This window comes from Neofelis nebulosa, chromosome 16 (assembly GCF_028018385.1).
Source record: "Neofelis nebulosa isolate mNeoNeb1 chromosome 16, mNeoNeb1.pri, whole genome shotgun sequence".
Taxonomy (NCBI): domain Eukaryota; kingdom Metazoa; phylum Chordata; class Mammalia; order Carnivora; family Felidae; genus Neofelis; species Neofelis nebulosa.
In genome coordinates this window covers 9,886,607-10,463,322 of record NC_080797.1, presented here as the reverse complement: position 1 = coordinate 10,463,322, position 576,716 = coordinate 9,886,607, and the positions used below count along the sequence as shown (strand labels likewise).

General features: G+C 44.5%; 5 protein-coding genes, 4 long non-coding RNA genes and 1 other non-coding gene across 36 annotated transcripts in view; 2 read left to right on the top strand and 8 right to left on the bottom strand.

The window, feature by feature from the left end:
• The window catches only part of LOC131498388 (multidrug and toxin extrusion protein 2-like), a 20,209-nt gene extending 10,588 nt beyond the window's left edge, over positions 1–9,621 (bottom strand). For 2 of the 6 annotated variants that reach the window (XR_009255416.1, XR_009255415.1), the window contains exons 1-9: positions 8,906–9,620; positions 7,662–7,763; positions 7,331–7,399; positions 6,435–6,583; positions 5,696–5,738; positions 1,954–1,998; positions 1,623–1,720; positions 1,094–1,191; positions 7–138 (exon numbers count right to left, since the gene is read on the bottom strand). Coding sequence is in view for 3 of the 6 variants with exons in the window: in XM_058705631.1 (XP_058561614.1) it covers positions 7–138; positions 1,094–1,191; positions 1,623–1,720; positions 1,954–1,998; positions 5,696–5,738; positions 6,435–6,583; positions 7,331–7,399; positions 7,662–7,763; positions 8,906–9,100 (931 nt within the window). In the remaining 3 variants the exon portion in view is untranslated. Of the gene's footprint in view, positions 1–6; positions 139–1,093; positions 1,192–1,622; positions 1,721–1,953; positions 1,999–5,695; positions 5,739–6,434; positions 6,584–7,330; positions 7,400–7,504; positions 7,764–8,905 lie in introns of those variants that run through there. The other 4 variants (XR_009255414.1, XM_058705631.1, XM_058705632.1 and 1 more) reach the window with 4 other exon arrangements.
• A 19,835-nt stretch (positions 9,622–29,456) lies between these two features.
• On the bottom strand, positions 29,457–38,378 carry ALDH3A1 (aldehyde dehydrogenase 3 family member A1). Its single transcript, XM_058703884.1, has 11 exons — positions 38,271–38,378; positions 35,799–35,965; positions 34,136–34,367; positions 33,478–33,563; positions 33,051–33,259; positions 32,351–32,468; positions 31,498–31,639; positions 30,734–30,900; positions 30,343–30,442; positions 29,775–29,905; positions 29,457–29,672 (listed from the first exon to the last, which is right to left on the bottom strand). Exons 2-11 carry the CDS (start codon positions 35,958–35,960, stop codon positions 29,658–29,660), a joined length of 1,362 nt encoding a protein of 453 aa, XP_058559867.1. The 5' UTR covers positions 35,961–35,965; positions 38,271–38,378; the 3' UTR covers positions 29,457–29,657.
• Positions 38,379–56,639: 18,261 nt separating this feature from the next.
• Positions 56,640–68,624, bottom strand: LOC131497413 (uncharacterized). 2 transcript variants are annotated; one of them, XR_009254967.1, is made up of 4 exons: positions 65,653–68,624; positions 60,749–60,946; positions 60,334–60,450; positions 56,640–58,748 (listed from the first exon to the last, which is right to left on the bottom strand). It is a non-coding gene; the product is annotated as an uncharacterized LOC131497413 (long non-coding RNA). The 2 variants fall into 2 exon arrangements; XR_009254968.1 differs by lacking the exon at positions 60,334–60,450.
• Positions 68,625–69,805: 1,181 nt separating this feature from the next.
• ULK2 (unc-51 like autophagy activating kinase 2) lies at positions 69,806–154,760 on the bottom strand. 4 transcript variants are annotated; one of them, XM_058704940.1, is made up of 27 exons: positions 154,129–154,759; positions 152,791–152,883; positions 151,669–151,710; positions 141,316–141,348; positions 140,989–141,025; positions 136,229–136,402; positions 135,235–135,308; positions 133,066–133,167; positions 131,862–131,920; positions 130,990–131,072; positions 126,663–126,710; positions 125,540–125,628; positions 119,444–119,615; positions 104,803–104,863; positions 97,634–97,771; positions 94,001–94,146; positions 91,879–91,959; positions 89,751–90,037; positions 87,582–87,769; positions 87,073–87,176; positions 78,967–79,116; positions 77,436–77,644; positions 75,295–75,485; positions 74,723–74,841; positions 73,729–73,886; positions 71,308–71,443; positions 69,806–70,145 (listed from the first exon to the last, which is right to left on the bottom strand). In XM_058704940.1, the coding sequence occupies exons 1-27, from the start codon at positions 154,216–154,218 to the stop codon at positions 70,087–70,089; spliced, it is 3,123 nt and encodes a 1,040-aa protein (XP_058560923.1). In that variant the 5' UTR covers positions 154,219–154,759; the 3' UTR covers positions 69,806–70,086. The 4 variants fall into 4 exon arrangements, with proteins under 4 accessions (XP_058560923.1, XP_058560926.1, XP_058560924.1 ...); XM_058704943.1 differs by lacking the exon at positions 78,967–79,116 and having other exon boundaries at positions 154,129–154,760; XM_058704941.1 differs by lacking the exon at positions 91,879–91,959 and having other exon boundaries at positions 154,129–154,760.
• Positions 154,761–175,854: 21,094 nt separating this feature from the next.
• AKAP10 (A-kinase anchoring protein 10) lies at positions 175,855–255,586 on the bottom strand. The gene is made up of 15 exons (XM_058705303.1): positions 255,330–255,586; positions 244,683–244,730; positions 239,408–239,590; positions 234,366–234,923; positions 211,926–212,024; positions 206,835–206,919; positions 205,889–206,012; positions 204,650–204,786; positions 202,027–202,171; positions 200,030–200,203; positions 195,199–195,308; positions 191,856–191,938; positions 187,704–187,756; positions 187,006–187,101; positions 175,855–176,705 (listed from the first exon to the last, which is right to left on the bottom strand). The coding sequence occupies exons 1-15, from the start codon at positions 255,415–255,417 to the stop codon at positions 176,700–176,702; spliced, it is 1,989 nt and encodes a 662-aa protein (XP_058561286.1). The 5' UTR covers positions 255,418–255,586; the 3' UTR covers positions 175,855–176,699.
• Positions 255,587–265,192: 9,606 nt separating this feature from the next.
• LOC131497814 (uncharacterized) lies at positions 265,193–283,296 on the bottom strand. 2 transcript variants are annotated; one of them, XR_009255172.1, is made up of 5 exons: positions 283,157–283,296; positions 273,607–273,702; positions 269,314–269,432; positions 268,676–268,812; positions 265,193–267,407 (listed from the first exon to the last, which is right to left on the bottom strand). It is a non-coding gene; the product is annotated as an uncharacterized LOC131497814 (long non-coding RNA). The 2 variants fall into 2 exon arrangements; XR_009255171.1 differs by having other exon boundaries at positions 283,194–283,296.
• A 105-nt stretch (positions 283,297–283,401) lies between these two features.
• LOC131497917 (uncharacterized) lies at positions 283,402–284,291 on the top strand. The gene is made up of 2 exons (XR_009255213.1): positions 283,402–283,529; positions 284,079–284,291. It is a non-coding gene; the product is annotated as an uncharacterized LOC131497917 (long non-coding RNA).
• A 4,396-nt stretch (positions 284,292–288,687) lies between these two features.
• SPECC1 (sperm antigen with calponin homology and coiled-coil domains 1) lies at positions 288,688–575,914 on the top strand. 16 transcript variants are annotated; one of them, XM_058704627.1, is made up of 16 exons: positions 308,353–308,367; positions 315,988–316,087; positions 373,090–373,260; positions 384,211–384,346; positions 470,424–472,006; positions 485,029–485,236; positions 488,828–488,901; positions 489,314–489,492; positions 503,742–503,887; positions 505,052–505,152; positions 508,211–508,292; positions 511,380–511,536; positions 516,001–516,103; positions 556,559–556,675; positions 563,169–563,228; positions 572,702–575,914. In XM_058704627.1, exons 2-16 carry the CDS (start codon positions 316,085–316,087, stop codon positions 572,789–572,791), a joined length of 3,210 nt encoding a protein of 1,069 aa, XP_058560610.1. In that variant the 5' UTR covers positions 308,353–308,367; positions 315,988–316,084; the 3' UTR covers positions 572,792–575,914. The 16 variants fall into 16 exon arrangements, with proteins under 16 accessions (XP_058560614.1, XP_058560615.1, XP_058560608.1 ...); XM_058704631.1 differs by lacking the exons at positions 308,353–308,367; positions 315,988–316,087 and adding an exon at positions 288,688–288,787; XM_058704632.1 differs by lacking the exons at positions 308,353–308,367; positions 315,988–316,087 and adding an exon at positions 301,248–301,514.
• LOC131497923 (uncharacterized) lies at positions 359,213–363,027 on the bottom strand. Of its 2 annotated transcripts, none has more exons than XR_009255216.1 (2): positions 362,830–363,027; positions 359,213–360,692 (listed from the first exon to the last, which is right to left on the bottom strand). It is a non-coding gene; the product is annotated as an uncharacterized LOC131497923 (long non-coding RNA). The 2 variants fall into 2 exon arrangements; XR_009255215.1 differs by having other exon boundaries at positions 359,213–360,338.
• Positions 545,083–545,189, bottom strand: LOC131498607 (U6 spliceosomal RNA). Its single transcript, XR_009255495.1, has one exon. It is a non-coding gene; the product is annotated as a U6 spliceosomal RNA (small nuclear RNA).
• Positions 575,915–576,716: the final 802 nt, after the last annotated feature.

Sequence of the window (576,716 nt, the reverse complement as noted above, 5' to 3'; positions counted from 1 at the left end):
ACATACCCATGAGGAAGCTCCCGATCTCGTAGGCCCACCACTCCATGCACACCATGAGCATGCTGGGAATAGCCAGAGAGAAAAAGGGGCCCCAGTCCTGCAGGCACTGGCCGGACCAGCCTAGGAACAGAAGCCCCGCTGGAGCGCTGAGCAGGGAGCCCATCGCGCATGCGCACCCACTGGCCAGAGCCCCTGCCAGCCCTTGGCTCCGCCCACTCCCGGGCTCAGCTCCGCATGCCCAGGCCTCCTGTGTTTTGCCACCGGGTGGCTCGGGATGGGACCCTCAGGCGTGGGTGAAGGTCGCCCGCTCCACCCGTGACACCACGAGATCTTGGGCAACTACCCTGCTCTTTCTGGCCTCCATTCCCTCCTCTGAAAATCTGAGTTCTTTGCCCAGACGCCCCAGAGGGGTTGCTGGGAGGATGGCATGAGGTCAAGGTCAAAGGATTGGATTCTCTGGGCAGTTAGGGCCGTGGGGACAGGGAGAGCAGAGTGGCCACACAGGACTCCCTGCCCTGTGAATGAGGCCCCGTCCGGAGGGGCTGGTCCGCAAATGCCCGAAAGCGGACCCCACAGTCTACAGAGTTAGCTTTCAGGAGGCAGGAAAGCTCAGAACCGGGAGTACATGGGCACGGGTTTGAGTCCAGCCTCACCGGGCACCGCCTCTGGCGTTTTGAGCAAATTGTTTACCCTCACTCCAATTCCTCCAGGTAAGTAAAATGGGGATTATAAGGTGGTGTGGAGTAACTGGGGGTCGGAAATGTCGAGCACTCGGCCCACTGCTGACACCTAGGGTTTTACCTGCGATCAGGGAGCTGGCCAGAGAGTCCCCTGGGGTCTGTCCCCAGCAGGGCTCTGCGCCTATCACATTGGATGGGGGGCACCTGGGCCTTTGGGAGTAGGGGTGCTGAGGGGTAGAGCAAAGGGGAAGGAGCCCCTGAAGGGAAGTGGAGGCAAGCCCGAGACAAGGCTCCTCCAAAGGGGCTCCCACCGGGCCTTCCGTCCACCTGCCAAATGAACACCCCATGCCCAAGCCGGGGTCCTGCCTGCTGCTGGTCTGCTCAGCCCCCCAAAGGCAGGGTGGCCCTCACACCTGCCCACGTCTCCAGGTGTAGCTTCTTCAGCACAATGTAGAGAAACAGGAAGATGGTCTGCAGGATGTGGGAGATAGTGTTGGCGTAAGCAGAGCCCCTGGGAAAGGAGAGAGAGCTGAGCTGGGGCCAGGGGCCGACTCTGGCCCTGGGGGCAGGGGACTTCTCCCCTGAAGCCAGCATGGAAGGGAAGGGGGCCCAGGCATGGCGCAGCCAGCACCCCCATCCAGAGGTCAGCCACAACCAGGAACCTTAGTACAGTGTCCCTGAGTCCCCCTGCCAGGTCCCAACGCTCGGCCTCTCCTGGGGGGCTAGGGCAGGGATGAGGAGGGCTCCTCTCCTTGTCTCCTTGGTGGGGAGTCCCCCGGAACTTGAGGGACCAGCAGGGCCCCCCAATTCCTCATGACACCCACTTCTGGACAGCAGGGGCAGCCTCTGCCCTTTTGGCAAGGCAGGGATGGCAACTGACCTGCCCCCGTCAGGGGTAGGGTGCCTGGTGGGCCCCTGCAGCCCAGTGGTCCCGGTGCTCACCTGACCCCCAGGCTCAGCACAGAAACCAGGATGTAGTTGCCCAAGCCATTGATGCAGTTGCCCACAATGCCACTGAGGACTTGGGGCCAGACGATTCCCTGAAATAAACAACCACTGGCCTTGCTGGGGCGGGGGGCAGGGCCAGGGGGTGTGGACAAGCCCGGGGACGTCCAGGGGTTGGCAAGAGGCTGGGAACACACGGCTCCTTACTGGGCCTTGGTCAGTAGGTTCACAGAGGGTGCCGAAAGGGGAAAAGCCCCAGGCACCCCTTCTCGCTGGAATGGGGCAGTGTGTTGGGGCAGGGGTCGCCCCTCTGGCCAGGGACCCGTACCTGATTTTGCAAATACTTTGCCAGCAGGCTGTAAAGAAAAAACGCCTGTGTGAAATAAAAACAAAAAAACCAGACACGCGCATAAACAACGACTACCAAAAAAGCAAAACAAGCAAGCACATGATGAACATCAGGAGGTATTTCCCTGGTACCTGAGTGAGGGGCAGTTATTTCACCAAAATAGGTCTGGGACCCCACAGGTGGGCAGAAGCCCACTTAGCATCTCAGGTGCGCTCTGGCCCTGCCTATGGGGAGAGGCCCCCTCAAGGCTCGGGCTCCACCGCAGACGAGATACGCAAGCAGCGTTGGCCCTCACAAGGCTTGTGTAAGAGGCCCAGCGCCTAACAGGCCTCCTTGCTGCCGGCTGGGACCTTGCATCAGCTCAGGAAGGCCACCCAGGGGCCCGTGCACAGAAGGGCCCATCAGAGTCCAAATCCACGGGTTGTGACTGCCCTTGAGCCTGGCTCTGGCTGCTGGAACCAAGAATCTGGAGGGAGAGGCCTTGGGCTGGGCAGGGAGATGGGGACCCGGCAGTGTGGCCACCGGTAGGCCCTGCTGAGGGCGTTCAAGCCCCCGTGGGGTGCCAGGACCTTTCCTGTCCGGGGAGGACAGAGAGGGCCTGCGTGTCAGTGTGTGCATGTCAGGGGTGCTGCCCCTGCCCTTTCTGTCCTCTGCCAAAGCCTGTCCCAGGGCCTGTGCCCTGCTACCCCACCCCTTCCCTTGCTTCCCTTTCCCTTCTGCTTCTCCTCAGTATAGCACGGGGCTTAAGAGCATGAGCTGGAACAGACTGCCTGCGTTCAAGGGTTGGCTCTGCTTTTTACGAGCTGTGTGATCTTAGGCAAGTCACTTAACCTCTCTGTGCCTCAATGTCCTCATCTATAACGGGGATGATAATGTGTGTATGCTATGTATCCATATATATTTAAAGTTAATATCAGAAAATACCTATAAAACAGTATATGGCCCATTTAAGCATTCCAAATGTTAGGTAAGCGTTATGTAAATCCCGTTTGTCATTTTTATTATTACTTTACTGGTAAGTTTTACAGCAGCATTTTAAGGCAGGGACTTGCTTCAGTTGGTAAAGGCATTGCCACAGTTTTGACGCTCTAGGAGGTTTCGCCCCTGACCCAGCCCAGGTGGCCCTGTTTGGCAAGACACCATCACCTTGGTCTGAAGGGCTGAAGTATGTGCTCTAGCAAACCCTTGGAGGAGACAGACTGGCCTTTGCAGGTGGTTTCCATAATACAACGGAAATCTGGACTTGACCAGACCCCAGAGGGGTCATGGCACTGGCCTCTCAGGCAGGCGGGTGCAGCCGGGGTTCCTCCTGCCAGGCCTTGGCATGCTTTAAAGCACCCCACCTTCACCCTTCCCTGATCGGTCCTCAAGCACCCCACCCCCTGGTGTCATAGAGGGTAAAGGGGAGCTGTTGTTCCAAAGACACAACACTGCCAGCTAGTGACGCGTGTCACTGAGTGACACGTGTCACTGATTCAATAAATCAAATAGAGTAGCAATGGATTCCAGAGCAGACATACAGGCCACGGGGTCAGGTGAGAAATCTCAGAAACCGACCCAACTAGATGCATTGCTTAGCTGGGATTTAACGAATTAGTGGAGAAAGGGGAGAACAGGCAATAATTAGTCTTAGTTATAAGTGTGTAAGGTAGATTAGAATCTGAAGTGTCAAATAAAAGCCACGAGGGGGCTCAAAGAAAATATGGGCAAAATGTTTATATAATCTTGCAATGGGTTAAGTGGTTTTAAGTTCATCAAAGACTTCATAAAGAATGGGATTTATGGGTCTGTTACATATACATTAAAAATTCCTGAGGTCGGGGCGCCTGGGTGGCGCAGTCGGTTAAGCGTCCGACTTCAGCCAGGTCACGATCTCGCGGCCCGTGAGTTCGAGCCCCGCATCAGGCTCTGGGCTGATGGCTCGGAGCCTGGAGCCTGTTTCCGATTCTGTGTCTCCCTCTCTCTCTGCCCCTCCCCCGTTCATGCTCTGTCTCTGTCTGTCCCAAAAATAAATAAAAAACGTTGAAAAAAAAATTAAAAAAAAAAAAAATTCCTGAGGTCAAGGGGCGCCTGGGGGGCTCAGTCAGATAAACATCAGATTCTTGGTTTCCGCCCGGGGCATGATCTCACGGTTCATGGGTTTGAGCCCCACATGGGGCTCTGAGCTGACCGTGTGGCGCCTCCTTGGGATTCTGTGTCTGCCCCTCCCCTGCTTGCTCTGTCTCTCTCAAATAAATAAACTTAAAAAAAAATTTTTTTTTAATTCTTTAGGTCAAAAATATCAACAAATTAGAAGGCAAGTGACCAACTTAAAAAAAAAAAATTAACAGGCAAAGGGTTAAGATACTCGTTAAGAAGAGTTATAATAATTAGGAAAAGATTAACCCACTAAAAAAGGGTCTGGACAGTTCTCAGAAGAAAAACAAAATGATGAAAAAAATACATGAAAAAAATGTTCATTAGCAATAACACGCATGTGAAAACGGTTTCTAGTTGGGAAAAAATTAAAAAAAAATTTTTTTTTTCCTAATGTTTATATTTGAGAGAGAGAGAGAAACAGAGCAAGTGAGGGAGGGGCAGAGAGAGGGAGACACAGAACCTGAAGCAGGCTCCAGGTTCCAAGCTGTCAGCAAAGAGCCCCAAGTGGGGTTTGAATCCACAAATGTGAGATCAAGACCTGAGCCGAAGTCGGACATTCAACCAACTGAGCCACCCAAGCGACCCGCGAAAAATATTTGAATAATAGTACACTGACAAGAGTGTTGCTAGTGGGGGTAAAAATTTCTGATACAAATTGGTATCAGAAGCCATTGACAGAACAACACCAATTCCCATGATGCACCTGAAGGAAATCGTTACAGATACAAAGATTTTTCTTTTTTTCTTTTTTCTTTTTTTTAATTTTTTTTTCAACGTTTTTTTTTTTTATTTTTTTATTTTTGGGACAGAGAGAGACAGAGCATGAACGGGGGAGGGGCAGAGAGAGAGGGAGACACAGAATCGGAAACAGGCTCCAGGCTCCGAGCCATCAGCCCAGAGCCTGACGCGGGGCTCGAACTCACGGACCGCGAGATCGTGACCTGGCTGAAGTCGGACGCTTAACCGACTGCGCCACCCAGGCGCCCCCAAAGATTTTTCTATAAGAACGCTTAGCACAATCTTCTTTCCGATAGTGAATATTGGAAACAACCTGAATACCTGACAAATTAGGATTGGTTGATAAATCATGACACTGTAGGATAGTGCATAGCCTCTGAAATGGATACTGTGGGAGGCTATTTAATCGTATCAAGAGACTAATATCAGGGGGAAAGCAGGTAATAACACAATATTACGCACATTGACCCTCTTTCAAACTGTACACGTGTATGTGTGTTTGAACCCACGCGTCCACGCGCAGAAATAATCCTGGGAAGGGATCTGACCCTAGAGTCTCTCTGGGTGGCAGGATTAGAAGCGATTAAAATGTTTTCTTTCCCACAATTTCTCCAGTGAATGGTTTTCTCATCAAAAAACATGCCATGCTACGTCTTGAAAGTCCAATCTGCGTGGATGGAATGGGACTGCAATTCTGCTGTCCCTTCGGCCAGCCTCAGTGGCACAGTGGAAAGTCGCTGCGGGCTCACGGGCTTCCCCAGCACGTGAGGCGGCAAAGAAAAAGCCAGAGTTTAGGGGGGTGGAAGTCCACCGTCCTCCCAGCTCCGTGGACAGTGACACTTACCGGAAGTGCCGGGATGAAGATGAGCACGTACTCTTGAGTTAACCTGCGAAGGAAACAGAAGCTCCGGAACTGACCAGACTGTGCCCGGGGCATCTGGGTGGCTCACTTGGTTAAACGTCCAACTCTTGGTTTCAACTCAGGTCATGATCTCACAGTTTGTGAGTTCGAGCCCCGTGTGGGGGCTCCATGCTGCCAGTGTGGAGCCTGCTTGGGATTCTTTCTCTCTGCCCCTCCTGTGCTCTCTCCTCTCTCTCTCTCTCTCTCTCTCTCTCGCAAAATAAATAATAAATAGAAATAAACTTAAAAAAAATAAGCAAATGACTTGCCCATCCTATAAAATGTCCCACGAGGGGACATTTCTAAGATTACTAATAAACGGTGTGATTCATCTGAACTTGGTTCAGCCCTTCTGTCTGTTTTTTGGAAGACGGTGTAGTGCACACTTCAAGTCTCCAAAAGCATCTGGGAAGCCCCAGCTACCTGCAGGCAAATCCCATCCATTTTTCTGCCTTTCCTCCTGAATTAAAACTGGCCCTGTATCCTCCCCCTGCTGGTCACAGCTGGAATCGCATGCCGGGTGGGAGAGTCCAAAAACCAAGAACCTTCCCCATAGGAGCTGCACTTGTGACGGCTTGTGACCCAGAGAAGCACGGGGGCCTAGGGCATGGCTTCTTTGGCAGCATGGTTGGGGGGGGGGGTGGGGTCCCTCCCCGGGTTCCCGGCAGAAGCCAAGCAGTACCTGGACACGGCTGGGTCCTGCCTGAAGAGAAGCAGGATGTTGTGGGTGTTGAGGAAGAGTGCCCAGCAGGGGAGGCAGCAGAGAAGCATCACCAGGGTGCTCCTTTGCAGGATGACCCCCACGTGCTTCTTGTTGGGGCTCCCGAAGCTCTGCAAAAGAGCCCATCCCTGGGTCAAGCTGCTCACACCTTCAGTGCCTTCCGTCTGTCCCCTGGGTGAGCCCAGCCAGGGCATCAACCTCCTAGCCAGTGCTGGTGCCGTGGGGACGGACCCAGGACACGACAGGCACCTGTCAACGCCTCGGTAGCAGGCATTTGGCCCCCTTTGCAGCATGGTTGGCGGGGGGGGGCGGCGGGGGGGGGCGGGGAGGGGCTTCCTCTGCAGGGGCTCAGCCCGCTCGTAGAATCATAATAGCGGTTATTTGCTGAGCACTAGCTCCACACCAGGCTCTGTCTACCTGTTGTCCCCGGTTCTTCAAAAGCGCCTAAGTAGGAAGGCGTTATTCTCAGGGAAGCTCTGAGAGCATTGTCAAGTCTCCATGCTGATAAGGGGCAGCCAGGACCAAGCCCAGGTCCCCGGGCCCACTATGAGTCCAGACCCCCCCCCCCACCCCTGAGGAAAGCTGAGCCCCGCTGGGCTGTGGCACGCCCCCACCCCCACCCCGGGGGCAGGAGGGTCCAGTCTGTGCACCCTCAGCATTTGACACGTGAGGTCAGGGAACTGCTTCTGCCCCATTCCCTCCATGGCTCTCTAGCCCGTCTGCTCAGACTCTTTCAAAATGAAGGGTCTAATTCCCTGATGGCACACAATCCTTGCAGGCAGGCCGGGACCAGCCATGCCCCCCCCCCCACCTGTTTGATGGGCACCCCATCGCCCGACTCCAAAAGGCACACCTACCTGGGACATCAAGGTGTCACAGGCTGAGGACAAGCCTATTCCTATGGAAATTCCACAGACATTGACAAACTGGAGCCACGCACAGGAGAAAACACAGGGCTTGTCAGGGCCCAAGGAGGGGACCCTAGGAGGGGACCCTCCATCTGGGGGAGGCCACCCACCAGCAGCTCTGACCTGCAGCTGAGTCAGAGACACTGCCCCCTCCTGGCCAGGCCCGGCCTGCGCGTGCCGAGTGCCGTTGAGCGAGGCCCCCCAGGTCCCAGCTCTGAATGCGGCTGTCAGCCCTCCTGCTGTCTTCTGGGGGCGGAACGGAGCAGGGAGCTATACTCACGGCCACCGAGAGGGTCACTGACGCCAGCTCCACCTTGCCCAGGTGCCCACAAAACACCGAACTCACAATGTGGATCATGAAGGTCAGCACCTGGAACAAGAACTAGAGAAAAGCAGCCAGGCTCAAGGGCCCTGTACAGCCCAGCCCCACACAGAGGCTTCTCCACCCCAGAGACCCTGCAAACGAAACAAAACAGAAACCGACAGGGCCCTGGGGCCAATCCCCCGCTCCAAGGAAGCTGGCGTTGTGGCTGAGCCAGACACAGCAATCGGGGCTGGAAGTCAGGTGACCCGAGTCTTGCTCCCGTCCTGGAGTCAGCAGCTGTGTTAACCTCTGTGGTTAACCTCCAGGCTCCGGTTTCCCTGCCTGAAAGTGCAGGAATGCACAAGAAGCACTCAGCAACACAGAGCCTGGAGCCCAGAGAGCTTGATTCAAGCATCCAACACTCTACTGATCATTTGGTCAGGTCACATACACGCAAAAAGGTAGGCGTGGAATAAAATACACCCAAATCTTAGCAGTGGCTATGTCCTGGTTGGGGGAGTAGATGACTGACTTTCTTCTTTTTCTGAATCATTTCTTAAACGTTCGCTTATTTTTGAGAGACAGAGAGCGAGTGGGGGAGGGGCAGAGAACGAGGGAGACACAGAATCCAAAGCAGCTTCCAGGCCCCGAGCTGGTAGCACGGAGCCTGATGCGGGGCTTGAACTCCCGAACCGTGCGATCACAACCCGAGCCGAAGTCGGACGCTTAGCTGACTGAGCCACACAGGCATCCCGCATTGTATCTGCAGCTTTTATGGGGTGCCCATATTGATTCGTCTTTGTGGTCAGAAAAAAAAAAAAAGGGTAGCTAAAGCAATTTTCCCGTGGGACATAAAATGGGCAGAGGCTCCCTTCTTCCCCCTGTAGCAGACGCCCCCGGACTCCTGCATGAATGGGTCTCATTCGTCACCCTAGGGATTTTAGCCCAGCCTTCCCATTTGTTTCCTAAGGAGGACACACCTGTCCCTCCTTGAGTGGGGCTGCTGAGCGAGGTCAGGCCCCACTGCCACACCATGCACCTGTCCAGGGATGGCTGTCCTGTAGTCACCTGCTGTGGGCGGTGACCTCTGGTGCAGCCTGGACATGGTCAATGTGGGCAGTTCCTGGGGACAGGTGTGAGCGGCTCCTGGCATAGCCCTGTCACACCTGGACGGCAGCTGCCGCCGGCCTTACCGCCAGCCCCTCACATCGTCTACTTACCAGGGGTCCGGAAAAGGCAAAGAGCGTCCACGCCTCGGCCCCAAAGCCGACAGGGACCAGCCTGCGGAGGGCAGGGCAACAGCCCCCTCGGTCTGGGGGGACCGTGTCCCGAACGCTGTCCAGTTCAAGACTGGGCTGCCGGCCACCCTGCATGCCTGAGCGCTCCTGCAGCCAGCCTTGCCCAGCCAAGCCCATGCTACTTTGCAGCCTGGCTAATGAGTAAGGGGCAGGAGGAGGAGCCGCTGCGGCAGCCTATCACACAAGCCCAGCGTCCCTGGGTTCTGCCACCAGAGGGGGACAGGATAGAGTCCTGGGCACCTGGGAGTCACCCAGGCTGGTGCCTGTGGGGGCCTTGTGTCCGCAGTCCCAGGGCGGTCCCAGGGCGGTCAGCTGCAAAGCCCCGGGAGGAGGAGGTTTGGGGCAGTGTGGGGGCACACGGGGCCTGGATGGGCTGCGCTGAGGCACTGGGCATGCTACCCCTCGGCATGATGGTGCCCGTGACGACTCCCATTTCACAGACGAAACAGTGGAGACTCAGAAAGGCGGGAGCAGAACCTGGATTCTGTCCAGGTGGGCAGCATCCAGAGCTCTGCCCCGGGAGTCGTATGGTGGGAGGGGGCAGCGGCCTGGAACCAGGAGCTAGGATACCTGGGGAGGGACCCCCAGCCCTGCCTCTGTCCACCATCCCTTTGGGCAGCATCCCCGAGAGCCAGGGTGACCCCACTTGGGCAAACCGCTCACCCCTCTCGCCCTCCATTTTTTCCAGGTTCCTCTCTGGCCCGACCAGTTCACCTTCTTTCTCTTCCACGCAGGGGTGGCCTACGACCTACCAAGGACAGGCAGGGCAGACCAGACCATGGGAGGCTCATAACTACCACCGTACTTGGCCCAGTCCTGGATCAGGCTTCGGGATGTGCGAGCTGCACAGAGGGAGGGAGGGAGGGAGGAGCAGAACCCCCCCCCCCCCCGGTCCCCGCCAAAGGAGAGGAGTGAGGATGAAAACAAACCAAAGATGTGCATTCCAACCCACGTCGCACACACCCTGCGCACTCGCTGCTCCCCACATGCACGCACAGACCTGGTCTTCGTGCAGAATCCCAAATGCTCCCCTGGCTTGTGCACCTGCTGCGTGATGGATATTCCTTCCCTCATTCTGTCGAGCTTCTAGCGCAACCTGCAGCAGCAAAGTGACTTCTGTGGTCAGATCCATGTTTCGTGGGAGTCCCCAGCGATGGGGGTGGGGGTGCCCTCCGTGAACCCCGTGGGTGTGGGGCAGGCGAGCAAATCTAAATCCAAAGTCTGGTTTAATGAAGGCAAACCCGCCCCCACCAGGATGGAAGGTATTTGGTGCAAATGGCCTGCGTCCAGCACCTTCCGACTGCTTCCGGTCAGGCTTTATCCGTGCAGACCAGTGGGGCACTAAGCCGCAGCAGGTCAGGGCCAGCTCGTTCTCCAGAAGGCAGCTCCTTGGTTGGGCGTCCCCAAAGCATTTCCCACAATATTCCCCAGCATTTTTGCATAAGCTAATAATTCCTACATTTCCTTCTGGATAAAGCTATTCTTTCTCACACTCCTTTCAGGCCCTGGGTGGGTGTCCAGGCCGGGGTGGGGGGGTGGTTAGGAACAAGGCATTAGGGCCCTGGTGGCATTGCAGGGTCACTGCCTCAGGCCCAGGGGCACGGTGGGAACTGCTTCCTCCAGGAAGAGTCCTCCAAATGCTCCCACGTGACTGTGCTTCCAGGCTTTTTCAAGGAGCACCCTACACCCCACTACTGACCCCCCCCCCCACCGCCTCCCACTTCCAAGTGACTATAAATTCTGCTGCGTGTCTGTTCAGCCACCTGCAGACTTAGCCTCCCAGTCTGGTTTTCTGGGACTCCAGCTGCGACAGCCTATGTGGAGTGCCGTCCCCCAGGGAGGTGAGAGCCCAGGGGTGTCGGCGCCCCCCCGCCAAGTTGTCCAGCACCCCGGGGACCAGTGTGCCACCCTCCTGTCCCGCATCCCCTGCGGCCTCAGATAAGCAGACACCACATCGATCAGCAGTTCAGTTCCCGGTATCAGGACCATGAATCCCCAGTGACCTCGCGGAGCCTGTTACTTCCCTGGTGACCTTCCTCCCAGGGGCGTGGTGACCTACAATGTCCTCCCTCGCGTCAATTTCAGTTTCGGGGTCAATCACCGTTCTTTGGTGGAAACAGGAGGAGCTGACTTGAGATAATGCCCGAAGAGCGAGGAGGTGGGGAGGGGGAGGGAGGGAATGCGCAGAGAATAATTATTGGCCGGTGATGATTGGCTGAAGAAAGCTGAGCAGCCAGCCGTGAAAACAAGAGAATCAGGGCACCTTTGGACCCAGGGCTTTTAAGACAAGCCCCTGAGATGACTCAACTCCAACACCTTCAGTCCCAGAGGCCAATTTCTGGGAAACAGGAGCAAGAGCCAGCCAGCGCTGGGAAGGGAAGAGGAGTGGGCGGGAAGGGGTGAGCTGTGCCCCCTGGATGGGGCAGGGGGTTCCCCCCAAAGACAGGATGCTGTACAGATAAATCACCCACATGTCCTGCATAGGAAATGAGCCCCACACTTACCGTCTTAAGTCAGCCACCATTTGTATGACGAGTCTACTAGGCTGCTGGGATCAGCTGGCTCTTTTGGTTACAAGTTGGTAGGGCCGGCCCGGCCCAGCCTGGACAGTTCCAGAAGGGGGTGCCTGCTGTCGGTAGCCCGCTCTGCTGAGGCTGGCATACTGCCCACTTGCATCTTCCTTCACAGGGCCTCCCTGGGCAGCTTGGGCTTCTCACCACACGGGGTTGGCTTGAGGAGAGAACATTCCAGAAGTGCATGGAGGAAAGTACGCTCATGTCAAGACACAGCCTGGGAAGTTACACAGGTCACTTCTGCCCGTTGGCCAGAGCTAATCACAGGGCTTGCCCAGACCTAACGGCTTCTGCTCCCTGATGGGAAGAATGGCAGACCAGCTGTCGCCTCTGTGACTCTGCAAAGGCACACTCGCTCCCCTCCCCCCTCCCGTCTCTGCTCTTCCTGTCTCCTCTCCCCTGTCCAGCCCATTCCCCCCGACCCCCCCCCCCCACCCCGCAAGCATGGAGCAGATTAAAGTCTCCTGCACACAGTGGGGAGGGGGGCTCAGGCCTGCCCAGGACCCCCCACAGGGAGGAAGGACCTAAGCTCACAAAGTCCTGGGAACAGTAGGAGGCGGGAAAAGGAAGAAGGGGAAGGGGGAGACATTGCAACACACCCCCGAGGTTAAGGAGGCTTTCAACCAAGGAGGGGGGGGCCTGAAGTTGGTTTCTACTGTTCGCAAGGCACCTGGAGGGCTCACAAGAAGGGCTCAACTCACAGCCATGGGGTAAGGAGACACATCTGGAACTGCACTAGAAGCCACTGGCCTGGACAACTCACATGGCCCAGAAAACTCGGGGGGGGGGGGCCTCAGGCCCCCGCACCTGCCACAGGCCAGCAGCAGCAAATGCCAGCACAGAACTTGGAGGACGAGTCCTGTTGGGGGTGGGCCCGGTCCCTGGATCCGCCGTAGGGTAACTGATTGGCTGGGGGCGGGGGGGGGGGGGGGGGGGGGGAGGTGTCCTGCCAGATACCGTGGATGTTGGGGCCTCTGTTAACCTTTCTTCACTTGGTTACACTTTACCAGGCCTGAACCTGTTATTTGCCCTTTGGCTGCCCGGAGCCCCGCACCCCCCAGGCCGGGGAAACAGAGTTTCTCTCTCTGACCCCTTCTCACTGCCCTGTGACTGGAGGACTCCCAGTTATCCACTGGGAAGAGTGGGGACTCTGGCCTTCTGGTCCCTCAGCTCCACACATCTTCAGAACAAAGGACAGCTGGGAAGGATAAGGTCGGCCTCCTGCCTGTCCCCAGGCCTCCAGCTGAGCGGTGACCAACATCTGCCTGACCAAAATGCCTGAGGTCACCCCGGCACCCCCAAGGCAGCTGCCTCCTTGTCTCTCTGCCTCCACCCAGCACCTTTTCCCTCCAGGCCTCACCCCTTCCTTCTTTCCCCCCTCCCTCCTCCCACAAAGCTTCACGGGGCATCTTCCCCACAGAAACGCCTAGAGCCCAGTCCTGACAGGTAAGGGAGAGGGACACAGCCAGCTGTCAAAGCCCCAGCAGGCACAGCGAGGCCCCCACCTAGGCCCTGCCAAGGGCAAGGCTCCAGGAGCCAACGATGGTGGGGACATTTCCGACTGGGAAAACGTTTGCAGGAATAAAAACTAACATTATTCGGCACTAGACAGAAATGAGCTCTCAAGCCGAGAGGACACCGAGCAACCTTAAATGCAGGTTGCTAGGTGAAAGAAGCCAATCCGGAAAAGCTGTCTACTGTAAGATTCCAACTATAGGACATTCCTGAAAAGGCAAAACTATGGCGACAGTAGAAGGATCTGTGGTTGCCAGGGCTTAGGGGAGAGGGAGGAATGAACGGCAGGGAAGGAGGACTTTTAGGGCAGTGAAACTATGCTGTATGATAGTAGAATTGTGGATCCATGTTCTTGTATATTTGTCCAACCCCCCAGAACACACAACATCAGGAGTGAACCCTAATGTAAGTTACAGACTTTAATTAATAGTATGTACTAACATTGGTTCCTTAGTTATAATAAATGTATTGTCCTCCTGCAAAGAATCAATAATAGGGGAAACTGGGGGAGACGTTGAGTGGAAATAAAACTCTACATGTTCTGTATAATTTTTATATACACATAAAAATGTTGTAAAAAGTAAAGTCTATTACGGCCGCCTGGGTGGCTCAGTCGGTTGAGCCACCAACTTTGGCTCAGGTCAGGATCTCACGGTTCGTGGGTTCGAGCCCCGAGCTGGGCTCTGTGCTGACAGCTCGGAGCCTGGAGCCTGCTTTGGATTCTGTGTCTCCCCCTCTCTCTCTGCCCCTTCCCTGCTCCCATTCTGTCTCTCTCAAAACAAAAAACAAAAAACAAAAAAAACACGCCAGCGCCGCCTCTAGCTCGCCGAGCTCCAGCCGAAGGAGAAGGGGGCTAAGTCAGGAGGTCACAGTGCCACGGCTCGTGCAAAGCAGACTGCCCGTAAGTGGACCCGGGGGGTAAAGTACCGTAGAAGCAACTGGCTGCAAAAGCCGCTCGCAAGAGTGCGCCCTCTACTGGAGGGGTGAAGAAACCTCATCGTTACGGGCCTGGTACCGCGGCACTCCGCGAAATTAGACAAACTTCCGATCCGCAAACTTCCTTTCCAGCGTCTGGTGCGAGAAATTGCTCAGGACTTCAAAACAGACCTGCGCTTCCAGAGCGCGGCTATCGGTGCTTTGCAGGAGGCAAGGGAGGCCTACCCGGTGGGCCTCTTGGAAGACACCAACCTGTGTGCCCATCCGTGCCAAACGTGTGACAGTTATGCCAAAAGACATCCAGCCAGCGCGCGGCATACGCGGAGAACGTGCTTAAGAATCCACTCCGATGGAAAACATTTCATTCTTTGAAAAACAAAAAAAAATTTTTTCTGTTCTTCCCGTTGTTGGTAGTTCTGAACGTTAGATATTCCCCCCCCCCCCCATGGGGTCAGAAGGTACCGAAGTATGTGATTGCAAATGGAAAAATCGGGGACAGAAATCAGGTATTGGCAGTTTTTCCATTTTCATTTGTCTGTGAATTTTTAATACAAATGCGAGGACATAAAGCATGAATGCAAGTCGGAATGCTTCAGTGAACACGTTTCAGCAGTTCAACTTTATAACAATTGTAAATAAACCTGTTACATTTTTCTGGACAATGCCAGCAGTTGGATTTTTTTTTTTTTTTTAAAACAAATTTCTTATTGACGGCACCTAAATGGTGTTTGTAGCATTTTTATCATACGGCAGATGCCATCCATTCACTATACCTTTCTGAGTTGTCCTACATGCAAGTCCATGTTTTTAATGTTGTCTGTCTTCTGTGCTGTTCCTGTAAGTTTGCTATTAAAATACATTAAACTAGGGGCGCCTGGGTGGCTCCGTCGGTTAAGCGTCCGACTTCAACTCAGGTCACGATCTCGCGGTCCGTGAGTTCGAGCCCCCGTCGGGCTCTGGGCTGATGGCTTGGAGCCTGCTTCCGATTCTATGTCTCCCTCTCTCTCTGCCCCTCCCCCGTTCATGCTCTGTCTCTCTCTGTCTCAAAAATAAATAAACGTTTAAAAAGAAATTAAAAAAAATTAAATTAAATACATTAAACTAAAAATAAATAAATAAAACATCAAAAAAAATTTTTTAAGTCTATGAAAAACAGTAGACAAGGGGCGCCTGGGTGGCTCAGTCGGTTAAGCATCCCATTCTGGATTTTGGCTTAGGTCATGATCTCGTGGTCGTGGGATCAAGCCCCGTGTCGGGCTCTATGAGTGTGGAGCCTGCTTGGGATTCTCTCCCTCCCCCTCTGCCCCTCCCCTGCCCCTGCTTGGGCACTCTCTCTCTCTCTCTCTCTCAAAAAATAAGAAATAAAATAAAAATTTTAAAAGGTAATATTTGCTGAGATTTCTAAGGAAAATGCCCCCCCCCCCATGCACCTTTAGTTTAAGAACACAGTGGTGGCACCCTTCACAGCCACCAAAAAGTGGAGACACTCGGGCGTGCATCAGCTGATAAAGGGAGGAACAAAGAGAGGTCCAGCCAACACTGGAATTTTATTCCGCCATAAAAACGCATGGAGTACAGACACCTGTTACATTGTGGATGAGCCTTGAAAACAGGCAAAGTGAAAGAAGTCACAAAAGACCAAATAGTATACCGTTCCACTTAGATGAAATATCCAGAAGAGGAAGCGATTTCCAGGGGCTGGGAGAGGGGAGGGGCGAAGGGGAGGTGACAGCTAAGGAGTCCAGGGCTTCTTTAGGGGGTGACGACAGCGTTCTCCAGTTGTGAATATACTGTGACTACACTCAAAGTTATTGAATTATACACTCGAAAGGGGTGAGCTATAGCCCAATAAAGCTGTTTATTCTTTATTAGTTTTGTTCAATGTTTATTTATTTTTTGAGAGCCAGAGAGAGACAGAGTGAGAGCAGGGAAGGGGCAGAAGAGGGAGACACAGAATCTGAAGCAGACTCCAGGCTCTCAGCACAGAGCCCAACACAAGACTCGAACCCACAAACCATGATCCACAAATCCACAAACCAGATCATGACCTGAGCCGAAATCAAGAATCGGCTGCTTAATGGACTGACAACCCCAGGGGGGTTGACCCCATGCCTGGCGCGGGGCCAGAGGATCTGACAGATTGTGTGAACCAGGCAAAGTCCACACTGGGGCCGGGCTGAACCCGATTCAAACCCCAGGTCCGCCTGGTGCCACCAGGCCCAGCAGGTGCACTTGGAGGTCCTGAAGGACGGAGAGACAGCAGGTAGGGCCAGGCCAGGCCAGCTCACCAGGAGCCCAGGACCAGAAGGAGCAGAAGCGGGCACTCGGAGGGGGCAGAGGGAAGGAGGGGTGGCGAGCGGCCCCATTTGTGGGGCGCAGGGAAGTGCTTCGCTGGCGGGAGGCCCTCCAGAACATCAGCCCCAGACATCTGGACGTTCCTGGTGCCACTGCAGGATCCCGAGCCAGGATACCAGAGTCCTCTGCCTGTCAGGATGAGCAACTCCTCGGAGGGAGAGAGCGGAGGGGTGAGACCAGTCCAGGGCTATCACAAGGCTTCCAGAGGGCAGAGAAGAGAGAGGGAAGTGGAGACAGGGCTATTCACGTCTCCCAGGCCAGGACCACCCTTTCCTTCCTCAATATTCCAGGCCCTTGGTGGCGGTGCTGGTGTGAATCAAGATTTCTCCTTTGCCCTTCACTCACCTGGGTCCTCCTTGTTTAGAAGTTTCCACAATTTCCGAATCTACCCCTCAGGAGTTGTGCTTTTTAAAATTCCCGTCTCGGGGAGACAAGCCCCTGGAGCTGTTCTGTGCAAAGGCACAGAGGCACAGAACGTCCCAGAGGCACGTTCATTGACAAGCACGTTTTTTTTCCCCTTGAGTTCTTCTACATGCCAGGGACTGTTCTAGCACCTGCCCTGGGTGAAGTCAAGGCCTCTTCCTGGTATGGGAAGAAAAGGGGTAGGAGGTCGAAAGGCCCACGCCCCCGTGTCTGGGAAGTGGCGTCAGACCTTCCGTACCCTGAGGCATCAGAAGGGACTGCTGGGGGGCTGCTCATGGGTGAGGGGCCGGGCGCTGGAGCCCCTGGGCCTCCCCCTTGCTCCCCACCACTTCCCTCTCCCCCAGGACGTGTCTGCTCTGCCCCAGAGCCCTCCTCAGCTTCGAACTTAAGGAATCACAGAAGCACCCACACCTTTGAAATGTGCCGAATCCCTGGAACAGGAGAGAGCGAGGGGGGGAGGGATCCCCCCGTTGGAGGATTTGGTGGGCTCAGAGATCTCAGCTCCCAGAAAGGCTTATCCCAGGGGGAACCTCATGGTCAGGAAGCAGCTGTTTGTGCCCAGGGACTGTAGGAGCCCAGGGACTTCCTCGGCCTTGCCGGACGGGCTCTGTCTGGCCACCAGCAGGAGCCATCCAGGGAGCAGGGCCTGAAGGCTTGGGCGCAGGGCTGCGGAGATCCCTCCCCAGGGCTGCCGGGGGACTAGGGACCACTGTTGTCCACAAGCAGGGAGTGACTGGGACTGGCCTCACGCAAGGGGCTCTCTGAGGTCAAAGCAAGGCCGAGCCAGTGCACCTGCCTCGGGCGCTAGAGCGTGACCCAGCCGGGAGCGCAAACAGGAAGCTGGGCCCTGGCTCCAGGCAGCCGAATGGTGGGAATAAACTTGGCTTTATGTAAAAACAAGCCGTAATTCAGCCCAGCCTGTGCGCAGATGGCCCGGATTACTGAGCCCGGGGGACACTGCCCGGTCACGCTGGTGGGCAGGGGCAGCTCGTGGACCTCGCCCAGAGAGAGGCCACCCAGGGGACACCCTGTGTGGACACCGGGACACCAGGCCCCTACCCCCTCACGGTGCCCAGAAGGGGGTGGTCCTGTGTGCCACGTGATCGCCTCCAGGCTGGGCCACTCAGATTCACTCTCCTGGGACTTTGCACTTGGGCCTGACCGAAGGTTCCTGGTGAAGAAGGTGGCCGGAGACCTGTAAGTTTGGAGAAGCTGGCACCTGCTAGGCCTGGGCACCGCTGTGTGAAATCCCAAGCTAGGAGAGTCACTGGAGCCCTAGGCGGCAGAGGCAGCCGATTTGGAAGGAGGAAAGAGAAGAGCAGACCCAATGAGGCAGACACATGGGTCTTGCCCATGAAGGGCCAAGGAGGCTCCCCAGCCACCTAGCAAGACCTTTCCTGACCCGTCAGGTCGCATGCCAGCCTGGGAGGGAAGAGTGCATCCCTACTTTTCCCTCACTCCCGTCCCCCTTTCATGACGTAGTTCGTTGAACCCCACTGTTTGCTCAGGGCAGCGTCACCTCAACGAAACGAGCACAACATTAGACCGAAGTCTAATGTCTTCGTAGCCCATTTAAGCAAACCAAACCCCAAGCCTATACATGCTTCAAGGTTAAGAAGTCAAAACCTAAGGACGAGGCTCTCCCCGGGGCTCCCGTCTGGAGTGTTCCTAAGCATTTCGGGTCTGGCCCTGCCTGATTCGAGTAGATTTCGACTCAACTACACTCTTCCCAGTCTTTAACTGGGCCTCATTTTGGCTTTCAACCGGAGACAGGGAAGTCTGTAAGGGCAGCTCAGTTACATCAGGCGGGTTAAATCCTGATTCTGCCACGTCCGCAGAATGTGGGCAAGGCACTGATTCTCGTCGGGTTTGTTCTTCCTGACAAGGCGTGACATAAATGGAATGACCCCCCGGTCCAGCCATTCCACTTCTGGGTGTAGACCCGAATGAATTGAAAGCAGGGACTCAAACATGCTTATACGGTCCTTGTTTACAGCAGCGTTACTCATCATGGCCCGAAGAGGAGACAACCCACGTGTCTGCTGAGGGACAAAGGATCAAACAAAACGCAGTCTACACCTACGATGGGCAGTCATTCATCCTTAAAAAGGAAGGAAATTCTGACACGGACCACACGACACAGGTGAATGTTACAAATGTTGAACACACACCGTGTTAGGTGAAGCAAGTCAGTCTCAAAAACATAAACGAGATACCTTGGGGCGCCTGGGTGGCTCAGTCGGTTTAGCGTCTGACTTCAGCTCAGGTTGTGATCTCACGGTTCGTGGGTTCGAGCCCCATGTCAGGGTCTGTGCCGACGGCTCAGAGCCTGGAGCCTGCTTCAGATTCTGTGTCTCCCTCCCTCTCTCTCTCTCTCTGTCCCTCCCCCGCACACACTCTCTCTCTCTCAAAAATAAAAAAAATAAGCATTAAAAAAATTAAAAAAAATAAATGATACACCTCTACGAGCTACCTAGCAGAGTCAAAGTCACACAAAGTAAAATGGTGGGTGCCGGGGGCGCCTGGGTGGCTCAGTCGGTTAAGCGTCTGACTTCAGCTCAGGTCACGATCTCGCGGTCCACGAGTTCGAGCCCCGCGTCGGGCTCTGGGCTGATGGCTCAGAGCCTGGAGCTTGCTTCCGATTCTGTGTCTCCCTCTCTCTCTGCCCCTCCCCCGTTCATGCTGTGTCTCTCTCTCTCTCTGTCTCAAAAATAAATAAACGTTAAAAAAAAATTAAAAAAAAATGGTGGGTGCCGGGGGCTGGGGGCAGGGGAGGATGGGGAGTCGTTTAGTGGTGATAGAGTTTCAGTTTGGCAAAGCTAAAAAAAAGGTTCTGGAGATCGGTTGCACAAAAATACGTAATACGTAACCCTACTGAACGAAACACTTTAAAACCTTGAAGATGACTAATTTTATGTTGTGTGTATTTTTTTTGCCACAAATTAAAAATGAAAAAAATCTAAACCTCACAGAAGGTGTTGCTACAAGAAGTCAACGAGCTAACGTACACAGAAGTGCCTGGAACATAGTAGACATTTAATAGATATTAGGGACTTTTTTCTTTCTTTCTTAAAATCTGGTCCTTGACTCGTAATATGGTAAAAAAAAAAACAAAACCACAAAACATAGACTCTGGTGGGGCGCCTGGGTGGCTCAGTTGGTTAAGCGTCTGATCTCTCAGGTCATGATCTCACAGTTCGTGAGTTCAAGCCCTGCCTTGGGTTCTGTGCTGACAGCCCAGAGCCCTTCTCGGGTTTCTTAAGTAGGTTGCATAATCTGCATAACAAATGTTGTGATGGGCGGTACACACTTTTTGGAGAAGGAGAAGCGGAGGAGGAGAGGAAGATCCGAGAGAGAAAACGTGAGCTGTGCTTGTGGCCTTTCATCCCTACAGATTTCAGGCAGACTATGTTTGTGTGGAGTGTAGGAGTGTATGTGTCGATGTCAGGGTGCGTGTAGAAACAGGCGTCCCTCCAACAAGCGCGCACGGGCGAGCAGCACTGGACCCGTTATCGAATTTGATCTTCTACTGACCTTGCCAGGTAGATAGGCTTATTTCTGATTTACAGATAAGAACACGAAAGCCAAGTCCTTGCTCAAATAAAGTGGCAGGGCCGGAATGGGAGGCTGGATCTGTTTTATACTGAAGTATATGACTTTCTACTACATCCGGGGTGAGAGCTTTTCTCCGGCCTGCTCCCGGCTGTACGGAGAACCACAGACGGTTCAGCGGAAAACAGTGCTCCGATTAACTCGTGATGTCTGCCCTGGGCCTGGGATACAGGAGTCATGGTTTGTCTGTCCTGCAGTCACCTTCCAAACCTCGTCACACTGGGCACGGCTTTGGAGCAGAAAAGGGGAGAAAACTTTTTTCTGTCTAGCAGCTGTTTGGCCTGTTCTCTGAAAAAGAACTCAGTGTTGGAATGTTCCTCCAGCCAGGGCACAGCTGGAGTGGGTGCTGGGCCTTCTGTGGTCTCACTCCTTCACCCTCCCGACACAGAGAAGTTGTTATCCTAGTTTCTTCCAGTCCCCGACCCTGTAAACTCCTACTAGGCAGACAAGCTTCAGGGGAACAGAGAGCTGTTGTCTTTCAAACGAAAGAGCCACCAGCACGAACATTTATTTATCAGAAGATCACATGAGGACTTGTGAGCTCATGTCTGGCCCTGACTGAAAGGGAAGATGTTCTGTGAACGTAGCACCCTGGGACCAGGCCTGGGCAGCATTCCCAGCATGGATGAGGCAGTTCTGGAAGCTTGGCACCTGTGGGGCACCATTGTCATATGAGGGAACAGGGGGTGTGATCTTTCTCCCCATCTTGCTATTTAAAAGCCTGGGTCAGGGGCGCCTGGCTGGCTCAGTCGGTTAAGCTTCGGCTCAGGTCATGATCTCATGGCTCGGGAGTTCGAGCCCTGCGTCGAGCATTGTGCTGACAGCTCGGATTCTGTCTCCCTCTCTCTCTGCCCCTCGCCCACTCATGCTCTGTCTGTCTGTCTCTCTCTCTCTCCTTCTGCTTTGCCAAGAGGCTGAAGCCAGTCTGAAGAATGGACAGAGGCCTAGAGCAAGCTCCCAGATCACTTGGCCTCTGGCAGAGGGGTAGAGAACTTGAGGGCCAGGCAGGAACCAGGGGCAGAGGGTCCTGTCTGATAGTGAGCATGGTTGGAAGATGTGCATGGGGATGGGTGGGGGAGCGGGAGGGCGCGGGGCTGCCCCCAGGCACTCCGCATTCTGGATCTCGCAGAAGGCAGTGGCCGGCGAGAGACTGCCAGCATCTGCCTGTCCTCTTTCTCCTGGCTCTGAGCCTGGCCAGCTGCTGCACACGTGGCTGCTTTGCCTGCCCAAACAACCCATATCGCCTCTAAGGAATTCGGCAGTGAAAGCCACACCCAACCGGTGTTTTCAAGATTTTGTACAAACAGAGTCAAAGATGCGGGTTATATCACACCCCTGGCCTGAGAGACAACAGTTGCTGGCCTGGCGTGCGGCCAGCAGGAGCCGGGAGGGCAGGGCGTTGGGAGAGGCTAGTGCTGAACGAGGGCCTTGGTCGTCCAAGGCTACTGCTGGGCCACCCTCTCAGGGCCATTCTGTCTCTCCTCCCTGCAAACTCCACCGTGCCAGTGATCTCCAGTGCCTATTCGCGAATAAAGGGACTGGCCCAGGCTCGGGGAACCCCAGGAGAAAGCAGCAAAAGTAATAACTAAAATTAATCAGCCCCTCACAAGGCAGCCGGCCCGGTGCTTTCCGTGCAATCACTCATCCTACCCTCACACTAATCCTACGAGTTAAGTGCTAACCCCAAGAAACAGGCTGCAGGGGCTCAGTCATCTGCCCCAAGTTCCCAGTGCTGCCCAAGGTCAGCTGGCTCTCAGCATCCATTTCTGCTTCCGCTGGCAGCTTTCTTTCTTTCTTTTTTTTTAATGTTTATTTATTTTTGAGAGAGAGAGAGAGAGAGAGAAGGGCAGGAGCAGAGAGAGAGAGAGAGAGAGACAGAGAATCCCAAGCAGGCTCTAGGCTCCGAGCTGTCAGCACAGAGCCCGGCATGGGGCTCGAACTCGCGAACCGCAAGATCATGACCTGAGCTGAATGAAGTCAGACGCTTAACCGACCGAGCCACTCAGGCACCCCACAGGATACAGAGTTTGGGGGCAGCAGCCTAAGTGAGCGGCCAGTGGGGATGGGTGTTTAGAATCGGGAGGCTCAGCTGGCACCTGCTTGTAGGGTTAGGGAGGGGAGATGAGGGAGGGACAAATTGCTGGAAATTACAAGCAGGAGTCTCAGGTAGGGGAACAAGCCAGACCCGGTTGGAAGACACTGGAACAAGGAGTGGACAGAGAGCCAAGAGGAGAGAAATGGACACCAGCTGAGGGGAGGGGAAGTGATTGGAGACTGTTGTGGGGAAAATGGTTGATTCCCTCCAAGCTTTCAAATGTGAATAAGTGCAAATACTCTTGAAAAAAATTGTTTTAAGGACAATTTGCTATCACATATAACACAGACTCCAACAACAGGGTATCTAGAGTAGGCTAGTGATGTCTTTGAAAAGCCAAGTTGCTCCCATCCTTCTGCCATATCCTTCTCGGTAGGTCTGCTTAGCCTCGGGGGTTGGGGGGGGGTGGGGGAGGGGGCTGTCCTCCTGGTCACAAGATGGCTGCACTATTCCAAATGTCACATCCAGACACACCAACCTCTAAGAAGAGAAGTCATTCCTTCGTGTGCTTCTATTTTTATCAGGGAAGAAACTATTCCCAGAATCCCCCAGTAGACCTCCTCTCAGACCCTCTCGCCCACAACTGGATCCCATGTTCATCCTGAATCAGTCATCGGCTGGGAAAACACACTTCATTATTGGCTTACGTCGGGGCTCTCAACCCTGACAGTATATTAGAATCAGTTGGGGAACTCAAACAAAAAAACCCCCCAAACATATTAATGCCCAGGCTGCACCCTAGAACATGAATCAAAGCTCAGGATCCATGATAATGGTGTGCCTGTGCAGGTTCATCAGTCATAACAAATGCATATATTGATACAGGGGAGGCTGTGTATGGGTGGAGGAAGGGGGCGTATGGGAAATCTCTGTACTATATACTCCATGTGATGTGAACCTCACACTGCTTTTTTTGAAAGAAAGAAAGAAAGAAAGGGAGAAAGAAAGAAAGAAAGAAAGGGAGAAAGAAAGAAAGAAAGAAAGAAAGAAAGGGAGAAAGGAAGGAAGAAAGAAAGAAAGAAAGAAAGAAAGAAAGAAAGAAAGAAAGAAAAAGAAAGAAAGGAAGGAAGAAAACGGGGCCCCTGGGTGGCTCAGTCGGTTGAGCATCCGACTCTTGATTTCGGCTCAGGTTGTGGTCTTATGGTTCATGGGATCGAGCCCCGTGTCAGGCTCTGTGCTGACAGTGCAGAGCCTGCTTGGGATTCTTCTCTCTCTCTCTGTCTCTCCCCCACTCTCTCTCTTTCTCAAAATAAATAAAATAAACAATAGCAAATATTGAAAAATAAAGAATTAGGGAGCACCTGGGTGGCTCAGTTGGTTGAGTGGCTGACTTCCACCCAAGTCGTGATTTTGAGGTTCATGCGTTTGAGCCCCTCATTGGGCTCTCTGCTGTCAGCTCAGAGTCCGATTTGGATCTTCTCTCTCCCTCCCTCTCTGCCCCTTCCCTGATCACTTGTCTCCCAAAAATAAAATAAACACTTAAAAAAAAAATAAAAAGGGGCGCTGGGTGGCTCAGTCAGTTGAATGTCCAACTTCTGCTCAGGTTGTGATCTCATGGTTTGTGGGTTCAAACCCTGCGTCGGGCTCTCTGCTGACAGCTCGGAGCTTGGAGCCTGCTTCGGATTCTGGGTCTCTCCCTCTCTCTCTGACCCTCCCCTGCTTGTGTACTCTCTCTCAAAAATAAATAAACTTGGGGGAAAAAAGGAAAAAAGAAAGAATTAAAAAAAACAGTTTTAAGTTCACGATCCCAGGCGTTACTATCTTTTCAGAAGTCCCGAAAATTATAATATTCTAGCATGCCACCAGACTTGGAGAACTATTGGCTTCAACTATTTGGTATTTGTCTCTGAGTTGAGGACAAAGTCACCTGTCCCGGGGGGGGGGGGGGGCGGCGAACATCTGAATGAAACAGGGATTCTGTTACAAAGAGGGAGGGGTGGACTTTCCCCAGGCAACAGTGAGTCTGCTGGGGTCACCGCGGTCCGCACCGTCGGTCCAAACCAGTCACGGTGACTGCAGAGAAGCAGTTCCTGAAGAAGCAAGGCACTCCGAGAAGGGGCTGGCCCAAGGGTGACGCTGGCTCCCAGAAATGGCAGGGCCCAGGGGACCTCAGAATCAGAGCTGGAGACGGGCGCCCACCACCGCCGTCTGCCGTCCTCCCAGACTCCCTGAGGGAAGTATGGTGGGTTTCCCCATTGCCTGACCTCAGACGTGGCAGGAGACCCAGAGGGGAGCCCTGGCCATGGCGTGCAGGGCCCTGGAGATGGTGTGGGGAGGGGGAAGGCCCAGGATGACACAGGGCCAACCTGGGGGTAGGGAGAGGGACAAGAACCACCGCAGGTCACGGTTAGGTCCCTGGGGTCCATGACAAGGGGTGTGCGATGCGCCCTTAACCGGTCACCCTTAAAAGGCCCAGAAGGTTCTCCATTATCTGCGCAGCGCCGCCTTTTCCCAGGTGTTTTCCTTGTCTGTTGCTTCATGCATTTATTGTCTGTCCCCAGCCACGTGGCCGACCATTGGCGGCTCAACAGAGACGACTCTTCACCCTGGCAGAACCGTGTGAGTGGTTCTGGCCAACAGCATGTGAGTGGAGGTGATGTGTTAACCACAAGTTCGGCAGTTAACTTGTTACCCCAGCATAACCCAGCCCACCCTGACTAAGACACTCCAATCAACCGTAAGGTCAAGAGCACAGACCTCATCTGTTTCTTTCACCACCCAACACCGCCCGCTCAATGTTTGTTGAATGAATGAACGCGTGAAGGAACTCTTCCCGTTTTATAACAACAACACTTTATCATTTGGAAGAGGCTATGGCTAGAACACAATGATTTTCTGATCTGAGACTCTAAACGCTAGAAGCAGCCAAACAAGGGAACCAAAGGATCATTTTGCTAATGTGGCTACGGGGCCAGGAATTGGGAGGTGACAGGTGCCCATTGTGACCAGTAAGCTGGAAATGTCACCTGATTTTCCTTGGTAACATGTGCGTTGAGACGATTCTTGGCCATTTGTGTTCGGGACAATGGCAATTGTTTGGGAAGGTTGAATTGTAATTGTGCAAATATTATTTTCCAGCTCATTTCTTCATCCAAGAAAACCAGGAGAAAGAACAACAATAGATTGAATCATGGTGTTGGGACAAGATCAGGTTTTTGTGGGTTTTTTTTTTTCCAATTGTTTTTCTCTTGGGTTCAAATCTAGTTGAAAATAGGATTCGACCAGTATGGGTTGGGTTTGGGACATTTGGAATAAGACAGGTTACATGGTCCGTGGTAAGTTTTGTAATGATAGCAAAAAAGAAGAGGAGAAGGAGAATGGAGAGAAAAGGGAGAGGAAGGAGAAAGAGAATCCGGGTTTTTCCTGTCTGCTGTAAAGCTTCCTTCTGGAATAACACGGATCAAGTCTTTGGAAGCCCCGAGGCTTCTCTTGTCTGAGTTGGGTATTTCCAGCTCTTTCCACAGCTCCTGCTGCAAGGGTTTTAGGGAGCCACTCAAAATGTCACTGCAGGTGACATTTCTGTAGTATCAGGAAAGAGCAGATGCCCTGGGGACGCGGTACCTGTGGCTGGGCACAGTGAAGTGAGACCAAGTGACAATGCTTCCTGAACCTCGGTTTCCTAACCTATAAACGGGCTCACAAGCCTTACTGCGTGGGGCTGCCAGTGGGTGCTGGTGAAGGAGAGAAGGAAGTGGGCTTCCTCCTTCCCCCCACCCCTGGCTCTGCTCTCTCACTTATCAGAGCGATGCCTCCGGGAAGACAAGGGACCCGAAGTCTTTGATCAGGTCTTTGATCGGTCTTTGATTATTTTTTTTTAAGTTTATTTATAGGGGCGCCTGGGTGGCTCAGTCGGTTAAGCGTCCGACTTCAGCTCAGGTCATGATCTCCAAGTCCGTGGGTTTGAGCCCCGCGTTGGGCTCTGTGCCGACAGCTCAGAGCCTGGAGCCTGCTTCGGATTCTGTGTCTCCCTCTCTCTCTGTCCCTCCCCCGTTCATGCTCTGTCTCTCTCTGTCTCAAAAATAAATAAACATTAAAAAAAAAGTTTATTTATTTATTTTGAGAGAGAGAGAACGAGCAGGGGAGGGGCAGAGAGAGAGGATTCCCAAGCAGGCTCCGCGCGGTCAGCGCAGAACCCGTCGTGGGGCTCTAATTCACAAACCCTGAGATGGTGACCTGGGCCGAAATCGAGAATAAGTTGCTTAATGGACTGAGCCACCCAGGCACCCCCAGGGTGTTGTCTTTACTGTTAAGATGTTTTCAGTTTCTGGCTGTTTTACTCTACAGTTGGCTCATGTGAGCTTATAGTCACCTAAAGTAAGGTAATTTCAGATGAGAAGATGGCAGGAAGAATGGGAATTTGGAGCAACCAAACCCCAATGACGTCATTTAAATTCATTCACGGAAATATTTGTTGAGCACCTACTATGAGCTAGTCACTGACTTAGCCTCTAGGGATATACGGTGAATACAACCGAGGTCAGTGCTCGCATTAAAAAAAAAAAAAAAAAAGTTTTTTATTAGTTTTCTTTATTTTTAAGAGGCAAACTGACTCTTTGATTGACTCTTTGATTTCGACTCAGGTCATGATCTCACGGTTCGGGAGTTCGAGCCCTGCGCCGGGCTCTGTGCTGACAGTGCGGAGGCTGCTTGGGATTCTGTCTCTCTCCCTTGCTCTCTGCTCCTCCCCACCTTGTGCTCCCTCTGTCTCGCTCTCTCAAAATCAATAAAGTTAAAAAAAAAATAAAGCAGAATGTGAGGCACCCCACAGGCAATCTGCTAGGACGTGGCCAAGACGGAAAGGAATCCCACCCCCTTAGGCTGCCAGGTGGAACATTCCATCACACACGTTCTCAAGATGAAGGATGACTAGGCCTCCAATAAGAGGACTTCACAGCACCATTCGTCTCACAAGCGTCATCCTAACTTCGGCTGGTATTCGGGTTAACTAATTGGCTTCATCCGGAGGACAAACGTCTATCTTCACGACAGGAGGTAGTTCTGCGACTTGGAGCAAGGCGCTGGCAAAGTGCGGCTCCTACGTTGGGAGACAGGGGGCGCTGTTTCGCTGGCTGTTCCCCTTTCAGAAAGGTCGCTCCCAGGTCCTTGGGAAGGAAGAAGAGCGCCCCGCTTATGAGGCTGGCTGGAGGCTTTCTTAGCTTTTAAAAAGACTTCCGCAGGTTTCAAAGAGACCGAGAAAGAACATACCCTGACAAGTTTTCGGAAGTAAGCAAACGGAAGGGAGAAAAACCTGTTCCTTTACTTTTGACAGGAGGGGATGAAGCCTCTTATTTTTAATTATCTGCCCTGGCAGCGGCATGGTCTGATTTTTGGTCTAGGAATCTCCTCTGGGTGCTCAGGGAAGAATGAACCGGAGGGGAGCAAGACCAAAAGAAAGGACACCACTCGGGAGGCTCTCTGCAGTACCCAGACCAGGAGTGTGATGGTGAGAAGGCAGAGCAGGACTTACCTGGGCGCTACCTGGAGGCACCCTCCTCCCCACCCCCCGGGGGGGCCTTGCTGAGGTCTTGGCCCTAAAGAAAAGCAGGGCGTCTGCATGCCTCCCAGGTTTAGGCTTGAGCCGTCCTCTGAGGGATGAGGCCACGTTGGCTTAGAGAGGAAAATCAAGAGCTCTGTCCTAGGCCTGCTAGCAATACGTTTGTGTTAAGAATCCAAGTTCAGGGGCGCCTGGGTGGCGCAGTCGGTTAAGCGTCCGACTTCAGCCAGGTCACGATCTCGCGGTCCGTGAGTTCGAGCCCCGCGTCAGGCTCTGGGCTGATGGCTCGGAGCCTGGAGCCTGTTTCCGATTCTGTGTCTCCCTCTCTCTCTGCCCCTCCCCCGTTCATGCTCTGTCTCCCTCTGTCCCAAAAAAAAAATGTTGAAAGAAAAAAAAAGAATCCAAGTTCAGGGGCGCCTGGGTGGCTCAGCCGGTTAAGTGGCCGACCCTTGATTTCGGCTCGGGTCATGAGCTCCCCGTTCCTGGAATGGAGTCCTGCGTCGGGCCGTGTGGTGACAGAGCAGAGCCTGCTGGGGAGTCTCTCCTTCCCACCTCTCAAAATAAATAAATAAACATGGGGGGAAAAAAAAGACTCCAAGTGTTCGTATGTCAGTAGGCAGCTGGATATATACATTAGGAGCTCAGAGCCAGAACTGGAGGCTTTAATTTGGAAAGAGGGTAGGAGGGGACAAGTGGAGGGTTGGCCTTTGTTGGGAGCGAGGACGTTCTGGCGCCAAAGGCGGGGGGCGGGGGGCGGGGGGAGGACGGCCATGCTTTTGCGGTCAAGGCTCCTGTGAGCATCACCACCTTCATCCCAGAGAGGGGCCAGCCCCAGTCACTGCGACCTGCCGCCAGGAGGGGGCGTCAGCCTGCCATGAACCCAGTTCGCTTCGGCAGGTTTCTCCCCCACCTACTCCTGTCCACCTGCTGGCCAGGTTGGGCTGATTCTTGGCTCTTGCTTCAGACCATCCTCCCCGGACCCTGTCCCAGCTCTTCAGGCCTCCGAGGCCAGACCCCCGGGCCCAAGAGCTCCCTGACCAAGAACTGTCAGGCACTGTGGGTCCTGGGGGTGGGGGGTAGGGGGGCTTCCGCCCAGGAGCTGCGCTCGGAAATCACCCAAGGGTTTCGTGTTGACCCCTGCATGGTCTCACCGAGGGACCCCTGCCCTGGGTGCCAAACCCAGTGTGAGAGGAGCACTTTGGCCTCCAGTTTCGGAGCCACTTGCCATCAAGACAGCCCCCTCGGTCACCCCTTCGCTGGATACACCAGAAACGGAGCTCACTCCCAAAGTCGAGATGCAGGATAAATGGCTCCAGGACACCAGTGGCTCCTGCCTCGGGGCTCTGGGGGCCAACGCGGGACTTTGGGGAGGCCTTCAGTGCAAGTCGGGATGAGGACTGGCTGGGGCGGGGGCACGGGACCGGGGAGGATGCGGGGGCTGCAAAGGAAGCAGGCGCACACATTCCTTGGTCCGGCTGGGGAACTTTTATTGGTCTCTACGTGTCCAGCGAGGGGGCGGGGACTTGGGGAAGTGAGGCCCGGGGCCCAGATGGGAGTGGGGGCATGCAGTGATCCTCAGGGGAGCAAGAGGGGGGGCTCCGGGAGCAATTCTCCCAGGGCTGGACAGAGGGGCAGGGGTGCGGCGCGGGGAGGCCAGCCAGGTGCAGCACTTCAGTGACGGGTCATCTGCGAAGAGGACACAAGGGGGCAGTGAGGCCCGTGTCCTGCGCGGGCCCAGGGGCTCCCAGCAGCCGAGTCTCCCCGACGGCCTCCGCCCCCACCTCTCACCTTGGCCAGGCTTGGGGGGTATCTGGCTTTGAGGGACTCATCGTTCAGCAGAGGCCGCACCAGGCAAGAGCGTCGGTGGGAAAAGGTCTCAAAGCTCTTCTTGCCGTGGTAGGACCCCATGCCGCTGTTCCCTGCGGGGAGGAGCTGGCTCAGCCCCCGGTGGCCCGAGACCCCCAGACCCTGCCGACAAGCCTCACGTGCCCTTTCTCTGAGCCTCCCAGGGGTGGCCGATCCCTGGCGGAGGCCCCAAGGGACACGTCCACGCTGGGGACAACAGAAGGTGCTCAGAAGAGTTGTTTCAGCTGTGGGACCTCCGGGCCATGTCCCCTCTCTCAGGGCCTCCCTGAAGCAGGACTGGGGTACCAGGTGACCCTTAGGACCCTCTAGGGTCTCAAGGTCGAACATGGCTGATGGATGTGCCGGCCGGAGCCAGAGGCCCACACAGGAGACGTTAGTGGGGGTCTGAGGCCCAGGGCTGCTCTGGTCCCTCCTGAACTCCCAACCCAGGGCTGTGGAGGGGGGACACCTGGAGGGGGCAGGCAGGCAGCGAGCTCAGCCCCAGACTCACCCACACCCCCGTAAGGCAGGGAGTGCACAGAGTTGTGGACAACGACGTCGTTGGCCGTCACGCCACCGCTCGAGGTCTCCGAAATCATCTTCTTAATCACCTGCAACAGCAGCCGGCCCCACCCCCGCCTCAGTCTCCTTCCCCGACCCCCCAGGCCCCTCCCCACTCTGCCTGGGCACATCCCAGAGCCTTGGGGGTCAAGTCGATGGACTGGTTTCAGAGCGGAGGACAAAGAGGCTCCCAAAGGTTAAGTGACTTGCCCAAGATCACACAGCGGTAAGCAGTGATGCTGGGATTTGAACCTGGGCCCGTGGACCCCTGGATCCTGTTCACGTGAGTGCTGTGTCGGGACCCCCCCCAGGACCCTGGGAGGAGGGCACCCCAGGCCTACCTTGTCATTTAGAGAGAACACATAGAGAGCCAGGGGCTTCTCCCGTTGGTTGATGAACTGGATGGCCTCCTCCAGGCTGCGCACACACACAATGGGCATCACGGGCCCAAAGATCTCCTCCTGCATCACCTGGGACTGGGGGTCCACGTCTGTGAGGATAGTGGGGGCTGGGACGGGAAACAAGCGAGAGTCAGCGGGTGCAGAGGCCTCTGCAAGCCCAGGCACCTAGCTTCTTCCTTCAATTCCTGTACAGGATTCGGGTGGGGCACGGGTGAGCCCCCCCGCCCCCCGCCTGGGCACCATCACAGCAGACCAAGGAGAGAACTGTGGATTAACCTACACGTGGGGGAAACCCAGGGTCCACATCTGGAGCGGGTGGGTACTGTGCCCCGCTGGCCACCTGAGCCCCTGCCAGAGCCCTTCAGTCTCCGACAAGCTGGGGGCCGAGTGGGGTCGCATCGGGTGACCTTCAAGCCTGGGCACTGGGGGGGGCCCTCCAGCTGGGCACTCGTTACTCTTGGGGCCTTGCCGTTCAGACCCCCTGCTGATGCCGCCTGGGCCTGGTGGGCAGAGGGCTTCTGGGCTGGGGATAGGCTTCCCGGGAGTCGTGCCCAGTCCCTGCCTGCCGAGACCCCCGGAGCATCCCCCTGACCCCCTCCCCCGCCAGGCCCACTGGATCACGTCTGCTCCTCAGGGATAGCTGTCCACCTGCGGGGACCCTGGCAGCGGGCACGTACACACACACCAAGGGTGAGCACACACACCGATGTATCGGGTGGCCGCGTCCCCAGTGCCTCCGTAGGCGACTTTCTGACCCTCCATCAGGCCCATCACCCTCTGGAAGTGCCGGGAGTTAATGATCCTTCCGTAGTCACGGGACTTCTTGGCATCCTCCCCGTAGAACTCCTGCGGACAAGAGGTGACAGGTTTCAGGTGAGGACGTGGACCCTCATCATGGCCATTGGCTGAGGGGCGACCTTGGCCTGGGAGCACCCAGGGGCACCATCTAGCCCAGGACTGCTGAGCTGTCATGACACCTGCAGTGCTCCAAACTTTCACGGTGTATGAACAGCTGCGAGACAGCATTATTTGAAAGAAATCTGTGCACAGTTGTGTGGACGTTGTCAGAAGATCGAATGTGTGTCTTCACGGAAAGGAAGAGTGTGGGACGTACGAGGAAGGCAGCAGTGATTGTCGAGGCGGTGGGTTTCTAGCTGGAGCTTTTGTTTCTTTACGTTTTATTCCTTTATAACCTTTTCTGAGAACTTTCTTTTAATGTTTCTTTTTCAGAGAGAGACACACAGAACGTGAGCGTGGGAGGGGCAGACGGAGAGGGAGACACAGAATCCCAAGCAGGCTCCAGGCTCCGAGCTGTCAGCGCAGAGCCTGACGCGGGCCTTGAACCCACGAACCTCAAGATCGTGACCTGAGCCAAAGGTGGACGCTTAATCGACTGAGCCACCCAGGCGCCCCCTTTTATAACATTTTCCAAATTATTTACAGTGAGTGTGGATTATTTTGATGACCAGGAAAAAAAAAAAATCCAGTGTGTTCTAAAGTCTAGACCCACCTCACTGCCTTGCAGCTTCTCACTCAGCCCCAGGGACCAACACTCACTTTCAGGGACTTTTTGAGCTTCTCCACAATTTGGTTCTGGATGGAGGGGTCACAGAGGATGTAGTCCGGGGCCACACAGGTCTGGCCACTGTTCATGAATTTCCCCCAGGCGATGCGTCTGTGAAAATTCCAGATTAGATTGCATCCCGCGAGGCATGGGAGGCTCCCTCGGACAAACATCTTATTCCATTATCTCAGGGTCAAGGTAAGAGGGGCTGAGCACTGGGGGAGAGCTCTCAGGTACCCAGAAGCCAGAGGCTCCCTAAGGTCCCACTGGTTTCTAGACACTGGACTGAGCAGACGCATGTCCCTGAATGTGTTTACAGGGGCCGATGGCATCACACGTGCTAACCTCATCAATGACTGGTGGGGGGTTTCTGGGAGACGTCTGGGGTGGGCAACCTTTGTGCCTCTCTGTCCATGCCCTTGAGCCCTGCATGGCCAGGTGTTATCTCTGCTCAGGGTCCCCACACCCTGGAAGGCCACGCACGTGGGATGTGAAAGGATTCTGGCTCGACCTCTTTCCTGCTGGAAGCCTTCCCAGACTGCCTTGCACCTCTTTTGTGGGTATGGTACCCCACCCCCACCCCCAGCTCCCACCCAAGACCGCAGACACCGTGAGGGCAGGGACGATGTCTGTGTCCCTCACGGCAGAACTGTGGTCTGCGTGAGCTGGAGGGCAGCCAGAATGGCCACTCACCTGCAGGCGACATCCAGATCACAGTCCTTGTCCACGTAGCAAGGGTTCTTGCCCCCTAGCTCCAGGGTGACGGGGGTCAGGTGCTTGGCTGCGGCCATCATGATGATCTTGCCCACAGCGGTGTTCCCGGTGTATAGGATGTGGTCAAATCTCTCCTTGAGGACCTCTGTGGTCTCAGAGATGCCCCCATTGATCACCGGGTACAGATCCTTCCGTGCAAGGAGAAGGCGGGGCTCAGAAAAGACCACAACGCTTCCTCCTCGCCCTGCCCACCCGGCCATCACCAAACAGACCCCCTCTCCTGACCCCGGGACTCCATTCACTTCAATGGGAGAGGCCGGCTGTCATTGGCCCCAACCCAAGGCTTAGCCCCTTGCTGCAAAAATTCACTATTTCCCAACCCCCAAAGACCTGGGGAGCACCTCACCCTGTCCAGGTACTGAGGGATGACGGTGGCCAGCAGGTTCGCCATATTCTCACTCAGCTCCGAGGGCTTGATGACCACCGCGTTCCCTGCAGAGCACGCAGAGTCAGGGCCCTGCCCTCCCAGTGACCACGCCGGGAGCCCCTCCGTTCTCTGCGTCCTTGGCGGAACGGACAGAAGAGCGGAGGGCAGGCGCCCACAGAAGCTGCACCACCCGCCCTCTGCGGTTGTTCAGATGCGGGAGGAGGGGGAAGAGAAGGGAGGGAAGGGCCTGGGCCCTGATGGGAGAGCAGAGCTGGTCCCAACTGGTGGGACTGGTGAGCCCAGATGCATCTAAGCTGAGAGCCACCCGGCCCCGCATACACGGCGGGCAGAAAGGGGCGGGCCGAGGTCACTTCTGAGCCAGGCCGGCAGAAAGGGGCGGGCCGCGGTCACTTCTGAGCCAGGCCGGGCTTCGGGCACCAGGGGGGCCGACTAAAGAGTTTGCTCCCTGAAGCCTCTGGGGAAATTCAGACCCATCAAACCACTCCCTGAGCCCCAGGGAGTGAGCCCCAGGGAGTGAGCCCCATCAAACCAGTCCCTGAGCCCCACCCCATCTCTGGCTCCACTGGGCTGGGGCAGTGATCCCTCCTGACGCCCTCCGGAGACAGAGCCCGAGTACCTGCAGCGATGGCGCCCACCATGGGCTGGACCGTGACAGTGAAGGGACAGTTCCAGGTGCCGATGATGAGGACCACGCCCAGGGGCTCCGAGTGGATGTAACACTCATCCTGCTGGGTCTGTGGAGTCTTCTCCACGGGCTCGTCTGCAGCCCACTCGGGGAGCTTCTTGATCACGTGTTCGATCTCTTCCAGGACATACACCACCTCCTCGTAGTAGGCGTTCCACTCGTTCTGCGGTGGCGGGGGGGGGGGGGGGGGGTTCCGTGTGAGCTCCCCGGTCAGAGATCCAGGGCCGTGCAGCCAGGCCTCTGCTCAGGGAGTCACCGGGGCTGCCTGTGGTCCTGGCTCACTGGGCCCTAGACGTGTGACCCTGAACGAGCTGCCCACCCTGTCCTAACCTCAGTCTCCAGATCTCAAAAATGGGGGCATTTTTAGTACTTCACATGCTGGGTGGGCACGTTGGACACAGCCTGGCATGTTCAGCTGCCAAGGTGATGGGGGCTGTTCACTGTGCACTCCCCAGGCCAGGGGTCCGGGCCACCGAAGGCACAGTGGGGCTGTGGGCAGAGCTGAGGATTTGCTGCTGGGGTGGTGGGTCTGCGAGGGCCCCTTTCTGACAGTGTGGAGGGCCCGGGGAGTTTGCACATGCCAAATTCATGGTGCCTAAAAGGACCTCAGACCTGGGTGATTTGAAGGTCATTAATTGGGGGTGGGGGGGCGGGAAGCGAGCTGAGGAGGGTCTAGGAATGCTTATAGATTAAAATGAGACTTGAACTCAGGATGAGCCCTAAGAAGGCCACCTTGAAGAAATGGGTATAGGTTAAAGGCTGCCAAAGAGAGGAAAAAATCCAGGAGAACCTCTCAGCAGGGGAGGGAGGGAGCAGGCCAAGCCTTCAAGGGATCCTCCTGGAGTGGGTGGGGAGGAAGCCATGCTGCAGGGGTGAGGGGAAAGGAGGAGCAAACAGCAGGAAAATACAACACTTCCATGAACTTTGGCTGTGAGAAGCAACGCAGAAGTCATGAAGCTTTTGTTTTCAGATGAGGAACCAGAGATTTAAAAAATACAGCAGCGGGGCACTTGGGTGGCTCAGTCTGTGAAGCCTGGGACTCTTGATTTCAGCTCAAGTCATGATCTCAGGGTTTGTGAGTTCGAGCCTCACATCTGGCTCTGTTCTGTCACCACAAAGCCCGCTTCGGACCTTCTGTCCCTTTCTCTCTCTGCCCCTCCCCTGCTTGCTCTCTCTGTCTCTCTCAAAATAAATAAATAAATAAATAAATAAATAAATAAATAAATAAACTTAAAGAAAAAGAAGTTAAAAAAAAAATACAGCAGCAAAGGACTCTGAAACAGGAGGGACATGAGCTCGAGAGTCGCTTTGCTCTCCTCCAAGGCAAAAATGGAACGGGTGGAGGCAGGGCCAGGTGACTTGGGGGCAGCAAGGCGAAGGGGTTGAGAATTTGGAGGTGTCTGATTTCGCTCAGGGTGAGGGATGGACGGGGAGGGAGGGCCCTCTGGGACGCCAAGCTGGGATGCTCTCTGGTTAGGGGAACCCAGGTGGCCCTGCGTGGGGCTGAGGGCTGGGAGAATGAGGAGACCCGACGTTCGGGGTGTCGTGTCCCCAGGACATGGCTACAAAACGGGGGTCTCACGCTCTGGCGCACCCTGTGGAGGTCCGCTGTCAGCGCGCCCGCGATGTCCTTCTCGTGCTCCTTGATCATGCGCCGCAGCGCCTCCAGCTGCTGGATCCGGAACTGCAGCGGGCGCGTCTTGCCCAAGTTGAAGGCGGCCCTGGCCCGCTGCACGACTTCGCCGATTTTGCTCATGGTGCCTGGGGACAGAGAGCATCTTGGAGCCGGGGAGGAGGACGGCCGCCTCCCTCATCACCAGGACCTGGGGGCTGCAGAGGCAGCATCCTCATTGCCCCTCCGCCGCGTTTCTTTTGTAAGAAGAGAACGATCTCCCAGGAGAGCTGGGGAAACGGCATTCTTTTGCCTTCTCAGCTCCCTAGCCCAGCTGTCTGGCCCCCCTGGCCCCTGAACTGATCACAAAGCATCTGCACGGAGGGCCAGGAAGCAATGGCATGCGACCCTAACTGCTCACGGTGAGATCCTGGCAGTGTGCGGAGGGAGGGGAGTGCAGAGGTGGGGGAGGCCCTTCCTAGCATCTCTCAAGCCCCACCCCCACCGCTACCCGCTTGCAGAGCCAGAGACACTCCCCCCCGCAAACACTCCAAGAGCTCCGCACACCCAGCCAGGCCACACTCCGGATTAGATTGGCTGGCCCGGGTTGGGATTCCACGCCCGAGGTGATTAAAGAAAGCCCAGCATCAGCATACCAGCACCACCTTTCTGTTCGCAAAAGCATTTTGCGGGTGGAACCAGCCTTGGCCTTTAAACCAGTGCGTGCCCGCAACACCGGTGAGACACAGGGCACACGCCAGCAGAAGTCTCCCGTCTCCCAGGGCCTCCGAGTTGCACACGGACGTGTGGAGGGGATCCCTGCTACCAGGGCGAGAAACCGTCCTGGCACACTGGGCTGGTTCTTCTGGGGGCCGTTCGGCTGCATCTAAGCAAAAGCCTTTAAAACGTTATTTCCCTTTGAGAGTGTAGGTCCACATTCAGGAGCCTATGGAAATGACAGCGTTCCTAAGCATGAATGAGAAAGGTCATCAAGTCTTTGTATAACGGAGAAATACTGGAAACATCCGAAACGTCCATCAGCGACTGAAACGAGCCATACAGCACCTGGGTGATGGCCCCTTGTGCAGGATTTAGGAGGAAGGCAAAATAGATGTTTCTGCACCTTCATAAGGGCACTGGCTGCCTGCTGGATGTATCCCAGGCACGAGGCATAAGAAAGAAAACCGGGAGCAGGGCAGCAGGAACACTAGGTATGCACGTGTGCGTGTGTGTGCATGTGTGTGTGTGCTCTTGAACACGCAAGAAAAGACTAGAAGGGTGGCTCCCAACATGGCCACCATAGACGGGGGTGACATCAGCGGTGACCTTCGCTTCCATCTTCCGCGGTGTTTGACTTCTTTGGCAATGAGCTTGCATTTTTTAAAAATGCTTTGTAACTTTTTGACCAGGTAACACATGCTCGTGGTGGAAGAAGTAAAAGATACAAAAGGGGCACAGAGAAAAGCCTCCCTTCTCTCTTCTCCCTCAGCAATTCCTTTCCGTCTTCCCGGAGACACCCCACCTCTTTCAGACACCGCATAACTGCTAATAACAGGAAGAAAACCACGATAAGACTACTTCTACTTTGCAAAAAAAAAAAAAATATATATATATATATGCCATATATATTATATATGCATATGTTTGACATATATACATATATGTATGTAAATATATGCATATATGGTATATATAATTTTTTTTTGGCAAAGCGGAAATAGCTCTGTGTGTGCGCGTGTAATCCTGCTTGAATTCCAGCAGGTGGTTTCTGGGATCTCCCACTGCCTCCCCTCTCCACGGTGCTGAGCCCCACCCCAGGCCTTCTGCACAGAGAGGAGGGGCCCCTGCTGGCATCCAGGGCGCTCCTGCTGACCACGACCCCAGCCACACAGCCTCGCAGGAAGGTCCTGCTTCCCTCCCCAGCCTCAGGTAGTGAAACCAGAGCATCAGCCTCTGGCCAGCGGCCCCCAAGGCCGGGCGGTCCAGGGCGGAGTGGGTGAGTGAGACGGGGTGGGCACTTGGTCCAGCACTCAGAACCATGTGGTCTCTGGGAAGGAGCCCCCTCTGCACAGCGTTAATAATGGCGCTGCCTCTCAGTCATTAGCGATTCACGGAGCTGGAGGGCGTCTAACATTGCACGTGGCACACCCGGGAGCAGCTGGACCTCCTTTCCCGGGACCAGCTGCCTTCCCACATCTCCGCGTGCCACCTTCTCACCTGTGCCGCCTTTGCCCCCAGACGTCCCCGAGGATGGCTCCCCCTCAATCCTCCCCTTCGATCCTCACAAAAACTCCACAGCAGCGCCCTGGGGAAGAAGGAACTGTTTGGAGTCCATTTAACAGCCGAGCAAAGTGAGGCCGAAAGACACTAGGTGTTCTCACCTAGGGGAAAAAAAAAAAAAAAAAAAAAAAAAAAAAAAGAACGGGGTGGGAGGAAGGGAGGGGAGAAGATTACCTTTGACACAGCCTTTCCCAGCGCCTTGAGCTTCTGGAATGAGCAGCCTAGAGGGGACACTTTTAAGGACCCTTCTTCCAGCCCACGTGGCCTGGGAGTCCCTGCCCAGGAAGTTTGTGTAACAAGAACAAAACAGTATTCAAATAGGGGTTGTAGCTAACGGACCTCTCCTTCCTATGAGCCCCAGCTTTGGGGATTAGGCCTTGGGTTGTTTATTTTTTTTCTGTTCTGAAATGCAAGAATGCGTCTGTGAAGGCTTGGGTGGGGCGCACATCCAAGCTTCAAAAGGAGCCTCTGTGTTTGCCCTGGGCAAGGGGGCCCTGATTGATTCAGCCTGGCATGCACCTCTTCCAGATTTCCGAAATTCAATTGCCAGAGGCTATTGTCCCAATTGCCCTGTTATGTAAGGTCAGCAGAGGGTGAGCTACGAGTCATGGTGAGTGTGCGTGCACGCAGCCACCCCCACACGCACCAGTGCATGGGCACGTTCTTGTCCCCCTCACCTCTCCGCCCATGCGCACAGGTGTCAGGGCCCCTTCGAGGTAGAGGTGTCCCACCCGAGGAACCGCAGGCTGGGGACTTTCTCCGTGAGGCCCCACTGATGCGCGGATCTGCCCTCCTGTTGAAGAGCAGAGCTTATGCCAAGAACCCATCATGACCGTGTGGTCGCCCAGGAAACCAGAGACGCTTGCGAAGGAAGGAATCTAGAAGCCCCTCCCTCGGCCATTTGCCAGATGTTTGCTGGGCATGTCCTCTGTGCCACCTAAAGGGGCACCTTTATCAGGTGGATGTCACCTACTGTCGCGTCTCTTACCTCTCCCGCTGCTGCAGATTCTTGGTCTCTCTCTACCACACTTCCTGCCAAACTTCCCCACCTGCAGGCCCCTCTCCAGCCAGCATTCGGGTGCCCCGGCTTCCCGTTTCGCTCAGAGGAAAACACGAGGTCTCCACGGTGGCCTGAGGGTGTCCTGCTCCTCTCCTGTCCCTCTCTAGGAGGCCCTTCCCTTGACATCCACACACAGCTCCGCTCAAGTGTCATGGAAAACGGTAACCAGCCCAGCCTATCACTTTCTGTCTTCTTCCTCCATTTCATTTTTCTCCCGGGCGTTTATTGCCCACAGACATGCTATTCATTTGTCGCTTATTTCGTTTGCTACCTGCCGCCCTCCGGCTGGAATTTGGTTTGCTCCCTGCCGTCATCCTCGCACCTTAGAATGATGTCTGGCACCCAGTAGGTGGTCAAGAGATACCTGCCGAATGATGGGGCAAAACAGGAAATTTCAAAACCGTATGGCAACTGTGGCAACTGGATGCACAAGACATTGACCGTGACTCGGACGAAGCTGCTGCAGGAGGGAAATGGCATCTGTGCTGAATGAGGGCTATTCAAGCAAGGAACAGCAAAAGGGCGTGGAACAGCCAAAGCGAAGGCACAGAGGCAGTCAACAAGGTCATGCATCCCCTGGAGCTAATAATAAGCAGTGGTGATGTGTACGGTGCTGCCCCAGGAGGTGAGGGGATGGACGGGGCTCCAGGGGCAGGGGACTCGTGGAGGCCTGTGGGCTGTGGGAAGGCTGTGGGTTCGGTGGGCACGAAGGAGCTCATCACAGCTTATCAAAATCAGACCTTGTTTTCCGAGAATCCGTCTGGATAGGGCACAGTCTTGATGAGGTCCGGACCGAAGGCCACAGTGTGCGGGAGGGACGCAGGCAAGGAATTCCAAGACCCCGAACTAGACTGACAGAATGGGGAACCTTCCAGAATGGCAGGAGGAAACACCAGTCGGATCAGGTGCCTGGGGAGCCTGCATTGGGCGGTGGGCAGAAGTTGGGCGTGCTCTGAGATGGGGAGGGCCGGGGGGGGGCACACCAGGCCTCTTGTGCTGACCCGGAACCCTCCCCTTGCTTTTCCAGCAGTGATGCCAGATCATCTTTACAGATGACACCTTTGCCCTCTGCTGCAGCCTCGCCAGGGGGAGCGTGGGTCCCCCCAGCCTCTCCCGGGAACTGGATACTGAGTGGAGGGCAGGCTTCGAGGCCCAAGACTGCTGGAGGTGATTCATCATGACAGCAGCTCACCGGAGGGACAGCCCGCTTGTCCACTCGCCAGTTCCCTGACCGCCCTGGCCCCCACCCTGGCGAGCTCTGCTTTTCAGCTCCACTGTTCACCGGATTGCTGACCACCACCAGCGGCATGTCCTTAGACAAGTGATTCAATGTCTCTGGGCCTCAGTTTCCTCATCTGCAAACGGGTGCGGGGAAAAAAAACAGAGACACCAGCACCCTCCCACCCCCGGGTCGCCCCCTTCCTGGTCCTTGGCTCCACCCGCCTTCCGTGAGGCTCTTCTGCGGCTTTCGTTGCCCCTAAGCCGCCTTCATCCGTCTCATTTCCTCCTTCATCTCTTAGCATGAAATTGACCTCCCCGAGGAGAGTCATGGAAGCAACTGGAAAAAGCGAGTGCAGACAACAATGACCGTGTGGCACGACGGGAACGGGGCCTGGCACACGGAAAGTGTCGTGTAAATGCTGGAAGCTGTTGCTTTTGTCGGAAGTAGCAGCTCTTGGGGCGCCTGGGTGGCTCAGACTCTCGATTTCGGCTCAGGTCCTGATCTCACGGTTCGTGAGTTCCAGCCCTGCGTCTGGCTCTGTGCTGACAGTGTGGAGCCTGCTTGGGATTCTCTCTCCCTCTCTCTCTGCCCCTCCCCTGCTTGTGCTCTCTCTCTCTCTCTTTAAATAAATAAGATATAGATAGATAGATAGATAGATAGATGATAGATATAAAGCAGCCCTCGTCCTGGAGCCTTGAAACTTGTTTAAATCCATGGAAGACAAAATCTCTAGATTTTTGTTAGTGAAGAGTTTCAGTTCCGGCATAAGCTTGGGTTGTCAGAATGTTGCAGATGCATGGTTTTTAGTTTTTAAGGGTTAAAGGTTTTAATCTTTGCCCTGATGGTCCATCCCAATGCCTCATACTTGCCCAGATTATCACACACACACACACACACACACACTCTCTCTCTCTCTCTCTCTCTCTCTGTCTCTCTCTCTCTCTCAATCTCTCTCTCTCTCTCTCTGGAGCTACTGCCACCTGTTTGTTTTCCTGAGTCCCTGATCACCTCTCTGTGGTCCCTTCTCCAAATATCGACAAAAGGGCCCTTGGGCAATGAAGACTTGAGCATATTTTCCCCCCATTGACATTCTTCAGTGGCTTTCTACTACTCTTAGGGAAAAAAACCTTCCCTGGCCTTTGAGACCTGCACAGTCTGACTCCTGGATGCCTCACCAGCCTCATTTTGTACCAGTTTCCAACATTTTCACTGAATTCCAGTCCATGGGCAGTTCCTGAATGGGCCACACAATTTCCTGCCTCAGGGCCTTTGCACATGATAGTCTCTCTCCCTGGAACACTCCCCCTTCCACTCTGCACCAGGGTAACTCTTGTTCCTGTTCAGACCTCAGCTTCTCTGACCCACCCCTACCCCCCAATAATACCTCCCTTACTCCCAGGAACCTGCCACAACTTGCAATCATATATTTGTTCCTGTGATTATTTGCAGATTATTTTTCTTTGTTCCTTGTCCCCCTACAGACTCAAATTTCCATGAAAGCAGCGGTTTCAACTTTTGTTCAATATCATATCCACAGTGAATGGCATATAGGAAGACCTAGAAAATAATGGAAACAGGTCAATATACCAAACCATCCCAAATCAGCAGGTGGGGCTGGGCAGGATCTAAGCAAAGATTGAGAGAAATTATCACTCCTTTAGCAAGGTGATTTTCAACAAACCCTCCTAAAGCTGGCAAAACATTTTTGGATGAATGAGAAAACCAGCTTAAAAGTTACATTGCTTAACTTTCAAGGAGCAATTAGGTTAGAATAGCTTTTGGGAGGGAAAACCCACTTTCTTTTTAAGAACAGGTGGGAAGGGGCGCCTGGGTGGCTCATTCGGTTACGCATCTGACTTTGGCTCAGGTCATGACCCCGCTGTTCCCAAGTTCAAGCCCTGTGTCAGGCTCTGTGCTGACAGCTCAGAGCCTGAAGCCTGCTTCGGATTCTGTGTCTCCCTCTCTCTCTGCCTCTCCCCTGCTCACGCTCTATCAAAAGTAAACATTAACAAAAAATTTTTAAGAAAATCATATCTTACTGCTTAACATCTGTTACATGTTATAAATATATTTATTTGTACGTATATATATTTGCAAAATTATATTTCATAATTAAGTAAAACTGGCAATGATGTGAATGTAAGAGATCTTGTATAGGTTCATGACACAGAATTCGGTTTACATTTTTCAAGTGGCCAAGGAGTGAGGGTGACAGCCTAAAAACCTTGGGGTGACACCTGGGTGGCTCAGTTGGTTAAGCATCTGACTCTTGATTTCGGCTCAGGTCATGATCTCATGGTTGATGAATTCAAGCATCAGGCTCAGTGCTGACAGTGTAGAACCTGCTTGGGATTCTCTCTCCCTCTCTCTCTGCCCCTCCCCCTCCTCTTTCTCTCTCACAATAAATAAACTAAAAAAAAAGGAAATTGTTCTAAGGGGCAAATAAACTGTTTCAGTGGTAAACATGAAATTATTAGACAATGGCCAGTGTCATGTCAGCCCTGAGGCTGCTTATGATCACCATAGCCGCCATTTATTGAGCACTTAGTGTATGCCATGGACCGAGCTCATGATACCTTTAATCATAATTCTACAAGAAAGGTGTTATTATCCCCATTTTATAGAAGGGGGAACAAAGGCTCGTAAGAACTCTCCTCCAGGGACACCTGGGTGGCTCAGTCGGTTGAGCATCCAACTTCAGTTCAGGTCATGATCTCGCATTCGTGGCTTCGAGACCCGCGTCAGGCTCTGTGCTGACAGCTCAGAGCCCGGAGCCTGCTTTGGATTCTGTGTCTCCCTCTCTCTCTGGCCCTCCCCTGCTCATACTCTGTCTCTCAAAAAATAAAATAAAGTGTTAGGGAAAAAAAAGCCAAAAACCTTGTCCAGGCTGTCACAGCTCATAGGGGGCAGAACCAGGGCTTGAACTCATGCTTGGCAGGTACCAAAGTGCATAGACATATAGATCTATGCAATAGAACCAGGAGTCCAGAAATAAACCCTTACAGTTATGGTCAGTTGCTTTTTGACGAGGGTGCCAAGACAATTTGATGAGAAAGAAGGGTCTTTCTAACAAATGGGGCTGGGATGACTGGACATCCCCATGCAAAAGAATGAAATTGAACCCTTACCTCACATCATATACAAAAATGAACTCCAAATGGTTCATTGACCTAAACATGAGACATAAAAATAGAAAACTTCTACAAGAAAATATAGGAGCAAAGCTTCACGTTCTTGGGTTAGGCCATGATTTCTTAGATACATCACCAAAAGCACAAATGATCAAAGAAAAAATAGATAACCGGATCACATCAAAATTAAAAACTTCTGTGTTATAAGGTATACCATCAAAAAAACTGAAGAGAAAACCCACAGAATAAGAGAATATAATTGAAAATCATATATCTGGTAAAGGGATTTATGTCAGAATATATAAAGAACTATTATAACTCAATAATAAAAAGACAAACCAATTTTTAAAAAAAATTTTTTTTCTTAATGTTTTTATTCATTTTTGTGACAGAGAGAGACAGAGCATGAGCAGGGAAGGGGCAGAGAGAGAGAGAGAGACACAGAATCGGAAGCAGGCTCCAGGCTCTGAGCCATCAGCACAGAGCCCGATGCGGGGCTTGAACTCACAGACTGTGAGATCATGACCTGAGCCGAAGTCGGACGCTCAACCGACTGAGCCACCCAGGCGCCCCAAACCAATTTTAAAATGGGCAAAGGAGGGGCACCTGGGTGGCTCATTTGGTTAAGCATCCGACTCTTGGTTTTGGCTCAGGTCGTGATTTCGCGGTTTCGTAAGTTTGAGCCCCGCATCGGGCTCTGTGCTGACAGTGTGGAGCCTGCTGGGGATCCTCTCCCTCCCTCTCTCTCTCTGCCCCTCTCCTACTTACGCTGTCTCTCTCAAAATAAACAAATAAACTCAAAAAAATATGGGCAAAAGATTTGAACAGACATTTCTCCAAAAACAGTATACGAAGAACGAGTTAATCCACAAAAAGATGCTTGTCATTATTAGTCATTAAGGAAATACAAATAAAAGTACAATGAAATACCACTTTAGACCCGCTAGGATGGCTATCTTTCTTTCTCAAAGACAGAAAATAACAAAGTGATGCAGGGCCACTTGGGAAAACAGTATGGAAATTCCTCAAAAAGTTAAAACTCGACCTACCCTACAACCCAGCACCTCCACTACTAGGTATTTACCCAAAGGATACAAAAATACTATTTCAAAGGGATACGTGCACCCTGATATCTATAGCAGCATTATCCGCAGCTGCCAAACTATGGATGTAGCCCAGGTGTCCATCGGCTGATGAATGGATACAGATGTGGTGTATATACAAGATGGAGTATTACCCAACCATCAAAAAGAAGATGGAGTATTACCCAACCATCAAAAAGAAGATGGAGTATTACCCAACCATCAAAAAGAAGATGGGGTATTACCCAACCATCAAAAAGAATACAATCTTGCCATTTGCGACAACGTGGATGGAGCTAGAGTGCATTAGGCTAAGTGAAGTAAGTCAGTCAGAGAAAGACCAACACCGTGATTTCACTTATATGTGGAATTTAAGAAACAACACAAGTGAGCAAAGGGAGGAAAAAGAGAGAGAGAGAGGTAAACCAAGAAACAGACTCTGAACTATAAAAAACCGATGGTCACCAGAGGGGAGCTGAGCGGGCTGGGGGGCAGGGATGGGTGAAATAGAAGATGGGGGTTAAGGCGCGCACTTGGGATGAGCACTGGGTGTTGTATGGAAGTGTTGACTCACTACAGTCTACACCCTCAACAAAGACAGTAACAAATGTCGATGGGAATACGGAGAAACAGGAACGCTCCTACCTTGCTGGTGGGACTGGAAGGGAGCGTAGCCGCTTGGAAAACGGTCTGGAAGTTCCTCAAAGAGGAAAGCATAGTATTTCCATAGGATCCCACAATTCTACTCCCAGGTGTATACCCAAGAGAAATGAAAACATACGTCCGCAGGAGAACTTCTACGAGAATGTTTACAGCGGCATTATTCATAAGAGCCAAAAAATAGAAACAACCCAAATGCCCATCAGTGATCAATGATGAACAGACGTGGTCTATCTGTACAATGGAATAATGTTCAGCCATAAGAAGAAATGAAGTTCTGATACATCTTACAATCGTGGATGTGTCTTGTAAACGATATGCTAATCGTGGATGTGTCTTGTAAACGATATGCTAAGTGAAAAAAGCCAGTCCCACGAGACTACATACTGTAAGATTCCATTCATATGACACATCCAGGAAAGACAAATTTATAGCCAAAAAAGTAGACCAGGGGCAGCCTAGGGCTGAGGAAGGGGATTGGAGCAGGGGGCGGGGGATGAGAATTTTTTTCAAGGGAACCGAAAATGTTTATGATTAGATAATGATGATGGGTGCACAAAAAAACCAAAAAACACTGAATGGTACAGTTAAATGGGTGAAAAATATGATGTTGAATCATGTCTCAATAAAGCTATTCAAGTATTTGTATTACGTTCAGTATCTTCACTCTAAGAAATAGGAAGATGAATTGAAAATCCACTCTGGAAAACAGTGTGGAGGTTCCTCAAAAAATTAAAAATAGATCTACCCTATGACCCAGCAACAGCACTGCTAGGAATTTACCCAAGGGATACAGGAGTACTGATGCATAGGGGCACTTGTACCCCAATGTTTACAGCAGCACTCTCAACAATAGCCAAATGATGGAAAGAGCCTCAATGTCCATCAACTGATGAATGGATCAAGAAATTGTGGTTTATATACACAATGGAATACTACGTGGCAATGAGAAAGAATGAAATCTGGCCTTTTGTAGCAACGTGGATGGAACTGAAGAGTGTTATGTTAAGTGAAATAAGTCATACAGAGAAAGGCAGATACCATATGTTTTCACTCTTATATGGATCCTGAGAAGCTTAACAGAAGACCATGGGGGAGGGGAAGGAAAAAAAAAAAGTTAGAGGGGGAGGGAGCCAAACCATAAGAGACTCTTAAAAACTGAGAACAAACTGAGGGTTGATGGGGGGTGGGAGGGAGGGGAGGGTGGATGATGGGTATTGAGGAGGGCACCTGTTGGGATGAGCACTGGGTGTTGTATGGAAACCAATTTGACAATAAATTTCATATTAAAATAAATAAATAAATAAATAAACAAACATAAAAATAAATAAATAAAATAAAGGGCAAAAAAAGAAAAAAGAAAGAAAACCTTTTTGGAATCTCCTTTATAGAAGTATTCAAAATAATGTATATAGGTAATGCCCTCTGAAGCAGGTGGTACATAATCCCTTTTCCCTAAGTGTAGGACGTGTAGTGACTTCCTTCCAAAGAGGACAATGTGGACAGGTCAGGAGAGTTGGCTCTACATGGAGAAACCCAATGAACACCACCTCACCAGGGGGTCAAGGTCAACATCATCAGTGATGAGTCATGATGGCAGCATGTTGCCTGGATATGGCGTGATGAAAAAGAGCACTTCTTGGGGCGCCTGGATGGCTCAGCCAGTTGAGCATCCGACTTCGGTCAGGTCATGATCTCGCAGTTTGTGAGTTTGAGCCCCACATCAGGCTCTCGGCTGTCAACCTGTCAGCGCAGGGCCCACTTCGGGTCCTCTGTCCCCGTCTCTCTGCCTCTCCCATGCTTGTGCTCTCCCCAAAATAAATAAATATTAAAAAGAAAGAATGAATGAAAGAAAGAAGGAAGGAAGGAAGGAAGGAAGGAAGGAAGGAAGAAGGAAGAAGAAAGAAAGAAAGCAGAAGGAAGGAAGGAAGGAAGGAAGGAAGAAGGAAGGAAGGAAGGAAGGAGAAAGAAAGAAAGAAAGAAAGAAAGAAAGAAAGAAAGAAAGAAAGAAAGAAAAAGAAAGAGAGAAAGAAAGAGAGAGAGAAAGAAAGAAAATGGCCCCCTTCACCTCTGTGGTCTTCCCCAAAGAAATCCAAATCAAGCATGGAGTTCAGTTAATAAGAATGCACCAACATTGGTTCATTACTTGTGACAAAAGAATCCACTAGCGAAACATTAACAACAGGGGGTCCAAGTGCAGACTATACGGGAACTCTCTAGAACTATCTTCTGTAAATTGAAAACTCGCGGGGCACCTGTGTGGCTCCGTCGGTTAAGCGTCTCTTAATTTCAGCTCAGGTCATGATCTCACAGTTCCTGAGGTCAAGCCCCACATCGGGCTCTGTGCTGAAGTACAGAGCCTACTCGGGATTCTCTGTCTCCCTCTCTCTCTCTGCCCCTTCCCTGCTCGCATAACCTCTCAAAAATAAATAAATAAACATTAAAAAAATTACAGTACTGTGAATGATTTTTTCTCCCTTATGATTTTCTTAATACATTTTCTTTTCTCTGGCTTACTTTATCATAAGAATACAATATGTACTATATATAACATACAATATATGTATTAACTGATCGTTTAGGTTATCGGTAAGGCTTCCGGGCAACAGCAGGCTGTTAGTTACGTATTTGTGGAGTCATAAGTTATACAGGGATTTTCCATTGCAGGGGTTGGGGGTGGATGGTGCCCCTCACCACCAACCACCCGCACCTTCCACCGCTGATGTCCAAGGATCAACTGTATATCACTAGGTCTTTGCCTCTGGGCACCTTGGTATAGACCCTTCAGCCTCAGGGCGGGCTCCGTTCCTCTGCCTTGCCACCCATACACAAGCCTTCCCTCTCAATTCCTGCAGTGAGCTCTCCCCACTGCCCTGTGGATACCCTCCCGGTGTCCATGAAGGTCACCCCCCCACCCCCCCGCACTGAGATCCAGCTGTAGCACCCCTCCAGCTGGCAGGGCAGGAGGGTAAACTTGAGGATGAGGCACCAAGAGTGACACTTGCTGACCTAGAGGGCTGACTGCCGGGGCTTGGCTGGAGCCAGGCTGATGAGGGATGGGGTGGGCCAGCCTTCCCCACAGCTGCACATCATTTCTGACCTAGGGGTCCCCTTTCCTGGCTCCCCTCCAACCCCTGCACTCGCCAGGCCCCCTGTTTCTGGCCAACCAGTCTTAAATGCCCGATGGTGAGCCACGAGAGGACACTGGTTTTTCTCAGGCAGCTACTGTTTACAGACTCTCCCCTTTGGGGGGAATGAGAGAAGTGCCCAGCCCAGTGCTCCCCACCTTCTGGGAATATGTAGGGAAGGTCTCCGGGTCCCTCTTCATGTCTCTATCTGCCGCTCATCGCCGTGCCTTGGGTGGGAGAAGCTGCCGGTTTGCAGGGAGTCGGTGGGAGCAAGAAGGAACCCACGAGGGCGCCGTAGGGCCCCCCTCCTGTCACCCTGATCCTCGCCTTCCGGCTGTGAGGGCTCTCAGGGAGCACCCAGGGAGCACATCCAGGAAGCCTGGCCGACCAGGGCCGCCGAGCAGCCCTGGTGGCGCAGCAGGCAGGGGGCGCGCTGCTGGAGGGGGCGGCTCCCACGGGACCCCCAAGTGCAAAAGTGCCAAGTCATGGAGACCTGTGCACAGCCCTCCTCGGAGCCACCGCCCTCCTCCTGGAAGGGAGACACCTGCACACGCGGGGTGGGGGTGGGGGGCTCTCCAGGGTGCTGGGGCCTCAGAGCTCCTGCCCCTCCGGGCTGGGGAGCCACACCCCGTAATTAGCAAACAGACCGAGTGCATCCCCATCACACACGAAGTGCAATGTTCCCTGGAAAACTGTCAAGAAACTTTCCCTTTTATTTCTGCCCAGGAATCGCACGCGGTAATTCCACAAACACGCATAAAGGAGATGAGACTATATTTTTTAGGGTAGTCTTTTTCTTTCACACCTCCTGGGCTTGCGTCCCCTTCGATATCAGCACCCCGTGACCAGCCCTGTGCTTTTCTCAACGCTTATGTAACACAGGATGTCCATGTAAATGGGCATGACTCACGGGGAGTCGCTATTGCTTCAAAAAAAAAAGGGGGGGGGGTTCTGATCAAACACACATTTCCGCATCTTCCGTTGCCACTCAGTGGTTTGTGGACACATCCCTCCATGGCAGCTGGGACCTCGGGACCCCATTCTGTCCATTCCTGTGGCTGGTTGATAGTCATTTTCATAATGCTTAATATGCATGTGGCCACAATGTTCCCTGTGGATGGGAAACCACTTTGCTTCCAGTTTGTGGGCACTGGTGTTTTCGTTTCTTTGTAATAGATGCCCAGGAATATTTGCATTTTTCAAGTCCATAGGTGTTGCCAGATGGCCTCTCACAAAGGCAGCCCCGTTCCGGGCCAGCAAAGCTGTCAGAGCGGGTCAGCCTGATGGGTGCAAAGTGCTTTCTCTGTGCTCCCCGGGTCCGTGTTTCCTGCCTGTAGGTGAGCTGGGCCGGTTCCCACACATGCACTGGCAATCCGTGCTCACGCCCCGGGTCCTGCCCTCCCTTGGCCCATTTCTTCTGCCCTGTTTTGTGTTTTCCCTGTCAGTGTTTAAGCGCTCTGTGTATCATAGCCATCTGAGTTACAAGTATTTCCCTCAATCTGTCATTTGTCTGTGGACTGCAGTCAGGGTACCTTTTGCTATCCAAAAGTTTTTATATGGCCAACTAGAACATTTCCGTGTTAGCCTGGGTGAGGAGGCTCCTCTCCAATCCTAGGCTGTTCATCTAACTCCCTAGATGTTCTTGTAAGAGTTTGATTATTTTATTCTCTACTCCGAGCCCATCAAGGATTTATTCTACATTTGAAGATGGAAATCCACGTTTATTTTCTTTCAACTGGAGAGCCTGTGTGCCGTCACCATTTAACGAAAACACCACCAGCGGTAACAACAGCACTTATGGAGTCCTTAGCAGATGCACTTTCCATGTATTAGCCCATTAATCCTCCCAGCCACCTAAGAAGTAGGAACTATTATAAGGTCCCACAGCTAGTAAGTGACAGATCTAGGTGTCACCCAGGGCATCTGACTTCAGTGCCCCGCCCCCACCAAGGTTCATACGCTTTTTTTTTTTTTTAATGTTTTATTTATTTTTGAGAGCAAGCGGGGGAGCTGCAGAGAGGGAGGGGACAGAGTGTTCGAGAGAGCGGGGATCGAACTCACGAACTGTGAGATCATGACCCGAGCTGAAGTCTGACGCTCAACCGCTCAACCGACTGAGCCACCCAGGCACCCCAAGGGGTTCATACCTTTCTGCACCATCCACTTCCTCCAGGTTTTCAAACCTGTTGCCATCGTGTTGAATATGTTTCCTTAAAATTCTTTTACTCTGTCCTGAATCTGTGCTTATGTCTCCTTTCTCATGCTTAACCTTGTACATTTCTATTTCATTTTTCCTTCACCAAGGAAAGTGCAAGTCATGGTGAGCTTGGCTTTTTCTGTGCATTGGGGCTTGCAAAAACCAATTAACACACGCTTATTCTCCCTAATAGAAATATGAATGTCAGTACAGATCTGCTGTTCTAATTCACTAATTTGTCTTTGTGTCTTTACCAATTCCAACTTCCTGATTTCTTTTGGTACTTAGACTAAGCAAGTAGGTCCTTATTTTTGTCTTACTATTTTAAGACTGAAGACATTTAAGTTTGATTTTCCACCGAATGTGGTTTTGCTGTGTCCCAGAGGTTTGGGAATGAAGCATCCTTATTTCCAATGCTTTCCAGTAGTTTTTAATTCAATTTCCTTCTTGATGTCCTCTTTAAGTATTATCTAGAAGTGTGTTTCCTCATATCAAAGTAGTTAATAGTGTAGTCATCACCTCTTTATTATTTACTGATCTGATTTCACCAGATTAGGATAAAAATGTGGCCTTTTTCTTGGCTTTTCTGCACTGGTTCAGGTTTTCTTTGTGGTCAAATAGATCATTTCTGCAGCAGTTACAGGGACACATGAATAGGAAGTATGTTTTCTCTTCATAGAGGTAAGAATCCTCACCTATTAAATCAGATTTATTGACCACTCCTGCATATCATTCCTTTTTTATTTACTGAGCCTAATTCTGAGAGATGTGTATTGAAATCTCTCACTGTAAACGCACTGCTGTTCAAGGACTGGTACTTTTGCTTTGTGTGTTTAAACCCATGTTGCTTAGTTCCTATGGGTTTGTGACACTTTGGTCTTTATAACTTTTGCTTTTCATCTTCATAGGTCTTCACCTTAATGTCCACCTTATCTGATGTTTATATTACTGGTCTGGCCTTACTTTTATTTGTGTCTCTCTGCACCTCATTATTTCCAGCCTTTATTTATCCTGCTGTTTTGCGTGCATTTCTTATAAATAACGTCTAGCTAGGGTTTGTTTTAGGTACCATTCTGACGTAGTGTAATGACCGAAATCCTTGATATTATTCTTTCCACTTCCTTTACGTTTACTATTTACATTGTTCTCTCCTCTCAGATGGTTACTATTCCTTCCCTTTCTCCTTGTTAATTTATAAGCTTCCCACAGCACTGACGGTCCCCTTCCTTCTTCCCTGCTCTCCTAACAGATGCATATTTTTCTACAATTATTTGAAAGCAAAATTCCAACTGTTCTCCCCTCTAAGCCGCTCTGTCCCTCTCCTGTCCCAAGACAGAATCTCTAGATCCTTTCCCTTCCTACCCCCTCTCCCTGGACCCCCAGGCCTTGGTTGTGACATTTAGGTTGATCTTACTTTCTGCCTCCCCAACATCTGTACCCTTTGGAGAGTTTTGTACTTTTAATTTTAGACTAGTGTTTGGACCAAGTGAGACAGGAATACAAAATGGTTTTTTGAATTTGTTTTCAATCAGTGCCTCCGACTGTGCTCTGTCAGATCTTTATGATACATCCCTTCAAACATTCCAAGCAGCTCCCTTCGCTTCCTGGTTAATTTCCGGTAGCAGAAGCTCAGTCCAGACTAATTTAACACTTTGATCCCCGTGAATACTCTCCCTCCTGGCTCAGGTCTGGCCCCGAGGAAGGAGTGGGGGTCTCGCTCTCCCTCCCAACCCATGTCTCCTGAGTCCCTTTGCCCCTGGGAGCTGGGGCTGGCAGGGGAAAAATGGACTCGGAGCAAAGTCTTTCTACTCAGCTGGTGTTCCTGACGCCCTCCCTCCGTGGGCAGATAATCCACACTGACTCGCGAGAGCTCCTGCGGCACCTGCCCACTGCATAGTTCCCAGGAAAGGGAGAGATTTTTCCTGCCGCCTCATAGCTCCTGCCCCTCCCCACCCTCCACATCGCTTCCCACAGGGGTCCCCTCGCCCAGCTAGCAGCTCCCCTGGCACCCGCAAGACGGTTAACCCGGCAAGCAGTTAGCTCAGAGGAAACACACACGTGTTCACCGTGCCGCCACCCCACCTTTGCCCTGACTTCGCTCTGGTCCTTTTTTTCTCGCTCAGCCAGCTCGGATGACACAGAGGGGAGCTCAGCAAGTCTCCTGCATGAGGATATGCCCCAAGGGGCGAGGATTTGCCGGCCCCCTTCTTTCCAGGCACCCTGCTCTCTATCAGTGACTCTCTTGAAGCCCCGCTTGGTTGGCCTGGGGACGCGGGGATGGTGGGGAGGAAGGAAAAAGGCCACAGTCCCTTCCCTTTAGGCTCACGACTCCCCGACTCTTACAGACGCTCTAATTTCCAGTTTTCTGTATTACGTGGCAGAGAGATGCTGGAGGAGACATTGGAGCCAGTTCTGCCCCTTCACCCCGGCCGCGAGGTCTCCGTGGGGACACAGGGTCAGAACCCACGGGAATGGGACACTGCAGCCCTGGGGTCTTTGGTGGGGCTTGGAGGGCTGGTGAGTCCCACAGATGACTCCCACACTGGAGCTCACACCATTTCCACCTGCACCGGGGAGGGCAGACAGCTGCTCTCAGGACCATGAGACCCAGCGTGCGGTCCTCGTCGAACCATCTGCACGATGCACAAACAATGGAGTGTTCTCAAGCCTTAAAAAGGAAGGAAATCTGCCACACGCGTGGGTACGCACGGACAACGCGGATGAACCTTGAGCACATTATGCTGGGTGAGATCAGCCAGCCGCGGGACACATACTATGATTCCGTTTCCATGAGGGACCTACAGTGGTCAGATTCACGGAGACAGGAGGTAGCATGGTGTTGCCGGGGGCAGGGGTGGAAGGGGGAGAGTGTTCAATGGGGACAGTTTCCATTTGGGAAGCTAGAAAGGGTGTTGTGGGTAGATGCCGGGTTGGCTACGTAACAATGTGAATGCACTTAATACTGTTGAAGTGTATGCTTAAAAATGGTGAGGATGAGGGCCCCTGGGTGGCTCAGTCGGTTAAGCATCCGACTCTTGATTTCGGCTCAGGCCATGATCTCATGGTTCGTGAGTTCGAGCCCCACATCGGGCTCCACGTTGGTGGTGTGGAACCTGCCTGGGATTCTCGTTCTCCCTCTCTCCCTCTGCCCCTCCGCTGCTCTCTCTTTCTCTCCAAAAATAAAATAAAATAAAATAAAATGTTTTTTAACGGTGAAGATGGCAAACTTTGTGTCATGTATATTTAACCGCAATAAAAAAAAAAAATGTTTTTAAACCCACTCATAGGGACCCAGTCATGCAACAAACCACCCACACCATTTAGTGGGCTCCCCCGGGGTGCCAGGCGCAGGAACCATAGTGGTAAAAAAAATAATAAGAGGCAGAGAGGGCCCTTGCCGTCACAGAGCTCCCACCCAGCAGGGAAGGCAGACCAAAGTGGCTGGGGTGACAAGGGCGGAGGCTCCCGGGGGCTGAATGGACAACCAGAGCCACAAGAAAACACAGAAAACCCAAGACGGAGAGATGTGCCAAGGTCAGATGAAGTGGTCCCAGCACACATCCGGTGCAAACCAGCCCCAGCCTTGCGTGGGTAACGCTGCACTTGCCCAAAGGCGTGTGTGGAGGATGATAAAGCCAAATCAGGACAGTGAAGACATCTGGGGGTGGGGGGGAGGGGGAGAAGCTTAGATAGAGGGCACTGCTGGCTTTCAATGTATTTAATTTCTTTAAAATTTTTTCTTTTCCTACATTCTTTTTTCACATTTATTCATTTTGGAGAGAGAGACAGAGACAGAGACAGAGAGACAGAGCACGAGCAGGGGAGGGGCAAAGAGAGAGAGGGAGAGAGAGGATCTTTTTTTAAATTTTTTTTTTCAACGTTTTTTTTTATTTATTTTTGGGACAGAGAGAGACAGAGCATGAACGGGGGAGGGGCAGAGAGAGGGAGACACAGAATCTGAAACAGGCTCCAGGCTCCGAGCCATCAGCCCAGAGCCTGACGCGGGGCTCGAACTCACGGACCGCGAGATCGTGACCTGGCTGAAGTCGGACGCTTAACCGACTGCGCCACCCAGGCGCCCCAAGAGAGAGAGGATCTTAAGCAGGCTCCCCACCCAGGGCAGAGCCCAGCCCAGGGCTCGATCTCAAGACCGAGAGATCACCACCTGAGCCAGAATCAAGAGTCGGATGTTCAATCGACTGAGCCACGCAGGTGGCTTACGTTTCATTTGCAAAATTAAGACCGGTTTTTAGAGCCATTTTAGACACAGCAAAATTGAAGGGAAGGTACAGAAGTTTCTCATTTACTCCCAACCCCCCCCCACACACGCATAGCCTCCCCAACTATCAATGTCCCCCAGCAGCGTGGGACATTTGCTACAACTGATGAGCCTACATGGGCACATCACCATCACCCAAGGCCCATAGTTTATATTGCGGCTCACTCTTGGTGTTGTACATTCTACGGGTTTGGACAAATTACGACAGGGATTCACTACTGTCGTATTATACAGAGTATTTTCACTGCCGTAAAGAAGACAAACGTAGGGGCACCTGGGTGACTCGGTTAAGCGTGTGACTTCAGCTTAGGTCATGATCTCACAGTCCGTGGGTTCGAGCCCCGTGTTGGGCTCTGTGCTGACAGCTTGGAGCCTGGAGCCTGCTTTGGACTCTCTGTCTCCCTCTCTCTCTGCCTCTCCCCCACTCGTTCTCTCCCTCCCTCCCTCTCTCCCCCCCCTCCCTCTCTTTCTCAAAAATAAATAAACATTAAAATTTTTTTTTTTTTTCAAGGGTAGATGTTCAGGGGCATTTGGGTGGCTCAGTCAGTTGAGCATCTGACTTCAGCTCAGGTCATGATCCCACGGTTCGTGAGTTTGAGCCCCATGTCAGGCTCTGTGCTGACAACTCAGAGCCTGGAGCCTGCTTCGGATTCTGTGTCTCCCCCTTTCTCTGCCCCTTCCCCACTCATACTTGGTGTCTCTCTCTCTCTCTCCAAAAAAAATTTAAAAAAATTTTTAGAGGGTAGATGTTCATCACGTAGTCATATAGGAGAGAAGCAAATCTTAAAATTGTACATTTTCTGTCATCCCATTTTTGTTAAAGATTTTGGGTACAGGCAGGAAAAATAAACCGGGCAAGACAAACTGAGATGTTAACGTAATCTCTGGGTTTATGGGAGGTTTGTTCTCTCTTCTGCTTATTTGTATTTTAAGAGGTTTTTGCAATGAACACAAAGTACTTATAAAATCAAAAGGGGGAGGGGGTCTTCCTCTGTCCATTCCTAGGACGTTGAGAGAGAGAAGTGGCCAAGAGCAGAAGGGGGCTGTGCACGTCCATCAAGGCAGCGAGCACTTCCCAGCCTCCCACCGCGGGCCAGGACCTTGGGGATAAACCCGGTTCTCAACAAGCTCTCACAGTAGAGGCAGGAACTGGGGGCCCCAGTCAAGAATCCGAGGCAATCTGGAGAGGAGTCACTGGGGGAGGGCAAGGTGAGGCGCCCCGGGGCAGCGCTGGGGGTGGCAGGAGGGACTCTGTCGGGCAGGAGGCGAGAAGCCTAGCCTCGGTGTGGAGTGGGGTGTCAGGGAAGGGGCTCTGGACAGTGAGGGCACCTCAAGGGACAAAGCTGGGGGCAGGGCAGTACAGGCCACATCTTTTCAGGGAGCCCAGAGGGGTTTGGTAAGCTCTGCAGGGCCGGGAGCAATAGGGAGCCATAGAATGTTTAGAAGGACACGTGTTGACCAGGCTGTGCTGCAAAGTACAACCCAAGGCAAACCACCTTCATCCAGGGAGTGGGGGCGGGGGGAGATATAGGGACCAGCTTCAGGCCTGCATCAGGGACCCCGTTCCTCCCTCTCCATCTACCTCTCTCTGTTCTGCTTGTCTACACACTGCCCTCGTTCTCTCCTCCTGAAAACTGGAGGAGGAGGAAGAGGAGGGAAGGAAGAGAGAAAATATCCACCAGCCTCTATCACGGCCAGTATCCGCGCCCCTGGCCTGGCCCCTCCACCACCCTGCACCTGCCCAGCCCCCTGCCCCCCATCTGTCCAGACCCCTCCCCGGGACCTTCTGGAAAGCACAGCTCCGCTCCTCCCTGGCTGAACTGGAAATCCGGTTTGTCCCTAAGGACAAGGAATGTGGCCTCTGGGGTCCTCCCCGGGGGCAGTTTTTCCTCCTGAGTCCCTGACCTCAGGCTCCAGGAGTGGGCAGGGCTCCTCTGGACCCCTCATGGGGGGTTCCAGACCACATCAGTCTTCTCTCCCTCACAAATCCACTCCCCCGCTCCTGTGCAGTCCCATTTCCAAAACCCTGGGCCACTGCATGGGGATCTGGCTCTGTCCCCCTCACTGTGGTCACTTACCGCTCAGCCCCAGGGCCTCTCTGTTCTTGGATCTCACTGCACTGGCCTCCCTTCCGCTCCAATGTTGCCTCCCACTATCACGCGCCTCCTTCAGACTTTTACCTATTTACTTTTACTGTGAAAACTAGGACAATAGGAAAAGGTAAGTTTTGTTCTCACAACTGATGGTGCCTGTCTGGGACCAGCTCAGACAAACAAACACCCTAGTTCTCCAGGTACACGCACCCCCGGCGGGGCGGTGGGGGGGGGGGGTGCAACCGGTAAATACGCCGGACATAAAATTTATCATCTTAACCATTTCAAGGGTACATTCTGTGGCTCTGTTGTGTCACTGTCACCCCCCTCCATCTCCAGAACTCTTCGTCCCGCAGATCTGACACTCCGTCCCGGGTGGAATAATGTAGTATCTGTCCTTTCGTGACTGGGTGATTCCAGCCAGCATGTTGTGCTCAAGGTTTAGCCATGTCTTAGCAGGTGTCAGTTTCCTTCCCCTTTAAGATTGAACACACTCCAGTGTACCACTGTACCCATTCATCCATCGCTGGACGCGTGGGGCACTTCCATGCCTTAGCCACTGTGATTAATGCTGCTGCGAACACCGGCCTAGAAATCATCTTTTCATGTCTCTGCTTTTAATTCGTTGGGGTGCGTACCCAGAAGTGGAATTCCTGGGCCGTCCAGCGAGTCTATGTTTCATTTTTTGAGCAGCTGCCATATTGTGTTTCACAGTGGCTGCACCAGTTCACGTCGCCACTGGCAGGGCGCGAGGGGTCCGGGATCCCACATTCCCACCACGTTTCTTCCAGCAGATGGGAGGCCACCCACCAGGTGGTCCACACAGTGGACCGGGGGGCGGTCTCATGCTGTGCTGCTGAAAACCCACTCTTCCTCTTTCCCCACCGATCTGTGGGGCTAGGTCTTTCCGGGGTGAGTTCCACCACATTCCCGTGCCCTCTGATCTTGCCTAACTATCCAAGTCCAGCCGGTCAGGAAAATGTCAGGCCGGAGCGATCCTCACATCCTCTTCGTTGTTTGTGGTCGATGGTCATTCTGAGCTGGGCACGCCCACTGCCCCTCAACTACAGATGCCCTGGGGGGAAACGGGTCACTTCTCAGCTGTCCCACCTCGCTCGTCCCCTTTCTCCTCCATGTCTTGGTGACCTCCGGCCTCACCAGGGCTGAGGAGTGAAGATGGGGAAGCGGTCAGGGAAAGCTTTCTTGTCTGCACAGTCGGAGGGAGGGTTCCTCTGGCTGTGGCAGATGTCGAAAACTTTCTCTTTCAAGTGGTAGATTTTGGAGAGCCTTCCTGTACTCTATCTACCCCAGGGTCTGCTGTCCTGGCTTCGCCTGACACAGGAGACTCCATCTGTCCAGTGACTAGCTGTACTCTTCCCCCTGGTCTGAGCCTGTGATGGAAAACCTCCAGTTTTTCCACCAGGGTCCCCTTCACATCAACCCACGCAGGCCCCCAGCTCTTCCTATCAGGCCCCCGGCCGACACAGCTCCTTCGAGACACTCCCGCACATCCCTGGGCCCTACAAAGTGTTTGACAGCTGATGGCCAGTTATGACCTCTTGGCCATGTGACTTTTCAGGTATCAGACACCCTTCTAGAATGTTCCCCCGGCTTCAGGAGGTATGTATAAAAGTTCTCCCACAGGTCGTGCTGGAGGGACTGCTGAGCAGCCCTTGGCCCTCTATCTTTGGGGGACGTTCCAAGCACAGTGTTGGCCTGGGTATTCCAAAAAGCAGAGTCAGAGATAAAGGCTCGTCGTGCATCCAGGGACTTCGCTGGGGTGTGTGGTTCCAGAGGAGCCTGAGTGAGACAGGGAAGGAAGAGAGTCAGTGCAAGGATGTGCTGCTGAGTATGGGACCCCTAGACCCTGGCTGCTGGCTTCTGCAGGACCATCTGAGGACCAGCCTTTATGGAACGTATCGGGACCAGTCTGGCTGGTCTCACGAGAGAGCGGTAGCACAGTGAGGTCGGCATTGGCCTCTGCTGCTGGTAGGTTGCACATTAGCAAATATAGCCTTCGAGGCCGGTGGATGGCCCTCCAACTCTGTCACCATGGCCTACTTGTTGTGGGCCATGGACAGGCTGGTAGACCTTCCCAGGACAAGACATCCTGTCTACCTGGTTTGCCTAGTGCCCCCTCTGGTGGCCATTGGTATGAAATACAACACTGTGCGCCCACTTCCCAGGTCATCTCAACTCCAGTCTCTCAATCTTGCTTCTTCTTGACCCTGACCACTCAGCAAAGCCATTCACCACCACCCACCTGTTCACGTATACCCTTAGCTCAGACCCCTCTTCTCCAGCCATTCAAAGATGACCAGGCATGTTGCTTAAGGCTCTGTCCACCCCGCAAACAGGGTCTTGCACGGGATAGAGCTCCACCAATGCGACAGAACCACACAAGATCTTAAAGGAGGAGCAAAGTGGGGGCCTCCGGGGTCTTCCTCTCTGACACCAGCAGCGGCTGTCACAAGATCAAACTCCCAGAGCAGCAGTGGATGCAGGATTAAGGCAATGCAATGATGTCCTTCCTATACCAGTTCTGCGTGACCTGATTTCTGATTTTGTTCCCGGTTCTGCAGGCCTTCCCCAAATTCTTTTCCCAGTCACTTTTTTTTTTTTTCCAAATTCCTTTTTGCTTAAATCAGCCAGAGTCGTTTCTGCTTGTGGTAGCTTACAGAAATGGCCACAGGAATTCCTCCCATAGCCGTGTTCACGCGGTTTTGCGATATGTCATTGCAAAGTCTATTTCTCCGCCCTTGAATCTGGACTTGACCAATGCGACATCAATAAATATGGTTCAGGGGCGCCCGGGTGGCTCACTCGGTTAAGGATCCCACTTCGGCTCAGGTCATGATCTCACGGTTTGTGAGTTCGAGCCCCGCGTCGGTCTCTGAGCTGAGGGCTCAGAGCCTGGAGCCTGCTTCGGATTCTGTGTCTCCCTCTCTCTCTGTCCCTCCCCACTTGTGCTCTGTCTCTCAAAAATAAATAAATGTAAAACATTTTTTTAAAATAAACAAAAAAAACCCAAATATGGCTCAGTAGGGGCTTGAAGAGTGCAAGAACCCTGCAGCTTGGTCTCTCAGGTCCATGGGATACTGTGACATAAACGGGGCTGAGCTAGCCTTCCAGATGATGACCAACAGATGGCCAAATCATCCCTGCTACCCCAGCTAAAGATCAAGCAAACCTACAAACACAAGTGAGGCCATCCTGAACCACAGAGCAACAGCCATGCTGAACCAGATCAGAAGAACTACCCAACTGGACTGAAGAATTTTGAGAAGTCGTACATGTTCATTGTTTTAAGCCATTAAGTTTTAGGGTGATTTGTGACACAGCAAAAACTAACGCACACACTATTTCTAGCGAAGGAGAACCCTACCTGACACACACCTCCATCGTATTCGTCTCTACGTCATGTTGATTTCAATTCTCATTTGAGTAAGTTTCAGTTGGTGTCCCTGTATCCATTGGTGCCCCCTCCGATCTTTTTTCCAACCTGTCAATTTAATCAGCCACACCCTCTACTTAAAACCCTTTATAGGCTGTAAGATGACCCACCTCAACATACCGCCCCCCTTCATTTTCCACACATGCTCTGACCTGCGGTCACACAGTGATGGTGCCTGTGAGCCTACGTTCCATCATGGGATGGAGTCCCCTCCTTGCTCACATGTGCACAGACGTGCGTAAAACGGTATGCACACATAAGCAGACTCATCAGGCTCTCTTTGCATTTGGGGACGGGGTGCAAGGGAGGAAGCCTGCCTGAGATAGGTCCTGACTCAGGCACTTACCGCCTGGGAGAAATCAGCAAGTTGAGTAACGTCTCTGTACTGCAGTTTGATCACGGTGCCGGCTCTGAGGTTGACATCAGTTCGTGTACGTAAGATTCTTACGACTGTGGCTGGCACATGGAATGCATATAGATCGGCCAGCAGCACGATTATCATCACAAATACTCGCTGGGTGTCTGCTATTGGCCGGGCACTGTCCTAGGGACACAATTAACAAGACAGAAAGATTCCTGGCTTTCGAAAGCTGACATTTTAGAGAGGTGAGTAGAAGAATAAATAAGTAAGAATATAAATACAATAATTTCAGGGGCGCCTGGGTGGCTCAGTCGATTAAGCATCTGACTCTTGGTTTATGCTTAGGTCATGATCTCTTGTGGAATCCAGCCCCACGTCTGGCTCTGTGCCAACAGCATGGAATCTGCTTGGGATTCTCTCTCTCCCTCTCAAAATAGTTCCTTGAAATGTATCCATCAGCTTCTGACATAGGAAACATCTCACAGCAGAGGGAACTCCTTCCCTAGACCCTCCATGCCTTACGTCAGACCCTTGTTCCTTAAATTCTAGGCCTTTACCCCTAAATCCAATGATAGAACAATTTGGGCCTTTGTCTTCTATATCCTGGTTGGCTGGGGGCCTGGTCTTTCGTACCTACAAAGGCCCATCCGGGGCTGATCTCACACACGAGCCTCCACTGCCTGGGTGAGATAGAGGTGAGGGGCAGAAGTCAGAGGGAGGAGGGGCACCTGTGTGGCTGTCGGTTGAGTGTCTGACTTTGGCTCAGGTCAGGATCTCACGGTTTGTGGGTTTAAGCCCCGCATCGGGCTCTGTGCTGACAGCTCAGAGCCTGGAGCCTGCTTCAGATTCTCTGTCTCCCTCACTGTTTCTCTCTCTCTCTCTCAAAAATAAATAAACATGCAAAAAAAATTTGTTTTAAAGAAAAAAGAAGTCAGAGGGAGAAGTAAGGGCAGCCCCCCACCCCCACACCCCAGGACTCTCTGTCTCTCTTTTGGGGCCAGAACCAGGAAGCGATTGAGAGACTCTTTGGGGCAAGAGTTTCCTGGTCGGGGGAGGGGCGAATATGCTGAGGACTCACCTCACTGCCTCCCCTAGCAAGGGAACTGGGCTTCTGGAAAGTACCAAGGGAGTTCTCTGAGCTTTGTCCTTGCGAGCTTGTGTACCTTCTCTGAGGTTTTCCTGGGGCTCTCAAAGGGGTCCATGACCCTTGGCAAGGTGTTACCTTACTGTCCACTCTACCAGGACTCCCTTGTCTCTCTCCCTCTCTCTCTCTCTCTCTCTCTCTCTAGGTGAAGTGGGGAACCCAGACCCATCCCAGGGCCCCCGGGGGCACCCAGGAAGCCTCATTCCTGTGCGTGGGCACCCTCTGTCTGCTGGGGTCGGGACACATGGTGGAGGTGGGGGGAACCTCAGCCTGGGCTGAGGGAAGGAGACGGCCATGGAAGGCCTCATGGGGGACCAGTGGGAGAGGGGGAATCTGACTCTGTCACAAGTTCCTTCTCCAAGGCCAGAGAAGGCCTGAGGTGGCCCTGCTGAGCTGTGGGCCATGGAGATCCATAGACTCACGATTTCATAGGGAATTATTTGTTTTAATTTACGTGCACACATTTATTTCACATTTTAAACACATCAAGAAAATAGAGCTGAAACCTTTCAGGATCAGCCTTACAACAAGAAACTGGGGCTTGGTTTTGTGAAGTCGGCATGCCCATGCTCCATGCTGAGAGCTGAGGCCCACAGAGAGGCTCCCTGGCATGGGTCCGGGAATGGATGCTAACTTTAGCATTTAGAACAACTCCAGGCAGCTGTTTCTAGGAACAGGACCTCCAGCCCCGCCCAAGAGAGCATAGCATTGCATATTTTTAGTATTAAAAGCAAAATTACCACCATTTATTAAATGCACGCTAAGAGCCATTGCGCAAAGGGCACCTTCCCCACAAAAACTGTTTTAGCAGGTTTCTTTTTTTAATCTTTTTTTGGTAAGGTTTTATTTTTTGAGAGACAGCGTGATCAGGGGAGGAGCAGAGAGAGAGGGAGACACAGAATCTGAAGCAGGCTCCAGGCCCTGAGCCGACAGCACAGAGCCTGACATGGGGCTCGAACTCATGAACTGTGAGATCATGACCTGGGCTGAAGTTGGATGCTTAACTGACTGAGCACCCAGGCGCCCCAAGGGTTTTACATTTTTAAATGGATAGAAAAAAAAAAAAAAAAAAAAAAAAAAAAAAAGGAGTAGGACTTGACACTCGAAAATTGCATATAAAGTTTTTACTGGAACATAGCCATGTTCGCCTGTGCGCGGTCTACGGCTGCTTTTCGGCGTCCAATGGCAGGGGGCCGCTAGCTGCAAGAGACTGCTTAGCCCCCGAAGCCAGAAATACCCTTTAGTCCTGTACAGAAAGTGCGTGAACACCTGGTATCTCGGGCCGCCCTGTCCCAGATTTCCTCAGTTAGCATGTTATGGAGGAACGTATGTTGTTTCTATGACCACGTGAAAGGAAACGGTGGTCTTTATAATAAACTGCTTATGTAACAAGCATCCTGTTTCCCTGACATACACCGGTTTTCCTATCCTTTCTGAACCGACATGACTTGGTCAGCTGCCGACTTGTTAGCGAGCTAACGTCGATGTGCACTCCGATCGGCTTGCCTAAGCGATGTGGTTTTTTGTTTTGTTTTTTAAGTTTATTTATGTATTTTGAGAGAGAGAGAGAGAGTCGGGAGGGGCAGCGAGAGACAGAGGAGAGAGAGAATTCCCAGCAGGCTCCGTGCTGCCAGCACAGAGCTCAACGGGGTGGGGGTGGGGGGAGGCTTGAACTAACCAACCGTGAGATCATGACCTGAGCTGAAAGCAAGAGTTGGATTCTTAACCGACCGAGCCACCCAGGAGCCCCTGTCTAAGCAATGTTGTTCCGGTGCACTCTCCGTGGAAAGAAGAGCTCGGGTCTCCAAAAAAAAAAAGAAAACCCAGATGTGAGAAAGAGAGTACAGCACACAAGTGGTGGGGGGGAGGACAGAAGTGAGTCCTGCCCCGTGTCCCAGTGGTCAGTGGGGAAGATACAGCCAGGCCCTCGGGCCTCGGCCCTGGCTCTAATCCTGCTGTGACTGCCACTGATCCCGCCACCTGGTGTTTATTCAGGGCTCACCATGTGTCAGGAAAGGGTGTGAGCACTGCACGTATGATTTTGTTTAATCCTCATGATAAGCTTGAGAGGCAAGTTCTCTCACTATCTCTGCCTTACAGGTGAGGAAAGCGAGGCCTGTGTCATAGGGCACATGGGAAGGAGACACAGAAACATGCGTCTGGGGGACAGGACCCCAAGGCCTCTTGGGTCCATTTCCCTCTCCTGAGCTGGGTGACTCAGAACATCTGTTGGGAGCCTTGGCCTGCTCGGCCTGCGGCTCATCTATTCTGCTGCTCCCGTCAGGCCTCTGACTGGGGACGGTGGGGAGGGGGGGGCGTGCATCAGGAGCAAAGGGAATTTCCTGATTTTCTACTAGCCTTTCCCTCACCGTCACCTCCCTTCATCTGTTGTATTTACGGCAAATACTTTCCCTCGTTGTGATTTGCTTCTTGGAGTTTTCCTAGACTTAAAGAACCTTGTTTAAAAAACAACACAGGGCTGGGGCACCTGGGTGGCTCAGTGGGTTAAGCGTCCGACTCTTGATTTCAGATCAGGGCGGATTTCACGGTTGGTGAGTTCAAGCCCCGTGTCTGGCTCTGTGCTGACAGTGTGAAGCCTGCTTGAGGTTCTCTCTCTCCCTCCCTCCCTCCCTATCAAAAATAAACAAACTTAAAAAAAAAAAAAAAAAAGACACAGGGCTGTTTTGTCTTCATAGTAAAGGGGATTAAGAAGAAAAACCTCATGCTCAAAAGATTCTGGGTTTCCACTAGAAACTGTGTCTACTTTCCACTCTCAGTTTAAGGCATTCCATACCAGCTCGGCTGCCCGCACCTTCTGCTCCTTATGCGGGTTCCTAAAGGAACCATCACTGGGCGTATTTCTAGAGCGTGCAATCCATTTACCCGTCATCTTTACAGAAACCCGCTAGCTGGAACTGAAAAATAGCCTGTCTTCCTCCCCAGCCTCTCCTTGCAGGGAGGGGAGTGAGGGGAGCCCTGTCCCAGGGGCACAGGACCCTCATCACCGAGATGGGGAGGGCAGGACAGGAAGGTGAGAAAATGGGTTGGGGCCTTGGCGGTTTGAGACAAACAAGAGAAAACCCTGTGGGCTACGCTCCTCCTGGTGGAGGGGCTGGCGTAGCGTGAACTCCACGCTGGACGGGGCCCAGGTGAGGGCGTGGGGCCGCTTGGCCGCAGTGGGGGCAGACCAAGGAGTTCCTGGGGAAAGGGTTTCTGCTTCCATCAACAAAAGAACTGGTCCCAGGACTCGGCCAGGGCTGTGTGCGTGTCGGGGTGGGGGTGGGGTCCCCTGGACAAACCCGGATTGAGGTTTCTCCCACCTGGTGCTGCACCTGTGGTTCGAGCTCACTGGCACAGGTAAGACCAAACAGGGAAACTGCAAAGTGGGTCAATCAAATGCTCAAGTTTATTGATACGTCATAGGCGCCCTTTCACTGGGAGGTTCAAGGGTGGTTTCTGAAACCCACTGTTCTTGGGCTCCAGCCCCAGGCCCAAGAGGGGCTGCACAGAGCTGTTGACTCCACCTGTTCTCGAAATCTGCTGCCTTCTGCTAGGCAGAAGATGGGTCCAAATGGCACAGAACTCTACATTTTCCCCCTCCTCCTGGACATCACCAGACAGGTGTTACAAGGACGTGCGGGTGAGCAGGTTTGGGGCGCTAAGCACATCACAGGGGGAGGAGGGCTCCCCCACAGCCAGGCTCCCCAGCCCAGCAGTCCAAACCCCTGCTTCCGTCCGCCACTACCTGGCCTCAGGGCTTTTCTTTCGGAGCGGGGATTACTCTCCAAGTCTGTTTCTCCATCGGTAAAATGAGGCAAGTAAGGGTTGATATGCCGATCAAATAAATGTTAGCTCGATACAAACACTTCACCATAACTGCCAGATTGACCTAAAAGGGTAAATAAAGGATGTCTGAACGCAGCTTGAGGGGCAGGCCAGCCAGGGAAGGAGGCAAGCCCTTTCAGAAGCTGTCCGGCTAGAGCAAACGTGGTTCCAGGGAGCCCTAAATCCAGGCCTTGCCCCAAACACACACAGGCTGTTCTCCACCCCTCCCCAAAACAACACAGCGGGGAGCCGTGGACCGCCGCCAGTCCAACAGCGAGCTTCGCTGAGGATACGCATGTCCCCGGAACGGCTCGAACTTCGTGCTCGCTAACCTGCTTCATCCGCACCCCACTCTCTGAGCTCTGTGCCCTTGCCCTCTGGACACACAGCTCTGCACGGGGCAGCTGGAGTCTGGGACCCGGGGGACCACCATGCCGAGGAGGCAGAGTGAAGCTTTCAGCAAACAAGTGCTCGGCTGGCCTCTCCTAGTGATGGAAGCAAACTCTGGGAAGGTCAGGACTGTCTCGGAGGAGGGCACGCAGCGTGGGGCGGTCCACGACCGTGCGCCAGGCAGCCTCGCCCAGGAGAGGCCCACCGCCTGTCTCCCGAGTGCAGACGTCAAAGGAGCCTCTGTGCCAAGGGAAGGAGCAGGTGCGGGGCTCCAGGAAGCAGCCTCCTCGGCTCAGATCCACTCCCAGGAGGCACCCTGGGAACACACTGAACAACGAAATCCACATGGCCCGTTGAAAACTGGGCTAAGAGACCCCCCGTGAAAAGGGGGAGCCCATAGGTGAGTTCCGCTTGCAGGGGGCAGACATGCGCGCCCAGGGCCCTGGTCTGTGCGGCCTCCGTGGGGTCAGTGTGCCTGCAGCGGCGGGGACAGCAGGCTCCCGGCCCCCGTTCCTGTCTCTACCACAGTCTGGTCCCTGAATTCACACTGACCCTTCCTGTTTGGCTCTGCCCCCTCCGCAAAAGCGGAGATTTTCGGGGCTGATTGTCAGTTTCCCGGAGGGCCACGCTTTTCTAGGTGGATCGGTTCTGAGGCGGTTCCCTCTGACTCTGGTAAGGAAAACACCGTCTTGACACTCTCCCACAGGCAGTCCTCTCACAAGGGCTTTGATAAACAAGGAAGAGACGCGAGCAGGTCCCGAGAGCTTCCGTGGCTGAAGATTCACGGGTCCGGGCCCCAGAGGTGAACCGTCTCAGGGCCGCGTGGAGATGGGCACAGACGCTTCGAAAACGCACCTCTCGGTGGAGGGAGGACATCACGCTCCCCGAGCAGATCCTCGCTGTCGCCGACACCAGCAGGCAACCCTCCTGGAGCCACACACCGCACTTTATCTCAGAAAGGGTTTAAGACGGTCTGTAGAGACTCCACGCGTGGGAGGTCGTCCTGCAATCACTTCTGTCACCTCAAGGCCTTCCTAGATACCTGAGTCAATGGCTTCATGTCCACTATGTCCCCGCTCAGCTTCTCCCTTGTGGCCCTGTGGAGACTGAGGAGGACCCAGCCCCGCCGGGAAGCTCCTCTCCAGGGCTCCGGCAGAAACAAGACCATTGCTGCCTCGACTGTTCCTCTGGGCGGGGATAAGGGCGCGTGGACTGTGGGAACCGTTAGGTCCGGGACAGAGGTGCCGTTATAAAGGCAAACTCTTCCAGCGGGAAGAGCTGGTTAGCAAATTCACCGAGCAGGCCTCTGTTTACATGCGTGTGCTCAGTAACTTCCCACGTTATGCCTTCAATACGGGTGTCAACCCATGGGTGTGTAGACTGGCCCATTTCTAGCGTATGAAACAGATGATACGGAATTAAAAAATACTCGTGGAAACATAAAGCATTTATTATTGCTATAATCAAGGCAAGATCTCTGAAAACAACCGGCCTTGAAAATGGAAGTAGAATCAGAACCGTTATTCATGAGTTTACAGTTTGTTCTTTGCTGTTCAGACTTCACGGTTTCACACACAGCATCTATCACAAGACGGACCTTTATTATACAAGAGGAGGAAGAATGAACTTGGAAGTCACAAAGCATGGCTTAACTACCTCACTAGTTACCTGACGTCAGACACATCACTTACTTGCTGAGAACCTGTTTCATCCTGTTTAAAGAAAAAAATAAAAGAAAAAAAGATAAAGGACAGGGCGGAGGGGCCAGAAGGAACCCAGCCCCTTGGACGATCTACTGAGAGAACGCGGCTGATAACTACGAGAAGGTGAATGAAACTGCTCGGTATGCTTGAAGAAATTACACAAACTAGAGTGTCCCTAATACCAGTGCTCGTCACCCCCGCAGGGAGGCACAGGAGTCCTCATCACGTAGTCTACATGCCTGGCAGCCTGCGTTGACAGTCCCCGAGCATCGGAAATCTTGGGGCAGGACAAAGGGTATGAGCGACCAAGCCTCCAAACTCACTGAGGAAGGAGCTGGCTTGACAAGCCACGTAATACGGACCCAGCTTGGCCCCAGAAACACTTTGTCACTTTTATTTTACCTCAATATACATCTGTACAGGCAATAAGAGAAAGGCTATTACACAACAATTCAGTGAGTTTTACCTAGTTTCAAGAATAATGCATATGCAGTTACAAATGGGAGGTAGAAACACTGTATTAAAGACCTAAAAATACAAACATCATATAAATAAATGTTCAAATTAAGTGCTGGAATTTCATACAGATAAATAAGGTAAAAATTACATTACTTCGTCAAAGTAAAAGAAAAACCATGTTTTTGTTTGTCTTTATCAGTACGCTAAAGTTAGATTAATGCCAAAGAGCTTCTGTGCAATTTGTCAGAGTTCAGATTATATTATCTAAAAGGATAAAGATATAAGGATTAAAAGTGGAGGATGTTTATTCAAGTATTCAAGCAGGTGAGTAAAAGAAATCAAACAAGGGGCGCCTGGGTGGCGCAGTCGGTTAAGCGTCCGACTTCAGCCAGGTCACGATCTCGCGGTCCGTGAGTTCGAGCCCCGCGTCGGGCTCTGGGCTGATGGCTCGGAGCCTGGAGCCTGTTTCCGATTCTGTGTCTCCCTCTCTCTGCCCCTCCCCCATTCATGCTCTGTCTCTCTCTGTCCCAAAATAAATAAAAAATGTTGAAAAAAAAAAAATTAAAAAAAAAAAAAAAAGAAATCAAACAATACACGACGTAGGAACGGTTTCTGGAAGGATGTTAACTGCCCGCATTCTCCACGTCTAGCTATCTGGTGACTAGCTATCTGGTGAACTGCCAGGATTAACGTGAAAAATACACATTAGGCTGGAGAGAGAGCTGCCCATTTTCCTAAGAGAAAACAAACCTCATTTTCCACTAACTTCACGTAGAAACTCCACATCACTAACAAGCCTTTAGGTCGCCAACTTTGTTGTGGCCCGGCTAAAATTCTTGAGAGTCTCCCGATTGATACTCTTTCTAATACTGCCCAAATAAACCTAGCCTTTAGTAAACGTAGAGATCACAGGCGTCAATGCACATTCTGCATGCACGGTAAAAAATAAAACCAAAGGCAAACGACCAGCAACTCAAAAATACCACTGAGAAAATCTGTTACGTGTGGATGAACAGGTTAAAAAAATGCAACGGTCCACATGAACACAAGTTTTTACCGTTTAAAAGTCCACTAGACATTACATGTGAATTCTGGAAAGGGTGTGTGTATAGAATATAATCAAGTAAAATATTTTAAACGAGTCCATTGTGCCTCAGTTAGTTTTAAATTGCAAAATCCAATGCACAGTTGTTTTAATAAATTAGTGCAATATGAAAGATTTTGGAAGAGTAACATGTGTCCATATTAGATCAGATGGAAGATTTCACAATTTCTTCCAAGAGCCTTCTTTCAGCTGGTTCTTAAGCTATTTCCTCCTGAGCTGTTTAAGGATGCGTGCTCAGATTTAGACAAACCTACCCCAGATATCAAACTGCCCGGATGAGATGTAGATTTTTTTTTTCTTTTTACTTTTATACCTCAGTAAATACATGGAATTTCACACATTGCTCTGATGAACGAGTAAAGAGCCACTCATTTTGTTCCCCTCTTAATCGTCTTTAAGAATAACTGCACTGATAGTTCTATTTCTAAGGTACATTTATTTACCAGGTTCGAACTGAGAGCCAAGTGGAATACTCTTGCTGCTGCTTCTACAAAGAAAAGGGGAAGGGGTGTCGTCTCCGATAAGGCAGATTTCCTACAAGTATGTAGTTTTGGATGGTTCTTCCTTTGTGAAGTCACTCCTTGCTCTTTGGTGAGAAACTACGGTTTCCTGGAGATGGGGAACCAGAACCCGAGCTGTCATCCCAAACTTCTCTCCTCAATTCCACCACTGGTCCAGGGGCTGGACCGGCTGCCGCTCACAGGGTCGCGGTGCTACAGCAGAGTGCTGACAGTCTTCTCTCAATACTAGTTTTATCTAGAAATAAAGTAAATTCAGAGCAAAAGTCATTTCTGTTTTCAAAACCAAGGGCAGAACAAATGAAAACAAAAACAAAAACAAAAACAAAAACAAAACCACTTTCCACCTACATCCTTGTCTCTGTTCTATCTTTGCCCCAAAGTGAACCATTCTGAAGATTTTTTCTTCTTTCTGCCTGATAATTGTTTAGATATAATGTCTAGCTCAGTGATGCACAGGAGCAAAATGTAGGTTAGCACGTCAAATAAAGAAAATTTAGGTTTTAATAGCTAGCTTGCTCACAACTGCACATAATTTTAGAATTGCAGTCCCCTTGAGGCTCTTCAAAATGTGGTGTGACCACATATGCTCCCAAGCCCCTCCTCAAACACCAGGGCTTATACTCCACAAATGGTATCATCATCCTGGCACTCTCTAAATCTCCACTCTGTTGTCTACACCAGATCTGGGGTACGTAGGATCTTCATAAAGTTCTTTTTTTTTTTTTTTCTTTCACAATTTTTTTTTTCAACTTTTTTTTTTTTTTTTTTTTTAATTTATTTTTGGGACAGAGAGAGACAGAGCATGAACGGGGGAGGGGCAGAGAGAGAGGGAGACACAGAATCGGAAACAGGCTCCAGGCTCCGAGCCATCAGCCCAGAGCCTGACGCGGGGCTCGAACTCATGGACCGCGAGATCGTGACCTGGCTGAAGTCGGACGCTTAACCGACTGCGCCACCCAGGCGCCCCATTCTTTCACAATTTTTGAGAGGAGAGAGAGCACTAGTGGGGGAGGGGCAGAGAGGGGGGAGAGACAGGATCCGAAGCAGGCTCTGCGCTGAAGCCCACAGGGCTTAAAATAGTTGCATGTATTATTATTTAACAAAAACAGAGTTCTCTACATACACAAACACACATCTTCCAACACGGTAATGCGGTATAAAAATCAAAAGCCGTCAATCATTACATTATAAGCATGATCTCCGTTCCTCAAACAACTAACTCTCTCATCTTTTAGAAGCAGCAGCAGACCGCAGTAAGAATCAATGACTTGCCCAAAGTTGGAAAGCCAAGATTCAAACCCAGGCAGTACGACTCCAAACTCCAAGCTCTTCCTGCTGCACCCGTAGGAGGCAACTCAGCTGCAATCAATAACACACCACTTTCCACGTCAACTTACATTTATGTACGTTTTCAATATCTGCAGGGTCCTGGAGGATCTTCGTTAGGCCTTCCAAAAGAAGGGCTGCCTTATGATAGCGATAAACAATATCTTCTGTCTGCTGAAACATCTCATCCAGGGCTGCAGACTGAACCTGAAGCCAAGTCAGCAAGAGCAAGGAGATTCTCAACTTTTCCACGAAAATACACATCCATCTGGGCAATGCAGCTTTAAATGATATCTAACACATTTTGACGAGATGATATAATCTACCAAACTATACAAAACTTACTCATAAGACTCATCAGATGAGCAGTGTAAAGGAGCTTCTCGATGAAAGTTACTTCGCCTTCAAACATAATCCCGTACTCAGAGAGATTCATGACTCAACATTTATACTTCTAAATTGGCTCTTCTACGGCTACACTAAAAAGTTTATTGTAAACATATACTCTGACACTAGGGCAACCTGACATTTCATTAAGGTAGATTTTGTTATAATAAGATAATTAAATGGTGGTAAAAGTCATTTAATAGCTTCCTTTAGCCAAAGAACTTTCTGGCGTAGTCGCCCATTCACTCAGGGGTGTTTACAAGTGCCAAGCACTGCACATACCACGAAGGAGAACTCACAGTCTGGAGGGACACACAGGCCTGACAACATGGCTTGCTCATTCCACGAGACACGTGGCTGTGTAGGAGGAAGCCCCGAGATGGGACGGAACACATACCAGGCACATCTAACCGCCCCGTGGCACGCGGAGATTAAGGAAAGCCTCCAGGAAGTGGTGTGTAGGCTGAGTCATAAAGGAGTAGAAGTGATGAGAAAGGTGGGCAGGGGCTTTCCAGAAAGAGGAGACTGTAGTATTATGCACAGGTCATGACTATTTGAGAAGTCTTCTCAATGGTATTCTGATTTCCTTGTTAAATAGTAGACGACAGGCCCAAAATGGCACCACTTAGGCCAAGTCAGTAAGCCAGGACATAATACCTCACCTGACTGCAGTTCCAATACCCCAGGTATGTAACCTCGAACCAGTCAACATGGCATTTCCTGGTCAGCACTAGGAAATTTACTGATTGACCCCTTCCTTCCCCACTTCAGTTTCCCTTAGGAGGGCAACTTTGCCTAAACAACACATTCCTTGCTAACGAATTCCTTTCCTCTTTTTTACTACCCCTTCTCCCTTCAAACACCTTTGTTTTAGTTAGCTCAGTAAAGCTCTCCTCTACTTGCTAGATGAAATGCTGCCTGATGCATGAATCATTTCACAAAAGCCAATTAGATCTTCAATTTTACTTGGCTGAATTTTGTTCTTTAACATTCTCTTCAGTCATTAAAAGCCGGGACTGCCAGTAACCCAGTATCCTGATGTGTACTTGCTGATATGATCTGTTTCTTTCAAAAAATACTTGAAAGCCACTTACAATAAAACAAATAAAATGGGTACAGAAAATCCATTCTGAAAAGGATGAAGAAATAACTAAACATGGTGCTAATATCACGAAGTTTGCTGTGCAGCCGGGGCAAAAGGAGGGACTTATTCAAGTTACGCTGCTCTTGTTATCAGAAAAGGAAGAACAGCCAAACTCCTCAGGAGAGGACATTTTTCTTGGCCCCAAGTTTTAAAAATAATTTATCATATGAAGTCTCAAACCGGTATAGAGTGATGCAATGCCTATTATTCATATCAATAGTTTAGAGCAAAATAATGTATGTTATGCTTATCAACAGTTTATACTCCAAAGTCATTTTCATTTGACTTTTGATAATGGCTTGCGGAATAAGGCCAAGGGTAACATAACCGTACAATTCAAAGTAGACATATTCTGGGGGGAGGAGGTAGATTTATTATGTTAATGTGGCAAAAATAAGATTGCTCAATAATTTTTTCCCCCACTAAACTACTTAACTAACAGTCTCTAATTTCATCACTACTTCAGAGCAACTTTTCCCCCATGAGATAGAAACAAATTATTTCCAATAGTAGACCCAAATAATTTGAAAAGCAGATTTTACTTTGTGTCTATACTTCAGTAAGGTCAGTAAGTGGAATCTGGGCACGTGGACTTTTGAGGACTGGTAAACAGAGCGGTATTTTTCCTAATGTTTTATTATGCCAGAATTTCTTAGACAGTACAAAATGCAGAAACAGATCCAGCCAAAGGGTTTAGATGCAAAGTATAATAAGATTAGATCATGCCTAAGGTTAGCAATTTTTAGGAGGTACAATAACACTTCACCAAATGCGGTAACCAATGTTATTCAATGTGTCACCTGTGCTCATGAAGTCCAAGTCCTCCTTTAGTAAGAGGCTATCACCGTGTTTGGGACTTGGGAGCAGTCAAGGGCACAAACTCTTTTTAAAACGATAAGGTCAAGCAGGTATTCAACTCAAAAGATACTCTTAAATAATGTTAAACCGTAGAAAGGGTTACCATTTCTACAGCACAATTATAGATGAGTTTCTCTGCAGTCACGCTGCTGATTTCATCAATAAATCTCTGTTTGTCAGAGAAGAAGCGAGTCAGCTCTTCCGTAAGTTTCTTGCACATGGTGATGCAGAATTTGTATCGTTCATTCAAATTCTTGACAACTGAAAAGAAGTTGAGATGAGAATTTTATTTTTCCTCCACAAGTAAAGTCACAGTGACATGCACCTTTCCTGCTGATTTAAGGAAAGTGACATTAAATGATCATTGAAAAAAATGACCGAGGTTGGGGCGGGTGGCTCAGTCGATTAAGCGTCCAACTTCGACCCCGGTCGTGATCCCACAGTTCATGCGTTTGAACCCCACGTTGGGCTCTGTGCTGATAGCGCAGACCCTGGAGCCTGCTTCAGATTCTGTGTTTTCCACCCCCTCTCTGCCCCTCCCCCCACTCTCAAAAATAAACATTAAAAAACAAAAAAGACCAGAAATCAGATTCTTTCATGTGTTCTCTTCCGGTTCAGAAAAGCACTTCCAACTGTCCCTGTATGAATTAAATGGCAAAAACAAAAAACAGAAAAATCAGAATCTTTCCCCAGTTAAGAATATTTAAATGTTTTTTAAAAATTATTATCTATTTATTTTGAGAGAGAGAGAGAGAGAGGGAGGGGTGGGGGGAGGAGGGAGGGAGAGAGAGAGAGGGAGGGAGAGAGAGAGAGGGAGGGAGGGAGAGAGGGAGAGGAGGAGAGAGAGAGAGAGGGGAGGGGAGAGGGGGAGGGAGAATCCCAAGCAGGCTCTGAGCTGTCAGCACAGAGCCTGACTTGGGGCTCGATCCCATAAACCGTGACATCATGACCTGAGCTGAAATCATGAGTCTGATGCTCAACCGACTGAGCCACCCAGGCACCCCTACGAATATTTACCAACACAGGGATTCCTCATCCCAAACTCTCAGTGCAAAGGGGAAAGGAGCAGCTCGAGGACCGTCACGCCCCACCCATACCTTGTTTCACGGCCGTGGATGGGCTCAGTTTCCCGGACTTGACCTGGGCTTTGGCGAGATGCAGCGATGCGGCTAGAAGCTGTGCCGCCTTCATGTACAACACCAGCTGCTCCACCCGCCTGTGCCCAGAAGACAGCAGAGTGTTATCCTGGGACCCACATGCCAGACTCAGCTCTCTACTCGTCAGGTCACCATTAAAACAGCATTTCTAAAGGAGTATCGTTCTCCTGGATATATTTTAATGCACAAGTAACTCTGGGAGGAAGAAGGTTCATGAAAAAGATGTGTGTGTGCTTTGAATACAACAGGTCTCCTTAAAGAAAAATCAGTACGATCCCTTTATCGCCAAATACCTTCGACAGTGTAAGATACAAAGAGAAGGCGACGCTAGGGTTACGGAATCTTCAAGTCTTGGCTCATGTAGTGAGATCTCGCACAACGGAACAACTCGGGGCTCCCTTGGAGCCCCCTGAGATGGGATGTGATCTCGGCGTGCGACAAGGTCTCCATCTCAGACGTGAATTTACAGAAAGCATGGAGGATCTGGAAGTGAATGGCTGGGGAGCACCTACCCCCAGTCTTTGCTTAGTTGGCTGATCTGGTCCACGACCACGCTCTCCTGGATCTGGTACAAGGAGACGGCGGATGAGACAGCGGACGCGCACAGCTCCGGGTCTCCTCCCCGCGCGGCTGTCAGGTCCAGCACGCACTCGGTGAACATCAGCATCACACTGAGGTGGCGTAAGGCGTCTGTGTGTTCTCGCTGTGGCAAAGCCAATTTGTCTTAGAAACTTTCAGTGAAGAGGAGGCGTGTACTCTTTCCTGTATATAAGCCATGGCCGGCGCTAATGTTTTTCTATACTTATGAATATCAGAATGAGCAAAACAGACGAAGATTTTTAAATTCCAGAAGACTAGTAAGAAAATAAACACAGGTGAAACCAAATGTGGGTATGAGCATGTGTTTGTGTGTATGTATGAGAGCAGCCCCAAAATTAAGTGTCAAAGAAATGAGGTCACTGTGTTTTACCAGAAAAACAAAAACAAAGACAAGCACAACCCCAAAACTAAACAATTAAATCAACATACTTGAGACAAAAACATGACCAAATAAGCATCAGGATTTTAAGGATATTCTTCACACTAAACCACCCTTCTTGCTAGTTTAGTAAATTCTATTGACCTAGAGTTCCAGAGATGTTTTATTTTAATTTCTGGTGAGTTTTCAGTTCACAGTGACTCCTAATACCAAAGCTCTAAATTTCTGTGAGCTGTTCACTTAAAGAGGGGAGTATAGACATAACAGCATGCTTTAAAAAATGAGCATTCTAAAAGTAATGTGGGTTTTTGTTTTTGTTTTTTTTGAGAGGGCCCAAGTGAACCAGGGGCAGAGAGGGAGGGAGGGAGAGAGAGAGAGACAGAGAGAGAGAGAGACAGAGAGAGAGAGAATCCCATGAGGGGCAGAAAGAGAGAGAAAATGAGAGAGAGAGAGAAGGAAAGGGAGAGAAGTGAGGCTCACCCAAAGCAAGGCTCGTGCTCACCCAATGCAGGGCTTGAACTCACAAATCCTGAGATCATGACTTTAGCCAAGGCTGAGCAACCCAGGCACCCTAAATTAATGTTGTTTTGAGATGTGCTTTTAGCTATAAATGTTTTTTGAAAGCTCAAATAAGACTAAGCTTCTCATTCTCCTTCTATGATGAAAAAAGGAGAATCATTTTCCTAGAAAAAGGAGAATAGACCAATTAGCTTTTGAAAGTCTCTCTGCTCTCTGACAGCATATTGGACTGTACATTCCAATACACTGGAAAATGTATTAGAACACAATTTGTGTCTAATTTGATGGAAACTGAAAAAACTCTGAAAACTGCTTTCCCAATCTTAGGACTGCATTGTACATATTTTCAAAATCACGACTAGAACTACTACAAAATCACTACTAAATTTTGCATGCAACATTTTATAACTTTTATGTGAAATATTTAATTCTCATTCATGCAAAATAAAAACGTTAGTTGGAGGTCCAGCATGGAGAGAGAATTTGTTCTCTGTTGGCCCGGAGAACTGATCATTTTAATTTGAAATGCTAGCTAAGTTAGCATTGTAATCAGGGACTGAGGACACAGTGTAGGCCACTGGGTGCTGTCCTGGAGTCGAGTCTGAGGAACTGAACTGGCACAGTCTTTGGAGTCGCAAAATTAACTTCTGTCGTTCTGAACGTGTGTTCAGCATGCTTCAGATTAGGCTGCGTTTTTCCCTGTGGAACTGGCTCCACGGAGGGAGGGTGCTGGTCTACAAATGTGAGCATTTGCTTGGCAGTGCGACTAATCTGGCATTATGCTTTATTATTTCATAAGCCTAAGTGCATTGCTTTTATCTTATGAAGAAAAGCAAGCGGTGAGAATAAAAAGTTACGGTTTCAGGACAAAGACTGTGCTTTACAAATCCCATAACTAGCAAATAAACTTCAGATTAAAAAAAAAAATCTCCATGTGTCACTTCCTCTCAACCAATGCTTGTTCTGGATGAGTGTCACTGTTAACATTACTCTAAAAACACATCAGCAATGTTTTTCAAGGAGAAAAGGACAAGGTGAGTTAAAGAGAAGAAAAAAGCTTCAGAACTTTAGTGTATTCTGCCCTTTCCTCATTGCTAGAAACTTCTTCCGTGCTCTTGACATTACAGCGACACGCCACAGGGGTCTCTTCTCTACCTCCATCAGTGTCTCCTCTGGCAGTTCAGGGGCTTCAAAGGTGATGAGCCCCTCTAGGCTGGGGGGTGAAGCACCATAAGGCATGTATCTCAGGCCGGGAGCCGCCTCCGCTCCCGGAGGGGAGGACCCCGAGCACGGCCCTGGCGGGGAGCCCACGCACGCGCGGCCGCTGGCGGAGCACAGGGAGCCTCCGGAGCCGCTGGAGCCCGCTGCAAGAGAACAGGACATGCGGCGCAGGGCCCGCAGTGAGCGCCTGCTCCCACCATCCAAGGAACAAAGGAAATGTTAAAAGAAAAGGCACTGACCCCCTGGGTTTTAGTTTTCCAAGTTCCCCTCCGTTCTTCTTTTATACGCACATTCCATAGACATCATCATGGCTCGTTTTAAACTAATTTGTGACATGCACATCTCTCCCTGTTGCTCCGTAGTCTTTACTGCAACATGCGGTCGATGCAGAGCAGTTCACTAAATTTTTATAGGTAACGATTATCGGAAGATTTATACCATTTCTGATTTTTGTATCACAAATAACACTATAATGAAATCCAAAGCGTTTCCTTCCTCTGAAAGGCTCCTTTGTGATCAATACTCCGAAGTGCTGGTGTAAACAGGAATGGGATTTCCACAGAGCAAATGTGACCCCCGCTTTTACAGCCTTGGGGACAACCGCCTCACGGCCTCCTACGGCAGTAGCTGTGAGGCAGCGCACCGATCCCGCCAACGTTCAGCAACGCTGGGCGTCAGTCTTTTAGTGTTGGCTTAGTTAACAGGTAAAAAACGTTACTTTCTGCAAACTGTATTTTATTATTACTTAATACTTCTAATAATCCGAACAACAAGATCGTTGGCTCTACCTCCTCTCTCGTTATCTGTTTACAATCCTTTGCTTACGAATCTACTGACATCGTGATTGGTCACTTACTCAGTGTAAGAGAACTCAGAGAACCCACGGTCCAATATAGAAGATGATGTCAAATGAGAACTCATTTCAAGTCCAATCTAAGTGCTTTCTTCATTTAGGGTATTAACGACCTACGTGTAGAGTATGGAGGATGATAAAACCAATCTATTGACCTATCTCAATGCAGACAGGATTCAGTGCAAAGACTGGGGCCCAAGGTACAAAAAAGGTAAGACTCAGGTTTCTAAAAGGACAAAGCAAAGACAAACAACCATCTACCATTTCAAAAAATGTACTAACCGTACTAAATTAAGCCTTTAATATAAGCTAAGAAGCACCATATAGGCATAGCTGCTTCATCATGGAGAAGTCACACTTTGATTGTATCGCTATAATATCGCAGTTGTAAATATACAGTACTTTTATTTTATCAAGTCTCCCCCTCCCACAAATAAGGTCCCATTCATACCTTACAACCCTTTAAGGTAAAGACAATGATGATCTCCATGTCATTGGTAAAGAAACTGAAGTCCAGAGAGGTCAAGGGACTTGCTCAGTCACACCATTAAGCCATCAACAGAACACTGTGCTCCCAACACTAGCCAAAATCATAATAAGACGATGCTTCACCTGAGGTTGTTCTCGTTCGAAGGACCATATGGGTACAAGTGGGGGCCGTGGCACTGTGTGGAGGAGATCCTACAGTGAACAGGACAGCCCTGGAACTTGCTGCTGTTCCTATGGGAGGTGCCAGTACCACACCACAAGCTCCTGCGGGGGCTACGGTGAAAAGGTCACAAGATGTTACATCGTTTTGATAGTGTTTCTTTTGGGGGCTGGGATTATAGGGAGACCTGTACTTTTATATCAGGGTTTTTTTTTTCAATAAGCATTTATTACTTTTAAAATCAGAAATGCAACGTAGGTCTCCACTAATAGTGTTTTATAGTAATCTCTTCACAGCTGTGAATCTTCTTTACCCCAAAGCCTTGGATGCAGAGTCACTTCCGTGAACTTCCAGAGTATGTGACCTGCAGTCATGCCTGTTGAGGGTCATTTAAAAAAGTGGGAACCAAGTACTTAGAATAAAAATGTGAGGTAAAGCTGAAGGAAGAACAGGAGTCTCCACAGAGTAAGAGCTTGAAAAGAGGGAGAGAGTGGAGTCGAAGCACACGCCTTGGAACTGCAGCCGTGTGTCTGTCAGGGGGGTGTGAGGTGGGTCCAACGTCGGAGGGGCCTGATGGGCTTAGCGTGGGCTAAAGGAAGATGAGGAGAAAAGTCCCTCTCCACCAAACTAAGGCGAATGAACAGAAGTCATCCAAAGCTTTTTCACATCCAAGCATCTCAAAAACATTACATTTCTGAGGTCACAGGATGGAGGCAAATCACAAATTTAAAAGTAGAAACACTGAACCAGACACAGAAAAAAATTGCCATCAGTGTCCGTGATCCACAACAGAGCATGACAAACTTGAAGCATCTAATTAACAGAACAGAGAGTTCATGAAAACCTTCTAGGGAGTAAGGGAACAGTAAGTGGGAATCAATTAAATAGCACCTATTGTCACACGAGATGTACGAAACGACACAGATACTCTCTTTCTGTAACGTTGTGATTTTATTTTATTGGGTATACATGCATTTAAAGATAATCATGGGTATATTTTAAGGGCCAATGATCCTATTGTTTCTTAAGGGCTTATGTTTTTATTTTCAGAAAAGGAAATTTCATGATTAGAGAAATGTGCAATTTCAAATGCTGACAATAAAGTTCATGTGGAAGATGGAAAAGAAAAAGAGAATAAAAATAATCAAATATGCATTTTCTGCCTAAATATTGTTTAAGGAGAAAAACCTGTTTCACATCCACTAACTCGGACCGAAATCAGAACGTATATTCATGTAGAACTTACACAACCTATAAATTTAAATCTATTTGTGAAAGAGAACGAGACATAATATGCTCTTTCAAAAAAGCTATTTTCAAAAACGGTCCCAACAACCAGTGACTGACTTTTGGCAGAGAGCCCACAGAGCAATCACTCCCAGAAGGGGCAGTGTGTGAGGGGCATCGCAGACCTGCTCCTCGGTGACACAACCGTAACTGGTGGAAATTACTTCTCAAAAAACTACCACTCAAAGCGGCTGCAAAATGTCCTGAGGGCATGCAGGAAATGAAACATTAATTCGAGAATATCTACCACATCTCGGTAAGAACCCGTGTCTCCACCCAGCCCCCACTCCGAGGGTGGAACCGGGGCACGTAGATGAAATGCTAGAGCTTTACTGCCCTCACCTCGGTTCACTTGTCGAGCAGAGGTCTCGGGCCTGTAGAGAGAGGCAAGCCAAAAAGACCAGAGGCTTCCAGCCCACCCAGCACCCAGGTCACAAAGCAAGGGAGTCACTCTGAAAGAAATGGGCCAGCATCCTCACACCCAGCTCTAGAGAAGGGTGCCCAGGATTTTCCACGGTGGTGGAGACACGGAACGAAGAATTCTGAAATCCTCCCCAAGGAAATGGACTTTATTTGAAACAGATCACAAGAAAGTTCTCTGAGTGCACGGTCAAAAACAATGAAGATTTTGGTGATAAACAAATGAGGAGGCTGCTGGCTCCATGAGAGCAACAAGCTGCCAAACAGACCATCTAGAAGGTTAATAGAGAGAACCAGGGAGGGAGACAGCTAAGAAGAGCCCTCCTGTGGTCAGAACGAGGCTGAAAGAAGACTGGCTTCAAAGACTACTTCTGCAAAAGGGCCAGGATTTAATCAGACAAGACCGGAACAATTCACATCCACCACAATTTGTCAAAAATAGAGCCCTCGGAGGGTAAGCCGCAGGGCCCACCAGTTGGCTGTGGTACCGACAGAGGGAGAGCCTGAGAGACCAAAGAAAGAGTGGAAGAGAGCCCCGTCAAAGCCACCGTCATCCCAGGGCAAGTGTACACATGGCCAAAGCTTGCTCTCCGAAGACCGACGCCAGAGGGTTCACACTACCAGGCCTACAGATTTCACAGGAAGAGTCCAGACAAGACTAAACACATTAAGCCCAAAACAACAAGCCAAAGGGTAAGGGACTGGAGGAGTCAGAATTCAGAACTGCTACAGAACTATTATATAAAATGTCTGGTTTTCAACAATAAAAATGTGATATGTGCAAATAAACAGTAAAGAGTGACCACACATAGGGCGCCTGGGAAGCTCAGTCGGTTGGGCGTCCGACTTTGGTTCAGGTCATGACCTTGCGGTTTGTGGGTTTGAGCCCCACGTTGGACTCTATGCTGACAGCTCGGAGCCTGGAGCCTGCTTCGGGTTCTGTCTCCCTCTCCCCCTCTCTCTCTGTCCCTCCCCTACTCGTACTCTTTCTGTCTCTCAAAAATAAATAAACATTAAGAAACAATTAAAAAAAAAAAAAAGAGTGACCACACACATGAAGAAAAATAAACAGAAACTGCCCTTGAGAGGGCTCAAATGTCAAAATTAGCTGACTTCAAAGGAGCACTTTTAAACATCTTCAAATAACTAAAGGAAACCATACTTTAAAAAGTAAAGGAAAACTTCACACTTGTCAGAATGGCTAAAATAAAAAAAAAAAATGCAAGAAATAACAAGTGTTGGTGAGGACGTGGAGAAAAACGCACCCTCACACCCTGCTGGTGGAAATGTCAACTGGTGCAGCCACTGTGGAAAACGGTATGAAGATTCCTCAAAAAATTAAAAATAGAATTACCCTATGGTCCAATAATTCCACTCCTAGGTATTTTCCCAAGCAAAATGAAAACACTCATTCAAAAAGATTTATGTGGGCCACCTGGGTGGCTTAGTTGAGTGTCCAACTTTGGCTCAGGTCATGACCTCACAGTTCGTGGGATGGAGCCCCACGTGGGGCTTTGTGCTGACAGTGCGGAAACTGCTTCAGATTCCCTGTCTCCCTCTCTCTCTGCCCCTCCCCTGTCCATGCTCACTTTCTCTCAAAAATAAATAAATGTTAAAAAAAATTTTTTTAAACCAAAAAGATATATGCACCCCTATGTTTATTGTAGCATTATTTATAATAGCAAAGATATGGAAGCAACATAAGTGTCCATCAACAGATGGCTAAAGAAAACGGTGTGTGTGTGTGTGTGTGTGTGTGTGTGTGTGTTATCTATACAGTGGAATGCTATGCATCCATAAAAAAGGATTGGCATCTTGCCATCTGTGACAACATGGATGTACCTGGAGGGTATTTTGCCTAAATGAAACAAGTCAGATAGAGAAAGACAACACCAAATGATCTTATTCATATGTGGAACCTGAAAAACAAAACAAATAAACAAAAAGGAAGAATCAGACCTACAAATACAAAGAACAAACTGATGGTTGCCAGAGGGGAAGGGTAGGGGGAAAGGCAAAATGGGTGAAGGGGAGTGGGAGATACAGGCTTCCAGTTACGGAATGAGTAAGTCATGGGAATAAAAGGTACAGCATAAGGAAGAGAGTCAATGATATTGTAATAGCATTTATGGTGACCGATGGTAGTTACACTTATGGTGACCAGAGCATAATGTATAGAGATGTTGAATTGCTATGTTGTATATCCAAAACTAATGTAACATTGTATGTCAACTATACTCAAGAAAAAAAATGTTTTTGAGAGAGAGCATGTGCAAGCTGGGGAGGGGCAGAGGATGACAGAGATTGAGAATCTTAAGCAGGCTCCATACCCAGCACAGGGCCCAATGCAGGGCTTGATCTCATGACTGTGAGATCATGACCTGAGCCAAAATCAAGACTCGGACGCTTAACCAACTAAGCCACACACGCCCCAAGAAAAAAAATTTAAAGTATGACATTAATGTCTCCTCAAATAAATAATATCAATACAAAGAGAAATTATTAAGAAAACCCCCAAATGCAAATTCAGGAGTTAAAAAGAATAAGTGAAATTAAAAATTCACTACAGGGGTTCAACAGCAGATCTGAATTGGCAGAAGAAAAAAATCCATGAGCTTGAAGATAAACCTACAGAGACTGTGCAATCTGAAGCATCAGGAGAAAAGAAAAAAGAATCTCAAAGAGCTATGAGACACCATTATGGGTACCTATGCATAATGTGTAATTAAATGCATGATGGAAGCACCAGGAGGAGAGGAGAGACCAAAAAAAAAAAAAAAATCCAAGTAAATAGTGGCTGAAAATTTCTCAGGTTTGAAGAAAAACATGAATCTGTATATCCAAGAAGCTCAACAGACTCAAAGTAAGATAAAGTCAAAGAAATCCACGCCCAGATACATCAGAGTAAAACAGCAAAAACTGAAGACGAGGAGACAACTTTGGGAGCAGCAAGAGAAAAATGACCTGTCACATACAGGGGTTTCATTCAATCTATAGATCAATTGGGGAGTTAACAATAGTAAGTCTTCTGATCTATAAACATGGGTTTCTTTCCATATTTAGGTCTTCTTTAATTTATTTTATCAGTGCTTTGTAAGTTTCAGAATAAAAGTTTTATCCTTTTATTCAATTTATTTCTAAGTATTTAAAAAAACATTTTTTTTGCATTTATTTATTTTTGAGAAACAGAGTGAGACAAAGCGTGAGCAGGGGAGGGGCAGAGAGAGAAGGAGACACAGAATCCGAAGCAGGCTCCAGGCTCTGAGCAAGCAGTCAGCACAGAGCCTGATGCGGGGCTCGAACCCACCAACTGTGAGATTGTGACCTGAGCTGAAGTCAGACTCTCAACCAACTGAGCCACCCAGGAGCCCCCTAAGTGTTTTATTTCTGATGGTATCTTACATAGAATTGTTTTTTTAATGTCATTTTCAGATTGTTTCTTGCCAGTGTCTAAGAAATACAGTGGATTTTTGGATATTGATCTTATACCCTGTCATGCTACCGAATTTATTTATTAGTTCAAATAGTTTTTTAGTGGATTACTTGGGATTTTCTATATACAGGATCATGCCATCTGTGAATAGAGGTGATTCTATTTCTTCCTTTCCAAGCTGGGTGTTTTGTTTGTTTGTTGTATTGTTGTAGTCATTTTTGCCAAGTTGCCCTGGCAAAAGCCACTGATGCGATGTAAAATGGAAGTGATGACAGCAAATATCTTTGTCTTGTTCTTGATCTTGGGGGAAAAGCATTCAGTCTTTCACCATTAAGTATGATGTTAGTTGTGGGTTTATCAGGTGAGTAAACTCACTTCTATTCCTAGCATATTGAGTGTTATGTATTACCTTAATTGATTTTCATATGTTAAAGCATGTGAATCAAGGGGAAAATTTCATCTTGGCAGTTGATGCTAATATTCATATTGGAAACTCAAGGACCCAGGATAATCAAAACAATCTTGGAAAAGATCAAAGGGGGAGGACTCACATTTCCTTGGTTACTATAAAGCTATAGTAATCAAGGCGGTATGGTACCAGCATAATAACAGACATATAGATTGATATAATAAAGAGTCCAGAAATAAATGCATTTATAGTCAATAGATTTTTTACAAGGCTGGCAAAACAATTCAATGGAAGAGAGAATAATGTTTTCAATAAATAGTGCAGGAACCACTGAATATCCACACACAAAAGAATGAAGTTGGACTCCTACATCACATCATCCTATTTGACAAGACCTATTTGACAAGAAATAGGTCAAAGCAGATCACAGATCTAAATGTAAGAGCTAAGATATAAAACTCTTAGGAGAAAATATATAGTTAGCCAAGGGTCGGATGTTATTTAAGGAAGGTTATCTAGGGAAACTCAAAAACAGCAGAGAAAAGTTTAGCCTGACACCTACAGGTACAGGAAACACTAAGCATAGCCTAACTCCTAGCCAGAAAAATGAAAAACCTCATACTATTTAACTCAATTCCTTTTATCCAATATATCATGTCAGGCTTTCACACACACAAAAATTAAAAGAGAAGCTAAAAGCTAAAACTAGTTTGATGAGACAGGGTAACCATCAAAACCAGACTCACAAATAGCAGATTGGAATTATCAGATTAGAAGTTTAAAATAACTGTGATTAATATGCTAAGGACTCTAATGGAAAAAGCAAACAACATGTAAGAATAGATGGATAATATAAGCAGAGAGATGGAAACTCTACAAAAGAATCAAAAGGACACATTAATACATCAAAATCATCAAAACAGAAATGAATAATGCATTTGATGAGCTCATCAGTAGATGGACATGGCTGAGGAGAGAATCGGTTAGCTTAAAGATATGTCAATATGAACTTCCAAAATTGGAAAGCAAATACAAAGAAGAATGAACACAAAAACAAAAACAGAATATTCAAGAACTGTAGGACAACCACAAAAGTATAACATATACATGATGGGAATATCAGAGGGGAAGAAAAAGGGAAAGGAATAGAAGAAATATATGAAGCAGTAATGACAGACCAAACCACAGATCCCAGGGAGCTCAGAGAACACCAAGATGAGTACCAAAAAAATGACACCTAGACCTATCATATTCAAACTACAGAGAATCAAGACAAAGCAAAAAATCTTGAAAGAAGCCAAAGAAAAAACACCTCACCTATAGAGGAACAAGGTAAGAATTACATCGGACTTCTCTTCAGAAACCATGCAAGCAAGAAAAGAGTGGAGCATTCTCTTTGGATTAGAAACCATGTTCAATCAGATATCTGATGATCCAGATATTTCCTTCTTTGGAAATATTTCCTTCTCCTAATGGGAGAGTCAATAAAAAAATTCTAGAGAAAACCAGAACAAAGAGATTACAACAGTGATTCTCAAATTGAAGTGTATATAATAATCACGTGGGGAGCTCATTAAAAATACAGAATCCTAGAATCCATTCCCAGAAAATGTGATGAAAAAGTCTGGGTTATGGTCTGCAACCTGCCCTTTGTTTTTATTTTTTTGACAAGCAGTCCAAGTAATCTAGAGGTGAGTCTGTGGACACAACAGTCCCTGAAACAACTATGAAAAGGCCAGGGGATCTCAGTGACCTACGTTTTTTATAGGATCTACTCACAGTAGAAGAAATGCTCAAGAGCATATGTGTATTTAAGCTCACTTTGGCCAGTATTATCCTACCAACATAACCCAATCTTGGGCCAGAATTCCTTCTAACTCCTAGCTGTTGACCATCAAGATACCTAACGAGCCCCTATCTTGTTGTGCTGAGAAAGAAGATGAAATGACAGGAGTGGGTGAAGAAATCTGGGCCAGTAGGTTCACGAAGAGTCAACAGAAGCAGACAGGTGAAATCATTACTTTCTCTTGGCCTCCCACACAGCCAAAGATGGCCGAGTCCTAATGCCTGGAAACCATAAGTAGGCTACGTTAAAGTTGCAGACAGAACCGAAATTGCTAATCGGCTGGCCTTAGAATAAAGGGATTATCCTGGATTATCCAGTGGGTCCAATGTAATCACAAGCATCCGTTAAAGGTAGAATAGGGAGGCAGAAGGTCAGAGTTTAGACTGGTCCCCAATGGGAAGGGATCCAAGCAAGGACTGAGGGCAGTCTCTAGATGCTGGAAAAGGCAAGGACATGCATTCTCCCCTAGAGCCTCCGGAAGAAATGCAGCCTTGTCAACACACTGATTTTAGCCCAGTAAGACCCACTGCAGACCTCTGACCTCCAGAAATGTACGATAACACATTTATGTTGTTTTAAGCTACACGCTTGTGGTAATCTGTGGCAGCAATTACAGGAAACCAACGCATGCACTCACAAATTACCTGCCTAAAAAGAAACCACATTTGTCTTACCTATATCCATTGGTCGTTCTGTATTTAAGCTGTCCGTGCTGCCCTGATGTCCACCTAAAGGTATCTTTACTTGTTGATCTGATAATTTCCCAGTACTGACAGACCTAAAAAGAAGAATGGTGTTAATAATGGAAAAGTATCCTTTAAAAATCCAGACATTTAAATAATAAGGGGGATTTAAGCCAAGCCACAAAAGGGTTAATGGGAAGTCAGAGAAGAAGGAGACAAAAAATAGATACCAAACAATTCAAGGCAGAGATGAACTTCAATAACTGAAATAAACAAAAAGCAGAGATAGAACATTCAGGAAATTCAGTGAGAGCTCTGTATTCACAGTTGCAGGAAGCACCTGTAGGTTTTCAGAGATTCTAAGGGTACACAGTTCATATTATTAACCGTGTGGCATAAACCAGCTACTAACCCAATTTGGTCTGGTTGTCTTTATACCAGAAATATATGTACCATTACAGTTTTCATATCAAAGGCTGGAAGGAAATGCTGTCTTTTACCTGCCAAACACTGCCTTGTTCTGCTGCTCAGACTTCTGCCTCTCACTTCCTTGTACTAAGAGACAATGAGAGCATTCCCGTGGGTCACTCCCATCTTTAGACTGCCCTTCAGAAGGCCCATGACGAGTAACCAAGGCTAGCAGGTTGGAAGACGCTTGTGTTTTAGGTATTTTGAAAGGAGCTGTGGTCTGAGGAAGAAACATGTGGAAGCGAGTTACTACCATGCGGGCAGCATTCAGAGTTGTCAGGCTGCGCGGCGCGGCGCTCAGAAGCACAAGTCAGACAAGTCAGTTCACACACTGGCTCTTCCACTCCTGGACAGTTGGTTCATACCCTGTAGCCTCAATTTCCTTTCTCTGGGATTAAGTAGGATCATGTGTATAAAGCATTCGGGAAGTAAAGTGGCTTTAGACTGTGCCTAAACTAAGACTGTGCCTGGCACCCAGCAAGTGTTCATTAAATTGCAGTTGTTTTCACCACGAAGCTTTTCCCTAGTGTACAGGAGTCTCCCTATCTGTGGTTTCATTTTCCGCAGTCAACCTTGGTCTGGAATAGATGATCCTCCTTCTGAGGTATCATCAGAAGGTCAGCAGTAGCCTCACACTGCATCATAGCACTATATCACTGACCTCACTTCATCTCAACACACAGGCATTTTATCATCTCACATCATCACATCTCACTGTAGTGACCACAGTATGGTATTGTGAGAGAGAGAGAGGGGGGGGGGAGGGGGAGGGAGAGGGAGAGGGAGGGAGAGGGGGAGAGAGAGAGGGAGAGGGAGGGAGAGGGAGAGAGAGAGAGAGAGGGAGGGAGAGGGAGAGAGAGAGAGAGAGGGAGGGAGAGGGAGAGAGAGAGAGGGAGAAGGAGGGAGAGGGAGAGAGAGAGAGGGAGAGGGAGGGAGAGGGAGAGAGAGAGAGAGAGGGAGGGAGAGGGAGAGGGAGAGAGGGAGAGGGAGGGAGAGGGAGGGAGAGGGAGAGAGAGAGGGAGAGGGAGGGAGAGGGAGAGAGAGAGAGAGAGGGAGGGAGAGGGAGAGAGAGAGAGAGAGGGAGGGAGAGGGAGAGAGAGAGAGGGAGAAGGAGGGAGAGGGAGAGAGAGAGAGGGAGAGGGAGGGAGAGGGAGAGAGAGAGAGAGAGGGAGGGAGAGGGAGAGGGAGAGAGGGAGAGGGAGGGAGAGGGAGGGAGAGGGAGAGAGAGAGGGAGAGAGAGAGAGAGAGAGAGAGAGAGAGGGAGGGAGGGAGAGGGAGAGAGGGAGGGAGAGGGAGAGAGGGAGGGAGAGGGAGAGAGAGAGGGAGAGGGAGGGAGAGGGAGAGAGAGAGAGGGAGGGAGGGAGAGGGAGAGAGAGAGAGAGAGAGAGAGGGAGGGAGAGGGAGAGAGATCACATTCATATAACTCTTATTGCAGCATATGTAACTGTTCTCTTTTGTTATTAGCTATTATTAATCTCTTATTGTGCCTAATTTATAAATTTAACTTTATCGTAAGTATGTGTACATAAGAAAAAAAAACAGTATATATAGGGTTCAGTACTATCTGTGGTTTCAGCTGTCCACTGAGGGTCTTGGAACATATCCCCTGGGGGTAAGGACTACTGTACTTAACTATACTATACACTAGCTCATGACCTACTGTCAAGAGTTCAACTGGGCTACTCCACAGTATTGCTGCCTCTGCATTCAATTTGTGTGGCCATATGGCCTGCAGGACCTTAAATGACCTTGAGCCCCTCATGTAAGCTTGTGGCCCAGACAGCGGTTTGCACAGTCACAAGGAAATGTAAGTTCTGGATAGGACTCCTCCGACAGCCCTGGTCGTCAAAAGTCTCCCCCAGGCTTTCCCCTTATATGTCCCATAGATAAGACTCCTGTGGAGCTTACCAGAATCTCATTCTTTTGGTTTGAATTGACCAATTTAGCCCAGGAACCCCAAAGAACTCAATCCATGGACCCTAATAAAGGCATGTGCCCCAGGTCCTGTCTCTCTCCGTCTGCACCTGCCTTGACGCCCCCGTGTGGCCTCTCGAGGCATGCCAGGTACGTCTGCCAAGACAGAGGAATGGAATTCTCTATTTCAATTTCTCTTGTGGTCTACTGTTGAACCTTGGCTCAACATCCGGCACTCGCTAATTTAACAAAGTCCTAACACTGACAAAAGAGTTTAACAAACATACCTTAGTAGGAGAGCCAATGATTGTTGGTAAAGGAGTTTTAAAGAGCCAGTCTGAACTCCGAGGAGAGGACCCCATGTGCTTGGTGGGAGAGGTTCCAAGGCCACCAGGCCGACTGGGCTGAGGTGAGTAGCTGTACCCAACCCCAGCGTGAGATGGGCACACAGGGTCCGAGTGCTGCTTTCTGAGTTTCTGCTTGTTCTGGTAGATGTCAGTGAGGGTAGGGGCGCTCTGCAATCTAGCACCCAACAGGAGAGACTGTGGTGACTGGGCCTGTGGCACTGGAGAACCTGCCAAGAACGCAGCCAATGTTCACCCAAAGCGTGGGGCAAAACTTAACGGTTAAGAAGACAATTCTTAAAGTGAGAATTCTAACAAATGTCATATTTTTCAGGAGCTATTTAAAAAACTGTTTATTTGGCAAGAGACTATTTTCAAGCATCTTTTACAAAACAGTAACAAGCCCACAGTCATTGGGATTCTCAGGAGACAGAAGTTGATGATGGATATGTTAGCTGTTTTTATCAGCAGCCAGCAAATAACTCAGATTAATGTATAGTCTGATTAGCACAAAAGAGAACTATATCATAAATTGTTAAAGTTAATGAAAACTACAAAAACCTATATTGAACAAAATGATTTCTACTCTTTATATGAATATATACTTTGGGGATACCCATGTAATTATTCTCTTTTCTCACGTAGCAGCTAAAAGAAACTTTTCAAAGCAACCCAGAATAACCCTTTAGATATGGGGAAATCTATATATAAAATTAGATAATACAGTTTTCTAGGATTTTATTTTACTTGTCTAAAAATAACAAGCTAATTCATTTTTTTATGGATAATTCATTTTTTATCAGTTTCATTAGTGAAATTCACTTATAACCTAAAGAGTCCATATTCTCTACAAAGAAAACACTTGTCCACAGATTCTTGCCTCTTAAGGGCACACCTTATCAAGAGCACATCATATCAATAGGATCTTTTTGGGGTTTTCTTTGAGAGAGCGAGCACACACATATGAGCATGAGCAGGGGAGGGGCAGAGAGAGAGAAGAGAGAGAATGTCAAGCAGGCTCCAGGCTGTCAGAATAGGGCCTGATGTGGGGCTTGATCCCACGAACCATGAGATCATGACCTGAGCTGAAATCAAGAGTCAGATGCTCAAGCCACTGAGCCAGCCAGGTGCCCCGAAATAGGGTTTTGATATGGTAAACAGTTGGCAGCAGCAAGAGAATTCCCCACACAAACCTTGTCGTGGCCAATTTAAGGTCTGCTACGTAAGCCTGGAGCTTCAGTTACAAATTCTTTGGCGCTTCTTGCAAGCCACACTACCACCAATAATGCTAAGGATCTATAAATCTCCTTGGTGACCCATAACCATCATCTTCCCAAAAAGAAATTAGAGCTTTTGCTGCTGCTGCCCACTCCTAGCTTACTCTCTTCCTAAATCTGGGATTTTATCTTTCAGAACTGGGCACTGCCGTGTGTATGTGTGTGTGTATATGCACGTATACGTACCCACGTGTACGTATGGACACATATATACACGCAAGTAAATAAAATTAACAGCAAAATGTTATGATTTGGAGAAAGTTTCCTAAGACTTATTTTTAGGGAAACACAAAATATGAAAAACTAAGAAAAGAGTGATATTCTAAGTACCACAGGATTCCTTTAATTGGCCAACTCTTCAAATGCACATACAATAAAACTTGACTTACAAAAGTGTGATTTACTTTTCAGGCATATACATATTATATAATAAAGCAAATAAACATCTCTATTTCCTGTTTATCTCAGGTAGCTCTTATCAAGAACAGTAGTAATCAAAACAATGAAATTTCATTTTCTAGATTGACTTTCATGATCTTTGTGACAATGACCAAAATTTAGCTCAGTTACTTAATTTCTAAGACTTACTTTCATAAAAGAATCATCTACCCAAAGAGAAATACTTTGTGGATTGGATGATAACGCTAAAACATATTAGACCAAGATCCTAAACAGTAGGATAACAGATAAAATATTTCACGCCCGTTCTATTCTTTTGATAAGACTAGAGACACATAACTCAAATCCACTTACAACAGGATTAAAATTATTAGTACACCAAATATATTTCCTACCTGATGAGTTTCTACTCCTGGATTCATGACCCTGAGGATGCCCACAGCAGCACTGACTAAATTGCTCAGGAATGGTACCAACTATGAACGGGCAAATGGGGAAAAGGAGAAATGATTCAAAACCAACGAAGGACGGAAACAGGTAACACACGCACAAACTGCACAGTACATCATAGTTCACAAAATTTGATTAGGCAGAGATTTATTTCTGCTGACACTTACTGAGCGACCCACGTGCTGGGTGCTGGGCACGCTACCATATACTCTGCTTTGAAACAAGATCACCAGGGAAGGAAGCCACGTAAACGAATTAAAGCCTGTAACAGGTAGGTCACTTAAGACAGAGAAGTACCAAGAGCTTGCAGTGTTTGAGGCGGGTGGAGCCGCAGGGGGCACAGCTGACTCACAGCCCAGCTGCTGTCCCTCTGCACCCACCCCATCCCTGAGGCTCCTGACAAGGCCAGTTCCCCAGGGCTGCTCCCAGACAACGACCGACCGCATGTGGGCGAGGCACTAATTCAGGCCATTCCAGCAGGTCAGGGAACCTGGACAATGCAGTGTCTGGGGACGCCCCTTGGGCCTGGCGAAAAGGTTCCGAGAGCTCACGCCAGTCAAGACGCCCCCGCCCACGCCTCCTAGCTTCCTCTCCCCCTCCCAGGAGTCAGATCTGCAAGGTCATCTGAAGGGGCTCCCCCAGATTCCTGCTGCCCCCGACCCCCGTTCCATCACAGGTTATCTCCCGAGTCACTCTGGCACGTCCCTGCAGCTACCTTCTCTGCATCCACCTCCGAGAACCCAAACTAACAGGAGGAAGCGCTGAGAAGGCCCAGGGAGTTTAAGCAGACAGGAGACATGGGTCTATAAAAACAAAGAGGCACTGACCCGGTAGCTAGGTGGCCAGGCGACACTTAGGTCCCGAGGAAGGGCCTTTTCCTTGAGTGCAAGCATAAGGCTTGGACCTTGTCTCTGGAGACCCTCAAGTGCCCCCAAGCGCTGCCGAGGGGGTGAAGGAGGGCCAGGATTTTGTCCGGGGAAGATTTTTCAGCTAAGAAACAGCTTAGCTGTTTGCAGGTGAGGTGGAGACATAAATTTTTAAAAACCTTATCATTATGGTTTTGCGTTTTTTGGAGTCAGGGCTCCTGGGCACCACTTCCATCCTTGTCACTCCGCCTCCTCCTGAAATTTCCTCACGAGCCCTCACTCTCACTCCAGCAGCTTTGCCTGAGGGTGGAGCCCTCTTCTTTTAGAAGTAAAATAGATAGAAATGCATCCGTATACCTTGCGGGGGCGGGGCGGGGCGGGGCGGGGCGGGGCGGGGGAGGCAAGTTTGGGATGTGCACCGTGAGGCCTTAAGACCCGCTGCCGGGCCCTCCGGGCATCCCCTGCCCCTCCCCTCCCCACCACACCGGTGAGGTCTCCCGCGCACTCTGCCATCTCAGCGGCTTTGGCCCCTCTTGCTTCTCTCCTGAAGTTGGAGCCCTCTCTCTCCCGATTCCCCCGAAACCGTGGTTTAAGGTTCGTTTTTTGGTTTGTTGCTGCTGCTGCGTCCCTGCTTGTTCTAGCACTCCCCTTGCCCTGCGTACGGTTTCCACGAGAGGTGGAGGGGTGGAGGGGTGGAGGGGTGGAGGGGTGGAGGGGTGGAGGGGTGGAGGGGTGGAGGGGTGGAGGGGTGGAGGGGTGGAGGGGTGGAGGGAAGCCGCTACCATCTTCCTCCCAGAGCCGGGAGGCCTCTGGACAACACGAGCCGGCAGGCGCAGGCGCGCAAGGTACACTATTGTCTTCTAATCCTGTAAATCGGAGGGCTAGGTGGGTAGGCGTTTCATGTACTTTCCTCTAGGGTTTCCGATGTTGTGTGTTTACAGCCCAAACCCAATGGAGAGACTTTTTACCCTTGAGATTCATTTATTATTACATTTCCGGTAGCGGTCCTGACAAATTTACACAGAGATGCTCAGGCGGGGGCCAGGTGTAGGGTGGAGCTGGGGGAAGGATATGGCTGGCTCCCCATCAGCTGAGAGTCACTGTCGTCGCGAGCCACCGTCACGACTGACGTAAAGAGCGTCCCGTCAGATTTGTCACAGCGAATAAAAAAAGTTGAAAACAACAGCTTTGCTCTCCTTACCCAAAGGGGAAGGTGAAAAAGGTCTGGAAGACCCAGTGGAGAGTCTCCGTCCAACTGTCTGCACTGTGTCTGCTGGTGCCGGGGAGCAGGATCCCAGCCGGAGGAAGCCCATAGGGCTGGTGTTAGACCTTCGTACCGCTGCAGATCTGAAAAGAAAAACAAAATTGTTCCCTCTCTGGCAGGTTCTAGGACTCTATTTCTGTCTTGTTTTTTTTTTTTTTTTCCCCCTAAAACTTCCTGACAATCTGCCATGGAATAGAATTTTCTTTTTTAAAAGTTTATTTTTTTGGGGCGCCTGGGTGGCGCAGTCGGTTAAGCGTCCGACTTCAGCCAGGTCACGATCTCACGGTCCGTGAGTTCGAGCCCCGCGTCGGGCTCTGGGCTGATGGCTCAGAGCCTGGAGCCTGTTTCCGATTCTGTGTCTCCCTCTCTCTCTGCCCCTCCCCCGTTCATGCTCTGTCTCTCTCTGTCCCCAAAATAAAAATAAAAAACGTTGAAAAAAAAAAAATTTAAAAGTTTATTTTTTTGAGAGAGACGGAGACAGAGCAAGTGGGGGAGGGGCAGAGAGAGAGTCTCAAGCAGGTTCCACGCCGTCAGCACAGAGCCCGACGTGGGGCTCGGACTCATGAAACCGTGAGATCATGACCTGAGCCGGAACCAAGAGTCAGACGCCTAACCAACCGAGCTACCCAGAATTTTTTAAAATATATGGTGTGGTCACATGGAACAAATATAAAATGTATAAAATTACATGGCGCGAAGTCTCCCTCCCATCCTGTACCCTGTCTGCCTGATCCTCAACATTTCCTCAAACCTACTCCAAAGGTTACCATTATTTCCAGTTTCTAACATATCCTTTCAGAATTCCTTAATTTACACACAAGCAAACAGACTGAAAATAAAATCTTACTTCCATCTTGATTTAACTATTTTCAATTTTTTTGGTTTGAGGTTCCCTTTATACTCCTAAAAATTACTGAATATCCCAGAGTTTTTGTTCATGCAACTTACATCTGTTGATATTTACTGTATGAGAAGTTAAAACTGAAAAAATTTTGTAACTAGTAATTCATTAAAAGTAACAAACTTATTACATGTAACATAAGGTTGTGAAAATTAATTATATCTTCCAAATAAAATACATTCATGAGAAGCATGGCATTGTTTTACATTTTTTCAGATCTCTTATGTCTGGCTCAATAGAAGACAGTTGGATTCTCATACCTGTTTTTGCATTCAATCTTTTATGTAACACAGTGCATATGGGGGGATGTACATGAAGAAAATACAGCCTTATACAGCCTTCCTCCTCAAAAAAAGGAGGAATATTTTGGTAGCCTTTTCAAATAATTGTGATGCTCATCTTTGATACTATACCAAAACTCAGCAAATGGACATTTAAAAAAGATTAGCTGCAATGTAGAATCTGAAACTACTTCAATGAAATCTTGTACTCCATTACATTAGACTCTAATCTTTTGCAAAGTCCCTTGTACTTGGACTGGACCTTGTTTTTTTGAGCCCGACACGGAGCTCAAACTCACGAACCACGAGATCACGACCTGAGCCGAAGTTGGACGCTCAACCAACTGAGCCACCCAGGAGCCCCTGGACTGGATATTTTATCTATGCACGGTTTTTAAACGTTCGGTCACTTGAAAAATGTTGGTTGATATTCCAAATGTCGACCACATCACAGGGTACCAAAAAGTCACATGCATACCAAAATATCACCACAAACCTTAACAGAAGTGGCTGTCAAGGCATAGCAGAAGCTGTCAAGATCACAGCAGTGAATCAAGAGTTTTCAAAACCTCTAATTTTTGCTCAAGAGCTCACATTTCACGATACTTATTTTCCAGGTGGTGGCAGACTTGGCTCATGAGCCGCCAGACGCCCACAGCTGGAGTTTGTCAGTTGCTCTTTCACGAAAACACGGCGCTCCGTGAAAAAGGGGCTATGGTTCAGCTTGCAACTGAATCACGCGAGAGCTTCTCCTTAAGAGAACTCCTCCAATCTGCTGCAACAGTGCTTTATGCCCACATGCCACTCGAGGTGGCGATTTCCAAAGAGAAATAATAACTTTGGAGGCTTCATTAAAGACATTCCTTGGTACCACAGTGCTGCTGGTAAAATATACAAAAACTCACAGTGTGGTTGGGTGCCACCACCGTGATGCATTTTAAGGCACCAGCAATTTGCACGTCATTGCTTTTGCACTATCAGTGCATGTCCACACAGTGAGAGAAAGCAAACGATGTCCCAGTATCATTATGAAAACAGGTTTGACCTCATGGACCTTCTGGAAGGAAGCCACACATGAACCACACTTTGAAAACCACTGCTAATCCTGTTATCACTTTGCTTTTTTCATTTTATAAAATACCTTGGAAATGTTTCTACCTTAGTGCTCAGAGAGCTTCCTTCCTCTTTTTATGGAAGGTGCTCTGTTGTCACAGGTGGACCTTACAGCAGTCACTTACTGGTGGGAACTTGGCTTACTTCTCATCCTTTGCTATTGTAACAATTAACGACCTGTGTATATGTAATTTCATACACAGGCAAGGACTGTATATCCATAGAATGAATTGCCAGAAGTTAGAGTGCTGGGTTCAAAAGATACATCCGTTAATAATCTTCACAGATACTGCCAAAATGCTCTTTGTAGAAGTTTTCTCAGTTTACATCCTATGAATCTTCTTCCATTCACTGAGCTCTACACTAGGTGGGCCCTTTTAACCTAAAATCTTGTGTTCTCCAATCCTGGAAAACTTTCTCTTGATTATTTCCTGGAATTTTCTTCTTCACCATTTTACTTCTTCTTTCTGGAATGCCTACATTAATTAACACTTGAAGATTTTTTCTTTTTTTTTGTTTTTAAGTAAGCTCCATGCCCAGTGTGGAGCCCAGTGTGGAGCCCAGTGTGGGGCTTGAACTCATGACCCTGAGATCAAGATCTGAACTGAGATCAAGAGACAGACACCTGGGGTGCCTGGGTGGCTCAGCTGGTTGAGCATCCGACTTTGGCTCAGATCATGATCTGGTGGCTCCTGAGTCCGAGCCCTGCATCAGGCTCACCACTGTCAGCACAGAGCCCACTTCAGATCCTCTGTCTCTCTCTCTCTCTGCCCCGCCAGGCTCACACTTGCCCTCTCTCAAAAATAAACAAACATTAAAAAAAGAGAGAGAGAGAAAGAGACATTTAAGCAACTGAGCCACCCAGGCACCCCTGAAGAATATATTTTATTCATAGTTTCCACCTTCTTTATTTGATTCACCTATTTCAGATACGGCCTCAACTTTGTCTTCCAACATTTATTTTTATCTATTTCAGTTATATTTTATAACATCCAAGAGGTCTTTTTGATTTTGATTATTTTCAAAAACATTTTGTACCAATTTATGGATGCAGTCTCTTTCCTATTTCTAAGGATACAATTTTTTTTTTTTTTTTAAAGATTTTAATTTTAAGTAATCTTCACACCCAGCGTGAGGCTTGAACTTACAACCCCCGGATCAAGAGTTGCATGCTCCACCAGTTGAGCCGGCCAGGCGCCCCGGAAAGTAACAGATCTTTGAATAATAACAACACATTTTTTAAAAGAAAAGGAAGAAAAGAGAACGCTAGCTTACCTTGGAGAACCGTGCAGATTTGTGCCAGAGCTGGCAGTAGATGTAAGATTCTGCTCTATGCGCTGATAATTCCTTATCTGAGTAGGGACCGGAATTGGTGCTGTCTCACTGTGAGGGGACACGGTAGGCTGGTACTGCCTGCAACCGTAATTTATTGAAAAAGGCAAGAGATCCAAGTAAGCCTGTTTTTCTTTGATTTGACACATTGGTGATATTTAGAGAAGATTCTAGAAGGGGCCAAACGATCGCTTCTATGTGAATAAAAAATGATCATCTCAAAAAATAAGGCACAGAAAATCACATTAGTCATTTAAAAGACTCTCCAGACATTCAGATGCTTATTGAGGACGAAGAATTCTAACAAAAACTGGAAAAACATTCCTCTACGACAATAGGAAATGTCCGTAGGTTGGCAAAAGTCAGTTTCATCTGCTCACATTCTGCTATTCTTTATTATGTGAGAGAAAAAAAATATTTCTAGGAAAATATGCTGGGTGAAAGAACAGGAAGTTCATGAGCAAAGATGACAGGAATGTTTACAAAAGTTTTGAATGCAGTAAGCATTCCCAAAGAACTTCTGACTTTTAAAAAGATTGCAAATAACACTGTACAACTCTCAAAGCACATTATTGATCTGAGGCCCACATGGTGAGGTGTTAGTACTGGGTTTCTGTAACAGCCTCTCCCCTTGATTTTCATAAATTCAGAAACAGGATGTCCTTGGATGACTTTCAATTCAATTTGCAACCTGTCTTGACACATCAGGGACAATGCCGGGCCTTAAAAGGTGATTTATTTCATTTTTCTGTCCTCCTATAAGTCCAAAAAAGCCACATGAATCTAATACTTTTTCTCAAATTACAATATTACAGATATCAAGAGACTGTATACTTATCTAACAAACAATGTGATATTCATCTAAAGTGTCACTTTAGAGCTTTTGAAATATTAGAGCATTTCATATTTAAATAAAATCTCATCTCTAATAGAGATGTTAGTTGCTTTCTCCAATATCCATTCACCCACTCTTTCTGACTAGCAGAACTCAAATTTTATGGAAGATGGCAATTTGCTCAGTGAAATTATGACACATCCCAGACTCCTCTGCAGCCATGAGTAGTCCTATATCTTTCCTGGTCAATGAGATGTAAGTGGAAGTCTTCGATCCACTCTTCCTCCTTCCTCCTGCCTGGACTGTGGGTATGCTTGCCGGAGCTTCAGCAACTACCTTTGAACTATGAACAACAGGCCAAAAGAATTGGAGACAACTTCCTTGAGCCAAAGAAACGAAGACAACAGCTATTTATTTTGACTTCTCATCTTGCAAGAAAACTAAACCTTTAGTGTGAACCACGCTACAGTCAGGACTGTTGTTTCTAGCTTTTTGTCTATAAGCTCACTCTATTTTTCCATTTAGGTAATTCTCATTGTCGTGTATTCATTTATCCATCCATCCATCCATCCATCCATCCATCCATCTTGAAGTACAGTTGACACATACATTAGTGTCAAGCAGTATCTTTTAAATACAATAATGTGTGTTTTTAATATCTATATATCTGATTGTGAAGTTTACCTACAACCTGAAAATGAAACAAAACAAACCCAAAAGCTTCTACTAGCGGAAACTAAACAGGTTTACAAGACTTCATTAACCAACTGTGGTGCCTGCAACCCAGAGCTCGCACAGGCCTGAGAGCCTAAGTTCCTCAGTAAGACAACAGCCAGCACGGCCATCAGATCAGAATGTGAATGAACAAATGTTGTCTTCCTACTGTCTCAATTCAGTGAGTTAGTAAAGACTTAGTGAAGCAAGTACATCTGGGAATTTCTTTTAACATATACATCGTCAAGTTCTAATATCTTTTCACCAAAGGGAAATTAGAAGCTGAGTAAGAGTGCTCTATGATATAAATTGAGCAACTTCATACATAATTCAAAGCACCTCTCTCAGGGAATCCTAAGCAATCCTCTCCCAGCATATGAGGAGATAAGCAGCCATGACAGGTGTTCTGGAAATGTGGTCTCCGACAGTCTCTGGACAGAACCTTCAAGCAGACCTGCTCAGCCTACAAAGTCTTCCCAGGAGAAATATCCAGAGCACCGGCTAGCTAAGACCACTGAAGCCAAATTTCTGTCTAGCTTTATATTAATATCAATATTTAACCATTACTTGACTCCCTAAGCCCAGGATGAGGAGAGGGAAGGTCTATGCATGCCCTGAGTCTCCAGCACAGCCTCCCCACCCCCACTAAGTAAAGCAGTTCAGAGGACTCTTTATATGCAAAGTCACATTTGACCTGCATGGAATACTAGAAAGACTAAGCAGGCTGCCCAAAATACAATACACTTCTATTTTACAGAAATGAGTCATTTTTATCTAGGGGTCAGAAATTTTCCCGGAAAGACTTAGGTTAAATATTTCAAACTACTTTCAACAAAAGTGAGGCTCCGAGGAAGAATGAGACCTACTACTACCAACATTGCATAGACTGGCATATGAGATGACAGTTTGGGATACGGAGGTGCAAAGTTTTAACGACTTCACAAACAATATGTCTTGTACCTGCATCAAACCATTTTATTTTTGCATACAGCATAATTTCAATGTATTTTTAGTAATTCCTGTTTTCACCTGCACTTAATATCTTATGGTAGAGTGGTTTTTTTTTTTTGTTTTTTGTTTCCAAAATACTCACTACCTCTCTCTGGACCCATTTCTTTTTTTTTTTTTTTTTTAATTTTTTTTTCAACGTTTTTTATTTATTTTTGGGACAGAGAGAGACATAGCATGAACGGGGGAGGGCCAGAGAGAGGGAGACACAGAATCGGAAACAGGCTCCAGGCTCTGAGCCATCAGCCCAGAGCCTGACATGGGGCTCGAACTCACGGACCGCGAGATCGTGACCTGGCTGAAGTCGGACGCTTAACCGACTGCGCCACCCAGGCACCCCTCTCTGGACCCATTTCTATACTCCCTGGTGTAGGCACTCCTGCCACAAATCCTGGGAGGTAGGTTGAAAGAACAGCTTCCAGTTAGGACATGCTGTTCTCACACCAGAGGGAAACAGACCAATGACAGAAGAGAAGCTTTCAGAGCCATTATGTAGTCCTGCTATCACTATTTTCCCCTCTCCTTTAAGATCAGCATGCCCCAATTCTTCTATACAATGTAAGAGACAAAAGTTCCCCAAAGCCCATAAATCTATGATATTATTAGAAACACATGGGGTGCCTGAGTGGCTCAGTTGACTAAACGTCTGACTTTGGCTCAGCTCATGAGCTCACAGATTGTGGGTTTGAGCCCCACATCAGGCTCTGCGCTGACAGCTCAGAGCCTGGAGTCTGCTTCATATTCTGTCTTTCTCTCTGCCCCTCCCCTACTCGTGCTCGCTCTCTCTCTCTCTCTCTCTCTCAAAAACATTAAAAAAATTTACAAGAAAGAGGAACATATAAAGATGCCATTTGTGACATCAATAACATAAATGGGGGGTAGTGTACTCCCATACTCTCCATTAGGAGGGTTTTTTAAAATATTTTTTTAATGTTTATTTATTTTTGAGAGACAGAGAGAGTGTGAGAGAGAGAAAGAGAAAGAGAGAGAGAGAGAGAGAGAGCAGGGGAGGGGCAGAGAGAGAGGGAGACACAGAATCCAAAGCAGGCTCCAGGCTCCGAGCTGTCAGCACAGAGCCTGATGCAGGGCTCGAACTCACAGACTGTAGGATCATGACCTGAGCTGAAGTCGGACACTTAACGAACTGAGTCACCCAGGCGCCCAAGGAGTAGAGTTTTTGCAGGCAACTGAAGTTATCAGTTAAATGAGATTGTTGTAACTGTTAGGATATTTCATGTAGTCCCAATAGTAATCACAAAGAATATATCTATAGAATACACACGATAGGAAATGTGACCTGAAGCATGTCACTACAACAAGATCAACAAAACACAAAGAAAGGTAGCAAGAGAGGAAATGAGGGACCAAAAAGCCTCAAGACATACATAAAAGTAACAAAATGACAGTAATCTATCTTCCCCTATTAGGCTGAAAGTGAAAGAATATCCCATGCAAATGGTAACCAGAAGAGAGCAGGCATAGCTATAATATCAGACAAAAAAGACTTTCAGTCAAACACGGTTACAAGATACAAAAAAGGACATAATGTATAATGATTAAAGAGTCACTTAACCAGAAAAATATAACAATTATAAATATTTATGCACCAAACATCAGCTCTCCCAAATAGATCAAGCAAATACTGACAGAATTGAAGGGAGAAATAGATAATTCCATAATAATAGCTGTACCCCCACTTTCAATAATGGATAGAACAACCAGATAAAAGATCAATAAAGAACCAGGGCTTGAACGACACTCTAGACCAACTGGATCTTGTAGACATACACCAAGCACTCCTCCCACCAACAGAAGAACATCCGTTCTTCTCAGGGATACACAAAACGCTCTCCAGGATAGACCACACATTAGGTCACAAAACAAATCTTAAGAAATTGCAAAATACTTGTCAACAAGCTGGATAACCTGAAGAAATGTATAAATTTCTACACACACACAGGCTACCAAGACTGGATGATAAAGAACGAGAAAATCTGAACAGACCCATAACTAAGGAGACTTGATCAGTAATCAAAAACCTTCCAACACCAAAAAAAGCCTAAGACTTTCACTGGTGAATTCTACCCAACATTTAAAGAACATCAGGGGTGCATGGGTGGCTCAGTTGGTTAAACGTTGGACTTCGGCTCAGGTCATGATCTCATGGTTTGTGAGTTCGAGCCCCCCATGGGGCTCTGTGCTGACAGCTCAGAGCCTGGAGCCTGCTTCCGATTCTGTGTCTCCTTCTCTCTGCCCCTCCCACACTTTCATTCAGTCTCTCTCTCAAAAATTAAATAAATGAAAGAAAGAAAGAAAGAAAGAACATCAACATCTCAAACTCTTCCAAAATATTGAAGAGGAGGAAATACTCCCAAACTCATTCCATGAGTTCAGCATTATCCTAATACCAAACCACACGCAGATACTACAAAAACAAAAACAAAAAAACTACAGCACAACTTCCCCTATGAAATTTGATGCAAAAATCCTTAACAAAATATTAGCAAACCAAATTCAACAACACATTAAAAGGATCATAAATCATGACCAAATGTGATTTATAACACACCTACATCAATAGAAAGGACAGAAACCACAGGACTATCTCAATTTATGCAGAAAAAGCATTTGACAAAATCCCAACATCCTTTCATGACAAAATGCATTCAACAGGGGTGCCTGGGGGGCTCAGCTGGTCGAGTATCTGACTCTTCCAGCTCAGGTCATGATCCCAGGGTCCTAAGATTGAGCCCCTCACTGGGCTCCATGCTAAATGTGGAGCCTGCTTAAGATTCTCTCTCTCTCCCTCCCTCTGCTCCTCTCCCCAGCTTGTGTGCTCTCTCTCTCTAAACAAAAACAATTTTTAAAAAAGCATTACAAACTAGGAGTTGAAAAAAATTACCTCAACATAATAAATACCATATATAAAAAGCCCACAATTAACATCATACTCAATGGTTAAAGACTGAAAGCCTTTTCTCTATGATCAGGAACAAGACAAGGATGCCTGCTCTCATCATTTCTATTCAACTCTTAGCCAGAGCAATTAGGCACAAAAAAAGAAATATAAGGCATTCAAATTTGAATGGAAAAAGTAAACTTATTTTTGTTCATGGAAACATGATCTTCAATGTAGAACATCCTAAAGATTTCACACACAAAAAGCCTTTAGAACTAATACATTCAGTGGGGCACCTGGGTGGCTCAGTCAGTTGAGCACCTGACTCTTAATTTCGGCGAAGGTCACAATCCCAGGGTTGTGGGATCGAGCCCCATGTTGGGATCCACACTGAGCATGGAGCCTGCTTAAGAGTCTCTCTCTGCCCCCCCCCCCCCGCCCCACCCTTCTCTCCTGCTTGGTCTCTAAAATACAATACAATAACTCCTAGAAGAAAACATAGGAGAAAAGCTTCATGACATTGGATTAGGCAATGATTTCTTGAATATGACACCAAACACACACACACACACACACACACACACACACACACACACACAAATAGACAAGTGAGACTACATAAAATTCTAAAACTTCTATCCTCAAAGGACTGGAAAAACAATCTTTGGAATGGGAGAAAATATCTGTAAATCATGTATCTGATAAAGGGTTAATATCCAAAATATATAAAGAACTCCTACAACTCAACAACCAATGACATACAAACGGCCAACAAGTATATGAAAAGACACTCAAAACCACTAATCATTAACAGAATTGCAAATCAAAACCACAATGAGCTATTACCTCACACCCAAAAAAAGAAGTAACTAGTGCTACTGAAGATGTAGAGAAACCAGAACCCTTGTACACTGTTGGTAGGAACGTAAAATGGTACAACCGCGGAGGAAAACAGTACGGCAGCTCCACAAACACTTCTAATCTGATATGAATGCAGCAACCCCACTGTTGCGTATATATCCAACATAACTGAAAGCAGGGTCTCAAACAGGTATCTGCACATTCACATTTATAGCAGAAGCATTCACAATAGCCAAGGGGTAGAAGAAATACAATTGTCCGTTGAGAGAAGAATGGATAAAGAAAATACGGTATGTGCGTAGAATGGAATATGATTCGGCCTTAAAAAGGAAATTCTGACACATGCTGTAACATGGATGAACCTTGAGGATATTATGATGACTGAATGAAGCCAGTCACAAAAAGACACGTGTTGTATATCCTGCTTTTTTGAGGTCTATAAAATAGTCACATCCATAGAAACAGAGAGCAGAATGGTAGTTACCAGTGCCTAGGGATGGGAGAAATGGGGAAGGCTATCACATGACGAGTACTGGGTTTGACTTTTGCAAGACGCAAAAGTTCCGGAGAGTGGTTGCACCACATGGTGAATGTACTTAACGCGACTACACTGTAAGCTTAACTACGGCCAAGATGACAGATTTCACGTGTTTTGCCACAATTTAAACTTTGTTTACCAAAAACGACACATTGTGAAACTAAACTTTAAGACTCAGGAACACAGTCAAAGCCCCTAACTTTCCTCACAAAACTCAAAACGAGAGCAATCTTTTCATTTAATGTACGTAAACATACCCTGCGCACACCAAGAACTCGTTTGAAGCACGCTTGCCAGCAGCTCCCATTGGCATGTCACCTAAAGGAGAGAGAGGAAAATGCAGTCAGTTCTGCTTTACCATCTGCTCACGAGACGTAACTTGTTCCAACATGATCATTAGGAAAAATCTGAGCACGACACGAACCGATCACTTGCTTACGTTGCAGCTTCCTCCATGAGCAAAAGCAGGTAGAAACCGCGAGGAGAAACCCCGAAGACGCCGCACCCAGCTGAATTCACAGCCCGCGGCGCTTCAACGCCCGTTTCTAGAAACAGTCCGGTCTTTACGAGGTGAAGTGTCATATTTATTTCAGTGTTATGTATTTGTCCACCATCTAACACGCACGGGAAGACTGTGCTCACGTTTCGATCATGTTCTTTTTAACATGTCACTCACCAATGTCTGGAGTATTATGCCTGCAATTCCAATTTGCCCATAAACTCGGCGGTTTTTACGGAGCAATTTTTTCAGACTGTGGTAATTTTCAGAACACACATGTCACCTTCTAGCACAACGGACCGCAGACAAAGTCTAGTTCACACCAGAGTTGGAGCACCCCCATCCCCCTGCATAACAAACACTCCTGTGTCCTCAATGGTTGTTGAGCGAGACGTGGAAGCTGGGGCTTCTCAGACACGGCAGCACATGCCACAGGCCATCGTCACCTACTCCTACATCATCTGTGTGTGGGAACAGAGCTGGGCTCAGACGCAGGGGCCCCTCACTCCTTGTCACTGGTATGTCCACTCTATCACATTGCCTGTGTGATTTTAAATGGCCGTAAACGTGGGGCGCGTGGGTGGCTCAGCTGGTTAAGCGACCGACTCTTGATTTCAGCTCAGGTCATGATCTCACGGTTTGTGAGTTCAAGCCCTGAGTCAGGCTCTGCACTGACAGTGAGGAGATTCTCTCTCTCTCCACCTCTCTCTACCCCTCCACCACTCACACACATTCTTCCTCTCTCAAAAGAAATACACTTTAAATAAGTAAATAAATAAATAAATAAATAAATAAATAAATGGCTGTAAAGGCATAATTAATGTGTTGATATGACGCAGCAAATAATATCAATTTTTTAAAAAGTACACAGCTAATCTATACTCAAAAGGGGGGAAAAATCAACACAAATATCCCTTTGAATGGCCCTAAATAAGATTTGAGAAATGTATTTATTTTAGCACATCTCAAGTCCCTGCTCTCTTGAGCTTACATTCTATCAGTGAAAGAAGGTAATAGTGTCAGGCATGATAAGAAATATAAAGGAAAATAAATCACGGTAAGAGAATAAAGAGAAGTGAGGAAGCAAGGTATCTATTTTAAAGAAAATAGCTGCCGACATGGGAACAGGGCAGATGGGGTAGAGACAGAAGCTACGTTTCACTAGGTGCACTTCATTTTGTAGCTTTGAGTTTGGAACCATACATAATTATGAAACAAAATAAAATCAAAAGGAAAAATATCCCTAGAAATCAAAAGCAAATCACGATAATGTTTTGCCATTCATAACCATATATCAACATATCTGTATTGTCACCAGAAGGGAATTCTTTCAAGTGACTTTAAAGCTCAGTAATTTGATTGGACATCCCTAATGAGATTATCCTAAGGACAAAAAGACCCACAGAAAGAGTTTTTGTTTTGTTCTGTTTTCTTTTGTTAAGTAGTCTTCATGCCCCATGTGGGGCTTGAACTCTTGACCCTGAGATCAAGAGTCACCTCCCATAAAAAGACTTTAGTAATTATATCGTTATCTTGATACCACATTGGGGAGGGAGAGAAAAGAGAAGAGCCTAAACTCACAAGGGCAAAAAGAAAAGTCAACAGCCACAAAAACTTAGAAGCTATAAAGTTAATATAAGCCTCATTTGATTTAGGAGACCCAAGAAGACAGAATCCTTAGCCAGCAGAGGTTCCCCCATATTGTATCAGGGAGTCTTCTCTGGGAGATGTGAATGGCCCTCCAAAAGGGAAGCATTCCAAGGCAAGTCAAGGACTCAGCCATATCGTGTCCCTAAGACCCACCACTTACAAAGCTTTCAAACAATGTTCTAATTTTCCACTCTTAATTATGAGTACACAACAACCACCAAACATCCAAGGAGGGAAATCCAATCTGAAAACCAGATTCCCGGGGCGCCTGGGTGGCGCAGTCGGTTAAGCGTCCGACTTCAGCCAGGTCACGATCTCGCGGTCCGTGAGTTCGAGCCCCGCGTCGGGCTCTGGGCTGATGGCTCGGAGCCTGGAGCCTGTTTCCGACTCTGTGTCTCCCTCTCTCTCTGCCCCTCCCCCGTTCATGCTCTGTCTCTCTCTGTCCCAAAAAAAAAAAAAAAAAAAAAAAAAATGAAAACCAGATTCCCAAACAACCTGGGGGAGATAAAAAAAAAAAAAAGAAATATTTTTCAGGGAAAGGTTAAAAGATGTATATATAATTAATGTCCTCGGATAAAACAAAATATTGCACCCTGAAATAAGAACAGTTCTCAAAGGGAGGAGGGAAGCTTCTGAAAATTAAAACATGAGAACATAAATGAAAAACTCAGTGAAAGAAAACATCAAGGAAATTTCCATAAAATTAGAGCAATAAGACAAAAAAATGTAAAATCTGACAAGACATAGGAAAATCAGAGGACTGTACTCAGGTATTTGTCTTATGTTATTACTTCTAAATCGTATACATGTTATTTATTTATTTATTTATTTATTTATTTAAATCGTATAGATGTTTTAAAAATCTTATATGAGGACTTCCACTTCCCAGTCTCACATGTAAGAAGCCTGGAAGTTGCCATTCCAACCCAACAAGTAAAAAGTTGAACAGACTGAACAATCAACAATTCTTCTTGGTGGGCGCCTGGGTGGGGTGGTTCAATCAGTTAAGCGTCCAACTTCGGCTCAGGTCAGGATCTCACCGTTTATACGTTCAACCCCCCCCCCCCCCCCCCCCCCCACCTTGGGCTCTGGGCTGACAGCTCAGAGCCTGGAGCCTGCTTCGGATTCTGTGTCTCCCTCTCTCTCTGCCCCTCCCCCACTCTCACTCTGTCTCTGTCTCTCCCTCTCAAAAATAAATAAACATTAAAAAAAATTCTTCTTGGGGCGCCTGGGTGGCGCAGTCGGTTAAGTGTCCGACTTCAGCCAGGTCACGATCTCACAGTCTGTGAGTTCGAGCCCCGCGTCAGGCTCTGGGCTGATGGCTCAGAGCCTGGAGCCTGTTTCCGATTCTGTGTCTCCCTCTCTCTCTGCCCCTCCCCGTTCATGCTCTGTCTCTCTCTGTCCCAAAGGTAAATAAAAAACGTTGAAAAAAAAAAAAAATTCTTCTTGGATCCAAAAGAGAGAGAAGGACAAAGGGCAAACCGATGCCCTAGGATTAGAGAGACAGGCAAACACAGGGACTTGTGGCTGATGCGAGATAAGATTCACCAGCAGAATTCTTGAGGAAATAGAGCTGGGGTGGCAAAACATGAACCATGACTGATAATTTGCTAGAGGATCACTGTGGACAACTCTCAGAGTTAAAAACTCCAGGAGGATCTAGTCATAGGGAGGCTCACAATATTGCCAGATTTACCTCCAGGAAGTCAGAAGCTCACAGCAAATACCAGAGAAAAATCCCCTCCTGCTTCTGCTGAGATAATGGAAGAGAGACCATTTTTAAATAGGTCTGAGCATTCTGTTCGGAACAAGGCCTGCCCTCAGGGGAAACCACTTAATCAGAGCCTAGCCGACCTGGGGGCAGGGAAATGCCCAACTCCAGTCCCCTACACCAGCCATCCAGTCCCACCTAAGGCAGGAAAAAGAAACTGGGAAACACTTATGCCCACAGAGCAGAGACCTAGGCTCACTAAAAGACTGAGACCTAATCACAGGGCTACAGAACACCTCTACATACAGGCCTACTACTTACTTCCCCTCCTACTTACTGAAAGGCCTACTTACAGCAGTTCCTTTTACCCAGTACATCATGTAGGACTATCAAGAAAAAGTCACAAGGCATACCAACCAAAAGGCAAAACAAACAAACAAAAAAAACAACAAAAAAAACCACCACAGTTTGAAGAGACAGAGCAAGCATCAGAACCAGACTTGGCAGGGATGTTAGAAGTATCAGGCTGGAGGGGCACCTGGGTGACTCAGTTGATTAAGTGTCTGACTCTTGATTTCCGCTCAGGTCATGATCTCACCGTTGGTGGCATCGAGCCCCACATCGGGCTCTGCGCTGACAGCATGAAGCCTGATTGGGATTCTCTCTCTCTGCCCCTCCACCCTCTTTATCTCTCTCTCTCTCTCTCTCAAACTAAATAAAAAACATTTCAAAATATCTTTAAAAAGAAAAGAACGATCAGACTGGAAATTTAAAACTATGATTCATATGCTAAAGGCCCTAATGGAAAAGGTAGACTGCATGCAAAAACACATAAGCAACATAAAAAAAAAGATGGACATACTAACAAAGAACCAAAAAGAAACACTAGAGATTAAAAAGCACTGTAATGGAAATGAAGATTGCCTGTGATAGGCTTATTAGTGCACTGGACACAGCTGAGGAAAGAAGAACATACGGACAGAATCCTCAAAAACTGAAAAACAAACAGAATAAGAACAAAGACTTTTAAAAAAATCAACAGAATATCCAAAGTCTGTGGGACAACTACAACAGGTGTAACATGTGTAATGGGATTACCAGGAAGAGAAGAAAGAACAAAAGGAACAGAGGGAAGTATCTCAAACGATAATGACTCAGAATTTCCCTAAATGAATGTCAGATTCAGGAAGCTCAAAGAACTCCAAGCAGGATAAATGCCCAGAACAACTACACCTAGGCATATCATTTTCAAATTACAGAAAATCAAAAGTAAAGAAAAAAGAATTCTGCAAGAAGCCAAAGAAAAAGCCATACTTACAAACAAAGATAAGAATCACATTGATGGGAATGCAAGCTGGTGCAGCCACTCTGGAAAACAGTATGGAGGTTCCTCAAAAAACTAAAAATAGAACTACCCTACGTCCCAGCAATTGCACTACTAGGCATTTATCCACGGGATACAGGTGTGCTGTTTTGAAGGGACACATGCACCCCCATGTTTCTAGCAGCACTATTGACAATAGGCAAAGTATGGAAAGAGCCCAAATGTCCATCGATGGATGAAAGGATAAAGAAGATGTGGTGTGTGTGCATGTGTGTGTGTATACACACACACATGCGCACACACATATACATATACACACACGCACACACACACACACGCACACACAATGGAGTATTATTGGGCAATCAAAAAGGATGAAATCTTGCCATTTGCAACTACGTGGATGGAACTGGAGGGTATTATGCTAGGTGAAATTAGTCAGACAAAGACAAAAATCATAGGACTTCACTCATATGAGGACTTTAAGACACAGAACAGATGAACATAAGGGAAGGGAAAGAAAAATAATATAAAAACATGGAGGGGGACAAAACAGAAGAAACTCATAAATATGGAGAACAAATTGAGGGTTACTGGAGGGATTGTGGGTGGGAGGATGGGCTCAATGGGTAAGGGGCACTAAGGAATCTACTCCTGAAATCATTGTTGCACTATATGCTAACTAATTTGGATGTAAATTTAAAAAAATAAAAAGCAAATAAAAATAAAAAGAATCACATTGACTTCTCAGTAATCATGTAAGCAAGAAGAGAGTCAAGTGACTTAAAGTGTTGAGAGAAGTAAACCACCAACTTAGAATTCTGTACCCTGCAAAATTATTCTTCGAAAGTGAAGGAAAGGGGTTCCTGGGTGGCTCACTCTTGATTCTGACTCAGGTCATGATCTCATGGTTCGTGGGATCAAGCCCCAAGTCAGGCTCCATGCTGCCAGCATGGAGCCTGCTTGGGATTCTCTATCTCCTCTCTCTTTGCTCCTCCCTAGTTCACGCTTGCTCTCTTTCTCTCTCAAAATAAATAAATAAACTTTTTAAAAAAGTGAAAGAAAAATAAAGACTTTCCCAAATAAAAATTGAGGGGATTTGCTGACAAAATAATAGCATCAGCATATTCAGTTATGTATGCTAAATGTTTATGTCTTATGTATATATGTATATGCTTACATATGGTTATATTTAACTGGAATGAATGACAGCAATGATACAAGGGATGGCAGGAAGGAATGAGGATTTTATTATTATAAGGTACTTCACATTACCCATGAAGTGATACAGTTTATTTGAAAGTGGGCCTGGATTAGTTACAAACGTATATTGCAAACTCTAGGACAACCACTAAAAAAAAAGTAAAAAGTATAATTGATATGCTAAGGAAAGAAAAATAGAGTAATAAATGCTCAATTAAACCCACAAAAGGCAGGGGCGCCTGGGTGGCTCAGTCGGTTGAGCGTCCGACTTCGGCTCAGGTCATGATCTCACAGCTCGTGAGTTCGAGCCCCGCGTCGGGCTCTGTGCTGACAGCTCAGAGCCTGGAGCCTGCTTCTGCTTCTGTGTCTCCCTCTCTCTCTGCCCCTAGCCCACTCACATTCTGTTTCTGTCTCTCTCAAAAATAAATAAACATTAAAAAAAAAGAAATTTAAACCCACGAAAGGCAGAAAGAGTGGAAGACAAAAATAGAACAAAGAACAAGGATGATGAATAGAAAACAGTTAACAAATATGTTAGATATTAATCTAACTATATCAATAACCCTTTTAATGTCAATGGACTAAATACACCTATTAAAAGACAGATTTCAGACTGGATTAAAATACACAACCCCATTATATGTTGTCTACAAGAAACTCACTTTAAATATAAACACACATAGATTAAAAAAGTAGATGGGTAGACAAAAATAGACCATGCTAACACTAATCAAAAGAAAGCAGGAATAGCTTTAATCTCCAACACAGCAGACTTCAAAGTTATCAGGAATAAAAAAGGGCATTACACAGTGATACATTTATGTTTACATAAACATAGATCCTCCAAGAAGACATAATAATTCTTACTCAACAGGTACGCATGCCCATAACAACAGAGCATCAAACTATGTAAGGCAAAAACTTACAAGGAGAAATAGGTGAAACCACCATCATAGTTGGGAGACTTCAACACCCCTCCCTCAAAAATGGACAGATCCAGGGGCACCTGGGTGGCTCAGCTGGTTAAGCACCTGACCTTTTTTTTTTTTTTAATGTTTATTTTTGAGAGAGAGACAGACAGACAGACAGACAGGGCATGAGTAGGGGAGGGGCAGAGATAGAGGGAGACTCAGAATCCGAAGCAGGCTCCAGGCTCTGAGCTGTCAGCACAGAGCCTGACGCAGGGCTCGAGCCCACAAACCGTGAGATCATGACCTGAGCCGAAGCTGGACGCTTAACTGACTGAGCCACGCAGGCGCCCCAAGCATCAGACTCTTGATTCCAGCTCAGGTCATGATCTCATAGTTTCGTGAGTTTGAGTCCTGCATCAGGCTCTGCACTGACAGCGTCAGAGCCTGCTTGAGATTCTCTCTCTTTCTCTGCTCTTTCCTTGCTCATGCTCTCTCTCAAAAAAACAAATAAACTTAAAAAAAATGTTTTTTAAAGGACAGCTCCAGCAGGCAGAAAATCAATAAGGACAGAGTTGAACTCAATAACGCCATCAATCACCTAGATATAATTGGCATCTACAGACAACTTCATCCGACAACAGCAGAGTACATATTGTTTTTAAACTCACATGGAACATTCAGCAAGATAGACTACATTCTGGGCCATAAAACATACCTTAACAAATTAAAAAAAACAGAAATCAGGCAATGTCTATTCTCAGACCACAAGAGAAATAAACTAACAATCAGTAACAGAAAGATAATTGGAAAATCCCAAAATACAGGGGGATTAAAAACACACTTCTAAAAACAAATTGGTCAAAGAAGAAATCTCAAGAGAAATTTAAAAATATTTTGAACTAAATGATTTGAAAACACAACAATCAATAAGCTTCTAGGATAACTAAGAAACAGAGAGAGGATACAAATGACTAATATCACGAATGAAAGAAGGGACACCACTAGAGATCCCACTGAAATTAAAAGGATAATAAAGGGATACTATGCACAACTCTATGTCCACAAACTTGACAGCCTAGACGAAATGGACCAATTCTGTGAAAGACACGATCTGCCAAAACTCACTCAGGAAGAAACATGCAATTTGAATAAAGGCCTATTTCTATTAAAGAAATTGAGTCAGTAATTAATAACCTTCCAAACCAGAAAGCACCAGGCCCAGATGAGTTCTCTGGTGAACTCTTACCAAACATTTAAGGAAGAAATTATACCAAATCTTTATCTTCAATCTCCTTTCAGAGGATAGAAGCAGAGACAGTATTTCCTAATTCATTCTATAAGGCCATCAGTACCCAGAAAAATCTCCAACAAAACATTAGCAAATTGAATCCAACAATGTATAAAAAGAAATATACACCATAACCAAATGGAATTTATCCCAGGTATGCAAGGCTGGCTCAACATTCTAAAATTAATGTAATCACATTAATAGACTAAAAAGGAAAATCACAGAAAAAGCATTTGACAAAATCCAATACCCATTCATGATAAAAACTCTTGGTAAACTAGGAATGGAGAACTGTTTCAACTTGATAAAAAAAAAAATCTACAAAAAGCTACTGCTAACATCATACTACATGGTGAGAAATTCCAAGCTTTCCCACTAAGATCAGGTAAGAAGATAAGGACGTCCTTTTTCTTTCTTTTTCCCCCCCACTGATTTTTTTGTGGACTGTGGTTATTACAGTTTCATATAATCTGTGAAAGATGTCCTTTTTTACCACTCCTTCAACACTGCACTGGAAGTCCCTGTTAGTGCAATAAGTCAAGAAAAGGAAATGAAATGTATACAGCTGGGTAAGGTAGACATAAAACTATTGCTTGCAGGTGACATGATTATTTATGTAAAAAAGAACAAACTCAAAGAATTGACAATACACACACACACACACACACACACACACACACACAATCTCCCAAACTAATAAGTGATTAAAGCAAGGCTGCAGGATACAAGGTTAATATTAAAAAAAATAAATTGCTGGGGCGCCTGGGTGGCTCAGTCGGTTGAGCGTCCGACTTCGGCTCAGGTCACGATCTGGCGGTCTGTGAGTTCGAGCCCCGCGTCAGGCTCTGGGCTGATGGCTCGGAGCCTGGAGCCTGCTTCCGATTCTGTGTCTCCCTCTCTCTCTGCCCCTCCCCCGTTCATGCTCTGTCTCTCTCTGTCTCAAAAATAAAAAATAAATGTTAAAAAAAAAAAAAAATTAAAAAAAAATAAATTGCTTTCCTCTATCTCGGTAATAAACAACTAAAATTTGAAATTGAAAGCACACCACCATTTAAAAAAAATTTTTTTTAATGTTTATTTATTTTTGAAACAGAGAGAGACAGAGCATGAGCAGGGGAGGGGCAGAGAGAGAGAGAGAGAGGAAGACACAGAATCAGAAGCAGGCTCCAGGCTCCGAGCTGTCAGCACAGAGCCCGACGTGGGGCTCGAACAAGTCAACCACGAGATGATGACCTGAGCCAAAGTTGGACGCTCAACCAACTGCGCCACCCAGGCACCCCAGCACACCACCATTTCCATCGGCCCCCCACAAAATGAAAATATTTAGTATAAATCTAACAAAATACATACAAGATCTGTATGAGGAAAACTACAAAACTCTGATGAATGAATAAAATCAAAGAAGAACTAAATAGATGGAGAGATACTCTATGTTAGGAAGACTTAATATTGTCCACACGTCAGTTCTTCCCAACTTGATCTATAGATTCAATACAATCCCAGTCAAAATCCCAGCAAGTTGTTTTGTGGACATTGACGAACTAATTCTAAAGTTTAAATGGAAAAGGCAAAAGACCCGTAATAGCCAACACAATACTGAATGAGAAGAACAAAGTTGGAGGACTGACGCTACCCAACTTCAAGACTTACTATAAAACTACACTAATCAAGACGCTGTTGTATTAGTAAAAGAACAAACAGATCAACGGAACAGAATAGGGAGACCAGAAATAGACCCCATAAATATAATCAACTGATCTTTGACACAAGAGAAAAGACAATACAATGGAGCAGAAACAGTCTTCAACAAATGGTGCTAGAACAATCAGACATCCACAGAACAAAAAAAAGAATCTAGATATAGACCTTACATCTTTCAAACAAAATTAACTCAAAATGGGCCACAGACCTAAATGTAAAACAAAAAACTATAAATATTGTAGAAGATAACATAGGAGAAAACCTAGAGGACCTTGGGTGTCATGATACCAACATGAAACACAATCCATGAAAGAAATAAATTGATTTAAATAATTTAACTAATCATTAAATTTAATGATTAATTTTAACTTATCAAAATTGAAAACAACCACTCTGTGAAAGACAACATCAAGAAAATGAAAGATACCCATAGATTGGACAAAAATATTTGCAAAAGACACATCTGATAAAGGACTGTTATCCCAAACATACAAAGAGCTCTTAAAGCTCAATAGAAATGGGAATGCAAACTGGTGCAGCCAGTCTGGAAAACAGAATGGAGGTTCCTCAAAAAATTAAAACTAGAACTACCCTACGATCCAGCAATTGCACTACTAGGTATTTATCGAAGGGATACAGGTGTGTTGTTTCAAAGGGGCACATGTACCCCCTTTCACAGCAACACTATCGACAATAGCCAAAGTATGGAAAGAGCCCAAATGTCCATCGACGGATGAATGCATAAAGAAGATGTGGTATATATATATATATATATATATACATACATACATACAATGGAGTATCACTTGGCAATCAAAAAGAATGAAATCTTGCCATTTGCAACTACGTGGATGGAACTAGAGGGTATTGTGCTAAGCGAAATTAGAGAAAGACAAATATCATAGGACTTCACTCATATGAGGAATTTAAGATACAAAACAGATGAACATAAGGGAAGGGAAGCAAAACTAATACAAAAACAAGGAAGGAGAGAAAATAAGAGACTCTTAAATACACAGAACAAACTAAGGGTTGCAGAAGGGGTTGTGGGTGGGGGGATGGGCTAAATGGGGAAGGGGCATTAAGGAAGACACTTGTTGGGATGAGCACTGGGTGTCATACATAGGGGACGAATCACTGCAATCTACTCCTGAAATCATGATACTATTATTATTATTACACTATATGCTAATGAACTTGGGTGTAAATTTGAAAATTAAATAAATAAATAAATAAATTCCATCAGTAAAATGAAAAACAAAAACAAAACAAAAAACCAAACCAAACCAAAGTTCAACAAAAAGATAACAAAAAGGGACCAAAGATCTTAAGAGACACCTCACCAAAGAAGATATATGGATAGTGAATAAGCATATGAAAAGATGCTGCACACCATGTCATCAGAGAAGTGCAAATTAAAACAAGACACCACTGCACACCTATCAGAACAGCCCAATCCTGGAACACTGACAGCACTAAATGGTGGTGGGGGTAATGGGGCAACAGGAACTCCCATTCACTGCTGGTAGGAATGCAAAATGGCGCAGCCACTTTGGAAGACAGTTTGGTGTTTTCTGACAAAACGAAACGTGACCTTACGATACCAGCCAGGAGTCATGCTCTTTGGTATTTATCCAAAGGAGTTGCACACTTATGTTCACACAAAAACATGCACACAGATGTTTATAGTAGTTTTATTCTTCATTGCCAAAGCTTGGAAGCAACTAAAATATCCTTCAAAAGGTAAATGGATAAACTGTGATATAAAACTATACAGACAAAGGGATTAATGGTTTCCAAGGAGTATGTGGGGAGCATGGAAGATTTTTAGGGCAGTAGAAATGCTCTGTATATTATAATGATGGAAACGTGCCATTACACCTTTCTCCAAATCCACAGGATGTACAACAAGAATGAATTCTAGGTAGACTGTGGACTTTGGGTGATTGTGATATGTCAACGTAGGCTCATCCTCAGTGACAAATGTACTGTTCTGGTGAGGTAGGCAGGAGGTGTGGCGGAAACCTGCATCTTCTTCTCAATTTTCTTGTAAACCTAAAACTACTCGAAAAAAAATGAAATCTTTGAAAAAAATATATGTACATTTCAAAATAAATTTTTAGCAATTAAGAAGAAGGGTGTGGCCAACTATAACACGCTGTAAGTACATCAAAAAGATGAAGACCAAGAAATGACCTCTGAGGTTTAGAGGCACAAAGACTTCAACAGAAGCAGTTTTGAAAAAAAAGGTTTTCATATATTCACACAAGCACAAAAAACAAAGGTAACTAGAATAAAACAAAAGATGTGAAGGTCCTTTATGCAGGAAAATATAAATATGTATCAAAACATGTTAAGGAGAAACACATACTCTTGATTTGACAATTCAATATTGTAAAGATCATTTACTGCCTCTCAATAGGTCTTATAAAATCAACACAATTCCCATAAAAATCCCCAAATGGTTTTTTGTAGGATTTGTCAACCAAATTTAAACTACATGGGCATAAAGGGGGCCAAGAATAGCCAAAGTGATTCCAAAGAATACAAGAATGCTATCATCACCCCTCCCCACAATCTCTCCCCCCTACCTCACACACACACACACACGCATGAATTTAAAAATGATTTATTTAAAAATTAAATAAATGTGGGGCGCCTGGGTGGCTCAGTCGGTTAAGCGTCCGACTTCGGCTCAGGTCATGATCTCGCGGTTCGTGAGTTCAAGCCCCGTGTTGGGCTCTGTGCTGACAGCTCAGAGCCTGAAGCCTGTTTCAGATTCTGTGTCTCCCTCTCTCTCTCTGACCCTCCCCCGTTCATGCTCTGTCTCTCTCTGTCTCAAAAATAAATAAACGTTAAAAAAAAATTAAAAAAAAATTAAATAAATGAAATTTAAAAATGATTTATAATATAGATAAATAGAACAATGGGACAGAAAACCTTTAAAAAAAAAACCCTTAATCCTTTATATAAACCTGATTATGACAAATCTGGAATTGCCTATCAGTAGAGAAAGGACAGAATATTCAATAATGGGATCCCTACTTTATTCCATCTACAAAAATGAATTCCAGGTAAAGACTTTTCTTTAGAAGGTACCATTATACCATTAGGGGCAGCATGGCAGAGGCTATTGACTGGCTACAACTTGTGTGAACCAATATTTTGTAGATTTGAGGTTGAAAATTTCTGAAGTATCCATGTGGAAGGAACTCTGATCCAAGGACATCTGTTATAATACATTCTGAATAGTGAAAAGACAGAAATAATCCAGGTAACCATCAGCACAGAAATAGACAAACTGTGGTTTAGTTGTACTGTGAGATTCAGATATTAAAATGAACTAGACACACACCTAGATATATATATATATATAGATATATATATAGATATATAGATATATATATATCTAGCTTTGTAGCAAAACCATGCATAAAAAAACAAACTACAGAAAGCTTCTTTATACTATTTACTTAAAAACTGTATAAACACAAGAATACCGTATGTTATTTACAGATCCTGGCATATGTGGAAGTATAAAAAAAAATCGACACAAAGAATTTACCTCTGGCAAGAGTAGAATAAGGACAAGGACTTTAGCTGTACCTGCAGCATTTTTATCTTTAAAAAAGGACATCTAAAACAAAACGGCAAAATGTTGACATAAATAAAATTAGCATGGTGGTGATTGGAGTATCTGCTGTGTTACTTCCTGTTTGAAATATTTCATCATGTTTAAGGTGTATTTACTTTTAAAAAATAAAATAAAATAAAACCCCCAATGTATGCTGGACGATCTTTGAAAGGTAACTCTGAGGTGGGAGAGCACTGATCGTAAATTGTCATCTACTCCTGCTGCGGTGTCCATAAAATAAATGCTAAAATGCACTTGCTCTTCACAGCAGCTAGCATGGTGCCTGACACAGCAGCTGTTAAATCAGTATTTGACAAATGATTAAAGAGACCTCTGGATACCAACTTCTCCAACCACCTGTTCCCACACACAGTCAACCTGAGACTATTTAAGTAGCAAAGTAATCCAATTTCTAGTTTTTCTGATCCAGTTCCTTCACAACCAGACTATTGTTCCTTTTTTGTTTTGTCTAAGTCTCTTTTTTGTAGGTTTTCTGGTGCCCTTAATTATTCCATTAGAGCCCTGACTATATTTAGCCAACTTGGATTCTGCTTCCTTTATAAAAATTCTTCCTACACATTTACAAAACTCATCCCCGACCTTACGCCAGGATCTTCCGAAGGGCATCCAGATTGACTTTAGACTCCCTTGACCCTCAGGCTGTCTTGCAAAAGAGGCGTTCCTTTCGTTCCTTTCCTTAGATTTAATTTCCCTTGGTCTGCTGGCTTTTCTATTTGTTTCTACCGTCTCGTGTAAACTTTCCATCTACCTTCAGAATCCAAAGTTACTGCTTTATGGGAGGTGCCTGAGCAGATTTTAGGAAGGCGGGTACATAACTCTGGGAATTCCAGCCACTAAATAACGTGACCGTTTGAAAGGGCCCCCTACACAAGAGAGCGTGATATAAAGGTTGAAAATAAATGCGAGTCTAGCCAAGTAAGAAGTATGTAACGTGTACAAGTAGAAGAGGTTCTCACATGAGTGGTCTGACGAGATGCTGTGTGGAACCAAAACAAAGTCATCCGTATCACAGGAAGAGTTCTTGCTACTAGTGCTGGCAGAATCTTTGGACACTTGCAGACAGTTGGGAGGACCCAACGGTGGGGAGGATAAGTTCTCTTCCTGAATATGCTGCATATCTGGAAGGGACTAAAATGAACAACAGAAAATTAAAACTGGCCTAATAATACAATGCACGTCAGAACAGCCACAAGACTAAGGAATACTGTCTTCATAAAAGTGGGCCTAAAGTTCAATTCCAGCCTAAAATTGCAAAAAAACCTCTCTTTGGAAAATCTCTCCCTTAGAAAAGCACAGTTTTAAAGTGTCTTTGCATAAAGACTTCTCAAATGTTCTCCAAAAATGATACTTAAAAATATATCATACCACTTATCATGTACATGTCTGCTTCTCCTGCAATTTCCGAGGTGCGTTTTTATCATCTCAACAACCCCAGTTTCGGCTCTTGGCCTAGCAAAGCAGATACTTAATAACTGTTCACTTAATGACTAAAACGCAGAGACTCTAGGTTAATGCCATCCTGCACAACTTGAAAAAGTTTTAAACCTATGATGAAGAAAACATTATAAACAGGAAAGCAAGAGAGCGTGTTACGTCAAAAAGTAAAGAAATCAATAAGGATAACTGCATTCAAGCCTAGAGGTTCACTTACACTCACAGAAAGATTTGGAAAGCCTTACAGGTGGTGGCTACGTTCCTTTGGTTTCTCTTTTGTTGGGGGTAGGAAAAGAAAGGAAGAAAAGCCTATAAGATACATTTAAGCAAAGACTTAGATGTAAGCAGCTATATACCTTTTAGCAGTTGCCTAGTTCAAGGACTCTAGTGACACCTCTAATTAAATGTCTTGATGATACAATGGTTTCCTAAAACAATGAACTTCCTAACTTATTGTGTTAAGTCCCCTATTACCCTGTTTAACCTCTGTTTCTATGTAAGAAAAGGAAAAATACCACAATGTCCTTTAAACTTAAACCCATGTCTTAAACACCCAATTCACTGCAAGGGCGCTTTGAATGTCACTGTGCAATGAAAGCTGTCTCAAATCTCCTACTGTGTGCATGTGTGTGTGTGTGTGAGAGAGAGACAGAGAGAGAGAGAGAGACATACACATGACATACAATCACATCACTTTTTAGAGAGACCTTATGTGTCAAGGTAATAAAGAGAAGGGACAACGTAGAGACTTACACTACTGATCGTCACTGTGGGCTAGACACTGTTAAGAGCTTTCCATGTGTTACTTAACTCCAATCATGTTCTGAAACCCATTTATATATAATATAGAGATATAGAGATATACATCTACACACACACACACACACAACTCAGAAGTTTAGGAAATTTGCCCAAGATCATACAACTAAAAAGCGGTCAAGTTGAGATGTGATTCTAAGTATTTAACTCCATAATTTCTTTCCAGTGGTTTAGGCGGGAACTTTCTCACTTTCTTCCCTGCATTTGTAATATTATCTGCACCCACAACATCTGAGTGGAAGAGATCTCCTCGCTTCTCCACCTGTGCTCTAATTCTATTCCCCTCCACCTCCTCACCTCCTCAGAGACCAAGACCAACTCCCCTCTGCCCGACACTCACCCTCTCCCTTTTCCTCTCTGCACATGAACACATTTCATTTTGTCACGTCTCAAATCCCTGCAGCCCGCTTAATTACCATCTTCTCTGACTACTTTTTAACAGTATCTCTTGAAATTATCAATCTTCATGGACTCATTCCTCACCTCGTATGTATCCCTCAACCCACCATAATCCACTTTCTACCTTCAACTGTCCAATAAAATGGTCTTTATTAGGCTCATCATGACCTCCCCATTGCCAAGTCATGTGAACTCTCGCTCTCTTCCTTAATTTATCCGAGCTACGTTACACTTGCCCTGCAGACCATTCTTGACACTCTACCCCTTCATTTTTTTTTTATTTAAAAAAATTTTTTTTTCATTTATTTATTTTTGAGAGACAGAGAGAGACAGAGCATGAGTGGGGGAAGGCAGAGAGAGAGGGAGACACAGAATCCGAAGCAGGCTCCAGGCTCTGAGCTGTCAGCGAAGAGCCCGACGTGGGGCTTGAACTCACAAACCATGAGATCATGACCTGAGCCGAAGTCGGTCACTCAACCGACTGAGCCACCCAGGCGCCCCTCTACCCCTTCATTCAGTGACCCTGCTTTTCCTCCTACTTCTCCATCTGTTTTGTGGATACCCGCTTCTCATCTGTCCCTTAAAGGAGACGAGTAGAGTCTGGAGTTCCCCAAGGTGCCAGTCTGGACCCTCTACTCCTCACATGCTTAGCCTCACCCCAGTGACCACTCTCACCCTCCTGCCTTCAAGTACCACCTCACCTCTGCAGCCTGGATATCTCCAGTGAGCGATGGACCAACTCACCACCTTTACTCTCCAGAGCACCCACACACACACACACACACACACACACACACACACACACACACTCCCACACCCAGCGACTTCATCATCCATCCGTTCAGTCCCCAGTTCAAGCAATTCCAAGCTCTGCAGACTACCTTTCTCTTACCTGGTCCTACCTACCCCTTAGCTCAGGCCCTCATTCTCAGGAAAAAAAACCCAAAAAACAAAAAACAAAGAAAAAAAACCAAGAAAGGTGCAACAGTCTGCGGTTGTTCTCCTTCCTCTACCAGAGAGACCACTCTACTCTCTACCAGTCTCAAATCCAGTCCTCCACCCTGCTTTTAGGAGAATCTGGCTAAAGCACACAGCAGGTCGCATCACACCTCCGTTCAGATGGCTCACCGCAGCCACACCCTGTCAAGACGCAGCATCTCCCTGCCTCTCTAGCACTATGTCCACCTCCCCTCGCCACCACCGCTCTCGGCATCCACCAGTCTGGACTGCTCAGAGAAGCCTTGTCCACAGCACTTCCGGTGATGAGGGAGACCGTCTACATCTGAGCTGTCCAGCATGTTACAGATCTACTAGCTATCGGTGGCTACTGAACGTGACTAAGGAACAAAGTTTTAAATTTCACTTCGTTCTAACAAATTTAAATTAAAGTGGGTACGGGGGGGAGGGGGGCCTACAGAGTTCCTTCAGTGGGCCGTGCTTCCGTGACTTCACGAACAGGGACTCCTCTACCTACGAAACCATTCTTTCACTACTGCACCTTGCTACGTCTTTCTCCAAAACGCAGCCACTCCCTGCCCTCCCCAGCAGCCCTTCTCAGTTGCTGCTCTGACGTGATGCTCCTCATTCGTGTTCCCACACGCAGTAAAGAGACACACACACACGCTTCTAACAGTGACCCATTTCCCAGCCTCCTCTCCACACAACTAAACTAAAAGCTCCTTAATGTAAGGGACCTGACTGTCTCCTCCATTAGTATCAACCAGAACCTTACACAAAGTAGACATTTAATAAATATTATGCAACCAATAAATACTCAAGAAATATCACCTAAATAGCACTTAACCCATAGCCAGTATCATAACTGAAAGACTAATTATTCATTTTGTTTTTTGTTTTTCTGCCTTTCTGAGGTTTCCCTGGGGGGCGCCTGGGGGGCTCAGTCAGTCAAGCATCCGACTCCTTATATCGGCTTGGGTCGTGATCTCGCTGTAATGAGATTGAGCCCCATGTCGGGCTCTGCGCTGACAGCTTGGGACTCTCTCTTTCCCTCTCTCTCTCTGCCCCTCCCCCACTCGCACGCAAGCACTCTCTCTCAAATAAACATTAAAAAAAAAAGATTTCTCTAGAATAAAGCAGCAGCTGGATATTTGTGTGAGAAGGTGAAAAAGAGAATGTTGTGTGTACATGTCTGTGTGTATCAACCCTGAGTATGAGAATCAACTCCAGCCGTAGGAAGGATGCATGTACGAAATAATCTTACTTTTGTCAGATTACATTCAAAGCAAGGCTTGTTAAACCATCCCATTTTCTTTCTTTCTTTTTTCTCTTTTTCTAAGAAGGCTCCACACCCAAAGGAGGCCTTGAACTCACAACTCAGAGATTAAGACTCGCATGCTCCACCAACCGAGCCGTCCAGGTTCCCTAAACCATCCCATTTTCTGATCTCGCTATCTGGAAATTATACAGAAACACTCCTGATTTCCTTTTATTCCCCAGCTTTCCTTTTTACTTTCACTTCAAGCATTACCTTTTAATAAAGGCCTTCTAAAATGTTTTTTCCACCACAGTTTGTGGCATCTAAATATGCCTCTTCTCTCCCTCCTGTGTGTCCTCACTGCTGTTAACACTCCATCTCTTCCCTAACAGCCAAGCTAGCTCTGTAGGCTCTCCCTTTCAATGCCACCCCCCTAAAAAAAAAAAACAAAAAAAAAAAACACCAAAAAACCCAACTTGCTGTCTCCAGTCAAAGCAATTTCCAATTCAATGTCCCTCCTACTGGAACCCCTCTCTCTCATTCCCTGGTCGTTCTACAAACAGGCTCCTTTATTCTTATTCTCCCACATCTCTCCCATAATCAGATTCTTCCTTGTGGTTCCTTTCTCAAGCCTAAACTTCGCTTTTCATATTATGTATCACACTGTATCAAATGCAGACTTCATAATAATAGCTACAGTTTATCAACTACTCACTACGGCTGCTCTTCAGGCAAAGCGCAATGAAGCCTGCGCTACAGATGAGGGAGCCACAGCTCAGCTCTGGAACTGACCTGCCCAAAGTGAAGGGTGAGCAAGCAGCAGCTGTGCCCAGCTCCAAGTAACGCCAGCTGTCTTTCCATGTCAGTACTTCCTCCACACTTCTCCCCAATCACTCCAAAGCAGTGTTTTCTTATACTCCGGACTGAAGTAGGAAATACACAACAGTCTTCTTTTTTTCCTCTTGGGTTCCCCCCACCCACTCGAGGTTTTTTCAATTCATGGAAATATAATGTAAGTCTTATTAGCCCATCTGCTTTTTCTACTTGGCTTAAGTCTGCAGGGTTATGCAGAAAGGTTTTTTTGTCAGTTTTAGGACTCATCTTTTTACGATCGGCTGCTTGGCATCTGCTCTAGCTAAGGGGCTATTAGGTTTTCCTTGAAAAGAATAATAACATTAGTTGCCACAGAGTATTTATTATGTACCAGACAGTGTAGTAAAAGTGTGTTTGCTCATTTATCCTTAAAAAACTCTACGAAATAGGTAAATTACACTCACTTTACATATGAGAAACGTGGTTAAGAGAGTTTAAGTCATTTGTCCTGGTTAACTGTGGCAAGTAAGGAGTATAGAAGTCCCAAGCCCCATGCTCTTAAACCTCTGAGTGGAACCCACTAATTACACAATCATCTCCTTTTACAACTGCCCCACGCTCTGCCAGCAGAATTCAAGAAATTCATGTCTGCCAGGCTAATCTGGAAAATATTCACAATAGCTGACACAAGAGCCCTTGGACCTTCAGCTTATGGAAAAGCCTCAAGGTCACAACCCACACTGCAACAGAGATTTGGGGCAAGGGTCAGAAAAGGGCAAAGTAAAACCCTGGGAGAGTGGAGTAGGAAGATGTAGTGAGCAGAAGCTCTCAGGGTCTAGAAGAAGCATTTAGGTTGGAGGAAAGACAAGCGTGGGAGAAATGGCCAGGGGGCCCAGGAGGAAGAGGAGGCCAGTGGGGAGCAGGTCTTGAAGGGCTGGCAGCCGCCACTGTGGAGGTCCGGGTCCGCGGAAAGTGCACTCACCGCCACTGGAAATCCTAGATACCATAACTCCCCAGCTGGTGTCATGACACTCAGATAAAATAAACATTACCTATCTACCTGTAATAGGTACGCTTTGCAATGATCATTCTTTCCAACCCCCTAAGGCACGAGGTGAGAGTACTGTACCCGCTGTTCAGAGGCAAGTGGCCCAGAGAGCTGACATTCCTTGCTGCAGCTTACATAGCTACATAAGGGCAGAGATCCACACCTAGCTCTATTTGACTCAACAATAATGCTCTTTCCCCAAACCTCAGTTGCCCCAGTAAACACGACACATAAAAAGGTCATCCACAGTGTACCTGTAGGCTTAGGTGTGGACAGATGCAACAGCACTAACTGAAAATTACCGTTAATGAAAGCAAAGCTCACCGGGGGAGAGGCAAAACGACAAGACGGGGAGCTGCCACAGGAGCTGCCGGACACAGAGCCAGCATACACGGGCACCGGGACCGGGCAGGCTGGGGGAAGAGACACGGATGAAGACAGACGTCACTCTGTACGGCAGTTACACGGCTTGTCTAACAGAAAACCTGTCAAAACCACTACAGCTTCGGGGCGTCTGGGTGGCTCAGTCGGTTGAGCATCCAACTTCAGCTCACGTCATGACCTCACAGTTTGCAGGTTCGAGCCCCGCATCGGGCTCTGTGCTGACAGCTTGCTCAGAGCCCAGAGCCTGCTTCAGATTCTGTGTCTCCTTCTCTATCTGCCCCTCCCCCACTCACGCTTTGTCTGTTTCTAAAAAATAAATAAATGTAGGGGCGTCTGGGTGGCTCGGTCGGTTGAGCATCCAACTTCAGCTCACGTCATGACCTCACAGTTTGCAGGTTCGAGCCCCGCATCGGGCTCTGTGCTGACAACTTGCTCAGAGCCCAGAGCCTGCTCCAGATTCTGTGTCTCCTTCTCTCTCTCTGCCCCTCCCCTGCTCACGCTTTATCTCTCTGTTTCTCAAAAATAAATAAATGTAGGGGCGCCTGGGTGGCTCAGTCGGTTAAGCGTCCGACTTCGGCTCAGGTCATGATCTCTCGGTCAGTGAGTTCGAGCCCCGCGTCGGGCTCTGTGCTGACAGCTCAGAGCCTGGAGCCTGTTTCAGATTCTGTGTCTCCTCTCTGAACCTCCCCCATTCATGCTCTGTCTTTCTCTGTCTCAAAAATAAATAAACGTTAAAATTTTTTTTTTAATAAATAAATAATTAAAAAACAAACAAACAAACAAAAAAAAACCTACTACACCTTCATGTTGACCCCAAATTCACACTCACCAACTTATTACACCTCCCATGGATAAAACTGAAAATGCAGCAATTACTAAAACTGTTTCCACCCAGATTTGGGACAAACAACTGTGATTAAATAAATACAGCTATGGGTATTTAAGAAAAGCTCAATGAAATCTTGAGAAGCACAATGAAATTAATTTTGTAACACAAAACACTAATTTTTCCTTAAGTCTGCATTTACTCTTCAAGTAAAAATGCAAAAAAATGGGTACTCACATTTTTTCACCGGAACTTGCTCAAGAAAAGGATGGTTGAAAAATGCTTCTGTAGGGAAATAGGAGAATACAGCCTTTAAACTGATGCTGACTAGCAGACAGGTTAAACCTTTGTCAAAGAATTTAACAGAGTGTCTCTTCGATCATAATTATCATTAACTTCTTCATGTAGCCTCTATCTCTTTCAGTGTAAAAGCATATTATTTTTGGGGCGCCTGGGTGGCGCAGTCGGTTAAGCATCCGACTTCAGCCAGGTCACGATCTCGCGGTCCGTGAGTTCGAGCCCCGCGTCAGGCTCTGGGCTGATGGCTCGGAGCCTGGAGCCTGTTTCCGATTCTGTGTCTTCCTCTCTCTCTGCCCCTCCCCCGTTCATGCTCTGTCTCTCTCTGTCCCAAAAATAATAAAAAAAAAAAAAAAAAAAAAAACTTAAAAAAAAAAAAAAGCATATTATTTTTATAACTCATCTATAAAAATGATCAGATTATAAGTAACTCTTAATCAGTGAAAAATTAAGAAGAGTAATTTGAATTCTCAAAACACCCATTACCAACACGGGAAGCCCTGAGCTACCGAAGCAGACACGTTTCCTGACACATGCTGTCCTCAAGCAGCATCCCCACGGACGGCTGTGAGCAGGCCTTTCCTTCCTAAGCATGTGTACGAAGCACGGCTGTTGTAAACTGTCCCAAGAGGCAATCCAGGCAGCTGATTTATGCAACAAATCCTATCCTTCTATCCCAGAAGAGAGATTCCTGCAGCTGGCTTCATATTTTTTTAAAAACTCTAGGTTTGATTTAATTTCTCTGGCTATCCGCCAAGGACAAAACCGACACAAGCCTGCTAATTAGATAAAGATAAATAAGCAGGTGAGTACACGGCAGTTTGTTATTTCAGTTTAGTTATTTTATTTTCGTACGTGTTTAGAGTGTTTCATTATTTCCTTAAAAACCCACAAAGAAAATCTCATCTGTCATGAAGTCCCAGACCTGTGTGTTATTACATCTCACAGAGCAGACAAGGAGAGCAGCACAGTACCAGCATGGAGGTCGAAAAGAGGCAATACAAGACCAGGAGAAGCTTAACTCAGGATCTAACGTATCTTCCTTCTACTCTGACGGGTCCCATGAGTCCCACTGCAAAACATCGCCAAAAGCTACTCAGAGTAAATTATCAGTTACAAGACTTGCCAAGCAAATGTAGAAGCTTTTGAAGGAAAACGTGAGTTTTCTGAGTTCATTTTTAAGATTTTTAAAAAATGTTTATTTATTTTTGAGAGAGACAGAGTGTGAGTGGCGCAGGGGCAGAAAGAGAGGGAGACCCAGAATCAGAAGCAGGCTCCAGGCTCCGAGCTGTCAGCACAGAGCCCGACGCGGGGCTGGAACCCACGAAATGCGAGATCATGACCTGAGCCAAAGTCAGGCGCATAACCAACTGAGCCACCCAGATGCCCCTACCTGAGATCACTTTTAGAACAATCATTAATATACATATATATAAATTATAGTTTGCCACATAAGATTTTTTATGCTGATTTTTACAATGGACATAATAGGGATGAAATAGAAAAGATTAAAAAAAAAAAACTGAATGCAAACACTCCGAAACCGCATTCCAAATCAATTGCCATGGTATGGAAAGTATATAAATATTAATATAATCTATCGTTTTTTTTTAAGTTGATTTATTTATTTTGAGAGACTGAGAGAGCACAAGCAGGGGAGGAGCAGAGAGAGGAGAGAGAGAATCCCAAGCAGGCTCCAAGCTGTCAGCTGTCAGCTGTCAGCACGGAGCCTGACACGGGGCTTGATCTCACTGTGAGATCATGACCTGGGCTGAAATCACGAGTTGGACGCTTAACTGAATGAGCCACCAGGTGCCCCTATAATCTATAATTTTAAAACTATTATCCATGAACATATTGTTTCACTATTGACCCACATTTCTCATGGTTATAGAGCAAGTCTCAATTTCACTTCTCCATCTGAAAGATAAAAATATCTACCAAGTAGACTGCTGATATTTAACTCCAACTTTACAAAACTTTAATACATATTCAAGCTATTTCTTCTCTTCCCCTATATGGAAACTATTAGAGCCACTGTCTACTAAGAACATATGCTAGGACAATGTTTCACATAGCAGGTCACTGAATCCACACAAACTTAATGCAAGGCATTACCTTCCTGTATGGATAAGGAAATTAAAGCACATAAAGGCCATGTATCTTCTCTAATGTCAAAGAGCTAGTAAGTTTAGAGACTAGATTTCAAACCCTGGTCTGTCTTATGAAGAAGCCTTTGTAGACTTCCACAATACACATTAACAGACCAAAATTCTGGAATAAGTTTTTGCAAATCGCTATTACTATTACGACTAATTACTACAGGAAAAATCAAACACTTTTTTTTCCCTAAAAACATCAAGGTCAAGGTTAATTTAATAAGCATTTTCACTGAACATGTTTTATGGGTTTTCTGGTCTGACATTTAAATTTGAGTCATGCTGTTTTTACACATGACTGTTAAGAACAAGATTGAAAAGACAATCTTTTACATGTTTACATTGATAAGAACAAGTTAACAAACTGTGCCCCAAAGAGAAGCTGAGACCCAAACAATTTCAGGGAAAAATTTCCTTTCAAAAGCTTCAAGAACTGGATAATGCCTACAGTGTTAAGCTTTCCAAGTTCTTTCATCACACAAGAGGTGGTAAAATATTATTTGAAAATAGACTGTGTTAACTTAAAATACTTAAAGTTTTAGCTTCAGTGATTAGATTATAAAAGAAGAAAGGCTCAAAATCAATGGTAGAAGCTTTGCCTTAAGAGTCTAAAAAGCTAGGGGCTCAGTCGGTTGAGCGTCCGACTTCAGCTCAGGTCATGATCTCGCGGTCTGTGCGTTCAAGCCCCAGGTCAGGCTCTGTGCTGACAGCTCAGAGCCTGGGGCCTGCTTTGGATTCTGCGTCTCCCTCTCTTTCTGCCCCTCCCCCACTCATTCTCTCTCCTCTCCTCTCCTCTCTCTCTCTCTCTCTCTCTCTCTCTCTCTGTCAAAAATAAACATTAAAAAAAAATTTTTTTTTAAAGTCTAAAAATCTAAAATCATAGCCTCCATGGAGCACCCACAGCTGCTCTTCTAAGACCACGGTGAGAACCAAGCGGCCACAGAGCACATGTTCACAAGGGTCACTAACACGGAGCTGCCCCTCCCTGTCTCCCTAAACTCCATCTTTGAGGCCAGCGACTTTTCGACCAGGATTATGGAGTGTTTCTCTTCTCCTTCCTCCCAGACCTTCTCCCAAGTATACCCTCAGCCTAGACCTGTCCTCTGAACGCCAAGTGCCTTCTGACATCTACAGTTACACAAATGCGTATCTTCACTTTAACACGGTCACCCCCAAGTCCTGATTTGCCCCATATCCTGCTCCAGCCTTTCCTGTGTCTGTAACCAACAACTCCATTCCTTCACGTGCTCAGGCCAGAAACCCTGGAGTCCTCTTTGAGTCCTCTCTCTCTCTCACACCGCACACCCAATTCATCTGTAAACACTGCTGCTTCTACCTCCAAAAAGATCCAGTAGTCAACGGACTCCTCACCACTTCTGCTGTTATTATCCCAGCCTAAGTGAGCAACTGCCGTCTCCCGACTGGCCTCCCTCGTCGGTCCTCGGGCTACCTCCACACCCTTCACCAGAGTTCAAAACAAGCAACCAGAACGAGCCACTTGAAAACATCGGTCAGATCCCATTACTCCTCTGCTCAAACCCTCCCCAGCACACTGAGCGAAAGCCCCAGTCTTTAACTAGCCTTCTGACTGTTCCTCCAGTTTACAAGCCACACTCCCAGCTTCAGGCATTTGTACTGGCTGTTCACTCCGCCTGGAAAGCTCTTCCCACAGATATGCACACCGCCCACTGCCCACTAGCTCACTATCCTGCCATCCATCAATCAAGTCTTTATTCAAAGGCCACTTTCTCAGAAAGGGCTTCATTGGCTGCCTTATTTCAAATCTCCATCCCTTCCCCAACACCTTTCTCTTCCTTCTTTTTCTCCACAGCACTTATCACCTTCTATATGGTTTATAATTATGGTTTATCATCTGTCTGCCTCCCCCCCCAAGAGAATATATGCTACATGAGGACAGGGATTTTCTTTATTACTCTATTTCCTGTACCTAGAACATAGCAAGCACTCAAAAAATATTTATAAAATAAGTGAAAGAAAAAAGACAAAGAGAAAGAAATTGACTTTAATTTTCTTCTGAAAATTCCATAGCATCTTCTCAAAATCTTTTTAGGATACACAGAAATGCAAAATTTGAAAATATTACTTACCAAAGTCCATTCTGTCTTTTTGGTTTCTCTGAAGCAAACCCAAGAGGAGATTAGCCAAATAAGGTGATGTTTCTCTGGGAATACTGGGAAAAAGGAAAAAAAAAAAGGCTCTAAGTGATGAGTTTATACATACTCGCTATATGACCTTGGCCTTCATTACGATAAAGGAAAAGGCAAATGCACTTTCACAAATACTACATTTCATATGAAGATGATTGCCGTAAAACCACATTTCTTACAGGAGAAAAACAGAAACGAAAACCAAAGCACTAAGCAACTGTCTTTGAGAAAAAGCATCCGTCTGGGAAGATCCCTGCACTGTGCTTCTCAATATTATTTGTTTGAATGTCGGCAGCGATAAAGCACTTCACAAGGGCAGCCTGGAGTTTAACACCACTTTAGCTTGGCACTAATATCTGCTAGAGTTCTCTGTTAGAAAAGGAGCCACCTCCAATTCTGTCTGGAAGAGGGCATGGCTTAAACAAATGCAAGTGAGAAATAATCCAGCCTCCCAAAATCCAATAAGAAAAAGATAGGGGCGCCTGGGTGGCGCAGTCGGTTAAGCGTCTGACTTCAGCCAGGTCACGATCTCGCGGTCCATGAGTTCGAGCCCCGCGTCGGGCTCTGGGCTGATGGCTCGGAGCCTGGAGCCTGTTTCAGATTCTGTGTCTCCCTCTCTCTCTGCCCCTCCCCCGTTCATGCTCTGTCTCTCTCTGTCCCAAAAATAAATTAAAAAACGTTGAAAAAAAAAATTAAAAAAAAAAAAAAAAGAAAAAGATAAAGCACACACGCGCACGGAAACACATAAAGCACAGAGTTCACTTGACGTTGTATTCACAGACAATAAAACCCAGTGTAACCAAAACACATACCTAGGCATTAAGCTCCTATTTTTTTCATAAAACATCCTTAAGTCTTGAGGACTATTGGCCTGTTTAAAAAAAAAAAAAAGGTTTTATTTCCTAAATAATGGGGGCAAAAATTTCAGATCATGTGATCCATACTCATATTCTTGCCAAAGAACATAGACTCTGAACCTGAAAGTCATGGATTGCTAAAGGAACCACAGATGGGCACTAGGAACCTAAAAACCTTTAAAATTGGGTGCAAATTCTGCATATCCAGGCATAATGTCTCTTTTTCTGAGTTCAGCCCCCTAGAGGAGCCTGAAACTTAGAAAAAGTTAAGAGTCACTATTCTGGAGGTTACATTATCAAACAGGTACAGTTTTGTTGTGTAAAAATCAAGGTATATTTTACCTTAGGACTGTCAGGGGTTCAAGGGAGAGAACAAAGTATACCTACCTCTAACTTTTAGTCCCTCCACAGCAACAGGAAGGACCCTCAGAACAAGAGCTGCTGGCTTAGTGAAGCTGCCCGTATGTGACAAACCAGACCGAGAAAGTTAAGTGTCTAAACTGGCTGTGTCACTATTCAACACCATTTTGGACACATAATTTTACTTTGCTGCAGTTTTCAGATTCAAAAAACCTCTTTGGAACTGGGCAATTATGAACTCAGGAGGGGTCGTCATGATGAGTTCTAGAGGGCCTCTTTTTGACAGGATATGGGGGTGGGGTGGGAAGACAAACCCAAAATAATTTCCATAAAGGCTGAACAACTAACTCTCTCTCACCCAGCAGTGGTAGCAATAGAGAGCTGAAGACAGTTTCCAGTTACCTTCCCAGACCAGGCCCAGCCCTCACCTGGGAGTGCAGGACCCTCAAACCAAGCCAAGCAGGAAGCGCCGACATCACTGTTCACCCCCATTTCCCACCAGGCTGTTAGTCCGGACCCTGGCTAGTTTTCATCAGCTTGTAAACATACAACAGGCTTTATGCTCAGGCCAGGTACAAAGGGAAGGCAGGTAAAAAAAAAAAAAAAAAAAAAAAAAAAAAAAAGGAAAAGCAAAAGACATTGTAGCTCACTGTAGCAGTTTCTGCCTGTAAGAAAATCAAACTAAGTCACAAGGGAACCCAAAACACTGCTTTCAAAGTATTCCCCGTTTTAGAAGTCAGAGGCAACTGCAAAATGAGAAGATCCCCAAATTAAGCACATAAGTAAGAAGTCAGGCTACCTGAAAAGGTGGCTTTCCAACTAGGCATTGATATATCACCGTTCCTATGCTCCACAAGTCTGCCTTAGCATCATAATGTTGAGACATAATAACCTCAGGAGCCTGGGGACAGAAACATTCCACACACATGCATTATGTTATTTATATAATTAATATGCATAAATTAATTAACTGGTAAAGGTCATGCTCCTAACAGAACTACTGAAATAAGATCACATTGTGACATTTCCCTGATCAGACGATCCTGCAGTGAACTTAAACCACATTCATACATTGGGATTTCCTGGTAAATCGCAAAAACAATGTGGCATGAAAAGAAGCAATTTATAGAAACAAACACTTCTATATATTACCATGGACAGCAATACAGTAAGAGCATTAAGTTTGTAATAAAGAAAAACACACACCAACTACAAGACAGAGGCTACTTCTGGGGTAGGAGAGTGGAAAATGGAAAGAGGGAAAGATATAAAGGACTTGGACTGTTTCTGAACTATTTTCCTTCTTTCTAGGAAAAAAAAAAAAAAAAGATCAAGACAAACATGGCCAAATGTTAACTTTGTTAAATGTGGACAATAGGGACACAAGTTTTTTCCTGTCATTTGAAAGCTTTTAAAACAATATACAAACTATCATGAAAACACGGTTAAAGGACTGTCTAAAAAGCAAAGACGTTTTCTCTTTTGCTTTGCACAGCTCTGTTCCCACCTCTCACTTGATGTTGCTTTTTAAAAATACCATCAATCTGGACAAATGTTAAATAGAAATGTCAAATATACCTAAAGCAGTGAAACTTCCTTTTCCACGTGTACCATTTTTATTTGTCATGCCTAGTATGCTTCTCACTGAGTCGACTCCCTTCAAGAACTGGCCCAAGCACTCTCTCCATCCTCAAGGCTATGGTTCAAGCCTGAACGCATTTCATACTCAAGAAGTACAAACTCACTTTTAAGTGACATTAAATGATAAAGTTTATTGGATAAGCAGTAAAATTATGATCAAGAAAGTCAATCTAATTTAAAAAAGATTTTAACTTTGATTACTAGTTCCTTAATCTCAGAGTTGATTTAGATTAGAGGAAATCCTCATTGAACACAAACCCATTTTAAATTTTGAATAAAGATAGGCACACTGATGTACTTTGCAAAATTCTGAAGGCCCAGAATTAAGCTATTTCCAGGCCTGATGCTTCACATTAGTTCAGAAGTTTCATAGCCTTCCCCTATCAGACCTGACAACATCCATATGAAAGGATGAAGGGGAGAACTAAGAATTTTCGGCTTTAAGTGTAACATTAATTGAAATACCGTTTATTTATTTATTTGTTTTTGTTTGTTTATTTATTTATTTTGAGGAGAGGGGAGGGGCGAGAGGAAGAGAGAGAGAATCCCAAGCAGACTCTTCACTGGGGCTCAAACCCATGAACCGTGAGATCATGACCTGAGCCGAAATCAAGAATCAGATGCTTAACTGACTGAGCCACCCAGCGCCCTGAAAAACCTTCTGACACAGGGATCTTGTCAAGAGAAATAACATGCAAAAGATGAGCATGTTCATCCTATAAATGAAGAAATGCCCCCAAAAGGTTGTGTTTTTTTTTCAAGTTTTCCCAAATATTACACATCAAGTGTAACATGACCATGCTTAATCAATTTTTATTTTCAGTGTAATGTAATAGGAAATTCCTACCATAATAACTAATTTCTTTTTTAATTTAAACTAGTGGGTAAAAGTGACTTTTATGGTCCACTCTGTTAATAATTTTTTTTAATGTTTATTTTTGAGAGAGAGAGAGAGAGAGCGAGCGAGCGAGAGAGAGTGTGAGCATGAACAGGGGAGGGGCAGAGAGGGAGACACAGAATCCAAAGCAGGCTCCAGGCTCTGAGCTGTCAGCACAGAGCCCGACGCGGGGCTCAAACTACAAGATAACGACCCAAGCCCAAGTCGGATGCTTAACTGACTGGCCCACCCGGGCACCCCCGGTCCACTGTGCTAAAGCAAAAGATGACTTATAGCATTATCAGTAACATAATCAATGTTAGTATTTATTAGCAATTACAAACGACAAGTCAGACCATACATAAAATCCCATCTTACTTGGAAACTACCATTATACTTAAATCCCAGGGCTAATGGCGCCATGTCAGGACAAAAAAACCCCTCACTCACCATGTACATTGGGGACCCGCACAGGGTTGCGGCCATCATGTTACTATGCAGGTAACGAGCAAACCCAAAATCCGCTGTGTCACAAAATAAAAAGGAGAAAAACAAACGATACTTTTACTCATGCTTGACACAGATCGTATCTTCAAGATACAAGAGGGCACAAGGAATTGTGAGAGATTTGCGGCTTACTGAATAAACCTGTCTGCCAAAGAGAAAAGTTGCTACCTCAATTTCCACAGGCTAAAAAACAGTGTTGGCCACCAGCCGAACAAGTCACTGCCCTGCCAGTCCTGAAACAAGGAGGGAACACCAAGCTTTGCAAGACAAAGTGCTAATTGTAACAGATGATTCATTAAGGCAGCTCTCACTAAATATGACACCAGGTATAGAATTTGAACTGGGTTTTTTTTTTTTTTTTTGCCTTCTCCAGATCCATATGTAACACATGTGAAATCAGAAATTTCTTTAAACACTGGTAAGAAAAAAAAATTATATATATATATATATATATATATATATATATTTGTACTTTTTTGTACAAAAAGAAAAGCTTGAAAAATACCTACTATTACAAAAAAAAAAAGAAAAAAAAATGCCTATTATTACAAACTGCTTGAAATAATTGTGACATACAAGAGCCAAAAAGGAAAGGCTGAGTTAAACGGTCTCTTCGATCCCTTGCGTTAAAATCCCATGAGTTGTAAAGAACCAGTGCCATTCCATTGCTGCCAGGACTGTAACACATCAGCTTCCCTCTGATGAGAAGCAGGATAGGGTTTGCTGCTGGGAATCCATGGGCCCCTGGGTCCTAAGATTCAGCATATGCTACCAGTAATGTAAAGTTTCCCATATCCAAATGCACCTCACTGAACCCAATAAAAATGCCCAAAGTGCATCAACAAAACCCATCATTCTGCAAAGTTGAACTGAAATCATCCAAAACTACGAAGTCTCAAAAACGTCCTTTTGCATAAAACGCTATGTGGCCATTTACCTATTTTGATACGAATACCACTGACGTTGGACTTTCTGCGGTTGGCGTATGACAGCAAGATGTTCTGTGGTTTGAGATCCCTGTGGATTATTCCTTTGCTGTGCAGGATTCGCATGGCAGCTGCAATCTGATGCAGAAACACTCTAATAGTATCTTCGCTGAGAGTTCCCTTAGCTGGTAGAAAAGGAATTGCATAAATATTTAAGCACAAACTCAAATACCATCTGCACCTTCTATCAACAGAATCGAGTTAAGAATGTAGAGGGAATAAGGAACCAGGGTTTTTTTTCTTCCTCTTACTCTAACAATTTAAGTCTATGAAAAGACATCAGACACCTCAAACATTTTACACGATCTGTAGTAAAGAGAACTGATTTACATTTGCGTTTCATTTCACTGGTGTTTTCCCTTTCCCATTTTTACTGTGAAGGTGTCCACATTACTGCACACACAACAGGTACTTCCCCTTAAGAAGACAAAAAGTCAAGTTCCCTTTCTTACTAGCCAAATAGCTGGGATAAAGGTCCATATGTACTCCCAACAATGAACAAGAACACAAATTAAAGACAGGTGAAATCCTTGAATAGAGACCTGGACCTCACCACCACTTGCAGGTGTCAGGCAGGGATCCGTGTTCCCACATCTCCCTCCCCTCATCACCCCTGCCCTGCAACACTCCTGACCTACCACAGTATCTTTCACTACTGTAAAGAGACAGAATGAACACTATTGGAGGGTGGTCATCATTCAGGAAATCCTGAAGTGTGTCTGTGTGTATGCTGGAGCATGGAATGGTTAACAGCTGGGTTTGGAGTCAGGCTGCCTTTGCTCAAATCCCAGCTCCTCCTCCTACTTGCTGTGTGACCCTGGAAGACGAGCCTTCTGTGCCTACTTCCTCATCTATAGAAAGCCAAAATCAGACTAACCACCTGGGGCTGTTGTGACCATCAAACAAGACAGCACCTTTAATAATGAAGACTTTAGAAAAAGCCTGGCACAGAGTAAGTACTCAAACATAGTCAGTACACAAATACAGACTTTTTATTCCTGTGGATCTCTAAAAGTCCCATGTGTGATTCCTGGAATCTACATTAGGATTTAACATCCACGACCCTGTCTACTAAATCCTCTGTGAACATACTTCTGCCTTACAACTCTAGAATATGTTCCACATGACCTTTCCATATGCAATTAAGAAGATAAAAATAACATTACATTTGGAAATGAAATATTATAGTTTTAAAATCATTTCAATGACATGTTATAATGACATTTTATGCCCTTAACACCCTCAAATAAAATATATCCTCTTGGTTTAAAAAATTGTCAAATACTTTTTTCTGTGAGGGCTGTTCTTAACCTATCCCCCATTTTTATTCTTTGATGCTGTCAAAAAAGAAAGAAATCTAAATACACTAAAACATATAAAAAGTGATATCTCCCATATGCCATCCCTTAGAGATAAACACTGCTAAAAATATGGAGGGTATTCTTCCGGATCTCAATGGGTGGGTCAAACCAATGATGGGAGCGTGGAGCTTTATTTTTGTAATGCCTACTTAAGTTACGTTGCAAAAATTAAAATGGGCAGTATTTGTTTTCTGTTTCATTCATTTACGTTTTCATTTTAGGGATTAGAAACATTTTGTTACTTCAAATGATTGCAGATGCTTAGAACTTGTATTTTTGCCCCATGACATACAATTGAATACACTTAAAATTTATTTGCTTCAGAGTCCAAATTCTAACGCTGTTCTTGTGTGTGGGTGGGTGGGGGAAGGGGATTAATGATCTAACATAAGCTGTTTCTGAACACACGCTGTAGTAAATATTCATATTTTTACGAACGTGGAATGCATATTTCTCATCACGATCCTATAAACTGTATTTCCCATGTTAAAAACTTACTATTTTAAAGGCATGGCCAACATCGACACTCTTCCAAAAAAATAAATGCTTGAGCAAGTCAGCCCGGAGGGAGCAGGCTCAGCCACTCCTGCCACACTCAATATTCTGCTGGAATTCACGTTGAAGTACAACTTGATAATTAACTTAAAATTTGTTTTAAACTTGCAATCAGTAGAATCCGTGTTCTAGCTTTTGAAAACGTTAATAGCATTTTCCTTAACAAAGCAAATAGAAGGATTAAATGATCATGATCGTGTTGTGAAGTAATGGCATTAGATCTTCTAGACCAGGACTCTCCGACAGAAACAGTATGTGAGCCACATACATAACTTCTAAATTTTCTAGTAGCCACATTTTAAAAAGTAAAAAGAAACAGGTGAAAATAAACATCCAAAATATGATTTCAACTTATAATCAACATACTTAATGAGATACAGTCATTTTCTTCCTTGACGCGTTCGAAAATCAATATATTCACATTTACAGCACATCTTCAGGCTGGCTCAATAGTCCCACGTGATTGGTGGCTACCATACTGGACAGTTTAACTCTCGAAAATTCCTTGAGGTCCAGATTTCTCTTATATGCCTTTACAAGTGTTTTCAAATGACAAGGGACTTCCGTAAGAACTACAGCAGAGAGGCACCAGAAGGAGGCTAAGTGACTCGACCAAAATCACAGCGATTAAGGGATGGGAGGAGCGGCTTGCCTGTCTGACTCCGACATTCAGGCTCATACACCCCTCACTCTGGGGCCTCCTGTTCTAACACTGCTGCTCTGGAATATCAAATATGGAGTTCAACATAAGGGACAAAACTGCTGTCAAGGCGACCTACCCCAGTAACAGTGCCTGTATCAGCAAGTAGGACTTCTGTCGGTGAGGGAAACTGATACTCCAATGAGGGCACTAAACTGATAGGGTGCCATTCAATCTGACCCCAGGGGAAAGGTGCGTTTATCTGGATCACTGAGAACATCAAGGAACTAGACAGTCATTGACTGAGAAGGATGTAGAAGCAGGGTGTTTTCTAGCTTGAACTTTCCACCAGTGGTGACCCAAAGTGCCTGTCTCATGTGTCCTATTAGTAAGTGACATTTGACATATACATATATAACCAAATGAGAATATTTACATAAAACACCAAATGAGGATTAAGAAAAAAAAGAATCTCGGTTGGGAAAAACACAAACTGCACATGGAATAAACTACCAAATTCCAGATAACCATTGTCTTTAAGGGGGAAAGCCAGGAGAGGACTACAGAAGGGCTCACACTGTATCTTCAACTATAATCTTTTTAATGGGGGGGGGGGCATTTATACCAGTTTCTTCCCTCCCTCCTCCCCCTGACCCTTCCCAGCAATCACCTAGCCCTAAAAGGAACTTCCAAATCCAGTCTCTCTCGGGGCCTTCCCTAAGGCGTGCTGGCTTTAGAAGAGGCACAGCCCTCTCCCTAGGCTGATGGGAAGGGCCCACAGCACTGGAGGGCAGGGTAGGCCCCCCCACCTCCCCGCCCCCGGAGACCACCCCCATCCCCACCCCACCCCCGGGTAGCAACTCTGTGCTAGGGAAGCCAGAGAAGCAGCAGCCTCGGAGCCCTGGAGCCCCGGTGGTCTCCTCTTGGGGCAGGAACACAACACGCGGGACTAACAGGGCGGGGAGGGGGGGGGGCGTGGCGCAGAGACAAGGAGGGTCTCGGCTCCTCTCCCGCCCCCATCTTCCGGGTCAGGTTGAAGCTTTGCTGTCGTTCGCCAGCTGTGCCCGGCGGAAGAGCCCATGTGACATCCGCAGTGTCGCCCGGCCCGGCCCCGGGGTCGTCTCTGTCCCCTGCACGCCAGGTCCAGGCCAGGAAGGAGATGCTCCGGAGCCTCAGGCCCAGGGCCACTTCACCCCACACCAACCAACCGGTCGTGGCCTGTGGCAACACTCCCAGTGTTGTTTCTAGTAATCTCCACGCAGCTTTTGAAAGTGAGCAATGTTTTATACTTTAAAGACTTTTAAATTTGCCATTGCACTCCTTGATTACTAGGTGAAATGGAACATTTTTAGTATGCTCTTGTAAACTGTCTATACCCTTTGCAAGTGTATCTACTGATGTCGGTGACTTCGCCATCAACTGCCCGGATCTATTTAGAGGTTGGGGTATTATCAACCTTTCACTGTTTTTTTTTTTTTGGTTTTTTTTGTTTGTTTTTTTTTTCATATTTCCCTTGCATTTTAAGGAGTGAACAAGTAGATGCGGGCCTCATCTAACACCATTTAGAAATTACTTGTGAGAGACATAATTGATCTGAACACCTTTTATCCTATGTACATACATTCTGGATGCAGAATTTCTAGCACCATCTAGTACTAAAATCTCACCTCTGTGCCACGAAATAATTTCAGTGTTACCTTTAATCCTTTGTAACTTTTTAATTTACAAGAAAGATTCCCATTAACAAACACATTCTTAGATACATGTTTTCATCATTTTTTTTTTTTTTTTTTTTTAAAGAAACAGAAGGAACTAAAGGCCCACTGATGGCAACTCAGCAGAGTCTTTTGAAGAAAGGAACCTACATATTTGTTTTTTTCTCTCTCGGGGAGAGGACTCGTCTCTCAAACACTGTCAGAAAGAGGCACACATAAAGTAAGTACCTAGAAGCAAATAAAGTTTAGGAATAAGACCACAACAAATGACAACCGGTTGGCAAAGTGACCACACTTAAACAAGTACACAAACATTTATTGACTGTTTCTATACAAGTGCAGAGAACAGGGTCAGCATTACTTCAGAAGTAACTCTCAGGATCCAACAGACCACACACAGTACTATCTTCACTGAACACTGACAGACAGACAAAAATTACCTTGCAAATAATCTGCCAGGTCTCCACCATTGCAGTACTGATACATAGAAGAAAAAATAATTAAAATAAGGGAACCGATTCAAGATTAATTCAATCTGCAACCAGTTAATTTCAATTAAAAATACTTTGTGTACAATGTAAATCTAGTCTGAAAAACATAAGCACTATGGAATCAAAAAAATTTTATATTCCTTATAAAGTAGAATATAAATCACTAAATGGAGTTTAACTCAAAATTTCAAGTAAAAATAATCTACTGTCAATTTTAAAGTACATATTAATCAAAAGGAATCTGAAGTAAATTAAACAGCACATATTACTACCTACCTCCATCACCAGAAAGACAGAGTTGGGTAATTCCTAAAAAGTAAATATTAAATATAATTTAGAGTAGGGAAAGAATGAAGCCCAAATTCACAAAATCTAATCTATCAGTAAGTGAAATTTTAAATCCCCAGCACAGTAATTTAAGCATCCCAGCCTCAAAGTCAAGTTTTGATAACACTAACATAGTCATGAAGTTCAATTCTGCTTATGGAAAGAACTAAAGAAAGATTCATCCTTTGGTCAAAGCTATGGTAAATTTGTGAGAAAAAAAAGAAAAGGTAAGATTCTCTGGTCCTCAGGGAAGTGCTTCTACTTTGAAAAGTTTATGATTTAAGCAGTGACTCAAAAATCCTATCTAGCAACACTAACTGCACAATCTGATTTCTGGAATACATGACCCAGGATGGTTAGTCTTTTTACTTCTTTCTTTTTTTTTTTTTTTTTTTTAATGTTTATTTATTTTTGAGACAGAGAGAGACAGAGCATGAATGGGGAGGGTCAGAGAGGGAGGGAGACACAGAATCCGAAGCAGGCTCCAGGCTCCGAGCTGTCAGCACAGAGCCCAACGTGGGGCTGGAACTCACAGACCGTGAGATTATGACCTGAGCCAAAGTCAGACGTTCAACCGACTGAGCCACCCAGGTGCCCCTGGTTAGTCTTTTTCTGGAGGCAATCACATTATCTGGGAATTGGTGGCAAAGAGAAGACAATTATTTCTCCTCACATATCTTAGTAACAGATTGATTTTTAAGGAATTAAGAAATTTTACTAAGTTTCTCAAATTTCACATAGCTCCAGATCTGTTGCTTGGGTAATTCAAACACTGACGTCATGATTCTTCAATAAAAATATTTCAAAGTTAATGAAAAATGTTTATTTATTTTGAGAGAAAGAGAAAGCATGAGTCAGGGAGGGGCAGAGAGAGGGGACAGAGAATCCCAAGCAGGCTCTGTGCTGTCAGCACAGATGTGGGGCTCAAACTCATGAACCGTGAGATCATGACCAGAGCCTAAGCCGGATGCTAAACTGACATCCGGTTAGTGCCCTGTTAATGAAATTTTAAATTGTGCTTCCTATACCCTAACTTGAGACAGTGCTCAAGTGTAATTTAAGATACAACCTTTCCCAACAGCACTTGGCTTCACTAAGCTCCTAAATTCAAGAATGAGGAGTTCTATGTGAAAAAAGAAAAAAAGAAAAAGAATGAGGGGTTCTATCAGAGAACAAAGGGAGATGTAAGGCAGTGTCCCTCAGAGCATTGTTCAAGGACCAGTGCCAAGCAGTGAATTATTTGGTATGAGCCCACAATGAGATAATTATAGAAATTAAAAGAAATTTTAAAAGTCTTAAAGCTATAAAATAATTTTATGTCTGCTAATCCTAATAATAAAAACTTTGGACATCTATTCATAGGTCCTTTTTTATTTCATTTTGACAAATATTCATTTTTATTGGCTTTTATAAATAAAGGATCAGTTCGCACAGATTAGAAATAACAAACTGGTGTCGCAGCACTTCTGGTCTAGAGCACTTGTGTGCAACAAGGAACAGAAGGGGCTGCCACAAAATGGTTCCACCGTGTTCACCAAGGGTCTGGATGCCCCAGGCAAGATCTGAATTAAATTATTTTCTGCAAAAAGCTCAGGGACTTGGGATGATTTACTTCACTTAATTCTCAGGACTAGACAAAAAATTCAAACCCCTTGTGCCCAATTCTTTGAGCAACCCCCTCGCCCCCAAACACACACACACAGAGGCACATGGGAGTTCAGAAAAACAGCAGTGCTTTCTGCTCTCTGCTGGGGAACCAGGAACCACAGTCCTGCCTGAGCAGGGTGGCGGGCGTGGAGAGCCAGGCTGCAAGCCTAGAACAGACACTTGGTTTCCCAGAACAGCAGCACTCCCATGATCAGGAAGGAAGTAGAGACCAGTCAGCCTCCAGCAGGCTAGAAAAGCAAATCTGTAAGAAATACTTATTTCCTTTTATCATAAGTAAAAACAAAAATCTACTCTACGAGTGAAATCATCTCTATGGTGAATCAGCCTTAGGTTTAGCCATCTCACCTGATCAAATCCAGACCAAAATACCCTATCATCCCCCAAAATACTGAGATATAATTAAACCAGTAACTTTCAACACAGTTTTCTTCTTCTTGAGTAGGAGTTACAAAAATATTATCTCAAATCAGTATTGCTTAATCAGATAATGGCACCATATCCTAACTACTGAAGACAAAAGAGAACCAGTAATTCCTTAGGGGAGACTAAACTGCTAACTCAATGTAAAGATATCAGAAGAAATATTTTAACATCCTTGATTTCTCAGGCAAACCTTCTTTTGCCCACCTTTAAAGCAGTGACACTCTCCACTGGTTCTATCATTCTCTCCTGAACACTCCCCTCCTTAAGGGCCTCCAGTACAAAACAGTGCACACCTTTCGAGTGAAGTACTTAGCTCTAAGAGCCAGGGAAGAGTCAGCAAAAGGAAAAGAGAACTGAAAAAACAATCAAGTCTTCAACAGACAAACTGAAACTCTGATGGTACTGGGGCACCAGGGAAGAGCTTGAAGAGATACTTAAAGGGACAGAAAGGCTGAGAAGTGAGGCCAACAGACCTGTGAGCCAGACCACAGAGGGTTTCCCAAAGTTGAATACACATCTGTCCTCCTTTTCTAAAATCAGGAAACTAATCACCCTCAACTCCTCCCCAGAACTTCCATCCACAAAATTAAGTATAATGAATTTCATTTTATCATTCCCCTACTCAAACTCTTTAATAAGATAGAAAATCCCTAAAGGGGAGGCGGGGGGGAGGTATTCTTAAGAAGAACTCTATGCCAGTATACAAAAATGTAGATGAAATAAACAATTTGGGAAGCAATTTGTTCGAGTAAAAACACAATCCTCAGAATTATTTCTCCTTGGGGTTACATGGGACCAGACAGCCTCACTGCATCCTGTAAGTAAGAAGAGTTGGATTATCATCCCTCCTTTACCAAGGGGGTGACGTTAACAAATAAAAAATAAAGTCTTTTGAAGGATGCACAACAGTGGAGGGTTTTTTTTCTGGAAAAAGAAATAAGGGGAGGTATCAGAAGAGGGCATCTCTTCATTACTTAATACACAACTAGACTATTTAAATTGTTTTTCCACCCAGGCCCTATTACTTTTGTAATTTAGAAAACAATAAAGAGAATTTAAAAATCAGACAGCATGACTAGGTGTTTTCTCCAGCAGAATTCAGATGCTCAGGATCAGAAGGGGAGAAACAGAAAGTAACAAAAGAATTAAGTAAATAGCAAGAGAAAGATTCAATAAAAATCCTTGGCTCCTAAAACCCATCCCTCACCACTTCTCTGCTACTTTTCCTGATTTATTCTCCATGCCTCAGGTGACTCCTATGGGTTATCTCATAAAGAAAAGAAAATCCCTGTGATCTGCTAAGGGATCAGATACGGAAGGATCTTCTGTTAGTTCTTGAGGTGACCTTTGGAAAGTCCCCTAAGGATAGGGCCTGGTTTGCCAGAGAAGCCAACGGTTGGATCAGAGAGTTGGAAATTTCAGCCCAACCCCTCCTCACCCCATCCCACCTCCAGGGAAGGGAGAGGAGGGGCGAGAGACGGAGTTAAATCGCCAGCGGCCACTGATTTAATCAAGTGCAGCTATGTAACACAGCCTCCGTAAAACTCCAAAAGGATGGAGCTCAGAGGCACGTGGGGAGTGAAAGCTCTCCCCACATACCTCACCCTATGCTTCTGTCTGGCTGTTTCTGAGTTATGTCCTTTTACATCCTTTTATAATAAACCAATACCCTAGTAAGTCAAATGCTTTTCTGAGTCCTGTGAGCCACTCTAGCAATTAATCAAATCCAAGGAGGAGGTTGCTGGTACTACCTCCATTCAGACCTCAGTGGGTACTTTCTAATTGATAAAGTTCTTCTTCTTAACTCAGGCAAAAGCCCTGGAGGGCAAAGCAAGAGGGACGGGGTCCCAACCCCACCAAGACCCCCTGTGATTGACCCTAAGACAAGGATTGACCTGACCTTTACTGCCCACCTGCAGGTACCCAGTGACCTTTGCCCCATATTTTCCTTAGGTAAACCTAGACGTATTTTCAGCACTTTGGAGACAGTCTTTGAGACCCTGGTCCGCCGTCTTCCCGGTAGTGGCCTCACTGAAAATCAAAATCCCTTTCTTGTTTCACCTACGCTCCTCTCTCTGCCTTCGGACTTTGTCCAAACCTGGTCTGTTTGGGACCCCGGGAGCCAGGTGCTCTTGTACCCTTGGGCCCCGGGTTACAAACTCAGGAAGTGATAACAAAGTACCCACCTAATCTAAACCTGATTTGCCCATAAGTCTCCAAACTGCGTAAGTCCTCACTGTTTGTAACAGTAGGGCGGGGAGACAGTGTTGGGGAGGGGATTGTTCATTTTACTGAGGGTGGCTAAAGAAAGCTTTTGAAAACATAGTGTTTGGGTAAAGACCTAAAGAAGGTTGGGAATATACCTATATATACTACAGACATGTAGAAATATCTGCACATACAGTGTATCTGGGAAGAAAGGTCCTGGGGAGAAGGAAAAAAGGGGCAAGGGCCCCGAGAATGGTCTGCAACAGGAGCCATCAGAAGCGGCAGCAAGCACAGAGAAGCACAAGACCGACGGGGTGAGAGAGAACGCGGTTATGCTGTGCAAATAAGGACTTCGGCTTCCACTCTGATAAAAACAGGGAGCCGCTGCAGAATCCCCGTCTGAGCAGAGGACTAACAAGCCCTGACTTACATCACCAGGATTATTCTGATTGCAACGTCGAGAATATTCTTACAGGGTGACAAAATATTGTCAGATAGCATGCCAAAAAATGTTCTTACGATTCACGTTTCTACCAGTGATCTATGAGCATATTTTACACCTCCTCCCCAATTCCACCAGGAAGAATTAATGCACTTTTTAATTTTGCCAAAGGGATGAGGGAGAAGTGGCACCTCACTGTTACTTTAATTTACGTTTCCCTGACTGCTTGTCCGTGAGTATCATTTCATACATTAGCCATTTTTATTTCTCTTATGAGAACCAACAATTTATATCCTTTGCTTACTGTCTCTTTGGGTTATCTTTTCCTTACCAGTTTGTGAGAGGATTTATATGTTTCAGGTGTTAGCCTATAATCTGTTGTGTTGTAAATACTTTCTCAAACTGGTATCTGTCAATTGCCTTTTCTTGAATTATGTTATGGTCTAATGTACACACATTAATACACAGAGATTTCAGTTACAGTTCAATGTGCTGTGACAAATGGATGGCTACATTCACGTAACTACACTTCCAGCCGAGCTACAGATCATTTCCGTCGCCCCAGAAAGTTCCTTCATCCTCCTTGCGGTCAACCCCCACCTCCCCAGAGGCACCCTCTGCTGTATTATCCCGATTTCTACCACCCTAGTCTCCTCTTGGAACTCACAAAACAGAATCAAACAGTAGCTGTGTGCGGCTGGCTTCTTTTTCGCAACATGGTAGAGGCCACTTTTGGGCAACAGCTTGAGCAATGGAAACTTTAGCAAGGCAGTGACCACGGTGACCACCGAGCTGAACGCAAACAGGCTCATCAAGCGACCCACCTCAAAATGGCCACAGGCCCTAAGTGGCCAATGAGCTACTCACGACTGGGCACGGTTACCAAAAAAGGGAAAACTTCCTCTGTCCCCGTACTCCCTCACTATAACTAACTACAGCCTCCCACCACTGCATCCTCGAAGACAGCGAGAGACAGCGTCTCTCCTTCGCCGTCCTGCCCACTGCTCCCTTGCGCTGTATTCGATAAACTTCTATCACCGTAGTTCTGCCTTGGGTGAATTCTTTCACCGCCTGCACCACCGGCCCCCACCCAATCGGGACTCCCCACAAGCATGTTTAATATATCATATGCTGTGGCATGTATCAAGTTTGTTCCTTTTTATGGCTATCAATTTGTTCATGGTATTATTGGCCATAAAAAGAAGTTTTTAAAGATTTTATGTGCCTACTTCCCTATTTATTTATTTACTGAGAGAGAGAGAGAGAGAGAGAGAGAGAAAGAAAGACAGTGAGTGACACTGTGAGCAGGGGAGGAACAGAGACAGAGGGAGAGAGAATCCCAAGCAGGCTCCGTGCTGCCAGCACAGAAGCGGAGTGTGACTCAAACGCCCAAAACCGTTGAGGTCATGACCTGAGCCGAAACCAGGTCAGAGGGTGAACCGACTGAGTCACCCAGGCGCCCCTATATCCCTATTTCTACAGCTTCAGAGTTTCTTATCTCGATTTAAAAAATCTTTCTAACTCTTGGGTTATATACAGTCATCTATGTATTATGCTAAGGTCCTTATTGGGTATTTTATATATTTAAGCCTTTCATTCATTTGGAAATTGTTATGGAACATGATGAGAACAGGGATCCAACTTTACTCTTCCTCAGATACTCGGTTTTGCCAGCACCATTTATTAAATGAATCCTCTTTTCCCACTCCGCTAAAAATTACCTAGTGGTGGATCTTTATCCAGTCAATTGACCATCATACAGGTAAAGTACACCTAACTGACAATACTTACCTCTTGCCCAGAAGGTTCAAAGATGTGTATCTTTTGAAAAACAGACATATCACTCTCCTGCTCTTAAAACTCTTCAATGGCCCTGCGCTGCCCTCAGAACAGAGGTGGCCCCTGCCAACCTCGCCAGCATCGCCTGCCGCCACCCTCCCCTCACTCCCGCACTCCCCTCGCCCAGCCTTCCCCTGGCTCCTCAAGCTCTCACCCTCCTGCCTGCTCTCCACAGAAGGCTTCATCTGCTTGGGACACTTCCCTGCTCTTCTCCCACCTGCCCCAGCCTGGCTGGCTCCCACTCTTCTGTCAAGTCAGCTTAAACATCATCTCCTCACCAAGTCTTCCCCAGCCCATAAAGTGGGTAGCCCCCATGTGGTGTCCTCTCAAAGGTCTTCAACGGTTCTCTCTCACTGCACTGGGCACGCTTAGAGTAAGTGACTATTAGCTTCACGTCCTCTTCCCCACTATACTGTGAGCTCTACAAGGACGAGGGCCATTGCTGTTTTGTTCACCACTAACTCCCGCATACCTCATCAACTGACTCAAGAAATACCAATTACAAAGAAATCAGTAAGAAAGATGAACACAACAGAAGCATCACAGAACAGCAACAGGAAAGCCACAGAAGAAATATAAAAAGGCAAATAAAACATTAAGATGGTTGGGGCGCCTGGGTGGCTCAGTTGGTTGAGCGTCCGACTTCGGCTCAGGTCATGATCTCACGGTCCGTGAGTTCGAGCCCCGCGTCGGGCTCTGTGCTGACCGCTCAGAGCCTGGAGCCTGTTTCAGATTCTGTGTCTCCCTCTCTCTCTGCTCCTCCCCTGTTCATGCTCTGTCTCTCTCTGTCTCAAAAATAAATAAACGTTAAAAAAAAAAATTAAAAAAAAAAAAAAAAAAAGATGGTCAATGCACTGGGGCGCCTGGGTGGCTCAGTCAGTGAAGCGTTCTACTTCGGCTCAGGTCATGATCTCACGGTTCATGAGGTCAAGCCTGGCATAGGGCTCCGTGCTGACAGCTCAGAGCCTGGAGCCTGCTTTGGATTCTGGGTCTCCCTCGTTCTCTGCCCCTCCCCCGCTCATGCTCCATCTCTCTCTCTCAAAAATAAATAAACATTAAAAAAAATTTTAAAGAAAAAAAAAGATGGTCAATGCACTAATGATTTAAGAAATAAAAAGTAAAACTTAAGCTACTGTCTTCCCATGAGATTGTCAAAAAAGGAAAAAAACAGGCCATTGGTATAACCTTTTGGAAGGCAATGCAGTAATATCTTTGGCCAAACAATTCCATGACAAGGAATTTATTCTACAAGAACACTCATACAAATGAGCAAAGATATGTACACAACTTTCTCTCCAGCACTGTTTCTAACAGGAAAAAATACCAAACAACCCAAATGGCCACAACTGGGTTTTAAGTAAATTATCATTTAGCCCTATAATACTGTAGTGACATGAAACTGTATCCAAAATACATTAAGTCCAATAAAACAAGCTGCATTCATGTACAAATACTCTTCTATTAGTAAATCTCTCACAATTAAAAGGTTAAAAATCTAATTATAAATGGTTAAAGAGGAATAAATGTATTCTGAAAACTCTAAAGAAATGTAACAGTGGTGTCTCTGAGAATTGCCACTTCTTTTAGAAAATACTCATGTTCATAATGATTATTTTAACTAGGGGGATATATTAATTTTATAATGGGAAAATATGTTGCTTTTTAAATGTCATCTAAACTGAAACCAGATTTGTTAGAAACAATGTCAAAGTTCTCAATTTATAAAAATGTATCCATAAATTTTACATCTCCAAACCTGATGGCCAGGAAAAATAATGTTCAAGTTGGTAAAATTACTGTTCTACTGTCTCCATAAACATACAGTAAACAACTAAATTTATAAGGGGGCAAACCTAAAATAGTAGATCAAGACTCTGTTCACTCATTAGCCAAATGCTCAAGAATATATTTACTTGACTGAGAGGTCTTAACTTTATGTATTTCCGGTAATATACAGTGGATAAAATATAAACATTTTTAATGCAGTCACCTTCATATTCCTGATTGTTTGATAATTCAGGTTTTTGAGTACATGTTCCCCTTAAGTATCCCATTCTACAACCAAAGCTAGTACTTAAAAATATTTTTCTAATGGAATGAAGTTTAAGTACACTCTCTCTTCTGAAAAGAAATTCTACTCTGCAATTGACAGGGTCTTCTGTGCTTCTCAAAAAATGGGATATTAAGAGTTAATATTATTTAACAATTTTTGTACCAGGCACTGACTTGTACCACTTGGTGCCCTCTGTCTCCAAAGACCAAGACAGGCTACACAAACAGCTCCGAGGAGAATCGACATTTCAACTAGGGATTGTGAGAGAAGTTGAGTTTTGACTGAAGTTTTTTCTCCTTTCTATGCTGCTCTATCTCGGCTGAAGGAATGAGTTACACCTATTTCAATAGGTAATAAAATACACCCCACAGTCACTCACAACAGTCTGTATGTGAAATTTAAATTGCAGTTTTTTTGGAGAGTAATCACACTCTAACACCAAGAACTTTAAAATTACCCTGGTAATTCCAACTCTAGAAACTGAACATAAATAATCTAAGATGTGTCCAGAACTTCACTATTATCCCCATAGCACTTTCCTGTAATGGAAAAAAAATGACACATCTTGTAACATGGGTTTAAATACTTCGTAGTATTTCATGGCTGCATGAAAAATGACTATACACAAAAAAAGAAGTACGTTGAAGAACGGTCCATTTCGCTCCACCCCACTAAAATTAAGCACACTGAAAGCAAGGACTTTGTTTTACTCACTGCTTTGTTCCTACACTTAGAATGATGCCTGGTGCATAGCAGCCACTCAAAACCTTATAAAACTAATGAATTTGAGTAATGCGAGTGTATACAGAAAAAATTTTAGCTAGAAACACATACAGCAGAATCACATAACATGTCCATCTACTTTACTGGAATTCAACTGTCCAGACTAAGAAAAACAAAAGAAGGAAATAACGTAAATCATGCACCCTAGTCTGCTTTGAAGTGAGACTCCAGGGGGAAGCTGAGTCGGCTGGCTGCCCTCCCTGCCCCCTCGGTAGGTCTCAAATCCCTGGGGCTGTCACACAAGCCGACTGCCATGCTAGAGAAGAGTGGTTTTAGTATTTAAAACCCAATACGCCCCTAAATATAAGCCAACTGCTTACCCTGGTGCCCCACCCCCCCAAAGTAGTAATTTTCTACAAATTGGGGCTTTTCATCAAAAGGATTTCCAGGGTAATTTTGTCTGTATAGAAATGTCGCCTTAGATGATAACTTGAGAACCCAGCCTTCCCACCTCCAAATAAAGTGTAACTCTACTGTGATAATCAGATATATCAGGGTGATAAGTATGCAGTTTCCTTGCTTTTACTTATTTTCTAATACCTCTCCAATTAGCAAATGTTGCTTTGGCAGTAAGAAAAAAGCTCTAATTTTTTAATAACCCACAACAGTCCTTTCCACATTTATCACAGAGATGCTAGATCTGGGATCAATATTCCTCTACCTGACCTAAAACACTACTCCTATAGTACAAGCATACTCACGCGGCACATTATTTTAACCTATCGCTCTATGCTACTTTAAACAATTTATGAACAAACATATAACTCAAACTATATACCTTTCTAAGAATAAGGCACTCTTCTATTTCTATTATGATTCACTTACATTTGTATGAAACAGAAAAGTTCTTTATTGACATGCAAATTTTAAAATAATAATAAGGTACCTGAACATCATAGAGGGCTACAATATTTTCGTGCTGAAGTTCCTGTTAAGGAAATTGAGAATTTAAAATATTCGTTCTAACACATTTCAATATGCAAATAGATATTAAGTATACACACACATACACATACATACATACAATTTCTATATACTATACTTCTGATGACTGGATTAGAACAATTCAATTTACGAAAAGATAAGACGAAATGTGCCTGATCAAACTTTACTTGGGCCCTAAATGTTTCTTCACCACGATCATTTTAACACGGGGAGTACTCTTGTCTACAAAATAAATATCACAGGTAGTATGACTGCAGACTTTCTGGGGGTCTTTTAAATTCAGTATACAACTCTAACAGCACTAAAGGCATAAGTTCCAAAATGCTTTTAAAGAGCAGATAATTTGTCTGAAAGAAAACGAAGCATAATTCTTAGCTCAAAGAGCTAAGGGGGTAGTAGTTTTGATGAAAGCTAGTGTTAGGTGAGGGGTCTATGTTCTTATCAGCTTGGGGAACACTGAGTTACATACATCTAAACTAGTTTCTTCATTGAGCAATTTTTCAGACTTTCTCTACTGAGCAAAGCGCTTTGTGAGTGACTCTCCAAGAAGTATGTAGTGGACAGGATTTTCCACACTCATTTGGCTAGGAGACCATTTTTTTCCTCAAAGCATCTCATTGCGATAACACTGCTTGTGAGTGATCTAAAAAGGCCACTTGCAAGGTAGGTAATTCTTTTCAATTTACAAGGAAAAAAGATTCCAACTGTCCCCAGTCCCCTTCTCCCCCAAATACTTAAATGTAGCACGAAAGGGATCAACAGAAGAGCTAAATGATGGATAAGAAGGGCCTGCCTCTTCTCAAACAGTAACACAGTAACTAAGGAAAAGAAATTAGGAGAAGCTAAAATCAGCCTTCCCAGAACCCCTTCTAAGCACTGGCCAAGAACACAAACATCTATTCTTAAAAACAGTTTCCAAGTACTCAAACGTTTCAAAAAATGACAGCAACAGGTGAAAATTCTCAAATTTGGCTCCAACCACCAAAATGACAAAGGATAGTCATCACGCACTAATTTAAAATAGGTTTTAACCTACTATGAAATATCACATAAAGAAGCATACCTTCAAGATTTTAATTTCCTTCCCAAGCAGGATTTGTGATTTTGACAAGTTCTTTTTATTAATACTTTTAATAGCCACCTCCCAGTCAGTTTTCTGAAAAGGAAAAATAGTGTTACTCCTGGAAATTATTTCACAGAAGTATAATCTATAAGCACAAAGATGTTTTTAGCCCACTCATATACAGACAACGTTAAGGGTAAATGGGAAGGACCCTGAACCTCCAGCAACAGGAAGATGATTTCATAAATTACAAACTAGTACCTTATAAGACAGCCACTAAAAATAATAGACAGGAGGACCACAAGTGAAACAAAGAACACAGTTTACAACCACTTTAAAGTTATGGAGAAATGCGGACAATAAACTGGAAGGTGGCATTTGATAGCTTGGCAGGATTCAGCTTCCTGCTTAAATTATTTTTTGAGTTTTAAGCTTTTCTCTTAAGAAAGGAACGCAGTTTGTATTACTCTATCTGATAAGTAACAAAATCAGCCCACTTAAACATGCCTCTTGCCAACAGTCAGAACTACCAAGCCCCTTTGATTATTTCCACTCTCTAGGTGCTCTTCCAAATTCTTTAGAATCTAAAACCTCGTGTGACCCTATTTACGAAACAGCAAAAGCTTTAAAAAAAAAATTTTTTTTTTTTTTTGGAACCTGCTTTCATGTTTACTTGGATTGAAACAAGAAGCGTCCGCCCATCTTTTCCAGCCGCCCATCTAACCCCAAGAAGGGAAGGTGGTACGGGGCTCGGATGGGGTGTAGACGAACCAATGCTGGGAAATGCGATACCCCCGGGTTTGAGAAAGTCTCGAGCTAACGGGAAACAAGCCCGTTTTCCGCTGGGTCTGCAATTATCGACCTCAAAGGCGACAAGCCTTGGCAGCCCAAGGCGCGGAAAAACCTAAGGTGCGTGCTTCCACGCCCGAGCCCCGCGCTGGGGAGGGGACCGAGCACTCCTTTAGGACTCAGATTCGGGTCACGTTCAGGTGGAAAGGCGTGTGTCCCGCCGGGCCCCGGCGGTGAGCCCCTAAGAGCATTCTGGTTACCAGGCTCTCTGCAAGCAGGGGAAATCAGAGGCCGAGCGGCCCGTCGGTAGGTGGAGCGCTGCCTAGCGGCTCCGGCCTCAAAACAATCCCCGCCCGACCAAAACAAACCCAGCGACACTGACAGCGCGCACAATGGCAGGCCTCGGGGCGACGAGCCAAACCGGGGGGTGGGGGTGGGGGGGCCGCGCCCGCGGCGTCGCCAAGTTTCGGGACCACCCGGCCTGGCCGCAGCCAGGCAGAGGTGCCGCGGCCCACACACCCCGGCCTCGCCCCGGCGGACGGGGCTCACCTGGCGGTGCCGCCCCCGGAAGACCACCGCGAAGGCCCCGTGTCCCACGAGGTCCCTCTTGCTGTACTCGAAGTCGCCCACTACCTCCATGGCCGCGCCCCCGGGGGCATACAGCGGGCGGGCGGGCAGCGCAGCGCGGCGGGCCGGGATCAGCACCGCGGGCCCGCCGGCCCTGAGCGCGCCCGCGGGCCGCCGGACCGGGGCAGCCGCGGCCCCCGGCCCGGGCGGACGCTCATGCCGAGAGGCTGGAGCGGAAACGGGGTGGAGGCCTCCGCGCGGGGCCGGGGTCAGCGAGGCCTGGCCCGGCCCCGGCCGCTCCTCATGGCCCGGCCCGCCGCCGGCCGAAGGTTCCCTTGGCGAAGCGGCCTCGGCGCTTGCCGGGCCAGCGGCGCCGCAGCCGTCACTGTGCGCCCCCGGAGCCGCGCACGCGCCCGGGAGAGGTGCGGGACCCGGTCCTCCCCATCCCCAGCTCGTCCGGCCGCGTCGGCCCCCTCTGCTCGGGGGGCTGCTGCGGTGGCAGCCGCCGCCCTAGGACCGGCACAACCACCGTCCCTGCGCGCCTCCCTGCCTCGCTGCGGCGCCTAACGCACACGCGCGCGCGCCGGCCGCTCCCGAGCCGACTGCCGGCCCTCCGCGACGTCAGCACGTCTTGTAGGACGCAGCGCCCGCCGAAGCCCGCTCCCTCCGCCAGGAAAATGAGTGCGCGCGCGCCCGGGGGAGTGGCGCCGCCGCGAGGGCGCGTCCCCAGTCGCTCGCCCAGGCGGGAAAGGAGGGTGCGAGCCGCTGGGACCGCAGCCTTTGCAGCCTTCGCGCTGGGCCTGGGAGCAGATTCCAGCCTGCCACGCCCCAGCCTGGAGCCCGCTGGGAGGCGGGCGTCGGGGAAGCGGGTCTTGAACTCTGACTGCAGGAGGGACGGGGCGTCCCTGGTGCAGTGTAGACCCCAGCGAACCGGTCGGGGCAAAGGAGCATCTCCTAGAGCTCGGCCTTCCCCGCCCCCTCTAAAACCCGAGGAGGTCGTACCGCCAAGCTGCAGGTCTCCCCCAACCCTTCTGCCTTTACTCCTCAGGGTCCCTGAAGAGATGGTGTCAGGCAGGGGTTCTGCACCTTTTGGGGTCCCTTGACTTCGGTGAGAAGCTGATGACGGCTCAGGACCCTCTTCCCGGAGAAATGTTTATGCACGTAGACTCAGTATTGAACACAGTTTCAAGGGCTGTAATGAGAAGCCCTGCTCCCCAGCCACCACTGTATCCTGCCCGTTTGACCTCAGGCTTACCTTTGAATGGCTTTAAGGGAGTTTTCTTTTCCTCCTGATTATTGAAGGTCAAGTGTCAAGAACTGATTTGTCCACTTTTCCTCAAGGAAATGCCATACGAGACCATTTTATAAACAGTAAGCTTGAACATGTCGTAGAGAGGCGCCTGGGTGGCTCAGTCGGTTGGGCGTCTGACTCAGGTCATGAGCTGACTCATGGGTTCCAGCCCCCTGTCGGGCTCTGTGCACTGGCTGCGTGGAGCCTGCTTGGGATTCTCGCTCTCTTTCTGCCCTTCCCCCGCTCATTCTCTCTCTCTCTCTCTCTCTCTCTCTCTCTCTCTCTCTCTCTCTCAAAATAAATAAATTAAAAAACATTTTTTTTTAAAGAAAATGTCATAGAAAACTCAGACCCCACACCATACCCTTTGGTTTGGGTATTTGCTCTCAGGTCATCCCTTACCACCAGAATTACATTTCCCACCCCGGGCCCATCCCAGAAAACTGACCTGAAGGCTGCCCAGAAACCCTAAGAACCTCCAGGTGGAATTCTGAGAGGAATCCCCTCCCTTCCTCAAACCTTGAACATGTAGGGTCTTGGATCTCTGCTCTCACTACTGTGCACACCTACATCATTCTATCCCTACTTCAAAATCTGGCCCAGGTGAATGTTAGACACTGTGGAAGTCTGGAGCCTTCAAAAACTAAAAGCAAATGAAGTAAGTTTGCACAGAGACACAAAAATTCATCTGGAGATGACTCTTTACCTGTTTGAAAGCTTCTCTGTTTGTAAATCTTTAAATATGGATATTTAAATAGGATATGGGATTTAACGTGCCAAGTCCCTAAAAAAAAAAAAAAAAAAAAATAGCTCTTCAGGAGGCACCTGGGTAGCTCAGTCTGTTGAGGGTCTGACTCTTGATTTCAGCTCAGGTCATGATCTCACAGTTGGTGGGTTTGAGCCCTGCATCCGGCTCTGCACTGACAGCGCAGAGCCTGCTTGGGATTCTCTCTCCCCCTCCCTCTCTCTCTCTCTGCCCCTTCCCTGCCCGTGCTCTCTGTCTCTCTCAAACTAAATAAAGTTAAAAAAAAAAAAATAGCTCTTCGGGAATATGTATCTTAGGAGCTGAAAAAAATTTTTTAATGTTTGTTTATTTTGAGAGAGAGCATGAGTGGGGGAGGGGCAGAGAGAGAGGGAAAGAGAATCCTCAGGAGGCTCCATGATGCTTGACCCAGGGCTCCATCTCTCGAACTACAAGGTCATGACCCGAGCTGAAATCAAGAGTCCCATACTCAACGACTGAGCCACCCAGGTACCCCATTGGTTCTATTGTTTCTACTTTGCTGCTGCTGCTGCTTTGAAATTCTTGTGTATAGTTCATGTGCAGAGCTTTGATATCTACATATGCGTGAATTTATAATAAATTATGGAAATAATCCCATAAAATGAAGAGATGGCAAGATTTGGATATATTTCTTAAAGCTTTTAGAAATAGCATAACCACAATTCTTCTGAATCATAAACACAAATCTTCTGAAATTATACCAAAAATAGACTTCAGCCCAGGAATTTTATGATATTCTGATAATATCACAACATCAAGGAGCATCTTTCCATGTCATGCAAGAATCAGTATAAAATTTGCATTTCTCTTAAAAAAATTTTTTTTAATGTTTGTTTATTCATGACAGAGAGAAAGAGAGACAGAGAATGAGCGGGCGGGGTGGGGGGTGTGTGCAGAGTGAGAGAGGAACACAGAATCAGAAGCAGGCTCCAGGCTCTGAGCTGTCAGCACAGAGCCCGATGCAGGGCTGGAACTCACAAACCGAGAGATCATGACCTGAGCCGAAGTCGGATGCTTAACTGACGGAGCCACCCAGGTACCCCATAAAATTTGCCTTTCTAAAATGAAAAACAGGGGTGCCTAGGTGACTCATTCGGTTCAGCATCCAACTCTTGATTTCGGCTCAGGTCATGATCCCAGGGTTGTGGGATCGAGCCCTGCGTCCAGCTCCAGGCTGAGTGTGGAGCCTGCTTTGGATTCTCTCTCTCTCTCTCTCTCTCTCTCTCTCTCTCTCTCTCTCTCTCTCAAAAGTAGATGGGGCGCCTGGGTGGCGCAGTCGGTTAAGCGGCCGACTTCAGCCAGGTCACGATCTCGCGTCTGTGAGTTCGAGCCCCGCGTCGGGCTCTGTGCTGACAGCTCGGAGCCTGGAGCCTGTTTCCAATTCTGTGTCTCCCTCTCTCTCTGCCCCTCCCCTGTTCATGCTCTGTGTCTCTCTGTCCCAAAAATAAATAAAAAACATTGAAAAAAAAAATTTAAAAAAAAAAAAAAGTAGATAGATGATAGATAGATAGACAGACAGATAGAATGGAAAACAGTTTCATTATTTCAACCAAGATATCAAGTAGCTTATTTTTGCTGTTGCCATAACTGTTATACCCAGACAGTCCTCACAACTTGAGTCATTGGAAGTTAAAACAGCTAACCACATATTTCATAGGAATGGCCATAATATCCTGTTAATGCCAACGGGCAAAATAAAGAATATTTGCAAATGTCACTGAGATAAAATGCAAGGAACATCATGAGTCAGTTTTCCAAATAAAGCATCTGAAATAGTAAAACTCCTAAAAGAAATACGTTATTGATGTGATGATAAAGAAAATGAAAAATGTTTAATTTCAAAAGAATTTTAATCAAACACTTACACAGCATTTAGACCTGTGAGGTCTAAAACAGAATGCAACATCTTCAGCCATGAAGCATTTACTAGAACTTCAAAAAAGAACAGAAACGTATCATTGTGATCTAGATCTTTGCTCCCTCTTATGGACCACGTACCTACTGACCTGAGAAAACAGTGTGCCAGGTGGGTTCTCCAGAAATAGGCGCTGAGTTGGGGTGCAAGATGATTATTAGAAATTAACACAGGTGGTGGGAGGGACTGTAAACAACACTGGCGAAGAGGGAACTGGGATGCAGGCAGGGCCACCCCAGCAGAAAGCTCTGGAACAAAACGTCACACTCGACCTGCATTGAGCCAAAATGCCCCAGCTCGCCCGTCACCTGATGGGGCTGCCCCGGGAGCTGTGAGCTCAGGTGATCTAGGCTGCTGTCAGGCTGAGACCCTGAAGGAGCAGAGAGCTGGAGGCAGACCGTAGTTCCCCAACTAAACAGCACATCCTTCCTCCCGCAGAGGTCTGGACGGCACATCTCCAAGTTGACAACAATGTTTTGGAAAATTTCTGTGTCAGGCTGTAAAATTTCTATCAGTGTCAATGACGTGTCTATTGTTTCCCAGAGAAGTATGTTTGTTTTGCCTTGGCTTTTTTTTTTTTTTAATTAAGAAAAAGAGTTTATTTTGGAAACTTTCAGAGTGCTGCTGTGCTCCATTCGTCCATCTGTTTATTTGTCCAGAAGTACCAGGCTGCGGGGCGCCTGGCTGGCTCAGTCAGAAGAGTATGTGGCTCTTGATCTCGGGGTCGTGAGTTCGAGCAGAGATTACTAAAACAATTAAATAAACTTAAAAAAAAAGTACCAGGCTGCTAGGGTGGGCCCAGAAACTACACCCTGGCTGAGCTCTGAAGCTCAGCTCCCGGAAGGCTGATTCCAAGATCAAGCCACAGGTGGAATAGTAAGGTATTACATAATGATGTACTCATCCCTGGACTTGGGTGGGATAAAGAGTTTGGAAGGAGGCTGGAGGAGGCAGAACCCAAGCTTAGCGCCTAGCAAAGGGGTTAGACTTCCTGAGAAAGAAATTCCAGGGCTGGAGGCTGAGGGGCAGGAAGGAGTGTTCCAAGAGGTTCCAAATTCTGGGCTGGGGTCCAGAGCTATTCAGGTGGGGCCGGGGGGCGGGGAGAAGAGGAAAATGCTACAGTTACTTTCGTTCACATCTCCAAGCGATCTCGCTTCCCTTTGCAGGGTCACCTCACGTTCCTGACTCAGCAGGAGTGTCAACTCTCTAAGGCTGAGTGTTGGTTCCCTGGCTGTTCCTTCTTCACAAATCCACCTGCCCGCCGGCAACCAGCGTGTAGCTACTCCAGCCACACCCACACCCACTCGTCCTTCCTCTTACCCAAGAGGCGCCGTGTGGGGAACCTGGCCTCATCACTCAGATAGTCAATGAAGGCCCGAGGGGGTGTGGTGAGCCAGTTCCCGTCACCCCAAGACCAAGCATCCTAAAGCTCTTCCTCCTCTGGTGGGAGCTGGACAGGGGAATGGGGGAGAGGGAAGGAATGAGACAAGCAAGTCTCAAAACAACTAGCAAACAAAGGCACAAACCATTTCCAGCCCCACTCATTTCCTTCTCCCAGCAATGGGCCAACCATCCTGCACCAGATGGTCTGGGAGTCTGGACCAGAGGGTGCAGGCTGGGGGGCCGACCCCATGTGTCCCGGCTGCACCATTCCCAGCTGTGACCTCCGTCTCCTCCACGCCGTCTGCCTCGACCTCGAGCTCATCCCGCTCTCTGGCTGTCCTAAGTGTGGTGGCTCTGGTCCTGCACTTTCTCTGGGTGATGTGGGAGGCCGCCCCTCTCAGAGCAGCCCCATCTCCGCTCTGGAGGTGATGGAACATGTCTGCAGCTCACCTGGACCAGACTCCCATCCTCCTGAACACATCAAACCCCTTGGTCGCCAGCTGCCCAAGGAAGCCTTCCTCCTCATCCAACTCCTGGGCCCCATCTGCTTGGTGGGTAAAGGTCCAGACAGGGAGCCCTTTATTCACGGAGGTGTGAACTGCTGAAGGACTGCTCCAGTGTCCCCCGAAGCCGCTTGGCTTTCTCCTGGCTCTATGTTCCCTGAAGTCATCCTCCACAGCCATCTGCAAGGCCGGCCGGGGACCCCAGCACGCCTGCGCATTGCGCATTTCCCCCCAGGCCTGCCGTCATCCGGCTGCGGACCCCACATATGGGTATTTTAATAGTGTAGTCAGAGTGCAAAATTGAAGACTCGGAAGATTGTTTAACGGTTCTTAGGAATGATGGAGCACTAACAGGAGTAGCATCTTTTTTTTTTTATTAGTTTTTTTTTTTTTTTAATGTTTATTTATTTTGAGAGACAGAGAATGAGCAGGGGAAGAACAGAGAGAAAGACACAGAATCCGAAACAGGCTCCAGGCTCCGAGCTGTCAGTACAGAGCCCGACGCGGGGCTCGAACTCACAAACCGTGAGATCATGACCTGAGCCGAAGCCGGACGCTCAGCCGACGGAGCCACCCAGGCGCCCCGCATCTTTTTTAAAAGAACTTGTTTAATGTTTATTTATGTATTTTGAGAGAGCGAGAGAGAGCAAGTGGGGAGGGGCAGAGAGAGAGAGGGTCAGACAGAGTCCCAAGCAGGCTCTGCACCATCAGAATGGAGCCTGATGTTGGGCTTGAGCCCATAAGCCATGAGATCATGACCCGAGCCGAAATCAAGAGTCGGGCGCTTAACTGACTGAGCCCCCCGGGCGCCCCCAGGAATAGCACCTTAAAATCATATCTTTAATTTGATGGCCAGTGCTCCAGAAAAATGGTTTCAATGAGAAATATGCATATGAAAACTTGATTGGGTTTTGTGTCCCTGGTCCCAGTGCAATGCTAGAGGGAGAAAATCTAGCATTTCAGAGTTTTAGAAAACCTTCAGATGTTTTCATTGGATGCTTAGTCACTGTATTCAGTGATCTCTGGGTGATGCAAGAAAGTTACAAACCAAGTAACTCACTTTAAATCTTCCCTTGATAAATGTTGTATTTACGAGCCTGTGTCAAATAAACAGCAGAGAGAATGAAACAAAGTATCTGACAGCAGGGAGGGAAATAATGACAGCCGGATGAGGACTTGGATCTTGTTAGCCAGCCTGTTATTATTCTAGAATGACAAAGGAGTTAAAAAATTCTATCAGTCAGGGCGCCTGGCCGGCTCAGTCAGTGGAGCCTGCAACTCTTGATCTTGGGGTTGTGAGTTCAAGCTCCACGTTGGGTGCAGAGATGGCTTAAAAAATAAGATACGGGTGCCTGGGTGCCTCAGTCGGATAAGTGTCCAACTTCGGCTCAGGTCATGATCTCACACTTTGTGAGTTTGAACCCCGCATCTGGCTCTCTGCTGTCAGCACAGAACCTGCTTCAGATCCTCTGTACCCACCCGTCTCTGCCCCTCCCCCAAACTCTCTCTGAAATAAATAAACATTTAAAAAAGTCTTCAAAATAGAATAAAATACAGTAAATGCTATTGATCCTGCTCTACAGAGTTTGATAAAAATTGTAGAGTGGGAGTGGCTAAATAAATAATAAATACGTGGGAAAGTTTATGTGTTTGGGTTTAATAAGCGAAATTACGTATTATCTATTATCTATTACAATAGAACACTCAGGACTTTACAAGATAGACTGATAGAGCTTGTATCTTACAAGCTGATAGATCAATTCAATGGTCCTCAAAGTGTGGACTCCTGAGTATTTCTGACACTTTCAGAGGTTCTGTGAGATCCGACCGTGTATGTATTTTCTTAAAAACATGAAAATATGAGTTGCCTTTTATGTTGTATTAATATTGGCACTAAAGGCACAGACATCCCTTTTCTTACTAAATTTGTTTCAGAAAACAGTTATTTTTCATAACAATATGTTTTTTATGTTCACTTATAATGGGCTCATTATTGTCTTTAAATAAATTAAGAATAAATCTATTTTGCATTTCTTAGTTTTAATTTTAATTTTATTGTTTTTAAAAAAAGATTTTATTTTTAAGTTATCTCTGCACCCAGCATGGGGCTTGAACTCACAACCCCCGAGATCGAGAGTCGCTCACTCCACTGAATGAGCCAGCCAGGTGTCCCTTAGTTTTAATTTTTAATCCAGTAAATATGTTGGGTCTTGAAACTACGCAGTTTGAGAACTGCTGGATTAATTAGGCACATGATAAAAATGATTAAACATACAAACCTAAGGAAGGGAATCTATGAAAGAAAAAGAGATATAGTGTGCTATTAGAAATTTTAAAAAGGTATCAATTCCAAGGGAAATTTTTGGTTGTTTAATTATGTAATAAGGAAATTATTTAATGACACAAGTGAAAATTACAGTAAACTTTTAAATCTTTATTTATTTAAAAAATTTTAAATGTTTATTTATTTTTGAGAGAGAGAGAAAGAGAGACAGAGCATGAGTGGGAGAGGGGGCAGAGAGAGAGGGAGACCCAGAATCCAAAGCAAGCTTCAGGCTCCGAGATGTCAGCACAGAGCCCGACACAGGGCTCGAACCCACGGACCGCAAGATCATGACCTGAGCCGAAGTCAGACACTGACTGAGCCACCCAGGTGCTCCTAATTCTTTTCATTTTTTAAATTCTGAAACTTGTTCAAATGATGTTTTGGCCTCATGGATTGAGGATGACCAAAAGTCCTAAAATTATGCCAACTGATGAAATAAGACATACCAATAATTTTCTATAGACTTGATAATAAATATGTCAAATGTGCTTTTTAAATCTCTGAGATTATTACAAAGATTGAAAAAGGATCCAGAGCCATGAACAACATAGTAAATCTTAAAAGACATCTGCTACTAATGGGGTGCCTGGGTGGTTTGGTCGGTTAAGCGTCCGACTTTGGCTCAGGTCATGATCTCACGGACCGTGAGTTCAAGCCCCGCGTCGGGCTCTGTGCTGACAGCTCGGAGCCTGGAGCCTGTTTCAGATTCTGTGTCTCCCTCTCTCTCTGCTCCTCCCCTGTTCGTGCTCTGTCTCTCTCTGTCTCAAAAATAAATAAACGTTAAAAAAAAATTAAAAAAAAAGACATCTGCTACTTATTTAAGAATATTGAAATTATTGGGGTGCCTGGGTGGCTCAGTTGGTTAAGCATCCGACTTCAGTTCAGGCCATGATCTCAAGGTTCGTGAGCTCGATCCCCGCGTTGGGCTCTGTGCTGACAGCTGGGAGCCTGGAGCCTGCTTTGCATTCTGTGTCTCCCTCTCTCTCTGCCCCTCCCCTGCTCATGCTCTGTCTCTCTTCCTTTCTCAAAAATAAATAAACAGTAAAAATTGTTTTTTGAAATTTATCTTTTCCTAAGGCCTAAAAATGGAATGTTAACAACTTGTTCTTATTAAAGGAGGCACCTCTGTTTTGTGATGTCTCCGTCATCCCTTCTGCTTCCCTCCGCTGTGCTGCCCCACCTGGGACGACCGTGATGGAGGCTTGAATAATTGACATTTTGTAGGATGGCTATGTGGATACAGGGTTGGCTCTGAGAGTCAAAGTTCAAAACCAGCAGGATGGCTCACAGCAGAGTCTATGTGAGATGTCTTAGAGAAAAAATACGACTCCTAGGACCTTCAAGTTGAGCATATCTGAAGAAAGCCTGTGCCAATCAGAAAGGGGCTAGGAACCTTGGAAGAATAAAAAGGTGGAGTCAAGGAGATGATGAAAGGAGAGGGAATACTGGTTGAGACTTTAGTTGTCTTGACATGAGGGAGTGTCTCTGACGCGCCCGTATCAGCAGATGACCTTGGCTCTGATTCCAGCGCACTCAGTACCCCCAGAAGCTCTGACTTCCCACGTGGCTTTGCGGTGGTGAGGCATGTCGTGATCTTGTGATCCAAGCATTGTAGCCCGCTGGACAGTTCCCGGATGCACGCATTCAACAAGTAGTTATGAGTGAACAAAACTGACAAGGTGTCTAAGCTTATTCTGTGGTGGGGGAAACAGCCATAAATAGGATAAATAAAATAAGACATTAGCTAGTGATAGGTACTAAGGAGAAAACAAAATCTAAGAAAGGAGATAGGAAATATGGACAGAGGAGTACTTTATTTATTTATTTATTTATTTATTTATTTATTTATAAGTAGGCTTCACGACCAACGCGGGACTTGAACTCACGACCCTGAAATCGAGACCTAGGCTGAGATCAAGTGTCAGATGCTTAAGTGACTGAGCCACCCAGGCGCCCCAGGATATAATTTTTAAAAAGATGGCCAGGAATGGCTCCACTGAGAAGGTGACATCTGAGCAAAGACCTGAAGAGAAGGAGGGAGGGAGGCTGTGATCCATGCAGATATTTAGAGGGAGAGCATTTCAAGTGGAAGGAATCACAAGTGCAGAAGCCTGAGGCAGGAGAGTGTGTGTAGCCCAGAGTGGCTGGAGCTAGTGACCCAGGGGGAGGATGATTAGAGATGACGCCACAGAGAAAACAGGCCAGATGCCATAGGGTCTCATTGGTCATTATAAAGACTTTGAGGGGGCCCTGGGTGACTCCACTGGTTAAGCGTCAGACTCTTGACTTCAGCTCAGGTCATGATCCCACGGTTCATGAGCTCGAGCCCTAAGTCAGGCTCAGCGCTGACAGCATGGAGCCTGCTTGGGATCCTCTCTCTGCCCCTCCCCCACTTGCTCTCTATCTCCAAAATAAATAAATAAACATTAAAAAAAAAAAAAAAGGACTTAGGCTTCCCCACCCCCCCCACCTCCCCCCCCCCCCGGGGTCAGATGAGAAGCCTTTGTAAGGTTTTTAACAAAAGAACAACATCATGGCAGCCAAACTGAGCCGAAAGTTGCTCCCACCACCTCTGAGACAACAGACGTGTTAACTAACACTACAATGGCAGTCATGTGGCAATATAAATGTGTCACATCGATATTCTGTGCCCCTTAAATTTACACAATGTGGTATGTCAACTATGCTTCGATTTAAGAAACTGAGCAGAGATTTTCCACATATGCCCTGTTCCTACACGTGCACATCCTCTCCAACTGTCCACACCCACACCAGAGAAGGCTATTTGTTACAACTGATAAACGTACATTGACACGTCGTTATTACTCAAAGCCCATACTTTACGTTAGGGGTCACTCTTGGTGCCGTACATTCTATGGGTTTGGACAAATGTCCAAGTGGAGGAAAGTTCTCTATTCCTGGTTTGCCCAAAAGGGTGTAGGGTTTTGTCAAATGCTCTTTCCAGTTTACTTATTGACAACTGAACTTTTTCCTTTTTTTTTTTTTTTTAAGTTTTTAATGTTTATTTTTATTTTTTTTATTTTTGAGAGAGAAAGAGCCCAAGCAGGGGAGCAGCGGCGGCAGGGGGCGGGGAAGCCATGAGGACAGAGGGTCCAAAGTGGGATCTGCACTGAAAGCAGATGTGGGGCTCGAACTCATGAACCTTGAGATCATGACCTGAGCCGAAGTCGTACACTCACCTGACTGAGCCACCCAGGTATCCTGAACTTTTTCTTTTTTTAATATTTATTTATTTTGAGAGAGAGAGAGCAAGAGAGAGAGAGAGAGAGAGAGAGCAGAGGAGGGGCAGAGAGAGGGAGGGAGAGAGAGAGAGAATCCCAAGCAGATGTGGGGTTGAAACCCACAAATGTGAGATCATGACCTGAGCCAAAATCAAGAATCAGAGGCTTAACCAACTGAGCCACCCAGGCGCCCCTGAAATTTTTCTAATAAATCAATAAACTGGTCCTCTGGTGTATATTTCTGTGTCACAGCCTCTGGGAATTAGATTAAAGTGAACTGTTCTAGGGGCACCTGGGTGGCTCAGTCGGTTAAGCGTCCGACTTCGGCCCAGGTCATGATCTCGCGGTTTGTGAGTTGGAGCCCCGCGTCGGGCTCTGTGCTGACAGCTCAGAGCCCGGAGCCTGCTTCAGATTCTGTGTCTCCTTCTCTCTCTGCCCCTCCCCTGCTCATGCTCTGTCTTTCTCTGTCTCAAAAATAAATAAATATTAAAAAAAAAAAATACGGTGAACTGTTCTTGAGAGAATCTCTCTCCCTCATCTCCGGATGCTCGTGCAGTCAGGTTCGTGTGAATTCTCTAGAGGAGGCTCCCCTTGCAAAGCCTTTAGGGAGGTCAGTGGGACAGCCAGCTGCTCCCAATGCCCCCGCTCCCCGTCAAAGCAGTGCTGAGGGCACACAGTCTCTCCGAGCCTCCTTCCCCAGCGGCCTGGCATGTCAGCTCTGTGGCTGACCTCAGGCAGGCAGAAGAGATTGCTCTGGGCCCTGCGGTCGGGACAGAATGTTCACTTCCTGTTGAGCTGGGCGAAGCTATCAGATCAGAAGTTCTCCGCAGTGGGGAGAGAAGAAGGAAAGCTCCTTTTTCCAGGGCCGGCAATTACACAACTCAAATAAGTCCTCACGATCAGAGACGCCTCTAATGAGGAACCGAGGGCCCGCACAAAGTACTGGGTCTGGACTCTGAGAGCGGCCTTGGAAGTAAGATTATTGGAGGGGGTGTTTCCCTGTAATACTCTAAAGAAACCCAGCACTTCACCCTCTTCTTCATAATACATCAGCAGCACCTTTTGATTGCATTGCCAAATATCTCTCGAACCGATGAGCTTCCTTCTCTGCCACCACCAGTTGCTGAAGAACAATCATCTCCATTTCTACAGGGGCCCAGAGAAGTGAGGGAAATACTGAAGATCCCACAGCAAAGAGGCGGCGCAACAGGGAATTGGATCTTTTTCACGCAAGTAGCTCGGGGCAGATGAGCTCTGGCCTCCCTGGTGCGCCTTCTGCGACTAGCCAGAGGTTGGGCAGGTAGGGCAGTTCTCAAACTTTTCCCTCTCAGAACCCCTTCTCACTCTCCTGGTGGATCTTGCCCTTTGAATCTTTGACCTATGCATGCTGCTGTGCCTCACGCATTCGTCATTTGGAAAATGTTGGTTCATTGGGTTATCCAGATCTTCCAAATGTTGGCACATTTCACCACGCAGGATCAAAAAAAAAAAAAAAAAAAAAGTCAGGGGCACCTGGGTGGCTCAGTCAGTTAAGCATCCGACTTTGGTTCAGGTCATGATCTCGAGGTTTGTGAGTTCGAGCCCCGCATCGGGCTCTGTGCTGACAGCTCAGAGCCTGGAGCCTGTTTCAGATTCTGTGTCTCCCTCTCTCTCTGCCCCTCCCCCCCTCATGCTGTCTCTCTCTCTCTCTCTCTCTCTCTCTCAAAAATAAGTAAACATTAAAATTTTTTTTTAATCACATTTGTTAGCTCTCAATAGAAATGTCCTTTCTATTGTGAGCTATCAAGTTCGCAGTGGTTAATATTGGTTTTCCAAAAGTCTAAATTTTGCTTGAAAACTCAAATTTTATCCTTGGCAATAAATACTGTCAGTGTTGTCTTCTCAAAGCCCTAAAGGCTTGCTTCATTCACTTTCCAGAAAATGCCTTTTATGTATTAAAAATTTTTTTTAAGGTTTATTTATTTTTTTGAGAGAGAGACAGAGCATGAGTGGGGGGTGGGGTAGGGGGCAGAGAGAGAGACACAGAATCTGAAACAGGCTCCAGGCTCTGAGCTGTCAGTACAGAGCCCGAGAAAATGCCTTTTAAATGTCCAAGTCTCTGGGGGCGCCTGGGTGGCTGAGTCTGTTGGGTGTCAGACTCTTGGTTTCAGCTCAGGTCATGATCTCATGGTTTGTGAGTTCGAGCCCCAGGTCAGGCCCTGAGCTGCTGGCACAGAGCTTACTTGGGATTCTCCCTCTCTCTCTGCCCCTTCTCTATTTGTGTGTGTGTGTGTGTGTGTGTGTGTGTGTGCACATGTGCTCTCTCTTTCAAAATAAATAAATATTTGAAAAAAAAAAAATAAACACCCAAGTCTGAATAACCAGCTTGTCTGGTCTTTCACATATTCCATGACCACAGCGGCCAGTTCTGCTAACAAGTCTCACGATTGCCTAAGTGCTTGTCCTGCAGGCCACGGTCATAGTCACCGTGCAGAAGTGCTTTATGCGTACTTCCCATTTTGTCCCACATGCGATTGAAAAACGTGTGTTTGAAAAAAAAAAAAAAAAAGAAAAACATGTGTTTGAGATTTAATAAAACTAATAATTGTTTCTGCTTTGCCAAGGACATTCTTATGGGAAACTGGCTTTTTTTTTTTTTTTTAAATGACAAGTCACACAGTGGTGAAGAATACAATGACCGCTGGTAGTTTGGTGTCACTGTCTAGATTCCTGCTAAGATTCCAGAAGTTTCACCATTGTTTCTGCATTATCAGTGCAAATATCCACACGGTGCAAAGGGCGATTAACGTCTTTAGTGTTATTATGATCCATAATTTTGACCATGTAGACTTCCTGGAAGAGTCTCAGGACAGTCAGGCGTCTGTAAGTCAGACCTTATGAATTGCCGGACGAGTGTATCTCAACATCAACCTCTTGCCAGGAGCAGAGACCTCCTTTAGCCCCTAAGGCACAGGAAGACTTGGTTCTGAATCTGTGCACATAGGCCTGGAAGGCCATTAGCTGGGCCTAATTCATTTAGAGCAAGCCCCCCACCCCCCAGCATCTCCTGAGCCATGCTCCTCGGGGTCAACCCCAGGCCTTTCCTGGGAAGAGCTTCCTCACATCTGGTGAGACAGGCCCAGAACCAACCCCCCATGACACCACATTGGATCGTGTGTGAGGATGTGCTCAGAGCAACTCAGACGGACAGGGCATCAGGGAAGGGTTCTAGAGGAGGAGGCAGGGGAGGAAGGGAGCCAGTCTTCAGAAATGAGGACTTCTTTATGTGGAGTTTAGAGAAGGGCATTTTAAGTTGTAGGCGTTGCTTGAGCAAAGGCACGGGCTCAGAGGGGTAAAAGCCCACTGAACAAAGGATAGAAAGGGGTAGGTGTGGTTTAAATTCTAGTGTGGAGCGTCCAACTTTGGCTCAGGTCATGATCTCACTGTTTGTGGGTTCGAGCCCCACATCGAGTAGTTCTGTGCTAACAGCTCAGAACCCGAAGCCTGCTTCGGATTCTGCGTCTTCCTCGCTTTCTGCCCCTCCCCCACTTGTGCTCTCTCTCAAAAATAAATATTTAAAAGTAAAAATTAAAAAAAAAATAAAGTCTAGTGTTCCAAGATCTAGGCAGCTAGATCAGTCAGCATGTTAAATGCTAATTAAGGAACTTGGGAGTTCATTAATGATATAGGTGATCTTAGATTTAAGGCAAATCCCTATTTTCCTAATGAAAAGATTGTTAAAAATCAAGGGGTCAATCCGGATATTTAAACTTTTAGGAATGTTGATGAAATAGGCAGATGTCTAATCATAATATCTAATTTATTTAGTTACACATGCATATTTAAAATAACATTATATACAATGATACAGTAATACAAAATATTGCTCCCCCCCATTCTTACATTTCAAGTAACAATTTTATTCCAACTCTCTACATGCATCTCGGACATCAACGTCTTCGTCATATCCAGAGCCACAGTGTCTTGAAGTACATTATCCTTCAACTGCATCCAAGTTGTTTGAGCTGCAGCATTTTAAAATACTTATCTGACATCGTCATTGGAAAGTTTGATCCAAGTCACCACGTGAGGGCAGTTCTTGCCCCACCCCCAACTTATCGTGTAGGCGCAGGTTTGTAACCCTTACAACGAAAGTAGTCACTTACTGCTTTTGGAATTGCTCTTTGAAAGGCTGGTTTACAAAACCTAACTCTTATAATAGTGAGGGCATACCCCTCTGGGATAGTTACTAGGTTTCTTCCCCCCCCCCTCCCCCCGCCCCACCCCCTTTTCACGCATCCCAGTGGGAGGAATCTAGAAATGTACGTGCACCGTTTGGGATTATGGTGGGCTAAAATGTGAGGAGAAGCCAGAGGCAGAGCAGTTGACAGGAGGTGACAAAATCTAGTGATGGGTGTGACTGAAGAGTAAAATACGTTCTTGAGAACGAGGAAGGCCAAAGAACTCTAAGCTGGGTTGCTGGGTGGGTCATCATCATGGACAGTGGTTTCTTGGGGTGGGAATGATGCGGTGATGAGTCAAACACGTGGCGAAAGATAGCCAGGAGTGTTCTGGAGCTGGGCAGGTGGCAGAGATGAGAGCACAGCCTCCCCATGTGGCAATGGGGGATGTGGAACAAGGATATGGACACAGCCCTGGCCAGCAGCGGGCAGTCGTGAACCATGCCAACGTGAAGTCGTGGTCCAGTTGTGGGGTTAAGGGGGAGGAGTGGCCTGCATGTGTTGGGACTGGGAAGAAACAGTATCTTGAGGAAAGAGATATGTGCAGAATGCACATGTTCTGGAGGAAGACGGAGATGATCAGGAAGTCTGTGGCTCACAAAGAGGGGTCCGCCTAGACTGCCCCCGACAGATGTCCCGCTCTCTCTCCCGTAACACTCATCACATGAATTACCATTGTCTTCTAGGCTGCAAGGAGGGGTACTGCTTGTACCCCCAGTAACTGGAACAGGCATATAACGAGTCCTCAGGAAATATGTGCTAAAGGAAGAAATGGGGAGGAGGGAGGTGAAGAGGGGAAGAAAGGAAGAACAAGGTACCAGTGTCCTACGGGAGGGACTTGACAACGAGGGCAGCAAGGGAGAGAGAGACAGGTCAGGAAAGTCATGGTCAAGACCTCAGAGGGCAGTCGGCATCAAGGACCTGGGGGAAGAACTGGAAGAAAATGGACCAGACAGGGATTGTGCATCTTGGGTGGGATGCCAGCTCAGTCTCAGCCCTAAGGGAGCATGTCAGGTGCACTGTCCCCAGCAAAGGCACAGCGCATGGCGGGGCAGGGGTGGGAGCTCAAGACCAAGGGGGCGGAGACTAGCCTGTGGCCTTACCCCCAGGGGGAGACTTGCCTCGATGGTCTCAGACCTGCCCAGTGACTGAGACAGTGGGGTGGCGTTTGCGGGTGCTTGGCTCCGATCTGAAAAGTACTAAGAGATGCGTGTGCTTGTTTTGGTGAATCATGAGTAACAAAGACTCAAATTGCGTTTCTGTGTAGCACGGGCATTTCCAATAACGGAATGAAAACATTCACTTCCCAATTTACAGGAAAAGACTTAAAGGCAGTGATTCTCCAAAGTCAAACGTCTGGTCTCCAGAGCAGAATAGCGTCATCTAGGAAGGTGTTAAAAATGCGAATCCTCAGCCCTTGCCCCAGACCTAGTAAATCAGACACGGGGTTAGGCCCAGAAATCCATGTCTTAACAAGTTCTCCAGGGGATCCTGATGCACGTGACAGTTTAACTACTGCTTTCAGGTAACGGATGGAGTGTTTTCCATTCTAAAGCCACGATCCCGTTTTCCTAGAGCATCTATGCCAGGCTTTCGTCAGCACGAGGCAACAGCAGCACAATGAGAGAAGAGCCCGTGACGATTTACAGGGGGGGCAGAGCAGTGGGGAAGCGGGCAGTCTCACCGCCTGGACTCGCTTCTTCCACCTCTGAAGCCTCCGCCCCCCTCATACAAGGGCAAGTAGGCACTTACCTTACCAGCGCCTGGCACAGTGTAGGCATTCGCTTGTGCCGGTTACGGTCATTATCGGTAAAGTCGAACTCAGAACGAGCAGACTACCTCTTGGAGTCGGCTCAATAGGTTCTTCCAAGGCTGGGATTTTATATCACGTGCATGTAATGACTTTACACTAGCTTTTGTGTTTCTGTTTCTAAGAATTCAGTTCCCGAAACTCTGCACAGAGCCCCATGGGGCTCAGACTGATCCTTTGGCCTCTGCTAAGCCTACCCTACTTAGACTTGCTTGATGGCCTCAGACGTCAAGGTGCCCACTCTTTGTTGTCAGCCTGGTGCTCCGTGGCAGAGCGACCCCTCGTTGGGCCCCCTTCAGCCTGTGGGTCTCTTTTATGGGTCGGGAAAGCCTAGTGACTTCCTGCAGGGCTTTGTAAGGAAAGGGTGTTAAATCATAGGCTCAAAAGGCAATCTTGAGTCAAAAAATCCCAGCACACAGTATAGATGGAAGCTTCCAGCTTCTTATCACCTCCTCGGTAGAATGGAACTGGCAGGGGGCTCACAAGTTTGTTTTATTCCCCTGTCCCTGCACTGTAAATAGTGCCTGGCACTTAGTAGGCGTTAAAATGCTTCTAACTTCGCGAACACTTGCTAAACCAGGGGCTCTGTCATTAGAAGGAACAAAGGCTGTTTGTCAAGATGAGGAAATCTAGGGTCTGGGTGGAGCCCGCTGGGTTCTGATGAGCACACAAGGCTGGGCCCGCCACTCAGAGTTACACATAGTGTGGAGGCTGGCACTGTTCGGCGAGGGCCTGTCCTCGAAGGGCATGGCGCAGAGGCCTCTTGCTGCGGTGCAGGCAGAGGCCAGCTTGGGACCATTTAGGGGTGAGCCTGAAGGCACATTCAAGATGGGGGACTCATACCTGAAGTCAAAGGAAATGCCAGGAGCTGAACTCAAACTCACTTTTTCTAGGCACCTTGCCTGCCCAACATAGGCCCCAGGGGCCCAGCTACCCCAGCCTCTGCTCACGAATAGTCCCGTAGGTGCCGCAGCGGTGCCTGGGAGCAGTGTGCTACCACTCTTCGGCAAGGGGCTTCATTATTCCAGGTGAGTTCAGATACCCTCACTGTGCCAGAGCAGGCAGTTTGGAGGGAACAGGCTGAGGATAAATTAGTTGCATAAAATTACTAAGGCAGAAATGCTCACTACCCTGTGTGATAGGCAAGCAAGCAGATGAACTTCTCTCTCCCTGAGCATGAATGCCCTCCAGGCTTCTGCTCATACCGATCCCTCCAACACTCTCCGTGGCCACTCCCACCTGCCCAAGATCCATACAGTACCATACTTCTGACTCCGAACCACTCTCAACCCTGCCCAAGCAGAGACCCCGTGAAGGCCCACGGTGCTAATCTGTAAGTGGCCTCCTAGGGTGACTCTTAGTGTGGGTCTCCTAAGTTGTAAACTTGAGGGTTTTGCTGGGATTGACTCCTACTTATGGCTCCAGCCAAAGGCCCGAAATCTTGCCTTGCATGTAGAAGTGGTCAGCATTGACCTGTTTTTGATAATCACTGCCCTCCCATCATTTGAAGCTTATTAATTATGTTACTCATTGATAGAAATGTCCTCTATTTCTGGGTTTATTATAGTTGTTACAAGCGGGGATGGTGCTTATCCTTTGGAGGGATGTTGGGAAGCAAGAGGAGGCCCTGGTCCGGAAGGCCTGAGTTCTAACAGGGACTTAGACCTCCCCTTGTCCTAGGCCTGAGTAACTCCTCCCTATATAAATGAGGGAGTGTCTTTTAGCTCCATGAGTTTAGGATTCCATTTCGAGAGAATTCACAAAATGACCAAGGAAGGTTTACGAAAGAAGAATGCTCCAGAATTCAGTGGTACTTTGCAAACACACTGAGGACACGATCATGAGTAATTAGAACAATCTGGCAGTACTTTAGTCAAGGTCCTTTTGGTCGCATGTAATGAAAATTCACTTCAGATGGACTTTTGAAAAGCCAAAATGCATTCTAAGGATACCTGAGGGATTAGCAGAGTTCACAGCAAAGATGGAGAACCAGATCCAGAAGCCAGCCAAGTCCTCGAGGCCACTGGGGTGGCCCTTCTGGCCCACTCGCACTCATGTTTCTGTATTTCTATTTTAAGCCTCTCTGCTTGTCATGCGGTGCAGCTCATGGGTCCCCGCTTTCTAAGCGCCCCATACCAGCTGCAATCCCAGAGGGTCACTCTCCTTCCCCTTGCAAAACTGTTAAGATAAAGAATTTTCTTGGGCCTGTTTGGGTCAGTTCAACCTTGGTCTAATCAACTGGTGTGTGGGGGAGGGAGGAAAGGGAAAAGGTCACTGTGTGCAGACATGCCAGCGTGAGTCAGGCGGGTATCCCCCAAACAGTGTCGTTAGAGAGAAAAGGTCAGCTGCTTCAGCAGGTGCTCAGCTAGCTGTACTGAAATAAGACAACAAAGAAGATTGTAATTTTCTGCAATCCAGAGTGACCTTCCCCTCCAAATTCTTACTGAACTAGTCACAGCTCCAGAAATGGACACTGCCTCCATTTCATAAAGCTCTACTGAATGTTGAAACCCAAGGAGAAAAAGCGGCAAAACGTTGCTCCCTGCTTTATCACTCATCACTGGACTCAGTTGACATTTGCTTTTCACTTTTCATCAAATCTCACAGGAGTGATTGAAGACGTGGTAAGTCACAGAAGGGACCACTGCTTTACTAACACCTCTTCTTTCTTAACGATTTGCGTTGATGTCAACAACATGATACGGATGGGGTTCAAATGATTCCTTGAACCTATGAGAGCCTGCAGAGGCAGCATATTTTGTGGGCGCGCCGCACAGAGCCTGGAGCACACTGTGTGCTCAATGTTATATCGCATCCCATTCCAGTTTTAAAAGAAGTCCAAGGATCTACTTCCCATCAAATATTAACTCTGCCTAGTAACTTCAGGCCACAATCTGCCTCTGTGTCCCACAGCAGGTGGGGCAGAAAAAAGTAACCAAGTCTCAAACTTGCTACTCTTCTCTGTATAAGAATCTTACAACCGCTGATGTCTCTAGCCCGGAAGCACAAAATGTATACAAAGGACTATATACACTCTTAACTAAAAGCAGTAGTTTAAATTAGCCTGGAGTCTTACAGAAATTGTTATTCCAAAACATGCAGAGGCAGCAAGAGTCACCCAAAACCACACTTTATTCTATGACCTTTATATTGCTTTTCTCTTACTTAAAGGTTGAAGCAAAGTGAAAGGATGGCAACATTCTGTTAAAAGAACAAAACGAGTTAGTCACAGCAAATACACCTAATAAAACCTCAGGTCTATGCCATTCACTCCAAACACAGGGCTCAGTCCAGGAGTGGCTCGTGTCTGGGTTTTTGTAAAGCAAACGGAAATATTTGGAAGAATCAACACGTTTCAGGAGAAGAGCCACGAGTGCCCTGAAAGCAGAAAGTTGACACCATTTTAAATATAATTCATATATATATATATTTTTAAAATCAAACACAATTAAATAGAATATGGGTTAAGTACATGAATACTTCGCTTTAGAAGAATAACAGTGGTGGTACACAGTACCAAAAACTTATACACAGCCTTTTTGCTTCTTCTGTCGATGAAACAGTGTGCCTCTATACAATCAAATATTGCAATGGAATAAAATCTCTATTCATTCAAGACTTTCTCAAGGACAGAGGTGATTAATAATTATATATTTATATATATATATATATATATATATATCTTTTTTTGTTTTCTTTTTTGCAAAGTCTGAGCAAAAGCAGTAACGCCTAAGAGAACGTTCCTTCCCCTCAAACAGTCACGCGCAGCGAGGAGGTGTTGGCACCGTCTGGCCAGTGGAGTGTGCTCGCCAATGGGGCAGGCCTGCTGACGGCGGCGAGGTCTGGACCCGGTAGCCGACTGAGTGGAAGGGCAGGCAGGGGGTCGCCTACTATCCGAAAGACAGAAAGCAAAAAGGCCACCAACTGCACAGCGGAGAAGGGGGAGGCAGCCGAGGCTGGGTGCTCTTCCCGCCCCCAACCCTTGCTTGTCAATATTCTTAATTTACAAAAAAAAAAAAAAAAGGAAGGAAGGAAGGAAGGAAGGAAGGAAGGAAGGAAGGAAGGAAGGAGGAAGGAAGGAAGGAAGGAAGGAAGGAAGGAAGGAAGGAAGGAAGGAAGGAAGGAAAGAAAGAAAGAAAGAAAGAAAGAAAGAAAGAAAGAAAGAAAGAAAGAAAGAAAGAAAGAAAGAAAGAAAGAAAGAAAAAAGAAGAAACAAAACAAAAACCGCATAGTCTGGGAACAAACATTTTGTCCAAGGTACCACAGGGGAAACGGGAGTGGCTGTTACTGTACATTCCTTCCCACACGTATTCTGAAGGGAAAGTGGAGTAACCTGGAGGAGTATTCCAGAAGAGCAGGTCCTGATGCGCAAAGCAAAGGAGACTCCTCTTTTTTGTTAGCAGGGGAGAGCCCGGTTTTCAGTATACTGCATTTTAGGAGCAATTAAAATGTAAAAAGTGTATGTTGTCACCACAGGGAAGGACAATGCCACTGAGATGACCTATCAGCTGGCTTCCTCCCAAATTAATGCCTCTGCGAATGCACAATGACGCTGAAGGAAAACAACCCGCTAGCACCACGCTGCCTCCCTGAGCTGCCTGGCTCTCGGAGGGGCTGACTCACCTGTTGGTTTAGGAGGCCAAAGCAAAGCACTTCTGGTACCTGCTTTATGATACTTTTAGGGATGGGTTACCGCTACAGAATGGGCATCGAGTATCCGCTCTGCGCTTGTCTGCCTCCCACAGTATGTGGTCCCTGTCTATTCCAGTGGACTAAAATTCTTTCGTAAATGGGTTATTGCCATTGGAAAGCTATTAGTTTTCTAGTAATGTAAACAATACCACTTTGTCTCTTTATGACTTTCACTGTGTGAACATCATGTGCAGCAAATGTCTACATGTCACTCTGCTTAGGATGGAAGTCTAGGATTGTCTGCCATTCTTTCTTGGGAACAACAGTGATATATTCGTGAAAAGAAATACAGTGCTTTGTCTTCATTGGCTGTGTTGAAGAATCCAACCAAAGGAAAAAAGTTCTCTTATTTTTCAAAAGCAGATTTCCTTTATCTCAGGTCTTGAGTCATAGCTGAAAAAAAGAGAAAGAAAAAGAAAAAGGTAACGTACATTTCTACAGCCAGTGACATTATTACAGATTAAGAAGGGAATCAAAACCTAGTGTTTACTATATACCAGCATCCAGGACAGCCAGGATTGGACCACAGCCACTTGAGGCAGAATACTAGAACTACCTTTATTTACATATGAATGAATAAATGAATGAATGAATGGATGGAAGCTTTAAAAAGGTCAAGCAACTCACCCTACCATTACCTAACAGGACTAGACTGGCAACCAGATTTGCTTTTATCTTTCCATTTTGGCACCAGATTATTAGAACGAAATATCTACCTTTTGACAGAGTAATTCTGCTTCTAGCAATTAACCCAATAGCATACTTGTAAGAGAGGGTAAAGACTTCTATACACAGACATTCATTAAAGTACTGTCTGTAACAGGGAAAAACCCCAAACAACTTAAATGACGATCCTTAGAGGATTCACTAAATCAGGAGAGCCATAATACAGAATACTCCAACACCTTCAGAAAGAGAGAAAGAACTCTGACCTCGCCTCCTAAGACCAAGATCTTGAGGCTGAGACCCCTGTACTCACAGCTCTGGGGAGGGAACAAACATCCCGGGGAGACAAGGTCTTGGGGACAGATACACATGAAATAACTCAGTAATGCCGTGAGGTAGTTCACATTACATTCCCAAGTACGTTTCATAGACACGCGCAGAGTAGGCGATTCCGAGCACAGAGGCATCAACATAGGCTAGAGGGAGGCTGGGCACTCCTTCGTGGAAGCAGCTCACATTCATATAATCATAGAATGAGAATCAGAAAGAGATCTTATGAGACTGTCTTGTCCAATTTTTCTGACCTACTGATGAGGAAATGGGGACTGGAAAGGAAAGCAACTTGCAGAAGGTCCCACATGTTCACTAAAAGTGGACTGAAGAAGTTCTGTTAGCCCAGCACTTTCTCCATACCAATACACTGCTGATCCCTAAAGGACACACAGGATGGTCATCTTAGCCAGCCAAAGAGAAGGCTAGCGAGCTTAAAAAACAAAATATAGGGGCGCCTGGGTGGCGCAGTCGGTTAAGCGTCCGACTTCAGCCAGGTCACGATCTCGCGGTCCGTGAGTTCGAGCCCCGCGTCGGGCTCTGGGCTGATGGCTCGGAGCCTGGAGCCTGTTTCCGATTCTGTGTCTCCCTCTCTCTCTGCCCCTCCCCCGTTCATGCTCTGTCTCTCTCTGTCCCAAAAATAAATAAAAAACGTTGAAAAAAAAATTAAAAACAACAACAACAACAACAACAACAAAATATAGGGGCGCCTGGGTGGCTCAGTCGGTTAAGCATCCGACTTCGGCTCAGGTCATGATCTCGCGGTCCGTGAGTTCGAGCCCCGCATCAGGCTCTGTGCTGACAGCTCAGAGCCTGGAGCCTGTTTCTGATTCTGTGTCTCCCTCTCTCTCTGACCCTCCCCCGTTCGTGCTGTCTCTCCCTGTCTCAAAAATAAATAAACGTTAAAAAAAAAAAAATTAAAAAAAAAAAACAAAAAAAATATAGCAAAATAGACGTAGTATTTTAAAAATGAAAAGCACACGATAATAAAATCCGAACATACAACTCAAATAAAAAGCCTCAATTTTAAATACCTGCTTTCTAAAATGGTGTTGAAAAGAACATTTTCACGTTGTCAAACATTTGATCATCAACGATAATGGGGAATCACAACTTCATACCCCTTTATCTTGCTCTTTGTTATTTTAGGTTTGACTGAGCCAGTGGAGATAGACAAAAATTACCACCCTTACACAGAAAAAAGGATAGAATCTGCCACAGTGAACAGAGCTTTGGTGTGAAATGGCTCAGTGTGAAGTTCAAAATTAAACCAACCTCTGGTAATGATAGTGCTTGGAGTAAAAGTTGGCAAGGAAAGGGTGATGCTGGACCTAAATTTCAATTCAAGCCCTCCAAACTACTGTGGGTTATACGGGGTGTCATCTGAACGTATTTGATTCTGATTCCTGATTTTTGCTAACATAAATAATAGAGGAGTCATTTAATGCCTTCATAATGAACATGAGCAGATATTCTCCTCTCGCATTAAGTCTCTGTGATCAACTCAAGTTAGGCAAAGTAAAACTGTTGAAAAAACTGGGAACGTTTGGCTTGAGGAGAGGACTGGGGGGTACGCTATGTGGCCGCCTTCAACTTTCTAAAGGTTACCTGCATGGCTTCTCACCGGTACTACTAGAACTAGCTGGAGAAGCTACTGAGAAACAGTATTAGCTTGTGGCAAGTCAGAATTTCCTAACCATTACAGCTGCGGGCCTCCAGATAAAGATGGAGAGTTGATCGCACTCATTCAATTCACTCCTTCCTAAAATAGCAGTTAAAAAAAAGAAAAAGAAAAAGAAAAAGAAACAAAAATTCACACAAGTGGGGAAAGTGAGAGAAGAGGCAGAACAAACTTGCAGAAGCTGGAAGCAAATGTATGAGTGGTAAATGACTTAGCTGGTCCAAAAGACTCAATCCTAAAAGGAAAGGGGAAAAAGTGGAGAAGCAACCTGATTTACAAGGCAGAATCCCTCAAAGTCCAGGAATTGGTGGCACCAGCATGTCTCGTAAAGGGAATGGGGGCTGGGTGCAAACACACGGATTTCTTAAAAGCCTGTTTTGGAAGTTAGTAATCTACAGTTATTCTGCAATTCTGCTCAACCAGCCCCTGCCCCGAAACCAATCTCAGCAGAAAAATCTGAGATTTCTTCTCTGAGCAGAATAAGACAGAGGGTCTCTGGGCTGACCTACACCAAACATGACCAAGTACAAGAATTCTGTCCTGAAAAGAGGGGGATTAAGGAGAGGTATAAATAAGAATAATGAGACTTCCCTAGCTTTTTCCCACTTGCCTCCTTGGTAGCCTGGCCTTCATCCTCCAGGCTGGAGACTGCTAGTGTTTTCTCTGGAAATATGATCAGCCCAAGAAGAAAACTTAAATAAAAAAAAAAAAAAAAAAAAAAAAAATCTGCCATCAGAGTTTCCCAAGGAGATAGCTGGCTAGTATATATTTCACTTTTAAAAAAGCTGCCAAATTGTTTTTCAAAGTGGCTACAGCAGTTTGCATTTCCACCAGTAATATGGTAGGGTTCAAACTGCTCTACATCCTTCACCTGTCAGTCTATTTTAGCCATTCCATTAGGTCTGTAGTTGTGTACCATTGTGACTTTAATTTGCATTGCTCTCATGACTAAACATGTCGAGCACATCTGCATGCGAATATCTGCCATCTGTATATCTTCTCTGGTGGAATGTCTGTTTATCTTTTGCCCATTTAAAAAATACCAGATTGTCGGGCTTATTATCGAGTTTAAGGGTTCTTTATATATTGTGGATACAACCCCTTTCTCAGACAGTTGTTTTGCAAATATCACTTCCCAGTCTGTAACCTGCCTTTTCATTTTCTTTACAGTGTTGGCAAGTACAAGTTTCTACTTTTGATAAAGATCAATTTAACGCTTTTTCTCCTTTATGGCTCATGCTTAGTATGATCTAAGGAATCTTTGCCTAACCCCAAATCACAAAGATTTTCTCCTACGAGTTTTACTTTTAGCTCTGACATTTAGGTCTATGATCCATTTTGAGCTGATTCTGTATATGCTATAAGGAACAAGGTTCGCTCCCCACCCCACCCCCACATAGATATATATATGTAACTGTAAACTGTAAACTAAAAAGACCATCTTTTTACCATTGGATTAGCTTGCACATATGTCAAAAGTCAATTGACTTCATATATTTGGGTTTACTTCTGCACTCTCTACATGTCCCAACAATCTATACATCTACCCTTATGCTAATATCCCTCTGTCTTAATCATGCAGCTTTACAGTAAATGTGTCTAGGCAGTGTTAGTCTTCCAATTTGTCTCCCTCCCCACCACGTTTCTGGTTGTTGTTGTTGTTGCTGTTCTAGTTACTTTAAATCTCCCGATAAACTTTAAAATCATCTTGTCAATTTCTACAAAAAAGCCTGCCGGGGTATTTACTGTGATTGTACTGAATCCATCAGTAGTCTTGGATAATCTTGTACAGAATGGAGAGTATAGTCAATACTGTATTACATATTTGAAAACTGCTAAGAGAGCAGACCTTAAAAGTTCCCATCACAAGAAAAAAAAAAATCTGTTAACTATGTATGCTGATGATGTTAACTGGACTTATTGTGGTGATCATTTTGCAAAGTACACAAATACTGGATCACTATGTTGTACACCTGAAAAGAATATAATGTTATATGTCAGTTATACCTCAACCACCACCATCACTATCCTGGGTTGAAAAAGCACCTTTAAAAAAATTTTTTTTAATTTATTGACATCCAAGTTAGTTAATATTCAGTGTAATAATGGTTTCAGGAGAATTTAGTGATTCATCATGTATATACAACACGATGCTCATCCCAACAAGTGCCCTCCTTAATGTCCACCACCCATCTAACCCATCCCCCCTAGAAATGGCTCCTTAACAACACTGAATCTTTTGATTCACAAACATGACTTATTTGTTTTTATTTAAATCTTTCATTCTGCTCAGTTATAGTTTATAATGTACAAATATTATACATATTTCATTAAATATATTCCTAAGAATTTCATGTTTTGGGATGTTACTGTAGATTGTATTGTTTTTTAAGTTTCGATTTCCAACTGTTCATTGCTAGTATATAGAAATGTACTTCGGGGCGCCTGGGTGGCGCAGTCGGTTAAGTGTCCGACTTCAGCCAGGTCACGATCTCGCGGTCTGTGAGTTCGAGCCCCGCGTCAGGCTCTGGGCTGACGGCTCGGAGCCTGGAGCCTGTTTCCGATTCTGTGTCTCCCTCTCTCTCTGCCCCTCCCCCGTTCATGCTCTGTCTCTCTCTGTCCCAAAAGTAAATAAAAAACGTTGAAAAAAAAAAAAAATTAAAAAAAAAAAAAAAGAAAAAAAAGAAATGTACTTCATTTTTGTATATTAACCTTATATCCTTTAACACTGCTAACCTTAGTTCTAATAGCTTTTTTGTAGATTCCTTCAGACACTACTATCCAACAGTCCTTTCTGTGATAATGGAAATGTTCTGTATTGTGCACACATGGCTAGTCACGACCATACTGGATAAAGTAGCCTTAAGAATTTCTATGTAAGTGATGAGGTCTTCTGCAAAGAAAACCAGTTTTACTCCTTCCTTTACAATCTATAGGTCTTTTCTTCTTTGCCTTTTTGCGTTGGCTAGGACTTCCAGTGCAAGTGTCCTTGCCTTTTTCCTAGAATCATGGAGTCTTTCCCCATTAAAAATGATGTTAACTGTCAGTTTTACCAGGTTTAGGGCATTCTGTTCTGTTCCTAGTTTTCTGAGAGTTTTGTCATCAATGGCTGAATTCTGTCAAATTCTTTTTCTGCATCTATTAAAATGATCATATGCTTTTCTTTTTATGATGAGTAACAGCAACTGGTTTTCAAATATCAGAGCAAACCTGCTTTCCTGGGATAACTCCACGTGTCATGGTGTTCTACTCTTTTTATATATTGATGATTGGTTTCCTTATATTTTTGTCAAGGATTTTGCATGTATGCTCATGAGAGATACTAGCCTGTAGTTTTTTTTCCTTGTAATGTCTTTGTCTAGTGTCAAGGTCATGCTAGCCTCATAGACTATGTTGGGAAATATTACCTCTTCTTCAATTTTCTGGAACTTTGTCTAGAATCAGTATTATTTCTGTTTTATTTTCTGGGCTTGGGGTTTTCTTTGTGGGAAGGAAATTCAATTTCTCTCCTCTACCCTCCAATTTTATTGCTATGATGGACATAATACTGTTTAAGTTTAAAGTATATAACATGATAATTTGATATATATAGTGCTTACTACATCTATCACCTCATATAAATAGCTTTAAAAAAATAGTAAGAATACTTAAGAACTACTCTATTAGCAACTTTCAAGAAAATCATACAATTATTGTTAACTATAGTCACCATGTTGTACATTAGCTCTCCAGAACGAATCGCTCTTGTAACTTGAAGTTTGTACCCTCTGACCAACATCTCCTCATTTCCCCTACCCCCTCCAGCCCAAGTCCCTGGCAACTACCATTTTTGCTGTTTCAAGGAGTTTGACTTTTTCAGATTCCACATATAAGTGAAATCACACAATATTTGTCTTTCTATAGGTCTGACTTATTTCACTTAGTAAAATGTCCTCAAGGTCCCTCCATATCGTCACAAACGGAAGGATTTCATTCTTTTTTTTTTTTTTTAATTTTTCAAAAAATGTTTTATTTATTTTTGAGACAGAAAGTGACAGAGCACGAGCAGGGGAGAGGCAGAGAGAGAGGAAGACACAGAATCCGAAGCAGGCTCCAGGCTCCGAGCTGTCAGCACAGAGCCTGAAGCAGGGCTTGAACTCACAAACCACAAGATCATGACCTGAGCCGAAGTCAGACACTTAACCGACTGAGCCACCCAAGCACCCTGGCAGGATTTCATTCTTTTGATCCATTCAACCATAAATGAACACTTAGGTTACTTCCATGTAACACATTTAGGATTCTTGCATAGGATTCTAAATATGCAATGAACATGGGGTGCAGATATCTTTTCGAGGTAGTAATTTCATTTTCTTCAAATATATACTCAGAAGTGGTATTGCTAGATCTATACGATAGTTCTAATTTTAGTTCTTTGAGGGACCTACATACTGTTTCCCATAATGGCTGTACCAATTTACGTTTCCACCAATAGTGCACAAGGATTCCTTTCTCCTACATCCTCGTTAACACTTGTTACTGCTTGTCTTTTTGCTAACGGTCATTCTAACAGGTGTGAGGTGATATCTTATTGTGGTTATGATTTGCGCTTCCCTGATGATTAGTGATATTAAGCACCTTTTCATGTATCTTTTGGCTGTCTGTATGTCTTCTTTAGAAAAATGTCTTTCCAGGTCCTTTGCCCATTTTTTAATTTGAAAAAAATTTTTTTGTCTGCTGAGTTCCTCATATTTTATATATATGTACATATATATAATGTATCAATATGATAATATCATAAATATAAATATATTTAACTCCTCAAATTCAATTTAATAGATACAGCATTATTCAGGTTACCATTTCTTATTGAGTTTTGGTAATTTATATATTTCAAGGAATTTCTCCATCTCATTCAAGCTGTTGAACTTATTAGCATAAAGTTGTTCATAATAGTTCACTAATATCATTTTAATAACTTTAGGATCTGTAGCGATGTCCCCTTTCAATCTTTGTATTGGTGATTCATGTCTAATCTTTTTTTCCCCCCTCAATTAGTCTGGCTAAAGGTTTATCAATTTAATCGATCTTTTTAAAGAGCCAGCTTTTAGGGGCGCCTGAGTGGCTCAGTCAGTTATGCGTCTGACTTCGGCTCAGGTCATGATCTCACGGTCCGTGAGTTCGAGCCCCACGTCGGGCTCTGTGCTGACAGCTCAGAGCCTGGAGCCTGCTTCGGATTCTGTGTCTCCCTCTCTCTCTGACCCTCCCCTGTTCATGCTCTGTCTCTCTCTGTCTCAAAAATAAATAAACATTAAAAAATAAATAAATAAATAAAGAGCCAGCTTTTGACTTTTCTCTATTATCTGCCTGTATTCTATGTAATTGATAATCACTTTTTAATTTATTATTTCCTTCTTTCTTTGGGTTTAATTTACTCATTTTTTTAGTTTCAGGTAGAAGACTGAGACTTTTTTCTTGTCTAATATAAACATTTAATGCTATAAATTTCCTTTTAAGAACTGTGTTAGCAGTATCCCACAAATACTATGCTGTATTTTCATTTTAATTCAGTCCAAAATATTTTTAACCTCTATTTTGATTTCTTCTTTGACTAATAGGTAACTTAGAAGTATGTTATCTAATCCCCAAATATTTGGGGAATTTTCCACATATCTTTCTCTGACTTCTTGTTTAATTCCTTTGTGAGGAGAAAACAGATTGTAGGATTTCAATCTTTCAAAATGTACTGAAACTTGTTTTATGGCCCAGAATATGGTATATCTCAGTCAATGTTCTATATGTAGGCCAAAATAATGTGTATTCTGAGCTGCTAGATGCATTATTTTCTACAAGTCACTTAGGTCAAGTTGGTTGACACTGTTATTCGAGTCTTCTAAACACTGTTCTATTACTGAGACAGGGCTATTGAAATCTCCAAGAGTCATTATGGATCTGTGTATTTTTCCTTGTAGTTCTATCAGCTTTTGCTTTATGTGTTTTCAAGCTCTGTTGTTGGATGCAACATTTAGGATTCTTTTTTTTTTTTTTTAACGTTTTTTATTTTTTGAGAGACACAGACTGAGCACAAGTTGGGAGAGTACAGAGAGAGGAGACACAGAATCCAAGGCAGGCTCCAGGCTCCGAGCTGTCAGCACAGACCCGACGCAGGGCTCGAACTCACAAACTGTGAGATCGTGACCTCAGCCAAAGTCAGACACCTAACTGACTAAGCCACCCAGGTGCCCCCACATTTAGGATTCTTGACGTCTTCTTAATCAACTGACCTTTTTATCATGTAAAATGTCCTTTGTGCCTGGTAATATTCCTTGTTTTGAAGTTTACTCTGACTTGTAGTAATATGGGCAGTCCAAATTACTTTTATTAATGTCTGCATGGTATATATCTTTTCCATCCTGTTACTTTTTACTTTAAGTCTCTATATTTAAAGCAGGCTTCTTACAGCTAGCATCTGTCATTATCTAATCAATCTCCAATTTAACTATTAATTTTTTTCGATTTAACTATTTAGACCATTTACATTTGATATGACCACTAATAGGATTTCACTTAAACCTACTATTTTGCTCTTTGTCTTCTATTTGTCCCATGGATTCTTTCTTTCCTTTTCCCCTTTTTCTTGAGTTCTTTTGTATCCAGTAATTTTTTTGGTATGGTTTCTATAGATTATGTTTTTCTTCTGATTGTGGGTCAAGTTTTTCTGCTTCCTTGCATACCTAGTCATGCAGTGGATGGCAGACATTGTTACTTTTACTGTTGAGTACTGAATTTTACTGTGTTCCTTTAAAGCAGGCTGGCCATGGGGCGCCTGGGTGGCGCAGTCGGTTAAGCGTCCGACTTCAGCCAGGTCACGATCTCGCGGTCCGTGAGTTCGAGCCCCGCGTCAGGCTCTGGGCTGATGGCTCGGAGCCTGGAGCCTGTTTCCGATTCTGTGTCTCCCTCTCTTTCTGTCCCTCCCCCGTTCATGCTCTGTCTCTCTCTGTCCCAAAAATAAAAAAAAAAAAAAAAAATGTTAAAAAAAAAAAATAAATAAAAAAAATAAAGCAGGCTGGCCTTTGTCCTGTCATGCAGTTGTTATTTACAGAGCAGTTTGATCCTTTCAAAGGTTGCTCTTCAGTTTGGTTAAGGGGCTTTACTCTAGAGCTTTCTGGTTTTTTTTTTTAAAGATTATTCATCTATTTTGAGAGAGAAAGAGAGCTTTCATGTGCGCACAAAAGAGGGGCAGAAAGAGAGAGGCGGAGAGAGAGAATCCCAAGCAGGTTCCGTGTTGTCAGTACAAAACCCAACGCAGGCTCGAACCCACAAACCATGAGATCATGACCAGAGCCTAAAATCAAGGGTCAGTGCTTAAACAACTGAGCCCACCCAGGTGCCCCATACTCTAGGGTTAATTGAGCTCCAGCAGTAAGGATAATGTTTCTGAGGAACTACCCAATGCCTTGTCCATTACAAGACCTTGGTTAGTAGGGGTGGGACCTATTCCTAACCCATGTTTCAGGAATTAATTTCTGTTATTTTTTCCATGGTCATGGGCATTTTCACCCAATACATGTATAGATCAGTATTTGGCCAAGCCCTTCGAGGGACCTCTCATAAAGAGAGAAACTCTGGAGCTTTCTTTCTGTGAAGCTCCTTTTCTGGTATTCTTCTCTATGACTTCTAGCCAATTTAGGTTATCCAAACTTTGACTTCTAACTCCTTAATTCAGCAACACTATGAACTCAATTAAGGTCTCCCCTCCCTGCACTTTGGAAACTGCTTCTGGGCAGTGAGCTACAGATCACCTCCATGTTACCCTTATTTCAAGAATTACAGACCTCTACTGCCTTTTGTCCAATATCTGGAACTAGCTGTTTCACTTAGTTTGTTTTCTAGTTGTCCATGATGAGAGGGCAGTTTCCATAGCAGCTAATCCTTCAAAGGCAGAAGCAGAATCTCCCTTATGCCCTTTTTTAATATCTGGAATTTAATTCTTTCCAGTTTTTATACAAGCTAGATCAGAACACAGGTCATTCTTACCTTTGTAGACCTCTCTAAGGGCTGATCATATTGTGCCTGTTGCATAACATCACTGACTATCATTTTAGCAATCTTCCAAGCTAGCTCTTCTTGGGCCTAAAACAACAACAACAAATCATTTCAAACTGTTGATAATGGTTATTCATTAGAAAAGTCAAGACTTACATTATCAGTGCTCTAAACACAACTGTATATGATAGGACCTGGGCCACCCTCTGGCTATGCTACATTAACATGCTATTTGTTCACTGTCTTCTAGGGTGAGCTACTGCGTACCCAACATCATGACTATTTTCAAGTTAGATGATCAAAACATTTTTCTTTTTCCACTCACATCTCTCAATGTGCTTAACTAACAAGTCAAAAAGCAAGCCTCCTCTTCTGCAAACAGAAGAAGTGAGGAAAGAAACATTTGAGCTTTTTGTTTCTATGGATGCCTGATGGTTGATGGAAACTTGGAGGTATGGATATTTCTCAGTGGCTACAGTCTCTGAACTAAAAGATCCTGCACTGACCCCACAAGGCAATTGTTAGATACTAAAAAGGGCCCCCCCTTTCTTGTTACCTCCTGGATAAGGGAGCAATGATGTGCCATGTTGCTTAAACGTGGGAACTAAGGAAAGAGAAAACCTGAAACTTTACTTAGACAAAGTGCCACTTATAAACAGTAATTTCTTTACACTGAAAGTAGAATTTACCTCATCAGTATTTCCTTGCACCCATTTCTTCATAGCTTGTGAGAACATGGATCCTAGTAAACAAAACCAAAATTGAATGTAGATTTCATGCACAATTTTACATTAAAAAGGTGCTCTTATTCAAAAGCTATTTCCAGAAATGGATATTTTTTTTTGGTACACTCTCATCTAAAACATTAAGGAATATTACCGTTAATCAAAACTGATTATCTCCATTAACAAGTATTTAACTTGCAAAAGACTTCTGAAAATCTGTTTCAGAGTTTTGGACTTTTCTTCTATTCTCGTCACTTGATAAAAGTATTATCGGGGCGCCTGGGTGGCTCAGTCGGTCGGGCGTCCAACTTTGGCCCAGGTCATGATCTCATGGTTCACGAATTCAAGCCCCAGGTCGGGCTCTGTGCTGAGAGCTCAGAGCCTGAAGCCTGTTTCAGATTCTGTGTCCCAGAATTCTGTGTCTCTCCCTGCCCCTTCCCTGCTCATGATCTGTCTCTCTCTCAAAACTAAAATAAAAACATTAAAAGAAAAAAAAGAAACTATTCTCTAGTGTTAGATTTTCAGCTAATATTAAGTGAACAAAAGAAAACCATGACTAGGATTTGGTCTTAGATAAGAGTCTAGCGGTACGTCAGGAGGTATCAATCTACTTGTTATATATCCACATTTTTTAGACCAGCTCCTATACAAAAGGGCTTCCAGTAAAAACTACACTGCCACATGCTCAATCTCTGGTCTGTATAAATTGGCTGATTAACAGCAGAGTTTTAAATGGCCATGCTCTGTCCAGGCCACAGCACACCTCAACCCCCTAGGAGATACACACAAGCCTATCTTCGTATAGGTAGGTACTCGGGTGCTGGGGAATCACCAAGACATAGACTAGCCACTTTTTCCATTAATGAAATACATAGCTTATCCTTTCATTAACACAAATAAGCTCCTTTCCAACTCGGCCTTAAATCAAGCAGTTGGTAGATTATTTCTTAGGCAAGGTACTGATTAAGTCAATGACTGGATTAGAACTATATATAGCATTCATGAAAAGTGCAAAACCTGCATCCTTTCCCTTGATAATTTTTAGCATTAGCTAAAAGTCTGAAGACTGGTCTACTTAAACTTTACGGCCAACCAGTCAATAAAGCCACAACATTACACACTCGGCCTAAAGTCTCAAATGGCTGTTGAATTGCCCAATGCACTGCTCTCTCTTCAGGCTAACCCAAAGAGCCACACTGTGACAGTCTCCTACATGTTTAACACCCTCTCTCCTTTTCAATGCACACAAGTTTGGCTCCTTTCTGTGCCTCCCCTCCCCTTTTAACACGGAACTTCTCCAGGACCCCATTTCCAGCCTTCTTTTCTCCTTTGACAGATTTTCTCTGGGGCATCTCATCCCCTCCTGTGGCCTTAACTTCCTTCAAAATGCAAATAATTAAAAAACTTGACCTTGGGCATTAAAATTCATGGACTTAGAAATTGTCCTACGGTATCTCACAATTAACATGTTCCAAATTGAACTTGTCTGTTCTCTACCTACTCTTTTTTTTTTTTAAAGTTTATTCATTTATTTTGAGAGAGAGAGAGGGAGAGTGTGCAAGCAGGGAAGGGGCAGAGAGAGAGAGAGAGAGAGAATCACAAACAGGCTCTGCACTGTCAGTCCTGAGCCTGATGCAGGGCTTGATCTCCTGAACTGTGAGATCGTGATCTGAGCCAAAATCAAGAGTCTTGATTTCTTGCTACCTGAGGACAGTGTAGAGCCCTTGCTGGCCAATACCCCACAGAGGCTGTCTAATATTTCCTCTACTCCAAAGCTACCAGTCACTTCTTCTTTGTACTCATTTTTTACCAATAAAATACACTATTAGACTCTAAGTTTCTTAATGGCAGGATCTGTATGTTCTAACCTGCCCCGTGAATAAGAGTGCACAGAGGCACTACGAAATTATTTACTGAATGAACTGTGCAGACTTCTTTCCATCTTTGTACTTTTCCCAACTGTGTACCTCAGGCTTCTCTGGCAAATTAGGAAATAAAATCAATTATTTAAATAAACTGATAGGGTAAAATAGGTTAACAGGCCCTTTTTGGGTCTAAATGATTTCAACAACTGTTGCATTTTTTGCTTACTCTGTCAATGTATATCTGACCCAAAAGTAGATTGCTCACCAACACCAAGATCATTCCTTACTCAAGTAGTATTTGAATTAAAAAATAAATATAATACAGGCACCTGGCTGGGCTCAGTTGCTGGAGCATGTGACTCTCGATCTTGGGGTTAGGAGTTTGAGCTCTATGTTGGGGGTAGAGTTTACTTAAAAATCAATCAATCAATCAATCAATCAATGGAATGCAATCCTATTAAATTCAATAGGAAGATTAATAATAGCTCTTAATTTTAAACACATTTCTCAAAATGGGACATTTTCTTCTTCTTTTTTTAAAGTTTATTTTGAGAGAGAGAGAGAACGTGGGAGGGGCAAAGAGAAAGAGGGAGGGGGAGGGGGAGAGGAGAGAGAGAGAGAGAGGGAGAAAGAGAGGGAGAGGGAGAGAGAGAGAGGGAGAGGGAGAGAGAGAGAGGGAGAGGGAGAGGGAGAGAGAGAGAGAGGGAGGGAGAGAGAGAGAGAGGGAGAGAGAGAGAGGGAGAGGGAGAGGGAGAGGGAGAGAGAGAGGGAGGGAGAGAGAGAGAGGGAGAAGGAGAGGGAGAGACAGAGAGAGGGAGAGGGAGAGAGAGAGAGAGGGAGAGGGAGAGAGAGGGAGAGGGAGGGAGAGGGAGGGAGGGAGAGGGAGAGGGAGAGGGAGAGGGAGAGGGAGAGGGAGAGGGAGAGAGAGAGGGAGAGGGAGAGGGAGAGAGAGAGGGAGAGAGAGAGGGAGAGAGAGAGAGGGAGAGGGAGAGAGAGAGGGAGAGAGAGAGGGAGAGAGAAAGAGAGAGAATCCCAAGCAGGCTCCACAGTACCAGCGCAGAGCTCGATGTGGGGCTCAAACTCATGAACTGTGAGGACACGATCTGAGCCGAGACCAAGAGTCAGACACTCAACCGAGACATCCAGGTGCCCCTGGAACACTTTCTTCTTACAAATTAGTGTCTTTTACTCAAGACAATACTGTCAATCCAATCACACTGAAAAATTTCTAGATCCCAAGTGAATGGATCCACATTGGTTTTTAAAATCTTCCTTGTAAACCAATTGTTTGGAAGCTGAAATCAGTCACAAATAATGTACTTGTCAAAAAAGATTTGTGTTTAACTCTTGCAACTAAATGAGCACTCTCCAGGTGATTTTAAATGAAGGACTTGAATTTCAACCTCTTCATACTTTTCACATATATATCATGTATTTGAAATTTCAGCAAATTAGAGGAAATTTAATGAATTAAAGGGTCTTGAGATAAACCTCAAATCCAACCTGGACTGGGTATTCACCATTTTTGTTTTTTAAGTTTATTTATTTTGAGAGAGAGTGTGTGAGCGAGTTGGGGATGAGCAGAGAGAGAGAGAGAGAGAGAGAGAGAGAGAGAGAGAGGGAATCCCAGACTCCACACTGTCAGCACAGAGCCCAATGTAGGGCCTGAACCCAAGAACCATGAGATCATGACCTGAGCCAAAGTCAGACTGACTAAGCCACCCAGGTGCCCTGGGTATTCACTATTTTAAATAAAAAAGTGAAAAATATTTTTTCATGCAGATGTGCTTTCTGGAATGGTAAAGCAAATTCAATACCTTTCATTCAGAGACTGTACAGAGATGTGATTACACAAAGCCCTTGTGCTCAGCTGTGACTACAAACACAAGGTGAGAGAGAAGGCAATTATTTCATAAAATAAACTGTTTAAATCTTTTTTTTTTTTTTTAATTTTTTTTTAATGTTTATTTTTGAGACAGAGAGAGACAGAGCATGAATGGGGGAGGGTCAGAGAGAGAGGGAGACACAGAATCGAAGCAGGCTCCAGGCTCTGAGTTGTCAGCACAGAGCCTGACGCGGGGCTCGAACCCACAGACCGCGAGATCATGACCTGAGCTGAAGTCGGACACTTAACCGACTGAGCCACCCAGGCGCCCCAAAACTGTTTAAATCTTAAATGATCCTTCACTTACAGTCACTGACTAATGTGAGCAAAGGCTTAATTAACAGGGAGTATGAAAACACCACAAACCTTTTGATTTCTTCACATCAGGTTCAGGCTCAGATTCTCGGATGAATTGCCCCAAGTCACTTACTCTTCCAAATGTCATCTTCCTAAATAAGTACAAAAAGAAAAACATGATTTCTAATGATCAATACCAAATTAAGGAAAGAAAAATTCCACTCTTAAGCATCTCATTTAAATGTAGGAAGCTAAAAATACTGTGTCATGTTATTCAAAGCAAGGCTTATTTTATTTTATTTTTTTTAAGCAAGGCTTATTTTAAATAGAACTGTCCCCTAAAGAAAGCAAAATAATCTTTAATTCAATGTAATTCCATTCAAAATCCCAGAAAGGTTTATGAAACATGATGGGTTAACTGGTAGCTCACAATTCTAAAATTCATATGGAAGACAAAAGGCATAAGAATATCCAAGATAATTTTGTAAAGGAGATAAAAAGGTAGGAACCTGTCTTAGATCAAAATGTGTATTACAGAGCCAGAGTCATTATATATTACATATAGTCATTATATATGCTATAAAGCTACAGTAATATCAAGCAAACTTGAAAGGCAAAGAACACAGTGAAAGACCTTATTTAACAGATTACTAATCAATAATGAATATTCAAAAACATAAAGAATTCCAACAAGTAACTAAGAAAGACAGAAAAATGTAAAAAGGAGACGAATAGTCACTTCACAGAAGAGAAACCTGAACGACCAACAAACATGCCAAAAGCAACTTAATCTCAGGGGCAACAATCCAGATTGGTAAAAAATCAAACATCTGATGTTATTTAGTGTCAATAAAGATACGGGGGAAACGAGTATCTTCCTTAACGGGGGGGGGGGGGGGGGGTAAGAATGCAAAACATATAGCTACTCTTAAAGGGAAGCTGGTTAACGGGCGCCTGGGTGGCTCAGTCATCAAGCATCTGACTTCAGCTCAGGTCATGACCCCATGGTTTGTGAGCTCGAGCCCCATTTTGGGTGAGCAATGCTTCTCTCTCTCTCTCCTTCTCTCTGAGGGACTCTCTCTCTCTCTCTCTCTGTGTGTGCCCCTTGCTCACTCGCGCCCTCTCTCTCTCAAAAAAATAAAGAAAATAAAGGTAAACTGGTTAAGATCTATTAAAATTTAAAATCTGCCTCTTGGTACAAGGAAGTATATAAAAGTAATTCTTTTGCCATTCTGTGCGTAACAGTGAAAAATTGCAAACAACTTGAATATTCATCAATACCCAAAGGGCCAAACAGTGGCCACAGTTATGAGCTATAATTAACATTTTATATGGAACACTACAAATAGTTAAAATGAGGCAAATCTGTATATACTACTATAGAAAAGTCTCCAAAACTTACTGGACTGAAAGCACAAGGTACCAAATAGAGTGTAATATCGATTACATAAAAATAAGCAAGCAAAAATACATACTATGATGTCACAGTGATTATCCTGAGTAGGAAGGGGAGAGAATAAGCTCTGGTGTGGGATCAAAGGGGACATCAGCCTTATCTACACATTTAATTTTTATAGGAGATTAATGTATTTGTAATTAAAAGAAGAAAAAGAAACTGTGACGCCCATGTATTATTTCACTTGGGCCACGGTGGGTCTTATTTTAGGGTTATCCTTCCCAGTAAGTTGTCATTTCACATGTGCTTGCAATACACCAACAGGCAGAAATATGTCTGCCTTGAGAAACATTTCAGGAAGATGCCAAAACCATAAGACTAAAAACCAACACTGAAAACTATCTTTAAAGATGAAGAAAAGTTGGGGGGCGCCTGGGTGGCTCAGTCAGTTAAGCGTCCAACTTCAGCTCAGGTCATGATCTCATGGTTCGTGAGTTCGAGTCCTGTGTTGGGCTCTGTGCAGAGCCTGGGGCCTGCTTTGGATTCTGTGTCTCCCTCTCTCTCTGTCCCTCCCCCATTCATCCTCTGTGTGCGTGTGTCTCTCTCTCAAAAATAAATATTTTTAAAAACTAAAAAAAATTTTTTTAAAGATGAAGAAAAGTCATTATTTCTCTATTTCTGACCCATTTTATATATTATCTGTTAAAATATATTTATTTTACACACACAGCAAAAAAATTACAGAAGTAAAACATCTTGCAATTGACAGACTGCTTTAAGTCAGGTTTTAAGTAAATGAACTAACAACGATTCCTTAAGAATATAATCTTTGGGAATTAAATCATTTAGGTTTATTGTCCACCATTTCCTAAAAGAAGAGATAAAGATCACCATATTGATGCAGCTAAAGCATGCTTTCTGAAGACAATATGGTCCCACAGCTTTAATTTACTTCAAAGTACATCCCACGACTCCCTGGTCTCCCAAATATCACTGTTACTTTCTGATAAACTCAATTAAACATGTTGAAATCCCTTTTTATGGCATTGCCGGGACTGGGGTTGGGTCTGAGTAGGGTAATCAAGACTTTACACAGGTTTATATGTTAATCAAGCCATCTTTAGAGAGGAGGAAGTGTTTTTGTGATCTGATCTGTGGTAAAGGTCAGCAAATGGTATATGCTAGGAATTGATGTCTTTTTGTTACAGGATAAATTAAACATCCAATTCTTAATTAAATACAAAGAAATAATTTTATTCCATTTTCAAGTATTAGTTACACAGTATTAGTCACTGTACTTTACTTTTGCTTTTAAGACAGACTTTGAAATAGCTAACATACGAACCAAATGAAACATGGAAGAGATACAGCCTAAAACCTGTCAGATAAACATGATACTCATCAACCTTGTATAGCATGGTGGAATGATGACGGTAATGACATTTATGGAGTGTTTACTAGATATTAGGCAAGGTTTTAAATGCTTTTTGTGTATTACCTCATTTAATCCCCCGAACAACCCAATGAAGCAATAATATTTTTCTCAATTTAGAAATGAAAAAACTGAGACACCAAGAGGTTAAGTAGTTTTCCAATAAGTGGCTGAGCCAAAATAAAAACCCAGGAAGTCACTCCTGAGCCTTCACTCTTAACCATGGTGTACTGCATACTCTATATAAGTAAGTGCTGGCTATATAATAGATGAGAAACAATTTTTAAATCTTAATTGTTTTTAATGTTTATTTATTTTTGAGACAAAGAGAGATAGAACATGAGTAGGGGAGGGGCAGAGAGAGAGGGAGACACAGAATCCGAAGCAGGCCCCAGGCTCTGAGCTGTCAGCACAAAACCTGATGTGGGGCTTGAACTCATGAACTGCGAGATCATGACCTGAGCCCATGTCAGACGTTTAACCGAGCCACCTGGTACCCCCCAAATTTTTAAATTTTAAATTGAAAAATAAAAGAGACAAAATTCCATAAACTTGTAAACATTTAGACACTCAGTCAAGCTTACCCTGCATATGTCCGCTGATACAAAGATTCTGGATCCAAACTGGCAGCATCCACAATGATCGCTTCATCAAAATTTTTCAGAATTTTAACACTGGCTTTTTTCATACTGGACTACAACAGAAATTGTAAAATCAGCAGTATATTATTTGGGAATCAAACAATCCTGGGTTTGAGATAGGAAAGATTTGTACAAAATCTTCAGTAATTGAAATACACATAATTTTCACTCAACCCCATCATGACTGAGATGCGAAACAGTAATGATTCTGAAATGTAACCTCGAAATATAACTGCAGGAGGAAGCACAATATTAAAGTGTACGACCCAAGCTTTTAATGCCAAATCTGTTTGTTTTCCTGGTGATCTAACAAATGTGCTGTCTTTACAGGCATTGTGTTCCCAAGGGTGCAAGACACCCATCCATCCAGGTATATATAGCTTAGCTAACTTTTACAAAATAAACACGCATACTTTTGATCTTCAGTGAGGCCAAGAGAAGCTGAAGAAAACTTTCTAAAATGACCAGCTAGAAGAGTGTAGTAAGTTCTCCTCCAGCATGTTATCTCCCACTCCTCATCCCACGAAAAAGCAAGTCAGAATTGTTATTTCTATAAAATACCAGAGCCATGTGTTTTCTCAGTTATTCCACTTCTAAAAATTCAATTACAGACAGACTCAGCTCAACAAAATGACTAATATGCAAGATTATTATTCACTGTAGCACTGTTTAAAGTAACGGAAGGCAGGAACATGTTTAAAATCTGTGACTAAGGTACAGGTTAATACCCATGACTCACGTATAGGTTAACATCCATGGTTAAGGTATAGGAACAGATGCTTACAGAACACACTCCACAGTACATGGGGTTCTCTTTATGTGCTAAGAAGGGGTAAATAAGTAAAAAAGAAAGAGGTGCCCAAATAAAGAAGACAGAATACTTCCTTGAGGCTACTGTTAACTCAGTTACCAAAACTGGACATCACAAGAAAAGAAAACTACAGATCAGTGTAAGAATTGATGCAAAACCCTAACAAAATACTAGCAAACTTATAAAAATAATTACATACCACCACCAAGTGAGTTATCCCAGGTATGCAAGGTTGGTTTAACGTCTGATAATCAATTAATGTAGTACACCTTATCAACAGAGTAAGAACCAAAACCCACATGACCACTTCCATTGATACAGAGAGAACATTTGACAGAATCCAATACCTTTCATGATAAAAAAAAAAAAAAAAAATTCAACAATTAGGAATACTGGGAAATTTCCTCAACTTAATAAAAAGCATTTATGAAAAATCCATACCTAACAACATATTAAAAGATTAAAAAACTGAAAGCTTTCCTCATGAGGTCAGGAATAAGACAAGGATGCCAACTTTCACCACTTCTGTTCAGCACTGTACTGGAAGTTTTAGCTAGAGCAATCAGGCAAGATAAGCAAATAAAAGGCATTCAAAGAGGATAGGAAGAGAGAAAACTATTTCTACTAGCAGGTGACATGATCTTATATAAAAAAAAAAATCCTAAAGAATCCACAAGAAAACTGTTAGAGTTAACAAATGAATTCAGTAAAGTTGAGGTACAAGATCAACGCACAAAAAAGTTATATTTCTATGCATTACCAGTGAAGAAAAAGAAATGGAGAAAGTAACTATTTATAATAGCATCAAAAAGAACAAAATATTCAGGAATAAAATAACTCAAGGAGGTATTAAGACTTGTACACTGAAAACTACAAAACATCAATGAAAGAAATTAAAGGCTTAAATAAATGGGATGACGTCCCATGTGCATGGACTGGAAGACTTAAATGGCAATACATCCCAAAGCAATCTACAGATTCAATGTAAACCTGATCCTAAAATTCATATGGAATCGCAAGGGACCCAGAATAGCCAAAATAATCTTATGAATGGAATGTGAGTTGGAGGACTCACAGCTTCTGATTTCGAAACTTACTAAGCTGTAATCATTAAAACAATATTAGTATTGGCGTAAGAAAAGACATGTAGATCAATGAAGTAGAACTGAGAGTCCAGAAATAAAACCCATGTATCTAAGGTCAAATGATTTAAAAAATAAATAAATAAATTTAAGTTTATTTATTTTGAGAGAGAGAGAGAGAGAGAGAGAGAGAGAGCGAGCGAGCGATTGAGTGGGGGAGTAGCAAAGAGAGAGAGGGAGACAGAGAATCCCAAGCAGGCTCTGCACTGACAGAGCGATGCTGGGTTCGAACCCATGAACTGTGAGATCATAACCTGAGCCGAAACCAAGAGTCAGACACTCAACCAACTGAGCCACCCAGGCGCCCCTAAGGTCAAATGATTTTTGACAAAGATGCCAAGATCCTTCAATAGTAAAAGAATAGTTTTCTCAATAAATGGTCCTGGGACCAGATACCTACATACAAAAAAATAAAGTTGGACCTTACCTCACACAACATGCAAACCTAACTCAAAATGGATCCAAGGCCTAAACTCTTAGAAGAAAACACAGGTGGGCATGGGAAGTGACAGCTTTATGTTTCATTAGCTAGGTTTCCATTTGGGGTGATGAAAAGTCTGGAACCAGACAGTAGTAATGGTTGTACAACACGGTGAATATACTAAATGTCACTGAATTATACACCTTATGATAGTTAACTTTATGTCAAGTGAATTTTATCTCGATTAAAAAAATTATACTTCTATACACTTACAATGAAAATGTGAATGAGAAAAAAATTCCATTTATAATAGTATCAAAAAGAATACAATATTTAGAATAAACAAGAAATACCACATGGATACTTGAAAACTACAAAATGTTACTGGAAGAAATTATAAAAGATGTGAAGAAATGAAAGGCATCCTGTGTACATGGATTACAATATTAAGTATTGTTAAGACGGCAATATGTCCCAAATTGATCTATGGAGTCAATACAGTCTCTATCAGAGTCCCGGCTGGCTTCTTCATAGAAGTTGACAAACTGATCCTTAAATGCATTTGAAAACTCAAGGGACCTCGAGAAGTCAAAACAATCTTGAAAAAGAAGAACTAACTTGGAAGACTCTCAGTTCCTGATTTTAAAACTTGTTACCCAAGCAATGGTAATTAAGACAGTTAAATAGAGCGATTATTTGATCTAACAATTCTACTTCTAGGTATATACACAAGAGAAATGAAAACCCATATCCACACAAAAACTTGTACAACAGCATTATTCCTAACAGCCAAAAGAGAGAAACAACCCCAATGTCCATCAACTGATGGATAAACAAAATGTGGTATGTGTGTAAAAGGGGATGTTATTTGTTCATAAAAGAGGACTAGTTCTGATACACCCTAAACATGGATGAACCTTGAAAACATCATGCTAAGTGAAGGAAGCCAGTCACAAAAGACCACATATCGTATGGCTCCAATGACCAGAACAGGCAAATCTACAGAGATAGAAAGTAAATTAGGAGTAGCCTAGGGCTGGAGGAGTGGAGGATTTGGAGGGTAGTAAAGGACACACGGTTTTTTTCTTAGGTGAAAAACTTTTAAATTGGCTGTGGTGACAGTTAAGCAACTCTATGAATATACTAAACACCACTGTATTATGTAACATAAATGAATGAACTGTATGATTTGTGAATTCCATTTCAATAAAGCTGTATGAAAGAAATAAAGGAAAAGAAAGAAAGAATATATAAGGAATGATTTCAATTATATAACTGAACAGGTAACACGAACCCACACCATCAAAATCAGGATAGTAGCTACCTGGCAGGGAGGATAGTGACTAGAGGGGGGCACAAGAGAGTTTATGACATACTGGTAATGTTATGTTTCTTGATTTGGATACTGGGATACATGCGTTAGGTCTGTTTATGAAAATTCTTTAAGCTATATAGTTATAGGAGTTTTCTGTACATATATTATACTTCAACCAACAATGTAAAACTATATTTTATGGTCAGCACTTAGACCCTGTAAGTGCCTAAATAAAAACAAAACCCTCTAGCCTGTATCAAAAAACAAAATGGCAACCACATTCAGCAGGTAACCTAAACAGGAGGAAAAGGTACTGGGGAGAGCTTTGTTAATGGTAATAAATAGTATTCTTACAAATTAAGAAAATTATCCAGGGCCCTGTGTCAAAAAATCTGAAGTGTTATTTATTTATGTGTCAACAGTGTAATGAGAAAACAATTATGCTACATTACGGCAAAGAACACTAGACAGGGAATATGTTTTGGCTCTTCACTTACTGTGTGACTTGAAAAAAATCAGTTAACTTTTTAGCACTTCCCTAGATCTCTTCTCTTGGGGACAACCCATTTAATGTGATTTTGGAGAGAATCCGAGAAGTCTGATACATGAAAGTACTCCAAAAAAAAAAAAAAAAAAAAAAAAAAAAAGGTTGAGGAAATGTGCAATGGCACTAGAACTTAAAATAAAATCAAAAGCTCTTCAGTGAAATACAGTATTAACAAATCTAGGCATTCACTCAATTATTCTATAAGAAAAGCATCCCCAGTGTAGTTACTAAAATTTCCCAAGTAATTACACTAAATAGCTCTTCAGAGGCTCTAAATGCATATTATTTGATTACGGAGAGCACCAGCTGGAGTGTCAAGCAGAATAATGGCCTGAATGAAAGAGGACAATACCTTACGATATAATATACTGGTACTCACCACGGATACTCTGATTAGAACATACAGTAAGTAGGCTAATTTTATTTTCTCTTTCGTTTCTTCTGCAACTAAAACTTACAAACAGAATCTGTTACTGGTATTTGAAGGAAAGGATTCGTACGCTTTTCTTCCTCATGGCAGAGGCAAACTGGTCAATACCTGAGAAGCTGAGCCATCGGAACCGCCTGGGTGAGAGTCATCAGGAGGGCCGACAGAGCCATGAGCGGCCAGTGAAACGTTCCCTCCCAGAAATTCATCTCCTCGAACCGAATGGATGAGATCATTCAAATATTTATAATAAAGATTGCTGGATAAAAAGCCAGGCAAAAAGACCTGAAAAAGAGGACAAGCATTATTTTAAAGTTGAAACCAAATACGACTAAAATTTTATTTGCAAACAAAATTTTACCCGCAGTTCTACCAGGTGGTACAAATGATTTTGTCACACTACCAAGTATTATCCCTTCATACACAGTTTACATTGTGACTACAATTAAGAGTACAATTTGTAGGCTTTTTTCCCTAAAAAACACCTGCCATAAAACTATTACATAGACTTGATATTTAGACTTCTTAGTGACCAGAAAACATGCAGGGAGTGAATATAACCTGACACTACATTTTTCTGGTTTGCTATAAATATTAAAGTCCAGGTGTATGTATTGATAATTTACTTTGGAACTGATTTCCTTAAGATAAATTACCAGCTGTGTGATTATTGAGTTAAACAGCATGAACATTCTAGCTTTGATATATATGGCCAATTTACTCTTCAGAAGGATGTTGCTAATTTGTATCATTGGCAAAAATCAAGGTGTCTGTTTTGAGACCGGCTTTCCAACACTGGATTGTGTTTTTCCAAATCGTTATTAAATAAGTGCCTAATGATGGATGTTTTTCTTTGCATTTAAAAATTATTAATGATGCTGAATAAGCTCCCATGCTTATTACTGGCATTTCCTATCACCAACTTTTCCTTCATAGCACTTCGCCCATGACGGTGGCACTTAACATGTTTTTAACTTGTGCCTTCTTTATAGACAGAGCTCCAAGAGGGCAGAAACCACATTTCTTCGTTTACCCCTGAAACACCAATACCTAGCATAGAAATTCTCAAAGTACTGATGAACAAACCATCTAGGTCTTTTTCTCATTTATCTACTTGACAGTATTCTTAAAATTAGTGTAAGTTCTTTCACATATATACATTTTATAAGAAATATTTTTATGTTCTGTTTTTCTGTGTATTTTAATTTTCTTTTTTACCCAGAAAGCTTGCACTCTTCACATGATGCAGATTTGGAACTTTTCCTTTAAGATCAGAAAGATTTTAACCTTAATTTCATTTAGTTCAATTAAAAAAAAATTATCCCTGGGCCATAGCTGATACTCTACTCAGTTTAGCACTAGATTTTAATGATTTGAATTTTATATGTAACTCTTCCATGTTCCTGAAATTCAGTTTTTATGTGTAGTATTATTTAACAGTGCTTACTTAACCCTTTCCCACCTAGATACACATGACATACATAAGCAACAGAACCTCATGGGCTTATCCTGGGCTCTGTGCAATTCCTGGCAAAATCTGCTCTCGTTCATTAGAAGAATAAATCATTCACAAATTCCAACACCTTATTATTAATAAGCTATCAGTGATACCCCAGAAGTTATGATACACAAAACTAGCACTCTAGCCCTGTTGACAGATATTGATGAAATATCTGGAACACCCCTAGGCTAACTTCACCCAATATTGCCATCGAATCATTTTTGAAAATGTGATAACAACAGGCTATGTTAATAGCCATTGACATTTTTTAATGCTTACTATGTGTCAGGTGTAACATTAATAGTAACTGCATCCATCTTACCTCATTTTAATCCTTAAAATAACTTTAAGTATCCATACTATCTCCATTTTACAGGTGAGGAAAACGGCATTAAAGAATTTCAGTAACTGCCTGAGGTCACTCAGCCTATAAAGGTTAAGATGAATACATACCAAGTCAGAGTCAAAGCCTCTGCTCTTAATCACTATGCTCCACTGTTTCCATTTTCCACTGTTCTGTTACATTTGGTTTTTCCCGTGTTATGTTTTCTGGGTTTCACCAGTAAAAACTTCTTGCGGTTTTAATATTTTTGAAGTTCTTGGTTACCTTCTCCATGGTCGTCCAGGCCTGACGTAATGGAGTTGTGAAACAGTTAGGGAGTGGCCCACCTTCCCTGCAGATATTGGATTCGATTTCTAATCGCACAACATCATCAAATCCAAGAGGATGTGTGGCTTGGAGGGAGAAGTACCTATGGTACAAAGACAGCCAAAGAAAGTAAAACCAAATTCCACAGCCAGTAGAAGCAACTTTTGGTACCTACACTAGAGAATCTTCTATGAGGCTACTCGATTCAGCCCGCAGACCTAGGACTCTAGAACTGGCTGACAGCTGGGCTGCAACCTTGATTCCCACGGCCCTAAAGTCAACTTGCTACCTTTGTATTATCTCCTTCCGTCATCCTTAGCCCTTGTTTAAGTTTTCTGAGGGTCAACTGACACAAAGAAATCAATCAATCACACACATTGAATGGGTACCCATTCTCTGTTCAGCACTTGGGAGAGAGAAATCGACTTAAAGGAGGGTAAGACACAGTTATTTCCCCTGGAAAGGGAGCAGAAAAAATCTCTGCACAGGCCACAATAAGAACATGCCATCATAACTAAGAGACCCAAGTAATGTACAAGTAGGAATTCAAAATAAAAGAACAGTGAGGGGCAAGCAGGTGGATTTGATGTATTTGGATAGGATAACAGGACTTGATGATTGGGTGCAGAAAGGAGAAGGAGTAATTGATCAGTGATACCTCAAAGATTTCTAACTTCTTAAGATATAATGCAAAACTAGTGTCTTGGTAAGCTGATTATAAAGTGGATACCAAAAAAAGGAGGATTAAAAGAAAAATACCATCTTAGGGACTTCTAAGTCCTGTCTACGATACAAATAAAGACTGATTAGATAGGACTGTGATGTTACATACATGATATACAGAAGACATAAAAACAAACAGGGATTGGTAAAGTCAAATTTGGCCCAATGAACTTGACAAAATGACAGTGCGAGTGGGATGCCATACGGTAACCCTCATTTACAAAAGGCTCCCAATGTGACAATGGGATCCAGTAGGAAAACAGACTCTCTGCTCTGTGGGGTTACTGACCTCCAGCCAGGATCTCACTACTAGTACCATTTTTCTGTTCCAGCATAAAAAAATATACATATATATTTTTTGTTATCAGCCTTTTCTTAACAGAAAGTTAGTCTCCCATCTTGTAATGAGTAAGCTGGTAAATACTCTTCCATGATTGGAATTTTGGAGCATCTCAGACCAAATTTCTAAATGTAAACATCTGCTATTTCAACGTCCATGTAACAATATTACTTATATAATATTTCCCACAAATACATTATACTAAAATAAACACTGAGAAAACATTAAGAACTGTATTCCAGCTTAAGTTATGCCACTAACTCGCCCTGTGACTTTGAGAAAGTCACTACCTCTCTGGGCCTTCATTTTATCATCTGCAAAATGGGAAAATCGGACTAGACCCCTAATCTGGCTATTCATCAGCATCATCGGGGGAATCTTCTAAAAATAAAGATTCCTGGGTCATACCTCAAACATGCTGAATCAGAATCTCTCAGAGAGGACTGGAAACCTATTTTTAACAAGCCCCCAGGTGATTTTCACACAGACAGCCCAGCAAGAACTTGCAGAGCAATGTTTAAGAATCACTGACCTAGATGCACTCAGCTCTCTCCCAACCCTGACAGTCCGTGGATTCTCCTCTACCATCAAGTTATCCTCTTAGCAGTTGCTTGTGGATACAAATAGCATATTACTTTTCTTTACAGAATATGGAAAATTAAATGAACAGAGTATGGGCGCTGGCCACAGCCTTATCACTTAACTGACCAGATGTTTTCAGTCTGTTCACTGTAAGATTTTGCCATCCTCTCATTTGCAGTGAAGACAAGCGAAAAACTGTTATTCATTGAGTATGAACCAGGCTGAGCAGATCTGCACCACAAAATATGATCCACCTATAGAGAGTCAAGACCCTTTTTCATATATCCCAATTAGTTTCATCTTCCTTTTTATTTTTTAGAGAGGGGAGAGAGAGTGTGTGCATATGCACGTGTGTGTGGACCGGGCAGAAGGAAGGGGAGAGAGGGGCTCTCAAGCAGGCTCCACGCCTAGTGCAGAGCCCGATGCGGGCCTCAATCATCTGACTGTGAGATCATGACCCAGGCCGAAATCAAGAGCCGGACACTTAACCAACTGAGCCACCCAGGTGCCCCCATCTTCTGCTTATATTCCCTACCCAAGTTTTACTTACCCAAACTCAAGTTTCCTGAAAGTGCCACATTCCCCTAAGTTTCTCTGACTTTGCTTGTGCCAATCCCTCTGCCTAGAATGTTCTTTCCTGCCTTCTCTGGCTAGCAAATTTCAATTCGTTCTTCAGGATCCAATTCTCATCTTTCTCTTGTGAAACCCTCCCTGAACTCCACCACCATCAACCTTCTTGCCACACACAGACCTCCTATTCCCCCAAGACCTTTGTTCTAACAGTCCTAAAACTATACACACCATATGAAACGTAGCTTTTCTGCTACTCCCTGTGAGCTCCTTGACAGCAAGGACTGAATCTATTCATCTTTATTTCCAAAGTACCTATCAAACAACAAACACTTGCCAAACGCTGAATACATCAACAAAACTCACTTGTCATATAAAATCATGGCATCATTCTGTGCCTCCTGTCCATCATACTGGCCCTTCTTGGCAGCCAGCTGAGACTGGAAGTTATCTGCTGCCAACCAGAACTGTAAGATATTCACTGCATCCTCTTTCTCCATGTACTAGGAAGGAAAAATACAAAAGAAGAAAAAAAGACCATAAACAGATTTCTCTCCCCATCTCTAATCTCTGAGTCCAACCATTAAAATACAGGACACGCACGCACACGCACGCACGCGCGCACACACACACACACACACACACACACACAAAACACAACACAAAACCAGATCCACTTGTTCAGTTAATGCCAGTCAACAAGTCAACAACTTACAGTTATTTGAGGTTGAAAAGCATAAAGCCATTCTTGCAGGGAGAAAATACAAAAACTAACAACAAAACAACCACACTGCCAGATACAAACTTAAGTGAACTGGAATAAAAATCACGGTAAAGACGATTAGTGGTCCCTCGCTGGCAAACATACACAGAGTAAACTAACCAGACCAAATCTTTTATACCTGATCATTTCCATCATTCCACGCAGCCAGAGTAACGGGAACAAATGCTGGACTTAGGCTGATGGCAAACGAGGGAGTGAGAAAGCAGATCAACTGAACGGGCTCTATTCTTGGGAGAGGCAGAGTCAAGCGTATCCAAGTTACGCTCTGTGAGCCTGGAAATCCTCTCATCTCTACTTAATAGTCATTTGCTTTGCAGCAAAAGCATTTCATTTGCTGAAGCTGAACAAATACCATTACACTAAACTGTATGCCTCAAAGAGATTAATATATTCATTGCTCGAGAAATCCTATCCAGTGGCTAAAGTAAAAGGGACAATAGTAGGAAAAAGTTTGCTACCTTTCTTTCTCTCTTCTGAAGTCTGGTCTGCAAATATGTGTGCATTGGAATCATGTACCAAAACTGTGGTTTTTTAAAACAGCTCCAAATAATCAAAAATATGCATTCTCTTATAAGCAGATGTTTAATAAGTTTTTCAAAATTAGAGTTATCTTACACTGAATTTTCACATTCTCTACTCTAACACGCCATCAAAGTACCCTTGCCATTAGATACAACTTAAAATAGTACTGTGTCATTCCAATTGATCTTTTTGGAAATGACTTGGCTCTTCCGTGTTATTTTCTATAGAGGGGGCCCCAGCATTTCTAGTTCAGAGGCTGGAATGCTCTAACAGAGTGTGAAAGGAAATGCAGACTTTACCTCAGAGAAATAAAAGAGGGCTGACTCACAGAAGAGAATGTCAGCCAGGTAAACAGTTCCACTGGTCAGCACTTCAATCTGGTATTTACAGAAATGGTGACTTCGCAGAAACTCACTAAAGTGCCTGCACATGGACAAAAAGGGAAAATTTGAGGGAACGACCAAGGAAAGAGCTTAACTGGGAAAAATACACTCTTTCCATTCTGTGCCTGTTGTATCTTAAAAGCCTAGGTCAACACTACCTCCCTTCCCCTGGTGTCGTTCCTGGTTCTTACACCTGGAAATAATCTCTCCCCGCTCTTGGTGGCTTTGTAGTTTTCCTCTGTGACACATGCTACCTCCTATTACGGTAACCAAAGATCATGCCCTATTTCTCTCATTAGGCTCTAATTTTCTTCAAAGCAGGCATTGTATCTAACTGTGCCTTGCACAGAGCACCCTTTTCAGAAATGCTAAATGAATCAATATGTAGATTTTTTTTTTTAAGGGCATGCAGCAGTAATTAATCTAAAACAAAACAAAACAAAACAACTTTGGAGGCCGTTTCAACAAATCTATGTGGATTTAGTAGTAACAGCATCCATTAAGCCTAAAGCATGCACTAACAAATTAGGATATCCACCTGCACACGTGCATTGTTTGAACAGAAACCAATTGTAACAGTCACACTACACCCACATCACCCCCAAATGACTTCAGAATTAAAAACAAATTCTTTTAACCTAGGAAATATTAACATTAAAAATGAACACGGGTTTTATTATTTTTAAGAGTTCACATAATTTATATTTAAAAGACACCATTAACCAAAGTAGTCTTAGAGCATGAGTATGCTTATACGATCCTGTAAACATTCAAAATACTTAAGTCCTCAGAGACCATTTGTTTTTAGTCGAGTGAACCCAAATCCCGAAAATGCAAATGGGAAAGTATGTAATTAACTTACTCTTGCTCCATTGCACTAAAGACTATGGACTGTGCCACAACAAAACAGTTGGGGTCCACCTGTCCATCTTCTCCACAAATCTTTGCTGTAAAAGAAATGGTAAATACATTTCTACTAAATCTGAACTATACACCTTTGGGAATCAGAGGAATAAAGGTAGAGGCATATGAATCAGAAAGTTTTAAATAGAGCTAAGAAAAATACAGGTGCACGGCTAATCTTGAGGTAGGGAAGGTCTTTCTAAGCATATACACAAAAGTAGAAATCAAAAGATTTAACAACATAAAATTAATTTTTATACATGAGAACACCTCCGAAACAAAAGAAAACAACTGGTGCAAAAAATTCTCAGCATGAACGACAATTTACTTTGTATGTGACAGATTATTATCATTCATATATCAAGAGCTCCTACAAACTAGTAAGAAATGTCCTGGAAGAAAAATGAGCCAAGGACATGAAAAGACAGTTTACAAAAGAACAAATATAGGGGCGCCTGGTTGGCTCAGTCAGAAGAGCATGCTACTCTTGATCTCGGGGTTATGAGTTCAAACCCCATGTTGGGTACAGAGATCAATGGAAAAAAAAACAAAACTTTTTTTTTTTTTAAAAGAACAAATTATAAAATGGCCAATATGCAAAGATATGCATGCTCGCTGGTAATCAAATACATATAACTACAAATTAGAATAATGAGGCACCCCACCTTTTGTCTAGCAAATTGGCACAAAACTGTTACAACAATGCATATGTTTAATTGTGTAACCCTACACTGCCTTATTTGAGCAAGGGCATGGGAAAACAGACACTGGCATTTGTGGGAAAATAGTGGTATATAATTTTCCGGAGGGCATTCTGGTAGTTTCTAGCATAAGCTTTAAAAATAAACATGCCCTTTCAATCAGCAATTCTATTTCTAAGACTGCAACCTAAAGAGTTATGGATTTGTAAAAAGGTTTATCTGTAAAAAGTTTAGCAAAATGTTATTCGGAAGAAACACAAAGTGTGCTAAAATTAGGAATTACCTAAATCAACTGCAGCAAGTGGGTAAGCCGTTTGGTTAGCCAGCTATCAAACATGGCTGAAACCCTCCCGCCCACGATGGCTGGTTTCACTTTAAGTTCATGACCTTAGCACGACCTTAATGAAACCCAAGGATCATACTACAGTCTCCTGGGCCATGTTCTCTCACACTGTACCGGACAACACACACACATCTTCTTCTCTCTCTTTCAAAATGATACACATCTTCGAATTCTCTTTGCTGATTACTCTGCTTCCTACTTCATTAAGGAAACAGAAGCAGTCAGAAAGTTGCTTCCATCTCCTGCCACCACATCTACCAACTCACCTGCACCTCTACCCACACACTCTGCATCTGAGCACCGGACCCCTTCCTCTTGCCTCAAGACTTCTTTCTTACAGCAACTGTCCCCTCGGTCTCCTGCATCGCTGCTTTGCTGCTGCCTCATATTCACCAGCTACATACAGTCTGTCTGTCTGTTACACATATGAACTTGCTTGTATGCTATACCTTATATGCGTATAACACATCACCACAAAAACAAAACCCACTGGCCCTTGACTTAACATCCCCTTCCAGTTTATCCCTGGAGCAAGATGCCTCAAAGAGCTGCTCACACTTGCTGTCTCCACTCCGCCTCCTATTCTAAGACTCCTCTGATGAAGTTTTCGTCTCCACCGGTACCCTGAAATTAAGATAACCAGCGGGCCAGTTGTCCACAGGGTTGGCAAGTCCATTCCATTCCTAGTACTCATCTTACTTAACCTCTCAGCAGGATTTAACACACCTTCGATCACTCCCTTACCCCCAGAAACGTTTTTTCACTTGGCTTCCAGAAAAGAACTACTGTCCTGAGACAGAGTTGATAAAGCTGTTACTCCTGAGTTTCTGCTAGTTCTTCCTCACCTGCCAGACTTGTAAGTATCAGGCCTGCCTCAGAACTGGGTGCTTAAGACTTCTTTGTCTTCACTCATCATACTTATGCTGAGGGTAATGTTATCCGTGGCTCTAAACCACCTATATGCTGATGACTTCTAAACATGTATCTTCAACCTACACCTCTTTCATGAACTCCTAGTGCAGATATCCAGCTGCATACTTGACATTCACCATTTAGTGAACACCCAAACTCCTGATTTTCCCCATAAGCCATTACCCTCACAGTCTGCCTCATCTTATAAATGGCAACTCCAGGGGCACCTGGGTGGCTCAGTCGGTTAAGCGACCGACTTCGGCTCAGGTCATGATCTCACAGTTCGTGAGTTCAAGCCCCATGTCGGACGGACTCTTTGCTGACAGCTCGGAGCCTGGAGCCTGCTTCGGATTCTGTGTCTCCCTCTCTCTATGCTCCTCCTCTGCTCGTGCTCTGTCTCTCAGTAATAAATAAACGTTAAAAAAAATTTTTTTTTTCAAGTTTATAAATGATAACTCCACTCTCTTATTCAGGTTTGTTTGTTTATTTGAGAGAGTGACAGCATATGAGCCAGCGAGCGGGGGGAGAGAGGCAGAGGGAAAGGGACAGAGAATCTCAAGCAGGTTCCAAGTCCAGCACGGAGCCCGAAGCAAGGCTTGATCCCATGACCCTGGGATCATGGCATGAACTGAAATCAAGAGTCTTACATTCAACTGATGGCCACCCAGGTGCCCCATTATTCAGGTTTGAAAAACAAACAAACAAACATGAAGTCATGCTTAATGCCTTTTTCCCCCTCTCACACTATTCAACTTCAAACCATCAGTAAATTCTATCAGCTATACCTTCAAAATATCTTTAAAATTCTACCACTTCAAGGATTTGCAGAAGATGAAGGAAGCAGTGGAAGCACAGTTTTTGGGTTATTCTGAGTCCCCATATAAACAGGGAGTAATGAGCCAGCAAAACCAGAAACCCATGGATAACATTTACAACCAAACTAGGCGGGTGGGATACACAGTAACAGCTTAAGTGCAGACTTCTTCCAACTGTAATGTACTTGTAGAGCTGTGTAGAGTATTCCAGGGGCGGCTGGGTGCCTCGGTTGAGCATCTGACTTCAGCTCAGGTCATGATCTCATGGCTCAGAGTTCGACTCCGCACCGGGCTCTGTGCTGACAGCTCGGAGCCTGGAGCCTGGAGCCTGCTTTGGATTTAGTGTCTCCCCCTCTCTCTGCCCCTCAGTCGCTTGTGCTCTCTCTCTCTCAAAAATAAATAAACATTAAAAAAGAAAAAAAGCATATTCTAACTGAAAGAGAAGAAAACGGGGTAGGATTCAGAAGAATGAGGTTCAAAGAAGAAAAATGGTCTAAAAACATAGGTAATTAACATTTTAACTTTCTCAGATCTCTTGATCACTAAATGTTACCAACTTATACTTCAAAAGATTTTTTTCCCCTCATGGGATTATATCATTAATTTGATAAATAAAAGGAAAGAAAATAATTGAAGTGATATTTCATTTTTAAATTATTTTACTTGAACCCCCCCCCCCCTTTTCTCCCCTACCCCTGCATAGTTTGGTTATTCACTGGCACAAACAAATCCCCAAAGGAATCACTAGCCAATCAATATCTCAAACAGCCAAATTCTAATCAGTTAGCACACCCCAGTTGTCCTGTTGCAGAGGAAATGCTGGTCTAGAGAAGTGTGGAAGATGGTTGTAACAAATTCCCACATAAAAATAGAGGAACTGCATAGAAAGGCCAAATTCCAAAGACAACATTTGCAACAAAACTGGGTGAAAACCCAAAATACAAGCAAATGGGGACAATCAACAGCCCCAAGACCTGTATAAGAGTCTATCTGTGTGGGAGAAACAAAAGGAAAACAATGGGGCCAACATCTGACAAGCCCTAAAATAGTCAACAGTTGTTCACTGGAAAGTATGGTGGGCCAAATTAAGAACTACAGTTTAGACAGGAAAAGGTTTTGCTGTCTCCAATAATGAATGAATGCAAAGTATCTGTGATAAAGACTGAAAGAGCCCCATGCTGGGAAGAATCTGCTAGAAGAATAACATGCTATATTTCATAAATCAAAAATATCAAGTTTCTGCAATAAAAATATAAAACTCAGTACCAGGACTTGATGGGAACATAATAAATATTTGTTTAATGAATAAACAAATCACTTTCATCTGTGATTACAGGTGCCTCTAAGGTCCTTCTTATACAACAGAGTAAAAACTCTTTTTTTTTTTTTTTTTACTATGACCTACAGAGAAATAGGTTTACATGACATAGTATATACATACATACATAAACATATGATGAAAACAATTTCCTGAAATGAGGTTTGCCCTTACTACTGTGAAGCACTTTCATTTTTCTATTCTAGTCTTTTTTTGGCAGGAAGGTGTGGTCATAAGAGGAGACTAGTCTGAATTTACAGTATGAAAAACATTGCCAAATAGCATACCAGTCAACGTGTAGTGGTCTATTTTCTCGCCTTTTCTTTTTTTTAATGTTTTTATTTTTGAGAGAGAGACAGCATGAGCAGGAGAGGGGCAGAGAGAGAGGGAGACACAGAATCTGAAGCAGGCTCCAGGCTCTGAGCTGTCAGCACAAGGGCCTGACACAGGGCTCAAACCCACCGACCACGAGATCATGACCTGCGCTGAAGTCAGACAGTTAACTGACTGAGCCACCCAGGTGCCCCTGTAGCGGTCTGTTTTCAAATCCTGAGTCTGCTATGTCTGAGGTGTGTTATCTTGGACAAATAATTAAATCCCCTCTTTGTGCTTCAGATTTCTCATTTATAAAATAATAACTGTATTTATATTACAGGTTTTTAGAAGGTTAGAGTTTATCCACAGAAAGTGCTTATAATGCTGTCTGGGACACAGTAAGAATTCAACATTTTTGAGTGCCACTATTGTTTTTGCTGCTGCTGTTATTTGAGCCAAAGTCTAAGAATTTACATCTGACATATGAAGAGAAAATTTTTAAGTGAGCTACAGTTGATATACTAAAGTACTCTGAACACAGACTAAGAAGGGATATGTTGACTTCCATTTTCATAAAAGATTCTCTTAAGTAATAACCAAAAACAGGCATTATTTTTTTTTTGCCATAGCTTCAAGCACTGCTTACCTATGATGTCATTTCTCATTGCTTCTGTAATCGGTATTGGTTTAGCAGCATCTGGAGATATGTATTTGGTAAAAGTATTCACTGCATCTTGTTCTATGCCTGCAAGGGAAGAAGGGGACAACTTCAAAATTCAAAGCACACTTGGACCAGTAATGGGCTACAATCATGAACAGCAGGGCTGTTTGTTGTATGCCCAAGCGTGTGCGTGCACACAAATACATCCACATTTATTACAAATATAAATATATAAAAAAATATGTACGGGAGAAAACAATGTTGCTTCTTCACCATTTGGTTTGTGGAACAGAGAAGTTACGCCTGAATTCCGCCCCCTATTCCTCCTCTAAACTAACCAACTGCTCCTTAACAGCAATTATTTATGCATGTCCTCTTTCCATGTCTCTTCTCCAAAATCTCAACTTAAGGGACTTGCTCAGCAATGTTAACAGCAGGAACTGCAAAATTATTTATAAACCTGCACTTAAAATATTTTACAAAATGATTTCAGGTTTATGAATACCTTCATTCGACTTTCAACAACCCTAGAAGGTTAAAACAACAGATCTCAAACTTTTTAGTCTCAGGACTTCTTTGCAACCTTAAATTAAATTGAAGAACCTAAAGAGCTTTTGTTAATGTGAGTTTTATCTACAGGTATTAACATATGAGAAATAAAAAATAAGAAAATTATTGATTCAGTTAAAATTAACAATATTAAATCTGTTGTAAGTTAACATAAACAATATTTTTTATGTGAAAAAAAAAAAAAAAAAGGTTTTCCAAACTGAAAAAATTAGTGAGAAAAGGGCTTTGTTTTACATTTTGCCACGCTCTTTGTCTTGATAGCAAACTGCTGGATTTTCATGATCTGCCTTGGCATTCAATCTGCCGTACTATTCTGTGTTGGCTGAAGTATATTCTAATGTGCTGGTGCGTGTACACACACACTGTTCATTCTGGTTCTGGCACAGAGCTTCTAAAAGCAACCCCTAGAATTTCCTAAGCAGCAGGGGTGAGAGGAGCATATTTTGTTATTCATAATGAGCCCCTTTCAACCACAGGAGTGTTTATGGTAATGAGGTGACTTGCAGAATGGGGCAGGTTGCCAGAAGAACAAACTGTGTGATTACAGAACTAGAATTTTCAGCCCCACTCCCCAACCTCCAGGGAAGGTAGAGGGGCTGGGGATCATCAAGTTAATCACCAATGGCCAATAATTTAATCAATTATGCCCATGTTGTAGAACCATGAAAACCCTAAATGAAGTGGTTCAGAGCTTCCAGGTTGGTGAATGCATCTATGTGCTGGGAGGGTGGCACACCCCCAACCCCTCAGAGACAAAGACTTTGTACTTGGGATCTTCTTGACCTTGCCCTATACACCTCTTCATTTGGTGGTTTGCATGCTTTATGATGTACTTTATTATTATTTGTTAAGTTTATTTATTTTGAGAGAGAGACAGAGAGCAAGCAGGGGAGGGGTAGAGAGAGAAGGAGAGAAAGAATCCCAGGCTGGCTCCATGCTGTCAGCCTGGAGCCCAACGTGGGGCTCAAACTCACAAACCATGAGATCATGACCTGAGCTGAAACCAAAGGTCAGACGCCTAACCAACTGAGCCACCCAGGCACCCCTTGATGTACTTTAAAATAAACCAATAAATGTAAATAAAATGTTTCCCAAAGTTCTGTGAGCTATCACAAGAGATTACAGAACCTGAGGAGAGGCTGTGGAAATCCCAGATTTATAGCTGGTTGGCCAGAAGTACAGGTGACAAATGTACTTGGGACTTGCGACTGGCATCTGAAGTGGGAGGCAATCTTGTGGAACAGCGCCCTTAACCTGTGAGGTCTGCGCTAACTCTGGGTAGTTATGGCCAGAATGAATTGAACAGTAGGACCCCCAGTTACTGACCACAGAGAGAACTGGAGGAGTGCTTGGTGTGGAAAGCCCACATGTTTGGTGTCACAAGTACTGTGAATAGAGGAATGGGTTTCCTTTTACCTATATTAAGAAACTCTTGCCTCAGACAGGCAGAGATGGGAAAAGGACTATTTTAATAGCTGTGTGAGATCACTGTGGATAAATTCTTCTTTGATACTACACCCAAATGTGACAGTGGTAGTTTCTTAACGGTAAGTTAGAATGGTAGAAGTGCAAACCCTAGCAGTGAACTTGTCTGTTATATTAAAATCCAATGGTGTATCTCCCATGTTAGGAGACCTTTTACTCATGATTTTACTACATCATATATACATATTTTTAAATTTTTTAAATGCTTATTTATTAATTTTTGAGACAGAGCGAGACAGCAGGGCAGGGGCAGAGAGATAGGGAGACAGAGAATCCCAAGCAGGCTCCACACTGTCAGCACAGAGCCCAATGTGGGCGGGGCTCAATCTCACAAACCGTGAGATCATGATACGAGCCTAAGTCAAGATTAAGTTGGATGCTTAGCCAACTGAGCCACCCAGGTGCCCCGACGTAAATTTTTTGGAATATTTTGGAAAATATTGGTTCACTGACTTATGTAGACCTTCCAAATGTTGATGCCCTGCATCATATAGTATAAAAAAAGAAATCACATCATTAATATCACAAACATCTTATCAGAACACTCTTTAAAGCTGTCAAAGCATAGGGTGGTGAATACGAGTTTTCCAAAATTCTAATTTTCATTGAAAAGCTCAAACTTTACCCACGGGCAAATACTGTCAGCTGTTTTCCGTGAAATGTCAAACTTCATTCATTCATTTCCAAGAAAACATCTGACAAATACCCAAGTCTGTAACCATAGTCATTCTTTAGAGTAAAATGGTATTCCATTAAATAAGCAGCTAATTGAGCTCACAAAAACAAAGCCATACACCCATGTTGTGATGGGCTCTAGGTTTTGTACAGAAGTGCACACCTGAAACTAATACTACACTGTAAGTTAACGAACTGGACTTTAAATAAAAACTTAAAAATAAAATAAAAACATTTACATCTTAGAAAATACATGCACCCAAGACTTTAGATTTAATAAAGTTAATTATCTACTTCCCCAAAGACATCTTTCAGTAAAAGCGGCACTTAGTTTTACTGGGAGTATGTAGCAGCACAAAATGACGATTTGTACAATCTGGCCCAAGGCCAGCAGGTTTTCCCACAATTGCTTTTGCACCATCACTACAAAGTCAACACAGTGAAAAGGACAAATAGCATCTCAGAATTACTGTGGAAACAGTTTGGACTACATGCAACCTGTTGAAAAATTCTCCGGGACTCTATGGGTGTGCAAACCATACTTTGAGAACCCCTGGGTTAACAGAATAAATTTTTTAACAATAGATTATTATTCCTATTTTTACAGGAAAAAAAAAACCTTATGTACAAAAATTTTAAATGACTTATTTGAGTTAAGAAAGTGCTGGGGTGAGGGTGGGGCCAGGGAGAAGCAAAAACAGTTTTTGTATGTGATTGAAGTTGTTATCAGCTTAAAATAGATTGGTATAAGATCTTTTATGTAAGTCCTATGGTGACCACAATAAAAATATCTACAGAAGATATGCAAAAGAATGAGAAAGAAATCTTAAGTGTGTCACTACATAAAAACAAGGAAACACAAAGGAAGACAGCAAGAAATGAAAAGAGGGAAAAAACCTAAAAGCCACTCACAAAAACAAGACAAAATGGAAACAGTAAACCCTACCCTATCAATAATTACTTTAAATGTACATGGATTAAATTCACCAAAGACTGAATTTTTTTTTTTAAATAATAAAGATCCCACTACATGCTGCCTACAAGAGACACTTTAAATTTTGGTTTTGAGAGAGACAGACAGAGAGACAGAGCATGAGCAGGGGAGGGGCAAAAAGAGGGAGACAGAACCAAAGCAGACTCTTGGCTCTGAGCTGTGAGTACAGAACCCGAAGGGGTGCTCGAGCTCACGGTTCGTGAGATCATGACCTGGGCCCGAATTCAGACGCTTTACCGACTAAGCCACCCAGGCACCCCAAGAGACTCACTTTAGATTTAAGGACACACATTGGCTCAAAGTGAAGGGACGGAAAAGATACTCCATGCAAATAGTAACCAGAAGACAGCAGGAGGAAGGGGACTAACCTTATACCAGACAAAAATAGACTTTATGCCAAAAACTGTCATAAGAGACAATGATAAAAGGGTCAATCCACCTAGAAGATATAACAATTATAAACACATCTCTGTACTTATTCTGATGTACCTAACATCAGAGCATCTAAATATTAAATCAACCACTGACAGAAGTGAAGGAAGAAATAAACACTAATACAATAATAGAAGATGTCAATACCACATTTTCAAAAATAGATACAGAATATCCAGACAGAAAACCGGAAGGAAACAGAGGACTCAAACACCACCACAGACCAAAAGGACCTAACAGACATACACAGAACATTCCACCTTACAGCAGCAGAAGGGAATACACACTCTTCTTAACACATTCAAATCATTCTCTAGGACAGATCACATGTTAAGTCAAAAACAGGTTTTAGATTTAAGACAGAAATCATAACAAGTATCTTTTCCAACAGCAATGGAATAAACCCAGAAATCAAAAGCAAAAAGAAAACTGGAAAATTCAGAAATATGTGGAAATTAAACAATATATACTCTTGAACAATGAATGAGTTGAAAAATACATCAGGAAATTTAAAAAATATCTGGAGACAGGGGTACCTGGCTGACTCAGTCAGTAGAGCATGCAACTTTTGAAGTTGGGATGGTGAGTTCAAGCCTCACACTGGGCATATAGCCTACTTAAAAAAAAAAAAAAAAAAAAAAAAAAAAATCCTGAGACAAATGAAAACACAACATACTAAAATGGGATGCAGTAAAACCAGTATCCAGAGGCACATTTATAACTATAAATGCTTACATTAAGAAAGTAGAAAGATGTCAAAGAACATCTTTACAGAACTTTACAGAAGAAACTAGAAATAACAAATTAAGCCCAAAGTTAGAAGGAAGGAATAACAATTAGAGCAAAAATAAGTAAAATACAGAATAGATAAACAATAGAAAAATCAAGAAAAGAGTTGTTTTTTAAATATTTTTATTAAAATAATTTTTTTAAACATATATTTATTATTGAGAGACAGAGCATGAGCATGAGCACGGGAGTGGCATAGAAAGAGGGAGACACAGAATCTAAAGCAGGCTCCAGGCTCCAGCTGCCGGCACAGAGCCCGACGTGGGGCTCGAACTCGCAAACTGTGAGATCACGACCCGAGCCGAAGCTGGGACGCTTAACCGACTGAGCCACCCAGGTGCCCCAAAGAGTTGGTTTTTTAAAAAGATCAACCAAATTGACCAACTTTTAGCAGACCAAAATAAAAAGACAACTCAAATAAATAAAATAAAAAAGGAGATATAACAACTCATGCCACAGAGATAAAAGTTTTAAGACACTATTATGAACAATTATATACCAACAAACTAGATATATGCCAACAATCTAGAAGACACAGGTAAACTTCTAGAAATATACAACCTACTAACACTGAATCATCAAGAAACAGAAATTGAACACATCTATAATTTGTGAGGAGACTAAATCAGTAACCAAAACTCTTCCAACAAAGAAAATCCCAGGAGAAGATGGCTTCACTGGTGAATTCTACCAAACATTTAAAGAACTAACACTAATCCTTTTCAAACTCTTTCCAAAAAAATTAAAAAAGAAAGAACATTTCCAAACTCATTTTATGAGGCCAGCATTACCCTAATACCAAAACCAAAGACACCATAAGAAAACTACAGAACAATATCCCTGATGAACACAAATGCAAAAACCCTCGACAAAATACTAGCAAACAGAATTCAACAGTACATTAAAACATCACACACTATGACCAAGTGGAATTCATCCCTGGAGTACAAGGACAGTTCAACATATAGAAATCAATTCTAGTGATACACCACTTCAACAAACTGAAGGATAAACATCATATGACCTACTCAATAGATGCAGAAGAAGCATTTAACAAAATTCAACACTTTCATGATTTAAAAGTTTCAACACACTAGGAACAAAAAAAAAAAAAAGGAAATGATCTCAATATAATAAAGGCCACACATGAAAAATTCACAGCTAATATGATACTCAGTTGTGGAAAACTGAAAGCTTCTCCTCTAATATCAGCAACAAGGCAAGGATGCCCACTTTTCACACCTCTATTCAACATAGTATTAGAAATCTAACCAAGGTTATTGGGATAGGGGGAAAACAAAGGGCCTCCAAATTGGAAAGAATGAAGTTAAATACCTCTATTTGCAGATGACTTAATGTTACATGTAGAAAACCCTGAGGCGCCTGGGTGGCTCAGTCGGTTAAGCATCTGACTCTTGATTTCGGCTCAGGTCATGATCTCACAATTCATGAGTTCAAGTCCCACATTGGGCTGTGTGCTGACAGTGCAGAGCCTACTTGGGATCCCCTATCTCCCTCTCTCTCTGCCCCTCTTCTGCTTGTGCTCTCGTTCTCTCTCTCTCTCTCAAAATAAATAAACTTAAAAAAAAAAAAGACACAAAAATTAGAAAAAAAACCTGACAGATTTAATTCAGGATTACAAAATCAACATGCAAAAATTAGCTGCATTTCAGGGTGCTTGGGTGGCTCAGTTGGTTAAATGTCCAACTTCGGCTCAAGTCATGATCTCATGGTTCACAGGTTCTAGCCCTGTGTCAGGCTCTGTGCAGACAGCTCAGAACCTGAAACCTGCTTCAGATTCTGTGTCTCCCTCTCTCCTGACCCTCCCCTGCTTGTGCTCTGTCTCTCATTCTCTCTAAAATAAGTAAAAACCAATTTTAAAAAATTAAAAAAAAATTAGTTGCATTTCTGTATACTAACAACAAACTATCCTACCCAAAAAGGAAATTAAGCAAATAATCCCACTTACAATAGCATCACGAAGAATAAAATACTTAGGAATAAATTTAACCAAGGAAGTGAAAGATCCGTACACTTATAACTGTAACACACTGCTGAAAGAAATTCAAGAGGACACAAATAAATGGAAAATCATCTTGTGTTCATGCAACGGAAGCCTTAATATTAAGATGTCACTACCCAAAAATGATCAACAGACTCAACTCAATTCCTATCAACATCTCAAAGGTATTTTTTCAGAAATAGAAAAAACAATCCTAAAATTCATAAAGAACTACAAAGGACCTGAATAGCCAAAAACAACCTGAGTCAAAAGAACAAAGCTAAAGGCATCACACGTCCTGATTTCAAAATATATTATGAAGCTACAATAATGAAAACAGTATGGTACTGACATAGAGACAGACATACAGATCAAGAGAACAGAACCACAATGAGATACCATCTCATACATGTGAGGATGACCATAATAATAACAAAAAGAAAACACAACACGTTAACAAATGTTGGTGAGATGTGGAGGAATTGGGAGAATTGGAGTCCACATATACTGTTGGTGGGAATGTAAAATGGTGTAGTTACTATGGAAAACAGTATGGAGCATCCTCAAAAAATTAAAAACTGAACTCTTTTATGATCCAGCAATGCCACTTCTGGGTATTTATCTAAAAAAATTGAAATCAGGATCTTGAAGAGATATTTGTACTCCCATGTCATTGCAGGATTATTCACAATTGCCAAGACATAAAAACAACCAAAGGTTCATGGATGGATAAATGTATAAACAAAATGTGGTATATACATTCAATGGAAGACTGTTCAGCCATAAAAAAAAAAAAAAAAGGAAAACCTAACTTATGTAACAACATAAATGAACCTTAAAGGCATAATGCTAAATAAAATAAGTCAGTCACAGAAGGACAAATACTGGAAGATCCCACTTATATATGGTATCTAATATAGTCAAACTCAGAAAAGCGGAAAATAGAACTGTAGCTGTTAGAAGCTGGAAGGGGAGAAATAGAGAGTTGCGATTAACAGGTATAAAGTTTCAGTTACCCAAGGTGAATACGTTCTGGAGATCTGCTATACGCCATTGTATGTATGGTTAAAAATATTGTACTGTACACTTAAGAATTTGTTAAGAGGGTAGAGTTCATGGATCTCGTTTACCACAACAGAGAAAGAAAAAAGAATTCACGGAAAGAAGAGAAAGTCCCAGAGTTAGGACAAAAGTTCAGGTATGACTCATGATCAGTACTGTCTCTACTGTGGAGAGCTATAAAAAGGGAAGGGAAGTTGTGCTTGTTTTTTCTCTACATTAATTAATTAATCCTCTCTATACCCAGGGCCTTGAAGAAAGGTATCAATTGTGAAGATTCAGGGGGACTGTTTTGCCTTTAACCAGATCTAACATAATCCAAGCTAATTCCACTCTCTCAACAGATGTTTATTGTATAGCCACTATGAGCAAATTATTAATCAGAACAAAGACACTAGTTTTGAAGCAAATGCCTATCAAAAAACCTAAAAATCAGAACCTGTGTTGTTTCTCAGTTTTTGCTTTTCCACCAACTAAAAACAGCTGCCAATCCCAGACAAATACTGTAAGATGTTGTACAGACGTTAATGCACATTTTTGAGGGGACTAAAACTAACTGAAAGAAGTTTTGATACCTTTAAATAAAATATTAACTATATTTCATTTCAGAAACACAGAATGAAGTTACACCCTTCTTTTGGATCAGAAAAATTCAGTTTTAAGAGTAAAAGGACATTAACATATTTTAAACATTTTAATAAATTAATAAATGAAACAGTTTTAACTCAATAAACGCTTGGCTAAGCAAAGATAAATGCTTTGGTTCAATTTCTAAAATACTCTTTTAATAAAAGAACAAAGGAACATAGAAATGCTTAAAACATCTGCTTTTTAAAAAACATACCTTTTAGGAACCCATGAGGACAGATTACTGGAAGTAAAGAACTTTCCTTCAATGATTTGAGCGATGTTCAAAACTCCATTACTCACTTTAGTATTTCACTAAGAAGTTTTCAATTTTTAAAAAAATGCTATTTATTTTGAGAGATAAAGAGGGAGAGAGACAGCACGCGCTCAAGCACAGGAGGGGTGGGAGGGTGGGCGTAGAGAGACAATCCCAAGCAGGCTTCACTGTCAGCACAGAGCCAGACTTGAGGTTCGAACCCACAAACTGTGAGATCATAACCTGAGCAGAGATCAAGAATCAGACGCTTAACCAACTGAGCCACCCTGGCACCCTTAGTGTCTACTTAAATGCAAGTACAAAACACCAGTATATTCTAAAGAAGTTACTTGGAAGAAATTACACGTCAATTCTGAATTCTTAGTATCATCAATCTTTAGTTATAAAAGCAATAGGCCACTACAAATTCCTTTACAGTCACCTTGTGAAGCTCAAGAAGTTTTAATACAATGAAAATGATTACAACAGAAACCTTAGAGGCAGGCGTTAGACCATCATCTTCTTAATATATTTGCATTTTAAGGGGAAAACAGAAAATCTATATAGGATACTCATTCTTTGATTTGCTCTGAAATCCTAAGGACTGGGTCAAGATGAAATAAGCACACCTCACCCACCCCACAGAATGCAGCTAAAAACACCAGACAAATGTATCTGAAGACCTGGAAATGGTAGCAGGCAGACAGAAAGGAAACCAGGACTCAAAGTGCCACCAGAGCAGAGCCAAGTGTCCCACTTTGTTTCTCCAGTATCTCCTGGCCTGGACTCAAAAGCTGAAACTGCACAAGGATGCACAAAGAAAAAGCTCCACAGAAGCCCTCTATTTCTGGTCTAAGGAGCAGGGAGGGGTTTCATATGGATAGCAGAGAGTGAGGGAAATCTCCTGGGCTTTCTTTCACTCCAGTCTCCATCCCCAGGCAATGGCAGCAGCACTCAGGCAGGCTCCAAAAGCTCTCCAAACTCTGTCCTTTGACAGAGAAACCATAGTCCCAGTAAGAAGAGGAGAATCCCTATTTCTTTTATCCACTGTCCTCTGGCTGCTTGGCCACAGAAGCTGACATAGTGGTAGAAAGTGAAGCCCCAACTTTCTAGCCAAAGAACCAGGAAGGTAGGGTCCCCTAGGCACTAGAAACTGCTAGGGAAACAGCAGAAAAGAAGAAGGCCTGTGAAAAGCATATCAAGTTGTGTGTGTACTCCTGGGCTCACACATGAACTGGGCATGCATGGACTTGACTGTAACAGCATACCAATGGGTGTGAGAACTAAACTATGACCTTTCCACTGGACAGGTCTCAGACTGGACCCTAGCAGGCATAGATACAAATACAATCCAAAACTGAATGGACTCTAGAACCACAGCCTACAGAATGCTAGTTGGAACGTGGCTGAACCTAACCAGGTGAATTGCTTGCTAAAACAAAAATTCAACATTCTTCACAGGATCTAAACATGACCCAGAATCATGCAAGTCAAACTGTCCTTAATACAATCCAAAATTAACTGCCATACAAAACCCCAGAAAATCCCATTATCTCACAAGTGAAAAGACAAGCAAGATGATACAGATACACAGATGCTGGAATTATAGAACAAAGTTTTTTTTTTTTTTTTTTTTTTTTTATAACCATGTTCCAAGAAGTAAGGTCAAATACTCTTGAAACAAACAGAAAGACAGCTTCTGCAGAGAAAAAGATTTAAAAAAAAAAAAAAAAAGCACAAGAAGGAAGAGGAGGAGGAACAGATGGAAGGATGAGAACCAGAAAAAAAAAATAACCTAAGGTTAAAATTCACTGGAAAGACTCAAAGCATGATGGAAATGACAGAGGAAAGAATCAGTGAATTCAAAGATATACGAATAGAAAATTTCCAAGCTGAAAAACAGGAAAACAAAAAATTAGACAAAAGCACATAGAGCCTCAAGGATCTGCAGGACAATGACAAACATACAACATTTGGGTCATTAAAATCTCAGAAGAAAGAGAAAGAAGTATGGGGCCAAAAAAAAAAAAAAAAGTGAAAGAACAATCAATGGCTGAAAACATCCTCTTTTGAAAATCAAAAAGCTCAGTGAACCTCAGATGGGATAACCAAACTGCTGAACATTAGAGACAGGGAAAATATCTCGAAAGCAACTATAAAAAAGATGCTAAATATAAGGTAATAATGATTCCAAGACTGCAGATTTCTCCCAGAAACCATGGAGGCCAGAGGCAGCGAAACAGCACTTTTAAAGTGGTGAGAGAAAAGAACTATCAACCTTGAATTCTCTATCAAATGAAAACTCCTTCAAAATAAAGAGACTCTTAGATGGAAAATTACTGAGAAAATTCTCTGACAGCAGTCCTGCTCTAGAAGAAACGCTAGAGGGATCTTTGAGATGTTGGTGAAGTAACAGAAATAACAACTGAACTTCAGGAATGAAAGAACAGCAACAGATATGGCAAATACCAGGCTTACACATAACAGACAATTCTTAAGTTCTGTAAGTTGTGTCCAACAGTTGAAAGCCAAATTCCCAACACCGTCTGATGGGATTTTCAACAAAAGTGGATGACACTACACCACATGAGTGGGGAGACAAAGGGACCTACATGGCCCACTTGATGTAATAAAATGATAATTTTAGGGGCTCCTGGGTGGCTCAGTTGGTTGAGTGACCGACTTCGGCTCAGGTCATGATCTCACAGTCCATGGGTTTGAGCCCCGCATCGGGCTCTGTGCTGACAGCTCAGAACCTGGAACTTGCTTCAGATTCTGTGTCTCCCTCTTTCTCTGCCCTCTCCCACTCATGCTCTGTCTCTGTCTCTCTCTCTCTCTCTCAAAAATGAATAAACATTAAAAAAAAATTTAAGGGGTGCCTGGGTGGCTCAGTCGGTTGAGCGGCCGACTTCGGCTCAGGTCACGATCTCGCCATCCGTGAGTTTGAGCCCCGCGTCGGGCTCTGGGCTGATGGCTCAGAGCCTGGAGCCTGCTTCCAATTCTGTCTCCCTCTCTCTCTGCCCCTCCCCCGTTCATGCTCTGTCTCTCTGTCTCAAAAATAAATAAACGTTAAAAAAAAAAAATTAAAAAAAAAGAAAGATAATTTTACGTGGACTGTGTATGTATGATGGTATGTATACTGCAATCCCTAGAGAAACCACTAAAAACCTACACAAAGAGATATAATGAAGAACTAAATAGATAAATTCTTAAAAAAATTCAAAGAATCCAAAAGAAAAAAGAGAATAGGAAATCCAAGGATGGGAACAAACAGAAAAATAAAATGGGAGACATAAATTCAAACACATTAATAATTACACTTAATATAATTATATATAAGTTAAATTAATAAGTATTGGCAATTATATTTACATATTAAAAGGTAAATAATCACGTTGTAATTAACTACACTTAATATAAAGAACTACACTACAACTTATACTGAAATAAATTTATCAACAAAAAAAGATTGTCAGAATGGATTTAAAAAAAAAATGACCCAACTACATGCTATCAAAAGAAACTCACTTTAAAAATGATGAAGGCAAGGGGTGCCTGGGTGGCTCAGTCAGTTGGGCGTCCCTTTGGCTCAGGTCAAGATCTCATAGTCTGTGAGTTCAAGCCCCACGTCAGACTCTGCACTGACAGCTCAGAGCCTGGAGCCTACTTCAGATTCTGTCTCCTTCTCTCTCTTACTCTCCCCCACTCACACTTGTCTGTCTCTCTCTCTCTCTCTCTCTCAAAAATAACATAAAAACATTAAAAAAAAAATGATAAAGGCAAGTCAAAAGTAAAGCGAAAGAAAAAGATGTACCATGAACTGCAGTGGCTATATAAGTCAGACAGAAGAGATTTCTGACCTTAGAACAAGTGAAGTTACCACAGATAAAGAGGAACATTACAAAATGGTAGGATCGATTTACCAAGAAGATTCAATGATTCTAAATAGGTACAAACCTAACAACTGAGCCTCAAAATACATGCAAAAACAGAACTGAAAGCACAATTGGAAAAATCCACAACTATGCTCAGAGACTTCAACACGCCTCTCTCAGTAACAGATATAAAAAACATAAAAGTACTGGCAATGATACAGAAAAACTGAACACCATCATCAACCAACTCCATCGAATTGACATTTATAGAAAACTATCAAACAGCAGTATATTCTTTTCATTGTATGTGAGTTATTCACCAAGATAAACCATATCCTAGGCTATTTAAAATTTTCAACAAATTTAGGGGCACTTGGATGGCTCGGTTGAGCGTCCGACTTCGGCTCAGGTCATGATCTCACAGCTCGTGAGTTCGAGCCCTACGTTGGGCTCTGTGCTGACAGCTCAGAGCCTGGAGCCTGCTACGGATTCTGTGTCTCCCTCTCTCTCTGCCCCTCCCCTGATCGTGCTCTGTCTCTGTCTCTCTCTCTCAAAATAAACATTAAAAAATGTTATAATAAAAAATTTTTTAACAAATTTAAAAGAATTGAAATCATTCAAAGTATGTTTTCTAACCATGATATAATTACACGGGAAGTCAGTAACAAAAAGATCACAGATAAAATTCTTCAAACACCTGAAAATTAAACAACATATTTCTAAATAATCATGGGCAAAAGAGTAAGACTCCAGGGAAATTAGGCATTTTATTTTTATTTAATTCAAAGTATCAGAATTTGTGGGGTGTAGATAAAACAGTGATTGGAAGGAAATTTATAGCATTACATGCTTCTCTTAAAATACAAAGGTCTCTGGGTGGCCTGGGTGGCTCAGTCGGTTAAGTGTCTGACTCTTGATTTCCACCCAGGTCATGATCCCAGAGTTGTGGGATCAAGTCCCGCATAGGGCTCTGTACTGACAGCGCAGAGCCTGTTTGGGATTCTCTCTCTCCCTTTCTCTCTCTCTGCCCCCTCCTGCTTGCATGCCCACGCATGTGAGCAAGCTCTCTCTTTCTCAAAATAAAGAAATAAGCTTAAAAAAAAAAAAAAAAGGTCTCTTGGGGCACCTGGCTGGCTCAGTCACTAGAGTATGCGACTCTTGATATCAGTCAAGGTTATGAATTTGAGCCCCACATTGGGTGCAGAGATTACTTAAAAAAATAAAATCTTTCAAAAAATTAAAAAAAAAAAGGTCTCAAATAAACGATATAAGTTTCTATCTTAAGAAATGAGAAAAAGTAAATCTAAAGCAAGCATGAGAAGGGGCACCTGGGTGGCTCAGTTGGTGGGGCAACTGACTTTGGCTCAGGTCATGGTATCACGGTTTGTGAATTCGAGCCCCGCATGGAGCTCTGTGCTGACAGCTCAGAGCCTGGAGCTACTTCAGATTCTGTGTCTTCCTCTCTCTCCACACCTCCTTCACTTGTGCTCTCTCTCTCTCAAAAATAAACATTAAAAAAAATTTAAAGCAAGCAGGAGGAAAGAATTAACACATAGCAGAAAAATCTATAAAATTGAAAAGAGAAAAACAGATTAAAAAAATCAATTGTAAATCAAAAGCTGGTTCTTTTAAAAAGACAGATTAAACCCCTATGTATGCTGGCAAAGAAGAAAGAAGACACAATTACCAATATCAGCAATGAAAAAGCGGTATTACTACAAACTTGAGACTAAAAAAGAAAGTAAGGGAATCCTAGATAATTACATGCCCATAAATTCAACAATTTAATGAAAATAACAATTCCTTCAAAGCTGCAAAGTACTAACATTCCCTCAAGAAGAAATAGATAACCTGAATAGTCCTAGATCTATTAAAGAAACAGAATTTATAGTTTGAAACACTCTGAAAAAACACACAAAAAAACCCCAACAATTCTACATGATCTTTTCCAGAAAATAGAAGTGGTGGGAAAACGTCCCAACTCATTCTTGGGGGCCAACATTACATTGATACTAAAATCAGACAAAAGCAGTACAAGAAAACTACAGCCCAAATCCATCATAAACGTAAATGCAAAAACGACCAACAAAATTCAGAAAATCAAATCTAGCAACATATAAGAATAAAACACACCACACAACCAAATGGCACTAAACCTGGGAATGCAAGGTTATTCAAACTTTCAAAAATCAATCAATATAACCCATCACATTAACAGACAAAGAAAGGAAAACTACATGGTCGTATCAAACGACACAGACAAAACATGTGACAATTCAACACCATTCATGATTCAAACAACTCTCAAGAAACCACTAAGAGAAGCAGACTTCCATCAACCTATAAAGAGCCTTTATAAAAAACTCATGGTTAACCTCATACTTCATGGTGAAAGACTAAATGCTTTCCCTCCAAGATCAGGAACAAGAATATTCATTCTCACCACTCCTAATCAACACAATACAGCAAGTCCTAGCTTAGTGCAATAAGGCAAGGGGAAAAGGAAAAAAAAAAAAATCAGAAAGCAAGAAGTAACTGTCCTTATTCACAAACAACATTAATGTAGAAAATCCCAAGTAATCTACAGAAAAACTACTAGAAGTAGTGAGTTTCATAAGGTCGCAGAATAGGTTAACATATAAAAGTCAATCATATTTCTATATACTAGCAATACAAAATTAGAAACAAAAATTTTTAAAATAGCATTCACGGGGCACCTGGGTGGCTCAGTCAATTGAGTATCCGACTTCAGCTCAGGTCATGATCTAATGGTTCATGAGTTCAAGCCCTGCATTTGGCTATCTGCTGTCAGCACAGAGCCCACTTCAGATCCTCTGTCTTTCTCTCTGCCCCTACCCCACTCACACTCTCTCAAAAATAAATAAAAACATTAAAAACAAAATTGCACTCACAATAGCACCAAAAAGAAATATTTAGATATGTTTTAAAAAATATATGAAGGATGTGTACACTGAGGACTACATATTGCTGATAAATAAATAAGATACCTAAGTAAATAAAAACATCCTCCATGTTCGTGTATTCTAAGACTTGATACAGTTAAGATGTAAATTCTCATCAAACTGACCTAAGGATTGAATGCAATTCCAATAAAAACTCCATCAGGATTTCTTTTTTCTTTAATGTTTATTTATTTTTGAGAGGGGGTAGGAGAGACAGAGTGCAAGTGCGGGAGGGGCAGAGAGTGAGGCAGACACAGAATCCGAAGTAGGCTCCAGGCTCTGAGTTGTCAGCACAGAGACCCACACGGGGCTTGAACCCACCAACTGTGAGATCATGATCTGTGGAAAGCTGGATGCTTACCCGACTGAGTCACCCAGGCACCCCTACCAGGATTTCTTATAGATATAGACAAGATTGTGCTAAAGACTATATTTAGGGGAAAAAAAACAAAAAAACTAGAATAGACAGAACAATTCTGAAAAAGAAAAAACTTGGAGACCTCATACTATCTAGTTTTAAGACTTACTGTAAAGCTACAGTAATGAAGACAGCGGATACTGATTGGTGAAGGAATAGACACATGTATCAATGGAACAGAACAGAGTCCATAAATAGACCTACAGAAATATGGCTAAGGTACAAGGGCAAGTCAATACAGTAAGGGTAGTCTTTTCAATCAGTTGTTGTTGAAACAACACCATATTCATATGCAGAAATGAAAAACAATACAAAAATATTTGACCACCTCTTACATCTTAGACAGTATTAACTCAAAATAGACCATATATCTAACTGTGAAGGATGAAATCATAGTACTTTTAGAAGAACACACAAGAGAAAATCTTCATGACCGTTAATTAGGCAAAGAGTTCTCAGGGTATGACTCCAAAAGCACAATCCATAAAAGAAAAAAGTCACTAAATTAATCAAAAAGTCCTCTTGTTCCGTGAAAGACACTATTAAGAGAATGAAAAGTCAAGCTATCAACTAGGAGAAAACATTTGAAATCACATAGCCAAAACAGTTTTATACCCAGAACACACACACAAAAAAACCTCTCAAAATTCAATGTCAGTAAAACAGACAATCCAAGAAAATATGGGAGTATGTTGCTGGTGGATATGCAAAATGGTACAGCCACTCTACAAAACAGTCGGACAGTTTTTTAATATAATTAAACATATACCATATAATTCAGCAAACTTACCACTTGGTATTTGCCCTAGAGAAATAAAAACTTTTGTCCACACAAAAAAAGGTATACATGCACAAATGTTTATAGCAGTTTTATTCATAATCATTAACAATTGGAAATAATCCAGATGTCCTTAAACTGGTGAATGGATAGTACATCCATACAATGAATATTACTTAGCAATAAAAAGCTATGAACATCTTGACAGAACATGGATAAATTTCAAGCCATTATGCTAAGTCAAAGAAGCCTATCTCAAAAGCTACATATTGCAAAAATTCATTTGTATGGCACTCCAGAAAAGGCAAAACTACAGAGTCAGATAGATCAGTGGTTGCTAAATGATGTGACAGAGGAGGGTTTAAACACAAACGTGACAGAACTATTCTTATCCTGTGAGGACAGTTACAGGAACCTATGCATGTGTTAAAATTCATACAAATATACATCAAAAGAGATCAAATCTATTGCACTAAATTTTTTTAAACTAATGAAAAATGAAAAAACAAGTACTCTTTTAATAACTCCAGTATTTCTTTCTCTTTTTTTTTAACATTTATTTTTGAGAGAGCGTAAGAGCGTGCGTGCAGGGGAGGGACACAGAGAGGGAAACATAGAATCGAAAGCAGGCTCCAGGATCCGAGCTGTCAGTACAGAACCTGACATGGGGCTCGAACTCACAAACCATGAGATTGTGACCTGAGCTGAAGTCAGATGCTTAACCGACTGAACCACCTAGGCGCCCCATCCTCCACTGCTATTTCTCTGTTTTATTGAAATAAACTACCACCAAACCAAAAGGCTTCCAAAAAAAGAAAAAAAAAAAAAAAAGAAAAAAAGAAAAGGAAGTGTATTACAATTAAACAGACTTCCATTTCCAGAAACAGGCTAGATGTTTAAAAAAATTCTTCGCAATACTAAATTTCCCCAAAATGCTTTTTAAAAGTATATCAGAGTTCGTGGTAAAGCAAGGGAAACAGTGAGAGGAAGAAAACAAGGACAAGCAATTCCTTAATCTGAAAACTGTGGGGCCAGTAATATTTTAGAATTCAGAATCTGGGCAGTTTTTATAGAGGTATTGCACTGTGTTTATAGAAACCAGGTTAATCCTCTAGCAGCATGTGGGACAACACCACATAATCAAACACATCTATGTTTCTGCAGTAAGTTCATACCAGTCCAGGTTAAGTTTCGTCCTTTTAAAAAATAACCTGGGATAGTCAAAGCTTTCTGGATTTCTAAATTGCAGATGAAGAACTGTGGAGCTGCAGGAGCCACTGCAAATCAAGATGGGCATAAGTACAGAGGGGAAGGGCATTCACCTGGGAAAACCACCAATGTCAAGAGACTTAAGTGTGCCTTTTCAAGAACAGTGGCCCAGGATCCAAATAGGGTAGAATTTGGGTTTTAAGTGGTAGAAATTTTAGTTTTAAGTGGTAACTAACACTAATGGATGGTACTGAAGCTGGCCCCAGATGCAGGACAAATGCAAATGCAGACATACTCTGAAACAGGCCCATTTAAACAGATTTCTCAAACAATTCCCACAGATAAAAATCCAAAAACCTATGTTCACAGTCAAAACCACTAAAATCACAAGCTACCAAGAGTGTAAATCTGAAGAAACAAACAAATACTGAATCAGATCCACAAAAACTACAGCTAATGAGGGGCGCCTGGGTGGCGCAGTCGGTTGGGCGTCCGACTTCAGCCAGGTCACGATCTCGCGGTCCGTGAGTTCGAGCCCCGCGTCAGGCTCTGGGCTGATGGCTCGGAGCCTGGAGCCTGTTTCTGATTCTGTGTCTCCCTCTCTCTCTGCCCCTCCCCCATTCATGCTCTGTCTCTCTCTGTCCCAAAAATAAATAAAAAAACAAAAAAAAAACAAAAAAAAAACAAAAAACTACAGCTAATGGAATTATCAGATGATGAATATATATTTAATAAATTTAAATAGAAAATGGGCTCAAGAGTGGGATGAAGGGATAAAGGAAGAAGAAACTAAAAAATGATGAGGCAAATTTGAATTGTAAAATTTTTTTCTAGAAATAAAAAATTCAGTTAACTTTTAAATAAGAATAACATTAAAAAATTATTCAACAGCAGATTAGACAGACCCATATTGAGACAATCAATGAACTAAATAAAAAACAGATCTGAAGAAAACACCACCAATGTGGAAAAGTTACCTACTATAGATTTCAACTCTAGGATATTCTGGAAAAGGCAAAACTATGGAGACAGTAAAAAGATTAGTGGTTGTCAGGGATAAGCAGGTAGGAAGAGATGAATAGACAGAGTACGGAGGATTTTTGAGGACAGTGAAAATACTCTGACACCATAAATGATGGATACATGTCATTATACATTTGTCCAAACCTGTAAGAATGAACAACACCAAAAGTGAACCCTAATGTAAACTATGGACTTTGAGTGACTATAAGGTATCCAGGTAGGTTCATCAACTGCAATAAATGTTCCACTCTGGGGGGGGACGTGGATGATGGGAGAGGCCTCTGTATGTATGTGTGGGCCAAGGGTATATGGGAAATCTCTGTACCTTCACCTCAATTTTGCTGTGAACCTTAAACTGCTCAGAAAAAATAAAGTCTTACTAGAGGGGGGAAAAAAAAAAAAGAAAAAGCAAACAAAGAAAAGCCAAGAAAGAAATCACCTAGCCCTGTAAGAAACAAAGAACAGATAAGATAAAAAAAAAAGAGGAAAAACTTGGAGGCTGTCTAATCAGAATTCTAGAAGGTAATACCTGAAAAATTCAGAGGGTGTAACTCCCAAATGGACAGAGAAGAAATCAAGAAAGAGGTGCTATTGTTGAAATGCCTGGACTTTAACTTTAGCTCCCCCCTCCCCCCTCCCCTCATTCTATAACCCAAGGCAAGTTCCTTTACTTTCCTAAGTCATGGCTTTCTCATGTGTAAAACAGGCTAAGGATGGCGATCTCATACAGGTGTTGGAATTAAGTGGAATTCAAGGGCAGCACTTGGCACAGAACCCAACAGAGGTCCCCGGTTGGCAATTAACAAATAATCGCATCAACAAAATTCATTAAAATGGTAGTAAATTAAGAATACGATAAGGATGAAATAAGCATTTCTGGGTTAATGATGTGATTTCAAACCCTGTGGAAGGGAAAGGCAGGACACTTAACCCTTCCTCACTGGTGAATTCTGCGAATATCCTTCTTAGAGGATCCAATCCTGTAGGTATCCCTGCTGTTCCTTTTTTATATGCCAAGCCTACTCAGGACACTCTCCATCCAAATCCTTCCAAATCTGCAAGTGGGTGTGAAGAGAAAAGAAACCTTTTCTAGTCCTAGCCTCAGCAATCAGACAACAAAAAGAAATCAAAGGCACCCAAATCAGCAAGGAGGAAGTCAACGTTCACTCTTCACAGACAACATGATATTCTACGTGGAAAACCCAAAAGACTTCACCAAAAAACTGCTGGAACTGATACACGAACTCAGCAAAGTCACAGAATATAAAATCAACGTACAGAAATCAGTTGCATTTCTATACACACACTAATAATGAACCAGCAGAAAGAGGAATCAAGGAATCAATCCCATTTACAATTGCACCAAAAACCATAAAATACCTAGGAATAAACCTAACCAAAAATGTGAAAAATCTATACACTGAAAACTATAAAAAGCTTATGAAAAGAAACTGAAGAAGACACACAAAAAAAATGGAAAAACATTCCATGCTCATGGATTGGAAGAACAAATATTGTTAAAATGCCAATTCCTACCCAAAGCAATCTACACATTCAATGCAATCCCTATCAGAGTAACACCAGCATTCTTCACAGACCTAGAACAAGCAATCCTAAAATTTGTATGAAACCAGAAGAGACCCCGGATAGCCAAAGTAATCCTGAAAAAGAAAACCAAAGCTGGAGGCATCACAAGCCCGGACTCCAAGCTGTATTACAAAGCTGTAATCGTCAAGATCCTATGGTACTGGCACAAAAACAGACACATAGATCAATGGAACAGAACAGAGAACCCAGAATGGACCCACAAATATGTGGCCAACTAATCTTTGACAGGAAAGATTATCCAATGGGAAAAAGACAGTCTCTTTAGCAAATGGTGTTGGGAAAACTGGACAGCGACGAGCAGAAGAATGACCCTGGACCATTTTCTTACACCATACACAAAAATAAACTCAAAATGGATGAAAGACCTAAACATAAGACAGGAAGTCATCAAAATCCTAGAGAAAACAGACAACAACTTCTTTGGCCTCAGCTGCAGCAACTTCTTACTTGACACATCTCCAGAGGCAAGGGAAACAAAAGCAAAAATGAACTATTGGGACCTCATCAAGATAAAAAGCTTCTGCACAGCAAAGGAAACAATCAGCAAAACTAAAAGGTAACCAATGGAATGGGAAAGAATATTTGCAAATGACATCTCAGATAAAGGGTTAATATCCAAAAGTCTATAAAGAATTTATCAAACTCAGCATGCCCAAAAAACAAATAATCCAGTGAAGAAATGGGCAAAAGATACGAATAGACAGTTTTCCAAACAAGACATCCAGATGGCTAACAGACACATGAAAAGATGCTCAATATCACTCAGTATCGGGGAAATACAAATCAATACCACAATGAGATACCACCTCATACCTATCAGAATGACTAAAATTAACTCAGGCAACAACAGATGTCAGTGAGGATGCAGAGAAAGAGAAACCCTTTTGCACTGCTGGTAGGAACGCAAACTGGTGCAGCCACTCTGGAAAACAGTATGGAAGTTCCTCAAAAAATTAAAAATACAACTACCCTATGACCCAGCAATTGCAGTACTAGGTATTTATCCAAAGGATACAAAAATGCTGATTCGAGGGGGCACATGCACCCCAATGATTATAGCAGCACTACTGACAACAAAGTATGGCAAGAGCCCAAATGTCCATCAACTGATAAATGGATAAAGAAGATGTGGTATATATATGCAATGGAGTATCACTCGGCAATCAAAATGAATGAAATCTTGCCATTTGTGACAACATGTATGGAACCAGAGTGTATTATGCTAAGTGAAATAAGTCAGTCAGAGAAAGACAAATATATGATTTCACTCACATAATGGAATTTAAGAAACAAAACAGATGAACAGAGGGGAAGGAAAGCAAATATAAGATAAGACAGAGGGAGACAAACCATGAGACACTTAAATACAGAGAACAAACTGAGGGCTGCTGATGGGTGGGGGAATGGGCTAAGTGGGCAACGGGCATTAAGGAGGGCACTTATTGCGATGAGCATTGGGTGTTACATGTAAGTGATGAATCACTAAATTCTATTCCTGAACTCATTATTACATTATATGTTAACTAACCTGGATTTAAATCAATCAATCAATCAATAAGAAAACGATTCCAACCCTTCTATTCCCCTCAAATTCTACTTTGTAAACTGATTAAACAAACAAACCAAACAGGATAAAGAGAGACGAGAAAATCACATACTTACTTTTCATTAATTTTCCTGATAAGTCCTTTAGTGGTGAAGAGGGACTATTTCTACTGGCTACTAGAAGTCTGGAGGAGGATTCTTGGGTTTCCATGGAAAGTTGATGAGTTCCTGTTCTGGCCATTTCAAGATGGAGAGAATGGGCACTGTCACATTCCCGGGAAAGCAGCAAGTGATTCTGAATGTTGCTAGTTCTATTATTCACGTCAATTCCTTCTGATGGAGTCATAAGCAACTGGGCTGAGCAAGAATCCTCCAATCTCTTGTCAAGAGACTCAGTTATAAAAGACGTTGTAGTTTCGTGCTTTTTAGATGGAGAGACAGGCTCGGCCAATGAGCTCTGCTTCACTGTGTTCAGACTGTGTGCTCTTATTCGAGACCAAGTCGTAGAGTGAAAACTTTCAGCCTCTAACCAAAATTTAACCAAATGCTCCATTCTCCGAAGTTCCATGAATTGAATGAAATAAGGGAGGACAACTGTGTCATGTAAGACTTGTTCAAGAGTCTTTGAAAGACTGGATTTGGTCTCTTGAGTCTGGTAGTCCAGACAAGATCTGCCTAAAAGAAGCAAAAGATTAGCAGCTCAGTAACAAATAATTTAAGATTGACAGATAAGTCAGTCACTTTTAGCATCAGTGGTACCAGAATTCTTGAATAAAGTTTACTTCCCTAGCAATTTAAATGAATAAAGAACTAAAAACTCTATAGTTCTGGCTTCTAAACAAGCAAGAAACAACTGTCCAAAACTGATTTAATCCATCAAAAAGCTCTTTGTAACTCAAGTATTACCTCTTTTTATTTTTTTATTTTTTTATTTTTTAGCGTTTATTTATTTTTGAGACAGAGACAGAGCATGAACAGGGGAGGGTCAGAGAGAGAGGGAGACACAGAATCCGAAACAGGCTCCAGGCTCTGAGCTGTCAACACAGAGCCTGACACGGGGCTCAAACCCACGGACCGCGAGATCATGACCTGAGCTGAAGTCAGACGCTTAGCCGACTGAGCCACCCAGGCGCCCCAAGTATTATCTCTTTTAATGGTAGTCCAGACCATGTAAATTCTTAAAAAAAAAAAAAAAAAAAAAAATCTTATGATATTAGTCCCAGAGAAAGGAAAAAAGGCCAATAAAAATATGAAAATATATTCAATCTAGTTAAAAATCCCAGAAAAGCAAATTAATACAAGGTCACATTTTTGTCTGTCAAACTGGAAGATGTTGTTTCAAAAAGTAACAATTAACAAAGGCAAAGAAAAAACAGGCCAACACTGTCACCCACTGATGATGAGAAGAAAAGATGGGAAAACCTTTTTGGTTTTTTTTTTTTTTTTTAATTAATTAATTTATTTATTTTTTAATATATGAAATTTACTGTCAAATTGGTTTCCATACAACACCCAGTGCTCATCCCAAAAGGTGCCCTCCTCAATACCCATCACCCACCCTGCCCTCCCTCCCACCCCCCATCAACCCTCAGTTTGTTCTCAGTTTTTAACAGTCTCTTATGCTTTGGCTCTCTCCCACTCTAACCTCTTTTTTTTTTTTTTTTTCCCTTCCCCTCCCCCATGGGTTTCTGTTACGTTTCTCAGGATCCACATAAGAGTGAAACCAGGGGCGCCTGGGTGGCGCAGTCGGTTAGGCGTCCGACTTCAGCCAGGTCACGATCTCGCGGTCCGTGAGTTCGAGCCCCGCGTCAGGCTCTGGGCTGATGGCTCGGAGCCTGGAGCCTGTTTCCGATTCTGTGTCTCCCTCTCTCTCTGCCCCTCCCCCGTTCATGCTCTGTCTCTCTCTGTCCCAAAAATAAATAAAAAAAATAAAAAAAAAAAAAAAAAAAAAAAAAAAGAGTGAAACCATATGGTATCTGTCTTTCTCTGTATGGCTTATTTCACTTAGCATCACACTCTCCAGTTCCATCCACGTTGCTACAAAAAGGCCATATTTCATTTGGGAAAACCTTTTTGAAGGAGCACTCCGTAACAGACAGCAACGCTTTAGAAATCTCCATGATTTTCAGTCTAGTAACTCCACTGCTAGGAACTTTTCCTGAGGAAAACTGTGGATGTGTGGATATAGCTAGAAAAATGTTACCAACTCTCAGCACTGATTACAACAGAATAAAGAACAGTTCTTGGAGATTAGCTAGAAAAGTAAAATTAAATAAAACTTAATAAAAATATGCTCATTTTACGTTAGACTAAATTTAGGTTATGATTCTAACCACAAACTAGTTATTAAACAAAAAAATTTAAAAACATTTTTTACATTCACAGCAGTGGCACATTGAGGTTCATTTTCATAAAATTAACAAGGGCTTCATCAATTTTTCAAAAGGGCTTTTCTTAATCCTTTGATATTCAAATCATTTTCTTTTGAATCTCTCTGCGAATCATCCTTGCTGGCTGTCTCATTGTCAATGTTAACTAGGGCATCTTGGTCAACATCACTTTCACGAACTTCAGAAAATCCTGACCCTTTACAAGACTTACAATATTTTATTTTATTTTAAGTTTATTTAATTTATTTTGAGAGAGAGAGAGAGAGAGAGCAGGGGAGGGGCAGAGTGAGGGAGAGAGAATCCCAAGCAGGCTCCGCGCTGTCAGCACAGAGCCCGATGCGGGGCTCGAACTCACAAACAGTGAGATCATGACTTGAGCTGAAACCAAGAGTTGGAGCCATGCAGGCGCCCCTAGAATTACAATTTTTTAAATTAAACTTCTAAAAAATTTTTTAATGTTTGCTTATTTTTGAAAGAGAGAGAGAGACAGAGCGGGTGCGGGAGTGGGTCAGAGAGAGGAGGAGACAAAGAATCCAAAGCAGGCTCCAGGCTCTGTGCTGTCAGCACAGAGCCCAATGCAGGGGTCGAACTCACAAACCGTGAGCTCATAACCTGAGCTGAAGTCGGACACTCAACCGACTGAGCCACCCAGGCGCCCCTAAATTAAACTTTTAATTTTGAGATAATGGTAAATTCAAAAAAAAAGTGTAAGACACAATATAGAGATCCCATGTACCCCTTACCCAGGTTCCCCTGTGGTAACATCTTACAAAACTACAGTACAGTATCCCACCAAGGGACTGACACTGATACAATCCACCAATCTTACTCAGATCTCCCATTTTACCTGTACTCACTCGTGTACTTTGTTCTATGCAATTTTATCACATGTAACCACCAAGATACTCAACAGTTCCAATGCCACATGGATCCCTCATATGGCCTTTCATAACCACGTCCTCTGTTCCTAACCTCTGGCAAACACTACCGTGTTCTTCACTTCTCTAATTTTGTCGTTTCAAGAATATTATACAGAGGCGCCTGGGTGGTTCAGTCACATCCTCTGCCCCCGCCTCTGCCCCTGCCCGCTTACGCACACACGCTCTCTCAAAAAGAAATTTTTAAAAACCATTAAAAAAAAGAAGATTATACAGATGGAATCACACTACACAAATATAACATTTTGGGACTGGCTTTTGACTCTCAGCCTAACTCCCCTGAGATTCATCCAAGTTGTTAGGTATATCAATAGTCTGCTCTTTTTTATTGCTGAGTAGTATTCTGTGGCATGGATGTATCAGTTTATTCAATCAGTTTATTTCCACTGACTGTGGAAAGACAGTCAGTTTTTGGCTTTTAAGCTGCTATGAACATTGGTATATAGGTTTTTTATGTGAATGTAAGTTTCCACTTCTCTGGGATAAATGCTGAGTGAAACTGATGGGTCATATGGTAACTGCGTATTCAGCTTTATAAGAAACTGCCAATCTGTTTTCCACAGTGGCTGTACCATTTCACATTCTCACCAGCAACACAGGAGTGATCCAGTAAAACTTACAATTTTATCTTGTGACCAATACAAATGTTGTTTGCAACGTACTGCTGAGTGTGACCCATCATAAATACTTTGGCACCTTTGAATAAACACTAATGTTAAGTGAAGATGGCAAAAGAGGGATTAATTTTATTCGACATCAATTTATTCATGGGACTGTTTTTTCAATTTATGATACCATGGTATGCAATTTTTATAAGTGCAGAAATCTGGGTGACAAAAATTCAGAAAACATCAATCTCCTTATCTTTAGGGGTGGGGGACAAGGGACAAAGAGAAGCTATTTTAACATAATAGGGATCCTACTACACACAGTTATGCGACCTGCTTTTTAAACTTTCACCTTAGGGGCGCCGGGGTGGCTCAGTCGGTTAAGCGTCCGACTTCAGCTCAGGTCACGATCTCACGGTCCGTGAGTTCAAGCCCCATGTCAGGCTCTGGGCTGATGGCTCAGAGCCTGGAGCCTGCTTCCGATTCTGTGTCTCCCTCTCTCTCTGCCCCTCCCCCGTTCATGCTCTGTCTCTCTCTGTCTCAAAAATAAACGTTAAAAAAAAAAAATTTAAACTTTCACCTTAGATATTTCTCTATGTTATCTTCAGATTTTTAAATGGCTACCCACTATTTCAAATACAGGTATACCACAACTTGACTGCTTCTTCATTAACAGATATTTACCTTGTTCCTCGCTTTTTTGCTATCACAAACAACACACACATACTCGGATATACATCTCTTTGCATATATGTAAATATATCTGAGGGCTAGATCTTATATTTTATATTTTGATAAATACTTCCAAACTGCCTTCCAAAAAATTTTCATCAATTTAAACTTCCACTAAATAGGAGTGGCCATTTCTCTTCATCTACATTAACATTCAAATTACCAAACTTTAAATATCTGCTCATGTGTTGGGGGAACTTATTTAAATTTGCATTTCCCTGAGTATGCATGAAGTGAGGCATCTTTTTCATATAATTAGCAGCCAAATATATTTCTTCTGAAAATGGCCGATTTTTCTACTGAGAATGCTTCACATTTTATACTTACAGGAACACAATAGAGTGCCATTCATTATACTTATAGCTGTTATTTTAAATACGTTTTTTCAAAGCCTGTTCCAATTGTAATTCCAGTATCCTCCAGCAAGAGTTTCACATATTACACTCAAATCCTTCCTTCTATTGGAAGTTAACAAAAAGTGAGTCACTTACCCAGGTCACCAAAATGAGCAGCCTCCATGTGGCTTGGCTGCTTCTTAAGTGTTGCTGTCCTGCTACTTGAGAAGGAGTCCATGTTGGCAGAAATGGCATTGATTGCAACATGACTTGGTCCTGCTGCCTCCAGCAAGGCATGATTTTTAGTGCTTTTTTGTGGGGAATGTACAGATATTGAAGCTGTAATTTTTCAAAAACAAATGGTTAAAAGTTAAACGCAATTTGATCGTCTAAAACTGTCTCATAAAAGGGCTTTAAGAGAACCTTAAAAATTAAATTTTGTAACACCTCTCTTAGGTATGCACTCAAAAATACTTAGGGGAAAGGTAAATCAATCAAGGGGCAGAAAACTGGAAGGAAATGTCCTATTATTATTTAAAACTCTCAAAATATTGTGCTAAAAACGAAACTGAAAACAGAGAGCTTTGAGAACTTCTGATGATAGAAAGTGCCAAAGCCAGGAAACATTGATATATGGACCCTTTTCAATTCCTTAATCCTTTTTTGTCCAAAGAACAAAAAACTAAAACAAAATAGGGGGGGGAACCAGAAAATACTCTTCAGAACGCTTATATTACCTTTACCTTTTATTCTCATTTTTTTTTAAGTAGGCTCCACACCCAACATGGGGCTTGAACTCATGACCCTGAGATCAACAGTCACATGCTCTAATGACTAAGCCAGCCAGGTGCCCCTTATTTTACTTTTTAATTGGGTAACAAATTTCTCTATTTAATAAAAAACATTTCTAATCAAGTTTCAAGCTGCTTAAACATAAAGCACACTTAAAAAAATTCACAAATAGGGGCACCTGGGTGGCTTAAGTAAGCATCTGACTTTGGCTCAGGGCATGATCTTGCGGTTCATGAGTCTGAGCCCCGCGTCGGGCTCTGTGTTGACAGTTCAGAGCCTGGAGCCTGCTTAAGATTCTATGTCTCCTTCTCACTCTGCCCATCCCCTACTTGCGCTCTGTCTCTCTCTCTCTCTCTCAAAAATAAATAAACATTAAAAAACAATTTTTTTATTCACAAAATATACTTTCTTTAGTAGTCTGAAGAAAGATCCTATTGACATCAGAATAAAGAGACTAGTTACCTATTTATTAATAGGAAATAATCAACTCAATATTATAATACTGTCAAAGTAATCCTGTGACCTTGTTGCTACACAGCTAGATCAAAATTCTAGCTATCCCCCCAAATATCAATGACTCTTATTCAAGGTTTTGAAGAAGTTTTGGTTTAGCACATTGCTATAGTGAGAAGGAGAGAAGAAATACAGGTCACCTAGCATTCCATACCCCACACCCTCAAGATAAATACTCTTAGATAACTAAACTTGTAGCCACCAACACTATTTATTTTACTACACTGCCAACAGATAAGCACTCCTCAATCTCAGCAAACAGTTCCCACAGATTCTGAACAATACCAGGTAACATTTCTTATGAAGAGTACAGCATACTGTAATTCACTCTCTTACTCTTCGAGACGTTTTGATAAATAGGATAAAGCAGGTAAGAACATGAATGTCCATACCTATTTGTCAGGTGCCTATATTTACCAGTCATTCAACAAGAGTTGGGAGAATTACAAAATGGAGTTGTCCTCAAGAGATTTTTTTCAGTTTTAGAATCAAGTCTTGTTTTTTGTTTTGCTTTCACGATAAATTAAAGAGAGCAAAATCATTTTAGCAACTTTATAAACAATAATCGTTTTTTGTATAGATAACAAACTACAAATAACATTCTGTAAGAACGGGTAAGATTAATGGTTTCCTTATCAGATGTATATAATGATACAAAATGCTATTAATTTATTTCTCCTCTTTCTTATTAGAACCATTGACTTATTATTTTTTAATGTTTATTTTATTTCTGAGGAAGAGAGAGACAGAGAGAGAGAGAGAGAGAGAGAGAGAGAGACGGAGCATAAGCAGGGGAGGAGCAGAGACAGAGAGAGACACAGAATCTGAAGCAGGCTCCAGGCTCTGAGCTGTCAGCACAGAGCCTGACGCAGAGCTCGAACTCACAAACGGTGAAATCATGACTTGAGCCGATGTCGGACGCTTAACCGACTGAGCCATCAGGCGCCCCTTATTTTAGATGTTGCTTCCAGATAGTCCACCTTCCTTTGGTTTCCATGGTACTACGTGCTCCTTAATTTACTTTTCTACAGAAAATATCTTTTTTATCTGTGCCTCCCTTTCAAGCCCTTAGAACACATTTATTAGTCCACTGTGTCAGATATGATCTCCTTCCATGACTCCTCAGGACCCCCTCTTCCTGAGGTTCTCTGTTCTTCTATTCTTCCTGCTAGAAACAACATTTATTCTCAAACCTCAAATTATGGCTACAGCAATCTTTTTCAAACATTTTTTTTAAACCGTAAACACGCTCTTTTTTCCCCCCCAATATAAACTTAAGTGAGGACCCTGATACACCTGTAAAACAAATCTCTAAATAAAATAAGTATCTAAAGCCTAAATAGATATCTAAAAGAGATTTAAAAAGAGAGTTACTAGTAACTGGCGGATTCAAGGGGAGAGTCTCACTCATGCCCTGGACCTCCAGCAACAGCTCCTAGATTGTACCTGTGTGGAACCAGAACCCCGGTTGAGAACCCCTGACCTGTATCTGAGACCTGTCCTTTGATCTGGGCTTTGATCCTGTATCTGTAATAACTTACTACTAGCTATTCTCACTTCGACTTTACCATATCAAGACCAATTTGTCCAAATATCAAACTTCCTGCATCTTCTTCCAAACTAAATCTCCTACTCAATTTCCCTGTCTCTGTTCAATCTGCAAGTCTCCAAAGCTCAAAATCTTGGACCCATTCTTTTTCGCTCTATGTGTTTGCCTGCCAAGATCTGTTGACTTTTCCTTCAAGATCTTTAAACATCTACTTGTCTGTTTATTATCAACACCACATCTTTAATATGGGCCTTTCTGCATTACAGTAAAAGAACTTCTAGGATCTCCATCCTACAGAACGCTTTCAGACTAACCTTTCATAAATACTGTATGTAAAGCATCAACATCCTGTTCAATAGCCTGCAGGCTCCCTATTTTTCTGTCTCAACTCTCTTTTCTGGTCTTTATGACCCTCATAATGGATATCACTCTTCTGTAAAAATATCTTTACTTGTCTGAATGAAGGTCCCTCTGCCCAATATATACCCAAAGAAACAAGAAGCTGCGATGGTAGGAGAAAGAGACAAAATCGTCTCTTTCATTCAAATCCTTCTTCTTCAACTTTTAGATACGTTAAGTCCCATTTCCATAGTCTTCCCTACACTTCAGAAACCGTTTGCTGATCTCAAATTCCTCTGAACTCCTCACAGCACTTCATTTAACGAAGTCAACATATTGAGGGCCTCTCCTGCTAAAACTAGAAAACAAGAGCTACCAATGCAGTACGGGTTGCTTCACAGACGTTTCTGGGGGTACGTTATTTCATTATTTCTCACAACAATTTTGCAGGACCAGTATTTTCCCCATTTTGGAGATGTGGACACAGACAAAAGTTAAATACTTTGCCAGAAGCCAACGAGATGGTAAAGAGTCATTTGTTTCAACATGCAGGATTTCAACTTTGGTCTGCCAGACTCTAGAAAATCACTTTCACCTCTGGATGGAAACTCAGACTCTAGAATTACTGTGTGCATAAAATATATGTAAATGTCTCCCAAGTATCTCCCACCCAACATGCCGAAACTGAACATATAATTTCCCGACCTGGTTCTCCACCAGTCTCACTGTTGGGCAAACCAGAAAAGTAGGTGTCAACCTTAAACCTCCCTTTCCCTTACATCTCATATTTATTCAGTAACCAAGTTCTATCCATTTTAGCTCTAAACTGCTCTATCCAGATCACTTCATTTCCATCACTACAGATTCTAGCCCATGCCATCTGTGGAATCACCTGATTAACATGCGTCTCCCCTACCAATCTATAAGTTCAAGGACTACAGGATCCAAGTCCTTTTTGTTCACTGTTACAGCCGCAGTTTTTTGGCTAATGCCTAGAAGAGAACAGGTGCTCAAGAAATGGTAGTTATTAGTATGTTGGGGTATTTGCTACTATTCTGCATCTAAGTTCTAATCAGACTGCTAACTTCGTGAGGGCCTGTTTCCCGTCTTGCTTCTGTATTATTCCAAGGTAAGTCAGGTAAGCACAGATTATATATTGTCACAGAGTATGAACATGGAACTTTTTAGCCTCATATAGACTTAGAAAGTGAGGCAGGCCAGTTCTCTCATTCTGCAACGAAGAACCGAAAAAGGTTACGTCACTTCCCAAGGTCATACTGTTAGTAGCAGAGTTTAGAGTAGAAGATCTGTGTGCCTGAGACATCAAAGTCTGTTCCTTCTACAATCAGATCTTGTCTTCACACACGCTGCTTGCTAAGGGCTTGAAGCCAATCAAATTTTGCTTGAGGAGGGCAGTATGAACCAATGTGGAATCCAACTGGCTTTAAATTATCAGAAATAAGCAGAAAATAAGACTGCAAGCTACCCTAGTTTTTCCCTAATTTTATAAATCTCTTAAGTTATAATCAGTCTCTCTGGCAAATTGATCATATACAGTTAATACTCACTGCTAGCTACATAACAAACATTTGAAAGAAAAATCTAAGCAGCAATCTACAGATTTCATGTAAATAAATTTCCTTTAAGAAACTTACATGTAACAGCTATAGAAACAATTTCCATCATAATCTTCCATTCCAATCTTTGTACATGGACATGATGAAATCAGTCAAAACTATAGTAGGGATCACAACCGAAAAAAAGCATGCTCTAACCTATAAATAAGGGCAATATATTGACTACAATAAAGTACTCTGAATAAATTTTAAGACCATTCATCCAAAGTAACAGAGAAGTTAAAGCTGTGATCATCCACACTTCTGGAAAACCAAGCCTTAGAAGTGGTAGTTCTTTCACTTAGCTGTCAGCTCGGTTCAGAGTATTTTTCGCTTTTTGTTTTTTTAATAGAAAGACAACTAATTGCTTTTAGGAACAATCAAATGGGCGATTAATAAGGACTGGTTTACTGTATCACTAGGACAGCCAACGAGCGCTTAGTAAAAAGCCTATCATGTGCTAGGAAGTATATAGGCTGAACAAGGAAATAAGTCACAACCCTAATTATAAAAGAAGACAGAGACGAATAATGGCAAAAGAAGGGGGAAGATACCAGGATTCAATAGCCTATAAATGCGGAACACACCACTTTTTAATACAATGGAATGACGTGGAACTCACCTTTAACTGACTTGCCATCTGAGGTCTTCTCTTGTTCTTTGCCTTTCACTAGAAGACAAAAGAGCATCATGAGCAACTTTTACAGTCGAAAAGATCCATTCTACATGCTGTCAAAATCAGACAAGCTTTATTCTAACAGATGAATATTCAAAGTTGTACAATAATAGAATCAGTGCCTTGGGAGGGAGACAGGGCAGGACAATTGTCGGGGGGAAGTTTCTCTAAGGAAGTGACCTTTGAACATCATTCATTCAAGAGCACAAGCACTGAGTGTGCTTACGGAGAGACAATGCAGAACACCTGGGTTCAAATTCTAGCTTGCCACTGATTACACAGCCATGTGATCCTGGACAAGTTACTTCTCTGGGTCTCAATTTCCTTGATGTATAAAATTAGGTCAGGGGCGCCTGGGTGGCTCAGTCGGTTGAGCGTCCGACTTCGGCTCAGGTCACGATCTCGCGGCCTGTGAGGTCGAGCCCGGCGTCGGGCTCTGGGCTGATGGCTCAGAGCCTGGAGCCTGCTTCCGATTCTGTGTCTCCCTCTCTCTCTGCCCCTCCCCCGTTCATGCTCTGTCTCTCTCTGTCTCAAAAATAAATAAATGTTAAAAAAAAAAAAATTTTTTAAATTAGGTCAGTAATAACACCTATCTTAGAGGGTCATGGGTGAAAAAAATAAATATTTGTAAAGGGTGTAGGAGAGTAACAGGCACACAGTAAATTTAGGATGTTAACTAATATTATTAAAAGATGCCCACTACTAGATACATCCTGAGGAAAAGAGTTCTTTGTATCTCCTATCTTACTTCTTGTGTATTACCCTCACAGTATCCAATACAAACATTCTAAACTTACATTCTAAACTTCTAAAACTCAATCAAGGCCCAACAATTTCTCTTAAAAAGCTATATAGTTTCTTCTCCATTACACAAAACAGTAGAAATTGTACTGCAAGTATGCTAGTAATATAATATCCAAGAAAGGAAGGTACATGGCAGCTTAAGCAAAGCGTGAACTCTTACAGGATCTAACCTAAGACTATTTTTAACCTAACTTAGTTTTCTTGTATTTTTTTTCAACATTAAATTTTCTTTAACCTCACCACGAAAAGCCAATCAAAATAAGAAATCTCAAAATGTGACCATCTCTCTACTCGTGCCCTTAAACATTAAACACCTCAGGGCGCCTGGGTGGCTCAGTCGGTTAAGCGGCCGACTTCGGCTCAGGTCATGATCTCACGGTCCGTGAGTTCGAGCCCCGCATCCGGCTCTGTGCTGACAGCTCAGAGCCTGGAGCCTGTTTCAGATTCTGGGTCTCCCTCTCTCTGGCCCTCCCCCGTTCATGCTCTGTCTCTCTGTCTCAAAAATAAATAAACGTTAAAAAAAAAAAAAATTTTTTTTTTAATTAAAAAAAAAAACATTAAACACCAGTAGCAGGAAATAACTAGCTCTCGCGGTATCTGATAAATCAATCCGTCAACAAGTTATTTGAGTGCCTCGAATGTGCTAGATACTCTCCTGGCTCAGAAAAGAGCAGTCCTGCCTTCAAGAAGTCTACATGCATGAATGTGGAGACCAACACGGACAAATATAAGATCATTGCAGGTACTGATCACTACTCTTAGGAAGATCAAACAAGGAAATGCAGTAGAAGGGACTGGGTTGCAGCCCTCACCGCGGCGTTTGCCAACTGACTACATCTCCCACTTGAAACGTGAACTTGTCTTGGCTTCCACAGCACTCCACTCTCCCGGTTTTCCAGCTGCTCCTTCTCAGTTGACCGCCTTGCCAACTTCTCCAAGTGCCCACTGGGAGTTTCTCAGGGAAAGGGTCTGAGCACCTTTTCTTTTCACTACATACACATACACATATTTCCTGGCTGAGCTTACCCATTCTTAAGGCTTTCAATACCAAACGTAAGTTGTGAATCCTCTATTTCTATTTCTAGTTTAAGTCCTTTTTGACCTTAAATTTAACCATCTCCCTATCATCTTCCATAATAACACTAGTCCAAAACGGAACATACTATCTTTTCCCAAACCTATTCTACCTCAGTCTTTTCTCTCATGAATGACACGATCACCCCAGTTTCTCGGGCCGAAAACCTGGAAGTCATTCTTAACATGCCTCTCTCTTGCCTCCTACACCCAAACCACTTCTAAGACCGACTGACTTTACCACCAAAATATAGCTTCACAGTTCCACTTCCGTCACCCTCAATACATTCTCATCTTACAAATCAAATCTCCTAGTTAATATTTCAAACATAAAAGTACACACACAATCCACCTTCGCCAAATATTAGAGGTCTGACTTACCTATTCCCTCCCCTGAAATATTATACATATAGTTAAAGGATCCTATGAACCACTACCTGATCCCATTGCCCTTCTTCCCTTCCCGGAGATAAATTGGTCCTGAATTGGATGTTTACTGCCCTGTATGTTTTTAGACTATTCCTACAAATGACTTTTAAAAATGCTATTATTCTGTACATCTTTAAAAATTGCATAGGGGCACCTGGGTGGCTCAGTCGGTTAAGCACCTGACATTGGGTTTCAGCTCAGGCCATGATCTCACGATCTCACGATTTCATGAGTTCAAGCCCTGCACTGGGCTCTGTGCTGACAGTTCAGAGCCTGCTTGGGATTCTCTCTCTCCCTTGCTCTCTGCGCCTTCCCCACTCACACTGTCTCTCTTAAAATAAATAAACTTAAAAAAATTAAAAGTACATAAATAGTATTTTTCTATACATATCTGACACTTGTATCCATTCCATAATTTCACTTTTGTCCATACTGATGCAATTCTAGTAGATTCATGTAGCTCTAGTTCATTCACTTTAGCTGCTTCATTCCTAAAATGCACTTTTATTTACCCATTTTCCTGTTAATAAACATTTAAGTTTTATTCCCTAGTTTTCTTTTTTTTTTTTTTTTTTTAATTTTTTTTTCCAACGTTTTTTATTTATTTTTGGGACAGAGAGAGACGGAGCATGAATGGGGGAGGGGCAGAGAGAGAGGGAGACACAGAATCGGAAACAGGCTCCAGGCTCCGAGCCATCGGCCCAGAGCCCGACGCGGGGCTCGAACTCACGGACCGCGAGATCGTGACCTGGCTGAAGTCGGACGCTTAACCGACTGCGCCACCCAGGCGCCCCATCCCTAGTTTTCATGATCACAAACATTGATGTGATCAACAATCTAGTATGTGTCTTCCAACGTATATAGGTAAGAATTTCTCTAGGATAAAACCCTAGAAATGGAACTGTTAGGTAACCAATGATGGGTATTTTTAATGAAAGTGGCTATATAAATTTTTCAAATGTCACTTGATGGTGTTTTGAACTCACTTCCTTGATTTCCTTTGAGGGGATACCTTTCATGTTTATTGGCTGTTTAGGTTTCCTCTTTTATGGGCTGCCTATTCATGTCCTTCATCCTTTACTTATTGGTAGGAATGCCATAGTATTCTGGATACTAATCATTTATGTTGCAAATACCTTATGTATATTTTACTGTATGGAAGCTTTGGGCGCCTGGCTGGCTCAGTGGAAAGAACATGATCTTTATCTCAGGACCATGAGTTTGAGTCCCATGTTGAGTGTAGAGATTTACTTAAGTAAAAAATAAATAAATAAAACGTTATTGCATGGAAGTTTTAAACTTTAATTAGCTAAATTTTCATTATGTGGACTGTATTTTCCTGTCTTATTTTTTAAGATATCTTTTCCTGGGGCACCTGGGTGGCTCAGTCGGTTGAGCGTCCGACTTTGGCTCAGGTCATGATATCACAGTCATGAGTTCAAGCCCCATGTCGGGCTCTGTGCTGACAGCTCAGAGCCAGGAGCCTGCTTCGGATTCTGTGTCTTCCTCTCTCTCTGACCCTCCCCTGTTCATGCTCTGTCTCTGTCTCAAAAATAAATAAAAAAACATTAAAAAATTAAAAAAAAAAAGGTATCTTTTCCTACCCCAAAATCAGATTTCCCCCCTATATTTTCTCCTATGGTTTCAAGTTTTGCTTTTTAAAGTTCTGGGTTCTTATCCACCTGGAATTTATTTATCAGAGACTGGGAAACTACAGCCCATGAGCCAAATCAGGCCCACCCCTAGGTTTTTATATAAAGTTTTATTTTAGCATAGCCATGTCCATTTATTTACATACTATCTATGGCTACAAGGATAGGAAAGAATGAGACAAGAGACTCTATGGCCTGCAAAGCCTAACAAATATATTTACCATCTGGTCTTTTATAGAAAGTTTGCTGACCCCTGATGTGTATGATAGGAGGTAGAAAAATACTGTCTTTTCCCAGAGGAATAATGAGCATCATTTACTGATTAGTCCAACCTTTCCCAAACGAACAGAAATTCTTTGTATACTAAGTTCCCATACATACATGGGTCTGTTTCTGAGCATTTAATTCTATTGTCTTAGTTACCTAACCATATAATCAGACTTTGGCAAGGCCAAGTCCTCTACCTTATTCTCTCTTGAAACTATCTGCCATATTAATTACAGGGTTAACTTGTTTTGATCCTAAAACCTCCATGAGAGTTTTTAAAGCAGCACTGACTTACTTAATGATTAACTTGGGAGAGTTCACATCTTTCCAGTACTGTATTTCTATCCATGAACATAGTATACCTCTCCATTTATTTAGGTCTCCATTCTTGTCCAATTGGGTTTTGTAAACTCCATAAAGATTTCAGTCTTTTGTTTTTACTGGCATGCAGTGATACAAGTGAATTTTGAATACTTACATATAAATGCATATATTTTAAAAACCCAGCCAAACTCTTTTATGAGTTCTAACAGTATGTGTGTAGATTTTCTTCAATTTTCTATGTAGGTAAACATGTTATCTGGGAATTAGAATTCCTTTGTTCCCCTCTTCCCCAAAACTTAAATTTCCCTTCTTTTTTTGTGTATGTGTTCCTGTGAAAACTGTATTAGCTTTCTTTTTGTCTTATACCTCTAATATATTTTCCCATCCTTTTACTTTTAACCTTCTCATGATCCTATTTTTATTTAAGTAGTACACAGCAGGAATCCAGTCTATAAATCACCATTTCTTCACCGTCTGGGGCAGCCCATTTCTTTTTATTGTGATTACTACTCTTGATTTATAAAGAAGACCATTCTTAAAACTTCAGGACTATTAATTTGTTGATTTCTCTTGGTAATTTTCTATATTTTACTTTCTGTATTTTGAGACTGATAATAGGTACAAAGCAGTTCAGAATTTTATTTTCCTAGTACTGTGTTCATCCTATAATGTAGTGACCTTTTTAGCCCTAATAATGTTTTGTGCTTTAAAGTATGCCATCTGCACACAGCTTTCTTCTGGTTAACATCTGTCTGCTTTTTCTTTCCATTTATTTTCAATTTTTCTATGTTCTTATGCTTTAGTTGTGTTTCCAGTAAAGAGTTTATGGTTGGATTTTGGTTTATTATCCAATTGCTTTATCTTTTAGCTATATAGCTTTTTGCTAGAATTTGGTCTATTTACATTTATCGTGACTACTGATCTTTGTAGGTTTATTTCAGCCACCTTATTTTGACTATGCTTTTTGTTTCTATATATTCTTTTCATGAAACATCTAAAACAGAGACAATACTAGAATTTGAATAACACTCAGGTTTGAGCAACACTCAGTCTTCTCAAATCTTAACATTATGCTGTACTCGCTTCAGAAAAATTTTCAAAAGAAATAAAACATGCAGGTGCAACTGAAGTCTCTCCCTGACCTCATTCCCCCTCTCCCTATGGAAATAATTTCATAAATTGAACATTTATTGTTTCCAACCATATTTTTACTCTTTAAATACATTTATGTATCCATAAACCATATAAAGCATTGTTTGAAAGTTTTTGACCTTTATACAAGTGGTCCTACAATTGCAATTCCCAACAGCAGTGTACCCTAACCAAATCTTGGTATAGTCAGGCTTTAATCTTATCCCTTAGGACTTCCCAAGAACTTTACTCCCACAAATTAACACCTCTCTTCTCTATCATTTTCTCCTCTCTACCAGATCATTCCTATCAGCATACAAACGTGCTCTGACATCTTTTATCTTAAAAAAAAAAAAAAAAAATCCCTTAACCCAAAAGCCCCTTTTAGTTCCTTTTCACTGCAAAGTTTCTTGGAAAAGGTGTTTTTTAGTTTTCCTCTTGCTACTTTCCACACTTCACATTCTCCCCTCAACCCATTCCACTGATACTACTCTTAAAGTGACCAATTACTTCCACATTAACAAAATGAGTAGCTATTTCTATCTTGATCTTGCAAGTGACATTCAACACAATACTCCCTTCTTTTTGAAACATTATCTTCTTTTAGCTTCCATGGCATCGCACTCCTATATGACTGGCATTTTGTTTTGGATTCTCCTTTGTCAATGGCTCATGTTCCTCAATTTCACTTTTTTAAACATTTTTAGAACTTTTTAATGTTTATTTATTTTGAGAGAGAGAAAGCAAGCAGAGGAAAGGCAGAGAGAGAGGGACACACAGAATCCGAAGCAGGTTTCAGGCTCCGAGCTGTCAGCACAGAGCCCGACACGGGCTCAAACCCACAAACTGTGAGATCATGACCTGAGCTGAAGTTGGATGCCCAACCGACTGAGTCACCCAGGCGCCCCTCTCAATTTCACTTCTAAAAGCTGGATTAACTCCAGAGCTCTCACCTAGGCTCCCTTCTTGTCTACAGTATGGCAGGAAATGCTATCATGGTCACTCCTCTTCTTGGCAAGAGGGCTGTAACCTAGCACATAACTGGCTAGTTACTTTACATTTCCTAGGAGCCTCTGCAGTTAGCTCTGACAATATGACTAAATTCTCACCAATAGAATATGAATAGAAATGGCTATGTGCCACTTTCTGGCTAAAGCTGCTCCTTCCTCCTTACCACGGGTCAGAAGACTGAGGACAGACAGAAGGGGCTATGACATGGCTTTGATAGAAGAGACCATACCCTAAGGGAAAGAGCTGTAAAAAAAAAAAATGGGAAGAGGGGCGCCTGGGTGGCGCAGTCGGTTAAGCGTCCGACTTCAGCCAGGTCACGATCTCGCGGTCCGTGAGTTCGAGCCCCGCGTCAGGCTCTGGGCTGATGGCTCGGAGCCTGGAGCCTGTTTCCGATTCTGTGTCTCCCTCTCTCTCTGCCCCTCCCCCGTTCATGCTCTGTCTCTCTCTGTCCCAAAAATAAATAAAAAACGTTGAAAAAAAAAATTAAAAAAAAAAAAAAGGGAAGAAAATGATCCCTGAATGACTGTGAAGCAAAGCCACCCAATGACCATTACACTCAAGAGAGTAATAAAAATCTCTCTTGTCTGAGCCATTACACTTCAGTGTCTCTGTTATAGCCTCTCAACGTAACTAATTCACGTATTACAGGTATTCTCTACAGAACCGTACATCCCACTACCTCCTCAACATACCCCATGGATGTCTGAGAGTTGTCACCAACTCACAAGTGCCAAAAGACAATTCCACTCACTCCAAGTCATGTCAGCTCCATCTCCAAAACATATCCCATTCCCAGTAAGTTCCAGCCTTTTTCTGGTTCCTTAAACACAGCCAGTTCATGCCTGCCTCAGGACATTTGTGCTTCCAGTTTTCTCCGGCTACAATGCAGTCCCTTTCATCTTTTGTGAGGCTGGCTCTCTCTCCTCATTTAGATCTCAATCTAAATACCATCTTCCCAGACAAGCCTTCCTTTATTATCTGAACACAAATTGTCATCCTGTGATCTACTCCCACATCAGTTTAAATTCCCAGCACAGCACTTTTTACTAGCTGATATTTTTCTTTTGTTTTATTCACTTATTCAACAAATATTTACTAAAATCCTAACTATATCCCAGGCACTGGACCTAAACCTGGGAATACAACCACGAACAAAACTCAGCTTCCATCTTCATAAAACACATAGTAAAGCAGATGGTGATAAATGCTGTAGAGAAAGTAGGGCAAGGGGATAGGAGTGCAGGGGCTGGGGGCTGCAATGTTAAAAGCAGGATGGACAGAGAAAACTTCACTAAGATGCCAAATGATCAAAAACCTGAAGGAAACGAGGGAACAAATAGTGGGTATCTGTGGGAAGGGGTTTCCAGACAGAGAGAAAATGTAAGTGCAAAGGCCCTGGGGTGGGAATGTATTTTACAACAAAGAGGTCAATATAAATGGAACAGTGATGAAAAAGGAAAGCAGGAGATGAACACAGAGAGGAAATGGGACCTCAATAAAGGAGGGCCATGTACAGGAAGTCACAGGAAAAATTTGAAAAGAGATGTGGCATAATGCAATTTGAAAATATACCATAGGGGTCAAGGAGGGAAGGGAAACCAAATTGAAACCTACAGAAAAATAATTCCGTTCTTGATTTTCATAAAACCGGCTTCCTCTTAACATTTAAGCTGAAATTTGAATGGCATCCTTGAAGATGTTAAGGACTTCCTTAACTGCCCAATCTAAACAGAGATGACTGCCTAGACCAGGGATCAGGGATAATGGGACAAGGTTGAATTTGGATATGTTCTGGGGTAGATCTAGCAGATTTGATGTAGATATAGAGTAGGAGAGAAAGAGAAGCTCAAGAATATACTCAAGTTTTAGCCTGAACAATTAAAAGGCCAGACATGGAATTTATTGAGGTGACAAAAAATCTGGAGTTAAATTTTAGATATAGTAAGTGAAAGATCCATGTGTTAGTCTGTCATTTCTATTAATAGATATACCTGTATCTACTAGGTAGAGGTATAAAGTGGACCGACAGTGGGATATACCATTCTTAATTCAGGAGAGAGAATTCAAGCTGGAGATGTAAATTTCAGGAGTCATCAGCATATAGGTGGTATTTAAAGACTGGATGGGATCCCTAAACAGAAGCATCTCCAGCTTCTACTCTTGCCACATTCAGTCTGCAAAAAGCATCTACAATGATCTTTTTATAACATAAGACCAAATCACTCCTCTTTAAAAATGTTTAAATAATATCATCTCTGCACTTGGAATAAAACCTAACAACTATGGCTTACAAAGCTCTGAATCTTGTCTACCTCTCTAAGCCCAAGGCACAGTGGCCTTCCTTCCTTTCTTGAAGGGCACCAGACTCTTTCTTGACTCACAACCTTTGAACATGCTATTCCCTGTGCTTAAAGTGTTCTTCCCTGCCCTCTGTGACCTCCTACAGATCCCTCAGCTCTGAGTTTCAAGGTCACCTGCTGAGGCCTTTCCCTATCCTCAAACCAAAACATGCTTCTTCTCTCCAGTTCTCTCTGTCGTAACATGTTATCAATTTGTAAACACACATACATAAGAAAGAGCAATTTCTTGTCCTCTGCCCCAGCAGACAATAAGTTCCATGGGTGCAGGGACTTTGTCTTGTTCAGGGCTTAATTGTGAAGGCCTAGCACAGTGCCTGGCAAGCAGCAGACATTCAAATGTTGAATAGAGACAACAGTCTTATTATGCAACATGCAATTTGCCTCATTATACACAGAATGCTTTCTTTCCCCTTCAAAAACTAAACACTGTCAAACAAATTAGAGCTTTTAACTATACCAAGGTATGTTATCAACAAAGCTTCCTTGTACCATTTTACAGGTTTCCTTCATTCAGCACTGCATTCATTCATCACAGCTTCATTCACTCACCCCATGACATCAGTTACTAAAACTCGGCCGTGTGCTTAAAAGGAATTCTTGAATTCATAGCTGAATGGGGCCTTTACGAATCATCTAATTCTCAGTTGAGAGAAGAGAAAAAAGTGGTTTAACACTTTTCTGTCCCAGGTTACAGGCAGTAGCAGAGCAGACATATGAACCCACGTTCCTGTTTTAGTGTTGCTTTTTGTTGTTGGTTTCTGTGTGTGTCCTGGTACCTTTTCTCTTAAATAACAAGAATTCAAAGAACCACCATCATCCAAAATGACCTACACTTGTTCATTCTGCATATATATTTTTAATGACACACAACAACTTTATCCAGGATCAAAATTAAGCTGCCTCTACTTAAAAACTGGGCAGCTATTAAAACGGAAAATCAGAAATATAAGCAGTTTACAGAGTGAGCGTCCCAGTAGTTAGTAGACTTGCTAAGTCATCAAAAGAACTAGTTTCTTTCATTAGGGAACTTTTAGCAATAAGTAATGTTATTTTAGGAAGTGCAGAATCCCCTTCCCCCCCCAAAAAAGGAGGAATCCAGAAAACAGCACTCGTTGAAGAAAACATTTTCACATGTTGCTTTGACACATAAAACCCTCAATATTCTGAAAAGTCAGAGACTTCCTTAACAAGGTACTAAAGGAATTTCCATTTTCTTGATTCACAGTTTAGACACACACACACACACACACACACACACACACACACACAAACGCAAAGGCTGTTTTTTACGCAAACAGGCATTAAGTTGTATGAATTTCGGCAAACACTTTCGGACCAGCGAGACAATTCCCCTGACCTCGCGCGAGGAAGCCACCTTCTCCCTCCCTGCAGAGTCCGGGAGCAAAGCGAGGCACGCAGGGGGCGTCTGCGCGGAGGCCGAGGGCCCCGCCGCCGCCCGGGAGGAAGCCCGTGCAGGCCCACCTGCCCCACCGCCGCCCCTGAGGCCCGGCTGGCTCCCCGCCGGAGCCCCCCTCTGCTACCTTTCCGCCGGAAGAAGGACATGGCGGGGCCCGGGTCGGGGCGGAGGGCGCGGGGGGACTGTCGCGGGGAGGGCCCGGCTCCCCTCATTCAGCAACCGGCCCGGACTTCCGGGTCCGCAGCGGCCGCCGCACTAGACTGAAAAGAGACCCTTCTTCCGGGTGTGGGCCCCACCGCCTCCTCGAGAAGCCCAGGCAGCTCCTGCCGCCATATTATCAACAAGCCGCCCGCCCGGAGTTCCGGTCCTTCCCCGCGCGAGGCTTCACGGGAGGCCGCGCTGTCGGCCCCGCCCCCATCCCCGCCTCCTCTCGTGGATGCGGGGGCACGCGCCCGCCCCGCCCACGTGACCCTGCGCGCGTGCGGTCTGTGCCCTTTCACCGATACGGGGTGGCCGGAACGGACGGCGTTACTGTCCGTGTGCTTTCTCCGCTATTCGGTGGCCCGGACCTGCGGCGGTACCCCGGCGCAGCTTGGTGGTGCCCGGCTGCAGCCCCGGGTGGAGCGGGACAGACCTAGTCTCCGCAAAGCTGACCCTCCCGGAGCGGGAGCGCTCCCCAGCCCGGGGCTGGATGGTGCGGCGCCTCAGGTCTGGGGCGCGCGGCCGTGGGCGCTCAGAGCATGCCCTTGTACGAGGCGAGGCCGGCACTGCCACGCTCCGGCTTAGCCCCTCCTGTTTCTCGGTTCCAGTTAGGCTGAAAGGCACTGGCCGGTCGGAACGGCTTCGCCCTGCACCCCCAGGCCCTGCTCTAGAGCAGGACCCTCCTCCCCTCCCTGGTCGCGTAGTTTCCCAGGGGTCAGGGTTCCTCGAAAGGGGAAGAGGAAGCATGACCTGCTTTGTGTGGCTCCTGTCTCAGTCACAGTGACCTCGGCAGTAAAAAAAGGAGAAGTGGGCTTATTTTCAGAACCAAATCCCTGCAAATGCTCAAGTTTGAAAGGGTAACTTAAAAGCATCGCCAGTAATTACAAGGCAAACTCGTGAATCATCCAGCTTTGTTCACATCCACTTCTGGCCCAGCATCCATCCCTAAAAGCGGAGCTAAATGAAACAAGTCTTTATCCCTCAGTGTCCCTCACCACTGGGTGAGTGTGCTCAGTGCCTGATTAATAATTGTACGTCCTCTTTTGGGGAAGGAACCTGGAAGATAGCACTCAATAAATGTTCACTGAGTTTTGTTGTTTAATCCGTGAAGTCCATCGTGTGATGGTTGGGGAAACAGGACCGAAAAGAAGTCCAACTTGTCTGAGGTTACTAAGTGTCAGTGTTGAGACTATAACCAGAAACGGGGGTCTTTCACCATATAATTAGAGCAACTTAATAGGTTTGTTTTGGTCCAGGGCCCGTAAGGTAATCCGACCTGATGTTTATTGAAAGTTTTCTATGAACAGTTACTGTGCCAAACCCTGCAGATTAATAATAGTCTTTGGAGTCTGTCTTGGTGTGGGGAAAACTAGGCACAGAAAAATAGCCTACCTAGGGTCACAAGCTAACTAGGGGTGAACCTTGGATTTCAAACCTAGGGAGTTGGCCTCTAGAAGCAAAGATCCAGCCTCTGCCTGGGTAAAGAGAGTGTGTTCAGGCAGGAGCAAGAGAGACTGGCCTAGACTGGTTGCCTGAGTGTATCATCCACCTGAGTTGGTGCTGAGAATGGATGTCCGTTTGACTCCTGCAGGCTTCAACAGAGGCTGCATAGGAATTGGGGCAGTGTCTTCCTGGGATCTGAGGGGCTATTGGAAACCAGCCTGTGCTCAGAGGTGGGGGGGGGGGGGGGCGGTGGGATCTGCTGTCTGTGGCCAATGAAAACAAAGATCTTGCCCCTCTCTCCTTGGAAATGGGGATTGTCTGAAGTCAAGCGGGAGTGGGGGGCTGGGGTGTAATCTGTATAAAGGGAATAAGCAGTATCTAGGAGAGGTATAAGCACAGGGCATCACACACTTGGCATGAAAACACAGTGCCCCTCTCCCTTTCCCTTCTTGTTGTGAGTTCAATCCTTTGTTGGCAGCGGCTTTTTGTCTTTGTTGACTGGTTAGTTGCATGGGACAGAAGGGGGAGTGCAAGAAATCCCCTGAATATCACCGAACAGGAGCAGTGCCAAGGAATGTGGGCAGAGTGGTGGGGATAGTTGGGATGGATCGTTCTCTAATCCCTGTAAATCTCCAATCCTTTCTCATTTTCTTCGCCTAAGCATGGGATCAATGTCGAAGCGGTGTCCTTTCCCACCTTCCAGTGTGATGACTGCTCTTGAGCCCCTCCTAGCAGAAATTCTGGAGCTGCCTTTATTCCTCCAGGCACCAGTCAGGTGATAATAGCTGTCATTATTTCTTAAGTACTTATTATGTGCTCCCAAGTACCAAGTGCTTTATAATCACAATCTCACTTCATCCTTTACTTTCTCCCCCCCAAAAGACCCTGTAAGATGCCTAATATCATTACCCCCAATTTACAGATGATGACCTTGAGACTCAGAGTAACTTACCCAGGGAGCACAGGCTAGTAAGGATTTCAATCACTGTCAGTCTGACTCCAAAGCTATTTGTTTATATCACTTGCTGTTCTCTTTTCCTCCACCTCCAGCTAATACCCATTTAGCCAATGTTCCAGCATGGGGTGTCTATTTATTGGGCAAATAAGAGGTGATGAGTAATATCTAGCATACCTTCTGAATCATCACCCATTAAAGTGTTTATACGCTTAGGGAAGCTTTAAGAGTACTATCATTTAATCTGTAAGAATTTGATGATCCACGTGTGAATAAAGGTAGGATAAAATGAGAATATAAAAATAAGCAAGGGTATTCCACTCACCTGAATACCCAGTTGTGGCAAACGGATATTCTGCATTGCATTTCTAAGTTACTTTGTTACAGCCACTTTAATTTACATGTAAAACAAAATACATTTTCACCAGCAGGAATTCTGTTAATTACATTCCTAATTTTCAGGGACTCCTCACGGTCTTTTTAAACGAGTTGTATCAGTTACAACAAACCAGCGAGGTAAAATCAGCAAGGTAATTATCACAAAGCCAGTGAATAAAATTAATCTCCTATGACTAACAGTTTAAAAATTTAATGAAGAATTCTACAACAGGGGCGCCTGGGTGGTTCAGTTGGTTAAGCATCCCACTTTTTATCTCAGCTCAGGTCATGATCACATGGTTTGTGAGGTCAAGCCCTGAGTCAGGCTCTGTGCTGACAACACATAGGCTGCTGGGGATTCTGTGTCTCCCTCTCTCTCTGCTCCTCCTCCTCCTCCTCCTTCCGCTCTCTCTCAAAATAAATAAAGACTTTTTAAAAAAGGAATTCTAGGGGCGCCTGGGTGGCTCAGTCGGTTGGGCGTCCGACTTCGGCTCAGGTCATGATCTCGCGGTCTGTGAGTTTGAGCCCCGCGTCGGGCTCTGTGCTGACAGCTCAGAGCCTGGAGCCTGTTTCCGATTCTGTGTCTCCCTCTCTCTCTGACCCTCCCCCGTTCATGCTCTGTCTCTCTCTGTCTCAAAAATAAATAAACGTTAAAAAAAAAAATTAAAAAAAAAAAGAATTCTACAACAGGCACTCAACAAATGTAGTTGTCTATATCAAACATTCATAACCTCAGAGACATTATTCAAATAAATCTTTTGATACCTAAGAGAAAGGAAGCTCCCTGTACCTTATTAGTAAGCAGATAAAAGCAACTCAGATTCATGACAAGACTCAGAATAGGTATAGACGTAACTTAAAATTCTTATCAACCTAGAAAGGCTAATTCTTAAACCAGTGTTTTACATTCTCAAAAGCCTTTGTATCCGCAGCTTTGTAAAATTTATCTCCCCCCCGCAAAAAATGTGTGGTCTCTGAGTTTTAGTCAAAGCTAACTCAAAAGCAGTTGGGGCTTAACATAATTTATTTCTTCTATAGTCTCTAATCATGCCAGATAAATGGGAGTTTAAGGCACATTTTTCCCATCAAAGGAACCCAAAACAAGTAGGAGATATGAGAATAATCTCTTAAAAATGCCTAACAGGGGCGCCTGGGTGGCTTGGTCAGTTAAGCGTCCGACTTCGGCTCAGATCATGATCTCACCGTCCGTGAGTTCAAGCCCCGCATCGGGCTCTGTGCTGACAGCTCAGAGCCTGGAGCCTGCTTCCGATTCTGTGTCTCCCTCTCTCTCTGCCCCTCCCCTGTTCATGCTCTGTCTCTCTCTGTCTCAAAAATAAATAAACGTTAAAAAAAAAAATTAAAAAAAAAATGCCTAACAGAGGAGGGCCTGGGTAGCTCAGTTGGTTAAGTGTCCGACTCTTGATTTTGGCTCAGGTCATGATCTCGGGGTCATGGGATTGAGCCCCACATCGGGCTCTGTGCTGATGGATCTGATGGATCCTGCTTGGGATTCTCTCTCTCTCTCTCTCTCTCTCTCTCTCTCTCTCTCTGCACCCCCCCAACCCCCCGCTTTCAAAATTAAAAAATATGTATATGCCTAACAGAGACTTCCACTCCTGTGTGAACCAGAGTAAAGCCATCTTGGACAAATCCACCTTGATGGGTGCTCTATGATCAGAAGCCTTCTTGAGCACAGCACTTCACCCCACATTCTTTCTTTTTGTCTAACCACACCCTAATGTACACCCCTGGGACATAACATCCTTGATCTTCTCTGAAAGTAAGACTATGACACGGAGTGGGGCGCCTGGGTGTCTAAGTCGGTTAAGTGTCCAACTTCGGCTCAGGTCATGATCTTGCCATCTGTGAGTTCAAGCCCTGCGTCCAGCGCTGTGCTGACAGCTTGGAGCCTGGAGCCTGCTTCAGATCTGTCTCTCTCTCTCTCTCTCTCTCTCTCTCTCTGCCCCTCCCCTTCTCACGCTCTGTCTCTCTGTCTCTCTAAAATAAATAAATGTTTTTTAAAAATTAAAAAAAAAGACTATAATACGGAGCTATTCTCTAGCTACTAGCATGTACTTCCCAGCCTCTAGAGCTAGAAAAGCAGGTCTTACTGACACTGGGGTTGTGGAAACCCACTGGGCTTACGGTCTCCCAGGACACACTTCTGTCTGTAAGTCCCCTTAATAAATCATTCCTTATCAAGATGGACTTGTCAGCCTTTTCCTTCAGTCTTATGGCTCCTTTGGCCGTTCGGAGATACTTCTGGATATACCTCCCTTTCATGGAACAACTTCTAGTAACAGTGCAGCAGGTCACATGGACTAGCCACCTGCTGAGGAAAGCAGAAAAAAAGGGAAACTGAACCCCAAAACTACAAGACACTGAAGCAAGAAGAGGGTAATGAAGAATTAGCAGATGGAGAGAGAAGAAAAGAAAAACAAAATCGAGTGAATTAAGTCCCGCCTTTGTGGCCTTTTCTCTGGGAGCTTTCCTGTTCAGGGAAAAGAGACTGAGAAGCTAGCTGAAGGGTGCTTTTGAAAATGTCACAGACTAGAGGAAAAAAGTTGGAGCCCAAAGCCTGCTCTGGGTCAGGATTCTGAAAAAGCTATACCAGTGGGGCGTCTGGGTGGCTCAGTCGGTTAAGTATCCGACTTTGGCTCAGGTCACAATCTCACGATTTGTGAGATCGAGCCCCACGTCGGGCTCTGTGCTGACAGCTCGGAGCCCCAAGCCCGCTTCAGATTCTGTGTTGCCAGGAACAAGAACCAAGGGAAATAATGAGCAATAGAAATAGTGATATGGGAGTTCCAGATACTGGAATTATTGGTCATAGATTTTAACATAATTATGCTTACTATGATTGAGGATATAAAAAGGAAAATTGGAAATTTGGGCCGAAAACTAGATATTATAAAAACTGACGCTTATATACACAAAAAAGAAGCAACTAGAAATTCTAGAACTGAAAAACAAAATACCTGAAACGAAGAACTAACTAGATGGATCTGTAAGCGGAGTTACAATAGAGAGAATTTATAAAATGGAAGACAGGTCAGAAGAAACTATCCAGAATGAGGCACAGAGTGAAGGTAAGAGACCTAGAGAAGAATACAGTGAGAAGTTTTACCATTTGCTTGATCAAAGTCCCAAATGGAGAAAAGAGAGAGAATGTAGCAGAGGAAATATTTGAAAAATTAGTGGCTGACAATTTTCCGGAAGTGATGACAGAAACCAACCTACCAATTCAAGGATCACTGTGAACGCCAAATAAAAGGAAATTCACACCTAGGTTGTTAATCACGAAACCTCAGGAAATGAAAAACAAAGACAAATTATTAAAAAATAGCTAGGGGTTGGGAAAACAGATTACCTTCAAAGGAGTGACATTTAGGGATTAGCTGATTTTTTCAATAGCTACGGTGGAAGCCAGAAGACTATGGAATTAAACTCTTCAATGTGCTGGAAAAGGTAACTAGCAACCTGGAATTTTATACCCATCAAAGATGGCACAAAATAGGGCATTTTCAGATGAAAACAGGAAAACAAATGTCACCACAAGACCTGAATTTACCAAAGGATTTATGAAAAGTGATTCCAGATGGAAAGTGTGAGATATGAGACATAAAGAACAAAGAAAGTGGTAAATATGTGGACAAATATAAACATTTAATGATAATGTGAAAATAACCAACTGTGAAGTCAAGGGGCACAGTCTACACAAGATCACTCTCAGTTGCAAGTTTGGGGTCCCCAAGACCACTCTTAGTTTCACTAACTTGCTAGAAGGACTGGCAAAATTCATTGATAGCTGTTATACTCAACGGCTGTAGTTTATTACTGCTGGAATATATAGATTAGAGTCAGCCAAGGGAAGGAATATAGACGGCAGAATCCAGGCAAGTACAAAATACAGAGCTTCCAGTTGTCCTCTCCCCATGGAGTCATTACTTTCCTGCCATTTATATATACAATATTGATGGATTAGTGCCAACCGGGGAAGCTTACCCAAGGTCAGTGTCCAGAGTCTCTATTGGGACTCTATTACACAAGCATGGCTAGCTGCCTTTGCAGCTGATCTCAGTCTCCAGCCCCTTGAGCGGTCACACTGATAACCACGTGACCCAAAGGCCCCACCCCAAATCACCTTGTTACAATATGGCTGGCCCAAGTCATAACAAAACACTTCTATCAGGCATGACATTCCAACAGCCCGGAGATGACAGCCTAGTAGCCAAGAGCCAAGGCGAGGCCTCTCTTTGGGCAAGTTAAATGATTTTCTACACAAACATCTAACAGATTTAAAATTTTCACCGATGTGGCTGGCCCAGGAATCTTTGTAGGGCTTATAGCCCACATTTTGGCATGTGTATGTCTTACAGGGCGTCTAGAATACCTGCCGTTTCTTGTTCACTGGGTCTAGTTAGCATGATGTCATCAATATAGTGTCCCAGTGTGATATTCTGCAGAATGTCTTGACAATGAAGAATTCTTTAGACCTGCACTGTCCGATATGGTAGCCCCTAGCTATATGTAGCTATTCTGCTCTTGAAATGTAGCTAATTAACATGTGCTATGACCATAAAATGCACAGATTTAGAAAATCTGGTATGAAAAAACAATGTAAAATATCTTATTAATATTCTTGTGTTGATTACATATTTATTTAATTTTTTTGAGAGATAGAGAGCGAGCATGCAAGCCGGGGAGAAGGGCTGAGGGAGAGAAAGAGAGAATCCCAGGCAAGCTCCAAGCTCAGTATGGAGCCTGACAAGGTTGATTGCACAACCTTGGGATCATGACCTGAGTCAAAATCAAGAGTTGGATGCTCAACCTACTGAGCCACCCAGATGCCGCTATATTGACTATATATTACATTGATTACATCATCAATATTTTTGATGATCTATTTTTTTTAATGTTTATTTATTTTGAGAGAGAGAGAGCAAGAGAGGGGGGAGAGAGAATACTAAGCAGGCTCCACACCATCAGTGCAGAGCCCATCACGGGGCTCAAAATCATGAACTGTGAGATCATGACCTGAGTTAAAATCAAGAGTCAGACACTCAACTGACTGAGCCACCCAGGCGTCCCCATAATGATAATATTTTAGATATGTTGTGCTAAGTAAATACATATATTATTAATTTTATTTGTCGCTCTTTGACTTGTTTTCAGTGAGGTGACTAAAATTACATATGTGACTCATGTTATATCTCTCTTGAGCAGCACTGCTTAGACTATTTTGATACTGAGTGTGATGGTTAGTTTTATGTGTCGACTTGACTGGCCACGAGATGCCCAAAGCAAGCATTATTTCTGGGTGTGTCTGTGAGAGTGTTTCTGAATGAGATTAGTATTTGTGTTGGTAGACTCAGCAAAGTAGATTGCCTGCTCCAATGTGGGTGGGCATCATATGATTGCTGAGGGACTGAATAGAGCAAAAGGTGGGGGAAGGAGGAATTTAGCCCCTGCTTTCCTGCCTCACAGCTTGAGCTTGGACATCCCATCGCATGGTCTCCTGCTCTCAGACTGGGGTTTGCACTATCAGCCCTCCTGGTTCTCAGCCCCTTGGACTTGGACTAAATTATATCCTTGGCTTTCCTGGGTGTCCAGCTTGCAGATGGCAGATTGTTGAACTTCTCAACCTCCTAAATCACAGGCGCCAATCGTTTCTAAAAAATAAATCTCTTGGGGCACCTGGGTGGCTCAGTCGGTTAAGCATCTGACTCTGGCTCAGGTCATGATCTCATGGTTTGTGGGTTCGAGCCCCACGTTGGGCTCCGTGCTGACAGCTCAGAGCCTGGAGCCTGCTTCGGATTCTGTGTCTCCCTCTCTCTCTGCCCCTCCCCTGCTCGCGCTCTGCCTCTCAAAAATAAATAAACATATAAACATCATAAATAAATAAATCCCTGTCTTTCTCCGTTCTATTTTACTGGAGCACAGTGACCCGTGCACTGAGATCAGTAGAATGAACAAGCACTGGACAAGGCTGGATTTGTGCTATTCTCCATCCCAGGTGAATGCAAATTGCTTTACAGCCTCCTTCTTAATGGAATTTGAAGACAATGTATTTGCTCAATCAATAGCCACATACTAATTGTCAGAGGCTGTGTGAGTCTGGAATGGCAACTAACGTTAGGGCTACATCTTGGTTAAATTTACAGTAGTCCATCACCATCCACTATGATCCATTTGGGTTTTGCAGGGCCATACGCCCATGAATGAGACAGAAAGTAGAATGGGAACCACAATCATTCTTTCATCTTTCTGGGAGGCTGTAATCTGTCATTCTACCCAGAATGCCATGTCTTGATTTATTGTCTTGGCCAGAGGTTAGGAATAGTTTTCAGGAGCTTCCAGTTGGCCTTTTTTTCTCCTTAAAAAAAAAAAAAAAATTAATGACTCTAACTCAATAGGTCAGGGAGCCAATGTGAAGATTCTGCCAAATTCTAGGAAAATCTGTATTGATTATGCCTCAGAAATGACTAAAGGCCTATTTGGAGAAAGGATTGAGAGAATAGCTACTATATATATTTGTTGTGACATTTCAGGGTTTCTGAAGAAGATTTGGCCTCCTTTTTTTTTTAATTTTTTAAAATGTTTTATTTATTCTTGAGAGAAAGAGAGACAGAGCATGAGTGAGGGAGGGGCACAGAGAGACAGGGAGACACAGAATCCGAAGCAGTCTCCAGGCTCTGAGCTGTCAGCACAGAGCCCGACATGGGGCTTGAACCCACGAGCCGTGAGATCATGACCTGAGCTGAAGTTGGACACTCAACCAACTGAGCCACCCAGGTGCCCCTAACCTCCTTTTTTCTTGCTGGACTCAGCTCTTAGAACTGTCTCAGGTTTGGAAACTGAAGAAAGATCATGACTTTTCCATCATGGTAGTGACATCAGCCTTCTGATATCTAATCTTGATCTTTTGATTATATGAGCCTCATAATACCCTTGTTTGCTGCCTGTCTTAGTCCCTTCAGGCCACGATAACAAAAATATCACAGACTGGGTGACTTGAACAGCAAACATTTATTTCTCACAGTTCTGGATACTGGAGAGTACAAAATCAGGGCACTGGTAGATTCTGTGTCTGCTGATAGCCTGGTTCATAGACGGTCATCTTCTCTCTTCGTCCTCAGAAGGCAGATGGCACAAGAAAGCTCTCTGGGGTCTCTTTTATAAGGGCATTCGTCCTACTCATGAGGGCTCTCTGACGACCTAATAATCACCTCCCAAAGGCCCTACCTTGTAATAACATCAGGAGGTTAGGATTTCAACATATAAATTTTGGACACAAGCATTCAGTCCATAACACTGACCATCTATTCATTCCAAGAACATAATCATCATTAGCCATTCCCACATATCCCTGTGGGTCAATGCACTCTTGGTACCTTTCCCACCTGTGTGGAAATTATATCCATCATATCTCTGACAACTTAGGGCTGTCACATGGGCTCTGCTATTCTGGAATCCTGTCATGACCATTGACACTAAGGAATCCAATTCTATAACAGCATCTCCTACTGTAAGACCTGGGCCACCATTCAGGTCCTCAATAATCCAGTAACAGTAGCCTTCTCATGAATTCAATCCTTGTTTTACAGAGGGGGGTGACCTCTGGGACCTCTTAGGAAATATAGTCAGCCAGCAGATCCTCTGGCATGACTTAATGCATTCTGACATCCCCACCTCTCTGACCTGAGATTCTCTCTCTGGAAAGCCCAACCTGCTCCCTGTATAAGCCAGCCAAAAGACCATAGCCAAAGACTCACCGATGCTTGCAGTAGGAAGCTATCTGATTACAGTGCACAGAAATAGTTAAGTGCCCAGGGGATGTGGGCCAGGTACCAACAGTGTCTACTGCATTAACACAATTCCTACTTTGGGGCTGAGGAAATAACCACCGAGCGGGTCTGAAGACTCACTGGGCCCATTGTCAGCTAGATTTGAGCCTGGACTCCATTAGCCTTCATTTTAGGCACAGGAGCATGTGACGTCTCCTGGTTCCAATCAGTCTTATCTCAGATCTGGGTATTCTTTTTACCGTGGCGCGTAGTTACCCTGGCATATGACCTCAAGTCTCCCTAGGAGAATGATCGGGGAAAATTTTACCGTAGAGATTTATGGTGGTATTGCACAGTCCGTCCTTAAGGGGACCTGGCTTCCCTTTCAAACACTGAGCTCTGGGCCTGTGAACTAACGTTCACTTGGGAACTTGAGAAGGAATGTGGTTTCCATTATGGCAGCTGACATTAGCCTTCTGCTCATGAGTTCTTGATTTCTTTTTAATTATATAAAGAAGCATGCTGTGCTCAGTTGTCTGCATCTTTCTCCCCTCTAGTAATACTATGATCTGTTAGCCATTTCTCCAGATCCCTGTGGGTCAAGGAACCCTGATGGCTGGTTCAGCTCTGCTTTCCAACACAATAATTACACTCACTTTCCTTTGATATTTAAATGCAGTCACCTGGCCTCTTGACCCTCACTGTCCACACTAACCGAGAGAGGATGGTCACCATTGGGTGTCTCAGAGATGCTGGTGGCCTTAAAAAAAGCGGTGTCCTCTGATGGGTTCTTAGGTCTTACACAGTGAATCAGTTCCAATGTCCATACTTCTATAATCCTTTTGACCTTTCCTTGATGCTGTGTCAAGGAAGTTCTGGTAATATCCTTTTCATTTCTCTAGGCCAAGTTCCATCCCAACAGTCAATTAGGACTAGCTTTAGGTATCGTGTCCACAGCTCTGGATCTTGACTTGTGGATGAAGGGCCCCCAAGTGGGGGAAACTCCCCTTGCCCAGGCATATCTTTCACCTCTCCCCCAATCAAACAGCTTCAAATCTGCTCTCCCACAAGCCCCCTGGATTCTTCCCATATGTTGTGGCCAGGGCCCGCAAACCCTATGGTACGTGTACTATTTTCTCCCAGAGCAGAGACTTTTTCTTGTCTAGGATACAGAGAGCTGACTTTGGTTACTTACTTTGAAAGAGGCAAGAGTGGAGGGGTGAATCTTCAGTAGGACATGTGGCATCTTACAGGGCTTCTGCCTCAGCAGAGGTTGCGGTATAGTCTCCTCTGAGAGAAGGAGGTTTGAGGTGTTTCCAGGTTCAAGCTTCTCAGGCGAATCTACTCAAACATCATCATTTCACAGCTCAGATTCCACTCTTATCCTTCACACTCAGACTATAACTGGGAGGCCATGAAGATGATGCATTCTCTTTTTCTTTTTTTTTCATATTTATTTTGAGAGAGAGAGAGAGAGAATGAGAATGAGTGGGGAGGGGCAGAGAGAAAGGGAGACACAGAATCTGAAGCAGGCTCCAGGCTCTGAGCTGCCAGCACAGAGCCCGATGCAGGGCTCCAACCCACAGACCATGAGATCATGACCTGAGTCAAAGTCAGAGGCTTAACTGACTGAGCCACCCAGGTGCGCCTATGTATTCTGTTTTTCAACTCTGCTACTTTTTTATTTTATTTATTTAACTGAAAATTATTTATTTATTTTGAGAGAGAGAGAGAGGGAGAGAGAGAATCCCAAGCAAGCTCCTCGCTGTCAGCACAGAGCCCGACGTGGGGCTCGATCTCACCAACCATGAGATCATGACCTGAGCCGAGATCAATCAAAAGTTGGATGCTTAGCCCACTGAGTCACCCACGTGCCCCAACTCTGCCACTTTTACAGTTAGATCCTGGGCCTGCTCTTTAGCGAGGTCTGTCCTGCACCTGCTTCTTGGAAGCTGCCAAAGGAGCCCTGTGGCTTTTCACAGTGTGACTGGAATTGGCAGTTTTCAACCAGAAGGCAGACCTATCACTAAACTTCATTTCAATGAGAGGCAAAAGCCTGAGTAATTGTGATGGATGAGGTTCCCCTCTGCTTGCACGGGATTATTTGCATCTCCACTCACCACTACTCATAGTGTTTTTATTGCCATCATGCTGGTGAATAACTCCCAAATCTCAATCACCCAGTAAGGTTTAGCCTAGGTTCCCCAGGATGCAGAACTGAGGGCAGAGGGCTCACAGCAGGACTATGTCAAGGAGCACATGCCCAGGGAGCAGGAGTGAAGAACAAGGGGAGTGAATCAGGGACAGAGGGGAGTCAATGTGAGATGGTGTTATTGAGTGGGCTGCTACCAAGTGGGAAGCATTGCTGGGTCTGTAGGGTTGTGCCCAAGAACCTGTATAAATGCACCCACCAGCTCTCATCTCCCATTGACCGATCCCATCATCACTCCACAGGGCTTAACTCTCTGGCACCTCAGGGCTGTGCATACAGCCCCCAGGCATTGTCAATATGGAAGCCCTGGGGCAGAGGAGAGAGGCACAGTAGGGGCAAGAAGGGAGGTACCATCAGATTACCCCTGTGTGAAGTTGTCTAGAGCCCATGCAGAGCTGGAACCAGAGCCACATGAGACAAAGAGGGTCTGGAGTGGCCCAAGAGAGAAGTGGGAAACAGTGGGCGAACATACGTGCTCCACCCCGACTCCACACCTGCAAGTTCAGAGTGTCCAGGAGTGAAGCCAAAGGAATGTGTTTATAAGGGTCACAAAGTTGCATGGATTCTAGGGCCTCTGTAGGGCCTCAGGTTCGGACTGCCCATATCTTTAATGTGCTGCTGGGAGTGACGGCTGTAAAGAAACGAAACAAAGCTAGAAGGGATCTTGGCGAGGGCCTCACACAAGTCCCCATAGCCTGAGGATCCGAAAACTGAAGCCTCTCACGGTGTAATAATAGTAACAATCATTACCACCATGGTGATAATTTCAGCTAGCATTTTTGAGCACCCACTGGACATCCCTTTTGAAAGACTTAATCGCCATAAGAGCTCTCATTTGCAGATGAGGAAGAGTCTCACATAGGCTCTGATGTAATATCAGTCTTGGTGATTCTGATGACTAGTATGTAGAGACTGATGTTTAACTTAAAATTGTTTTGTTTCCCTGACCCTCAAAAGGAGACAAGTGAGCCTGAACCTTTATAATCAATCCTCTTGCCCCTGTCCTTTGATTGCCTGTCTACCCACAGTCATCAAATAAATTTGGATGATGTTTCCCCCAGATACCGTTATTATAAGGATCTATTCCTACATGCTTGGTATCTACATAAAAAGATAGAGACAAGAGACTCACGTTTGTTGAGTGCAGACTGTATGCCGGCTGTCGTCCTAGGGACTTTTCATTTAGTCAAGTAGTGTTGTGTTTAATCCTCACGACAGCCTGGGATGTTAGGTACTATTATTCGCCTCATTCTGCAAATGAAAAACTTGTTGTCAGAGAGATGAAATGAACTGCCAAAGATCTTTTAGTGAATAAAAAGGCAGAGCCGAGGATGGGAACGTGGTTCTGTCTGCGTCCAAAGCCCCCCTTTTCTTTACACCACGCTGCATCGAGGTCTGGTCTGGCAAATTTAATGGGTCCTGTGATTTGGAAGTGATAACCAGATTTCACATGGGTGTGTTTTTTTGAGAATGGAAGTAACTGAGAGGTTTTCAGTTCCCGGTTTTCTGACTTAAACTCCCTCTCTTTGTCCTGACTTAAAAGAGTCAGAAACAGGGGCGCCTGGATGGCTCAGTCAGTTGAACATCCAACTCTTGATTTCGGCTCAGGTCATGATCTCATAGTTCACGGGATCAAGTCCCACATTGGGCAGTGCAGAGCCTGCTTGGGATTCTCTCTCTCCCTCTCTGTTCCTTCCCCACTTGCACTCTGTCTCTCAAAATAAATTTTAAAAAAAAGTTAGAAACAAGTGTGATACGTGGGTCTGAATGCAGAAATGCAGGACACCTCCAGGGTTGTTTTTTTTTTTTTTTTTCTTTTCTTTTCTTTTCAAGTTTATTTATTTATTTTGAGAGAGACAGAGACATCGTGATTGGGGGAGGGGCAGAGAGAGAGGGAGGGAGAATCCCAAGCAGGCTCCACACTGTCAGTGCAGAGCCTGATGTGAGGCTTGAACTCACAACCATGAGACCATGACCTGAGCTGAAATCAAGAGTGGGAGGCTTAACCGAACGAGCCACCCAAGTGCCCTGAGAACTTTTGTTTTCAGGTCAAGCAAAGCCACAAAAACCCCACGAGGCCGGGGATAGACTCCACCTGAAGTGGGGTTTGTCAAACTGAGATGCTCAAGGATGAATTTTCTATCCAGAAGTCTGTCCAAGCCTATAGTTGTATTTTGGTACAAACATATGTAAGACTTCTTTTGGTAACAGCTGAATGTCCAGAGAAGCTGAACCTTGCCCTCGCTGCGTCAGGCAACGGTCGGCTATGCAGATAGTCAGATATGACGATAGCCCCTCAGACTTGTGTAATCCCACTTCGCACAGACTGCTGGAACCACATCAGCTAATTATACCACCAGGAAGCTGGAAAGACCAGAGCTGCCCCATAATCCCAAGGCAAGGTAAGAAGAGGGAAAATGAGGCCCATGTTCTAGAAAGAGGAAGGTTTTGTTTGGGGGGTGGGGGTGGGGTCTGTGCATAAAGGGATCAAAAGGCACTTCTTGTCTAGTCTTTCCTCACTGTCCATAGCAGAGCGAGGTGAGCCCATCTCTTTATAGTGACAACCTTTGGATGGGCAGGGGAGACAGAATCCAGATTACGGTGGTCACCACTCCTTAAACATCTTCTAAGTGTCCATGACATGTCTGTTCTTAAAAGATGGCACCTCATACCAGAAAGAATGTAAGTTTGGGGGCGCCTGAGTGGCTCAGTCGGTTAAGCGGTCTGACTTCGGTTCGGGTCATGACCTCGAGGTCCAGAAAGAATGCAGGTTTGAGAACATTAGTGCTCGGGAGACCTATCCCAACCCAGTATTTGTCCTCAGGTAAATTATTTACCCTTGATGGGTGGCATCTGTAAAATGACAATATCACCTGTCTCAGAGGGCAGTTGTACCTCTATGGTTTTTTTTTCAATTTTTAAATTTTATTTAAATCCAAGTTAGTTAACATCATGTAATAATGATTTCAGGAGTAGAATCTAGTGATCCGTCACCTACATAGAACACCCAGTGTTCATCCCAACAAGCGCCCTCCTCAATCCCATCACCCATTTAGCCCATCCCCCTACCAATACCCCTACCCTCCCCCCCTCCAGCAGCCCTCAGTTTGTACACTTAAAAATAATATATTTGAAGCGTCTAGAACAGAGTTAGGCCTGCAGAAATCATTCAGTAGATAGTAACTGCTATTGCCATTATTGCTGCAATTGTTTCTTAGCTTTGGTTATTTATATTGACGGTCTCGCCCCTGTTCTAGGCCCTGGGGCAGATGCATGGAAGATTAGACTCTGTTGCTGGCCTTGAGAAGTGCTCTGTAACAGAGGAGACAGAGACCTGAAGACTCTGTGTTCATCGGGTCTGAGGGAGAGGGGAGTAAGTGTGACCAGGCCACCATTTGCACTGATAATAATCCTCGAGTGTCGAGTGCCCTTCTGGCTCTTCTCTCCATCTCCTGCCTTTTCTTCAGGACTCAGCTCCAGATCCACTTCCTACAGGAAGTCCTCCCTGACTAATCCAGCCCTTGCAGACTTAACTGGTTCTAAACTGTCATACTTGTGGCAGTACATCTACTTATTATTGTTACCTATTATGGGCAAAGCACCCTTTATGCGTTATCTCAGAGCCTTTTTAAACACCTTTGGGGGGGGGCAGGTATCGTTATTCTGATTTTACAGATGGAGCCGTTGGGGCTCAGGAAAGCCTTGCCGGGCTTCTATCGATAATCAGTCACAGACTCAGAATTCTAACTCAGATCTGGGTGACTCCAAAGCAGGAGTTGGCTAACCAGGAATCCTGGGGCAGATCCAGTCCATTCTTTGCCTATTTTTGTAAATAAAGCTTTATTGGAACACAGCCACGCTCATTATTTCCATATTCTCCATGGCGGTTTTCGCAGCACAGAGCGAAGTTGAGCAGAGTCACAGAAGAGTCCGTCTGGCCCTCAAAGCCTAAAATGTTTGCTCTCGGGCCCTTTACGGTAAAAGTTTGCCAGCCCCAGCTCAGAGGTCTATGTTTCTGCCACGGTGTCTCCCTTGTCCCTCTACCATTGCTGTTACAGCACCTATGGTTGCCAACACTTGCTCCCAGAGGTAGCAGGACACAGCGTGAGAAGGGCCTCAGCACCCGCAGGGATGATTCAGCAAACAAAGGGTAGGATAGAATTTTCCTGGGATTCCAGTGAAGGGTGGGGCTGTGGTGACATTTAGATGAAGCCGTGTTTTGATGGGCTCACAGCAAAGCAGGGCTATGTGTTGAACGGTGTGTGTTGGACCCAGAGTCTTGTTCCTTTGGAAAAAATAAATTTAGGATGCCTGGGTGGCTCAGTTGTTAAACATCTGACTTCAGCTCAGGTCATGATCACACGGCTCACGAGCTCAAGCTTCACATGCAAGAGTCTTGCATGGGGTGAGCATGAGCCCCGCTTCGGGTAAAACACGAGCCCTGGATGAGCCCTGCTTCTCTCTCTCCGTCCCTTGTGGGATTCTCTAGAGCTCTCTTTCTCTCTCACTAGCGCCATCTCTCTCCCAACAAAACATTTAATAGAATAGGAGGGTCTATCTAGTTCTATATCAGAAGGAAGGATGGATATTAGGGGCGACTAACAGTTTCTGCTTCAGTGGCAGAGCTCAGATTTAAAATACATCTGAAAAAATATTTAAACATTTAGAAAAAAATCTTTATTTATTTTTGAAAGAGAGAGAGAGTGAGTGCAAGCAGGGGAGGAAGAAAGACACAGAATCTAAGCAGTCTCCAGGCTCCAACCTGTCAGCACAGAGCCTGATGCGGGGCTTGAACTCACAAACTGCGAGATCATGGCCTGAGCTGAAGTCCGGACGCTTAGCCAACAGACCCAACCAAGCGTCCCCGTGAATTTTTTTAAAATTAAGATAAAATGCATCTGTCTGATTCCAAATGTAGAGAACAAGGGAGTCACTCGTGTCAAGCAGAGGCCTGTATCAAGCAGCGAGACAAGCAGTTAAGGGCAGTACAGCTACAGGGTTGCAGAAACCAGCATCGGATGATACCCCTGAGGTCTGCAGGGGCCCAAGCCTGATTAAATCCCTTTAAAAAGGGAGGATTTTTGCAGCAAACTGTCAGACGCTTCAGACATGACCCCTCTATGTCTTACCACTTAAAAAAAAAAAGCAGCGGCTGCCCAAGGATCTCCGAACAGAACCGAGATCCTTCCTTGCTGGAGCGTGATGGGCAGTAAGAGCCGGGAGCTGACCCAGACCGGCCAGAGGCTTATCTCCATTGTGCGCCCACAGACTGACTTCAAGTTTGGTCTGTTAGCCCCTCCGTTATCTTGTTTGTCGCGTGACTTGTCTTAGGTTCTGCTTTTCGTGCTGTATAAGAAGCTGAGTTAATTACATGGTGCGATGTCCCTGAGTTTGGAATCCTGAACCTGCTTGACAATTACATTACCTTGCTTTAGGACTGCATAAAGCTGTCACTGTGGAAAGACACAACTTGTTTGCGCAACTTTAGAGCGTGCTCTTGATATCATTCATTTAATTCCACCTGTAGACATAGAAAAAAAAATTTTTAATGTTTATTTTTGAGAGAGAGAGAGCACAAGTGGGGGAAGGGCAGAGAAGGCGGGGGGTTGGGGGTGGGGGGGACATAGGATCCAAAGCGGGCCCTGCACTGACAGCAGAGAGCCTGATGAGGGGCTCAAACTCACAAAGTATGAGATCATGACCCGAGCCAAAGTTGGATGCTCAACTGACTGAGCCACCCAGGTGCACCGACCTAGAAATGGTTTTTTTCCCCCAATGTTTTCTTCATTTATTTTTGAGAGAAAGAGACAGAGAGAGAGAGAGAGAGAGAGAGAGAGAGAGTGCGGGGGAAGGGCAGAGAGAGAGCAAGACACAGAATCCGAAGCAAGTTCCAGGCTCCAAGCCGTCAGCACAGAGCCTTATGAGGGGCTTGAGATCATGACCTGAGATCATGACCAGAGCTGAAGTCAGACGACCAACCAACTGAGCCACCCAGGCACCCCTAGAAATGTTTTTATTACTGTCATGGCTTTAAGGTATATACGCATCTAAAGTCACACACGTGAATGTTCCTCCATATAAAAAGTCATCCACTTAGACCTGGGGCCTCTTGTCAGGTTTTCTGTTTGCACGTTCTTCCTGCTCGTTCCCCAGTTTCGTCGCCAGCTAACAATCAAGTGTATGGGGAGATTTGGAAGAAAAGGTTTAAATAGGAAGACTTCACACTTCTTTTACGGCTTATAGTCCATATTCAGAAGTCAGGAAGTACAGATATATTTGTATTTCTGGTGGCCTGGAAACCACAGGACTGAGCAAAGTCCTCTCCTCTCACCGCATCTCACACTTGATTCTGCAACATGAGAAGCCCAAGTTAACTGACTTCTGAGGGTCCTTCAATCCCTTGGGTTTCCTTCGATCTCAAGTCTGGGAGCGGGCTCCAGCCACCTTCATCACCCCTCCAAAGCTTCCTTCTATCTGTGGAAATACCACAGTATGTGGACTGAGGCTGTTACTTTGTGTGTGTGTGTGTGTGTATGTGTATGTGTGTGGTAAAATATACATAACATAAAATTTACCATTTTAACCATTTTTCAGTGTATAATCCAGTGGCATTTAGCACGTTCATGCAACCATTATCACCATCCATCTCCAGAACGTTTTCATCTTCCCAAACTGAAACTCCGTACCCGTTAAACACTGACTCCCCGTTCCTCCTCCCTCTCCCCCTTGGTTACTCCACTTTCTGTCTTTCTGAATTTGACTGTCGTAGGTATCTCATAACAATGGAATTGCACAATGTTTGTCCTTTCGTGACTGGCTTATTTCACTTGGTGATTCATCCCTGTTGTGGCATGTCAGAATTGTATTCTTTTTTAAAGGCCGAGTAATATTCCGTTGTACGTAGACATCGCTTTTTGTTCATCCTTGGGTTGTTTGGCCTTTTGGCTACTGGGAATAATACTGCTATGGGCATCGATAGATAACGTCGGTTAGGTCCTTACTTTTGATATTTTGGGGATATGTACTTAGGAGTGGAGTTGCGGAATCATTTGGTAATTCTATGTCCATTTTTTTAAGGAAATGCCAAACTATTTTCCACGATGCCTCCACCAATTTACATTCCAGTTTCTCATCAACATTTGTTCGTTTCTGATTTTGGTTTTATTTAAAAAAAAAAAACAAAACAATAGCCGTCTTAATGGCTGTGAGAAGTGGTTTCTCATTGTGGCTTTCATTTGCCTTTTTCTCATAGCTAGTGATGTTGAACATCTTATTTATTTATTTATTTATTTTTAATTTTTTTAATGTTTATTTTTGAGAGAGAGAGATACAGAGCATGAGTGGGGGAGGGGCAGAGACAGAGAAGGAGACACAGAATCTGAAGCAGGCTCCAGGCTCTGAGTGGTCAGCCCAGAGCCCGACATGGGGCTTGAACTCTGGAACGGTGAGATCATGACCTGAGCCGAAGTCAGACGCTTAACGGACTGAGCCACCCCAGTGCCCCTGAACATCTTTTTTTTTTTTTTTAAGACTATTTTTTAAAGTAATCTCTACACCCAATGTGGGACTCAAACTTACAACCCAAGATCAAAAGTCACATGCCCTGCCAACTGAGCTGAGCAAGCCAGGTGCCCTGAGCACCTTTTCGTGTGCTAAATGCCCATTTGTGTATCTTTGGAGAAATATCTATTCAAGGCCTTTGTCACTCTTCACTTGATCTTAGTTAAAAGGCCGAGAAGCAACGGGCCTTTGTTACCCTTAAGAGCCCATTCTGTCCTTTCTCCAGGTCTGCTATATCAGTCAGTGTAGGCCAGGTTATGCTGCAGTAACACACACAACTCTAATAACCAGGGGCCGAAACAACAAAGCTTATTCTTCACTCATCTTACATGTCCCACACAGGTCCACAGGGGGCCTCTGCTTATTGTGGTACTCAGGGACATGAGTTGGCATTGACTTCATCACCGGGCATTATTCCACTGTTCTGACATCAGTGCAAAGGGGGCCATGTTGAAGAATGTGCCAGGTCTCAGAGCTGCTCACCTTACGCAAGTCACGTGGCTATGCCTCACTTCCAAGGAAACTTCAAAGGTACATGTTAATTTTTTTTAAATGTTTATTTACTTTTGAGAGAGAGAGAGAGAGCGAGAGAGAGGAGGGAGGGGCAGAGAGAGAGGGAGACACAGAATCCCAAGCAGGCCACAGGCTCCGAGCCGTCAGCACAGAGCCCGACACAGGGCTTGAATCCATGACCTGCGAGATCATGACCTGAGCTGAAGTCGGACGCTTAAAGGACCAAGAAGGATCCTTTAGAATTGTGCCAGAGATCAAGGAAGATTTGACTTGACCTAGCTGATGCAAACTCTGAATTCCACTCTATTTTCTCACACTATGTGTGTTTCCCTGTGGGTCAACATCTCACTGGGAAGTAAACAAATAGTTCAGGGATAGTAAATAGATGAATTTTGAGTCTGTATTTAAATTGTATTTGTATTTGAAACTGAATTGAATTTGAGTTCTGAGGTTTTAGTTAATTCCCTTATAAAACAGAGGTTTTATGCCGACAGCTCAGAGCCTGGAGCCTGCTTCAGATTCTGTGTCTCCTCTCTCTGCCCCTCCTCTGGTCATGCTCTGCCTCATTCCGTCTCTCAAAAATAAATAAATGTAAAAAAAAAAAAAAAAAAAAAAAAAAAAAAGCAGCCTCCAGGTTGGGGCTCTGAATTTCGGTGCACACAGTTCAGTACTAGACACGTCCTCTAGATGGCAGCAAAACCCTCAATATAAACATTCCCTCTGGTCTCTGAATTTTCTACCCAGAGCTTCTTCCCACTATTCAACTGGTTCACCTCAGCATGAGCTAACATGCTAAGGTGCTTACTGCTGTGAGTGTTGGTTCCATATTTTGAATACTAGATTGATTTCAGTAAGGGTTCAGGTAGTACAGATTGGAAAATCAGAAATATGGATTTTCCCCACAAAAAGCTAGAGGAACACTGATGATACTTTGAAAAAAATGTTTAATTAATTAATTAATCTATTGATTGATTGATTGATTGATTAGTTTACATCCAAGTTAGTTAGCATATTGTGCAATGATTTCAGGAGTAGATTCCGGTGATTTATCCCCTATGTATCAACCCCTCCAGTAACCCTCAGTTTGTTCTCTGTAGTTAGGAGTCTCTTATGTTTTGTCTCCCTCCCTGTTTTTATATTATTTTTGCTTCCCTTCCCTTCCCTTATGTTCACCTGTTTTGTATCTTAAATTCCTCATATGAGTAAAGTCATATGGTATTTGTCTTTCTCTGACTAATTTCGCTTAGCATAATACCCTCCGGTTCCATCCACGTAGTTGCAAATGGCAAGATTTCGTTCTTTTTGATTGCCAAGTAATACTCCATCGTATATATATACCACATCTTCATTATCCATTCATCCATCGATGGACATTTGGGCTCTTAACACTGATGATACTTCTAACATTGCTGTATTCTCAGTCCCTGGAACAGAGCTGTTTGAACAAATGCACGAGTGGATTACCATAAGAAATGCACAATATTAGGTACCACTTGAGTTGGAAAAAGGCCATATATGTGGAAACCCCAGTGTACCAGCTAAGGTTCTTGACTGCAAGCAACAGAAATCCACTCTGGCTGTCTGAAGCGGAAAAGGAATTTGGGGGACAACATGGGTGTAGATTACAGACTCATGAGGAAGCCTTCAAACTTTGGACTGTTCCCTTACTCTGCATCATGTGTTCTAGACTTGTGGGTGGATAGATCCTTTGACAGAGTCCAAGTCATGTGCCAGGGCCCCGACTGCCAAAGGGTGAAGAGGAGGAGGATCTCCATGATGCAGCTTCCCTGTGGGAAAGGCAGTGCCTACGTCTACCACACCGCACATGGACCACCAGTGTCCCCCAGCCTGCTAGGTGGGCTGCACTAGAGCATCTCAGGGGTCTTCTCCAGCCTCTGCCCCACCACCATATTTTTATTACCACTTACTTCTTCTTGACTTCTTGGGATAGTTGTAAAGTCTGCAGACATTCTTGTCTTGACTTTGTTTTAATGGTTATTTTTGACAGAGAGAGAGAGAGACAGAGAGAAAGAGCACAAGCAGAGGAGGGGCAGAAAGAAAGAGAGTCCCAAGCAGGCTCCACACTGCCAGTACAGAGCTCAACGTGGGGCTCAAACTCACAAACCTTGAGATCATGACCTGAACCGAAACCAAGAGTCAGACGCTTAACTGAGTGAGGCACCCAGGCGTCCCTTGACTTTTTTTAATGCAGACAAGCATATATGTTATATATATCATATATATATATATATAGAGAGAGAGAGATCTATCTATCATATATCTAGATATCTATCTATATCTATGAAAGTTAGATCTATCATAGATATCATCTATATATATATAATATATATATCTATATATATCTATTATATAGATAATCATCTATATATATAATATATATATAATCTATATATGATAGATCTATCATAGATATAGATAGATATCTAGATATATATAGATATATAGAAATCTATACATAGAGAGATATCATCTATCTATATCTATGATATATCTATCATAGATATATCTATCATATATATGATATATCTATCATAGATATAGATAGATGATCTCTCTCTCTCTCTATATATATATATATATATATTTAAGTTTTAATTTTAATTCCAGTTAGTTAACATACAGTGTTATATTAGTTTCAGGTGTACAACATAGTAATTCAGCAATTCCATACATCACCCAGTGCTCATTGTGACAAGTGCACTCCCTAATCCCCATCACCTATTTCACCTACCCCCCCCCGCTCCCCTCCCCCCTAGTAACCAACAGTTTGTTCTCTACAATTAAAAGTCTGTAAAGAAGAGTCTGTTCTCTATAAATAAGTCTGTAAATTGTCTACACTCACACACACAAATACACACACACAACAGAATATTACTCAGCCATCAAAAAGAATGAAATCTTGCCATTTGCAATGATGTGGATAGAATTAGAGTGTATTATGCTAGGTGAAGTAAGTCAGTCAGAGAAAGGCAAATACCCTATGATTTCACTCATATGTGGAATTTAAGGGATAAAACAGATGCACATATGAGAAGGAAAAAAAATGAGAGAGAGAGAGGGAAGCAAACCATAAGAGACTCTTAACAATAGAGAACAGACTGAGGGTCGATGGAAGGAGGTGGGTGGGGGATGGGCTAAATGGGTGATGGGCATTAAGGAGAACATTTGTTATGATGGGCACCGGGTGTTATATATATGTGATAAATCACTAAATTAAAAACAAAAGAGTCAGGGTGCCTGGGTGGCTCAGTCAGCTAAATGGCCGATTTTGGCTCAGGTCATGATCTCACAGTTTGTGAGTTTGAGCCCTTTGTTAATTTGGTTTTTTCTTAAGTTCCACAGATGAGTGAAATTATATGGTATTTATTTTTGTCTGACTGACTGGCTTAGGATTGTATTCTCTAGCTCCTTCCATCCATTTCATTGCAAATGGCAAGATTTCATTCTTTTTTGGAAGGTGGATAATTTCCATTATATATATATATACATATATATATATATATACATATATATATATATATACATATATATATATATATATACATATATATATATATATACATATATATATATATACATATATATATATATATACATATATATATATATATATACATATATATATATATATATACGTATATATATATATATATATATATATATATATATATCACATTTTCTTTATCCATTCATCTGTGGATGGACATTTGGGCTGCTTCCATATCTTGGGCTTCTGCACAGTGAAGGAAACCATCAACAAAATTAAAAGGCAACCTACGGAATGGGAGAAGATATTTGTAAATGACATATTTTTTTTTTCAACGTTTTTTTATTTATTTTTGGGACAGAGAGAGACAGAGCATGAACGGGGGAGGGGCAGAGAGAGAGGGAGACACAGAATCGGAAACAGGCTCCAGGCTCCGAGCCATCAGCCCAGAGCCTGACGCGGGGCTCGAACTCACGGACCGCGAGATCGTGACCTGGCTGAAGTCGGACGCTTAACCGACTGCGCCACCCAGGCGCCCCTGTAAATGACATATTTGATAAAGGGTTAGTATCCAAAATATATAAAGAACTGACAAAACTCAACACCCAAACAACAAATAACCCAGTTGAAAAATGAGCAGAAGGCAAGAATGGACATTTCTCCAAAGAAGACATCCAGATGGCCAACAGACACATGAAAATATGTTCATCATCACTTACTGTCAGGGAAATGCAAATGAAAACTACAATGAGTTATCACCTCACACCTGTCAGAATGGTTAAAATCAACAACACAAGAAGCAAGTGTTGGCAAGGATGTGAAGAAAAAGGAACGCTCTTGCACTGTTGGTGGGAATGCAAACTGGTGCAGCCACTGTGGAAAACAGTATGGAGGTTCCTCAAAAAATTAAAAATAGAACCACCCTACCATCCATTCAGCAATTGCATTACTAGGTATTTATCCAATGAATACAAGAATACTAATTCAAAGGGATACATGCACCTCTGTGTTTACAGCACCATTATTTACAATAGCCAAGACATGGAAGAAACCCAAGTATCTATGGATTGTCTTGATTTTTGATGGGAATATTTCTAATATTTCACCATGGGGTGTTGTGTTTACTGAAAGCTTCTGGTAGCAAGATCTCCTATCTGGTTTAGGAATCTTCCTTGTATTCCCAGCTTACTAAGCATTTTTGAAAATAGAAATCACGCTTGAATTTTACCAAATAGTTTATGGACCCAGAGTTTTCCTCCCTTTGAGGAGGAAAGCTGATAAATGCAAATAAAAAGGGCCAACCAGATGTTTGAGGTCAGATACTCCCTTTGCATGCTTTTGGCTTTTGCAACCTTGCTTGCATCGGCCAGCCGCTGGGAACCAGAAGCTTGACTATCCTAGTCTTGCCCAACCTGGAAGCACATATGTATAAAAGATCGGGAGAACCTGAGCCGGATGCTTAGCCTTTGCAGGTGACTCCGCTGGGCCTGCACCACTGAGAAATAAACTTTTCTGATTCCCCAAGTGCTTGTCGATTGTCACTTCCTGGGGGCCGAGCGTTTGCTGTAACACTTTAATGTATTGCTACAGAGAATAACACTAACAAATTTTTTTCTTTTCTCTTCCTTTTCTCTTCTCTTCTCTTCTCTTCTCTTCTCTTCTCTTCTCTTCTCTTCTCTTCTCTTCTCCTCTTCTCCTCTCCTCTTCTTTTCTTTGCGGAGATAGAACTTTATTGAACACACTGCAAGGGAGTGACGGGCAGGAAAGGAGGGGCTGTCTGCCAACACTAACAAATTCTCTAATGTTGAACCAGTCTTGCACACGTGAGATTAATTTTGTTCAACACTTCATTCATTTCGCGAATATTTATTGAGTGCTTGCTATGTAAACAGAGTGTTTCCACCATTGGGGATGAACAGAATGAACAGAACAGCAATGAACAAAACAGAAACAAAGTGTCTTCCTGCAGGGAGCATACATTCTAGCTGGAGGAAGACAGACAATTTTTTTTGAAATGTAAAACATAAAGTATGTCAGAGAGCGATAAATGCTGTGAACCAACGTTGTTCAATAACTCTCGTGTTGAAATTTATTTCAAAGGAGTTTATAATTTTGGCGTTTATTTCCTCTTTCTTCCCTGACTTGAGTGATTTATAACGTCACATTGTGGTTAATTTATAATTTTATTGCATTGGGTCAGTGTGAGTGTTGATTTTTGGAATTTTTCAAGGTTTTTCTTTGCGGCCTAACATTTACGAATGGAACATTTCCCAAAGTAGAAATCATACAGATATTTCTATTTAATATAGCACTGTAAGTTCATCCCTTAAATATAGCAAAGAAATAGATAGGAAAAAAGAACAAAAATTAAACATAAAATCAGTCTCAAAGACATTGAGCATGTCTCCGTGGACTAGAAATAGGGAAGAAATCCAAAGTGGGGTGCTGGCCTGAAGCCATTGGACTGCTGGACCCTGAATCTGGAACAAGGCAGAGAAGGCTGGGAGTTCAATTCTGTGGGTAACAGGATCTAAAACTTCCTCACAAGAGACGGGGCTGTAGAGGGTGGGATTCCTCGTTCCTGAAAGAATGATAAGAAAAGCTGCTGTCCGTCCCTGCCTAGGATTACAGTTTATGTGCAGGGACCTGTGCAGGGAGACGAGAGGACACAGGCACCCATCTAAGTGAGCCTCTGGTTTAGTGACAGAACCTGCAATATCTTCAATATGCCCAAGGACAGGGACCCTGAACCACCCCATCTAATTCCTGTCTAGACTGAGGATGGGTGGGTGGTGTTTTCCAGAGGGTGAGTGGACTCTAACACTGCTGGACGGTGGGGGAAGGGGGGAAACAAGGTTCTCCAGTTGAAAATAAGACTGCAATAGAAACTCCAAACTCAATAATCAAAAGGTAAGCACCCTTGAGGTAGGGTGACGGTACCTCCTGCTTTCCTAGAGTTAATCCTCAGGGATTAATATGAGTCATATTAATGGCATCATATTTATGTCACTGTCTTTTGCTTCCAGTATTCTGGTTTGGGTGACCAGTGATCATCCTAACAGAGGGGAAATTAAAATTTCCTGGGCGCCTGGATGGCTCAGTTGGTTAAGTGTCTGAGTTTGGCTCAGGTCATGATCTTACAGTTTGTGGGTTCCAGCCCCGCGTCGGGCTCTGTGCTGACAGCTCAGAGCCCGGAGCCTGCTTCGGATTCTGTGTCTCCCTCTCTCTCTGCTCTTCCCCTGCCCATGCTCTGCCTCTCTCTCCTTCAAATATAAATAAGCATTAAAAAAAATTAAAAAAATAATAGAACAGTCTGGAGAAAGGATTGAAAATGGATCTGTTTTGGACGTGGTGAAATACAGTTGAAATTTTCCACACCTCTTTCAGAAATTACCTGAGTAAGGAAAAGTATGAGACATAAACATAAATACCATCTTTCACAAAGCTTGGAGGCAGTGAAATCCCCAACCATAAAACAGGGGAGGGCTGGGGCGCCTGGGTGGCTCGGTTGGTTAGGTGTCCAGCTCTTGATTTTGGCTCAGGTCACATTCTCATCGTCATGAGATGGAGCCCCCTGTTGGGCTCCGCCCTGGAACATGGAACCTGCTTAAGATTCTCTCTCTCCCTTTCCTTCTGCCCCTTCCCTGCTCTCTCTTTCTCTCTCTCAGACAAATGAACAGAAACAAGAGAGGGCTGACAGAAGCTCCTGAAATCAAACGGGAGAAAACTAGATCTCTCAGGAGGAGCTGGCCAAGTTTACCACCAAGGTGACAGTAGACCCGAATATATAAAACCCTTCCTACGAACAATGGGAATAGGGTGCTTATTTACCCTAGAATTAGATGAAAATAATGTATTAGAAGAAATATTTAAAGATTTAAGAGAAATGGGGTGCCTGATTGGCTCATTTGGTAGAATATGTGACTCTTGATCTTGGGGTGGTGAGTTCTAGCACCATGTTGGGCGTAGAGCTTATTTAAAACAAAACAAAACAAAAACAAAAACCTCTAGTCCCTGGGCCCAGAACAGTACCTGGCCTAGAGTTGCTTAATGAACGTATGCTAAACAATTTGTGGAATGAACTAGTCATTAAGTGATCCTATGACAAAAACATGACTCATTCTTAGTATTCGTTTTGGGGGTCCCTGGATGGCTCAGTTGGTAAACCATACGACTCTTTATCTTGGGGTGATGAGTTCCAGCCCCATGTTGAGTGTAGAGATTACTTAAAAAAGAAAAAAAAAAAGATCTAAGAAAAATGACCAAATTAAAAAGATGAGCTGAATCCACACACCCAATCCATTTTTTTTCCCCAGGAACCATCCATCCGCAATGATAATTCCAAAATGTGTAACAGTGAAGTTCATGGATTTCATAAACAAAGCAGTAATTCTTGGGGCAGCAAGGCATTTACATCGCTTGTAAGAAAAAAAAGAAAATCAGGCTGGTTTCAGGTATCATCGTGGCAGAGAAGACAATGAAGCAATATGTATGCATTTCTCAAGAAATAAAGTACCGCCCAAGAATTTCGTATGCGGCCAAACCTTTTCCGGATAAAGGCAACAAACGTTTTTGAACGCGAGAAACTCAGAGACTGTCATTTCCATAAATTGTGCTTGAAAAAACTAAAGCAAGATCTCCACAAGATGAGATCTCAAGATGACATCGCGAGATGGGATGGATCACAGGATGGGATGCCACAAAATAAGGGTGTGGCCAGGGGGGTGGGGACACTTTGGTGAAATCACTGGGGGTTCTGAGTCCACTTACCTGGAGGACCCAGATGAACACAAACAAAATCCTGGCCAAGTGGCTCAGGATATCTGACTTTGGCTCAGTTCATGATCTCAAGGCTCATGAGTTTGAGTCCAGCATCGGGCTCTGTGCTGACAGCTCAGAGCCCGGAGCCGGCTTGGGATTCTGCGTCTCCCTCTCTCTCTGCCCCTCCTCTGCTTGTGCTCTGTCTCTTCCTCTCTCAAAAAATAAATAAACATTAGAAAAAAAAATTTTTAAACAAGTAATAGAAGTATGTGTAAACATATTTAATTTTAAGAAAAAAGCAGACACCGGGGTGGCCTGGGTGGGTCAGTTGGTTGAGTGACCAACTTTGGCTCAGGCCATGATCTCTGGGTTCATGAGTTCAAGCCTTGCATGGGGCTCGCCAGTGCAGAGCCTGCTTCAGATCCTCTGTCCTCCCCCTCTCTGTGCCCCTGCCCGTTCATTTTCTCTCTCTCAAAAATAAAAATTTAAAAAAACAACAACAAAAAAGCAAACATTAAAGAAATATAAAATCCTTTGACATTGGATGTGGAGACAGGAGGGATAAAGAAAAAGGAAACGTACTCTGTTACCGTTGTTCAACAAGCAGTAAACGGAAACCGTCTGCAGTGGTAGAGGACTGAGGGTATTATGTACAATTACAGTTGTAAAGGCAACCTTTTGAATAAAACTTAAACCCTCCAAATCCTCGGGAGAAACACACCCAACACAGCAAAGCAAACACCAAGCACATAAGAAAAGGGTAAAGAGGAACCTGAAAGGCTGTGAAAACACAGCATAAAACAACATAACCATTACATGAATAGGGCTAAACCCATCTATTCCAAGAAAAAAGACTTTCAGATGAAATCACAAAACAAAACTTGATGTTCGATTCAAGGGATTTGCCTAATACAAAGGCTTCAGAAAAGATGAAAACAGAAGGGCAGAGCTGTATTGGGCTGACGGCAAACAAAATTTAGTAGGCTTGTCATTAACATCGGACAAGGTTAAAGTCAGGGCAAAGGTCAAAAACATCAAATGAGACAAAGGTCATTTTATAATTTAAAGGGACAATTCACAAGAATATAAGGATATTTGTGCACAGATAACATAGCATCATCATTTACAAAGCAGGACTCCACAGAAATAAGGAGAAATAAAAATGCAATAGTAGTAAAGTTTTTTTTTTAATGTTTATTTTTATTTTTATTTTTTTTTTAATTTTTTTTTTAACGTTTATTTATTTTTGAGACAGAGAGAGACAGAGCATGAACAGGGGAGGGGCAGAGAGAGAGGGAGACACAGAATCTGAAACAGGCTCCAGGTTCTGAGCTGTCAGCACAGAGCCTGACGCGGGGCTCGAACTCACAGACCGTGAGATCATGACCTGAGCCGAAGTCGGACGCTTAACCGACTGAGCCACCCAGGCGCCCCAATGTTTATTTTATTTTTGAGAGAGAACATGAGTGGGGGAGGGCGGAGAGAGAGAGAGGGGGACAGAACACCTGAAGGGGGCTCTGTGCTGACAGCAGCAAGCCTGATGCGGGGCTCGAACTCGCGACCCCAGAGATGGTGACCTGAGCTGAAGTTGGACACTCAACTGACTGAGCCACCCAGGCGCCCAGATAGTATAAAGGTTTTAATTTACTTCTCTCAGATTATATCAGGTTAAAATACCTTTAAGGACATGGAAGGTTCACATGACATAATTAATAAGTTATATTTCATTGATATGTGTTAAAATCTGTATGCCAAAAACGGAATATGCATTCCTCTCCAGGGCCCTTAAAGCATTCACAAAAATTGACTCTAGTTTAGGCCGCAAAGAAAACTCAAGTATTTAAAGGATGCAAAGTAGTAAGACAACATTGATCTCTGATCTCTGATCACAATGAAACAAAACTAAACTTTAATTAAACCCGGTCAGAAACAAAAGACTCTGGAAAACCCTGGAAGTTTTAGAACTCTACCACTCTCTCTTAAAATTTATTTATTTATTTGTTTACTTGTTTATAAAGATTATTTTATTTATTTATTTATTTATTTTTTAGCGTTTATTTTTGAGACAGAGAGAGAGACAGAATGTGAGTGGGGGAGGGGCAGAGAGAGAAGGAGACAGAGAATCTGAAGCTGGCTCTAGGCTCTGAGCTGTCAGCACAGAGCCTGATGCAGGACTCGAACTCATGAACCATGCGATCATGACCTGAGCTGAAGCTGGATGCCTAACCAACTGAGCCACCCAGGTACCCCATCTTTCTACTCTCTTATTCACCAAAGGTGTCGCTCATAGTAATGTAAAAAGTGATCTGCCAAGTGTATGGCTGTTTCCACATCCATGTGTATGACCTCACCTCCTCTATTCACCCCACTACTCCAGCAGGGCTGTGCTGCTCACTGCACAAACTACATAAGGGTACTCGGTGGCCTGCCTCCACTCCACATTAGCCATCTGTCCTCACATCCTGACCTGATCATCAGCAACCTTCTCTATTCTCTTACTGGAAATTCCTTTCCAGGTTGCTTCTTCGATTACTCCAATAAGATAAATCAATCTCGGACCCCCATCAAGAGTCCCAGTCTGTTGAACCCACTTCTTCTCCACCATTCAGCTCTCTCCCTCTCCTACTTCTCTTCTTATGCAGCTTAGCTCCTATGATTCAGCATTTGATACACACACACACACACACACACACACACACACACCACACCTATCTATCCTCATAGACAACTCCCTCTCTTCATTTCCAGAGAAAACTCTGGCTTTTTCTTCTTTCTTTCTTCCTGCCTCATACAACAGAACAGGCTGTTGTCCAAGCCAGGACTTCTCAATTTCAGCATCATTGACATTTTAGGCTGGAACATTCTTTGGGGTGTGTGTGTGTGTGTGTGTGTGTGTGTAGCTGTGCATTGTAGAATATTTAGCAGCATCCCTGGCCTCTACCCATTAGATGCCAATAGCACCCCTAGTCACAATCAAAAATGTCTCCAGACATTAGCACATTTCCCTGGGTCGGGGTGGGAGGTAAATCCCCCCTGGTTGAGAACCACTAGTCGAGGCTCATCCTTCTGCTTGTGCCTGGGACTCCACCTCCACCCTCACATATATACAATCTTTTCAGGAATCATACAGTATGAAAAACCCTTTCCTCTCCTGTATGGTCAGAAGCTCTTTCTCAACTGGATTCTTTTCATAAATATTTAAACGTCTTTAAAAAAATCTTTCCTCAGCCACGCTTCCATCCCCAGCCATCAGTACCTCTTCTTCCCTTCCCCACCACATCTTGCAGAAGTTGGTTATTCATCCTGCCTCCTCTATTCCTCCCTCCTCTCTCCTTCAACTATGACTCAGGGTTCTTGGCATTCCACCCCTGTAGCTTTCACTACGGTTTCAAGCGGCTTCCATGTCTATAACTGCAGTGGGCAGGTTTTAGCCTGTGGCCATAGGCACATTGGAGGAGAACTAGATGGAGGGAAGTAAAGGTCATGAATTTTGTCGTGATCCGGTGGATTTCAGGTGTCTCAGAGGCATCCTGGAGGAGATGTTGGGTGGACATTGAAACAATGAGGGCTGGGGTCAGAGGAGAGGGCTGGGGTCAGAGGAGAGGTCTGGGTTGGGACATAAACTGTCTGGGTCTCCCCCAGTGTACGCAAGGATATACGGGTGTATGTGTGTGGGTAACTAATGCCACAAGTGTAATGTTAAGTACCTTGGCAAGGGGGCGATAGAGGGGCAAGTACCTTGGCAAGGGTGTGGAGAGCAATTATGATCACTCGAAGGGCTTTCAAAATGCAGATTTCTGGGCCTCACCCCCAGATTTTAATACAGGAAAAACTGAATAGCCTCCCTGTGATGGAGAATTGTCATTTTTACCAAGTTCCCAGACGATGCTGAAGCTGCTGGTGCAGGTACCACCACATTTTGAGAACCACTGATCTAGAGCGAGGAGAGGAGGCCCAGGGCTCGACTGGAGCGTTCCCACACTTATTAGCTACAAGCGGAGGTGAGCCCCTGAGGGAGACAGAGAGGAAGCGCGGGGGAAGAAACACCACCGACCAGTTCGCGGATGGAGAGCTGCGAGGGTGAATGTGCCGGAGGCGCAGGACTACATCTCCCAGGATGCCTCGCGCCGGCTCTCGCCCGCCCCCTGGAGGCGGCTGCGGGAGGCGCGGGTAGGATCCCAGGGACCTTTCGTGGAGCATCCGTGAGCTCGGGGAGCCGCGGCGGCTGCGGGCTGCGGCGGCGCGGCGGGAGCGAGCGGAGCCGGTGAGTAGGCGCCGCGCTGGTCGCCGGCTCTTTTGCGCCTCAGCTGCGTCGTCTTCCCGGGTCGGGCGGGCGAACCCTGGGGTCCGAGGGTCCAGGCAGCGGGGCGCAGGACTGTCCGTCCGAGACGGAAGACGCGCTGTTGCCGTTGTCGCTGCGGTGGCCCCGGTCCCCCACCGCCCGGCGGGTCCCGCCCCCAGCCCGGGACGGACCTCCTACCCTGTCCTGCCCACCAAGCCCGGGAACTGCGGGACCGGTGCCGCAGGTGGCAGCGGCAGGGGGCCGCCCCCCTCCCTTCCGGGCCCCAGGGGTTGGCGTAGGAGCCCAGGACAGAGGGCCAGGTGACCCCAGAGGACTGCGGCCCTGAGAGGCGCCCCCAACCCTCGCCGCGGTGGGACAGGTGCGTGGGCACGCCCGGCCGGGGCTCTCCCGGCCCCCGGAGCCTCCCGCACCTTTCTCCCGGTGCTGTCCGGGGGATGCGTGTATGTCGGGGACCGGGTAACCCTTGGCCATCCTCCGCGTCCACAGAGCTCCGATCCCCCTGTTGGCCTGGGGTGACCGGGGAAGGCGCTGGCCGTGCGTCTCCCGGGTCAGCCGGCGGTGCCACAGCGCAGTGCACCTGTGAGCCCTGGGGGACCGTTTGGATGCTTAGGGGTGGCCCGGTGATGCGGAGCCTGCCAGGAGTGCAACAGCAACGACCTCCTTCCCAAATGTGTTTGAAATGAAATGAGTTTTAGGTCCCCCCCCCCTTTTTTTTAAAGGAAGTTTGACCCTGCATATCTCATTTTTATTTTGAGCGAGCTGCAGTTTTCAGCACGTAAGTTTATATAATAAGCAGTATAAGGCTTGAGGGAAAAAAAAAAATTACTGCGAAGGTGCTCTTCCTTGCCCTCTATCGGAAGAATTATGTTGGACTGGTTGACATGCTTATCCATTAGTAACTGCGGTAGCTGGAGGCAGGAGATAACGTGTTTTTGAGGGGAGGCACAACTCAACTCTTCAGGACAAATTTTGGTTTGAGAAGATTTTGGTTATCCGGTTGCAAACACGAAGCTTTTGCAACGTTTAAGACGGGGGAGGAGAGACGGAGCAAGTTTGTCAACCTTAAGGTCTTACTCCACAGAAGACAGCTTTGCGTAGTACCTTTGAGAAAGCAAGCACGTTTAATTTGGTAGCTTAGGCTAGATCTGAAGCTGAGCCTTCATACGAAACTCTATCCGTTTTAATAGTTTTTCAGTTGACTTGTTTGGTTGTTGTAGGCAAATAGTCTCTCTTCATCTGTTCGAAGGGAGCAGACGTCTCTTACCAATGTTTGTACTTATTTCTTTTTTTTTTTTTTTTTTTTTCAACGTTTTTTATTTATTTTTGGGACAGAGAGAGACAGAGCATGAACGGGGGAGGGGCAGAGAGAGAGGGGGACACGGAATCGGAAACAGGCTCCAGGCTCCGAGCCATCAGCCCAGAGCCCGACGCGGGGCTCGAACTCACGGACCGCGAGATCGTGACCTGGCTGAAGTCGGACGCTTAACCGACTGCGCCACCCAGGCGCCCCTGTTTGTACTTATTTCTTATTTTCCATTGACCACTGTCTGCACAGTCCTGGCTATTAAGGTTAGCTAGGACAGTTTGTTTCGGGCTCGGTTTTAGGGCAGTGATCCAATGCGATCTTCATGAAATATATTCTTACCATATTAAGTAAGTTTTCATTTATGCCTAATTACTAAGAGTTTCAAAAGTTAGGAGTCGGTGTTGAATCCCCACTCCCCAAGTGCTTGTGTATCACACGTATTGATATGACTGTGTCGTTTTCTTCTTAAAATTGATAACATCGGTGATTATACTGCTAGATTTTCGGCCACTAAAATCCTGGCATAAATTAAAATGCACTTTTGGGTTGTTTGATAGATTCAATAAGCTAACATTTAATTAGAGTTTTAGCACTTATACTTATAAGCGAGATCGGTCACTTTTCCCTCCTGCCCCCCTTTTTTGGTCTGAGTTTATAATTATGCTGATTATGTCCTCACCGAATCAGTTGGGAAGTTTTCCATCGTTTTCTCTGCTGTGGAGCAGAAGAATTATCTGTTCCTTAAAGTTTGGCAGAATCTGACTGCAGGCTGCCTGGGCTGCTGGTGATCATCTTTTTTTTAAGAAGTTGATATCAATACTTAACTATCTTTTCTATTTTTTTCCACGACCATTGATTTTCCTCAGGTTTTCTATTTCTCCAAAGTCAATCTAGTGTTTTACATCCGCCCAGAAAATCATTAACATTATTGGAATTTAATGTGTCTTCGCATAATGTTGTAGATAGTCTTCTGTTGCAGGAAAATAGTTCTTCCACATTTATGGTGTGTTCGTCTTGTTCACACTCTTGTGTGTGTGCCTTTTCTCTTTTTTTGTATCGGTCAGGCTTGCTTCCTCCTTGCTTATTTCATTATCTTTCCAAAGCGCCAGTTCTGGATTTATTGATTAATCCCGTTACTTTTATTTTTGTACGTCAGTAATGTACATTCTTAATCTTCCTACTTAATTTGAATTTATTTTTGCAAGTTCTAGCCTTTTGAATTTGAAGGCTTAGATCATTTATGTAATCTTTCAGTCCTCCTTCTGAACAAGGCAAGGACTTCTAATATTTTCACTCCAGTTACCTCCCATTTGCTGTTAAGCTCTGTTACTACTTCAGTCCTTTAAATTGGACATTATTGGGGTGACTGGGTGGCTCAGTCCGTTAAACGTCCGACTTCGGCTCAGGTCATGATGTCACAGTTCGTGGGTTCAAGCCCCGTGTTGGGCTCTTTGCTGACAGCTCGGAGCCTGGAGCCTGCCTCTGATTCTGTGTCTCCCTCTCTCTCTCTCTGCCCTTCCCCTGGTCGCGCTCTGTCTCTCTCTGTCTCTCAAAAATAAATAAATGCAAAAAAAAAAAAAAAAGAAAATAAATAAATTGGACATTATTGCTGATGTTACTATTATACCGATTTTCTGGGTCAATATTTATTAGACTTCTGTACCTGTTTATCTTCTTCACTCTCCATTCCGTCTTTTTTTTTTTTTTAATTTATTTTTGAGACAGAGAGAGACAGAGCATGAGCAGGGGAGGGGCCGAGAGAGAGGGAGACACAGGATCTGCAGCAGGCTCCAGGCACAGTGCCTGATGTGGGGCTCGAACTCACGGAGTGTGGGATCATGACCTGAGCTGAAGTCAGACGCTTAACGGACTGAGCCACCCAAGTGCCCCATTCACTCTCCGTTCCTTCTTATATCACTTTGAATCATTTTCCTTCTCCCTGAAGTACATTCTTTAGAAGTTCCTTCAGTGATGATGCATTCTGTTTTTATAATATCTGAAAATGCCTTTATTTTGCCTGCACTCTTGAATTTTGGCTTCACTAGGTTTCTCTAGTCCATTGATTTTAAAGTTGTTGTAGTTTGGGGCGCCTGGGTGGCTCAGTCGGTTAGGCGTCCGACTTCGGCTCAGGTCACGATCTCGCCGTCCGTGAGTTCAAGCCCCGCGTCGGGCTCCGGGCCGACGGCTCGGAGCCCGGAGCCTGCTTCGGATTCTGTGTCTCCCTCTCTCTCTGCCCCTCCCCTGTTCATGCTGTGTCTCTCTCTGTCTCAAAAATAAATAAACGTTAAAAAAAAAATTAAAAAAAAAATAAAGTTGTTGTAGTTTTTTTCTTTTTCTCCCCTAGCAGTTTTTAAAGATGTTTTGTGGCTGGAAGGCTTTGGGATCTCTAGTCTGCCATATTGCTGAAAGAAGGATGGAGATGAGAAAACAGAAATTAGTTTGTAATCTAATGAGCTGTCAGTTTTTGTGACATTTTTCTGCATGAAATTGTAGATTTATTTCCAATTTATTAATTACAAATTATGTTCTCTGTCTCCTTAGCTTACTTTTTCTCTGTTTGATCTGTTGATTCTGAGAGTTGTGTTAAAGTTTTCCACTATGATTCCCAGTGGGTTTCTTTTGTTCCATTAGTTTTTGTAATATGTATACTTACAGACCACCTGTAAATAGTGCTTATCTATTTACATGTATTTTTGAAGTTATGCTTTTAGATACTTTTTAATTTTTTTTTTTTAATTTTTTTCAACGTTTTTAATTTATTTTTGGGACAGAGAGAGACAGAGCATGAACGGGGGAGGGGCAGAGAGAGAGGGAGACACAGAATCGGAAACAGGCTCCAGGCTCCGAGCCATCAGCCCTGAGCCCGACGCGGGGCTCGAACTCACGGACCGCGAGATCGTGACCTGGCTGAAGTCGGACGCTTAACCGACTGTGCCACCCAGGCGCCCCACTTTTTAATTTTTTTAAATAAAGTTTATTTACTTATTTTGAGAGAGAAAGCACATCTGTGCATGTGCAGGGGAGGGGCAAACAGAGAGGGAGAGAGAGAATCCCAAGCAGGCTCTGCGATGTCTGAGCAGAGCCCGACACGGGGCTCGATCTCACGAACTGTGAGACCATGACCTGAGCCAAAATCAAGAGTCAGAAGCCCAACTGACTGAGCCACCCAGGCACCCTTTATGGAGGTATAACATAAATGTTTAAAGGTACACACATATTAAGTGTATAGATCCATGAATTTGGACGGGCTGAACACACATATAACCAACACTCAGAACAAGAAACGACCTTTCCAACACTCCAGAATCTGCCCTCATGTGTCCCACCCCCGAGGATAACCACTATCTTGATTTCTTTTTATTTTTTTAATGTTTTTTATTTTTTGTATTTGAGGGAGAGAGAGAGAGAGAGAGAGAGAGAGAGCGAGCAGGGGAAGGGCAGAGAGATGAGCACAGAATCTGTAGCAGGCTGTAGGCTCCAAGCTGTCAGCACAGAGCCCGACGTGGGGCTCGAACTCATGAGCAGTGAGATCATGACCTGAGCCGAAGTTGGACATCCAGCTGACTCAGCCACCCAGGTGCCCCCACTATCTTGATTTCTAACACAGTAGATTCGTTTTAGCTATTCTCATACTTTACATCAATAGAATCATATAGTATGTGCCCTTTTATATCCAGCTTCTTGCCATCAACCTTACAGTTGTGTGATTTGTCTGTAGTTCTGAGTGTAGTTGTGGTTTGTCCGTTCTCCTTGCTGTATGTATCCCATCATGTGTGTATCCACGATGTAGAAACCCATTTTACGTGATTGACAGTTGGGTTGTTTGCGGTTTGGGGATACGGTGAATAGCGCTGCTGTGAACATTCTAGCGCATGTCATTTGTTGAATGAATGTGTGCGTGTCTGTTGAGTGTGTACATCCAGGAGGAGAATTGCTTGGTCATAGCACATGCCTAGGGTTTGAGTAAATATTGACAGTTTCTAAGTTATGTACCTGAGAAACATACATGGTAGCTGCCATCTCTTGGTAATTTCTGTCTTTTAGATTTTAGTCATCCTGGTGGGTATCCCATTGTGGTTTTAATTCGTATTTCCCTTATGATAAATGAAATCGAGCTCTTTTGCTACCCTTAAATTTTCACACATATCTAAACATTTTTTTCCCTTGTTGTTTAAAGCTAATCTGTATATATGAACCCTTCGTGAGTAAAGCAAGAGTGAACCTTAACCTGATTTTAATTCTGCCTCGTATTAAGATCATATGGAATTTGTTTTCTTTTTTTTTTTTTACATTATGCATAAACAGCCATGTTTTACTGATTATTTACTCATCATTTGCCAATTATTTGCTCTTCATTGGTCTTTCATCTCCTGTTTTTCTACTTTGTGGATTCATTATTCCTTAAGTGAATCCTCAAGTAACTTTGTTTTTCCACCTGAGATTTTGTGGGTGGTAAACTTTCTGAGCCTTTGCACGTGTAAAGTATTTTTTATTTTGCTTTTCTGCCTGAGTACTCTCGGCTGAGGATAGGATTCCAGGTTAAAACCTCTGCATTTTGAAGGTAATTCTTCATTATCTGCTGGTATCTAGTGTCGTGGATGAGAAGTTTCTACAGTGTGATTTCCATTTCTCTGTAGTTAACCTGTTTATTTTCTCTGAAGCTTAAGCATTTTTTCTTTTTTCTTGGTGTTGGAACATTTTACTATTTGTCCAGGGGGATAGTTCTCTTTTGTTCTTTCTGCTCAGTGCTTAGTGGCCCCTTTCTTTCCATAGATTAACGCATTTCTGTGGCACGGGGGAAGTTTCTCTTTGGGTATTTCCTTGCCTCCATTGTCTTTTATTTTCTTTTTCTGGAATTACTATTAAATGGGTATCAGAATTTCTCAATTCATCTTTCATGTTTCACTTTCATCTTTTCAACTTTTTCTTTCATCTTTCACTTTCTTCTCAAATGATCTGCCTCCTTATCTTTATGGGCTGCATTTTGGGAGATTCCTTGGCTTGGATTTTCCCACTCACAAATCTAGTGTTTGGCTTTGTCCAGTCAACTCACCAGTCCATCTGTTGAGTGTTTTCCATGTTGATTATCATTTATTTAACTTTCAAGGTCTCTACTTGGTAAAATTTAGTTTTTAGAATAGAAAAGATATTCAGTGTTCAAAAATCATACTGTGTGTGGGGTGCCTGGGTGGCTCAGTCGGTTAAGCGTCCAACTTCAGCTCAAGTCCCGATCTCACAGTTCATGGGTTCGAGCCTTGTGTCGGACTCTGTGCTGACTTCTCAGAGCCTGGAGCCTGCTTCGACTTCTCTGTCTCCCTCTCTCTGCCCCTTCCCCGCTCACACTCTGTCTCTGTCTCTCTCTCTCAAAAATAAATAAAACATCTAAAAAAATAAAAAAATCATACTGTATTAAAAAGATATGCATGGGGGCGCCTGGGTGGCGCAGTCGGTTAAGCGTCCGACTTCAGCCAGGTCACGATCTCGCGGTCCGTGAGTTCGAGCCCCGCGTCGGGCTCTGGGCCGATGGCTCGGAGCCCGGAGCCTGTTTCCGATTCTGTGTCTCCCTCTCTCTCTGCCCCTCCCCCGTTCATGCTCTGTCTCTCTCTGTCCCAAAAATAAATAAAAAACGTTGAAAAAAAAAATTAAAAAAAAAAAAAAAAAAAAAAAAAGATATGCATGAAAGGCCTCCCACCATCCCTTTCCCCCGTCTGCCTAGTTCTCCCTCACCCCACAAGCAGGTAGCCCCGTTATTAGTTTTGTATATGTCCTCCAAGGTCTCCTTGTGCAAATACAATGGTATATGAAACGATTCGTAATCCCTCCTTTTTTTTTTTTTGCACAAATAATAGCGTTATTCCATGTTCTGCCCCTCACCCTGCTTTTTTATTTCACGGTGTAGAGATCTTCACCTCTCAGCTGCTTCCTTTTCACAGACAGACTGTCCCCTCCAATCTTCCTAAGGATGTCTTAATATTCTGTGTGCTGGACTAACTAACTCTCTTTCCTTGGGTATATGCTCTGTTGACTTGCTGTCCCCATTTTGTGACGTTACAAAAACTCAGTGACTCTCCTTTTGGTGGCCGTCTTTACGTTTGAGAATTCCCATTTCCCTGCCTGTCCTGTTTGCCATAGGCCATCTCCGGCGATTGCCAAGGAGTTGCATGGTGCTGCTGAGAGGGGTGCATAGTCCAGGTGAGGGAACATTTGTTGTAGGCTGCTCAGTGAGTGTGGGGAAGTGTCTCATCGTCCTGGCTTATCTGACTGTAGTTCCCCAGTTCATCGGGTTGTCATATTCCATCCCTGCCCCGTCTTCTCTCTGCCGATTCAGAGCCTGAAGCCCCTTATCATTTCCCGCTGCATGACGGCCTCCTCCCGGGCAGGTGTGGGGCTGTACTTTGCTCAGGCAATCTCGTTCTGAGTACCCTCTATCTTTCAGAAAGTTCTTAAACATTCTAGTTAGCCAGTGGCACTGTTTCTTTATTTGTGTGTGTCTAGGTGTCTTATCAATTTAATATTTTAAAAATAATACTTTTTGCCATTCCATGGATTTTTAGGCCACCCAGAAGGCAGAAGTGTGTGTTTAGTCCATTACGTCAGTCCAATCTCCAATATTATCTTTTATTTAGATTGTATTTGTAGGCCTGGGGTCCACAAGACCACCCTGAGATTTAGTGATTCCTTAGGAGGTCTCACAGGACTCAGCACACTGGCTTATTCATGGCTGTGATTTGTTTTGTGAGAGGCTACAAAGCAAAATCATCAAAGGGAAGAGGCACACAGCACCAAGTCCAAGGACACTGACTCCCAAGAGTCCTCTTCCAGTAGAGTCACAGGACATGTTTAATTCTCCGCGACGAGCCGTGACAGCATGTGTCCCCCATTGTCGTCCACCGGGGCAGCTCACTAGAGACTCAGAGAGACTCATGGGTTTTACAGGGGGCTGATCATGTAGGCACCCTCTGCCTAGCATATTCCAAAACTTCAGACTCCGGGCAGGAAGGCAGGTGTTCAGGATCAACCACAGTGTTGGTGCAAACACTTTAGGCTCAGAGAGCCTCTCTTACCAGTTCTACAAATGTTAGGAACATTTGTTCCTAATCTAACAAATTAGATCTAAATCTAAATTAGATCCTAAATCTAATTTGGGAACTTCCCAAATCTAAGTTCCCCATGTCAGCCAAAGGCTAACCTCACAAGCAGGGCCTTTTTAGAATTGGAATCTCCCAGGTGCCTGGGTGTCTCAGTCGGTTGAGCGTCCGAGTTCGGCTCAGGTCATGATCTCACGGTTCGTGAGTTTGAGCCCCGCGTCGGGCTCTGTGCCGACAGCTCAGAGCCTGGAGCCTGCTTCCGATTCTGTTCCTCTTCCGCTTGTGCTCTGTCTCTGTCTCTCTCAAAAATAAATAAAACTTAAAAAAAAAAAAAAGATGACAGGTGGCTTATCATCGAATGTAGCAATCTGCAGCTCATAATAGACACCTTCTCCACAGACCATTCTGATCACCCCAGTCCGCGTCAGGCTCTGGTCCCCAAACTCCGGCCACGGCTCTGCTCATGGAGCATTTTCTCACTTCTCCTTTGTGGTCGCATTAGATGGGTTCGTTGCTTCACCCTTTGGGCCTGAGTTTAATCTCCCACAAGATCGAGAATTCCCCGAGGACCGAACAGCAACGCCTACTTAGTTATGTTGGTTGTGCCTCCCTAGTAGGGTGAAATGCTCACAGTTGGTGCCTATTAATGCTTGCTGAAGGAATGGCTACAGGGGAGTAGGAAGCCGTGTCCTCTTTATTCTGTCCCCTGCTTAGCACGTGGCTGATTTTTGTTCTGTGAGGAGGACAGTGATGTAAAACACCGAGCTGACATTAACTGCCCGGATTGTCTGTCTGAGTTCTGTCTCCCCAAGCAGCAGATGGTATACTCAAAGATTTTTGGTTCGAAAGGTGTTTTGAGGTCATTGAACCTGCGTGGGGGGCTTAGATTCCCAAACCATTTTTTTGTCTACGTAACCCCACGTAACATATCTGGTTGTAGACCTGTTTCTTCCTTCTCCCCGTGTTTTCAGACCTCAGGCGTGGGGAATAATTAATCATATTTACCTTCTTGGCACTTTATCATCATTGATCTATGCAAGCCCCTCCCTTGTTTTGTTTACTTGTTTCTGCATTTGTTGGTTCATGTCCCCCCCCCCCCCCCACCCCCCAGATGGTCTGTGTGAGAATCTCTTTGGGATTTAGACTCAGGAGCAGAGTTTCCTGGTCACAGCGTGCACCTGTGCTTCATAGAACCAAGTACGGCCAGGTCAGTCTTCGACGTGTCTGCACCATCCACCCTTCCCCAGCAGTGCACAGGATTTTAGCTTTGCCTCTTGATATGTTGACTGACAGAACTTTAATAATTGAGACATTTCTGGGGCGCCTGGGTGCCTCAGTTGGTTAAGTGTCTGACTTTGGCTCAGGTCCTGATCTCTAGGTTTCTGAGTTCAAGCCCCGCATTGGGCTCTTTGCTGTTTTAGATCCTCTATCCTCCTCTCTCTCTCTGCCCCTCCCCTGCTCACTCTCCCTCTCCTTCTCTCTCTCTCTCTCTCTCTCTCTCAAAAATAAGCAAACTTAAAAAAAAAGAAGACATTTCACCTAAAAATCCACAGCCCTAGCCTCTGTTGAATAAATCCTATTTCCTCGTCGGCTAAAGCAGCCGAATGGTGGTTCCTCCTTCATGCCACAAGCTCTCCCCAACCCGGGTGGCTTCACTCGTTCTCTTGACCCCCTGGTCCCTGGAGTCGTTTGGGTTTATGACCAGCCCTGTTGTATGTGAAGCCACACCTTGTAAATAAATAATCTGGCGTTGATATTCACGAAGATGTTAGATGAACGTGGTTGTGGGGTCAAGTGGACTCAGAGTTGCGAGCACAGCAGCTCATGACATCGAACGGGCGTCAGACTTAATGTCCCCACCGTCCTTCAGCAGCAATAACTCATTCTTTCCAACTCTTTCTGCACTGTCATTTATTTGGATGCACAAAGAGGCCTTCGTGGAAGCGGGAGCTCTAAACCAAGCGTCCGCAAACTTTCTGTGAAGAGCCAGATAATGAATATTTTAGGATTTCCAGGGTCATACAGTCTCTCTCATAACGACTCAACTCTGCCCTTATATAGCCCAAAGACATGGCCAACAGGGGATGGGCTCCATTCATTTGGCCACAAGCTGTAGTTTGCCAACTCAATTATTCCTCTCTTCTCTTGTTTCTGAGGTGCGAGTTTATAGCATTCACCTAATTGCTGCACAGTGAGTACCTGCTGTGTGCCAGTGCTAAGATTATAATGAAGGACAAGGTACAAATCAGTCTTTAAGTATGGAGACAAATGAGCAGACAATTACCCAGGAAGAGAACAGGCCAGTGTTCTGGGGCGCCTGGGTGGCTCAGTCCGTTGAGCATCTGACTCTTGATTTCGGCTCGGGTCATGATCCCAGGATTGTGGGATTGAGCCCTGCATTGGGCTCCATGCTGAGCATGGAGTCTGCTTGGGGTTCTCTCTTTCTCTCTCCCCCCCCACCCTTTCCCTCTCCCTCAGCCCCTCTCCTGCTCGTGCTCTCTCTCTTTCTCTCTCGAATGAAAAAATAAAAATATAAAAAAAAAAAAGAGAAGATAACAGGCCAAGACCAGGTGAGCACAGAATCGGGCACTGGGGCTTAGGATGAAGCATATCAGACAAGACTTTCTGTAAGAAGGAGAGATCTAAAATAAAGGGGGAAGAGGAGTTAGGTGGGATGGGGCAAGGGCCTTGAGGGTTTCACTCACTATACCTGGGGGGTAAAGATCAGGGTTTTGTGGTGCAGGGAAGAGGGGAGTCGGGACAGCGGTAGCTTGGGTGGCAAGCGGCCAAAAAGTGGGTGGCAGGAGTGACAAGGAAGAGATTGAGTCCCAAACCCACAGGCAGAATCACCAATGCTTAAATAACCCAAGGTCGATGGTGGCGATTCCACGGCTATTAAAATATGCCAGAAACTAGGAAAAGATAGAAAGTTCTCCAAATAATTTCACAAAATTAAGGTAGCCCTGATAGAGAACAGTGGGAGCCCAGCAAAAGCCAAGTACGGACCAAAGCTTACCTGTGGTATCTATGCACGTATCCCGAGTGAAATGGCAAAATGAATGCAGCAGAATCAAACGAGTAATACATTTTGGCCGAATAGTTTTCACTCCAGGAATTCAAGAATGGTTCGATGTAAGGACATATGTTAGTGTCACCCATTGTGTAAATAATGAAAGGGGAAAGCTATGTAATCGCACGGAGAGGTACAGAAAGAGCGCTTCATAGGATTGGACTTTGCATCTGGTCGTTCTTGCAATGCTTTCGTTTGCCCTGCCTTCAGCGTGTGCGGTCTTCCCGGCCTGGCTGACTGTCGCCCCTTCTCTTCCTCTGGCAAACCCTTGCCCGTTTTTTGTATCCTTTTTCATTCATCACGTTTTCTTGTGAGCCCTCTCTCGGGTACCCTGTGTGGAGGAAGTTACCCTCTTCTCTCTAATGTAGTAACGCTCTATCCGTATCTCTACTCTCGTGTTTCGGTGGCCATTCTCCGTTTCTGTCAGTACTGAGTTGATTTCCTTCTGTAGCAACCGGGTCCTGTGCTAGGCACTTAGGTCCTGTGTTCGATACAGAGACGGGCACCGATCCTGCCAACCTCATTTTGCGGGCTCCTTTGCCCAGATGCCACTGGCTAAGGGTGGCTAGTGAAAGACACTGGTGGAAGATTGGAAGGTGAGGGGAAGGGAGGAGCCAGGGGATTTCTTCCCCATCTTCTGCTTGGTCCCAGCTGCGGCCGAGTGACGCTGGCCTCTGGTGATACCACCTTCTTCCTTTTCCCTCTAGCCTTAAGTGTGCTGGGCACGTCCCACTCTTGCCCATCTCTGGCTTGGCGGACCCCTAACCAACTGAGCCACCCAGGCGCCCCTAGATTTTCCCTTTTGAATCGCTTTTTCGTTCCAAGTCATTCAAGTCATTCGTGTCTGTGATTTTTTTCACAGTTAACATCCCCTCTGCCATCAGGAACACTGGTAATGTGTTGGTTGTAAAAGCATTCCTCAGTTTTCTCCAGGATTTCCTTTTGAGCTTGTGATACCCATGCTGCAAATTTGATGCTGACAACGTCCTCGATCTTAGCTGCAGGTGTCACCGGAAGGTGTCGATTAAGCAACCAGGACTCACATCCCTTCTTTGAACACCCTTGCCTGGTTTGTAGAGTGAAATATTATAGGATTGCAGTTATCCGTGAGGCCACCCGGGATGCAGACCAAGTCACCATGCTTTCTGGTGAGCTGCTTCTTTAACTGCCTGATTTTGCACACATCCAGACCTCGGCGCTGACGGCCAATGGCAACCGTAAGAGGTATGCTGTTTTCGGGGATATTATAATGTGTGTCTCAGAATTGATAGGCTGTGATATTTGTGAAATTAATTAATTAAGTGAATCTCATGCTGCCTGAATCTGTGACTCCCACTGAGAGAATGAAGGTAACACACAGAAAGGCCTGGCGAGTGGGTGGTCCCAGATTCGCTTGTTCCATAGACCACATCTACCTCGGTACTTCCTGTGGTTTATTCATAGAAGCTGATAATTCGTCCCTCTTTTTTTGGTAAAGCTAGTTCAGATTGGTTTAATGTCACTTGCGGCCTAGAGAATCATGACTAATACAGAAGCTTTATAAAATGATTATAAACAATGTGGCACGGGCAGAAATTAGAAGAACGTACAAGGCTCAGAAGCAGCATCAAGGAGAGGGGATAACCCTATCAGAGGGTCCCTCACATGTGGAGATTGACTTTCCCACCTGAGGCGAGACCCCCTTCTTAGATGCTTCTCAAGGACCTTGCACACACTCTCACTTGAAATCACTTGTTCCCACCCTGCTTTTCCCACTGCTGTTTCCTAAGGTGGGGGTCCCAGACCTAGTAAATAATTATTGAACAGATGCACGAATGAGTTGTGAGGAATGAAGAGAAGTTGCTCATAGTCAGGGGCGTGAGTGGTACTCTGGGAAGAGAAACCAGAAAGTGCAGTGGGAAACAGTCATGGAAACGCAAGATGTATTCTGGAAACCACGAGTAGTTGGAAATGCTGGGAGGTGAAGCTCAAAGCCGGGATGGTAGGAGATGAGGCTGGAGGGACAGGCAAGGACTAGAGAACGGAGACTGATGTGTCATGTGAAGATACTGGGGCTTTATTCTGTAGGCAGTGGGAGCCAAGGAAGGATTCACATTTTTTTTTTTATTGTGGTAAAGTGTACATAACATTTACCATCTTAACCATTTTCAGTGTGCAGTTCAGCGGCATTAAGGACATTCATGTTGTCGTACAACTACCTCCATCACCCATCTCCAGAACTTTTCTGTCTTCCCAGACTGAAACTCTGTCCCGCATTCAACAATAACTCCCCATTCCCTCTCCCCAGCCCCCCTGGCATCCATCTTTCTGCTCACTTGTCTCTATGAATTTGATTATTCCAGCTACCTTATATAAGCATTATTTTTAACATCGTGTGTAAATGGATTTGCATTTTAGAACGTTCATGCTAGCAATTTTTTTAGTGGGTAGATGAGAGAAGGAGGAGGCAGAGTGTAGGAAATCCAGTTAGACACCAAGGCTTGGGCAGTGGGGATGCCAAGAAAGAAGAGGACGTACCACTCAGGGTGTAGAATCTTCAGGGTCCTGGGTGGAGGGGTGAAAGAGAGAGAAGAGCTGGCTTTTTTTTTTAAATTTTTTTAAACGTTTTTATTTATTTTTGAGACAGAGAGAGACAGAGCATGAACGGGGGAGGGTCAGAGAGAGGGAGACACAGAATCTGAAACAGGCTCCAGGCTCTGAGCTGTCAGCACAGAACCTGACGCGGCGCTTGAACTCACGGACCGCGAGATCATGACCCGAGCTGAAGTCGGCCGCTTAACCGACTGAGCCACCCAGGCGCCCCTGAGAAGAGCTGGTTTTGACACCATGTTTCTCTGGGCTGGGTGATACCAACCACAAGAGGGGATCCAGGAGGAGCTCCGGGTTTGAATGGGTAGCAGAAATGTGGGTACGCTGCTCATATTCCCTTCCCCTCACCACTTCTGTGAACACTGGCCTGACTTCCCATTGTTAGCACCCGCGTTTCTTTGGCTGGCGATTTTCTGGTGCCCATGTTGCAACCCAGAACAGCAGAGTAAAAGTGCCAGGGAATCAACACCCTTCCAACTCCCCAGAAGCCTTCAACCAAGGATAATGGAGTTGGTGTAGGACTACCCCGGCTCCTTTCTTCTCCAGTGGTAGAGTGATGATATGGGTATTTTATATGCCGGTTCCCAGAGTTCCTCAGTGGGATTAAGCTTTAGGTACCCACACTGGTAACTTGCTTGATGAAGCACACTTTCATTCGTTTCTTCGCCATCTTGCTCCTCTGCCCGAGTTTTCTGGTATCACCTCCCAAATAATCAGTTTGTTCTCAAACCCTTACCTTAAAGGGGTAGATTTGGGAGAACCCAAACTAAGACAGGGTCTGGAGGAAATGATCCATTTTAAGTGTGGCATCCATGTGGATGTGGTGGATGTGTCTATTCTGCAGCTGGAAATGTAGGTCTCTAGTGTAAGGTAGATACAAATTTGGGAAGACAAGTCTGTTCTTGGAAGTTAAAACCATGAGAGTGGGTGAGATTGCCTGGGAAGAAGTAGGATGGAGAAGAGAACCAAGGTTAGACTCCTGGGAAACTCCAGCCTTTAAAAGTAGGAACAAGAAGAGGATTCTGGAGGTGCCTTAGTCGCTCGGTTGGTTGAGCCACCGACTCTTGATTTCGGCTCAGGTAATGATCTCAAGATCATGGGATCAAATCCCGCGTTGGGCTCCATGATGAGCATGGAGCCTGCTTAAGGTTCTCTCTCTCTCTCTCTCTCTCTCTCTCTCTCTCTCTCTCTCTCTCTCCCTCTGCCCTTCTTCCCCACTCTTGAAAGCTCTCAATCACTCTCTCTCTCTCTCTCTCTAAAAAAAAAAAAAAAAAGGATTCTGAAGGACTGGACTGGATCAGCCAGAATGGAAAGGAATGAATAGAAAGGAGATGAAGGAGCTCAAGTGGAGGGAAGGATGGAGAAGGTAGGAGCAGGATTGGCCTTGAACTAGACGCTCTGTGCTATTTCTCTCAGCGTAGAGTCCAAGGAGCAAGGATGGTAATCAAAGCTTATTTTGTTTTGTTTTCTCTTGGTGGAGGATGCATAGTTAGCCGCTGTCAGGATTGACTACGGGTGCAATTTGTGACGGGGTGGTTTCTTGATGGTGTTTCTTGTTGTGACAGGGGTGGTTTCTTCCCAAATTCAGTTCTCTGGCTTCTTCATATTTTCACCAGAGAAGCACCATTCCCTCCCTAGAGACCAGCAACCGCACTGTTCTGTGTGTCCCGGGGTGGGGGAGGTCAGACCCAGGCTTCTCTCAGAGCCTATGCCGACTGTTTCCCATTCTCTGCAGGTCCCACCCTGTGATACACAAAGTCTTCCTCATTGTACTTGTGTTTCCCCTTAAATCGAAAGGAATCATACAATTGTCTTTTGTCACTGACTTCTTTCACTTGGCATAATGTCTTCAACGGTCATCCATGTTGTAGCATGAAGCAGTATGGCATTCCTTTTTATGGGCAGGTAGTATTCTGGTGTATGGATATACCACATGTTGTTTCTCCATTTGTCATTTGACGTGCGTTCGAGTTGTTACCGCCTTTGCTATTATAAATAATGCTGCTATAAATACCCCTTTACAAGTTCCTATGTGGACATATGTTTTCTTTGCGGGCAGGCATGTACATACCTAGGAGGACAATTGCTGGGTCATGTGATAAGTCTATGTTTCATCATTTGAGGAGCCGCGAGACTGTTTTAAGAAGTGGCTGCACCATTTTACATTCTCACCAGCTGTGAATGAGGGTTTTGATTTTTCCACATCCTTGTCAACGTTTGTTATTTTCTGACTTTTTAATTCTAGCCTAGTGGGTGGGGAGTCTCATCTCATTGCGGTTTTGGTTTATGTTTCTGTGATACACATTGAGCATCTCTTCATGTCACGTTTGGCCATTTATATATCTTTTTAGAGAAAGATATTCAAGTCCTTTGCTCATTTTATTTATTTTTTTTTTAAATTTTTTTTTTTCAACGTTTTTTATTTATTTTTGGGACAGAGAGAGAGAGCATGAACGGGGGAGGGGCAGAGAGAGAGGGAGACACAGAATCGGAAACAGGCTCCAGGCTCCGAGCCATCGGCCCAGAGCCTGACGCGGGGCTCGAACTCACGGACCACGAGATCGTGACCTGGCTGAAGTCGGACGCTTAACCGACTGCGCCACCCAGGCGCCCCATTTGCTCATTTTAAAATTGAGTTGTTCTTTGTTGTTGTTGTTGTTGTTGGAGCTGTTTATATATTCTGGGTATGAAACCCTTATCAGTATCTGATTTACAAGTAGTTTCTTCCATCCTGTAGGTTGTCTTTTCATTTTTTTGATGGTGTTCTTGTAGGCAGAGAAGTTTTTAATTGTGATGTAGTCTAATTTATCTTTATTTTTGTTGTGCTTTTGGAAAAAATTATTTTTTAAATGTTTATTTATTTTTGAGGGGGGGGAGCACGTATGCATGCACATGCATGGGAGATGGGGAGAGAGAGAGGGAGACAGAGAATCCCAAGCAACCTCTGCACTGTCAGCACAGAGCCTGATGAGGGGCTTGAACTCATGAACCATGTGATTATGACCTGAGCTGAAATCAAGAGTTGGACACTTAACTGACTGGGCTAAACTTCTCGGCTAGCTCAGTCAGTAGAGCATGAGACTCTTAACTGATTGAACTACCCAGGTGCCCCTTTTGTGTGTGTGTGTGTGTGTGTGCGTGTGTGTGTGTGTGTGTGTGTTTTATTTAAGATTTTATTTTTTAAAAAAAAATTGTTTGTAATGTTTATCTACTTTTTGAGAGAGAGAGAGAGAGAGCGAGAGAGAGCGAGCACGAGTGGAGGAAGGGCAGTGAGAGAGAGAGAGAGAGGGAGACACAGAATCCGAAGCAGGCTCCAGGCTCTGAGCTGTCAGCACAGAGCCTGACACGGGGCTCAAACTCACGAACCGTGAGATCATGACCTGAGCTGAAGTTGGAAGCTTAACCAACTGAAGCACCCAGGCACCCCTTTTACTTAAGATTTTCTAAACACAGGATCATGTAAATCTCTGAATATAAGTAATTGTACTTCTTCTTTTCCAATCCGGGTGTTTTTTCTTGCCTAAATGCCCTGACCAGACGCTCCAGTACTATGTTGAATAGAAGTGGCAGAGAAGACATCTTTGTCTTATTCCTGATCCTGGGAGGGGTGGGGGGGAGGGTGCATCCAGTCTTTCACAATTAAGAATGATGTAGGCTGTGGGTTTTTAGAAGATGATTGTTAGCAGGTTGAGGAAGTTCCTCTCTAGTTTGTTGAGTGTTTTCATCAGGAAAGAGTTTGGATTTTGTAAATGCTTTTTTCCTATGTCTATTGAGATGACCATCTGATTTTAAAATACATTCTATTGGGGCGCCTGGGTGGCTCAGTCGGCTAAGCGTCCGACTTCGGCTCAGGTCACGATCTCGCGGTCCGTGAGTTCGAGCCCCGCGTCGGGCTCTGGGCTGACGGCTCGGAGCCTGGAGCCTGCTTCCGATTCTGTGTCTCCCTCTCTCTCTGCCCCTCCCCTGTTCATGCTCTGTCTCTCTCTGTCTCAAAAATAAATAAACGTTAAAAAAAATTAAAAAAATATATATAAAAAAAATTTTAAAAAATATATATAAAAAACATTAAAAAAATATTCTATTGAAATGATTAATTGAGTTTTCGATGTTCAACCAACTTGAATTCCTGGGATAAATCCACTTGGTCAATGGTATACATTTTTTTTTAAATGTTGCTAGAATTGGTTTGCTAATATTTTCTTAAGGATTTTTATATATCCATATTCAGAAGAACTACGGATCTGTAATTTTTTGTGATGTCTTTATCTGATTTTAGTATTAGGATAATACTGGTCTCATAAGATGAGGGGAAAGTGTTGCTTTTTCTTCTATTTTTTTTTTGGAACAGTTTGTGAAGAATTGATATTTAAAATTCTTGTTTAGTACAATTCAGCAATGAAATATGGGCCTAGCTTTTCTCTGTGGACAATTTTTCATTACCAATTCGATCTTTTCACTTGTCATAGCTCTGTTCACATTGTTTATTTATTCTTGAGTCAGTTTTGGTATGGTGTCTTTCTAGGAATTTTTCCATTTCACTTATCTAATTTGTTGGCATACATTTGTTCATAGTATTCCTTCATAATCCTTTTTATTTCTGTAAGGTTGTTGGTAATACCCCTTTTTTCATTTTTGATTCTAGAAATTTGAATTGTCTCTCATTTTTTCTTGATCAGTCTAACTAAAGGCTTGTCAATTTTCTTGGTCTTTTAAAAGAAGCGTTTCCAGTTTTACTTATCTTCTCTATTGTTTTTCTGTTCTCTATTTCATTATTTTTTGCTCTAACCTATTATTTACTTCCTTCTGTGTGCATTAGGTTTAGTTTACTCTTCTTTTTTTAGTGTTTTAAGGTGAAAGATTAAGTTATTGATCTGAGATCTTTCCTTTTAACTGTAGGCATGCTGGCAATACTGACTCCATCTTTGGCCCTCCGTCTTGTTCATGTTCACTCAATGACCTCTCTTGGAGCTACATGTTCTCTTGGAGATTAATAGACACACCTTAGAAATGCCCGCCAAGGCTGGGATGGGGGTGGCTTGCTTTGTCCCTCCTCAAGTTTGGTAAAAAGATAAAACAGTCTCTTCCCTTCCTGAGGCATAGGTGGTGCCACGAGTCCTAATTAAATGTTAGATGTCAATTAGGTGCATGCAAACCCTTTGAAATGCATGGGAACCCTTTGATCTCACTACAGCACCCTTCTGTACACCCCCTCATTCTATAAAATCTGTAGATGAAGGTCAGGACTTTGCAGAGAATAGCTGCACAGCTGATTGGATCATTGTCTGCCCAATCCCTCCTGTCAGTTAATTACCCTGAATAAAACTCTCTAAACTGTATGGGGTTGTCTTTTTTGTCTTCCAGTCTCAAAATGCCTACTCAGTTTGGGAGATACTTACTTGTCTCTTCCCTGCCTTCGAACATTAACATAGATACTTGCAGCTGTCGGTTTCCCTCTCAGCACTGCTATCGTGGCATCCCATACGTTTTGGTATGTTAATTCTTCATTTTCATTCATATCAAAGTATTTTCTGATTTCTCTTTTGATTTCTTTTCTGACCCGTTGGTTATTTAGGAGTATGTTGTTTAATTTTTATGTATTTGTGAGTTTCCCAAATATTTTTCTGCTCTTGGTTTCTGACTACATTCCATTTTGGTTAGACAACATTTTTGGAATATTTTTGTCCTTTTAAATTTATTGAGGTTTGTTTTATGGCCTAGCACACGGTGTGTCTTTGAGAATGTTCTATGTGCACTTGAGCAGAATGTATATTCCACTGTCTTGGGTTGAGCATTCTATAGATCTAGTGTTCTAATTGGTTCAGAGTGTTTTTCAGATCTATTTCCTTGTTGAGATTCTGCCTAGTTTTGTCTATTATTAAAAGTGGATATGGGGCGCCTGGGTGGCGCAGTCGGTTAAGCGTCCGACTTCAGCCAGGTCACGATCTCGCGGCCCGTGAGTTCGAGCCCCGCGTCAGGCTCTGGGCCGATGGCTCGGAGCCTGGAGCCTGTTTCCGATTCTGTGTCTCCCTCTCTCTCTGCCCCTCCCCCGTTCATGCTCTGTCTCTCTCTGTCCCAAAAATAAATAAAAAAACGTTGAAAAAAAAAAAAAGTGGATATTGAAGTCTTTAGCTACTGTCATTGAACTGTTTCTCCCTTCATTTCTGTAACTTCTTGATTCATGTATATTGGTGCTCCATTATTAAGTGCATATATAATTGTTATGTCTTCTGATGAATTGACTCTCTTATTATGTCTTTATATCTAGTTAAATTTTTATTTCATGTCTATTTCATCTGATATTAGTATAGATACCCAAACTTTCTTGTGGTTGTTGTTTGCATGATATATATTTTTTATCCATTTATTCCAATCCATTTGTATCTTTGTATCGAAAGTGTATTTCCTGAAGATAGCATGTAGTTGGATCATGTATTTTATTTATCCAGTCTGACAGTATCTTCCCTTTTATTGCCATGTTTAATCCATTCACATTTAATATTGTTATTGTAATAGCTGGATTTATGTCTGCCATTTTACTTTTTGTTTTCTAGATCTCATCTTCTTTTGTTCCTTTGTTACTCCTTTCACTGCTTCCTTTTGCATCGAGTGCTTTTTCGTGTAACGTTTCAGTGAGTTGACTAGTTGAAGATCTTGAGATGAAATCATTCTGGATTGAGGGCCCTAAATGCAATGACTAGTGTCATTGTAATAAGGGAAGAGTATATGCAGAGACACACAAAAGGAAGAAGGCGGAAGGCATGCGAAGACCGAGGCAGAGACGCAAGTACAAGCCAAGGAACACATATGATAACTGGGAACCACAAGAAGCTGGAAGAGGCGAGGAAGGACTCTGTCCTAGAGCCTTCAGAGGGCGCATGGCCTGCTGACACCTTGATTTCTGACTTTTATCCTCCCAAACTGGAAGAGAATAAATTTCTGTTCTTTTCAGCCCCTCAATTTGTGGTAGTTTGTTACTGCAGCCCTAGGAAATAAATACAAACCTTTTCTTTCCTTTAATGACTTTTTTCACCTTATCTCTTTGAGTTATATTCTGATAACTTATCAGAATTGACTTCAGATTTATACTAATTTAATTCCAATGAGGTATAGAAATGTTACTCCTGTAGAGCTCTATTCTACTTTCACTTTTTGTTGTATCAAAATTATGTATATTGCATCTGTTAGTATTACAAATCCAACCATACATTGTTATAATTATTACTTTAACCAACTATAGTAACTTCCTTAGCTCCATACAGCTTTACCAAAATCCATCTGTTTCGTACAGTTGTTGGCAGATAGATTACACGTGCATTTGTGTACATTATATGTCTAACAATACATTATATGAATATATTTTATATAATTGTTTTTTAAATCCATAGAAGAAAGGAGAAAAATGTGCACTTTTGCTGTTATTTATAATTACTTAATTACCTTTATGGTGCTTTTTGATTTTTTGTGTGTGAATTTGAATTACCTTCTGGGTTTACTTGCTTTCACCTAGAAAAGCTTCCTCTGGTATTTCTTGTAAGGCAGGTACACTAGCAACAAATTCTCTCAGGTTTTATCTGGGAAAATATTTATTTCACCTTCACCCCCCTCCCCCCAATTTTTGTATTATGGTAAAATCCCCGTAACAAAATTTACCATCTTAACTATTTTTTTTTTATTTTTTTTTTTAACGTTTATTTATTTTTGAGACAGAGAGAGACAGAGCATGAACAGGGGAGGGGCAGAGAGAGAGAGAGGGAGACACAGAATCCGAAACGGGCTCCAGGCTCTGAGCTGTCAGCACAGAGCCCGACGCGGGGCTCGAACTCACGGACCGTGAGATCATGACCTGAGCCGAAGTCGGACGCCTAACCGACTGAGCCACCCAGGCGCCCCCCATCTTAACTATTTTTAAGTGTACAGTTTAGTGATATTAAGTATGCTCACAGTGTTGTGCAGCTATCACCAGCATCTATCCCCAGAATTCTCCGTCTTTAAAAACTGAAATTCTATAGCCGTTAAACAGTAACTCCTCATCCCCACCTCCCCCCCACCCCCCCACCCCCAGATGGCAATCAGCATTCTTTTTCTGTCTCTGTGATTTTGGCTGTTCCAGGTACCTCATGTAAAGTATATTATACAGTATTTGTCCTTTTGTATCTGGCTTATTTCACTTAGCATAATGTTTTCAAGTTTGATTCGTGTTGTAGACTTGACTTTCTTTTTAAGTCTGAATAATATTTCATTTAGGTGTATATCACATCTTTTTCGTCCATTCATCTGACATTTGAGTTGCTTACACTTTTAGGCTACTGTGAATAATGCTGCTAGGAACATGGATATATGAACTATCTCTTCAAGAGATTGTACTTTTCATTCCTCTGGGCATATACCCTATTTTATCTTTATGTTTGAAAGAATTTTGCTGGATATAGAATTCCTAGTTGACAATTTTTTTTCTTTGAGTAGTTTGAATTTGTTATTCCATTACCTTCTGGCTTTCATTGTTTCTGATGAGAAGTCAGCTGTTAATCTTATTATGGTTCCACTGTAAATGCCCACTTGTTTTTCTCTTGCTGTTTTATAGATTTTTCTCTTTGTTTTTGATTTGCAGCATTTCTACTATACTATGCCTGTTTGTGGATCTTTTTGAGTTTATCCTGCTTGGAGTTTATCCTGCTTGGAGTTTGTTGAGCTTCCTGAATGTAGAGGTCATTGTTTTTTCAATTAATTTGGGAAGATTTCAGCCATTATATCTTCAGATATGTTTTCCTCTCCTTTTTGTATCTCCTATCTTGGTACTCCCATTATGTATATGTTGGTGTGTTTAATGATATCTCATATTACTCTGAGAATCTGTTTTGCTTTTTTCTATTTTTTCCCTTTTTGTCCTTCAACTTGAATAATGTCTATTGATCTATCTTCAAGTTCACTATTAGTTCTTCTGCCAGTTCGCATCTGCTGTTGAACCCCTCTAGTGAGTTTTATTGTAGTTATACTTTTCAACTTCAGAGTTTTCATTTTTTTCTATCTAATTTTCATCTTTTTATTGATAGTCTCTATTTGATATGATATTGTTATTCCTTCCTTTATTTCTTTCATTACGCTTTCCTTTAATTCTGTGAACATATATATAATGGTTGTTTTGAAGTCTTTTTCTATTAATGCTGGTATCTGTTCACTCTCATTTGCAGTTTCTCTTGCCTGCTTTTTCTCCCCTGTACCCTACCCTGTCCTAACCACAGAAAGTATGAGTCATACCTCCCTGTTTCTTTTCACGCATCATAAGTTTGTTGTTGTTGGAAACTAGACCTTTTAGGTACTATGTTTTAGGAACTTGGGGTATTGATTTCCCCCTCTGGAGCTTCTTGTTTTTATTTGCCTGTTTATTTGTTCAGGGACTATTTTAGTGAAGTCTGTTTCCCTCCGGCAGTGTTAAATCTTCTGACATTGCTCCTCAGGGAGGCCCAGCTTTGGGTATGCCCACAGTCACCCTCGAATGACAGTGGTATTGGTACAGCTCTCTTCCTTTCTTTCCTGCTCTATACCCAGCTACTGAACTCCACTAATTGTTGGCTGATTGCCCTATTATTTTCAACAATGCCCTAGGGCATAAGTTGCTTTAAAAACTAATTCAATCAAATTCTGGCTTATTTGAATAGTTTCTGAAGTTAGTGTCTAATATTTGTTCATACCTTAGGAGGGCTTCTATGTCTTCTGGCAGATTGATCCTTTCATCCCTCTCTGTCTCTAGAATTTTTCTTTGTTCAGAAGTCTATTTTATCTGCTTTCTTTTGATTTATGTTTGCTTGATATATCTTTTACCATTCTTCTAATTTCAACCAGCCTGTATTTTTATATTTGAAGTGAATTTCTCATAGACATATTTTTTTTTTTTAATTTTTTTTTTCAACTTTTTATTTATTTATTTATTTTTGGGACAGAGAGACAGAGCATGAACGGGGGAGGGGCAGAGAGAGAGAGAGACACAGAATCGGAAACAGGCTCCAGGCTCCGAGCCATCAGCCCAGAGCCTGACGCGGGGCTCGAACTCACGGACCGCGAGATCGTGACCTGGCTGAAGTCGGACGCTTAACCGACTGCGCCACCCAGGCGCCCCATAATTTCTCATAGACATATTTTTAAATCCACTCTGCTTATCTCTATGTTTTGTTTGGTATAATTAGATAATTTACATTTATGTAATTATTGATACGTTATGGCTTAAGTCTACCATTTTATTTATTTTAATATGTTTGTTCTCTATGGGGTTTTTTTCATTTTTTCTGTCTTTTCCTGTGTATTATATTAGAATTTTTTTAGAATTCCATCTTGATTTACCTAAAGTGTTTTGATTGTAACTTTTTACACACTGTTGTTAGTGGTCATCTAAGTATTACATTATATATATGACTTACCACAGTCTACTAGTGTGATTACCTTACCATTTGGAGTGAAGTGCAAAAACCTCACCCCTCTTTACTCTTCTCATTTATACTTTTCTATCTACATTCGGAACCACATCAGGCAGGATTATAATTTTTGTTTCAACCCGCAAACATAATTTAGAAGTCTTAAGAGGAGACGGAAATTTTATTATAATTACACTCATTTTTAAAATTTATTCTTGATGGTCCTAGATTCCTTCTTTTATCATTTTCTTTCTGTTGCAAGAACTTCCTTTAGACATAGTTTTGGGATAAGTCTGCTAGCAACACATTCTCTTATTTATTTATTTATTTATTTAATCTGAGAATGTCTTGATTTCCCTTTGATTCCTAAGGGATATTTTCTCTGGATAGGATTCTGGGTTGATAGTTCTTTTCTTTTAGCGCCTGAAATATGTATTTCTTCCTTCTGTCCACCATGGTTTCTGGTGAGGAATCTGCTGTTATTTGAATTATTTTTTTTTCTTTTATTTTAGAGACAGAGTGCAAGTAGGGCAGAGGGGTAGAGGGAGAGAGAGAGGGAGAGGGAGAGAATCTTAAATCTTAAGCAGGCTCTGCACTCAGCATGGAGCCCAACATGGGGCTTGATCCCAGGACCCTAGGATCAAGAGTTGGAGACTCAACTGACTGAGCCACCCAGGCGCCCCAGAATTATTTTTTCCCTATAGGCAAATATTATTTCTTTCACTGTTTTCAAGTTTTTTTGTCTTTTAGAATTTGGTGTCTTCTAGTCTTTTAGGATGAAGACTATGTCTTGATGTGGGTTTCTTTGGGCTTCTCAGTTTGGGTTTCATTTTTTTTTAATATGTAGATTTAAGTCTTTTGCTGAATTCAGAAAGTTTTCAGCTATTATTTTTTTTTAAATACTTTTTCAGCTTCCCACCTCTTTGTCTCTTTCCTATACCCTGATGACTTAAGCGTTAGGTCTTTTATTACAGTCTTACAGGTCTTTGAAGCTCTATTCTTTTGACTTCTACTGTTTTATGTTCATTGGCTATTTCTTCTGGCTGGAGTAGAGCATTTATTGTCTGAATGTTTTGTCTTGTTAAACTACTCCTTTCCTGGTCCTTTGGCTGGAACAGCAGCCAACAAATACGTTTGTGCCCTGTCGTATTTCCAGGTTGCCCACTTCTTCAGTTCCCAGTCTGGTTTACGTGACACAGAAAGGAAACCCAGGCAACTTGCCACTGTGTTGTTCCTTGGGCCCTGAGTTCCTTCAACGGGTTGTCTTCTCCTTTTCACCTTTCAGAACCTTCTTATATTTATTTTCTGTGTCGCGTCTATGGATTTTAGTTGTACTTAGTATAAAGAATAGGGAAAAGTATGCCTGTTCCATCTTCCCAGAAGCCTAAGTCCATGCCTTTTTCTCTTCCTTTTTTTTTTTTTAAGTTAGTTTTGCTCTTTATGAAGGCGAATTTTCTTTTAAGAGGCAAGTTGCCCAATATAGTGTCCCACATTTGAATTCGTCTAATCCTTCCTCATGATTTAGCAAACAGTTTCAACAAGAAGGCTAGGTAGGTGATGCTGGGTGTCTCATCACATCACCTTAAGAGGCGGGCACTGTTAGGTGGCCCACCAGGTAGTCATGGTAAGTTTGATCACTTTGTCTTCCTTTCTGTAATTGATACATTGTGGAGTGAAACCTTGACGTCATGTGAACATCTTCTTCCCCGACGAGCAACCTTTCAGTCAATGGTTTTAGCATGTTTTGGTGCATATATAAGATTTATAAGATTTTAGGGGGTGATTCCCCCCATAATGCTGTCATTTCCTTTACATTGATTAGCTCTTTCATTCTGTGAAGAAGAGCTTTATCTTTCTGTCCTTTTATTCTTTTTTTAGTATCAATACATGTTTTAATCAGTGTCTTATAGTTCACTATTGTCATTTTGTTGTTGTTGTTGAAATTGTCCCAAATAAGTCAAATTGAGCTCCTTCAGGTTCACCCCATTGTCCGTGTGACATGGTCCTTTTAGTCTTTGGGCAGCTCCTTGATTTCTAGGCCCCCACAAGATATCCCAGACTCTTTTGTTAATCCCATAGTCCATACCTGGAACCAGCTATTTTTCCAAGGTGTCCTGCTTCCCTTTAGTAGGAATTGTATTTAGAAATGTAGATAAATTCAGGGCGCCTGGGTGGCTCAGTCGGTTAAGCGACCGACTTCGGCTCAGGTTATGATCTCACGGTCTGTGAGTTCGAGCCCTGCATCGGGCTCTGTGCTGACAGCTCGGAGCCTGGAGCCCGTTTCAGATTCTGTGTCTCCTCTCTCTGTGCCCTTCCCCTGCTCATGCTCTGTCTCTCTCTGTCTCAAAAAAAAAAAAAAAACATTGAAAAAAAAAGAAATATAGATAAATTCTAAGTGGGAAGAGTGGGAAGATAATGTACTGAATTAAAGTAGTCATTCATAGTCATAACTGCTCCTATTGGTGAAAGTTAAGGAGGTAGAGTTTAGTATGATAGTAATTTGTGAGCTGTGTCTCCCCTACAGGACGGGACTTCTTGGGGGCCAAGCTAGTAGCTTTTCCATTTTTATATTCACAGTGGTTAGCATAGTTTCTAGAGCAGAAGAGGCACTTAATAAATATTTGGACTTAAACTGTGCTAACTGAACTCATAAACTATTCATCTTATAACTCTAATGTTTTTCTAATTTTCTAACTCTGTAGAGAAATAGTAAAGGATCTGGAAAGAAGCTTTGCAGTGGAAATGTTCATTGGCTGTGGGCAAATTATTAAATGTTTCAGAACTTGTTTCTCTTGCTGAATGGTAAGTGTTTTATTGGCTTCAGAATACTAAAAAGGCTACAACAAGATCTGAGGCTGTTTTGTTAGGTAATAGTAAGGCAGTGGGACATGACTCACTGTGAATGACTGTTGAAGGTGACTGTCCAAGCTTTACATCTCACCCTACAGATGAGTAGTGTACAACTAACCAGGATTCAGCCTCTACGTGGGAGACCTAAGGTTTTTCTTTTGCCGACTGGCACTCCTGCCCAATTGCTTCGTTTTAAGCCAGTTGCTCAATTTCTTTTCCTCATTTTTACCTGGAAAAGAATGTGTGACAGTATCCTAAACAAAATGAATTAAGATGTAATGAGAAAAACCATATAAAATCCTTTGATATGTAGTAATTAAATGAAATCTGTATTATAGGCACAGAACTTAGTCATTATAAGTAGTAACAAAGGAAGCCTAACATCATATTCTAGGGTTTGTTTTCATTCAGAGGAGTCGTAGCATGGCATTTTAACAAGCGTTCCAAATGAAAGGGTGGTTGCAGCCTGAGTCTAGCTTTTAGACTGTAATAATAATGGGACTGCAAGGTCAGAGTTTGTTCAGTCTCCTTTAAGTGGGTTTTGGCAGGAGGCACATATAAAGTGGGTTTATTTATAACCTGCATTTTGAGTGTAAAGAACAGAAGCTAAAAGGAAAGACTAAAATATTAAACGTATTTATTAAGTGAAGGGTGTGTGTGTGTGTGTGTGTTTTATGATTAGGAAGAAAACTTTATTCCTTTACTATTGGCAAAATTAGAGGTATTCCATGACAAGTGCTTTTTTGAACATGAGTGAAATCATATGGTATTTGTCTTTCTCTGACTAACTTATTGCTTAGCGTAATACTCTCTAGCTCCATCCATGTCACTGCAAATGGCAAGATTTCATTCTTTTTGTATGGCTGAGTAATATTCTATTCTCTCTCTCTCTATACCCATTCATCTGTTGACGGATATTTGGGCTGTTACCATAATTTGGCTATTGTTGATAATGCTGCTATAAACAAAGGGTGCTTGTATCCCTTTGAATTATTGAAAAATGTTTTTGTGTTCTTTGGGTATATACCTATAGTGCAATTGAGGAACCTCTATACTGTTCTCCAGAGTGGCTGCACAAGTTTTCATTCCCACCAACAGTGCAAGAGGGTTCCCCTCTCTCCGCATCCTCGCCAACACCTGTTGTTCCCTGTGTTGTTGATTTGGGCCATTTTGACAGGTGTGAGGTGACATCTCATTGTAGTTTTTGATTTGCATTTCCCTGACGGTAAGTGATGGTGAACGTCTTTTCATGTGTCTGTTGGCCGTCTGGATGTCTTCTTTGGAGAATTGTCTGTTCATGTCTTCTGCCCATTTTTTTTTAAGTTTTTATTTTATTTCCAGTTAGTTAACATACAGTGTTCTATTAATTCTGCCCATCTTTAAATTGGATTATTTGGGGGGTTTTTGGTGCTAAGTTTTAAAGTTCTTTATATATTTTGGGTACTAACTCTTATTCAGGTATGTCATTTACAAATACTTTCTCTCATTCCATAGGTTGCCTTTTAGTTTTGTTGATTGTTTCCTTTGCTGTGCAGAAGCTTTTTATTTTGATGTAGTCCCAATAGGTGATTTTTGCTTTTGTTTCCCTTGCCTCAGGGAACCTATCTAGAAAAAAGTGGCTATGGCCAATGTCAGAGAAATTACTGCCTATTCTCTCTTCTAGGATTTTTATGGTTGCAGGTCTCACATTTAGGTCTTTAATCCATTTTGAATTTATTTTTGTGTATGGTGTAAGAAAGTGATCCAGTTTTATTTTTTTGCATGTTGCTGTCCCGTTGTCCCAACACCATTTGTTGAAGAGACTGTCTTTTTCCCATTGGATAGTATTTCTTGCTTTGTCAAAGATTAATTGAACATATAATTGTGGGTTTGTTTCTAGATTTTTCTATTCTGCTCTATGGATCTAGGTGTCTGCTTTTGTGCCAGTACCACGCTGTTTTGATTACTACAGTTTTGTAATATAACTTGAAGTCCAAAATTGTGATGCCTCCAGCTTTGCTTTCCTTTTTCAAGATTGCTTTGGCTATTCGGCGTCTTCTGTGGTTCCATACACATTTTAGGATTGTTTGTTCTCGTTCTGTGAAAAATGCTGTTGGCCTCTTGATAGAGATTGCATTAAATACGTAGATTCCTTTGGGTAGTGTAGACATTTTAGCAGTATTTGTTCTTCTAATCCATGAGCATGGAATGTCTTTCCATTCGTTTGTGTCATCTTCAATTTCTTTCATCAATCAGTGTTTTATAGTTTTCAGAGTACAGGCCTTTCACCTCTTTAGTTAGGTTTATTCCTAGGTATCTTATTCTTTTTTGGTGGCGTATCATTCTTTTTCATGGTTGAATTCTTTTTGATGGTTAGATATACCCCCCTTTAGCCAATATCCTACTGATAAAGATTTGAATTATTTTTTTAAATTATAAACAATACTACAGTAAGCATCACTTTGTGTATGTATATGCCCAGTTATGTATTTTGATAGACTTTCTATTTAGGAGTAGAGTTACTGAGACGAACATTGTGGATATCTAAGATTTTGCCAATTTTCCTAAAAAGGTGATCAATTCACAGTGGCTGAGAATACCTCTGCCCAAATTATATCGGGTTCTTCCTCTTCTACACTCTCTAAGCACCCTATAGGTCTCCTCTGTAGCACACCAGAATTGCATTTAAATGATTACATACTGGTTTAAAAATTTTCCCTCTCTCCCCTTATTCACGCCCTAAAAATATAAGTTCTTTGTGGACAGGAACATTGTTTTTGTATTATATTTGTATCTCTGTTATTATATTATTATATTTGTATCCAATATAATTCCTTACACATAGTGTATACCCATTAAGTGATAAATATTTCCCCGTACCCTTGTTGACACTTGGTATTATCAATGTTTGCCAGCCTGACAAATACAGCAAATAAAGGTCATTATTTTACTGTGTATTTTAAAATTATTAATCAGTGTGAAAACCCTTTCATATGTATCTATCGATCTATCTATTTTAAAGTTTATTTATTTTGAGAGACAGTGAGTGTGAGGGGGGAGGGTCAGAGGGAGAGAGAGAGAGAGAGAGAGAGAGAGAGAGAGAGAGAGAATCAGAAGCAGCCTCCACACACTGTCAGTGTGGAATCTGGTGTGAGGCTTCATCTCACGAACCACGAGATCATGACCTGAGCCAAAATCAAGAGGCTGCCGCTTAACCAACTGAGTCACTCATGCACCCCTCACATAGATTTATAATAATTTATATTGTGTGTTTTTTAAAAAGTTTTTTTTTGTGTTTTTGTTAAATTTTTATTGTGGGGGGGAGAGGCAGAGAGAGAGGGAAAGAGAGGGTCTGAAGCAGGCTCTGCCCTGACAGCAAAGAGCCGGATACGGGGCTTGAACTCCCGAACCGTGAGATCATGAGCTGAGCTGAAGTCAGCCGCTTAACCAACTGAGCCACCCAGGCGCTCCTATGTTGTATTGTTTTTCTTATTTTTTAACTCATTATTGAGCCCTTTACACTTCAATGTGATACTAGGACTGTTGTGCGTATTTTTTGTGTGGTGTGTTGCTTGTCTTTTGAATTTGTTTATGGTGTTTTTGACCATATAAAAGTTTAAAGATTTTTACGTAGTGAAATTATAAACCTGTTTTTTGTGGCTTTGGAGTTAATACCATGTTTGGAAAGGTATTTTCCATTCTATGGGTTTAGATTTTTATCTAGTACTTTTTGATAGATATACTGAATCTACATTGTCATAATATATAATCATTCAACTGTTTGCCTTTACTAATCATTTTGCATTAGTTTTCTGGGTAAATATATATTCATTGCTTACTACCAGTTCTTATGATGAAACCTCTCTGGATAGTTGGCTTGGTTAATACTTGTTGTCTAGAAGATTCCTCAATATAGTTTTTCCTGAGTTCTTCCATGTTCAAAACTGTTCATCTATGATCTTTATTCTTTTTTCAAAATTTTTTTTAATTTTTTTTATTTAAAAAAAATTTTTTTTCAACGTTTTTTATTTATTTTTGGGACAGAGAGAGACAGAGCATGAACGGGGGAGGGGCAGAGAGAGAGGGAGACACAGAATCGGAAACAGGCTCCAGGCTCCGAGCCATCAGCCCAGAGCCCGACGCAGGGCTCGAACTCACGGACCGCGAGATCGTGACCTGGCTGAAGTCGGACGCTTAACCGACTGCGCCACCCAGGCGCCCCTCAAAAATTTTTAATAATGTTTTTATTTAATTTTGAGACAGAGAGAGACAGAGCATGAGCAGAGGAGGGGTAGAGAGAGAGAGAGAGAGAGAGAGAGAGAGAGAGAGAGAGAGAGAATCCAAAGCAGGCTCCAGGCTCTGAGCTGTCAGCACAGAGCCCGACGTGGGGCTCGAACTCACAGACCGTGAGATCATGACTTGAGCTGAAGTCGGACGCTTAACCGACTGAGCCACCCAGGTGCCCCTGATCTTTATTCTTGGGAATCTGTTTGATTGGTTATAAAATCCTTGGTTTATGTTTTCCTCCATGAGTATCTTCAATATGTTACTCTGCTGCCTGCTATCAAAGTCTGATGACAATTTTCCCTCTTGTAAGTGACTTGGTTATTTTGCCTGGATTCTCAAAGGACTTAAAAAAAATCCCTAGGGGTGCCTGGGTGGCTCAGTTCGTTGGGCGTCGACTCTTGATTTTGACTCAGGTCACGATCCCAGGGCCGTGGATTGAGCCCACGTCTGGATCCACACTGAGTGTGAAGCCTGCTTAAGATTCTCTCTCTGTCTCCCTCTGCCCCTCCCCCAACTTGTGCTCTCCTAAAATTAAAAAAAAAAAAAATCTCTCTCTTGGCCATTCTGCATTGACTTTTCCGGGTACACAGTGGACATTTTCTTTTTTTTTTTTTTTTTTTAATTTTTTTTTTTTCCAACGTTTTTTATTTATTTTTGGGACAGAGAGAGACAGAGCATGAACGGGGGAGGGGCAGAGAGAGAGGGAGACACAGAATCGGAAACAGGCTCCAGGCTCCGAGCCATCAGCCCAGAGCCTGACGCGGGGCTCGAACTCACGGACCGCGAGATCGTGACCTGGCTGAAGTCGGACGCTTAACCGACTGCGCCACCCAGGCGCCCCTCAGTGGACATTTTCAATATATAACTTCATGTCTTTCTATCTGTTCAGAGATGCTGTTCTGGTTTTCTTCTGTTTCATGAGCCTGTCTCTCCAACATGCCTTCACTCTCTGTAGGGGTGTTGGTCTGCTCAATATTTTCTTTTTTTCCTATCATACCCTAGTGTGGGATTGACCATGTATCCTTTCTGTTGCTCTCAGGCCAGATGGAAGCAGTGGGGCAGGATAACTTTCCCAGCTTTGAGCCTCCTGAGTTCTCTCTTCTCTTGTTCTCACCAGGTATTCAGGTCCATGGCCTTGGGCTTTAGTGAGATGTACAGGTTATGTTTCCCTCCCCTACTTTTACCTGGATCTTCTCTTTTCCTGTGTCCCTAATATCCTTGTCCTGCCTGGCCTGGAGTGTACTCCCAGCAGTTTTTCTCAGTGTGGCCCTGTGTCCTGGAAGGGAGCTTTCCTTCATTAGATTTGAGTTCAGAAGGCTGCAGACAGTGACAGTGGCTGGTTGCCATGGTCTCTTCCTTAGGCTCCCTCCAGTCCCCCATGGTTGTTGGGATGGACCAAGCTTCCTAGGGCTGTATCCTCTCCCCTCCCACTGTGGTACATTGCTCTGATATGGTGACTGTAACAGTGGGCACAGGTGCTTTTGAGATGGTGACCCCACCTTCCAGGGTCATCAGTATCCTGCAGGATGTCTGAGTTGGCACATCTCAACTCTGAGCATGGTCCCTCAGCTCCATCCAGGCAGAACTGGGCACACATGTTCATAGTTTGTGGTTTAGGACCTTGGTGATTTTCCTGCTTTATCTGAGATGATGCCTTTCTTCCCTATGACTTGGGTTGATGGTCACAGGAGAGGAGAGTGAAGCAAAATAACTCTTACTCATTTTCAGTTAGAAGCTGATTTATATCTCATGCTACATGATCCAGTTTTTCTCTTCCTCCCCTCTCTTAATTAGAAGATATACTTATATGTTTATAATTCTTCTGTCGGTTACCTTTTTACCTTTAAACGATATGCTTCAAACACCTTTCTCAGTTTTTCACCTTGAGGAACAATTTTTCAATATGCCTTTCTGAAAAAAATAATAAAATAATTGGCATTCTCCTTACTCTTCAGTACTTGTGACCCTTTGGGAATTCTTGTTATTATTGTCGAGTTAATATTATTTTACATTGTTACCTTTTCTTTCTAGACTTCTTAAAATCGTATTCAGTTTTGTAGCCACAGTTAAGAGGTTATTAGACTTAATCATATACTTATACATATGATTAAGTCTAATAACCATAATGATTAAGTCTAATAACCATAATATATATAATCATAATATATATATGTATGTTTTTATTTAAATTCCAGTTAGCTAATATGCAGTATAATATTAGTTTCAGGTGTACAATATAGTGATTCAGCACTTCCATACGTCACCCTGTGCTCATCATGACAGGTGCATTCCTTAATCCCCGTCACCTATTTAACACATCTTCCCACCCACCTCCCCTCTGGTGTCCATCCCATTGTTCTCTATAGTTAAGAGTGTTTCTTGGTTTGCCTCTCCCTCCCTCCTCCTTTGCTGATTTGTTTTGTTTCTGAAATTCCCATATTAAATTTCACATATGAGTGAAATCGTATGGTATTTGTCTTTCTGACTGACTTTCTCACTTAGCATTATACTCTCTAGCTCCATCCATATCATTGCAAATGCAAGATTTCATTCTTTTTTATAGCTGAGTCATATTCCACTGTGTGTGTGTGTGTGTGTGTGTGTGTGTGTGTGTGTGCGTGCCCATACACATATATCCCACAACTTCTTTATCCATTCATTAGCCATTAGACACTTGGGCTGGTTCCCTAATTTGGCTTTTGTAGATGCTGCAGCTATAAACATTGGGGTGCAGGTATCCCTTTGAATTCGTATTTTTGTATTCTTTGGGTAAATACCGGGTAGTGCAATTGCTGGATTATAGGATAATTCTATTTTTAACTTTTTGAGGAACCTCCATACTGTTCTTCAGAGCGGCTGCATCAGTTTGCCCACCAACAGTGCAAAAGGGTTCCCCTTTCTCCACATCCTTGCCAACACCTGTTGTTTCTTGTTGATATTAGCCATTCTGACAGGTGTGATATCTCATTGTAGTTTTGATTTACATTTCCCTGATGTTGAGTATCTTTTTATGTGTTTGTTGGCCATCTGTATGTCTTCTTTGGAGAAATGTCTGTTCATGTCCTCTGCCCACTTTTTATTTGGGTTATTTATTTTTTGGGTGTTGAGCTTTATAAGTTCTTTATATATTTTAGAAACTAATTCTTTACCAGACATGTCATTAGCAAATATCTTTTCCCATTCTTTAGGTTGGCTTTTAGTTTGTTTAGATTGTTTCCTTCAGTGTGCAGAAGATTTTACTTTGATGTAGTTTCAATAGTTGATTTTTACTTTTGTTTCCCTTGCCTCAGGAGGCATATCTAGAAAGGAGTTGCTACAGCTGATAGACTTAGTTATATTTAGATATAACCGTGCTCAACTGGTTCAGGGCTACCACTAGTTTTGTTGATACTGAATACCCCAAACCACATGTTCTAGGTGCTTGGATATACAAGTGAAAAAACAGACAGAAATTCCTGGCTCCTGGAACGTATGTACAATTGGGGGCCGCAAACAATGAGCCTGATAAATGAGGAAATGAGATAGCATGCTAGAAGGGAACAAGTGCTGAACATGGAGATAAAAACAGAATAGTGTAAGTAAGGTCCAGCGTGCCAGGAGAGATAGGTTAGAATTTTCAAAAGAGTGGTCATGAAGGGTCCTACTGAGAGGTGACATCTGAGCGAAGCCCTGGGATAGGAAAGGGAATTAGTTAAATCATGCCAGGTGGGGGAAGCACCTGGAGCAAAGGCCTTGAGGAAGAACATTCCTGATGTTTGGGGGTAGCAAGGAGGCTGGGAACTCCAGCGCAGGGTAGGAGACATGGTCACGGGGGTCAGGAGGGCATGTGTGGGTGCCTTGTAGACCAGTGCACAGACTGCACTTCACCCTGAGATGGGGAGCCACTGGAGGGGTCTGTCGAAGGTGGTACATGGTCACTGTGTCTGCCATGTTGAGAGTGGACTGTAGGGGACATCAGCGGAAAGAAGAGATGAGTTGGCTTCTTGCAAGAATACCATGTGTCGCTAGATGGGACCAGTGTGGTTTCACGCAGTGAACTTTCCCTTAATGAGCACATTATTTACGTCTAGGTTTTTTTTTTTTTAATTAAAAAAATTGTATTTATTTTAGAGAGAGAGAGCAGCAAGTGTTAGCAGGGGAGAGGGGCAGAGGGAGAGAGAGAATCTCCAACAGGCTCCAGGCTCCATGCTGGGCAGGAGGGCTGAATCCCATGATCCTGGGATCATGACCTGAGCTGAGAGCAAGAGCTGGACACTCGACCGACTGAGCCGCCCTGGCGCCCCACATTTAACTTTTAGTTGGCTGGACTATGACTGCATTTTTCTAAAGGATTCTTGAGTGCTATAATCTTTGAGTTCTGTTTTTTGTTTCCCTTAAATATGCGTGACATTCTAACTTGGGAAAGAATTCGAGTCCCTTCTTTCATTCAACACTCCGCTGGCGTTGCTCCTTTGTCTTCTGTCATCTAACGTTGTGGAGAAGACTGGAGGAAATTGCCGAGTCTAACTTGCCTCCCGATTATAGGGGAAATCTGTTGCTTCTGCTTCATTGTTGGCAGTTATTTCTTTGCCCTTAAGCACCCTTTAACTTTGCTAGGATGTGTCCTGTTTTGATTGCACTCTTCCTGATTTTTCAGCTCGTGGATTGAAAATTATTTAATTCAGAATTAGCAATTATGTGGATGCCACATCTTTATCTTCCACATTTAGCACCTTTCTAATCACTTTCATCCTTGTTTTCTTCTATTCCATTTCCTCAAATGAGTCTTCTATTTCACTGACTTTTTTAGCATTTGGTTTCACTTCTTGCTCTTCCTCATGGGACGTTTGTTCATAATGTGATGGTGTTAACTCTTTTCCTCTATTTATGTCCTTTTCATCTCCTACTATTGTCTTATGAGCTCTTCTGTGATGCCTCATTTCCACCATATCTTTCCTCAGGTGGGGGGAGCAGGGACCTCAGGAGGATAGTCCTTGCTTCTGCCTCTCACTCAGTTCAGAGAAATCTCTAACTTGCTCAAGATCTAGAGAAGTATCAATTCTTGTAATCCTTCCTCAATTTTGTTCAGTGAATTCTTGTCTCTGGAAGATAGTCTTTGTATCTGTTGCCCAGGGGCGAGGCCATTCTCTACTTCCTTCATAGGTTAATTTCCTTCTCCATTTTGGCTTTAACCGAAGGAGAAAGTAAATAAACATGACTTAAAAAAAAAAAAAAAAAGAACACAGCTTAAAATTTTCATTTTGTGAAAAAGTAACAGAACCGTATATAAAATTCAACATGTTCAAAAGGAGATATAGGTGAAAAGACATCTCCTTTCTGCCTCTGTTCCCTGTTCCCCAGGTCTCAGCCCCAAAAAGAATAAATCTGTAGAATACATTTCTAGAGTGGAATTGCCTTGTCATAGGACATACACATTTGTCAATTTCATGAATATTGTTCTATTGCCCTCCATAGATGTTATCAGTACACATCCTATTAACTAAAAGTGAAAGTGTCAATTTTCTCACACAGTCACCAACACAGTGATGTGTAACAAACGTTTCAAATTTTTGCCATGCTGATAGGTAAAATATGTTTATAGTTTTAATTTGCATTTCTTTTATTAAAAGTGAGATACAGCATTTTATGTGTCGATGAGCCATTTGTATTTTCTGTGAACTGTCTGTTCATTACTTTTGCACATTTCTATTTTGGATTATTGGTGGTTTTCTTCTTGGGTTTTAAGGTACCCTTGTGTATAGGAAAATTTACTCTTTATCTGGATATGAGTAAACTGGTTTTTTCTCAGTTCATTCAGTGGTGTTTGTTTAACTGTGTTTCTGTCATGTTTTAGGTATTTGGCTTGTATGTAGTTGATGTTTTAATAGCTTCTGAGTTTTCATATTATAAATTGAAAGATCTTCCATATTATGACTTTAAAGATTCTCTTGCATTTTCTTCTGCTAATTATTTTAGTTTTTTTCTTTAAAATATTTGGTATTGCTGGAATCATTTTTGGTATAAAGAGTAAAGGAGGGTGTCCAACTCTGTTTTTTCCAGATGCCTGTCCAAATGTCTCATACTGTTTATTGAATACATTCATCCTTTCCTGTGGAATATCAGTTTTATCATATATTAAATTCCTTATCATATATTAAATATATATATATATATATTCCTTTATCATATATTAAATTCATTAAATATATATGAATATATTTATTCATATATTAAATTAAAATCATATGTAGTTGGGCCTAATTCGTGGTTTGTCGATTCTGTTGATCTCTTTGTCTATTCATGTACTAGTATCAAACTTTTAAAAATTTAGGCCTACAATTTTTTTTAATACTAATTCAATAGAATTACCTCAGAGAGAAATCATGTTGATGAATTTAGTAGTATCTTCATAGCAAGATGTTTTACATGATTCTTCTGCTAATTCAGTGTTAGGACACATATTTATTTATGTGCTTTGGGTTGATTTTGCTGATAAAAGTAAGGACTTTTGGTTGGTCATTCTACATTCTCTTACTCTGGCCCCCCAGTGATATAGGAGATAAATTTGCAGGATTGGCAGAGGAAATTAGGATTTTTTTTGTTCTGGAATATGTTGACACTAACTCAAGCTCATATGGGAAGCTTTATCCTCCCTTAGTTAAACTGGCCGTGGGTATTCTTCAGGAAAAAAAAAAGTTACTACTAATTTTTAGATTAATGTATGCATGAGCTGGTAAAGAGGAACTTTATAAGCACAATTTCAGAATTATAGAAATGTTATTGTTATTATGATCTTATAGGTTTGCTGACTGCTCTACTGAAATAGTGCATGGGAAAATATAGCACAGCATTTCCCAAATAAGCAGTTGGACATTTCTTTAAAGCAATCATAATTTAAATTCTGCCTTAAACTTGTCAAATTCTTTTTTTTTAAAAAAACATAATGTTTATATAAGCATTTGTTTTAGTGCTTTTTCTTCCTTTGAACTTTTTCATTCATTTTTTTAATTCAACAAACACTTCCTGATTACCTGCTCTATGCTAGATAAAAATTCTAGGTACTGGTGGCCAGTGGGAAATGAAAGAGACAAGGAACCTGCTCTCATTGAGTTTATAATCTAGTGAGAAGACAGGCAATAAATAATAAAATTCCAGGTTGTAATCAGTTATTATGGAGAAAATAAAGCAGGGTGGTATGATAGTGAATGACTTTGCGGGCAATATCCAGTAAGAGGCCAATGTCGTCATACTTACAACTTGTTACCATTTATTAGAGGGGTGATGTGGGATAATGGAAAAAGCCTGGACTTAGGTGAGATCCCACGCAAATCTCAGGTTTTCTACACGGCAGTTGTGTGAGCCGGAGCAAATTACCTGACCTCTCCGATCCCTAGTTTCCTCAGCTGCCCTGAGGAGAAAAAATAATACCTGGCCTCCCGTGGCTTTTTGAGAATCAAATGTGACAACTGAAGCAACAAATCCTAGAAAAGTGTTTGACCTATAGTCGTTGCTTTAAAAATAGTAGCTAAAGTATTACTAGCTTAACACCTTCTTCGTTAAAACTGCAAAAATAAGAAATTTCTCCATGATTTCATTAGTTTTAATATCTTGGGCCTAATAAGGCGTTTCGAAGAACGGCCCCTTTAAATAGCCATCCGTGCACGTTGTCGCCATGGTAATGGCTAAAATGGGGACTTGCTGGTATCCGCGCATTCCTTTCCATGAATTGTCATGGTTCAATGTTCATCTACTGTCGGTCGAATTTTGCTGAGGTCATTAAAAGCAGAAAAGGAACTACATTTGTGTTTAACATCATCTTAAAACAAATCTTAGTAGAGCTGGAAGGCAGTACATCAAAGAATCTAGACGCTAAAGTGGAGTTCCAGTTCAGAAACACCAACGCTAGCACAGTTTCACCTGTTCCACACTGAGGAATATGACCGACTACGATTCAGAGACATTTTAACATCTCATCCATACCACTAGGGATCCAGGCAGGGATCCTTCTAGGCCGCAGACTGGGAGCAGGGCAGGGCTCCAAGATACCAAGTCCGTCAGGGCTACTGATGGGTACTTCTCAAAGGGGAGATTCTGAGGACAAGATGAAGTCATACTTGTTTGAGAAGCAGCCCAATCAGATGCCATCCCCAGGGAGGAGTAGGGTTTATGAGAGGTTCGGGAAGAGGAAAGCAGGTAAGTCAGAATGACAAGCCTACAACAGGCCAGGGAGACATAGCAGGGATCTTCCTACAACACGAGAAGGTAGGGAGGCTGGGATAACAAACTGATTTGAGATATGTTCCTCAAGGGGTCACATCTATATTTCTAACATATGGTGTGTTGCTTATCTATTTTCCCTGGAGACAGGAGCACACTAGATAGCACCCATTCTCTCCTCTTTTCTTTCTCTCTCAAGTAAAGAGGTCCTTCCTCTGGCCCAAGTCAATGGACAAGGGATTCTACCAAGACCTTTGTCACCTTTGCCCATGAAAATCCCCTACTCTGATCTCTAACTGTTGACTTCCTTTCATGGTGGACTTAGGCTGACCCTGCTTCCTTTATCTTTCATTTTCTCCTTAATTCTGTGACCCTCTAACTGTCACTCTATAAACTTTATTCTTTAAATTTTTTTTTAAAGTTATTTAGTTTTATTTTTGAGAGAGAGAGAGGGGGGTGGGGAGAGAATCTTAAACAGACTCCATGCTCAGCATGGAGCCCAACACAGAAGACCCCACAACCCTGGGATCATGATCTGAACCAAAATCAAGAGTCAGATACTCAACCGACTGAGCCGCCAAGGTGCCACTATACTTTATTCTTGCTAAATTGAACAATGACTCTGTAGGGATATGTTCATCCCCCTGCTGGACACTTCCACTGAATGTTTTAAGCATTTCCAATTCAGCATGAATTGAACTCATTGTCCACTTATGTGATGTGATGATTTTAAAATATATCCACTCATTATACCTTTCCTTTCAAGAGGCAGAGCTTATTTCCCCTATCCTTGAATGTGGGCTAGGCTTAGTGGACCTTCTTCTCATGAATGAAATAAGGCAGAAATGGTGGTCTGAGACTTCAGGGTTATTAGGGATATTGTGGCTTCCTTCTTGCTCTCTGTTTCTTGGATCACTTGGTCTGGGGGAACCCAAGTGCCATGAGAAGGATTTTTAAGCAGCCCTGTAAGGGGGTTCACTTGGAAAGGAGCTGCCCTCTCCTGCCAACAACCAGCACTTACTTGCTAAGCATGTGAGTGAACTCCTTGGAACTCCAGCCCCAGTCAAGCCTTCGGGTGACATGGCCCCAGCTGACATTTTGATTGCAACCTCATGAGAGGCCTTGAACTAGAACAACCCAGCAGAACCCTTCCTAGATTCCTAACCTACAAAAACTGTGAGGTAATAAACATTGGTTGTTCTAAGCTGCTAAACTGTGGGTAATTTGTTATGCAGTGATAGAGAAGTAGTACACAAGGTAAATCTCAGCAAGTTGTGCCCAAACCAGGAAACTCCCTCTTCCTCCCCTGAATCTGAATCCTAATCCGACTGGTGATCAAGTCCTGTTATTTCCATTTAGGTATCTTTTGATTCAGCCTCTTTTCAATTTTGTTGTCACTCTCTTAGATTTGTTATTTCTCGTCTGAACTGTTAAAATTGCCTGTTAACAGGTTCCTCGCTTCCGGCTCTACTCCCTTGTATTTGTCCTCCACACTGCCATCAGAGCAGTCATTCTAAAATGGGATTCTGATCGTTTTGCGTCTCTGCTTAAATTGTCCTCACAGACTAGGGGTTACCAAGTTCAAACACCTCAGCAGTGCAGGCAAAGCTGTTTGAGGTCTGATCCCTATCTCGCTTTCCAGCTTTATCTCCTATCTCTCATGCAGGAGAGGGTTCAGCCATCACAAAAATGCTTGTTTGTATTGCTTTGCAACATTTCAGTGTCATTTTCAAATATGCAACAACATATGAAAGTTTTATTTAATTTGTTTAAAAAATTATTTTAATGTTTATGTATTTTTTTTTTAATTTTTTTTTTCAACGTTTTTTATTTATTTTTGGGACAGAGAGAGACAGAGCATGAACGGGGGAGGGGCAGAGAGAGAGGGAGACACAGAATCGGAAACAGGCTCCAGGCTCCGAGCCATCAGCCCTGAGCCCGACGCGGGGCTCGAACTCACGGACCGCGAGATCGTGACCTGGCTGAAGTCGGACGCTTAACCGACTGCGCCACCCAGGCGCCCCTTTGTTTATGTATTTTTGAGAGAGACAGGGAGAGCAAGTGGGGGAGGGGCAGAGAGAGAGGGAGACCTAGAATCCGAAGCAGGCTCCAGGCTCCGAGCTGTCGGCACAGAGCCCGACGTGGGGCCAGAACCCACGAACTGTGAGATCATGGCCTGAGCTAAAGTCAGACGCTCAATCAACTGAGCCACCCAGGTGCCCCAAATTTATTTAATTTGTAATGAAAACTGCCAACTGCTGGGGAGGTCAAACTCATGGCGACTTAGGTACTTGCATTGCAGTTTGATCCTATCAAGTTACCCTCACATTTGAGCGTTCAAAAGAAATCGTGACATTTCGGCGAAGATTCAGGCTGCTCTAAATATTGATTTCTGACACGTACGATGTCAGCGAGTCATTTGAGATCACAGAAATGGTCTTTACCAGCACTCTCGATGCCATGAAGAAACAGTTTTATATTGTTCCTCATTTCTAATGCCCATGTGAGTGCCTTTCCCCTTAACAGCCTGTATATTCGAGTGGAAAGCAAACCCTGGTACTCGGCGTCCCACCTCACATTGAAAAGACAGATTGTCCATGGCTGTAGTTTGATTCAAAATGTTTATCCCTTTTTTCAGTACTAAATGAAGATCAGATTATTCAGATCAGCAGCCCTCCTGCGAGAAAAAGAGCAGCGGTGTAGATTGGTGTTCAGTTACACTGTGTGTAACAGCTCCTTTTCTTCCTGGCTGGACTCATACCAGGTCCTCCGTCAGCGCAGGTCCCTGGGTCCTTCTCCACTGAGGACCTTAGCCCTCGAATATGAGCCTCAGACATGAAAGGTACTGATTCATACCCTGCTCAGAGGTTTCAGTCAATGGTAAATTGAAATTATCTGCCTCAGATCTCACGCCAGCTCACAATTCTCTCACTCAAGCTCACAATTCCTCTTCCGTATGGCCTGCCATTGGTGTTCAGTGTGTTATTTGATAGAGGAATTTTGCTAATATCTTGTTCTATTTTCTTTCTGACCAAAACATGTATCATTGACCTTGGGGCTGTTCTTAAAAAACAACAACAACAGGGGTGCCTGGGTGGCGCAGTCGGTTAAGCGTCCGACTTCAGCCAGGTCACAATCTCGTGGTCCGTGAGTTCGAGCCCCGCGTCAGGCTCTGGGCTGATGGCTCGGAGCCTGGAGCCTGTTTCCGATTCTGTGTCTCCCTCTCTCTCTGCCCCTCCCCCGTTCATGCTCTGTCTCTCTCTGTCCCAAAAATAAATAAAAAATGTTGAAAAGAAAACAACAACAACAACAACAACATTTCCTTAGTGTGTGTCTGTGTGTGTTTTATGTCTGAGGAGTGCAACTTTAAATGATGCCTTGGTAGTTTCAGTCTTTTCCTTTGGTGATGAATGATTCAGTTTGGCACTGAGATACATTATTCTGCCCTTGAGGAAGAACTTGGTTGGTTTACCAAAGAGGCCATTGCACTTTGATGGCAACGTGGAAGGCACAACATGGTTTACTGCTACTGTTCCAGCAGCTTCCCGAAAACAATAAAGTGCTCTAGCCTCAGGAGCAAATGGATGAATGGCCCAATAAATTCCAATTTTTCAGTCTTTGCCATTACACCTCTTCTTTGCACTTCCCTTTTTAAAAATGGTTATTTATTTATTCTGAGAGAGAGAGAGCGAGAGAGAGCAGGAGGGGCAGGGAGAGAGGGAGACAGAGAATCCCAAGCAGGCTTTGCACTGTCAACACAGAGCCCAAGGTGGGAACCATGAGGTCATGACCTGAGCCTAAGCCAAGAGGCAGATAGATGCCCAGCCGACTGAGCCACTCAGGTGCCCCTGCGCTTCCCCTTTTTAACAGCCTATATGGCATAGCCCTTGACACAGAGGGCAGAGATCTCTCTATCTTGCATTTGAGTCCGTTCGATCATGATCCTTATCATTGTTAAGAGTTCTATTTATATCACTCTCAACCCAACTTTTCCATTTCAGTGAGCCACTTTGCTTGATTAACTTTCCTGAACTTACATAATGCTACAAAATAGAAAAAGGTGAAAATTGTGAATTTTAACAAATATAAATACCAGCTCATGAATATTATGAAAACATCGTGAAAATACAGTAACCAGACTAATCAAGATGAAGCACATTCTTTTTTTTTAACCTTACTTTTTTTAAAGTTTATTTATTTTTGAGAGAGAGAGAGAGAGAGAGAGAGAGAATATGCATACGTGTGGGGAAGAGGCAGAGAGTGAGAGAATCCCAAGCAGGCTCCATGCTGTCAGCACAGAGCCCAACTCAGGGCTCGAATTCACAGACCTTGAGATCCTGATCTGAACGGAAATCAAGAGTCAGAAGCTTAATTGACTGAGCCACCCAGATGCCCCCACATTCTTTTAATTGAAGGTCAGCTGCAGAAAAGTGACCAGTACAAGCATAAATCCCAACTTAATGGTTATATTGAGTATAACAGGATTTCAGCAAAAATAATTAAAAAAATTTTTTTATGTTTATTCATTTTTGAAAGAGAGAGAGCACAAGCAGGGGTGGGGCAGAGACAGAGTGGGGGACACAGAATCCAAAGCAGGCTCCAGGCTCTGAGCTGTCAGCACAGAGCCCGATGTGGGGCTCGAACTCACGAACCGTGAGATCATGACCTGAGCCGAAGTCGGAGGCTCAACCGACTGAGCCACCCAGGCACCCCCAAAATAATTTTACATTTCAAATTGTTGAAATATATGTGAACAAAGTTGTTTCATTTGTTTCTTTTAAACTTGAAATTCCCAGAGTACATTTTGATATTCTTTAGTCCCATTTTTCTTTTATTCACTCAACAAGCATTTACTAAGTGTTCTGTGCTGGGCATGCTGTGTCAGAGGGATATGCAGTGAATGGAACAGAGTTTTTGCCCTGAGGGAGCTAATATTTTCGCATGTGTGGTTTTCGTCTTTTTTTTTTTTTTCTTTTTAACGTTTATTCATTTTTTGAGAGACACAGAGACACAGAGAGTGAGTTGGGGAGGGGCGGAGAGAGAGGGAGAGGCAGAGTCCGGAGCAGGCTCCAGGCTCCGAGCTGTCAGCACAGAGCCCGACGTGGGGCTCGAACTCACGAACTGGGAGATCATGACCTGAGCCGAAGTCGGAGGCTCAACCGACTGAGCCATCCAGGCGCCCCGTGTGGTTTTCTATATCGTATCCAGTCTGCACTTTGCTGCTTATTTTTCTCTTTCTCCTTTTCTTACTTACTATGTTTCAGACCCATAAACTATTTTACAACGTATGGCCTTATTTCAAATTACCATTTTCTGTCAGCACAGAGCCCGCTGTGGATCCTCTGTCCCGGTCTCTCACTGCACCTCCCCCACTCGCTCGCTCTCCCTCTCTCTCTCAAAAATAAACAAACATTAAAAAAAAAATTAATTAAAAAAATAAAATTTCAGGTATAATACAAAAAAACATATTTTTATGAAAATTCAAATATAGAAGTAGAGTAAAATATGAGAAGTCCCTCTTTACAATCTCTACTCCCAGCTGCATCCAAGGAGCCACACGCACAACTGTGCGCAAGTGTGTATTTCCTACATTTTTGCTAACGCTCTTATCCCTTGCAAATATATTCGTCCATGCAATGGACTTTTAAAAATATGTTACTGCTTTAGTTTGTGTTTGTTGGATGCTAGGTAGGCTAAGCATCTTTTCATGTTTATAGTATTTTTCCTTTTGTGAATTGCCTTTTCTTATCCTTTGCCCTTTTTCTATGGGACTGTTTGTTTCTTCTTGAGTTAATTTCGGTAATCTGTGTTTTCCTGGAAAATTATCTGTTTCGCCTAGTTTTACAAAGCCATGTATGTAATTACGTCCTCTTTCTTGTTTTTAATTTTAGTTTTTTTTAATCTTCAAGACCATTCTAAAAAATGTTTTTGTTTCATTAACTGCTGCTTCTAACTGTATTCATTTCTTCCTTCCACTTTCTGTGGATTTAGGGAAGGCTATCTAGTTTTCCCTTCCCGCACACAGAAGAAGGTGGGACCAGAGGTCAAAGGGTGTTGCTGGGGGTGTGGAAAAGAATTGTCGGCATCATTCTTCCCCACCCCTGCCATCACAAATATAGTTCAGGAATCAGGCTGATGGAGATCAGAGATCAGCTTTGTTAATGATACGGCTGACTTGGAGAATAGTGCCTGACCTGTGCTCACAGTCAAGCTAATGACCCTCCCTTTCTGAATTAAACTTGACCGAGATGTTCTTAAAATAAATGCTTTTTTGGAAGGCTCCGCGAGAAGCCAGTTAGAGTGAAACACATCAGTGGCTCGGGGATACCAAGGGCCACGTGGCCTCGGGCGAGTTCTGTCTTTATAGTTCCCTTGGGAGACCCAGGCTGGGCACATAGCAGCCCCTGACTGGTGGCTGACTGAGCAGGGCCGCAGTAAAGGCATCCAGGGACTGGTGAGGAGCATGGTGGAAGGATCTTGGGGTTCAGAATGGGTGGGGGTGGGGGCGATGTGAGTCTGGCAGGGGAGGAAGGGAACCTGAGACTGGGGAGCAGACCAGGCTGGGAGGGATTGTGGTAGCGAGACGACTGGGGGAAGAGCAGCCGGAGGTCTGGGAGGGCTCTTGCAGATTCGGAATCCTGATGGCAGGAGAGTCCACGGAGAGACATGTCCCCAAGTGCCACGGAACTTGTGAGGGACTGAAGCTGAGTCATTCTTCAGACTCTCTGGGCCTCTTGTTCTTTCCCAAAATTAGTTTAACATCTGCTTGGAAACCAAAAGAGTCGCTGCTTCCCTATTCCTGGCTAATTAAACAAATTCAAACATATGCATAGCCTCACTCAGCATTTTCACACAGCCCAGGAGGGAAGTGCAGTGTGGGTGGCAGGTGTATCGCTAGAAGCAGAAGGTGGTCAGTGCTGAGGAGGGAAGACCATGGGGGGTGTGGGGGGAGGTCCATCTCTGGAGCCAGACTCACCTCGTGGCTATGTGATGTCTCAGGATTCAGGCATGTGAATCAACCCGGTGCTACAGCAGTGTTGTTTTTTTGTTTTGTTTTTAAAAATATTTTTTAACGTTTATTTATTTTTGAGACAGAGAGAGACAAAGCATGAACGGGAGAGGGTCAGAGAGAGGGAGACACAGAATCTGAAACGGGCTCCAGGCTCTGAGCTGTCAGCACAGAGCCCGACGCGGGGCTCGAACTCACGGACCGCGAGATCATGACCCGAGCCGAAGTCGGCCGCTTAACTGACTGAGCCACCCAGGCGCCCCTTTTTTGTTTTGTTTTTAAAGGATTTTCTTTAGTTTATTTTTTAATTTAAGTTTGTTTATTTTGAGAGAGAGAGAGCCAGTGTGAGCGGGGGAGGGGTGGAGAGAGAGAGGGCATGAGAGAGAGAATCCCAAGCAGGCTCAGGGCTGGAACTCATGAAACCGTGAGATCACGACCTGAGCCGAAACCGAGAGTCAAAGCATAACCGACTGACTATAGGCACCCCTACAGCAGGGCTTTTCTTAAAAAACAGACAGACAAACAAACAAACAAACAAACAATGTATCAGGGGCACCTGGTGGCTCAGTCGGTTAAGTGTTCAACTTCGGCTTAGGTCGTCATCTCTCAGTTCGGGAGTTTGAACCCTGCGTGGGGCTCCAGGCTGACAGTGTGGGGCCTGCTTGGGATTCTCTCTCCCTCTCTCTCTCTGCCCCTCTCCTTCTGGCCCTCCCTCTCTCTCTCAAAAGGAATCAGTAAATAAACATAAACAAAAAAACATACAACTATGAAAAAAAGAAAACATAGCGTATGGTAACTTGTAAGCCAACAAACTTCTTGGTCCCAACTGTGCGTTTACAGAAGGGGCCTCCCCTTTACGTTCTCTTGGGAAGGATGTGATGAACCTTGCCTCGCGGCTCATAAGAAGGCCAACTTCACTAACCACCACTTTCCCGGGGCAATGTGTCTCCCTCCGTAATTACTTCTCTCTGTGTAATTTCTCACAGTGAAATGCTATGTTTTAGAACGAAATTAAAAAGTCCTCTAAAGAGATGGTTAGGTTAACATAGAAGTCAAGTTCCTCTTAGTCAGAATGAGTGTTTATGGTCAGGCTTTATAGATATTTACAAAGAAGTGCAATATATTTCGATACTACATGCAGATGTCAAGTTTCAGATTGTATTTAGTGGACTAGCACGTTCATTACGATCTACCGACTCATCAGATAAACACTTGCTATTTATACTCATTTTCCAGTAATAAGCACTGACCTGCTGCTGCTGGATGAAGCTTAGAGACCCATGAAGATCTTCACCACCTTTGCCCTGGGAGCGTGTCCTTTCACCCTGCATCATAACAGATTCTCTTGGGGGCACCTGGGTGGCTCAGTCGGTTGAGCCTCTGACTTCGGCTCGGGTCATGAGCTCATGGTTCATGAATCCGAACCCCAGGGTTGGGTTTGCTGCTGTCAGCACAGAGCCCGCTTTGGATCCTCTGTCCCTCTCTCTCTCTGCCCCTCCCTCATTCATGCTCTCTCTCTTTCTCAGAAATAAATAAACATTAAAAAATAATAATAACAGATTCTCTTGGGTACCTCCCGGCTAATGCAAGAGTCCTGAGGATCTGACTCCTGACAGTCTTTGCAAAAATTTGTCACACATCTGTTTGAAACCCATTCAGAGTGGCTTTCATCTTTTGGCTTTGTCCTAGTTATTTTTAGAGTTGATAAATTTATTTTGCAAGAGCAAAAGCGCATTTTTAGGCTTCAATTTTTGGCTAAGGTTTAGGAAATTCTGTTCTGTAGAGAGCTGGCGGGTTTCCCACGGAGGCACTTAGGAGCTCAGCCTGCACAGAGGTTTCCTTCAGCATTGGTCCGGACTCCTCCGTCCAGCTCTTGGAGCTAGACCACCCTGACACTGCCCAGCCTCTGTGCAAATGAATTCCTCAGCGTGCCATTGTAGCCCATCGTCTGACCCTGTTCTTTCCTAGACAGTCCAGGAGTAGAGATTTCAGTCCTTGCAAAGGATGTCTCATCTGGGGTTTAATTATTTCTACAATTAAGGAAGTCTTAGAACACCTGGGTGGCCCAGTCAGTTGAGCGTCCAACTCTTGATTTCAGCTCAGGTCGTGATCCCAGGGTCGTGGGATCGAGCCCTGCACTGGGCTTCACGCAGAGCATGGAGCCTGCTTGGGATTCTCTCTCCCTCTGCCCCCTCCCCTGCTCACGCGAGGTCTCTCTCTCTCTCTCTCTCTCTCTCTCTCTGTCTCTCAAAAAAGAAGTCTTTGGGTCACACACACACACACAAATCTTCTTTGCATCAAATGAGCTTAGTTTCTGCAATATAAGCCATCAGTCACAAATAGAGTCTAATGCTCTCGTGATAGATAATAGTTCTTATGCCTAAATAATATTACTTATTTATTTTTAATTTTTTGTTTATTTATTTTTGAGAGAGCGGTGGTGGGGGGGGGTGGTTCACAGAGGATCTGAAGTGGGCTCTGTGCTGAGAGGGAAAGCCCAATGCGGAACTCGAATCCACGAAATGTGAGATCGTGACCTGAGCCAAAGTTGGATGCTTAACTGACAGAGCCACCCAGGCGCCCGCCCCTAAATAGTATTTTTTAAATTGTAAACCTGTTATGTGTTCATTGCAACCAGTGTAGAAAAATCTTTAAAGCATAATGGCAGTTAATACTACGAACCGGAGATAACCCTTTTTTGTAATTTATTTTATTTTTTGAATTTTATTTATTGTGATAAGAGAATTTAACATGAGATCTAACCTCTTAGCAAATTTTTAAGTGTATACAGTATTGTTGTTGCCTATAAGTACCGTATTGTATAGCAGACGTCTAGAGTTTATTCATCTTGCTTGGCTAAGACTTTATGCTCATTGATTGGTAACTTCCCATTTCCCCTTTCCCCCAGCCCCTGGCAACCACCATTCCACTCTTTGATTCTATGAATTTGACTATTCTAGATACCTCAGGTAAGGAGAATCATGCAGTTTTTGCCTTTCTGTGACTCCTTTATTTCACTTAACAGAATGTCCTCACGTTTCATCCAGCTTGTTAAATATTGCAGAATTTCCTTCTTTTGAAAGCTAAATAAGATTTCAGTGTGTGTGTGTGTGTGTGTGTGTGTATGCGTGTGCGTGTGCGTGCGTGTGTGTGTGTGTATCTCACATCTTCTTCATCCATTCATCTGTCAATGGACATTCAGGTTGTTTCCACATCTTCGCTATTGTGAATAGTGCCACAATGAACATGAGAGTACTAATATGTCTTAAAGAGTCTGATTTCAGTTCTTTTGGATAAATACCCAGACGTGGAATTGTTGGATCATATGGTAGTTCTAATTTTTGAGGAACTTCCATATACTATTCCATACCGGCAGAACCATTTTTGTGTTCTCACCAGTAATGTACAAGAGTTCCAACTTTTCCACATCCTCACCAACACTTGTCTTTCATGTTTTTTTTTTTTTTAAATTTTTTTTTCAACGTTTTTTATTTATTTTTGGGACAGAGAGAGACAGAGCATGAACGAGGGAGGGGCAGAGAGAGAGGGAGACACAGAATCGGAAACAGGCTCCAGGCTCCGAGCCATCAGCCCAGAGCCTGACGCGGGGCTCGAACTCACGGACCGCGAGATCGTGACCTGGCTGAAGTCGGACGCTTAACCGACTGCGCCACCCAGGCGCCCCTCATGTTTTTTATAATAGCCATCACAGCAGGTGTGAAGTGAGATATCTCATTGAGATTAGGATTTATGTTTCCCTGATGATTAGTGATGTTGATCATTTTCTTACATATCTGTTGGCTATTTGTGTGTCTTTGAAGAAACGTCTATTCAAGTCCTTAGCCCATCTTTTAATCAGTTATTAGGTTTTCTGTTTTTGTTCTTCACTATTGAGTTGTAGGAGTTCCTTGTCTGTTTTGGAGATTAACCCCTTATCAGATTTATGGTGTGCAAATATTCTCTCCCATTCTATAGGTTGCCTTTTTACTTTGTTGATTATTTCCCTTTGCTATGCAGAAGCCTTTTTAGTTTGATGTGGTTGTGATTATTTTTGTGTTTGTTGCTTGTGGCTTTAGTGTCATATTGATGAAATCATTACCAAAACCAATGTCATGAAGGTTTTTTGCCTTGTTTTTTCTAGGCGTGTTAGAGTTTCAGGTCTTATGTTTAATTCTTTAACCCATTTTGAGTTGATTTTATCTATGGTACAAGGGTTCAGTTTCATTCTTTTGCATGTGGCTATCTAGTTTTCTCAACACCATTTACTGAAGAAACTGTCCTTTCTCCATTACAGATTCATTTCAAACCCTATTAGAATCCCAATGGTATTTGTTGTAGAAATAGAAAAAACAATTCTAAAATTCATATGGAACCGCAAAGAAAACACGAATAGCCAAATCAATCCAGAGAAAGAAGAACAAAGCTGGGGACATCACACTTCCTGGTTTAAAAATATACAAAAACAGGGACCCTGGGTGGCTCAATCAGTTAGATGTCCGACTTTGGCTCAGGTCATGATCCTGTGGTTCATGAGTTTGAGCCCCATGTTGGGCTCTGTGCTGACAGCTCAGAGCCTGGAGCCTGCTTTGGATTCTGTGTCTCCCTCTTTCTGCCCCTCCCCTCCCTCTCAAAAGTAAGTAAACATTAAAAAAATTAAATATATATATATATATATATATATATATATATATATATATATATATAAGAAAGCTACAGTAATCAAAACAGCATGGTACTGACATAAAGACAGATGTATAAACCAATAGAATAGAACAGAGACCTGAGACGTTAAGTTCATGCATATATAGCCTACTGATCTTCAACAGGAGTGCCAAGAACAGTCATTTTTCAAAAAGTTTATTTATTTTGAGAGGCAGAGAGCATGCACGTGCATAAGTGAGGGAGGGACAGTGAGAGAGGGGGAGAGAGAACCCCAGGAGGTTGCACACTGTCAGAGCAGAGCCTGACAGAGGGCTCGATCCCACAGACTGTGAGATCAATGATGTGAACCAAAATTAAGAGTTGGGTGCTTAACTGACTGAGCCACCTAGGCACCCCCATTTAAAAAAATTTTTTTGGGGGCGCCTGGGTGGCGTAGTCGGTTGAGCGTCCGACTTCGGCCAGGTCACGATCTCGCGGTCCGTGAGTTCGAGCCCCGCGTCGGGCTCTGGGCTGATGGCTCGGAGCCTGGAGCCTATTTCCGATTCTGTGTCTCCCTCTCTCTGTGCCCCTCCCCCATTCATGCTCTGTCTCTCTCTGTCCCAAAAAAAAAAAAAAAAAAAAAAAGTTGAAAAAAATTTTTTTTAACATTTATTTATTTATTTATTTATTTATTTATTTATTTATTTATTTATTTATTTTAACGTTTATTTATTTTTGAGAGAGAGAGAGCATGAGTGGGGTGGGTGCAGAGAGAGAGGGAGACACAGAATCTGAAGTAGGCTCCAGGCTCTGAGCTGTCAGCAGAGTCTGACACAGGGCTCGAACTCATGAACCATGAGATCATGACCTGAGCCAAAGTCGGATGCTCAACCGACTGAGCCACCAGGTGCCCCAAGTGTGTGGTTTTTTAAAAAAAAATTTTTTTAATGTTTATTTATTTTTGAGAGAGAGCTGTCAGCACAGAGCCCGATATGGGGCTTTAACCCATGAACTACAAGATCATGACCTGAACTGAAGTCAGACTCTTAACTGACTGAGCCACCCGGATGCCCCACCATTTGTATATTTTATATTCTCTTTGGAGAAATGTCTGTCTGAATCCTTTGCCCATTTTTAGTTATTTGTCCTTTTATTATTGAGTTGTAAGAGTTCTTTGTATATTCTGGATAATAGATCCTTAACAGACATATCAACATCTGTTGAAAAGACAAATTGAATGGTCTCAGCGTTCTTGTCAAAAATCAACTTCCGTAAATGCATCGGTTCCTTTATGGACTCTCAATTCTGTGTCATTGACCTGCTTATGTCTCTCCTTGTGTCAGTACCACACAGTGTTGATTGCTATAGTTTTCTAGTAAGTTTGAAAATTTGGAAGTATGAGTCTTCCAACTTGGTTCTTTTCAAGATTGTTTTGATTATTCCGAGTCCCTTGCATTTCCATACGAGTTAAAGAATTAGCTTATCAATTTCTGCAAAAAGAGCAGGTGGGATTTTGACAGGGATTGTGTTGAATCTGTAGATCAATTCGAGGAGTATTGCCATCTTATAATACATGCACATGAGATGTCTGTCCATTTAAGACTTCTTTAATTTTTTTCAATATTTCATAGTTTTTCGTGTACAACTATTGCGTATATCTTATTAAATACATTTCTAAGTATTTTATTCCTTTTGGTGCTATTATAAATAGAATTGTTTTCTTAATATTTTGGATTGTTCACTGCAAGTATATAGAAATGAAAATGATTTATGTATAATGATCTTGAATCCTACAACTTTGCCAAACAGGTTTATTAGCTGTGTTTTGTTGTAGATTTTTTTGGAGATTTTTCTGCATATATGATCATGAGATAATAGATATAGTTATAATTTTCTTACTGATCTGGTGCCTTTCTTTTTATTGCCTAATTTCCCTGGCTAAAGACTCTGCTGCTATAATGTTGACCAGAAGTGGTGAGAGCAGAGACATCTTTATCTTGTTTCTGATCTTAGAGGAAGTATTTCAGGTTTGCACAATTTTTTTTTTGTTTGTTGTTTTGTTTTGTTTTTAGGTTTACATCATTAAGTGTGATGTTTGTAGTTTGGCCTTTGTCAAGTTGAGGAGTTTCCTTTTTATTCCTAGTTTGTTAAGTATTTTTATTATGAAAGTGTATTGGATTTTATCAAGTGCTTTTTCTGTACCTATTCGTGCACAATCCTGTGGTTTTGTCCTTTATTTTGTCAATATGGTGTATTACATTGGTTGGTTGTCACAGGTTGGACCAACTTTGAATTCCTGGGATAAATCCCACTTGATCATGGTATATAGTCCTTATATGTGTTGCTAGATTTGCTTTGTTGGTATTTTATTAAGGATTTTTACATTTACATCATAAGGAATATTAAAAAAAATTTTTTTTAATGCTTATTTATTTTAGAGAGAGAGAGACAGAGCATGAATGAGCAGGAGAGGGGCAGAGAGAGGGAGACACAGAATCCAAAGCAGGCTCCAGGCTCTGAGCTGTCAGCACAGAGCCCAACGTGGGGCTCGAACCCACGAACTGCAAGATCATGACCTGAGCTGAAGCCAGATGCTTAACCAACTGAGCCACCCAGGTGCCCCATAGATATAGTATCGCTTTTAATGGCTGCATAATGTTTAATTGCATGGATCTACCTACAATAATCTAATCAATTAGACTTTTAATTATTTCCTTTGTTGTCATTGTTATAATCAAGGATAAACTCATAATTTCCATGCATACAGTTTTGTATATATTCATGATTATTTTCTTAGGATACATTCCTACAAATAGAATAACTGAAACAAAGTTTATGCAGAGATGTTTGTCTCATCTTGTCATTGGCATTTATGTTTTATTTACAGGATTTTTGTTATTAACAGAGGTTGGTTTTTTAAATATTTATTTATTTATTTAATTAATTAAAAAAAATTTTTTTTGACGTTTATTTATTTTTGAGACAGAGAGAGACAGAGCATGAACGGGGAGGGTCAGAGAGAGGGAGGCACAGAATCCGAAACAGGCTCCAGGCTCTGAGCTGTCAGCACAGAGTCTGACGCGGGGCTTGAACTCACAGACTGCGAAATCGTGACCTGAGCCGAAGTCGGCCACTCAACCGACTGAGCCACCCAGGCGCCCCTAATTAATTATTTTTAATGTTTATTTATTTTTGAAAGAGAAAGAGAGAGAAAGACACAGAGTGTGAGCAGGGGAGGGGCAGAGAGAGAGAGAGGGAGACACAGAATCTGACACAGGGTCCAGGCCCCGAGCTGTCAGCACACAGCCCAACGTGGGGCCTGAACCCACAAACCATGAGATCATGACTTGAGCCGAAGTCAGACGCTCAACCGACTGAGCCACCCAGGCATCCCTTAAAATATTTTTTTTGTTTATTTTGAGAGGGAGAGAGAGAGAGCACAAGTTAGGGAGGAACAGAGAAAGGGGAAGAGAGAACGAATCTCATGCAGGCTCCACAGTGTCAGCACAGAGCCTGACGTGGGGCTCGAACCCATGAACCGTGACATCATGACCTGAGCCTAAATCAAGAGTAGGTTGCTTTACTGACTGAGCCACCCAGGTGCCCCAAAGATTTTTATCTTCAAAGTCAAATCTGTTTCTTTTTTATGTATTCTGCCTTTGTGTGTGGGCTCAGAGGCCTTTCTCACCTTGTTCAGGTTCAGATACAGTCTCCTCTCTTCTACTTCTTATAATGCTTCTTTTTATTTTTTTCCACCACTTAAATGTTTATCAGAATTCATTTGGGTATACGGTGTGAGGTAGGAGTCCTTTTTTTTTTTTTCCCCAAATGATGAACCAAATTTCCCAATACCATTTTTAAAAACAATCCATTCTTTATCCTCAGATTAGTAATGCGATCTTTATTTTAATCAAAATTCTTGGGGCACGTGGGTGGCTCAGTCGGTTATGTGTCTGACTCAATTTTGGCTCAAGTCACGATCTCATGGTTGTGGGAGCGAGCTCTGCAATGGGCTTAGTGGTGAGTGTGGACCCTGCTTTGGATTCTCTCTCTCTCCCTCCTTCTGCCCTTCCCCCATTTGTACACGTTCTTTCTCAAAATAAATAAAGTTAAAAAAAAAGAAATATAGAGCATTTTTCACACCTCTTAACCCTATTAGAATTTTTATTGGAACTATAATACATTTATACAATTATTTTGTGGAGAATGAATATTTAATTGGAATATCATGGTATATTTTTTCATCCAGTCCTCTCTTCTGTTGTTCAGTAAAATGTTGTAGATTTGGGTGGGGCATGACTGTAATTTTCTTACCAGATTTATTCATAGATATTCTATATATATTTTTGCTTGTAAGCAGGATTTGTTTAGCATGCAATAACTTCTTTAAATGTATTGTGCTATTGGGACACTTGAATGGCTCAGTTAAGCGTCCAACCTCAGCTCAGGTCATGATCTCGTGGTTCATGAGTTTGAGCCCCAGGCCCGGCTCTGTGCTGACAGCCCGGAGCCTGGAGTCTGTTTCACATTCTGTGTCTCCCTTTCTCTCTCTGTACCTCCCCCACTCAAGCTCTGTCTCTTCTCTCAAAAATAAATAAACTTAAAATGTATTGTGTTATTTTACAATTTAATAATTTTTATTATTTTTAGAAAATTAAAAATTTTTAAAGGTTTTATTTTTATTTTTGAGAGAGAGAGAGACAGAGTGTGAGCAGGGGAGGGGCAGAGAGAGAGGGAGACACAGAATCTGAGGCAGGCTCCAGGCTCTGAGCTGTCAGCACAGAGTCTGATGCGGGGCTGCAACCCACAAACAGTGAAATCATGACTAAGCTGAACTGATGCCCAACTGACTGAACTACCCAGGTGCCCCTATTTTTAGAAAATTTAGAAGATACAGTGTGAGTTTAAAAAATAAATGACCCGGGGCGCCTGGGTGGCGCAGTCGGTTAAGCGTCCGACTTCAGCCAGGTCACGATCTCGCGGTCCGTGAGTTCGAGCCCCGCGTCAGGCTCTGGGCTGATGGCTCGGAGCCTGGAGCCTGTTTCCGATTCTGTGTCTCCCTCTCTCTCTGCCCCTCCCCCGTTCGTGCTCTGTCTCTCTCTGTCCCAAAAATAAATAAAAAACGTTGAAAAAAAATAAAATAAAATAAATGACCCACAATATCAGAGATAACCACTCTTAATACTTTGTGTACATCCTTCTATTAATAGATTTACAATCAAATTGGGGAAGTAAGACACAATCACATGAATGGCTTAATCCAAGGCACTAGTTTGTATCTTTTTGCCTGTGTAGCATTTGGGGTTTTTTTTGGTTTTTTTTTTGTGTGTGTGTGGTTTTTTTTTTTTTTTTTTGCTTTTGGGAACTGCTCTTCTTATAACTCGTGGGGCTGTCAGTCACCCAGGTCTTTCTGGACAGTGTTGTCAACGTTAAGTTTCCTTTCTGAGGAGTGCCTCTCTCCCAAGGTCTTGAATGCTAAAGACTTGGAATCTTTATCATGGAATGCCTCTGGGAAAGCCTTTCCCGTCCTAAGAGCACCGCTGTTTGAAGGAATGGAACCTAGGGAAGCTGAGCTGAAAGGTGATGAAAAGAAAGTCCCGATGACGTTTGAACCTCCAGGTCTCCTGGCTTGAAGCCAGCTTGAATTCATCCCTAGACTTTCCAGTTAGTCAAGCCAGTAAGTTGCCATTTTGCTTGAGCGAGGCTGAGTTGGAGTTTCATCACTCGTAGAGTCCCATCCACTACCACCTCCTGTGTCTGGGCCATGGTGCCCCCAACCCCATGAGTTAGGTACCTTTATTCCCCCAACCCCCAGGAGGATGGATATTCTTCGGTGAGAGCAGGTCCCATGCATTGTCTCTTGATTTCTTTAAGGCAAAGAGGGAGGGCCACCAAAGGCAGCAGTGTTTGCCAGAGTGGCACGGGGCCACAGTTGTAATAACAGCTCTTACAGGGGAAGGCCAGCTCTAAACTGCCTGACCACACAGCTCCTTGCTGTGATCTGTCATTAGAAAGGCAACGTCTGCATATGGGGGGTGTGGCATTACAGTGCACCCCGGGGCATTCAGCCTCAGTGAGGCTCTGAAAACTTCCTCTGCCAAGAAAGAGCTAGGGGGCTGCTTTTCACACCTATTATCTGGTATAATAGCAATTAAACTCCAGCTAACTCCAGCAGTGACTAAGCTCAGCCCGGCCCTGATGACTGCAGTTCTTGGTGAGGGTAGATATAACACACTTTGCTGATTTACCTCCACAGAATTTCTTCCATGTTGTTACGGGCAATCTCATCATCACGGGGCCATCTGTAGCAGCAGGATTCGTGGACCTCAGGTTTTGTGAGCATGTTCAGATAATTCTGGAGCTCTCGGAATTCAAAATTAGGTATGAAAATCTTTAGAATGAAGAAAGAAATGACAACAAGTGACAGGGGGGCTTGGAGGTTTAGATGCTTTATCTCTGAGCAAGCTTCAGTCTGCTCATTAGAGCTGCCGGCTTTGAAATGCTTCTGGATCATAACCTGACTTCCCCATCCCCCTTAGAACATTCTACAGCCCTCAGGTTATGGCAAGTGAGGGGCCCTGAGGCTTCAGGGCAAACTCACCTTTGAAGACAGCCTGGGTTGTTTTTTTTTCTGTTTGATTATCTCGGGAAACAGCCAGAAATTTGTCAGCCTATATCTTTGTGTGTGTGTGTGTGTGTGTGTGTGTGTGTGTGTGTGTGTGTGCGCCTATATCTTTAAATCATTATGTTTTTGAGAGGTACAAAGTAAGTATTCAGGAACCAGTAGGATAGAAATGATTTTGCACTCTGTGTGTGTATGAGAGTCAGAGAGAGAGAGAGAGAGAGAGAGAGAGAGAGAGAGAGAGAGAAAAGGGAGAGAGATTGTGAGAGACAGAGGGAGGGAGGGAGAGGGAGAGGGGAGAGGCCGTCAGAAGCCCTGGAGAGCAGAGAACCGCCTGCTTCCTGAGTGAAGCATTGCTCAAATGCTCACTGCCCGGGCCCCTTGAGTGTGGTTTTCCTCCCTGGCCAGCACCAGACCCCAGAATAGTGCGGCTGGCTTGCTGATTGAGGTCAGCAGCTCCCAGGAGGCGCGAGAAGCGAGAGCCTTTGCAGTAAGTACAGAGTTGGTTATTATTTAAGATGGGCCTGGAAAATCTTAGAAGGATAGCTGTGTCTGGGGGAAGAGGTTCTTCTGCCTTAGGTATGTCTAACACACCCAGTGAATCCTGATATAACGAAGGCGTGATTAATACATTTTTTGGTGATTCATGGGCTAGGTAACTTAATGCTACATACCTGCTTCTTTGAGCTAAAAACAAATTTGAAAACTCATCTTCTGACATCTTGAAAAAATAGACTTTTTTCGCTGCCTGTCACGTTTTTCATCTTGCAAAGTGAGGATGATTAGTGCTGACTTTAAGTTAATGTGTAGAGTTTTTTGGGAAAAGAAACCCTCTCTGTGGGTACTAATTACTAGCAGTGTGGCGATCTTTTTTCACAACCAAGGTGAATAGGGCTACTTCTGTGCATTCTTGTCACTAATGTGGGAAGTCCCGTGGAGAGAAGCACCCACTTGACTGGTTCTTAGCCCCCCGGAAGGTTCTAGAGCCTTCTCCCCGTGAAGATGAGCACTGTGGAGGGCGCCCTCCCATCTTGCAGAGGGCCTGATAATGTCCCGGTGCTTAATATCTGAGCCAGACATTGTGCTTATGAGGCCTAGATGGCAGAACTTCAAAGATATGACGAAGACAAGAGGCTTTTCTAGGAAGTTACTTATTATATGGTTTCTGTTTAGACAGTATTTTGCACTAACCCCCCCCCCCCTTCCCCATCACTCCCGGCCCCGCCCCAGCCCCGGCCAAAGCACAGGCTACTTTGAAACATCTCTTCACTGTATTTTCTAGAAATGAAGTTTTTAGGGTCCCCCCCCCATTTTCCCACTGAGCCCAATTTCTGAGCTAAAATATTGAGCTCAGTCATGCAGGAAGTTGACATTTTAAGTTTACTCAAACAATGTGATTTTGCCCTGTCATTAGAACAGAAAAGTAAAAAAGACACACGTTCTCTGCTTCTACTACAGAACTCCCCAAACATGGCTCGGTTTTGTTCCTTTCCAACTGAGCTCCACGGACTATATATTTTTACATGGTTCTGGTTGTGAGTAGAGGTTTCATTTCCTTTAATCTTCCCTTCACCACGTGGGTTTACATGTAAGTGTCGTCTGAGCAGCAGTCTGAGCAGGAAAAAGCCGCAGAAGCAGAGGGAGTACGAAATTAACCATACTAAACTTCCAAATGAAAATAGACCCTGCCTGTGAAATAGCTTCCTCATTTCAATGATTTCCCCCTGCAAACATGTTACCCTTTTTTTTATATGATAAAAATAACATTTCTGCGTGCTTACGTGTGCGAGGTACAGCAGTCAAGTTCTTCCCAAGTATCGTCTCATCCGATTCTCAAAACACTCCCGTGAAATGGCTACATTTACTATCTTCATTGTTACAGGCAAGGAAACTGAGGCATAGAAAGGTTTTGTAACTGGGGTGAGGTCAGAATGACTGGTGGGTGGAAGAGGTACAGCCAGGACTGGGACTCGGTCCTTCTAAATCCATAGTAAATTTAGAAATTAGAGAAACTCATGACTCAATCCCACACCCTGAAACAACTTAAAACTTCTGCATTTCTTTGTAGTTGTACCACTAGATATTATAGCATAGGGTTTTTAAAATGTTATTCGTTTCAAAATTATTTTTAAGGGGTATAATGTTCTAGTAGGTGATTGTTCCATAAATTACTTAACTATTCCCTGTTCTTAAAAATTGGGTTGCTTTTCTTTCTTTCTTTCTTTCTTTCTTTCTTTCTTTCTTTCTTTCTTTCTTTCTTTCTTTCTTTCTTTCTTTCTGTTTTCTTGCTGTAATGAATAATGCTTTAGGGGTGCCTGGATGGCTCGGTCAGTAGAGCTCGCAACTCTTGATCCCAAGGTTGTGAGTTCAAGCCCCAGGTTGAGGGTACAGATTACTTAAAAATAAAATCTTAAAAACAAAACAAAACAAAACAAAACAACCCAATACTTCAGTAACTATCTTGGCCATGTGATTTTCCCCAGGTTTCTGGATCATATCTGTAGAATAGATGCTCAGACATAGGATTACTAGGTAAACGGGCATGAACATTTATTTTAATGATGCTTGGTGTATCACTGCATAACTTTGTATCAGCACTCTGTGTGAGAGTGCCTGTTTGATTTCACACATTCCATCAAGGGCAATATCATTTAAAAAATAGGCAAAACAGAGGCCCTTTGTAATGTTGCATTTCTTTTAACATAATTAGGCTGAATGGTTTTTTCACATGTTTGTTTATAAGTTATACTTTCTGTTTTGCTCATCTGTTTTGCTTCATTTTTTGTTTTGCTGATTTACATAGGTTTTTGATAAGACTTATTCACCATAATTTTGGCAGTTCTTTTCCCCAGACTATTTGGTTACTTTTTAAAAATGAATTTTAAAAAAATGTAGCCATTTAACGTTTTTACATAGTCCAAACTGTCCATTTTTTCCCCGGATTCTTCTTACTTTAGAGATGTTAGCCTCTTTTAAAGGATTTTTTTTTCCTTCTAGTTTTTACTTTGGTGGATGATGTGAAAAGTGGATTTAGACTGACTTATAATAGTGCCAGCATTTCCAATATCATTTATGATAAATCTTTGTGTTCTCTAGTATTTTATAGTTTTGTCTTTTCATGCCTTAAGCTTTTTAAAAAGATTTTTCTATATTATCTGTTTTATTTATAGTTGCTGTTTCTGTGCCATTATCACATGGTATTAATTACCGTTGCTTTTGTGATATATAGAGAGGATAAGTTGTGTGGAGTCCAAATGAAGTATTAAGGGTGTGGGCTCAGGAGGCAGGTGCTGAGTCCTAACTTATGTGTCCCTCAGTCTTACTTGTAAAATGGGGATAGTGATAGGTAGTGTGTACTCCATGGGTTGTTGGGGTGAGGAAATAAAAGGTAAATTAAAGAAAACCACTGGAAACAGTAATTGATGTGTATAGATACGTATAGAAAGTATTTGAGGCATACATATATGTATTTTATGGACACAAAGGTATATTATATCTTCTTATATAGAGACAAATGTGTCATTCTTTTCCTATATGGCTTAAGACAAACTTTCATGTAATCTTGGGAGACAGAGAAAGAACGTTCGACTCTCTATACGTTAAGGAACTGATACACTGAAAGACGGGCAAGTGACAGAGTGATATATGCAACACACATACCACAGAGGATTACTACCCATTATAAAAAAAGAATTCCCAGGGGTGCCTGTGTGGCTCAGTTGGTTAAACGTCCGACTTTGGCTCAGGTCGAAACTTCACAGTTCGTGAGTTTGAGCCCCACATTGGGCTCTCTGCTGTCAGTGCAGAGCTCCCTTCAGATCCTCTGTCTCCCTCTCTCTCTGCCCCTTCCCTGCTCTTGCGTGCACACATATGCTTTTTCTCACTCTCTTAAAATAAATATAAAAATAAATAAAAAATAAATAAATAAACATTAAAAAAAAAGAATTCCTACAGATCAATTGGAGAAAGACAAATACGTAAAGAAAACATGGGCAAGGACAATTTGTAAATAGTCAAATTATGTTTACTTTTATAAACAAGCAATTCACAGAAGAAGAAATACAGTTGACCAGTAAACATATAATGTTCAACCTCAGTAAGAATCATGGAAACACAGGGGCACCTGGGTGGCTCAGTCAGTTAAGCGACCAACTCTTGGTTTCAGCTTAGGTCATGATCTCATGGTTGCATGAGTTCAAGCCCTGCATCGGGCTCTGTGATGACAGTGCAGAACCTGCTTGGGATTCTGTCTCCCTCTCTCTCTGCCCCTCCCCCACTCAGGCTGTCTCTCAAAATAAATAAATAAACCTTAAAAAAAAAAAAGAATCATGGAAACACAAATTCGAATACTATGCAACATTTCCCCTGTGACAGATTGGCAAAAGTTGAAAACAGAGCATCCAGCATCAAAGAGAACGTATGGAGATGGGCATAGGCAATCAAATACAAGGAACAAGAATTAATAAAGCTTTTTGTACAATTTTACCAAATTACCAAAGTGTAAAATAACCTTGAATGTATCTCAGAAAAATACGGTACATGTTTTCAAGTAAACATATACAGTATAATCATATCTACCTGTAAAATTTCATTATTTACATTAAGAGATCTAAACTCCCTAATTTTATTTGCATGTATATAAAAATTCATCTTAAAAAAGCAGTGGATATATAATATCAAGCTGCTTGCTATGGGAAGTAGAATTAAGGGCAAGGTCTCTTTCACCTTCTGCTACATACATTTCTATGTTTGAACTCTTCTACGAATCTGTGCCTATTAAAATTTTTTTTTTAATGTTTATTTTTGAGAGAGACAGAATGTGAGCGGGGGAGTGGCAGAGTGAGAGGGGGAGACACAGAATCCGAAGCAGGCTCCGGGCTCTGAGCTGTCAGCACAGAGCCTGACGTGGGGCTCAAACTCACAAACCACGAGATCATGACCTGAGCTGAAGACAGATGCTTAACATACTGAGCCAGCCAGGCGCCCCTGTATTTGTCTCTTATTTGTGCAAAATAGATAGATAGGTAAATAGATAAATAGATAGATAGACAGACAGGCATTTTTCCAGGCCCACAGGCAAAATTTTAGGGAGCAGAACCCCAGGTATAGAGGCCTACAGTTGGGAAAGTACACGACAAATTTTAGGAAGAGTGAACATTTGAGTGGCAGTGTTTTCACATTCTTTACAGGTTTTAACTTATGTTTTAGGAAAAGAAGCAAGGAACTTGTCGAGAAAACTCAACCCAAGAGGCACAGAGGGAAAGGTGCTTCATTGACGAGTTCTGACCTCTAAGCATCTCCGGTCCTGTCCCATCCCTATTTTCACGCTGCGTTCAAGGGGTGCCCACTTGGGTGGCTCATAGACCCCAGCCCCGACACACCATGCCTCTCCCCTTCCTTTCATCTGTGTTCCTTATCGCTGTTTTAAAAAGGTTCATCCAACCTTCATGATGGCCATTCATCCAGATATTTGCCCGGCAGATACCCCATGCCTGGTCCCAGCTAGGCAGTGCTCTAGGCCCCGCAGAGACCAGGGTGAGCCAGAGAGGGACGGTGCCAGCCCCGTGGGAGCAGCAAACCCACTAGCCAATTACTCATCACGGATCATGAGCGTTGCTATGAAGCTACCAAATAAGGAGAATAATAGATGAGAGGCCCATTTACATGGGTGCTCAGGAGGGGGTGAGTAGAGGGAGGCTGGTCTAAGAAAAGCACAGGTGGGGACCCCTCCCAACCCCCCTCATGCCCCCCCCCCCATCCAACCATTAGGAACCTAATGGTTCTTCTCTCACATTCCGTCCCCTTCTTTCCATTCCTCCTGCCATTTCTTCATTCCTTTCCCTGGGACCACCACTTCCCAGATTTTAGTCACTCAGATTTTCTCTTTCCACAGCTTTTCTTATTAAATTTCCTAAAACTGCCATCGTTAACAGATTTTAAAAGGAAACTTGTTGACTCACTGTGAGTGAGAAACAATGAAAATGAAATAATGCCAAATCCAAAAATCAACAATAAAAAATTTACCAGGAACGAATGCAGAACTCTGTCACCTGGTCTCTAAGGCCTGCGAGGTCGCCTTGATCACAGGGATGCTATTTCTGGAAGGAACCGTATTAGGTTTAGATATTTAGCCAGTAAAAAGTGACTCTTGTCTATGATGACTTTGTTAGCCAGTAGAATTCAGGACAAGGACACTGCAAGAGAGAGAGAGAGGTGGGGGGGGTGGTTAGAGAGAGAGAGAAAGAAAGAAAGAGGAGACTGGAGAGCAGTTATTTATTTTACAGTGACAAGAGTGAGGTAAGCCAGGGACACATGACAGCCAGGGAGGTGGAGGGTCCCTCTGAGACAGGCCTGGGAGCCCTGAGAGCCACACCTGGTGCTGCAGTAAGGAGTCTTCTCTAATGACAAGAGCCCAACTAGTCACCCTCTGGGGAGAGTCAGGGCAGTCGCTGGGGAGGATTTATGCAGGAGATAAAGGACGGGATCCTGGGAGGATGGTCTGGGTTGTAAACAAAAATCTTTATTGAGCCTGGGAGCTGGAGAACTTTCCAGCACCTACTGCCTGTGGGGACCCGTTCTTGGTCTCACCGATGAGCTTAAGTAAAGGGTTTCCAGAGTTCCGGCTTCTCCTGTGCTACCTGGAGCCCTCCTTTCACGGCAGGAGCCCATGCCAGGAAGTGCTCGGTGGCTTTTGTGACTAGACTTAGGCTGCTGAGCAGCTGGTGAGGGTGGTGGGGGGGGGGGGGGCACCTGACTGGTGAGGGAAGCGAGGGTCCCCCTCCTGTCCCTGCTCTCCACCCTGTCTCCTGCTCAGGTCATCCCTGCAGCCACAGGGTCTTAGAGTCCCTCACACTTGTTTCCCACCTCCTGCCACCTCCTTCCCACCTCCTTGCCTGGCTGCTCCCTCTGCCTGTGGATGTTCTCTGCCCCTTTGCACCTAGTTAATGCTGGCTATCCTGGAATTGTCTTTGCCTCATGGAGCCTGCTCAGGCTGTCCTCCCTGGCTTGGCCATACCCACCCCCCCCACCCCAAGCTCTCTTCAGCAGTGTCACAGTTGAGATCTTCTGTGATCTCATTGAGACTGTATGGTAGCCTCCCCCCCAACCTCCTCACTCTGGACCACGATCCCCCCGTGAGCAGAGATTATGTTCGTGTTTGCTCGTCCCTGTGCTGGTGCCTCCCTGAGACCTACAGCAGGTGCTCCGCAAGGGTTTGTTTGTTGAGGGAGCAAAGGAATGAAATAGTCCCCAGCTGTTTGCTTGTGCAAACAAGTGAATTCACACTCGTCCTTTGGGGCCTGACTTTGCTATTCCAGTGCAGTGAAGGGCAGGGAATGACAGAATCCGACCTGCGTTTTAAAAGGAGAGCTGTGGGCACTCTCAACAATAGCCAACTTATGGAAAGAGCCTAAATGTCCATCAACTGATGAATGGATCAAGAAATTGTGGTTTATATACACAATGGAGTACTACATGGCAATGAGAAAGAATGAAGTATGGCCCTTTGTAGCAACATGGATGGAATTGGAGAGTGTTCTGCTAAGTGAAATAAGCCATACAGAGAAAGACAGATACCATATGGTTTCACTCTTATGTGGATCCTGAGAAACTTAACAGGAACCCATGGGGGAGGGGAAGGAAAAAAAAAAGGTTAGAGTGGGGGAGAGCCAAAGCATAAGAGACTCTTAAAAACTGAGAACAAACTGAGGGTTGATGGGGGGTGGGAGGGAGGGGAGGGTGGGTGATGGGTAGTGAGGAGGGCACCTTTTGGGATGAGCACTGGGTGTTGTATGGAAACCAATTTGACAATAAATTTCATATATTGGAAAATAAATAAATAAATAAATAAAAAATTTTTAATACAAAATAATAAAAATAAATAAATAAAAGGAGAGCTGTGGGTAAGGATGAGTGAAGGTCGGAGGAGGACCCAGGGGTGTGTCGTGACCGTACAGCCAAGGGCACATGGCCATTCTGGTTGGCAGAATCCCATTATTTGTTGCCCTGATCAATGCTCTGCCTTGTCACAAAAGAGCCACAGTTCAGTCCTGTGTGTCACACGTTAAAATACATATAGAACTTTTTTTGTTCAATTTTTTATGTTTATTTATTTTTTTTTTATTAAAAAAAAATTTTTTTTAACGTTTATTTATTTTTGAGACAGAGAGAGACAGAGCATGAACAGGGGAGGGGCAGAGAGAGAGGGAGACACAGAATCTGAAACAGGCTCCAGGCTCTGAGCTGTCAGCACAGAGCCCGACGCGGGGCTCGAACTCACGGACCGTGAGATCATGACCTGAGCCGAAGTCGGACGCTTAACCGACCAAGCCACCCAGGCGCCCCTATGTTTATTTATTTTTGAGAGAGAGAGAGAGAGACACACACACACACACACATACACACACACACACACACACACACACACATACACACACACACACACACACACACACACACACAGAGTGTGAGTGGGGGAGGGGCAGAGAGAGAGAGGGAGACACAGCATCCGAAGCAGGCTCCAGGCTCCGAGCTGCCAGCACAGAGCCCGACACGGGGCTCGAACCCACGAACCATGAGACCACGACCTCAGCCGAAGTCGGCGCTTAACCGACCGAGCCACCCGGGCGCCCCTAGAACTTTTAAATTAACAAATGTTTGCTGTCCCCAAAAGCCACCACAGCAGCCCATGGCTCGTACGCACCAGTGTGGGACACACAGTGGCCTTGGCTTCCAGCCCTGCCCGGTCTGCTGCTGCTTTCAGCCAGACACCGGTCACACCGGGCGGAGATGCACCAGCCTGCAGAGGAAAGGCTAGCCGCCTTCACCTGGCTTTTGGGACCTCCACAGTCTCATTGGTCTCAGGGCTTTACTTGCTACAGCGTTCATCCACTGCTGACAAACCAGACCATTCCAGGGCACGCACCCCGTAACCGTGCCTTCCCTGCCTTTGGGTGTGCTTCTCACCTGGAATGTCCTTTCTGCCATAAAGCACCACAGAGTGGGGGCTTAAACGCAGACGTTAATTTCCTCACCGTTCTGGAGGCTAGAAGTCTGAGATCCAGGTGTTGGCCCGGTGGGTTCCTTCTGAGGCCTCCCCTCCTTGGCTTGTGGACGGCCATCTTCGCCCTGTGTCCTCACGTGGTCTTCCCTGTGTGCACCACTGTGTCCCAACTCCCCGCTCTTGTGAGGACACCAGCCGTTGGGTGTAGGGCTCACCCCAGTGACCTCATTTTACCTCGTTACAGGCCCTGTCTCCAAACGTAGTCACATTATGAGGTACTCCGGGGGTTAGGACTTTCAGCATATGAATTGGAGGACACCGTTCAGGGCATAACAAGAGTCTAACTTAAATACCACTTTGTCCTCAAGCATCTTCCCTTCTCATGCATCATAGCCCTTCAGCAGACTTCTAACACCCTGTCCTTTGGTATTCAGGCAGGCAGGCAGGCAGGCAGGCAGGCAGTCATTAGAAATACCCAGAAACAGGGGCGCCGGGGTGGCTCAGTCGGTTAAGTGCCTGACTCTTGATTTTGGCTCAGGTCATGATCTCATGGTTCCTGAGTTCCAGCCCCATGTTGGGTTCTGCACTGATAGCACGGAACCTGCTTGGGTTTCTGTCTCCCTCTCTCTCTCTCTCTCTCTCTCTCTCTCTCTCTCTCTCTGCCCCCACCCCCCAATAAATAAAAAAAGGAAAAAAAAAGAGAAATACCCAGAAATATTTACTTACTTACTTACTGAGCTCCTTCTGTGTGCCAGAGATCTGCTTTGATGCTGGCTATCCAGAGGTGAAAAATATGATACCCAGCCCGAATGCTCAGTGGGGAGACGGACAAACCAACGGTAGCAACCGCGATGCAGTGTGGCAGATGCCAACATTTGGAGGAGGGGCGTCCCACCCAGCGCCGGATCAGAGCCAGCAGAAAGCTTGCTAGGTCAGGGGATGCTTCAGCTGAGCCTTGAAGGGTGGATGGGAGTGGACAGGCTGAGGGAGCAGGGAGAGTGTTGCACCCAGAAGGGATGGCGTGTGCGAAGGCCCGGACTTGCCAGGGGTCACGGCGCCTTCGAGGAGCTCCCGTTGTGGGAATAGGTGTCTGCAGTGGGCCTGCGCGAGAATGGTAAGAGGTGGGGCTTGGGGCGGGTGTGAGGGTACGAGAAGCCCGGCATGTGGAATTTGGGCTTTATCCTGAAAGGGGTGGTGGTGGGAGGGTTTGAGCAGGGGAGGGACTTGAGCGGGCTGCGTTTTAGAAAGCCTGCTAGCGGCACAGGGGCCGTGACCCTGACTCTAGGTAGGGAAACCAGCAGTAATTCTGATACCCATGAGGATGTGAAGTGTGGAAATAAGGAGCAGAGGAAGAGACCTTTAGCAGTCCAAGTGACAGGACTCGGTGACTGGCCAGATATATAGGGGGCGAAGGACAGGGATAGGATCATCATTAGGTTCCTGGATTCTGAGTCCCAATGAATGCTTCCATTTTGAATGGGCACTCTGTATTTTTTAAGTTTCTTTTTTTTTTAAGCTTATTTATTCATTTTGAGAGAGACAGCACGAGTGAAGGAGAGGCAGAGAGAAAGGGAGAGAGAGAAAATCCCAAGCAAGCTCTGTGCTGGCAGCACAGAGCCTGACACAGGGCTCGAACCCACGAAAATGTGGGATCATGACCTGAGCCGAAACCAAGAGTTGGATGCTTATCCAACTGAGCCACCCAGGTGCCCCTTGAATGTATACTTTGATGGCTTTTGCTAAATGTATACATCCTTGGAACCACCACTCCAGTCAAGCCATGGAGCATTCCCATCACCCCGAAAACTCCCTTTGTGCCCCTTTACAGGAAGTCAGGTTCCCAGTGCCTGTCTGCCCCCTGGCCCTGGCCCCCGGCAAACACGGATCAGCTTTCTATCACTCCACCTTATTTTTGCTTCTTCTAGAATTTCAGATCAGTGGAACCATACACTCTGTACTATTTGGTGTCTGGTTTCTTCCACTCAGCATAATGCTTCTGAGATTCATCCGTGTTCTATGTGTCAGCAGTTCACTCCTTTTTATTGACGGGTATGGACGTATTACAGTTTGATGATCCATATACCTGTGCGTGTGTGCGTGCATGTGTGTGTGTGTGTGGTACCTCTAAACAGATACTCAAAGTCTGCATTTTTTTATTGGCTACCTGTAGGTGAGTCTTTGGCCTTCTGACCATTTAGGAAGGTAAGTCCCAAGCTTGACTGATGAGTCACACTGGGAGTTTATTAAAAATTCAGAAGCAGCACTCACCCTTGATGGACTGAGTCAGGACCCCAGGCATGTGTGTTTTTAACCAGCCTTGATCAGCCAGGTAGGGGGACCAGGCGACTACCATACGAATAGTAGTTGTGGAGGTATCACCTCCCTAGTCCTGTTTGCTTATCACTAAGAGGCCATCTAATCTGGACTCCTGGGTGATACTATTCTTTCCGGGTGCTGACCACACCAACTTTAGCTGCCACAGGTCACCCTGGCCATTGATTTTTTTCATTAATTCATCAAACAGAACATTTCTGAGCACTTACCACATATAAGGCATCGATCTAGACACTGTGCATAAATGCAAAAGTGACTCAAACTTGGCACTTAAAATTAGTTGGAGATATGTGATATGTACACAATCGTACAAGAAATGGTGAGAAATGTAAGAGATGCAGATAAGATGCTTGGAATTTACGGGCATAGCAAATCACTTCCAGCTTTTTGTGCATGTGGGGAGGTGGTAATCAAATACAGTTACAAGAAAAGGTAACATTTGCCCTGGGGCATGAAGGATGGATAAGATTTGTGTATAAGCGGGGGCAAAGGTGGGAAAGGCTGACCAGGCAAAGGGAACGTGAAGAAAACCAGAGAAAAGGCTGGGGGTGGGCAAGGCCCATGCTGCTGGGGGTCATGGAAGGCCAGCTTCACAGGAGCACGGAAAGCATGAGTAGGGGAGGAGGAAATGAGGTTGGCAAGGTGGGCTTGGGCCAGTACAAGGAGAGCCTTGGATTATATTCATTCAGCCCACTTGAGCTTTGACAAATGCGTATGTAACCACTGCCACAATCAGGATTTACAACTTATGCCCAAAATTTCCTTGTACCTCTTTATAGTCAGTCCCTCTGATGTGTGTTTTCCGACACATTGAGCAGTTAACTCAGTTCTGACATCGTCTACCTGGAGAGAGTATCAGATCCCACATGTTAAGGCCCAGTCCCACAAGACTCCTCCCACTCCCTCTTCACCCCCCAATTCGGGCCAGTCACAAGTCCAACCTGCTATAAATCGGAGGTTCCCACAACGCCCTCCTCAGGTTCAGTTAATTTGCTGGAGTGACTCACAGAACTCAGAAAAACATTTATATACTTCCACCAGTTTCTTATAAAAGATATAAAGGCTGCAGATGAGCAACTAGCTGGAGAGGAATGTGGGGTGAGGTCCCAAGCCCTGGTAACCACTGCTCTGTTTTCTGTCCTTATGGTCTTGCCTTTTTCAGAATGTCACATAAATGGAATCCTATAACGTGTAGCCTTTTCAGTTTGGCCTCTTTCACTTAGCACAATGCACTTAAAATTCATGCGTTGTTTTTGCACGTCATTCAGCACGTGGACATACCACGGTGACATCCACTCACCATCAAAGGACGGTCCGGTGGTTGCAAGTTTTCGCTCTTGTGAACCAAGCCTATGAATCACGCTGTTACAAACATTCCCATCACAAACGCTTATGTGAACCCGAGTGTCCATTTCTCTTGGATAAATGCTGAGGAGTGGGATTACTGGGTTGTATTAGCGCAGGTTCAATTTTATAAGAAACAGCTGCACTGCTGTGCAAAGATTCTATTCCGTTTTGCGTTTCCACCGGCAACGAGTGAGAGTTCCCGTTGCTCCAAATCCCTGCACTCGATACTGTTTTATTTTATTTTATTTTCTAGCCATTCTCCTAGGCGTGTAGTAGTAGCTCCTTGTGGTTTCAATTTGCATTTACTTCACGGCTAATGACGTGGAGCATCTTTTCATGTGCTCGTTTGCCATCCCGAGAATATCCTCGTTGGCAACGTGTTGGGCCTTTGACCACCTTTTACGGAGTTGAGTTACAGAGTTGCCGTTGAGTTGGGTGAATTCTGTATAAAGTCAGGAAGCAAGCCCTTTACCAGTTTCGTGTTTTCCAGATGCTTTTCTTCCAATCTGTGGCTTGTCTTTTTATGTTCTTGATAATGTCTTTTGAAGAGAAGTTTTAAATTGCAGTGAAGTCTAACTTATCAGTGTTTTTTTTTTTTTTTTTTTTTAATGTTCTATCTTATGGACCATGCTTTTGGTCCATGTAAGAGATCTTTGCCAAACTCAAGATCACAAAGATTTTCTCCTGTTTGCCTCTAGTATTTTTCCAGTTCTATTTGGGCTTCACATTTAGGTTGATGATTCGTCTTCAACTACCATTTCTTATGGCCCAGATGCTGGGCCCAGAGCTGTGGGATCACGGAGGAGTGAGAATGAGTTCTTTGCTCAAACGTCATCGAGGCTGGGAAGTTGGGGGGCAGGAGACAAGTCAGCAGAGTGTTAGGCTTTCATACGGGGTATTGTGGATGCTCACTGAGGTGGGGAAGCAGGACTGTTCCTGGACAAGGGGCGGGAAGCCGAGTTTTACAAGGACTTGTAGGAGTTAGGCAGTGATCAGGAACCAGACAGGGGTGGGAAGCCCGTTGTTCTGGGTGTGGAGTGGCCTTGGGGAGGCCTGAAGACTAAATGATCAGTCATTGGCTGTACTGGGTCTGAGCCCTAGGCACCTGGAGGGAGTGGGCCAGCAGGAAATATGCCTTACGCTGAAACAAAGAGAAGGTGGGGGCAGCATTACAACACGGCTCTTGCTCTGTGTTTTTGAGGGACAGGGGACTGTCTCTCTTCACTGAAAGTCAGACTTGACTGTGTCACAAAGCCCACCCTGAGGGGGCAGCTGCAGGGCTGTTCCACATTTGTCTCCAGCTCCCACCCTGGAGCACAGAGCACAGAGCCGTGGCTATACTGCTGTTCCCTGTAGATTTTCTCCTGGGGACCATGCAAGGGACACGTAATGACAAGGTAATCCCAGGGGCAGCCTGCAACATTATCCCTCATATTTGCGGCTATTGTATATATTTAAAACGCAATAGCAGAAACATTTCATGCTGGGGAAAGATAGAGCATATTCCAGGCACTGAATAAATTAACCCCACAAAGCACAGCAGTAGCTTTCATTAGCCAGCTGGCATTACAGGAAAATAGCTGAAGCCTGTGGGGTAGAAAAGAATATTTCAGGAATGCAAAAAACAAGAAATCAGCCGCGTTCAATGATTTAACTTAATCCAGGAACAATAAGGAAATCCAGTGGAATGACAGACTCTCACAGCCTGTGCGAAGGGACAGACTTTGCCCGTTACTCAGAGGGGGTGTCCACCGTGACCCTGGGGCAACCAGGGTGACTGTGCGGGCAAGAATCGGCTCCCTGACCCTTCTGAACCTGTACAAGCTCCAGGAAAGTTCTATCTTTCCCCCTCGTTTCTTTTTTTCAATTTATTGATTGATTGATTTTTGAGAGACAGATGGTCCAAACAAGGGAGGGGCAGAGAGAGAGGGGGACCAAGGATCCCAAGCAGGCTCCACACTGTCAGCACAGAGCCCCATGTGGGGCTCGAACCTATGACCTGAGCTGAAACCAAGAGTCGGACGCTTAACCTACTGAGCCACCCAGGTACCGCTCCTTCCCTCATTTCTTTCCGGTGGTCCCAGGAGTGAACACAACCGGCTAATAGCCTCAGGTGCTTCGAAGCTCTCCCTTCTCCCTCCCCTGCCCCTGCCAGGGCACTTTCTGGGATGCCTGTTGCATCCACCATGTTTTTTGTTTTTGTTTTTGTTTTTGTTTTTGTTTTTTGTGGCTGGGAGGTGCCAGAGAACCGGGTATTCAAGACATCTCCAAAGACCCTAGACAGTGGGAGAGAAACCTCACAGTTTCTTGAATTTCCTCAGATTTCAGTGTTATTTTGATGGTCCAATTCCTGCCTGTCTCCCTCATCCCCAGGGGCCCTTCAGTTCCTCAGACAGTCAGGGGCCCTCGCTCACCAGCCTCCTGACCTACCACACCTGCTGGCCCACAGCACTCAACGTGGTTGGGATCCAGTCGAGACCCTGCTAGTCTGAACTCTTCGAGCTCTCGTGACTTAGGGCCACCTTTTCAGAATAATGTTGTCATCATAAAAGACCCACATCAACCCGATGGGCGTCCTTTGTGAGTCTGTCAGCAACCACAAGACTCTGAAGGTGCCACGTCAGGGAAGAATACCATGGTTGATCAAGAAGCAAGAGAGAAACCAGATCCAAGGCCAAGGTCAAAATTTACTTTTTTTTTTAAATTGGTCATCTCCCCCAACCCTGCCCAACACAAATGCACGCTGACAGAAACTAGTTGAGACAACGTGGGCCCTTGTCAGGTGAACCCCTCCCTTGGCCTCCCGTGCCTGACGCGAGACGCAGATGAGTGAAGAAAAACCAGCAGAGGTGAACACACATCTTCAGGGGGAAGAGAAACGCCGTAGTCATGATTAAAGCATCGAAGGGGAAATGAGCCACTTGGGGAAGTCCCGCCGCGTAACCCGTGGGCCCCGCTGGCCGGGGAGCTCGCGGCTGCCATGGCGGGCACAGCTCCCAGCCAGCGCTCTGGCCTCTGATCACAAGTGGGGCGCGGGTGGGGTTCTCCTCCCACAACTCTTGAATCGGTAAACCACTTTCTCAGCAAGGGAACTTGAAGGATGGCCCTCTGTGGTTTCTCTTGGGGAGTCTCACTTGCGATGCACTGCATGGCGCGTGGAGGCCGCCCCCGCAGATGATGCCAGCTTCCTGCCGGCTTACGTTTCTCTTGGGCAGGAGGCCAGCATGGCTAAAGTACAGTGAGCAAAGGGGGGCGGTGGGTGTGATGAGGGGGCCTACCTGTCCACAGGTGGAGGAGGAGGGCCGCCGTCACACAAGGTCCCTATTTGGCACCTATGCTCAGCAGTGCCGGGGGAAGGATTCGTGCCCTCCCTCCTGGGTCTTGGTAGGGCAGGTGCACTGAAGCTTGTTGGTGGAGGGCACAGGGGTTCCGTCGGGTGGGTGGGGCAGTGAGCCCTGCCGTCCTTGCATTGTTTCTAGAGGAAATAGAACAGAATGAGTCAGAACTGGCTTCCCTGTTGCCTTGGAAGCTGTGTCACTGACATCACGGGGCTTTGCCCCTTGTCCCACCCGACTTCGGGGCCCCATTTACGAACAAAGACACAAAAAAACGTTGGCTAAAAGACAAAGACACGTAGACTTGCGCCTTTAAATTACTGGGTCCCTCAGTCTGTGGTTATCACCAGCTGCCACTAAGCATCTACGTAATTTCATTTATTTTTATGTTTCAATGAAGACATCTGAAATCTTAAACCATAAACGTGGAAACGTATCATTTGCTATTACTGTGAAACTAAGATGCGTACCCAAAATTTAAGCAGCCACCCTTCAGGAACAAGTCCAGGAAACAAAATGAAGCAATAGGTGATTTTAGAGGTTTGGTACCACATAATTTTAGGAACCATTTCCCCAAGCATGTTATAAGTTAATGAGATGAATTTTTATAATGCGAACGCTTAAACGTCAACACGAATGTTATTTTCAAGGTAATAATGCCGGAAGGCACCCTATCCATGTCGATGGGGTTTTCATCCTGAAATCCAGTTTGGGGATTGGCTTTTTTTTCCCCCAGTTGTTGAAAGACATTTTAAGTCTCACGGGAGAAAGACTGGGATGGCTTTATAGATCTGTTTTGTATCTGCCCACAAATTCCACCTGTGCTCAGTGATGATACCCATTTGTAGAGGCTCGCAGTGCCTCACGAGGGAGGGGCGGGGAGATACTTGCGCACATTTCTTCAGCGAGAGGCAGAAGCTAAATATGCATTTTAACAAATGTTTCTTGAGCACCTACTACGTGCTGCCCCAGTGTAGATGCTGCAGACACCATGATGCCCAAAGATGGTAAGGCCCTGCTGTCACAGGGCATCCATGGTGGCAGAGGGAGGCAGGTAATCAATGACGGTGGTAGTCCTAGTTTGGTGATGAAGGCTCTGAAGAAATGAACAGGAAATTGTGGGGTGGAGTGGGAGAGCTACTCAAAAGAACAGGAGGAAAACACCTCTTAAGAGGGAGTGCTCCTGGGACGCACGGGTGGCTCAGTGGGTTAAGCATCTGGCTCTTGATTTCAGCTCAGGTCATGATCTCACAGTTTGTGAGATCTAGCCCTGCTTCCGCATCGGGGAAGCTAGCGGATTTCTTGGCCTCGCTGACTGCAAAGCGTGGGTGACAACAGCTGACTCATGGGGCAGGCAGGAGCATTCGAGAGAGTGATCTCCGGCAATCACGGAACGTTGTGCCCGGCACGTAGCTTAAAAATAAATGAAGATGAAGGGTTTTGAGCAGGAAGTGATGACCCCAGCTCAGCTTTTGGAAGTCTGTCAGGAATCCGTGGGAGGGATGGGCTTCAGGAGGAAAGCAAGAGCTGCTACCCAGGTCCACGCTGGGGAAACGTGGCAGGCATCCCATCTCCCAGCCTGCACAGCTGTGGGCTTGGAGCCCCAGGGAGGAACCCACGATGCCACTGAGGGTTTGAGTCCGGGAGAGCGAGAGAAAGGCCAGGCTGAGAATAGAAATGGGGAAGTCACGGGGCAGGGGAGAGCTGGCTGTTCGGGGTCTGTGCTGTGCACTGTGCTAGGGCGGCCACACACAGGCAAATGCCAGGAGGCTGCCCCCCGGGGCAGGTCCCACAGGCCAGAGACCCTTGTGAGGCCCCTGAACTGGGAGAAGTTTCTAGAGGGGAGATTCTCGACTTCAGAAGGTGGCGTTGAAGTTGGCCAGGCCAAGGGGGCAGGGCGGGTGTCCTGAGCTTCCAGTGTTTGCCCCTCCACGTCTCCTCTCGGTCTCCCTCTTCCAGGGAGCCAGTGAGCAGCCGATTGGAGGGAGAAGGAGGATGAGTTTGAGGCGTTTCTTGCCCCAGCCCCCTCCCGAATGAATCTCCACGGGTTGGTTGCGTTTCTCTAGTGAAGGCCAAGCTTCTGTCTTTCGGTCTCTGGGCGCCAACAGCTTCCTCCCCTGGCTCCTGCATCTTAACCATTTTTAAGTGTGCAGTTCAGCGTGTTATTAAGTACATTTGTGTTATTAAGCGTCATCCAACCACAGAACTGTATTTACCCCCATAAAACTGGAATTCTATACCTATTAAACAGTAACCCCCATCCCATTCTCCCCTGCCTCCTCCTCCCTCCCCCCCCCCCCCACTTTGGCAGCTACCATTTTACTTTCTGTCTCTATGAACTTAACCGTGTAAGGGGAATCCTACGGTATTTGTCTTTTTCTGACTGACTTGTTTCACCGAGCCTAACGTCCTCAAGGTTCATCCGTGTTGTGGCATGTATCAAATTGCCTTAAAAATAAGGCTGAATCCTATTCCACTGGTTGTATATACCACATTTTGTTTATCCACGCATCCATCAATATCTACTTGGGTTACTTTCACCTTTTGGCCCTTGTGGATAGTTGTTCTATGAACATGGCTGTAAAGCATCCTTTTGAGACCCTGCTTTCAGTTATTTGGGAATATATCCAGAAGTGGATTTAACAAATCGTATGATAATTCTAGTTTTTAATTTTTGAGGAATTGCCATACCGCTTCCCACAGCGGGTGCATCATTTTACTTTCCCAACGATAGTACCCAAGGGTTCCGATCTCTCTACATCTTCTCCAACACTTGTTAGTTTGTGTTTGTTGCTGTTGTTTATAGGAGCTATGCTAATGGGTTGGGTGCGGTCTCTTGTCGTGATTTTAATGTGTATTTCCCTAATGATTAGTGATGTTGAACAGCTTTTCATGTACTTATTGGCCATGTATATCTTCTTCGGAGAAATGTCTATCCCAGTTCTTTGTCCGTCTTAAATCATGTTTGGTTTTGTTGTTGAGTAGTAGGAGTTCTTTATATGTTCTGAATATTAGCCCTATTTTTGTCTGCTTCAAAATACTACAGACTGAGTGGCTTAAACAACAGACATTTATTTCTCCCAGTCCTGGAGGCTGGGCAGTCCAAGATCAGGATGCTGGCTGTTTAGTTCCTTGTGAGGGCTCTTTCCTGGTTTGTAGATGGCTGCCTTCTTACTATGCCCTCACAAGGTCTTTCTTCAGTTCCTTTTATAAGACCATCAATCCTATCAGATTAGGATCCCACCCTTGTGACCTCATTTAATTTTAATTTACCTCCTAAAAGCCCTATCTCCAAATACACTAACACTGGGGATTAGGGTTTCAACATATGAATTTGGGGAAAGTGGGGGACATCATTCAGTCCATAGCAGACCTCTCACCAGATAAGTGATTTGCAAGTATCTTCTCCCCTTCCACGAGTTGCCTTTTTACTTTGTTGATTGTGTTCTTTGATGCATATAAGTTGTAAATTTTGATGTAGTCCAGTTTATATAGTTTTTTCTTTTGTTGCCTATGCTTTTGGTGCCATGTTGAAGAATCCGTTGCCAAATCCAATGCCACGAAGTTTTTTCCTGTGTTTTCTTCTAAGCATTTTACAGTTTCAACTCTTGCATTTAGGTCTTTGATCCATTTTGAGCTAACTTTTGTTTATGGTGCAAATTCATTCTTTTGAATGTGGATATCCAGTTTTCCCCAGCACCGTTTGTTGAAAATACTGCCCTTCCCTACTGAATGGTCCTGGCACTACATTTTAGTTTTTATTCTTAGTTACCCTTTGATAGATCTTTTTAAACTATTTCTATAGAAAGAGCTCTTGAAGTGTTTTGTTCCCATCTCCTTTTCTCCTGCTTTAGCTCATTCACTTAAAAAAAAATTTTTTTTTAATGTTTATTTATTTCTGGGGGTGGGGAGAAGGGCAGAGAGAGAGGGAGACACAGAATCCAAAGTGGCTCCAGGCTCTGAGCTGTCAACACAGAGCCCCACGCGGGGCTTGAACTCAGGAACTGTGAGATCATGACCTGAGCCGAAGTTGGACGCTCAACCGACTGAGCCACCCAGGTGCCCCTCATTCACCTTTATTTCTTTGATGTGAAGCCACATTATAGGTAAGGAAATAACTACTAATTAGTGGGCATCCACTCCTTGGGATGTTGGCTTCTTGGTTCAGCTTTGGAGACAGAAGGATGGCCCCCAGGCAGTGATTGTGAACTCTTGGTCTCAATATAGCTCCCAGATTATAGCCTCTCTCCAGGGCCTGCATTTCATATTCAATGGCTCAACTCCTCCTCTGTGTCTTATCTCAGATTACACCCTATTTGTTATGGATCTCTGCCTTGTGGCCGCATTTCATGGTTTCTGCAAGTTCTTTACTCCATTTTTGAAGTGTTGTTTTTTTTTTTTCAGGTTTGAGATGGTGTGGCTAGTGATGTATAAATGCTCTTTTCTATTTAGATTTTGGTTTATTACTTCTTGGCTCTTGTTTCCTTTAAGTGACTTCTGCTGACAAGATCAATTTCAGTGTGCCATTTTTCTTCTAATGCTACATGGACATCTGTCCTTTTCCTTCTTTACCGGGAAGGAATCTAAGGCCAAAGAGATGACTTCTCATCCCGAGACCACAGGAAATAATAAACTTTGAAGAGTTTCCTGTGGCTCCAGCTGAAATCTGGGATTCCCTCGGCTGCTCCCCAGACAGATTCTCAGCATTGACATTTTGGTGTTAGATGGGAAATTGAACCAGCATCCGAGGACTCTTCATTCTTCCTGTGGTACTGCGTTTCTAAACCTTGACTGCTGACATCTCAGGGCAGACATTTCTTCGTTGTCGGGGCCGCCCTTTGGATGTTGAGTAACATCTCTGGGTCTACCCAGTAGCACACCCCAAGTTGTGACCACTAAACACGTCTCCCCTGGAGGGGCAGAGCCACGCGCACACACACACACACACACACACACACACACACACACATACACACCAGTTGATAGCCACTACTGTTGAGGTCAAGAGCAAACTCAGCACATGTTCTGAAAAGCCCAAGCTAGATATTTTCAGCGTGGTCCTCCCTTACATTCTGTTTCCTGCCGAGTCCCCTGGTGATTGAGCTATGTGAACATTCTTATTTTGTTAGTTCTCAGACTTGAATGCTTCAGCTTCCCGCTTCCTGCTGCTTATTGTACTTGTAGTCAAGACCTCAGTGCCTCTCCCACTCGCAGCCACTCATTATTTTGTGATCGTCCAGAATGGTTTCCCCATCGCCCTTCTGTTCTCTTGCCTTAAAAAGGTCATACATCTGAGGCCCCGAAACAGCCCTTCCAACACAAGTTCTGCGGGCAGCGATTAAGCAGCAGAGTAATGCGTTTTTAGGGAGTGGGAGACCTGTGCTTGGGCTCTGACTTTCCCTGGGACCCAGACACCTAATCATATTCCTAAAATAGCTGCTACCTCCTCCCTCTCGCCCCACTCCCCCTCTCTTTTCTTTTCTACTTTATGCCACACAATTTATGAGTTATGGTTTAAATAGAAGTCTTAACTCCGTTCTGGAAAGGAAAGAAGCTTGGTAAGAAAATAAAACTGTTGGAAAATTTAAAGAAAACAGCCCCAGGAAGATGCTCTTCCCACCCCTGGAGGAGTGGGTTCCTAGATTTAATTGTAATTCCTTCATCAGCTTGATCCTTCGAGATGGTTCAGGAGGATTTGCAGAAATCAGGGAATTAACAATGGAAACCTTTTTTTTTTTTTTTTTTTTTAATTCTTGTATTTGGCGAGAGTTCATCTATTTATTTTCTGTCACTCACTCGCCTCCAGAAGGAAAGTCTGAATCACCCGGTATTCGTACCTGTGTTCTCAGAAGCTAGGCTGCATTAAGGTTGGGGCCAATTCTCATGATGGGAGGGTGTCTGCTCTCAGTGTTTATTTTCCTCTTTGCTTTCCCTCTTTCATGTTTCCACATGAAAAGTGGCTGTTCTGTGTACAGGAGGAGCACTTTCCTTGAGTCTAGTGTGTCTGGTTCCTGCCACTGACATGGATTTAATCGATCCACTGCTGTGTAATGTTGAGGGAATAAAGCAGAGCCACCCTCCACTGAACACAGTCACAGTGTTTGTGGGGAAGGCAGCTTATAGTCGTTGAGCGCCTTCTGTGTGCCTGGCCCTCGGCGTCCATGTTTTCTTTCCATCTGCACGTAACGACTCCATTTTATTAGGTGAACATGTTGAGAATCAGTGTTGGAAAGGCGCACCTGAGTTCACACAGCAAGCAGCGATACTGGGTTTGGATCAGGAGCACTGGATCCAAAAGTCCTCCTTGTGAGCAAAGATTATTCACAGAGGCCATACCATCCCTGACGTTTAAGGGCCAATGACAGCTGGGTTTGAATCCTGGCCCCATCATAAACTCTGTGATTGGGGCAAGTCGCTTAACCTCCTTGATCCAAAGAAAGTGTCTCCATCTGTAAAGTGGGGGCGATACCTACCTACGTCATAGGGTTACGGTGAAGATTTACAGAGACACCCACAAAAAACACTTAACCGTGCCTCGCCAGGCTCGGAGTGGCACAGAGTAGCTGCTCTCCCGTCACTGCAGTGTTTCCGTAACTAACTGTGTCAGAAGGGGAGCGTGTGAAAGTCTGCAACAGTCTCGGAGTGGGGCGTATGGGCACCTGCTCCCCTTCCGGCAGGAAGTCTTCCTGGAAGTGAACAGAGAGCAGGGCCAAAGCCGGCCGAGCACTGCCAGTGGATAGCTCTGAGCATAAGCCTTCCCAGTCTGTTCCAGAAGAGCCCAGAGCTGGGGGTGGGCAGAGCAAGGGAAGATAGGCAGTCTCCAGAAGACTCGGAGAATGCTAGGAAGACACTGGTTCAGGCTGAGGATGTCGGGCGGGGTGAAGTTTAATAATGTCCTAAACCATGAGAAAGGGGAGCAGGGCGCAAAGCCAGCACTGGGTCTGGCTGGGCCAGCTCTCACCAGCTCTCACCCTCTCACCCATCCCTGGAAAGCTGCATTGATCCTACAGAGCCCGATACTACTCTGGGAGTCCCATCCCGGGCACGTTCCCTACCTATAGGGTTCTCTTCCTGGTTCGTGTGAGTGGGACATTAATTATTTCATTCCTGTATATTTTGCATTTGGAAAGAAGGTGGAATTTGAAGGGAAGAATCTGGCTGGTGAATGGGTCGAAACAGAAGGCTTAGTCTGGGGGAAGTAACAGGGGAAACGAGAGAAGGGAGCCAAGAAAAGATCATGGCAGACAGGAGCGGTCCAGATGAGACAAGCCGTCTGGGTACATCCGTTTGGAAATAACTTGATTGGGTTCAGAGAGTTCCAGGAGAATAAAGAAGGGAGTAATGATACAAGTGGAATAACCCTGAGAATTTTGCCTCCGAGCAAGTGACTTCTCCGTCTTTGAAAAAGAGTTGAACATCTTCCAGGTGCTCTGCCCAGAAGGTGGCCATATTTGTTGCCAGAGGGCAACTCCTAAGAGAGGAGTTTAGATCTTGAGTTTTGACTAGGACAGCAGAATCACCTTATGTTTTCACAAAGTAAGCCCTGGGTTAGTCATCACAAAGTCGTTGTGGTCATAACGTAAAAGGATGCCTTGATCAAACAGGTATCTTACTTAAGGCGTCTTCCTAAATCACACGGACATGTTACAGGTTGGCTCTGTACTAACTGGTAAAAGTACTCAGTAATTCTCTTCAAGAACCACTCAGGCTATGTCAGCTCATTAACGAGGGGAGTCCTAATGAAATTAGTTACTGTGTAGCTGTCAACCCAAGAACGCGCTCATTGTTGCCATGGAAACCAGCATGAAAAATTGTGGGTCAAGGGGCGCCTGGCTGGCGTGCTCAGAAGAGCATGTGACTCTTCATCTTGAGGTCATGGGTTCGAGCCCCACACTGGGTGTGGAGATCACTTAAATAAATCAATGAACCTAAAAAAAAAAAACAAACTGTGGGCCAAGAAAGAAAAATAACTGATGCTAACGTCAATAAAATACACAAGAATAAAACACACAGAATAAACAAAGTAATCACAGAATAAAAAAAGTAATCTTAATACCTGAAACCAAGCTGAGACTACTAAGGTTCGGAACTAAACATACAACTGAAATCATGGATGAGTTTTCTCAGAAACTCTTGTAGAAAACAATGGCAAGGTCTTTAAATACATTTTTTCACCTGTAGCCATGTTCGCGTGGCCGGTATACGGCAGGGCGGTGGAATGAGTCCAGGTAGAATCTTGGACACATGCCACCTCGAGCTAATCACTTTAAGTAGGAAGAGAAGCTGGCTGGCCCTGGCTCAGGGGTGCTGTCGGTTGAAATGGCATCCTCCAGCCAGGAAAAGGAGACAAGAACAGGAAGAGGGCACAGCCCGAGCTAGGCTGGGGAGGGGGCCTATTGTTTTTGTTTTAGGTGGCTAATGGGGTCTCGTGGGATGTGGCGAGGCTCCCGGGGGCTACTTGGCACCAACTGTGACCCCTCTGTCAGGGACCGTTAATTAGACCTCCAGGTTCTATGAGCGTGGCTGCTGGAGTTCACTGTCACCTGCTGGTGTTTTTGTTTTTGTTTTTTTTTAAATTTTTTATTTATTTTTGGGACAGAGAGAGACAGACAGAGCATGAACGGGGGAGGGGCAGAGAGAGGGAGACACAGAATCGGAAACAGGCTCCAGGCTCCGAGCCATCAGCCCAGAGCCCGACGTGGGGCTCGAACTCACGGACCGCGAGATCGTGACCTGGCTGAAGTCGGACGCTTAACCGACTGCGCCACCCAGGCGCCCCCTGCTGGTGTTTTTTAAAGTGCCTCTTTCTGGTTTGTTTCTTTATTTTATTAAAAAAAAATTTTTTTTTAATGTTTATTTATTTTTGAGAGAGACAGATCTCGAGCAGGGGAGGGGCAGAGAGAGAGGGAGACACAGAATCTGAAGCAGGCTCCAGGCCCTGAACTGTCAGCACAGAGCCCGATGCGGGGCTCGAACTCACCGACTGTGAGATCCTAACACTTAACAGACTGAGCCATCCAGGCGCTCCTGGTTTGTTTTCTTTGAAAGGATGCGGCATCACCTGTGGTTTTGGTATTCTGTGTCACACCCTTGGTCATGAGAATCCGCAGAGGCAGAGTTAGAGCTGAATAAGCCCCTAGAGAGCATTTACTCCTGTCCCATCGTGCTACTGATGGAAGAAACCGGCTCAGGGAGGTCAGGACATGGTGGGCCACACCTCATGCAGGAATGAGAGCCCTGGGCGCTGATCACGAGACTCAGGCTGCTTTCCACAACTTTGTATGTGGGCTTTCCCCTTAGCCCTTTAACTGCATCCTGCCACTTTGCACAATTTTTCTTCCACAAAATGTTTTTGTTAGGGGCGGGTAACTGCGCTACAATGTCAGATCCGACCAATTAAAATATGCTCCATTAATTTTTATTTTATTTTTCTAAAGATTTGTTTTCATGTTTATTTATTTGAGAGAGAGAGAGAGAAAGAGAGAGAGAGAGCAGGGGAGGGGCAGAGAGAGAGGGGGACAGGGGATGCAAAATGAACTCTGTGCTGATAGCAGTGGGGGGCTCGAACCCATGAACCGTGACATTGCGACCCGAGTCGAAGTTGGACGCTTAACTGACCAAGTCACCCAGGCACTCCCATTAGTTTTTAAATGATGCCCATTTTTGTCCAAAAAGAAGAAATCGGCTATGCTTCTATGAACTCCAATTTTGAAGTAATTCATTTATATCTATTTGAAAATTAGGTAGGTTGTGTCATTATCAACCCTGAAGCTGCAAGCCCTATGGACATAGTAGGTCTTGACCCAAGCTGACCTGTTTTAAGGGGATAGGTATATATATATAGTGTGTGGGTATACAGTCTAATCCTGTACTGTGATAATAGTATGTATTATACCATATGCTAATATAGTAATACCCTGACCAACCAGGAGCCGTCATTTTGCTGTTAACGTCAGAGCATCAATAATATTGCATGTACGTTTTCAATAGTTTGGTAAAAGCCACTGCGAGGTTGTAAAAAGTAGCCTCATGCAAAGGTGTCATCTTCAACGTAGAATCCTCATCTTGAAGTCCACTCAGAAGCCCCCGTCCTCTGTGATAACAGAGGGAACGTGGAGATGGAGGGGTGGGGGAAAAGACTGGGACGCCACTCAGCGTGTTCGAGTTGTGGACATACGTGTTTTTCTTTTCGGTCTTGTGCAGAAGGACGGCCTCTCTAGGACAAACATGAGGAGTGCGGCCAAGGCCTGGAGTCCAGTCATCAAAGCGGGCAGCCATGGGGCGGACCGTGCACGGCCCCTCCCTGCAGCCTCTTCCGGCATGAAGAGTTCTAAGTCTTCCACCTCGCTGGCGTTTGAGTCCCGGCTCAGCAAGGTATAGACCGAAGCGCCCGCCTGGCATAGGGCTGCTGGGCGCCCCCGGGGGGGGGGTGGGCCTGGGCGGGAGGATTGAAGAGGGCAGTAAGCGAGACCCGTGGCCTCTCAAGGCCAGAAAGGAGGCTCCGAGGAGGGTCCCAGGGGATCCCCTGTCCTGGATTACGTGGACTCTCCAGAGAGAGTTCTGCCCTCAGTACCGCACGAGGTGGGGGTGAAGATCACCAATAATCTTCACGGGCCTGATAAGTGGAGTTATCAGTGCCCCATCCTTGTCTGACTTGGCCGTCCGCCCTCCGTCTGGGAATACCTTCTCGGCTCAGTTTCCTCCTCGCTCCCCAGTGGGAAATCCTTACCCCCTTGGGTTTCCAATGCCAGGTGGGCCCAGGGTGCAGTTCTGGGGCCTCGTCTCTCTTCTAGCTTCCCTTACCATCTGGAGATGAGAGTCAGAGATACTATAACCTACCTGCACACATACTCTTGGAAAATCAATATAACATCCTAATGAGAAAAGAAAACTGACAGGTAGTTAGTTTATAATTAAATAATCCGTATTCCCATCTGCGTATGCCTGCGTACGATTGCCGAGGGGCCTGAGGTGCCCCTCAGAGCACCGCAGATGTGGTAGCTGTGACACAGACTGACCCAGGCCCATCGTGTTGATGACTCACATACCACGAAGGATATTGAGGGAGTGACGTGATGGTTTTCAAATGGTGAACACTCTTGGTAAAGTTCTGAACCAAAATGCAGTCTCCCCTAGTTATTCTCAGAACCTTCCATGTGTCCATCTTAAAGCTGTGCCAGAAGTACATTTTTTAAAAGTGTTTATTTATTTCTGAGAGAGAGAGAGACAGAGACAGAGAATCCCAAGCAGGCTCCGCACCATCAGCACAGAGCCCCGTGTGGGGCTCGAACCCGCGAACTGTGAGATCACGACCTGAGCCGAAATCAAGAGTCGGATGCTCAACTGATTGAGCCACCCAGGCGCCCCAGAAGTACATTGTTTTTACATGTAAAGCAAGAGGATGCTTGAGGCTCAGATAATAATAAAAAGGCATGCCACCTTTGGGAATGTCTTTGCAAGATTGTCACACGCAAGATTGTCTGGGTTCCCTGTTCTCTCACCCATTAAATATATAAGTAGCGCCACCAATTGGGGTGATGACTAAAAACGCCCCCAACACATTTCCAGCATGCTCCCTGAGAGTCAGTGCTGTCCCTATTGAGAACAGTTTTTCTAGGTGTTAGCGCCTGTTCTCGTGAATTTTAATACTACAGTTGACGCTTGAATGCGGGTTTGAACTGCACGAGTCCACTCATATGCCGATTTTTTACAGTACGGTACCGTAAATGTCTATTCTCTTGTGATTTCCTTAACATTTTCTCCTCTCTAGCTTACCTTACTATGTGCATACAGTATGTAATACGTATCACATACAAAACGCATGTTAATTGACTGTTTATGTTATCGGTAAGGCTTCTGGTCCATAGTATTAGTAAGTTTGGGGGGGAGTCAAAAGTTGTATGTGGATTTTTGACTGCACGGGCATTGGGACCCTAAACCCCTGCGCTGTTCAGGGATCAGCTGTATGAGTAGATGACATCCAAGTTTGCGTCTCCATCCAGGTGCCCTCCAGCGGCTTTTGTGACCTCGCCTCTTGGATGTCTGAAAGGCACCTAGAATATAACATGTCCCAGACGGGTTCCTCCCCCTCCCCCTCTCCTGCCCCCAAACCGGCTCCTCAGGAATCTTCCCCTTGAACAGCTTCATCCCCTCAGTGGCTCAGGCCAGAGCCCGTGGCCCCATCTTGGGCCCTGCTTCTCTCACGTGCCGCAGGCCGTCAGCAAAACGCCATCACTTCCGCCATCAGACTCGATGTCACCTTCAGCCCACTCCCACCGCCGCCCTTGGGACCACCCGGCTCATGCCACCGCCTTCCTTGCACAGCCTTCCTCAGCGGTCTCCGTGCTTTGTCTTTGCACCCTACATTCCGTTCTCAGCAAACGCCAGAGTGGTCCTTCTAACGCATTTGTCGTGTCACCTCTCTGCTGGAAAGTCCCTCGGGGCTCCCCGTGTCACTCAGAATGAAAAGCAAAGTCCTTGATGTAGCCGGTGACGGCCTGGAGATCCCATTCCCTCTCAGACGTCATTGCTGTCCCCTCTGCCCTGCCCCCCGAGCTCCGGCCACACAGCCTCCCGGTGCCCGGCGACACTGTCCCTCCACGAGCCGGGCGCACTCCTTCTGCCCGGAATATTCCTCCTCCCCACCCCTGTTCCTCTGCCACGTCTCCCTTCAGTCTCTGCTCAAATGTCACCTTATCAGATGTCACCCCTGACCACTCACTGTAAAGTGTCCCCCCATACACCCTCCTCACCCTGCGTCATTTTCCTTTTCCGCTCTTACTACCTGCCTGGCGAATATCTGTCTCGCAGCGGCTAGAATGTAAGCCCCATGAGGGCAGGGACCGTGTGCTCTTTGGTTTCTTGCACAGCTCCGTCCCTCACGCTTAGAAAAGCACCTGTCCCCTGGTTGGACACTCAGTACTCATCAAATGCCTAAGTCCACTGGGTCTGCTGGGAGCGGCAGTGTGATGGCGGCCTGGAGTGAGAGTAGCACGGGCTGGGAGCGGGGCAGACCAGGCTGAGTCGGGATCCTGCCTCGAGCCCTTTCTAGCTGTGAGAGCTCAGGCAAGCTAGGTAGCTGTCCTGAGGAGTAACACGTGGAGAGAGTGATCTACACACAGTTTTGTTTATCATTCTGTTGCCCTGGACTTGCTCATTATTTCCGTGGCTTTAATTTTTATTATTCTTGACCTACAGCACATTTGGGACACATTTTTTTTTTTTTAATTTTATTTTATTTATTTATTTATTTATTTATTTATTTATTTTTTAATATATGAAATTTACTGTCAAATTGGTTTCCATACAACACCCAGTGCTCATCCCAAAAGGTGCCCTCCTCAATACCCATCACCCACCCTGCCCTCCCTCCCACCCCCCATCAACCCTCAGTTTGTTCTTGGGACACATTTTTAATGCAGATTTTACATTAATGCATATGCTTAAGACCATTAGAGCTCCTGGAATATATCGAGATGTTTTTAAAAGCAGTGTTTAGGGGCGCCTGGGTGGCGCAGTCGGTTAAGCGTCCAGCTCGTGATTTTGGCTCAGGTCACGATCTCACGGCTGTTGGGATCAAACCCCGAGTCGGACTACATGCTGACAGTGCGGAGCCTGCTTGGGATCCTCTGTCTCCCTCTATCTCTCTGCCCTCCCCTGCTTGTGCATGTGTGTGTGTGTGTGTGCCCTCTCTCAAAATAAACTTTAAAAAAAAAAAAAAACAGTGTTTAATAACAAGGTCTAAAGCTCAGGAGGGTTTTCTAAGAACAATGAAATGTTAGTTGCTTCTGCCACTGATAGGTATGCTTTTTTGTTTATTTTTTAAAGTTTATGTATTTATCTTGAGAGAGAGAGAGAGAGAGGGAGAGCTGGGGAGGGGCGGAGAGAGAGAGGGAGAGAGAGAATCCTCTCGACGCGGGGTTCGAACTCGTGAACCATGAGATCATGACCTGAGCCCAGATCAGGAGTCGGCTGCTTAACTGACTGACCCACCCAGGCGCCCCTAAGTGTTTTTGGAAATTTGTCCCACAGGAAAAAATGTCAGGACAAAAACAAATACCTCTGTTGTCACTTCTGATTCTTGGGGTCTCCAGGTCTTAGTCTGTAAAAAGAATGGCAGCGTTTGAGGGAAGGGGTAGCAGAAGGGGCTACACCAGGCCTGTGCCTTTTCTAGCCCTTGTCACGTTTCTCTGCCTTGGCCATTCTCTCCTTTCCCCCTCTAGTCGCAGGTAAAAGATTTGTGCCCCTCAGTAGTTTACTGTGAAAATGGCAAGCGCACAGAGAAGGTGAACGACAGTGACCCCCCCCGCCCCCCGCCCCATATACCACCACCTGGATGCACAGTTGACGTCTTAACTATTTTTGCTTTATAGTCAATGGATACGCACAGAATGGACAGATATATTCAAACCGGCACAGATAGGAAAACTGAAACAAATCCACCAAAGTGGAATGAAATGCCCTATTGAAATACTGGCCCCAGTTACAGGAGCAGCATGGGAACGGGATGAGGGCCTGGGAGCCTGGATGGCCCCGGGGGCTGTTACCACAAGTCCTCCTTGTGCCGCTGGAGCCCAGCACAGGAAAGGAAAGCACCTGGGGTGCCCTGACGCGGACAGGCTGCCCCACTCTGGCCGTCTCTAAGGCTCGAGTCTATCGGTCAGGACTCCCTTTGTTACAGATGACAGAGCATTGGCTTGAGCGAGCTTCGGCAGAAAAGAAACGGATTGGACGCATCTGAGGTTCCCATGTCAGCAGGGGAACAGAGGTGCAAGACTGGAACTCAGGGAGGCCGGGACGGGGACTGGAACACCCCAGGACTCTCTGTCTGTCGCTCCTGTCCGCGTGCCTCTGTCCGTCCGCTCCGTCTCCTGCTGACGTCTGTTCTCCTTCAGCTCGTATTACGAAGCCTGGCTGCCAGCGTGGCCAAGCCTCCCGCATCTTCTCGAAAGACCTGGCCGCTTACTTCCAGTTACTTGCTTTGCTTACTTCTGATTGAGTCGGCAAAGAACAAAATCAAACAAGCAGCAAAAAATTGGGAAAGGTCTCTGCTTAGCTAGGCCCGAGTCGTATACTGACCCTGCCCAATCTCCCGTGGCCAAGAGGGAAGCAGGGTCTTTGGTAGTTCAGGCATGTTCTGCGTGAGGCTTGGGGACCCAGTCATTCTTCCGTAATCATTCTCAGGGACTGCTCTGCACCTGTGCTGCCCAATGAAATAGCCACTAGCCACGTGTGGCAGCTGAGCCCTTGAAATGTCCACCCACAAACCTCGAGATCAGGACGTGGGCCAAAACCAAGAGTTGGACGCTTAACCGACTGAGCCACCCAGGTTCCCCTAAAATGCTTCATTAATATATTTCACGTTGCTTGATAATATTTTGGGTGTGTTGGGTTAAGAAAATATATTTTTAACATTAATTTTACCTTTTGTTTTACTCGTGAACAATTCTTTTTTTCAGTTTATTTATGTTGAGAGAGAGCAAGCACAAGTAGGGAGGGGCAGAGAGAGGGAGCGAGAATCCCGAGCAGGTTCCGTGCTGTCAGTGTGGAGCCCAACGCTGGGCTTGATCCCAAGAACCATGAGATCGTGACCTGAGCCAAAATCAAGAGCCGGACTCTCAACCGCCCGAGCCACCCAGGCGCCCCTCATTTTACTCTTTTAATGTGGCTGGTGTTATATTTCCATCAACAGTGCTGCACTAAACCTTTGGTTTTCAAGTGTGGTCCCCAGATCAGCATCATCAGCATCCACTGGGAGGGAACTTGCTAGAAATGCAGATTCTCAGGCCTCACTTCAGACCTTGGGAACCACACTTGGTGGTGGTGGTGGGCGGATTGGAGGCTGCGGTGGAGGCAGCAGACTGCGTTTTCACAAGACCCCCAAGGATTCTGACGCACGCCCGAGTTTGAGAGCCCCTGCTCCAACCCTAACATGTTTTCTTCCTTTGAAGAGGGGATCAGGTGATGTGTGATTTTAGAACTTTGGATTCTACCAGTCCCCGCCTTTGTGGAATTGAGAGGAATTTCTTAGTTACATTAATCTGTGAGCTACTTAAACTTTTTTCCTTTATAAGCTTTCACGCGCAGGTGCTCAGCAGCTCAAATATCAGTGGAAGCATTATTGAAAATACTTACTAAACATATCAAAGAAGCGCATACCTGCCCTAGTGATCTTCTGTAACAAACCCAGAAATCTCAAGCAGCGGCGAAGCCGCATTCGGTGACCAGGAAACAAAGCCCCAGATGCAGCCATGAATAGAGAAGGAACAAAAATTACTAAGACAAGTAGCTTTCCGTGTCTGATGTAGCAGCAGCCAAAAAATAGTGACAGAGGAAGAGGTTTGCTTCAGAGGACAAGAAGGACCAGTTTTCAGTCTGTACGGCCCGCCTCCGGGGAGAACTTCTGCACAATTGATCTTTCTCAAATGGGATTCCTTGTGGAGGGCCCAGGGGAAATGAGGTGCTCCCTGTAGAACAGCCTTGCTGCCATCCGAAGTCCGCACGCTGCTGGCCTGTAGCACATCAGCTGTGTCCTTTTGCCTGGAAAGGACAGGATCAGATCTATTTATAACACACAGTGGGACCACGAAGGGGGATGTCTCCCACTGCTTGCTGAGTCCTGTCCTCTGTGGCCTCCACCTGTCATCTCGTTAAGGACGAAGCTCTTACAAAAAGGTGGACGAGGAGAGTGGGGAGCAAGCTCTACCCGCTGGGCACCACACCCAGGGCGCGGAGGTGGGTGGAGGCCTTGGGGGGCCTGCAGGAGACAGTTTCACTTCTGGCCCCAGTGGGTGGGCGGGGGGATCGGGGTGGGGGGGAAGAGCCTCCCATTTTGGATTCCCTGTTCTGGTTGGCAGACCGAGCCTTTGCTCTCCTGGCCTTTTGCTGTGGATTTAGATTATTCAACACTTTGCATCCAATTTACTGATCCTAGTACCGTCGGGGGAATCAGATGGAGGAAAACAGAACCAAGAGCACATCATTTGCATTATTGCGTTAGAAACCCCCTTAACTGTAACGATTTCCCTTTTTCATTTGAGGTGTTTGTCTAGGGAATTTTCAACATCTTTTTTTTTTTTAAATTTTTTTTTCAACGTTTTTAATTTATTTTTGGGACAGAGAGAGACAGAGCATGAACGGGGGAGGGGCAGAGAGAGAGGGAGACACAGAATCGGAAACAGGCTCCAGGCTCCGAGCCATCAGCCCAGAGCCCGACGCGGGGCTCGAACTCACGGACCGCGAGATCGTGACCTGGCTGAAGTCGGACGCTTAACCGACTGCGCCACCCAGGCGCCCCGGGAATTTTCAACATCTCAAATCAGAATTGTTTTTCTTTGGGGACCCAGGGAGGCATCCGGGCGTGCTTCTAGGCAGAGCAAATAATAGGTTTTTTTTCTATTGAGAAAAAGTTGCTGACATCATGAACTATTGTCATTTAGTGCTAAACACGCATTTCACTGGTGACTTCACAGATAATTTGAGAGGCTGGAGAAATGGGGTGCAGGAACCCTTGTTACTCTGAGACAGGAGGTAGAAAAACAATGATGGAGTCCCCGGAAGAAGGGCAATGGAGCGGGGCGCCTGGGTGGCTCCATCGGTTGGGCGTCCGACTTCAGTCAGGTCACGATCTCGCGGTCCGTGAGTTCGAGCCCTGCATCGGGCTCTGTGCTGACAGCTCAGAGTCTAGAGCCTGCTTCGGATTCTGTGTCTCCCTCTCTCTCTGCCTCCCCCCACTAATGCTTTATCTCTGTCTCTCTCTCAAAAATAAATAAATATTAAAAAAAAAAAAAAAAAAAAGAAAGGCAACAACCCAGATGCCATATTTAGTCCTTTTGTTAAACTAGGGGTCTGTGCAATTGGCCAGAAAATATGGTTCTGCTCACTTCTAGTGACTGGAAGTACATGTCAATCATCCTTTCCATGCTAGCTATTTGTTTTTAAAATGAATAATTTGTTTAAAGACATTGACTAGAACTTCTGGGCTAATCTTAAGACTTTTACCATCTTCCCTCTTTAAAAAAAAAATTTTTTTTAATGTTTATTTTTGAGAGAGACAGAGACAGAGACAGAGAGAGAGACAGAGTGCGAGCAGGGGAGGGGCAGAGAGAGAGGGAGACACAGGATCCGAAGCAGGCTCCAGGCTCCGAGCTGTCAGCACAGAGCCTGACGTGGGGCTTGAACTCACGAACCATGAGATCACGACCTGAGTCGAAGTCAGACGCTTAACCGACTGAACTACCCAGGTGCCCCAGCATCTTCCCTCTTGTAGAAAGGCTATGGGGAATTATTATTTCATGAGTAGAGTCTCACTTTGCGATGGTGGAAAAGGTCCGGAGGTGGATGGTGGGTGGTGATGGTTGCTGAACAGGGAGAATGTACATAATGCCACTGACGTGTACACTTTAAATGGCACATTGTGTGTCGTGTATATTTTACCACAATAAAAAAAAAAAATCTCTAAAATAACAATGGGGAGAAAAGGAAAAAAGTGGACTAGGATTTGTAAGGGTGGAAGCAAGACTTCACCCCACTTATAACCCGTCCCCTCATTTTCCTTTTGTTTTTTGTTGAAGCCAAACACACTTAGAATAAAGTATGTGGGGGCGCCTGGGTGGCTCAGTCGGTTGAGCGTCCGACCTTGGCTCAGGTCATGATCTCACAGTGTGAGTTCGAGGCCCGCGTCGGGCTCTGTGCAGACGGCTCGGAGCCTGGAAACTGCTTCGGATTCTGTTTCCCCCTCTCTCTCTGCCCCTCCCCCGCTCATGCTCTGCACTCTCTCTCTCTCTGTCAAAAATAAAAATAAACATTAAAAAAATTTTTTTTAAAAAGTGTGAGAACCACACACAAAAATAAATAAATAAATAAATAAATAAATAAACAAACAAACAAATAAATAAATAAAATAAAGTATGTGGAGCGCATTAATCTTAGTCTTAGCCATAGAACTCATTGAGTTTTTACATGTGGCCATATCTATATAAACCACCACCAAGTCAAGATATAGAACATTCCGCCCCCCCCCCCCCAACCCCAGAAGGTTCCTTCCCAGTCAGTAACACCCCCGGAGGGAACCACTACTTTGACTTCTATCACCATCATTTGGTTTTTACCAATTCTTAGCTCTGTAAAAAGTGAAATCAGGAAGGGTATACTCTTGTATGTCTAGTTTCTTTCACTTGGCATCTCTGTGGGATCCATTCATCTATTGGTGTATCAGTAATTCCTTTTTTTTTTTTTTTTTTTTACTGTGTACTTTCTGTTGTCTACTAAGTCATTCTTTAACTCTCTCCTCTTGCTGGTGAACACGTGGATTGTATTTTTGGGGGGCTCTCATAAATAAAGCTGCTGTGAACATTCTTTTGATGAGCCCATGTCCTCATTTCTCTCTTGGATATAGATTTAGGAGTGGGATGGCTGAATCATAGCGTGCAGATATTCACCTCTAACAGATACTGCCAGCTTTACAAAGCGGCTTATCGGTACACACTCCCGCAAGCAGAGCATGAGAGTTCCCGTTGCTTCACAACCTCACCAACACTTGGTTTTGTTTTGTTTTGTTTTCTTTTGTTTTCTTTCACACCATTCTGGGGTGTGTATTGTTAATACCCTGAAATCTAAACAATGCAAAAATGGAAATTTTTTTTTTAATTGTGCAAATATTTAAACACCTACCCTTTAGTAAATGACCCCAAAGCCAGTAGAGTGGGATGGAGCTGGCCCTTTGGGCTCTCAAGCCAGGGTGGGTGGCAGGGACTGCCTGCTCCAGGCCTCCATTGATTTGAGGGCTTTCCCATACTGCTCTCTCCAGATGTCAGATATATTCGGGATGGCTCCGGGCATCTGCCTGGCTCCAGTCTTCTAGCATTGTTCCTCTTCAGGAACGTTCTTTCGAGAAGACTTACGGTGGTTGAGAAAATTTATTTGCAGTGTCTCTCACTGACCCTGACTGTAATTTACTTGGGCCAGAGCTGTGAGCTCATTTAGGGGCTCCCCCTCTTAGATTTCAGTTCCTTTTAACGCATGTTTGTTTTCCTGGTTTCGTGACAGGGAAGAAAGCAGAAAAGGAGTTTCTGCTTTCTTTCTGTCTCCATAAGCAGTGTTCTTCTGGCCTCCAGGAAAGTTCCTTTATTCCCTTTGAACACGTCTGTGTGAGATCATATATGGAGTGCCCGGTATGGAGCACGTGTTACATGTTCAGATTGTTTCTATGTCCTCCTTCTACTTCCCCCATATATGTGTATGTGCACATATACATACATATGTATACACGTATATATACACACACACATACGTGTACACACAGACATCTCTATAACTGAGATATGTATTTTTAAGCTATTTTTTGTTGTCCTTGAATTTTCTGTGCATTGCCCCATCTTGCCTTTTGTGCATCTCACAGTTCTTTTTTTTATCATCTCCCTCCCCCCCTTTTTTAAAAATTTTTAAATTTTTAAATTTTTTAAATTTTTTTTAATTTTAATTTTAATTTTTTTAATTGTTTAATTTTTTAATTTTTTAAATTTAATTAAAAAAATTTTTTTTTAACGTTTATTTATTTTTGAGACAGAGAGAGACAGAGCATGAATGGGGGAGGGGCAGAGAGAGAGGGAGACACAGAATCGGAAGCAGGCTCCAGGCTCTGAGCCATCAGCCCAGAGCCCGACGCGGGGCTCGAACTCACGGACCGCGAGATCGTGACCTGAGCCGAAGTCGGCTGCCCAACCGACTGAGCCACCCAGGTGCCCCTAAATTTAATTTTTTAATTTTTTTTAAATTTTTTTAAATTTTTAAAAATTTTTTAAATTTTTTTAAATTTTTTTTTTAATTTTAATTTTTTAAATTTAATTTTAATTTAAAACCCAGGAAAGCAGGGTTTTTTGTTTTTGTTCTTTAGAGAGAGTGAGTAGGGGAGGGACACAGAGAAAGAACAGAGGATCCAAAGCAGGCTTTACAGCAGAGAGCCCGATGCAGGGCTCGAACTCACAAACTGAGATCATGTCCTGAGCCGAAGTCAGGCGCTCAACCGACTGAGCCACCCAGGTGCCCCCAGGAAAGCAGGTTTTTAAAAAAATCATTATTTGAAGTGTGACACGATGGGTCATATTCACCCATCATCTTATACTATTCTTTGAAACAGTAATGGAAGGTCGTACTCTGTCTTGTAAACGACACAGGTTTGTCTAGCTTTGCAAGTTTCCACCTCCCAGTGGGATACTCCTGAAAGTGTCATCACAGCATCTTAACCACAGGGCAGGTGCTATTGCGCTGTGTTTTCTTGGTCTATAGCACTCCCTACTGATGATACATGTTTTCATCCTCTGTCAGCTCAAGAGGGCCAGCAGTGAGGACATGCTCAACAAACCAGGAAGTACGGCCGCTTCTGGGGTAGTTCGACTGAAAAAGACTTCGACAGCTGGAGCCATCTCTGAACTTGCTGAGAGCCGCCTGAGGAGCAACCCAGGTAGGAAGGACCCAGGTCGGAGAGCCCAGGGCAGGAGGGCCCCAGGCAGGAGGGACTCAGAGAGGAGGACCCCAGGCAGGAGGGACTCAGGCAGGAGGGCCCTGGGCTGGAGGGACTCAGAGAGGAGGACCTCAGGCAGGAGGACCCCAGGCAGGAGGACCCCAGGCAGGAGGGCCCCAGGCAGGAGGGACTCAAGAGAGGAGGACCCCAGGCAGGAGGGACTCAGGCAGGAGGGCCCCAGGCTGGAGGGACTCAGGCAGGAGGGCCCCAGGCTGGAGGGACTCAGGTGAGAGGGATCCAGATAGGAAGGCCCCAGGCAGGAAGAACCCAGGCGGGAAGGCCCCACGCAGGAGAGCCTCAGGTGAAAAGGTCCCAGGTGGGAAGGACCCAGGCAGGAGGGACCTGGGTACAAGGGACCTAAGCAGGCCATTCATCTTGGTGTTTTGAAAAACATTCAATGATTCCTGCGTCCCTCCCCTCATCAGAGATGTTTTGCTGGCCCTTACTCTGGGCCAGGAAGGGGTTTAGGCAACGACATCCCTGCCCACGGTGAGTTTACGTCTAGTGAGGAGACTGAGAAGAAACAAAAAGGTAGGGAGGAGTGCTGTGGTTCCCTCTGTCCGTCTGGCTGTCCATCTGTCACTGTGTGTGTGTGAAATTCCTCCGAGGCATTTCTGGCAAGCTAGTGTTGGTTCTGGGGTCGTCTTGGTATGAGGCGCATATTCGATGAGTGAATGAATGCTGTAGGCCTCTCACGGACCTGGGTGGACGGCATCCTTCCTGGACCCTGTGGAAGTCTGGGAAAATCCTCCCATAAAGGCTGCTCTGAGTCACTTAGGTGGCAGTGGCCATGGGACCCGGGGAACTTTCTCAGGTTTCCTAGTTTTCTGAGAATCAGAAAAGGGTTTTTTAACCATTATATGTGAGTTCAGAGCTTGGAAAGCATAAAACACCAGGAATGTATTTGATTTTATTTTGGTAAGAAAGCTAAGATTTCCATGGTCCCACTGTTCTAGTGCAGATCTCCCTGTATTGCTAAATTGTCTGAGATGGGAAAATAGCTGAATTATGTCATTAGTACTTTATAATGGAGGTTGAATGGTAGTATACTTACGATTTTTTGTGTCTGCATAAAATACCACAACCCAGATTAGCTCTCCGAAGGTGTATTTTAATGTACTTGGTTTTCTAAAAGTTGAATCTATGAAGAGTATATGTGGCTTTTTTTTTTTTTTTGATGTAAGGGCCTCATGTTTCTATACAATGGTTTTACTATTTTAAAGACTACTTTCATACTAAATGCACACATTTGGTTTTAAAAATACAACAAATGAAAGTACAACTTCTTTCTATCATGCCGGCCTAAACACGAGTTTCAAAAGTTGACAAAGCACCATTTTAAAAAAAATGACAAAAAGATCTCACTCTGAAATATTGATGTAAAAGTGTGAGATCCAGGGTCACCTGGGTGGCTCAGTCAGTAGTAAGCCAGTAAGTCAGTGACTCTGGATTTCGGCTCAGGTCATGACCTCACGGTTCGTGAGTTCGAGCCCCGCATTGGGCTCCTCGCTGACAGTGTGGGGCGTGCTTGGGATTCTCTCTCTCCCCCTCTCCCTGCCCCTCCCCCCACTCAAAGTAAATAAACTTAAAAAAAATGTGGGATCGGAATATTAGCAAATAGAATTCAAGAAGAAATTAAGAGAATAATAGTATACATCGCAACGAAGTGGATTTATGCCACGAAAGCCTTAATGTTTGGAAATTTAGTAATATAATCTATTGTACAATATTGGTAGACCAAGGAAGGAGAACCATTGGTCATCTCGGTAGAGGTGGAAGACACATTTGGCAAAATTAGCAATCTTTCCGTTTTTAAAAACAAACTTTCGGTTTGCTATAAATGTATGGATACTTGTCTAGTGGTATGATGTATATGTATCTCAAACCAAAGCCAGAACTGTCCTCAGTGGTGGAATCCTGGAAGTCTTCCCGTTAAAATCAAGAATGATTCAAGATTGCCTATCACTGGGGGCGTCTGGGTGGCTCAGTTGGTTAAGCGTCCAACTCTTCATTTTGGCTCAGGTCATGATCTTGCGGTTTGTGCGTTTAAACCCCGCGTTGGGCTCTGGGCTGACAGCACGGAGCCTGCTTGCGATTCTGTCTCTCTCTCTCTCTCTGCCCCTCCCCTGCTTGCTCTCTATCTATCTCTCAAAAGTAAATAAAAATAAACAACAGCAACAACAAAAGATTGCCCATCATTATCCCTGTCAACTAAGTTTTTCTGCAAGTATTAACCAGGGCAGTGAGACAGAGGAACAATTGCTACATAAATATTAGAAATGAGGAAACAAAATGATGATTTTATACAGAGGATAACATCGTACGCTTAGAAAAATGCCTAGAATTTCCTGAACATTTGGGGCGCCTGGATGGCTCAGTCGGATGAGCATCCAACTTTGGCTCAGGTCATGATCTCATGGTTCATGAGTTCGAGCCCTGCATCGAGCTCTGTGCTGACAGCTCAGAGCCTGGAGCCTGCTTCGGATTCTGTGTCTCCCTCTCTCTCTGCCACTCCCCCCGCTCATGCTCTGTCTCTCTCTCTCTCTCTCTGTCAAAAATAAATAAACATTAAAAAAAATTAAAAAAAAAAGAATTTGCTGAACATTCGAGCCCTGCATCGAGCTCTGTGCTGACAGCTCAGAGCCTGGAGCCTGCTTCGGATTCTGTGTCTCCTTCTCTCTCTGCCACTCCCCCCGCTCATGCTCTGTCTCTCTCTCTCTCTCTCTCTCTGTCAAAAATAAATAAACATTAAAAAAAATTAAAAAAAAAAAGAATTTGCTGAACATTTTATCATTAGAAAAAACTTAGAATGCCCCGCAATCTATTAGATACAATAAGAGTTTAGTGTGTGGTTGTAGAATACAAAATATAAGTCACTTTCCTATCAGTGACTGGTTGGAAAAGATAAATAATATAAGAAATGATCCCATTTATAAAGGAATGTAAAAGGTAAAATATATATAGGAATAAACTGAATATTATAAGAGACCATATATATTTTTTTGGGGGGGGGTGCAAGTGAGCAAGGGACAGAGAGAGAGAGAGAGAGAGGTACGGAGAGAGAGAGAGACAGAGAGAGAGAAAGCGGGGCTCACCCAGGGCTCATGTTTTACCCGAAGTGGGGCTTGAGCTTACCTGATGCAGGGCTCAAACTCACAAACTGCGAGATCATGACCTGAGCCGAAGTCAGATGCTTAATGACTGAGCCACCCAGGTGCCCAAGAGACTGTATTTTTAAAAAAATAATCTTAAAACTCTTTTGAAGGACATAAAAGGAGAAATAAATAAGTAGAAGGATATATATACATGGTTCCTGAATAGGAAGGTTAAATATAATAAATATTTAATAAGTATAATATCTTAAATATAATAACATTGTCTAAATTACTTTATGAATCTCTTTTCACCCCAATGAAGGTATCCACGGAAATTGACTGGGAGTGCAAACACTGGGAAAATGATACTGGGTTTATCTAAAACAGTAGTTCCCAATGGGCGGCCCTCTTGCCCACCACCCTAACCCAAGGAACAATTGGCAGTGTCTTCAGACATTTTTGATTTTCATAATTAGGGGTGTGCTACTGACACCTAGTGGGTGGAGGTCAGGGTGGCTGCTAAACGCATAAGACAGCCCCCAACAATAATTATCCAGCCCAAAACGTTAATAGTACCTCTGTGGATAGGTCCTGATCTAGAAGACTAAATATTTGTCAATAATCAGAAAATTTCTAAAAAAACAGTAACCAAGGGACTAAGTTTAAGCATCTTGGAACTGGAGAACCAATAGGCAGTTCAATGGACGATGGAGAAAGTCCAGATTGCATTGGACTAGTATATGTATAGGATAGTATAGGACAAAGTAGCATCTTATATCAAGACTGGTAATTCATTCGTAAGTAACGACTGATTGATGGGGCGCCTGGGTGGCTCAGTCGGATAAGCGGCCGACTCTTGATGGTGGGTCAGGTCATGATCTCGGTTCGTGAGATTGAGCCCCACATTGGGCTCTGCACTGACAGTGCTAAGCCTGCTTGGGATTCTCTCTCTCCCTCTCTCTCCACCCCTCCCCTGCTTGTGCTCTCTCTCTCTCTCTCTCTCTCTCTCAAAATAAATAAATAAACACTTAAAAAGTATTTAAAAAATAATGACTGAGTCTTTGGGAAAAAATAAAATAGGATTCTTATCTCATTCCTACCATCAAAATAAATTCCAAGCCGATTAAAGATTTAGACATTAAAAAGTGAAACCATGAACATACAAAGAGAAAAACATCAGAATCAATTTGTAGTCTTGACCTTGGAAGGGCCTTTCTAAGTAGGAGCAAACACAGAAGCCATATAAGAAAAGATGAAAAATCACATAAATATAAAAAAACTGCCTCGTAAAAAGAGGAAGCTATTTGCAATACATGTAACAAAGGGCTTATGTCCAAAGAGTTTATATAAATCAATAAGAAAAAGAAAAATAGTACAATAGGAAAATGGCTAATTCACATACACACACACACACACACACAAGCCACTAGAAAGATGCTAAGTCTCACATATAGGTAAAGAAATGTAAGTCAGAATAATAAGTAGATATACTATTTCCCCTAATAAATTAGCAAAAATGAAAGTGGTTGATAACTTCTCATGTTCTTAAGGGTGAAGGAAGCTGGCACTCCACATACACTTGATGCACAAAGATAGTTAGGTAATATCTGTCTGCATTTGAAATATGTATAGTCTTTCACCAAGGATTTCTGCTACTCAGCATTTAATATGACTGATTTACTTGAAAAAAGGATGACAATATATATAGACAGTTGTGGCATTCTTATAATAGGAAAATACTGGAAACACCTAAACGTGTATCAGTACAGAGCTGGTTGCATAATGTGAGGGTGATGCTGTGGAATACTATGCAGCTACGAAAACGGACACAGTAGATTTGTATGTAACCAACAGGGGAAGATCAAAGTACATTACTCAGTGGGGAAAATCCCATGGTGCTTATAGTACGATCTTTAATTTTTTCAAATATACATTAATACTATATTTGAAATCACAACTTTTTTTTCTGGAGGGATATAAAAATGGTTATCTTTGAGGAGTTACCTGAATTGAAAGTGGTGGGGGAAAGAGACTTCAGGTGGGATCTTTCTATACTGTTTGAAGATTTTTAAACCTATCCATACAATGCTTTAAAAATTAAAAACTGAGTAAATACAGGTCAAAACCTAAAGGTTTTGTTTGTTTGTTTGTTTTGCCAAATCTTCCACTTCTACTGGCTTTTGTGATGTTTGTTTAACCGTTTTGTTGATGAACTATTTGTTTGATCACAGCATGTGCTCCCTTGGTTCAGGATTCCAGAGAAAGACTTGGGTTTCATCCTGGCTCCTCAAGTGGGCTCACTCCCACACCTCCTAGGGCAATAGCCTGTTTAATTGTCAAATTAAGGAAGTATTTGCATATCTGCTACATAGTGATGCTCTCAAGACAGAGATCTTGAAGACTTCCTAAACTGTAATGGGCTAGTGGGTTGCAAGGCACAGTTACGATTCCTAAAGTTGCCATACGAATTCAGTTTGCCACCTTCTTTACTATAACGAAATTATGTCCTTTGAATTAATGGAGTTGCATTCGAAAATGACAGCTTGCCTCTGGAACTTTTATTTTGAAACGCGGGCAGTCCTCAACAATTTTCTAACCAGCTTTTTGGACGGCTGGCGCCACCGTGCATTGTCGTGTATCCCTAAACTGCCTCGTTCACGGTGAATCAGACCTGTGCATCAGCCGGTGAGCCAGCTGTTAAGCCACACGGTGATGCTTCCCGTCAGCCAGGCTTGTCTGTTGTAGGTACAGGGGTGTTAGGTGGCCATTTGAATATTGGATCACATTTTTTTTCTCTCTCTCTCTTTCTCTCTTTCATACACACGAGAAACAGGGAAACAAAAGTGCTGGTACTTTTGTAGTAATAAGTGCAGGTTTTAAAATCTCAATACCATGGCAACAAAGATGGAAGTGATTTAGTTTGTTAGAAACGGCACCCCCATTGGATGTTGGATTTACAAGCCTGCCTGAGATTCTCTCTCTTCCTCTCTCTCTGCCCCTCCCCTACTTGTGAGCTCTCTGTCTCTTAAAATAAGTAAATAAACATTAAAAAAAAAAAACAAAGAAAAAGAATGAAAACAAAGAAAATAAGCAAAATGCTAACAATATGTAGTTGATTTCCTCTTAAAGGAAAGTTGCAATTATAAATTATATATATAGACTCTTAGGGAACAGAGTTCTTTTTATGGCCCTCAAGTCTTAGTTTCTGAACTTTTGGCCTTGGGACAAGTTTCCATACTGCATGGTATGTGTTATTTCTGTTTTCTTTCAACTGCATTAATTTTATTTTTTTAAGTTTATTTATTTATTTTGAGAGAGAAAGAATAAGTAGGGTGGAGGGGTGGGAGAGAGAGAGAGAGAGAGAGAGAGAGAGAGAGAGAGAGAATCCCAAGCAGGTTCCACATTATCAGCGCAGAGCCTGATGCAGGGCTTGAACTTAACAAACCGTGAGATCAGGACCTGAGCTGAAATCAAGAGTCAGACGCTTAACCGACTGAGCCACCCAGGCGCCCCTCAACTGTACTAATTTTAACAAGGATCTTAGCGTGAAATTATAATATGGTATTATAGTTTTAAACTCACAATAGTTAAACCTGCGACCAGCCTGTATCGCGTGCACCCTGTCCTGGGAATCGATCCGTCGTTAGGGAGAACCACTCAAACCCAGTACCAGCAGAAAATGCTCCATGCTTTAGTAATAATAATTTCATGGTTGCTCACACTCGCACATAGTGCTAACTCGCCATCTGACCCAGGTCTTGAATGGGAGAGCATGGAGTTTCTGGAAGCCTTTCCTAGAATATTTCAAGAACAACAGTTTCCACACTCCACATCCACTCCTGCTGATTTTCTTTCTAGATCAATATTATTAACCTATCTGCGTTCCAGCCCAGATATGTTCTTCTTCCTTTTGTCCCTAAGGTGCCCTTTGTATATATCTCATCTTACCCTGTCGGGGTAGATTTAGACAACGCGATGGTCCCTCGTGCGTAGGCACTTGCCCTCCCTGCTTTCGCCATTGGCTGCTCATCTCAGGGTCCCACAAAAGGTGGGGAGAGCCCCCACAAAGCTACAAAGGAATCCAGCCACTAGATGGCAACCTTGTCAAGACACTGCCGTGCCCTTCTGCTATGAGCCGGTGCCGAGGCACGGTTTCATTACCAGACTTGAGAAGCAATCCTCCTTTCACTTATTCACTAATTCAACAGATATTTTTGAGTGCCTCCTATGTGCCCAGCACTGCTCTAAGCAAAAAGAACCATCGGTGAAGAGGAAAGAGATGCCTGCGTTCACGAGCGCGACGTGGAAGAGGTGATGACATCAGCCAGGTAGAAAGGGGTGACCCACAGTGAGAGGCCACTGTGGCTGCAGCTGCGTGAGCGAGGACAGCAGTGGGAGGCAAGGGCAGAAAGGCCAAGGAACAGAAGAGTAACATGATCTGACTTCATTCCTTTTTTTTTTTATTTTTAAAAATTTTTATTTTTGAGAGAGAGAGTACACATGCAAGTGCGTTGAGGGTGGGGGAGCAGAGAGAGAGAGAGAGAGAGAGAGAGAGAGAATCCCAAGCCCGGCTCCGGGCTCGAGCTCACGAACAGTGAGATCGTGACCCGAGCCGAAACCAAGAGTCGGATGCTCAACCGACTGAGCCACGCAGGTGTCCCCTGCCTTCATTCTGAAAGGAGTCCTTGGCTGCTTGTTGAGACGGGACGAATGGAGTGGGGAGGCCAGACCAGAGGCTGGGGAAGAGGTGGCCTGGGCAGGGTCGTAGCCGTGGAGCTGGGAGCAGTAGCCAGGTTCTGGGTATAGTTTGAAGGGTAGAGTCAATGGCTTTAAACGCCCCTGATGGGTTCTTTTGAACTGTGGTAAAAGACGCATGACGTAACAATTATCTTCAGAAGCATTTCTAAGGGTACAGTTCAGCGGCATTAAGCACGTTCACAGTGGCCTGCAGCCATGCCCCCCTCCCCCGTCCACCCACAGAGCACTTTTCCTCCCGCACAACTGAAACTCTGTCCCCGCTCAACACTAGCTCCCCACTCCTTCCTCCCCCGCCCCCAGCGCCTGGCAACCAGCATTCTACTTTCTGCCTCTGTGAATTGCCAGTTCTAGAGACTCCATACAAGTGGAGTCCGGCAGTCCTTATCCTTTCGTGCCTGGCCTATCTCATTTAGCATAACGTCCTCAAGGTTGAGCCGTGCTGGAACATGTGCCAGAATTCCCTTCTTCTTTTTTTTTTCTTTAAGGCTGAATTCCATGACGCTGTATGCACACGCCACATTTCGTTTGTCCATTCATCCATCAGTGGATGTTGGTGTCGTTCACACCTCTTGGATCCGGTGAATAATGTCACCATGAACGTGGGTGTGCAAGTAGCCGTCCCAGTCCCTGCTCCTGACCCTTTGGGTTTTATGCCTCAGAGTGACATTGCTGATTCTCCCGGTGGGTGTGGGGTAGATGGAGGGTCGGGTTTCTGCTCACAGTATCTGTGGAGCTAGTGAGAGGAGATCTGACGGGCACCCCAGGGATGAGCTTGAACACCAGTCCCTTCTGGAGACCGCGCTTGGCCAGTAGGGTGGCCGGGGTTGGGGAGGGGGGGGTTCCTGTAGCCACACAGGTGAACGTTATAAAAACTGGCACCACACAAGTGTTCATTTAGGTGATTCTATACATAGCACATGTGGGATTTAAGAGGATGTCCTTATTTTATTTATTGATTGATTGATTGATTGATTGATTGATTTTTTATTAAAAAAAAATTTTTTTTAACTTTTATTTATTTTTGAGACAGAGACAGAGCATGAACAGGGGAGGAGCAGAGAGAGAGGGAGACAGAGAATCCGAAACATGCTCCAGGCTCTGAGCTGTCAGCACAGAGCCCGACGCGGGGCTCGAACTCACGGACCATGAGATCATGACCTGAGCCGAAGTCGGACGCTTAACCGACCGAGCCACCCAGGCGCCCCAGGATGTCCTTATTTTAAACTGGTATCAGGGTTTTCTAAAAGTTAAGTAAGTTGAATGCTCGGTGCCAGCTGCACCTTGGCCAGACTCTGTGTTAAGGAAGCAGGCTCACTTCCAAAAAGGCGCCCGTGTCCTTGCCTACACAAGCGTCCGCCCGTTCCCCAGTTACACGTGTCAGACCAGTGTACCTTGGGCTGCAACCTAAGATGCTTGTCCTCTTTGACCTCTCTAACCTAGAAGGTAGATGTTCTTTAAAAAAATTTTTTTAATCATTTATTTATTTTTGAGAGACAGAGACAGAGCACGAGCAGGAGAGGGGCAGAGAGAGAGAAGGAGACAGAGACAGAGACAGAATCTGAAGCAGGCTCCAGGCTCTGAGCTATGAGCACAGAGCTTGATGCGGGACCCGAACCCACAAACAGCGAGATCATGACCTGAGCCGAAGTCGGACACTTAACTGACTGAGCCATCCAGGCGCCCCTAGATGTTCTTTAAAAAAAAAAAAAGTTTTTTTATATTTGAAAGAGAGAGAGCACGAGAATGAGCAGGGGAGTGGCAGACAGGGAGAAAGAGAGAATTCCAAGCAGGGTGGAAACCTACAAGGTGCTCGAACCCATGAACTGTGCGATTGTGACCTGAGCCAAAATCAAGAGTCAGTCGCTTAACCAACTGAGCAGGCTCAGGTGGGGTTTGGCAGTGTTCCCAAAGTCAAACCCAGTCTGACTCCCGAATTCTTTCTTCCGCCACCTTGTTTCTTCTGCTGGGGTGGGGAGTCTTGTTTTTTCCCCCATCGTCTTCATCCAGTGTGGAATTACTGCCAATAGGTCACATTCTTTGCACACTGTGTGCTAACTATTGTTCTATGTGCTTGATACATATCATCTCCTTTAGGCTTTACAATACCCTAGGACATAGGATCATTACTGTCCTTGCCTTTTTTTTTTTTTTTTTTTTTTTGAAGTAGGCTCCACGTCCAGGGTGGCGCCCAATGGGGGGCTTGAACTCACGACCCTGAGATCATGACCTGAGTGGAGATCAAGAGTCGGATGCTCAACCGACAGAGCCACCCAGGTGCCCCACTGTCCTTGCCATTTTGTAGATCAGGGAGATTAAGCAGCCTGTGCAATTCCATGCTTAGTAAATATTGGGGCTGGGACTTGCTGAAACGTGGGCACAGGTTGGCTTGCTGGCCTTCCTTCCCCTCCTCCTCCTCCTCCTCCTCCTCCTCCTCCTCCTCCTCCGTGCCCTCCTCCTCTCTCTGTTGAATTTATGTCTAGGTTTTATACTTTCATGACTCTGTGCATGGGAATCCTTAGTCATTCTTTTTAAAAAAAATTTTTTTTAACGTTTATTTATTTTTGAGACAGAGAGAGACAGAGCATGAATGGGGGAGGGTCAGAGAGAGAGAGGGAGACACAGAATCTGAAACAGGCTCCGGGCTCTGAGCTGTCAGCACAGAGCCCGACGTGGGGCTCGAACCCACGGACCGCGAGATCATGACCTGAGCCGAAGTCGGCCGCCTAACTGACTGAGCCACCCAGGCACCCCAGTCATTCTTTTTTAAGTAAGCTCTAGGCCCCATGTGGGGCTTGACTCACAACCCCAAGATCAAGAGTCGCATGCTCTACTGACTGAGGTGGTCAGGCGTCCCCCTTAGTCATTTTTAAAAATATGGAAAGCTTCGTGAATTTGTGTGTCATCTTCCATGCTAACCTCTGTGTCATTCCAGTTTTAGAATGTGCGCTGCCCAAGGGAGCATGCACTGTGTTCTTCAAGTAGGTATTTTCTTGATCTTTGATTTGTAATGCCCTCCCTCTCTTACTGCTGCTAGTGTGAATGGTTTCCAGTTGATTTGCAAGTGCTTTCCAAGTAGACAATTCTATCAGCTGCAGATAACAATGCTTGTGGTCTCCTATTCCAGTAGTTGTGCCTTTGTTGTTGTTGTTAAGTGTTTTATTTTAATTCCCGTGTAGTTAACATACGGTGTTATGTTAGTTTCCGGTGTACAATATAGTGATTCAGCAATTCTGTACATTACTCAGTACTCATCATGCTAAGTGTGCTGTTAACCCCCGTTACCTGTCACCTACTTCACCCGTCCCCCCCCGCCACCTCCCCTCTATAGGGGAGTTTGTTCTCTATAGTTTGTTCTCTATAGTTAAGAGTCTGTTTCTCTGTTTCCCTCTCTCTCTCTCTCCTTTTTTTTCTCCCTTTGTTTGTTTCATTTCTTAGATCCCACATATGAGTGAAATTGTCTCGCATTTGCCTTTCTGACTGACTTATTTTACTTAGCAGTATACCGTGTAGCTCCATCCATGTCACTGCAAATGGCAAGATTTCCTTCTTTTTTATGGCTGAATAATATTCCATTTTATATGTATAAAACACATCTTTTTTTAAAATTTTTATTTATTTATTTTTTCAATATATGAAATTTAATGTCAAATTGGTTTCCATACAACACCCAGTGCTCATCCCAAAAGGTGCCCTCCTCAATACCCATCACCCACCCTCCCCTCCCACCCACCCCCCATCAACCCTCAGTTTGTTCTCAGTTTTTTTTTATTTTTTTATTTTTTTTAACGTTTATTTATTTTTGAGACAGAGAGAGACAGAGCATGAACAGGGGAGGGGCAGAGAGAGAGGGAGACACAGAATCTGAAACAGGCTCCGGGCTCTGAGCTGTCGGCACAGAGCCCGACGCGGGGCTCGAACTCACGGACCGTGAGATGATGACCTGAGCCGAAGTCGGACGCTTAACCGACCAAGCCACCCAGGCGCCCCGTTCTCAGTTTTTAAGAGTCTCTTATGCTTTGGCTCTCTCCCACTCTAACCTCTTTTTTTTTTTTTTTCCCTTCCCCTCCCCCATGGGTTTCTGTTAAGTTTCTCAGGATCCACATAAGAGTGAAAACATATGGTATCTGTCTTTCTCTGTATGGCTTATTTCACTTAGCATCACGCTCTCCAGTTCCATCCACGTTGCCACAAAGGGCCATATTTCGTTCTTTCTCATTGCCACGTAGTACTCCATTGAAAACACATCTTCTTTATCCACTCCTCTATTGATGGACATTTGGGCTGCTTCCATAATTTGCCTATGAAAAATAATGCTGCTATAAACATGGGGGTGCACGTATCCCTTTGAATTGTGTTTTTCTGTTGTTTGGGTTAATACCCAGGAGTGGGATTGCTGAGTTGTAGGGCAGTTCTATTTTTAACTTTTTGAGGAACCCTCCCCCCCCCCCATGCTGTTTTCCACAGTGGCTGCACCAGTTTGCATTCCCACCAACAGTGCACGAGGGTTCCTTTTTCTTCGCATCCTCGCCAGCTCTTGTTGGTTTTTTGTGTTTTGGTTTTAGCCACTCTGACAGGTGTGAGGTGATCTCTCGTTGTAGTTTTGATTTGCGTTTCCCTGATGGTGAGCGATGGTCCGGTAGTGATGTCTTTTATTTCTGATTTCTGCTGTATTGTGTGGGCGACCCAAGTTCTGTTAAATGCTAGTGATGTCCTTGGTGTCATTTTACTATGAGTGCTTTTAGTGTCTTGCCATCAAATAGGATGCAGAAAGATTGCTTGAGATACTGTTTGTACGATCAATTCTCTCCTTCCTACTTTGCTCAGAATTGGGTTTTTTGTTTTGTTTTGTTTTGTTTGGTGTGTGTGTGTGTGTGTGTGTGTGTGTGTGTGTGTGTGTGTTTTGGCTGGACAGGGAGGAGCTATAAACCCAGTAACCTACAGGCCATGTATCTCAGTTGTTAATAGGATTGGTGATGGGTTTATTTAATGTCCTCCTTTCTGCTATTACTTTGATTATTGCTTTTCTTTTTAACCTGGAGTCTCCTTCAGGAAATCCACATATGTGTATGTTTGGTCTTCTGGGTATATCTTCCACATCATATATTTTGTTTCATTCTTTTGATTACTTTTGATTTCTTCAAGTGTACCTCCGAGGACACTTTTTTTGCTTTGCATTTGCTTTGCATTTCTTTACTTCCGCTATTGTGTTCTTAATCTTTAGCCTAATTTCCATGATCTCAAATTGTTTCTTCTTCATGACTTCCTGCTCTAGCTTCATAGCTAGAAAAGCTCCATGAATTTCACTGAAGATGCAAATTTGAGGTTTTCTAAAATTTCCTGTTTCTTCCAATAACTCTGTTTCCTAGGTGCATGTTTACCTGGATTTCTCAGGTGGTTCCCCTTTTATGAACTTCCAAAACCATCCATATACATCTAGTGATTTTTCTAGGATCATCCTTGACAGAGGGAAGTCTGTGCTGTTCCAGAATTGGAAACGAAGAGGGGTTCCAGTATAGAGGATACCATTGAGGTGTTAGGTCGTGTATTTTATGCTCAGTTGAAGGAAGAAGGAAAAACGTTTTGTGTTGACCAGGGTGAGAATGGGGAGGGCACTAAAGCTTGAAGTTAGCTTTGCCTTTTGTTTTTTGTTTTTTGTTCTGGTGTTGTTTTGGTGTTTGGTGTTGCCGAAAGGTGGCGCTATCTTCTCGCTCGCACGATTGCTCTTGCCATTTAGCTGGTCACGGCTTTGTTGTTGTTGTTAGCTGGCCACGGTTATTTCCGCCTGCCCAGCTTTCCGAGAGAAGTTCAGTCGAGGAAAAAGGAGCACGGGAGTACGTTCTGAAGGCCCTCGCTGCCAAGGTTCCACCTGGTGCATCCACTCACCCTTCTTTATCACAGTATTTTGGAATGCACCCTTTAATACCCTGAAATGAAATTCACTGGTAGTACAACCTACCTATATACATTACTGGGGGAAAAAAGCCAACATCATGCCCTACCTATAATGTAGAGGAGAAATAAGAGGAAAAGAACTTCTAACAAAATCACACGTTGTTGTTGTTTCGATCTGTAAATGCTGGAGGCTAAGTGCATGTAAACGGGACTGAGTCCAGGGCTCAAATACCCAGGCACTGTTGACATGCTGACTCTATAATGCTAACAACTCAGGGTCAACTTCTGAACAACACCAAGGGCTGTCTTCCCTTGATTTGCTGGTTAGTGGTATTTCTAGAAAATTCAGTGTACAGTACCATTGAGTTTCTAAGTAAAATAGAGATAGCTTCTGGGCTCAGATAATTATAAACACTTTTTTCACCTCCATGAATGCTGGTCTGTCCCAAGAAAGGAGAGTGGGCTGGAGGAGGCAGGCACACCCCTGACATTTGCAAGCCCCCGGGGGCAAGAATACAAATTCATCCCCACTCTTTATTCCCGATTTTCTGATCAGTAATTAAATATGCTAGCAAGGAATATGAAGTTTCAGGGATTTCAGATGACCCATTAGAGTGTGGATTTGATGAAAATAATTTTCTTGCTCATTTTCATTGTTTTTATCAGGAATGGTCAAATTTCGTGTAGCACGTTTTATTCTTTTTTTTTTTTTCTTTTCTCTTCTCAGCTTTTTTTCCCCTGTGTTCCATGTTAGTACGTTCTAATTTTTTATTACTTCAGGATTTATAATCATCCTCAAAGATTAAAATCAAAGTAATGGTATTCAAAGTGTATAGTTTTTATATAAATTTTCATCAAAATGTAAATTAAAGTCAATATAAAGGTTGAACACATATTTCACGTTTTTACATTTTTTGTAATGTTTCTGTACTTTTGAGAGAGAGGCAGAGCATGGGTGGGGGGAGGGGCAGAGAGAGAGGGAGACACAAAATCCGAACCAGGCTCCAGGCTCTGCGCTGTCAGCACAGAGCCCGACTTGGGGCTCAGACTCGGGAATGGGGAGATCATGACCTGAGCCGAAGTCGGACACTTAACTGACTGAGTCACCCAGGTGCCCCTGTATTTCATGTTTTTAAAATAAACTTTTAATTTTGCAATAATCATAGACTCACGTGCAGTTGTAAGAAATAATAGAGAAAGATTTCCTGGTACCCTTTACCCACTTTCTTCCAATGGTAACATCTTGCAAAACAATAGTAAAATATCACAACCAGGACACTTCATCGGGGCAGCCTGGTTATGTTTCCATCACTGCCAGGATCCCCCCTACCTGCCTGTGACCCCTTTGTAGCCACTCACTTCCCTCAGTCCCCACTCCTTCTTAACCCCGGCCACCGCTGAAATCTGTTCCATTTCTACAATTGTGTTATCTCAAGAATATGATATAAATGGAATCATACAGCCAGTAAGCTTTGCACACTGGCTTTTTACATCCAGCATCCTCTGGACATTAATCCATGTTGTTGTATGATGCAAAAGTTTGTTCCTTTTTAATTTTTTCATAGTACTTCGTGGTATGGATGTACCACGCTTTAGTCACCCATGAATCTGTGTTGTTTCGAGGTTTTTTTGCTATCATGAATGCAGCTGTTAGAAACATGCACGTTCAGATAAACATTGTGTAAATATTTTGTGGGAGCATCTCTCTGGGAAAAAAATGCCCAGGAGTGCAATTTCTGGATTGCATCGTAGTTGCACGTTCAACTTTTTAAGAAAGCCAAAACGTGTTCTTCCCAGGGTGGCTGTACCATTTTACATCCCCAACAGCAAGGTGTGAGTGATCCGATTTTTTCACATCCTTGCCAACAGGAGATGTGGTCACTTTTTTATTTTAGCCATTGGGGTAGGTGTGCAGTGATATTTCACTGTAGTTTTAATTTGCATTTTCCCAATGGCTTGTGATGTTGAACATCTTTTCACCTGCTTGTCGTGTTACATATATGTCTTCTTCAGTGAGATATTTTGTTCATGAGTGACTGCACTCATTTCCCAGTTGGAGTGCTTGATTTTTTTTCCTGTGGAGTCCTGTGAGTTCTTTATATATTCTAGATACTAGGTCTTTGTTCTATATGTGGTTTGCAAATATTTTCTCCCAGTCTCCACTTTGTCTTTCTATCCCCATCACAGGGTCTTTCACAGAGCAAAAGTCTTTAATTTTGATGAAGTTCAGTTGACCATTTTTTTTCTTTTATGAATTGTGCTTTTGATGTTATACTTAAGAACCGTTTGCCTAGCTCCAGATCTTGAAGATTTCCTGTGCTTTTTTTTCTAAAAGTGTTATCGTTTTACATTTTGCATGTAAACATGGAATCCATTTTAGTTAATTTTTCTGTAAGTTACTATTTTTTTAGTATTTATTTTTGAGAGAGAGCACGCACTCGCAGGGGAGGGGCACAGAGAGAGGGGATCAGAGGATCCAAAGTAGGCTCAGCGCTGACAGCACAGAGCCCAAGGCAGGGTTGAACCCACAAACGTGAGACCGTGACCTGAGCGAAGTCGGACGCTTTATGGAATGAGCCACCCAGGTGACTCAAATTTTTTTTATAAATTATGAGACTTAAGTCAGGGTTCATTCCTTGTTTGTTTGTTTTTGAGTTTATTTATTTATTTTGAGAGAGAGAGGCAACACAAGTAGGGGAGGGGCAGAGAGGAAGAGACAGAATCCTACGCAGGCTCCAGGCTCTGAGATGTCAGCACAGAGCCCAATGCGGGCTTGAAACTATGAAACCGTGAGATCATGACCTGAGCCAAAACCAAGAGTCGGACGTTTAACTACCTGAGCCACCCAGGCGCCCCAGGTTTCACTTCTGTGCTATAGATGTCTAATTGTTACAGCACCATTTGTGGAAAAGGGTAAGGGTATCCTTCCTCCACTGCATTGCTTTTGCAGCTTTGTCAAAAGACAGTTGGGCATATTTGTGTGGATTTATTTCTGGGCTTTCTATTTTGTACCATTGATCTATCTGTCTATCCCTCTGCCAATATCTCATAGTCTTGATTATTATAGCTATATAAAAAGTCTTGAAATTGGATAGTGATTCTTTGATATTATTCTTCTTTTCCATGGTTGTTTTATCTAGCCTAGTTCCTTTTACATTTCATTTAAATTTTAAAACAATCTCCTCTACATATACAAAGAACTCTTCTGGGAACTGACATCTTTACTATATTGAAGCTTTCAATACACAAACACGGTATGCCTCTCCATGTAGTTAGATTTTTTTTACATATTTATTTATTATTTTGGGGAGAGCACAAGTCGGGGAGAGGCACGGAGAGGGAGCCAGGGGATCCAAGGAGGGCTCTGCACTGACAGTGTGACAGTAGTGAGCCTGACGTGGGGCTCGAACTCACAAACTATGAGATCATGACCTGAGCCAAAGTTGGATGCTCAACCAACTGAGCCACCCAGGTGCCCCTAGATTTTTTTTAAGTTTATTTATTTATTTGTTTATTTATTTTTGAGAGAGAGACAGAGACAGAGACGGAGCATGAGCAGGGGATGGGCAGAGAGAGAGGGAGACACAGAATCCGAAGCAGGCTCTAGGCTCTGAGCTGTCAGCACAGAGCCCGACACGGGGCTCGAACTCACAAACTGTGAGATCCTGACCTGAGCTGAAGTTGGATGCTTAACAGACCGAGCCACACAGGCACCCCAGTTTATTTATTTATTTTGAGAGAGAGGGAGAGAGACAGAGAAACAGGAAGCACAAGCTGGGGAGGGGCATAGAGAGAGAATTCCAAGTGGCTCTGCCCTATCAGCGCCCAATGTGGGGCTCAGTCTCACGAACTGTGAGATTTAAAAAAAAATTTTTTTTTAACATTTATTTATTTTTGAGAGAGAGAGAGAGAGACAGAGCATGAGCAGGGGAGGGGGAGAGAGAGGGAGAGGGGAAGACACAGAATCCAAAGCAGGTTCCAGGCTCTGAGCTGTCAGCACAGAGCCTGACGCTGGGCTCGAACTCACGAACTGCAAGACCATGACCTGAGCCGAAGTCGGACGCTCAACCGACTGAGCCACCCAGGCGCCCCCCACCGTGAACTGTGAGATTATGACCTGAACCAAAGTCGGATGCTTAACTGACTGAGCCCCCCAGGTGCCCCTTTAGATTTTTGATTTATTTCAGCAGCATCTTGTATTTTTTAGCATATAAATCCTGTACCTATTTTGTTAGATTTATCCCTATTTTGTTTTTTTTAGCAGTTGCAAATGTTATGTTTCTGTATTTTTGATTTTGTGCTCATTGCTGGAATAATGCAATGTAATTGATTTTCATATGTTTATCTTGTATATTGTGAACTTGATGAACTCACCAGTTCTAGGTTTTTTATTTAGATTTCTTGGGAATCTAAAGTTTGTGTACAGTTGACTCTTGAACAACCTGGGTTTGACCTGTGCCCATCTGCTTATTTGCAGTTTTTTTTCATAAATACAGTACAGTGGTATACCCGTATTTTTTCTTATGATTTCCTTCATACCATTTTCTTTTCTCTAGTGTACTTTACTGTAAGAATGCAGCATGTGATATATATATAAAATACAAAATATGTGTTAATTATTTATGTTATCAGTAAGGCTTCTGGTCAACAGCAATAGTTAAGTTTGGGGGGGGGGGGACGTGTCAAAAGTTATACCCAGGGGCACCTGTGTGGCTCAGTTGGTTAAGTGTCCAACTTTGGTTCAGGTCATGATCTCATGGTTAGTGAGTTCGAGCCCCACATCGGGCTCTCTGCTATCAGCATGGAGCTCATTTGGGTCTTCTGTCTCCCTCTCTCTCTGCCCCTCCTCCACTTGTGCTCTCTCTCTCAAAAATAAATAAACATTAAAATAATAATAATAATAAATTTGACTCATTATTTTCTTAAATTTTTAAATATTTATTTATATATACCTGAGAGAGAGAGAGAGAGAGAGAGAGAGTGACAGAGTGCAAGTGGCAGAGGGGCAGAGAGAGGGGAAGACACAGAATCCAAAGCTGGACCCGGGGTCCAAGCTGTCAGTACAGAGCCCAACACGGGCCTCAAACCCGTGAGCCACGAGATCATGACCTGAGCTGAAGTCAACTCTTAGCTGACTGAGCCACCTAATTTGACCCTTTAAAAAAAGTTATGCCCAGATTTTCGATTGTGCAGGGGGTGGTGCTGTTAACTCCATACCTAATGTATAACCGTGTTATCTGAGGGTCAGCTATATATGGAAATCTGGGCATGATATGAGTCAAGTATAATTCTGAGGGAAAAAAACATATCTCAAGAAAGCAAAGCCTAAAACTCTGAGCAAGGTATTCCAGACACCAGCACAGGTAGATTCTTTTTTTAACTGCCATAATTCCTAAGTAAGGGATTCTATTAAGGAAGATATTTGTGTGTTGCCACGGGGGGGTGGGGGAGAGAATCACATTTTATAAAAATATTCATATTTCAAGTTCTGCTCTAGGTCCTTACACATGTCATTTCATTTAAATCTCGTAATTCTGAGACGGCTAAGATTGGCTTCATTTTACAGATAAATAATGGAGATAAGAGAAAAATATCTACATAGTTGGAAACAGAAAAATCATAGAGAAAAATGAAAGAAACAAAGAGCTGGTTCTTAAACCGATCAGTAAATCTATCGAGACTGACAAAGAAAAAAAAAGAGAAAATACAGATTACCAATATGGAACAAAACAGTATGTCACTAGAAACCCTGCAGACTCCAGAGGGATCCAAAGGAATACTACGAATAACTGCACACGTGAATTTGACAACCTAGAGGAAAGGGACTGACTGATTACAAAACACAGCTCCCTGCGTGCCGATGACATGATTGTCCCAAGTGCTCTACGGCTGCTAGTTTGGCGTTGAGTTTCTTAGAAGCCAGAAGAAAGAGGGAAACCCGATTCGTGGTGACAAAATGAAACGACGCCAGTTATTAATGAAACACACAACTCTTCCTGCGGCTGAAACATTTAAAAAAAAAAAAATCTCTTTTAGGAATCTGAAGAGAACAAGGGATTCAGTATTATAGAATCAACAAAGTCGTTAGATAAAGCAAATGTAATATGGCTTTATTACTTTTACCTTTATGAAATAGCCTTTATTACTCTTACAACAACTCATAAATTTACACTCTCTCTGCAGTATTTAATCAAAAATACCACATTACTGTTAAGTTTCAGTGCACTTAAACCAAGCGATGCCTGTGCCAGGAAAGAAGATTGGATTACGTGTTGGAATAATACATCAATAAACTTCAGGATGGGGATACTATGTTGTCAATGATGTGAGTTCACGTTAATAACTAATTGGTGTCTGTTAACTGAAAGGTAGAAGATGCACTGAATAAATACAGCAGAGGTCATTGTCAAAACTCAGACACTATAAGGCTGTAGTACAGAGGTAGGAGATGAGGACATTTTCCTCTGTGACTGCCCTTTCTGTTAGAACACTGTGACTAAAGTCCTTGAATACGGTCAGCTGTCTCTTCTAGTTGTATGCGTTAATTCATTCTTCTTAGAGAATGGTCATGGCGTCATTCTCTTAAGTTCGAGCTGGTTCATGGTCAGCACGACATGGCCTGGTACTAATTCCCCAGCATTCATTACGGAAGAGGAGAAAAGGAAAGGAAATAGAGGGTCCCGCTCTAGAACAAGTGTTATGTCCCAGAAGAAAGTTCTGCTCTTCTGGCTCTGTGCGATCATCATGTTGGGTGGAAGGGAAACTGGAGGTCTTTCCACTGAATTCATGGAATATTAAAGTTCCAGTCCTTGAACTTGGCCATGACCTTCTGAAATGTTCAAGTCGCTCAATGGAAAACATGATCAGATCTGCTCTCTTAACGCTGCTTTTCCTGGCTGCCGACACACAGCACATTTTCAGTGTTCTGTTCTTTCTCCCCGAAAGTTTGTTTGCATGACTGAGTTTGCTGGTGAATTGTCTTTGTTTACATATTGATTTCCATATCAAAAATAAGTCTAATACTGTGGAAAGTATTTTTCCTAAGCCGATTATAGTACAGATAGGGTAGAGAGTGTACTGCTGATCCCCGCCCCGCCCACCAAACTGAATGTTTTACTCCGATTTTCTTAATACCAGCGGATGGGATATTTATCCTTATTTGACCCATCCCAAAAGACAGCCCAGTTGCCGTTGGTTTTATGCTGTAGGAATTCGTTTTGGAACATTGAGCCAAGAGATTTATAATCGATTAAATCAACCTATATGTGATAGTCTACGTGCAGGGTATTACATCAGGAACTACACGTGAGGTTGATGCCAGAGAAGTGGAAAACAAGACAGTCAACGGAGCGACAAGACTGTAAGAAAAGTCTCACTGGACCTTTCTGCCACCACACCCCACCTGTATGACCTTAGGCAAAGCAGTCCACCACTCCTACCATAGGCGGTAGCCAAGTCCGTGTATTTTGAAATGAAAGCAAGTGCAGGGGTGCCTGGCTGGCTCGGTTGGGAGACCATGCAACTCTTGATTCAGGGTCGTGAGGTCGAGCCCCACATGGGGTGGAGAGATTACTTAAAAACTTTTTTTAAAACTAAAAAAAAAAAAAAAAAAAAAAAAGGAAAGGAAAGGAAAAGGAATCAAGTCGAAAGAATCCTAGAGCAGTTTGCCCTATTCTTAGTGAGTTTTCCTAGTTACTCCATACGCACACCTGCTGATCTCTGGGTCTCCTTTTTAAATTCTTTTTTTAATGTTTTATTTATTTTTGAGAGAAAGAGAGAGAGAGACCGTGCAAGCAGGGGAGAGGCAGAGAGAGAGGGGGACACAGAATCCGGAGGAGGCTCCAGGCTCTGAGCTGTCAGCACAGAGCCCGACGCGGGGCTCGAACTCACGAACCGTGAGATCATGACCTGAGCCAAAGTCGGACGCTTAACAGACTGAGCCACCCAGGCGCCCCTCTGGCTCTCCTTTTTAGACCATTCCAAACCATCCCTCTAAAAATCTGTTCTACCAAATCTGTTCAACAGATGAAATGTCTATATTTATTTATTTATTTATTCATTCATTCACTCACTCATTCATTCACTTACTGAATAGATAATACAGTTCACACAGTTTATTTTTTTTTTTTCTTCAACGTTTTTTTTGTTTGTTTGTTTTTTGTTTTTTATTTTTGGGACAGAGAGAGACAGAGCATGAACGGGGGAGGGGCAGAGAGAGAGGGAGGCACAGAATCGGAAACAGGCTCCAGGCTCTGAGCCATCAGCCCAGAGCCTGACGCGGGGCTCGAACTCACGGACCGCGAGATCGTGACCTGGCTGAAGTCGGACGCTTAACCGACTGCGCCACCCAGGCGCCCCAACAGTTCACACAGTTTAAAGCAGAAGGGCACAGGGAAAAGTTTGGCTCCTCACCTGCTGCCCGGCCACCCTGCCCACCACAGTCTGGTATCCTCTGGATCTCTGGTGTCCTTCTAGCAATACCTGGTGTGTACAGAAGCAAATGCATGCCCCCTCCCCTGTCTGCACACTAATGGCAGCACCCACGGACACAGCATTCTGCACCTGTGCTTCTTCTCTGAGCAATGTATTTATTTGGAAGACCAGAGAGCCTCCTCAGTCTGGTTGGCATCTCTCGGGTGCCATTCTGTTCTTCTCAGTGGCAGTCCCTGACCTCCCTCACAAGTGACCTCAGCATTTGGGTTGCGATTTCTCCAGGCCAAGACGTGTAAGCTCACGAGGGGGGTCTCCTTGGACTTTAGTTTCTTCTCACTAAGGTTCGATTTACCTTTTGCAGGGCAAAGACCGTTGTGGGGGTGTGTGTGCACAAGAGGAGACAGAAATAGAGGCAGAGCTGCAGGAGCAGCCTGGTGGCTTCTGTCCTCCCCATTTGCAACAACCTCAGCTCCTTTTCAGGATCGGCTTTCCACACCATTTTTTTTTTTTTTTTTTTTTTTTTTAAAGCAGGTTTCTGCCAACTTCATATTCGTCCAAGGCTATGTGTCCTATTTTTCAGTTTGGTACATGCTGTCACATTTGCCAGGGCACGCCGTGAATAACTGTACTTTCACAGTTGGAATCCATGGTTTACTGGGGCTCAGGATCCCCGCCTTGAAGAAGCATCACATGCAACTATGGACAAGCCACTTAGCCTCTCCGAGTGTCTCCTTATCTGTAGCACAACACCCATCTCTGGAAGTCAGGAGGATGAAATGAATTGGCATCCACAAGGAACCAAGAGCAGAACCTGAAATGTAGATATTTTTATAAAATGGGATTCACCCCCCCCCCCAAACCATCTTCACTAACAGGATTTCCTACTTAGGAATTAGGGCAATTTAAAAAAAAAAATCCACCTGCCTTAGATTCCGGGGCCTCTTTCCCAGACCCCTTCAGCTTTGCTTTCCTAAGAGGACACTGGTTTTTTTCTTCTAAAGTTACCGTCACGTGTGCTTTGTCATCCAATTCCTTTTTTGGTCAAAATTAAACTTTTCCTTTTTGGTTCCAAGCAGTAAAACTAGGGCCAGGTTTTGACTTAATACATGGAAGAATTTTCTTCTTCTTCTTTTAATATTTATTTTGTTTATTTTTGAGAGAGGGGGTAGAGAGCAAGCAGGGGAGGGGCAGGGAGAGAGGGAGAGAGAATCCCAAGCAGGCTTCGTGCTGCCAGCACAGAACTGGAAGCGGGGCTGGAACTCACAAACCATGAGATCATGACCTGAGCCAACACCAGGAGTCAGACACTTAACCGACTGAGCCACCCAGGTGCCCCTGGAAGAATGTTCTAATAGCAGGGCAGTGTGTTGCCCCAGGAAATAAAGAATTCCCGGTTATTGCTAGAGAGGCATTCATTCTACAAGGAGCAACTCTCTAGTGGAGATGTTGTAGGGTGATAGGATTAGAACCTTCATTAAAGTCCTTTCCAACCCCAAAGGGATTACTATTAGGGTCAAAGACCTTTACTAAGATATTTCCTCCTGTCTCCTTCCACGTGGGAGACACCATTCCAGGCCCTAGGGTTATAAGATAGACAAGGTCCCTGATGACTCCCAAGCCTGCATCTCTGCCCCAACTTGCACCCTGCATTCCAGAAATACGCCTCCAACTGTTGGCTGAAAATGTCTCATGGATGTTCATCTGCATGTGTGTCCATCCATTCACTCCTTCAACAAATACTGAGCTCCTACTGTGTTCCAGGCATCTTTGTAGGCTCTGGGGCTGCACCAACGGACAGAACAATGGGAGTCTCCACTCTCCTTGACTTTGCATGGCGTTCTCATTGCATTCGGCTAAATGAAACTCACCACCCTCTCTACGAGCTGCCTGACTGCTTCCCCGAGCATCTGGGCTTCGCCCTAGTGCAGCGCTGTTTCCCTGTCACCCAGATACATTCTCGTGTTGTCTTTGTTAGTTTCCTTCCCTTGAGCGTGGAGTTGTCTTTGCCAGCTGTATCTGCACACGTCTTTTCATTTCCTCTGGGTTCCCCTGGCCCGGCCCAAGCACAGAGGCTTCCTGGCCGGAGTTGCACGGCCATTAATGCCTGTTCCGTGCCCTCATGTCCCGTGACCAGGCCAGCTTGGGTCAGTTAATTGACAAAGTGGGTTAAGTCAGGGGATCCTAAAAAATGAAACTGACATACTTTAAGCATTTTGTTCTCACCTCAAACATACAAGTAGGTATCCGTTCACTGATCTCTGGTTACAGGGCCAAGGCATTTTCTTAGAGCAGACCTGTCGGTTGGAGCTCTTTTGCATCTTTTCACACTTGTGATCTATCTTCCATGATTTTCGGTTTTAGTATCTTCATAATGTTTATTTTATTTCTGATGGAGGGAGAGAGAGACACACAGCATGAGCGGGGGAGGGGCAGAGAGAGAGGGAGACACAGAATCAGAAGCAGGCTCCAGGCTCCAAGATGTCAGCACAGAGCCCGTCGCCGGGCTCAACCCCACAAACCGTGAGATCATGACCTGAGCCAAAGTCAGATGCTTAACCGACTGAGCCACCCAGGCGCCCTTCGGTTTTAGTTTTTTTAAACAGGACCAAGAGCTTAGACACTTCAGGAGAAAACTGTACGTAGAATGTAGAATCCTTTTACACGTTTACAAATATTCCCCTCATCGTTTGCAGTTGCTTCAGGCGATTTTTAAGGGCTCACCTTCATTGTGTCTTTTCAAAGCATTCATTGTGGCTTCTGTAGAAACAATGCCTCTCTCTCTCTCTGCTCATATTTTATTGGTTTCCATAATAAACTACGTAAATAAAATCATTAGTATAACTGGCATAAACAGGTTTGGAACAAATACATCTGACTCTTAGTTCGCAGACAACCCACACGACGGGAACAGAAGTGCAATGTTGTTCCGGAGACAGCCTCCCGATCAGTTGTATTCATCTTGCCCAGGGCGTTGTGACGTCTTATTAAAAGGGGGCGCATTGGTTATTTTGGTGAATCTGTTATCTGTAAAATGTTAGGTAGAGGGTGTACAAGGGAGCAAGCTTTGTCTTGCTGGAATCATCTTCCTAAACCAGAGCTTTCATCAGGCCTCTTCTCTGCTCACACACCTTTGGGCCTCCTCACCGGGTGGGAAACCAAGGGCAAACCTCTTGCCTTGATTCTGCCCGATCCCGCCGCAGCCTTATCTTGGTCCCCTGCTTATGCCCTGAGCTCCAGTCCTAGGCCACACGGTGGCTCATTCTCTGAACACATTCAGGACTTTTTCACAATCAAGCCTTTGTTCACGCTGATGAACAAAGACACGGCCCTGCTGCTGGGGCCTGCTTGTCCAGGATGCGCATGTCCATGCCAGGCACCTCCCTCCCCTGCCCCCTGCCCCCTCCTGCCACCCTGGACGTGGACAGAAATGCCGTTCATGGTGAAAGGAACAGCTCATAAGAGCACCTCCTTCATAAAGCCTTTCTTGATCTCACAACGGGATGTGCCTTTTCTCTTGCAAGCATCGTCTGGAGCCCTGTATTTGTATTTCTGTAAGATGCTCACCATATCCCCGCCTTCTGCTATTGTCTTTCCTGCCTAATAATTCTCAGTTGCTTTGAGTGGAACTCTTTTTTCCCTTTATCTCCTCTTCTTCAAAGCCTGTGTCTTTCTAGTCTCTATTCCTGGCGGCACTCCTCAGGCTTCAGTCATGCTAATTGATTCAGAGTGAGGACCGGGCTCTTTTTAGTTCCCAAATAATACATAGAATCTTGAGGGCTCATCCATTTATCGTCCTCGACTTAAAAAAAATTTTTTTTAAAGACCAAATCCCAGTTTTACTGAAGTATGCTTTACATATCATAAAATTCGCTCATTTAAAATGTGCGGCCCAATGATTTTTAATAAATTTACTGAGTTACAACCATCCACCACAACCAAGTTTTACAACGTTTCTGTCACCCCAGAGAGATCTCTTGTGCCATCCCAGGCAATCCCTGATTCATTCTCAGCTCCAGGCAATCTGCTTTCTCTCCTCATAGATCCTTCCTTGATTTTTCTCGCCACCTGTCATCACTGGAATGATGATTTAGACCAGTATACCTGCCATCTGCCTGAGGAACTTTTCTACTGATGCCATCACTAAATTTTGTTACTCCCTCTTTGACTCTCTCGCCATGTTCAAGTTATTCTTGGTTTTTTGGGTGTGAATCTAGCCTCTGTTTAGCAAGTTGGCCTTTGGCTTATTAAGAAAGTCGAGGGTTTTTTTGTTTTTGTTTTTTAAGTTTATTTTTATTTATTTTGAGAGAGAGAGAGCAAGCAGGAGAGGGGCAGAGAGAGAAGGAGGCAGAATCCCAAGCAGGCTCTGCACTAACAGCCCCAATGCGGGGCTCGAACTCACGAGCCATAAGATCATGACCTGAGCCCAAATCAAGAGTCAGAGGCTTAACCGACTGAGCCACCCAGGCGCCCCAAGAAAGTCGAGGTTTGGGGGCACCTGGCTGGCTCAGTCCAAAGAGCATGCAAATCTTGATCTTAAAGTCATGAGTTTGAGCCCTACTTTGGGTGTAGGGACTACTTAAAAGGATAAAGAAATAAACTTAAAAAAAGGTTGAGATTTTTCCCCTCCGTTAGAATATGGAGAGCTTGAATCGTGTGATGTATAAAACAGATCCTGGATATTATTTATTGAATAAAGCAGTCTAAGCTCCTCTAAGGCGTGGGCAATCTTATCTCCTGTTATATTCAGTATAGTGTGCATAACGCCACTTACACTATTATTTTTCATCATGAATAGTCTTCGATAAGAAAAATGGCATTGTTTTTATTGAAATTATGAATGCTTGATAGCTTAAAGCACCATCTAGAAAAGTACAGAGAAAGTTAAAAAAGCATGATCCAGAATGCCAACTCTCGGAAGCCCCCAGGGCTAAGCTATGGTGATTCTCTTTCCAAACATCTCTCTCGTCACTGATACGGCTATTGAGGCAATTACTGATATAGTCACCAAGCCAGGGAGGCAGCTTTGGCTGCTGTAGAAACCCAAGCTAGACATGGGGGTCCTCGAGAGGAGGCCTGTAGCAGGGACATCCTGTGACCACGTGAGGCAGCACAGAGGTCATGGGCGCCACAGCAGCATTGAGGGGATGGCAGGCCTGGCCTGTGGAGCAGTTCCAGTGACCGCGACAGCAAGAGTGAGGACCACTGACGATGGGCAGCCTCCTTGGGCAGCTGAGTGGAGGGTGGAGGCGTAGTCTGCCCCAGTTGGGTTTCCCAAGGGAGTTCTGAACAAGAGGGAACATAAAGAGTACATGCTATACGTGCACTGAGTTCTTGCTTTGAGAACTTGGAAGCTGCCGCACTCTAGAAATAACTGGAGGGAACTGCGCAGTGGGGATGAAGGTCAAGTTTATAGTGAGTGACTAGAGCCAGAACAATCCCATTCGATGCCGTTAACATGGCCCCATTTCTATTCCTAGACTTGTGCAGCCAAGGGAAACATTAGGTTATGCAAATATATAGGTAGGTCTTCAGCCTAGGCCTTTCTTTCACACATAATGTGAACTTCAGAATCTTGAAGGCCAATGATGACTTTTTTATTATTTATGCCAAGCTCTCCAGAGAAGGTGGTGGGTAGATAATAGAGCTCTCATAAGCTCAGAGGGTGGCCTGAACATGGTCACTCATGAGTCAGTGGCTGAGACAAGTACAGACAGTGGGAATTTTTGTGTATAGGGTTTTATGGTACAAATGATCATATCTCAGTCTTATTTCATTTAGATTGTAGCAGTGTTATTCATATTTAAGTTACACCCTGTTGAGGAGAAAAATGCATTTTCTATAATTCAAGGAGGATTTTCAAGATTTTCTTTCACAGTTACAATTACTTATTGCATGAAACTGTTTGCTTTTCTGAATCCTGAAATACTCACCTCTTTGAAGATTCGGTGCCCAGCTTCTACCGGAGGCAAAGAGATATAGACAAAAAAAAGAAAGAAAAGAAAAGAAAGAGAAGAAACAGTACTTTGGAGACAAGAGGCCTGACTTGCATTCCAGCTCCTTACTCTTAATCTCTATGTTCTTGGGCAAGATAGCTTAATTTCTCTGAGTCAGAGTCCTTTACTTAGAAGAGGAGAAAGAGAATAGCTACCGGGTCAGATCATATCTGATTCAGCCGGACTTCCACGCTAAGGAAGTATACATTATGTTGTATAACAAAAGAAAAGGTAGGCGACTCAAAGGTTGTTTGAGGGGACAGTGATGTTATCAGGGATCCAGGTTCTTTCCATCTTCCTTGTCTGCCATCCTGAGCGTGTTGGCGTGGCCCTCTGGCTAGCTCCCCCGCCATCCAAGATGGCTGCTGCAGTTCTGGTGATCTTCAGCTGAGAGGACTACGTCAGCGGAGAAGAGACGTCTCTTCCAGTATGTCCCTTTAAGGGCAAGAGAACTTCCCCCACCAGCAGACCTCCCCTCATGATGTTGGCCAGACCTGGGGTCACATAGCATTCCTAACCCAGGTGCTAGCAAGGAAAATGGGATCACCGTCATTGGCTTTAGACTGTGTCATTAAGATCCTCTCCTGGGCTAAGAATAGTGTGACCTTCCATCAGCGTCCTGTCCAGAGTTCTTTAACAAGAAAGAAGTAGGAGATAGCTGATAGTGTTGATAGCCCAGTGACTGTTAAATTTGTGTTGTGGTGCTGCTTTGAGTTTGAGGTAATTGTTTGGGTCATGATTTTTTTTAAGGAATACATTAAAAAAAATTTTTTTTTAATGTTTTATTTTATTTTTGAGAAAGAGACAGAGCATGGGGGCGGGGAGGGGCAGAGAGAGAGAGAGAGAAGGAGACCCAGAATCTGAAGCTGGCTCCTGGCCCTCAGCTGTCGGCCAACGTGAGGCTCAAATCCACGAACCGTGAGGTCATGACCTGAGCCAAAGTTGGACATTTAACTGACCTAGTCACCCAGGCTCCCCTAAAGGAATATATATATTTTAAAGCAGTTTTAGGTTTATAGAAAAATGAGTGGAAAGTACAAGAAGTTCCCATATACCCCTCACCATCACTCCCAGTATCCCCCATCATTAATAGCTTGCAATAGTGTGGTACATTTGTTACAGCTGGTGAACCAATGTAGATCCATTGTTATTAACTAGAGTCCAGAGTTTATATTAGGGCTCACTGTTTGTGTTGTATATTCCATGGGTTTAGACAAATGCATAATGATATGTATCCACTCCACCACGAGTGTATCATGCAGAGTAGTTTCATTGCCTCAAAAATACCCTGTGCTCCACGGAAGTCATCTGTCCTTCCTTCAAGACATCTGGCAACCACTGAGCTTTTTACTGTCTCTAAAGTCTTGCCTTTTCTAGAATGTCCTATATTTCGAATCCTATAGTATATAGCCTTTTCAGACTGGCCTCCTTAACTCACAAGGTGCATTTACGGCTCCTTCGTGTCTTTTTGTAGTTCAACGGCTCATTTCTTTTTTAGCACCGAATAATATTCCATTGTCTGGACGCACCACATTTTGTTCATCCATTCATTCATTCAACATCTTGATTGCTCTCAAGTGTTGGCAATTACGAATAAAGCTGCTGGAAACATTTGTGGACAGGTCTTTGTGTGAACATAACTTTCCAGCTCATTTGGGTGAGTGTCAAGGAGCATGATTAGCAGGTTGTGATAAGGATATGCTGAGTTTTGTAAGAAACTGTTGAACTGTATTCCCAGGTGCATTCCCAAGAGCGACGCCCAAGAACATTGCTGTCGCTCCATATCCTCACCAGCATTCGATATTGCTAGTGTTTTGGATTTTCACCATTCTGATAGGTGTGTGGTGGTATGAATCATGATTTTAAAAAATCCAAAGGGCACTTGCATGGCTCAGTCAGTTAAGCTTCTGATTTTGGTTCAGGTCACGATCTCGCGGTTCGTGGGTTAAAGCCCTACCTGGAGCTCTGTGCTGACCGTGTGGAGCCTGCTTGGGATTCTCTCTCTTTCTCTCTCTCTGCCTCTCCCCTGTTCATTCTCACTCTCTCTCTCTCTCAAAAGAAGTAGACTGAAATATTTACCAATGAAACAGAATACCTGGGATTCGTTTCGAAATAACTGAGGATAGAGAGAGAAATAGATGATGGTCGATGGAACAAGATTGACCACGAATTGCTAATTGTTGAAACTGGTTTGTTGGGTGAATAGAGGGCCATTGTAATATTTCTTTCTAATTTTGATTGTTTGAAGTTTTTATAACATTTAAATTACAGTTTGATATCATGTTATTAAAAAATGGTGGATTGGGGCGCCTGGGTGGCGCAGTCGGTTAAGCGTCCGACTTCAGCCAGGTCACGATCTCGCGGTCCGTGAGTTCGAGCCCCGTGTCAGGCTCTGGGCTGATGGCTCGGAGCCTGGAGCCTGTTTCCGATTCTGTGTCTCCCTCTCTCTCTGCCCCTCCCCCGTTCATGCTCTGTCTCTCTCTGTCCCAAAAATAAATAAAAAACGTTGAAAAAAAAAATTAAAAAAAAAATGGTGGATGGACACTATGGTATTTAGTAAAAATATGAATTGTCATCTTGTACTACCTTCAGATTAAGCTAAGTTCTTAACAGTGTTATGGGGAAGAAATGAGTATATGTCAAGTATCTCTGCTGAATTAATAATTATTTAAAGAATCCTTCTAGAAACAGAAGAATCTTTTGGTAGCATAAGCAATTTTACCGAAAATAATTTTAAGAACACATGTGATTTCTTTCAAAGTGAATTTTGAAATTACTGAAGCAAAAAACAGTACATGCACATTAGGACAAAATTTAAAATGTATGGACAGGCAAAAAAAGGACATAAAAGACATAAAAATCAGACCCACTCAAATAGACCCACCTTTTAATCAGAGGCTTGAGGTATAATTTTCCCAACCCTTTCCTGCTTATCTGGGTGTTTGTATCCAGATCTTTTTTGTTTATGTACCAAAAATTTATGAATTATATTTTTAATATGTATATCGTTCTGCTCTGTAACTTAATATGTCTGGCACATTGTTTTAAAGACTGCACAGGATGCCATTGTGTGGCTGTTATCATCATTTATTTAACTAGGCCGCTTATGCTCAACCCAGAAGGTTTTTTCCCCAGGTTTTTGCCATTGCCAACAGAAGAGAAGCAGTGGACACTTGTTAAGAGCACAGATTCTGGAGTTAAATGGAAGGGGCACTGTGCAGAAAAAAGTGAACGGAGCAGGCCTGGGATGGCTGTCCTTAGAAAGGCTGCTTGCGAGGTTGGCGCTTGGCTGGCTTCTGGGAACTTGGATTTCAGGCTGGTTTCCAGCATCCCAGCTGACAAGCCTGGTTCCCTGGGCCTAAACTGTCTGTGCAAACCCTGAGATTTATGCTGAGCATCTGCAGTCCTTCAGAAAGTCTGGAGTTTTGTCAGGTGCTAGGCAGAAGGTGCCTGTGTGACCAGCCCCCGATAAAAACCTGGGTCCGGAGTCTCTAGTGAACTGCCCTCTAATATGACATCATGCTTGTGTTGTCGCAACTTGTTGCTGGAGGAATTAGGCATCCTCTATGACTCCCCTGTTTGGAAGCTTGCATCTGGTTTCCTTCGGCCTGTCCCGTGGGTCCTTTCCCTTTTTTGTATCCTCTCCCTGGAGCACATCATGGCCATGAGCCCAACTACATGCTGAGTCCTGCCAGTCCTCCTAGTGAATCTCCAAACCTGGGGACAGTCTGAGGTACCCCCGACACAGGTTTAAGTCCTAGCTCTGCCACCTTATGGCTAAGTAACCTTGGTCAAGGTATTTACCTTCTTGGTCATTTTCTTTCTTTCTTTCTTTCTTTCTTTCTTTCTTTCTTTCTTTCTTTTATTTAAAAAAATTTTTTTTAACGTTTATTTATTTTTGAGACAGAGAGAGACAGAGCATGAACGGGGGAGGGGCAGAGAGAGAGGGAGACACAGAATCCGAAGCAGGCTCCAGGCTCCGAGCCGTCAGCACAGAGCCCGACACGGGGCTCGAACCCACGGACTGTGAGATCATGACCTGAGCTGAAGTCAGACGCTCCACCGACTGCGCCACCCAGGCACCCCACCTTCTTGGTCATTTTCTAATCTTTCATTGGGGTAAAAAAAAATAGCTTTATCTTATTGGATTTTGGTAAGGAATTGAATAAGTTAAAATATGTAAAGTACTTAGAATAGTCTGTGGCGTGTGATTATTTCTCAGTAAACCTGAAGAATCATTATCTTGGAAGCTAGATGTTTATGAATATTTGCAATTATTTCTTTTGAACACATTCCTAGAAGACAAATTGCTGGGTTTAAGGATACACAGGTTTTTTTTTTTGTTTTTAACTTTTCGTGTGCTCTGATCATAAAAGTAACATATGTTTATCGTTAAGACATTAGAGATACTTGCTATGGAGAAAGAAAGTCTTCCATAACTCTCTTTTTTCAGATGTAGTTATTGGTAGTAATTGGTTATATACATGTCCAAATTTATTTCTATATGCGCTAATATGGACAATATCATATAATATTTTTTAATAAAAATGGACCCATGCACATATTATGCTTGCCTAAACATTAGGGAATCTTTTTTTTTTTTTTAATTTTTTAATGTTTATTCATTTTTGAGAGAACAGAGCATGAGCTGGGGAGGGGCAGAGAGAGAGGGAGACAGAATCCAAAGCAGGCTCCAGACTCTGAGCTGTCAGCCCAGAGCCCAACGCGGGGCTTGAACTCACGGACCGTGAGATCATGACCTGAGCCAAACTCCCAATCGACTGAGCCACCCAGGTGCCCCCATCAGGGGATCTTTATATTCAATTACTATTTCTTTCTTTTTTAAAAAAATTTTTAAATGTGTATTTATTTTTGAGAGAGAGAGTGAGAGAGAGAGCGTGAATAGAGGAGGGTCAGAGAGAGGGAGACACAGAATCTGAAACAGGATCCAGGCTCCAAGCTGTCAGCACAGAGCCTGATGTGGGGCTCGAACTCACAGACCACGAGATCATGACCTGAGCCGAAGTCAGATGCTTAACTGACTGAGTCACCGAGGTAAACCTCAATGACTATTTCTATTTCTAAAACCCTTTTTTGGTCTCCCTTCAATAAACATTTCAAATATAGATGAAATAGAAAATACAGAATTCGGGGGCACCTGACTGGCTCAGTCAGTAGAGCATGCAAGTTTTGATCTTGGGGTCATGAGTTCAAGTCCCATGTTGGGCATGGAGCCTACAAAAAGAAGGAAAGAAAGAAAGAAGGAAAGAAAGAAAGAAAGAAAGAAAGAAAGAAAGAAAGAAAGAAAAGAAAGAAAGAAAAAGAAAATACAGTATTTATCAACTGAGTCACACTTTTACATTTGAAATCACACACTGTGTAAAATATAGTAATTTAGAGTTGCACTGTTGCTCTATTTTTTTTTTTTTTGCTCTATTTATTTTTTATTTTTTTTTAACGTTTATTTATTTTTGAGACAGAGAGAGACAGAGCATGAACAGGGGAGGAGCAGAGAGAGAGGGAGACACAGAATCGGAAACAGGCTCCAGGCTCTGAGCTGTCAGCACAGAGCCCGACGCGGGGCTCGAACTCACGGACCGTGAGATCATGACCTGAGCCGAAGTCAGACGCTCAACCGACCGAGCCACCCAGGCGCCCCTGCTCTATTTTTAAACAAGCATCACAGGCATCTTTGACCTCAGCATCATCCATCATCACTAGAGTAATTTTTGAGGTTATTTAATACTGGCTTAGGAGCACATTGGCTCTACCTTCACCCGTTGCTTGAGATAAGCATTCTTAGAGTCCACTGGAAGTTTTATCCTATTCACATCACATTCTGGCATTTTATTTGTCCCACGTGTGTGTGATCACCACAACCTGCCCTTTCACCATGCTGCTTTAAAAAAATTTTTTTAATGTTTTTAAAATTTTTTTTTTTAACGTTTATTTATTTTTGAGACAGAGAGAGACAGAGCATGAACGGGGGAGGGGCAGAGAGAGAGGGAGACACAGAATCCGAAACAGGCTCCGGGCTCTGAGCTGTCAGCACAGAGCCCGACGCGGGGCTTGAACTCACAGACCGTGAGATCATGACCTGAGCCGAAGTCAGACGCTTAACCGACTGAGCCACCCAGGCGCCCCTAAAAAAATTTTTTTAACGTTTATTCATTTTTGAGAGACAGAGAGAGGCAGAGAATGAGAGGGGGAGGAGTAAAGAGAGAGGGAGACACAGAATCCCAAGCAGGCTCCAAGCTGTCAGCACAGAGCCCGATGTGGGGCTGTAACCCATGAACCGCGAGATCATGACCTAAGCCGAAGTCAGAGGCCCAACAAATTGAGCCACCCAGGCATCCCTCACCACGCTGCTTTTAAAGTTATCTTTAAAAGTATCGTTTACAGTGATGTCTAATATATAAAATTATGAGATTGTGCCCTCAGGAATAATTACTGTGAGTGCGTTCAGTTTCTCTACCTCCTTTAAACAAAAAAAAAATTTTTTTTTAACGTTTATTTATTTTTGAGACAGAGAGAGACAGAGTATGAACGGGGGAGGTTCAGCGAGAGGGAGACACAGAATCTGAAGCAGGCTCCAGGCTCTTAGCTGTCAGCACAGAGCCCGACGCTGGGCTCGAACTCACGGACTGCGAGATCATGACCTGGGCCGAAGTCAGCCGCTTAACCGACTGAGCCACCCAGGCGCCCCTAAACAAAATTTTTAAATGTTTATTCATTTTTGCGGGGGGAGGGAGAGGCAGAGAGAGAGGGAGTCACAGAATCTAAAGCAGGTTCCAGGCTCTGAACTGTTAGCACAGAGCCCAATGCAGGGCTTGAACTCACGAAGTGAGAGATCATGACCTGAGCTCAAGTTGGAGGCTAAACAGACTGAGTCACCCAGGCGTCCCTCCTCTTAAGATAGTTTTATCGGGCAACCTCTATCTATCAGCATCTCAAACTCATTGGTCAAGGTTGTTTGAGGATGTGTCTTCTTTACACAGCACTCAACACTGATTGGATCTTGGTGTTTAAAAATACATAGATTTTGGAGACATTTGGGGAAATTTTTGATATAGGCTATATACTATATGATATTTTGAAAATATTATTTTTCTTAGATGTGATAATGCTATTGGAGGAGAATGACTTAGCAGATCATACTGGAAGTATTTAGGGGTGAAGTGTCATTATACCTACCATGTACTTTCAAATGATGCAACGAAAAGAAAAATGGAAGGGGGCAGAGATAAGAAGCAAGTGCAGTCGAATGTCCACAATTGGTAATTGTAGGTGATAAATATATAAGGGTGTAGTGTGCTCTTCACACTTTTCTATGACTTTGAAAATGTTCAAAATGAAAAGTGGGACAATAAAAAAGGCTTCCTTACCCTTCAATATTATAAAAATATTTATCCACATTTACTTCTGGGACTTTCATATTTTCATATTTTACGGTTAAATTTATATTGAATTGGACTCTATTTTTGGCACAAAGGGTGAGATGTGGGTCTCACTTAATTTGAAGTGCTACGTTATGTTAAATTCTTCTAAATCATTTTTTTGTGGGGGGCATTTCCATTCTGTGATAACTATACAGTTTTTCTTCTGTAATTTTATGGCATGTTTTTAATTCTAATAAGGTAAACCTCTCCTCTTTATTCTTCCTCTTGTAAATTTTCTTTCTTTCTTTGTTTTTTAAGATTTTATTTTCAAGTAATCTCCATACCTAACATGAGGCTTGAACTCACAACCCTGAGATCAAGAGTTGTGTGCTCTACCAACTGAGCCGAGTAGGAGCCCTCTCCTTATAAATTTTCTTAGATTGCCCAATGCACTTATTGTTCCAGGTGAACTTTGGAATAAACACATTAAGTTCATGATTAATTTGCATTTTGTTAACATCATAGATTAATTTGGGCACACTTGACTTTTATGTAATTTAGTCTTCTCATTTCAGTTACATGGGATTTCTCTGGATAGCCAAGAATCCTTCAGAAGTTCAAGTAACCAACACAGAGCGATTATGTTTGTTTGAGAAGTTAGCATTTTAACTGAATTACAGAGTAAATAAATATATGATTTATTTCGCCTACTATACATTAGATACTAGGAATGCAAAAATTATTAAGACAGCATCACTGCCACTCAAAGAGTTTATAATTGTATAAAGGCGAATGGGGGGCGCCTGGGTGGCTCAGTCAGTTAAGCGGCCGACTTCGGCTCGGGTCAGGATCTCACGGTCCGTGAGTTCGAGCCCTGCATTGGGCTCTGTGCTGACAGCTCAGAGCCTGGAGCCTGCTTCAGATTCTGTGTCTCCCTCTCTCTCTGCCCCTCCCCCGTTCATGCTCTGTCTCTCTCTGTCTCAAAAATAAATAAACGTTAAAAAAAATTAAAAAAAAAAGGCAAATGGTTGAAATAAGGTGGTTTTTGGGAAAAGACAAGCATTTACGAGGTGCAGAAGTTTCATGAGGGAGAGAGTATTTAACTCTGGCGGAGATGGGCAGGCTCACCTCCCATCTCCCAAGAAGTGATTTTAGCCTGAGCAAAAATTTAAAAGATGAATAGGCACTTGCCAGGCAGCCAGCTTATAGAAGAGTATCAGATCAGAGGGAACATAGTAGACATCAAAGCACAGAGACCTGAAATAACAGGGTGTGTTCAAGGCACCACAACGGGCATCTCGTTGCCGGAATATAAAGTAAAAGGAGGTACTTTTGAAAGATGAGGCTAAGATAACGAGGGTGGAGGCGGGGTGCAAGGTTATAAAGGGTCTTCGTATACTGTGCGGAAGAACTGGGGCCTTTATGTTAAAGGTAGAGGGGTGCTGTGGGGAGCTTTTAAACAGAGGCGTGCTGGGGCACCTGGGTGACTTAGTCGGTTAAGCATCGGAATTGGTTTCGGCTCAGGTCACGATCTCACGGTATGAGAGATCGAGCCCCGCATCAGGCTCTGCACTGATGGTACGGGGCCTGCTTGGGATCCTCTCTCTCTCTTTCCCTCTCTCTGCCCCTCCCCCACCCATGCACTCTCTAAATAGATAAATAAGTAAATGAATCAATAAATTAAAAAAAAAAAACCAACAGAGGTGTGCTGTGGTCAGATTTGCATTTCTGGTAGGTTTGTGACGAAGGCATTTGAGCAGTAGCTGACCTAGAAGTGAGCTGGAAGCTAATGCGAGTTCATCCTTGTATGATGTTAAAGGCCTGGATTCGACCAATGCCAGCAAAGACAAGAGAGAGGCAAGATTTGAAAACCGTTAAGGAGAGAAAATACATGCAGGCGCTGACTAGATATTTTAGACTTTAAAAGAGAGCCATAGGAGTCCAGAAGGTATGTTGGGTTGGTGTCTCATTTAGTTGTCATAAAAAGGCACAGGTTAAGTCCTTACCATTTTATGGGGTTAATAAAATGACTCATCAGTTTTCAAAACTCTGTGGATAAGGATGTAACTGTTCTGTAAATTGAAGTTATGTCACTGTTCCAGTGTTCACAATTGCAGCCTTTGTCTGTCATTTCATAAATATTTTGGGAAGTCAACCATGTTTTCTGGGATTATTCTTCAGCTTTAACAAAGTGGGGTGGCGGAGATTGAACTTGATTTCGTATCCATTTCTGCTCGAAAATCATGCTACGCGATTTATTTTTCCTCAATACTTTTGTTTCCGTGTGCTCAGTGTTGTACTAGGTTGTGTAGGTTACAGAAATAGAACTATGGCACCTGTCTTTGACAAACAGTTTTGTTGGAGAGATCAACTCATGGCAGTACTATTAAAAGGAAGTAAGGTGTAAGAGCTGATTGGTTTATGGTACAGGCTGTAAAGTCATTCATGTATTACCTGTTTTTATGAAGTCCAGTGGGGAGAAAATAAGCCAGTAGACAAGAAAATATATAGTATACTGAACGGTGATGTATGTCACGGAGACTAACAAAGCAGGGAACCGTGTGCACTGAGGGTCTGGCTTACTATTTAATGTGACAAGAGAAGCCCCTCTTAATAGAATGACATTTGACCAGAGACTTAGGGAGTGAGAGAGAGTGGACCATGTGGTCTATAATAATGTAGGCATGTGGGGGAAGAGGAATCTGGGCAGAGGGAGAAACAAGTGCAAAGGCCCTGGGGTGGGAGTATGATTGGCTTAGTTGAGCAACAGTGAGGAGGAGCTTGCTGTAGTAAAAGCAGTGTGAGAGGGGGAAGGTGAGTCCACGAATGGAAGGAGGGGAAAATTATTCGGTGGAGGTCAGGGTAAGCGTGTTGACTTTTCCTCCAAGTGAGACAGAAACCTATGGGATCACTGTAAGTGGAGGTGGGATATGATTAGACTGAACTAAGTTTTGGGAGCACCATGCTAGACTATAAAGAGGCTGGGGGCAGAAGATGGGAGCCTGGGTAGGAAGCAGTTGGAATCATCCTGGTAGGATGGGCAATGGCTTGGACCAGATGGTAGCAGTGAAAGTGGTGAGAAGTGCTGAGACGTGGTGGCATTTATGACATGTATTCTGACATATTCCATTTATGGAGGTGGAGAAGACTATATGAGACATCTATGAAAGAAAATCAAGAATTTGGGGTTTTTTCCAGTTAAATTGGAGATGCTTCTTAAGACACCTAAGTGGAGGTGTCAAGAAGGTAGTTGGTGAAATGAGTCTGGAATACAGAAGAGAGTACCAGGCTGAAGATATATGGGTGGTATTTTAAAGCCACAAGTTTGGGGGGTCACCTGGATGACTGCGTCCATTAAGCATTAGACTCTGGACTTTGGTTTAGGTCACTATCTGGAGGTTGGTGAAATCAAGCCCCACCTTGGGCTCTGCATTGATGGGGTGGGGTGGAGCCTGCTTGGGATTCTTTCTCTCCCTCTCTCTATGCCCCCCCCCCCCACTCTCTCTCTCAAAATAAAATAAACAAACATTAAAAAATAAATAAAAGCCACAAGGTGGTGACACTGGCCAAGTTAGAGTGGATAGGGACGAGGAGCCTCCAGGTGCTAGAGATCAAGGAGATGGGGAGAAGCCAACAAAGGGGATTGGGAGGAGGAGCAGAGAGGTGGGCAGAAAACCAGGAGGGTGTGGGGTCCTTGTGTCTGAACTCCTCCTCCTGTTTTGAGGGGTCAAGAGTGATCAGTGGTGACCTAACATGTTGATAAGTAAGATAAGAACTGGGATTGGGCCATAGCGGTCAAGTAATGCAGGAAACAACCAGTCATTCCATTCATCTTTTTATTAGTCCTGAATATGTTTCACAGCAAGATTTAGTTATTTCTAAGTTTTTTTCACTGTCAGATTAACTATGAAAGTTGTCCAGGGTAATTTCCAGAAGTTAGTCATTTCTGATAGCAGCAGAAAAGGTTACCACTAAGGATTAGTATGCATTTTTATTATTTGCGGTAGTATTTACCATCTTGAATAGCGGGCGAGGCTTTGTTAAAGGGTTATTTTTCTTCACGCCCTCCGCAAGGGTTGCTTGTGCGTCCATTCTTTCGTTTACCCAGGAAATCACTAAGCGCCTGTACTGTGCCAACCCTAGGTTGTGCCTGTCCCGACATGCGATCGAATTTCTCACGCGCAGGATTTTGCCTTTCTTGCGGCACTTGGCTTCAGCCTCCCCGCAGTGGGGTTTTTCCAGCCTACCTTGTCCAGCTGCAGTTCTCAGCGTCGGCCCCTAGGGGCCCGAATCGGTCTGCCCGTGCGGCCCTCCCACGCCTGGGAGGGACCGTTTGGATGCTCTAGAGCGATATGCAGACGAGACGGGCGGGCACTATGCAGATGAGGTGGGCGGGCCTCGCCGGGCGGGCACTATGCAGATGAGGTGGGCGGGGCCCGCCCGCGCGGGCAAGGAGCGGCTCCGCCGGCGGCCGCCGGGAACTGGAAGGCGCCCGGCCCTTTCTTTGACTGGAGCGGACCCGCCGGACGCAGCTGCCTCGCCCGCCGGAGCCGGCGCGAGCTGCAGCACGGCGGACACCGTGTCCGAGGCCGGCCAGCCGGCCGCTGCCCGAGTCGGCCGAGCATGGGCAACCACTCGGGTCGGCCCGAGGATCCCGAACCAGGTCTGTGCTGTTGGCGGGGGTCGCGCCGCGCCCCCTCCCCGGCCCGGCGCCCTTCCCCCACCCGCCTTTCGGGCCAGCGGCCGCCGCGCTGCCCGCGGGCGCTCAAGGGGCGAGTGGAAAGGTGAAGTTCCCGGGATGTGATTCTTGCCTTTGGAATGCGCTAGTGAGGTTGTGAAATTACCTGTGCCTGTTCCGCGACAAGGAAATGCCACTCACCATAAACACGTACCTGGAAGCTCTGGGTCTGCCCGGACGCGGCGAGTGGGGCGGGAGGGAGCCGGTCTCCGTGGCCCGGCGCACGCAGGCCAGACCGGTGGAGAGAGGGGTCGGGGCGGGGGTGGGGGGTGGGGGGTGGGGGGTGGGATGGGGGAGGGTTCTGCCCAGATTTCGTAGTGGAGTCTGACTTGCCCCTCCTGTCTGCCGCCCAGCCAGGGTCTCGAATACGGTGGGTGGAGGCAGTTCCTGCAGACTTTCTGGGCATTTGCAACGAAAAGTGTGACTTGGCAGTGTTTTCTGGTTCATTGTCCATTTTGCGGTGCATCATTTGCGTATCACACACTTTCTGGAGTCCCGTGGAAGGTGGCAGCCCGTCAGCAGATCTGTTACTCATACTCAGACCAAGGGCTTGATTGTGACTGTTTCTTACCCAAAATAGTCTGTGCTTATTCTGGGATACCAGAAACTTCAGCGGCTTATCAAATTTTTATTTCCTCAGAAATTAAGCGAGCCTGGTTGGAGAGTCAGCTGGGCTGTAGTTGTCATCTTCTGGTTCATCATCCTGGCCTCCGGCACAGATTTAGATGCTGCAACCACGGGGTTGCATTTTAAAAACAAAGCCAGAACATTTCCATACTGTCACATGAAGGAAGTGGAATTTAATTTAGCCTCAAAAATTACATCTTGCCTGATTGGGGAGAGATGGTCCACTTAATGCTGGGATCCTGGAATGGCAGGTGTGGGGGGGGGGGAAATGTGTTCCCAAGACAGAGTCAGAACTCTTAAAAATGTTCTCAAGGGTGTAATTTTTTAATTGGGATTTGAATGAGGAAATTGAGGCTTTGAGAGGTGCAGTGACTTGTGTTAAGTGACAGCCCTGGGATCGGGAGCAGGGCTGTAATTAAACCCTCGATCTTCGTAGCCTCGGTCCATTCATCACTCTTCGCTTACCGCCCAGTGCCTTAGCTGTCTGTCTTGACAGGGAGGCCAAGGGGACTCAGGCCGTATCCTTGGGACTGGGCCCGGGAGGGGTGCCTCTAGGTGGGGTGCCTCCTCGGCAGTTGTGGTTCACTGGACTGGTACAACAACCAGGGTGGAAAACTTTGCCACATGGGAATAGTGTGTAGAAAAACATCAGAGATGGGGTTACTGTGTAGATTACATAGGGGCAACTCTCTAAACTTCACGGCCTGTATCCAAACTTCCTTGGGCAGAATAACCAATATTTGCAAAATAATGCCTTTGTCGTAAACAGCCCTATGATAAACTGTTAGGTCAAGGATATGTAACACTTTAAAAACACCTCTCCCTGGTACACAGCTGCCCAGGTATTGTAAAAACTCATTTCCTTTGTGTCAAATTGCAAAGAGACACCTCCCCCCCCCCCCCCCCGCCCCGCCCTGCCACCCCACCTCACCCCGCCTTGTTAGAGTTCTTTAGGTTCCAGGGCGCCTGGCTGGCTCAGTTGAAGCATGTGATTCTTGACCTTAGAGTCGTGAGTTGGAGCCTCACGTTGGGTGTGGAGATTACTTAAAAATAAAATCAGGATGCCTGGGTAGCTCAGTCAGTTTAGCGTCAGACTTCAGCTCAGGTCATGATCTCACGGTCTGTGGGTTCGATCCCTGCATCAGGCTCTGTGCTGACAGTGTGGAGCGTGGAGCCTGCTTCGGATTCTGTGTCCCTCTCTGTCTGCCTTCCGCTACTCGCACTCTATCTCTCTCAAAAATAAATAAACATCAAAAATAAATTTAATAACAAAAAAATAAAACCTTAGGGGTGCCTGGGTGGCTCAGTTGATTAAGCGTCTGACTCTTGACTTTGGCTCAGGTCATGATCTCATGGTTTGTGAGTTTGAGTCCTACATGGGGCTCTGTGCTGGCAGTGTGGAGCCTGCTTGGGATTCTGTCTCCCTCTCTCTGCCCCTCCCCTGCTTGCTCTCAATCTCTCTCTCAAAATAAATAAAAATAGACTTTAAAAAACCTTTAAAAAAAGTTATTTGGGTTCCGATTTCTAAGTGGCTTTGCTTTGTAAAGGATTCTAATAGGAGATGAAAAGACCGCTTTTATGCCAGTGACTTATTTTATTGCATTTTTCAAGAAGGACTATAATTTCAGAACGGGAACTCAATCTGATTTGCTGCAAGTAAAGATCACCAATTAGGAAATCTTAGGGACTAGGGTGACCTGAAAGTATGAATATAATTTTAGTTGGTCTCTTTTCTTAATCCCCTTTTTTAAAGTTTATTTATTTATTTTTGAGAGAGGGAGAGAGAGAAAGAGAAAGAGAAAGAATGTACACATGCACTTGAGTGGGGGAAGGGCAAAGAGACAGGGAGAGAGAGAATCCCAAGTAGGCTCTGCACTGTTAGCGCAGGGCCCCAGGCGGGGTTCGACTTCATGAACCATGAGATCATGACCTGAGCCAAAATCAAGAGTCAGATGCTCAACTAACTGAGCGCCCCAGGCGCCCCAATTTTAACTGGTCTCTTAATACAATGATGAAATGCTGTAGAATGCATCAAAAAACTTTTGAAATCAAAGTTTTGTCAAAGATTAATCTGTCTTCATACTGCTTTACCCTGAGGGCAAGGGGCCTCCCAGTGTCAGTTGTGGTATATTGGACTAGAACGAGAACAAGTGTTTCAGTGGGTCGTCACAACAAGGGGCCCAGAGATGAGTGGTAGAGGTAAGGGGGTGGGGAACAGGAAGGCTGGACAAGGGAAGAGCAACACCCAAGTGTGATTTTTACATAGTTGTTATATTGTGTCACTTTTGTCCTTTGAGATGCAGACTTTTAAAAAGGGGGTGGGGGGGGTGGTGGGCGCCTGGCTGGCTCAGTCCATGGAGTACGAGGCTCTTGATCTTGGGATCGTGAGTTCAAGCCCCGCGTTGGGTATAGAGATTACTTTAAAAAATATCGTTAAATAGAATTAGGAATGAAAGAAGTTTATGAGAGACCTGAGAAACACGAAAGGCGTGGGAAGCCAGAACTGGGCTGGGAGAGTTTTAGGCCATGATGCAGATCCAGCGCGTATGAAAGGAAAGGAGGGGGTGGCAGGTTTGGGCAGGTAGAGCCTCAGATAGCTCTGCAGCTGTGGCGAGGCCCTGGCCAACTGATTGAGGGAGCCCGATTGGGCAGAAACGGCCAATCCCTAGTGTTCTTGCTGTGGTCAGTCACTGCTGGAGGCTGCCTGGGAAGGAGGCACCTTCAGCTCAAAAGCCAGGTTGAATCCTGGGACCCTGGTGGCACTAACAGCTGGAGGTGTCAGCTAACTGCAGTTCCTGTAGCTGAACGCCAAGTTCTTTCTTGAATAGAGATCCAGGTGGCGCATCTCATGGCTGCCTTCCACAGGAACCTCAGTTGCTTGAGCAGGGAGGGTCTATTTAAAGAGTAAATGAGGTAAAATTTCCATCTTAGATCCCCATCTTAGTCCCTAGGCTTGAAAGCGCTGGAATGAACCCCCATGTCTTCTCTCTTCCAGTTGGAAGCACCTTGTCCTCTCCGGGGCACACCTTTTCTAGCCCTGGAATTGGCCATGGTAGCAGCAGGATTCCTCTTTTGTGGTGTCTGTGATCCTTTGAGTTGGGTCATTGTGGCTTCATTGTGGTATTGTATTACAGGATGGGCAGGAGAAATGCATCAAGTAAAAGACATGAACATATCCATGAATGAGGGCAGCTAGAATGAGAACCTGTTGATTACTCTTACTTCCTAGAAGTTCCCTAGAACTAGAAGTTCTAGATGTCAACAGTCTTTCAGGTTCCAACCAGGTTGTCAGACCTGCATTGTAGACGGGGCTACTGGGTATAGTTGTGTTGGTTGTGCACTGTTCAAAGGCATCTGGATATAAAGGGATGAGAGGGCCCAGGTGGGGTTGTATCAGTCCAGAGATAGGGGTGCCATTTTGCAGTTTTGCCTTTTTATATTCACACAAAGGTGCCTGATAATGCTAAAGAAGGCCTTAGTCAAAGGTGAGTTTAGTAGGCTTTCCCCGGTTTCACTACTAGCTGATTTTTGCTTGCTGTTTACCTTAAATTTGCATGTATGTACTTATTTTTTATCTTATTTTATTTTTTTTAGTTTATTTAATTTTTTTAGTAATCTCGACACCGAATTTGGGGCTCAAACTCACAACCCTGAGATCAAGAGTCGCATGCTCTTCCGACTGAGCCAGCCAGGTGCCCCTGCATTTGTGTGTTTAAATAAATGCAAATGATGTGAAACGAAAGCGAAAGTTCTACCTCTGCCCGCTTAGGTCCTACTTTATATTAGTTATAGTGAATGCTAACTGGTTAAAGACAAATCCCAAAATAGCCACTTAAGACTCTCAAAGTTGATTTCTCCCTTACATCAGTCTGGTGTGAGTCGGGGGCAGTCTGGGCAGTTAGACATTTGTTAGAGACTCAAGCCTGTGAACGTTCATCCTTAACGCCTGGCTGCCGGGTTGCACTGGATGTACCAGCATTCAGGGGAAGATTCATGGAGGATACTGCAGGAGATCCTACGGGCCGGGCCTGGAAGTGATGCACATCATTTCCACCCAGGCTCTACTGGCCAGTTTCAGTCACACGGCCCCACCTGGATGCTGAGGGACTGGAAAACATCTTTGTGGATGCCAGGCAGAGGACAGCAGCAATATTGGTGAATACTGGCAATCTCTTTCCAGACATGGTATCCACTCCCGACCGCATTTGTGTCAGTATTAAGAAAAATTTAATCAGAAAAATGAAAGACCTGTAAGCACCCATATATCCACCGTCTAGATCTGCAGTTAACATTTTGCTACATTTGCTTTATATATATATCCATCTGTTCATCCTTCCATCCGTCATCCTATCTTATTTTGGGGGGCATTTCAAAGAAATGATGGTTACCTCCATCATTCTACATAGTATGCTATGCCACTTATGCCTGTACTATTTCTTGACTTAGTAGCTTTCAAGGCTATATACTAACCTTTACTGTGAAACTTCAGGAATTAGTGCATTTTTACTAGTATATGCCTCTACTCTCCCCCCCCCCCCCCCATTTCTGCAAGTCATACATACATTTTCTGATGTTCTTGTTAGTATGGTAAAATGCCAATGGGGGAATATAGTTGTGGGTATATAGTCTTTTACTGTATTTCACTTTAGAATTCTAGGGAAATTGGGGCACCTGGGTGGCTCAGTCGGTTAAACATCCAACTCTTGATTTCAGCTTAGGTCATGGTCGCATCAGCCTCTGCACTGACAGTACGGAACCTGCTTGGGATTCTCTCTCTCCCTTTCTCTCTGCCCCTCTTCTGTTTGCCTTCTCTCTCTCAAAAAATAAATAAACTAAAAAAAAAAAAAATTAGAATTCTAAGGAATTCTATTGTTTACCACCTTCCTTCCTTCCTTCCTTCCTTCCTTCCTTCCACCTGCATTTCTTCACTGACCAACTTTAAACAGTGTCCTTGGCTAGGTAAATGAGGATATAACATCCTCAGATTTCAACTGTCTTTTCCATTTTATCCTCCACACCCTGTCCTGGTCTGCCTCTCAACCTTTCATGTGGCTAGAATGTTCTGTTCCATAATTAGTATAATTAAATCTTCTGTGCATTGTCTGTAGATTGAAAGTTGAAAACTAATCAGTATTTAACATATTAGGATCACATATGTATTATTTACTGGACAACCAGGGAGTGCATTTAGACTTAGAAGGAAATGTAATCTTACATTGCTTACCTTGTGACCTGTGGCAGAAGACATTACTTTAAAAGGAAAGCAAGGAGTAAGATTGGAAGGGAGGTAGTGCAGGTATTATAATTATTTACTTTTAAAATGATCTTAACATGCTTTTATCCTGTTTTGGAGCTTCTCACTTTTACTTCCATTATTATGGAGAATTTATTTTCTTTTTGAAGACAAAAAGCAGGGTGGTTAAGACTTTGGGCTCTGGAGCCAGACTGTGCAAATCCCAGTTTTGTCACTTCCAGCTCTGAGACTTTAGACAAGTGATTTAGGCTTTCTGAGCCTCAGTTTTGTCATCTAGAAAAGGAGTTACTAATATAACGTACCTCATAAGGTTGTTGTTAAAACCGGTGAAGCGTTAGAACAGCCTCACACATAGAAAGTGTCCGAGAAGCATGTTTTAGTTTGGACTTGGTTCCCCCGGTCCTGTCTCACTCTTGGGTTAGCCCACTACTTTGCTGATCCTTCTCTGTTTTTGCATTCCTTTGCTTTGGCTGGAGTATTTCCTGTGGTCCTCTATATACTCTGTCACTCTCTATATTCACCTTTTTCTTACAGTTTTCCTGTTGACTTTTAAAATTCCATTTTCTCTTTCCAAAATATTTTTTGTTGTCTGCTTGATCTCATTCATCGAAGTTTGGGGCTTGGGGGAGGGGAGTGGTGTTGGTCGGAAGGCTTGAGTCAAGTGAATTAATGGCTTCTGTTGGCATTAAATTTCAAGGACTCATCAGAGTTTTTACAATATTCACTAAGAAGAGAATATTCTCAGAATAAGAATTTTTCTCAGATGTATTTTGTACCATGGAAGGATTTCAGAGTGGAACTAGTGTTCTGAGAGACATACTTTGGAAAATGTGCTCTTTTAGGATTAAAAATGATGTATATATCAAAGAGCAGTGATAATACATAGAAAAAACAGATAAGATAAAAAATGTCTATTACTGTAATAAATGTGAATGGGTTAAAATCTCTGTTAAAAAAAAAGACCCCCTTCCAGATTAAGACAGAAAGCAAAATGTACATGCTGCATATATTTAGGTTCCTGTTAGGTCTGATAAACCAGTCCAGTTTTTTAAAGTCTTATATACTTAATAATTACATTTATAAACAGAGATTCTTAACTCCTCTTATATATCTCAGAACACACATTCTCTCTATGTGTGTGTTTATATGTAAGATGCACACTTCAAATTAAAATTACAAGTTAATTGCTCAATTACACATTTTAGATTGGAATCAAGGGCTGATCTGAACTCTTTATACGTCTAATTCCCCTAAATGTTAAAAATAGAATCCCAAACTGCAAGTATTTCTTAGGACATAATGCTGCTTACACACATACGTAATTACATAATTACTACTCATTTAATTCTTATTTTATTTTATTTTTTAAGTAGGCTCCATCTCCAACGAGGGGCTTGAACTCACGACCCCTGAGATCAAGAGCCACATGCTTCACCTACTGAGCCAACCAGGCGCCCCTCATTTAATTGTTTTAAATACTTCTCCACTTAATTCTAAATCATTCTAGGATTAAAAAGTTAGTTTACGTAAGTATTTTTTTTTATAAATAACACAGGAATTTCATCCCAGGTGAGACTTTTAAGCAACAGAGGCCTCTAGCAGGGACAAGGACAGGATTGTTACTCTGGACTCCAAATACCCACTGGAGCTCCTTTTGCTGTGGTGGGAGCATATTTGGTTTGAGCATGTACAAAGATAGTCTACGCATGATAGGTTTTCTCAACCTTTATGTGAGGATCTGTTGTTTTACCTTGTCTTTACTGGTAGTTTTTCTGGGTGTAGAATTCTAGGTTCAAGATCTTTGTAATCTCTCTGCACAGTGATTTCAAAACTTGAGGAAGGAGATGGTCATAATGCCCATTGTGACAAACAAACTTAGATTTAAGTTATATTTTCCTTAATTCTTAACAGCTCCTAATTGGGAGCCTTAGACCTCCGTTCAAATGGCCGCATCACTTAATTAGAGTTTGTACTTCTTTGGCATTTAGATATAAATATTTCCCCTCTGACTCCAAAGACTTGTGACTTGATAGAACACTACCTGCTTTTCTTCCACTTTCTGTCTCGTAAGGCCAGTATCTTTCTTGACAGTAATACAAAATGTCATTTAATTGTGCCTATCTCTGTGGCTTTAATTGTGCCTATCTCTATGGCTTTGTCTGACCTACAGAGTCATTCTACTGAAACAATAGTATCAGCGACAGGCTTTCCTTCCCTACCCTCCACAGGCACCACAGGGTACCTTAAATCAGACAGGACCTTCTATGTTGAAGAAGAAAAAGTAGCATTTACAAACTCCAGCGCATTAACCAGCAAACCTTGGAAGAGTGACTCCTGCAGAACCTGTTAGAAATGCATTAAAATAGACTCACAAGTAAAAATGAGAGAATTCAACGATATGTCTTACACAGTTTTTCTAAACTGTTCATGGAATGGTTAAAACATTGACCTGTCCTGTTCCAGAAAGAAAGCCTCATTACAGTCTCTTAAGGGAAATTTTATGGTCACTCTGTTATATCATAATGCAGTAAAACTGTAGATAATAAAAGTTGAAATTTAAAAAACTTAATCCATTCGGTAAAGTTTGACCCAAGAAAGAACTGAGAACAACAGTTTATTAAAAAATGACTATGGAGTGCTTCATCAAGTTACAAATAAGCAAGTTCGTTCCTCTGAAATTTTTTGATGTCTGAAAAGAAACAATGAAAATAAGTTAATTACTATACTCAGAAAGTTAGGAAATAAACAAGAAAATAAATCTGGGAAAACAGGAAGGTGTTTTTTGAAAAGGCAGAAATTAATGAAGCAGCATCCTCCTCTTTCTTTTCTTTTTTCTTTTGAGTTTTAAATTTTTATTTATTTTTGAGAAAGATACAGACAGCGAGTGCGGGAGGGGCAGAGAGAGGAGACAGAATCCCAAGCAGGCTCTACGCGGTCAGCGCAGAGCCCGATGCAGGGCTTAACCTCACGAATTCTGAGATCATGATCGGAGCCAAAATCAAGAGTTGGACCCTTAACCGCCTGAGCCACGCAGGTACCCCATGTCTCACCCTCCTCTTACCCACCCTCTTACCACCTAGTACATGCCTGATACATGCTTGGCACATGGTAAATATTTGTTGAACGAATGGATATATGAATGAACAAAAAAGAAAAAGAACACCTTCAGTTAAAAATGTAAGAGTACGTTTTTTGTTAAAACAATGAAGTAGAGAAAACAAAAAACAATGTCTAACCGTAGTTAGACTAAGAAAAAGAAGAGAACAGAAATATCCCAGATTTGCATTTAAGAATGCACATATTCTGGGGCGCCTGGGTGGCGCAGTCGGTTAAGCGTCCGACTTCAGCCAGGTCACGATCTCGCGGTCTGTGGGTTCGAGCCCCGCGTCGGGCTCTGGGCTGATGGCTCGGAGCCTGGAGCCTGTTTCCGATTCTGTGTCTCCCTCTCTCTCTGCCCCTCCCCCGTTCATGCTCTGTCTCTCTCTGTCCCAAAAATAAATAAAAAACGTTGGAAAAAAAAAAAAATTAAAAAAAAAAAAAAAGAATGCACATATTCAAAGACGTGGTTTAAAAAAATAGAATAAAAATAGAAAATTTTGATGAACTTAAAAATGAAACTATAAAATCAGTTCCTGAAGAAACGAAACAGTTGGACAGAAGAGTAATTTTGGAAGACATCACAAAGTAACTCAAAAGCTCCAAAAATAACCCTGAACCCAGATGATTTAATAGGTAAAGTTCTTTAAATACAAGAAGAGCATTTCCGTGATATTTAAAGTCATCTAGTGCCTTGTTTCCCAAAGATTACCATAGTATAGAGGGTACAGGTAATGATTTGAGGTATATACAGATGACTGTTTCTTATTTTAATAATTTCAAATGTGTGAGAAAAATTATAACTAGTACATCAAATCTATGCTGCTTCGGGTGAAGTTGGGCTAAAAGAAAAAGTCAATATTAAGTTCGTGCAAAAAAAAATTAAATATATAATCAGACAAGTAAGTACAAATAGAATTGTGAAGGTGATACTCAAATAATAGAATCTTGGAAAATATTCTGAAGTACGTAAAAGATGGAAAACATTCCAATTTATTTTCACAAAAGTAATACTAATACTGTGAAGCCAAAACCTTTCGAAGATAGCGCTAACAAAGAAAGCCAGAGTACCTTCTTACTGATGTTGATATACAAGTCCTAATCGAAATATAAGCCAAGTTTAATCCAACCATATATTTAAAAACTGTTATGCCACTGTAAAACTCGTTCATTCCAAGAATGCAATGATATTATTCTATGAATTTATGCCAACAGTGAATTTAAAGAAAAAAATTTTCATCTGTATATCAGTAATACATTTAATAAAATTTAACATATACCTTAGAAACATTTAATAGGAATGAATGGATCCTTTCTTAAGATAATAAATAAAATGGTCTGAAAGCTGCACACACCATGCTTAACAGGAAACTAAAAACATTCCTGTAAAGGTCAGGAAAATAACAGCGGTGCCCATACAGGACATTGTTTTCAGATAGACTAGCCAAAGCAGTAAGATGTTTAAAAATAATATTTATTGAAAATGAGACAAAAGTGGCATTATTTGTAGGTCCTATAATTTTCTTGCTAGAATAGCCAGGAAGATTAACTGAAAAACTATTAGAATGAATGAGAATTCAGTAAATAGCTAGGAAATGCATGCATATGTATTTATATAATTTTGTTATATATATTTTATATTCTATATATAAAATTTTGTTATATATATTTTATATTATATATATGCAATCTATCATATTTGTATGAATATGCATATACATGCAGTATGTGTGTATGTAGGTATGTGTGTTTATATCAGTAGCTTTATGCTAATAATAACCAGAAACAGTGGTTTATTAGAAGGTCACATTCACACTATAAGAAATGTGTATAGAATCTGGGGGAGAAATAAGGAATGTATAAGACCTCTGTAGTAAACAGTAAATTCTTAGAGAGTTAGATCCTAGTGATGATGGCACAAATGTCCTCTGTTAATTGGAGATACTGTCCTTCAGAAGATCAGAAATCATTGCTGAATTTTGTAACATACCTTTTTGCCATTCATCTTGATGTTATGATTTTTCTGGTGAGACATAATGATTTCACGGATTTAAGATTTTTTTTCCCTGGGGAGTCTGGGTGGCTCAGTTGGTTAAGCGTCTGACTCTTGATTTCAGCTCAGGTCATGATTTCACAGTTTGTGAGTTCGAGCCCTGAATCTGTTTTCCTGCTCTCTCTCTTTCTCTCACTCTCTCCGCCCCCCGCACCCTTTTACCCCTCTCCCATTTGCACTTGAGCTCGCTCACTCTCTCTCTGAAAATAAATAAATAAACTTAAAAAAAATTTTCCTCTTATAATCCCATTTTAGGTCAGATTTTCCTTAATACCCCTTTTGGTTTTGTTTTGTTTTGTTTTGTTTTAACATGAAAGATGAATTATTGTAAGTTTTTATTGGTTCCTTGTTGCCTTATATGGGTAAAAGGGTGTGTGTGCAAGGTTAGCTCTGAAGTTTCTGATAACTTCAATATCCTATGATTTTATGTTTTTAGACTCTTTTTTCAGGAAGTTCTATGCCCACCATGGGGCTCGTACTCACGACCCTGAGATAAGGAGTCTTGTGCTCCACTGACTGGGCCAGCCAGGTGTCCCTGTGATTTTTTTAGACTTAAACTTTCTAAGTCAGGTATTTTGTGGGTGGAGGAGACTGGGGTTTTCTTTGTTGAGCTTGTCACCCAGATGTGCTTTAGGTATGAGCTTTCTGGCCAGTTGAACTCTGTTTTACTCAAAAAGTTTGATATGGCTCCAGTCAGATGAGACCAGCCTGTGTGGTCGTATCCTAGAAGCATCGTGAAGGCGCCGAGCATTTTGAAGGTTTCTGCGTCTCCTCATGAAGATGTCGCACTCCCATGACAAAGCAGTCCCCTGGGACCGTCCTTCTACCAGACCCGTCCCATTGGCCTGGCCTCACCCCTGCTGCTCAGCGTCAGGAGATGCCACTTCCCCAGTCGGCCGGCCCACTTCTGACTTGGCCTTCGATGCCCTCTGGTGCCCGGCCTTCACGTGGACATCGCAGGACGGTTTGTTCTCCAGCTGAGGGAGAACTACCCGAGAACACTTACTTGCCCCCCTCATCTCATCTCCACAGCCCCCAACACTCCCCAGAGGCCCTAGCGAACAGCCCGGCTCTAATGAATTGATGGCAGCCGCCCCTTGTATTTCCTGGAAATTTTTTAAATCTCAGGAGAAGGTAGGCTTTATATTTTAAAATCGATGTGGTTGGCCACATATTTAAAACCGAGATTTGGGGCGCCTGGGTGGCGCAGTCGGTTAAGCGTCCGACTTCAGCCAGGTTACGATCTCGCGGTCCGTGAGTTCGAGCCCCGCGTCAGGCTCTGGGCTGATGGCTCGGAGCCTGGAGCCTGTTTCCGATTCTGTGTCTCCCTCTTTCTCTGCCCCTCCCCCGTTCATGCTCTGTCTCTCTCTCTGTCCCAAAAATAAATAAAAAAAAAAAAAAAAAAAAAAACGTTGAAAAAATAAAACCGAGATTTAAAAAAAAAAAATCACTTACTGGTATGAACTTCAGAAAAGCTTGTTTCACAGAAAGAGATTTTCCACATTCCACACCACTACAAAGATAACCCAGATATCCTGGGCCAGCGACTCCCCTGGGGCCGGGCACGGGGAGCCACCCCTGTCAGAGGCCCAACAGGCCACGGGCAGTATCTCCCTGTGGCTTTTCGCAATTCCCACCTATTCGTGGATACCCTCTCTCCAGTGACCTGCCCCCTTCATTGTTTTTAACCTCTGCTCCGTTACTTTGGAAAAATTAGTCTTTTTTCCCTTCGCTTCTTCACGCTCCTCCCCTCTCCAGCTCCGTGTTCCAAATTGAACCTAATTATGGATAAGTGTTCAGATTAGGGGTTATGATAAACCTGGAAAGGTAAAGACATACATTTTGACCTGAAACTCTATCCAGTGAAGAACCAGTGCCAACAGCCTCCCAAGCCCTTGAAAAATCCCCTTTGTTTTATCTGCCAGAGAATTCATTTTTCTTCCTCTAATTGGTCCTGCTTTTCTCTCTACCAGCAGCCAAATTAAAAAAAAAAAAAAATCTTGAAGGTTAAATTATCAGCAGTCTAACCTTCTGATTTATTCACAGATAAACAAGGAGTCCATTCAAAGTGGTCCTAGAACTATTCTGAAAATTCTCTGTTTATACTTGCGTTTTGGTCTCTTCTGCTCTGCCCTTCCTTCAATCTGAGTACATTCCATTGCGCGTGTTACGTGCAGTTAGTTATAGGCCGGACCAGAGACGTGATGAGACAGTCTCTCTTTGCAGGTTACGTTTGTGTGTGGGTGTTGTTTGCTTGCGCGTGTTTGTGTGTCCACGTGCCCCTCACACCTTCCCTGACACCCTAACTTTCTGTGGCATTCTGCTTTTGTGCTTTATGCCCTGGTGAGGGTTTTCAAAACCAGTAGTTGTAGGTGATTAAGAAAGAAGGAATGAAAATCAAGGAGACAACAGTAATTGGAGCGGTGGTTACATTTTCGTGGAAGCTGCACGTTAAAATGTCCTCTTGTTTGTCCTAAATTCTCGTATCCGGAGCCTTAGGCTAAACACTTTAGATACAAGATAGTCCTTGAGGCATTATGGACAATCCTGCTTTTCCTTTACTGTCACAGTACCGGTTCTGTTACTAGCCTGGACTCCGGGGGTGGGGAGGGGATGGTGCTGGGGGCCTCTTGATGGCTTCGGTCCGTCCATGTCCGCATGCTGGGCTCCCCTCACTCATCCTCAGTCCCCGTGTGCCTGGAAACCAGTAACTAAAGCAGCCAGAACCGTGTCTAAACCAGACGGGCTTCTCCTGATCAACAAAAAGGTGTGAGGTTTGGGCACAGACAGTTTTAGCTTCTCCGGAGACCTCTTTCTGTTCTGCTGGTTGAGGACAGCATCTCAGGGGGCCGAGTATCTCCGGCTGTACAGTGCAGTTCTAGTGAGATAAAGTATTTTCGCACACGCGGGCGTGGGCACGCGCCGTCCCCTCGCCTCAGCCTTCCCCTGAGATGCACGGGCCTCCCGGGAACCACCCCGCGCCCCTTCTCCTTGCCCTGTGCCCGGATGCTCCTCTCACAGAACTGGTCCACGGACTCCTCCGCAGGTCGACCAGAAGTCCCCCTTGTCCAGGCTAAGTCCCAGTTAACACCTGTTGCGGGTCAGTGTACGCCCATTATTTTCATTTTCAAAAATGCCATTTGCAAGATAAATGTTACCTCCATCCTACTTTTCATCCTTTCAGGCTTCTTCAGCCCTGATGTCACCTCCTCAGGTAGACCCTTCCGCACCTGGTAGGCTTCCTTTCTCCGAAGCTGGACAGGATCCTTTGTTTGCCCTGCTTGCTGACTGGCCCTCAGGGCTTGGTCGGGCTGAGCCAGGGGTTTGTGAGAAGCAGATACATTTAGGCTTCTTTCAGCCTCGGGACCCATGCAGGGCCAGGCTGGGAGGAAGTGAGAGAGGAGGCACTAGGTGCAGGAGAAGGGGAGGGATGTGCAAGGGGAAGGGGAGGTGAAGCGGAGGAATGCAGGGGAGAGTGAGGTCCAGGGGGGAGCAAGGAAGGACAGAACGTGGGCGCGTGCTGCGGACCAGGATTTATGGGAAGCTTCACTAATGTGATTGTGCCCCCTCGAGAAATTTTAATGTCCTCTACCACTCAAGGCTGTAAGAGTCAGATGTGAGGGTTTCAGATTTGAGGCCATGTGCGGTCAGCTTGAAGGGACTGATACCGCAAGAGACGTCTGGTGAGGCTTGATTATAAGTGGATTACGTGAAATAAACTCCAGTTTTTTCTAGGTGATTTTTTTCTGGGAGTATTAGACAACACAGGGGATTCAGAGGCACACGTTCAGGCTCGTCTCTCCTTTTTTGACCTTGATGGGTTTTCATGTGCGTAAAGGGCTTGAGCTCCATCTATGATGTCCCTTCCATCTTTTAGAACTGTATGATTTCGTCATACATGGCGGCCAGACTAGAAAGCATTTTGAAGTTCTACAGAGTACTATTTTTTTTTTTTTCCAATTGCAGGCCAGAAAGGAAAACTTCCAAATAAGGATGCATAAGATACTCAGTGAGACAAAGGGAAACAATAACTAAAATACAAGTCTAGCCTTTGCCCTGGCATGAAAAGAATGCAGACTGGTAACTGACCTAAAGGTTTCTGTTTCATTTCATATTTAGGTGAAATGGTCAGCTTTGACCATTATTCCCAAAAAAATGTCTCTTCAGACTTTTAAAATATTTGTGTAATATTGAGACGATTGTATTATCCTTGACAACACTGAGGTCGCTTTTACCTGTAAAAAAATGCCGTGCCTAATTGTGTATGTACCAGGAGCAGTGGTTGAAAAGCTAAATTTAGCAAAATTAATCCGGGCTCACAAATGATCACGGTAGACCTTCAATAAACACCCCTACCTAATACCATGACAAACATTGTGAGGTCGCCTCCCGGTGGCTTAGCCATCTAACGTGGAGGAATGTTTCAGCAAGGAGAGTAATTTGATTTCATCAAAAAGTAAGCACACGGGCCATTCAGACTGTAATTGTCAGGGTTATACCCAAGGATGAGAAACATCTGACCAGTGAATGAACAGAGCTGAGTGCGAAGTGACACTGAGTATGTCGTATGTCTTTGTAAAATGGACAGTCCAGAGGACACACATTGGCCAACCTCATTGGTCTTCTGCAGCGTCTCAAAATTTTTTGAGTAAGAATATTTTCATGGGGACTTTGAGTAAGAATATTTTTCAGGGGGTCTGCCTTTCACAGACATTTACTTACCTCTCCCGCTCCCCAGGCAGTTGAATTGTTGACCTTTGACCTTTGATTTAAAAAAAAAACAAAACGTCTAATTACTAAAATAGTAAAAACTAAATAGTCCTGGTTGCTTACTGGGAAATCCACCTTGGACAGAGATTTGCGTGTAGAAAGTTTGTGGAGGGCACCCGTGGAAATAATATCTAGCGTTGGGGGGTGAAGGAAACAGGTTCTGGCAGAGAGAGAAGGTGAAATGTGATAGGACCATCACCGTTGTCTCAGTCCCCAGGGCCTGGAGCTAGGATGGTCCTCCAGGGTCATCCCAAATTGAGACCACGTGGTCAGACCTTTGTGCCTTCTTCCCATCAGCCATGGGAAGGCTTCAGGGGAGAATCTGTTTCCTTGCTTTTTCTAGCAGTCTTTCATTTCCTTTATGAATTCTGCCCCGACGGGGACATTGTGATAGCCTGAAAGCCAAAAAAAACCCCAAAAAACAAAAAAAACCCAAAACAACCCCAAAAAACAAAAACATTCACTCACTAGTTTCTTCCTTAAAAAGTTCACTCTCAGGGAGTTGGCTCCACGGCTGACCACAGGTTCTGCCTGCACACGGATAGGCCTGACTCACTCCCGTCCACTCCTTCCTGCCGCCCTCGCCCTCGTCAGGGCCTGTTTCCCCGTGACATCTAGCCAGCGCCCCACGAGCACCTGCTTTGTGCCGTGGCTAGGGGGGAGGCCAGGTCACTGCTTGCCCTGCAGAGTGGAGGGTGAGAGGGGCCTCATGGTAGAATTAAAAAAATATACATCTGCTTCCTGGTTCCAGGCACAGAGCTCCTAAAACCCTTGGAATTTTTGAGAGGAGCATCTTTTGTTATTCATAATAAGCCCCTTTCAACCGCACTCCAGTTTATGCTAATTGTGGTGACTCTTGGAGGATGGGGCTGGTTGCCCGAGGAACCAAGCACGTGATGAGAGGGCTGGATCCTTCAGCCCCACCCCCCACCCCTGGGGAGGGAAGAGGGGTTTGGAGATTGAGTTTAACCACCAGTGGCGAGTGAACCGATCAGTCGTGCCTACCTAATGGCACCGCAGTAAAAATTCTAAACAGTGGGTTTTGGAGAGCTTCCAGGCTGCTGAGCACGCCAAGGTTATGGGAAGGTAGCACACCCGAAGAGGGCGGGCAAGCCCCATGCTCACCCCACGCCTTGCCCTCTGCATCTCGCATCTGGCCGATCCTGAGTTGTGTCCTTTGCAATAAGCTGGTGATCTAGTAAGTAAACAGCCTTCTGAGTCGTAGGAGTCGTTACAGCAAGTTATCCGAAGTGCAGGTGACAGCCAGGGACTGGCACCTGAAGTGGGACCGGTCCCGTGGGACTGAGTCCTTAACCTGTGGGGTCTGTGCTAAGTGCAGGTAGTTAGTGTCACAGTTGAGTTGTAGGACACCAGTTGGTGTCCAGAGAGTTTGGAGAAGTGGTTGGTGTGTGTGTCGGGGGTGGGGGGTAGGGGGTGGGGGAGGAGACCTATGCATTTGGTCTCAGGAGTCAGTGTGAGCACAGAGGAAAATGAGTTGTTCTTTTAGGGCCTCTTGCCGGCCTTGACCAACCCCTGCGTTCTTCTCCCTTCGCCAGCTGTCAGTGGAGTGTCCCTTCAGAGTGAAGTGTCTGGAGTGACTCCTTCACTGGGGACACAGCCCCTTGAGCCTGGAGCAGGATTGAGCCCCCCGACAGGATTAGTCGTGGCTGAGCTCCTGCCTCTGACCCCATCTTCAGCCGGTCAGAACTCCTTACCTCCAGCCACTGGCCGGGGAACACCTGCTCGAAGCTGGCCTGGGTGCTTTGGATTCAGACGTTTGTAGTATGTCTCCTGCTGGGGGGGGGGGGGTGTCCCTCTTCCTTAATCTCGCCTGGTGCCTGGCTGTCCCCTTCAGGTCTCTCTGCACTCTTCTCTGCCTCAGCTTAGTTTTCTCCCATCGCTTTCTTCTTGCCATCTGGCTTTCCTGTTGTGCTGGAGATCTTTCCGATCTTCCTTCAAGTCTCTTAATTTTCAAAAACCTTCTATTCATGTCTTTATCCTTTTTCTTTATCCTTTTCCTAATTCATTGCCTGGATGTTCTGTGGTTCAGTATTACTGAACATCAGTATTTTGCGCGGGGAAAGCAATCTTTTCCTGATGCCAAGTCCTCCCTTCTCATCAAGGCGTTTTGCTTTCAGATGTTCCTGAGCGTGGATGGGAACTTTCTAAAGGCGTGTTTACCACACCAGCCTTGTGGAAGGAGCTTTCTCTGGGCCTCAGCAGGACAGAGGTGGGAGAGCGGGTTGGATGAAGGATAAGCTTCGGGGTGGCATCCCCACAGCCTTTGAACGTCCCCTTCTGCCTCATATCTGGGTTTGAATCCAGATGTGTGTGAATCAGTGTAGAAAACAGAACCGCACAGAACGTGGCACATCAAATAGAGAATATTCCTTTAATAAATTCAGCCTGATTTCAACTGCATTTAGTCCCCTTGGCTTATGTAAATGTACAAATTCCTGCAAATCCCTCAACGTGTATAAGCTTTTCCTTCTTAATATTTAACAGCATGGGCCCTGGAGCCAGAGTTGCTGCATACTCTTATCCTGGCTTTGCTGATTTACTAGCTGTGGGATCCTGGGCTAGTGTCTTAATCCATTACTTTGTTTTCCCTCCTCTATAAAATGGGAATAATAACACTGTGCTGAGTGCTCAGGACAGTGTAACATTCTTAAACAGTGCCTGAAAGTAATGAATTTTCGAAAAATGTTAATAAAATATTAACAAATAAATTAACAGTAAATCTTAAGGTCTCAATAAATGTTAGCCCATGCTTTTTTTCTTCCTCCTCCCGCCTCTCATCTTACTGCTTCTTTTCTGTGGTTTTCCTTAAGGTAGATGATGTTTCATTTATCTACCAAATGTCTATAAGAGTGCTTCCTTTCCCCAACTCCAGGCCCCACCGTCCCCCTCTTCTTGGCCCGCCCCAAGGTGCTTTTGGGATAGTCAAGGATTGTATTAGTTTCCTGTTGCTGCTGTAACAAGATACCACAAACTTCCTGGCTTAAGGCAACACGCATTTGTTTTCTTAGAGTTCTGGAGATTAGAAGTCTGGAATGAAGGTGTGGGCAAGGCCGTGTTCCTTCTGGAGACTTCAGGGCAAACTTATTTCTTTCCCTTTTCCAACTTCAAGGCGACTTGCACCTTCTGCCTTATTTATTTCACGGTTCATTGCTACAACCTCTGGTTCCATCCTCACATCTCCTTTTTCTGCCTTTGACCGCCTGCCTCCCTCTCGTAAGACCCCTGTGATTACGCTGAGCCCACCAGATAATCCAAGATAATCTCCTCAAGTCAAGAGCCTTCACTTGATCACACCTGCAAAGTCCCTTTGCCATGTAACGCATTCACAGGTTCCAGGGATTAGGGTGTGGGCATCACTGGGGGCACTATTCAGTTTACGGCAGGAAGGAGGCTATGTGAGAAACCTTACTAGAGAACACTCCCCTCACAGTGGTGCTTTAAGAGGTGTGGAACTCAGGCCAGGAAGCAGTCTTTCTTCCTGGGGACACTGGGAAAGGTTTCACAGAAGAGGGACGTTTGAGCTGAGTCTTAAGGCTTGAAGAAGCCTTTGCTAGGGGTTGGGCGGGCTCTTAGGCAGAGGAAATAGTGCACGCCAAGAAATGGGGTTGTGACAGAACCCAGCAGTTTTGGGGGCTGGTTAGATCTCTGGATGTTGCCAGAACATTAAGGAGGGGTGGTAGGCAAAGAAATGTGTGGTGTAGATCCAGAGCGTGCCATGATTACGGGTCCGGAATGTATCCCGTGAAGGGAGGGGAACCAGTGGAGCTGTTTTGGTATTTGTTTTTAAATATGAATATTTTACCTGATTATGTGAGTAATACGTCTCACTTTATAGAAAATGAAATTAAAGAATGTATCCAGAAAATAAAAATCATTCATAATCCTGCCACTCAGGATAATAATGACTTGACATTTCTTTGTGGTGTGGTTATGGAGCCTTTTTTTTATTAGAAATTTTTAATGTTTGTTTATTTTTGAGAGAGAGAGTGGGGGAGGGGCAGAGAGAGAGGGAGAGAGACATCTGAAGCGGGCTCTATGGAGACAGCAGAGAGCACAATGTGGGGCTCGAATTCACCAACTGTGAGATCATGACCTGAGCCTAAATCGGATGCTTAACTGGCTGAGCCACCAGGAGCCCCTGCTGAGCCTTTTTGCGCGCGCGCGCGCACACACACACACGCACACACACACTTTCTCATAGTTAAATCGTATTGTATATTCCAATTCATATCTTGACTTCTTTATTTAACAGTGTATCATAAATTTTCTTCATGTCATGGGGTGCCTGGGTGGTTTAGTTGGTTAAGCATCCGACTTTGGCTCAGGTCATGATCTCACAGTTGGTGAGTTCGACCCCCACATCGGGCTCTGTGCTGACAGCTCAGAGCCCAGAGCCTGCTTCGGATTCTGTGTCTCCCTCTCTTTCTCTCTGCCCCTCCCCCCACTCATGCTCTGTCTCTTTCTGTGTCAAAAATAAATAAACGTTTAAAAAAAGTAAAAAATAATTCTTCGTGTCATTAAATATTCCCCAATATTTTTAACATCTCCATAATATTCTGTTATTCCATGTGGTATTGTATTCTACTCCCATCATTTTCTTTTTAATTTTAAAAGGGAAGGCCCTTTTTATTAATTTTTTTTTAAATTTTAAAAGGGCTCAACTACCATAATTAAATAAAGGAGGATTAAATAAATCCTCCTGTTGTTGGATCCAATATTTTTCTCTATTTTAAATAATTCTAATATATAAGTCTGTGTTTAAGTTTTTACTGACTGTATCTTTAGACTCAGTTCTTTTAAGTTTTATTTGTTTATTTTGAGAGAGAGAGAGAGAGCGCAAGCGAGCGCATGAGTAGGGGAGGGGCAGAGAGAGCGAGGGAGAGAGAAAATCGCAAGCAGGCTCCATGCCATCAATGCAGAGCCTGATGCGGGGCTCGAACTCACAAACCATAAGATCATGACCTGAGCTGAAATCAAGAGTCGGATGCTTAACCGACTGAGCCACCCAGCAAGATGTCCCTAGACTAAATTCTTAAGTAGATATTTATTTGGCCAAAATATATAAGATCATTTGTAAACTTCTTGATATGTATCTCTGTTATAAAATACATAGAGCTGTGTAGGAAAGTGTTGGTCTCATGGCAGTCTTACCAGCATTATTATGATCCTGAAGAATTCTCCCTAATTTGTTAGGCAAAAAAAGTACTTCATTGTTTTAATTTGCAGGTCAACTGAGTTTCATATATACATTGGTCATTTGTTTCCTGGGATTTGTCTATTTCTAACTTTTCTCAGTGTTCCAGTGGGGTTTTAATGTTATTCTTATTTATTCTGTGGTATGTTAACACTGTCAATCCATTTCTGTGATATTGTTGCAGATAATTTCTGCAGAGTTTTCTTTTTTTTTTTTTTTTGGTAGTATATTGATTATTATGTTTGTTTTGAAATATAAAAGTCTAAAACTGTAATGGGGCATATTTATTTTTTCCATTGTGATTTCTTACATTATTTCTAGGCTTAGAAAGATTTATCACACCCAAAGATCAGATGTTTTTGGGTTTCATATTATATTTTATAATATTTATATATTTAATACATTTGGAATGTTCTTTGGTCTATGACTTACAGTGTTTTTAAAACATTTGGCAATTATTCCAGTAGCATTTACTGAGCAAGATTTCTTTTCCTCATTGATTTGAATTTTCTATTTTTTAATTTCTGTTAGATACTTATATATTCTTGGATATATTTGCTGTTCTCTATATCCTACTTCATTGATTACATGATTTTAACTTTTGGTGTTTTTTTTTTTTTTTTTTTTTTTTTTTAATTTATTTTTGGGACAGAGAGAGACAGAGCATGAACGGGGGAGGGGCAGAGAGAGAGGGAGACACAGAATCGGAAACAGGCTCCAGGCTCCGAGCCATCAGCCCAGAGCCCGACGCGGGGCTCGAACTCACGGACCGCGAGATCGTGACCTGGCTGAAGTCGGACACTTAACCGACTGCGCCACCCAGGCGCCCCTACATGATTTTAACTTTTGTGGCCATGTAATATTTTAGTATCTGGTAAATCAAGTTCTCTTCATTGTTTGTTTCTTTGTTTTTAGTATTTCTTTCTGTTTATTCTTTCAAGTGAGTATTTAAGTCACTTTATCTGGTTTCAGAAAAAACATCTACTTGTAAAATTTGGTGAAATTGCATCACTTTAGGGAATGAATCTGCACATTTTTCAGTATTGAGCCTTTCTTTCTAGGAGTGTGATGTCTTCATTATCTTTTATATTGCCTAGTAAATTAAAAAAAAATTTTTTTTAAGTAGGCTCCATGCCCAACATGGGGCTTGAACTCACAACCCTGATATCAGGAGTTGCGTGCTCTACTGACTGAGCTAGCCGGGCAGCCCCACTCTAGTAAAATTTTTAACTTTTTCTCTGTAAAGGGAGAAATGAACTAAAGGCATTGTATTTAGATCGGATGACTGGGGAAATGGTGGTATCACTAAGTGAGACACACACACACACACACACACACACACACACACACTTCCCCCCAAGAGAGACCCCGAGAGAGCCCGAGACCAGGAGGTCAGGAGGAGAATTAGAGAGGCAGCCTAAAGAATTCACTTTTAGAAATTTTGAGTTTTAGGGGCACCTGGGTGGCTCGGTTGGTTAAGCGTCTGACCCTTGGTTTCCACTCAGGTCGTGATCTCGCGGTTTCATGGGTTCAAGCCCCACATCGGGCTCTGTGCTGACAGCAGGGAGCCTGCTCAGGATTCTCTCTCTCTCCCTCTCTGTGCTCCTCCCCCACTCACTCTGTCTCTGTCTCTCTCAAAATAAATAAATAAACTTAAAAAAAGAAAAGAAATTTTCAGTTTTAGCCGACAGGAACATCTGAATGGTTCTGTTAACTTCTGTGAAGCTGCTGTTTGATTTGTATTAGGGGAAAGCGGTTGCTGGTCAGTGGAGATGGTCTGTATTTTTTCCTTTGACTAAATAAATACCTAACCTCCCATCCCAGGAAACTTCTGCTCCTATAGAAGGAGTGGATAGCAGGAAGATAGGTTGTTTACAATTCTACTCATTTGCTTTTACCTCCTTGCCCTCAGTCTATCTGGCTTTTCTGAGTTTTAACCTCTTTTCTCTCTCAGGGTGACGCTTTTCAAGATGATGGGGCAAGCGAGATTAGCCCCTCCCTGATTTTAGTGATGTTCTTTTACTCTTTCGTTTGATTACATGTTATTTGCTGGGCTTGTGGTTTCGTCTGTCTGCTCCACTTTGTCCACGGTTCCGTTAGCTCTGTCGAAATCACCTGTTCTCACCACTCATGCTGATCTCCCCTCAAGACACAGCTTAGTTGTGATCCCTTCCTTGACCACCTTCCCTGACCCTCTGGGCTGGGCCTGGTGTCCTGTGCTCCCCAGGTTCCACATTTGCTGTTTTTACTCTATTTGCTGTACTGGATTGCAGCCATCTCCTTACATAGCTGTTACATACATTTCTACATCAGTACCTCGACCGCTGGGCTTGGCACTTACAAGATGTCTAGGAAAGGTTTGTTAAATGCAAGTACTCTGAACTACATTCATGCCAGGGCATAGGGATGGAGAGATTAAACAGATGGTTGGACATCTTATAGCTAGAGATTAATATTTAGGAATGGCTCACATGGAATGGCTATGTGAAGCTTTAGAAGCGGATTATGGAAAGGGTGGCAAAAGACAAGAGCAGTCAGTAATTCCCCCCATCTTGCCCTCCTCTGGCATACCTTGGGTCAGGAGTCTGGGTATATATGGATAGTGTAGCTTAGGCCTGGTCCCGTCTCTTGGCCACTGCTTCCAACAGAAAGGATTTTCAGCACAGTAAACACGACAGTGTGCAAGTGTTAACAGCTCTCTTTTCCCCTTCCTGCATTTATTTTTTGAAGGGACCGTGGGCCCTGCACATCTGAGGAGCTAGCGGTTGGCAGGGACTGCTTCTCCTGTGTTTACTCTCAGAAGCGTGAGATCAGACAGAAGCGTTCCCCATGGCGTGGTGGAAGAGGTCCTAGTGTGCCAGTCCATGCACTTCTGGGTTCTAGAATGAAAACTCCCATTCCTCTGCGTGATGATCTGCCACTGTTGGAGAAGCATTCATGTGCCTGGGTGCCGAAGGTCAAACCCAGATTTGGCAAAGCGAAAGTGTGGTCCACTTTCAGGAGGATTTAATAACTTGAGATAGAGAGCTCAAGCTGGACATTCTGAACAAGCAAAGCTAAATCAAAGAGACAAGAGGGGCTCCTGGATGGCTTGGTTGGTTAAATGTCCGCCTTTGGCTCAGGTCATGATGTCATGATTTGTGGGTTCAAGCCCCATGTTGGGCTCTGTGCTGACAGCACGGAGCCTGGAGCCTGCTTCGGATTCTGTGTCTCCCTCTCTCTCTGTCCCTCCCCTGCTTGTGCTCTGTCTCTCTTCCTTTCTCAAAAATAAATAAACATGAAAAAAATAAAAATAAAAAAAAAAGAGACAGAAGAAAGCATTCAACAACAAAAAAGTAGTAAGTAACTCAAAGAGTTTTTTTCCTGATTTGAAACTTTTATTAGATGAAATACAAAGGATAACGGCCCCCATGAGAACTGAATTCGTTTTCTGGAAGCAGCATCTTGTCAGAAACAAAGATACCAATATCATGAGGCAAAATAGGTAACATGTTTGAGAGAGACCAGTGTAGGAAGGTGAGAAAGGAACAGATGGAGAAGACCTGACACATAAAAGGAGAGAACCTAAGCTGAAGGAAATTTTGGGCTTCAAATTAAAAAGGATTGCTAGAAGTCTGGAAAAAGGCATAATTTAATTGCCCAACTACAGCAATAAAGATAAAAATCCTACCGGGGCTCCTGGGTGGCTTAGTCAGTTGAACATCCACTTTTGGCTTGGGTCATGATCTCACAGTTTGTGGGTTCCAGCCCTGCATGGGGCTTTGTGCTGACGGCACAGAGCTTGGAATTCTCTCTCCCTGCCCCTCCCCTGCTTGCTTGCTCTCTCTCTCTCGAAATAAATAAACTTAAAACAAACAAACAAACAAAAAGCCTACCAATTTTTAGACAGGAAGATAGGTCAGTTTTGAAGAGAATTATGATGGTGTTGGAATGCTCACTAGAAGCTAGGATAGCGTCCGTTGGGACTGTTGACCCCAAAGAGCTTTAAGTCTTCTATACCCAGCCATGTTAGCCTGGGTCCTTACCTACAGGCTACGGAAGCTGATTTGCGTTGATTTAGGAAGGAAAAAACATTTTTTAGTGGATATAGAGTTGCTGTGGAATTGGAGAATGAGCCACAGAGATTGTGCAGCCAAGGAACAGTGCCTAAAATCTCACGCAGAATTGGCTCAGGCTGGACGCTGCTGCTGTGTGCGTGAGCACAGAAAATGCAGTTTGCATCAGACCTGCTGGCGCTGGAGCCCACAGCGAGCACCTGGGCCATTGCTTGCCAGGATCTTCATCTTGCTGCAGCCACCATAGCTGCCAGCGAGCATTTCTTCTCATAGTCCTTGCTTTGTAGCACTGGTTGCTGAGCCAAAATCTGGGGCAGGCATAAATACTGTCAGGGTCAAGGGCACACCTTAGCTGCAAAGCGGAGCTGAGAAAGCAAACAGCTGATGTTTTCAGTTTATTCAGTGGGAGGTGGACCCTGCCTTCAACTGAGACTAATGAAGTGGGCAAGTCCTAAGCATAGGGAAGAAAGGTTGGAAAGCTAGGTACTCAGAAAGAGTGCCAGATTCAGATTCTCCTGCCAAGATATCACTTAATGAATCAGAGTGAAAAAGGATATTTTTAGACATGAAGGATTTATATACCCTACTTGAGCAAGCATTCAAATGACCAATTAGAGACTGGTAATTGGATCAGTAGAAACATCAAGCTAGAGGAAGACCAAGAATATAAGAAAACAGTGGTGAGCAGTGACTCGTGTAGCATGAAGCATTGTGTATATAAATCAAGGATGCGAACTTAGCTGAAATTTTGTAATGTAACTGTAAAGTGGAACTTTTGAAGAGAAGGATCATACTTCAAGGAAAATCTAGGAAATAGCCCAGAACTAAAAATTCGAGACTGTCAGCAAAATCCACGATTGCAGGTGGGGGCATTCAAGGCATTCGTATGGAAAATTACTCTAAAATTAATCTCATCTTTGTTGGTAAGGAATTGGGGGACATATTTATTTAATTTTGATGAAGGTTTAGTTAAGACTGTTACGAATGGCCCGTAACCACAAACGGAATAGAAATGCAGAGTATTTCCAAAATGATAGGGATTGAGGTTGATAATGAAGGGTAAGCAGGTCAGAAAGGAATAAAGAGAAGCAATATCAAATTGAGCAAAGGTGAGGGGAAGGAAAAAAGGTGAAATAAGAGTTAATAAACCGTAAACAAAATGAAGTCAAAACAATAAAGCTAGATAAAAGCCCCAAAATAAATATTCTTAAGCTAAATTCACCTATTAAAAAACAAACATAAGCATATTAGTGTCAGACAAAGCAGAAGGTAAGAACAGAAGCATTGAACAGGACAAAGAGGGATATTTTATACTGACAAAAGCCAAAAACATGCAACTGTCTTTAATCTTTAAGCAACAAAACACATAGAACAAAAATTGGGAATAAAAGAATTTAATTTTTAAAAACATACTGATACTAGGAGATGTTAATTATGTGTCTTTTCTAATTTGACAGGCCAGGGAAACTAGACTGCCAACTTGGATGCCCACAGGGACCACGTGGGCAACATTAATATGTGAATTATTGGGTGTAAGACAGCAGAGAAGATGGGAATTGTACAGTGAAGGAGAGATTGCATGCCTTGCCTAAAGGCATTGACATTCATACATTTTAAAGCCCTTTGCCGGCCAAATAAAACATATCTGTAGCTTGCAGGCTGCCAGTTTCCAACCTCTGAAACAAACAAACAAAGCAAAAATATAGAGGTTATAAATAAAAGATTCAACAAATTTATAGAACAGGAAATACATATTCTCTAGATCTAGGAATTGTTTATAGGAGTTGATCACGTACTTTGTCACCGGAAATGAAAAGCAAAATATAAAAATTCTGATTCTGTATGCAGTCTTCTGTCCTCTTAATCCAGTGAAATGAATGATGGTCAAAAAGACAATTATTTAAAAAAACGACTTAAGAATTCAGGGACACCATTTTTAAATAATCTCTGCACCAAGAGAAAGTCAAAACAAATTATAAATAATCCAGAAACACACAAAGGGAGGAGAGTTTTGTAGCAAAGTAGATGGAATGGAACTGAAGCTGAACTCAGAGGAAAATGTACAATCACAGATGCTTTTATTACCTAAGAGAAAAAAGACTGAAAATGTAGGAGTGGAATATTCAACCTATGAAACCAGGAAGAAAACAAAAGAAAGAGAAATAAATTAATGAGGAAAGCTGGAAGGAATGAAATAGAAGACATAAAACCATAAAGAAGATAAACCAAACCAAATACTAGTACTTTGAAAAGGCAAATAATGGAAATTATTTCTGGTTAAAGAAAAGGAGAGGAAAAACATTAAAAATGGGTAAGGATCTATTGTTAAAGACATGAAAAGTGAAAAATTCAGTGTATACTAATACATTAAAAAAACTGGAGGAAATGGATGAATTTCCCCCCAAATATAAATGTATACAGTAATTCCTGGAAATAATATAAAACTTTAAGTATTATTATTAGTTATTTTGTTATTAGTGCAATAAGGCAAAACATCTTTTGGCTTAAATATTGGAAAGAAAAATTAGACCCAAGAGTAAGGGAATTGGTAAGTGACTGTATATGAGATAAATATAAAAAGAATATAAGCTTTTTTTCTATACTAGCAATAACTTCTTCACAGTGGAAATTGAAAAAAAAAATCCAGTTCAAAGGTGCCATAAAATATTTAGGAATAATTTTACCTAGAATATTCTAGGACATAAGGTAGAAGATGTTAAATCTCACTGTGATTCATAGAACAAGACTTGAAATAATGGAGAAGCTACTGTTTTCCAGAACGGGCAGATTTAATGTCATAAAATTATTAATCCGTCTCAAATTAGTATGCTTGGAAATGGGACTAATTTCTCCCCAGAATTCTTTCTTTGAGGAAAAAAAGGAAACTCCTTAATTCAAGCCTCAAAAAGTGTCATTTTTAACCAAGGCGTCATGTTCTTAATTACTTTATTCTGAATAACAAAGTAAGACTCAGGGAAGACAGACTAAAATAACCTCAGTTTTAATTTTAGAGTTTTATGGGTGCTACCTGACAGAGTTGGTTTAGAAAAAGGGAGACAAATTTTTTTTTCAATTTTTTTTTTATTGTATATTTATTTTTGAGAGAGAGACAGACAGAGTGCGAGCAGGGGAGGGGTCAGAGAGAGAGGGAGACACAGAATCCGAATCAGGCTCCAGGCTCTGAGTTGTCAGCACAGAGCCCGTCACGGGGCTCGAACTCAAAAACCGTGAGATCATGACCTGAGCCGAGGTCGGACGCCTAACGACTGAGCCACCCAGACGCCCCAAAAGGGAGACAAATTTAAAACAAATTTGGTGTTTATTCTACGAAGTATAACCTCATAGTTACAAGCATTCCGTGTTGCTAAATTGAGGTTTTGAAAGATTATGACAGCAAGTGATTGTGTTGTAGGGATCACAAATATATACCGGCAGGAAGCATTTTTTTTTTTTTAGAAGAAATTGACATCATGCCATGTACATATGCTTTTGAGACTTGGTATGAAAATTTCAGTGGCAGCATGATGCAGTCCGTGGATTCAAAAAGCGCCCAAACTCAAAACAGCTTAGATAGTTCTCTGGTCGCCTGGAACAGATGGCTTAAAAGTAGCTGTGGTGTTGATGAAGGCGGTGAGGGAGAACGTGCATGTGATGAATCTGGATACAAATTTTCTTGAAATACAAGTATGGGATCAATAATTCTTTTTTTTTTCAAATTAAAAAAAATTTTTTTACGTTTATTTATCTATTTTGAGAGACAGAGAAAGAGAGAGAGGGAGAGGCAGAATCCCAAGCAGGCTATGCACTGTCAGCACAGAGCTTGACGTGGGGCTCGATCTCACAAACCCTGACATCACGACCTGAGCTGAAACCGAGTCATACGCTTAACCCACTGAGCCCCCCCCCCCCCCAGGTGCCCTGGGATCAATATTTCTAAATGAATATATTTTATGTAATACGATTTTAAATATGAACATATAGATATAATTTTAATATATTAATATGCATTCTGTAATATGATAAGACATTATTACTAACATGTAATATACAATTTATTGAAGTACATATTTTATATATAATATGTAATACATATTACATACTAAATATAAGTGAGTAATATATAAATTAAGGTAGGGATTTGACTGTAGTAATAAAAGCTTACTCAAGTTGGTCAAGAAGTTTTTATTTTGTTTTTGTTTTTTACTCTTTTGGGAAACGATTATCCCCTTATATTCAGGGTCCACTCTCTCTGTTAGTGTTAAATTTGGCTGCAAGTGACAAAATCCCCCAGATAGTAGTGGCTTAAAGAAGACCTGAATTCATCTCTCATGTAAGTCTGGGTACATGGGGCGTGGGGCACCTGGGTGGCTCAGTTGGTTAAGTGTGCAACTTCAGCTCAGGATCTCGCAGTTCGTGAGTTCGAGCCCTGCATCGGGCTCTGCCGACAGCTCAGAGCCTGGAGCCTGCTTTAGATTCTGTGTGTTCCTGTCTCTGTGCTCCTCCCCCACTCGTGCTCTGTCTCTGTCTCTGTCTCTCTGTCTCTCTCTCTCTCAAAAATAAATATTAAAAAAAAATTTTTTTTAAGTCTCGGTACATGGTCCAGGCCAGTATGAGGCTCAAAGGTGCTGGGCCTGGTTCTTGCTGACCTCTGGTTCCATTAGGTGAGATCCCGACCTCACGTCCCAAACATGACCTTTGCATTTCAAGCAGCGATAATAGTATGATAAGAATGGAGGAAAGGGGTGAGCACTGCCTGGTAAGGGGAGCTTCCAGAAGATACTGTATCCAGTTGGCCAGAACTTAGCTACCCAGCCATACCCCGCTGCAAAAGAGGCTGGGGAATGCCCTTATTCTGGAACCATGTGCCCCCCAAAGAAGTCATGTTGTTGAGAAAGGAAAAGAGAAGAAATACTGAGGCATATCCAGCCTCTGCTTAGACATATGTAACAATCTGGGGGAAATGCTCAAAATATCCTGAATCTGTGAGGTATACCTAGAAACAGATACGGGTAGATAAATATCTAAGGAGGCAGTGGTACAGGTCAGTTGGCAATAGCGTGATAAGTAACTCAGTGCAAAACAAAACCAAAAAAAAAAAAAAAAAAGAAAGGAAAGAAAAAAGAGGAAACAAAGATATTGAACATAACTTGTAATCAGAGAAATGGAAGTCAGAGGAAATCATTTTTCACCCCTCAAAAAGAGTAATCAGCACTGATCAGGGTCTAAAGAAGAAATTATTCCTGTGCGTTGTGGGTGGCAGCGTGAATGGTTGTAATCTTTTTGGAAAGGAATCTAGTAACAGCTATCGAGATTGAAAAGTTGTATGTTCCTTTTGACAAAGCAGTCCCATCTTGGGGGATTCTGCCCCCTAGAAATAAAAACACCACCACTTAAGTATGTAGTGAATGCAGAAAAAGGTTGGTAATTGCAGTACATTTAAAAAAAAAAAAAATTTAAATGTTTTTACTTATTTTTGAGAGACAGAGACAGAGCAGAGTGCAAGTGGGGGAGAGTCAGAGAGAGGGAGACGCAGAATGTGAAGCAGGCTCCAGGCCCTGAGCTGTCGGCACAGAGCCCGACGCGGGGCTCAAACTCCTGAACTGCATGATCGTGACCTGAGCCGAAGTCGGACACTTAACCGACTGAGCCACCCAGGCACCCCCCGCCCCCCCTTTTTTTGTAATGGCTCAAATCTGAATGTTCCCCAGCAGGAACTGATTGAATAAATTGTAGTTCATCACTCCTATGAAGTACTATATTATTAAAGAGAACAAGTTAGCTCTATTTTCACTGTCCTGGAAGGCTGTAAATGCCTTCTAGTGATAAAAGTAGAATTCACAAAGAAATGCTAACAGCTTTATGTCATATATGCATATGTTATGATCCCAAACAAAAAACTAACAGGCCTGTCTGTGTCAGTGTGGAAGAACACATTCTTTCCATATCTCATATTTCATTTTGCTATCTCAGGAAAATAGGGGATTTTGATTATTTCAGTTTGAGAAAGAGCATTATTTCTGTATGCCAGGGGGGAGAGTTTGGTGACTAAGAGTGAGAACTTTGGAGCCCACGTTTCTGGGTTCAAATCTCCACTTAAGCTGTTGTAACCTTGGGCAAGTTATCTGAACGCAACCGTGCCTCCATTTCCTGCGAGGTAAAATACATATAAAATCAGTAGCTGCAACAAAGGGTTTAAGTGAGCTAATACAATATATGTAAAGTATTTGGTGCAGAATAAGTTGTGCATAGGAGAGAAGGCTGTTTCTGTTTTCTTTAAATTAAAAATATTAATAAAGTAAGTGAAGAGTAAGGGAAGGTTCATTTTATTCCTTTTGTGGTGAAACACTAAACATATTTTCATTGCTCTTAGAGGTTGATTTTGAAGAAATGGTGAAGCCACAACATATATATATATTTTAAGTTTGTTTAAGAGAGAGAGCCAGAAAGGGGCAGAGAGAGAGAGAGAGGGAGGCAGAGAATCTCAAGCAGGTTCCGTGCTGTCAGCGCAGAGCCCATTGTGGGGCTCGATCTCATGAACGTGAGATCCTGACCTGAGCCAGAATCAAGAGTCAGACACTTAACCAACTGAGCCACCCAGGTGCCCACCCAACAGATTTCTTAAGCATGCCTTTACTCCTTCTTACTGTAGGGAAGAAATGGGACCAGCTTGCCCCAAAAAGTGCAAAACATCGAGAGTCTTGTATTTACCAGGGAGTGGATCTTACCACTGTCTTCAGTGTGAATTTGGAACTGGCAACCTGTCAGTGGAATGAACGTTGGCTTCCATGTCTAGACATTTCAACAATGAGAACATCAGTTTGGGAAATAGAGGCACACGGTTAATGGCTTCATGAGATAAAACTGTGTGGTCAGCCTAGGGAGGTGTGACGGATTGTATTCCCCCGAGATGGCTCCGCCTCTGCCTCCCACCTCGTGTGCACTTCCCCAGTGCAACTTTGCCACTTGCTCGGTCAAGGAACGCGAACCTTGAACTTGGGCAGGCCCAGGACTGCTTCCGAGTGGAGTATGACAGAAGTGACCCGTGTGACTGCCAAGGCTGGCCTGGAAGAGGCCATGTGGTGACCCTTGTATGCAGAAACACATCCGGAGCCCTGAGCCATTCTGTAACAAGCCCAGCCACCCTGAGACCCACCCCCCGCCCCCTCCTGGAGAGGCCCCCCAACAGTGCTCCGACCGACAGCCCAGCTCAGCTGCCACGCGACCGCATTGGTTGCCCTGCCCGCCATGTGAGCGAGCCCCGTGGCATGTCCGGCCCAGCGAGTCTTCCGGTTACTGCAGCCACCTGAGAGCATCGAAGTCACAAGTGCCTGGCCAGGCCTTTCCCAAGTTCTTCACCTGCAAAAGAAAATTGTTCTTTCCAGGGGAGTCTGGGTGGCTCAGTCGGCCGAGCATCCGACTTCGGCTCAGGTCGCGGTCTCACGATTCGGGAGTTCGGGCCCCGCATTGGGCTCACTGCTGTTAGCACAGAGCCTGCTTTGGATCCTCCGTCCCCCTCTCTCTGCCCCTCCCCAGCTCATTCTTTCTCTCTCAAAAATAAATAAACATTAAAAAAATAATAATAAAATGGTTTTTTCTACCTATGAAATTAAGGGGCAACTGTCCTGAAGCAGTGGTAACTTGCTAAACAGTATGCATAATTTTCATTAAAATTTGTTTTTGTTTATTATTTATTTTTGAGAGAGAGCGTGTGAGCAGGGGAGGGGCAGAGAGAGAGGGAGACACAGAATCTGAAGCAGGATCCAGGCTCTGAGCTGTCAGCACAGAGCCCAACGCAGGGCTCGTGACCTGAGCCAAAGTCGGAGGCTTAACTGACTGAGCCATCCAGGTGCCCCCATAATTTTCATTTTTAATTGTTGCCTAATGTCCCCTGCTGGGGTCTGAAGCCTTTTTTTATTTGTTTTAAAAACTGGTGCACTATGCCATTTTGTGTGTGTTGTATTACTTGATGTTTGTTCTGGCGTCTGCTTCCCTCTTCTGTCAGGATCTCTTTCTCCTTGGATAATTTGCCCCTTCCCCGCCCTCCCCCCCCCCCCCCCCCCCCCCCCCCCGGCCTTCAATGAATCAGCATATCACCTTGACCTTCATGAGTCGAGGCCAGTAGCGACCCAGGCTGAATGAGATGCGAGGAGACATTTGTTAGGGCCTCCAGAAGAGTCTTAGCACCATTCCCTGGATTTGATGGTGTGCAGACTGAGGCCTGGAGCTGCCCAGGCATCACACTGCCATGAGGCAAGGCAGATCGCTGATGAAGGTAGCCTGCCCAGGTGCACGTACGAGGGAGAGCGACGGTCCCTGAAAGCATATTTCAGTCGTGCTGGACCTCAAGTCCAGCAAGACTCAGACTTGCCCCTAGAGTTCCAGTTATAGAAGCCAAAAACTCATTTTATTGTTTCAGGCTTGAATTGGGTGTCCTCTTGTGACTAGACGCTTCCTTACTCATAGCGACCACAACTGCAGCATTTTTGAGATTCTGGGTAACATTTCCGAGGGATGTTGCTAAATCAGAGGCTCTCCAGGCAGTCCCCCTGATGAATGACCCCGGGTCCCGTGAGGCCTGGTGGGAAGGGTGAGGAATGCTTTTGCTTCAAGAATGGGAAACCAAGGAGCGAAACAAAGCTGCCCTCACATATTCAGATGTCACGTGGAAAAAGCAATAATTCTGTTCTTTGTGGTTCCAGATTGTTTCAGAACTGGAACCAACATGTGCCATGTTAACGAAGATCAAATTGAGCCCCGTATAAAGAAGGATTGTCCAACTGTTGGAGCCTCCAGCAGTGGAAGGGGCTGTCCGGTGCTTGCTTCTCTTTCACTGCAAATCCTTGGTCTCTGGCACGTGACAGTTTGGTAAATAGCATCAGAGGTTGGATGCTGTTGATACTACTTTGTATGAAAGATCAGGCTACGTGGTTTCTCTGTTTCTTCCAGTTTGGAAATGATACGATTCTGCGCTTCCTTAGGTATCAGAAGACGTACTTATTGTGAGACCCATGGGCGAACTGTGAAGCGTCTCAGACAGTCCGTTTCCTTATCCATAAAATAAAGATAACAGCACTTTGCCAAATGATTTTTGTGAGCCGCAAATTAATGTGTATGAAAACGCTTTGAAAGACCAAAGTGGTGCAGATGTGAACTGGTATTAGCATCGCCTACATCGCGAACTCTCAGTTTAAAGAATGTGGGAAGGGCCACCTGGGTGGCTCGGTTACGCATCTGACTCTTGATTTCAGCTCAGGTCAGGTGCTCATGGCCCGTGAGTTTGAGCCCCGCGTCAGGCTCTGCGCTCTATGCTTAGAGCCTGCTTGTGATTCACTCTCTTTCCCTCTCTCTGCCCCCTCCCCGCTCTCCCTCTCTCGCTTTCAAAATGAATAAACATTAAAAAAAAATAAAGAATGTGGTCAGTTCCTTAAAGTTCTATGTTTTGACCAATGCGTGGTTTAAGCAAACAGAACAAAGTGACGTTGATCCAGATAAACCTATTTCGGCGCGCGCCCCCTCTGCCTAATTCTCTAATTTCTGTAATTACACATGCAGGTGAACTTGGTTCCTTTTAGTGGTGGAATTTGGACGTTTCTCAGTGGTTGCTATGAGATGGAGCTATCACTGGGCAAAGTGTATGTAATGTTAGGGAGTCAGAGCTAAATCGTGATCTAGCATGGGTCCTTCTCAGGTGTATCACGACTCACATATTGCATGCCTGGGTGGCTCAGGCAGGTAAGTGCCCGACTTAAGCTCAGGTCGTGATCTCACGGTTCATGACTTCGAGCCCCGCATCGGGCTCCGTGCTGACAGCTCAGAACCTGGAGCCTGTTTCCGATTCTGTGTTTCCCTCTCTCTCTGACCCTCCCCCTCGAGTGCTCTCTCTCTCTCTCTCTCTCTCTCTCTCTCTCTCCCTCCCTCCCTCCCTCCCTCCCTCTCCCTGTCTCTCTCAAAAATAAACAAAACATTTAAACAATTAAAAAAAAAGACTCACAAATCGGGAAGTGGATATTTTCTCATCTCTACTGAAGGGAAGGCTACTCACGGAGAGGCAGATGTTGTAATTCACTAAAGCCCCACCGCCGTCAGCCCCTTCTCCTTTCCAGTTTGCTGACCAGAGACCCTGGGGGCGCACCTCCCACGCAGAGGAGTTAGGTAATGAGGATTTCATTTGGCCCGCACAGTGGGCTAGGAAGCCAACCCAGCACGCAGAGTGAAATCTGGGGCCAACTGGTCCTCTGGCCACTTCAGTTTCAGTGGAAATGAGACGTCCCGCCTGCTTTGGGCTTTTCAACTTGGCGTGTTGGGAGCTGCCCTTCCAGAGCCGTTTTGCATTTTGGCTTCTCCCGGAGGGGACTGCCAGCCGTGTGGGCCCCCTGCAAGAAGCCACTCAGACCATGCTATTATCTCTTCTCGTAACACTGCCGCTTTGTCTCCCCACTTTGTCTTGCCTTTAAAGACCCAGCACAGAGTGGTCGCTGTGCCCTCCCTAGGCCAGACCCCCTTCGGCGTCTTTTGTTCAGAGGCCCTCTCTGTCGAGAGCATCGTTCATGGTGGCCATGGAACAGTGTGACTATTTGGGAAAGAGAAGGATGCAATTTAAAAAAATTTTTTTAATGTTGATTTTTGACAGAGAGAGAGGGAGGGTCAGAGACAGAAGGAGACACAGAATCTGAAGCAGGCTCCAGGCTCTGAGCTGTCAGCACGGAGCCCAACACGGGGCTCAAACTCACAAACTGTGAAATCATGACCTGAGCTGAAGTCCGACACTTAACAGACTGAGCCACCCAGGCGCGCCGAGAAGGATGCAGATTTACAAGTGTTTTCAACTCTAACCCGAGATGCTGAGCCAGTGGAGTGTGAGCAAGATTAATTTGGCACCTTGCAAAAAAAGAAAAAAAAATAATGACAAGACAGAAAACTTTTATCCTGCTACAAAAAAACCCATCTCTAAACGTGGACCCGACTGTTTGCTTTTAGCCAAGAAAGCAAACTGCACAAGTGATTTGGTTCATTGGTACGGGTAGGATTCTTTTGAGTGGCTTCCTCTGTTTGGTCTGCCAAGGAGTTTCCATTGACTTTCATATGAGGTGAATGCATCTCTAGAAAACACTCCACGGAAACTTCCCAAAAGGCAGTGGAACTAGGGAAGAATTACCTTCCGCCACAGGCAAGGTGGGGCCTGAGATTTGATAACAGACTTCAGTTCCTTGTGGCCCTGCTTCTGCTTTGCTGAGTCGCCTCAAACTTTTTTATCTCACTTGTTCTGAGTCCAAAGGGACAGCACCGCCTGTAAAACCAACAGACGCCTGATTACCTCCTTCCGAGCTGCATCCACCAGCACTCACGTGTCTTTTTCTCCATTCTCGTTATTGACGTGGTATAGGCACAGGTTAAAAAACGAAATAGGGCCCTTATGAAAAGCAAAACTGCTGTTGCTCTACCCCGTCCCCGTTCTTATCCCACTTCTCGAAGTTAACCACTTACATACACTTGCTTAATTAAACTGCTAAGGTGCCTTTTTTTTTTTTTAAAGTAGACTTTCACAGCAGTTTTGGGCACAGCAAAATTGAGAGGGCACAGCGTGCCCACCCTTGTAACCCCTGTCCTGCCCCCCCCCCCCCCAAGTGTGCAGGGCTCCTCTCACCATCAATATCCCTCACTACAGTGGTCCATTTGTTACAACTGATGGACCTGTACATGGCTGGCACATGACAGCCACTCAGTCCATGGTTCACATTAGGGTTCACGTTCTTTGGGTTCGGACAAATGTATCCACCCGTTATAGTATCGCACGGAACAGTTTCCTCTGTACTCTGCCTGTTTGTTCTTCCCTCTGCCCAACCCCTGATCTTTCTACTCTCTCCATAATTTATCTCTTCTGGAATGTTCTATAGTTGAAATTCTACAGTGTGTAGCCTTCTCATAATGGCTTCTTTCACCCAGTCATCTGCATTTAGGGTCCTTCCCTGTCTTTTCATGGCTTTATAGCTCATTTCTTTGTAGCACTGAAGGATACTCCACTGCCTGGATGCATCATGGTCTATCCGTTCACTTTCTGAAGGACGCCTTGGTTGCTTCCATGTTTTGGCAGTTGTGAATAAAGCTGCTCTGAACATCTTTGTGCGGGTTTGTGTGTAGGCATCGCTTTTCAACTCATTTGGGTAAATACCAAGGGGTGCGATAGCTGAACGACGGCAAGAGTGTGTTTAGTTTTGTAAGGAATTGCCAGACTGTCTTCACTGCCTAACTGCGCCATTTTGCATTTCTGCCAGCAAAGAACAAGAGTTCCTGTTGCTCCGCACCCTTGTCGGCACGCGGTGGTGTTAAGGTTTTGGATTTTAGCCATTCTCGTAGGTGTGTAGTGGTACTGTATAGTTGTTTTTTTTTTTTTTTTTGTAATGTATTTATTTATTTTTGAGAGAGACAGAGTGAGTGGGGGAGGGGCAGAGAGCAGGGGAGACACAGAATCCGAAGCAGGCTCCAGGCTCCGAGCCGTCAACACAGAGCCCGACGCGGGGCTCGAACCCACGGACTGTGAGATCACGACCTGAGCCGAAGTCGGACGCTCAACTGACTGAGCCCCCAGGCGCCCCTCTCGTAGTTGTTTTAATTTGTTGTTCCCTAATGTATTTCAACTTTATTTGCTAGCTGGGATAATATTCAAATGTTCTATATACACCAAGTCTTGCATACTTGGTGTATAGGTCAGTTTAAATAGTATCAGTGTAATTGTCACTATATATGTATATATTCCCCACAGAGTAAAGTCGTGTGGTACGATTTTGTGACCTTTCTTATGCAGCTTCCTGTTTTTGTGAAGTTTCTGGGTTTTTCACTGTTTTCTGAGTTATTATTTTAATTCTGATTAGTTAATATGCAGTGCTGTGTTAGTTTCAGGTGTACAATATAGTGATTCAACACTTGCATATATCACCCAGTGCTCATCATGACAAGTGCCTTCCTTAATCCCCATCATCTGTTTAACCCATCCCTCTCCCTGCAACCTTCCCTCTGGTAAGGATCAGCTTGTTCTCCATAGTTAAGAGTCTGTTTATTTCTTGTGATAAGAACTTTTTTAAAAATTTAAATCCAAGTTAGTTAACATACAGTGTAATAATGGTTTCAGGAGTAGGATTTAGTGATTCATCACTTACATATAACGCTCAGTGCTCATCCCAACAAGTGTTCTCCTTAATGCCCATCGCCCATTTAGCCACCCCCCCACCCAACACCCTGCCAGCAACCTTCTGTTTGTTCTCTGTATTTAAGAGTCTCTTATGGTTTGCCTCCCTCTCTGTTTTTATCTTATTTATCCTTCCCTCCCCCAATTTTCATCTGTTTTGTTTCTTAAATTCCACATATGAGTGAAATCGTATGATATTTATCTTTCTCTGACTTATTTCATTTAGCATAATACGCTGTAGTTCCACCCACGTTGTTGCAAATGGCAAGATTTCATTCTTTTTGAAATCCATTCATCAGTCCATGGACATTTGGGCTCTTTCCATAATCTGGCTATTGTCAATAGTGCTGCTATAAACATTGGGGTGCATGTGCCCCTTTGAATCAGTATTTTTGTATCCATTGGATAAATACCTAGTAGTGTAATTGCCGGGTCTTAGGGTCATTCTATTTTTAATTTTTTTGAGAACCTTTCACTATTTTTATTATATCCTCATTTTTTTTTTTTTTCATATTCTTCATCCAACCAGATGTTCTTTCGAAGAAACTTCCCTCGGGAGGCATCTTGTCCTCTTGGCCCAGTTTGGATGTGTTCTCCAGATTTGCTCCATGGGTATCCTCTCGAGACTCCCCGTGACTGGTTTCCTCTAATAGAACTATTGGTCTCCCACGATCACTCACCCTCTTTCTCTTTGGTTTACTCCCTCGTTCTCCTGGAGCACATTCTCAAGTAACTTACTTAGAAAGGGTGTTAGCAGTTTAATTTTTTTTCTGAGTCTCCATATGTTTGACAGTATGTTTTATTGTCTGCCTCTGTGACTAGTTTATAGTTAGGTCAGATATAGAATTCTAGGTTGAAAATCATTTTCAGAACTTTGAAGGTATTTGCTTCATTGCCTTTGAGAATTCAGTACTGCTATAATGAATGATGGCCAGTCTCATGCTCACACCCCTTCCCTGAACTTGTAGGCATTCTTGGTGTCCTGAAACTTTATAAAGGGGTATCTTCATGTGGGTCTTTTTTCATTCATTCTGCCTGACCCAAGTTCTGGGACTCAACGTTCTTCAGCGTTGGAGGATTCTCTCGTGTCAGTTTTTTGGTCGTTTCCTTCACTGTGCTTCCACTGGTCTGTATTTCCAGATCTTCTGTTAATTGACTGTTTGATCTTCCGGATTGGCCCTGAGTGTTTACCTTTTCTGTTTAAATCTTGTTACATGTCAGGAGAGGTCTTTGATTTTGCATTCCATCCCTTCTATCGAAGCTTATAATTTGACAAATGTATTTAAAATTTTTGAGAGTTTTTTCTTGTGCTATCCTTTTCTTTCTTCCAAGCATCTTGCCGTTGTTTTAATGAGTGCATATCACCTTGAATCTCAAGCTCTGTCCATGAGGCCTTCCTTGAGCATCCTCTAGAAATGTGCCTTCTTCCCCATCAGCCCCCTCCTTGTCAGGGCTCCCTGCACTCCAGGCCTTTTGCCCATTCCGTTCACTTTTTCTTAGCCTACCTTTATGCCTTTAATCTAGTTTGAGGTACTTTTGTTGTAATTCGATTATACTTACCAAGTAAGTAGTTTGATATTCAGATCTGTTGCTCAGATGAGAGGTCCATATAAAGAGAGTTAATTGGGGGGTCATCTGTATATAAGTGGTATTTTAGGATCTTGAGATGGAATAGAATCACCAGGAAAATAATTTGTAATAAGAGAGGAGGAAAGGCCCAGGACCCAGGTCTGAAGATTCTGACAAGTAGAAGCAGAGAGACAAGGAGGGGCCAGCAAAGGAGAGAGACCGAAGACAGTTGCTGAACTAAGAGAAAAACCAGGAGAGTTGTTCATTGGAGGCATGCTTGTTCCCGGGCACCTGGGGGGGCTCAATCGGTTAAGTGTCCGACTTCGGCTCAGGTCATGATCTCGTGGTTTGTGGGTTCGAGCCCCACGTCAGGCTCTGCACTGACATTGCGGAGCCTGCTTGGGATTCTCTCTCTCTCTCTCTCTCTCTCTCTCTCTCTGTCTCTGTCTCTCAAAATAAATAAATAAATAAATAAATAACGTAATTAGTTTAAAAAAAAAAAAAAAAAGGAATTGTTCCAGTTCTGCTGAGAGGATTGAAGGTCTCTGTTGTGTTGGCCCATGTGGAGGTTGTGGATGGCCTCAGTGGACAAGGTTTGGGTTGAGTAATGGCAGAGGAGAGAGAAGAAGAAGTGAAGACAACCAAGGTACAGGACTCTGGGGAGGATTCTGTTGTGAGGGGGAAGAAGGAAATCAGGTATAGCAGGAGGAAGATGTGGGCTACAGACTTTTTTTTAAGATTTTAAGTAATCTCTGCACCCAACATGGGGCTCGAACTCACAAACCCGAGATCCAGAGTTGCATGCTCTACCGACTGAGCCAACCAGGTGCCCCGAGATTTTTTTTTTTAATTGAAGAGAGTTAAGCATGTTTAAATGCCCATCAGAAGGATGGAGAGGAAAGGCTGTTTCAACAAATCACAGGGACAGTGGAGATGTGGAATGGGTTAAATAGGTTTGTTGCGATGGGGGGGTGGGAACAAAAACCCCAAAGTGAAAGGTTGGATATGTTGATTAGGATGAGATTATGCTTGACCGGGAAAGCCCAGGGACAAAGTTTGACATCATCATGATGAAGCAGGCGGGAATGCCTACCGATTCTGGAACAGAACAGTGAGCAGGATATTTAAGGGATATTGGTCCATTATGTCTCCGGGCTGGGAGAGGCTGGAATCGGAAAGACCTTTGGGAACATTTCAGAAATTTAGATGGAACATTCTTAAGGACCTAGACTGGATCCTTACCAAAAGGAAAACAAAGAAAAAATATAGAAACATTTCCAAAAATAGCTGGTTTTAGTGACTGGTTGGTTACCAAAAGAAAAGGGAGAGGACATTTTAAATGTTTTTCAGGTTCCTCGACTGGAGGATAAGGAGATATGGATAAGGAGAGCGAAGGGAAGGAGGAATAAATACCACCCAAAGGTTGAGAAAGATGGAGATTGGGGGGGGGGGGGAGATTAGATTTGACAATAAATGCATTATTGGAGCTTTTGAGAAAAAAAGTTATGAATGGTTAGAGTAAAAAATAATCCTAGTAGTTTAGATTCTTTGAGACCGAAGGGGTAAGTTCTCTTGTGTTTCAGAGGCAAGGCAGCAATTATGTGGTAGGTGATAATGGTGAACTTTCATTTCTGTCTCCCGCCTGTCTCTCCCACAGGGCAGGTCTGTGAGTTCTTATTGAAGAAATGAAAGTTTAGTAATTTATTTCAGAATGTCACCATTTCCTTCATCAATGCATGGTAGAGAGAAGACCTACCTACCAAAGAACAATCCAAGTAGCATTCTTAGGGTAAGACAAGGAAATTAAGAAGGGACTGAAGTAAATTTAAAAAAATAAAAAATAAAATTAAAAAAAAAAAGAAGGGACTGAAAATATTTTATTTTCAGCTCATGAGAATCACTGCTTAAGACAGGCATCTGATCTGATTTAAATGGTTGTGCTATTGTTGTTTTAAACATGCTTTTTATTCTCTGCAAAGATTTATGTTTCCTGCCCCCTTAACTCTCTGTATGTTGTTATGATAGGATTTTCCCTTCTGCTTTTTAAATTTACTACATAAATGTAACCATACAAAAGAAACAGGAAATTTTCTCACAGCCCAAGCAGCTTAATATTCACCTGTTCTCAATGTTCTGGGTACTCGTCTAGTGTGTGTATCTATGAATACAGAGTTTGATGCACCTGTGATCTGTCACATTATAATTTTTCATTTGGCACTTTAAAAATATAACACATCAGGGAGCACCTGGGTGGCACAGTCGTTTAAGCATCTAACTCTTGATCTCGGCTTGGGTCATGATCTCACGGTTCGTGAGTTTGAGCCCCACATCGGGTTCTGTGCTGATGGTGTGGATCCTGCTTGGGATTCTGTCTCTCCTCTCTGCCCCTTCCCCGCTTGTGTGTGCATGTTCTCTCTCTCTCAAATATATAAAATTAAAAAAAAAATTTTTTTAGTATAACATATCATTTTTTTAAGTTTATTTTGAGAGAGAGAGAGAGAGAGCGCGCATGTGAGCAAGGGAGGGGCAGAGAGAGAGGGAGAGAGAGAATCCCAAGCAAGCTTAACACTCAGCATGGAGCCCCACACAGGGCTCGATATCACGACCTGAGCCAAAATCAAGAGTTGGACATTTAACTGACTGAGCCATCCAGGCGGATCCAAACATTTTTTTCTTTTTGAGAGAGGGGGTGCAAGTGAGTGAGGGTTGGGGGGGGGGGAGAGAGAATCCCACGGGAGGCAGAGAGAGAGAGAAGTGGGGCTCACCCGAAGCGAGGCTCGAGCTCACCAGATGTGGTACTCGAACTCGCAAACCGTGAGATCATGACCTGAGCCAAAGTCAGATGGCTAACGACTGAGCCACCCAGGGGCCCAGCAAGCATGTTTTTTAGAAAATCATATTAGTCTTCCCAATTATGAGGTGGGGCTTGCTTTTAATTTAACTTCATGCCGTTAGACAGCCAGCCTCAGTAGGAATAAGTGGCGGTCTGATGGGAGGATGGGGAAAAGACCAGAGAAATCAAGAGTGACGGCTAGGCCATCCTTATTCTGTCAACCCCGGGCTTCTCACTGCCTCTGCGGTCTCCCTTGCCATGGTGTATGTATCCAGTGGTATGCTCCATGTCAGGGTTCCCGGATGTAGAGTGCAGTGCTGATCAAGTGTCAGAATGGAAACAACAGAAACAAAAACGAAAACAGATGTCGTAACAAACACAACTGGATTGTGTATCTCATAATACACAAGTGGGTATATTTCACAAACGTACACTGATGTAAAAAAATTCCTAGTAGTCTAGGTAAGGTGCGAGTAGTAACACCTATGCGGAGGGCAAGCTAAGATTTGGCAGAAGGGAGGAGCTCACTTCAGCCGGAAAGGATGACAGAGTTGATCTGCTGCTCTGTTTGAGTCCTGCCCATCCTCAAACCCGACGGACGGATGGTTGAAAAGGAGCCTTCATTTCAGTGGCCGTGTCGGGAATGGCCAGTGGCTGTGTGATAACAAGAGCTGGGCTCTCCCATCTGACTTGAACTTGAGTTATCTTCCGTTTTCATCAGGGCCCTTTCCAGGATTACTTCATTCTAGAGAACCAGCGTTACTAACACGGTTTATGGCTTGGTGATTTCAATCTTCATTTTATGAGAACAATTAAATAAATCTTGCCTTCGTTGAGTGTTTTCTTCATTAAGTATGATGCAAGGAAGATGCCTGAAGGCATTAAACTGTGTATTGTAGTACTCTCAGCTTTCCAGTAACTTCTAATTTGAAAAAGTTAATTAAAAAACAAACAAACCCATAGTTTGGGGGCACCTGGGTAGCTCAGTTCATTAAACATCGGACTCTTCATTTTGGCCCAGGTCATGATCTCATGGTTCATGAGTTCAGGCCCCGCCCCCCCCCCTACTGTCAGCACAGAGCCTGCTTGGGATTCTCTCTCTCCCTCTCTCTCTGCCCCTCCCCTGCTTGCGTTCGTTCTCTCTCTCTCTCTCTCTCTCTCCAAATAAATAAATAAATAAACTTAAGAAAAACCATCTAGTTTTTCTGTATATTAGTATGACAACTTAAGCTTTATTGTGTCAAGGTTTTAAAAAGCACTTAGCTGTTAGACACAGCACCGAATGCCATTGGCCTTAACATCATCACCCCCAATTTCAGCATGTTCATACCTTCAAGTCTTCCTTAGAAGCGGCCCTTGGCACTGGGCTCAGAGCTCAGAACCGTGCCACATCGGGTTGTGCTTCTGTCTTGGTCGACTGGAGCTGCTGCCATTCTGGGGGGCGGGGGGCATACCCTCCACTGCTTCCTACCTTGTGGAGGCCTAGGGATTGGTGACACCTTCTAGGGTCCTTTGTCACTGGGGACCTTCAACCCGAGGCACAGAGTTGGGGAAGTTACCGCAGTCAGCCTTGATTCATCAAACGGTCTTTGGGTTTGGAAAATAGGTCCAGAATTTTCGCTTACCCTTTAACCTCTGAGGTGGGTCTCATTTGTAGAGCCATATAGGAAATCAATGTCTGGGTTCGCACTCCTAGAATTTTTTTTTAACATGGTCTACAATGTAGTATAGATGAAAACAGAAAATAGTTCCTTCCCTTACATTTCCCGTTATAAATACTCTAAATTTTGTATCATTTCCATATTATGTAAATCCCTTTAGCATTTAAAACCGTACCATAGCTACATGTAATGTGTCCTTATCCCATTTGTTCTTATTTCTCTGAATACAAATAAGCACACTGTTTCCACTTGTGTTAAAAGCAGTAAGTCATTGGACTAGGTTAGTCTTCCCTTGGTGTTATTCGTGATTTCTTAAGCAAATTTGTACTCATTCACAAGATGTTGATGAACTTTTTAAATAAAATGTTTATCAAGGGGCACCCGGGGTGGCTCAGTTGGTTGAGCATCCCAGTTAGGCCCAGGTCATGAACTTGCGGTTTGTGAGTTCGAGTCCCGCGTCAGGCTCCACGCTGAGTGTGGAGCCCGCTTGAGATTCTCTCTCTGTCTCTGTCATGGGGCGCCTGGGTGGCCCAGTCGGTTAAGTGTCCGACTTCGGCTCAGGTCACGATCTCACGATTCGTGAGTTCGAACCCCGCATCGGGCTCTGTGCTGACAGCTCGGATCCCAGAGCCTGCTTCGGCTTCTCTATCTCCCTCTCCCTCTGTTCCTCCCCTGCTCGTGCACTCTCTCAAAAATAAAGATCGCACTCTCTAAAAAATAAATAAAGATTTAAAAATATCAAGAAAAAAACGTTTATCAAGAAATGCACTGTGACCTTGCATTTTGTCAAAAGGCTGTTTTTTAGTTGCCGGGGTTACAGTTTAGATGCATTAGGCTGCAGGTTACAGAAAACCCAATTCAAGATGACTTGTGTGAAGGGCATTTATTGGCTTGTGTAACTGGAAGGCCAGCTTAGCTACAGGCTAAGCTCCAGGGCTGATTGAGCAATTCCACCGAGCTACTAAGAATTTGCTTTCCTTCTTTCTACTCTGTTCTCACCTTCCTCTCATGATGACAACAGGTTGCAGCCATTCCCAGACTTCTGTGCTCCCTTCCTCATGTGCAGTAATGTTTTAGAAACTCACCCAGAAGACCCCCTCCTGGTGTCCTGTTGACCTCAGTTGAGGGGTGTGTCCAGGCCTTGAACCAGCAACTGTGTCTGGGATGAGATTAAGTGGAGGAGTTCAGGCTTGGAGTCAGTTTCCCCCCAAAGTCTAGGGGCTGTGGGAGGAGGTACAGAAACCCCAGTCAGCTCCAGGTAGGTTTCTAGAGGCGCGGGTGGGTGGGTGGGGCGGAAATGAATGAAGGGCAGCAGCCATCCCGTTCCGTGTCCGACATGAGTTGAAGTCACTTGGGTTTCATTTATAAAAGTGCTTGCGTTGTTTCATTGGTTTCTACTTCTTCTGTCCTTAGGGGCTGTGACAACAGCCAAACGGACAGGCATCCCAGCTCCTCGAGAACTTTCAGTAACCGTCTCCAGAGAGAGAACCGTGCCACGCGGTCCCTCCAACCCCAGGAAGTCGGTGTCCAGCCCCACGTCTTCCAGCACACCCACCCCTACGAAGCACCTGCGGACCACCTCCGCAAGACCCAAGCCAGAGAATGAAGGCGGGGAAAAGGCCGTGCTCGAGTCCCAGGTTCGGGAACTCCTGGCAGAAGCCAAAGCGAAAGACAGCGAAATTAACAGGCTTCGAAGCGAGCTGAAGAAATGTAAGGAGAAAAGGACTCCGAGCACTGAAGGAACCGAGCCTTCCGACGCAAATGCAGGTGGAACGCCCGTCTCCCCAGGCGACTCGGAACCCTTGCTAAGAGCTCTTGAGGAGAAGAACAAGAATTTTCAGAAGGAGCTTGCAGATCTGGAGGAGGAAAACCGGGCCTTAAGGGAGAAACTGACTCATCTGGAGCATTCCCCAAATTCGGAGGGGGGTGCTAGTCACACGGGGGAGAGCAGCTGCCCAACGTCCGTAACTCAGGAGTCCAGCTTCGGAAGCCCACCCGGAAATCAGCTGTCGGGCGAGCTCGATGCGTATCGGCACCCCATACACGAAAACGCGTTAAGGACATCAGGCTCTTCAAGCAGCGACGTCACCAAAGCTTCTTTGTCCCCAGATGCCTCGGATTTCGAGCACATCACGGCCGACACGCCCTCCAGGCCCCTGTCCTCCAGCAGCAACCCCTTTAAGAGCTCCAAGTGCTCCACGACAGGCAGCTCCCCCAACAACGTGAGCGAGCTGTCCCTGGCCTCCCTCGCGGAGAAGATACAGAAGATGGAGGAAAACCAGCACAGCACGGCCGAGGAGCTGCAGGCTACTCTGCAGGAGTTGTCGGACCAGCAGCAGATGGTTCAGGAGCTGACGGCCGAAAACGAGAAACTGCTGGACGAGAAGACGATCCTGGAGAGTTCTTTCCACCAGCACCGAGAGAGGGCCGCGCAGCTAAGTCAGGAGAACGAGAAGCTGATAAACCTCCTGCAAGAGCGCGCAAAGAGCGAGGAGCCCGCCGCCGTTCAAGAAGGCAAAATCCTGGAGCTGGAGCAGAAGTGCGCAGAAATTCTTGACCAGGGCCGCTTTGAAAGAGAGAAGCTGCTTAACATCCAGCAGCAGCTGACCTGTAGCCTCCGGAAGGTGGAGGAGGAGAACCAAGGAGCTTTGGAAGCGATTAAACACCTCAAGGAAGAAAACGAAAAGCTGACCGGGGTTCTGGAACGGGAGCGGTGTAATAACGGTGTGATGGCCAAAACTCTGGAGGAGTGCAAGGCGACCTTGGAAGGGCTGCAGATTGAAAATGGGTCTTTGAAGGCGCATTTGGAGAGTGAGCAGCAGAAAGCGACGGACACCAGTCCCGTGGGGCAGACGGCAGAGGCGCGTGAAGTTCAAGAGATGTTGAGAGTCGCTCGAGCTGAGAAGGATCAGCTGGAGCTGTCTTGCACCGAGCTCAGGCAAGAATTGCTAAAGGCCCATGGTGAAATTAAACATGTTTCAAGCCTACTGGCCAAGGTAAGGAGACAGTCCTTTCCCGGTATTTGCTCATCCTTCTTAGCGTGGTTCCCCTCGACCTTGAGATTCACAGAGCGTAGAGACTGCTTGGCTCAGCCAGTTTCGTTCATGAATCCAGCTTTCTAGCTTGAAGATGTGTTCCATTCCGGACAGACTGGGGACACAAAAATGAAACACCCCCACTTCTGACTATAGGTTCAAAGTGTAGCAGGGAGATGGTGAATCAGATCACTGAGTGCGATGCAGGGGTAAAGAGTATCCTAGAGGACAGCTCAGAGTTCAGTTCCAAGGAGGAACACCTAGAATGATATGGGAGAAAGGAAAGTAGTGCTGGAGGGCTTCCTGAAAGAGGTGGCAAGTAAGCTGAATCTTACTGGCTCAGGATGAGAGACGGTTATCCAGGTTTATCAGTTAACATGCTCTGGGCTGCTAGTAACAGGAGATTAAAATCATCCCTAATTCCCCTCCCCAGTAATAATATAACCACTGTTTTGGGGTTTTATTTCAGATGTGTGTGTGTGTGTGTGTATGTGTGTGTGTGTGTCCCACAAATTAAAAAAAAATTTTTTTTATAGACTCATCCTTTACATACTCTTTTAGTTTAAAATTTTTAGGTTTATTTTTATTTATTTTTTTGAGAGGGATAGAGAGCAAGCAGAGGAGGGGCAGAGAGAGAGGGAGACAGAATCCCAAGTAGGCTCCATGCTGTCAGCACAGAGCCCAGTGCAGGGCTCGAACTCACAAACCATGAGATCATGACCTGAGCCGAAATCAAGAATTGGACACTTAACTGATTGAGCCACCCACGTGCCCCATGTAATTTAATATTTTGTGAGTATATTCTTCTCATTATTCTTTGAAACGTGATATTAAGGCCAGGCCGTATTCTAGTATATAAATACCTCATACGTTCTGTACCGGTCACCTGTTCATTGAGCGTGTTATGTTCTCTTCTGGTCTTTTGATATTGTAAATACATTTTTTTTTTTATATCTGTCTGGTTATTTCCTTAGGAAAAATTCCTAAACACTGACTTGATGTGTCAGAATGTGACCTTTTTTTTCCTCTATTATTTTTTTTAATGTTTATTTATTTTTGAGACAGAGACAGAGCATGAACGGGGGAGGGTCAGAGAGAGAGGGAGACACAGAATCGGAAGCAGGTTCCAGGCTCTGAGCTGTCAGCACAGAGCCCGAGGTGGGGCTCAAACTCACGGACCGCGAGATCATGACCTGAGCCGACAACAGACGCTTAACCGACTGAGCCACCCACGCACCCCGAATGTGACCATTTTAAGGACACTCGATACATTCAGCCAGTTTTCCCCCCAGAAGTGTTCCCACCAGCTGATCCACGGGAGTGCCTGTTTCCCTGAACCCTTGCCAATGCTTGGTATCCAGTTGCTGGGTCATTCAGATCTGGTCTTCGTTGCCTCTTTTCTCCTCCCCTTCTTCACTGGGGAAGATCTTACCCAGCCCACAATCAAACAAATGATCCCTGTTTCATTTTTAAAAATAATCCTTTCGTCAGTCTGCAACTTTGTTACATGATAAAGTTGCTGGTAATTCTATAATATCCTGCCTGCTCACAGAGCAGTGCTGGAAAGGCATAGACAGGTGGCTTCCTAGTTTCTGTTTCCTGCAAGCTCTGGATCTGTGATGTTAGGGGTCTGGTGGTGAGAGAGAGAGGTTGAAATCACTTCCCACCTTAGGGTCGTCACTGTTTTAAGAAACAAGCTGTTAGGCGCCGGGGTGGCTCAGTCAGTTAAGCGTCCGACTCTTGATTTCAGCTCAAGACCTGATCTCACAGGCAGAGTCTGCTTGGGATTCTCTCTCCCACTCTTTTTGCTCCTTCACCCCTATAAGCTCTCTCTCTCTCCCTCAAAATAAATAAACACACACAAAAAAGAAAAGAAAAGAAAAGAAAAAACTTGTGCCATGAGCTCACAGGGTGATTTTTCACCACTGCTTCATCTGCCTTTAGATTAGTCTACTGCCTGGTGCCTGGGTTGGTTAAGTTGGTTAAGCATACACCTGTGGCTCAGGTCATGATCTCACGGTTCGTGGGTTCGAGCCCCGCGTCGGGCTCTGTGCTGACAGCTCAGAGCCTGGAGCCGCTTTGGATTCTGTGTCTCCCTCTCTCTCTGACCCTCCCCTGCTTGTGCTCTCTCTCTCAAAAATAAATACACATTAAAAAAATTTTTTAAAAGATTAGTTTGTTGCAACTTGGTTCTGGCTTGGTTGTTTGATAATCTGAGTGGTAGGTAGTGTTAGTTTTTTCTTTTTTTTAAATCATTGTCAGTGTTCTACATTTATAGCTAAAATGCTAAATAAAATTTCAATAAAATTTGAAAGTATGGAAGTGATTCCATAGAAGGTACTCGCCAGGTGCCCATTTGAAGTTTAAGTTGGTGATTGTAGCTTTACATTAACTTCTAGTGTCTGAAATCAGTTCCTCTCCATCACTCTGTTGCAAAATGCGTCATCTTCCAGATGACCTTCTTGAAGTGCCCCCTCAGTCCTTCACCTGTCTCTTCGGTATTTCGATTGACATTACATTAAATACATGGGTCACCAAGAAATAATTTGGTATCTCAAAACAGTAGCTTCACTTCTTCTGGCCATGAAAATTATGTATTCGTTACGGAAGGTTTAGGAAATATGGAAACGTATAAAGAGAAAAATTAATACTACCTTCAGTCCCGTCACTTGGAGAAAAACAGTGTTGACAGTTTGCTGTATGTCTTCTCGGATGTTTCCCCAGTTTATGCACGTTTAGGCACGTGTACCAACCTGTGTCAGCATAAGTAAAATATTTAATCTTCTTATTCAGAAGGATAGAGTATGTCACTCCACATGCCTTGAATGCTTGAACACAAAGACCAGCTGGATTCGTTTACCGGTTCTACGTTAACTTATTTCATTAATTTGTTTCTGCTTTTATCTTTATTAATCCTTTTATCCTGCTTGTCTGTATTTCCTTGGTTTCTTCTTAGTTTTTTGAGTACAATTCTGTGTTCGGTGAAGTCTGTCATTTCTTGGTTGATAATGACAGCATTTAAAGGTATGAGTTTGCCCTTCCTTACAGCTTTATCTACACGAGGACAGTAAAATTTAGAATTTTTCTGGGACAAACCAAGTCTAATTTGGAGAAAAAGAAAAAAGGTTTGCATTTTCTGTGGAGTGCAAGGTACAGCATATACATTTTAAGTCAGCTGTTAGTTATATTATTCCTGTATTCCCTTTGTATTACACGCTGATTCGAATCATCAAAAATTCGTCAGTAGAATGGAAGAGACTGTAGCTGGTATTTCGAGGTAAGACTGTGAAACACCAGGTCACCTGGAGTTGCTTTTATCCTTGAGATCCCAGGTCTGTGATTTTGTGCTGTCTTAGTGCACAAGGGCATTGACCTATAATCGCAGTGGGCTCGTTACCTGTGCTTTTCTGTTACCTTCGAAAAGGTGTAAAACCCGGACTTTCTAGGCTGACCAAAGGACACAGGAGCACTTTTAGTACAAACATAGAATGATGTGAAGCAATGGATTGGTAAGTGGAAAGCGTGGGTCCTCCTGACTTGGTTAATTGCGATTAATTCTGTGACCTTGGGCAGCCCCTCTTCATCGTACGGTGTAGAACAGAAGTGTGGTTGGTGTGGAGGCGGGGTGCGGGGGGGGGATCTTGGCCTCGTTCCTGATTTAAAGGGAGTGTCTTCAACATTTTGTTATCAAGGATGTCTGTCGTAGGCACGTGCTGTGTACTTTTATTGAGTTAGACGAGTATTTTGCTAGGAACTGATTTGTTTGTTTTTTTTAAAAGGATAGGGATTGAGTTTTTCTACATCTGTTATGGGTCTTAAACATCTCTCAGATCTGATCTTAGAGTAGTTTTTATATAATCATGGTGGTTTTTCTCTTTTAACTTGTTAACAAGGTGAATTAGAATAACAGATTTTCTAAGGCAGTCCAGTGTTAAGTCATCTTTGCATTCCCGGCACAAATTCTAATTCTTTAGTTCTCAGTCACTTTGCAGGACATTTGCTAGACCTTTCACATTTCACCACCTTGAGCCGATGTCAGAGTGAGTGTCCTGTTAACCACCAAGCAGTTTTCTTGGTGATGAACAACTTCCACGCTTGAGCTCTGCATTCATCCATTCAAATTCATGGCAGAAGGCGACTGTTATGAGAAAAGAACAAAATTGCCTGTTTACTAAAGAGAGGAAAAGCAACACCAAACCACCCTATGATCTGATTGAGTAAATCTGTATAAATTTCCAGTTTCTGTAAGTTACATAAATGACTCAGATACTATTAGAAGAGCCTCTGAAAAGCCTTCAAATGTACTTTTTTTTTTTTTTTGGTGCGAGGTGGATCTGTTCTTCCTACAGTAAATGGAAAATTGGTAGGACATTTACAATCATTGGGATTATTTCAGAGGCTCTCTGTTCCTCTCATTTCTTTGTCTTCAGCTGTTTGCTAGTATCTCCATTCTTGTCAGCTTCTCTGATATCCTATATATACATTTTTCTGGCAGATTACCGTATGGTTATAAAACATGCCTTCGTACGACTTTGAGGATGGCTGTCATTTCCACAGATGCCTCAGCCTCCTATAAGCCACACTCATTCGCTCTCCCCCTCTCTCTCGCTCTTCCTTTCGAGAGAGAGGAAGAGAGAGAGAGAGAGGAATGCCTGCCCCAGCCAGCAAGCAGCATGTCATTAAATGGGATTATTGGTTTTTCAGACTATACTGCAATCCAGGTTTATGGTTTTCTAACGATCACATTTGCAGTTGGTTGAGATCTTGATTTCAAGTTACAGTGTCTATAAGCCTTGAAACCTAGAAGTTTTAAAAGTATTGTTGTTGTCCCCCCCCCCCCCACCCGCCCCACCCCTGAGGTTGAAAGCTTATAGGTGGTATCCTTAGAAATTTAGTTCTTTCTAAAGCAGCAACTTGGGTGTGTCTTCCAGAGGAGAAAGGAGATTATAAAGAAATACATGCTGGGGCGCCTGGGTGGCTCAGTCAGTTGAGCATCCGACTTTGGCTCAGGTCATGATCTCACGGCTCGAGTTTGAGCCCTGCATCGGGCTCTGTGGTGACAGCTCAGAGCCTGGAGCCGGCTTCAGATTTTGTGTCTCCCTCTCTCTCTCTCTCTCGGCCCCTCCCCCACTCACACTCTGTCTGTCTCTCCCAAAAGTAAATTGACATTAAAAAAATTTAAAAAAAAAGAAAAGAAACACTTGCTGTGAGTGGTCGGAGAAAACTCAGTGGTGCAGTAATCATTGTGTGACCGGTATTGGTCACCGGGCCAGGCTGATTAGGGGAGCCACTGGCCGCAAATGGCAAAACCAGAATTTGAGAGAAAGATGCACCAAGTAGATGATTCTGTAGCCATGACAGAATAGGACTCTTTGAAGGACTGAGGTGACCTCGGAGCCTGCTTAAATAGCAGGTGGTCCGTGAGGATGCCCAGGCCATGCTTTGGATCCCAAGGAACAGAAACCCTTAGTGCCAGCGGCTGAAGCCAGCGGCTCACTTTCCTCCTGTAATCAGCAGTCAGGAGGCAGGAAGTTGGTAGCTGTGGTCCAGGGGCTGTGTGACGTCAGGGCTCTGTGATTCCACGGCCTTCCTGCCAAGAGGGCACAGGATCCTCAGCATGTGATCCCCACAGTCCTGACAGGCAGGAGCCTCGGCAGCTCCCCGATACCTCAGTCCTATCGGGAGAACAGTTTTCCCCGGCTTGGCGGGGGACGGCGGGGGGGCCCTCAGCAACTTTTACCTTTGTGTCTGGTCACAACTGGGCCACACGCACCCTCCCCCAGCCCACTTCCCTTGATATCACAAGATCACAGCCTGATTCTTAAACCAAATTGGGATTCTTAGAAAGAAATGGAGAATGACTTTTGGCTAAGGGAGAGAGCACTGTTTGCCGCAGCCCCCAGACAGGGAGTTCGCTTTCCCCCATTCCCGTCCGTTCTCCGTGAAGTGCTCGCAGTGATCTCCCAAATTCAGGGTAAAGCCTTCGGCCATTTGCGCCCAATGCAGCCCCTGATGGACACCCAGCAGCCACCTTCTTTTGCACCCCCAGCTCCCCTGTACGGGCCCTGCCTGGCCCAGTCTTTGTCTGCATCAGGAGTTTTGTTGTTTGGGAGGCTCTCTCCACCGAAGGTGCTCTGGCCCCTGTCTCTGCCCCCCTCCCCATTCCCCATCCTTGACTTGCTTCACCCTGCCTTAAGCGTTAGGTCTCATCGGTGGTGTCGCTTTTTCAGAGGGGCCCTCAGCTCTGTGGGGTCACTGTCCCCATGGTAGATCAGCTAGGATCACCTGTGTGAAAGCCCCTTGCCCTTCCCTGGCATCTCGGAGGAGGTCAGAAGTATTGGTGAATCTGTTTGGTAGAGTCCAAGGGGGAGCTTAGGGATCACGTCTCCTGCGTGCATCGTGAACTGGGTACTTGTGGGAGAGTCGGTTAAGGTTGAGTTGTTGAGGCTGAAAACGTGGACGTTTCAGTGGTCTTGGGCTCAGTGTCCCTCATGCTCTCCGGTGCCTTTGGTGGACGCCAGTGTATCAGTTCTCTGGGTAAAGCAGTCGTGTGACTTCGTGCTGGGAAGAAGGCAGTGAGAAACCTGTGTAACAGAGCCTGTTTTCAAGTCGAGAGGAGACACTTGTCCAGGCAGCTTGGGGAAGGCCTGTAGGCTCTGCACCGGGAAGCCTTCGAGGGGGGCCATTGCTCAGGGACCGCGCCTCGGGCCTCAACCTTGTGGTCCAGAGCTTGAAGCTTGCTGTGCACCGGGAGCTGAAGCTTAGGAAGGGCCCTCTGTAAAGCAGAACGCCCTTGCAGCCTTTATTAGGTCAGACCTGACAATCAGGTGGCCCAGGACATGATGGCAGTCCCGTGTTGCCATGTGACTGCTGGCTCCCTCCACTCCCCAGCCCCACCCCCACCCCCACCCCTGTAGGGCTCTGTTCTCAAAACCTTGTGAAGGAGTTTGGGGGCTGAACCTGAGGGTTTGGCAAAGAGACACGTGATGTTTGAGTAAAGGTGGAGGGGGCACTCCCCTGGACCCAGTGTGGTCTCTCCCTTTCTGGATTTCCTGGGCTGACCGCCCCCCGCCCCCCCACTTCCCTTCCGAGGGGCCCATTTTTCTCTGTAGATGTGTTAACACCTTTCCTGAGATTAGGCCTGAGCACTTTTTTTCCCTCAACTTGACCTTAGGGCTTGTCTGCTAAGACCCGGCATTTTGAACACTCAGGGAGCACCTCCCTGAGCGCTCATCTGAAAATCTAGAAAGTTCCCAGAGTGAAATACAGATGCTTACCCATTTCTTTGAGCGTTTCCTAGCCATTTTCCTTTTTCCATAACAAAAGCTTAAACTAAATGACCATGCTCTGCTCTCCCTTGGCAGAATAGCATTGCAAAAAAATAAAGAGAAGAAAAGTTCAAGTTTTGGCCAGCGTGAATGAAACATGGCTCTCCATCAGCAGTATATATTCGAAACAGGGCCAAGAAGTAAGCGAACGGAGTTTTGGAGGAACAAAGTTAGATGTAAAAACAAACACAACAAAAATAACACACTCTTACTCATGGTGAAGTTACTCAAGCAGTCACTCCCAAGTTTATTTACTTTCATACCATACACAGCTGACCCTTGAACAGCGCGGGTCCACTTTACATGTGGAGGTTTTTTTCAGCAAGTGCAGTACTGTAAATGTATTTTCTCTTCCTGATGATTTTCTAAATAACATTGTCTCTAACTTCCTTTACCGCAAGAATACGGCCTGTAATACGTATAACATGCAAAATATGTGTTCGTCGACATTTATGTGATCAGCGAGGCTTCATAGTAGGCTATTAGGAGTTAAGTTTTGGTGGAGTCAAAAGTTATAGTTTAGTAAAGCAATGAAGTTTTCAACCATGTAGGGGAGGTCGGTGCGCACTAACCCCCATGTCTTTTGGGGATCAGCTGTGTAGTTTTAACATTGTGACTTGTTCCATATATTAGGTATCCCGTTATAGTCTTCCTGAATAAATGAATGAATGTTAGAGAAACTTGTAATGGAATATAGGAGAGAGGCTGTGATAATCGTATCAATATGTTAAAAAACAAAATTTAGAGGGAGGGGGTGCCTGGGTGGCTCATTCGGTTAAACGTCCGACTTTGGCTCAGGTCGTGATCTCATAGTCCTTGAGTTCGAGCCCCACGTCGGGGTCTGTGCTGACAGCTCAGAGCCTGGAGCCTGCTTCCGAGTCTGTGTCTCCCTCTCTTTCTGCCCCTCCCCTGCTCGCACTCTGGCTCTCTCTCAAAAATAAATGTTGGGGCGCCTGGGTGGCGCAGTCGGTTAAGCGTCCGACTTCAGCCAGGTCACGATCTCGCGGTCCGTGAGTTCGAGCCCCGCGTCGGGCTCTGGGCCGATGGCTCGGAGCCTGGAGCCTGTTTCCGATTCTGTGTCTCCCTCTCTCTCTGCCCCTCCCCCATTCATGCTCTGTCTCTCTCTGTCCCAAAAATAAATAAAAAGCGTTGAAAAAAAAAAAATAAATAAATAAATGAATAAATGTTAAAAAAATTTTTTTTAAACACATAAAAGCAAAATTTAGGGGCTCCTGGGTGGCTCAGTCAATTGGCTAAGTGTCCAGTTTCGGCTCAGGTCATTATCTTGCGATTCCTGAGTTCAAGCCCCACATCAGGCCTGGAGCCCACTTGAGATCCTCTGTCCCCCTCTCACTCTGCCCCTCCCCTGCTTGCACGTGTGCGCGCGCATGCTCCCTGTCAAAAATAAATAGACGTTAAAAATTTTTTAAAATGTAAATGTTAAAAAAACAAAATTTATTATTGTATTTTAAAAATAACAGTTAATAGTTTAGTGCTGTATATGTGCTAGGTGCTCCTGGAGGCTTTAGATCATTTCATCTCATTTAATCATGTTTTCATGCTAGAAATACTGTCATTATCTAATGTTTTGCACTTGAAAAAACCAAGACAGAGAATGGCTAATGTTACTAGCTTACTGATGAATTGACGAAGGCCAGGATTCAATATTGGGTCTTGACTCCTCATCACTGATTTGTACTGCTTTCTGGTTCCGTGACCATAAAGAAGGGTTAGAAAAACATTTGAGGCAGACCAGAGGACTCAAACACACTGTAGTCTTAAGGCCAGAGCTTTCTTGGTTTGAAAAGAACAAGCTTTCAAGTCTCAGTGAATTAGGAGAATTTTTATTTGATTAGAACACAATAGAAAAGTTCACAATGAAAACCTGAGTCATCAGAACACATCCTTTTGTTTGATTTAGAACTTGGATCTTGAGGGGAGTAGGAGGTAACCCGGGGAGGTGGTGGGGTGGGGACAGCAGGTTCTCGCCTGTCTGTCTCAGAGCCGCCCTGCCCACCCTGCATCCTGGGTCCCTGAAGGGTGGGAAGCTGCGCCTTGGTTGTGAATCCCAAGAGGTCCTTGTTGCCATCTGCCCTCTGGCGGTTGTCAGAGCTTGAAGCACTGGCTCTAAACAGCCCTCTCCAGGAAGGACTGTGGCTCCCACTCCCTCCATGGGAAACTCATTTGAATCTGCTTTGTAATACAATTCTTCACGCCCATTTCTGGAGAAAGCTGATTTTTGAAGATGAGAGGTCATCTGTGGAATGCATGAGGTGATTTCTCGAGACCTTGGAGGGGCGCCTGGGTGGCTCAGTCGGTTCAGCATCCACCTCTTGACTTCGGCTCAGGTCATGATCTCACAGTTCGTGAGTTCAGGCCCCACATCGGGCTCTGTGCTGACAGTGGGGAGCCTGCTTGGGATTCTCTCTCTCCCTCCCTTCCTCTTGCCATGCTCTCTGTCTCTCTCTCAAATGAGTAAACATTAAAAAAAAAAAAAAAAGAAGGGGAGACAGTAAAAATCACGTTGCTGGTTGTCGGATAGAGCAGTTATTGAACTGGAGAAGCTGGACTCTAAAGGACCGGCCGGCAGGAGGCCAGCCTAGAACTCTAAGGGTCATGGAAGTACCAGGTGTTGGCCCTAGATACCTGATAAATTGTGTTGTTCTTTTTAATTAGCTTGGCTTCGCCCTCTCTCCATCTGTGAATCTGTAAAATGAACATAATAACGCCTGCCTGTTACTACTTAGCAAGCCCCTGCAGGAAGACGTTGCGAAGCGACTTAAGGGCTTTGTCGTTGTTGCTTGTCTTAATGAAAGAGCTTTCCGGAATACATTGCTAAACTTGAGAGAACGACTCCCCAGTCAAGAAGGAGGAATGAGGTGTGTGATCTGAAACGGCATCCTGACTTGCAGGTTTACTGGCCCCAGCGGGCCACCGCACACATCCCAGCGGCCCCCTCCCCACCGCCTCGCCTGCCATCCGGTGCTTGTGATCACGAGGGGCCAACGTGTAGGAAGTAAAGGCGGGTCGGGGCCTGTGGGAGGCCAGCAGCCTCGGCCACGTGTGGAGACCCATCCTTCAGTTTCACTCCTGACGCACAGTAGGTCCCACGCAAGTAACAGGCATGTTTCTAGACACCAGGTGAGCGGCCCTCAGCCTGAGAGTTCCTGGACACGGAGCCCAGCCCGCTGTGCGGAAAGCCACGGTCTTACTCAGGATGCTCAGGATGCAGGGCTCATAGTGTGAGCTTCCTTCCTCTGCTGCTTTTCAAATGCTGTCGAAGCTCAACCTTCTCGTATCTAAAACGCCGTGCCCCTCTTCTACCTAAAGTCTTGTGTTTATTCTGGAGCTATCGGCGGATATAAGACTTGGTCTGTTTTGTGTGTTGTGGACTTCCTGGACCTGTGTCATATTATCATCTAACGTCGCACACACGGAGGCATGAGGCAGTTATGAGAGATACAGTAACTTTTACTGAGTGCTTCCCATGTGTCAGGCAGGGCGATAAACTCTAAGTGCAGTATTTCATTTAATTGTTCAGATGAGGAAACGGAGGCAGGGAGATTACAGAACCCAGGGCTGGGGGCACCTGGGTGGCTCAGTCGTTTAAGCGTCCGACTTCAGCTCGGGTCGTGATCTCAAGGTTTGTAAGTTCGAGCCCCGTGTCAGGCTCTTTTCAGCACAGACCCTTGGAGCCTGTTTCAGATTCTGTCTCCCTCCCTCCCTGTGCATTCCCTGCTCACGCTCTGTCTCTCTCAAAAATAAACATTAAACAATTATATATATATTAAAAAAAAAAAAAAAAAGAAAGAAGAAGAAGAACCCTGGACTGACTTGGGCAGAATAGGGATTTCAGCTCTGGTAGTCTGGCTCCAGGCCAGCAATCTCGATGTACCACAGCAGCTACAATGATGTATTTTCTATTGCAGTATCCAGCCACATGCCTTTATAATTGAAATACAGGTTTCACAGAACAGAGCTCACCTTTGAGGTAGGCAGTGTACTGGTTCCCTCTGTATTCCCTCTCTCTCTCCCTCCCTCCCTCCTTTCTTTCTTTATTCCTTATCGCAACGTCCCAATTGAAAAACAGGTGCAATATTGCTGTCCAGTGTCTGTGTATTCATTCATCAGGTTTTCACTAGGTGCCTCCTGTGTGTTTGATGCTGTGCAGGTGCCAGGGATATGATGGTGAAGAAAGCAGACAGGGTCTCTGCCTGCCAAGAACTTACACCCAGAAGGGTTTTTTGTTTTGTTTTGTTTTTTTTTTATGTTTATTGATTTATTTTGAGAGAGAGAGCATGAGCTGGGGAGGGGCAGAGAGAGAGAGAGAGAGGGAGGGAGAGAATCCCAACAGGCTCAGCGCTGTCAGCACAGAGCCCAGCGCGGGGCTCGAACTCACAAACTGTGAGATCATGACCTGAGCCAAAATCAAGAGTCGGACACTTAACCGGCTGAGCCACCCAGGCACCCCTACAGCCAGAAGGTTTTACCCATTAAATGCAATGGTAAAAAAAAAAAAAATGTTACTGTAAATGGAGATGCCTCCAAATCTAGGAAGAAATCTATTAGGTACCAAGCTTATATAAATTGGTAAGTGTATAGCTATTTTGCAACATTATTTAAAGGACTATAGACAGACTATAGATAGACTATAGACCAAATACTGTGAAACATTTAAAGTAATGACAGCATTGTAGATATCAGTGTGGATACATGTCAAAAACATGATTAAAAACAAGTTTTACGAAAGCGTAACAAGACTATGACTTGTATACAAATTCTAAAGCAGAACTATGTACATAGTACTATGTATGTATTATGGGCACATTCATATATAGTAAAAGTGAAATCCATTTCGGAACAAGTGCACGCCAGTTTTAGGTTAATGCAAATTACTCTCTGGGGTGGGAGAGAAGGTTGGGGCTTCACTAAATCTTGTTAAAGTCAAAATATTTAGCAGACATGGCAAAACTTAACCATCGTTAAGTCCATTTGGGCGCATGGCTATCTCGTCACGTTGGGGGCTTTTCTGCGCATTCGAAATGTTTAATGATTAAGAACTGAAAAGGTGAAATGAATGCCTGTCCCGTGCCTCTTTCTGTGTCTGGTGCACGTACATGTTTGTGTTCTGTGCCTTCCGCTGGTGTTCTCCATCACATTAATGTCGTATTTCTCTAAAGAAACACCATGACCGCAAGTACTTTACGGCTGAAGGGATTTGGAGTTTGCGGGGGGTGGGAGGGTGGCGGGGATCAGGGGTGGGGGGCGGAATCAGTCAGGTCCTGGGGGCACTGTTCCCGGATCACCAGCAGAGGGCGCTGTGCCACAGCAGATGTGAGGAGGCCAGCTCTTGCGGTGCAATACCAGGGCCTCCCGGGGGAGCGCTGTTGCACCCAGCTGCAGGACAGAAGGGCCCTTGGGTACCTGCAGCTTTCCTTATGCCTGTAGGAAGGGACACAGCATCCACGATTTGGCCTTTTGCACACGTCACGTTTCTCTATATTTATAGCCTTGGCTGTTTCTGAGGCTAAGAATACAGGTGTCAGGTACCCCGCGTGCACAGAGCTTCCCTTGCTGTGCGTGGATGAGCCTGGGACTCATGTGCGAGGAACATTTTCCTGTTATGCTGACCGGGAAACCTTCCTTTCGTTCTAGGTGGAAAAGGATTATTCTTATTTGAAGGAGATATGTGATCATCAGGCAGAACAGCTGAGCAGAACCAGCCTCAAGCTGCAGGAGAAAGCGTCAGAGAGCGATGCGGAGATTAAAGACATGAAGGAAACCATATTTGAACTGGAAGATCAGGTGGAACAGCATCGGGCTGTCAAGTTACATAACAACCAGCTCATCAGTGAGCTAGAAAGTGAGTGAAATCACACCCTGGTCACAGGTAGGCCAGGAGCCAGCAGGGTGCTGGGGAGGGCCTGCAAGAATTATTTTTTGAAAAGTCTTCCTAGGGGCGCCTGGGTGGCTCAGTCAGTTAAGCGTCCAACTTCAGCTCAGGTCACGATCTCACGGTCCATGGGTTCGAGCCCCACGTCGGGCTCTGTGCTGACCGCTCGGAGCCTGGAGCCTGCTTCAGATTCCGTGTCTCCCACTCTCTCTGACCCTCCCCCGTTCACGCTCTGTCTCTCTCTGTCTCAAAAATAAAAATTAACATTAAAAAGAAAAAAGAAAAGTCTTCCTTGCGCATAGTCTACGGTTTCCTAGGAGGAGAAAGGCAGGATACTTAACGCCTTTAACTGGAAAACGGGTGGCATCAAAGAAACAATCATTGAACATCGAGCCAGCAGCGTGGGGTGACGGTGAAAAGGAGCAAATGCATTTTGCAGTGTCAGGTGTGCTGTGCGTGAGCCACACCGCTGACCGCACTCGTCCGGCCTTGACAGAGCTTTGTCTTTTGGGCCTGATGGATAGGAAGATGGGTGACAGATGGTCAGATGGGTTTGAGCAGTGTGTGCTCTTGGGCTCGGGGAGAAAACAATTCTAGCGTGTGTCCCATTGAAGGTAGGATATCAAGTAACTTACAGATGTTGGTCACTTTGTTACTGAAGAGGCTCCAATATATGGCTTCTTTATGGACTCATTGTTTGCTTTGACTAGGGAAAGACTTTAAAAGGGGTTAGTTAAACATTGCCTGCCTTGTCCAAATGAGCTTTATCAAAATGATCCCATCTAGTGGTTTGTTTGTTTTTTTTTAATTTTTTTATGTTTGTTTATTTTTGAGAGAGAGAGAAAGACAGAGTGTGAGTGGGAGAGGGACATGGAGAGAGGGAGATACAGAATCTGGAGGAAGCTCCAGGCTCTGAGCTGTCAGCCCAGAGCCCGACGCGGGGCTCAAACCCACGGACCGCAAGATCATGACCTGAGCTGAAGTTGGATGCTGAACCCACTGAGCCACCCAGGTGCCCCCTAGTGTGTTTTACTTTTGGAACACGAGAAAGTCACCAACCCGTATATGAGACTGGTTGTCTCATATAGCAAAGATGCTGAAGAAAAATCTGGGGTCCACGATGAAGCCGTAGAAAAGATGGAAAAGCGGCTAGATTTGCAGATTTGTGAGATGATGTCTGGTTGAAAGAAAATGTAGTGGGCTGCATTGTTATGAAACCAAAAACCAAATAAATTTACAGTCATGTTTCTCAGGGCCAGGAAAGTGTTAAACCCTTCAAAGCTGGTGCTGGTTGGCTCTCGAGGCTCAAAAGGCCACACACCATGAGAAAGGTAAAAACTTTGCAGGTGAGGCAGGTTTAGGAAGCGCAGAAGAATCTTTTTTTAAGTTTATTTATTTTGAGGACTGGGGAGCATGAGAGGAGGAGGGGCAAAGAGAGAGGGAGAATCCCCAGCAGGTTCCACACTGTCGGCACAGAGCCCGATGTGGGGTTTGAACCCACAAACTGTGAGATCATGACCTGAGCTGAAATCAAGAGTCAGACGCTGAACCGCCTGAATCACCCAGGCGCCCCAGAAGAATTTTTAAAATGCCTGCTGAGTGTTATACAGGAAAAGGGTTCCGTGGATAAGCAGGTTTCCAGCATTGTTGGGATGGGCTTTTTTTTTTTTTTTTTTTAAGGATATTGGCAAACAAACCTGTGTAACACAAGTAATGTCTCCTTTGCTAAAAATGTCGTGACCAGAGGCTCGCAAGAACCTAACTCCGTATTCCCCATAGGACCAATAATTTAGTATTCACTAATTCTGCATGCATGACAATTTTATATAACTGCCACAAATGAGGATTGACTGTATAGTCTACACTGTGATTGATTGGTTAGCACCCGAGTTCCATCCTTCATTGGATGTGCCATGCAGGACAGCTACAGAATGTTAGCATTCAGTGTCCACAGCATTCAGACCATTCTCAGTAGTCATGCTTGAGAATATGACCAAACCCCTCTACTCCTGTCCATGTATATTTCCAAACACAGCACCATGCTTGACAAGCATAAAGTCAAAGAAGAGAAGTTTGGTTTTGTTTTGTTTTTGTGTTACATTGTGTTTTGTCTTACATTGCCCTTTGGTTTGGTTGTGTGGTCCCCAAATCCTTAAAAGTCAGCACAGACCCACCAAGAAAGCCAGCATATAATTAATGTTCTGAGCAGATGTCAGGTCACTCCCTGGGGTTGGATCACAACATATCCAAGATTGAAAATAACACAGACTGTGTGTCTTTTGAGAAGCTTTTTAAAAAAAATTTTTTTTTAATGTTTACCTATTTTTGAGAGAGAGAGAGAGAGAGAGAGCGAGAGCGCAGGCACATGAGTGGAGGAAGGGCAGAGAAAGAGGGAGACACAGAATCCGAAGCAGGCTCCAGGCTCTGAGCTGTCAACAGAGCCTGATGCAGGGCTCAAACTCACGAACTGTGAGATCATGACCTGAGCTGAAGTTGGACGCTTAACTGATTGAGCCACCCAGGCTCACCTTGAGACGCTTTTTAACCTCCTTCCAGCATATTAAGGTATTACTAAGATGTCTCTTCACTGGGAGACCCAGGGACACACAAATCTAGCCCAAGACCAGTCACTCCCCTCTATAAGTTCCTTGAGAGAAATGGACAGAAAAATAGAAACAAAGTGAAGGAGCGTTTTCTTATTCTGTAGCATTGACCCCCAACCACAGATTCTGAGGCCCCCAGTGCTGCATTAGATTGTGCCATGTGGGCCCTGACCATGTGTTTATTCTTTTTGAAGCCTCTCTGGTAATTCTGACTCATATCCTTAATAGACATCTACTGCCCTGGAATGAATCACGAAGAACCGTTGAAGAATTTTAATTGGACACAATCAGACTTAAATTGAAATGAGTCCAGTAGCCATGTGGAAGAATCGGAGACAGAGAGAGGAAAGGACTGAGGATGTTCTTAATTAGGGAGAGCGGTCAGGTCACTTTTGAGCTGTTAAAATATACCCACCCCAGATCCTGTCTCCCCCCGGGCGTTCCCTTTCTATGGGTCAGAGCCTGGGGCTTTGAACCTGTGTGCTCTGGACAGAGGCTTCCCAGGCGATTCGGAGGCTTAAGTACGATTAAGAACCACGACCCTGGCAGCTGACCTAAAAGTCACCGGAGTAATAACCAGTCACATCCTCTGTTACACAAAAGCCATCGGTCTCACAGCTTTAGAGGACATTCAGGACGATAGTGTGCGACTGTCAGGGAGGCCGAGAGGGAGTGTAATAAATGTGAGTGGCAGTTTACGTCTTCCCAGAGCGCTGCATGGGTTTACCACCTGTCGTCCGATGGTATAACCTAACGAAACACCGCTTATTTCCCAAACCATCCCGTTTTCTATGTCGGAAGATCCTCCTGTGTCTGGCTGCCGGTTATCGGGGTGCTAAGGATGGAATTTATAGCGGAATGGACGGATTTTAAATCTGGAGCTGCTCCCTTGCCACCTAGCTTATTTTCCCCCAAGAGCCTTGCACCTTTTCCAACTCTCTGACTTGTTCTTTTCCAGGCAATGTGATGAAGCTGGAGGAACAGAAGTCAGACCTGGAAAGGCAGCTGAAGACGCTCACTAAGCAGATAAAGGTGAGGTGGGGCTACAGCCGGGGACGGGGGAGGAGCCTTCTCCATCATTTTACCGAGAGCGTCCCCGCCTTAGGTTTGGAAACCTTTGAAAAACATCCCGATGACTCTCCTAGCCTGCGTTCCCGGAGTCCCTTCCCATGGCACGGGCCCTGGTACCACCGATTAGCATTGGCAGGGAACAAAATTAAAGCAGGCTTTCATTTGCAGGCTGGAGCACTCTGATAACACGAAGGTGTGAGTTCCCACCCGTGCTGGGCCTCTTCCCCGGTAGTGAGGCAGCATGAGAGCAGTGCTCGGTGCCGCCTGGCCAGTCTTCCTCGGTGGCTGACACGGGGGGGGGGACCCTGGCGCCCCTGCCCACGTGCCAGGCCTGGCCGGCCGGTGACGCGGGCGTGGGTCCTGGCGTTTTCAGGAGGAGACCGAGGAGTGGAGGCGGTTCCAGGCGGACCTGCAGACCGCGGTGGTGGTGGCCAACGACATCAAGTGTGAGACACAGCAGGAGCTACGCGCCGTGAAGCGGAGGTTGCTGGAGGAAGAGGAGAAGAACGCGAGGCTGCAGAAGGAGCTGGGGGACATGCAGGGCCACGGCAGGTTGGTCACGACGGAGCCACGCGTTTGTGAGTCTGGCGGGCACCCGCGCAGTGCTTGGCTGCTCACTTAATCGCCATGCATGAGCCTTCGCCGTCTGGAGACGTGGCGCTTTGATGTCTCTCTGCGCAAAATCTTTATTCCTTTCCTAAGCTCGCTCCCCCACGGCCGCCACCACGACACATCCTGGGAACGGTTCATCCAGGGCCCCGTGGCTGCCCATTCTCTGGCCCAAGGCGGTGAGAAGACTCTTGGCTCGCATACGTACGAAAGCTCTAGCCACGTGTCCTCCTACATTTAAAGACTAGAAAGATGTCTGGGATGCTCCTTAAATCCCAGCGCTGGTTAGCGCCCGGCAGTGCCCACTTCAGCGAGCCGTGGCAACACCTTGCGTGGGAAAGGCTGGACTCATTCCCCGGGGGGATTGCCACCAGATAAGGGACTCATTCCTCACGTCCCAGTGACATGCTTCTCCCTTGGCAATGCCTGTGGCCTGCCTCCAAAAGCCCTTGAAATAACCCTCTTTATGAGAAAGGATGAGCACAGCAAACTCAACATCTGGCAGATAGGTGACTTTCCTTTTCCGTTCCAAGGGAGGGAAATCACACGGTGTAACGCCCCAGAGAGCTCTTCTTTTTTAAAAAAAATTTTTTTAATTTGTATTTATTATTGAGAGACCGAGACAGAATGCAAGTGGGTTAGGGGCAGAGAGAGAGAGAGGGAGACAGACAGAACGCGTGGGCGCATGAGCCAGGGAGGGGCAGAGAGAGAGGGAGACAGAATCCGAAGCAGGCTCCAGGCTCCGAGCCGTTAGCACAGAGCCCAATGCGGGGCTCGAACGCATGAACTCTGAGATCATGACCTGAGCCGAGGCCAGACGCCCAACCGACTGAGCCACCCAGGTGCCCCCCCAGAAAGCTCTTCTTAAGCGGGATGTTTCAGAGGAAGGTACTCCTAAAGTGAGCTCAAAGTTAATTATCATTTAAAATTGAAATGGTTTAAAAAAAATTTTTTTTTAACCTTTATTTATTTTTGAGACAGAGAGAGACAGAGCATGAATGGGGGAGGGGCAGAGAGAGAGGGAGACACAGAATCGGAAGCAGGCTCCAGGCTCGGAGCCATCAGCCCAGAGCCCGACGCGGGGCTCAAACTCGCGGACCGCGAGATCGTGACCTGAGCTGAAGTCGGACACTTAACTGACTGAGCCACCCAGGCACCCCATGAAATGGTTTACAAACGAGATTACAAAACAGTACTTTAGGCTTTAACTAATGCAGTGTCCCCCTCCCCCAGTCAGGAGTAAATGTCCCTAACTTTGGGATTCGTGGATATTAGGAAGTTATTTGGAATTCTGAGATGCCTTTGAAATATGAAATGTAGCATTTTAAAATCAGAGTTAGTGGGTCCTGAATGCTACTTGGTACAGTTTGCTTTTCTTATGTGTTTTCCAGGATCTCAAGGGTTTGTTCCCTGGCTAGATTCTGAGCCTTTGGTCCTGATGTATTATCGTGAATTTCATAACATGGGAAAAAGTAGATTTCTTATGAGAACTCTGTTTCAATTCTCTCCCCAAATTTGCTTTAGTCTCCCTCCTTCCTTTGTTGGTGACTTTTACATAAAACAGGCCGTAGAGAAGGATTCAGGTACAACATTTGTAGCCTGTTCTGTGATTCACGCTTGAAAATCAAGGTGATTATTTTATAGTCACACCTATACCCTGTGGCCGCCAGGGCATGTGAATTTTACTTTGAGGAAGGATAGGAAGACTAGACTTGATAGTGTTGACATGACCACGAGGTCCCCTAGTCTGCTTTTGTGCTTCTGTTTATTTGTCCTTTTGTCTTGCTTTCATAATGTGTGTCTTTGGAAGAGGAACCTGATCATAACTTGCATTGCTTCATCCATACATTATCTTAAAAGTAAAGGATAAGAGACAAGTCCTGAGTTTATATAGTGGCCCTGAATAAGTTATTATGTGGGCTGTTGTATTTCTTACATAGATTCTGAGACACAGGCCAGATTGTACAACTTGAACTCTGATACCGTAAGAAATCTTCGCATGCGTCTTGACTCTTTAGGATCCATATACAATATCCTACATCTTCAAACTTCGGGTCACTTTTTTTTTTTTTTTTTTATAGACACTGTACGTATCTCTTTTGATTTTCTAGTGATTTACAAACCTCCCACCCAGATCTAGCAGTTTAATCCCCTATCACAAAACATTTCAGAAGTGTAGAGCTGGCACCATCCCAGAACGTGGCAGATTACTGAAACCCTGCAGGCATCAGTGTGTGCCTCGCCCGTCGTCGTGTCGGGCAGGGCTTCAGACAGTGGCAGGTGCTGCTTTCTTGATCCAATTCTGCAGACGGGCCCTTCCAAAGAATCGACTCTTTGAAAGGTACTCGCCGATGGCCCAGCCACTTCCTGAACCTCCCCCACGAGCAGGACTTGAAACTGACTCACACCCTCAAAGGTCCTGAAGCGACATAGTGTTTCCGTCTTGGCTGAATGGGTTCTTGACTGAAACCCAATTTGACTTTGCCAGTCACCTAGCGAGAACTCGAAAGTCATTCTTGGTTCAGGCACAGCCAACGAACTTGCAGAAAATTCTCTGATGAGGTCCTCCAAGTACAACTGAGAGAAGGTAAGAGCATCAGAAGAGCGCCTCTGTCCTACTATGGGATTAACTGATTCACATTCTCATTTTGCATTAATGGGCATTTGAAGGGATATAATGACGCTGGTAGGTGAGCAAAGAAAGTGCCTGGGTGTGAATACAAGTTAGCCTTTATTAAATCAGAACATTATTTAACCCAGTATTTTCCATCATTCTGAAAACTAGCTCATTAGCAGTCTTTGGTCCTGTTACGTTTTCGAAGGCATTTTGATTTTGGAGTCCGAGTAAACCGATGTGAAGATAGGTAGGTACGAGGCTCTAGTCTTGTCCTTGCCACTAACTTGGCACGGTTTCCTTCCCGGACTGAGCTCCTCTGTCCCTCCAAGCAGGAGATAAGAGTGGCTCGTGATTTAAGGCCCCTGTGTTCTCTGAGACCAGTTGGGCAGCTGGCCCTCCCCTGATGGGAGGGTCAGGAACTCACGTGCCAACAGTGAGTGCCCTCTGCCCAACGAACCTCCCAGACACAGTGGCATCTCCACGTTTTAGCTGGGCTGTGGACCTCCCTTTTCTCTAACAGAAATTTGAACACGCCAATGTAGTTCTTCTTTTTTCTCTTAACTTTATTTATTTATTTATTTTGTGAGAGACAGCACAAGTGGGAAGGGGCAGAGAGAGAGAGGGAGAGACAGAATCCCAAGCAGGCTCCGTGCTGCCAGGGCAGAGCCCGACGTGGGACTCGAACCCACGAACCGTGAGATCATGACCTGAGCTGAAGTCAAGAGCCGGACGCTTAACTGACTGAGCCACCCAGGCGTCTCTGTACAAGCCAGGGTAGTTCTTAGTGGCCTGGAAGTGATCTGTTCTGCCGGACATTGGTAAATTAATGGATGAAAGGATAATAACTTGTTCAACTCTGGCTTCTTTCAGCTTTGAGTCATTAAGAGCAAGACGTTAAAATTAAAACTTTCATCGAAACTAAAACATCACACCTTTTTCTGGAAAAGTCAAGACCTGGGGCCTGACCTTCAGATACAGAGAACGCACACGCAGCCCCACATAGTGACTTGATGGGCCACACGCAACCTTTCTAATGAAGGGACATTGTTGAGCAGTGAGGGACCCAGGCTTCTCCAATGGTAACAGGAAAAGACCTACACTTTTTTTTTCTCTTACTCTGAAACAGTAAAAACCATTATTTTTAGGGTGACTTACTCGGTTTTCACTGTATGTTTATCATATGACCCCAGTAAGCATCCATGGTGAGATCTGAAAAAGAGATCATTAAAAACACTCAACATCTGTGCCTCACAAACCGTAGCGATTTCTAAACAGAATGGCTGAGATTCCGAACGTGTCTAGCTTGTGCCGCTCACTGGCTCTTGTGTTGTCCCCTCTGAAGCGGGCAGCGTGGTGGCATATTATCACTGCCAGACTCTCTGGAATTGGCTCTAACTCTGTGTGCACGGTGTATCCTGCCCTAATGTCCGTCACGTGCCTGTGCCGCCCTCTGTGTTCCCACAGCTGTAACGTGTCACAGCCGCTCGCCGGGGGGCAGGGAGGCGGGGTGGTGGTTCTGGGACTCTCACTGAAAGGCAGAGCCTGGAAGTCCCGAAGTGTAGATTCTCGGAGATCTTCTCCGGTTCTCTTGTTGCAGCGACTTTAATACAGCCTCCCTGGCCCCGCCAGAAGGGTGACCTGTTCTCACGGGGGTTTCTAAGCGGGTTCTGGGCACCTGGGACCGTCAGGGGCCTCTGGTACTTCCTGTGGCCCTCTATATGCAAACTGACCCTCTGGGATCCCAGCACAACCCTTCCACTCCTCATGTTTTCATGGCTGGAATTTGCATCTGTGGCATTGGATACACAGCCTAGAGTCCTAAAGAGCGATGTCTGCATCCCCTAACCCCCATCTTTTTTTTTTTTTTTTTTTAATGTTTGTTTATTTTTGAGAGAGAGAGAGAGAGACAGAGCACGAGAAGGGCAGGGGCAGAGGGAGAGGGAGACAGAATCTGAAGCAGGCTGCAGGCTCCGAGCTGTCAGCACAGAGCCCGATGTGGGGCTCGAACTCAGGAGCCATGAGATCATGAACCAAGTTGAAGTCGGATGCTGAACCAACTGAGCCACCCAGGTGCCTGCCCCCCAAACCCCAGTCTTTACAGAGTTGCTTTGAAAAGTGTGGACGTAAGCTTTCCCTAGGTCTTTAGGACTTTTATGCCTTAATAATAAAAGAAATCCCTTTTTTTTTTTTTTCTTTTTTGGCCTCTACTAGGACAGTGGAGGGATGCCCGAACCGCTCTGTAAATTACAGAGGGGCCTGATTTTGTGCCTCCTGGCGGTCTCTACTTCCCCAGCACAGCTGCCTGTTGGTGAAGGTCTAGCGAGAGGAGGCTGGTGGTGGTGTTTTGAAGTCTCTGGCATGTTCTCTGACTGAAGACCTTTGACTTCCAAAACTGTTAGAGGCACAGGAATGAAAACATGCTGGTCGTATTCTAGATTGCTCGTGTTTCCCCGTGGGTCAGTGTCAGCTACTCCTTCCTCTGTGTGTAGCCTGAGAGCATGTTGCCTCAAGGAACTCCTTTACCAGCCTTTCCCCCTCCATTTCTATTTCCACAGCTCCGTGGTCTCTGTCAGCTAGCAGAGCATTTGCTGGAAGAAAGACAGCCCAGCCCTTGCCATGATGGGAAACTACAGCCATTTCTATATGAGAGGGGGAATAATGTAGAGGAGAAATGACCCCTTTCAAAGAGCCAGATTGTCTCCTTATAACACCCACTGTTTCACACAGAGTCATTGCCATCAAGTCTCTACCTTTTTTCCGCGTTTTGGAATCCACTCATTCATTGTGCACGATCAAAGATGAATGATCCTTCCCTCCTTCCCCCCCCCCCCCCTTTTTTTCTCAGAAGATCCCGAAGTCTTTTATTTGGAGCCTAAGATGAAGTTCTGGAAAACAAAACAAAACAAAAAAAGCACAAGCATGTTGTGAAACATTTTTTTTATGTGCAGCTAGGGTGTTCCGAAGGAGCAGAGGCGAACACAGCCCATGTTTGTGTTTGACTTTCTGGAGTTTATTTCTGTGCTTCCTCTTGAAAATGGTATCTGACAATCTTGGAATTAACACTACTGAAGGCAAAATAGGAAGCCATCTGTGTGAGGTCTCATTCTGAAGAAGCCAGCAGGTTCCGCTTCCTTCATATCAAGTCTCGAATGGGCCCTTTCAGGCTGGGGTCTGACTTCATGGCCTCATCGGACACAAGCCACCGCTAAGTTTGGGGTTGATTTCCCAGATCTCTGTTGGGCTCCACACAAATAGACGTTTGGCTGATAATAAACGATGTAGTTGAAGCAGTAATCTTCCATGGTGACAGTGCCCGTTGGAACCTGACTGAAAATTAGTCAACAACTACAACAGATGCCTCCGGAATAAAACTCGGGAACTGAAAGGCTTTGAATCCAGAAGCGTGTCGTTGAGTGGGATCCAGAATTCAGAGTGTGACGTTAAACTCTGGAAGCACCAAGTTTGTGAAGATCCACGTCAATTCGGCGGCCGCCGTCAGGCACGGCCTCCTGTGGCCCAGACAGTTCTGGATCTTAGCTGTGTGTCTACAGGATGAGACCAGAGTCCCCGTCTGGTACAAGGACGTGAGAAACAGGAACACTGTAACTCAGGAGGATGGTCTGGCATGTCCCAACCAGAGAGCCCAGAATCCCTAGAAACATTTAGCTTGGTGATAGAAAGAAGAGAGTTCAATGCCTTCTCCCTAAAAATAGTTCAGACTCTCGCTGGCCTTGTCCAATTTATATACTGGGAGACCTTTACCTCAGATTGCAAATTTCTTGGAATGCTGTGAAATTCACTTGTCAGGTGTTTTTCAACAGGAACAGTAAGAACATAACCTCAACTTCAGATGCACAGCTATATTTGCACCCCGTATTTCGATCTCTCTTTACTCTGGGTACCGTTGAATATTTTTATACGCAAGCATTTATGAACCGCTAAATAAATATGTTACTATTCAGAAGACACTGTTGCCTGATTTGTAATCACTGGCCACGTTTTCGCAGGGCCTTCGTGTCATCTTGTCCTCCATTTTCTAAGCACACGGAGTTTCAGAACTTTAAAGCCACGTCCAATAACTAGAATTTGAGCTAGAAGCAAGCTGGGCTTTCAGTACAGATTTGTTGATAGGCTGATTTTAAATATGAATGCAGTTTTTAAAAATGATTTCATTACGGTAATAAGAGGGCAAGGGGCAAAAATACTGATTTTGCATAAACCGTCGAAGCAAAACGCCAGTGTTTCAAAAACAAAAAATCTAGTACATGGAATTTGAAGTCTAGATTTGTCTGGTTGAAATGTAAAAATAAATAGGTCACTTGGTGATTGGGTATATTGGACTTCTTCTTAATTATGAATATTTAGGTGTCCGGGTAACAAAAAGGAAATGGATAATGAAGAATAATCTTTTCCCTGGGGTGCCTGGGTGGCTCCGTCGTTAAGCATCTGACTTTGGCTCAGATCATGATCTCACAGTTCATGAGGTCGAGCCCTGCTTCAGGTAAACACAAGTGCCACTTCTCTCTCTCCCTCCCTCCCCCCACCTTCCTCTGCCCCTCCTGAGATTCTCTCTCTCCCTGCCCCTCGGTCACTTGGGCCTTCTCTCTCTTTCTCAAAAAAAAAAAAAGATATATATATATATTTTTTTTTTCTCTCTCTCTAATACCACCCTGTAAGGTAATCAGTGTTCACAGCATGTTTGTTTTTCTTTACCTCCTCCTCTACTCCTAAAAACATATAAGGTTCCTTTTTATTTTTTTTATAAAAATGGCATTATATTCTATACAGTACTCTGCATTTTCACATTTCACTCAACAGTGTACCATGGGCATCCTTCCAGGTCAATATATATGAATTTAACTCATTTTCATAGCTGCCTGGTGTCCTAGAGGATGAATGTGCCCTAGAACATTCGAATATTGTCATATCAGTGAACATCAAGGTTATATTTCATGGTTTTTTACTTTCCCAATAATGGGATAACAGCAGTCCTTATCCACATACACTTATAGATATGTGGTTTTATTTTCATAGGATGGGTTCATAAAAATATGATTGCTATAATGGAGGATATGCACATTTTTTATTTTAATAGATTTGTTAGATTATTTACCTAAGACTTATGACCTTTTATCCTTGACGAGAGTGCCTGTTTATACACAGCCTTAGCAGAAGCAGATAATACCAATCTTAATTTTTGACAGTAGGATAAACAAAAACTTCTATCTCATTAGTACTTTAACTTTGCATTTTCCCGAGCATATTTTTTATGTTAACCATTTGCGTTTTATCTTTTTGAGAATTGCTTGTTTAGCACTTTTGCTTATTTTTTCATTGAGATGATTGTTTTTCTCTTATCCATTTATAAATCAGCATTTTATTAGGGATGTGTATTTATTCCAGTATATTATGGGTCTTTTGGCTCTTCATCTTGATCAGGGAAAATTTTATATTGTTACACAGTGTAATCTGTTAGTATTTTCTTTTACTGTTTCTGGGTTTTGTTTTGTTCTGTTTTGTTTAAGATTTACCCTACCCTAGGTCCACCTGGGTGGCTCAGTTGGTTAAGCATCCGACCTCGGCTCAGGTCATGATCTCATGGTTTGTGAGTTTGAGCCCTGCATTGGGCTCTGTGCTGATGGCTCGGAGCCTGGAGCCTGCTTCGGATTCTGTGTCTCCCTCTCTCTGTCCCTCTCTTGCTCATGCTCTCTCTCTGTCTCTCAAAAATAAAATAAACATTAAAAATGAAAAAAAGGCTTCCCCTACCCTAATCTTACACAAATAGGCTGTCACATTTCCTTCATCTATTTCTTTCTCTCCCTCTCTCTCTCTCTCTCTGTCTCAGATACTTGGTCTACCTTTCTTTGTTTAGTCCGATGTGAGGTATGAGTCTTTTCCTTCCAGGTGGACAGCCAGTCATGCCAGCACCATTTATGATCCAAACCATCCTCTATCCACTAAATCAAAATTCCACCTTTATGTTATATTTTGTCTATATTTAGAGGGATGTTCCTGATATGTTTTCATTTCTTTTTTTCTAAAACTTTTAAACAAAACTGCTTTAATTAGATTGCTGATATCATGTTTTAGACTTGGCCTTTCATCATAAACTGTCATCTTTCATATATTATCCTCTTTTCTTGAATTTTGTTGTATTCTCAAGGCAGTTTCTATCAAGCATATGATTCTGTCTCCTGTCATGAATTTACAAATGTCTGCTCTCCCTTGAGTGCAGTCATTCCTTTCATTTTATGTTATGGAATCTGTGCATAGATCAGGGCATGTCTTAGGGCAGGGCAGATAATTGCCTATCTCCTCTTCTTGTTTAAATGGGTTAGCGTATCAGGGCCTGACGTTTGCCCAAGATCAGTGTCTATAGGTGCTGCTTATGTCTGTACCCACTTTGCCTGACTACTGCTAAAATCTTTTCATGTCTTAAAAAGATATGAAGAGGGGCGCCTGGGTGGTTCAGTCTGTTAAGTGTCCGACTTCAGCTCAGGTCATGGTCTCGCGGTTCTTGAGTTCGAGCCCCGCGTCGGGCTCTGTGCTGACAGCTCAGAGCCTGGAACCTGCTTCGGATTCTGTGTCTCCTTCTCTCTCTGCCCCTCCCCTGTTTGCACTGTGTGTCTCTCCCTTCCAAAAATAAACATTAAAAAAAAATTTTTTTTTAAAGGATACAAAGGAAGGTTCTTTTTTTTTTTTTTTTTTTTCAAGTTTATGTATTTATTTTGAGACAGAGAGAAAGAGAGGAAGGGGCAGAGAGAAAGGGAGAGAATCCCAATTAGGCTCTCCACTGTCAGCGCAGAGCCCAATGAACCGTGAAATCATGACCTGAGCCGAAGTTGGGCACTTAACTGACTGAGCCACCCAGGCGCCCGAGAAGGAAGGTTCTTTAAGGTAAATTGGTGTTACATATCGGAGACACAGAAGCTCAAATAAAGTACAGAGGAACAGGTTCGTAGTGGGTGAAATTCATGTGTCCAGTTCTTTCTCTGGTGAAACTAATTGTGGGAACCAGCATCCTGGGTCTGCTTTTGCTAGCCATTGTCCATTTTAGGGGCATGCTGTGGCTCTTCCTAATCTGCCCCTTTCTGCTACTGTCCTTTTACTTGGGATAAACCATCTCTGGCCTCTTCGGACAGTCCTATGTTAATGTCATCCAGCCCTTGCAGGAAGAATGCTCTGTCTCAGGGCTTCCTCTGCTCCTCTGAGGCCCAGCTCCCTAACGGGGGCCGTCGCAGGAGCTTCCCCACGTCTTCATTTTCTCTGAAAGGGAATCGGGAATCAAGCCATAGTGTTCACTTTCCATCCCTCCCCCCACTCCTCCCACTTACTCTCTATGTAGCAGAAAGTCCTCAAAGCTCAGGCCAGGTAGAGGCTGTCTTTCTGTAGCGTCCGGTGCTGAGGCAGGATTTCCACAGTGACTCTCACTGCTGGGATTTGGAGATCAGGATGCCTGTGTTAAATTGCTGTCTTACCCTGTTTGTTTGTTTTTTTTTAGTTTTTTTTTTTCAACGTTTTTAATTTATTTTTGGGACAGAGAGAGACAGAGCATGAACGGGGGAGGGGCAGAGAAAGAGGGAGACACAGAACCGGAAACAGGCTCCAGGCTCCGAGCCATCAGCCCAGAGCCCGACGCGGGGCTCGAACTCACGGACCACGAGATCGTGACCTGGCTGAAGTCGGACGCTTAACCGACTGCGCCACCCAGGCGCCCCTTACCCTGTTTGTTTTACTGCCGTGTCTACGCTTCTACTGAAATTCCAGAATGGGATTGGGGAAAACACGGATACCTGAGAGCCAGAATAGTTAGGCATTTCTGTTTCACTCTAGAGCTGCAGACTGCTTTTAGATTTGTCCCACGCACGACAGTAAGAAACACGTGGAGAAAATTGCATTCCATGCAAGGGCGTAGAATGAGCAAAGGCACAGACGGAAGACCTAAACGGAACAGAGCCCCGGGTAGCTAGGGTTGTAGCCCAGAAGCTAGGTGAGTGGAGGGGAGGGAGAGGTTATGAGTCTTATGGCGCCAGGAAGGGCCTGGAGCTGGGCTCACTCAGGTTTTCAGGAACATGACTGGTCTTCTTTACAGATACTGACCTGCCGGTTATGAAGGTAGCGGTGGTGTCACACAGAGTTACTTTTGAATACTTTAAAACTAAGCATCAGGGCCCCCCCGGGGGGCTCAGCCGGTTACGCGTCTGACTCACGCGTCTCACTGTTCGTGGGTTCGAGCCCCGCGTCGGGCTCGGTGCTGACGGCTCGGAGCCCGGAGCCTGCTTCGGATTCTGCGTCTCCTCCTCTCTCTGCCCTTCCCCTGCTCTCTCTCTCTCTCTCTCTCTCTCTCTCTCTCTCTCTCTGTCTCTCTCAAACCTAAAATAAAAACATCAAAACAAGTTTTAAACTAAGCGCATACAAGAGCTCACATGTTACATTCTTGCATCAACATGGACCTGGATGCTGAAATAAGTGTTGTGGAAAGTCAGCACCACTTGAAGACTCTATCTTTAACCAAAGAGAGCAGTGAATCAGAGAGACTGGGTAACATTTTGAAAATAAAAGATGACTGCAGACACAGGGGCACATACGTTTAAATTACAACCAAAGACCTAGAAGGTACAGCAACAGTGAGTACGTGGTCCTCGCCTGCAACGGTCGGTCATTCTCAGGTATGGGCTGCCCCTTCCTAAGAGCAGATTACTGCATGAAAATAAGAGCAATGAAATAAATACTGATAGCATTTTTAAAAATACACGTTAAGTAAATTACATAACGTTTTTAAGATACATGGTACTTATTATGAAGCTGTACACAAAATTTTTTTTTTTTTTTTTTTGGCAAAAATCGTTCATTATTATCATAGTCTTACATTCTGGAATCAGATGGAGACACGCCTCATTTTTGTTGTTCTCATCGTGCCCCCTAAGCACACGGCAGCTCCTTTATCTGCGAGGCACCTGAATATAGAGAGACTGCTTGCTCGATGCTACAGGGAAATCGAATACTAGGCGTATTGAAAGATAGTATCTTTGTGTACAGTTGTCCCTTCAAAACCATGGAAGCTGTACTTCTGGGTGACGTAGGAGATTTTCAAAGTTCATTTGATGATATGTGTGTGTGGGTCTTGTTCTACAGATTGACCTTCGAACCTAACATCTGTCTTCAGGACATAATAGCTAGCATAGAACAAATTCCTAACCTTGGAGCTTTTCCTGCATTTAATGAATTCGTGACAATGCACCTGCTACATGCTTAATGTTTCTTAACATCCTTTATAGAATACAGAGTCTTACTCTTCCTTAGAACAGACAAAATGTAGGATTTCATTTATTGCCAGGGTTGTTACTGGTCGATCTAGGACAATCCTAACAGGCTGGCCTAAAGGAATTTCAGATCTATTGATGATTAAGGTGCTGTGCTAATAAAAAAAACAATAGTGTTCTTAATAACCGTTTTCTATGGTTCTTCAATTCAGGCTTTGTTTTGTGAATCCTTCTCCTACCCCTGACATGCGTGTGCGTGCACATATACACATGCATCCCTGTTATATAACATGGCGGGGCAGAGGGTGGTATTTGGTTCAGTAGCTTCTCCGATCTGCTTAAACAACTTGCAGAGTTCCCTACTACTGACTCTTACTGTTCTAGGCAAGCCGACTGATCATTTGAAATATAGTCTTGGGGTATCTGAAGGCCAGAGGACTGGGAATCGGCTCTTGGACGCTTGCTCTTTTCTAAATGAGCCTTCCTATTAATCATTTGATCTGTTGAATCACAGAGAAATGTAGGTGATTGAAGGAAATACCTTGGCAGAAGGTAGGATTGTTTGCATTAAATTATCAAGGAACCAAAGGAAAATCAATTTTTAAAAAAGATCTTCCTTTGGGATGCCTGAGTGGCTCGTTCGGTTAAACATCCAACTCTTGATTTCAGTTCAGGTCATGATCTCACGGTCCATGAGTTCGAGCCCTGCATTGGGCTCTACGCTGACAGTGCGGAGCCTGCTTGGGATTCTCTGTCTTTCCCTTTCTCTCTGCCCCTCCCCTACTTGTGCGTGCATGCGGTCTCTCTCTCTCTCTCTCTCTCTCTCAAAAAAAAAAAAAAAAAAAAAAAGATCTTCCTTTGAAGGGTGCCCTGAGTTTCTGCAAAGCCCCGTTGGGAGCCCGTCCTTTAAATGGGTTGGTGAGAAGGTGGTTCACTTTGTTTCTGACCTTCCTCGGAATGGCCGGGACACAAATTGGAGATTTTTTTTTTTTCTGCTTGTACCTAACCTGATTTCATTCTATTTCTGCGTATTCACCACTTGATTTTATACTGTATAACACAATGGGGAAAATACAAAAACCAAACTCATTCAGTTAAAAAAAATTGGGGGGGTTGCGGTGGGCGTCTGGGTGGCTCAGTCGGTTAAGCATCCAACTTCGGCTCAGGTCATGGTCTCACAGTTCGTGAGTTTGAGCCCCACATCGGGCTCTCTGGTCTCAGCGCAGAGCCCACCTCAGATCCTCTGTCTCCCTCTGTCTCTGCCCCTCCCTGGCTCTCTCTTTCTCTATCTCAAAAATAAATAAACATTAAAAACATTTTTTTAAAACCCAGCTCCCTACCAGTTTCTGAAGTTCCTGGTATTTTCTTTCAAGGAAGTCACCAGGTTATTGATTTTTTTTTTTTTTTTTTTTTTTTACTCAAAAGAAGGGAGAGACAAAAGTGTAGGACAGCATGATTTCAATGTTTTAAGTTCTGCCTCACTAAAATTTATTTTGTTCACATCGATCACAGAGCAACAGAAGAAAGCTTTGAGAATTAAGGACAAGTAAATTCAACCACGGAAGCTTATGAGCAGCTGGATTGATCCCAGAAAGATCAGTAAACAAATATTTTAAACTTCCACTGACCTTATTAAAATACACTGCCAGAAATATTCTGTTTGAGCCATTCTCATAAATGAGTCATCTTCCAAAAACAGCTGGTAGCAATTTGCTATAAGAAAAAGAGTAGTGACTTAGAAATCAGAAGATTGGGAGGTCTTGCCTTGGCTCGTTCACAGGGAGATTAAATGACACGCTAACATGTCCCAGATGAGGCACAAGAGAATTGAATCAGATGACCTGTCTTTAAAAGACCCCTTCATGGGGCACCTGGGTGGGTGGTTAAGCGTCCTACTTCAGCTCAGGTTATGATCTCACGGTCATGATCTCTCGAGCCCCACATCGGGCTCTGTGCTGACAGCTCAGAGCCTGGAGCCTGCTTCTCATTCTGTGTCCCCCTATCTCTCTCTCTCTCTCTCTCTCTCTCTCTCTCTCTCTCTCTCTCTCTCAAAAATATTAAGAACATTAAAAAATTTTTTTAAATACTTTCCTGGCCATTCCCAAGAAAACATCTCTGATAAAAATAGAGGGCAGTACCTATATTATTTCCCAGAGAGGCAAAGTGGATACAGAAAATGAGATTTTAAATTGGGGATCCTCCTTCCGGATTTGTTTTTCTCGGCATTGTTTCTGTTTCCATCTGTGTCTCTTCCCCCCCCCCCCCGGGAACATCCTCCACCTTTTCAATTTGCCGTACTCTTTACCATGCAGACCTGTGAATGAAGAGTCAGAACCCCCCGAGGTCGATGCTCCCAGCCGGTGGCATGGCGTCTATGTGAACAGAACATCTCCGACGCCTTCGGAATCTGCGACCACCGTTAAGTCCCTCATCAAGTCATTTGACTTGGGACGTCCAGGTATTTCATCATTTGGTCTCACGAATCCAACTCAGATTCAGACGGTGGCCCCACATACCAAGCTGTCTCTACTCCACGCTGGCCCCAGATTAATGCAACCACAAGGGCTCGTCTACATCATTCTGCATGTAGCTGCCGTGTACAAGAGACTTCTGCAGCCTTGCTGAAGCTCCCGTAAGACAACCCTGAAGAGTCTGTGTCACACGTAATACAGCCGCCTCTTTCTCTCCACCTCTTCCTTAGCTTTAATTCCAGACGTGCCACGTTCCTCTCCTGCCTCTGTGTCCGTTAAACTCAGGTTACCACCACTTGCCTTCTTACCGTCTCATGAGAGTTAGCAGGGTCAACCGGAGGCTTCATTTCCTAGAAAATGAGGTGCTGTTGAATCTATGCATTTGGCTCTCTTGTTGGACACCCCCCGCTGCCGGCCTTGCTCGTCTCACAACATACCGTTAGACTTTTCTCTCCCTGGTCTTGTGTGCGACTGCCTGTTCTCACCTGTCATGCCTGATCTTGATACATTCCCAGATTTTTCTGTAAATGTCTCTCTGGCTCCCGGTTCACCGTTATTCACTGTTAACTGTGTACGTGAGGAAAATGCATGTTGCCACTCTGCGCGCATAAATATAGTAGATGGAAGAAACCAAATGTGCATCTGTCCAAAATAGCAGTATATTTCTTCTCTTGACCGCAACAGATACGCCTGTGGTGTCGGGAGACTAGAGTTATTACCCCTAGCTAATCCTAGGATGTACCTGGTTGTCTTTGCTAAAATAGTTAGTAGCTAAGTTAGATGAAGATTAGCCTGCAAATATTAAAAGAGATGAAAGCCGGTGACTACGTTCAGTCTGCGAAGATAGGAAGTGAATGAACAGTGAATGGGTTGTGCAAGGATTTTCCTGCTCCTTCTGGCCGTAGATGCCTCGTCACGTGTTTTCTTCCCCCCGTCACTGTGTGTCCCACCTCTAAGAGCAACCCCCAGGTAGTTGGCTCCTCCCCGCTCCTTCCCCTGTTCAGCACTAGTGCAGAGGAGAGAACAGAGTGGTACCTTAGAAGCATCCTGGGATGCCTTTGTAGTCACCAAAACAGTAACAAATGAGGAGCTGTTACTCGCTGTTTTGAACCGGAACTGCGTACAAATGTCCTCTTCTCTTTGCTTGGCAGGTGGAACCGGACAGAATATTTCTGTCCATAAAACCCCCAGAAGCCCCCTGAGTGGGATCCCCGTGAGGACCACTCCAGCTGCTGCGGTTTCTCCAATGCAGGTAAGAGAGCTTTGGCCACGTGGGTGGTGGCCCGTGCCACGTGGTATCATCGTGGTGTCTTGTGCCCAGGCAAGTCGCAAAGGGAAAGTGAAAACCCAATTGTTTTATTCTTTGAGGCACATTGAACATCGTTTTTAATAGGAGTAAGATAATAATAATGAAACTTTCGTTAAAGATTACAATTCTAGGGGTGCCTAGGTGGCTCAGTCAGTTAAGCGTCCTACTTCAGCTCGGGTCATGATCTCGCAATACGTGAGTTCGAGCCCCGCGTCGGGCTCTCTGCTGACAGCTCACGGGCTGGAGCCCGCTTCACATTCTGTGTCTCCCTCTCTCTCTGCCCCTCCCCTGCTCTTGTGTGTGTGCTCTCTCTCTCTCTCTCAAAAATAAACGTTAAAAAAAAATTTTTTTAATTATAATTCTGGGCACCTGGGTGGCTCAGTCAGTTAAGCATCTGACTCTTGATTTCTGACAGTGCAGAGCCTGCTTGGGATTCGCTGTCTCCCTCTCTCTCTCTCTGCCCCTCCCCTGCTCACACAGGTGCACTTTGTCTTTCTCTCTCTGTCTCTCTCAAAATAAATAGATATTTTTTAAAAATTTTAACAATTGCAGTTCTGAGGCCTGATAAAGATCCAAGAGAAGCACGCTAAACCTCATATAATTTTGTTTGTAAGGTATATTTAAAATTTTCAGTTAACCGAAGATTGTAATTTTTACCAGAAGTGGATATTGAACTAGTTATTTTTCTCAAAGAATTGTGTCTTTTCTTTTTTTTCCCAAAAGCCCCCCAGAGAGGGAAAACATTTATAATTTGTAAGTTCTTAGAGTTCACTGGGTACAATCTGTGTCACCTTTGCCGTTTTGTGAAGGTTCTAGATCAGAGCTACTTGGCATTTTCAGGGTCCAGAGTGCTAACCGTTACACCATGGAACCCACTCGCTACTTGGCATTTTCTAAGGCTGGGGCTTTCAGTGTCATTGGTAACATTCAGCACTCTGCTCTCTCTGAGCCAAGGGTAATGTTGTCATTAACAAGTACCCTTTTGGGGCACCTGGGTGGCAGTCGGTTAAGCGGCCGACTTTGGCTCAGGTCATGATCTTACCGTTTGGGAGTTTGAGCCCCACGTTGGGCTCTGTGCTGACAGCTCAGAGCCTGGAGCCTGCTTCACATTCTGTGTCTCCCTCTTTCTCTGCCCCCCACCCCCACTCCCGCTCACACCCTGCCTCTCTCTCTCTCTCAAAAATAAATAAACATTAAAAAAAACACGTATAGCTTGAATGTTTCCGCATGTACACACCCCTGCAGCCAACACCAAGGTAAAGCATTCTCGTCACCCCAGAAGGCACCCCCCATGCCACCACCCAGTCAGTCATCTCTTAAAGTAGCCATTATTCTGACCTCTGTTACCATTGGATCAGTGTCACACTGACCTAACCATTGTAAAAGGGAGTGACTTAAAAATCTCCCTTGCTCCCTAGCCCCAGAAAGAACCACTGTTGATGGCTTGTTGTGTATCCTTCTAGATGTTTTTCTTTAGCATAAAAGTGTGTGTGGTTGGGGAAGGGGGAGGGAGAGAAAGTTTTATAAATTAGATTACACTAAACATCATTCGGACACTGGCTCATTCCACTTTGTCGTTGGAATGGAACCCATGAGGGCAGGGATTTTTATCTGTTTTGCTTGCTATTCTGTCTTTTGCCTGGAACAGTGGCCGGCACATAGTTCTATCACAGTACAAGCTCAGTAAATATTTGTTGAATGAATGAAGGAAGCTATCAGAGACATCTTTACATGTCAGTATTTGGAAAAAATACTGCATTCTTTTTTTTTTTAATTTTTTTTAATGTTAATTTATTTTAGAGAGAAAAAGAGACAGAGTGTGAGCAGGGGAGGGGAAGAGAGAGAGGGAGACACAGAATCTGAAGCAGGCTCCAGGCTCTGAGCTGTCAGCACAGAGCCCGATGCAGGGCTCAAACTCATCAACCGTGAGATCATGACCTGAGCTGAAGTCAGACGCTTAACTGACTGAGCTACCCAGGTGGCTCCCCTCCTTCTTTTTTTTAAGGCTGAATAATATTTCAGTGTATGTAAATACCACATTTTGTTTATCCATTCATCTGTCCATGGACATTTAGGTTGTTTCTGCCTCTTGACTATTGTGAGTAATGCTGCAACAAACATGGGTGTGCAAAAATGTCTTCTAGATTCATTTTTTTTGGATATAGACCCAGAAGTGAGACTGCTGGATTGTGTAAGAGTTCTATTTTTAATTTTTTGAAGAGCCTCCCTACTATTTTCCAAAGCGGGTGCACCATTTTATATGCCCACCAGCAGTGCACAAAGATTTTAATTTTTCTGCAGTTTGATCAACACTTGTTATTTTCTCTCTCTCTCTCTCTCTCTCTCTCTCTTTTTAAAATAATGACCCTTCTAACAGATGTGAAGTGATATCTCATTGTGGTCTTGATTTGCATTTCCCTGATGATTAGTGAAGTTGAGCATCTTTCCATATACCTGTTGGCCATTCAGAAACAGTATTTTTACACACCTCCTTGAATATACGTAGAATTTTCCAGGAAGGTACTCACAAAGCTGATTAATTATGATTAATTAGGAGAAGAAACAGGTGGTGGGAGTGAGAGGGAGACTCTTTCCATTTTATGTCCTTTCTGTTCTTTTGAGGATCGGGCCAATTGCATTTATTACCTATTCAAATAAATAAGTTGTGTTTTTTTTTTTTTCAATGTATATTTATTTTTGAGAGAGAGGGTGAGCACAAGCAGGGGAGCGGCAGAAAGAGAAAGAAAGAGAGACACAGAATCCACAGCAGGCTCCAGACCTCGTGCGGGACTTGAACCCACAGACTCTGGGGTCACGACCTGAGCTGAAATCGGATGCGTAACCCACTGAGCCACCCCGGTGCCCCTAAATAAGTTGTTTTAAAACCTCCCTCTCGTGATTCTGATGAGTTTAAGAACCGTTGTGTGGACACACACGCCTTGTTTACGCTGTCCTTGGGGTCACAAGCTCACCTGTGCTGCTGTGCCTTTTGGTTTTTTAGAGACACTCCACTTACAGTAGCGTTCGGCCAGCCAGCAAAGGTGTGAGTCAGCATTTGGATCTTCCAGAACTTCCACTCTCAGGTAATACAAACACCTTTGACTTATTTTTTTGTGCGGTCAACGTTTCTTCTTTGCCTGAAACCGAGCTTAGAAAAATAATCCATGGCATTTATCTCAAACAGTTGAAAACCCCAAATGTTTTGTGTGATGGGTGTTGGATCCTGTTTCCTGCCAGCTGTCCTTCCCAGCGTGCATGTGTTCAGGAGAAATGTTCAGATTTGCGGGGGGGGGGGGGGGGGTTGCTTGCTTTTTACTGAATCTCAAGGGAATAATTTACAATCTTTAGAAGTCACTATTTTAAGAAAAAAATTTTATCTGATTCTAAAGGTCTGTTGCTTCCACAATTCCTGAAATATGCCTCTTTAGGGCTCTGTCTCTGAGCGTAGTCCCCTTCCTGTTGTTAGCGCGGGTATTTTATTTACTTATTTTGAGAGAGAAAGCATGAGCGGGGGAGGGGTGGACAGAGAGGGAGAGGGAGAGAATCCCAAACAGGCTCCGCACTGTCAGCACAGAGCCTGCTCGGGATTCTCTTTCTCTCCCTCTCTCTCTGCCCCTCCCTTGTGTGCATGCACTCTGTCTCTCAAGATAAATAAATAAACGTAGGAAAAAAAAAAAAAAAAAAAAAAGGAAGAACACTGTCTGGCTCATAGTATCGCTCCAAGGGCTGAGTGAGTGAACGCGGCCGGGTGTGGGGTGGGTGCTGTGGAAGTCTTGGCTGTTACCACTCTAACGTCTGGTCTCTTGGAATCCGTTCGCCTGTCAGAACAAAGAGGCATTAGCAGAATGTTAAGCTTGTCCTGAGTATTTACCCTAGAAATTTATGTGTATGACTCTGTGGTCACTGTTGTGAGGAAACAAAAAAGATAAAAAAGAAGGCGAACACCAAATGAATTATTTGCCGGTGCCTCACAGGAAGGCCAGAAAGCCGGAAATCTAGATTGCATAGATAGAAGTCCTGTGTTGCTAAGCATCAGACAAAACTTCTGTAACACGGTGTGAATCTAAAGGAATTCCAGCCGTTGTTCTTTTAGATCATGGTCAAACACCATTAGGTTCCTTCTTAACATAGTTATTTCTGAAATAACTATTGCTATTGTTTTGGTCTTTCACTGGAAAGTCTTTAACCTTAACCACCTTATTTTCTTTCACTTCTGAATTTTGTTTTCTTTTTTTCGTGGAATAAGAGGATTTTAAACGTACGTAGATACTGAAACTGACAATGTGAGGACCGCCTCAGCCCGTCCCCTGCATTTTACATGCGAGAGATTCAAGCCCTACGGAGACTAATTGATTTATAACTGGTCCCACCGATTCTGAATGACTCTGGGACCAAGATAGGATTTTTTTTCTGATTCTTTTCACCATGTTGCCTTTTGGAAATGAGGCTGGTGATTGCTCTGATCAGATAGTGACAATGGTTTATGTAGGACTTGATAATGACCTCAAGGAAGAAGAAGAAAATGGTGTCTAAGGGCAGGAGAATAAGAAAAAACAAAGGGTAAGTGAGTCCAGTAGAACAGGTCATTATTTCTCTGGAAACTAGAGAAATGGAGGGAGGCCAAAACAGGGTATTGGAAAGCCACCCGATTTGAGTTCCTACACTTGCCATATAGTGGAAAATAAGGAATAAGTTGATTATATAATACCTATAACATAAAAGTTACCATCTTAACCATTTTTAAATGTACTAGGTGAGCTTTAGGTCATAACATTTGTCTTCTCTGTTCCTCCCATTTTAAAATTTCCTTTGGTGGGGAGCCGGGGTGGCTCAGTCAGTTAAGCATCTGACTCTTGATCTCCACTCAGGTCTTAATCTCAGAGTCATGAATTCAAGCCCTGTGTTGGGCTCTGCGCTGGGCGTGAGGCCTATTAAAAAAAAAAAAAAAATTTTTTTTTTTCCCTTTTGTGTCAAGAAACCATTTGTTTAATTGACAAGATAAATACTGACGCCAAAGCCATACTGGCTCTTGCCCTGAAGTAAACAGTTTATTGTCAGCACCCGCTCTTTTCGCCCACCAGGCACCTGTCTACCCGGATGATTCTATTTACCATACTAAAAAAGGATTACATGGTAAAAGTTGCTTGCATTCAACCCAGCCTTGCCAAGACTGAGGTCATCAAAAGCTGCCAAAGTGGGATTAATGCGCTGTTTTTGTTGTTTTCTTCAGTGATGTAAACACTGTTTTCCCTCTGCTCTTCCAGGCTAATTAGCCTCACTCCCCACTTTACTACCCATAATTGGTGGCTCTTAGCTGTACAAGTATTGTTTTCTTCCGTGACTGTGGTGTCATAGGAGGCGACCATGGGCTTAGCCTGGTCACAGAGGCCTGTCGTGTGGCATTGAGCAAATCACTGTGTTCTCTGCCGTTGCCCCCGTTAACTACAGACCAGACCATCTCAAATTTTCCTCCCATTCTATACCCTTGTGGTCCTTTAAGAAACATCATCGGGACGATCCAGCCTGTTTCATCAACGTGTTTTGGTTTCTAATATAACAGCAGAGAGGAGCCTTTAAAGAATTATTTTTGCTTATTTGTAAGCAAGCCAGACCCTATGACTGGAATGGCTTGCTTTCTTGCAAAATAGTTATCAATTCTTGGAAAAGTAACCAGCTTTTTGCCTGCTGCCACCTGTGACTTGAAAATCCCACTGGGCACCTACCTGCCAGCTCTCTCTCTCTCTCTCTCTCTCTCTCTCTCTCTTGCTCTCTCTCTCTCTCAGATGCCCGTTGATTAAAACAAAGTGCTTTACTTGGGGACAGGGCTGGTTTTGTGGGCGTGTGACCCGTGCAGAGCTCTTGGAAGGGCTTCAGTTCAGTGTTCCACAGGTGCCATCTTGAAATTCATCATAATTCTTGAAGAAGAGGCTAATTTGTCAATAGTCTCTATGAGTCTTGTAGTCAGTCCTGCCTGGAGAATCCTTTCTAGAAAACACTATGTCCCTATTTGCATTTTTATTACTTAATCGGAAACTGTATCTGTAAATCTATATCTGTTATATATATTTGTACTTGAGAATAAGATGAGAATTATATGGTACTTGAGAAGAAAGCGTGGTGACCAGATTTCTCTTCTTCAGGAATAGGTGATTATGTTGTTGTTCACACAGATCTTCTAAAGGGAAGGGGTGAGGACCTGAAACCGGACCCTTACCTCCGCAAGAGCCCCTCGCTCGAGTCTCTGAGCAGACCCCCTTCTCTGGGCTTCGGGAACACGAGGCTGCTGAGCGCTTCCACGGGGGGCTTGAAACCACAAAGCAAACTCAGGTATCGCATTTGAATCAGTGAGAAAGCACTGGGCTGATGACCTTGTGTTCTTCCTTCTGTTTTATCCCCTCTGGTCAGGTTCCTTCTTGCGTATATTTCCTGAATGAAAACGACCCAGACTCGGCACCTGCCCTCAGCAAGAGAGGAGGGCACTGCACCGCAGGACGGTGCGGAGTGAAATAAGAGCTGTAGAAAAAGAAGTATAAGCAGACTCCGTGGGGAGTCGTTAGTTGGATGAGGAAGTCGGGAGTGAGGAGGCAGCGTTTCTGCCACAGGGGTCCTGCAGGCGTCACCTTGAGGCTCTGCTGGACGTTCGGGGAACTGGCGGTGGTTTAGTTTGGTTAGACTGGGCTGCGGGCCGCATGAGGGCAGGGGCCCCGGCACACACATCATCAACGTCAGGATTGGCCAGGAGGCAGATAGGTGGTTAGGGTATCACCACCGGAAAGGCAGGTTGGAGTCACACTGTGAATGATCTTCATTGCCAAGGCTAGAGGTCTGTACTCATTTCGGTAAAGCGGTGGGGAACCACTAGGTTTGTGGCCTCTTGTTTCTGTTGTTTCTGATTGCGAGTAGCGGTTCAGTAAACAGTGGCATGTCGGAAGGACCGGAGGGGCATTTTGAAGTCAGTGTCGAAAGAGCCCGTTAGTGGTGATGGGGGGGGTGGGGGGGTGGGGGGTGGAGGGGGGACAGAGACTGCGGGGGTGGTCACCACAAGCCTGTCTTTGCTCATACCTCTGCCACTTCCTCCCTGCTCTGTGCCCCTGCTCACCCAGGCCACGGCAAACCTCCCCGCCCTCTAGCCGCTCGCTGCTTCCCCACGTAGAGTCATCCTCTAGAACACCGAGCGCGTCCCGTGCAGACCTTGTCAGAAACCTCCCGTGACTCGTCATGCACTCTTCCACCCTCGCTCCTTATTCTGGTTCTCTGCAGCTTAGTCTCACCCTGCTCACGTGCTAGCGTGTCCCTGCCCTCCACTCCGTCAGAGCCTGTTTTACTCTCAGCCTTTGCCGCTAACACATGCATTGCTGACTGCTCGCGAGGCTCTGGCCTGAATTGTCTTCCTTCTGTCCCTTTCACACTCCCCTAAGTCCTTCTCCTTCAAAGCCAAGCAAACTACCCTGGTAGCGTCGATGCCCCCTTTCTCTGCCTTTGGTGTCTTAACCTCATTTGGGTATTTAATCCACTGTGGTGTGGTGTGTGTGCCTTTGTCCCCATTGAAGGCTGCACTGTGTTTATTTTTTTAATGTTTATTTTTGAGAGAGAGAGAGAGAGAGACAGAGTGTAAGCTGGGGAGGAACAGAGAGAGAGAGGCAGAATCCGAAGCAGGCTCCAGGCTCTGAGCTGTCAGCACAGAGCCCGATGCGGGGCTCAAACTCACGAACCGTGAGATCATGACCTGAGCCGAAGTCGGATTCCCCACCGACTGAGCCACCCAGGTGCTCGTACGTTGCACTTTAGTAGATGGTGAATACCTCGTCTCACACTTTGATGTCTCTCCCAGCCCCCTGTGTTGTGTTACACACACAACATGTCAGTCAGTCAGTGCTTAGGAGTATGTAGATAGATGAGTACACAAAACAGGGCACTTTAGTAGTAATGGCTTTTTAGCAAACATCATAACTACAGCATTATGTGTGTTACAATAGGATTTTATAAAAGTCTGAATAAGTTCAGCTCTTGTCATACCTTTGGGTGTGGCCTATATTTGCACCCAAATAGATGAAGTCATATCTTTTCAGAGGTTTAACTTAAAGCCCCAGATATTACACATTAGTCTTGTTTCTGCACAGGAGATTTAAATGATCAGAACTTTTTTTTTTTTTTAGCTTTTTAAAATGTTTATTTATTTCTGAGAGAGAGAGCAAGCAGGGAAGGGGCAGAGAGAGAGGGAAACACAGAATCTGAAGCAGGCTCCAGGCTCCGAGCTGTCAGCACAGAGCCTAAAGCAGGCCTCGAACTCATAGACTCGGACGCTCAACTGACTGAGCCACCCAGCCACCCCCCAAATCTTGTTTTTAAGGACCAGAATTAGTGCTATTCTGAAATTGCTCTTTTCTTTATGCCACAAATGTGTACAGAAAAGGCTATGTGTGTGTGCTGTTGATGTGACACCCTTCATCGTGAAAGATTAAATTAGTGGAAATCAATGTGTTGTTTTATTTTTGTATTCACATCACTGAGACGAATGACAGGATAGAAATTAATTTCTTTTGGAAGTTTTCATCCTATTGATATTAATTTGGAGCAGGCACCATATCTAGTTAACTTTATTTTTTCAAAGAAAATTGTCCAGTAAATGTTTTAGTTGTCCGCCTTTACAGAAACTCTTCTCCCAACCTTCATTTCGGTCTTTCCTCATTTGTCAGACCTAAAAATTCAGTTCTAAATGACAAAGTAAGACGTGGCTTTAGTAAACACAGGCCACGTCACTGTAACATCATAGGCTCTTCGCGACTCTGACCACAGAAACTCACGGATATGAGTTTACAGATAATGCCAGGTACAAGAAAAACCAGGCATCAGATGGCACCAGCAACATTTTAATGCAAGTTTATGAAGTTTTCTTACTATCTCTACCCTAATTCAGATTGCTGAGGTCTGGAATCATTACATTCCTCCTTAAAAATATTTTAAAGGGGCGCCTGGGTAGCTCAGTCGGTTAAGCGTCCGACTTCGGCTCAGGTCACGATCTCGCGGTCCGCGGGTTCGAGCCCCGCGTCGGGCTCTGGGCTGATGGCTCAGAGCCTGGAGCCCGCTTCAGATTCTGTGTTTCCCTCTCTCTCTGCCCCTCCCCCGTTCATGCTGTGTCTCTCTGTCTGAAAAGTAAATAAACGTTAAAAAAAATTTTTTTTAAATATTTTAAAGTATTTTCATCATCAGAATGATACAAAACAATAATAATAAGATATGTGTAAGGTATAAAGAACAACAGTGCACCTGGATATCAACCTTCCAGGGCAAGGAAGAGAAAATTATTATTACCGTTGAAATCTCCCGTCAGCCCCTGTGCGCTGGCCTCGCTTCCCTGCCCCGCCCCAAGATCACCACTGTCCTGACTGTTTTGTATGTCGTCCTCTGCTTCTCTTTCCAGTTTCGCCACATACGCTTGCACCCCCCAACAATATAAACAATACATTATTTAAATTCTCATTTAAAATTCTGTATAAATGGGAACATACAGTGCTTTTCTCTTTTTTTTTAAATTCAAAATTGTTCCTGCTGTGCATTCAAGTCATTGCATACATCTCAGTTCATTGGCTTTTATTGCTGTATAGTATTCCTTTGTATGACTGTACCTCTGTTCACTAATTTTCCTGATGATGTGCATCTGATTGTTTCCAATTATTTGCTAGTATAAAAAAGTGCCAAGGGGCGCCTCGGTGGCTCAGCGGGTTAAGTGTCCAACTTCAGCTCAGGTTGTGATTTCACGGTTCGTGAGTTTCGAGCCCACTGCTGAGCTCTTCGCTGTTGGCACAGAGCCTACTTTGGATCCTCTGTTCCCCTCTCTTTCTGCCCCTCCCCCACTTGTTCTCTCTCTCTCAAAAATAAACATTTAAAAAATGTCTTTTAAAGTAACGTAGGCGTCTATTAAAAATTGAGGGGTGCCTGGGTGGCACAGTTGGTTAGGTGGCTGACTTCAGCTCAGGTCATGATCTCACGGTCCATGAGTTTGAGCCCCACGTCGGGCTCTGTGCTGACGGCTCAGACCCTGGAGCCTGCTTTGGATTCTGTGTCTCCCTCTCTCTCTGTTCCTCCCCTGCTTGTGCTCTATCTCTCTCAAAAATAAATAAATGTTAAAAAAAATTTTTTTCTTTACAAAGTTAAAAAAAATAAAAATTGAGAAGAGGGTGCCTGAAGTCTTGCTCTCAGAGTGCTGTTATATTATTTAGTAAAATCACTTCCTTTGGCTAAGCAGGTGCTCAGAAATGAGTTGGTATCTCACAAACTGGGGAGTATCACTTTTGGAGTGTGTAAAGCTCCTCTTTTGAGTAGTTTCTACTGATTTTCCCCTTTTATCTCCATTCCTATCACCTCTCCATAAGCAGCCAATCTAGTGGTTTTAAATGGCCTTTCAGCCCACCTTTCATAGGTTACGTAGGTATAGGTGTAGCCTTGGAACACATAGAATAGTTTTTCTAGAGTCTTTAATTAAAACGATACTGTACTTAATAACTAAAGGACTAGATGAATGGAACAACAGATGGATTTAAAAACAACCGAAAACGAAAATCAACCTGTTTCCAGACTTCTGACAGCCAAGCAGTACAACTTAATTCTTCTTTCATATCGTGAGACATAATAAAGACGTATCATTCGTATGACTAGCATGACATAATAAAGACTCATCTCACTGGAGAGACCTAGACTTCTGCTCTATAATCTAGTCATTTGTTTCTTGCCTACTTGAGGGTCCTAAAAATTAGCCTCTTCTCTTTACCACGTGCTCTTCTTTCTAACTAGTGTGGAGAGAAGAGACCCCCTGGCTGCCTTGGCCCGGGAATATGGCGGCTCCAAGCGCAACGCTCTCTTGAAATGGTGTCAGAAGAAGACAGAAGGCTATGCGGTAAGCGACCGTGGCGACCGGCTTCCACCCGGCTCTGGGCGGCAGGCCTTTGCCAGGGTTTGTTCTGGGCACGCACGTGGCTTGGACGGGCCGGTGTGCGTGGAACTCGTGTCCTTCTCTTCTCTGGGGGAGGGGCCGCCAGGTAGTGGGGTTTGCTGTGGTGCCCAAAGAGGTGAGTGGGACTGAGAGCCAGTCTGTGCTCTACCCAACGAGCCACGTACCTCAACCCAGGTGTGCATCTCCTGTGGGGAGGGGCGCCTTTCTCTTTGCTCAGAGGAGACGCAAACTCTGCAAGCAGTGCACCCAACAGGCTGCTTCAGTCCAGACGGACCGCGTCTGCTGCACCGTCTTCCCGAAGAAGGCACCTTTTCCTGATCTATACAAACGCCCCGCTTAGAATGTCTTCAGCATTTCTTTGTCACTTGAAGAGCTGTTTGCATGTAGTTTCAAGTTTCGAACTTCACGTTTCGAGTTTATCAGGACGGTATTTGTTTTCTGGGAAGGTTACACAAGGAAGTGACACCCGACCTAAAAGTGTAAGCTTTGTTAATTGTGAAATGCCGTACGTAAAGATAAAAATACCTCGAATATAAGTGATGGTTTCATGGATGATTATGAGGTGAAAACCCACGCAGTCACCACTCACATCCAGAAATGGAGCATCGCCGGTTCCCCAAAATCTTTCTGATGACTTTCTAATCGTAGCCCCTCACCACTCCCAAAGATAACTCTTGTCCTCGGTTTTATTCCTCATAGCTTTCAACAAAAAGCAGGCATCCCTAAATGCTAGCGTAGTTTTGCCTGCACTTGAACTGTACATAAACGCAGTCAAAAACTATGATACCTGCATCTGGCTTTTCTCATACGGTATTAAGTCACTAAGGCTTACCCCAGCCGTAGTTCGTCATTCTCTTTACCCTTTGGAACCTTTTGTGTGATCGTACCGTTATTTACTTATCCGTTCTATCATTGCCGGACAGATGAGTTATTTCCAGTTCGGGGCTCTTGCAATAGTGTGGGTGTGTTCTTGTGTGTGTCTCTCGGAACACACGTGCACTCGTTCTTTCTGGGCCTACGCCCAGAAATGGGATTATTGGGCCATCGGGGATGCATATATCCAAGCACAGTTGAGAGTGCCAAACAGATTTCTAAAGCAGTTGTGCTGTTTACCTCCCGCCAGCAAATGATGAAGAGACCCGTTTTTCTGCGTTGTCCCAGTCTTTGGATCAGTGCGTGCTAGTGTCTGATTGCGGTTGGGATTTGCACTTCCCTTCCGGCCAGTGAGGCTGAGAACTTTTCCATATGCTGACTGGACATTTGGGTAGTCCATTTGGGGATGTGCCCTTCGGGTGTCTCGCCCATTTGTAAATCCGACGGTCTTTCTTTCCCTTGTTACTTTCAGGAGCTCTTTATATGTTCTGGATACCCGTCCTTTGTCAGATAGATGTATTGCAAATATCTCCTCCCCGGGTGGCTTGAATTTTCACCTTTTTGTTGAACAAAGTTTTTAATTTTAATTAAGTCTTGTGTGTCAGTCTTTTCCCAGTGGTCGGTGCTTTTTGCATCTTGTTGCAGAAATCTTTATTCCAAGGACATGAAAATACTCTCCAGTGTTTTCTTTTGCATATCGGATTGTGTGACCTTTCCCATTAAATAGCCATCCTCTTTAAAATTGTCATCTCCAGGGTGCCTGGGTGCCTCAGTCGGTAGAGCTTGTGACTCTTGGTCATGGGATCATGAGTTTGAGCCCCACGTTGGGTGCAGAGATGACGTAAATAATTTTTTAAAATAAAAATAAAATAGCCTTCTCCTGCCTTCTCCCCACTCAGGCCCCACCTTCGTATACCTTTACCCGACTTTGCTAAAAATTTTGAAGATGCTAGCACCACAACACTCCCTCCCCCATCTTAAGCTTTGAGGGTAGCGGGGATAAAGAAAGAAAGAAACAAGCAAGAAAACAAGGCCTTGGCCAAGAGCCAGCCCAGATGGTTAAGCAGCAGCAGGGCTGGGATTGTCTTTCTAATAGCAACAACCACGGGTCTTCAAATCAGACTCCACCCAAGGACGTAAGCGTTTTGTGTCTTTGACGTTGCCCTTTTTCCCCCATTTTCCGCCAAAAAAGCAAAAGCAAAAGATTAGTCCAATTAATGACCAGTAATGGAGACTCCCAGGGGAAAAGCTGGCTTCCCATGCATCGTTTCGTCTTTCAGCTGCTCTCTACACACTCTGCGTCGGCCCCGTCCAGGGCTTGAAACCACCCCATAAAGGAAAGCCACCCCGATGACAGCACCCTCGGCATGTCAGCCACACTGCCGGGGAAATGGAAGAGCATGAGGAGTAGGGGAGAGAAAGTGATCCCGGGAGGCTTTAGGATAGGGGGAGTAGGAATGGTAACAGAAGACCGAAGCTGACAAAAGCCAGGAACAGAGTCCTGGCCGTGGCCGAGCCGCACGCGGCCGCTGACGCTTGATGGCACTGTCATGTCCCCACCTCACAGAAATGGATGGAGGGAAGTGCTAGATGGATACAAAAAGACAATTCAGATTTCCAGAAGGAATTGGTCCTTGGGCACCTAATGCCGTTATAATTAGGTTGCAGGGAGGGATTATACGATAAGACCTTTCCCATCATAAGAATGAGAATAGTATTTCCGGCTGTGGTGATTTTTTGTTTTGTCTTGTGTACATCTTGAACTAGTTTTCAAAGCATTTTACGCTTGATGAAGCCCCAAGGTCATTCTGCCTGAAGAGTAATTTTCATTCATTGTTAAATCTCCGTAAGTTTAGAGGGAAGCATAAATCATATGTGTCTGATTTATTTACTCCTCACAAAATATCCTTTGTCTAGACCTGTTTGTCTGAGACGCCTCTTAAGCCTTCTAAAGCTTGTCTTCTCCGACTCAGGAAGCCAAAAATAAACTGTAGAAAATTCAGATGGCTCGGTTTAAAAAAAACAAAAACAAAAAAACAGTAGCCATGTGCATTTCAACTTAAAAGAACTTTCTGTTTAGCCCACCGAAGTATAGCACGGATAGATTATGTCCAAACTCTGCATATATTAATTCAGTGAATCTTCACTGAGGGGCCCTATTTGGGGCCCCATAATATTTTAGGCGCTGGGAAATCAGCAAGGAATGAAACAGAATCTCTGCCCTCATGGAGCTTCCACCCACATGAGGAGTGACAATTAAAATTTAAGAAGTATAATACCTGAGGGGCACCTGGGTGGCTCCGTTGGTTGGGCGTCTGACTTCAGTTCAGGTCATGATCTCGCAGTCAGTGAGTTCAAGCCCCGTGTCGGGCTCTGTGCTCACAGCTCAGAGCCTGTAGCCTGCGTCAGATTCTGTGTCTCCCTCTCTTCTCTGCCCCTCCCCCACTTGTGCTCTGCTTCTCTTTCTCTCTCTCTCTCTCTCTCTCTCTCTCTCCCTCTCTCTCAAAACTGAATAAATGTTAAAAAAAAAAAAAACTTAAAAAAAAAGTACAGTACCTGCTATATTGGAAGGTGTCATATACTGTGGAGAAAATTCGGGGCAGGGGAATTGGGATCCCTGGGTGTGTGGACACCAGTGACATATGAAGGTCGGGGAGGTGACATTTGAGCAGTGGCTCACCTCGCCTGAGGAAGGCAAGGACTTGTGTGTTTTCATCAGGGTGTATCTCATCCCAGGTACTAGGCTTGGAAGGTCAGAATGAGGACATCATCGCTGTAACGACCGTGTCCATTGGAACTTAAGTAACATGGCGTGACAGCAGTGAAAAGTTAGAACAGCAGCTCAGACCTGCGGCCGAGCCCCCAGGTTCAGCTTTCGGATGTCTTGAGTAGCCCCAGGACTGAGGTCAAGTGGAAAAACACAAGCATGCACTCTGTCCAAAGTGAGGCCCACCCCGAGCTTTAAGTGGCTCTCAGCAAAGAGGAGACCTTTCTAGATGATCTGCTCAACCCAGATTTCCTTGGAATTGTTTGTTTAAAGTCAGGCTTCCAGGAAGCCCCTTCAAATCGCTCTCCAACCCCAGCCAAGGATAGACCTGACACATAGAACCCTCCGTCTCTTTTTTAAAATCTGCTTTCAATTCTCTCATTTGGGTTATGACAGGGAAATTTTCATCTCTCATGTAATTACCAGAAGGGATTCCGAAGGGGCCAGAACACAAGATGGTGGGTGTGATAGGCAGAATTCTAAGAATGACCCCCAGGGATCCTCACCCTTAAATAAGCTCCTATGTACATGGGGCAAAAGGGGGGTTATCTGGGTAGACCTAACACATGAACCCTTTAAAATCCAGGAGTTTCTTCTGAAGCATCACAAGGACTCAGTGCACCGTCGGTGGGTCTGAAGTTGAAGGGGCCACATCCGGAGCTGAGAGAGGTCCCTGACTGATGGCAGTATGGAGACCGGGACTTTCTAGCACTAAAGCGTTGGAAAGCTGAGGTCCTACTGATACCCAGAAAACACCATGGGGGCCACCTTGCAGTTGTGAAATCAACCAGTTTGTGCTGGAGTGTCCTGTGTCATTTCTCTCCCTGTCCTGAAGCCCCCAGACCTCAGCTCGGCTAAGGATGGTCACTGCCATCCTTTAGTTGAGGGACCTGGCCACTCTGAAAAATGTATGGAATTCGGCCGTAAATCTGCAAAGTCCTCGTTCCTCCCAAGAAGAGTGACTAGGCACAGCCACCCCATACCTCTGAGGGTGGCACCGTGGTTGTGTTCCCAGAGCCCTGCCATACCCGGCCAATGTGGCCAACACTGGTGATTTATTTGGCTGAAGGCACAGGTAGGGGATTACCCATAGCTTCCCTACCTCTCAAACACTAGGGGCGCCTGGGTGGCTCAGTCGGTTAAGTTTCTGACTTCAGCTCAGGTCATGGTCTCACAGTTCCTGGGTTCAAGCCCCGCGTCGGGCTCTGTGCTGACAGCTCGGAGCCTGGAGCCTGCTTTGGATTCTGTGTCTCCCTCTCTCTCGGCCCCTCCCCTGCTTGTGTTCTGTCTCTCTCTCTTTTTCTCTCTCTCAAAAATAAATAAGCATTAAAAAAAAAAAGCTAGAATCCATAACTTGTAGCATGTTTTAACAGGCTGTTTTAAGGTTTTAAAGGCCTCAGATTCCGAATGTCAAATTAAAACATTAGAGTACTGTTACAGTAGCAAGAAATATGTAAAATGATATTCAAGTTCACTCCTACGGGAAATATAATTTGAAAATAGTTTGGCTGGAAACGGCCAATTATTTTTATTGCTTTGAAAGTCTCCGGTGTCGTTTTCTTTTGCTGTGTGACAAATTACCACGGACTCGGGGACTTAAAACACCTGCCTAGGAGCTCACAGTTCATAAAAGTCAGAAGTCCAGTCCCACGTCACTTGAAATCTAGGTGTCAGTTGAGCGATGTTCTCCTTGGAGGCTCTGGGGAAGAATCCACCCCTCGTGTCTTTCAGGTTGGTGACGGTACCCTGTGTTTGTAAGATTGAGGGCCCCATTTCCTTGCTGGCTCTCAGCCCAGGGTCACACCAGCAAGTGGAGGCTGCCCACATTCTTTCCACGTTGCCGCCCCAGTGGCCATCCCGTCCCACTCCTGTTCCCACTTTGTATCTCTGACTTCTGTCTCCAGCGGGGAAAATTCTACTGTAAATAAACCTCAGGTGGGGCGCCCGGGGGGCTTAGTTGGCTGAACATCCGACATTGGCTCAGGTCACGATCTCACAGTTCGTGAGTCCGAGCCCCGCGTCGGGCTTGCTGCTGCCAGTGCAGAGCCTGCTTCAGATCTTCTGTTCCCCTCTCTCTCTGTCCCTCCTCCGCTCATATTCTCACTCTCAAAAATAAATAAAACATTTAAAAAAATGTTTTAGTAAAACCTCAGGTGATGAGGTTAGGCCCACTCAGAGAATCTCCCTGTTTTAGGGCCAGTTCGATAGCAAGCTTAATTACATCTGTCAAATCCTTTTGCTCCATGACATAGCGTGATCACAGGAGAAACTCCAGGGAGTAGAGATCTTAAGGGTGTCTTAGAATTTTGCTGCCCAGTCCTGGTTTCAATGCTGACTGCACATTAAATCACGGAGGAGCTTTTATGAAATATCTGTGCCGGGGCCTGACCCTAGATCTCCAGAATGACAGTCTCACGAGCAGGGGCCCGGGCCTCGGGTGGTTCTGAGGCACAGGCTGCCTCGAGAGCCTCGGATCGAAAAGTCACATGTCTGCCTATGAAAAAACCCTTTACGGTTCTGGATCTCAACTTGCCAAAAGCCTGTGCGTTGTAAAAAAAAATTAGAAACATGGGGGCGCCTGGGTGACTCGGTCTGGTAAGCATTCACTCTTGATTTCAGCTCACGTCATGTTCTTGTGGTTTGTGGGATCGAGCCCCACGTTGGGCTCTGTGCTAATTAATAGTGCAGAGACTGCTTGGGATTCTCTTTCTCCCCCTGGCCCTCTCCCGCTCACACTTTGCGTGCGTGCACTGTCTCTCTCTCTCTCAAAATAAATAAATAGACATTAAAAAAAAAAAAAAAACAACAGGGACACGGTGGATGTGAACAGCAAGAACATAACGCCAATGGCTTGAAGAAGAAAAGATGTCACTGGTTTACCATCTAGGAACAGTAAGTAATCTGACCCTAAGGAAGAAACTTTGGAATTCTGTTACCTCCTGACGCCAGCCACTCTGCTCTCAGTTTTCTGTTTCTGTGAATTACTGTAGATTTAGCTATTAGCTCACCACGTTGTGGGTCAGAAGTCCTGGTGAGCCCAGCTGGGTTCGCTGCTTTGGACATCACAGTGGCAGCTGGGCTCCTCCTTGGAGGCCCTGGGACAGAACCGGCCTTCCCAAGCCGATTGAGTTGACCTAGGGTGTTGGCAGAACGCATCCTTTTAAATTTGCCCCGGGACCTTGGCTGAATCGCCAGTGTTGGCCACACTGGCCAGGGCATGGCAGGGCCCTGCGAACACAGCCAGGGCGCCACTTGCAGACATGGGGGTGGCTGTGCCTAGTCACGCTTCTTGGGAGGGACGAGGACTTCGCAGAGATTTACAGCTGAATTCCACACACGTATCAAGAGTGCGTCACAGGCCAGGTCCCTCAGTGAAGGGATGGCAGTGACCATCCTTAGCCGAGCTGAGGTCTTAGGGCTTCAGGACAGAGAGAGAAATGACAAAGGACGCTCCAGCACCCAGCTGGTTGACTTCAGGGCGTCCCCCCTCACGGTGTTCTCTGGGTATTGGTAGGGCCTCAGCGCTCCAACCGCCTTAGTGCTAGAAAGTCCCAGCTGGCCCACAGACACCATGGACAACAGCTTTCATAGTTAGATTTGGACTTGCTAGGGGCCCTGCTGTTTCAAACCCTACAAGGATAGACCTAATGATTCCAGAGCTTTCTGACAAACCAGATGAATCTACCCCACAAATAGGTAAAGAGGGAGAGAGAGAGAGAGAACAATGGGTTATTTATCTCAAGTCTCTTGAATTCATTTACTGCTTCAGTGAACATCCATTTTCTGATAACATATTCTATAGGTTGGTAAGTAAATGCTATTTCCTGTAAACTCTTTCATAAGCTTTGTTGCCAGAGTATGCTTCATAGTTAAAGGCTTGATTCCAGAGAGATTAAACCAGAAACTTCTGATGAATAGTTGAATAACCCCGGGAGCTCCTCACTCCTCAGGAAACTGAAGAAAATAACTTTTCTGACAGTAACAGAAACTCCATGGGTTGAAACTCAAATAAGACCTTTGCCCTTTCCAGACTAGTGTTTTTCTTCACAATGCGTCTGTAGTCACTGGTGTATAAATATCTTTGGACCACCTCTTCCTTATCTTTACTAAGACCATTTAAGTAACATAATTTAATAAGAAAATTAAGTTGTCGACAAGACTGTTTTTTCCCTGGGGCGCCTGGGTGGCTCAGTCGGTTAAGTGCTCGACTTTTGATTTCGGCTCAGGTCATGATCTCACAGTTCATGAGTTCAAGCCCCACCATGGCCTCCGTGCTGACAGTGCTGAGCCTGCTTGAGATGCTCTCTCTCTCAAAATAAATAAACTTTATTAAAAAAAAAAAAAAAAAAAAGGAAGAGTGTTTTTTCCCCAAATCATCCCATTACATAACATTGTGATTCACATTCTATCTTTTAATTCTAACCAAGAATGAGCAAAGTTTGAGGGGCTTCTCATGTCACTTCACAAGCACTGAGGCCAGGGGGTGAGACACAGAGCACCACCTGGGACCTGGTTGTGGCTGCAGGGGCAGGGGTAGTTAAGCCCTGGATACTGCTGTCACCTCAGGAGTCATGTGGCATCGGGCTGAGGCCAGCAGCTCAGGGGGAGGGAGGGGGCTCCCAGCAGTTTTGATTTGAGGCAGTTTCTAGGAGAGCATTGTGGGGACACTTCCAGCTATGACCTGAGACAGCCAGGTCAGTATCGATCAAGGGATGATCAGACTAGTTTTAGTCCAAGGTTGGGAGGCGTGGGGGTCACCAAACTCACTGATTCCTGTATGCATATTCTCAGCAACTGTATACCAAGCACCTGCTGGCTACTGCGTTCAGCGGCCAGGTCTAGACAGACAGCAAAGCGGGACCGACAGCGAAGAGAAGGGCCAGGGCTGGAGGGCACAAGGGTGGTGTGGAGCGGGACAGTGCGGGGTGACTGGGGGCACTCCAGATTCAGAAGGCCTGTCTGAGGAGGGGAGCGTACCTTCAGGCCAGAATGACAGGAAGAGCCAGCCCTGTGGAGACGACGTTGAAGGAATCCCAGGCAGGGGGAACAGTTAGCACAGGGGTGGGGGCAGAAGGCAGGCCCGTGCGAGGCTGGGTATGGTGGTGGGCAAGGTACAGCGTGGGTCGGGGCCAGCCTGGAGAGCGGGTCACGGGTTCATTTCAAACGGAAGTGGGGCCCTGGACGGGGACGGGAGTTTAGGCCCAAAAAGAGGTGATGGTAGCTTGGCCTTTGCCGTGCCCCGGGGGGCAGTGGTTACACCTCAAGTCATACACACCTTTGCCCTGGGTGTTCCCTTGCATTCCTCCCTGGTCCCCGAGGGAATTACAGTTGATGATCTCGTCTTCCCAGAGTTTTGAATACCTTCTCCGTATCACAGGCTCTGACAGCCTTCAATGCTGCAGGTCCTTGAGCTCAATATCATGAACTCCCTGTAAGTTAGTTAATCAATCAATCAATCAATCAATCACTAACAGGCATAATAGTTACAAATAGCCAAAAATTATCTTAAATTTTTTTTAATTAAAAAAAAATTTTTTTAATTCATTTTTGAGAGACACACAGAGTGCAAGTGGGGAGGGGTAGAGAGAGAGGGAAACACAGAATCTGAAGCACGCTCCAGGCTCTGAGCTGTCAGCACAGAGCCCGATGTGGGGCTCGAACTCATGAACCACGAGCTCATGACCTGAGCCAAAGTCAGATGCTCAACCGACTGAGCCACCCAGGCACCCCTATCTTAAAAATGTTTTAAAGTAAGCGTTGTTCAGTCTCACTTACAATCAAAGAAATACAAATTAAAGGAGATGCCATTTCTTGGCTTATCATATTGGAAGACTTTTTTTTTTTTAATTTTTTTTTTTTTTATTTTTACATTTATTTATTTTTGAGAAACAGAGTGAGACAAAGCGTGAGAGGGGGAGGGGCAGAGAACGGACCCACAGAATCTGAAGCAGGCTCCAGGCTCTGAGCAAGCGGTCAGCACAGAGCCTGATGCGGGGCTCGAACCCACAGACTGTGAGATCATGACCTGAGCCGAAGTCGGATGCTCAACCGACTGAGCCACCCAGGTGCCCCTGGAAGACTTTTTTTAAGTGATAAGCTCTACCACTGGTGGGAGGGTAGGTGAATGGTGCCTTTTGGGAGGAAAATGTAGCAATGTGTATCAGGAATCTCAAAATCAGTATGCCCTTTAACACAGAAATTATGTTTCTAGGTATTTCTTGCAAGGAAGTGATTGTGGGTGCCTGTGAAAATATAATTTAAAACAAGGCTATTATAGTTTTATTTATTTAAAATCATTATAAAGGATGCCTGGGTGGCTCAGTTAGTTAAGCGTCCAACTCTGGATTTCGGCTCAGGTCGTGATCTCATGGTTTGTGAGTTCAAGCCCCGTGTTGGGCTCTGCACTGACAGTGTAGAGCCTGCTTGGGATTCTGTCCCTCTCCCTCTCTCTCTGTTCCTCCCCCACTTGTGCTCTCTCTCTCTTATAATATATAAATAAACTTAAAAAAAAATAATTTTGAAACAACTGGAGGTGATACAAATTTCTGACGAGATGAATCAATTAAATAGATTATAGTATGTGTGTACAATGGAATATTATAAATCCTTTAAAATCATGCTTTGGGCAATATATTTAAAGGCACTGGAAAAAATATGCATGCTACATTAAGTAAAAAATCAGATTCTAAAAGTCTGTCTGGTATGATTCCAATTCTATCAAAAGAAATTTATACAAATGTTATATAAATGTTAACACTGAGTATCTCTGGCTAAATACTAAAATTTATTCATGCTTTCCCGTAGTGTTTCGTTTTCTACAATGAGCATGTAAATTTTTAACAAAAATTTATTTTTAAGATTGTATCTTTTTAAAGAAAGAAGCCAGATGCAAAAAAAAAAAAAAAAAAAAAAAAACACCCCCTCATATGATTCTGTGTATATGAAATGTCCAGAGTAGGCAAATTCATAGAGTCAGAAAGCAGATTAGTGGTTGCCAGGGTTGCAGGGATGGGAATCGGGAGTGACTAGGCACAGGCTTCCTTTTGGGACGGGTGAAAATGTTCCAGAATTAGATAGTAGTGGTTCTTACACAACCTCGTGAATATACTAAAAGCTACTGAATTGGACATTTTCAAAAAGGTAACTTTATGGTATGCGAATTATATCTCAATAAAGCTATTATTTATTTTTTTATTAAAAAAAATTTTTTTTAATGTTTATTTATTTTTGAGACAGAGAGAGACAGAGCATGAACGGGGGAGGGTCAGAGAGAGAGGGAGACACAGAACCGGCAGCAGGCTCCAGGCTCTGAGCCATCAGCCCAGAGCCCGACGCGGGGCTTGAACTCACGGACCGCGAGATCGTGACCTGAGCTGAAGTCGGACGCCCAACCGACTGCGCCACCCAGGCGCCCCTATTATTTATTTTTTAAGTGGCAATAAGAAAAGCTTAAGTGGGGCATCAGGGAGATGATTGGTAAGGAATAGGTAAGCGTACATAGGAAACTGGAATTTAAATTTTAGATCTGATCAAATATAACTTTAAAAAACCTACCCGTGGCGGGCGCCTGGGTGGCTCGGTCGGTTGAGCATCCGACTTTGGCTCAAGTCATGAGCTCGCAGTTCATGAGTTCGAGCCCCATGTTGGGCTCTGTGCTGACAGCTCAGAACTTGGAGCCTACTTTGGATTCTGTGTCTCCCTCTCTCTCTGCCCCTCCCCTGTTCATGCTGTCTCTCCATCTCTCTCAAAGATAAACATTCAAACAAACAAACAAACAAAAAACTACCGTGGGTGCCTGGGTGGCTCAGTCGGTTAAGCGTCCGACTTCGGCTCAGGTCATGATCTCATGGTTCATGAGTTTGAGCCCCTCGTGGGGCTCTGTGCTGACAGCTCAGAGCCTGGAACCTGCTTCCAATTCTGTGTCTCCTCTCTCTGCCCCTCCCCTACTCATGCTCTGTCTCTCTCTCCTTCAAAAATAAATAAACATTGAAAAAATATATTTAAAAAAACATATCCAAGTACTACCTTGTATATTAAAAATTAAAATAAAACAATACAGTAAAACACAGGGATGCAAGGTATTCATACTCTAGTTTTTATATGGGAGGTGGGACTCAGATATTCACTTTATTGTTATGATTCATAAACCCAATATATTCTTTGTATCAAACGTATATAATTTGGGGGTGAAAGTCTGAGGGAAAAGGCCATACGGTTTTATTATATTTATTATATTATATTTATTATTTATATATAATTAAACCAGATCCTTTCTGAGAAAAAATTTTAAGTGGAAGAACACCTGAGGAATTACAGTGTTAAAAAATGAGCTGAGCTGAGAGGGGCCTGTAGGGTAGGGTTGGTTCCATTCACATCTCTCCCGTGTCATTTCAAAACCATGTGACAGTTAGCAAGTCAATGAAGAAAACAAAACACTGCACATCTTTTTTTTTTTTTTTTAAGTTTATTTTATTTTGAGAGAGAGAGGGGAAGGGACAGAGAGAGAGAGAGAGAGAGAGAGAGAGAGAATCCCAAGCAGGCTCTGTCTGCACTGTCAGCACAGAGCCTGACGTGGGCTCAAACCCATGAACCATGCTTAGGCTTCTCTCTCTCTCTTCTCTCTCTGCCCCCCACCAAACAAATAAATTAATTTTTAAAAAGTAAAGTGAACATTTTGTATCATCAGAGCTTTTGCCATTTGAGGTAGTAATAATGTAGGTCTGATCCTGTAATACCAGATTTAAGCTTCAAACTCAGATTGGTGTGATGTCAACAACGACCGAGGGGCCAAATCTAGCCCACCACATGTTGGGGTTTTTTTTTTTTTTTTTTTTTTTTTAACGTTTATTTATTTTTGAGACAGAGAGAGACAGAGCATGAACGGGGGAGGGTCAGAGAGAGAGGGAGACACAGAATCGGAAACAGGCTCCAGGCTCTGAGCCATCAGCACAGAGCCCGACGCGGGGCTTGAACTCACGAACCGGGAGATCATGACCTGAGCCGAAGTCGGACGCTTAACCGACTGAGCCACCCAGGCGCCCCACCACCACATGTTTTTATAAGTAAAGTTTTATTGGAACACAGTCACAGCCATTCATTTACATATTGCCCATAACCACTTTTGTGCTAAACTGCAGAGTTGAGTAGTTACAGTAGAGCCCTTTTGGCTGTATGACATAGTAATCAAAATTATTTACTATCTGGCCCTTTACAGAAGTTGGCTAACCCCTTCCTTAGCGACAGAGGTACACAAGTATCTTCTGTTATTGAACACGTGTTTGGTTCTTGCATTTCAGATGGCAAGAAGCAAGTGTTAGATAACGAGAGACTTACTTGAGAACTTAATCTGAATCTGTGCAGTTTCCAAATTTGTATCACGAGAGTTCAGCTAGTGAGGGATATAGCTGTGGGATCGTGAAGGCACAGATATCTTTGAACCTGTTTTTAACCCATGAGCTAGGAGCTATATGTTTTTCTCTGTTGGAGAAAAAAGCAATCTCTGTGTTGTCTCAAACAAATCTCATTTTGCATCTGGAGAGAACACCCACATTGCCGGCAACTTCTGTTTTTCTGTCTCTGAGTTCCCACAGACAAGCGCTAACATATGCTTATCCAATAGCAAGCAGCCTGTGAAATAATCAGGCCATTTGGAGCTCTGTTTGTTGTTTTCTTTTTTGAGATAGGTCTCTTGAGGGCTACATGCGCAATTCAAAGAACGTTACAATGCTTTGATTTATTTATTGTCATCAAAGTGGTTCTTTTCCTGACTTCATTATAAAGATAGATTCTCCATGGAAGACGAATGTCATTATTGGCCTCTACTCTTTTGACGGCCTTTTTTCACCCAGTGTCTCTGCTTATGCAGCTGTTTATGAGACATGGTGATTTGTGAGGACGTTTTAAAGGGCATCAGGCATTGTCTTACAACCTGAGGCAACAGTAGAATCTGTGTGAATAATGAAGATGAAAGGCTTTATTTCCCAGGTTGTGGTGGACGTACATTCAACTCCCAGCAATCCATATTTCCCGGGGTTTTATCTCATGAGCCAGCATGGCTGGAAGCTCCCCTTTCTACTCTCATTTGTGTGTGCATGCCCAGATATAGGAAATCTTAAGTAATAAAAACTGTTTTCTGAGCAAAACCCTAAAGGGTGTTGTACAGATACCGTGAGATTGTTTGCACAGCAGATGGGGAGGGACTTGTTCCACCTTCACTGACAGGGATAACAGAGAAGCAGCCGTGATCACTGCTGACTGGTCCAAGGGAGGGCACCCAACCTAACCTAGGCCAGTCAGCCTGTCCCCAGGAGTTTGGAATAGAACTAAGAGGAAGATTACTCTACGAACTCCATGTCGTCGGCCGCCATGTTTTTACCTCTGTGCAGAGAAGAGCCAACGTAACAGGCCTGCCGTGGCTGTGCCTGCAAAGGCTGCTTACGAGGTCGGCCCTTAATTTGCGTCTGGTAACTTGGATTTTGGGAGACTTCTCACCGTTCCCACAACTGATAAGAGAGGCTCAGAAACCACTGTGGTTTCTGCCCAGCACCTGCCTTCCTGCGGGGAGTCTGGAGTTGTTGTTGTGTGCTAGGCAGAGGGCGCCCATGTGACCAGCCCCCAGTGAAAACCCTGAGTCTCCAGTGAGCCTCCGTGGTGGACAGCACCTCCTGTGTGTTGTCACAAGTCATTGCTGGGGGAGTTAAGCATGTCCTGTGACTCCACCGGAAGAGGACTCTTGAAAGCTGGCACCTCGTTTCCTCCAGACTTCGCCTCACGTGGCTTTTACCTTTGCTGATTTCGCTTTGTATCCTTCTGTGGCCATAAATCCATGCATGGTAGTAAATCTGTGAATGGCCTGGGAATGTGGCTACATCCTGATTGCTCTGAGTCCCCCTGCCAGTCACTGAACCTGACCCGGAGGTGGTCTTGGAGACCCCGCCCACAGCCACACTGACCAGGAAAGAGGTGGAGGAGAATTTAATAAATGCGTGGGGAGAATGCCAGGTAGTAGAACAGAGATGTGGCACCTTCCAGGCTCCTGATTCCAGGTGCCTGTCAAGGCTCAGTGGCATCCTTTCAGATATCCTTAGTTTCTGTGAAACCTTAAAATCCTTAGAACAGATTTCCGCTTTTCTTAAATTAGTTCCGGTTGGACGTTGTTGCTTAAGGATCAAAAGGATTATACCTGATCATACAAAGGATCGTACAAAAGAATCCTAACTGATCTCTTTTACTTGGGTATTTTCTGAATATTTGCACTAAGCATTTATTCCTTTTATTATTAGAAATAAATGGTGTTATTTGGTTTATTCCTTACATGTATCTTTTCAATTAAAAAAAAGAATGCTAATTCTTGGGGGGGGGGAATTAAATGTTATATTGTGTATAAATAGTGACGTAATTCCTACCCTGTTGTTCAACTCTGCTCTTTTAAAAGTATCATTTTTAACAACAGGTTGATATTTTTCTTCAACTCGAGGTTTCTCAGCCTTGGTACTTTTGATATTTTAGGCCAGATAATTCTTTGTTGTGGGGGCTGTCCTGTGCATTGTAGGATTTTAGCTGTATCCTTGGTCTCTACCCACTAGATGCCATTGTACTCTCCCGGCTGAGACAATCAAAAAGGTCACCAGATATTGACAAATGTCCCCCACCAGGGGAGGGAGGGGAAAGATCGTCTCTGGTTGAGAACCACTGCCTTGAATATACAAATACATGTATTGAAACTTTATAAAAAGTAGAATCATACGTTGATATGTGATGAGTGCTTCCAGTTTATGTGTTGTGGTCATCCTTCTGTTAGCACATATACAGCTATTTTGTTATTTGTAGCACCTGCATGGATTTTCTTTATATGCATAAGCAATACTTTATCTAGTGTCCTGTTGATAGGCCTTAAAGTTCCTTGCCACATTATCGATCTGAATTTCCACCTGAATCCATTCCAGGTGCTTTATTTGTTTTTCGATTTTTTAATGTTTATTTATTTTTGAGAGAGAGACAGTATGAGCAGGGAAGGAGCAGAGAGAGAAGGAGACACAGAATCCGAAGCAGGCTCCAGGCTCTGAGCTGTCAGCACAGAGCCCGAAGCGGGGCTTCGAACTCCCCAACTGTGAGATCGTGACCTGGGCCGAAGTCAGATGCTTAACCGACTGAGCCACCCAGGTGCCCCACTCCAGCTATTTTAAACAGAAAAATGTATTCGGTAAGGGTAGACAGCTCACAGAAGTCTTAGGAGTTTGAAAGAAACGTACGCTAGGCTGGAATTCTAGGGATAACTCCCGAAGTCTCCATGTCAGATCTGGCCTGCTAAGGAGACTGCATTCATCATCAGGAAGGTGTAGAATCAGGAATCTGTTCCCTGACTTATTCACTCCAGAATCAAGCCACCTCTCCTATAGTCTGGGAAAGTGAACTGGGTGCCCCGACCTCGCCTCCTTCCCCATGTGACTCACTTACAGGTCCATTTCGTGCAAGCGCCTGGGATTGTCAGAACCTAAATCACGTCCGGAACACTGGCTGCAGGAGTGTCTTGGAAATAACACTTTTCAGGGGCACCTGGGTGGCTCAGTTGGTTAAGCGTCCAACTTCAGCTCAGGTCATGATCTCACAGTTCATGAGTTCGAGCCCCACATCTGGCTCTGTGCTGACAGCTCGGAGCCTGGAGCCTGCTTCGGATTCTGTGTCTCCCTCTCTTTCTGCCCCTCCCCACTCATGCTCTGTCTGTCTGTCTGAAAAATAAATAAAACATTAAAAGGAAGAAAGGAAGAAAGAAAAAGAAAGAGAGAGAAAGGCACTTTTCAGCTTTCTGGCTCCTACACAGGGTTTAGAAGATTGTCGATCAAAGCAGTCCATAATGTCTGTCCTGTCACCCATCCTTAGAAATAGTACCACGAGGACATCAGTGAAAACGGGGAGGTAAGGAAATCCAAGACTCCCTCCCTCTACAAATGCAATAAATCAGGTGGCAAAAAAACCCCGTCAGAACCAGCCTTTTCATAACCCTGGGATGTAGTCAAAAACTTGTAACAGCCAAGGGATCGCCTAATGAAAGGGGGGAAAAAAAAACTACAGAGACTCTGTAAGAGAGCTCTGTGCCCTTTTAACTTCCTGTTACCACCCTCTGCCTCGTGGCTCCGCAGTAGCCTTGCAGATGGTGGCCAGCGTCTTCCCGTCTTCCAGGAACTGACAGTGGTGTTTGGCCCTGTCTGATGGTTCCCTAAAGGATCAGCTCCAGGGTTTGCCTTTGTTTTGCCTGCACAGGAACTTCCCCCGGGCAGAGGTGGCTTCCCAGGCAGCATTTTCCAAGAGCATTTAAAAGATCAGGTATTAGCTGCTGCCTCCTAAGTAACCGGGAGCGGTTGGGACCAGTGAAGACAGACGGAAAAGCCTGAGAAGAGAGTAGGGGAAGGGAGGTACGTGGGGGAAGAGGGCAGTGAAAAGTACTCACGCATTCCCCAGAATCTAGAAGGACCCAGAAAAGACCCGACGAGTCCCAAAGCTCCGACCCCAGGCTCCACGCAAACAGGAAGGGAAGGCAAAGGCAGAGTTGTGAGCCTCTGAAAGAGTGTCCGTCACCGAGCCAGGCTGCAAAGGCTGCGAGAGGTTTTCTCCCAGGCCAGGAATGAAATCTGTCGCATCGTTAGCCAGTCACTAAACTAGCAAAGCAGAGACTTCGGTGGCCACCCTTGACAAAGAACCCAGACTTTCCAAAATTAGTTCAGAAGAGTCACCAAACAAACACCAGCGCAGACTAACAGTAAACCCTGTGGAGGGAAGGGAAACTGGCTTCTAGAGTCGTCCCATTGGAATACCCAAAATGCCAGTTTTCAACAAAGAAGTTACAGGTATGCCGAGAAACAAAGTTTTGGCCCACTCATAAGGGAAAAAAAAAGTGGGAACTGTCCCTGAGGAGGCCCAGACACTGGACCTCCCGGATGAAGACTTAAAACGAACGGTCTTAAATGTGCTCAGGATGCTCACGGGGGACCACGGTCAAGAACTACAGGAAGTCAGAAACAGGATCTATGAACAAAGTGATCCATGAACTCCAGAAGCTTGTAGAACTTCTGGTTGTCCTCAGCTTTCAAACATTTTAGGGTGATATGCCTCGATGTGGGTCTTTCTTTTTTTCCACCATGCTGAGTACTCCTTGTACCCTTTCAGTAAGATAATTCATGTTCTTATTCTCCTGAATTATTTTTTGTGGTAATTTTCTTCCTTTTCTGCTTTCTTCTCCTGGTATTCCTCCTAGCCTGGTCTCCTAGTTATCATATCTCTTTTCACCTTTCTTCCAGCTCTTTGTTTCACAGGTTACTGGGGGACTTCTTAATATAATGTCCTAAAATCTCTCAAATGTTTCATTTGTGCATTGTATTTTTTTTGCATCATTTCAACTGTTAAAACCTTTAACTGTGTAAAATACACATAAGATTTACCATCTTAATTAACCATTTTTTAGAAAATGTTTACTCATTTTTGAGAGAGAGAGAGGGAGGGGCAGAGAGAGGGGGATCGAGGATCCAAACCGGGCTCTACACTGACAGAGGTGAACCCCGGGCTCAAACTCACGAACCCCGAGATCATGATCTGAGCTGAAGTCGGATGCTTAACTGACCGAGCCACCCAGGCGCCCCTCAGAGCTCTTTATACATTAAAATATTAACCTTTATCTGTCACAGGGAACTCCAGATCATCGTTTTTAAACATTTAAATCTTTTTTCTTTTGAAGCTTGTGTTTGTTTTACTAGGTAGCACTGTAACTTTTTTTCTAAGTGGATGGCCATTTGGCTTAGCATCTTTTTTATTTTTTTATTTAAATTCAAGTTAGTTAACATACAGTGTAGTCTTGCCTTCAGGAATAGATCCCTGTGATTCATCTCTTACGTATGACACCCTGTGCTCATCCCGAAAAGTGCCCGAAAAGTGCCCTTCTGAATTCGCTCACCCAATTAACCCCTCCCCATTTAACCCACATCCCCTCCAGCAGCCCTCAGTTTGTTCTCTGTATTTAAGTGTCTCTCATAGTTTGCCTCCCTCTCTGTTTTTATCTTATTTTTCCTTCTCTCCCCTTATGTTCATCTGTTGAATTTCTCAAATTCCACATATGAGTGAAATTATATGGTATCTGTCTTTCTCTGACTTCTTTAGCTTAGCATAATACCCTCCAGTTCCATCCACATTGTTGCAAATTCTTTTATTTTTTTAAATTTTTTTAATGTTTATTTATCGTTGAGAGAGAGAGCGTGCGAGCAGGGGAAGGTCAGAGAAAGAGGGAGACACAGAATCTGAAGCAGGCTCCAGGCTCTGAGCTGTCAGCACAGAGCCCGACTCAGGGCTCCAACTCACGAAAGGTAAGATTATGACCTGAGCCAAAGTTGGATGCTTAACCGACTAAGCCACCAAGGCACCCCCCCCCCTTTTTTTTTAAATTTTTTAAAATTAAGATGTTGGATATTCTTGTCTTATTTTCCATTCACAGTAGTATTGCACCTTTAAATATATTTTTGCATTGTTACCTAATAAATACTCTCTCAGCTAAAAGAAGCTTAGTTCTGTTGTGAGTTTCCTGAGTTTTTTTTTTTTTTTTTTACTTAGTTTTTTTAACATTTATTCATTTTTAAGAGTGAGGGAGACAGAGCATGAGTGGAGGAGGGGCAGAGAGAATGGGAGAATCAGAAGTAGGCTCCAGGCTCTGAGCTGTCAGCACAGAGCCCGATGGGGGCCAATGGGGACTTGAACTCATGGGTCGTGAGATCATGACCTGAGCTGAAGTTGGATGCCTAACCGACTGAGCCACCCACGTGCCCCAGAGATTTTTTTTTTTTTAATCCAGAAATAGGTAAGAGTTGTATCAAATCCCTTTTTGGCATTTGTTGAGCAATACATAAGGTGTTTTCTCTTTTAATCCACTTATATAATTAACATAAATATTATATTATGTAACAGATTTCCTAGTGGCGGAAACATTCCTATATTCCTGGGGCCAAAATTCCAACTTAGTTGTGGAATGTGGTGTATAATATGGCATATATGGGATAAATTGCTGCTTAATTATGGTCACTCATATTTTTTATATTCTGTTACTGATAAAGGGACTTTTGGCTTGTTGTTGCCTGGCTTAACTATAAATGAAGTTTTATGTTAATCAGATCTGGTTTTTTGTTAAGATGTCAGTGAGCACTAAAACCGTGTACATGGCCAAAAAATGCAGTGGGTATTTTTCTGCCTTCTCCAGTAGGGTTGGTGACAATTTTCAGCCAGAAGGAACTGGAATATACTCTGGAGTATAGGACAGATCCACACAAGACTCTGACATTCCTTCTGACAAATGAGAACCCAGGGTGTTCTGAAATTTTGTTGGGTCCAAGTTGGGGAAACCTCTCGTTTAGAAGTTGCAAGTCTAGGGGCGCTTGGGTGGCTCAGTCAGTTCAGTGTCCCGACTTCAGCTCAGGTCATCATCTCTAGGCTCGTGGGTTTGAGCTCCGCATCATCTGAGAGCCTGGACCTGGTGGGATTGTGTGTCTCCCTCTCTCTCTCTGCTTCTCCCCCACTTGCACTCTTTCTCAAAAACCAAATAAACATTAAAAGAAAATTTTTAAAAAGAAGTTGCAAGTCTCATGTTCCCCAAAAGTGGAGGCCTAGGTTTTTCCCTGGGACTGAATGCTCTTTCCCTTTTCGTCGCACCAATAAATGTAGTCTCCCTACTTGATCTGAGGGGGACCTTATAAATGGGCTGGAGCTGTGGGCACTGGAGAGTATCCTTCACTGTCCAGCACTGATTTGTTGAATTCTAAATGAGCTGTGCTCTTACTCCGATTATAAGAAGTCAAAATCTTTGACTTCTAAGAGCTCTTACATTAGATACTTGGATACCAGACTAAGGGTTCATCACTCTTGTATCTTTTTTTTTTTTTTTTTTTTTTACTCTTGTATCTTCTTAATCTGTTTATCTTTTATTTCAGTTAAACCTTCTGACCTAAAGGTTTTCAGTTTATGGTAATCATATACTGTTCCCGTTTCTGCTCAGTTTTTATTTGCCTGGCGTCTTGTAATTCCTTTGTTGTCGATCTTTCTTATCCACGTGCTTTAAGTGTATTTCTTAGTGTAGCTTTATACGTAATTTGAAAATTCCTCTAATAGAGACATTTAGCCCATTCTCCTTTTCTTGTGGCTTACTAGTATGTATTTATTCTTATTCTTGTTACCTTACGTTTTCAGTATACTTTTCCTACTGGATTTCTTTCTCCCGATTTCCAGTCACCTAGCCACGTGTGTCCTAAGGTGTGCAGGTCGAAAAGGTGGAAAAAGGCCTGAGAATCTGAGTAGCTTATTCTGGTAATCATGTGAAAATTAAAGCTAAGGGGCGCTTGGGTGGCTCAGTTGGGTGAGTGTCTGACTTGGGCTCAAGTCATGATCTCACAGTTCATGAGTTCAAGCCCCACGTCGGGCTCTGTGCTGACAGCTCGGAGCCTGGAGCCTGCTTCCGATTCTGTGTCTCCCTCTCTCTCTCTGCCCCTCCCCCCGCCCATGCTCTGTCTGTCTCTCTCTGTCAAAAATAAACAAACATTAAAAAAATTTTTTTTTAGAAAGCTGGGGTAAGGAGAGAGCCCACCTGACAGTGTCAGATTTCCTGTCACATAAGCACCAGTTTGGGCCGTGAGGCTTCTGCAAGATGGGCAGAGCCCCCTCTCCCACAGCACTGGGGTTCCCTGGGACGCAATGATGGCCACAGCACAGCCAAGCAGAACCACCAAACAGGGATTTGAAGGAATACCTGGGAACTTTTCACTCACACTGGGCTCGTTACCTAGCAATTCGCTAAGTAGAACAGGATAGTTCTGAAAATACTCTTTAATTACAGGGGGAAGATTCACTGTTGTCCAATGGAATCCACTTAGCTGCTTTTATTGGTGTTTGTGGGAAGATGGGCAGTGAGCAATCTGTCCCCTCTGTTCTTTTGTCATTCCTGTCATCCTTGACCTCTTTTTGGGGTAAAATACGCATCACAGGAAATTTGCCATTTTAACCATTTTTAAGTGGCCGTGGCGCGTTGGACATTGTCATGCAGCCATTGTCACCGTCCATCCACAGAACTTGTTCATCTTCCCCAGCTGAATCCCTGCACAATTAAATACGAATTCCCCGCCCCCCAGCCCCTGGTAAGCTCTGTTCTACTTTCTGTCTCCGTGCGTTTGCCCACGAGCGGTACCTCACAGGCGCGCAGTCATCCAGCCTCTGTTCTTCTGGGTCTGAAATTAATATTTCACCTTACATAATGCCCTCGAGGTTCATCCGTGTTGTAACCTAGGTCATTCATCCTGCGTTTGCATCCATCCATCTTCCTCGTGGGTGAACTCACAGCAGGGGTACATCCGTCTCCCAGAATCACAGCTCTGGGAGACTCTTACCACCCTTTAATGGCCCTGCAGCTGACTGAATGAGACCCATGTGTGTGGGAGGATTGGCCTTTTCTTTTTTTTATATGTGTATTTTTATTTTTATTTTTACAGTGTATTTATTTGTGAGAGAAAGAGCAGGGGCAGAGAGAATGAGAGAGAGAGAGAGAGAGAGAGAGAGAGAGAGAGAGAGAGAGAATATCCCAAGCAGGCTCTGCATTGTCAGCCCAGAGCCCAATGCAGGGCTCGAACTCATGAACCATGAGATCATGACCTGAGCCGACACCAAGGGTTGGATGCTTAACTGACTGAGACACCCAGGTGCCCCAGGATCAGCCTGAATCAACGTGAATATTTAGCTGTTTTGTTTTCCCTCCCTTTTCTCAGACGTCTGGAATGTCGTCCACCCCATCCCCCATACCAGAAACCGGGAGTTTAAATCCTCTGTGTCACTGAGGAAAAGGAAAGAGTGTTTTGGTCACCAGGGGTTTGGGCTGCCGAGCTCTGTAAGTCAAAAAGGTCCGAGTTGAAGGACTAGAGACGGAGGGTAGGGGGGTTGGGGGATGGTTGGAGTGGAGGCTGGGTGGGTGTGGGTCGGGAGGGAGAGCAGAGACCCACATGCCCGTGAGGGGAGTGGCCACTGCTCAGAGGCCTGGCTGCAGGGTGCACCCGGAAGCCCAAAAACCCAAGCGTAGGGCTCAGCTCGGCCACCCTGCAGGCCGAGAGACCCACATCCTGCCAGCTCCAACCTGCTGAATTCCTGTGAGATACAGGAGAGAATGAGGTGGGCTTTCAGAGACAGCATTACACTCCAGTGAAGCGCTCTTGACAGGAGTTAGCTGAGCCTTCTGGTTGTATAGGATCCTTTGAAGGAAACATCTGCAGTCAAACATTGCCAGCTCGCACATTTTTTTTAATTCGAATAGAAATGTTGGATGTCCTGCCGGCTTCAGAAAGTAAAAGTAAAAACGTGATTTTCAAAATAAAATGTTGTAAGAATGTTTCCTCTAGGAGCGCCTGGGTGGCTCGGTGAGTTGAGCATCCGTCTGATTTGGGCTCGGGTCATGATCTTGTGGTTTGTGGGTTCGAGCCCCTTGTTAGGCTCTGTGCTGACAGCTAGGAGCCTGGAGCTCCGGATTCTGTGTCTCCCCAGCTCTCTGCCTCTCCTCCACTCAGCCCTGTCTGTTTCTCTCTCTCTCTCAAAAATGAATAAACATTAAAAAAAAAAAAAAGTTTCCTCCTGCTGTGGATTGAGGTTGATTTAAAGTGCCTTTGTCCCTTCTCCTCCCTGTGGATCGTTTGTCCTGCCCCAGGGCCTCTGCAGATCAAACATGCCAGCAGCTGTTGTTATAGCCCAGCACCATCCAACACCAAAAGCCATTATCTTGCCATCATTAAGAGAGACGAGGCCTTGCTGTTTGCCGCTGTTCCAACTCTCGATCCCCCAGGACAGCATGGCAGTCTATTTAGATAATAACAGTCCCAAGTGAATCTGCACTGAGTATTTTTTCCGTTCTCTTATTTATGAAATGTTCAGCTGGGAAAAAGAAATAGTCTAGCCACAGAAGCTTATGATGTTTGGGGCTGAATTCAGTCTTTCTGGGAATAAGGGGTGAAGATTGTCTAGTATAAATTAAACTTGATCGTGGAACAGAATTCCTTAGAACAAATCGTTTAGTTATTACATAATATTTTCTTCGTAAGCACATCCAAAAATACAGAAGTGCTGTTTCCCTTTTAAAAAAAAAAAAAAAAAAGTTCTTCCTTACTAAAAATACTCTGTTTGGAGTGCTAGGGCATCAGAGTGTGGACAAAATCATGTTGTTCTCCGGAACTTTGTGGACTCTGATGAATGTATAGGGACGTAGTCACTCACACGTTGTGAGGTGCAGGAAGCATAAAGTGGAAGGATCTCTCTCAGAGCGATTGGGCAGAATCCGTCATAATTTATTCCACGTCTGTGCAGAATAATAACAAAAGACCAGAAACAATTTAAAACAGACTGTCGTATCCATCCATATGACAGACCCATAAGGGATAGTCAATAGTGATGAAAAGCGAGCTCTTTACTAAATAGTTACCGTGAAGCAGACATTTTTATAGGTGCTTTCCGTGTTGTTTGTGTATTTAACCTTGACTAGAATCCTGTAAGGTATTCCTTTTCCACATCCACTTTAAGGATACAGAAACTGAAACACAGAGAGCTTAAGTAATCGCGCACGGTCACACAGCTCCTCAGTGACGGGGCTCCGGGCTTCAGAATCCGATCTCTCCGTCTCTGCACTGTAACTGTTTCTACACGTGTCGTGAAAGGGCCTCTGTCTACAGACTTTAGTAAGTGGGTACAGAATGGTGTGCGTCACATGCTACCCTTTGCATAAAAAGGGGGAAATACATATACACGTTTGTGTAAGTGCAGCCCAGTGCTGTCTGATAGAACTTTCTGTGACGGTGAGAAGGTTCTAGACCTGCACCGTCCAATACGGTAGTCACTGGCCAGCCACTTGTGGATCTTGAGCAATTGAAAGGTGGCTAATGTGACTGAGACACTGAATTTTAAGTGTTATTCCATTTTGGGGCACCTGGGTGGCTCAGTCAGTTACGCTCGGCTCAGGTCGTCAGGTCGTCGGCTCAGGTCATGATCTGGCAGTTTGTGAGTTTGAGCCCCGCGTCGGGCTCTCTGCTGTCAGTGCAGAGACAGTGGATCCTCTGTCTGCCTCTCTCTGCCTCTCCGGCATGCTCGCTCTCCCTCTCTCTCCCTCTCCCTTCTCTCTCTCTCTCTCTCTCTCTCACAAATAAACATTTTTTTAAAAAAAAAACTTTATTCAGTTTTAACCAATTTAGCCACATGTGACTAGTGGCTATTGTATTGGACAGTGCAAGATAGGATATTCACAGAAGGACACAAAAGGAGCTGGTAAGAAATTGTTTAGTCTTACAGCGTTCACTCTCTACCTTTATAAAAACCTTCCATAGAAAGCTTTAGCTAGAAGAGCAGGTCCCACAGCTGATGATCATTTCACAACCACTGTTAGGATCTAACCAGTTCGCTGGAAAGATGAGGAAACTAGAAGCGAGAAAGTCATTTGTCTAAAGTCACAGTCACATAGCTGCTTTTGTGACAGAGAGAGAGCCAGGCCTAGGAGCCAGTCAGCGTTTGGATTTGTTCTTTTGAGTCATGCACGTGTTGGTTTGCCAGGGCTCATTCAGTCTGAGTATCAGCTCAAAAAAACAGAAAACAAAACAGACCTGTGTCTCCTGTGTTCTCAGAACTCCGTGGGAGTCCTGTGTATGACCTGTTCACTCTCGGCAGCCCAGACCACATCAGGCCTCCTCCGCAGCCCAGACTCACCGCTTGCCTCGCCCTGCCTGCTCCACTGACTGTGGTGAACCATTCGGGACCAGGGACCACGCCTCATTATGTTTGTCTGTCTCTCAGCGCTTACACATAGCGGGGCTCGACGGACATTTGCTGGCTGTACTTACACACTTAAGAGCACCTTAAGAGTTGACCCATGAATGCAGGTGGTTCATAAGAAGGTCTTCTACCATTTCCTTGGCGAAATAAGCTAGATAAGCTCTCAGGTGGGAGAAGGATGGGCTTTCGAGTGCTAACAGAATACTGAGCCTGAAAAGTGGGTCATTGGGCCATTCTAGGATGAACGGAACCAGCAGCGCCACAATTACCACCTTTTTCAGAAAGAGTAAGCTAAAAGGACACGTGACGTTAATTAAGATGAGGTAATCGACTCAACCGAAAGGCAAGAGAGGAAAGGAGGGGAAGAAAACTCTAGAAAGGTGTTTCTCCCAAGATCTGGAACATGGTCTGGGCCTGGGGAATAGAACACGGCAGAGAATCGCTTGGGAAGCAAGCTGAGGGGTCGAGAGAAGATCTGCTCACAGAAGTTGTGCAAGAACCCAAGTTCCCATGCTGAGCCAGTGTATTTCATCTTCCTTTGACCGCGTTGGCTGTGGGACGCCAGCCCTGCTGGTTGAGCCGCTGGGTGGACCAGGAATGGAGTGTTGGCACGGGCATGGACCCAACGAGATGGCTGGCAGGACACTTGCAGTGAAACTCAACCAAGTGTCACCAGGCCCAGGGCAGAGAACCTCAAGAAGGAAACGTCATGGGGTGTTTGCTTAAATGAAGAAGGAGGAAGCAAAGCAGGAAGTAAGAAAGCTGTAGCTCCAGCCACTCTTCTGATCTCAACATCCTTTTGATTCTGCCTCCAGAGAGAGGTTGTGTGGTATCTACCTACGCATCGTTCTCTGAGGACTCGGCAGAGGATGTTTCTGCTGACATTGTCCCTTGTAACTTACTCATTTGATCCTCACCCCGTAAAGCGAAGTGCAGTCCTTCCTAGACTTGCGGTTTTGATCTACTCTTTTCCAAGTCTCAAACCCTCAATTCCTTCCACAGGAATAAAGAGGGGGAAGAATCATTTAAAAAAGTAAACTGTTCCTCTAAATGTAATTCAGTTCCAAGTAAAATCCCACAGCATTTCTTTATTCTTGAATGTAAAATAACTAAAAACTCACCCAGAAGAATGAACGAGTAAGAACAGCCAAGAAAGTTTTGAGAGAGTAATGATGAAGGCATGGTTGCCCAACCTGATTAGAAGTGGTCCCTGCTTCATAACCCATTTTCAGCCATCATAGGTATTCCAGAACAGATAACACAAACAGTGGAAACAGACCTGAATGTGGAACAGACCCATGTTTAAGAGTATAAAAGAGAGGCACCTGGGTGGCTCAGTCAGTTAAGCATCCGACTTCAGCCCAGGTCATGATCTCACGATCCGTGAGTTCAAGCCCCGCGTCGGGCTCTGTGCTGACAGCTCAGAGCCTGGAGCCTGCTTCAGATTCTGTGTCTCCCTCTCTCTCTGCCCTCCCTAGCTCTCGCTCTCTCTCTCTCTCTCTCTCTCTCTCTCTCTGTGTCTGTCAAAAATAAATAAACTTAAAAAAAAAAGTATAAAAGATATTTAGTTGACTACCTGGAGTGGGGTCACATTTTTTAAATCTTAAAGGCAAGCAAAAGCTTTCACCCTTGATTTGGGAGATGATTAGCCATCTAAAAGAGAGTAAGTGATTAAAGCAATAATATGAACAGGATCAGAAGAGCAAAGGAGTTCCAAGGAACCCCCAAAGTTACTTGCTTGAGGAACGGAAGGTTGGCTTCCATTCTGCCCTTTGCAACAGTTTTAAAAGAAGTAACGAACGTCAGATGTCCTGAGTTATCTACAGCTATGTAACTGTCCCCCAAATTTGGTGGATGAAAATACAACAGTGTTCATGTTGTTCCTGTGTCTGCAGTTTAGGCCTGACCCCTCCCTGCTGCAGCATGTCTAGGGCCTCTGCCCTTAGCCTGGGCTTCTACCCACTACAGGAGCGTCCGGACTCCTGGAGAGAGTGTTCTGAGAGTCCTCAGAAAAACTTCAAGGCTTCTTGTGTCCTAGCCTTGCAGATCCCACCTTGCACTTCCTCTGCATTCAAGCAAATTATTAAGATTCAAGAGGAGAAGAATTAGACCTCACCTCTCAGTTGGAAGATTTCAGGGAATCTGCAGCTGCTTTTCATCTATCACATAAAGAAAGAAACTTAAGGTCTCTACACTGCCTTTCTAGCAAGTTCTTTTTTTTTTAATGTTTATTTACTTATTATTTATTTTAAATGTTTTGCTTATTTTTGAGACAGAGACAGAGCATGCGCAGGGGAAGGGCAGAGAGAGAGGGAGACACAGATTCCGAAGCAGGCTCCAGGCTCCGAGCTGTCAGCACAGAGCCCGACGCGGGGCTCTAACACATGGACCGTGAGATCATGACCTGAACCTAAGTCAGACACTCAACTGACTGAGCCAATCAGGTGCCCCTAATGTTTATTTATTTTTGAGAGAGAGAGACAGAGCACGAACAGGCGAGGGGCAGAAAGAGAGAGAGGGAGACACAGCATCCGAAGCAGGCTCCAGGCTCTGAGCTGTCCTCTCAGAGCCCGACGCAGGGCTTGGACTCACAAACTATGTGATTATGACCTGAGCAGAAGTCAGATACTTAACTGACTGAGTCATCCAGGCACCCCTCTAACAAGTTCTTAATTGCATCTTCCTTCCTTCATCTACACAGCCAACATCTTAGGGGAAAAACAATTTCTTCTGGATCCGTTCAGCATAGAAACATACAGTTATTAGCAGTCTTATTATTCACTTACTACCTTGGAATTGGCATTGGCCTATTTTGTCTATAAGTGATGTCATTAATATTTTTAATAACGTATTATTTTTCTTAACTGCAAAAGTAATACACGGTCACTGTAGAAAAATTGGAAAACACAAAAAGAAGATGAGGAATTAAGCTAGATGTCGCCCCACTTAATTTGGCCTATTGAAATCTTTTTTGGATTTTGACTCTCTCCATTTGTTACTCCCTGTCCTCCCAGATTACCTCAGTGCCAGTGACCATGGAGGAAAGCGTAGGACCAGTCCTGTAGATTGACGTTTGACACTGATAACTAGTGAGAAACATCGAGTATCTAGAACAAATCGCATATAGCAGACCCATCAAAACCCAGAACATCGGGGCTTCTGGGTGGCTCAGTTGGTTAAGCATTCAGCTTCCACTCAGGGCACGATCTCAACATTCGTGAGTTCAAGCCCTGCGTCGGGCCCTGCGCGGACAGTTCAGAGCCTGGAGCCTGCTTCAGATTTTGTCTCCCTCCCTCTCTGTCCCTCCCCCACTTGTTCTCTCCCCCTCTCTCTCTGCCTCTTTCTCTCTCATTCAATAATCAACATTTTTTAAAAAACCCTCAGAACATCGACATTTTCCCATGAGCTTCACAGGAATGCCTGCAGATTAGAAAACTGAGTTATAGATTGGTTTGGGGGGAGGGTGTTTGTAAATACAGAACACTTCATGAATCTATATGTCATCCTGGGGCAGAGGCCACACTAACATTCTCTGTCTTGTTCCAGTTTTAGTATCTGGGCCGCTGAAGCGAGCACTGTAGATGGGTTTTCATAACAATGTTTCAAAAGCAAAAAAAGTTTGCTTAGCTTAATTGATAGACAACTGGGATATTTCCAGTTCCCCATTCTGAACAATAATGCTGGAGTAAACATTTTTTGTAGGTGTGTCTTTGGGCAGATGGCATGACTGTTTTCTCTAGAATAGATACCTACATGTGCAATTACTTGGTCAAATCATTTATTGATTTATTTATTTTTGGAGAGAGAGAGAATGAGTGAATGTGAGCAGGGGAGGGCAGAGAAAGAGGAAGAGAGAGAATCTCAAGCAGGCTCCATGCTCAGCACGGAGCCCAACATGGGGCTTGATCCCACAACCCCGGGATTATGACCTGAGCCAAAACCGAGAGTCGGACGCTTAACTGAGTCACCCAGGCGCCCCATATTTTTATTAAAAAAAATGTTTCCAGTTGCCCCCACCAAAAGCCTGTGCCAGTCTGTATTCCTGTCAGCCAATGGGGGAACACCCATTTCCCCACATCTTCATTAACTCTGTGAATTAAAAATCTTTTTAACTTTTGCCAATTTGATGAGTGAACACAGTTCACTATTTTTACTTTCTGGTGAGGCAACACCTTTTCAGATGTTTCTGACTATATTTCCTCTTCAGTGCATTACCGATACATTCCTCTGCTAAGTTTTCCTTGACTTGTTTTCTCTTATTGATTATAAGAATATATTCCAGGGGCATCTGGGTGGCTCAGTCAGTTAAGCATCCAGCTTCTGCTCAGGTCATGATCTTGCAGTTCGTGACTTTAAGCCCCGCGCCGGGCTCTGTGCTGACAGCTCGGAGCCTGGAACCTGCTTCAGATTCTGTGTCTCCCTCTCTCTCGGCCCTTCCCCTGCTCATGCTGTCTATCTCTCTCAAAGAATAAACAAACATTAAAAAAAAAATTAAAAAGAATATATTCCAGATATCAGTGGTTTGCTATATATGTATTTATATTGCTTATAATTTTTGTTATGCAGAAACTTAATTTTATATAATCAGTTTTCTCAGTCCCTTCTTTTATACTCTTTGCATTTTGTGCCTTACATGGCTTTCTTTCCCCCAAGGGTATAAATCTATTTATGTAGATTCTAATAACGTTTAATTTTAGCTTTGAAATTTAGCCATCTGGAGCTTATCGCCAGACAACTAATGTCCGAGAGAAGGGAAACTCACGAGGTGACCTCCATGATCACCAGCCCTCTGCTTGGGAATAGTTTCCATGTCACAGTATGGGGAGCCAGGGTGGGATCCACGCTGAGGGGGACAGCCACTAATGGCAGCTGAAACAGCAATGTTCTAGGGGATGAGGCATCAGAAAGGAAAAAGCTGTGCAGAGGAGGGTCCCAAGTGCTCTCTGTGTGAGTCACCATGTGTCTGTGACCGTGGGCTCTGCTGTCCATGTGTGGGGCCTTCTGCTGAGGTTTACCAGATAGCCTGAGATCAGAACAGGGATACTAGAACCGGACGGGTGTAGACATCTACCCAGCGCAAGGAATGAACCCCAAAACCCATGGTGAGAAATGAACTTTTGTTCTGTATGATCCATAAATTGTTACACCCCTCCCCCCCACGCAAAAAAAACTTGGTCTGATTCTACAGCTGTGACAATAAAGACATATCAAAAAAGAGTCTCAGAGAAGTCCCAGGAATGAGGATATTTAGGTCACTGTGTGCCCAAGACATCTAGTTCCTGTGGCAGTGGACAGACTGCATTTTCTTTTTTAATGTTTAACGGAATTATAGTTGACATACAATATTATATTAGTTTCGGACATACAACATAGTGATTCAACATGTATATACGTTACTAAATGTTCACCACGATAAGCGTGTTACCATCTGTCACCGTACAGCATTATTACAATATTATTGACTGTATTCCCAAGGCTGTACTTTTCATCCCTGTAACTTTGTTATTTTTTTTTATTAAGAAATTTTTTTTAGCCTTTATTTATTTTTGAGACAGAGAGAGACAGAGCATGAACGGGGGACGGTCAGAGAGAGGGAGACACAGAATCCGAAACAGGCTCCAGGCTCTGAGCTGTCAGCACAGAGCCCGACGCAGGGCTGGAACTCACGGACCGCGAGATCACGACCTGAGCCAAAGTCGGCCGCTTAACCAACTGAGCCACCCAGGCGCCCCTAACTTTGTTATTTTATAACTGGAAGTTTGTACCTATTAATCCTCTTTACCTATTTTGCCCAACCACTAGTTTATTCTCTATGTTTATGAGTCTGTTTCTGGGTTTTTATTTGTTCCTACATTTTGGTTTTTTTATATCCCACATGTAAGTGAAGTCATATGATGTGTGTCTTACTCTGACTTATTTCATTTAGCATCATGCCCTGCAGGTTCTTGTTGTCACAGACAGCAAGACTTCATTCTTTCTTATGGCTGAATGATATTCCAGTGTGCGTGTGTGCGTGTGTGCATGTGTGTGTGTGTGACATTTTCTTCATCCATTCACCGATCAGTGGGCACGTGGGTTGCTTCTATATCTTGGCTCTTGTAAATAATGCAATAAATATAGCAGCACATACATACTTTGAAATTGGGGTTTTTATTCTCTTTGGGTATATACCCAGAAGTAGAATTACTGGATCATGTGGTATTTCCATTCTTAATTTTTTGAGGAACCTCCACACTTTATTTTTTTAGTGGCTGTACCAATTTACATTCCCACCAGCAGCGCAAAGGAGATCCTCTCTCTCCGCACCCTCGCCAACATCTGTTGTTGCCTGAGTTGTTAACGTTTGCCATTCTGACAGGTGTGAGGTGGTATCTCCTTGTGATTTTGATTTGCATTTCCCTGATGATGAGTGATGTTGACCATCTTTTCATCTATCTGTGGACCATCTGCATGGTGTCACGTCTTCTTTAGAAAAACACCCATTCAGGTCTTCTGCCCGTTTTTTAATTGGATTGCTTGGTGTTTGTTTGTTTGGTTGGTTGGTTTTGGTGTTGAATTATAGAAGTTCTTTATATACTTTGCATATTAACCTCTTATCAGATATGTCATTTGCGAATATCTTCTCCCAGTCAGTAGGCTGCCTTTTCATTTTGTTAATGAATTCCTTCACTTCTTAGCGAAGTGCAAAACTGTAGTGCAAAAACTTTTTAGTTTGATGCAGTCCCGTTGTTTATTTTTGCTTTTGTTGCCCTTCCCTGAGGAGATAGATGCAAAAAAATATATATATATTGCCAAGTCTGATGTTGAAGAGCTTATTGCCTATCTTCTTTTAGGAGTTCAATGGTTTCAAGTCTTGAGTTTATTGAGTTTATTGTTGTGTATGGTGTAAGAAAGTGGTCCAGTTTCATTCTTTTGCATGTAGCTGTGCAGTTTTCCCAGCACCGTGTATTAAACAGACTGTCTTTTCCCGGTTGTATATTCTCGCCTTCTTTGTTGTAGACTGACCATATAAGCATGGGATTATTCCCGGGCTCTTTAGTCTGTTCCATTGATCTCCATGTCTGTTTATGTGCCTGTACCCTACTGTTTTGATCACTACAGGTTTATACTATATCTTGAAATCCGGGATTGTGATAATCCCCATTTTTGTTCTTCCTTCTCAAGATAACTTTGGCTATCCAGAGTCTTTTGTGGTTCCATACAAATTTTCAGATTATTCTAGTTCTGTGAAAAATGCCATTGGGTTTTTTTTTAATGTTTATTTATTTTTGAGAGAGAGAGAGAGAGAGAGAGAGAGAGAGCATGAGTGGGGGAGGGGCATAATCCAAAGCAGGCTTCAGGCTCTGAGCTGTCAGCACAGAGCCCGAAGCGGGGCTCGAACCCGCTGCGAGATCATGACCTAAGCTGAAGTCAGACGCTCAACCGACTGAGCCACTCAGGTGCCCCGGGTTTTTTTTTTTTTTAATGTTTATTTATTGAGAGAGAGAGACTGAAAAGAGGGGAGGGGCAGAGAGAGAGGGGAGAGAGACAATCCCAAGCAGGCTCCACACTGTCAGCTCAGAGCCTGACTCAGGGGGACCGAGAGATCATGACCTGAGCTGAAATCAAGAGTCGGACGCTTAACCAACTGAGCCACCCAGGTGCCCCAAGATTTTTTTTTAAGAATGTGAGAGAGTTGTAGCTTCACCCATGGGGGGTATGCTGAGGGGGTCGACTCTTGGCCAGGTAGAGCAGCAGGTGTCTCGAGGGGCTCTGTCCGGGGCTCGTATGGGATGTGGGTTGTGGTCAGGCTGGAAAAGAATCTGTTTTGTAGTTGGGGTCTAATTTCTGAGAATGGAGGGTGCCGTGACCTAGAAAAACAGAGTTAGGGCCAAGTGCAGACTCCTGTGAATTTGTCTGTAAAAGTGTGGCTTGGGGCGGGGCACAGCGGGTTTTGAACAGATAACGTTTCACTTTCATAATTTTCTTACTTCTAGTTAGTCATAGCCTTATTTTCTGCTTAAAGAGGTCCATGTAACATTTCATGTAAGGCTCATTTAGCGGTGATGAGCTCCTTAGCTTTTGTTTGTTTGTCTGGGAAACTCCATCTCTCCCTCGCTTCTGAACGATAACTTTGCAAGTAGGGAATCCTTGGTCATAGGTTTTTTCCTTTCGGCACTTTGAATATGTCCTGCCTCTCCCTTCCAGCCTGATTCAAATTACTGAACGGCATTTTTCCCATATGTAACTGCTTTTTTTCTTGCTGCCTTAAGATTCTCTTTTTTTTTAAGTTTAGCTGTTTTCATCATTACGTGTCTTGGTGTGAACTTCCTTGGATTCACCGTTTTGGGGGCTCTCTGTGATTCCAGGACCTGGATGTCCATATCCTTCCCAAGGTTAGGGAAGCTAACCTTGGAAGGTTCGAAGTTTTGTCTTTGAATAAGTCGTCTGACCCTTTCTCTTTCTTCTTCTAGGACCGCTGTAATGCAGATATTAGTATGCTTAATGTTGTTCCAGAGATTTCTTCACTTATCCCCTTTTGTTTTATTCTTTTTTTTTTTTTTTTTTTTTAAATGCTCAGTTTGGACAATTGGCACTATCCTGTGTCCGGATCATTAGCCCTCCTGTCTCAGCTGCTGGGGACGTGCTGGTGGACCGGGCTGCCCCCAGCACAGCTGGCCAAGAGGCCCCACCATGACAGTTACAGGCCTGCTAGTGGGCGGGCGGGCTGCCCCTCTGCCCCAGGGCATGAGTCAGGAGGGGCATGGGTCCCAGCTGGGACTGCCCACCACGTGTTGGCAGGGCGGGAGCCACTTTGGAGGGGTACCTGCCAGAGTGAGTGGGTTGGGTGTGTGGGTCTGCAGGGCAACACAGGTCTGGGCAAGCAGTGCTAGCAAAGTAGATGGGGAGTATCAGAGCTGGCTATCCCCAGCCTAGGGCCAGCTAGGCTGAAGGAAGGCAAGAAAAATGGCGCCTGCCAGCACACCTCCATTACCAGAGAAAGTTCCTACACATCTCTGCTCCTCTGGCAGACATTTTTAAAATCAGTAAACCCCCTTCCACTATAAGCCAGGTGCTTTTCAAAAACTGCTGCCTCTGTGCTGGGTCTGCAATCCAGCGGTAACAGCGCACTGACCCCCTAAGAGCAGAGTCTCCATTTCCTGTAGCCCTCAGGCTCTCCCAGATTTAAGTCCCACTGATTTTCAAAGCCGGGATCTTATGGGAGTTCATCTTATGGGGGAATACCCAACGTGGGGCTTGATCCCCTCACTCCTCAGAGAGGACCGACCTCCATGCCTGTGACAGCCCTTCCACTGTGGGTCACTGCATGGGGTGGGGGGGTTGGTTCCCGACCATGTCTCTGCCCCTCCCACCCTTCTCGATGTGGCTTTTTCTTTCATCTTTAGCTGCGGAAGAGCTGTTCTGTTGGTTTTGAGGCCGTTTCCAGAGGGAGTCGCTATGTGTGTAGTTGCAGCCTTGATGTGTCCACGTGAGGAGGTGCGCACTCGGGATTCTTCTACTCTGCCGGCTTCCTACATTCCAGCAGGCTGCATTTCCTAATCGGGCCTCTGCCTTCTTCCTGGGAGCTTTGCAGGGTTTTTTGTCTTTTTAAATTTTTTAAACTTTTCTATTCAGTGCCCACGGAGTCACCCCATTCATAGAAATCTCGTGGAGGAATCTACAAAGCCCCAGAAGAGATGCCGGAGCAGTGGGAATGAGGTCCTGTCGTGGCCCCTGTGGGGTTGAGCGTGGGATCGGTTTCATTGTGTGCTCCCAGCTTCCCCCTCCAGTGGTGGATGTTTTCACCAAACGTTGGGGTTGCCGGGCAACAAAAGGCAAATGACAGAACCTTCTAGAAGCAAATGATATAGATTGTTGGATTTTGTCCCACTGTGTAATTTAAGAGTGCTGCCTCCGCATAGAACTTTGTCTATGGTCTCAGCCTTCGGAATATTCTTGGATAGTCCCATGTAAATACTGTCCAGGGTATTCACTTTTCTCAAATGACTTTTGCTGTGCCGAGGACAAAATTGTATATCTTACAAAACTTTTTTCTGAGCGTTCATAGAAACTTATTTTGGAGATGCTTGGATTGTTACTTTTTATATCTGTATCTGTCTATCTATATCTCTTCCTATCTCTCTATCTGAGATTTCCTTTCCCCAGAATTCTCTTCTACTCAGAAATATCTCTAAGGTATTTATATCCCAGAGAAAGTTAATTTGCAATGTGTAATTAACCATTTCCCCTGGGGAAATAATCAGTACATGTCTTTGGGTTTTTGCTCTGCTTTTTCCCCCCCTCAGTAAATCTTATAGTAGATAAAATCCAGAAAGTTCACTTCTTTTTAACAGCCACAAGTCAGTCCCTTAAGATGATCAGAGTCGGTCTTTCTCCTTCCCTCCCTTTCTTACTGAGATAGAACGTACAAGAGTACAGTGCAATGAAATTTCGTGAAATGAAGATACCCGTATAATCAGCATTCAGGTCCTGAAACATAGTCTTGCCAGCACCCCCAGAATCCTCTGTATGTTCTCTTCCCGTTACTAACTTCCGGTTATCGTAGTCAATTTTATTCAGGAATAAACAACAAGGAAAATAATGGATGGTATACCTTGGTATTTTTAGAATGCCTTGTTGATCATTTTCTGCTTTTCCTCTTAGTTATTCTTTTGATGAACCCCTAGGAATTCAGCTGAATGATAATTGGGAAGATTATCCCAGTTGGGAAATTATTCCCAATTGGGAAATATACCCCCTGGGGTATATGTATTATTATCCTGAGTTTTTGTCCTAAGTCAGAGGTTCATCTGTGGGCATGGAGCACCAGCTCAGCGAGAATCACCTCCCGCCACCCCCGCCCCCCCGCCCCAAGGCCAAGCCAATCCTGATCATCTGTAGCCAAAACTAAGGCTTTTCACCGCCCCCCTCACCCTGTTTAGGGGTAGGACCTAGAATTAGTCCTTGCTTGGCTCCTGGGGTTCTTGGGATTGGCCAGCCAGCCATGCCCAAGAAGCTGTTGTCTTCCTGCCTGTCACCCAGTGCCGTGGTCCTGTCCACATGAGCACCTTCCTGCCATGACTGCCTCGTCCTCCGTCTCTGGTTCCTGTGTCAGTTCTGTGTCTCAGCCCATTTCGCTGGGACCCACGCACCCTGCCTAGCTCCCCTCCATGTGAAGACCGTGAACACTGTCAAAGCGTGCCACACCCCATCCGCCAGCTCCTCATTCACTGAAATGTGTCACATAGCTCCCCAAAATACACCTCAGTGAGCAAAGATAGCAGCAACAGCAACTCTTGAGATTTGTATGGCGCTTTACATCATCTTATATGAGGCATCATAAACACACACGTGTTCTTAATTGTTCCGCCAGCCGAGTTGACTTGGGAATTTGGGATTCTCTCGTTCAAATAGAATTACGATTCCAGATGACACGCAGGGCACTGGAATTGAGGTCGTTCCCCTTTACCCTAAGAAGGGTCAAGGTTCTAACGGATCGTCATGTTCTTGGAATGAGTATAATGCTACTGGTCGTACCTGGTTGTCTTCCGTCCCTGCCAGTGTCAGAACAACTCAGAGTCTCAAACGTGGTGGGGGTGGGTTATATGAAAGAGAAGCATTTCCTGACCTTGACGTTGGATTTGATAACCTGACTAGATGTTGGAATTTCCATAATTCCGTTTCTTTTTAAAGATAGGGCACTACTCCTATTTCTTGTATAGTGTTCTTGCTGCTGAAATGCCAGGGTCTGCTTTACAGTGTATCTCCCATTTCCAGAGAGGCCTGCCAGCTGCCATCCGGCCGGAAACATCCGGGTTCTCTGAGCTCCCCTGAGGTTGGGGAGCCATTTAGATGGATCTTTTTTCAACCCCGGCTTTGATCTCACCAGGTTTTAGTCTCAGCCTGTTGCTCATTTATACTTCTAGATCAAAAACTGTTTTTAAATGGCACCCAGTTAACTAAACTACCGGGCACTGTGTCGGCTTTGTGAGACAGGACGGCATCGTCGCTCCTTCCGCTCTATTCGGCCTCTCACGACGCTTCTGAAGGCCATGCAGATGCAGGGAAATGACGTTTTGTATCACGACAAAGAAAATGGCACAAGAGATAAGTGTACAAAATGTTCTCACGTTTTAGGAAGTGAAAGACTTATCAAATCTTAAAAGCTTTAGGTGTCGAGTAAACTTGTGAAGAAGGGAAGGCAGTGCAGCAAGGCACCACCCACAGCTGGAGTCTGTCCCTGGCTCTGGCCCCAGAGATACTTCTTTCTGCTTCGGCTTCCTCATCCGTGCAGTGGGGCACATTGCTACTTGCCCCGTACGGCCGTTCTGAGAATTAAATGAGCAGACGCCCAGGAACAGACACATCGTGGACAGTCGAGGTGACTGCCCTTCCCACTCCCATTTTGGGAGCTTTGTATGTACGGGGGCTCCTGTTTAAGGGACTCCCATCTTGATCACGGAACGGTTGGCCTTTTTCTGACTGAAACATCACTTCTTACGACCTCAGTTTCTTTTCCTAGAAAATGAAGTCGTATGGCAACATTGCCTTTCGGAGAGAGCACTACCGTGAGAGATGGGTTTGCAGACGGGGCCTCAGACAACCTCTGCGAGGCAAAGAAAGGAAGGGGACTCCGTGTTGAGAAGAGCTGGGACACCTGGCTTCCCAGGCTGGCCCGGCCCAGCTCCTTGCTCCCACTTCCCAGGGCCCCATGTGCACGACTTCTGGTTCGAGCTCCTGAGACTGGGAGTAAGCCGGCCAGGTCGTGACCCCCGCCTGTGTCTGTCCTCTTCTTTTGAGAAAACATACAATTACAATGCTTCCCATTTCTGAAGCAGCATCCAAGCCCCATCAAGTAGCTCCAGAATCTGCAGAGAGGCTTTCTGAAGCCAAAAATCCAAACGATCAGCGGTTGCACATTCAGCCTGGAAACTGGGACGGGGCATTCTCAGACTTCTCTGTAACACCGATGCTCAGCAGCTCTTAACATTTGGTTGTGCGTGGGTCATGAAAACCGGGATGAAGAGGCGATATTATCGTCGTGTGTTGCTCTCAGTCAGCTGTCCTTCCCCCAGGTGAATGTCACTGCAAAGCAGACTGGAGAATCCGACATCCCTGAAAGCCCGTGCTTTGCGGGGAGGCTCTCAGGTCCGCCTGGGTCATCCCGGACTCTGGCTAGAAGCCAGAGGAGGTTTGATAGAAAGGGCCATGGGGCGGGGAGGGGCGGGGGGCGTGTGTGACTTGGCCTGCTGAAGCATCCGTCATCCAGGTAAATCCTGTGTGTGATGTGTGACACCATCTCCTCGGGCCTCAGTGTCTTGGCTGTAAAATGAGGCATTTGACCTACATCGTCGCCAAAGGCTGAGCTCGCTCAAACTGGCACTGGGAAACTCTAGATAAAGTGTTCAGATGAGATGATAAAAGCCATTTGCTTCCAACCCCCTCCCCTCCCCCCCCCCACCCCAGGAAACCACGTGGTAAACTCTTCCACCATATTTTATTACACATGTCCGCCCACGTGTGTTCTTGGAAGCTTCTTTTACGCACACTTCAGGAAGCATTCCATAAAGTCTCCCTCCCCTACTCCAATTTATCTTCCTGCCACGTTCCTCTTCACCCTTCCTCTCCTATTAAAGTGCCGTTGCTTCTGGTGGAGACGCCCTGAATAACCTCCCAGGGCAGTCAGAGTGGAGCCTCTGCCCATTTGCATTTGGTCCGGGCAGAGGGAGGGACCGGCTGTTCCCGTCCACGCCTTCAGAGAGAGCCGCCTCTTGGCCATCCGTTCACCTTTGCCCACTTTGCTGACCGTGCTGGCTTCCCGCATCCCGGGATGGGGGGTTCCGGGGGAGAAAGAGGACTTCCGTGTCTCCCCCAGGCTCCAGCAGCTGTGGGGAGATGGCAGAAGGAGCCCCACCCTTGCTCAAGTCCTCTTTCTTATTGCATTTGAAGTGCTCAGAACTCACACCTAAAACTCAGCAAAGCCCGTGGAAGCATACACGTCTGCACTCCTTGCAGGAATCCCTGTCCCAGGCCTTTTCAGCACATTTAAACAGCCACTAGATAAAACAAGGCGTTAAGGAAATTAGCGGGCTTGAGAAGCTGGCATTTCATTTCGTTTGGGATGAGCTTTGGGAATCCAGGGAAGAAAAACCCTGTTAGTACGGAGCATGGTCAGAGAGAAAGAGGCAGGTGGGTGACAGGTGTGAGGGTCCAAGAGGTGGACGTGGCCCGGGGCTATTGGGCCCAGGGGACCTGCCCGGGAGCCAAGCCATATAAAGTCAGATTCTGGTTTTCTAATCACTGTTTACCAAGTAGCTCCTGGGGCTCCAGCCTATTCCAGAGGGGAAGGCGTTTCCTCAGGTAGCCTCATAATCCTTGGGGATTTGATGTTCTAACAAGGATGCTGTTGAGCATGAAGGGTTTTCTCCCCCCGACAAGCCCTTCACATGGTGGGGAGAAGAGGGTATTAGCAGGAATAAGCCACGGACCAGCCATGTAGGTTTTTAAGATCTCGTTTTGTCTCGCTCTACCTGTTAATTGGGGTCATGCATCATGATGATGGTGATGGTGATGGTGATGGTGATGGTGATGGTGATGGTGATGGTGATGATTCCCCCTTGACCAAATAAATCTGGGAAGTGCTGGGGCATACACAGCTAATCAGGTGGGCTAATTTGAGACTAAGACGTCTCTGAGCTTTTAATGTGCCACGGGGCAGGCAGAAATTAATTCCCCAGGGTTTTGAGCTCTAAAGGCTTGTTTTTTTCCATGCCATCCTGTTGAATGGATTTGGGTGGCACCAGGCCATTGCCGGTCCCCAAATTAATTAAGACTTTCCGGAGTCTTGGGTGGTTTCTTATCTGGCCTTCCTGCAAACCCGGAGGCGGATACCTATCTTCCCAAAGTATCATCCGTATTCTCTGACTTTGCACAGTTTGGAGACTAATGCTGCTTTTCCCCTACAGAACATCGATATCACCAATTTCAGCAGCAGCTGGAGTGATGGCTTGGCCTTCTGTGCTCTCCTCCATACCTACCTGCCTGCCCACATCCCGTATCAGGAGCTGAACAGTCAGGAGAAAGTAAGTCACCTGCCCAGTCAGCCCTGCTAATCCTCTAGAACATGCCAGGGGAAGAGTCCTGTCATACTGGTACATCCCGATGAGACCCCAAGAGGAAATTAGGATATTGACACCAGGCTTAGCTAACTACTGAGTGTATGACGAGGCTGTAGGATCCCACCCTCAGTAAATACTTCTCAGTTTCCCTCACTAGCTAGAAAAATGCCGTGAGGACCAGTTTACTGTGGCTGCTGAGAAGTCCCTGTCGCCCATTTTTTAAGAGAAGGCCCTTATGAAATTTCGAGACCCTGGCCAGCATTTTCAAAGTCTTTTCCAAGGAACCAGAAAGCACCACCGAAAGGATGTCCCTCCTCAAATAAGCTTGGGAAACTGTATATTATGTCACATTCTCAGAGATTCACAGCTCTCATTAGCACAGCGAAGACTTCAAGAAGTCCTTCATTAAAGACACCTGTGTGACTCTATTAAGCCCTGCGTATATGAGATCCACAGAATTGTCTTCAACATAATTACCTATAACAAGAGTTGGCAGACTTTCCTGTTAGGGGCCAAGTGGTAGACTTGGAGGGTCCACGGGTCTCTGTCACAGCTACTCATCTACCACTGTAGTGCCTGAGCGGCTGTAGACGAAATGCATGGGCGTATGCTGTGTTCCAGTAAAACTTTATTTACAAAAACAGGCTGCGGGCCAGATTTGGTCCATGGGCGGTAGCTTGCCAAATCCTAACCTAGAACGTCCCACAAAACCATATTCCACAGAGCGTGCTTTGGCAGATGCTGTTCTGGGCCCTGCACTCATTGTCTCACCAAGTATTTCTTGCCAAGCGTCACGCACGGTAGCAAAGACAACAGTGAACAATGTGGACCTGTTCTTTGCCCTCTGAAGTAGAGAGACAGTCCACAAGTGAGTAAACCTACAGCACGTAATGCTATAAAGAAACCTCAGAAGAGCTACAGGGGAAGCCCCGTGCTGTGGGAGTGAACAGCTCAGCCAGGACTCAGCTTCCCTGGCTCCAGCCTCTAGCTGTGGCTGGGGCAGTAGCATCGTAAATAGAAAGATATAGAAATAGGTCTTAGATATAGAATCAGCTGGACTTAGTAACTGATTGGTTGTGGGGGAGGACAAGAGGAAAGAAAGATGGCCCCATGTGTCTAGCCTGACAGACCATTTTTGAGATGGGGATCAAATAGAAATGCTGGAAAGTTCTGTTTTGATTATCCCACACTTGGACTTAAATAAACCCCAAAGAATGGTCATGACACTGATGGTGATAATAATTGACTAGACCATGATTTTTTTTTTAGAGTGTTAGAGTTCCCCAGAGAAACAGAACTAATAGTGTGTGTGTGTGTGTGTGTGTAAGAAAGTTGAATGCTACAGTTGGAATCTAAAGGCAGTTTCCTAGCAGAAATCCTTCTTTGTCAAAGGGAGAGAAGTCTTTTTCTAGTAAGACCTTCAACTGATTGGGTGAGGCCCACCTACACTCTGGTGGGTAATTTGCTTTACCCAAAATCTGCCGATTTAAATGTTAACCTCATTTTTAAAATACTGTCACAGAAACATCTAGAATAATGGTTGGCCAAATATCTGGTACCACGACCTAGCCAAGTTGATACATAAAATTAACCATCACAGAGTGTGTACAAATTTCAAGACATAAAATGTGTGCGTGGTGCTTTGTTTATAGTCTGTGAAGCAGGCCGGACAGGACTATTAAACATTTGGAAAGCAAAAAAAGTGTTCTGTTTTTAATCATGTTAAGTCAGAAATGTTCACGAAGTATGCAGTTTGCAACGTCAGGCAGGCATTTGGATACCAAATGTGGAGTTTAGAGGGGAGATCAGAGCTGGGAAGAGTCAGGAGTCTTCCATGAGTAATAATTTTTTTTTTTTAACATTTTACTTATTTTTGAGACAGAGAGCATGAACAGGGGAGGGTCAGAGAGAGAGGGAGACACAGAATCTGAAACAGGCTCCAGGCTCTGAGCGGTCAGCCCAGAGCCCGACGCGGGGCTCGAACTCACGGACCGTGAGATCGTGACCTGAGCCGAAGTCGGCCGCTTAACCGACTGAGCCACCCAGGCGCCCCAAGAGTCTTCCATGAGTAGATAAGTGCTGCCTGATTGAACAGAAGTGATGGAAATGTTCTATATTTGTCCCGTCCAGTACAGTAGCCACCAGCCACATGGGCTGTTCATGGAATGTGGCTTTAAATGACTGGAAAACAGAATTTTGAATTTGAATTAGAATTTAAACAGCGTCATGTCAAGCGTGACTGCTGCATCAAACAGGGCAGGTATAGATGGTGTTTTAAAGCCATGAGAGTAGCGATCATTTCAGTCCTAGGTCGTGAGGGAGGTTCTGAGGAGAAACACATTCCTGTATATCTCTGCTCCTGCCAGTGTTTCACTTCTGACACTTCTGTAAACAGATGGGGGGTTTTCCCACACCAAGCAATCTGGCAGCACCAGCCGGATGTCCTAAAGTGTATCTCCGTTCTGACACTGTCCACCTGGAGGGAGCATCGGGTCCCATGGGTTAAGGGCTCAGTCTCACCTCAGACCCCAGTCACAACTCGACTGTCGCCTGTGCTTCTGATTGACCAACTGTAACTCAGAGGTTCCTGTGACCCCCTTCTGAGGTTTAGTTAATTTAATTTGCTAGACTGGCTCACAGAACTTACTAGGCTACCAGTTTATTACAAAGGATATTGAAGGACACTAATGATCAGTCAGATGAGGAGACCCATAGGGTGGGTGGGGTCCAGAAGGGTCCCAAGCACAGGAGCTTCTGTCCCCTTGGACTTTGGGGTGCACCACCCTCCCAGCACATAGATAGAGTCACCAATCCAAGGTGCTTTCTGAACCCCGCCCTTTTAAGTTCTATGGAAGCTTCATGACACAGCCACAATGGATTAAATCACGGACCATCTGTGATTGAACTCAGTGTCCAGTCTGTCTCCTGTCCCTGAGGTTGGGGTCAGGGGAATGTGGGACTGACAGTTCCAACCGTTTGATCACATGGCTGGTTGCTAGGGCATCCTTGGGTGATCTGGGGGTTGGGGGAAAATCACCTCTTTGACATAAACTCAGGTGTGGTTGAAAGGAGTTTGTTATGAATAACAAAAGACATCTATTTCAACATGATTGTCCTGAAGCCATTTCTGGAACTGAGGACAAAAACCAAAAACTGTAACAAAAGATGCCCCTGTGGCTCTTCTGTAGGAAATTATAAGGGTTTTAGGAGCTCTGCCAGGAACCAGGGACAAAGACCAAATATATGTTTCTTACTATAAATCCCAGTATCACAGAGGCATAGAGAAAAGGCTAAGGAACAACCTTGAGGACTCCAATGCCTGTTGTCTAGGTCGAGAGTGACCCAAAAAGGGAACCAGGATAGAGCAGCCAGAGAGGAGGACACAGGGCAGGGCAATGCAGGGTCCACGCCGCCTGTGATCGTGCCCCTCACATCCAGCAGTGACCTCGATGTCCGTTTTCTTCCCTCCCTCTTCACTTTCCGGTCTCTGCCTTTTCCATGTATATTACGAAGATAATGGAGTAAAGAGCGAGCATAACACAATTCAGAATATTCAGAGGCCCTCCCTAAAACCACAGTTGATAGAAGGCTGAGCACTTAGGAATACACCACCTAAAACAGGAGTCTTCCTGTATATGCGCGATGTTCCTCTGCTGTCATGCAAAACATATCTAGGCTCTTTGTCCTAAATCGCTACCCAGCTGTTGGAGAAAAATGAACCTAAAAGTGTGTGCCTTCACACCTCAAACCATGAGTATATGTTCCCTATGGAACCGTATTGTCTCGTTGTGGGTGCCCCTGACTCCCACATAGCACCCAGCTGGCTGTCCAGTGACCTGCTGCAGATTTGCAGACAGCCAGAAGCCACAGTCTGTGCACTTCCTATTGTCCTTGCGGTAGAGGGGCTGGTATTTTCTCCATGTAGGGCTGAATTTCTCCCCGCTTAATCTAGGATAATGCAGTCAGGGAGCACCCAGGTCAGATCGCGGGAGACTGTGGGTCTGGGAGATTAATGATAGCCTGGGAAGTTTAGAAGTCGTGAGCTGTTGCCCCAATTCAGACGGAAGTGATGCAACCATGGAAGTCTGACATCAGTGCTAAATAGGGAATTTCTGATAAAACTAACAAGGATGTCTTCCAAGCCATTGAGGAGACATGAGTTACACATTTTTTTCGATGTGTCAGCCTATGAAACTTCCACGGAGGCTACGCAGATTCGGATGATAGAATTGACAGAATGGAGTGTTTTCATGCCAGTGTCTGAAACAAAATGTTAACGTGAGAGGGAAAATTCTGGACTTGGGGTGCTTTCTGCTGTCAGTTTCAGGTGAGATGCCCTGCCAACGGGGCCAACGGCAGAGGTCTCTAACCAGGGGCTTTTCTTCCTGGGTCTGGAAGGTCTCTGGCCTGTGTGGGCAGAGCTAGACCGAGTGAGGCCCTCCCTGGCTTCCGCCCCAGACACACTCTGCTGCCCCCCATCAGTGGCCATCTCGCAGTGGCGTAGCAGTGATGTGATGAAAGAGAATTAGATAACAGTGCTTGGTCGTAATAGTCTATGCAGGTAAGGGTGTGAGAAAGGGGACGCTTACACACTGTTGCTGGAATTGAAAATTGGTGTATCATTTTTATTTTCTCATGCCATGTCGTGTCTCGTCGTGTCATGTCATTTCATAGGCTTCACGCCCAGCGTGGGGCTTGAACTCGTGACCCTGAGATGAAGAGGCGCATGATCTACCAACTGAGCCAGCCAGGCCCCCCCTGGTGTTGTGTTTTAGAAAACGATTTGGCATTACATATCAAAAGCCATGACTTCTGGAATAATGGTAGCGGACAGGGCTTACAAACCCCCTTGCTCCTCAAAACTAACCAAGAAGACTTTAAAATAAGGATAAAGGCCTCATTAGCACAGAATAGGGAATGGCTGCCCCAAGTTTGGTCTCAATTAAAGGAAGCCAGGAGCCAGCTTTCAGCTCCCCTCTCAGCAGAACAGAGTAGTGTTATGGAAACCAGCATTAGGTTTCTAGTCCCTGCCCATTAATCTCCCTTAATGTGGAGGAAGAGGGCTGGCGGCTTGGGCAAGCTGACCGCAGATCAACAGCTTTCCCAGGCCCTGACCACACACTGGTACAAGACATGTGTAGCCTTGTCTGAGTGTTTTTCTGTGACCTGGTACCTAGAGCAGAGAGTTTGCTTCAGCGTCAGGGCAGGAAGCAGATGTGCACCCAAGGACAGAGGGCAGAGGCCATGAGGAAATGGAAAAACAGATAAAAATATGTATAAAATCCAAATGTGGGGCGCCTGGGTGGCTCAGTCAGTTAAGCGTCTGCTTCTTGGTTTCAGCTCAGGTCATGATTTCATGGTTCGTGAGATCGAGCCCCGTGTTAGGCCCTGAGCTGACAGCGAGGAGCCTGCTTGGGAGTCTCTCTCCTGCCCCTCTCCCACTCATGCTCACTAGCGTGCTGTCTCTCTCTCTCTCTCTCTCTCTCTCTCTCTCTCTCAATATAAATAGGTAAACTTAAAAAAGAAAAAAAAAGATTCTCTCTCTCCCTCTTGTACACGCATGCACTCTCTCAAAAAAAAAAAGTCACCAAAAAAGAAAACAAATATAAAATTTTTTATTTAAAAAATTTTTTTTCAATTTATTTATTTTTGAAAGAGACAGAGCATGAGCAGGGGAGGGGCAGAGAGAGAAGGAGACACAGAAATGTGAAGCAGGCTCCAGGCTCTGAGCTGTCAGCACAGAGCCCAACATGGGGCTCGGACCCACAAACCGTGAAATCATGACCTGAGCTGAAGTCGGACGCTTAACAGACTGAGCCACCTAGGTGCCCCAATATAAAAGTTTTTTTAATCTAAAGGCATAAAGTCACAAAATTCTACTGGGGAACATAAAACATGAATACTCACAGAAACATTACACTCTCGGTCATATTTAACACATCAATTTAATTAAATTGTAACATAATCCTGATTCTCAAATGAATTATGGAGGGGAGGAGGCATGCTAAAGTGATTCTTAAGTCCATCCAGGCGAGGAAACAGCCGGGAGCAGCCAGAAAGCATCTCAAAAAGAAGCTACAAATTGTGGAACAGTACCTTCAGAATTCTAGGGGAAAATGACATAGCACATTAATTAAACAACAGTTGATACGCAACAGAATATGTATGTCATGAATCGTGACAAAGTAAAAAATCACACAGATTTACCTTTGATAGTTAGAAATAATCAATAATGTCATTTTTAGTACCAATTACAACCTGTCAGTCTTTTTTTTTTTTCTTAGATTGAAACTATTGTTTGAATATTTGACCTAAAATTTCGAGTGTTTTGTAATAGTAGATAATCTGTATGGGAGCATCGTTTAGTGTTCTTTCCTAACAAAAGCTATTTATTTTTATTTTTTTAAAAGCTATCTATTTTTAGTTGATAATAGCAGTTTCTGTCTTTTTAACCTAGAAAAGAAATCTCTTGTTGGCATTTGAAGCAGCTGAAAGTGTGGGCATCAAACCCAGCCTGGTAAGTATCCTATTTTGTATCCTTGTGATATTTTATTCTACCTGTAGGAGAAAGAACTTTATGCCATCTACTACACAATTTCTTACAGAATGTTAAAATCCATTTGCTGAAGATTTGTTACTCACGATCCCTAAGATGTAAATATCCAGTTGGTCTGACCACATATGATTTAGAGGGTTTTCAAAGATTTCGTTGTGGCTAAATTTCATTTCTGGAAGCACAGTGGACTGAATTATCATTAAAGCCCTCTTGAAATCCGGTAAAATTTGATAAAATGTAATTTAAAAAAATATCAAGACGTAGTTGAGGTCTAAAAAAAGAATGGGAAATCACCAGATGTCATAAATTCAAAGAGAAGTGAAAACCAGAACCATGAGGCATGAGCCGAGACTGTGACAACCCTCAGAAGTAGGCCTGGGGGCGTCGGTGGAGGGGTCACAGGAAACGGGTACCTAATGGATATAGGTTTCATTTAAATGCCAACACAGGAACAAGAAACAAGGCTCTGAGCTCCCATAAACGGGACATTAGTACTGAGACCCTTGCACAAAACCAAGGCTCACAAAGTAACATTCTTCTCAGTGAAGGGGAAAATAAAAAACCCTGCCTGGCAGTCTAGGCAGGAAGCTTGGTCTCCACCTGATTTGGTTTTTTTGTTTTGTTTTTGGTAGCCAGAAAAAGGAAAATCTATAAGAAAAGAAACCTGGGCCAAATGAGGTTTGGAGTCCAAATTTATAATATCTGTGCTACAAGATAGTTTATGCTGCCTGAGGCAGGAAGCTCCTGGCTTAGTAGTACAATGGCCACTGAGAATACATTCACAATCCAAAATTACAAAACACTCAAGAAAGTGAACTAGCTGAGCTAGTCAGTAGACAGAGCAAACAAGAGGATCATCTACCAGAGCTTGGGATAATAAAACAATAAGAAAGCGACTACAGAAGGCTATGTTTGCGAATATTAAAGAGATAAAAGAGGGGGGGTGCCTGGGTGGCTCAGTCTGCCAGTTAAGTATCCAACTCTTAGTTTCAGCTCAAGTCATGATCTCACAGTTTGCAAGTTCGAGCCCTGCATCAAGCTCCCAGCTGACAGTGCAGAGGCTACTTGGGACTCTCTTGGTGTCTCTCTCTCTCTCTCTCTCTCTCTCTCTCTCTCTCTCTCTGCCTCTCCCCAACTTACACATGCTGTCTCTCTCATTCTCAAAATAAATAAACTTAAAAATAAAGAGATAAAAAGAGAACAAAAATCACAAGGGGGCGTCTGGGTGGCTCAGTCAGTTAAGCGTCCAACTCATCCTTTCGGCTCAGGTCATGATCTAATGGTTCCTGAGATTGAGCCCCGCATAGGGCTTTGTGCTGAGAATGCAGAGTCTGCTTAGGATTCTCTCTCTCCCTGTCTCTCTGCTCCTCCCCCGCTTGTTCTCTCTCTCAAATAAATTTTTTTAAAACTCCTAAGGAAGAAGCATAGTACTATAAAAAAAGATTTGGGGAAAGATTCAAGTGAAACTTGTAGAAGTAAAAATTAGGAATTAAAAAAAAAAGATGGGGCGCCTGGGTAGCTCAGTTGATTAAGCGGCCGACTTCGGCTCAGGTCACTATCTCACAGTTCGTGAGTTCGAGCCCCGCGTCGGGCTCTGTGCTGACAGCTCAGAGCCTGGAGCCTGTTTCAGATTCTGTGTCTCCCTCTCTCTGACCCTCCCCCGTTCATGCTCTGTCTCTCTCTGTCTCAAAAACAAATAAACGTGAAAAGAAAAAAGAAAAAACCCAGTCGGGTTGAAAAACGGATTAGATATAGCAGAAGAGAGAACTACTGGACTGGAAAATAGAACTAAGGAGGTTATCCAGAACATAAAACAGACATTTAAAAAATGGAAAATATAATAGAGAGGTTTTATTAGTTAGTATGTATTCAGAATCAAGAAATGGAAAACCAACTAACAGTTGCTTAAACCATAAAGATGTTAATTTTATTTTTTAATGAGAAGTCCAAAAGCAGTTTCAGGATTGGTTCACTACTCAGTGTTATAATCAAGGACCCCAGAGTGTGTTTTGTCTACACTCTACCATCTTTAATCTATTACCTCATTGTCCCCATGTCCTCTGTGGCTGAACATGGCTGTCAAGCTCCAGACATCACTCCTATCTGCAGGGCAAGAAGGGGAGTGGGATGGACTAGAGCAAGTTCCTCCTGTCTTCCCTCCTTTGATTAGGAAATCAAAAGGCTTCCCAGAGTCCCTCCAGCTCGCTGGCAGTACTCTGTTCCATGGCCACCCCGGCTGCAAGGGAATTTGAGAAAGTAAACAGTGAATGTTCTCCATTCCCATCAGCTGGAAATCTACAAGGGAGAGGGGGGTTGGTAACGGCCATTAGATTAACCAACGGATAGTGTCTGTCACTGACCTTAAGAGAATGGAAGATAAAATCAGATAATTTCCAAGTCCCATGGCCAGTGGGAATTCCAGAAGAGGAAAGAAAGAGTGGGAGAGAAAATATTTGAAGCAATGGTGCCTGAAATTTTTCCAGAATGATGAAAGACCACAGATTCTTGGTCTCTAACAAGATGAATCTCTCTAACAAGATGAATCTCTAACAAGATGAATAATACAAAAGACCCATCTAGACACATCATAACGGAAGGAGCTGCGTAAAAAGTAAAACGAGGACAGGTAATCTATAAATAATTTCTACTAGCCAATAATAAAGAAGACACCTTAGGAGAGGTGCATGGCAACTCGTGCATGGCTAATAAACACTTAAAGAGGTGTTCAGTCTCATCAGTGATGGGGAAAACCCAAGTGGAAATAACAGAGACAGTTCTGCAGCCAGCAGAGTATGAAGGGAGTCTGAGAAATGGAAAAGCGAAAACACAGCAATCATAGAAATTTCAGTACTATGAACAAAGTTATGCCAATGCGTTTAAATCAGAACGGACAGTTTTCTAAACAAATGTAAATATATTTCTTCAAATACTAAATGTAACTATTTCTCCAAAACTCACTCAAAAAGAAGTAGAACTTCAACCATGAAAGAAATTGAATTCATTGTTTAAAAAATGTAGTCGCGGGGCGCCTGGGTGGCTCAGTCGGTTGAGCGTCCGACTTCGGCTCAGGTCACGATCTCGCGGTCCATGAGTTCGAGCCCCGCATCGGGCTCTGGGCTGACGGCTCAGAGCCCGGAGCCTGCTTCCGATTCTGTGTCTCCCTCTCTCTCTGCCCCTCCCCCGTTCATGCTCTGTCTCTCTCCGTCCCAAAAATAAACAAACGTTAAAAAAAAAATTTTTTTTAATAAAAAATATAGTCGCGCACACACAAAAATGCCAGTGAGCCCAAATTCTACAAAACTTTCTACAAGAAACAGATGTCCCTATCCTATAAATTAAAGGCTAGAGAATTTAGAAAGGAGGGGACATACATGTCTGGCCAAGATGGAAGAACGGGAATCTGATCTATCTTCCCTTCTGAAACACCGAACAGCTAACAAGTAACAACAGATAATTAATGCGGGGAATCAAAGAAAAAATGCAAACTTGTTAGAAGATGATATCATACACAGAAAGTTTTTCTCTGTAGTGTTGCAGCTAATAGTTGCTTCTTTTTTAATTTCACCTTTTTTCCCTGTTTTTTTGATCTGACATACTACAGAAGTCAGTGAAAGCTAGGAAGTGAATGAGATCATCTTGTCAAACTAACAGTCAGAGCCAATGGCTGCATTTTTACAGATGTCTGTGAGGAGATACAAGCATAATAATTAATCTCAGAAGCATTTGGAGATGCTTGCGAGTCATTTAACTAGTTCGTGCCATCAACAAAACAGAAACTTCCTACATTATTAAACTTGCTCTTCGGTGTCTTGATGTGGATTTGAAAAATAATCCTTAATTACACATGACACTTCTAAAATACATGCAGTCAGAATTGGCAGCAGTAAAAACCCCCAGGTCTTTGATAAAGGTCTCTTGTAAGATTAGTCAGTAAAAAGAAAGGAAGGAAGGAAGGAAGGAAGGAAGGAAGGAAGGAAGGAAGGAAGGAAGGAAGGAAGAAAGGAAGGAAGAAAGAGAAAGAGAGAAAGGAAGAAAGAAAAAATGCATTCTTTCTCAGCCACTTTCTCAGCCTAGGATAGAAATTTAGGCCACCACATGACAAGGGCGAGCCACTCCCCGTGGAACGAATAGATAAGAGAGGATGTGTGACATCACATTGCCATTACCGGAACAACAGCCAGAAGGTGTGTCCTCTGAGGACTGATGTGTTTGTATGCTGGTGAGGGGAGCACTCTCACGCTGAGTCATACAGTCTGTGACAGTGTTGCTTACCGAGTAAGCCACCCGGACAGTCACTACCCACGGAGGTTAGGAGGGGGTCATTACAACTCAGGCTTTGATGACGGTGTCTGAATGATTCTGTAGGCGTAAGCGAGCCTGCGCCGTAGTATAAACTTTATAAAGGATACTCAAAGAGTTCATCTGAGTTTAATAGCATGAAAAATTGCTTTTTCGCATTTCCCATGCTCCAGGCATTTTCCATATGTTGACTCACTGAACCCTCTCAGAAGTCCTGTGACGACAGATGCTCCTTACAGGAAGGACAGTGAGGCAGGTGCTGTTCCGTAAAAGCTCACACAGTAGTGAATAGCGGAGGCAAGAGTCAAGGCAGGCCGGCCTTCTCCAGAGCCCACGTCTTAACCTGCCCCATGACCCTCCATCCAGGACAGCCGTGCCCACCTTTGGGTTCTTAGAGCAGCATTTACTCCTCGTACTATGTAGCACATGCTGTGTTATGTTGTGATGTGTCTGATTATAGGACTTCATCCCATCTCCCCAAGACCATGAGCTCCCAAGGGCAGGAAGCCCTGTCTTTTCAATTATTTTTATTGTGGTAAAATACATATAACATGATCTAAGTGTCTTGTCACTTGGCCAATACCACACTGTCCTGATGAATACAGCTTTGTAGCAGCACCTGGGTGGCTCAGTCAGTTAAGCATCTGACGGCTCAGGTTATGATCTTGCGGTTCATGAGTTCAAGCCCCACCTTGGGCTCTGTGCTGACAGCTCAGAGCTTGGAGCCTGCTTCGGATTCTGTCTCTCTCTCTCTCTCTCTCTCTCTGCACCTCTCCCACTCTCACTGTTTCTCTCTCTCTCTCAAAAATAAACATTAAAACAATTTTTTTAATTTTTTAAATTTATTGTCAAATTGACTTACAAAAATTTTTAATACAGCTTTATAAGCTGTGAAGTTAAGGGGCGCCTGGGTGGCTCAGTCGGTTGAGCAGCCGACTTCGGCTCAGGTCATGATCTCACGGTCCGTGAGTTCAAGCCCCGCATTGGGCTCTGTGCTGACCACTCAGAGCCTGGAGCCTGTTCAGATTCTGTGTCTCCCTCTCTCTGACCCTCCCCCGTTCATGCTCTGTCTCTCTCTGTCTCAAAAATAAATAAATGTTAAAAAAAAAAAAAATTAAACTGTGAAGTTAAGTCTTCAAACTTTATTCTTCTTTTTAGAATTTATTTGGTTGTCCTAGTTCCTTTGCTTTATAGATTTTAGAATCAGTTTGTCAATATCTACCCCCCAAAAAGACCTTGCCAGGATTTTGATTGGGATTATGTTGTAGCTATAGATCCATGAACATAGAATACTCTCCATTTATTTAGAGCTTCTTGATTTCTTTCATCAGTGTTTTGTAGTTTTCTGCATGTAGTGTTTTATAAACAAGTTTTCTGCATATAAATCCTTTTTAAAAATTTAGTGACATTTAAATGGTTTGATTTGGTTTCACGTTTCAGTTGTCCATTGCTGGTATTTCGTAGGAAAGCTGTTGACTGAGATCTTGCTAAACTTGCACATTAGTTCCAGTGGGTTTTTTGGTAGACTCTTTGGAGTTTTCTACATCAACTATCATTTCATCTGCAAATAAAGACAGATTTAGTCCTGCCTTTCCAATCTGTATGCCTTTTGTTTCTTTTTCTTGCCTTATTGCATTAGCTAGAACTTCTGGTACAGTGTCCAGTAGAAAAAGTGAGAAAAGGCATCCTTGCCTTGTTCTTTCCTCCTGATCTTACTGGGAGAGTGTTCAGTTTCTCCATTTAGTATGATGTCAGCTTTTGGTTTTCGTGCGTGTCCTTTATTAGGTAAAAGAAATGCCCTTCTACTTTTCTAGTCTTTTTGGGTGTTTTTATCATGAATAGTTGCTGAATTTTGTGTACGGGCATACCTCATTTGTGCTTCCCTTTATTGAGCCTCACAGATACTGCATTTTTTGCAAATTGAAGGTTTGTGGCAACCCTCCATCAAGCAAGTCTGTTGGCATCATTTTTCCAACAGCCTTTGCTCACTTCCTGTCTCTGTGTCACATTTTGGTAATTCTCAAAGTATTTCAAGCTTTTTCATTGTGCAAGGGTCAAACGTACTTTGTGGGTTTTTTTAGACATATGCTATGGTACACGTAATAGACTGCAGTAGTGTAACTATAACTTATCTGCACTGACAACTCAAAAAATTCATTTGACTTGTTTAAGCTATGTTTGCTTTATTGTGGTGGTCTCGAACCAAACCCACAAATATCTCCAAGGTTTATGTGTGAATGTTTTTTCTGCATCTGCTGATGTGATCATATGACTTTTCTTATTAAGTCTGGCAATAATAACAATGCTGACTTTTGGGTGTTGAACCTCCCTTGCATTCCTGCTATGAACCCCACTTGATCATGATTCAGTTTGCTAATGTTTGTTAAGGACATCTGTGTTTGTGTTTATGTGAGAAAATCGATAGCTTTCTCGTTAAAGTCTTTGCCTGATTTGGTGTTAGGGCAACGCTGGCTCCAGAGAACGAGTGAAGAAGTGTTCCTTCCTCTTCTATTTCCTGGAAGGGAATGTGTAGAATTTCTTCCTTAAGCATCTGGCAGAATTAGCCAGTGAAGCCATCCGAGCCTGGTGTTTTCCATTTTGAAAGGTTTTCAGCTGCTGATTCAAATACATGTCACACGTCCTCAGATTTCTGTTCAGGCGGCTTACTCGCCCATCCCCAGAAATGTGCCATAATTATTTCTCCAGATGTGTTCAGATGCGATGTTGACAATGTGCCAAAATAGAGTAATGTTACTATTGTTAGGTTCAGGCATGTGAGATAGTCTGAGTAAAGCTGTGAGCGTCGGTCTGACTCCTGTGTCCTCTCTGAGACACAAGACCCATCCTTGCCGTCACAGGGAGGGAGGCTTGTCATTTCTCTTGGTTCATAGGTGTGGCTTCCTTTCTCAGAACACCTCCCCTACCTCCTAAATGTCACACTCAATTTTTCTTTTTTTTTTTTAACTTTTAGAGTTTATTTATTTTGAAAGAGAGAGAGAACACGAGTGGGACAGGAGCAGAGAGAAGGAGAGAGAGAGAGAGAGAGAGAGAATCCCAAGCAGTCTCTTCGGCTCCCAAGAGCCGAAATCAAGAGTCGGACGCTTAACGGACTGAGCCATCCAGGCACCCCCAAGTCACACTCAATTCTTGATGGTTTATTTTCACTATCGCCATCTAAACAACCCTGCTATTGTGAGAAGCTTAGCTCTTCATGCATCAGTCTGTGTGCACAGTCCCGCCCACAGTAGTTTATGTAGAAGGAGACTTTTAATCCTTGTATTCTGTGAAAATTATGTTTTTAAATTGTTCTCAGTAGATCTGTCTATAATGTTCCACTCGCTGCCTTTTCACTCCTTTCCCATGACCAGAGAGAGGCTGATAATTTTTTAGCATAACCAGGAAGTAGAAATGGTCAAATATATTTAGGTGTTGTGGAAACAGGAAGTAAATGGCTGGTGACAGGCCTCAGTTCTGTCACTGCTCAAGAACAGATGTGCTCAATAAGTTCAACCTAGATTTTCCACGGCATCTCTACTCTAGCTTTCCATCAGAGTCCTTGCCTACTACCCTCTTGTGACCACAAAAGAATCCAAATTCAGTCCCAAAGTGAATTTTCTCATACCTTGAGTGGCATGTATTTCAGGAACATTTGGCTCAGCCATCCTGTCTGTCACTTTGTGGCCTCCTCTGCTCTTGCTGATAGCCTACTAAACAAAGGGACAAACAACAACGACAAAAACATTAAATGGTCTGACACCTGATTCTGATAAGACGCTGGTTGCATTCTCAACTGGTTCAAGGCTTTTGTGGCCATCCCATTCATGGGAATTCATCTCAAGGCATGAATTCGACAACTCCGCCCACGGAGGTGCTTACGGCAAAGTCTGTAACGTGAAGAAGTGAGCGCACGCCCCACGGCGAGCATTAGATGTCGTGTGGATTGTGGGGCAGCAGTTTCGTGGACTGTGTGCGCTCCCTCCCGTGACGGCCAGCGTCGCGACACAGCAGCCCGTGAGATTGTGCATGGGAAGCATGTAGTAAAAAGGCTCAGAGCACACGATATGTCCACTCGATGGAAGCGTGGGAGAACACAGGGGTACCTGCAAATGTAACTTAGGAAAGTGGAAATTGTTTTATGATAATGGAATTATGGGTGACTTTCTCTTTGCAAAGCTTTTTTTTTTTTTTATTTTTTTTTAACGTGTATTTATTTTTGAGACAGAGAGAGACAGAGCACGAGCAGGTAGGGGCAGAGAGAGAGAGAGAGAGACCCAGATTCCGAAGCAGGCTCCAGGCTCCAAGCTGTCCGCACAGAGCCCGACGCGGGGCTCAAACTCACAGAGCCCGATGCGGGGACCGTGAGATCATGACCCGAGCCAAAGTCGGCCGCCTAACCGACTGAGCCACCCGGGCGCCCCAAGAAAGCTTTTTTTTTTTTAATTTAAGTTTATTTATTTATTTTGAGAGCGAGAACAAGCAGGGGAGGGGCAGAGAGAGAGGGAGAGAGAGAATCCCAAGCAGGCTGTGTGCTGTCAGCACAGAGCCGGATGCGGGGCTCGAACTCACAAAACTGTGAGATCACGACCTGAGCCAAGAGTCAGATGCTTAACCAACTGATCCACCCAGGCGCCCCTGCAAAGTTTTCTTTAAGATGCTGTCATGTTCTTAAGATGAAAAGGGGGAGGGGCGCCTGGGTGGCGCAGTCGGTTAAGCGTCCGACTTCAGCCAGGTCACGATCTCGCGGTCCGTGAGTTCGAGCCCCGCGTCAGGCTCTGGGCTGATGGCTCGGAGCCTGGAGCCTGTTTCCGATTCTGTGTCTCCCTCTCTCTCTGCCCCTCCCCCGTTCATGCTCTGTCTCTCTCTGTCCCAAAAATAAATAAAAAAACGTTGAAAAAAAAATTTAAAAAAAAAGATGAAAAGGGGGAGGAAGTCCTGTCTAATGTTTTTTAAAAGGGTCAGTATCTCCTGATTAGGAATAAAACACTTTTCTTTTAACTTGCCCACGCCTCCTGTCCATGCAGGTGGGGGGGGGGGGGGGCGGTCTCCAGGCAGCACCAGCCCGGACCAGGCTCTGAGCCCCTTTGTGGGAAGGCGGTCTGTGGTGTCCCCCCGTGACCTCCTCCTCTTTCCCGCAGGAGCTCAGTGAGATGCTGTACACGGACCGGCCCGACTGGCAAAGCGTGATGCAGTACGTGGCCCAAATCTACAAGTACTTTGAGACGTAAACCCGGGAGGGCCCTCGAGCAGCCGCCCACAGCCTGTCCTGGAGGCACCTGGTCACTTTGCACAGGCCCTGCTCCGTCCACCACCCTCAACGCTCGATCCGGGGGGGCCCACACACAAATAAGAACAGAGCTGGGTTCCAGTGCATACCTACTTTTAATCTAGACGCATTTGGCGCGTAAGTTGGAAAGCCTTGCTCTCCCACGGGCCTCCCTCCTTCTAGACCTAAGGGTCCACGCCCAGGCTCACTCCATGAGAACCGAGTAGGACATCTCCGGTCACACGCCACGACCTCACCCGTGGGCTGCGGAGCCTCACGACAAACAGCCATCTTTTCACTAAAACTCCTTCCTTTGGCCTTTAGAAAGACTTTGCCCCTGCCACCACCCACCGCCTCTGAAACCCACACGCTCATCAAAACACAAAAAGGACAAACACTCGCTCTGGAGCAGCTTGGAAAAACGCTCCAGCCCTGCCTTTTGGGGGCCGTAACGCTTCCGTTCCAGATAACAGTTTTAACACCTAGAACCGTACTGAGCAGTTTAGATCTCACTGTCACTTACTGGAGTCTTTGGGGGGAAGACAGAGACGCGCCAGCACGCAAAGCAGCCCGTGGGCGGTTTGCTGCGGTGGCCCGTGGGGTGGCCCGCAGAGAGAAGCGTGTGTCCGTCCGTGTGTGGGGACGCGGTCACGCTCCGAAGCCCCGGGCCAGGCAGTCCCCCGCGTGCTGGAAGGGACCCGTCGGCACCTGCCCGCCTGCTGTGTTTGCCCCGCGAGTCCACACGCCCGTGCACGCCTGCACACGTTTGCCCCAGGTGCCGAACCTAACAGGAAGCCCCCCGCGTGCGAAGCGGCCTGCGCCCACCCGGGTCTTCGTGTGTTTGCGCCAACAGGCTGAAGAGGTGCCGGGCGGACGGCAGGCGTCAACAGTATTTGAACTCTAGACTCCGTCTTCGGTATCTCCTCGGGCGCTTCACATCTGCATGGCAACAGCAAGCCCTGAGCGGTGGGATGGCTCCATTTAGAAGTGAACCGTCCGCCATCCTGCCGTCACCCCTAGTGGCTGCAGAGGGCACTCCTCCCCCCCCCCGCCCCCCCCCCCCCCCCCCCCGATCTTGCAGGGAGACCCGCTGAGGACCGACCTGGCAGCTCCCTGGAGGCCGGTGGGGCCCGCAAATGTGCACAATGTAGCACGTGAAGGCGTGGCTCACAGGGTAGTCAGGTGACCTCGGTGCCTGCCACCTGCTGATGCAAGTGATTCCTCCCCACCGCCCCCAAGGGCCGTCCCTGTGTCAGTCGCTGGGACCTCCCAGTGTCATTCTACAGTAAATCTCTGCAGAGAGTCCGCCCCTCACTCTCAGGCTGCCACACCTGCCTGCTTACCTGTCCTCCTCTGTGGCCCTAGATCAGGATCTCCTGCGGAACGTGTTCAAAACGCACCCTCCTGGCCTGCCCCATCTGTCGAACCAGGGATGTCTTCTGTAGGTTTCCAGAGCTCCCCTGACAGCCACGGAGAGGAGAGAAGGCCTTTCCTCTTGCTCCTCAGGGCAGGGCGGTGAGTGGCATCTGAGGTCTCTCCGGAGCAGTTTGGGGAGGATGACATTGTCAGTGGCTCTTTTGTTTTCAAATGGAAATGGAGGCACAGTCTGAGCAAATTTACTTTACTCCTTCCTGAGGGGCGTATCCAAATGGAAGGGATTCCCTGTGTGGCTCCACGCATCTGTCTTTTGTTGACATAACAGGCATTTCCATGACCTCCAAGCCTCTGCCTTGCTCACCCTTTCAGTGGGGAAAGGTTAGTATCCCGAGTATCGGGGTGAGCTCCGGTTGTCGTGTTTGATCTGGGATTACTTCGGGGTTTTGTGTGGGAGAGGCCGAAGAGGTCTAGGGATACCTGGAGGGGGTGTTTAGCATTACTGGGCCCTGTTTTTAGTGATTACAGTAAATGAGTCCGATGATTCAGCTCTGGGCGAAGCAAGGTCTATGCAGGGGTGACGTTGCCGTTTCTTCTCCAACACTGGAGCCTGCTCCCTTTAGCTGAAAAAGAAAGAAAGAAATGTCCTATGAAAGAAAGGCCATGTGCCATTTATTTTTGTAACTCAAAGAAGCTCCTTGACTACCATTTTCTTTGCCAGTGGGCACGCTTCCAGAAGGGGAAGCCTGGTGGTGCCTGGAGGGCAGGTCTGGCCCCGCAGGGTCCTTCGAGGGGGACCGGGCCTTCCAGCACTCGCAGAGCCTCAGACCGGGGCAAGCTGTCCCCGCCCCAGTGCTGGGCCACCGGATGGGGATTTTAGACCCATTTTTAATTGCCCCAGCAGAGTGGAGGAGTTCTTCAAAGACTTAAAGCCGAGTCCACGGGTTCGTTCGCTGGGAGATCTTTCGTGGACGTGAACTCTAGCTGCCTGATGGTGGTGCCCCAGCCCCTGCTCCCCGGGGCAAGCATATTCTGAGGAACCAGGCGAACGCCCACTTCCCTTCCCACCCTAGTCCCTTCTCACTTCAGAAATGACGTTAGTCTTGGGTTTTCGTTCTTCATTCAGGCGTTGTGTTGTAGCTTTGGTTGAGAGTTTCCCGAAGCGGTGAGCCATGCGGCGGTGACGAACGTTCATCTGCGGTGTTCTCTTCCCCCGCGGAAACCGATGTTCCCTGAATCTCTCGGGGGAGGGCAGGCACTTCACCGGCCCGCGGAAGCCCGTGGAAGCCTGCGGAAGGAGAGGACTCAGCCCCCGTACACAAACCCATATGCCAAATCTGGCCGCGGCTCCTCCTGGCCCAAACTCGAGTGCCATTTTGAGGTGAACCACCAGTGACACGCAGTAAAAAACAGGACACAGCTACCTTTTTAAGAAGTACTTTTAAGTATCCCGTTTGCCCGAGTGCCCTGGATGTGTCACTCCTCCGACCCAGGCTAGACTGCGGCTAAGTCTACACCATCCTCGGCCAATCACTAATTTTAACTACATTAGTTGAATACAGTGGATACATCTGTGGCCTTGTTTCTAGAAAGAGCACACCCAGCACTGTCGGGACGTGACGTGCCAACGTAGACGTATTAACTATTAACATTTGGAAGTGTATGATGTACGACTGTGTCACATTTCTAATAAATATATTTTGTTTCTGTCTGATGGTGAATTTTTCCCGGTGACGTCGATGGTTGGCACTTTGTCGGAATGCCAAGCCTCGGTTCAGGCTAGCGGCTTCGTGTCCCTATTCCGTGTTGGGCCGTGGTCGCCCCTCCCCCCCCCCCCCCCCCCCCGCCCCAACTGAGCGGCTCTCTCTGGCGTTACTGGAAGTTGCCAGAAAGGACTGGGGTCCTGATGGCTCTTCCGCCTCCCTCCATTCACAGCAAGAGGGCTGCGACCACAGTCTCCTGTGAAAGTCACCCCGCTGGGGCCACGCAGATGAGCACAGCACAGGCGCCCGCACAGGCCACCCCCACTCAGCGCACGGGTCCTGGAGACCACAGGAGGCAGTTGTACCAAGGTTGAGCAGGCAGAGCCCGTATGAACTCTAACAGACCCGAGTTGTCTGTGTGTCCAGACCCTGGTGCACTGTGCGTGCCGAGGCATCAGGTGACATGTGGCTCTTCGGGCATCATCAGAGGCCACTGTTCCCTGGTGTCTTAGACGACCAGCCCCTCCCACAGGAGAGGAAAAGGGAGGCTGCCCGCCCTCGAGAATCTTTACTTCTCCCTCCCCTTCCAAGGAAGTTCCACTGTCACTGGCCTTTGTCTCCTGAAGGACTCTCCCATCTTGTCAGAATCGCACAGTCTCTGATGAGGGCTTACCACGCACCGAGCCACGACGCCAGGCACGGCTCATTCTCCTCCGTGGGCTGTCAGGCGATGGGAGAAGATGCCAGGTGATTATGCACAGCCACCTGCAGCCACTCAGTCTGCACACACACACACACACACACAGGCAT

Coding starts and splice junctions, on each gene's coding strand:
- ALDH3A1 (XM_058703884.1), bottom strand. CDS start 35,960: ATGAGCAAAATCGGCGAAGTCGTGCAGCGGGCCAGGGCCGCCTTCAAC. Junction 34,368..35,798: donor TGACAGCGGACCTCCACAGG/GTGCGCCAGAGC, acceptor CCGCCACCGCAG/AACGAGTGGAACGCCTACTA. Junction 32,469..33,050: donor GATCTGGATGTCGCCTGCAG/GTGAGTGGCCAT, acceptor GAATTTTCACAG/ACGCATCGCCTGGGGGAAAT.
- AKAP10 (XM_058705303.1), bottom strand. CDS start 255,417: ATGAGGGGAGCCGGGCCCTCCCCGCGACAGTCCCCCCGCGCCCTCCGC. Junction 206,013..206,834: donor TTTAGTGCAATGGAGCAAGA/GTAAGTTAATTA, acceptor GTCCATGTGCAG/GCACTTTAGTGAGTTTCTGC. Junction 187,102..187,703: donor TGCAAGGAAATACTGATGAG/GTAAATTCTACT, acceptor TTGTTGTTTTAG/GCCCAAGAAGAGCTAGCTTG.
- SPECC1 (XM_058704625.1), top strand. CDS start 308,248: ATGCCTACTCAGTTTGGGAGATACTTACTTGTCTCTTCCCTGCCTTCG. Junction 485,237..488,827: donor GCTCATCAGTGAGCTAGAAA/GTGAGTGAAATC, acceptor GTTCTTTTCCAG/GCAATGTGATGAAGCTGGAG. Junction 508,293..511,379: donor TCCAGAACTTCCACTCTCAG/GTAATACAAACA, acceptor TTGTTCACACAG/ATCTTCTAAAGGGAAGGGGT.
- ULK2 (XM_058704940.1), bottom strand. CDS start 154,218: ATGGAGGTAGTGGGCGACTTCGAGTACAGCAAGAGGGACCTCGTGGGA. Junction 135,309..136,228: donor TGGTATTCGTATCAAAATAG/GTAAATGGCCAC, acceptor TTTGTGACACAG/CGGATTTTGGGTTTGCTCGT. Junction 91,960..94,000: donor TTTTTCACCTTCCCCTTTGG/GTAAGGAGAGCA, acceptor GCCCGTTCATAG/TTGGTACCATTCCTGAGCAA.